Source organism: Myodes glareolus, chromosome 14 (assembly GCF_982192425.1).
Source record: "Myodes glareolus chromosome 14, mMyoGla1.1, whole genome shotgun sequence".
NCBI lineage: Eukaryota > Metazoa > Chordata > Mammalia > Rodentia > Cricetidae > Myodes > Myodes glareolus.
In genome coordinates, this window is record NC_142039.1 from 14,921,640 (window position 1) to 15,376,523 (window position 454,884).

At 42.9% G+C, this 454,884-nt stretch overlaps 9 protein-coding genes and 1 long non-coding RNA gene across 25 annotated transcripts; 5 read left to right on the top strand and 5 right to left on the bottom strand.

Annotated features, from left to right (window-relative positions):
• The first annotated feature begins 916 nt into the window (after positions 1-916).
• Positions 917-115,069, top strand: Fam171a1 (family with sequence similarity 171 member A1). 6 transcript variants are annotated; one of them, XM_048460923.3, is made up of 8 exons: positions 917-1,035; positions 69,263-69,490; positions 77,215-77,307; positions 87,361-87,519; positions 92,899-93,075; positions 108,485-108,601; positions 111,502-111,616; positions 112,820-115,069. In XM_048460923.3, the coding sequence occupies exons 3-8, from the start codon at positions 77,265-77,267 to the stop codon at positions 114,507-114,509; spliced, it is 2,301 nt and encodes a 766-aa protein (XP_048316880.3). In that variant the 5' UTR covers positions 917-1,035; positions 69,263-69,490; positions 77,215-77,264; the 3' UTR covers positions 114,510-115,069. The 6 variants fall into 6 exon arrangements, with proteins under 6 accessions (XP_048316880.3, XP_087752486.1, XP_085555191.2 ...); XM_085699065.2 differs by lacking the exon at positions 917-1,035 and adding an exon at positions 5,039-5,257; XM_048460922.3 differs by lacking the exon at positions 917-1,035 and adding an exon at positions 7,939-8,094.
• A 48,017-nt stretch (positions 115,070-163,086) lies between these two features.
• On the top strand, positions 163,087-211,521 carry Nmt2 (N-myristoyltransferase 2). Of its 3 annotated transcripts, XM_085699067.2 has the most exons (14): positions 163,087-163,244; positions 185,814-185,949; positions 186,373-186,415; positions 187,901-187,950; positions 190,506-190,650; positions 195,299-195,417; positions 195,523-195,614; positions 195,720-195,836; positions 197,461-197,631; positions 198,700-198,808; positions 204,931-205,101; positions 207,521-207,688; positions 207,979-208,116; positions 208,647-211,521. In XM_085699067.2, the coding sequence occupies exons 1-14, from the start codon at positions 163,135-163,137 to the stop codon at positions 208,665-208,667; spliced, it is 1,590 nt and encodes a 529-aa protein (XP_085555193.1). In that variant the 5' UTR covers positions 163,087-163,134; the 3' UTR covers positions 208,668-211,521. The 3 variants fall into 3 exon arrangements, with proteins under 3 accessions (XP_085555193.1, XP_085555194.1, XP_085555195.1); XM_085699069.2 differs by lacking the exon at positions 187,901-187,950 and having other exon boundaries at positions 163,088-163,244; XM_085699068.2 differs by lacking the exons at positions 186,373-186,415; positions 187,901-187,950.
• A 114-nt stretch (positions 211,522-211,635) lies between these two features.
• Positions 211,636-215,406, bottom strand: Rpp38 (ribonuclease P/MRP subunit p38). Its single transcript, XM_048461218.3, has 2 exons — positions 215,274-215,406; positions 211,636-212,565 (listed from the first exon to the last, which is right to left on the bottom strand). Exon 2 carries the CDS (start codon positions 212,553-212,555, stop codon positions 211,713-211,715), a length of 843 nt encoding a protein of 280 aa, XP_048317175.2. The 5' UTR covers positions 212,556-212,565; positions 215,274-215,406; the 3' UTR covers positions 211,636-211,712.
• Positions 215,407-215,437: 31 nt separating this feature from the next.
• Positions 215,438-300,613, top strand: LOC125417664 (uncharacterized). Of its 2 annotated transcripts, XR_015734812.1 has the most exons (8): positions 215,438-215,608; positions 229,137-229,185; positions 231,874-231,953; positions 258,286-258,394; positions 279,177-281,113; positions 281,227-281,320; positions 289,809-289,902; positions 293,202-300,613. It is a non-coding gene; the product is annotated as an uncharacterized LOC125417664 (long non-coding RNA). The 2 variants fall into 2 exon arrangements; XR_015734813.1 differs by lacking the exon at positions 281,227-281,320 and having other exon boundaries at positions 279,177-279,297.
• Positions 300,614-301,997: 1,384 nt separating this feature from the next.
• Meig1 (meiosis/spermiogenesis associated 1) lies at positions 301,998-317,989 on the bottom strand. 2 transcript variants are annotated; one of them, XM_048461247.2, is made up of 3 exons: positions 317,856-317,989; positions 304,489-304,655; positions 301,998-302,219 (listed from the first exon to the last, which is right to left on the bottom strand). In XM_048461247.2, the coding sequence occupies exons 2-3, from the start codon at positions 304,624-304,626 to the stop codon at positions 302,091-302,093; spliced, it is 267 nt and encodes an 88-aa protein (XP_048317204.1). In that variant the 5' UTR covers positions 304,627-304,655; positions 317,856-317,989; the 3' UTR covers positions 301,998-302,090. The 2 variants fall into 2 exon arrangements, with proteins under 2 accessions (XP_048317204.1, XP_048317205.1); XM_048461248.2 differs by lacking the exon at positions 317,856-317,989 and adding an exon at positions 317,729-317,851.
• A 76-nt stretch (positions 317,990-318,065) lies between these two features.
• Dclre1c (DNA cross-link repair 1C) lies at positions 318,066-352,408 on the top strand. 5 transcript variants are annotated; one of them, XM_087896362.1, is made up of 15 exons: positions 321,559-321,745; positions 323,071-323,122; positions 326,245-326,329; positions 329,319-329,378; positions 331,569-331,624; positions 332,153-332,254; positions 332,714-332,786; positions 333,132-333,272; positions 336,111-336,212; positions 339,312-339,448; positions 339,950-340,004; positions 342,744-342,832; positions 346,095-346,189; positions 348,007-348,873; positions 352,386-352,408. In XM_087896362.1, exons 1-15 carry the CDS (start codon positions 321,637-321,639, stop codon positions 352,406-352,408), a joined length of 2,046 nt encoding a protein of 681 aa, XP_087752488.1. In that variant the 5' UTR covers positions 321,559-321,636. The 5 variants fall into 5 exon arrangements, with proteins under 5 accessions (XP_048317197.3, XP_087752488.1, XP_048317194.3 ...); XM_048461240.3 differs by lacking the exons at positions 321,559-321,745; positions 352,386-352,408 and adding an exon at positions 318,066-318,280 and having other exon boundaries at positions 348,007-350,244; XM_048461237.3 differs by lacking the exon at positions 352,386-352,408 and having other exon boundaries at positions 321,560-321,745; positions 348,007-350,244.
• Positions 352,406-374,107, bottom strand: Suv39h2 (SUV39H2 histone lysine methyltransferase). Of its 3 annotated transcripts, XM_085699075.2 has the most exons (6): positions 373,742-374,107; positions 371,688-371,833; positions 359,423-360,094; positions 357,308-357,454; positions 354,813-354,942; positions 352,406-353,597 (listed from the first exon to the last, which is right to left on the bottom strand). In XM_085699075.2, the coding sequence occupies exons 1-6, from the start codon at positions 373,992-373,994 to the stop codon at positions 353,491-353,493; spliced, it is 1,455 nt and encodes a 484-aa protein (XP_085555201.1). In that variant the 5' UTR covers positions 373,995-374,107; the 3' UTR covers positions 352,406-353,490. The 3 variants fall into 3 exon arrangements, with proteins under 3 accessions (XP_085555201.1, XP_048317200.1, XP_085555198.2); XM_048461243.3 differs by lacking the exon at positions 352,406-353,597 and having other exon boundaries at positions 354,516-354,990; positions 373,964-374,107; XM_085699072.2 differs by lacking the exon at positions 352,406-353,597 and having other exon boundaries at positions 354,516-354,990; positions 373,742-373,949.
• A 7,790-nt stretch (positions 374,108-381,897) lies between these two features.
• On the bottom strand, positions 381,898-405,810 carry Hspa14 (heat shock protein family A (Hsp70) member 14). The gene is made up of 14 exons (XM_087896363.1): positions 405,637-405,810; positions 404,157-404,237; positions 403,993-404,075; positions 396,129-396,177; positions 395,881-395,986; positions 394,677-394,767; positions 392,848-392,952; positions 391,976-392,137; positions 391,282-391,437; positions 389,113-389,215; positions 386,205-386,417; positions 384,029-384,202; positions 382,700-382,770; positions 381,898-382,073 (listed from the first exon to the last, which is right to left on the bottom strand). Exons 1-14 carry the CDS (start codon positions 405,691-405,693, stop codon positions 381,995-381,997), a joined length of 1,530 nt encoding a protein of 509 aa, XP_087752489.1. The 5' UTR covers positions 405,694-405,810; the 3' UTR covers positions 381,898-381,994.
• On the bottom strand, positions 397,716-402,116 carry Msantd7 (Myb/SANT DNA binding domain containing 7). The gene is made up of 2 exons (XM_085699076.2): positions 401,389-402,116; positions 397,716-400,875 (listed from the first exon to the last, which is right to left on the bottom strand). The coding sequence occupies exons 1-2, from the start codon at positions 401,948-401,950 to the stop codon at positions 400,352-400,354; spliced, it is 1,086 nt and encodes a 361-aa protein (XP_085555202.1). The 5' UTR covers positions 401,951-402,116; the 3' UTR covers positions 397,716-400,351.
• Positions 405,811-406,045: 235 nt separating the features above from the next.
• Positions 406,046-418,938, top strand: Cdnf (cerebral dopamine neurotrophic factor). Its single transcript, XM_048460989.3, has 4 exons — positions 406,046-406,241; positions 412,756-412,883; positions 415,476-415,617; positions 417,311-418,938. Exons 1-4 carry the CDS (start codon positions 406,127-406,129, stop codon positions 417,487-417,489), a joined length of 564 nt encoding a protein of 187 aa, XP_048316946.2. The 5' UTR covers positions 406,046-406,126; the 3' UTR covers positions 417,490-418,938.
• Positions 418,939-454,884: the final 35,946 nt, after the last annotated feature.

Sequence of the window (454,884 nt, forward strand, 5' to 3'; positions counted from 1 at the left end):
GGGAAGCTGCATGAAGGAAAGAAAGTTGTAGCTTGCTTGTCTAAGAAAGAAACACTCTGTAGGAAAAGTACAGGCTTTATGTACATATCTGAGCCCCACATAAGAGACCAAAATTAGTGTTCACCTAAATACAGAGGTCCCCCAACAGTGATCCCCTTACTTCTCATTTATTTAATCATTTGAGATAGGTTCTCATGCAGCCCAGACTGATCTCATATTCACCATGTAGCCAAGAATGATCTTGAATTCTTGATCCTCCAGACTGTCCCTCCCAAATACAGGGAGAAGAGGATACACCACCACATCCAGTGTTAGGCAATGATGGGGGATGAAACCCAGGCCTTTCTGCATGTTAGACAAACAATCTACCAACTGAACTACATCCATAGTCTTCTCCATTCTTTTTCCCCCTAATAGTTAGCGAATGAGTTAAGACTAAAATGCTAACCCCTTACAATTGGGTGCATGTAATTTAAACTGTAATAAAAGTACCAGCCCACAGTACCCCTCCATGCCACACTTCCTGACCTGCACAATACTCATAATAATTTAGCTATTGGCCAGCAGCTTCTGGTTCAGGGGTGGGGGGTCTGGGGCAGGGACTAGGAGAGGAAATGGGGAGGCATAATGGCTCTCAGAGTGGACTCAGACAATTAAAATCCCACCACAGGGGCGCCAACCCCAGGAAAGAGCTCGGTAAAACAAATAATCTTGTGCTAAGAAACCTTGACGCACAGTTCTAAAGTCAAGGTCTCCGGAAAATTCGGACAGGAAAAAGGTCTGCATGTAGCTTGCTTTCTTTTGGCACAAGCCTCAAAAACTGAAATAAAATACTGCACACTCAAGCGACTTCAAGTAAGTGCAGTCATAAGTCATTTCTGCTCAAACAATGAGCAATTTTAATAAGAGCAACAGGAAAAGTTCTAGAAGGAAAGAACACTCCCGACTTTCATTGTTCTGCTGACACGCCCTCTTAAGTACTTTTCTCCGTTCAGTTGCCGAGTGGGTGTCTGATGATCAGAACATGAGAAAAAGGTAAAACCAACTTCTTTTTATTCCAGTAAAGGATAAGTGTGATTATTTCATTCTTACATAAGGCTGGGTGCATGACTCGCAAATGTGTTCACTTGTGCAATGGCGCAGAATTTGTGTTTTTTTAGCCTCCCACCCAAGAACCTGGAAGATAGCCATGAGATGAGAGAACGCTTCTCTGGGCTGGCTTTCTTCTTGGCTTTGGGGACCGGCTGGCAGTGCTCAGTCTGCAATTCATTTAACCTCTTTCTGTGTCGCAGGAGCATTTGTAAAATAGGATGGGGTGGTGGTCCCCAAACTTCTTTTCTATGATTAGAAACTTTGTAAACCTCGATGTGGTTATGAAAGTACATAGACTTTAAAGGCCAGATTCTCCATGAGAGGGTCATTACACACAGTAACAGTAACACTACTGAAAACAACTAATGTCTGTACTTAGGACTGTAGTCTTTACTAAGATTCCTTGTTCCTTTAAATGTTCTAGCACTATACAGCAGCACACACACACCAGTGGCCTGAGCAAACAATAAGACTTAGAAAAATGATGTCGAACAGATGTGTTTATTCTTGGAAACATTATTTGAAATCATGATAAAGTCCTAAGCTATTACCAAAGGTCCTGTATGCTCCTTCCACAGTTTCCCAAACCGTAGCATCAGCAGTGCACCCTCAAAGCCCAGAAGTGGACACCAGCATCACACTGGGGACTAGTTTCAGATCGCACTGTGCCTGAGTTGTTAAAACATCTGCACACTGCTGGTGGTGATGAGCCATTTGCTTTCAGTTTGTTCTTGGAGGTGACATGCTATAGGCAGTTTGAACTTGCAATCAACAGACCTGTATTATATTTGTGGTAAATTATATAATAGCAATAAATCTTGTGTTCTCGTTTATAAAATAGAAACAATGTCAACGAGAGAAGTCATTATGAGTCTAGTGAGTGGCATATGCTGAGAACTCCCTGGACTGGGGTGTTGGCTTTGACAGTCGGGAAAGGGCTTGCCTTGTAAGCACAAGGGCCAGAACTCAGAACTGTGTGGTAGCACACACTGAGGGGGTCAGACCAGGGACCTCTGAGGCTTGCTGACCAGTCAGCTTACCCAAGTGTGTAATTTCCAGGAAAAAGTGAGTAGACCCTGTCTCCAAAAAACCTGAAGACTAAAGATGATGTGTTCATGTACCCATCACACATGTTTGCATGTACTCATAAAAACATCCTAAATTTGTAATTAATCAGGTGGTGTGTGTATGTGTGTGTGCGCGCGTGTGTGTGTGCAAGGGCAAGGTTGCCACGGTACATGTGGCAGTCAGAGGACAGTCTTAGGTGTGGTCTCTAGCCTTCCACCTTGCATGGTCTCTTGGTTTTTCTTACTCTGTACACTAGGCTAGCTAGCTCATGAGCTTCTGGAAGCCCTTCTGTCTCTCCTTCCCATCTTATCTTAGGAACTCTGGGAGTGTTGCTGAGTTCAGCTTTGAATGAGTTCTGGAGATTTAGACTCAGGTCCTCACATTCACATGACGAGCAGTTACCCATTGAGCCACCTCTTCAGCTCTCTAAGCACGTTCTAATGGATGAGTTTCGACTCTGGGGAGGTTTCATTTGAATTGCTCCTGTTAGCAGTAGCCACCCCCACCCCAGCCATCTAGTCACTCTGAACTCTGTGTCCCTGTGGGCTGTCTCCCAGGTAGGAGTTGAGGGCTCAGCATGCTTTCCACTTCCTTCTCCTCGCTAGGAGTTGGACTTGGAATACAGTAAGGTGGCTGTAATGCTAGGGTGAAAAGGAGATAGTGGGGCTGTCCCTAACAGCTGGGGTTCTTTCTGTCCTCCTGATTATCCTGTTACCTGAACAGGTATACAGTTTATACATACTGTAGCTTGGACCATGAAGGCGACTGTCAAACCCATATGGGCACAGCCATCTCCTAGGTTTTTATTGTGTATCACAAGAACTGGCTTATGAAAAGTCAACCGGGCAAGCACCATCCTCCATCGTCTCTCTGGTGCATTAAGTGCCTGCCATTACTGAATAAAACTTCAGCAATGAGCCTCCTTTGGGCCTCTTGTTCTGGAAGCAGTTCTCAGCACACGGGCGACTCTGGAGTAGATTTCCTCAGAGCTGAGGTCCCCAGCAAGGAGACTGTGGGAGTCACTGCAGTGCTGGCTGGGGATGCATTAGAGGGAATGGGTGGGCATGAGGGCTTTATGGGGGGGCACACAGGCAAGACTATGTAGATAGAAAGGGAAGTTATGCTAACAAGGGTGGTGTTCTTTGATGCAGGGCAGTCTGGAGATTCGTGCAAATTTGAGCTCTGACTGTGGAACAGAACTGATTTTATTAGACTGTTCTGCTGCTGCTTTGTTTGTTTTTGGTCTTTTTTTTCTTTTCTTTTTCTTTTTCTTTTTTTTTTTTTTTTTTTTTTTTTTTTGGCTGCTGTGATAAAATGCCACAACAAAAGCTACTTAGGTGAGAAAGGTTTATTATAACCCACAGTTCCAGCAGGGATGCCACGGTGGCAGAAGCTTGAAGGAGTTCATCATATCACATCCATAATCAGGAACAGAGAAGAATAGACACACATTAGTGCTCAGTTCGTTTTCTCTGCTCTTAAACACTTCGGAATTCTCGTGCCTAGGGAATGGTGCCATTCACAGTGGGCAGATCTTCTTACCTCAATTAACACGGTCAAGATTGTCTCCCATAGCCATGCTCATAGGCCAACCCAACTAGACTAACAACACACACACACATACACACTCCGCCTTCCTTCCTAGACAATTCTAGATTGTTAATTGGCTATGGCTATAGTCATCACAGCCACTGTAGTGCTGTGTGCACAGGTTCCTTAGCCTTCTTTAGTTTCTATTTTCTCATTTGTAAATAGAATGATCTCTGTCTTTGCTTTTCAGAGACAAGGTCTCACTGTGTAACTCGGCCTAACATTGAATGTGAGAGCCTCCTGCCTCAGGTTCCTGATTGCTGGGATCACAAGCACAGGATACCACACCAAATCAATTGTGGAGTGTGACAAAGATTCTCTGATTAGGTCTTTGATCGCCTGGGATCACCTGTTCCCTTTTTGTAAAATTTAAGTTTAGTAAACTTCTTCTATCATGAATATGCCATCACCCCAGATATCTGGGCATGCTTCACAGACCCACAAGCGAGGTCTGCCCTCACTGACCTGCCTTCAATAAGAGTCCTCCTGGGTGATGTTAGCTAGATCCCTATCCCTAAATCTACACACACACACACACACACACACACACAGAGAGAGAGAGAGAGAGAGAGAGAGAGAGAGAGAGAGAGAGAGAGAGAGAGCGCTAGCTCCTTGGTTATAAACAATTGTTTGTCTGCGCTGAGTTCCAAGTTCAGCAGACTACTACAAAATCCCATTGTAACAGTCCCCCTTGAGATGCTCCTGAATATTCTTCCCCATTGTGTTTTAACACGCCATTGATTTTTTTTTTCTTTCTCTAATAAAACAAAGGTGAGGAGGGGGAGAAATCACCCAGGCCTCTATCAGGAAAACGTACTTATCCTTCCCTCCTAAAGTTACACAAACAGGACTGAACCTGTGGCGTTGGGCCTTCTGCAGTCGGGTTTAGATATTAATTTTATTGCCCTACCTGTAAGACTGGCTGTCAAATCTACCTTGGGGGAAGTCAGAATAGTGACTCGGACAGCTGCAGGATGGAAGGTCACACCCACGTCTCCAATGCTTCCCTTGTACCCGCAGGTAATCGAGCAATGACGTCAAAGACCTCGGGCCTGCGGGAACCGCCGCAGGGAATGGGAGCCCCGGGGCGCGCAGCAAGGGGGTCAGAGGACGCGGGGGGACTCCCGCAGCGCGGTGGCCGCCAGGTGGCACCACGGGCCCGGGGCCCAGACGCTCCCGCGGGCGCGGGGCGGGGCAGGAAGGGGTTAAGACTCCGGCAGAGCGGCCGCGGCGGTCGGGGGAAGCCCGGCGCGGGGCGCGGAGGAGGGAGCGGCCGGCTGCGGGGCCCCGGCCAATCGGGCGGCTGGCCGGGCGCGCGGAGCCACAGCGCCATGGAGGGAGGCGCGGCGCCCGGCCGCCCGTGACCGAGAGTGGCGAGCCCAAGCGGCCCGCGGCGCCCGCGGCGCGGAGATGAGCAGGTCCGCCGCGCTGCTGCTTTGCCTGCTCGGCTGCCACGTTTGGAAGGCGGTCACCAAGACGCTACGGGAACCCGGCGCGGGAGCCCAAGGTCGGTGGGCGGCGGCGGCGGGGCCGGGGGCCGCTTTTGTGTCGCGCCCGGGCCTGGCGCGGCAGCGGTGGCGGCTGGACCCGGGCCGCATTGTGGCGGAGGCCCAGCAGCTCGACCTGCACCGCGGTCCTGCAGCCCCCCCACGTCGCGATACCCGGGGGGCGGCGCCGCCTCGGGAACACGCTGGGCCCGCGGCGCAGATGCTCCCTGGGGATCTGGGTGGCACCAGCTGCTCTGGCTGCCGCTTAGGTGGCAGTCGCTGGTGACTCTTCTGCTTACAGCTGAGGTTCTTTCCTTTATGCATGACTCGGACACGCGGCTCCATAGCCCCTGCCGCGGGAGAGGGCGACGTGGGGCTGGCTGTCTCCCTCTGCTTCCCTCTCTGGGGTCCCCGGAGCTCTAGTCCTGGAGTCCCAGCATGAAGGCTACTCCCGGCCCTTTTGTTGTAGCAAGGAGGGGTTGGCCGCCGCCCCGGGGTGCCCCCTGAGCCCTGGCGACCCGAGGTCTGCTGCGGCAGTTTAGGAAAGTTTCGGGGTCTTCTCCCCCCCACCCCTTATCCTACGTGGTTTCCAGACCTTTAGGGATTTGTTAGGCAGCCACAGGAATCATCGTGAGAAGAGAAGAGAACTGGAACTGGGAAGCCCTAATCACTTAAAACCATTTCCATGTCTGTCTGTCGCCAGCTCCTGCCTTTTGTCTAATCTTTGGCCTCTTGCATATTTGCTTTCCAGCCGCACAAGTAACGTGGTCGCCACCAAGAATGGCCACACGTTGAAAAAATAAAATCAGAATTTATGTGAGGACAATCCTGGAGCTTCCTTGACATGATTTTGTGGGGACAAAGTCTAGGGTTTCTCTGTTGCTGGCCTTTTTCTGAAGAGCAACTAAGGCCAGCAGATGAGCATCTGTGAACCTATCCAGGGCACCTCTTGCCGGGGGTTAATTTGGTTAGGGAGGGGCCTTCGTTGTGCTTCTGTGAGCTCCAGCAGGCACTCAGACCCTTGCCAAGATTCCTGATTCATGGCAGAAAGGTGTGTGCCCTGCTAACTTAGCCCTACAAGCTGAATGAAGGAGCGCTCATCCCGGTATCCTGTTACCGGTTCTGACCATTCTTCCACCCTTTGGAACTTGGGACCGGGGACACCCTGACTTCCACAGGATATCTTGCTGGTTTCTGTTGACAATCTGAGTTTGGTTAACGATGCTGAGGGTTTTCCTATGCAGTGCTTGCTGAATCGTTGGCTGGCATCTTTTAAATGCATTGCTGCACCACAGTTGACAGTAAGATATGACCGTTAGGAATTGGGTGTGTGAATTTAGTATGTATATTCTGGAAGGAAGGCATTGACAAGGTACCAAAAGACCCATAAGTCTCTGTCGGAGGGGGTATTACGACATTAGGTCATCAGCACTGAATGATAGCCTCTCTCATTTATACCCCACTGCTTTTTGAATCAGCTGTTTTAATGAATGATACTTGTGCCTCAATGAGGTCATTATTTTCTGAGGGCAGGTTGGTTGTGTGTGTGTGTGTGTGTGTGTGTGTGTAGTTGAAATAGTAATACATGGAAATAATGAATTCATACATTTATAAAATAGGAAAAGGCATGGCTTCAATTGAAAAAAATCATGGAGGGGATAAAAACCCTATTGGTTTCAGGTCTAAGCCTCTGTTTTTATTAAGGTCTTACTGCTAAACCTCTGGAAATGGACTTTTCTGTGAAGCGAGAGAGAAATGACCAGCCCGTGAGACTATTTATCCTTGTCTAGGTATATCCCAGGGTTTCAGCGGAACGTGGATACTGTTCCCTTTGGATTTCCTTCTTATTTGCTGTTTCCGGTAAGGGTGGCGTTTTCAGGTGTCAGTCTCAGCACCTGTATCAGAAGTCTCTGTCGCACCACCTGACACCTGGATTTTGAGCTAGTGGGTCTTTAAGGAAGTGGGCGATTTCTCTTGTCATTTGAAGGTAACTTTAACTCGCCGGGTTCGTCAAAGCTTCTTGCTGTCTGTCTTTCTCCAAACATAGTCGGTTTCTGTTTGCTCTCTCTCCTAGATCTGTATACAAGCAAGACGAGCGCTAGCTCTGATTTCACTGTGCATATGGAAGCCAGTTGCGCGTTTGTTTGGCACAAATTTGTTAGTCAGTGCTGGATGGGGAAGAAGTTGAAGATACTGAAGTATATAATACCACGATGTAGCCTGAGGCCCTTTTATCTGCGTGTATTTTAGGGAGTTTGTATACTTCCTCTAAAGGCCAATTTTTGAAGAGCTTTGCTTTCTTTACAGAAATGAGCTTGAACAGACATTGTATAGAAACAGGGCTTGGCGATTACCTAAGGAAAACTACTGAAACCTCGAACACACAGAAGCCGTCCACGCTAGGATTACAGCTAGTTCCCAGGACTCGACGGTTCCTCCCTTAGTAAGGGAAGCTTTGTCGTGATATCCGGGGAAACGATCATCTACAACATTTCCTGCTATTTCTTTGCTCTAGAAATAGTCATGATAAGATTTAAGGGTTGGCTTCCCTCGCTGTAGCTGCTTTGAGTCTGCAGAGTGACTTACGGAATGCCACAGTTAGTGGCCACGTGACTGGCTGTGACTCTAAACTCTCTGGAGTATGACTGGCTGTTTTTAGATGTTTCCTCTGCATTGTTCCGCAGTAGATAGGATCATTTTGTGGGAACTTTGCAGGAGGCATTATTTAAAAGAGTTGATCAACCGCTCTGTGTCTCGTCCAAAACCACATCTTCTCCAAAGATGAGCCATGCAGAGGTACTCTACGGGATGCCATTGTGAAGCCGGACACATGTGCCGGAAGAAGACTCAGCATTAGGTGAGGGACTTGGTGTTTAGGCTCTTGTCATTTCACCTTTATTTTGTTATTATCTGACAGAAAGGTATTTTGTAGCGATATATTAACTTTTTCTTCATCTTGGAAAATCTACCATATGCTGGAACATTTGAGAACATGCTTAGCTCCTTCTCTTTCCAAGAGGCCTATTTTTTACTGAACTTGAACTTCAGTTCAGAATAGCATGTTCAGATGAGAGACAGGGAAGCAATGGATGAATGGGAGTGGGGGTGGCTATCAGGAAGAGCAGCCAACATGCTACACTCCTTCCTTTCCTTAACCTAAGACTGCAGTTCTAAACGCAACTCATCCGGGAACAGAACGCGGTTGGACTTACCCAGCCCACTGGGTTTTAAAAGGAGGATACATTTTTTCCACCTCACGCTTCTACACCTTAAAGTCTAGTTGGAAAACAAATGAGCTAGACGATATCACTGCTGTCCTTTTGATGTACTTGGCCACGCATCTGTGAAGTAAGGCGAACTACTCACGGGACAGAAAGGCTGGCTCCTGACAGTCGGCCATGCCCACTTCGAGGTATGTCAGGCTGCCCACAGTGCGCAATGGAAGCTGTAGTAAGGACAACACAAGCACACAACACCTCACTCCATGCTTCAGGAATGTGGAGATGGGAGGAAGAAGGCCTCTTGGGCAGCAGATATTTGAGCCGCCAAAACATAGATTAGGCGGCACTGGTGCTGTAGTGATTTCCAGTCTCGGTTTGAGGCCACAGATAACGCCTCTGGAGGCAGTTAGCTGAAGCTCTCTTATGTTGGGTAATCTACTTGGGAGGGTAAGATTGTCACGTGCATGTCTAATATAGTCATCAAATATTTTAAAACCCTTGATTTTTCATAAAATGTAAAAAGACAACCTCCCGTGTGAAAACTACAAGATGGTCTAGAATTGTGGCAAGTCGCAGCTAGAATAGGAAAGAAGGCCTGGGGGACAGATGCTTGGCAAGTGAGTTTGTTAAAGCCAGTGTCCCTGTATGGCCTGTCTGTCCTGCGTTCAGCTCTCCCCCGCCACCCCCCCCCCAGGAAAGGAGTCTGAGTTGAAGGAGGAAGGACACACCTATTTTAAAATCAAATGAGTACCCTCATTTGCTTAGACTTCTTTTCTTGAGCTTAGGATTTGAATAGGAAAAAAAAAATACTGAATTTGTGATGGGAAAACGATTTTTTAAATGTCACCCTGGAAGGGCTGAACGAAAGACACTGGACACTAGTTAAAGCTGTGCTGTGTCCCTCCGGTGACTCACATCAGTAAGGCTTCAGATTTCAAGACCAGTCTCAGTGGATAAAGGTTCAGCTGTGTGGAGTAGGGCTGATCCCTGGTCGTTCCTTTGCACCAGTATATTGTCCTGATAAAGAGGCCGACAAGCGGTATTTCCTAATGGAAATTTATCTCACAGAAGAAATTAAACCTTGTGAACATTATGTCTGGATATTTTCTTAGTAGTGACATTTGCTATTTTGCTAATTATTTATTGACCATTATTATCATTTTACAAGTAATTTAGTTGAGGACTTTGTTGGGTCATTGATTATACTTTCTTATTAATGAAGTTTTAGAAAGTGTACTTATAAAATTTAGATCCAGAGCAGGCCTCCCAGGGCTTGTGCGATTAGATTGGATGCACAGGCTGGTCTGTGATCTGAGCTCTCCTGCCTTTATTACTTACTCTTGCTACCTCTGCAGTCCCTTTTCCACCAAAAAAAATAAATAAATAAAACTCGTGCCTGAATGTATAGTATATATATATGTATGTGTTTGTGTGTGCGCACACACATGTGCACATGTGTGGAGGTCAGAGGCCAGCATCAGGAGTCTTCTTCAATGGCTTGCCACCTTATTTTTTGAGGCGGGGTCTCTTCCTGAACCTGGAATTCACTGTTTCGCCTAGACTGACTGGCCAGCAAGCCCCCAGAATCTGCCTGTCTCTACCCCTCCAGTTCTGGAGTTGCCAAAACATGCTACCGCGTCTCACTTTTTACATAGCTGCTGGGGATCCAGACATCAGGTCCACATGCTTGTATGACAGGCACATTACCTCCTTAGCCACCTTCTCAGCTCTGTCATGACGTACCTGTAGAACCCAGAGATAAGGGTGTGGATGCCGGGTGGCGCGTCTATGGTATAGGCTGGATCTTGCCTGCGTCAGGGAACAGAGGCTGTCTATCCTGAGACTATTTCAAAGAAGGAGAAAACGGCCGTATTAGTTAATACTGTGCCACTATGACTAAAATACCTGTCGGAATCAAGCAAAGAGAGGTTTATGTTGGCTCATGTTTTCTGAGAGGCTGAAATCATTATGATGGGGTGGGGAGAGTAGGGCCACTCAGTCTGCAGCGGTGGGTGGGAGCGTGACGTGTTTTTCACGCCACGGTAGGCCAGAAAGAGCAGTAGTTAGACAGCAAGCAAGGGCTGGCCTGTCACCTTCAAAGACCCCTTGTGACCTGCTTCTGCCAGACAGGCCCCACCTCCCAAGGACTCCACAGCCTGTCATCAACATGACCAACTAAGAAAGAAGCATTCAAAGCACAAGCCAGAGGGGTCATTTTAGGTGCAAACCCTGACTGCTGAGCACATGTGTTTCCCCCCCCCCTTCTCAGGAAGTGTTTGGGGGCAGGGGGCTTTAGAATTCGGCATAGAAACACACAAGGAAAACATAAGGTGGCTTATGTCATACCGAAAACTGTGTGTAGAAGTGGTACATTTAAAACTGATTTCTTTCTTTCTTTTTTGAATTTTTAATTTTTGACCTGAGCGCTTAGAGTGAGGCTTTAGAAATTAGCTGTGATTTAGTAAATTCTCGCAGTTGTAAATATTTATGGTATTTCCATCACACTTAGTATTTTACCAGTGTATTAGAAACAGGAACCCTCATAGGAAAAAGTAGCAGTGATAGGCTAGCATGGTTAGGTGCTTGCTACCATGCGGCACAATCTCATGGGTTATCGTGTGAGGCCCCAAGGATTCACCGATCTCCACCTCCCCAGGTCTGGGGTTACATGTGGCAACTGGTACACCCAGGCTTTTTATATGGGTTCTGGGGATTTGAACTCAGGGCATCATGTTATATAGAAAGACCTTTGCAAACCAAGCCATCTCCCGAGCCCCTCCATGTATCATTTTCCTTAATTAAGAATGTATACCATTCTCATTTTATAGAAAAAGAATGTGGGGCAGAGGCAGCAAACCACTTTCCCCAAATCACACAGAGATTCATAGTATCCACTGGGTCACAGGAGGCTGCCCCTCCTTTACCCTCAGACTGTGTTCCTGTATGACTGGTGGGGAGGAACAGATTTAATTTTATACAGTTTCGGTCATCATACTTTGCCAGTGTGAATAAGAGGTTCTTAATGGTAGAGATAGTTTTTATGAAGACAGACAAGTATGGTCTGTGTGGCCCCTCTTTGACCTATGGAAAGTGACCTTCAACAGACATTGGCTGAGTAGCTCCTAAGAGCTAAGCTTGGATCCAGATGTGAAGAGATAAGAAAGTCATATAAATAGTTCCCAGGGGCCCTTGAGGGAGGTCTGTAGAGCAGGGTGTGATTGTGGGTTGGGAGAATCTTCTGGCTTGGTTTCAAAGCCCCATTAGCGTTTCACAAACAGTTTTCATAACAAGAGAAATGTGTTTGACCCCAACTGTTGTGGGGTGGGGTCAGGAAGTGTGTGGGCCCCTCTGAAGTGTTCAGGTGAATCCTTAAAGCTGAAGGAGATGCCTTTCTCTCCTCAGAGTGAGGAGAAACGAACCACTGCAATTAGCTTTTGGATATACTTACGAAAGCGTAACCATTTTCTTTCTAAAACAAACGTTCTACTTCCCTTTTGTTTGTACGATGACCCCAAAATTAATTCTTACAGAAATGGTGGTTCTATGTAAGCAAAAAATTGTTTTCTAACCTGCTTCATGGAAAGAATGTTATACTGAGTACTTAAACACCCTAGATTCTACCGTCGACACCTTACCGAGTTTGCTTTATTTGCCTGTGATCGACATACTGTTCTCTCCATCCATTGATCTTGATTTTTTAAAAATGCGTGAACATGTCTTTGGTGTCATTCGTCTTCTTTTCCCAAGTACTTCAACATGTATATTTTTAGCACTGAGTATTTATTTATTTATTTTTCTCATAGGCAAATTTAAATATGAGGAAATATATGATTTGCTTAACATTTGCAAACACCTGTGCACCTCAAGCCCCTCCCAAGGTATAAAATATTATTATCATTCCAGGAGGTCCCTCATTCTTTGTCCCAGCAAGTCCCTGTCTCTGACACTCGAGAGCATCCTTGGTTCTGGTCCTTTTCCTACCATAGATTATTTTGCTGTTTTCCTAGAACTTTAAGTAACCGAGACTAGATAGACCATATTCTGACATCTGCAATTCATCAGAACAATTTCTGAGGTCTACCATGTATCGCAATACAGTCATTTCTTTCTTTATTGCCAGTTTTCCATTCTATAGCTATTGTAGATTTCTCATCCCTTCTTCTACTGATGGGTACTTGTCCTGACTAATTTTGTGCCAACTTGACACAAGCTAGAGTTATCTGAAGGGACCTGAGATCCGGCCGTAAGGCATTTTCTTAATTAGTGACTGATAGAGGAGGTTCCAGCCCATGGTGGGTGGTGCTATCTCTGAGTTGGTGGCCCTGGGTTCTATAAGAAAACAGACTGAGCTAGCCAAGAGGAGGAAGCAAGCCAGTAAGCAGCGTCCCTCCATGGTCTTTGCATCAGCTTCTGCCCCCAGGGTCCTGCCCTGTTCCAGTTCCTGGCCTGACTTCCTTCAGTAGTGAGCTGCAGTGTGTAATCTGAATAAACCCTTTCCTCCCCAACTTGCTTTCAGCCACAGTGTTTCCCTGCAGCAACAGAACCCTGACTAAGGCAGTGCTCGTCATTTCTAGTTTTGTCTCTAAATGTGGTTTGGACGAACATTTTACAAAATTCTTTTGTGTGCACGGTTTTCATTTCCCTTGAGACTATACTTAGAAGTCACTGGGAGGATGGCTCAGTTAAGAAAGTACTTGCCAAGGACCTGAGTTTGGTCCCCAGACCCAACATAAAAATATATGTAATTATAATTCCAGAGCAGGGGAAGTGGAGACCGGATGCTCTCCAGGGCTTGCTGGCCAGCCAGCCTAGACCAGCTGATGAACTCTAGCCCAGTGAGAGACTCTTCCTCAAGGAAAGTGGACGATGTTCCTGAGGATGACACCCAACGTTTCCCCCTCACCTTCATACACAAGCACATACATGCATGCACATGCACACCTACACACACTTTCACATTCACATACATATACATAATTGCACATATGCACACACAAACTTGTGCAAGAATGTTTTTAAAAGAGGATTGCTTGTTTAGGCAAATGTTTATTTTCATAAGGAAAATTCTAGAGCTTTTTTAAAAATTGATTTTTATCTTTATAGTCTCTTTTGTAAAATGTACAAATTGTTCTCTTGTTCTCTCCATACTTGCTATTGTTCATCTTTTTTTTAATTTTAGTTTTTTGCGGACATGTATCTTACATATATTTGATGAAATATATGTAGTGTATATATTTTACTTCCCAGATATAAATTGCTTGAGTTTTTGATGTGCTGAAGCATTTTTAGAAACCAAAATTCAAATGGGTAATTTACATTTATAAATAAATTTATATTTATTTTCAGTGACATGGAATGTAAATGTTTTTTCTTTGATGTTTAATTACTTCTATGATGCTATCAAATTATCTAGGTAACTTTCTTGTCTGGTCATGTAGAATCACTTCATCACAAACTTGTCAGGTAAGCTGTTGTGTGGGTGTAGGTGTACAAGAGCCTGTGTACACACGCACGTGTGCGTTCACCTGTGTGTGACCTCATCTAGGATGGAGAGGCAGTGCGACAGGGGCAGTTTGTGGCTGTCTCAGTGCTGTTTTCTTTCTTAAAAGACGCATGCTACCTAGGAGTGCCAGTTGCCACACTCAAAAAGAATCAAGATCTCTTCATGCCTAAGCAGTTTCTAGAAATTATTTGGGGTCTTCATGAACCCTTCTGGGTCATCAGTGTAATGAGTCAGTTCTTTAAAACATTCTGGTAGCTCTGAAAAGTTAAGATAATAGAGTTTTTAAGTGTATCCAGAACAGAAGGCAGAAGATTTGGCCCAGTCTTGAGGGACCAGGAGATGGTGTGTTCTGCAGCTATCCCCAAAGACTGGGTGCGTACTTTAGAATGGCGGCAGAGTGTGACTGTTTCCTTGTCTGTTGGTATGTTCCTGTATGATACCAGTGGCAACTCCTGAGCAAAGCTGAAGGGACCAGAGCAAGCCTGACATCCTGCATAGCGCCCCCCGGAGGGAGGTAGAGAAGTGATGTGCTGGAGGAGATCTTACTCAGCTCATGCATAGGCTAGGGTTTCTTTGGACCTCTCCTTGAGACTTGTAGCCACAATGCTGCCCGGCGCATTGCCTCAAAAACTTGAATGTATAGCCCTGATGCCACTTGGGAAGGCGGAGGGCTACCCCAGCACAGTGTGATATGGATGGGTTACTGCAGTGGCTTTATGCTCACGCGTTCACCATCCTGACAGGTGAACCCCCTCAGAACCACCAGTCACCTGCCCAGTGTGCACTCACCTCACTGTCGCTGTCCTAGGGGCTTTTACAAAGACAGTGCCCAGAGCTGATCGCATTAATTCGGAGTCACCATGGATATACTTGGCCTTTCTGCTGAGCACACCCAGCCGGGTGGGAAGAGCTATTGCAGTCTGCCATATTTGGATTAAGGAAGAAGTGGGTGCTGGAATCAGTGTCTTCTCTCTGCAGCTCTTCTTTCTAATTTCTTGGAGTCTTTCCTAACTGTTCTGCTTGTGAGCTTCCTACTTTTAGCTGTTTAGGAGAAAACAGCCCTGCACACAGAGTTCTATATATTGTCTTTCCAGTGGGGGCTATTTCTCAATGCCCTTTTGTCTGGCTTCTTTGGACTTTGCATAGACAGGTAGGATCAGTGGCATCAATAGTCCTCTGTTGCTTGTTGTTAAGACAGTATTTATAAAATAGAGGTGTTTCTTTTCTCAAGCATAGCCTCGGTGCTCATGAGGCAGGCTCTTCGGCTCCTTTCTCCCTGTGCAGTCCTACACACATCTGGGGTTTCAAGTGACAAGAAGTCCTGTCTTGGAGTTGCTAATCAATCTGACATCATTATACATGCACTTGATTCAAACCCATTCTCCCCAACACTGTCCTTTTGCCCACCCCCAGCTAGTTCCCTTCCACTACCTAAATAGTTTCCCTTACACTTCATTTTGTTGCCCTCTCTTTTCCCCTTGCTTAAGATCTCTTCCTCACTCTCTTGATCACTTTCTAGTTTCATGACACACACACACACACACACACACACACACACACGTATACATATATGTATACTTGTACCTTTAAACCTAGGTCCTTATTATGAAAGAACTCATGCAGCATGTCTTTCTTAGTCTGCATGTTTCTCTTAACACCGTGATTTTCATTTTTACGCAGGTGTCCTGATTTTACTTTTCTTTATGGCAGACTAAAATGCTGTTATGTCTATGTGCCACACTTGCGTTATCGCTCACCCGTGGATGGAGATCTAGGCTGGTTCCGCTTCCTTGATATTGTGCTGCAATGAACACTGCGCAAGGATCCCTGTGGTATGCAGTCCTTTGTGTGGATAGCCAAGAGGGGTATAGCTGGGCCATATGGAGATCTATTTTTAGTTTTCTGGGAAGCCTGCATGTGATTTTCATAGTGGCTGCACAAGTTCACATTCAAACCAGAAGTTTATATGGTTCCCGTTTCCCCATGTTCTCGCCGCATTTATTTTGTTTGTTCTCTTGACGATGACCATTCTGAATGGGGTGAAATGGAGTCTCAGAACAACATCAGTTCACGTTCTCCAACAACTAAGGACGGTGCACACTTTATGGCCGTTTTCCCCTTCGGGAACCTGTCTGTTCATTTCATCAGCTCATTTATTGATCAGATAATTTGCTCTCTGATGTTTAATCTTTGTGCTTTTTTATATATCCTAGATAGTAATTCCCTGTCTGATCTGTAGACAGAGTTATTTTTGTTTGTTTATTTTTGTTTTTTTCCCATTCTGTATGGTATTTCTTCACATTGGCGATCGTTTTCTTTGCTGTGTGGAAGCGTCTTAAATTCCATGCAGTCACCTTTGCCTGTTCTTAGGATTATCCCTGTGCAGGTAGAGCCTTCTTGAGGAACTCCTTGCCCGTGCCATACCTTTAAAGTGTTTTCCTTGTGTTGCCCTCCAGCAATTCCAACGTTTCAGGTCTTGCTAATACTAAGACCGTTTATCCATATTTAATTACTTTTTGTCCAGGGTAAGCTGTGTGGATCTGTAATAGCTTCATTACTTTATGTGTGGAAATTAGTCTTATCAGAACCATTTGTTAAAGAGGGTACTTTTCTCCATTATATGTTTTTGACATCTTTGTCAAAAGTTACTTGTCCAGGTGTGTTTCTGGATCCTCTGTTCCAGCCCATTGATCTACATGCCTACTTTTGTACGTGCTGTTTTGTTACCATGACTCTGTAATATAATCTGGGATCAGATGATGCCATACATTATCCTTTCTGCTTAGGGTCTTTTGTGATTATATGAATTATGGGATTTTTTTTACCCTGTTTCTGTGAAGAATGCCATTGGAGTTCTGAAATAGCTTACATTAGATATGTAAATCAGTTTTGGTAATACAGTCATTTCCCAATTCTGCCGATCCATAAACAGGATTTATAGGTACTTTTCGGCTATTATAAATGGGATTTTCTTTTCTATCTATTTTCTTGGTATATTCATTATTGGGATATAGAAAATGATACTGATTCTTCTCAATTTTGTAGCATATTACTTTGCTGAAAGTATTTATCAATTCTGAGAGCTTTCTGATAGAGTCATTGGAGTCTTAAGCATTGGATCATGTTTCCCCAGATAGGATAATTTTACTTTTCTTGTCTATATTTTTCTTCCTTGTCTTCTTGTCCTGAGACCTTGATATTGGATAAGAGTGAACAGAATAAATGCATTTGTCTCATTTCAGGTTTTAGAGAAACTATGTATACTCAGTATTTCTATATTTAGGTTTACTAAAGATTCATCATATATATAGCCTTTATTATATTTAGATATATACCTTCTATGTCCAGTGTCTTCAGGACTTTTATAATGAAGGGATGTTGAACTTCAACAAAGTCCTTTTCTGGAAAGACTCTTGCGATTTCTGTCATTAAATTGATGTGTGGTATTATTTATTGATTTGTGTGTGTGCTCAACTAACTTTGTGTCTCTGGTTTGGAAACAACTTGGTCACGATGTGTGGACTTGTTTTTGTGTCTGTGTTTCCCAGGGAAACAGGTCTGTAGTCTTCGGTGTTGTGTTGCTGCCTGGTTTTAGTTTCAGACTTCACGCAGAGGAGTGAGTAGTGTTCTCTCCCTTTCCATTTTATGATCTGTTTAAAGAGTACAGGTGTGAACACCCGTTTTAAAGTTTGTAAGAATTGGGTGGTGAATCTGTCCAGGGCTCTTTTTTTTTTTCTTCTTCTTCTTCTTCTTTTTTCTTTGTTGAAAGACTTCATAGTAAAGCTGAAAATCTCATTGATTGTAATGGTGAGTTGAATTCACTCATGCCCTCTTGATTCACCTTTGATGAGTAATCTATGTCTAGGAATTTGCCTGTTTCTCTTTTATTTTTTAATATGTTTGGAATATAACTTTCCCAAGTTTTCCCCAGTGATTGAATTTCAGTGGAATCTGTGTAACCCCCTCCCCAGCTTTCATCTCTATTGGTGTAGCAGCCGGGAGAAGAGACAGGTTTCGCTGTGTGGTTTATGGTAAGTGGGATCACACATCCAGAGTATTTGGACATTGCGAATTAGTCTTGAAGGATTGAACACAAGAGGATACTAAGTTAGTGGGCAGGAAAGGTGGGGTGAACTGGGAAAGAGTAAATTCTTCAGTGTGTTTGTGTTTGTGTAGTTTCTGTTGATTTTCAGTTTGATTGCACTATGGTCTGGTAAGTACAAGGAATTGTTTTGGTTCTTTTGTATCTGGTCAGACTTGATTAAGTCTGTTTTAAGGAATGTCCCATGGGCTCCTGAGAAGACTTTCTGTTCTGTTTGATAGATTATTTTATATGTAATTGCTAAGCCCATTTGATCAGTGGTATAATTTAACTCTGAAGTTTCTGTAAATCCCGGTCTCTGGCCTCCGTCTTTGGAGGCCCCTCCCCTGTGCCCGCCAAACATTGGCCCCTCCCCCGAGGAGGTCAGGACCACTCCCCCCAGACTATTTAAACTGCTCCCGGGGAAAGTCCCTTCCCGGTCTTCCCTCTTTCCCACCCCCTAGTGGTTGCGTTGGCGGCTTCCCTGTTGCCCTTGGGGCCACCCAAGAGCGCAGGAGTCCTATTAAACCTGGTTATCTTTTAATTTGGTTTCTTTTGATTTGGCTTAATTGGGATTTTTGCGTCAGCAGAGAGCTCGTGTTAGAAAATAATTCCTACAGTTTCTTTGTTAATTTTTAGTTTTGCTGACCTCTCTGGAGGTGAGAGCAGGGAATGGAAATCACCCACGGTCATTGTGTCAGAACTGTCTGACCTTTGATGTCCGTGAGTGTTTATTGGATAAAATTCAGAACCCCAACATTTGGTGCATAGTTATTAAGCCCTCTTAATGGATTTCTCCATTTATTGCTATGTAGTTAATTTCTTTATCTCTTCAGACTGATTTTGGTCTTCAGTATACTTTATCAGACATAAGAATCAGAGCCCCAGCTTGTTTCCAGCTTCCATTCCCTTGATAGATGTCTTCCATCCTTTGACTGTCGGTCTGTCAGTCAGCAGCCATCTTTATCTTGGAGACAGTAGACATTTGGATCTAGTTTTTTAATCCAGTCTTCAAGTCTGCATCTTTTTGTTGGTGAGTTGAGGCCATTTACATTTAAGTTTACTATTGAGAGCTGCTTGTGGTTTCCTCTAATTTTCCTGGCTGTTTTCTCATTGTTTGGAGCGCTTGTCCTGCACTCCGGTAGCTGACACTGTCTCCCCACACTGTGTGGAGTATTCCTGTAAGATCCTCGCCAGTGCTGCTCTGGTGTTCATGAATCACATCGATTTGTGATATCTTGAAATGCCTTTATTTTCCTGTCAGTTTCATTGCATTTGTGTCTGTGTATATCTGTGTGTGTGTACATCCACATGCATTCACACACATACACATGCGTGTGCACACACACAAATGCATGGACACAAAGAAAGCAAAGCTTTTGGATGCGGCTTGTGCTTCCCCGCCCCGCTGAGGAGCTGCAGGTGTCATTGTCCTCCCGTTCTCCACTCCTCTCTTCACCTTGTCACTTCCTCGGTAGAGTCCAGAGCTCCTCCTCTCGTTATCTCATTGGAAGAGGTTTTTTTGTTGTTGTTGTTGTTATTATTGTCTGTTTTGCTTTATTTGTTTGTTTCTTATTCTGACTCTCTCTTGGAGTCACCCAAAGTCAGCTGCTATCCTGCCCTCTATGTAGAAGTCTGGGTTGTTCTTGTCTGATACGGAGGAAATCTGTCATTATTTCCACTTAGATAAGCAAAGCAACATTAGAAAAAAATGTTAATCTGTTATTCTAAATATTATAATATGAGATGACAGCGCTGGCTCTTTCCGGATGGCTTGAAAGAAGTTACTTGTGCTTATTGTCACATGGTTTTCTAAGCATCCCCGTTGAGTCAGAGGTTGGAGGGGAAGGGTTTGGATGCCGCCTTTGAACGGGATTTTCCGCTTTTTGCCCTGCTGGTTCAGCTCCGAGCTTGGTTCCCTCCCATCTGCTCTCCGTGTTTTTTGCATATGTGATAAGGCATATGGTTGAGGGATGGAAAAGTCAACGCATGCAACTGGTGAGGGTGGAGGACACTGTGTGTACAGTCTGGCCGAGTTAGCAGCCCATCTGGCCGAGCACAGAGAGCCCTTTTAGCGAGCAGCTTCCCTCCTGGGCCCGCGTGGGGAGCCCCTCAGTCCACATTTTGTCCAGAGGGTCCAGTGTGGCAACATCAAAATGAAGGCTCTCTTCTCTAAATGGTTCAGCACAAAGTGCAGGCCCTGGTGTGATTTTACAGACACCTTTGTTTTCTTTTGCTGTAGACTTGAAGAATGTTAATGACCTGAAAGAGAGAGTGAGCTTCTTGCTCATCTATCTCTTGACGAAGCAAACTAGTCTAGATCCTTTACCTCCTCCCCACCAGTGTCTCACTGGACTGCCAGATTGACCTTGAACTCCTGACCTTCCTGCGTTAGGCTTCCTGGTGCTAGGGTTCCAAGTGTCACCATGCCCAGCTTCTGGGGGGCTTTTAATGTACACTTGTATCTTCTGTGGGATTGACTTTGGAGCCTGGAACTTGGGCTTTTCGTTGGACTGAAAATTAATGAAAGACTCTTACTGTACGCTTTCCCCGTGACTGAAGGTTTTCTTCACCATCTGGACTCTTGTTTGCCTTTTTAAATTAAAAAATAAAACCACTGCCTATGCTGTTAACAGTGCTAACAGATTAGTGGATGAGAAGTAGATGGTGCATTAACTATTAAAGGTAAGCAGTCTCCATCGCTACCTCCTGTGTGCTAAGTAAACAGGAGAGGGCTTGCTGGGGTTTTGAAGCAGGGGTTTAATTCATGTGCATACGTTAGAAAAAAAAACATTCTAGAGTGGGACTTCTCCCTAGCAGATTTCATTTCTAAGCTCAAACTCCTTCAAGTCCACAAGAGAAGGGGTTAGCAGGACTCTTTGAGTCAGGCACATCTAACTTTATTCTGCTCATTTCCTTGTGGCTTGTGAGCCTTGTTTATTTGTCTGACACAAAGATATATCAACGTACTTTATGTACTTTGGCCAACAAAATCTCTGTATCAATATTATAAGTGTGCATGGGCCTTGATAGACCTCCACATCATAATCTGTTCTGCGCCTCGCCATCCTACAGCAATCTGAAAGATGTCAGTCCTTTTCCTAATGAGAAAAGCGTGACTTGAGGTCTTGGGGTACACTGGGTGGAGGTGACAGTTCTTCATGTGTCGTTCTTGTCCTGTCTCCCACATGCTGTCTTCACGGCTTAAGCACCCGCCTTCTACATGGGCGACCGTTCTGAGCCCCGTGGTTCCTCGGCAGCACTCCCTGCTGCTTCTCAGTGCAGCTCAAAGGTTCATGGAAGTGTGAGCAGGCACTTGGCATATCCCAGCTCTGGGGACGTCGAAAATTAACACCTAGTCCCTGCTTTCTAGGAACTGAAGCTCTCTTGGGGGAAGCAAAAATAAAAATAATAAAGAATCCAGTGGGATAAAAGCCCTGTTGGTAAGAGCATGCCATACAGAGTGAGTGGGGAATGGCAAGGATGGCTGGGGTGGGGGGAGAGCATAAGACAGGATGGAACACAGTGAGTGGGGAATGGAGGGGGTGGGGAAGGGACAGCATAAGACAGTAGCTCCAGCAGGGTTCACATTAGTCATGTAGGGGAGAGAGACACCCTTTCCATGGGCCATAGTATTATTTGTTTGAAGTGTATTTGGATGGAGCATGAAGGTTTTGACATCCTGACATCTTCCACTGCCAAGATGTCTACATTATTACATTTTAAAGTATTACAGAAATAATAGTACCTGGGGGGGGGGTCTGAAAAGTAGCTCAATGGATAAGTGCTTGCAGCAGAAGTGTGAAGATCTGTATTTAGTTTCCCAGAACCTGCCTGAAAAGCCTGATGCTGCAGTGCACACATCTGTAATCCCAAGCCTCCTGTGGTGAGTAAGGAAGCCTGAGCAGAAGCTCTCCAATCAGCTAGTCTGGGTACACAGCAGCGAACATCCGTAGAGCTGGTATCAAGCAAGGTGACAGGCAAGGACTGCCACTCAGCTTTGTCCTCTGCCCTCCACAGGCACACTGGTGTGCGCATAGTGAGACTCACGCAGAAGCATACACATATGAGAGGGAGAGAGAATACTTTGTTTTCATTCTCTTTTTCTGCAAAGTAGCCAACCGTTAAGGTTCCTAGTCAACTCAGTGGGTAGTGCGTGGCAGTCTGAGCCCGTGACCTCGTTGCCCTGCCTGCTTGGCCTTCCTCTTTCAAGTCACTATAAATCTTCTTTGTCTATTTGTGCTTGTTGGTTGATTAATCTTCAACCAGATATTCTAACATCAAAGCGTCCTGCTCTTGCACTTCCCTCAGTCCTGGCCTCTACTAGTGACGCGCCATTTACTCAGAATGTAATTAGTTGTTGTCCCAGTGACTGGCAACTGATCTCTTTCTTTCCTCATTCTTGTTCTTGGCTGTTCAGTTGAGTTCCCTGGGAGGTGTCCACATCACAGCTAACAGAAGGGCACAGAAAGTTCAGCCCCTTTCAAGCAAACTCAAGGGGACCCTGGAAACCATAAAACGGTTGAGTGAAGCTGCGGAGGCCCAGTTTATATAAGGGTTATCAACTATGCAATGTTTGCCTTCTTAAGTCTTCAGATATTTATGATAAAGAAGCTGGTATTTAGTGTCTTGGTGGTGAAGGAGGGATTTGGCTCCAGGGGAAGGGCTCCTTTGGGGTCTTTGTGGATCCTTCCCAGGAGGGAACAGCTCAGTGTAGGGCATGGCCTCTTGGTAGTCAGGAGTGAACTGGTCTCCCTTTCATTCTCTTGGCTTGGAGGAGTTGAGTGGGAAGCAGAGCACTGCAGGGAGAGCCTGTGCCTAAGTGCTGGTCATTATTCTTGCTTTTACTATGATTCATGGAGCCCTGTTTGACAGGCACTGTAAAGTGACACATGATTGCCACCTTCTAAGTTTACATTTAGTGCACGAAGGCATCTATTCGGTTAGCAGGATTGCCATTTCAGATGGTAAATACGTGCTTAGATCTGTTGTAAAACACCTGTCTACAGGTGTGTGGCTGTGCGAGCAGCCCAAGTACATTCCATTTTCTTGATAATGCTCTGAGTGACTTGATGGCATGTGGTGGAAAACCAGGTTTGCTAAAAAGTCAGTTAGCTATGATCATCAGAAAGGAAAAATAGAATGCGGACCAGCTAATGTTAACCTGAAAGCTATGCCCCCTCTTCCTGTACTGCTGTGTGAAGAGAGGGGACAGAACTCCGACTGGCAGCATGCAGCAAAGGCAGAGAGATCCCTGGAGCCCTCTGTCCAACCAGCCTAGCTGAAAGCTGAACATCAGGTTCATTGAGAGACCCCGTCTCGAAAGAGTGAGGGGGAGAGTGACTGAGGAAGATGCTCTGTACCAGTCTCTGGTCTGTCCTACTCTCTGACTTCCTCATACACACGTGCATATGTGTACTTATGTATCCATCCAGTGCACTCACCTAAACTCACATATCTAACCAATGCACCCCCTAAACATACATACCTATCCAATGCACCCACCTAAACTCACATATTTAACCAGTGCACCCCCTAAACATACATACCTATTCGATGCACCACCCTAAACTCACATATCTAACCAGTGCAGCCCCTAAACACATACCTATCCAATGCACCCCCTAAACACACATACCTATTCGATGCACCCACCTAAACTCACATACCTAACCAGTGCACCTCCCCTAAACACATACCTATCCAATGCACCCCCTAAACACACATACCTATTCGATGCACCCACCTAAACTCACATACCTAACCAGTGCACCTCCCCTAAACACACATACCTATCCAATGCACCACCTAAACACACATACCTATCCAATGCACCCACCTAAACACACATATCTATTCAATGCACCCACCTAAATACACATACTTATCCAGGACACCCACATATACACATGCACACACACAAACATGTTTACATACATACACTACACACACTCCAACAAAATTTTTGAATAAAATAAAAATTAAGGTTTTTGAGTTAGGCATGATGGTCCAGGCTCTTAACATAGCTGACACAAGAGAGAAAGAACAGTTAGAAGCCAGACTGGGCTATACAAAATCTTGTCTCAAAAAACTAAAATGAATTAATAATGCTGATGGATAAAAAAAAGGAAAACAGCATTATATTTAAAATATAACAGAAGTTATAAACCCACTTAATGTATTAAGAGTAGTGCAGGGTAACTTCTGTCCCCCCCTTCCTTGTCCCTCGTATTGCCTTAGACTGGAGGGTAACTATACAAAAATCTGGGCTTGCTCTTCGGGCTGCCAGTGTCACGTGCACTTCACGTGCATGTCGGTCACCTGCAGATCTTATGAATGAGTCCGTGGGTCTTGTGGGGTCCTTGAGAGAATGAAAGTCTTAATAAATTGCCACTGACCCCTGGGGCTGTCTGCTTTGCACACGAGATCCCAATGTGTAGCAGCAGACGGGGCAGGTCTGAGACACAGTCAGTGGAGTCGGGCTCTCCTCGCGTCCACTGTGATGCTGCCCCTGTACCTGGCAACAGGCGAACAAGCCACTCCTGCTGTCCCTTTTCACCCTCGGACACTGCTCTTCACCTCATTCAAACCTAGCTTCAAGCCTGGTGTGGGAGCTGGTGCTTTAAAGGGACCAAGGTCCACAAGAGCCTTGGAAAGACCCTGCGTATTTTTCCCCTTGGTAAGTATTCACTTGCTGACTTACTTCCTATTATAAAAATATTTACTATATGCATGATTAAAACACTCCATGACCCTTAGTGAGACAAGTTGCGCACTTTGCTTCGTCTTTAATCTGATTTTATGGACCGCCTTTTAGGCTTTTAAAATGGGTCATGACTCTCTTCAGCTGTAAAGCTTGCATGTTTCTGATTCATTTGCAGTAGCGTGCTTCTAGTTTGGTGCAAATGGCACCTTGGAAAAGTCATTTAGTGCGTGCTGGGGAGGGGGACATGAAGAAATCATGATTCACTCCAAGATGAAGGCCTTGAGATATAGATATATCTATAGCTTACTTTATTTTAGTTTTATTTACTTTTTTATCTGAATGCTTTGCCTGCACGTATGCATATATGTGCAGCAATGCATGCATGCATGCCTGGTGGCCTCAGAGGTCATAAGAGGAGTCAGATCACCTGGAAGTGGAGATATGGATGGTTTGAACCACCAGGTGCGTTCTGGGAACTGAACCTGGCTCCTGTACAAGAGCGACAGGAGCTCTCAACTACTGAGTCATCTCTCCAGCCCTGAGAGAGTCTGTTTGCTGTTGTTTGATTGGGTTTTTTTAATGCTAAAAGTTATTTATTTTATGGGAATGAGTGTTTTGCTCACATGTATGTTTGTATCATGTGTATCCTGGAACTTTAGTGAAGGACAGTTTTGAATAGACATGTGCGCGCTGGGACTTGAACCTGGGTCCTTCTCAAGAACACATGCTCTTAACCACCAAGCCATCTCTCCACCCCTACTTTTTTTTTTTTTAAATATAGAAGGGCTAGATCTCGGAGTGGCCAGCTTTCCCTGGCTGCATGCTGCCTCTTTGTCCCTGTGTACTAAGCAGTTCAGGCACTGCCTCCCAGTGACCTTTGAATAACTTATGTCTCTGGGGATTCTTGGCTACCCTCGCAGCCTCTACTGTGAACTTTAGAAGAGCCTTGAAAACAATAATCTCAATGAATCTTATTTTCCTCTTTGAGAGGCTTTTGTTTCAGTGTGTGTTTCTAAGTGAATTAAGTGCATTTGGGTTCCCTCGTCCTTACTGCATGAACCACCTACCTCCACACCCTCTGTGGGAAAATGACTCCCAGTACCCCATCCAGGGCTGCAGACGCGGCTGGGCCATGTCAGATCCCTGCTCCAGGGGCACCGGAAGTTGCAAAGGCACCCGGAGTGGTCACTCCTAGTGTCGGCCTTTCTTCTGTTCATCTGTAGTGCTGTCTACCTCTCTGCCTGCGGCCTCATCTCTTGAGGGCTCTCCTGCCCCAAGAACATGGATGGATAGCACTCAACTTCCCAATTCCTTTCATCCTGTTACCAGGACAACTGCTGTCTACTCTCTATCTCTCCTATGGCTCAGCCCACGTATATGTCTTATTTCTGTGTTACGTGCCCTCTGTCCCAGCCACACACCCCCTTTTTGCCTACTCCAGAGTTCTTGGTCTGCTGTCCCCTTCCGGAATTCTAACCTGGCATTCCTCCACTTGCCAGGGCTCCATCTTTTCCTTAGTCTCATTTGGGTCCTTTCTTTCCTCAGTTCGCCCTTTAGAGGAAAAATAGGCCAGACATCCATCTCTGCCTCTCAAATCATCTTTTCCCTACTTGGTCTTCACTTATGGACCATATATATCTGTCTGTACCTGGTCCCGACCTTGCTACTGGGCACCTGCCTGGGCTGCTGTCTTTCATACATGTGTGACTCAAGCACACTGGCCAAAGTTACACTGCTCTTCCCCCCTCCTCAGTGTGATGTGGCTTCACTGGACCATTTTTCATTCTCCTTACAGCATCAAGAGTTGTCCTCTTGGGAAGCCATCTATGGTTCTCCTGCCCCCAGTACTGTGTGCTCCCTGCTGTCCATCAAATGACGTGCTGAACACTCAGTGTTCTGGGCGCTGAGGGTCACAGGACTCCCCCCACCACAGCACTGTGGTTGTTTGTCCATCCATGCTATGCATCTGTCCCTCCCCAGGCCACAGCCACCCCTGACTTGTCTAGTTCTTCTTAGTGTTTGCCTAGAGCAGATCTAGATTCGTACCAGTTTCCTGCCCTGCCCTCCTGCCCCTTTTCTGTGTCTTTTCATCACCTCTCCCAGGAGCCAAAGAGAAGGAAAGAGGAAAGAGAAGTTCATAATTGCAGGATTAGACTGATCAGATTTCATCTCCATCCATTCTGTCTTCTGCATGGGGTTTGTTTAAGCATTTGGTGTGGTGCAAGGTGGGGGTGAATGCCTCCTTTGTGTGCTAGATGTGCTCAGCTGTGGCCAACAACAGAAGCTTCCTTTCTGCTGTGTCCTTTGTTCGGGGCTTCAGCACCTCCTCCTTTGAAAAGTCCCTGTGAGAGGGGAGGACTCTGGTCACAGAGGGCCCCTGCCTAGGAATATGAAAGCATTTTATTAGGCAACAGACTCAGGATCTGCAAATATTTTTATCTTGTAATAGTGTAATATTGAATATTGTCATTCCTTTGTCCTCAAACAAAAAAAAGTAACCAAATCTCCTAAAATCCAATGCCTCAAAGCAAGACAATTGGTGGTGGTGGGGTGACCGTCAATTGCTTTGCCAAATAAACTACAGAGCACATAGTTCAGTTTGCATTTCAGAGAAGCAGTGAATAAAACGTTTGTACCTAGGTACCTAGGGCCTTGCACATGCCAAATATCCTCTCTGTCAATGACCTACATCTTAGCCCGAACAGGTTTTTTTTAGTCTAAATATGTCTTAAATACTTCGCAAGTATTTAAATTACTTGTCTAAAATTCCATGCAAGTGGAGAGCCCAACGTCTCATGCCCTGACTTTTGTCACCACTTCCTACTGGCAGAAGCCAGTTGCTAGAGTTGACAAGTCTTAGTCCTCAATTTGCCGTCATGGTCGCGTTTCAGAGGGACAGCGCAGTATGTGACATGACGTGCTCTTTGTCAGTGTTAATTCTCAGCCATGCGTCTGGTAAGCTGCTTGGCCCTGGCTGAGAGGGCCCTGGAAGAAGGCTCCCTCGTTCATTGTGTGGCTTACCTACTACAGAAATGGGGGTTTTCTGGTGTGTAAATGTATGCGGCTTCGTCCAGCGGGAATTCACCGAGCACCCACGTGTTAGAGTGAAGGAAATGGCGGCAGCCATGAAGACAATCACTGGGGAAGGAAACCTTCCCAGCCACACACAGGTGGGAGTGAACTTGATAGTAACCTGGGAAACATCCCAAAGCAACTGCTCAGGTCCTCCTGAGTCACCCAGTTCTGAGGGTGGGCAGGTCGTCTCGGCTGCCCAGGCTCAGCTGTCCAGTCAGTGTACTATCCAGATGTCAGCGTGTTGTTTCCTGGTCCAGAGTGTCCCAGTTGGGGCAGAGCCATGTGCAGGTGAGAAGGGAAGGAGCCAGGAAGGTCTCTGCTGCCTCTCCTCTGAAAGCAATATCTCTCCAGAAGTTCCTTGTGAACTCAGGACGCACCCCTTCCTCCCCTGGGTGAGGTGGGCCTTGAGACTGCATTCACCCAACTGACACCTGGACAGAACTAGGGCGCTTTTTTAAAATTATTTTTTATGTATTTATGTATTTATTTATTTTTAAAGAACTCTCCTTTCTCATTTTACATACCAATCCCAGTTCCCACTCCCTCCCCTGCTCCCATTCCCTCCACTTCTGCCCCCATTTCCCTTCCACTCCTCAGAGAGGGTGAGGCTTCCCATGGGGAGTCAACAAACATTGCTCTGAGGAAGGACCAAGGCCCTCCCCACTATATGTGAGCTGAGCAAGGTGTCCATCCACAGAAAGAGTTCATGAGCAACAGAAGCAGGGACATGCAGACCTCGATTGGCCTGAACAAATATACTCCACCAATGCCAAGGCTCGCATACTTTATTTTGGTACACAGTTTTAAAAATCACTTTTAAATGTTTCTCTTTTTAATTATGTGTATGAGCATATGTCTGTGTATGGGTACGTGTGCCCCGTGAGTGCAGGTGCCGTGGAGGCCAGAGATCATAGATCTCCTGGAGCTGGATGGTTGTGAGCCAGCCACAGGAATGTGAAAACTGACCTCTAGCTCTGTTCTGCGTGGCCCTGGAGCCGTCGTTTAGTCCACCCCGCCATGTCCCCTTCCTGTCTCTATCCACTGTGTGAAGTCCATTCAGCCCCAGGATACGACCCTTTGGCTGAAGAACCTGATTCACACCTGCAATACCAGCTCTTGAAAAGCTGAGGCAGGAGGAGTGCCACAAGTTTGAGGCTAGCCTGTGCAACAATATGAAACTCTGTCTCCAAACGAGATTCCTGCTCAAGGAATCTATAACTACTTAAAAATGCATTTTATCATTATATGTGTGCCTATTTCTATACCAAGGATGTAAATGTCAGTACCCATATGCCACAGTTGTGCGTGTGAAGGCCAGAGGGCACCTGTGAGCATGTTCTTTCCTTCCACCATGAGTGTGAGGCCTGGAATTCAGGTCATCGGGCTTGCCTGGCAAATGCTTTTACCCACTGAACTGTCTTGCTGGCCCAAGGAACTATCTTATCAACATTGTTTCCAGGTTACCCCACAGTTAGGTTATTGAGTACATAGATAGTGTGGTTGATAATAGAAAATGTAAACCCTGTGAGGAAATACGTTGACTGGGAACATACTGACACTTTTGGATTTCATTGACATGTTAACTAACACCATACCTGCATAAAGTTTAAGGCGCCTGGAGAACTTGAACAGTGTGATCTTGATTTGAAGCATGCCTGAACTGACACTCCCGTGTGCTGTGCCCCCATGGCTTGGAGAACATGTCCGGATTTCAGAACTATTAGCAGTGGAATAGAAAAATCCCACCTTAATGTCAGTCCTGGCGACACCAGTTTTTGCTGCTGCCCCCCCCCCAAAAATGTTTCTTTTCTCTTTTGTGCTCTTGCAAATCCCACAGCCTCCCTGAGCTGGCAGCCATGGACATGTGAACGCTAGTATTCCTTCTCTTGTATGTAGGGTACAAATAGATATTGCTGATAAAACTGCTGTTTGCTTTAAAAGAAAACAAACAAAAAAGCAGGTCTCTGTTAGTCACCCTTTCAACAGAAAACACATATACAAAATGCCCAGGCACCCTAGGAGTGTTGGGTACCACCTGGATGGTGGCCTTGGTTACGGACAGGCGTCATAGGTTTCCCTGTGGCTCCCTTCTGTGTTTTAGGTACTGGTCCTCTGAAGGGCACACTTTTCATTGTTGTCATCATTCCTTTCTCCCCCAGACTACAGTATTGATTTAAATTTTTTTTAGACGGTTATGTATTTACTTTATGTTTGTGTTTGTTTTGTGTGCACACACGTTGGGGAGGTAGAAGCATATGTGCCACAGCGGATGTGAAGAGGACAGAGGACACCCTGTAGGACCCCACACTCACCATGTGGACCCCACTGATGATACAGGTCGGTAGGCTTGGCAGCAAACTCCCGTACTTGCTTAGCCATCTCTCAGAGCCATCTCACTGGCCCCAGACTACAATATTGTTGACCAGAGTATAAATCAGATTTCACAGCTGTCAGTCATGAGGACCTTTGTTGTAACCTGCGGTGTTGAGTTACTGATTGTTGATTTGAATTTAAGGGCAATTGCAGAGATCAATGGGTTTCTTTCCCATCACCAGTCATGGTAAATAATGAAAGCTTAACCAAGTCAGAAATTCAAGTCTTAATAAAAGATAAATAAAAACAACCTCAACCTTCATTATCAATCTTAAGACCCTGTTCCTTTCAGAATACACACACACACACACACACACACACACACACACACACACACACACACACGTGTGTGTATTCTTAATGCACTGATAAGAACAGAACCCAGGGCATCGTGCCTGCTAGGCAAGGTCTCTACCCAAGTTTCCCCCTTCTGGCCTCCACTTCACTTTTAATCCACATTAGAGGAGGTGGCGTATCTGTATCCACACACTTGTTCTGTTTGCATGGAAACAAAGATAAAGTTCATCTGTAAGCAGAGATAAAGCACAGTGAAACTACAGTTTGCTTTTGTTGACAGGTTAATCTCTCACACAAAGAATGTGTTCTGGAGTCTAGCACAAAACTTTAAAAGGCTGAAACCCCTCGTCAGCATCAGACTACAGAACAAACAACTTTGGCGTTTTAGTTTGCACCTCTGGGTGTTATTGCACAAAAGAGAACATCTCTTGTAAAGTGTTTAATTGCTATTTAAATTTTAATAATATCGTCGGCCTACATGTTGTTTTCCTTCTATTTAAAAAACTGGTGAGGGGATTGGAGAGCTGGCTCAGAGCGCTTGCTGCTCCGTCATGAAGCCTGGGGTTCAGATCTAGTACCCACATCAGCTGTTCACAGCCTTCTGGAACCCCAGATCCAGAGGATTCAAGCAGCCTTCTCTGTCATATGCACAAGCATGCACAACACACACGCGTGCACGCACACACACCACACACACACACACACACACACACACTTACACACACACACATGAAAGTAAAATATTTTTTAAAAAGTTAATCTTGTTGAGGGAGTCTGTGAGGCTGTTTCCATGGGAGTGTCATCCCTGATGCGCTAGATGAGACTTCTCAATGGTACAGTTGTTGGGGTCACTCTTGCTGTTCTAGGGTACCCCTCAGGAAGGAAGGAAGTAAGCCTGATAAACTCACTACAGTAAACTAAGTTAGCAAAAAAGTTCTTTATGAGTATGGTAACATTTTTTTTTTAGTGGAAAACTTTTTTTTTTCACAAACATACAAGATTAATTTTAAAAGTGGAGTTTTTAGGACAATTATGTTATTATTAGGCTAACTTCACACTTGCTTCCTAAATGACAAACGAGAACAGTATTGAAGTAAGATAACATCTTTAAGCACACATATTGATTCCTCCACAGTGTAGGAGGCTAGACCCTATTTTTACACTTCTCCTGAGTCAGGTTTATGAAGAACTCCTGCTGCAGCCTGGAAGATATTTTGGGAAGGTGTCTTCCTGAGCAGCAGGGTTCTGAACTCACGTGACCTGGTAGGCATAACATGTATTCAGCCGTTTCCTGAAATATGCAGAACTGCTTGATTGACTAGGGGTAGAACATGGCAGTAAAGCGTGTGCTTAGTGTGGGTGAACTTCGGGTTCAATGCCTGGCATCCTGTCCCCAAACACACACAGTCCCTCACCACAACAAGAGCAAAAAGAATCCAGGAAGCAAAATCAAACACTGTCCTGTTAGCAAACCAAGTCTAATAGGTGTTTGGGACCCCAATGCAATCATGAGTTATTTCTCAGGGTGAACTTTGAAGCACAAAACTGCATCCTGGGTCGACACAGCTCAGCTTCCATGGACAGTTAGCCAGAAGTAGAAATACAGAAGCCAACACAGGGCTGGCCCATTTCGGGGCTTTCCCAGAACTTGATGGAATAGGTCTTTGTTTTTGTTCTGGCAGGTGTTGCAGCCTGTAGACTTAGTGTGTTTGCTGTGTTCCAAGGTACTTCCATCATGGCACCAGTCCTGGTAAGGCCTGGGGCCTGTTACAGGAGCAAGAACCTACCTGTTGAAACAATTAATTAAAAAATAAGAAGAGAATGAGGAGGTGGCTCAAAGTCAGGAACACCTGCTGTGCAACCTTAAAGACCTCAAATCCTCAGCACTCACCTAAGAAGTCAGACAGCTGTGTGTGCCTCTACCCCAGCTTTAGGTACAGGGGTGAAGGGAACAGGAGGACACCCACATAAGAAGCCAGACATAGATGTGTGTGTGCCTATAACCCCAGCACTAGGTGTAGGGGATGAAGCGAACAGCAGGATCACTGGGGCTTAGGGACCTGACCACATCCTAACTCAAGTTTCAGTGAAAGACCCTGTGTCCAGGGAATGAGAGTAGAAGGTGATCGAGTAGGACTGTGGCATTGTGGTCTCTGTGTGCTCACCCATGTGTACCCCACACAGAGAGGAAGAGAGAGTGGGAGCACTGTTGTGGGAACTGGGGGTATGGAAGAAACAGCTGTGAACCTGAGGTTGGAGCTGTGGGCTCTGGGGTTCCACAAATCACCTTGTGCTAGAGGCTGACATTAAGAAAATGCCTCTGTTTGCCCCAGGCCTATGTGTACACCCTTTTCAGTAATCCCAACAGCCATCAGTGTCCTGTGCCTACAGTATGAGGAACACCATCTTCAAGGTCAGATAGTTTTGATTTTGTTTGGCTTTAAATATTTCTCCAGAGTTCTGTAAATGATCTGTGGTTGGGTTACTCTGGTTAGCTATTCCTGTAGATTATAAACAAGAGTGGGGTTAATAATGTAAGCGGTTAACCACCAAGTGAGAAGTAGGAAAATCCAACCCATCGTCACAGAGTCGTGTTTAAAAGTCCAGGGCTTGAATTTTCCTCTTTTCTTCCTAAAAGGGAGAGTAGAGGCAGTAGAAAATCCTTGTAGTTAAACTACCCACAAGGGATATGTACAGAGAAACCATAGGTTTGCCAAAGTCATGCTAACATAGCTGTGACATGTGGGTGAGCTCATTTGTATGGATTGGGGACAGTCTGGGAAGTCAAGGACTGTAGGTCTTGGTGGAGAAACTCCCTGGAGAAGGGTTTTGGATAGACAGGAAGCAGAATTCCAAGCCTGCCCTCGTGAAGGCTGTTCCTGAAACTTTGAGATTCAGGGGAACACCCTAAAAAGCAAGGATCAGTGACCATGATGAGCAAGAAGCTCTATGAGGACTCAAGGGGAGGGGATGCTGCTTTTTTTTCCCCCTCCTTTATTTTGAGACAAGATCTTTCTTTTATGTAGTCGAGGCTGGCATAGAATTCACTGTATCCCCCAGTTTGGCATTGACCTTACAACCCTCCTGCTGAGAAGGTGGAGGTCCTCTGAGTGCTGGGATTACAGCCCTGTGCCACCATGCCAGCTAGCTAAGGAGAATTTTAAAAAGCATGACCAGCCCCAGGCCCAGAGCCTAGGAACCCAGGCAGAAAGATATTATTACACAGGCAGCACTAAGTGACCAGCTTTCTCCTAGGAAAGAGAATAGCCGTAGGAACCACCAAGAGGGGATGTGCAGGGTGACCTGTGCACTCACCTTGTGGGGTGGCTGTGACGGTAACATCAAAGGGTTGGCAATGTTCGGCAGGTGTGTTCCCAGGTGAGTCTCCTATCGCCGTATCATTGGATCATCTCTTAGATTCTGTTCCCTTTTGTTACCGTAACTATTGCAGGACTGAAAATGACTCCCGACTCTCCCCTTCTGAGCTTGTACATACTGAAACATTTTGCTCCCAATCTTCCCATTCCTTAACTCAGTTTTGGGGAAGATCAGAAGAAAACCTAGAATCAGGGGCTACAGAGATGGATGACTCAGTGCTTGCCACACAAGCATCAGGACCTGACTTCAGATCCCCGGCATCATGTAAAAGAAAGCAGGCCTGGCCACATGTGCCTCTAACTCCATCCCCAGGAGGATACAGCAGATGGTCGAGACAGGAACTTGATGGCTGGGGTGGCCAGTCAGTCTACTTGCCACACTGCAGGTCAGTTGGTATTCAGCCAGGCCTGTTCTAGGCACTCGCCCGCAGAGGCTTCAGCCGTGAGTAGGAGTCACCAGGTGACGGCAGGATAGAGGTTCACTGGACTTGAGTTAGAACACCAGGGTTTTCCAAGTTTTGGCTTCTCAACTTTTGACTTGTGGACATGACCCAATATCTGTAGACCCTAATATCATAGTTTGAATATGAATGCCTCCCTCCAGCTCATGTGTTTAAAAACTTAGTCCACAGGTGGTGAAGGTGGTTGTGCAATGTTTGGGACAAGGGGTCTAGCGGTAGGAAGTGGGTTGCTGGGGATGAGCTTTGGAGAGAATATCTCCCTCTGGTCCCAGCTCAATCTTTCTTTTTTTTACCTTTGTTTTTTTTTTAATTATTGATTTTATTGAGCTCTACGTTTTTCTCTGTTCCTCTCCTTTCCTCTCCCCTCCACTCCCCTCCCCTCAACCCTATACCATAGTCCCCACGCTCCCAATTTACTCTGGAGATCTTGTCTTTTTCTACTTTCCACGTAGATTAGATCCTTGTATGTCTCTCTTAGGGTCCTCATTGTTGTCTGGGTTCTCTGGGATTATGAATTGTAGGTTGGTTTTCTTTGCTTTATGTCTAAAAGCCATTTATGAGTGAGTACATGTGATAATTGTCTTTCTGGATCTGGGTTACCTCACTCAAAATGATGTTTTCTAGCTCCATTCATTTGCCTGCAAATTTCAAAATATCATTATTTTTTTCTGCTGTGTAGTACTCCATTGTGTATATGTACCACATTTTCCTTATCCACTCTTCGGTCAAGGGGCATTTAGGTTGTTTCCAGGTTCTGGCTATGACAAATAATGCTGCTGTGAACATAGTTGAACACATGTCCTTGTGGTATGATTGAGCATCCTTTGGGTATATACCCAAAAGTAGTATTGCTGGGTCTTGAGGAAGGTTATTTCCTAATTTTCTGAGAAATTGCCATACTGATATTCAAAGGTGCTGTACCAGCTTTCATTCTCACCAGCAATGCAGGAGTGTTCCCTTCACCCCACATCCTCTCCAGCATAAGTTGTCATCTGTGTTTTTGATCTTGGCTATTCTTACAGGTGTAAGATGCAATCTCAGAGTTGTTTTGATTTGCATTTCTCTGATGTCTAAGGATGCTGAGCATTTCCATAACTGTCTTTCAGACATTTTAGATTCTTTCTGCTTTTTGCTCCACCAACTTGTGACAAACTGCACTCCACGATCTTGCCACTACCAGCAGAGCCATCCCAGCTGCCAACCTTCCCTACCTTGATGGATGGATACTCTTGAAAGTCATAAACCAAAATAAGCTTTATTTTTACTGTTCCTGTAAGATGTTTTGTTACATCTGCAAGTCTCTGTTTAGGGTTTCTAGCTGTGATAAACACCATGACCAAAAAGTGACTTGAAGAAGAAGAGGTTTAGTTCAGCTCAAAGTTTATAGTCCATTATGAAAGGAAGTCAGGGCAGGAGCGTGGAGACAAGAACCAAAGCACAGGACGCAGAGGAACGCTGCCTACGGGCTTGCTCCCTGTCTTAGTCAGGGTTTCTATTGCTATAAAGAAATACCATGATAAAGGAAAGCATTTAATTGGAGCTTGCTTACAGTTCAGAGGTTTAGTCCATTATTGTCATGGTGGGAAGCATGGTAGCGTGCAGGCAGACATGGAGAAGGAACTGAGAGTTCTACCTCTGGTTAGGCAGGCAGCAGGAAGTAACACTGGGCCTGGCTTAAGCTTTTGAAACCTCTTAGCCCCTTGTGACACACTTCCTTCAACAAGACCATGTCTCAAATAATGCCACTCCCTAGGAATCTATGGAGGTCGTTTCCATTCAAACCACCACATTCCCTATCGCTTGCTCAACATGCTTTCCTTATACATACCTGGACCACCTGCCCAGGGATGGTACCACCCACGGTAAGCTGTGCTCTCCCACATCAGTCACTAATCAAGAAAATCCCCCAAAAGTTTGCCTATAGGTCAATTTTATGGAGGCATTTACTCAACTGTGGTTCTCTCTTCTCAGATTACTCTAGCTTGAGTCACGTTGTCAAAAAGATAAATAAATAAAACAAGCCAGGTGGTGGTGGCACACACCTTTAATCTCAGCACTCGGGTGGTAGAGGCAGGTGAATCTCTGTGAGCTCGAGGCCAGCCTGGTCTACAAGAGCTAGTTCTAGGATAGGCACAAAAGCTACACAGAAAAAAACCTGTCTCAAAAAAACCAATAAATAAACAAACAAATAGATAGATAGGTAAAACAATATAGTTAGTAAAAAAAGTAACTAAGACACCCCACTTTCTTGTTTTACAGTTATTTTGTGATGTGTCCCACTCTGCAGGGATATTGTTTAGTTCCTGTGAAGTCATGTATGTGGAAACATACTGCAGGGGCTTCAGGCATGAACAAATGCTTTTCAAGCAATAGCAGAGTGGGGCCGTGAGAGATAGTATGTGACATTTATATCTATGATATGACAATAAGTTGAGAAACTGTTGGCTATTTATAGTGATCTTGTTTAATTCTTAGGGGATCTTCCTAACAGTGGCCTGTCTCTGGGACTCAAGCACCTGCCAGTTCTCTCCCTTTGACTATCATGGAGAAGGTTTTTTGCTTTTTCTCCTTTACTTCCATTTGCAAATGCATGGCTCGCTACCCCCAAAAGCCATGGTGTAGACAAAAGGGATAAAAAGAAAAACATTTGAAAAGATGGGGTTTTGCCAGTATAGTAAGATGATCCTATCTAAAATAGACCCAAGCTTCTCATCCCATCAACTATTCTGGGGGAAAATGTTTAGCAAGCAAATTCAGTTCATAGAAAATGATGTTTTGGCCTATTGCAGTGCTATCCAAAGCAGTATGCAAATGTTTATCCTAAATGTATCCTACAACAGGATTTTAAAAATATTTTAAATGCATTTAATCTTGCACAATTTCGTGTGTATGTGTGTGTGTATGAGAGAGAGAGAGAGAGAAAGAGAGAGAGAGACTTTGATCACGTTTCCCCTCATTCTCTCAGCCCCTTCCTTCTTCCTCTTTCATGTCTTTGTATGGCGCTGTATTTAATTAGGGCTCCTGCATGAGCATGGGGGTAATTGAGCAAGGATGACTTACCGGGGCTACCGCACTGAGGATTATGACTCCCCAGCTCCTCCAGCAACCATTAACTGCCCAGAGCTCCCCAGGGAGGCTTGAGTCTTTATGAGCCCCTCCCCCAGTCCATGATGAAAAGCTACATCAGTTTTTCAAAGTTAATAAGAAATTTAACTAAAAACTCGCTTAAATAATAAAGGTAGTGTTTGTTGGTTTATGAGACTAAAAAGTCGATTAAGTTAATAAGAAGCTTGACTGAAAACTAGCTTAAATAATAAACATGGTCTTGGTTTGAGTTGTCTTCAAGTGAAGCTTGGCAGTGTCAGCATGGGCTGGGCTTTCCTTCTGTGTCTTCTTTGCTCCCAGGTGGCATTCTGTCTGTTCTAAAATGGTTCCCCTGTGGTCTTAACATGTCTTCAGTAGGTCGTTGGGCCACATGAACCTTTGTTCCGGCATCCTCTGGAAAGATTGCTTGCTCCATTTATCCTCAAGGCCGTTGACTGGTTCATTATTCTTATTAGGTGTCACCTCTGGAGCCAAGTAGAACCCTAAATGGAAGCTGGGGGCAGTCATTACTGAAGCGCTCCCTGCTGTCCCTAGCTGTCCACTATTATGACTGACTGGTCAGGATACGCTATTCCGATTTCATTCAAGTTAGCACACCCATTTTAAATTTGTAAATGAGTATCTATTAAAAGGGTGTCAGTCTTGCCCCACCCATCATTGTGGCTCTTGGCCTTTTATTTTTTCTTGTACCCTCCACTGTAGAGTGGCTTCCTCCCACCTGTGCCACTGCTGGAATGCTGATGCCTTGGTGGCCGTGGCTCACAGTGGGAGCTTGGCCATTGCCTCTTGTTTGGAGCACAGTGAGCCAGAGGATCTTGATGTAACTCACACTCTTTACAGGGTGTTTTGAATGTTTCCTGGGCTGCCGTAGCTGCTGAAGGAGCCCAATGATGGACATGTGGTTGCTGATCCCAGCCCTGATAGTGAGAGATGGGAATGAAGGCTGGCCAAGTCTCCTGGTACCCTGGGGATACCTGTTTCTGCCAGACATTAAAATTGGAAATGAAGATGTTTGCCAAAGCCCGAGAGTATTGCCAGCCAGCTTGCCAAACGCCTGGAGCTGGATGAGGAGTAGATAAAAGTAGGTGAGGACGTCAAGGAGGCCAGGCGAAAGAAGAGAGCGTCCGCCTAGCGAGAGCAGCTAGACGCCTACACGCGTGCGCTTTGGAGAACCTGCACTTAGGGTAATTCTGTCTCAGGAGGCGGGACAGTTACCTAGACATCTGAGTTATGATGCCTCGGTATTAAACGCCAAGGCACCTGCCTACTCTTGTTTACTATTGCTCGGTTCCCGAGAAAACCCAAGGCTCTACCTTCTATCTATCCACCCTCCCATCCATTGACTTTTGAGGTGGGGTCATGCTATGTATGTAGTCAAGACTGCCTGGAACTGTGTGTTACACACTTCATACTCGTGATGCTCCTGCCTCAGCCTCCTGAGTGCTGGGATTACAGACAATCACCCCCTACATCTGGCTCTTGAGATTTGTTATTAAGAATTTTTTTCATAAAGGTTGCCGACATACCTGGTGGGTCTAAACAGGAAGTGTGCAGTTGTGTCTGTCTGAGCTGTTGGGAGTTAGTTCCCTTGCTAAGAGAAAGTGCACAACAAGGTTAGAATTGTAGGGTATGCCACCGCCTGACTTTTTATGTAGGTGCTGGGGATCCAAGCTCAGGTTCTTACACTTGCCTAGCATTTGACCGACTGAGCCCCAGCCCTGAACTATATTTTTTAATCAGTATTTCAGGGGAGCAAAAGGTCACTGATCACTGATACTCAGTTGTTAACACATTTTAGTGGTGGAAGTACACGGTGTGCCTTTGTCCCCAGGAGGCAGCCACTTGAAACTTGTTTTTTTTTTTTTTTTAAGTTTTATTTATTTATTTATTTATTTTGTTTACAGTGTTCTGTCTGCATGTATGCCTGCAGACCAGAAGAGGGCACCAGATCTCATTACAGATGGTTGTGAGCCACCATGTGGCTGCTGGGAATTGAACTCAGGACCTCTGGAAGAACAATCAGTGCTCTTAACCTCTGAGCCATCTCTCCAGCCCCTGAAACTTGTTTTTAATACCTACTGATCCTGCTTCAACAGACTAACTATGGGTAAAAGGAAAGGGGGGGCGATGGAGGAGGCGGGGGGAGTAGAAGTCTGACCTCAGGTGACATTTGCAAGTTATTAATAGAACAAAAAAAAAAAACCCAGAAGAATCTAAATTTTCTCAGCAGATAAACTAGAGGGTAATTAGCTGCAGTGGAAAATGATTCTTTCACTGAACAGTTCGTCATCGATTTCCTAATCCTCTGCATCCTCAGGGTGTTTACAGTGAGGCCTGGCACAGATATGTCTCATCTGTGTTAGGCTAAAGTCAGAAATGGAACTTAAGAGCCGGATTCCAGATTGATCATTGAGTGATCCACACAATGAGTGTGGGAGCTGAGCATAGCAGCGCATACCTGTAATCCCAGAGCTCAGGAGACAGAGTTAGAAGGATCGCGAGTTCAAAGACAGCCAGGAACACAGAGAGTTGAAAACCAACCTGTGTTATACAACAAGACCCTGATTCTAATTTAAGAAAAAAAAAAGGAAAAGGAAGAAGAAAATGAAAAAGAAAAGAGATGGTAGTGTGGAGAGATGTCTCCACAAATAAAACAGCGTAGCCTGTTCAGACCCTAGAGCCCTCGTAACACCAGGTGTAGTTGTACTACGCATCTGTAATCCAGCCCAGCTATGGAGAAATGGGGGGGCAGAGACAGGAGACTCCCCAGAAGTCACAGGCCAGCTAGCCTGCCATACACAGCTATGATACTGTCTCAAAGCAGGTCAGAAATAAAGACTGACAACAGGGTTGTCTTCTGACCCCACCCACGCACGTCATGGCATGGCATGCTGCTCTCTCTCTCTCTCTCTCTCTCTCTCTCACACACACACACACACACACACACACGTACTAAATAATAAATAGGAAATGAAGATGAAGAGAGACTAGTGGGACCCTCAAAGCAACTTCTCTTTCCTGTATGGACATCTTTGTCCATGTCAGGGCAAAGTAGCATTCAACATTGTCCCACCGTTCACTTCCTGGCCTGACTGGACATCGAACCCAGGCGTTGTCATGGGTGAAGACGAGCTTGCCACCTGGAGACTAAACAAAGAAATGGGTTATGCACTCCAGGATTTATCCAGTATCAGAGCTGAATTCTGCTGCATGCCGCGGCCCCGGCCCCAGAACAGGTTCTGTGAGGTTTTGAGTTCCTGTAGTGTGAAACACCCTGACCTAGGCTAATCAGGCGTAGGTTTACAGTGCTGTGGTTCACAGAACGGCCTGGAAAGGAGGCAGGTCTTGTAGGGTCCTGACATTGGGACCCACGGACAGAAAGGGAAGGCTGGGAGAGAAGAGCCGAGGTCCAGGCAGAGTCACAAGGCGGTTTTCAAGGAGGCAGCAAGATGAAGGTAGTGGGAGCTGATTATTCAGAGCGTGGGGGTGGGGGTGCCAAGCTGACAGGAGGAGGGTGTGCAGCCAAAGCAAGCATTCCATCCCATTCCAGCCCAGTGCCTTTGGCTTCTAAGTCTCATAAACAAATACCACTTTTATTGTATAAACCAGTTTTGAGTTGAGCTTCTTATTAACTCAAAAAGGCCCATTGTAAGATGTATTTAAGATAAGCCCTTTCCGCATTCACAGGACGGCACTCAGACCCATTCGGCAGCATTGTGTATGAGCTGAATTTGCTTGCTAAACACTTTCCCCCAGAACGGACAGTGGAAGTCCTGGCTCTATTAGAGATGGGATCATTTTAAAATCATGATCCTTTAATAAAGTTCTCTTTTTCACCCTTTTGCCTACACTATGGCTTTGGGGAGGAGCCGTGCAATAAACAAACAGGAAAAGAGGTGAAAAGTCAGGAAATCTTCTCCATGATAGTCAAGGAGAAAGAGCTGACAGATGTTCAGATTAGAGAAATTAGTATGAGTGTCTTTAGTTCTTGTTAATCCCAATCATGTCATCTAGATAATAAAATAAGAGCAGTTACCTGTGGGGAAACTTGAAGACAGAAATTCTGGCTATACATGTGTGTGTGTGGACACACACACACACACACACACACACACACACACATATATATTAGAAGTCATTGATGCTTTACTTAGTAAAGCAGATGATCTTCTTGGCTAACTGCATGGCTGCTTCAGGTGTGATCAGCATTCCCAGCTTGCTAGATTCACCAGTAACTACGTGGGCCTGGGGTGGGTGCCCATGACAACAGGTACATAGTGAGAAAGAACTCTCCCAACAAACACACCCAGTCCGCAAGCCACACTGCCCTTGGAGTTGAAGCCCTTGTGTGGAGAATCAGTTTTGTTTGTAAACTACTGTCGCCAGTTGAACTTGTTGGTAATTATATGTTTTAATTAAACATTTCATAAATCCAGCAAGTGCAACAAGCAGACTAAACTTCATGAGGAATAAATCAGAGTTTTGAAAAGACTCAATAAAAGTCAGGTCCAGTTTGTGTATCCCATTCCACAGTAAGATTGGAAGGAGGGTAGTCACTGTGTGCGTGTGTGGTCTTTGTGTCTGTATGTCCATGTCTGTGTGTACAGGTGCATGGACATGTAGAGGCCAGAGGACAGCCTGAAGTGTCATTCCTCAGGTACGTTTCTTTTTGTTTTTTGGGACAGAATCTTGAACTGGGTCGGCTGACCATCAAGCTCAGGACTCTGCCTATCCCTATGTCCTCAGCGTTGGAATTAAAAGCACATGCCACCACACCCAGAACTTCCATATGGATGCTGGGAACCAAATTCAACTCCTCGTGCTTGTTTGGCAAACTGTTTACTAACAGACATCTCCCAAGCCCTCATGTTGTTTCAGCTAGTTTGTTTATTCCTGTTATTTGCCATGCGAAGCCCCTCTAGCTTCTCTCGAGTCTTGTCAGTTAGATTGCTTCTTCCCATTTTGTTCCAAGTCTGCAGATGTGAGATATATGTGTTGGATGCGGAATTGTTAACAGATGTTTTTACTCAATTGTGACTCCCGTCGTGGTAGCAAGGATTTAATGGGCTGGCTTGGTGGGTTCTTTCTGTTCTTGTTTTCAGTGGATTCTTATCTCTTCCCCCTTACCCTCCCGTCTAAGCCTTTTTAATAATTACTGTGGTTAAATGAATTTTATAGAATCTATAGGAAACCTCTTGACACGCCTTAGGTGGATGTGTGTGATGTGAGGAAAGCCACCACTGAAAGCAAGCTGGGTAGACATGACATCCCTAAGGGTAGGAGAGTGGAATTGATGCTCTCAGAAATGTTCTAATGTTTGTTAAAGATGATCGGCCCCCAGAAGAATATGATTAAAGAACAGTTAGGTCTCAGGTGGGCAGGAGTCAGGAAGATGCCTTGATGTTCTACCCCCTACTGTTCACAGTCAAATGTGCTGCTTGTTCATCTCCATCCCTTATTTGGAGTGAAGTTATAACTTGCATTTGTCTGGCAGTTATTCATTGGGCTTGTTGTGAATTTCGGGAAGTACAACAACAACAAAACTACATGATCTCACTCTTCAGAAACTGGCCAGCTGCCGTCCTTCCCATTTCTGATGCTCCATTTTGAAGTGGCCTGTGTCCTATGTGGACTTTTTCAATGATGTATTCTTAGTAGCACCAAAAAGGGAAGGTTTTCCTAGGAGAAAATGGCTCTTTTAAACTGGACTCTCTCTCTCTCTCTCTCTCTCTCTCTCTCTCTCTCTCTCTCTCTGTGTGTGTGTGTGTGTGTGTGTGTGTGTGTGAGTAATTGATGAAAGTAGATAACGTGAATAACATTGGAATCCTAACATAATGATCTTTTCTCCCACTTAATATAAGTATAATCATAACATGGAGATCAACAGACACCAAGGCTCCTCTGCAAAACTCTTCTGAATGTGAACATTACACACACACACACACACGCTGGGTTATTTCAGCCTGACACCATTCAAATGCTTTTGAATTCTGTAATCAACTGTCCTTTTTCTGATTCAGTCTGACATGGCATACACGTATTTCCATATTATGAACTGCTTTCTTGAATGGGTCTGTTTCCCAAGGCAGCAAACATTCTGGTCATCTGATCATACTATTGTGGTCTTAGAAGGCATATAATTTTCACTTGCAAATGGAGACTTTGATATTTTGTTTTATCCCCCAGTCTCTGGCCGCTGACTGATAAAGTTAAGTCTATCCTGGGGCTCAGACAGAAGACAGACACTGACGTGAATTTACCACTCTGAGAGGTCATATAGTAGCCATCTTCCTTGTTGTGTGCAGCCATTTTTCATGCTTGCTATTTGAAACTCTCAAATGATTTGGAAAAGAGTGATCAATAAAGCCAGCTGGGGGGTCGATATGTTTGAATGAGTGTAATATGCAGGTAACTTGGCCATAACCAGCCATAACTCTACCTAAATCCAGCTAGTTTGAGTTAAGCTATTTCCTTTAACCCCACAGGCTATTAAATCTAACATGGATGGAGTGCGGTGGAAATGAATTAAAATAAAACCATCTTTTAAAATGTGTTTAAGATAAATACGACTGGTTTGAATGTTGGAGAGCATTCTGGAAAAGAAAACCTGGTAGTGAACCAAATGGAAGTCCCTTGGCGGCCGACTCTGCCTCCAGCTGTATGCAGTTATTGAACAGCTGTCAAAGAAAGCAAAGCATTATTTGTGCATTAGAACAGTTTCGGAAAGCTGTTTTTAACCCCCGGTGGTGTTTTTCTGCAGCCTTCTAATCTCTGCGAAGGTTTTAAAAGCTGTAATGGCCCATGCCTCTATCTGTACCACAGAGCACAACATGACACAGTTAGTCTCATGTGCAAGGAATTATAACCATTAGAATTTTATTTCCTGCAGAATTTTGCACTGTGTCACATAATTACATATAGCTCTTTTGGCCCAAAGTCAGCAACAGTATCTACTATTTGTTTCTCACCTACATGACAAATGTGTAAGACAGGAAACCGTGCTGTATGCAGCTCATGCATAACGAAGGGGCTGGAAAGAACTCCAGGGTGAATTCCTGTCCTGTGCATTTCCTATTAGAGATGGGCTAGACCAAGGCAGTTTTATGAAATACTTCCAGTGTGGCATTTCATTTTGGCTTGTTACACAACTTGTTTGCATGGATCCCGGGGATAAACCCCAAGTCATTACGTTTGCAAGGCAATCAGTTTACCAGCTGAACTGCCTTCCCAAGCCTGAGCTACCTCATTTCCTTTTGAAAGTCTTTTACATTGTTTTTGTAGAATTTTGAATGGATGGCTCTTTTGCCTGCATGTATATTCATGTACCATGTGTGTGCATTGCCTACCATTGCCAGAAGAGGGCATTAAATCCCCTGGGACTAGAGTTATAGATGATTGTGCACTACTACATGGGTTCTGGGAATCGAATCCAGGTCCTCTGGAAAGCAGCAAGTATTCTTGACTACGGAACCATGTCTCTAGCCCCCACACCGAAAACTTTAAATAGGTGTTTAAAAACTTGAGATATTTCAGAGAACAGATATTATCTTGATTAACTTTCCCAAGTAACAAACTTGAACATAAAGAAAATTCTTTTACATGGGAACCTTCTTGACTCAGACACAAGACAGTCAAATATAAAGTCAAGGTGTGTCTCTGCCCGTGAGTGCCAAGGTCAACGAGAAGATCTGCTCTTGTCACAGCGCCATTAATGCTCAAATATTCTATCTCGTCCTGATTCTACTAGACTCCTTCCTGGTTCCCGTGGTACATTTCACTCTTATCTCCATACAGCCTTGGTTTAACTGTTTAGAAAAGCTAGAAGAATATTATTCATTATTGTATGGTTAATTGTTATTGGTTATGTATGGTTAATTGTTAATGGTTATTGTATGGTTAATAATGGCTGATCTCACTTTTATATTTTGCATTGCAGATAAGTATTATTTACCCATTGTTCTCAATTCTTCTGTAATCAAAAGGAATACTGATAGAGAAGTATTTCATCAAAGAAAAATGACTTGTGCATGTTCTCTTTTTCCTGACATTCTTCTACGAAGGAATTGTTTGTGGACTGTAGCCTTGCCTCCCTTGCCAGGGCCTCCCAGCATACACATGCCTTTCTGTGCACTCCTGACTTGTCTGGCTTCCTCGCAAGCTTTCTTCTTCGTCAGCGGGCAAAGGCCTGTGCTTCTCCCCATGCAACTGTCATCACCTCGTAATTTCACTCCGGTGCCCTCCACATCTGTCTGGACAGGTTACTAGACAGAGCATCTACCGGGCAAGAGCAGCTACCAGCTCAAATGACAACAGGATGTTCAGTCCCTCTGTCACTCTGCCCCCTTCAGGGCCCTGGATGGGCAGGCCTGTGCATAGAATAAATTCTTAAATCTTTTGTCAAAGAATGTTTGCATTTCTGTATTTGATAGTAGGCTTTACTCAGTTGCCCTCCCGAAGGCTTATTCTAATTTGTATTCCCACCAAGTATGATAGTCAAGTTGACATTTTGCCACAGTTACGTCAACATAGTGTATCTTCAAGAGGTTGATCTTTTGATCAGTCAAGTGAAAACTTACATCTCATGGAGAGCTTCCTACACTAGGAACAACTTTCTTCGTGTTTCTGCCTAGCTCTTCTTTCTCATGGAAGTTGGGGAAAAAAAGTGACCGCGCCAGCATCTAGAAAGCTAGTGCTAACGGGAGCCAGCATCTAGAAGGCTAGTGCTAACGGGAGCCAGGTGTTGTGCAGCTGCCCTCATAACAGTCAGACTAGAAGAAGCCTTGAGGGATGACATTCAGTGGTAGCCTTAAGATCTAAACGGAGGATATAGTCTTTCATTAGTCCAAGAACCACCTAGGGGTATGACATCATATCCACAAGTTAGGTTGCTCTCTCTCTCTCTCTCTCTCTCTCTGTGTGTGTGTGTGTGTGTGTGTACATGTAGCAGGAGTGGGGAGCTGGAGGCTAGAGGAGGACATCAACCATCTTTCTCAGTCTTCTTCTCCTAATTTTTTGAGACCAGGTCTGTCTCTGAACATGGAGCTCACTGATTTGACTAGACAGGTTGGACAGCAAGTTTCAGAGACCTACTTTTCTCTGGCGCCTTCCTTCCCCTGGTGCTAGGCTATAGGTAAGCTGGTTTTATCCTGGGTGCTAAGAGTCCAAAGCAGTTCCTCATACCTGCACAGCAAGTAGCCCGAGCTGGTTTTCACCCTACTAGGTTGTCTTTAGCATGAAACTAAATGATAAGAAATATTTGGTTGCTAACGTCAAGCTAAAGTGCACCGTGGCGCTGTGGCACTACTTGCCTATAATCGCTCCCAGCTCTGGGGTAGCAAAGACATAAATCATCACAAATTTGAGGCCAGTCTGGGCTACATAGCATATTCTAGGCTAACTACATAGCAAGGCCCTGTCTCAAAAACAGAAAACAAACACACAGAAGAAATATGCCTGTAACGTAACCTTCCTGTCATGTAAAGAATTGCAAAAAGCTACAAACACAAAAATGAACCCTGGGTTCAAGACAAATGCTGCCCTGTTCCATATGGGAGCCACTGACTGAGTGGGCATGGAAATTAAAAGTGAAATAAGTTAAAATTAAATAAACAGTTGAGTTCCTTGGCCACACAGGGTTCATATCCAGCACTCATCTGCCACACCTGGACACCACAGAAAGAACATTTTATGTATATATTATAGTCTACCAAATTCAATTAGTGCTGCATGTGTGCCTGTCGGTGTAGGGCCATCCACTGGAACAAAGACAACCCACCAGAGGTCACATTACTGAAGAAAACTGGCCCTCCCTCTCCCATTAACCATCAGCGGCCAAAAGCTCTTTGGCTAGAGGTGAGGCCTCTTGTATGGGCAAATGCAGCTGTTCTGAGCTCGCGAACACGCTGGCCCTGCCGTAACTAGAAGACCCTGCTTCATAGGAGCTGTCCCCATCTCTTGCTGTTAGTTTTTCCATACCTTCTTTTATAGGGTTCTCTGAGCCTTGCATGGAAGGCATGATATAGATGTGCTTGCTCTCTAGGGATGAGTATCCTGGCATTTTTTCCCTGTACTTTGGCCAGTTGTGAATCTGTGTTAACCACCAAGGATACTCCTATCACTGCTCGAAGTTTAGTTAGTTGGCTAACTAAATGAACTCTAAAGCATTCTGAGTTTCTGTTCCTTCTTCTTTATCTGGTAGTATCAGGATTAATGGTAATGACAATGTCATACATGCAGACCTGCGTGGTTTTTGTTTGTTTGTTTATAACATTGCCTGTGAACTCCTATTTGAAATCGGATCCCAGCCACATGATGATGGAGTGCCCCATTGCAAAGCACATGGCCAAACTCATGGCGGGTCACTCCTGCACAGCATCAGGCGTGAGCAGTGAAAAATGGCTTCTCAGGGTATGTTCACAGGAAATGTCTACCAGGATATGGAGAAGGCATCAGAAAACATGGCAGGGAGTGGGGTTAGATCCCACTGCTCATGCTGATCTGTGGCCAGGACTCGTGCAGAAGCTGTTGCCTGTACAGAGCATGGACGCTGATGAAGTTCTGTTTGTCTGGAAAACCAGTCCCTCGTGTTAAGGCTTGCAGAAGCTTACTTCAGTCTGATCACATCTGCAAATTATGATGGGGTCCAAAGCAGTTTCTTTTCTAACCAATGGTATTCACAGCATACAGAGGGGAATCCCACATCATAGAGGCATTTAGGTTACCAGCACTGGGATTCTCCCTCCAAAGGTGATCAGGGGGTCTCCAAGCCCCTTCCTCAAGCTATTGGCTCCTAGGACAGCAAGAGGGAGTAAAAGGGGAGAGGGGGTTCTTTCTGACAACTGGCATGGAAGAAACACTCCTGCTGTCTTGGGTGGGAAGGCTAAGCGGGTACTCAGGGAGGAGGCAATGGCTCATTTCAAGCATTGATGGACTCTGGGATTCCTGGACCTGGTTTCTGGACCTGCCCTCTGTTCCCAGCATGCGGGGAGATGCCATGCTCAGGCCAGGATGAAAATCAGGTGTCAGCTTGGAAATTAAGAAGATCTGGCTCAAAGTAAAAACCAAAAAAGTACGAAACTCAGTCTGTGTAGTTTACATTCTGATACCAATCATCATCATCACCCAGTGTATAGAGAGGCACTTCTCTGAGCCGTAATCTGAGTAGCATAAGCCCAAGGTGTAGCAGGACAAGCCCCCAAAGAGGTAGTGCCCTATGTTGTGTCCTTTTCTCCCCCATAGAGCAAGTTCCACGTTTGCTTAGCTTCAGTTTTATCTTTTGTTAACCACTGGTTTTAATTGGGGTTGCTCATTTGAGCACAGGTAGAAGTTACGAGCCAGAGCAGGCAACCTCACACGCACTACACGCCCGAAGAACATGATTCCCCCTTCCTCAGAAACTACTGAGGGACAAATTTCAATTTCATCTTAAAGGAAAACTCTTAAATTTATCTTAAAGAAAGGGCACAAAGGCTAGATAGATAGATAGATAGATAGATAGATAGATAGATAGATAGATAGATAGATAGATAGATAGATCATACATACATACATACATGCATAGAGATCGATAGATGATAGATCATAGATAAAAGACAGATGATAGATGATAAATGAAAGATAGATACATACATACATGCAGATAGATAGATGACAGAGAGAGAGAGAGAGAGAGAGAGAGAGAGAGAGAGAGATATTCTGGAAATAAACCCCACATAGCAGCATACTTAGGAATTTAGAAACAAGGTGGCAGTGCAGGTTGGAATATGGTGCTGTGCATATTTCTGTCTCGTGTGTGGGTACCTGTGCACATGTGGAGGGTACCTGTGCACATGTGGAGGGTACCTGTGCACATGTGGAGGGTACCTGTGCACATGTGGAGGGTACCTGTGCACATGTGGAGGGTACCTGTGCACATGTGGAGGCCAGAAGATAATGTCTGATGTCTTTCTCAGGCAGTATCTTCTTTATTTTTTGAGACAGGGTTTCTTATTGACCTGGAACTCACTGATTCTTGGCCATCCTCCTGTTTCCACCTCACCTCTGCTAGGATTGATTATAGGTGTGTGCCACCTTGCCTGGTTTCGTTGTGCAGGTGTGAGAAGTAACTCAGGTTTTCGTGTTTGTGCAGCAAGTAACTAAGCCAATCCTAAGCACTATTTTCCTTAGGCTGAGCTTTTGCAGAATTCCATCTGCTACACAGGCAGAGGAAACATCCCATGGATAGGCTAGGGCAGAGGAGAGCTGAGTGTGTAAGTTTCCTTTCTTCCCTGAGCACTAGGTGCCCGCTAGGGAAGGACATCATGGCACCTCACTCTTTGGAGTTCTGAGAGCTGGCACCTGTCCTCCAGTCCCCTGCAGTTAGTGTAGGGCAGATTACTGTAATGCAGCGGGGAAGGAAGGAATTAGCACCTAGATTGAGTTGAAGCTAAACTAAGAGGCAGCATAGAAATGGGCCTGAGCCCTCTGTGCTGTTTAATGACAGGGCAGAAATCCATTTATTAACGGAGGAAACAAAAGCTTTCCATAGAGCAGGCAGAGCTGGCTTTCATGCAGGCTGGAATCTTTCGAGGCTATTTCCTACTTTTCCAGCAAGAGAACTAGAAATTATTAAAAGGGAATATGAGCTTAATATTTCCTCCCATCTTCTCCCTCCACTCCAATTCATTGAAATAGTAAATGCAAATGGAAAATTTGCAGCGATGGGTTGGGAATATACTTCTGCTGGCAGAAAAGCATTGAATGTTTTCCATCTTGAGAAGCCTGCTCAGTCTCTCCGAACAGAAATGCTTAGACTCTGAGTATTGAGCCAGTAGCCAGGATTTTAAAAGGAAGGCAGAAACTACATGTATTGTTTGAGGGGCCAGAGAGCAGCCTCTGTGCAGACCTTTCTGGCTGCAAGTATTAAAAGCACAGTACAGATTCACCTTGGAACCCTTCGGTGCCCTCTGCCCTGCTGATCTAGGCTCTGCCCTTCCCCAGTACCTGTACTACCTTCTGGGGACAGGGAGTGACGGGGTTAAGAGAAACCTCTGAAACTTACACCCCATGGATAGTTATACAAGAAAGACTGTTTTGAATGCCTACCAGCTGGGAAGTTTTGGGTGCAGGAACAAGCCAGGATGAGGAGAAACCTGGCTTGCTTCCACTTCTCAGCAGAGCTAGCTCAGGCTAGGCCACTCACAGTGTCCTCACTCACCAGTGAAGACTCACAGTGCATCCCAAGATAAAGCCGGTTTGCTGCTCAACCTGGCCATTCTTAAACATTCTCAGCCTATAAACCAAGAACATGGCTTGGTCTGCCTGTATCGTGAGGTTACTGTGATGAGCAAATATGAGAACCTGTGCGCTTGCTGTTGGAAAATGTAATATCCGAGGCTGGTGATCTCTTGCTGTAGTTTTAATCAATTTTCTTTTCCATCTTACCCACCAAATGCCTTTTTCAGCAAAAGCTTCATCTCAGTCCACCCCACCCCCATGTAGGCATCTCAGCAGAAACTGGAATCTGGCCATTCTTGTACATATTTGGTCTTTCAAAGCTGGAGAGCAGCTTTAACTATTGGCATCATTGGATTGGCTAGCTAAGCCCAGCTCTGTTTTACTGTCAGGCTGGTCTAGATTTGTGATGCACAGAGCTATCTATATTAAAGATTATGGTCTAAAAATAAAGTTATCTTTTGTGTTCTTTTTCCTTCATCGGACATTCACCTAAGTAAAAATTATCTTTTTATGTGTATGGGTGTTTTCACCTGCATTTATGTCTGTGTACCATGTGTGTGCACTGCCTAACAAGACCAGAAGAGGGCATATGATGCCCTAGAATGGGTATGCAGATAGTTGTGAACCACCATGTGATGCTAGGAATTGAATATGGGTCTTGGGAAGAGCAGGTAGTGCTTGTAGCCTCTGAGCCATCTCTCCAGCCTCTGGTAGAAATAATCTAATGGTCACTGGAGTTCCTTCATCCAGCTATTTACAGATCTTCCCTGTTTTTTTGCTGAATATTTGTTCCCACATGCAGAACATAAGGCATAAAGCAGGCCTATAAAAGTTAGATGTCAGCAGGTTCCCTGCCGCCACATTGTCACTTTCCTTTGGATTAGCATACCATTGAGTATCGTTTTAAACTTGGAGAAACCAAACGGTGCAAATGGCTCAGAGATTAAGTACCTAGCACACAAATGTGAGCCCTGGAATTCAGAGCCCCAGAACTCACATGAAATGTGAAGTACCAGGTGGGCATGGCAGCCCCACTCCACCTCAGAAGGCAGACTTGGGGCGTCCATAGAACAAGTTGGCTAGCAAAACGAACCATATCTGCAAGGTGTGGATTTGCTCAAGAGACCCTGCATCAGTGAATAGGGAGGGAGGTAATCAAGCATGGTTCTTGACATCAACCTAAGGCCCCATGCACTTGTTCACACACAGACCCAAACACACATACCCACATACATGCAAAACATGTGTACACACAATGCATACCACAACTCTGGAAAAAAGAAAAACTGGTGAAATCTTAGTCAAGAGAATAACAACTATGGTTTGCTGGAGGTGTCTTTTAAATCATCAGCTGTGAGCCAATGTTCATCTTATGCATTATTTATTTCATCTTTGTATATTACAAAGTAAGATAAACTTGGTTTCTGCTTGATTCTGGTTTGTATTTTACTCAGGTTTAAGTTGTGTAAAGCTGTTAATTTTTTGCTCACTGAAAAAATAAGAAATGTGCAATACACAGAAAACTGAATACTGATTAATATTCAAATTATAAAACAAAACCAGGTTTCCACAAAGGAATAGCTGTTCACGTAACAGTTGTATTTATTTTTATTTAACATTGAAAAACTAGCAGTTATTTATTGAAATGCTGATTAAAATATACTGTCCAGATAACATGTCTGAGCTGCTCAGTGCCTTTAAACACGTTCTGCTTTTCAAAACTAAATGTGAGCAGATGTGTGTTTATTTACAAAGCTTCTTCTGGAGAACTTCTCCCACTCACATTTATTAATTTTCATAATGAGGTGGTGGCATTTCTTTCTGGCATTCTAGTGTGAGTGCATCCTTAGTGAGCCTACATAGCACATGAGACCGGAAGTAAATGTAATATATTCCATGTGGGTTTTGTGTGTGACTGTCACATACGAAGATTAAGAAAAGATTAATGCATGGATAAGAACCGTGTTAGAATGACAGACATGTGAAATATTTGGTAATTATTAAAAGCCAGCCCAGGGAAGTGACTCAGGAGGTAAGGACCTGCTGGCCTAAATTTGATCCCCAGAACCTGTATGGCAGAAGGAGAGAACCCCCAGACCTTCTGAGGTCAGCCTCCAGAACCCACATGAAAAGCCAGAGGTGTTGGCACCTGACTGTAACCCCAGCTCTCCTACCCTGAGACCTGGAGAGGGGCGGGATCGACAGACTTGACCACCTTCCCTGGAGGATGAGGTGGAGTGGCAGAAGTAACAGGAGACCCAGAAGCAGCGTAGAGGTGAGAACTGGCTCCTGAAAGGGTGGGTGTGCTCAGACTTCCCCACTGGTGCCCATACTCTTGACACACACAGAGTAAGTTAATGTTTAAAAAGAGTGAAAACCTCATGTCCCACATTGTCTGAACTACTGAATAAGTACTACTCATTTGTTTGTTGGTTGCATGGAAAGGATACATGATCGTATTGGAAGAGAATCATATCTTTGTGGTGGTAAATACACTCTTCCTTGGGTTTCTTCCATAGTAAGATGAGATCTTCACTATTTAACCCTGTGTATGACCCATTAGCTTAATTTGTTAGGAGCCTGTATTTATTACACCAAGGTCTTGGGTCCATACGCATATGGCCATGTGTGTGACATCCAACAGCATCGTGCAAGCAAGTGGAGAGAGGTTGACTGGGTGCTGGTTCACAATTTCCTGGAAAAAAAAAATAAGTCTAAGTATCTGCTCTCTTGGGGGTAGACGGGCGGCATCACCCTTGCACTCTGAGATAGCACAGGGAAGGAAGAGATGAGGTCACCCGCTGGAGAACATTTTGACAGTATGCTGGATAAGTTAATTTCTACACCCACAAGATGTAACCACCCAGAGCCCTGGGGAGAGGCTCAAGGCTTAGCTCAGTTACTGTGTGTTCTTGAAAGGGCTTGTGGTATGAGACGAAGCCTGGCTCTCTGAAGCTTGATCTGGCTGGGGTATTAGCCGTGATGGATGTGCACTGGATTTGGCTCCTGTGGGAAGGGAGGATATGACCTAATGGAGCAGAAGAGAGAAATCCAGAAGTAACTGCCAGTTCTCTGGGTGCAGGTTGTCATGTTTTAGATTGGGTTTTAAATGCAGGTCCTTATGCATGTGAGGCTGAATATAGTTCTACCTAGTCCCCGCTTTTAATTGTTCATATGATGAGTGATATAATGTATGGATGTGTGTGTGCGGGCATATGTGCTTGTGCCAAGCATGTCTACACAGGTCAGAGCACACCCTCAGTTATTTGTTCCCATCTTCTACCTTGTGTGAGGCAGGATCTCTTGGTTGTTGGCTGCATATGCCAGGCCCATTGGCCTGAGAGGGTCTGGGGTGCTCCTGTCTCCAGCTCCTCCTAGCAGTGCTGGATTACAGATTGTGCTGCTGCACCCACCTTTTAAGTGAGCTTTGGGGATTTGAACTCACATCCTCATACTTGTGTGACAAGTACTTTGCCCACTGAACCCAAGTTCTTTAAGATGAGCTTTCCTGTGCTTTTATCATTTATACTTTCTGCGTCCTCCTTGAGAGTCTTCACCCTGAGTCTGATACTCTGGTCAGTCAACCTGAAAGGAACATCTGGTTCCCAAGAAAGCAAAGGAAATTATGCTAAGTTGGCTTGTATCGATGACAGGACAAATTTAACGTTTTTCCACTGTATAATTCTAAAATTTTAAAAGTGACTTTTTCAAGAAAGAACCAAAAATATTCTTCCCATCCTAGTCTGGGTGAAACATCTGCACTGAGGTCAGTAACTTGAGCAGGAGGAGTTGGTGGGAGCTCTTGCATAGTATGCGTAAGTCCCTGGATTTAATTCCCAACATCCAACAAACAAACAAATAAAATCGAGATCTTAAAATCTTCTCAATCAAGTTCTTTTATGTACTTCCAAACTAGGAGCCATTCTTAGCAAGGGATGTCCAGTCAAATTATACACTGAAACCATCCCTGATCTATAGTTGCCATCTGTATGTGAATTTTCTCAGTTTGTGATATTCCTTTGCAAGTTTGTATCCATGCTATCAGGCCTGCCCTGGCGATAATTGGAGAGCATTTCCCCCATTCCCTTGCTCTGACCTCTTTTGTGTTGAGAAGCGGGAGGAAAATCAAGTTACTCTTCTTTCCGTTCCCACATCGTACACATGCAGGAGTCAGTATGGCAGCTAGTCACCTACACTCTGGAACTGGGCAACATTTCTCTCATGATCCGTTGGTCCACAGCTGCCTGCTGTTGGTGTCTGTCTTGTCTAGTGCTGTAAGACAAACCAATTTCCTTCCCGGCTTAAAATCTTCTATGATGCTCTGTCTGTCAAGTCTTTCTTTGGTTGGCCTGGTCTACTACGTTGTTGTACACATGTCCATAGTTTGAAGGTGACTTGGAAATGGGTTCATCACATCTGAGGCTGACCCCAGTCTGTGTGTCCCTCACGAGAGATGTTCTCCTTTAGGGGCTTAAGCATTTTCTATGATCTAAAATGTATTCATTCTAGAAGATTCGTCCTCATAGCAAGTGTAAACATAACTAGCTCTCTACCAAAACTCTGCTCACAACACATCCTCACCCAGGAAAAGCTTTGAATTATCCATTTTGAAATGCAGGTTTATTATTATTCAAGTAGGAAGAAGCTGGGTGATTGAGAGGCAGTTGTCACTGAATGCCCAGCTACAGCCCCCAAGAGAAAAGGGCATGCTGAACCCCAAAGGAAGCAGCAGCAGCAAGGTGCAGTCTGTGAACAGGAAGTGGGAAAAATACAGGAAGAGCTGTCAGTATGTGAGTGTGTGTGTGAGTGTGTGTGTGTGTTTGTGTGAAGTGTGAATGTGTAGTGAGTGTGTGTGGGGATGAATGTATGTGAACTATGTGTGCATGAAGTGTGTGAGCATGTGAGAGTGTGTGAAGTGCATGTGTATGAAGTGTGTGTTTCGTGTGTGTGTGTGTGTGTGTGTGTGTGTGTGTGAAAGGGGGTAAGGATCAGCCAAGTCAACCATTTAGGATTGGTTAGTTTGAATATGTTTTCAGTTCTAGAGTTTAGAAGCTGTCTTCATCTGTCTGGTTTCTGGCCCTGGCCTAAGGGCAAAGTCCTAGTGGCCTGGAATGCAGAAGCATTACAGGAGGTGATTAGGAGAGTGGGCTCTGGATTGGCCAGTTGCTTATAAAAGTGATGCGCAAGTAATTTATTATCTCTAGAAATTAGCTGTTCTGGAGAACTGTGGTCCCCTCTTGGGTCAGCTAAGCTCCAAGATCAAAAAGGCAGAATACAAAGTCACATCCATGAACCTACTTATCTTTGTGGTATCAGGTCAATTACGAGCTGTTTGTGCAAACTTGACTGAGAATTTCAAGTTCCTCGCCTGGAGAACAGGTTAAAGACGGTAGCACATTGAGAGCCCCATTTCCTCCCTGCGAAGATAAAACCTGGACACTTCACACCACTTCCTCACAGTCCCACGTTCCAGTGGGATGGTGCGCTGTCTACCCTAGAAACAGGCCCTAAGCCCGGACACTGGATGGCTGTCTCACTGTGGCTCCTGCTCAGGGGGTCTGCTTAGCAGCCAGCTCCTAAAACTTCGCTTTAATCTCTTTCACATGTGGACTTCTCTGCCTGCCTCCATGTTCCTAACGCTTTTGGCTAATGGCCTCTCTCAGGGACATAATCATTGGCCCTGAAGCTTTTCTAACTTCGGAGTTCCTGGTCAGAGCCAAGCAACTTAAGTGTCTAATTCATGTCTGTGATGGGCAACATTTAATAATGCCTTTGTAGAGAAGAACTAAAAACAGGACCATTTCCAAGTCTAACGCAAGTTATGGCAATCGCCTCTTGGAAAAAGAACTGGTCAGTGGGATGGCAGGGAAAGGATATGTGGGGCTCTCATTGTTCAGGGTCTAAGAAATGCTTTATTGACATTGCTGCCAGGACATGAGCAATAAAGGTTACAAGGCGAAAGGTTAATCCACTTGGCACCAATCTATAAATTTGAACTGTGTGGAAAATATTATGCATTAGTGCTTACTATAGGAAAAATAAGCAGAAACAGTACTTTGCTGTTTGTAATAGATTTCCCCCCATAGATGAAACAGGATATTTCAGTTGAGTTGTGAAAAGGTTTAAGTTTCTCAGAAAGCTGTATGTTGGATTTCATAAATATTGGTATTAATCGGACCACTGTGAGGCTTTGTAACTTGTAGGCGTGAGCAGTTTACAGTGCTTCCCCATTTTAAGAGTTGGTTTAAACAGATGCAAAAAGCAAGAAGACTATTTGACTAAACAAAAGAACATATTTTTGAATGCTAAATGAATAGCAAGCTACTTAGCATATCATTTGAATTCTGCTCTTCAATGACCTAAATGTGGCCTCTAGGAACTAAAAGGTTCTGTGCTTTAAAAATGAAATACTCACCAAGGTTTAAAGGGGACAAGCCTCTGACTCTATTACTTCCTGATGTCCTGTGGGAAAGGCTGGACCTCTGTGGAACATTCTAGAACAACATGTTAAACTAGTGAAACAGAACTGGCTGGTGGGAGGGCACGCGTGTGGCTTGAGTAGTAGGAGTGATTACAGAACAAGCTTGGCCGTTACCTACGAGGACGAAGACTATGACAACCCATCCAACTGCATCCAACTCGGAGCCTTCTCTGCCGTGCTTTCCTCTGACTCTCATGCCCCTTCTCAGCCCTCAGCCTCTTTCCTGACTCGCTTCATAATTGATGGGATGCTTTGTGTGTCTGTGCAACTGTCAAGGACTGTCTAGAGCCCAAGAGTCTAGCCTTCCTGGAAGCTAATACTAAGCACGGTTCTGTAGATGCTGTCAAAGAGTTGACAGTCCATTTATTGATTGTGGTGGGAACAGTAGCCCCAATCTTAGCATCCTTCCACCAGTTCCCCGAGCCCTGCTTTCCACAGTAGCCCAGTGAAGCCAAGGTGATTCCTGTGCACAAGGTGATTTTTAGGACAGTGGGCAGTAAGCATACCTGCCTTTTGCGGTAGCGGGAGACACTAATTCTGTCTTGCCTTGTTATTCACTGGACAAACACCCTTAAAATACAGCCTCTGACCCAACTTTATTACTCAGTGGTAAAGTACTTGCCTAGTGTATTAAAGGCCTTGGGTTCACCCCCAAGCCAGGCAAAAACTGGAAGTAAAAGATAGCTCAGCCCAGAGGGCTTTCAGTGCCTTTCTTGTGAGCTATGCAGAAATGAAAGAGACACATGGGATTGTCACTGTTGTGTATGAGAGAGAAATACAAATTCTATGTACTCAGAAAGGTACAGGCAACACCTCAATTGAACAGGTCTGGAAATCTCTTACAATATTTCTGAGGGCCCTTTTAGGAGTCAAATACTGGTAGAGATCAGCTCATTACGAAGCCATCTAGTGGCGGTTAAGCCTTCGCCATGGTTCTCACTCCATGAGAAGTTACCTTGCACTGGTTCCTCGTGGGAGCTGGGAAACTATGGACAGAGATTCTGCCTATTTCTTATGCAGGAGAAAATCCTACATTGAAATATTACATCATAAGTGGCAGAGCTGACACTAAATATAGGTTGGCAGAGTCCAAACCTCTGTACCCTAAGAAACATACACTTTCTTCTCCTTCAGTTTTTGGTTAAGAAGCTGATGGTGGACGTGGTAATAGTGTGGTAGTGCTGGTGGTGCTGGCGCTGGTGCTGATGCTGGAGCTGGTGGGTAATGATAATGCGGAGGGTGGGGATGGTGGTGGGACCCAGTGGTAAGAGTGATGGTGACAGTGTTCATGGTGGTGTAGATGATGGTGACAGTGTTCATGGTGGTGTAGATGACGGTGATAGTGGTTATGGTAAGAGTGATGGTGACAGTGTTCATGGTGGTGTAGATGACGGTGATAGTGGTTGTGGTAAGAGTGATGGTGACAGTGTTCACGTGGTGTAGATGACGGTGATAGTGGTTGTGGTAAGACTGATGGTTTTTAGATAGTGTTTCACCAGGTGAAATTAGCTTCGGAATGCTAGCCATGGAGGCAAGATCAGGAATTTCCTACTCACAGAACTGATGCATATGCTGGTACCTATCTATCCTCCAGCAGATCCTATAATCTCTTCGAGGCAGTGGGCGCTCCTATTTTATGAGCCAAGAATGGTGGGCTGCAGAGGCTGTCAACTTGGCAAGGCTGTTTAAGTTAGGAGCTAGACTCTGTTCCCATCCTGTTTGCCACAAAATGGATGCTCTCACCAAATGTGTTCCTCAATAGACCCCAAAGTGCCCTGAAATATTCCAGCTCCATCTGAAACATGCTTTCATGATGAAACCGCTCACTGTAGCTTGTTAAATCGCTTCATTTCTTTGAAAGATAAGCGCATATGTGTAACTTAATCACCACATTGATTAAACTTGAGTTTTTGCAGAAGCCTTTATCTGGCTTTCATAGTATTTCAAGAGCTGGGGAGTCTTACACACTTGAGCCATTCACAGCCTTCCAGCAGCCTCTTCAACTAGCCCTTTCTTCCCCCCCCCCCTTTTTTTTAATTCTTAAAGTAATTAATGAGTCCATTTTTTGCAGTTGCCTCCCACTTAGCACTTTCTAAGCAATCTCTTCCCACGGGGAGATATGACTTGCTAAAATCACCATTATCTTTCTCTTCAAATCTCAAGGCTTTGTTCAGAATACATGCTTTGCAGTTTTGCTCTTTCTGTGTCTTAGACTGCCCTCCCCAAAGAAAACGATACAGGTGGATCTGGAAATGTACATGCAGATTTTTCCCCTACCCAGGTTGCCTTGGTAACCCTTGCACGAGCATCTCCCAACAGATGTCTGAAGCTTGGCTAAGGTGTGCACACCACTGCTCATTAACCTAGCCATTCCCAGGATCTTCCAGATCTGCATGGAAAGCGTCTGTACCTTCACGAACATTTTAAAACATCAGTGGAACAGGAGTGTGTTAAAGCGGTTTGTCGTTGCTGTTTCCTTCTAAGCACTCGTGGGTGCTCTGGTTACCGCCATGTTGTGTCATTATCCTTCTCTCGTTCAGTCATATGGAGCACCATGTGAAGCTCAGTGAACACATCTCCTATGTTTGCGTTGCTATGTAATTACCACCGTACATCTTACCACATCTGTCAAGAATGAGGATATTGGTTGGCCTATGGATATTCATCAGCCTTTATGGACAAGTTCCGTGAAGCTGGGACCATGGCTTTATTTTTTCTTCAACCATATTTACCATTCTTTTTTATATTCATTAGCTGTTTCAGTTCTTCTTTGCAAAAGCCACATTATCTCTTTATTTCTTCAAAAAGTTTGTGGAGTAATTCTGTTTTCGCATAGTGCTTTAAAGCTGAGCTTCGGTGGTTCCTGATAACATATGTGGAGGGCTGGGTCATGGCGGTTCAGTTTACTGTCTGATGCAGAACTGACGAGGTTCCTTGTTAAGGTGAGATCATAGGAACATTATATCTTTCATTGTTCCCCTGAGCATGTGGTTATCTGCATAAATTATCCAAGTCCAGCAGGAGTTTTGAAATAGCCCTGAGATATTTAGCTCAGTAACCCCTTGGTTAGCTGAAAGGATTCAGCTGCTCTGACTTTGTTCTGGTGGCAGAGGGCTCGTGTTGAAGCAGCCCCAACAGTGTTCATTTTCCATCATGTACCACAGCGGAGTGTGGACGGCTGCTGCTTACCTTAGCATCGACTGGACAGGCTTTGTAGATCCCTAACTAGAAATTACAGGAGGTCGTTGGTATTTTCTCTTTCTATGAGAGTGTGTTTAAAATGAAAGGCTTGCTGACACTTGAAGACTAGAAAGTCCTGTGCATAGGTGTATATGCGTGCATGTGTATGCATTGTGTGATTTCTTTAATTGATATATTTTTATGAATGTTTGGTATTCCGCGTTTCAGCATTCTGACAAGTGGGTTAGAAATCGCTGTTCATGGGACGATCATGAGTTTGTGCCTCGTACATCTTATAGACGTGTGGGAGAAGAGGTAGGGGAATTCATTGATTGGTTTCCCTGAGATCTCCTGGCCCAGCCAGAAGCGTATGCACGGGAGGCAGGCATAGGGAGGAGATAGGGAGGTTGAGGTTAGAAAGAGCATCGTGTGCAGAGCCCGTCAAGACTGTGATGGGAATAAAATGCTGTAAGCATGCGCCAGCAGCACTCGCTGCCTGCCTGCGTAGACCGCTTCCTTTCCCAAGCTGATGCTGTTGTGTCTACCACATCACTATCTCTTTCTGTGCTACAGCGTGTGAGTCTGATGCCTGTGGTGGTAGACCGTCAAAAGGCACAGAATGACGTTCTGAGTTCCCAAGGGCTGTTGTCACAAACTTATCTCCTCCGTGCTTTTCAGGAGAGTAGACAGGAAGTCAGATACTTGTATAGAGATTGCAGTCCCCTGGTGAGCACTGAGGAAGGCTTTTAAAAATAAACCTAGCAGAGGTAAGAAGTCTCTCTCAGACCGTATGACCTCAGATCAGCAGAGAGGTTGGGGAAGGCTCTTTGTACCATCAACTGCAAAAGGCGTCTATGTGAAGAACGGCCAGAGAGGGCTAGTCGGGGAGCCGGGGGCTCCAGGGCCTCACACTAAAGTGTGCCTACATTGTCCATTCTCTTTGGGAGGCCAGTACAGAGGTCTGACCTCTGTATCTCCTCGAGTTAAGTATTCTTTTTAGAATCAAACAACCACAGGGATTGCCAAGTGCTTTAGTAAGGCTGGGAAAGGAAGCCAAGAACATACAAGTTATAGCAGATGTTTATTGGGCTATATTATATGTGAATATATTGGTTCAGTTTCTATATGGCACTAATGAGACAGAGAACTGCTATTTATCCCAAGCTTGTCTTGACCTTACAGTGTTATTGTTAGAGGTGTGCACCACCACACCTGATTGATAATCTATTTTGTAGTATATTATGAAGTGTATAATGCATAGGTCTCTATAAGTATATCTGTAATTTTTAGTGGATTTCATTCTCTAAGATTTGAAAATTTTAATCAGTTTAAAAAACAAAAATAAATAATACATGTACACCATATGAAAATGGATCAAATAAATTATGGGAATATGCTTGACAAAGTACATCCTAATTTTATCAGATCATTAAGTCAAGTAAGTCTTTCGTGTTTGTAAAAGAAATAAGGTAACAGAAAGCTGCCCTGTGCTTGGCAGGCAACCTCAGTCTGCTTCTGCTTGCTGTCTAACAGTACAGAGATTCAGATTGCACACTGCTCTGGTGAGACTCGAGTACCAGGAGCGCACATACCGTAGGTAAAATAAGAGCGAAGGTCTGTAACATTTTAAAAATAAAATCTCATTTTGGAAAACGTTTAAGCGGTCAAGTGATCTTTTACTGTTTTAGTTAAGAGATGTGAAGCCCACTGTGAGTCTCTAGACTGGGGTTAAAATATAGCTAAATATGGCGGATGCTAAGTGACTTCAGCTGCCCTGCCTACCCCGGGGCCGTTCCCGGAGCTCCAGGCAATATGACATCAGAGTCTAGGCTGGATCCGCAGGGTGGATGTGGCTTTCTTTTCTCCAGGCTCTTAGGGTCAAGCCAGAGAAATGTCAGGTTCCCTGAGAGGATGGACACCTATGGAAATTCTTCTCAAAAATATTCAAAGAAAGGAAAAATTAACCCCCCACAAAAAAAGAACGCCAATTCAAAGAAATAGAAAGGGGAGACAAAGGAAGGGCTGGTAGCGGCACAGAAATTACCACCACCGAACCACCAGGTCTGCAAACTTCGCTTTCCCTTCCTTTCACAGATCCAGAGTGTTAGACGAGATGCTGAGAACGGAGAAGTGTGGGCTGTTCAAACAGCAAGTGAACATGTTCTCCTAGCTTTGCTCCCAGTGAAACCCTCAAGTGTTCTGGAAGGTTCCACACTAGTGAGTGGTTTTAAGGGAGGTGTTTAATTTGATGTTTGGATGACATAATGTAAAACAAATGTCATTTGCATACAAGTAGACTGTGTGTTATGTGAAGATGAAGGGCGTTGGGTGGAAACACTCATGTTTTCTGCCCTTCTGTGCCCTCTCACGGTTTTGTCAAATCCCAACTGGGGAGCCTCGTGTCTGCGTGGGGATTATATGCCATAATACATAATTCCCCTTGTCTGTGCAATTATGTCTGCTTTTAACTTACTGCTTAGAGCTGCCCCTCCCAAGCCACCAATTTGAAGCAGCCTGGTTGCACTTAGTTCAAAATTTGTGGCAGTTAGAAAGGAAATGTCTAAAAGATAATGCTGGACCTTTAAAAGATAATGTTTAGTTTTCTGCCCACAAAGCAGATGTTCTCTGTATTGCTTAAAATGGACTAGTCAGTGCCCACAGAGCCCAACTGTTCATGTTTGCCAAGAGCAGAGGCTCTCTGAATCATGGTAGAGGAAGACTTCCTCAACATCTGTTGTCTTCTCCACCCTGACTCTGCCCCTGGCTGATCTAAATCTGAGGCTGAGATAGAGGCAATGGCTAAATTCCTGTCAAGGAATAATTCACTGTATGAGTGTGTATGGCAAGAAGAGGCCTGAGCAGCCACAGCATGGACCCCCAGCCTGGGCAGACAGAGCTCATAGAGTACTGAAAAGAAAGGGAAAAGGGAGCCAGGAGATGGGGTTGAGAGAGATACTCTTTAGCACTGTCCAGTGGGTCATCCCAGGGTGGCCCAGCACCCAGGAGAGAAACCAGCACTACCCACCCCTAGCAGGTACCATGAAAAGAGACATTCATAAAGCTTTTGTGGGGGTCACAAGACTTCCAAGAAGGCAGGACCAAAGCCAGAGCAGTATCCAACTATATATCAGGACTCTTCCTTCAGGGTCCCCAAACTACACAACCCCTGTAGGCCTTCGCTCAGGGGAAGTGCCTGCATCTGTCCTCCAGATCAAGTGTAGAATGTCACGCTCGCAGAGCCAGCTCTGCCTTCCAGTCACCAGAGGACCTGGGAAGGTATAAATGTGCACCCCCCCCCCCCGCCATCCACTTCTCCCACCCTTCCACTCTCAGCCTTGCTTGTTTCTCCCAGAAAGCTTTTCTCTCCTCACTGGAGACATAATCCATAGCCAGCGCAGTGTAATGAATCACAGAAAGCCACATCCGTCCGTCATCCATCCATCCATCCATCCATCCATCCATCCCAACAGAGGTTCTCACCTACCACTCCCAACTCAATGCTGTTGTGACTTTCTGGGATCCTTTGGCAGTGCTTTTCCACTCACGATCTTGGTAGATGCTTTTTTGCTCTTTTTTTACACTGTGAACCCAATATGATCGCCTTTAGTCCCTCAAATGTGAGTAGGTCTCCCTTCCACTTCAAAACAACGACAGCCCCTTTAAAACCAGGTGCTTTATGTTCTAACTTCTTTTTGGAAAATATTTTACGACTATTAGTGTCAGCTACGCATTGCATAGCTGCTCTATACATATTTCCTGATTAATTCGGTTTCATTCATTATCTGAACAAACTGGTGCCTTTCAGATGAATTGAAATGGTATTTATTTTAAGAATGGGTGAATAAGAAACAAAGGAAACAAAACAGAAGTACTTTGTGTTCCTATAAAACTTTATTTATAAGCACGGAAATTTAAATTTTAGATCATTTTCACTTACACAAAGTACTATTCTTTTTCTTTTTCTTCAGACATGTAAATGTAAAAGTTACTCAGGAGACAGAGGCAGGTGAATCTCTTTGACCTCGAGGCCTGGCCTACAGAATGACTTCCAGGCCAACCAGCGCTGCACAGTGAGAATATGTCTCAAAAACGGGGGAAGTACCTAAAATTACCTTTAAATTGGCTCAATTAATAAAAGTGCTTGCTGCCAAGACTGACAAACTAAGTTCAATCCCCAGAAGGAGAGAACAGATTCCTGAAAGTTTGTCCTCTGACTTCCACACTTGTGCAATAGTGTGTATACACACACACAGAGAGAGAGACACACACACATAGACACACACACAAATAAATGTGGTTTTTTAAGGTTATCCTGAGCATATAACCCATTCATAAACAACAGGCTGGGGATGTGAATCAATGTGCAAAGTATTTGTCATTCAAGTGTGAGGACCTGAGTTCAACTCCCCAGAATCCATGTAAACCCAGGCTCCACAGTATGAGTTTGTTATCTTAGTGCTCCCAAGGCAATAGAGGAGACAGAGACAGGAAAATTGACAGGATCTCACAGCCTTCTATCCTGGGCATATGCGGCAGTGGACAAAACAAGTCTCAGTCAAACCAAGCAGAAGGCAAGAAATGACAGCCGAGGTATATACACTGAGGTGTATACACTGTGACACACACGTGCACGCACATGCGTATATGCACATCATACACAGACAGAAACACACAAGAAAAAACAGGCAGTATTGTGGACCATTTATGGACCCCTGATACAAGTGTTGGAGTCATTGGAGTATTCTGTGTCTACTTTGGTTCTACATAGCTCCTAACTTCACTAGGACATCAGGGCTCGGGGCTGAAGAGTGGCCGTTTTGTTAACAGGCTGTGCCTCGCTCTGCGTGATGGATGGTGAGGGCTTGAAACAGGACAGTGGGGACAAGGGTGCTCAAGGGGGCACTCTGGGAGATGTGTGTTTTGGAACCAACCTCAGCAGAACCTAGCGATAGACACGCACAGTAAGGTAAACAGAACGGTGTCTGGATTTCAAGTTAGAAATCAGGCATCCCAGCTTAGAAGCCTTCTCAGGCTCTCACTGAACAGCAAAGAAATAGGATACAGCTCCTTAAAAGTAATTGTATTTTCATCTATGTATTTTTCATTCTTATTTAACAGCTTAATACATAATAAACTGTACTGTGATGGTGTCCACCCCCACTACCTCTGCTCCCTTGCTCCTGCTGACTCCTCCCCAGTAATCCTCCTCCCATTCTGATGCCTTGTGTCTGCTTGCTTTATTTCATGTGCTGGGAGCCACAGCTGCCTGCAACGCCTGCAACTCCTGCAACATCTGGCAGAGTCATGTCCTAGCCAGAAGACAGTGTTTCATAATGCCCCTCATCCAGGCCCATTATAGGGTCTTCCTCTCAGACTCAGGGGGAGTCATGGGGGTGATAGAGCCTCACAGGAGGTTCCACTTCTGGTTGTCATTAGCGGGAGTACTTTTGCTGACTGGATGGTCTCATGCAGGGTGTTACTCTATGAAAACTGCAGCCCCGCTAACTTGTAGGGTGTGGTACATGCTAGGCCTGGAGTGCACAAGAAGAAAGAGAACACTCCCAAAACGTGACACTTCAGTGGCCTGTAATTACCCTCTCATACCCCCATCCTGTCACACTAAAAGTCAGCGCTAAGTGATCCCTTCCAAAACACACCACAGAACACAAACAACAACACTATTAGAAGTCACTGACGTCGTAGGAACGAAGGGTCTGACGGGAGTGAAAGCCCTCTTTCCCTGTTTACTCATCAGACAGCACAGAGAGCGTGGAAGCTGATGATCTCAATTGTTAGTAAATGTTACATTACCATAAAATTACATAAATCATCAAGTGGCAAAGTCCTTCTCACATGCCTACTTCTAGAGGGTTTTTGCAGCGTGAATATTACTGAAAACTCAGCTGATTCATGTTATAATTTATCATATTACTTGGGGGGCAAGGTAGACCAACTTAAGTAACAAACTATATGTATTCTATAGGTGTGCTAAACACCCTGCAGTAAGATAAGATTGGAGAATTGACTAAGTGTGTATTGCATATCATATCCCTAAATTTCACACCCTCGTTATTATTATTGTTGTTGTTACATTTTTTTATTTGAAATGGGGTGTGCATGCTCTAGCATGCACGTAGAAGTTAGAGGAAAACCACCAAGAGTTAGTTCTTGGGGCTGAAGAGATTCAGAAATTAAAAGCACTGGCTGCTCTTCCACAGGGCCCAGGACACCCATACATATAAAATAAAAATAAAGGTTAATTTAAAAAAAAAAAGTTAGTTCTCTTCTTCTGCCATGGGTCTTGGAGATCAAACTCAGACCAGTCTTGGCAGCTAGCCTCAGAGCCTTCTATCAGCTGAGTGTTAGCTTTTTCCTTCTAGGGCATGAAGCATCCCATTTCAATTTCTGTAACTTTTTTTCTTTCGGAAAGATTTTAAGGAATTACTTGGTATGCTTTGTTAGTAAATCTGAACTCTTTGAGGCCTGGGAGTAGTGCTAGGGATCAAGCCCAAGGTGTTTGTGCATGCTGGGCAAGCCTTCAACCACGTACCCCAAGCTTTAGATTTGTAATTATTTAGCTGGGTTCTATGATCATCTACCCAAGAAATCTGTTAAATTAGTACATGTGGGAAGTAAGCAAGAAGATGAATGATTAGTTGAAATGTACGACTTTGAAAAGGTTGTATCAGTTTCATAAAACAAATAGTTTAATTACCTATGTGGTTTTGTGCAGAAGTGATATCTTTTCAATATTTTTGTTATTGGATACTAGTGATTGAATCCAAGACCTAGTAAATATGAACTATGCATTCAACCCCTAAGCTGCTCCCCAACCCCAAATCTTCAGGTACAAAATATTAACATTCTCAAAGGGATGTCCCACCCCTGCCTTTGAAACCTTTGTGCCTCCACCTCTGCTCTCTGAGCTCACTGCATCCCAAAGATGAAGTGCATACATGAACAGTGATTGCGGAATGGATGAGCAGTAGCTATTCTTGGCCTTCTTCTTCTCTGCAGCCTTGTGTTCTGCTGCTTGCACCTATAGGTTATCTGTGCGTCCCTGGCTTCCCTAGCTACAGAAGGGGAAGGCGAGACCTGAAGAGCAAAATTACTTGCCCTGTGCCACATAGTTCCTCATGGAGCTGAGATTCGATCCCCAGTGCTAACTGCAGTAGCCCACCACAGCGTATCCACCACTAACCAGTACCTGTGGGCTCAGCCTGATTCTGCATCTTCATCCTCCCCCTCAGGTTCCTCCATATCCTGACAGTCACTGGTGGGCAACAATCCACAGAGCCTTGCTCCACATGTTCTGTGTCTGTGAGACTCTCTGGTCACATGTATTTTTTTGCTAGTCCCTACCTCACTCTACATTTCAAGTTACCATAAGACTTTCAGATTGAAGGCAGCTTAACACACACATCAAACAGTGTGGGGGTGTGCCCAGAAGGACTTATGTCCACTTCTTTCCTGAGCCAAGAGGCTTCACAGGGGTAGTGGTCTCTTCTGACTTGGCCTTTGTCTGGTCCTGAAATTGATGCCCACCGTGAGCCTGGAGCCTGACCCATCACCATCTCCTCTCTGGGCTGCTACAGAGTGCCTGAGCCCGATGTTGATCTGCAGATTACGTCACGCTCAGCCCATTCTCCACTGAGATCTAGAGGTCTCTATAACTAACTTCAATTTCCGCGCACTGCCTAAGACCTCTGTGACCTCCCATGGCCCTAATGAAGCTCCCAGAGTAACCTGTGCCCTGCTTAGCCAGCATCCCTGGATTTCTCACACCCTTTACGTCTTGCAGAACCCACTGCGGTTTCTCCTGGAAGCGTGTGCTTGTCTTGTTTCTGAGCCTTCGCTGGCTCTTCACAGCCATAGTGTTTGCTCTGTACTCCTGTGTCTTCTTCACCGCCCACAGTGTGACAGCTCCAGCCCTAGGGGCAGAGGCAAAGCTCAGTAAATATCTCTTGCCTGAGTAAAGGGAAATCATACATTCTGTTTTAAGTTTTCCAGTTTTGACCCATGTGCTTTCATCCTTTATAGTATTACTGAGTAGATTTCATCCCTCCTTGTGTATGTGTATTCTTGGTCTCTTTATTCTTCCATCCTGTGGGTCTTCCCTTTTGAAAAAGTGTGTGTATGTGTGTGTGTGTGTGTCTGTCTGTCTGTCTGTGTCTATGTGTGTGTGTCTCTCTCTGTCTATCTATCTATCTATCTATCTCGGAGGGGGGCGACCTACTGGTAGAAATCTGGTGTCTTCCTCCATCATTGTCCACCTTCTCTTTGGAGAGAGCAGCTCACTAAGCCTAGAGTTCACCGATGTGGTGGCCTGGCTGGCCAGCAAGCCTAGGAATCCTCCTGCCTCCACCTTCATACAACTGATATTTCAAGCATGCATTGCTGTGCCTGGATTTTTATGCCCAGGCTAGGGATCCAAATTCAAGTCATCATGTTCACACACCGAGCCCTTCACCTGGACATTTCTGACTGCTGTTCAGTCTTGTCTTTGTGATGACCAAACCGTAATCCCAGAATTCTGTTGCTTGTGGTCACCTTCGCTGAGACTTTTGCTGAGCCTGCCTACAAGTCTCCCAGCGCACCATGAGTCTTCCAGCCCACTGTTGTCCTTCTGTGCAGCCTGAGTTCAATAGGAGCTAGTGTCCAACAGTGCAGGAAGGATGAACAAATATCTTATGTTTCCTAGTGTGATAAAGGGTCGGACTTGCTTGTCAAGCAGCATGTGGGAGCATGCTTCTAAAAAAAATAGGATATTTATAAGGAAAAAGTAGTTTTTTTATTTTAGAGTTAAAAAATAAAGTTTTGTTTAAGTTTTAATAATTAAGAAGAAAATGATCCTGGTCAGAATTATTTATAAAAGAATGAAACCCTAGATGTTCTTAGCATACCCTCCCTTGACCTCCTGCCAGGGTTAATGTGCTTTTTCTGTTTCCAGAAGTGACCTTGAAGGTGCATATTAGTGATGCCAGTACCCACCAGCCCATCGCAGATGCACTCATTGAGATCTTCGCCAGCCAGGTTTCTGTCGCCTCTGGCACATCTGGGGCAGATGGGGTTGCTTTCATCAAGTTCCAATACAAGCTGGGTAATCAGTTGATTGTCACCGCCACGAAACACGCCTATGTGCCAAACTCTGCCCCGTGGAAGCCCATCCGATTACCGGGTAAGTTGTTCATCCTTCTCTAAGGCAGACCTCCAGAGTGATCAATGAAGAAGTCAGACATGGGGGCACACTGTGGTAGGAGTCAGGCAGGGAAATCTGTATGCCAACTCCTTGAGTCACCCATTCGGGTGCCATTCATTATGTGGCGGAATGGCGGGGTGGGGTGAGTATGTGAAGCTGTCTGGGGCTCAGTTGTCTGCCCATTTCCCCAGTGCTCAGCCTCATGCCTGTTTGATAAGCAGTCGTGTGAGCTCTGTTCTCTCGTGGGTGGCATCCCCTCTGCTTCACAGACATCATAAACAGTCCTGAGCTCGCTCATCAGAGGGTGAAGGACAGTGGGCTCCATACATGCACCACTAGCCTTTCTCATTGCTGCAACAAAATCCCTGGCCAGGGCAACTGAAGGAAGGAAGCGTTTTAACATACGGTTTGAAGGAAAGTACATCAAGAGCAGGAGGCAGCTGGTCACATCGCATCCAGAGTCCGGAAGCAAGGAGTGAAGTGCTTGTGCTCAGTGAGCTTTCTGTGTTATGTGCTACCCAAGACCCCAGCCCTTAGAATGTCCCTGTGTATATTCAGGGTGGGTCTTCTCACTTCAGTTAACCTAATCTACATAACCCCTCCCAGGCAGTCCAGACTGTCCAATCTCTTTGGCCATTCTTAGATTCTGTCAAGTTGACAATCAATAATGTCATCACAGGCATCAGAGAATGCAAAGCCCTTTTCACCGGGTTCCATCTAAAGGAAATGTTTGATCTCCCCCTTGTATCATTGGAAGTATTTGGGAGGGGGGGGTTGTGCAAACAGTGTCTACCTACATCAGAAAAGCAGCTCTTCAAGGTAGGGTCTGTGTATATTATTTGCCAAAGTTACAGTCTATAAAGGCTTCAATCTCAGAACTGGCAAACACCGAGTCTCTATTACAAGGGAAAGAGAAAAGGCTAGCTTCCCAGGGTGCTCTAGCCACCACATTTTTATCACCTGCTCAGTATATACCTCTATTTTATGTGTGTTTCTTTAAATACGCTGCTGAATAAATGTAGTTGACCTGGTAACATTGTGCTCAAGCCCATAGCACCATAACCTACATCTGAACAGTGTTTATCTCTCCCCCGTTTTCTCCGTAAGACTCATTATCCTTCTCATATTCAGGACCCTCAGCCTTGTGCATGGGGACCACGTAAAATAGTGAAATTACCAACAGAAAGCACAAAGTGTGAAAAGGTTGGCACAAGTAGGTAAAGAAAAGGCTTTTCCCAAGGGAGAACACTGAAACAAGGAGGTAGGGTGCTACCCGGTGTGGCCTCTGCTGGGGATGAGCACCATGTGACTCTGTCTGTGGACACTGTGCACACAGACACATACACACAGGGACTGTTGTCTGGGGGATAAAGGGGCGTTTTAGCAAGCATGTCTATTTGTAAATATGGGACCTGTGAATGGTGAGAATCTAATGGCTTTCATTTAGACATTATTAAAATGATTTGAAGAAAGGAAATTGTTTCCATAATATCCATTTTCTTGAATGAGTCCGATATGGGAACAATACCGTTTAATTGAAAGAGTTTTAGATACAGCATAAAAACTTTCCACTAGTTGGCCCTGCCCTCACGGGCCCAGCAGAGCTTTCAGAGCCTGTGCTGCTAGCTTCTAAAATGAAATTAACTGAATCATTTCAAAAGGCCTTCCCTTTTGCTATTTGGTGATCTTTTCATTATAATAAAGGCAACTCCTAGCTATCACCTAAAAGAAGTGTGGCCAGACTGTAGCCTGGCCTCGATGAAACGCAGAGTAAACTGTTGTTTTAGTGTGGGTTTTTAGAACTCGAGTCTAACACTTCTGGTATTTCAAACAATTGAACAAAAAGGGCAGAAGAGCAGGGAGCTCAGAAATAGAATAAAAATTTGAAACTGAGATTCTTTCTGTTCTACATGTGCAGTGGTTTTGTTTATATGAGTGTTCTTATAGGAGCTTGGGATGGATTTCTTTTCTCTTTCTTAGCAATAACTCCTAAAAGAAGTGTTAGGTTTCCTCGTTCGTGGAAGGGTATATAGATTAGAGCTAAGGGACTCAGCAAACAGGACAAACAGGAATACACCAATTTGTCCATTTCCTGCATCGTAGTTCTTCCCGCTGCTCTGGCAAAGAAGGCAGTGTTCCAGGACAACTGCCCTGGTCTCTGACCTGGCTAATTAGATTTGTCAAAGAACACCCACCAAATTGCAAGTACCATGTCTGTAAATGCACGTGTCCACTGTGATTACCCACACAAGACAGCCTTCCCGCCATGGCTAGAGAGACGCTCTGAGACCCTGAAGAGCTCTTAATAGTTAATCATTGCTGGAGAAGAGTGTCATTTTCTACAGTGACGTAGCCATTGATAAGCTGAGCATGCTTCTCTAAGTAACCCCCAACCCTTGTTTTTGTAGGCAACCCTGATTAGACTCAGGAGCTCATACAGCATAACAGATGGAGCGAAGGAAGGAGAGGAACTGGGTGGGAAGAGGAAAGTGGTCAGCAGCAGTGGGTTTTGAAAGGGCGGTGGGGCCTGAAAAGGACCAAAATGCATTCTATGCATGTGTGAAATTATCAAAGAATTCTTAAAATTCAATGCAGGTGCCCAATTACATTATACTCTGCCTGAAATCCTTCAGTGGCCTCCAGGAATTCTAAACGGCACACAGAGCCTCCTCCCTTAGTGACCTCCCCCTTTTTGTATCTCATGAGTTGGCCAGTCTGGGTACCCTGGAGGAGTCTGGCCCCGGCCGATGCTACTGTCCTCTCCGCTCTCTGCACGCTTCTGGACGCTCCTTTTTACCACACTCTTGGACAAAGCTTGTGTTCTATCTTGAAAATCCCAGGTGAGCTAATTTTATTCTAGGAAGTCTCCCTGCTCCCTAAAACAGAGCTGAGATATTCCTATCTCTCTACTTACCAATTTAAAAAAAAAAAAAAGGCACTGGCCAGTTTATAACTCAGTCAGTGACAGAGTATTTGCCTAGCTTGTGAGAGATCCTGGGTTCCATCCTCAGCACTTGTGGCAGAGGACTGAATTCCTTCTTCATGTCAAGAGCCTTCAGTCAACACCCTCTCCAGAGTGAGTAAAAATACCGTGTACTGGGAACTCTGGGCCTCTCTGCCACCTCTCATCCCTCTACAGATTTGGGCCCATAGCCCAGTGCCGCTGCTCCCTGAAGCCCCTGCTGCACATAACTGACCCATTATAATACACCACTTGTTTCCCTCTGAAAAGTAAAATTTGAGAAGCAGTTCATCCCGGCGGTTTCCCTGGTGATGGAAAGTTCCATGTGAAACAAGTCTTCTAAGCACATTGTCCCAGTCCCCTAGTGTCTTAGTCACTGTTGTACTGCTGTGAAGAGATACAATGGCCAAGGCAACTCTTATAAAAGAAAACATTTAATTGGGGTTTGCTTACAGTTTCAGAGGTTTAATCCATTATCATTGTGGTGGGGAGTATGGTGGCAGGCAGGCAAGTGCTGGAGCCGTAGCTAATAGTGCTGTGTCTTGATCCACAGGTAGAGAGAGACACTGGGCCTGGTGTGGGCTTTGGAAATCTCAGAGCCCCACACTCAGTGACGCACCTCCAACAAGGCCATTCCTCCTAATTCTATCACAGAGTTTTACTCTCTGGTGACTAAGCACTCAAATATATGAGCCTACGGGGGCATCTTATTCAAACTTCCACACCTAGTTCTTGATAAAGGTGACAGGTGGTCTCAGTGCTCACACCAGGCAGCGCAGAGGTGCTGGGGGCTATTCAGGGTGCTCCCGGCTCTGGCAAACTCTGAGAGAGACATGTGTGGAGGAGGCAGCTGGGTGCAACCTGACTTGTAAGTGAGCTGCTTCGATGGGTTCCACTCTCCACAGAAGTCCTGTCCTTTCTTCCTAGCCACCAGGGGCCTACCCTGTGCTCTCTGGTAGAGAGGGGGTTCAGGTAATGGTTAAGATAACCTGCGAAGCGTCCATAGAAGTGTCCATAAAGGATTTACACAAGTTAGAGACTTGAGCCCTCTAGTCTTTGCTCATTTATGGCCCCACAAAGGGTCAGGAAGGAAATAAGAGCTCCTAGCACCCTCTGCTGTTTCTGTTTCTTCTTTTGTTCTGATCTTTACTCTCCAACTTTGTCTGAACTCTTCTCCCAACTTTGATGTCCCAATAATTGTGATTTCCTTTTTATTTTGTTTGGGCTTGGTTTTGTTTTGCAATGCTGAGCATGGAACCCAGGGTTTCAAGAATGCTAGGGAAGCATTCTATCACTGAGCTACAGCCAAGTCCTTTTGCTATTTTTTTTTTCTGAGCCTTACTGAATTATACAATTTGGCCTTGAATTCACTGTGTCATCTAGGTAGACCCTGAATTTTCAATCCTCTTGCCTCAACCTCCCAAGTAGCAGGTAAATTTCAGCTACCCATAAAACACACCATTGTCGAGACTCTGGAAATGGTCCAGCCAGGAAAGTGCTCGCTGTGCAGGCAGGAAGACCTGACTTTCTATCCCCAGCACCCAAGTGAAACACAAGGTATACACAGTGTTGTACACTGTAGTCCTAATGCTGGGGAAGCAGAGGCAGGAGAATCTCTGAGCATGTTGTCCCGCTTGTCTTGACCAATCAGTGAGCTCCAAGTTCAGTGAGAGACTATGTCACAAATAGTAAGGTAGGAAGCAATAAAGGAAGACACTGATATTGGCCTCTGACCTCCCTGTGCATATAAACACATATGCACCATGATGTATACACATATTCACATGTACACTACACACCAAAAAGCACCATTTAAATGCACGCTTTAGAATGCCTGGCTGGCTTAGTTCGTAGAGCATGAAACTCTAAAAATGTATACTTGATAGCTTTCTGCAGCTATCATGTCCGCATTATCTATTTCCAGCACATTCCATCACCCTCTATTAACTGTATCCATTAGCTCTGACTTCCTATTTCCCATCCATTCCAGCTCCTAGCAACTTCTAAATTGCCTTCTGTCTCTGGATTTGCCTGTTCTAAAGATTGTATATAAATAGAATCAGACAGTATGTGGCTTTTTTATGCCTGCCATCCTCTCGGCATGTTTTCAAGGCTGTGATAATTAATTTTATTGTCAGCTTGGTCGGATTAGAGTTGCCTAGCAAAAGAGCCTCTGGCTATGCCTGTGATATATTCTAGATTAAATGAGTTGGGAAGAGCTACCCCACCTGTGGATGGAACCTTTCAGTGGGCTTGGGTCCTGGACTAAATTAAAAGGAGAAAACACCTGAGCAGGAACACTCGTGGCTCCGTGCTCCTGGACTGTGTGGCCTGCTCTCAAGCTCCCACTACCATAGCCTCCCTGCCTTCATGGACTGTACCCTCCAACTGTGAACCCAAATAAACGCTTCCTTCCTTAAGCTGCTTTGGTCCAGTATTGTCACTCATCAAGGCAAACAACTAACACACAGGCCATCCTTCTTGTGGCACGCCAGTACTCCACGTCTTTCTATTAATGAGCAATATTCATTCGTATGTACATGCCAAGCTTTATCTGTTTCTCAGTCAACAGATGTTGATTTGGGTTCATTCCACTTTTGCTGTTATGGACAATGGCTGTATGAACATACATACACAGTTTTTGCACAAACATGCCTCAGTGCTTTTGAGTTTGCCCCTAGCAGGGAAAATGCGTGGTCATTTTGTGTTGAATATCTGAGGAACTGAAGTGCGTTCTTATATTTGCCATGGCACTTGCCACCTTCTGCTAGTCCTCTGGCTGTTTCCTACGGGCCGTGGTCCCCTTACAATGAGTGATGTGAAGGCACAGCCCACAGCCCACATTTATGTGTTCTGTTCATGATATAGTCTTGGAACAGAGCCACAGCTACATGCTGAGGAGAGGGGAGGGCAGATGCACACTAGCAACTTGGGGTGGGGGTAAATGCTTGTGGAAAGCCAGAACTACCAAATCATTAGGATCTTTAACACTTGGTCTTTCTAAGTTTTGGTATTTTCATAGAAAGTTGAGTTACTTCCTGGAATCATAGTGAAGACCCATAATTCCAGTGTGTTTGCTTCCCTGGAATTCCAAGTCAATCTCAGTTACATAGTGAAATGATGCCTCAAATATACATACATACATACATACTTACATACATACATACTTACATACATACTTACATACATACATACTTACATACATACTTACATACTTACATACATACATACTTACATACTTACATACATACATACATACTTACTTACATACATACTTACATACATACTTACATACATACATACTTACATGGGGAGAAAGCCCAGTCAGTAAAGAGCTTGCTGTGACAATAGTTGCTCACTAAGTTACCCAGGTTGATAACTCACTTTGTTCCCTCGCCATATCCATATAAAAATCTGAGATCTCAGCCCCCACCTCTCAGCTGGGGGATCTATAAACCTGTTTCCTTCCCTGAAGAGCAGGCACTTGAATAATACCTACTTCTTAGAGGTTTTTTTATGCATAGCTAAGGTATCCAAATCAGTAAACATAGAGCTACATCTGACCTGTCAGTAAGAGCCTGAAAATGTTAGTTTACAGTGGAATTACTTGCAGGGTTTTTTCCCCTCAAGTTCAAATTTCATGTGACAAAATGCCTGGAAAAAGGAGGTTTCTCGTGCCTCTAGTTTAATAAGAAACACAGACTGTCAGGAAGAGAGGCATAGCAGCAATAGCGTGTGAGGACCAACCACATTGTGTTCACGGTCAGAAAATACAAGACAAACCGGAAATGCTCAAGGCCTGTTCCCAGTCACACACTTCCTGTATCAAGGCTCTACCTCCTAAATGCTCCACAACCTTTCAAAACAGTGCCACCAGCCGGGGACAGTGTTCAAGCTCATTTCACAACCAGATCACAGCACACATCTGCCCTGAAACATGTAGACCTTGTGAATCAAAGTTAAAAGTCCAAATATTAGTATAATTTGTGTCGTGTTATTACTTCCAAGTTGGGGGGAACAGTCTGGAGATACTGCATATGTGATCCCAAGTACATATTTTATAGTATTTCTAATGCTAATACCTAACATTACATATGTATGTATGTATGTATGTATACCCATATATTCTAGGCATAATAACTTTTAATATACTCCAGTGTCAAGAGGCCTTACTTCACTAAGATATCTTACAAAGAAAATGAGAAGATAATTCAGTCATACTAATAAGGCCTGAATTTTTTCCCTGGCACTCATGTAAAAAAAATAAAAATAAAAAATAAAAACCCAGGAATGGTGGTGCACAGTTGTAATCCCTGCATTGAGAACGTCATGACAGGCAGATCCCCAATGCTTGCAAGTCAGCCAGTCTATTCTCATCAGGTCCCAGGGAGAGATCCTGTCCCAAAAAACAAGGTGGACAGCCCTGAGGAACGAACGATGCTGAAAGCTGACCTCTGACCTCTACACATTCGTTCACACATTTGTACATGCCCCCCAGACACACACACACACACACGCGCACATCTCACAATTTTTTGTTCTAGTTGACCATGGCAAGACAGTAGTTATTACAAACCGATTACAAGACTGGCATTTTGAAGGTGTTTCACTCATCTTTTAGAAAAATCAATGTTGCTGATTGATTTGAAATAAGAAAGTAGGAAGGCTGAAGAGTACCCAGAAAGTCAGAGTGAGCCTTTGCACTGAACTGAGCTCCCTTATGCCCATTTTGTTCTTGCAGTGTTTTCCTCTCTGAGCCTTGGCCTGCTTCCCGAGCGCTCTGCCACTCTGATGGTCTATGAAGATGTTGTCCAAATAGTATCAGGATTCCAAGGTACGTTTCATATTTAAAAAAAAAAACAATACTAACACTTGGGCCAAACACTAACATTTAATCGTCTTATTGGATGGTGGCAACAGTAAATTTATCCATAGCTCAGATGCAGTGTTTCTTGTCCCCCATGAGGAGTCTGCATTTCAAGCATATTATAAGTTGGCTATAAAATTACTTCTTCCAGAGCAATCCTTCAAGTTTATGTGGGAAAAGAAAGGGGCCTCCCTGCTCTGTTCCCCATCATCTCTCTATCCTAAGATTGCTCATCTTATTTGGGTCACTGTCCCCGTCTATGTGGCCTAGACAGTCACTCACAAAGGTAGTAAGTGTGTGGCTATGGGTTTTTCTTGCTTGCCTCCTATTTTTCTGTGTGTTTCGTGTGTGTGAACCCTCACCCGAACCTGAACCTACTTGGCTCTTAAGTTATGATAAAACTGAAGGTTCCAGGCACTTACCCTCTGCTCGTCAGTAACGGGATTCAAATTGCGAATAAACCTCACACAAAATATCTCTCTGTGCTGAGTTCATTTTATCCCACCACAGGCTAGAGAATCGTTTATTTCCTGGCGCTGCTGAGTGTTTTTATATAAGATTTGTTTGCTGAGGTGCTTACATTTGGGCTTCATTATCCTAGGGTTCAGTGTTGCAGGTTCATATTAAAAAAATGTGTGTGCTGGAAATATGGCTCAGCTGTTAAGGGTAGTACGGTGAACCAGCATGCAGTTCCCAGCATCCACAGCAGGCAGCTCACAACTGCCCGTAACTGTGGTTCCACGAGATCCAAGCCCACCCTCTTCTGGCCTCGTGGGCACCAACACACACAGGAGTACACACCCACACAGACACATAAAGAAAAGATTTTATTAATTATTTGTTTATTTAAAATGTATTACAACTGAACATATGTAGACCTTTATTGCCATTATTCCCTCACAGAACTGTTTACATTCTTCTTCCAATGTGCTGAGTATGATTTAAAGGCTATGTAGCATTTATCTCTGAACTATGCGAAAAGCGCTGTGCCTTTTTTTTTTTTTTTGAGAGACTAGGGCTCCTCAGAACTTTTGGTATCCCAAGAGGTGTCCTGCATATATGCAGAGACCAGTGCCCGTCATTCTCTATCACACAGATCTATGTAGCATTAGAAATGAAGTATGTTCATTTATTCCTTCATTAGCAGGAAGATGCAGGGAGATACAGAGAGTTTCATCTACAGCTACTGACGAATTTGAAAAGGAAAGGAAGTGTCTGACAGCGTCTATGACTTAGGCTTGGGAGAGATAACAGGAACAGAGGTGCAGATTTTGGTGTCAGTTAGCAGTAAAGTCTTGTTTGCTTTTCTTTATACACAAAGGAGGAAAGGTGTAGTTTGGCTCACAGTTTAAGAGGACACAGTCCATGATGTCTCCATGATGGTAGAGAAGATGTGGCAGCTGAAGCTGGTGTCTCTGCTTATTACACCTTGGCAGACTAGTAATCAGAGCACTTAGACCTGAAGAGCAGACTGGGTTTAACTCTAAAGTCCCAACCCAGGGACCCACTTCCTGCAGGTAGACCCTACCTCATAAAGGGTCCCCAATCCCTCAAAAAAGTGCCACAAGCTATGGACCACTGTGTGTGCAACATTTAGCAGCAATATGTACATTTCCTCATCAACTAAGCTATTGTATCATCATCTTAGTTTCCTCAAATCCAGGCCCTGTGCCTGCTTCTTGACCGGTACCCAATGAGCCATTGAATAATCAGTAAACAGAAATGAATCCATCTGTTCTTTGTTCTTCCTTTGTAGACAGGTTCCCATGATTGGTTTCTTTTCTTTGTTCAAGTGAATTAGGGCTGGGGATACAGTTAAAATACAGATACACACACACACACACACACACACAGAGAGAGAGAGAGAGAGAGAGAGAGAGAGAGAGAGAGAGAGAAGGGAGAACTGAAATACATTCAGTTAGCTTTGTTATAATTAATCGATCCGTATATGTGCACCCCTGGATCCTACAGCCATTCAGAAGACATCGCAGAGCAATTTCTCCCTTTCTGTAGCCTCACGCCCATACCGGCTTCCTGACATTACAGATATTTAGTTAATTTGAAAACTTATCCTACTTCATGAGCTTGAAAGGTTTAATTATACTATTTCTTATCTGAATGCAGTAGAGAGGGGAGTGATAACAATACATCATTTCATTTGATCCCAAGATTCCTTCCTGACTGGAAGGAAAGCTGTATGTAGTTGAATAAATGGGAATCTTTGCCATCATCTGCAAAATCAGTTCCATTCTGCAAAATCAGTATGATAGCGAATTTATGAATGATACATAGAGGTTTTTAGCCTCTGACTGGTCACTTTTTCAATGGTTCTAAATTCTTGCCTGCTCAGAGACATACAGCGCTATAAGCTGGATGCTTACAAGCATAGTGCTCAGATGGTATGGCACTCCAGTCTGTCCTGGAAAGGTTCCCCAAGCCTGACGGTAGTTCACTTAGGAAATGCCACACCACCAATTGTGGACAAGGTCACATGATGCTGCAATGTGTTAGGTGGCATTAAAGGAAAAGCTCAGCAAGAATGAAGGCCACTAGGAGAGATGGATACCAGGGGCAAAGGGGGAAAGAGGCCATTGTTCCTGACATGTGCATGAAACTTAAGTTGAAGTTTTAACATAATTACACCCAAATAAAACACATTAATGAGAACTTTTCTATAAAAATAAAACAAATATTATCCATGTGTCTTCTCTGTAGATAAACTAGAAGGCAGTTATGCAAATTCTAACCCTAAACACCGATAAAGTAATTATCATCGGAGTAGGCAGAGTGATGAGCGTGCCTGCAAACCATACGCTACACAGTAAATACATGCTTCTAATAAGGGTGTCATGAGCAGTCAGTGGCCCTTGTATTTTAAAAGTGAGGCAAGTGATCATGCTGAGTGTTACTGTGACTCTGTGAAGAAGCCTTATGATGGTGAGAGAATAGGGGGGCACTGAGTGACGGGGCACTGAGTGATAGGGGGCACTGAGTGACTGGGGGAGAACTGAGTGACTGGGGAACTGAGTGACTGGGGAACTGAGTGACGGGGGGAACTGAGTGGCCAACTAGGGGGATTTCCCTGAGAACAGGCTGTGGCTGAAAATGTGTTACTTGTAAAACCCTGGCAGATTTCTTCCAGACTTGTCATCGAGATTGATAAACAGATGACAAGAGAAAACATCGTGATTGTTTTCTTAGAGAGTTCTGTGTACATCGCTGAAGAACCAGTTAGTTGAAATCTCCTGGAGGGTTAGCTCAGAGGGTAAAGCCCTTGCCACACACACCTGATGGCTTGAATTGGGACCTCCAGAGCTCATGTAAGAGACAGGCACAGTAACACGTGCGGCTGCAGTCCCAGCACTCCTGCTGGGGATGAGGGAGGTGGGCTGCAGGCTCTCTGAAGCTTGTAGGGTAGGCAGCCTTCATTGGTAGCAGGAAATGACAAGATCCTGTCTCAAATAAACAAGGTTGAAGGTGAAAGCTTAACACCCAGGGTTGTCCTTTGAACTTCTCCACATACACACACTGACACCCGTGAAATCCCCTCACCTCCACATGCACACACAGACACCCATGTAATCCGCTGACCTCCACATGCACACACTGACACCCGTGTAATCCCGACCTCTACGTGCGCACACAGACACCCATGTGATCCCCTGACCTCCACATGCGCACACAGACACCCATGTGATCCCCTGACCTCCACATGCGCACACAGACACCCATGTGATCCCCTGACCTCCACATGCACACACAGACACCCATGTAATCCCCTGACCTCCACATGCACACACAGACACCCATGTAATCCCCTGACCTCCACATGCACACACTGACACCTATGTAATCCCCTGACCTCTACATGCACACACTGACACCCATGTAATCCCCTGACCTCCACATGCATACACAGACACCCAGAGTTATCCCCTGACCTCTACATGCACACACTGACACCCATGTGATCCCCTGACCTCCACAAACACAGTGTGGCATGTGTATGCCTATGATCACATTCACAAACACATAGTTTTTAAAGCTACTAGGAAATGATGGAGACAAGACTGGAGACCTAGCCTGCCATTCCCACGATCCCCTGGACAGCCCCTTTATTTTCCCCAGGTGTTCTGTGGAACATAAAGCCCCTCCTACCCCACATACACACTTCTTTTAGCAATCTCCTCATTTCTTGTTTCAGAGGGAAAGAAAATAAATGTCTCAGGGAATGACATCTTCAATTTTCTTCTTGTTCCTTCTCCTATGTGTGATGATAGCACCCCTTATCCCTGCTTCTCTGTCCTTCCATGAGTGCCTTCCCATCCCCAGTGAGTCCTGCTGCCCCTTCTGCAACCTTCCTCCATTTATGTGCGGAATCCTCCGTCAGCGTTCCCTTCAGCCTTTCTTGCCTCTCACTGTTACTCAAGGTATTGGCCTTCAAAAAGAAACCCTCTTCATACCTCCTTTTCCTTCAATTTGTTCCCTTTCCTTCCCAACTTTTGGGAAAGTCACCCCTCGCCGCACACATGCGGTTAAGCTCCTCCAACCTTGGCCTCACACTGTTCTCCGGACCGCTCTTGTTCTGTTCCAGAGCTGGGGTCCTCAGATCCGCTCCTGGCCAATCACTGTCCTGCCTGACTCCTCCCAGGCTTCCAGACACCACCTGTTTCTTCGTTGTCCCTTGTTTCTCAAGCAGCTTCCATCTCTGCCTGCCTCTGTGTTCATTTCTTCTCGGCTTCTGTCATGCAGTCTTACTTCCCCGCCTACTTCCTCTTCCAAAAGTGGCTTCCGACTCCAGTTGTGGCTGTCGTCCTCGTAGTCCCCCACCTCTGGGTTGACCCCTGATGTCACTGCCTTGATTTGTGTTTCCCCCTTGGACTTTTTATCAGCAGGCCCATCCTGAAACTCTTGCTGTCCCTGGACATTCTTCATGGTTTTGAGCTGAAGGCACCGTGTCCTTCACAAGTCTCCTCTGTCCCCAAGAAGAGCCTGTGCTTGTCTCACACACGCTTCCTCAACCTTCCCATGTGTGATATCTTGTGTGTCTGCGTTTTCCTGTCTGGCGGCTCACACACGCCTCCTCAACCTTCCCATGTGTGATATCTTGTGTGTCTGCGTTTTCCTGTCTGGCGGCTCACACATGCCTCCTCAACCTTCCCATGTGTGATATCTTGTGTGTCTGCGTTTTCCTGTCTGTCACCTGGTCTCATCTGCCCCTTCACAGCCGCCCTCCAGACAAGGACCACCTAGGAAACTTCCTTTCTGGACAGCCAGCCACTCGTTATTAAAGTTGATCTTGTTACTTCTGTCATCTCCCTCTTATTCTGTGATGTATGACATTATGATAATCAAGCCATCTCACTCTCTGCCTCCTTTACTCTTGAGTTCCAGGAATATAAGGGTTTTGTGCTTTTCTTGTTTATATATCCTGCATCTATTATATATAAGACTCTTCATATGAGTTGCCTAAGTTATGAAGATTCATAGAATATAGAGTAAGAGGTTCTCCACTGTGGTAATTTCACATAGTGAAAGTGTCTGGGGCCTTTAGAATTGTCTCATCTTGGGGACTGCAACTGGCATCTGATGGGTAGAAATCAGGGATGCCATTCAGTATGTTAATATACACAGGACAACTACCAACAGAGAATTTCTGGACCCTAGGTGTTAATGGTCCTAATCTAGTTTCAATTAAGTCATAGCATTGTTGAAACATAGTGAGTTGCTTGGTGTGGCTCACCACATTCGGTTCCATAGGTATTACTGAGTAGCAAATAAACACTGAGTGCTCTTTTTCTCATCATGTCTCTGAAGAAGTACAAACATTCATATAAATGAAACTCAGGACTGTAAGAGAAATACAAACAGACCATAGAGCTTGAGATGGGGTGGAGAGCGGTTATGCAAAAGAAGTGAACTTTGAGATGCATTTGAATGATACATAAAGTATGGAAACAGAGTCAAGAGGGAGTTCCGGGCGTGGGACAAGTATGACCGCATGCATAGAAACAGTCAGCCCCACAGTCCTGTTTAGCCAGATGATGGAGGCGGGTTGGTCATAAATAGAGCATCTATTTTGAGATAGACATTGTGATAGGAAGGAATGCTGAACATAAGTTTTCTACATTTTCCAAGCACACTGACGTTAGCCAAGTTACTTAACCTCTTTAATTTCTTCACCCCAAAGAGCACGGTGGAATTCCTTCTTCTCAACCCCATTGTTTACAAGTTCTAAAGATTGAATTGTGCCTCTCCGTTGTAGGAGAAGATGCAGTAGTTTGAGTTTTATCTTGATCTACTTATTTTTAATGTTTATTCATCATACATTTGCTAAGTGGTGAAGACTGATGTCTTCTGAGCAGGAAAAGCACACAGTCAGAATGGCATCTCTGAACAGTCAAGGTGTCCATAGGTGTAATGGAAAAGGAGGTTAAGACTGAAACAGGGGGCTAGTTGGGAGACCTCTGAGGCAAAAGGTAGTGCATAGGTCTCATGGTGTGGAGGAAGAAGGGAGATGGGAGGAACTGTTAACAAAGGAAGAGTAGCCAGTCTTGGCACTCGGGTGATTGTGTAGGTGTGAGGAAGGGAAAGTGATGTCGACTTGGATCAAAACTGGATGTTGGAGAGAACATAGGTTCATTAAATGAGAGACAGTAGATGCTGGTCCTGGAAAGCCAGATAGGAGTCTGGGTAGAACTGTCCAGAAGACAGAGGGAAATGCAAGTGAGGAGCTTAGACAGATCCCAGGACTGGAGAGGACTGCGCTGTAAAGGGGAGCCACTAAGAAGAGCTGATGGATAGCAGCCCTCCACGAGCTGCTTCATCTCGAGCCACAGGGAGGAAGAAAGGATTGACATGAGAACTTGCAAATGAGGATTTGCAGAGTCTGGAGAGAATCAGAGGTCAAGTATGAATGCCAAGGAAGAGGGGACTGTGGGGGAGGCTGATGAACACTGTGGCCCATTGTGAAGAGGTCAGGACATGCAGGCTGAGAAGCAATCATGGGGTTTGCAGATTATACAGTGGTCCTTGCCGTGTTGTGTTGTGGGTGAAAGCCATGTCACTGAAGGCAGAATGGAAGAAGACAGGCATTCATATATGGGGAGAACACAGTGAAAGTCATGTTTGATTGTGACTTTCTTTTAGAGATAGGGCAGACACGAGCATGTTTATTGCTGAAGGAGGAATCACCAATGGACAAAGAGATTGTTGGGAAGGCAGGAACAGTTTGTAAAGGTTCACCATGGCATAAACAAGAAACCTGAATTTAGGATAGGGGTTGGGTTTGACCTTGGATGAAAAGAAGAGAGGAGGAAAAAAATAGATTTAGAAGTTTGGGGAAAAGAAGAGTAGGTGATTTGCTCTTTTTGTTAAGTCGGGATATGAGCATTTGAAAAAGAGGATGGGCCTTAAGTCTGAGGAGAAGAGAAGAAGTTCCAAACAGCTGCTGCTGAATTTAGAGGCAACCAGTGACGGCAGGCGGGCTTTCCCACTCCCTTCTTCTTCCCAAACAATCACATGAAGATTTAGCAACTCTAAAGAAAGGCAGGCTAAAGAACACAGCATCTTTGCCCAGCCCCACACATGCCCACTTGGACCTTGTTTACACTGTGGCCTGGTACAGCCTATATATACCCTGAGATTCCTCAGATGCCTTCTGGCCTTTTCGCCGATCGTAGGTTTTGCCTAGACTTGTCCGTAGTCCTCTGCCTGCACTTGAGAGTGTGTGGGTCCTTCAGCGGATGACATCTATGTCTCGCCAGTCACAGCAGGTGTCATTTCATCTGGACCTGCCACTTCCTGCCCTGCCATAATCCTATGTGTGCCTACCTTCCAGCGAGCACAGATGGCCCTGGTTGTCTGGTGACATCCCAGGGTCTCCGGTACAAAGAGAGGAAATGGTGAGAGGTGACATGAAGAGGTGCGGCAGAGGGAGCGAGGCAGAGAGAATCTCCCTCCGAGTGCATGCGGCACACAGGCGCCTCTCGGGGATGGAAAGGGATGGGAGGCACCAAATCCCCTGAGCTTTGGTTTGTGGTTCTGTGTCCTATGGCAGTTCCCTAAGCCCTTGTTGGATTCTGTCCTGAGTCCAGTGTGAACCTCCACCTGCCTTTTAGCAGCATCCCTCTTCCTGTCTGAGTAATTTTTCATTCCTCACTGCCAGAGGAGCCCGCACATAAATCTCATCAAAGTTATGCAGGGCCCCGGACGGAGACATAAACCCAGCCCTGTCCTCGGATACCTGACCTGGATTCCACCTTCTCCCTTTGTTCTCGTAAAGTCCAGCTCCCTCTTGACCCTTTCTTGTTTAGATACGCCTTACTTTCTTTCAGACTAGCTGGGTTCTTTGCCCTTCCTGATTGTGACACCTAGGTGCGCACCCGGTGACACACCTAGCTGAACAACATCAGCAGCCACATCGGCCATTATTGGAGAAAATAATCCTGTGTATGTAGTCGAGATGAGGAGATGAAAAGGGAGATGTTGACTTTTCACCTCGGAGAGCTCGACGGAAGTGGAGAACAAAAGAGGCAGGCAGCCCATACAGCCAAGTGGGTAAAGAGGTGAGGGCAGACAGCTCCCAAGGGGCCCATAGCGCCTGTAGGCCCCCTGAGGGATTTGGATTCAGTGTAGACCAAGGAGGCAGCAGGGTTTAGAAGACTGAACTAAGAGATGATGGTGTAAGGTAATCCCTGGAGGCTGGCACTCTGTTTTACAAATGAAGACAGGGCATGGGTAGCCTGGCATTTGCCTGACAGATTTGTGTGAGAGGTGACCAAAGAGAGGGAGCAGTGGCTTTGGACCTGGCTCCCTTGGCTTTGGGGCTGAACCTGTGTTTTCCTGACCTTTGAGCAGGTAGAAGAAGCATGTAATGTTCTACCACCTTAGCCATACACAGACAAGTGTAGCCCGGAGAGCCTGCCCCACATAGTGGCTGTCAGCCTTACTGTACGAAGACCATCTTAGTTTTATCAATTCTCTGAGCTCTGAAACTTCCCTATCACAGAACATTTCTAGGAAAGTTACCGCACTTCCCATCCTAGAAGTTCAAAGGGAACCCAGGAATGACTTTGCAGACTTCGTTTCTGGGTGAGGTCAGTATTCTAGGACCTCTGTGCATTGTGAGGAGGGATGGAAGGAGCCGGAACTGAGCATAGCAGAATGAAGTCACTCAAGCTGGGTATATGTAATTTTAATTTTAAGGACATCTTTGCCAAGTTTGTACAAAATTACTTCTCCTTCATGTCTGGTAACCGTCACTACAATATTAGGCAAAAACTGAGATCCTAATGGCGTCTGGAAAGAGGTAAGCCGTAAGTGACACCACAAGGTTGGGTCAGTCCGGTGGCCACACAAAGGGATGGAGTTGGGGGAGGGAGTACCACTTTGCATCTTTGCCAAATCTGAAACATCATCTGTATCCAGAAGGAAACACTCCAGAGCCCATGTCACCCGGCAGCTTCCTCAGGAAGAAAGCAGTTCATCTTGGGCGGTGGGGGCTCTTGTTTTCGTTTCTTTCCAGGACTGCACATTGCAACCCCTTGTTGCTTCAGTTTGGTCAGTGGCATTAAATCAGTTTTTTTTTTTCAGGAAGTTAGAGGAAGGTTTTATAGCTGTATCAAAGCCTATCTCTTGCATTGCTTGTGCAAAGAGATTAATTGCCATTTCCCTGCGTCTTTTACTGAGACTCTCCCAAAATGTTACCCTATCCATAGCCAAATACTGCGCAGTGGAAAAGACTGGTGCAAATAGAACTTGGGAAAAGCTTTTTGTTCAAAACCTAAATAACATCCTGTGTCAAAACAAATGTGACAATGGGCTATTATTTCTCGCCCCATAATAGCATGTTGTCACATCCCTGTGTCCTGGATGAATGAGGGATGGATGGCACGCCATGTGGGAAGGAGCAGGGGCGGGGGAGGAATGTTGGAGCCCTGGAGAAGCCTTTCATGGCTTGCCATTTTCTGAAACAGAACCGGCTCTTTGGGGAGGTAACTCAGAGGTTGATCCCTACAGGTGCCCGGCCACAGCCTCGCGTTCATTTCCAGAGAAGGGCCTTGAGGTTGCCCGAGAACACCAGCTACAGTGACCTCACCGCCTTCCTCACCGCCGCCAGCTCCCCGTCCGAGGTAGACAGCTTTCCTTATTTGCGAGGACTGGATGGAAATGGAACAGGTAATTGGAGTCTCCTCTCTTTCGGGGTGGACCTTATTATTTCTCTGTGAGTTTTTGGATATGGCGAGAGGTGCTCACCTTAAATGGAGAGGGAGCAGGGCCTTGATTGCAGGTTCTGAATTGGTATTGTTCCTTTTACCAGCTTAAGGAGGTATTCAGTCTGCACCACCATTGTTGGCTTCTTCATTGAGCCCTTCAGCAGTTGCCAAGAACCTGAAACACTTTCTCTGGGCTTTCTTGTGTTGGACTTAATATTTCAGCTCAATAGAAATTGTAATTTTTTTTAAGCCCAAGATCAGAAACAAAGGATTTCTGCCCCTCTGATCTCTGCCTAGTCCACTTACCTCCTGAATGTTGGTGCCACAATGTCTCATTCAGTTGTGCAGCAAGAGACTCTCAGCCCCACCCTCTCGTTCGCCATGTGCTCAGCGGGGGGGGGGGGGGAAGGGTTGGTTCTAGTGACATCTAGAGATGAGCGAGTGACATTCCATGCTCCACTATAGACGGGTCACTGAGGTGTGAACGTTGTCTGCTGTCTCTGGCTGTGGCCTTCAGCTGTCACCCACGTCTTCCTCTCCGCTTCTGGATACTCACCCTCCTTTCCTTTCAGAGGGGATTTGGGAAAGTCCCCAATGGAGGCTTTGCCTAGTGAAACATGATTAATAAAAGCTCAGAGACTGAAATTGGGGTTCCGCCTGAAGATTTGAAAAGCAAAGCAGCCAACCACTGGCTCTTACCTCAACCCCAGTCCAAAATGGCGATCCTGTCTCCAGGAATGTCAGAATAAGACTGTCTGAGAGCTGTCTCCTCCCATTTTATAATCCTCTCTAGGTCTGGGGTTAAAGGCGTGCACCACTGGGATTAAAGTCATGCATTGCCTGGTTTCTATGGCAACTAGTGTGGCTACTGGGATTAAAGATGTGTGTTTCCACTGCCTGGTCTGTAAAGCTGACCAGTGGGGCTGTATTACTCTCAGATCTTCAGACAAGCTTTGTTTATTAAAATACATTTGAAATGCCACTACACCATAGACTGCCAGAGAGAGAAGCCAGGCTTTGAAGTTGACTTAGAATCTTCTTGCTGATCACTAAGTCATCTCTGTCACCATCACTTCTCTAACAAGACCCAGGACTTAGAAGATCAGAGAAACCAAAAGTCACCAGCCAGAAGAAAAGTGATAATTCCTTATCAGAGAAGGACCAAAGCTGCACCTTTCTCCTCTTGGGTGACAGCATGGTCCTCAGACCTCCAGCTACTGCAGGAGAGATTCCAGGTCTTGGAATTCTGAATCAATCTCTCTCTCTCTCTCTCTCTCTCTCTCTCTCTCTCTCTCTCTCTCTCTCTCTCTTTCTTCTGTTCCTCTTTATCACCCTTTATGTTTTAGACATGGCATGAAATTTAAAAGCAGACATTAGTGTTGTAGACTGCTAGGTATATTGCAGTTCCCAGGGATTCTTTGATTAAAACTCAATTTTCCAAGATTTTGCATGAACTGGTGATTCTGAAAAGACTTGTAAACCTTAAACATCTCAATCATTCCTATAGCTTGTGAGTAAATTCCTAGTTGGAGGAAAGGTACATGGTGACGAATTGCTTTTCCTCCAGCTGTGGTTCCTGTTTTGAGAAATGTTTCTTCCTTTAGTTACTGAGGACTGACCACATAATTAGAATGCCAGTCATTTGCCATCAAATAGATGTGTAGTGATCATCTATAGTAAACTTTTTGGGGGGAAACGTATCGATTCCGGATCCTGGAGACTTCTAGCCTGAGGTCCTCATAGGCTGCACTGAGGAAAGGTAGCATAGTCAAACACTGCGAAGAGGAACAGCCTCATCCGGGGCTCCTTCACGCTCTGTGTCCCTCCCCCAGTACTGCTAGAATAAACCATGAAACGAGAAGCCCAGCCAATGAAGAAAACAAAAGCACAGGACTATTGGTTTTTTTTTTTTTAGAAGCATGTTTTATTGTAAAAATCAGTCTATTTCAGAGGGAAGGAAAAGGTCGGAAGGTGACATTAAACTGCTTTTCCAGTGACATAATAGATCAGTTGCCTGAGAGAGGATCAAAGTTTTTTCTGAGAGCCGCTAGGAAAGGGAGCCAAGCCATGGTGTATCCATAGTTATCCTGGGAGACACAGGAGCTGGGGCTCCGTGGAGCAGGGCAACTGGAATACAGTGGGTTGCTGTGGGCTTGGGGTTAGTTTGTGGTCAGGCTCTCCCTTGGCCCTGTAGTCACTTTCCTTCTACACAGGCCAAAGGCACTCCGCCTTCTAGAATCACACTCTTCTCCTAGCCCCTAAGAAAGAACAAAACTCTATACCATTCCCGTGGGTCTCAGTGAAATAGCCTCCACCAACACCAGGGAGACCCAGAGGGCAAAATGGATAAGGTGAAGCATTTTTGCTGACCCAGAAAAGTTGGTGCAAGATGACCTCATCTTTTATCCAAAATGCCTGAAGGCTAAAGTGTTTTGAATTTAGGATCCGTTTTGGATATTTTTTAATATTTGCAAAGACTTCACCAGAGACATTGTAGCACCTAGCTTTTGAATTTCAGAAAACTTCAGACTTCAGCCTGGTACTAAAACATAAGGACAAAGAGAATCTTAAGGGCTGGTTAAAACCCGTCTTGTTATGAGCAACCAATTGATCAGAAGGCTAAAGGGACACCATCTAGTTAGTGGTCCTTGCCCTCCCTCGCCTGGGTGGCCTGACATCTGTCTTTACCTGGACATAGAGGGCCAGGTAACATCTAGGTAGAGCAGGAAGGAAAGTCTCATTACAGACAGAACTCAGTTCCTTGTGTGCGACTGGAATCTCATAGGAAGATGTGGAAGAGAAATCATTTAGGCTTCTAAGTCTGAGTCACTCGAGAATAAAGAAGTGGGAGGGTAGAGGGAGAGACACGGGGGTGGAGTAAAGTCGGAATGGCATTTCATTGAGCACAGAGAGAGGACAGAGCCTCCAGAAAGCAGAGGTGAAACCTACATCTCTTCCTCCCTTTCTTTATCCCTTTGTTCCTTTCTTCATTCCTCCCTCCTCTCTGCCTCTCTTCCTTCCTCATCTCTGCCTCCCTTCCTCCTCTCTGCCTCCTTCCCTGTCTTCCTTCCTCCTCTCTGCCTCCTTCCCTCTCTGCCTCCCTCCTTCTCTCCTTCCCTTTTTCCCTTTCTCTCTCTCCTCCTTTCTTCCATTCTTCTCTCCTCTATCCTCTTTCTTCCTTTTTTCTTTTCCTTTCTTCAGGGTCCCACTGTGTAACCCAGGCTGGCTCAGCCTACCAGGTGTGAGTGCCAGGTACCAAGTACAGGTGCAGCGCCATGCCCGCCTCAGCTGGCGCTCTCTAATGGTAGTGGGTAAGCATGGGAAGCTAGAACATAGTATTTTTGGTTCATCTGCTCGTTTCTGCAGTGTTTACTTTTGTATGCATGCAGCTGAGAATATTTATGTCCACACACTCAAGAGGGCTTTTCACCTATCCTCCATCCTTAGTTGTGAAGATCAGAGAAACAGCCCTCAGGGGAGTGGAGTAGGTGACAGGGGCAGCTGGCTCCAGAAACCCATCTCCCTAGATCAGGGAGATGCAGATAAAGAGAAAAGGGGATGTAAAGATGCTGAGGAAGAAGAATGGAGGTGACCTTTCTAGAACTTTCTACCTACCTGTTTGCAAGCAGGTTCTGCTGCATGGGGCTTAGCAAAGTAAGACACTCTTCCTCATTGGAAACCTTGTGTCTGCAGCGTATACAGCATCCTGTGAGTCACTTAACGTCTCTGGGTTTAAGTAATACCTCGTTGAAAGGGTCTGATGGCTGAGAGCAGTACAGGGTAGGCCTGGCTTTGCACTCCTGTCACCTTTAAACTGTGGGTCTGTGTATGTCTCCGTCCACGGTGCATTTTCGAGAGAAGCATGGTAAATTCTGATCTTCGATTTTCTTATCCCAAAATGAAATGGTTTCTTAACTAAAATATTCCTGACCTCAGCTCAGTGGTTCCAACCTGAGTATTTTGAGAAAATCTTTTTAGCAGGCCTTCCTTTGTTATCGTGGAGAAACAGACATGGGTGTTTAGTGGGTATTGTTGTTTACAGATTACTCCATAGAGGACTTAGCCATTACATCATTGTTGAAACTGTAAAGTCCACTACATTTGGTCTGACTGTTTACTCTTAGTCCAAACTGGAGACTGACAGGCGCTCAGATAGGTAGGTTAGTATATAGGAAGTATACATGTGTATATACTTTACATAAACATAATCTGTCCTTCTACTTAATAGTAAGGCATAGTATAAATAGAAATAGCAGTAGTAAATAAATTATAAATAGTATTGTATTACATGAGATCCTGTATTATAAGATGCCTTAACATTTTTAATCACTAAGAAATCCATTCTATTAAGGCAAAGTTGTAAAATTATGACAGAATGTATTTTGCGTGATATTGTATTTCACTAAAGAAAAATCTGAAATGGATTGCATAAGTGTATAAATATCACTCTGATTCTCTTGTCTATAGACAGTCATTAAAGCACTGGCTTGGATAAAGGGTCTCTGATGGAGAACAACTGGAATATCAAATTCTTTATAAACAGGCCAAAATAACAATGGCAACTAAAACAACACATACACATTTCATGTCTAAGCTTCAGTCCTGTACTTCTGGTAGAAGTAGTTAATATTTTGAACCAATCCTTGACAAAATTTTTTGTTTAAAGCATGGTCTCCAAAATAATGTGTTTTTAAGGTGCTGACTTGTTGTTGATGTGTGTATTATATATTCTATAGATGTATGTCTTGTGATATGCACAGAGCTTATTTTGTGAGCCTTTTTTCTGTAGCTTCCCCCAAACTCTTTATCTTGTATTAGAGAAAAGTTTTTTTCCACCATGGCCATACTCTCGACCCCTGAGAGGATGAAGCATTGGTGATTGAGTTGCAGGCCACAGGGCAAGACCCTGCCTTTAAAAAAGGAAGGAAGGAAGGAAGGAAGGAAGGAAGGAAGGAAGGAAGGAAGGAAGGAAGGAAGGAAGGAAGGAAGGAAGGAGAGAGGAGGAAAAAAGAAAAGGAAGGGGGGAGGAAGAGAAGAGGAAGAAAGAAAAGGAAGGCAAAAGAGAGTGGGCATGAAGGCACAGTTTGTTACACCTGGCTGACCTGCACTGGGACTTCAGCTCTGCAGCTAACTAGTGTATGCCCTCCAGGAAGCTACTGCCACATCCCAACCTGTTTCTTTGTAAAATGTGGGTTTGAACTGCCTCTTGAGATTGTGGGTGTGAGGGTTACTGAAGCCCACAGAGCCCCTGACCAGTAGGTGATAGCGACTGTTTTTCCCCAGAGGGTTTCTGAAGCCCCAAGTCCTCCGAGCCAGTGATGGACATACTTCTTCCTTGCAGGAAACGGCACGCGGTATGACTTGACCCCCGTCACAGCCGTCAGTGTGCACTTGCTCAGCAGCAATGGAACACCGGTCCTGGTGGATGGCCCCATCTATGTCACTGTGCCCTTGGCCACGCAGAGCAGTCTGAGGCACAATGCTTACGTCGCAGCATGGCGGTTTGACCAGAAGCTGGGTAAGCTGGAGTCCCCTGAGCGTGCCCTCTGGAGTCGATATTTTTCTTGTCTGTTTTTTTTTTTGTTGTGGTTGTTTTGGTTTTGGCTTTGGCTTTTGGTTTGTTTTGCCTTGGTTTTGATTTTAATTTAAAGGGGGATCTTTAAAGCCAAGAGAGCTAAAATTGGCATTCCTAACCTTCATCGTTTCAGTTTCTCTGAAGGTTCTATGATCTCTCTTGGCTGTGTGCTCTTTTGTTTACCTCCTGAATTGCCAACAATGTTTGAAACAAGGAATAGTCCTCATGGTCCTACAGCCTAGAGAAAGATGCTAATCTAATTTTAATTCTCTTAGTCATTTGTCTGTACACATATGTGTGTGTTGTCAGTTGCTGCTTAAGAAGTTACCCTAAAATTTAGCAGCTTGAGATAAGAATGAGCGTCTCGCGTCTCACAGTTCCTGAAGTGGAGGAACCCAAACACTGATGACCGTGGCTCAGGCTCGGGACCCCAGCAAAGCTACAGTGGGACCAGCAACCAGAGCTCTGCTCAGCTTAGCAAGGTTCTACCGGGCCTGTCAATCATGCTCATGATTCGGCCATAGTCACAGCCTGACTGTAGTCCCTGCTGGTAGGTGGCCAAGATTTCCGCTCTTTGCAATGTGGTCCTCTACTTAAGGCTGCTTCCAGCATGGCAGCGGGCAGCTTGCTTTCCTCTGAGCCAGTGATGTAAGAGAAAGTGAGAGTTTCTCAGGTACTTCAACTAGAAGCTCTCCAGCCTTGGCAGGCCAGCTAGGCAGGCTAGCGGAAATGGTGTCAGGATCGTTCTGTCTCCAGCTTTTGCTGTCGTTACAGCAGGGTGATGTCTTGCCACAGCAGCATGGTTCTGCAGGCTCAGTGGCATTGGTGTGATGCAGTTTTCCCCTCTGACTATAAATACGTGACTCAGTTCACCAGTCCTTTACCGTTTGGGAGAATATGGACTAAGGCCATAGTAAATACCTTTGTAGCTAAATGTTTGAGTGTTCGTGCCCAGCCTGGATAACGTTTTAGTGTACTGTGAAAGTCAATTTTATAACCAGCTCTTAACTATCAACAGAACATTGTTAAACCATGCATGAAGATTAGTGAAAGTTTTTGTTGGTTTGGTTTGTCTTGATTTGGTTTGGTTTGGGGGGTTGGTTTTGTTTGTTTGTTTGTTTGTTTTTGAGACATGGATTCTTTGTGTAGCCCTGGCTGTCCTGGAACTCACTCTGTAGACCAAGCTGGCCTCGAACTCACATAGATCTACCTGTCCCTGCCTCCCAAGTGCTGGGATTAAAGGCGTGTACCACCACTGCCTAGCTAATGAGAATTTTTATATCAAATCATATTTTTAAATACTTAACTCCTTGAATCAGTCAAAACATAATTTTAGCAATTACACTTGAGAATAAATAGCTTTGGGACTTTCATGGAGTTTTTGATTTGTAACTTCTCAAATAATTAATGGACACCATAGTAACTTTTAAAGGTTGCTTCAGTTTGAATTAAACTGTGTTAAAGTTGACACTGCTAGTTGTATCATCACACTATATTAATGCATACTGCATTTCTTAGTTGGGGTTTCTATTGCTGTGATAAAACGCCATTACAAAAACAACTTGGGCAGGGAAGTGTTATTTCCTTATATATATTTCTTATAGGTGTGGCCTATCAAATGGCTTTCTTGCCAGATATACTAGTCCATGCTGAAATTCCAGCATAGGAGGAAAAAATAAAAAAGCTCCTGTGAGTTTGAGACCAGCCTGAGCTACACAACAAGATCTTGTCTCAAAACAGCGGAAGAAAAGAGCTGCGTTTTTCAGACTCACCTTCTTGTCCTTCCTGGGTCTCCTGTGGCTGGGCTGGGAAACCATTTTGTCAACTCCTTGAGTCATCTGGCTGCCTCCTCTTTTCCCCTCCTTCCACTGGGCCTGCTGTAGTGTGGCTTAGGTTGCCTTCTCAGTCAAAGACTGAACTTGTACGTGGTGCTTCTCAGAGCTTGGGCCATGGCATGGCACGCAGGTCTCTTTGGAGCCAGGCCCTGTTTCTCCCTCCTTCCCAGTCACTGTCCAGACGTACTGACACTTCCCCAGACTTACTGATCCCCCTCAGGCCTTGTCACTTCACTAGCAGACCCATCAGAACTGTTCTGGTTCGTATCTCAAATGTTTTCCCCCTGTCTTCTGCTAAAAGCTTAATTCTCAGTGGATGGTGTTATTGGAGGGGGCTCACACCCTTAGGAGATAGGGCCTAGGGGGAGGAAGTAAATCACTGGGGCATGACCTTGAAGAACTCTGGCTTCTTCTAATCCCTGGTTCCCAGACACCATGAGGTAAGCAGCTTTGCTCTGCGGTAATTCATTCACCCCAAACCCTAGGAGCAATAGAGCCAACTGACCATGAGCTAAAACTTGATGAATTGTGAACCAAAATACGTCTTTTCCCTTTTCAGTTGTTTTTCTAAGACGCTTTGTCACAATTTTGTAAAGCTCACTGAAATCCCTTTCCCGGTCTGCTAGATATCACTGCCCCTTCTGTACGTTTGCCTCCGTGGTACTAGCGAATGTGCTCCTGCTTAGCCATTGCCTGGTCCTGCAGTGTCCTGTCTACTTTTGTGTGGTTAGGAACAGTTCCTGGTTAAAGCCCTCATTGATCAGATAAGGGTGTTTGCAGCATTTTAAAAAGTGAGGGTAGGGATGAAGAGGTAGCTCCTCTGCAGAGTTGAGCTTTCAGCACCCAATAAGGCCGGTCAACCATCTGGACCTAAAGCTCCAGAGGACCCAGGGATCCAGCATCCTCTTCTGCCCTTCACGGGCACTTCACACATATACACAGTTAAAAGTAAAAATGAATTCTTTTGTTAAAGTCAGAAGAATTTAAAATATAACATTTGGAAACAAGATGACAGAGATATGTGTGTGTGTGTGTGTGTGTGTGTGTGTGTGAGAGAGAGAGAGAGAGAGAGAGAGAGAGAGAGAGAGAGAAAGAGAGAGAGATATCGGTTAGGAGAATGGTTGCAAAGGAGAAGACTGACATTGGGTTTCACCCTACCCCCACCAAAATCCCAAAATCCTGATGCTTATGTCCTTACTATTCTTATGTCCCTCCTTCCTGCCTCCTTATTTATCAGATGAATGTATCTGAATGTGGGTGAATAGAGCTGGGATATTAAAACCTATGTTCCCAATGTGATGAAGCTTTCTGCAGAATTCATTGCATGTCACATGTGCCATGACAATGAATATATTAAAGAAGCATGCTCACCCTCATTAGTGTACTCTGCATATAGTTAACAATAAAACTTTATTTTAATAATTTTATGTCATGAGCTATAAAATGCCTTCCCCAAATATTCCATGTCCTGACTCTGGAGCCCTATGAATATCATATTATGTGATAAAAAGGTGATAGAGATGTGATCTAGAATCTTTAGGTGGAGAGGTGAGCCTATCCAGATGGACCCTTTGTCATCGACAGAGGCCTTGGATAAGAGGGAGACAGAGTTAGAGGAGTTTATGGGGAGACCAGCGAGCAGGAGAAGGAATAATATGCTTAAAAAGTGAGGAAGGTGTTGTAATCCAAGGAGTACAGGTGCACACTGGATGCTAAAAAAGACCAGACCAGGAAGCTTTCCTTCCAGCTTACCCTGCACACCTTGGTTTCAGCCCAGAGGAGCTGCTTTTGGTTTCTGACCTTCAAAGATGAGAGATTTAATCTGGAGAATATTAAACTGTTTATTTTTGTGAGAAACTTGTTACAGCAGCCACAGAAAATGCATACAATATAGAAATCAGTAAAAAACCAAGGCACGTTGTGGTAAAGTCTCTGAAACCTGAGGTAATCCTCATGATGTTAATCCTTTTTACACTGGGCCTCTTCACTGTGTGCTCGATCTGTTTCCATTAAAAAACCTTTAAAATTAGCATCTACCACAGAAGACCTGACAGCCAAACTCCTCTTAATTACAGACTGACTGACTGCCTGTACACAGAGCAAAGCCAACATCTGTAACATCACTCAAAAATGATAAAATTAATTAAAATGTGTTTTCAGAAAACTTTAAAATTGGACAGACAACTCAAAGAAACCATATGTTTTTCAACTTCCTCAATTCGACCAAAGCCTACATATTTCATAAGCTGTTTTGCTCTTGTATTTAATCATTAATATTATTTTCTTATTAAAATGTTTCAGTTAAATATAAAGTCCAGAACATGCCTCAACAGTGCAATGAGAAGAAAATGCAGCAGACTAATTCAAGCCCATCCCATAATTTACTATTATTTGTGGCTATAATGATCATTTGAAATCATTTAATTCTTTAAATTATTTACTTTTGAGGTAAATCAAAATAATTACCAATTCAAATTGTTAAATACACAAAAAAAGCAAGTTGTGAATCCATTAAGAAGTATTCACTTGAACCAGGATCCCTTGGCTAGAGCATAGAAGCTAAGCATGATTTTTATATTTTTAAAAGATTGAAGAAAGAATCAGAAAGTGGAGGAGAAGAGGAGAAAGGGAAGATGAGACCAATGAGCACAAAGTTCCCTCACGTACACTAAGAAAGTTCAGAAGTAAACTCTACAGAAATGTCAATACGGTGAACAATGCTGTGTTCTTCAATTTTGTTGAGAGTCCATGTTGCATTGTCATCAAGAAAATGGTATCTGTGAGGTAATGGCATATCGTTTATTTTGATACAGACATCAAACATTAAGTCATGCACCTTAAGTATATACAGCTTTTTATCTGTCAGTTATACTCAATTAAAATGGAGACAAGTAAACATCAAAGAAAGATCTTAGAACACATGAAAATCACATAAAATGCATACACATACACACACAACCCCTAAATAAAGTTTTATTGGAATAAGGCCATGTCCATTTGTTGGTGAGTTGTCTGTGTTTTCATTCTGTGACACCCAGCGAATATTGTCACTGCAACACCAGCTCATGTCCCCACCATCCAAAAGCTTTCTTATCCAAGTCTTTTCCTGAACTCTCTTGTGACTCCTGCTCTAACCTCCTTAGCTGAGGAAACTCTCTGAATTTACTACTACAATGCAGGAGTGGTTTCTTTCTGCAGAAGGTAATTGGGGTGCTGGCTCAGCTGCCACCTTCTTGTTTGCTGTCACCTAAGCAGACTCCAGCATGTCCAGGAGTGACAGCTGGCATTCAGCATGGCAGGCATTCACTGTGGGGTGGGACTCCCAGGGCTTTCACCGCTCTCTCAGTGTGGCTTCTGTGTGAAAGATAAAGGCACACTTTTAATGCTGATCTAGTGAATTTATGTTTAACTCTGACGCAGACCTTGTCTTGAATGGATAACTGCACAGTACTCTTAGGAGAGACGTAGAGAAGTTCTCTTGATCACACCATTAGAGGGGGTCAATATTTAATGGGGCCATTTAGTCATAGTTGCCTTTTAAAAGATTTTTTAAAATTTATTATGTTTAAATGATGGGGTGCAAGTATGATGGTGGGGGTGCCTGTGGAGACGAGAAGACAGCATCTGTCCCCTACCCATGTGTGTGTGAGGAACCAAATGTGGGTCCTCTGGAAAGGCAGCCAGTGCTCTTAACCACTAAGCCATCTCTCCAACACTCCCAGTTGCCTTTTCTTTAATGGTCACAGCTGTCTTTACTCTTTTTTTTTCTGCTTTTGGAGCAAGCAAAGAAATCCCCAGTATAAAGATCAGCATCTTTACATTTCAACCTCTGTCCATCAGACCTAATAGATTAACACTTTATCAGGACACATGAATTGGTTCTTATTGACCATGTTACATCACCACATATACTCTCAAAGAAGTTGTTTGAAGAAGCACAACATGCATGTTCTACATTGAAACATGTACACATACACTCTCTGTGTGTTGTGTTGGAATGCTACTTGCAACATACATGTTCTACATTGGGACATTTGCATGTAGACTCTCGTGAGTTGCCTTGGAGTGCCACTAGCAAAGGAGACTCTCCACTTGGTAGATGTTTGTCTTATCTGTTGAGGAATTAGCAGGATTCTCTAACTTCAGATCGTCTCATCAGGCTGTGTCCTATGGCCCACAGAGGTGGTAACTGGTTCGTAAAGCGAGCAGTGTCCACACTTTGTAGCTATGTGCAGGAGCCAGTTTGGCCTTTGATGTAAGCAGTTTTCCTTCCCACCCTTGGGGAAGAAAGTTGGCCATGGCAAATGTGTGTTAGCTGGGGCTTTCTGGACAGTGAGGGCCAATTGAGTCCACTCCCTTTTATGGACATTTATTCTTTCCTTAGTGTATAACTAGGGCAGCAGATGGCTTTCTAGAGTATGGGCTTGTTTGATTTGTTGCCCTAGGGAATGGTCATGTATGAATAAACAAACCAGGTCAGTGGTTTGAATTGAAAGTGACTGATACGGAGTAATCAAAACATCAATAATGTTTTCGATTTGGGATTTGGATTTCTGCTGTTCAAGGGTCACTTCATTTATTTGAACCCTCTCACTCTGGGGAGATGACAGAAAGAAAAGCATGCGCTGAGAGTGAAGCTATGCTGTAGAATCCAGTTTTAACTGCCTTCCCAAACACAGCAGGCAGGGTATGTGTGGGTTGCTATAGAGATGGTGGCTACTGAACTGGCCTCTCATCACATATGGCGCATCCATAGCAGGTACTTAGGAATACTGCCATAATTGGCCTGTGGAGTAGGTCTGCCTCCTTTGGGACCTGGCTGCTGCTGATATATGCTGGGGGCTCGCAGTCTTTTAGGTAAGTCCTGGCCAGCTTGCCCCCTGGAGGTGAAGTTTATTTAAAATGCAAATCCATTTCATTTATTTGTCAATGTAGGTCCATTGATGTAGCAAGAAGATTGTAGGGGTGTTGTTCGGAGGATCAGGTGTAGGAGGATCAGAATGAGGGTAGAGGGGAATAAGAAATGTCTGCACCATTTTCTCAAATTTGATGCGAATCTAAAACTATTCTTTAAAAAATGAAGTCACGATCATTTTATATTCCTCTCTGACCTCAAGTTTGATCAAAGGGTTATCTAGGTCACCGAGAACAAGTTAGAGACTGCCAAGGACTTGCTTAAATGAATTTTCAAGTCTGACCCAGAATTCTGACATGGAGAAATAGACACAGATATTTAAAGTCATGTAAATATTAAACCATATATCTAGATGGAGGATCTCAGTGTGTTGTGGTTTGACTGACTTATAGTGATACACTGTGCTATAAATGTTAGAAATGGAGATGTCTACTTTTCTAACAGTTTAAATACATATTTTTATGTGGTATTAATTTTACAACTCTATACTACCTTTTTTTCGTCGAAGAACAGATGTGACAATTAAGGGCACAAAGGAAGGGGTTGGCTTACCTAAGAGTTCTGTCAGTATATCCCTAAGAAAGACAAATAGACTGTTTCTTGGGGAACACTACAGTGGAGGAACAAAGAGACATCCTCATTGTGTAGCAAGGGTGACCTTGAACTTGTGACCTTGCCTCTGCCTCTAAGAGCACCTGATTTTTGGAGTGCTGGGGAACTCAGTATAGGGACTTGTGCATGCTAGAGAAAGGCCTCTATTTTCCCAAATGAAAATCAGCCTGAGAGGGAACTAGGTTTTGATGAGATTTATAGTTGGGAAGTGGATAATTTGTCTGCAAAGAGAGCTGGTAGAGCTGGCGTGGCATCGGGGTTAAGGCTGAGAGCCCAGTAAAACCCTTGTCTTGACAAAGATCCTGGGGCAGGGCATAGACAATCTGTTTTGCTTTTAGAGACTAAGATGGGGCGGGGGGTTCATTACTATAGATCTGTGAGCATCCCATTGCAAAGTTCTGCCCCTAAGGATGAGAGTTGGAGTTAGTAATACTTGTGTTGTCCTGTGGAGTGATCTAAGAAGACAGACAATTGTTTTGCAGCGTTGCCTAGGAACTGAAAAACAGCCTCATAATTGTCATGCATTGCTAAGCACTGTTAAGGCTTTTGTGTTGGTGGCCTCCTTGGAAAGATGATTTTCAGAAAATTAGTTCTTGGGTAGCTGTGGTTTGGGACATTTTTGTTTGAAAACTCTATTCTTAGGGTGTTGGTTTTCTTAAAGTATCACTTTGCGTAGAACTAGAATTTACCATGCTTAGATTAACCAAAACCATTTTGGGCAATCCTGACAAATGAGTATTGCCTGCTTTTGTGGTTTGAGAGTTTACAAATCAGTCCTTCTCAGAGGATTCCTGTATTCTTTGACAGTTAACCATTAGCTACCACTGATGGAGCTGGTGGGGGATGTGTGGCAACTGCATATCCTTCAACTGGCTTTTCCACTGCCAGAAAGCGTCTAGGCCTTTCGGAGTCTGCTTTTTGACCTGGGTTTTCAGCAGAAATTTGATGTTTGTTCTACAAGCCTAAGTGAAAAATAACTAGGACATTAAAATGCCCTAAGTTATTCTAGAATTGTTGTTGTTACTTGAAAGAGTCTCATGTATCCCAGACTGGCCTCAAGCTTGCTTTGTAGCTGAAGATGGCCTTGAACTTCTGATTGTGCGGCCTCCACCTCCTGAGTGCTGGGATTTCAGGTGTACAGTACCACATCCAGTTTATGCTGAGGATTGAACCAGGGTTTTATGAATGCGAAGCAAGCAAGCACTCTACCAACTAAGCTACACACCCAGCTGATCAGATCTTTGTGTGTGTGTGTGTGTGTGTGTGTGTGTGTGTGTGTGTGTGTACATAGATATACTTTTTGGGAGGGGTTGAGACAGGGTTTCTCTGTAGCTTTGAAGTCTGTCCTGGAACTCACTCTGTAGACCAGGCCGGCCTTGAACTCAAAGAGATCCACCTGTCTCTGCCTCCCTAGTGCTGGGATTAAATGCATGCACCACCACTGCATGGTTCAAACCCCCCAAGTTTTTTTTATTTTTAAAAAGTATTTTTAGCATACATTTACGCCCACTTCCTTTCACTTGAGAGAGGAATTACAAAGTGAAGGTCTCTTTGGTGGGTTTATACAGGTCATCTACAGTCTAGCATACAGAGAAAACAGGAAGCCACAGACCAGCAATCACAACAAATTGAACTTGAACATCCTCTCCTCGTGGTATATGAGCTAGAACCAGTTACTTAGCCTTAGTGGGCCTCTGATTTCACATCTACAAAGGAGTACAGTAACCAGAGTCCCTATGTCATAGAAATGTGATTAGAGATAAGCTACAGCAGCATAACCTAGGGAAATCCTTCCTGGCTGCCCTTCTCCCTCCTCCTCTCTCCTCCTCCCCCTCATCTTCATCTTCTCCACCATCTTTTCTTCCTCTTCTCCCTCCTCTCCCTCGTTTTCCCTTTTCCTCTTTTTCCTCCCTTTCTCTTTCTCTTCTCCCTTCTTTCCCCTTCCTCCTTTTCTCTCTCCTTGGCCTCCTTCTTTTTCCGTCCTCTCTCTCCTCTTCCTCTCTCACACCTTCACCTAAGCACCCTCATTGTCCTTATTATTACCATTAGTCCATATACAGGTCGCTAATTTTTGGCACAGTATGTGAGAAAGAGGGGCAGTCCCTGGACCCTGTGATTGTGTTAGTGCTGCACTCCAGTCAGGACGAGTCTCTGGGACACTCCAACCACCTAACCCCATGTCAGCGCCCATGTTCTACTGGTGTTCCATATGCACTGTTGAAGTTGAACCTCCAAACAACTCCTGAGTTCAGAATAGATGGTCCCTCATGCAGGACGTGTCTAATACGTGGAAAGACTCCCTGTCTCTGCTCCTTCCAGTCAGTTGAGCACCACCAGCTTCATGGCAACCTGTGCCACCATCTTCTCTTCACAGGAATCATAAAGAACCTACCAGTCCGCCATGAATGGGTGACTGTGGTTCTTTCAGCCTCTCTTGGGGCACCCCCTCTAAAATCGTCTGTGTGTGCACATTCATAGGCACACAAGCACACAGAACAAGCTCAGCACATTCAGAGTGTGTCACATTGGAAGTTCTGGCAGAAGTACCCCTGCTAGCGCCGCCATATACCACACAAATATGCTCATCCACAACAGCCCACACATTTCAGAAATGCAATATGAAGTTGGCCACAGTTGAAGGGGGGAAAAAAAGAAAGTCCAACAATAAAAAAAAATTGGGCCCAAAGTTTAATGTAGTCACTTCACAGGGTATATCCATTAATAAGACAAATATTTCTATAAGCCAGTATCTTTCATTGTTTTCAGACTAAACCTGAGGTGGGGATCCCATCTTTGCTACCAGACAACAGCTGGAACCTAGCCCAGGGAGTGCCTAGGGCACACAGTGTCCAGGCCTGGGTGTGGAGAAGAGGGGGTGCAGATTACAAATCCTCCTTTCCTGAGATACGGCTCTCTGTGCATGGGAGAGCCCTCCGCTGAGCAGTTCCCTGGGGGCACAGAGCGAAAACCGCTTGCGCTCCTGCTTTGTTCAGCCCGTCTGACACTGGGAATCTCTATCTGTTGTCTTTTATCCTCTGCCAATATTTAAAAGGCAAACACAGACTTGCCTTGGACTTCTAAGCTTGGATCTCCTTTTTTACAAATTGAACAAGTACCAGGGAGATGGCTCAGTGGGGAATGGCACTTGCCACCAACTTGCCAGCTGGAGTTTAATCCCCAGGCCACATGGTGAAAGGAAAGAACTGAATCTAGCAAGTCGTCCTGTGACCGCCATAGAGTGCCATGGTGTTCGTGCACATGCAAAATTCAAGTCCAAGTAGAGAGATGGCTCAGAAGCTAAGAGCACTTGCTGCTCTTCCGGATGACCTGAGTTTGTCTCCTAGTACCAGCTCAATTGACTCACAGGCACTGTGAATCCATGTCCAGGAAATAGGACTCCTTCTGGTCTCCATGGATCCCCTCGCATGCCTTTTATACACTCACACAGACGCATACATATACATGTACATAAAAATAAATTTTTTCAGTAAATAATTGTGATGAAAATTTAATTGAACAATTCATTTGTCTAGCTTTTCAACCCTTTTTATGTGGGTGTTTGGCCTACAAGTATGTCTGTCCACCACAGCACCCATGGAGGCCAAAAGAAGGTGTCAGATACCCTGTGACTGGAGTTACAGATGGCAGTGAGCCACCATGTGGGTGCTTGGGATCAAACCTGGGTCCTCTGGGAAAGCAGCCAGTGCTCTTACCCTCTCTCCGGCCCACAGCATGCAGTTACTGGACATCATCTTCATGCCGGCCCTCTCTCTCAGCTGCAGGCTCGGGAATAAAGCAGTGAAGCAAACTGACTCAGGAAATGTTCCTCTGGCAAGGATTTGTTCTTAAATGAGGCAGTAGAGCCTTGTGCTTGAATGAAGTCAGGACCACAAGACAGTTCAACAGTGTTGTCAGAGGAGTGGAGAAGCTGGTCAGAGCCTGTGGTAAGGATACGTGATATCCTAAAGACACCTACAAGCCTTCTCTGGAATGTTATATGGGCAGAACAGGCTGGGATGCAATGGTGCGCCCCAGGGTCTTGATTTTGAACCAGTTTAGCCTGACACACAGCAGCCGTGTGGCTGAGTAGGCTAGGGGAAGATAGAAAGAAAGACCATTAGAAGTGGGCCCAGAGAGGCCAGGCAGTGTTGTTGTACACTGGGGGCTGCTCTGTGGTTGGATCCCAAAAGTGAGAATCTTCATCTGGACAGCCCTTTCACAGAGACAGTGTTCAGCAGCACCCAGAGCCATCCTGAAGGTAGCCTTGCCAAGTGACAGCTGGATCTTTCTTTCATTCATAAAGTAGGAAAACCTGGCACCTGCTTTGTGCCGTCTGCACAGGACTGGTGTCCACATGCGCACACATGGAAGCACCATTTCGAGCACTTGCTCACAGCAGCCAGCTACCTCAGAACATCACTCAACACAGGACCCTTCGACGAGCTTCGTCTGCTCTGCCATCGGTTTCACCTGTAAAGAATCCAAGTCTTGTTCCCCACCTTAGGCACAATAATCTTCTGTGCACCAGTGTACAAGTGGGAAACCCTCCTCCTGCTGCTGCCCCGGTGGGAAATCCTCACCATCCTACCACAGCAGCAGGGTCTCAGCAATGAAAAGCATATGTTTCCAGCACACAGTTCATTAATCCTTGTGTTTCCTATAGCCTTCCCTCACACAAAAAACCAAAAACTTGGAAAATGCTCTTGCTAGTAACAGGACGATCCAATCCCACAACAGTGTCACACTTCTGTCACTGTCTGTGTGTGCACTTGATAGAAAGCATGCCCAATTTAATGACTCTTCCCGGGCTGGCTGTGTTCCCTGCCACTTCAGTCACACTCCCGCCAAGATAGCTTTCCTGTCGACCACACCCAGCCTTCCTCAGAAGGAGACTGATGCTATTTTTTGGATTGTGTCTCTAGGTTCCACTCAGTGTGAAGTTCCTACTTTGTAGATATTTGAAGGCACATAGCAGAAGACAGAAGATAGAAAATACATAGGTCCACATTCTCAGAGCTTGTAATCTATTGGAGATCAGACTTAAAATAGCATGTTTACAATATGTGCCTCGGGAAAATTATGATATAGTAAAAGCTTTTCCTAGGAATGAAGAGATATAGAATATGCAGATGTGTGAGTTCTCCCCAAACTCAGATTTGCATCTTTTAGAATAGAGGAAAACTCTATGTGGTTAGAACTACAGTAGCAGTCAGTCATGAGGACTAGCTAGGCAAGGACTAAGCAGAAGGCATGGGACCATAATTGGCCTATGTTTACAGGTTCCCATAGCTTCCCATTGTTAATGGTATTTATTTCAAGGTCTATGCAGGCAAATGCAAAGTTTCTTCCCAGTCTTGGCCCATCTGCCACCTCCTGTTCATCTTGAACCTGTCTGTCCAGCACTTGGTCCGCTGTTTCATGCTTCTGCATGCTGTTCCTCTCGTGGGCGTCGTCTTCTCTCTCCTGGCTCCCTCCTCGTATGTTATCCTTACTGAGAAGCCCGACTCCAGGTGACACTGTTCTCTTGACGTTCTTCCAAAGTACATGTTATATCTTTAGCAGATGGCCTTTCTGTATGCCACTGGCAGCAGCACTGTCACCGTCAGGCTGAATCTTCCAAGCTGGAGCAGGGACCAGTGAGCCGGGAAGAGTAGGTATGGGTGTGGGGTATTAATAATGCCTCCATCCACTTGGCTTGCCTCAAGTATAACTCGGAGGGATTCTTCAAGTCCGTTTCAGTTGGTTTTCTTGTATTGTGAAAGGCAACTCATGCAGAATTGGTGGTTTGTTTATGAATGAACAGGCATTAGGACGCAGCTTCCAGCTCTTGCCTGCTGGATCTTTTAGTCCCCACCCCATTTGAACAGCAGTGACTCAGACATCTAATCTGGGGAAAGTGCAAACCAAAGAATACATGGCTGCATCCTGGCTCCTCCAGAGACGCTGCCTGCTGTGCTGGTGGGGAAGCACTTGCGTGGGAGTGGGCAAGGCGTGTGAGTCATGGCAGAAGAGGATGAGGGGTGATGGAAGCAGCTGAAAATGTTCATTCTCTTCTTCTGGGGAAACTTGCTTGCCTAGCAGAAGTGAATATAGACACTTGACTATATTCAGTGTCTTCTGTTTTCTATTTCCCTAGAAGCCATGCAGGACTACTGGTTCTCTCTGAGCTAACTGATCTCTGAGCTGACCTGACAGGAAATGAATCTATACTGAGTATCTATGGTCCCATACTAGTTTTAGAAACATATTAGCTTATATTGTGCTCCAACTTGAACCAAAATCACCTCCAGCCATGATTTATCCTGTTGCATTTGAAAGTCGCGAATACAGAACTCTTCCTATGCCTGGCTTGCCCTGCCTGCCTGCCTTGTGTTGCTGCTGTGCGGAAGAGCAGGGGTATGAGGTGGGAAGCATCACCAGGCACCTTTCCACCCACTCCATTTGAGTGTTGCCATAGCAACTAATAGTGCCTAGAAACAGCCCAAGTGTTGCTTTGTTTTGTTTTGTTTCTTCCTAAAGGAAACTCTACTTTTGCCTTCATAATATGTGAACCTGGAATTTGAGGGCAAAGGGTGAAATATTTGGCACACTTGATTCAATGAGACCTATAGTACTCTGGAATCAAACGTGTGGTGGTTTCAGGTGGTCCGTGATTGTAGGAGTGGGGAGGGCTCAGAAGGATCCCTGTGTGTACAGCCCATGGCACCATGTTGGTTCAGGAGAGGTGTGCGTAAGCCCTGGAAGGACTGAGCTGGCTGCTGCCTTACTCTTACCTTCTGCCTACAGTGGCCATCAAAGGCCTCAGTCTAAGGTTCCTGCGGCTGGTGAGCACTTTTGCCGTTTGGGCTCGGAAAGAGCCCAGAGGCCTAGACCCAGTTCATCCCTATCAGTGAGCCTTGGCCTGCAAACTTTAGGGAGGAGCAATGTCCTCATTCTCTAGGAAGGTCTATGGGAATGTTGCAGGATACAGCAGAAGAAACAGCCCCAGCCTTGGAGTCAGCCAGACCCAGATCCCTTCGGGCTATGCTCCTAGCACCCAGGCCTTGTGAAATTCACCGGTCCTCAATCTCCCCATCTCCATAAAATGAAATGAAATCATATGGTATGGAGTTTTTGTGAGAATTACAGACAATGAATGGAACCTATATACTGAGGAAGCTAGTACATAGCTGATTTTCCTTTTTAAAGTTGTTGCCTGCACCAGACTTAGTCACTCAGAGTATGCAAAGATGGCATTGATGAATCGATGTTTTTAAATTTAGGGCTGGGGTTGTGATTCAGTGGTAGAGTAATTACCTAGCATCCCTGGCACTCCCAACATAGATAAGAGAGTAAATAAATCTTTTCTAAATAATTGAAACATAGCTTTAACTGGAAAAAAGAACTGTGTTTATTTGCTTGAACGTAAATACAATAACAGCTCTGGGTGCACCTTTCCCCACCTCTGCCAGCCCCACAGCACACTGTGTCATTGCTCTGTGATATTTCTGAGCTGCAGTGGCTTCTGCCCAGATTTTCTGTGTTTGGAAAGAGTGAGGGTTGATATAGTGGCTGAAACTCATTTAGTTGATAAGACAAAGAAAACAAAATTGTTCACCTTTCTCTGAAGGAGAGTTGCAAAGACTTTTTACAGAGACTTGTGTACGATCTTCAGATGACAATGTGACTATCTAGGCCAGTGGTCCTCAACCTTCCTAATGCTGTGGCCCTTTTATACAGTTCCTCATGTTGTGGTGACCCCCCAACCATAAAGTTATTTTGTTCCTACTTCATAACTATAATTTTTCAACTGTTATGAATCGTACTGTCAATATCTGATATGCAGGATAACTGACATGTAACTCCTGTGGGCATCATAGGTTTGAGGGCCACTGTTCTTGGCTATCCAGCGAGTTGTTAATGTGGCATTTCAAATGACTTTTATAAACATTTATGCCCGCAGTAGGAGTTTCCCAAGTGCCCTGCTGAATTTCTTTTTTGAATCCCACAGGAACGTGGCTAAAGAGTGGTCTCGGCCTTGTGCACCAGGAAGGCAGCCAGCTTACGTGGACATACATTGCTCCCCAGTTGGGGTACTGGGTGGCAGCCATGTCTCCTCCTATCCCAGGTAACACAGAGTCAACAGTGGCAGTGATCAGTGGGTTTCTTTGGGGGTCTAGGATCAGTATTCATTTAAAAATAACTTCAACGGGCAGTTCATGTCATATTTTAAAACATCAAATGACAGAGAAAGACTGTGGGGTGGGAGTTGTGGCTGGAAATTTCCCATGGAGGTCAGGCACAATGCGTGGAAATGGTCCTACCTCCAGTCCTGCTTGGCTCGGCCAGCTGCCATAGGGGATTCTTAAATGAAAATGCACAGGGTGTGACCTCCTCCTAATGCCTGAAACAGCTGGAGCCTGGTGCGTGTGGAAGCTTGAGGGCCAAGCACTCAGCAAGAAGCCGCTCGTGGGGACTTCTTGAGGCAAATGCTTGGGTTAACATTTCTGAGCACCTTAAATACAAGCCATCTGCCCAGTGTTCAAAAGAATAATCTCCTCAGGATATGTAGATTGATTCCTATTTAGGACATGGCATATACATGTGTGTATGTATATGTATACATATATGTATATATACTAGCATAACCCCAGTGGTCTTTCAGAATAATGTGCTTCTCATAAGAGTTCTTTCTAGGGATAGCCCCCATAGCTGCCTTTGAAAGTCATGCCACTCGGATTGAAACTCCATTCTCCTCAGCAATGTTTATGCTCAGAGTACACCTTGGTTCTTGTTTTGTGTTGTTTCTAACACACGTTAAAACACATGCAGTTCTAGACGGGATCGAGGCAGGTTAAAGACAAGCTGTGATTAAACGGTGCCTCCTACAAAATCACCTTCAATGCATTCCTAAATGAAAACTCAAAACATGTTAGCAATGGAAATAATATTGAACCAAGTAAATAAGAGTGTAGAGGCAGGTGTTGGAAAACCTTTCACACAGACACCACGTTCCCATCTGAGAAAATATACACTCCTGAGGGCTTTCCTCAGAGGTAACTGTTCTCACAGCATAGCCAGCAGGAGCCTGGCACGGAAACACCCTGTTTCCCTAATGTGAAGACTCAAAAAGTAAACTAAGGAAAAGAAATGCATTGGGTACCAGTGTAACAGCCACAAAGTCCAGGTATTAAAGTGAACCTTTTTTTAAAAGATAGATTTCGAGCAACCGTGGCTGTCAATTTTCCCACCATGCAGCAGATTAATATTAATATATGTTATTATAAAGAGGAAAGCAAGGGCTGCTCAACACAAATCTCCAGGCGTTTCCATGCAGTGAAAGCAGCAGCTCGGAGCTGTGAAAAGCACCCCCACCCCAGCCTCTGGTGTGAGCATGGGGATGCACACGTGGGTAACCTCACCGCCATCACTTTTATTAAAATACATCGCAGTGATGCTGTGCCTTCCTGAGCCCCAAATCAAGAAAACAACAACTAGGGTTTCCTTCTTTAATTCTCTGCTTAAACAGGAACTGAAGTCTAGCTGTGAGTTTTATGAAGATTTCTTTTGGCAAAGGTTAAAATAATTACATTCTGAGTGCTTAACAAATCAAAGTTTAGTTCCTTGAGAATGGTTTTATATGCCCAAAGTCGCCCCCCACCACGCACACCCTTCTCTTCTCTTTTTTTCTATATGAAGGATCAAATCCGATGTCTTTGAATATTGCCTTTGTATTAAAATGCCCAGTGAACAGTCAAGGTAGTGTGGCATCATTACGGCCACTTTCCCACCCCACTAGGTGTGTCATATTTGAGAGAGGATTTCATTCTCTTCTGGACTCAGGAAATATCACTAATTCCAAAACCTGGTTAACTTCCTGGGATTCATTTGTCTCCTGGAAGGTTTGAGCGAGGAGTTCCGACATAAGCCCCTGTCATTCATGCACAAGGAGGGCAGAGGCTGAAGAAGGGCTGAAAGTTCAAGGCCAGCCAGGCCAGCCAGGGCTTGTAGTGAAACCCTGGGAAAGGAAAGAGAGGGAAAATGGGAGGAAATGAGAATTTGTCTCTTTAAAAATATTTCTGAAAAATCTGTCCATTGAATGTCAAAAATAAATTTTTAATAAAGCAAATGGGTGCTTATTTATAAGTAATGTGAAGCCACTACATCCCTTCTGTGCACTGCAGAACACAGGACAAGAATAAGTGCCTAGTATTGTCATTCAGAGGTTTTGTTACCAGTCCATTGTGACTTAACATATAAGCCAGCTTTGTATTACTTATCTTAACGTTATGAGACAGACTTAGAACACCCTTGAACATGAAGAACATAACCTACATATGCCCCTTGGGGTTCTTTACAATGTAAATTAAAATTTGTTTGTTTTTGTATGTCTCTTGGAATCTTATCTTTAAGTGCTAGAGAGGACTATGGGCATAAAAGCTTAGCCTTGTTAAAATAAATAAACAAACAAACAAACAAAAAAGATGATGTGGATGACTGTTTTAAATAGGAAAGCATCTTGACTTTTTAATGTCACTGTAAATTTATATTATATATTTAAAGTGATTCATTCAGGCAAAGAGTGTTCTGTATGGTAATAATTACCCAGGAAAAGTGAGAATGAAATCATTGCTATTTTTTCCTACCTTGTAAAATCCTCAGATACTTGGTTCATCTCTTAAATGAGAATCTACTCCATGGTTTATCCTATATTCATTTTCCTTTATTAAAACATCATGCATTTAGAATGCTGAGCATGCTGCTGAGAGAGGCTCGCTTCTCCACTAAGTGGGAAATAAGAGCATTTCATCCTTGAGCATCAGGGGCTGCGGGCCACTGGCGTGCTGATGGTCATCATGGACAGGAGGGATGGTGCCTCAAGTGCGTAGTCCAAGGGGTGCCTCTGCCTGGTCCCTGCTCTGACCCTCAGGCAGGAGGCGTTAAAAAAAAGTCATTATATTCTCAACTTATCCCTATTCTTATTTGAAGGAATTCAAAGTTCTAAATTGAGATTTTCTGACCTTCTAGGTCCCGTTGTGACACAAGACATTACAACGTATCACACGGTGTTTCTTTTGGCCATTTTAGGAGGAATGGCCTTCATTCTTTTGGTTTTGCTGTGTCTCCTTTTATATTATTGCAGGTAAAGTGTTACCATTTTGGCAATATATTTGTTTAATGCAGAATTTCTTGTGCAGTTGGTATTTGGAAATCTTTCCTTTTCTTCTTCTTCCTCCTCCTCTTTCCTCTTCTTCTCCTTCCACCCCCAAACTATGCTAGGTTTTCTCAGGAAAGATCACCCAGAACTCAAACATGTAATCTAAGTTGCAAAGAGCCCACAGGTTATGTAATACTAACATTTAGGGTATGTGTAGACGATGCTAAGAGAGTTATAAGAACTTAGGGGTTGGGAGATGCTCGGTGAGCGAGGCTCTTTCTGTGCAAGCATGGGGGCCTGAGTTCAGATCCTAGCACCCACGTAAAAAGATGAGGGTAGCCACACCCTCACCAGTCTGTATTCCTAGTGCCATAGGGGAGTAAGACAGGAAGGTTTGCAGGCTGTCAGCCTCACTCTGGATTCTTTGAGAGACCCTAGAATAAGGTGGACAATGACAGAGAACACTCAACATCCTTCTCCATCCTACACATATGCAACACACACACTCACACACAAACAAAATGTTTAACAAGGGCTTGGGAAATAGCTCAGTCAGTAAAATATTTGCTGTACAAGTAGGAGAACATAAATTGGAGTTTCAGAAGTCACATACAAAAGCCAGGTGTGGTGGCCCGTGACATAAGCCCAGCACTGGGGAGACAGAAACAGTGTCACTGAGGTTCACTGACTAACCAAACAAGCCTACTTGATGAGATCCAGGTTAAATGAGAGAGCCTGTCTGAAATAATAAGGTAGATAGTGCTTGAGGAACAATACTCAAAGTTGATCTCTGGCCTCTGGACACACACATACACACACACACACACACACACACACACACACACACACACAACCCGACACAAACACACACCAAAAAAGAAAAAAGCTTGGCAGCTGTTACACGATTCATTCATAATAGTCCTCAACACTCACTAAGAGTTGAAACTCTCAAGATCAAAGCACAATTCTTCTTATTTTGATGCCTCTCTCTGTTACCCTAGAGAGAATGTGCAGTGCTGACTCCTAGGTGCTCCCCAGTGAATAGATAACTTGTGGGTGTGGACTGAGGGGGCTTCGGGTGCTTAGAAATAGTTGCTCTTCCTTGTGGAGATCGGCTTGGGGTCTTCCCTGAGACTTGGCCATCATGAGTCTCTCATTTTTGCCCTTGTGCTGCCTGTTTGGTTGTAGGAGGAAGTGCTTGAAACCCCGTCAGCACCACAGAAAACTGCAGCTTCCCCCCGCTCTGGAGAGCTCCAAGAGGGACCAGTCCACATCCATGTCTCACATCAACTTGCTCTTCTCTCACCGAGCATCAGACTATCCTGGGCCTCTCTCCGTCTCCAGCCATAGCCGCCCAGAGGCCCCAGGGACAAAGGAACTGATGGGCGGGGTGCACTTAGAAATGATGTCCCCCAATGGCGAGGGGGACCTGCACACGCCCATGCTGAAGCTCTCCTATAGCACCTCACAGGAATTCAGCTCCCGGGAGGAGCTTCTGTCCCACAAAGAAGAGGATAAAAGCCAAGCATCCTTTGATAATCTGACACCGAGTGGGACGCTTGGGAAAGACTACCATAAATCGGTGGAGATTTTTCCCTTAAAGGCAAGAAAATCTATGGAACGAGAAGGCTACGAGCCCCCTGGCAATGATGACTACAGGGGTAGTTATAATGCTATGCTTTCCCAGCCTTTATTTGAAAAGCAAGATCAAGAAGGCCTGATGTCGGCAGGAAGCAAACTCACCATTCAGGAACACATGTATCCCGCACCTTCATCCCCTGAAAAAGAGCAACTGCTAGACCGCAGACCTACTGAATGTATGATGTCTCGATCTGTCGATCACCTGGAGAGACCTACTTCTTTCCCGAGGCCGGGCCAGTTGATCTGCTGTAGTTCCGTGGACCAAGTAAATGACAGCGTTTACAGGAAAGTGTTGCCTGCCTTGGTCATCCCAGCTCACTATATGAAACTTCCAGGGGACCATTCCTATGTGAGCCAGCCTCTGGTGGTCCCCACTGACCAGCAGCTGGAAATAGGAAGGCTGCAGGCTGAGCTGTCCAACCCCCATGCAGGGATCTTCCCACACCCCTCCTCTCAGATGCAGGGCCAACCCTTGTCCTCCCAGGCCATCTCTCAGCAGCACCTACAGGATGCTGGTACACGGGAATGGGGCTCTCAGAACGCATCAATGTCAGAGTCTCTGTCCATCCCAGCATCTCTGAATGATGCAGCTTTGGCTCAAATGAACAGTGAGGTACAGCTCCTGACTGAAAAGGCGCTGATGGAACTCGGAGGTGGGAAGCCACTTCCACACCCACGGGCATGGTTTGTCTCTCTAGATGGACGGTCCAATGCCCATGTTAGACATTCGTACATTGATCTCCAAAGAGCTGGAAGGAATGGAAGTAATGATGCCAGTTTGGACTCTGGCGTGGATATGAATGAACCAAAATCTGCCCGGAAGGGAAGAGGAGAGCCTTTGTCTCTCCAGCAGAGCCACCCACCTGTACAGGAGCACCAGCAGAAAGAACCCAGAGCGCATGACAGTACTGCCTACACGCAGCTCGTGTATCTGGACGACATGGACCAGAGCAGCAGTGAGTGTGGGACCACAGTCTGCACCCCTGAGGACACTGCTCTGCGATGTTTGTTGGAAGGGTCAGGCCGGAGGAGTGGGGGACAGCTGCCCAGCCTGCAGGAGGAGACGACCAAACGAACTTCCGACGTTCCTCTGGAGTCGTTAGCCAGTCCCAACCAGAGAAGATCCGCCAATGACGAAGATGAAGATGATGACGATGACGATGACCAAGGAGAAGATAAGAAAAGCCCCTGGCAAAAACGAGAGGAGAGACCCCTGATGGCGTTTAACATCAAATGAGCCATCAACGAGTCCCTAAATGTGGAATATAAAATTGCCAAATATCCGTTCTTATGGAAGTGCATACCTGTGTGTGGAGAAGCTGAGGAATGAAAACCATGGAAGTAGATGCACTGGCATGACTGTGCCGGTGGCAGAAAGAAATTAAGGTTATGACTCAGAATAAAGGATGACTGGCATGTTGCCCCTCCAGGGAGGTGGCTGGGAAACCGTATGTCATTCCATGGACCTGACTTGTCCTGGTAAGGATGCTGACAAACCACATGTGGTATTGCTGTGCTCCAAGGATCACCTCAGTTCGCCCTCCGATTCTGGAAACAGAGAAAACTCTTTTTGCATTCTGTGACCCCTCCATTCTACCACGATAATGCCACTGTGAAGCTCTTCCTGGGAAGCGGGGTGGTTTCCCGAGGTCGGCATTATCGCTAAGGAAAGCTATGCATTGCTGCTCCCTTGTCGTTCCTTTGCTTACTCTTCGCTTTGTTTAGGCTTCTCTCTCTCATTTCGTGGGGGGAGGGGTGTTTTTTTTCCTTTAAAATACAATTCAATTCCGTTGTAAAGCTTTCATTTCCTTGTTTTGCTGTGTTCTGCTTCTCTGTGGTTGATTTCCAGTGTCTCTCTTCAGGAACTCCTGGTGTCGTCCCTTACCATCTACGCCTTTTAATGAAATCGTACTGAAACTTTTATCAGCTAAGAGTCCTTCAATTCCGGTTCCATTAACTCCAAGTGCCTTTTTTACAGTGACAACAGACAGTCCCTCAGTTTTATGTTTTTTCTTAACCCTTCTAATTGAACTGCCTGGGTTTTATATAAGGTTACTAATGATACCCTTGTTCTTTGAACTGCATGCTGCCAAGTGCCATTCGTGCCCAGCATCGTCATTCAACACAGTATACTCTCCAGTTATCACGTGTGATGTGGGTTCTGCTTAGCTAGGGTAGACTAGAGGACGCTGTAGAGACGCCCTTTCCGAGTCCATCCCGTTGGCCGCTAGCCACCATTTTAGTTCCACTGGCTGTTTGTATATAGGGTTATGTGTTAACGCTGGAATCCTGTGTGCCCATCTTGCTCACCAAAGATGAGAGTATGGGCTGAGCAAGGGGACTGAATGTGACTATTCAAGAACACTCTTATGTACTATCCAGAAGTGCCAGAATGACTCTGTGCGTTCTCCTTCAAGAGCTGCTTGGTTGTCCCAAAATGAAAATTCAAAATAAACTTGGAAGACAGAAAAAAAAAAAAAAAACTGTGTTCATTCTGATTCATTCTGAGCCATTGTCTGTTGGGCAATTATCAATAGCATTTTGCTATTTATTCCTTGAAAGACTTCAGTTTGGGGCGGGGGGGAGTTGAGTACATAAACACCGAGGAATTAGTGCTAGGGTTTTTTTTAAAAGCCACCTTTGTCACTCACGAACACACAATAACATCCCAGTAATGTTTCAGTTAATGAGCAAGATCTGCATTCTGTGAGGAACCCCTTTTTTTATGTTGAAGATTTGTCTTGCAACAGTTTCAGGAAGGTTTTGTTAAAATAGCCAAAAGATATCCCAGATATATGATGCTGTTCATCAAAGTTATTAACAGAGGGCTGAGGATGTAGCTTAGTTGGTAATGTGCTGGCCTGGCCCATGTGAAGTCCTAGGTTCCATACCAGTACCATGTAAAATGAAGGACAGGGATAGTGCACCCCCCCCCAATACCAACACACTGTATGAGAGAGGTGCAGGCAGCCACTCAGGGTCATTCAAATACACAAGAAGTTCAAGGCCAGCCCTATCTCAAAGAAAGTTATTAGTGGATCTGATGTCAGAACGTGAGAAAATTTGGTAGAAATTAAAGCAGCTGTGTTTGCTGTGAACAGCTTTCATACCAAATCTTCATTTGTAAACTCCACCTCAGTATAAAGCTAGTGGCACTAAGTTTTATTGTCTGAATTCTCAGGTGAAGTTTTTCTTTAACATTTTACTTTAAAAGGAGGAAGTAGTTGAGACGGGTCCTGACAGTTGCCCAGCTGAATGAAGAAGAGACAGTCGCTGCAACCAGTGAGGTGAGGCAGGTGGGGCTCCTGTAGTAAACACAGTCACCCACAGGTGGCGACTTTCTTAAGACCCCCTAGAAGGAGAACCCAAAGCCAGACCTAAGCCACTGGAGTGGGAAGGAGAAGGCTGGGAGGTCCCCCTGCTGCCGCTGGCTCCCAGCCCTTTGCAGCTCTGCCTGTGCTTGCTGCCAGTGAAATTACACACTTGTGTGTGTTTCCAGAAGAGCTTTGCTTAACATGTAACCTCTGGAAAGCATGTAACGTACGAACTGTTATGTTCCAGTTCTGTGGAAAGCATGTAACGTACGAACTGTTCACTCTGGTATGGAGAGCCAACAGCCCATCTGGGGCAGTGAGGGCTGCTCTCGAGTCCTCCTTTGGTGACACACGTCTCAGTGAGTTGAGATTCAATGGCGGCAAGTAATGAGCGGCTAGCAGTTGTCACAGCTCACCTGGGCTTGCCAAAGGGAAATTGCTTCTGCCAAAGTGACCTTCATTTCCTATCAGAGTTGTCCACAGTGGGGTCCAGACGTCATTGTATTTTTATCTCAGAATGCCAGCACTGATGGCCACTGGAATCCTCTACACAGAGCACTGTGACTGTGGTCTTTAAACAGTTCATTTCTTTTCCCCCTGGCCTGGGGAAGGCCACGACTGTAGAATATGTCACAATACCTCACATCAATTTCCAGACAACCAAAGCCAGCAAAGGCACCTTGCTTATGCCACCTAGTGGTCAGTTCTCATCTCTCTGGAAAGGAGTAAGGCCAACCCAGACATTTGGTTCTTGGGGTGGGTTGTGGGAAGGTGGGAAACAATTCTAGTTCTGTCTTCCAGGTAAGGAGGGAAATGGGAGAAGACTGAGGTGGTCCATGATGTTCCTTCCTGGAAACAAAAGTACTCGAGACAATAATGAGGTTGCTTTGAAATTTTGGGGACAGTTTTATATTATTCCTCTTTGTTTACACCTAACTAACTAACAAGTATTTCTTTTGGTGGCAAAAGAAATAAAAGTCACTCGGCTGAGAGCAGTTGTATTGCTTATACAGACATCTCTCTAGGAAGGAACTGAGGTTACAGATGTTCTTAATAATAAAGTACAGAATACTCTATTGTCAATTCTTTGACAATTGAGTCTGCCCTTAGCCAACCCATGTCATTGACATGGACAATCTGGCATGAACATTGTTATATTCTTGAATTAATGATTAAGATGAAATTGAAGGCCAGTACCTCTCTTAATCGCAGTCATGGAGTGATATCTTTGCTGAGCCGATTTTAGAATCTGGATGAAAATGCCCTGACTCTTCAGTGCTCTTCACCTCATAATGAACCCCGACATTACACCACTGTGATACTACTCTGAAAGAAAATCAGCATGTTCTTCTTTGCTCTCCTTAACAAACAGATTAAGCCTCTTTTGGTACTCTGTCTGTTCCTGTGGTTGGTATGAAACTCCCACTGTGGCCGATTTCAGGCAACCAGTGTGATACCTCAGCACCCACAAGTTTGGACTAGATGCTTGCTGTCTCAGTTACCCCATTTGCCCACCAAACACACAGTGGAGCATAGGTAATAGCAAAATAGCTAATCCACATTGTTCAGGGTTCAAATATTTGCAAATATGCATCCTCTCCAAAAATGTTTCTGCAAACCCCAAGAAAAGTCAATGCAGTTTCAAATTTTTTTATTGCATTTATTTATTTATTGGGTGGGGTGTGTTCACCACAGTATGCCTGTGAAGATGAAAGGACAACTTACAGGGGTCAGTATATTGTTTCCTTCTACCATGTGGGTGCCAGGAATTAAACTCAGGTGGGCAGGCTTAGTGGTAGGCACCTTTACCCATGAGTCACCTGGCCAGCCCTCGCTGCATTTTTCCATTATCTTTTGAGACGGGTCTCCCTGTCGCCTCAGCCTTGCCTGGAGTTTGCACTCCTCCTGCTCCATCCTCTGAAGTACTGCATTAACAGACAACTGTGACCAAAACCAGCTTCACTGTCTAGTGCAGGTCTTTCAGAGGCATGCAGAGAGCATAGCATTCTGAGTAGTGAAGGCACGTGTTTCCAACGGAGTAAGAAGTCAGTGCCCTGCCTTCTGGCATTAGCTCTCACCCTCTGAAGAGGTGTCCTTTCACATGCCGTGGCCACTGCCACGTTTCCTGTCTCTATCTGTGACATCAGCTTTGCTGCCACAAATAGCATCCAAGCATAATGCCGAAGTCCTGCATTGTGTTCTTAAGCATGAGAAGACTCTGATGCGTTTTGCAGAAGAGAGTGTTTGCTCAGGTCTGAGTTCCACTGATGACATAGTTAACGAGTCAGTGCTGGGATGTAGCTCAGTTGATTGTTCTTGACTAACATACAATGGGGCCCTAGACTCAATTTCCACCACAGAATAAGCAGGGTGTGGTGATGCACAAAGTTAATCCTAGCAATCGGGAGGCAGAGGCGAGAGAAACAGAAGTTCAAGGTCATCTTCTGCTCCAAGTAAATTTTAGCGGGGCCTACATGGGAGCTTGTCGAGAGACAGACAGACAGAGAGGGAGAGGGAGGGAGAGAGAGTGGACAATAAATAGGTTGTCCTTAAACAGAAACTCAGAAAATAAGGTTGTGCGATTGATCCACTAACAGACTGGTAGCCAGAGGCTTGCGGGGACCTGTCTCTTACTCCTGCAGGAGCATTGGTTTACACTACTTCATGTTAGTAGAGCGTCACAGACTATAACTTCTGCAGACAGTAAGAATCAATTGGGAGTGATGAGTTTTAAATTTGAAAATGTTTATTTTAATATGATTGAACTGTAGATTTGCAACATCCACTTACATTAACGGTGCCTGAAAGCTGACCTGCAAGTCTGTGAACTTTTAAGGGTCTCGTAACTCACTGCTGGGAACAGAAAGCAATAAATTAACCCAAGTCTCCCTGTCCCCATACTTGGCCTCTTGCTTTTTGACTTGTTTTTTAAATTTTTACTTGTTTACTTAATTTGTATGTGTACATATAACATGTGCTTATGCAGATGCGTGGAGGTCAAAGGAAATTTTCAGGAGTCAGTTTTTACCTGTGACGTTGTTAGAATAGGATCTGTCTTGTTCCAAGCCAGCTGGCCTGCAAGCTTCAGGGAAGTTTTCCCATCTCTATCCCCCACCTCCCACTGCAGGAGCCCTGGAATTGCAGATGTAGGCTACTGTATCCAGTAGATACAGCATGCACGTGGTACACTTACACACTGCAGGTAACACACACATAAAATAAGAAAAGTAAAATGTTCAGGGTAAAATATACCAAGAGTTGTCTTCTGGTCTCCACAGATGTACACACCTGCGTACATACATATACACACATGAACATGTACAAACACATATAACTACACACAAAAAAATAAAGCCAAGAAATCAATGTTTGTACAATAATGTGAACTCTACTACAAACTATTCCACTTGACCACGTCTTTCCCACTAATATCCAAAAGGTACATATTTTGGTTATACTTGTCTACATTTACCATTCTTTTAAAAATTAAAAGAATAAATAGAAGGAAAAATTCAGTTACCAAAAGCTACCGAGCGGAGATGATCACTGCTGGTGTTTTGGGGTTTTCCTTGAAGTGCTCTGCCTACATAAATGCATTTTCTTAGTGCTTTTCCTTTAGTGACCAGAAGATGACCTTACGTCAGTGAAGTGCTTGCTGTGCAGTCTTGTTTGATCTGAGTTTCAGCCTCAAAACCTAGGTGACAAGCTGGGTGTGCTAGCATGCACTGCAAGCCTACTTCTGGTGAGGCAGAGGCAGGCAGATTCCTGAGTTTTGTTGGGCAGTCATCCTAGCCTATTTAACAAGCTCCAGGATACGAGAACTTCCCTTTCAAAATCAAGGGAAACAGTGCCTGGGAACGACACCCAGGTGACCTCTGATCTCCACGGGCACAGGCACGCACACCTGCACATACCCCTGAGCCCACACGAACACTGGCACACACAAACACGCACAATTGTTTTATTCCAGCCTTTTGAAGTTTCCATCATAAACCTTTAAAATGGGAAAATGTAAGTGAAATCAACTCGTCAGGACTTAGCAGTAACTCGGGGTTCAAAGAGAGCAGTGGGCGCTGCAGAATAACTGGAGTCCTCTCTTGATGCCCTTGGTGCTCCTGCAGGATGTGGGAAGATACCATGTCCCTTGAGTGACAGAGACCCATTCAGTAAAAATTAGCACAAATAAATGCAGAAATCCTTGAGGCAAAGCACTCAAGGAAATGAGCCCCAGCCTACGGGATGGTGCCACCCATATTCAAGAGGGGGCTTACTCCCTACTAGTAAGGATTTGTCCTCTCTGGATACACCTTAGTGGCACAGCCATACTTTATGAGAATGGCAGAAGTCATAAAGCCAGCACAGCTGTTTGACAAAGCTGAGCCACATGATGGCCACCATGCCACCTTTGGGTTTCATCTCCACCTGTTGCATACTTGAAAGACTTTTAATATTTGTACAATTTGGGAAAATTGGATTGATGGAAAATTTCTTATGAATCATTTATGCCGTCCCCCAGGAATGCTATGTCCAAGCTTCCCCAAGACAGTTCTGAATATTCTAGTCCCCCTGCTTTAGGGAGATATCCTTATCTGCTTGAAGGTCTGCCTTAGACCTTGGAGGTTGTGACACACATAAAGAAGCCAGAGGTCTCTTTATGAAGCTGTGAGACATGTTTGAAACCTCTGTCCCTGTACTTACCAAGGAACAAGATAACCAAAGCAAAGTAAACGGAAAAAGATCAATAAGATGCAGTGGGCTGGAGGAGTTGGCCACCATTCAAAATGCAAGCCTCTTACCGCTATACACCCAGGCAATTGTGTGGCCTATACAGCAACAAAGTTAGACTAGCTGAAGTTATGTCTGTCTTACACAGAGACTTATTCTGATGGGCAAAGAACGATATAGAAAGATGATAAAATTATTCTATAAGGATATAAAATATTAACATTGTATTATGCCAGAGTTTTACTAAAAACTGCAGAAGCTTGGGCCTGCGGATATTTTGGGGTCACTCTGACCATTAAGAGTTAATAACACACTGTTTGGGGACATGGCAGCGTGCCCGGGATGGCTTGAAGATTGTTTTGGTCACATGTCCTTGTAGTCAGAGAAGCAGCCAGCCTGAGAACAACCTGTCATATGCCCCTAGACTCTTAAGTTGGGTTATGGGGTTAATGAGTAAAGGTGATAACTGTGTTTATCAGTAATGTCAAACAAGAGGAAAAATGATTGGAAATGATAACTCTGCCATAGTTTATTAATGATGACTAAAAACTGAGCAAGAGGAAATCATGTCCAAAAACAAAAATGATGTGATCTATGTTTTGGTACAACATGAATGTATCCCTGCTTACTAAATTCTGTATAAATAAAGAAGCACTCTGGCTGCCAGTCAGTCAGGCTGCAAGATTCTCCCGACCATCATGGCCTGGCTCCCTCCCTCCCTCGCCAGCTCCTTACGTCCTCTGCTGGGACCTATCCACCGTTAGTTCCGGGCACCTCAGCGTGCTTTTCATCCTCTAGGCACCTCTTAGTTCAATCAACCACCACACAAAGAAAGCAAGTAAGTGATGTTAAAGACCAGAATCCACCATTTCTCAAATCTCTCTCTCCCTCCCTTCCTCCTTCTTCTTCTCTCTCTCTCTCTCTCTCTCTCTCTCTCTCTCTCTCTCTCTCTCTCTCTCGTGTGTGTGGTGTGTACATACATGTTAGTGTGGATATGTGCAGATGTACCCGCACAGGCATATGGAAACAAAAGAGGCCAATGCTAGCTGCCTTCTTTGATCTCTTTCTGTCATTGTTTTATTTTATTTTAATTTTATTGAGACAGTGTCTCTCACTGAACAAGAAGCTCATGGATTCAGCTAGACTGGCTGACCAATGACCTCCAGGATCGTATCTGCTGGTCTCTGTCTCCAAGCACTGGGTTACAGGCATTCCCTACTACATACAACGTTTTATGTGTGCTAAGAACCCCAACTCAGATCCTCTTATTGATGAGATAGGCCCTTTATCGACTGAGCCATAACTCCAGGCCCATGTTTTTGGGGATTTTTATAATAAGCTTTGATACCATGGAAAACTGTTGGGCCAGGCATGTAGGTTGTTATGGTCCATGGAATGGGAGAAGGTAGCAGGTGATAAGGATGGTGTGCGAAGTCCTTCTGTATATGTGTTGCTTTTATTGGTTAATGAACAAAGAATCTATCTTGGGTCTGGCAGGGCAGAATAGAGGTAGGCAGGGGGTGTGGGCTAAATTGAATGCTAGGAGAAAAAGGTGGAGTCAGAGAGAAGCCATGAAGCCACCGCCGGAGACAGGCCAGCTGGAACCTTGCTGGTAGGCCATGACCCTCGTGGTAAAATATAAACTAATAGAAATGGGTTAATCCAAAGATATAAGAGCTAGCTAGCAATATGCTTAAGTGATTGGCCAAGCAGTGATTTAATTAATATAGTTTCTGAGTGGTTATTTCGAGTCTGGGCAGCTGGGAACAAACAAGAGGCCTCCTACAACGAGAGGAGACAGTCAATTTCAAACAGATGGCAAAATATCCAGTTGAATCTTCGGTGAGAAAACTCCTTGAAACTATTTTTAAAGCTGTGAATATAGACACACACCAAAATACCTAGCCAAATGGCTTCTGTCCTTCACAGCGATTATGACTTATTGAATGTTGGTATCCTGGTCCCTGCAACATGACTGGCCATTCTTGTAAAACCATTTGCACATGCCCAAGATAAACAGGTATTGAAGAGCCTATCATTTCGGAACATGGAAGGTCCATGATGATCTCATGTGGGAGGAACGAAAAGGTGAAGAGAGGGCAGTGAGTGAATGTATGAGCACTGGGCCCATTTGCTGTCACCTGGCCCAGTGTGCCGCCATCTCTGCAGGCTACCTGCCCATTGTTTGCTCTTTCATATGCTCGGCCAAACACAGTAGATAGCCAGTAACTAATCTCAAGTATTATAAGCCATGATGACCCGTCAATGTCTAGGAAGGTAGGAAGGACACTGGGCTTGGCGTCATGTTCCAGAGAATCTGGGTGCTGTCCCTCCTCAGCTGATAAGACTGATGATGACAAACATCTATTTATCAAAAAGCAGCAGGAAATATTTGGTCAGACCACTAGTGAGTTGGATTCAGTTACAACAGTGTGCATTAAGATCCCTTGTAAACTATAAACTAACACATAAGTGTTGGGTGGGATTCCTCTTATCCTGTGTCCTGTAGTCTCATCCTCCCAATGCTTCATGTTCTTGTACAAGAAAATGTTATCTAAAGGAACAATAGCATTTCTTCCTCGTCTTGCAGCTTTCTACATGCTTCAGTTGTGGGAGCAGTAGTTTGTCAGCTATTTGAGGTTAAGCAAGGGGGTCAATGAAGATGCTGCCTCCTTCGATGCCTGAGAGGCAAAGCATGTGCCCCCTACACCCATAGGGATTCATGACAAGACTCCCAACAACTGGGCTGGAGAGATGGCTCAGAGGTTAAGAGCATTGCCTGCTCTTCCAAAGGTCCTGAGTTCAATTCCCAGCAACCACATGATGGCTCACAACTATCTGTAATGAGGTCTGGTGCCCTCTTCTGGCCTGCAGGCATACACACAGACTGAATATTGTATACATAATAAATAAATTAAAAAAAAAAGACTCCCAACAACTGACTGAAAACACAGATAGTCCTGAAAAATCTATATATGAAATGTTTTCTTCCATATGGGGCATGCATATGATAAAGCTTGATTTATGAATTATACACAGCAGGAGATTGATAGCAATCACTAACAATGAAAAATAAAATTTAAGCCTATTCTAAACTATGTGCATTAAATATGAAAAAGACAGTTTTTAAATTAATAATAATAGGTGGGCAACATAAGAAATTTGGATATGGTGGATAACAGAATGATTCATATCCTGAACAGGAAGGAGGGTGGGGGCATAAAATGTCATTGCACAGCTCCATGAAAGTTACAACCTAAAGCTTTCTAGACACTTCTGCAATTTATCAATATATTCTGACAGTGGTTAAACATAGGATTACTGAAACCACAGAATGCAAATGATCAGAAAGAGGAAGTCTACTGTAAACACTTACATAAAGATTTACAAGGGCTCAGAAGAGGCAAAACTCTCAGTAAGACAGCTCGCAGCTCTTGGAGAGGACAGAAGTTCCATTCCCAGCACCCATGTTGGGCCACTCACAACCAATTGTAAATCGAGCTTTGGGGGATCCAACACCCTCTCTGGTCTCCAAGGAAGTTATGCACATATGTGCACACACATCTATAGGCATACACGCACACACATAAATCAAAATAAAATAAATCTTTAAAAAATAAAGACTTACAATTTGCTAACTTTCCTGTGGTTGCAAGTGACAGGACTTCACTGTTAAGGGCATTTGGGAGGCAGGTGACACAAGACTGGATGAAGGGTGCCCACACTGCCTGGTTAAATATATCTATGAGGGTGTGTTATGGCATAATCTTTTTGTACACTGCGAAGATGTGTCTTTGCCAAGGTGCCTTCTGGTTGGTTTAATAGAAGGCCAAATGGTCAATACTAGGCAGGTAGAGGTTATGCAGGACTTGTAGACAAAAAGAGAACACAGGGAAGAAGGGGGTTGGGGTCACCATCCAGACACAAAGGAAGCAGGAGGTGACTATGCCATATTGAAAAAAGGTACTACCATGTGGTAGAGCATAGATAAGATGGGCTAGTTCAAGATGTAAAAGATATTTAGCAACAAGCCTAAGTTGTCAGGTGAGCATTTATAATTAATAATAAGCCTATGTGTCAATTACTGAGGAGTTGGGAGTCCCGACAGAAAACCCCACCTATGAGGGTGTTTCAGGGTGAGGCCAGCAGGGCTAAGGAGAAGATAAACCTCTCCCCATTGTGGTGGGCATCATCCAATCCACCAAGGGCCTGAACAGGACAAAAGACAGAGGAAAGAGGAATGGCCAGCTCCTCTGTTCTGTCGCACTATTTGGGTAGAGTAATTTCCTCTCATCTTGTCCCACCATTGGATGGAGACTTATCATCCATTTTCTTGATGGTCAGGCTTCAAGCTGAAACCAAGTTATACTAACAGGTATAACTAGGTTTCCAGACTGTAAGTATCAGAAAAACAAAACCCGTATGTAAATATGGCTTATATAATACATAATATGCAATTATGTATAACATATATCCTATTGGTCCCATTTCTATAGAGAAGCCTTAGTTACAATGAAGAAATAAAAGAGAGCCAGCCTCAAAAGACAAAGTGCAACAAGATTTTATATTACAAGTGCTTTCAAGCCCATCAGCTTGCTTGGACTCTCACAGTGGTCCTGTTTATGACTCAGGCAGGTGATGGTCTCCACTTTGGCATCTGAACACATTGACATGCCATTTGTTACCCAAACAGTACAATATCCTAGCACCCGAAATGAGACCCAGATGCTCTACCCACAGGTACTCTCTCCAACCCATTCAGTTGTGTCCCAGAGATTAACTCCAGGGATGAGGACAGCGGATAACGCTACTTCCTAAAAGCAGGGCTCTGTGAGGGTCCAAGCAAAGTAATGTGTATGAGAGGACCTTGTGTATTATATCATCCATGTGTACATATGCTATCTCTCTGTGTGTATCTGTGCCTCTGTCTCTGCCTCTGTCTCCCTTTCATGTGCATGTTCTGTGTGTATACTGTTCCTCAGAATTCTAACATTTTGATTCATAATATAACATATTATGAATTCATTCCAGAAGTATGGAATTAGTTTGCCAGTGTCCTAAGTGATACTGAGAGCCTCGACTTGGTATCTACTCCCCACAACGATACATTCTAAAGCCCTATGGCATCAGCCCTTCTAAAAGCCAAAGACAGAGAAAGTAAGCTACAGTAAGATCAGATGTCTAGTCGTGGAAATTTGCATGCCGCATAAGCAGTAGACAACCACAGAGAATGGTGCTGTCAGTCACGATACAGTGACTGGGAGAAGCCCATTGCCTCAACAGGCACCAGCAATTGGCTACACGTTTTCCCTCCAAGAGGCCAAAGTGACAGAAATTCAGATACAAGGCCTTTCTTGAGGAGAAATTTACCTTTTTTTCTTTTTAATGAAGAGAGAAAGAAAGCTGGAAACGGGGGAGCAACATGCAGATGTGGTTCTGGGTTAGAGAGCACTGTGAGTCTGGTCTGGGGCTTTCATTTGGCTGGTCTGTTATGCTTGGTTTGGGGTTTCTTTTCATCGCTAGGAAGCAAACTCATGGTCTTGTGCATACTAGATAAACACTCTACGGCAATGCTGCATCTTCATCTCAGAGAGCAGCTAGTTCCTATGCATAATTATTGTAATTATTTCATGGAGAAACAAGTAATCCAAGGATATCATAATGAGTTGCTACAAGATGCTGCCATATGAGCATCAGGCTTCATGTAGAACAAACCTAAACTATGGTTACAGTCTAGTGTGTCCCTTGAAGTAATACAACACGGTGCTGCTGTGGGAGGTGGTTAATGCTTGCTCTCTTTAGTCTCAAAGACTTGTGCTATTAAGTCAAATCCAAGAGGCATTGAGTTGGCCCTTGATCTCGAGTGTTTTAGAAGAACCAGACTGAGCCCAGAGAAACATGAATATGACCTGAAACACTGGTAGGAGACTGTTTGAAGGGCCATATCCCCAGTGTGGGCCATGGGCTCCAGATCTACTCACTGTTGCTTTAAAGCTAACTTTTCTATTGGGTTTGCAGAATTCATTCTGGATCTGCAGAAAGTCTTCTGATTGGAAAATTAGTAAATGGTCAGAAACTTCCAGAAACATTTGTTGGCCTAGTCATTCAAATTTTTAGCACACGGAAGGGGAAAATCTAAGAGCTGAGACCACTTCTTTCATTCACTTTGAACCCTAAGAGTTGCCTAGCAGAGAGTACTCAAGGATAAATACATACATGAAAAGGGAAGCGGGCACACAGGTAAAGACAGTGCACTCAAGAGCTCAGTGGAAACGCTAGCTGATGGCTGGGGCTGGGATACAATTGGTAGATTGCTTGTCTGGCAGGCAGAGGGGCCTGGATTTGAAGAAAACTAACTTTATTTGGTGAACAGATGGTTCAGTGTGTAAGAGAATTTGCTGCAGAACCGTAAGGACCTTGGGTCAAATGCTCAGCACCTATGTTAAAAACTAGATGTGGCCTCAAACACTTTATCCATGGTCCTGGAAAAAATAGGGCAGAACAAATTGCTAGTGTTTGCTGGTGGCCAGACTGGCTCCAGGTTCATAAGAGGCTTTGTCTTAACAGAATACAGCAAAGAGTGACAGAGCAGGTCACCCGTCCTCTTCCAGTCTCTGGACTCGTGTGCAGGCATGCATACTTACTCATATTAATATGCATGAACACATACATAAAACACACAAACACACAACAGCTTAATTGGCTGCAGCCTAACAACCAGTCTCTTGGCTTTAAATAACTTAATTAGTGATTTATAAACTATTTTACATGTTTGGCTGTATTGGAACCTCCATCAGCTGAAGCTGTCATTAGACTTCCTTGCTGGATTTTTTTGAGGGCTGCCAGCCCCCACATAATAATAACACAGAGACTTATTATTAATTAGGAAAGTTTGGCCTTTAGCTTAGACTTGTTCTCAACTAGCTTCTGTAACGTAAATCAACCCATTTCTATGAATCTGCATTCTGCCACATGGCTTTCTACCTCATCTCCAGTCTGTATGTCCGATTCCCACTCTGTTTTGCTGGCGTCTCTCATGCACCTCCATTCATCCCCCTGAGTTCCTCTCTCTGCCTGGAAGTCCTGCCTAACCTCTCCTGCCTTGCTATTGGTCACACAGCATTTTATTAAACCAATCAGGTGCCCTAGGCAGGTGAGGCAAAGCACAGGCATGTCTTCACTCCGTGGAAAGAAGGATCTTGCAGCAGTAGCTTTAGTCATTGTGATTAAACTCCACTGCTGTAGTGTCCTGAGCACGACTTTTCACGTTGCCCTCCTCATCACAGACCTCAACACCTGATGGCTTGCTCTCTCCAGCTCAGCTCTAGAAATAAACCAGTTGGTGAAAGTGAGGCAACTTTGGGCATTTCATTTTCCAAAACATGGTAGAACATAGGCCTGTGGAGACACTCCTTCTTATGCTTCCCAAGATAAATAACCTGCAGCGCTTACTCCTCAGACAGTTGGGCTAGACTCCTGCAGGGTAGGTGAAATTCTCACAGTAAGACCTCTATAATTCCAGCTGCCCGGTTACTGCCTCTATCACCCACTGTGACAAAGCAACAGACTTTTATCGTGCTGCCTTTTACGAGTTCTCCAATCGATAAACGAAGCTAAGAACTGCCTTCAGTTACCTAAGTTACCGTATTTCTACATGACAGATACAGAGAAAGTACATATAAAAGCTAAATTTTGAGAATGTTAATCATAGCCTTTCTCTAACTCACCCGGAAATACTTCTTAGCCCTCAGTATTAAGAACGGAATGGAAACAAAGATTTCCATCAAAGCTGAGGTACAGAAATTGTCTGAAAACATGTTTAAAAGTTTTTGTGTAAGCCAGGCACAGTGGTGCACACCTTTAATCCCAGCCCTTGGGAGGTAGAGGCAGGAGAATCTCTGGGAGTTCCAGGCCAGCCTGGTCTACAAAGTGAGTTCCAAGACAGCCAGAATTACTAAGTGAGACCCTGTCTCAAAATAAATAAATAAATAAATAAATAAATAAATAAATAAATAAAAAATACACACACATATACAGGAGGCCATGAGATTTGACTGGATTGGCCTGGACATACACATTGGTCCCAACTGACCAAACTGAGCGAATTCAATCACAGCTACTGAAAGTGGCTGGTGGAATCAATGCCTTGTGGCCAAGTATACAAGCTATAACAGAAAGACCAAGGCCCCAGCAGATTCATAGCCCTAGCACAATCCATGAGCACCACCCCGGCTCTGAGTCCAGAGCCAGTGAAAGAAACACACTCTGGATTTGGAACCTGAGCCAGCGAAAGAAACACTTTATTCCTGAACCCAGAGCCAGAGGAAATAAACAAAAACTCTGATGATGTGGGAGAATTGTCTGTATTCTGTCAATCATATTTTAATAAAACGCTGATTGGCAAGGCACGCAGTATAGGCGGGAAAACCAGACAGGAAGTAGAGGTGATGCAATGAGAACAGGAGAATTCTGGGAAGCAGGGAGGTTCCTCTGCCATTCCCGCCCAGATCACCGAAGAAGCAACATGTAACTTGCCCAGCTAAAAAAGGTACCAAGCCATATGGCTACCGTAGATAATAATAATGGGTTAATATAAGTTACAAGAGTTAACAAGATACCTGAGCTAATGGGCCAATCAGTTTATAATCTTATGGAGTCCTGTGTGTGATTTTCCTTGGGGTATGCTTGCTGTGGAGTACCAGGTGGGACAGAAACCCCAACAAGCTAGCTCATCATGTTACATATGGCGCCCACGTGGATAACTGAATCCACAGAAAGCTTGAGAAAGCTTGGGAAAGAATAGAGTAAAGCATGTTTTGTTGGTAGCAGCAATTTCTCAGGTCTGCTCTGCTGGCTAGAGGCAAGCAAGCACTCTCATCTAAGGGAGGCGTCCTGACTCAGCTTCAGCTGCAAAGCTTTGCAGCTCATTAACAGGTCCTGCCACGAAACACTTGAATGGTGTTGATGAAAAGCTGAACGCATGCTTTTCAGGTTTTCAGCCATAGTAGGAAAAAAGCTGTGCCGCTTTAAAATGCCGGCTTTCTGGGCTGTCCTGCCAGGGCAAACTGGCTCTTTCAGGCAGGCAGTCTGACTGAGTGTGGTCTGTGAGCAGAATGCTGCAGCTTGCTGGCAAGGACCTTGAAACGCCATAGAGTTGTGGGAGTGAACACAGCTCTGGCTGGTACCTCTGCCATGAGTCTGGAAAGCTAAGGAATGAGCTGGATCTAGCTGTCAAAGCCACGGCTTTCCATATTGCTTTGTAAATTAAAGGCTCATGTGGTCAGAAAAAGAGAGATATACAGTAAAGAGATTCAAAGATGAAGAAAACCTCTAAATGGTTTACAGTGTGTTAAAAATATATGCAGGCTAAAAGGTAAAAGAAAGAAAGGGAGATATAGGGTGTGGTGGTACACACCTTTAATCCCAATGCCTGGGAGGCAGAGGCATATTGGCCTCTGTGACTTCAAGGGACAGAGGTAGAGATTGACCTCTGTGACTTCAAGGTGTGGTAGCACAGGCCTTTAATCCCAATGCCTGGGAGACAGAGACAGACAGATCTCTGTGAGTTCAAGGTGTGGTAGCACACACCTTTGAGCCCAGCACTGGGGAGGCAGAGACAGAGGAATCTCTGTGAGTTCAAGGACAGCCTGGTCTACAGAGTTATTCCAGGACAAAGATATACAGAGAACCTGTTTCAAAAAGTAAAAATAAAAGAAATAGAGGTTGAAATAAAGCCGCATAAAGATGGAAAATACACATAGAATCTTGATACTGTATGCTATTATGCTCTCTTTGAATTGTTTGAATGCTGAGGAAGGAGCAACAGCTGCTAAAAGATATTTGTTTATAAATGTTGCTGAACTAATCCAAGATAGATATGTTGAAAATACCTTGACTTCTGAATTTGGATCTAAGGATATGATACTTTGGAAAGGAGGTTCTTCTTTTGTTTTCACAGAGGATGAGACCCTGTGGATTGCTTCTATCCCAATATGGTATGATAGACCATGTCCTCCTGAAAGGTTGCTGTGAACACCCTCAAAAAATTTCTTCACTCAACTGCCGACTGAGATGAACCTGGCAGACAGGTTATACCATGAAAGGCCTGATTAACTGCTCCCCTATACAGCAGGAAGAAGTTTGGAGAGAAATAACTATGTCCATATTCCCAAATATTGCTTATAAATGTTCTTTTCCATTTAAAGGGGGATATGATATAGAAATGAATAATTTGCATTAGTATGGATTTTAAGGTCAACTTTGTTATATGTGTATATATTTCTGATTTTGATTGTGTAGTTCATTCAAAAATACAATGTATAATTAAATATATAGGTTGTTAATGGATAATCATCGATAATAGTCAAGCTTGTAGTAATGTTAGCCTGATTTTCTAGAAGTGCATAGATATATTTCAGATAGACATTCATATCTTTCAAAGACTACAGAACATGGCATTTAATGTTTTAATAACTTAGGACAATGAGACACGTCTGCTCCTGGCAGTACCAATCTACTTCAAGAGGAAGATGGGCATCAAAGAGGCTCCTTATGGAGTTGGTTAGCCATTTGGGCAAGAAACTGCTCTTGCCTGGACTGTTGTATAAACTGGACACAGAGAACCCACAGAGAGAGGACTGCTGAACTTGCCTAAAGGTGAGATGATCTTTCAGGGTTCTTGATTCATGAAAGAGTCTGCGAGACATTCTGCAGGACACAGCAGATAGTGACTGAATTGCCTTTGAAATTTCCTGCTTCATGGAAATGTCTCTGGATACTATGGGCCTGAAGGCCGAAGATGGATGCCCCAACAGTACATAGGAACTTTGGGTGACTGTCCAGGCAGCAAAATGTCTCTGTCATTTCTAGAGTTTTGGAAGTTGCTTACTTCTTGTTTACTTAGGTAATATTATATCCTTCTGGAGTCTTTGATGGAGTTGAAGAATGGTTAGTTATAGTTATAGTTTTCCATTATTATGATAAAGATATAGTTATAAATATTGTGACTGTAATTCTTGCTTGATAACTGTTTTGTTATATGTAATTTTACTATGTTAAAATGAAAGCCTTTCTTTTTTGTTTAAACAGAAAAAGGGGAAATGATGGAGGAGGGTTATCTGTCTATTGTGTTATTTTCATTGGTTAATAAAGAGACTGCCTTGGCCCTTTGATAGGACAGAAAATTAGGTAGGCGGAGTAAACAGAACAGAATGCTGGGAAGAGGGCAGTGAGGTAGATGCCATGGAGGCAGCCACCAGGTCAGACATGCTGAATCTTTTCTGGTAAGCCACCACCTCATGGTGCTACACAGATTATCAGAAATGGGTTAATCAAGATGTGAGAGTTAGTCAGTAACTAACTCTCTAGAGATAATGGGCCAGGCAGTGTTTTAAATGAATACAATTTGTGTGTCGTTATTTCTGGGGCTAAGCTAGCTGGGTGGGATGAAAAGCAGGCCTGCCTGCAGCTCCATACTACACTCTGATTCTGAAACTAGACCCAAAAGTACATACTTTGCCCCTAGAATTAGAGCCTGTTAAAGAAATTTGCCCTGGTCCTAAAACTGGAGCCTAAAAGTCAAATAGGACCAGAGAAAGAAACAGTTTGGCCCTAAATCAGAGCAGACTCTGCCCCTGATACAAAACCAACCAATCCCTGAGCAGGAAAAACCAACCAATCCCTGAATTACCTGTAGTCTAGAGGCATGACCTTTCTAAACCTCAGCCCAAAGGGGACAGCCAATCACAAGCCTGTAGGCTTGGAATTCCCCTCACCCTGGGGGGCATCCAATCATAAGCCTATAGGCTTGCAATTCCCCAAGCCTGCTCTTCTATAAAAATCCCTCCCCATACTACTGGGGGTCTCTTCTGCTCTGTTTCTGTTGCTGCCACTGCGCTTTCAAGGGACAAAGGGACCTAGTTAACTCAAAATACTTACTGCTTTTGCATCAAATTCGGTCTCACGGTGGTAATTCGGGGATCCTAAATTTGGGCATAACAATAGCAACTGAGCAGTTAGGCTCTAACCACCTGATTGACTGACTAGGTTGTAGCCAATACAGTTGTTTTCTCTACCCCACATCCCGCCCCTTCTGTATCACAGGATCATGATGCTTGGCATTTTTAGAACCTGCTCTGACGCTGAGAGCTGCTTTATTCAACTCTTGCTGATGAAGAAAACTCTTTCTTGTGTTTTGCTCCAATAAATCCTATTAGATTGGATTGATCTAAAGAACTTTCATCAAATAGAAAATGAGCTTTTAAATTAATTTATTCATCATTTAAAAGTTTATTTTTAAAGCCCTTCTTTTTCTTAACAACCTCTTTGAAAATTTTTTATATACCTTTCAGGGACATCTATACAGTTACTTAGCGACCAGTCCATCTGCGACTGACATTTTGATTGGTTTATTCTCCACAAATAATATGAGCCCACAAAACAGAATAAAAACATATAACCAACTTACCTGGCTTAGGAGTCTGGGAATGTCAACCACAGCTCCTCATTATAGGTGACTATCTCCTCTGCTGAGACCTGGCCCCATATGGTCTAAGGAAAATCTAAGACTAAATAGATGAGGGCCGTGGTGGCATTTAGTGACTGGAGGATCAGCTGCTCCCAATGAGCCTTGGATCTCATTCATGTGATCAAGTCAGAGATTCTTCTAAGAAAAGTAGGGAGGAGGCAATGGGAACCAAAGGCAGGGGGAGGCAGCCCGCCCATACTCCTGGTTGGGACAGGGGGAGGCAGCCCGCCCATACTCCTGGTTAGAACTCTGGAGGAAATGCGCAAGTCACAGTGTTCAGCTATTTCTTACGCCTGCAGCTCTAACTAAAAGTTGTAGAGTTGAACCAACTCTACAGAACATCTTGAGTTTTCCATCTGAATGTTAATTATCTTAATTGAATTAATTTTACATAAAACTTATCCTTGGGGACATTAACTGTGTGATCACAGCATCTACTTTGTGCGTCGGAATCTCTCCGTTTATAGGAAAAGAATAGTAATATTACTTTCTTTTTGTTGTCTCACTGAGAAAACCTTTGGTAAAAAAAACCAAAAATGTTATCTCAATACTTCTCCTCACACCTCTGTCCTCTGAGACCTCCTGACCTGCCTGGGGAATTCAGGATTCCAGAAATTTCTAGTGTATGAAGTCACCACATCCTGTGAAATTACTCACAAATACCATTACTCTCTTATCTGCTTCCTTTAACACAATCACACAGATGGTTTCAAGACGGACAGAATCTAATCATCAAGCATTTGTTATTATTCATACTCTTAGCATGGTGATAACAGGGTGGTGATTCCATCGTGGACCCAAGTATTCAAAGTCACAATACGAAGTTTTTAAGTTGCCTAAAGTTGTATGAACAGAACATTCTGTCAGTAAAATTCCCTGTTCCCATTCCCTTGGTTCTGGGTGTGGAGCTCCACACAGGCTTGGAACCAGCTTGACCTTTTGCCTTTCCGGGAGTGTTGAAACTATCTCACAAGTCAGGCTGCCGAAACACAAAGCAGGCTAACTCCGTCCCACACAAAGCGGGTTTATCAGCCTTGTTTCTGCTAATGGGGTTACAATCTCACTGAGGCAAGTGAGGCTCAAAATGGAGGGCAGAGCTTTCCTGAGGAGTCCAGTGTGGATGACTGATCGGTGTGTGCAAATAGCAGCTGAGCAGGCCCTAGGGCCTCGCCTTTAATCTGGTCCCAGCGCTCAGGATGCAGAGGCAGGCAGATCTTTGTAAATTTGAGGCCGGCCTTGTTTACAGAGTGAGTTCCAGGGCAGTCCGAGGAACCCTGTCTTGATAAAAACAAAAAACAAACAAACCAAAAAAAAAAAAAAAAAAGGCAACTGCAGCTTCCTCCTTCAGGATGCTTCCAGCCGCAGACTAGGTGCCTGCAGAGACCTCCTGCAGAGGTTAACTAACCTTGCCTTGTGCTGTAATCTAATAAAGACACGGAGATTTCAGGTTGCTGGGTAGTAGGTGCTCTCCACAGGACCGCAGCTTTCCTCTACACGCGTCTGTGTGTCTGTCTTGTCTTCACTCCCTCGCTGCCCATTGTCAGGGTTCCAGGACCTAAGTCTTAAAACTGCCCGAGAAATTCCAGGTGAGACATAATGCAAGTACCTTTGAGACCGATCCTGAGGTGAGAGAAAGCAATGAGGAGACGCACTTCAAAGTGGGACATCGCTACCGCCATGGGGAAGAGCCCACATTGCAGCAGCGGTAGTGATGAGAGAGATCGAGTGCAGATTTAACTACAAGCTGAGCTCTCTGTCTGTCTCTCCCTCCCTCCCTCCCTCCCTCCCTCCCTTTCTCTTTCATGTCTCATGTCTTAGATTGGTGTGTGAGTTTTTCATCCTTCCTCTACCTGTGTTCGTATTAGAGGTGTACACCCCCACACCTGGTTTATGAGGTGCCAGCATTCACACCGAGGAAACACTTCCAACTGCTCTACATCCCCAGACCCAGCTATCTTAGTTGGGGTTTCTACTGCTGTGACCAAACACCTTGACCAAGAGCAAGTAGGGGAGGAAAGGGTTAATTTGACTTCCACTTCCATATCAGTGTTCACAACTGGAGGAAGTCGGGACAGGAACTCAAACAGGGCAGGGTCCTGAAGGCAGGAGCTGGTGCGGAGACCATGGAGGGGTGTTGCTTATTGGCTTGCTTCCACATCGCTGGCTCATATTCTTTTAGAGAGCTCAGGACCAGCAGTCCAGGGATGGCACCAACCACCATGGGCTGGGCCTCCTTCACTGGTCACTAATTAAGAAAATATCTTACCTCTGGATCTCATGGAGACATTTTCTCAACTGAGTCTCCTTCCTCTCTGATGACGCTAGTTTTTGTCAGGCTGACACACAAATCCAGCCAATACACCAGCTTTCCTTCTCTCCTTTTTTTTTTTTTTTTTCATTTGTGATTGACAGGCTCAGGCCCCCACAGATTCAGAGAGTCTGTAGCTCTAGCATTAACCTCCAAGCAGCCTGGCTCAGAGCCAGGGAAAGAAACACACCCTAAAAATGGAACCAGAGCCACGGGAAGAGATACTTTGTCCCTGAACCTAGAGCCAGAGAAAAGTCCCCAGACCCTGAAACCGGGACCAAAAGAACACACTAAGCCCCTAGATTCAGAGCGTGCCAAAGATATTTGCTCTGGGCCAAAAATTAAACTCAAAAAGGTAAACAGAACCAAAGAAAGAAACACAGTTTGGCCCCAGAATCAGAGCTATTGCGACCCTGACACAAAACCAACCAATCCCTGAGCAGGGAAAACGGACCAATCCCTGAGTCCCTAGAGGCTTGACATTCCCCTCAGGCAGTTACCAACAGTTGGGAATTCCCCTCCGGCCTGGAAATCTGATGACATCATAGGGGGCGTCCAATCACAAGACTGGAAGTCTGAAATTCCTCAGTTGAAGGCAGCCAATCACAAGCCTAGAGTTCCCCAATCCTCTTTCCCTACATAAACTCGCCTCTTTTCACCACTGAGGGTCTCTCCTGGACTGTCGCGCTCTCTCTCTCTCTCTCTCTCTCTCTCTCTCTCTCTCTCTCTCTCTCTCTCTCTCTCTCTCTCTCTCTCTCTCTCTCTCTCTCTCTCTCTCTCTGTCACACACACACACACACACACACACAGTAAGCAGTAAAGTCCACATTACAGGCACTAGGGTGCTCTCTGGTTCTGGTCGTAAACTGAGTGAAAATGCAGTTTGGTGTATTAGAGGAGAATTGATTTTAAATGTCTGCTTTTAAATCAAAGCTGATTTAACGTGATGCTGGACCTCTCCTGTTCATCCGTCTTTTACTTGGATCTAGTTCTGGGAAATATACCATTCTCTATGACTCATCCTCTGGATTCCTAATCCACTTTATTTTGTTTTATTTTTTTTCTCCACTTGACCCAGATCCTAATGTGTCCACAGTTATCAGTGGGGAAATGAAAGCACTAAAGGCAGAGCTGTCTTAGGAGCAGGTCTAAGCTGGCTTGTTTCCTTTTACCCCTCATTTGTAATATCTAAGGGAAGGCAGACAGTTTCCCTTGATGTTTATGCCTCCCATAATTCCGCTCTTTCATTCCTAGAGCAATCAATTTTAAAATTATTCTGAAGTGCACCCGAGTTCCCTGAGGAGGGAAGTTGAGAAAGCTAGCTTTCTTCTGATCTCATTTATCTAGTACATTTTTGTTTGTTTGTTTTGAGTGGTGTGTGTGTGTGTGTGTGTGTGTGTGCGCGCGCGCGCTTCTCATACATGCATGCATATGAAAGTCAGCAGGCAACTTGTGGGAGTTTCTCTTCTTCCACCTTTGGGGCCGCATCAAACAGGCTATAAGACTTGGTGGGAAATGCCCCACCCACCAGGCCATCTTGCTGGCTCTACAGTGCATTTTCAGTTTTATGTTATCTATTGTGTATTATGGGTCACGGGGCGGGGGTACTTGCAGAGCACACTGGGGTCAGTTCTCTCCTGCCACCCCTGGGTGGGTTTTGAGCATAGAATTATGTCACTAGGCTCACTGTGCAGGTGCTTTACAAACCACTAAAGAATCTTTCCCAGCTTATTTGTTTGTTCAGAGACCGTTTGTCTTTGCATAGTACAGGCTGGCCTTGAACTGTTGTTGCTTGCTTTTTTCACTCTTTTTCTCTTTTGGGGGCCTGCCATCCAGCTCCCAAATAAACACAGAGACTTATTATTGCTTATAAATTACAAATGCCCAGCCTTAGCTTGGCTTGTTTCCTGCCAATTTTCTTAAATTATCTTTTGTCTCTGGGCTTTTATCTTTCTCTTTTCGTATACCTTTCTTTACTTCTTTCTCTACATCTGGCTGTGTAGCTGGGTAGCTGGGTAGCTGCCCCTGGAGTCCTCCTCTCCTCCTTGTCTTGCTTCTTCTTTTACCTTCTTTTTCTCCCTCTATTTATTCTCTTTGCCTGCCAGCCCCGCCTATCCTTTCTCTGCCCAGCTATCAGCCATTTGTCTCATTATTAGGCAGGGAAAGTAACACAGCTTCACAGAGCTAAACAAAACAACATAAAAGAATGCAACACATCTTTGCATCATTAAAACAAATGTTCCACAGCATAAACAAATGTAGCACACCTTAAAATAATATTCTACAAAACTGAACTTTCAGTTTTTCTGTCTTTCCCCCAACTGCTGCCAGTCTTCATTGTTTCATTTGCTCAGAATCATGTGCAATTAATGTCTCAAAAATATTTTTGTTGTGAACTGGAGAGATGGCTCAGTGGTTAAGAGCATTGCCTGCTCTTCCAAAGGTCCTGAGTTCAATTCCCGGCAACCACATGGTGGCTCACAACCATCTGAAATGAGGTTTGGTGACCTCTTCTGGCCTGCAGACAGACCATTGTATACATAATAAATAAATATAAAAAAATGTTTAAGTAACACTTGAAAACCATTTTTCCTAGGCAGTGACAACATGGTCTTGTTTTTAGGTTCAATCAAGGTTTTTTTGTTGTCGTTGTTGTTGTTTTGTTTAGAGAGAGAGAGAGAGAGAGAGAGCCCACAGAGCACAAGTGTGGAACAGAGGGTGGATAATGACAGCCAAGCTCCTAAAGTAGTGGGAGTGTAGACTTGACATCTGGAGGGAGAAAAGAGATGAAGGGGTTGGGCCTGCTCCCCATCTTCCAGAACAGCAGCAGCATTGCCACCTCAGTTCTCAATGGAAGAGTTAAGCAAAGCGAGTTCTCAGAAACAGTCATTTAATGGACTCCAAAAGTGAACCTCAGTAAACGCTCTCAGAGGTAAACATGATCACTGTGAGGCAGCACACACCTGCAGTTAAATTATTCTGTAGGCAGAGATAGCAGAATCATGAGGTTGTGACAAACCAAACTATGTGGTTGCTACATAGTAAAACCATATTTCAAGCACACACACACATACAACTTTTTTAAATGTTAAATTATTTTTAATAGCTGTAATCCAGAACTGAAGGAAAGTATTCTGAAAGAGTCTCTGCTTCTAGAACATTGGTTATCAACCTGTGGGTCGTGACCCCTTTGTGGATCAAACAACAAAGCCTTTCCCACGGGTCACCTAAGACCATCATCATATCAGATTTTTATATCACAGTTCACAGCAGCAGCAAAATTACTGCTGTGAATAGCAATGAAAATGATTTTTTGGTTGGGGTTTACCACGACACAAGGAACTGTATTAAGGGGTCGCGGCATTAGGAAGATTGAGAACCACTCTTTTAGACGTAGGTAGGTCTAATGCTTTGATACTATCACAGAACACAGTTGAAAGCCCCTACAAGGTCGCCTGGGCCAGTCTCATTTCCAGACATAAGGAAAGGCTAGAAGGGCGTTGGGTTCACTGTCTATGTACGGGTGACCTATATCTGCTGATGGAGCGCTGCCTACCCCAAGTGGAATCTTTTCAAAATGGATCTTCTACCCTAAAAAGAATTATTTTGGGACCTTCAAAGATAATGCCTCAGAAGCATGATATCCCTGGTGTTTTTTTTTTCCTCCTCTGTGTTTTTCGCCCTACATATGGAATCTCTGGCATCGCCTATCCAAAGCACTCAACACTGAAGCTATTTGGGAGAATCCATGGCTGAAAAATATCCATGCATAAATTATCCATTGCTATTTTTAATTTGAGTTTGCATTAACTATTCCCTGTTTGCCTCTCCAATAAAGAAGGTGGGTAAATTTTGCTAAGCAATACTCTTCTGTTAAGTAAGGGTTAATTGATGTGTCTTTCTCTTTCCAGTTTTTCTAATGAGTCCCCTTATTCATATCCAGATCTTTGAAGGCTGAAACGGGAGAGGATAAATCATCTAATAATAGCGTGTACTGCTTTAATGCTTTCAATATCGTTTGCTGTTTCCCTGTCACTTTTTTGGTACAACTCTGTCCTGAGCACTATGTCACAGGAACACAAGTTGAATAAGGCAGGTTCTGTCCTCACAGCTCCCACCACTGGCAACCCCAGATACAAGAGTAATGAGTAGTTCTCGGTCCTGCCTGTGATGGTCTTCCCTTTTTAGAAGCTTGAAAGATGGACCAGTTTACCTGGATCCGGGATCTTTTCATGTGGAATATTGCCATGGCCATGTTGTTCCTCAGGGCTCAGTTAGAACACTTGAAACATCTGGTTAGTCTATGACAGCATGTCCCTGAGGGTCCCAGCTACTTGGTAAGTAAGCCAAGGCAGAAGGAACAATTACACCTAAGAGTTTGGAGCCAGCCTGGGCTCCAGAGCTCACAGAGGCTGTTGTGAGACTTGAATCTCTCTTCTCTAGTCATCAACAGAGGGCAGGACAGGATGAGGAAGTGCCGAGGTGCCTGTGGGCCAGAGCCCAGCGTTTTACAAAAGCAGAAGCTGTTTTTTACTCTGCTCACCTGTAATACTTGGACCTGCCTGGCAAGACCTTCTTTAATAGTGGAGAAAAATGTATAGCTCAATAAAACAACAACAACAACAACAACAACAAAAGAATCTTCCACGTTTGCATGAATGTCAGGTATAGATTATACTGGTCAACAAAGATCTATAAAGAAAAGCATTAAGGTCTAATATTAACAAAGATCATAGTTCTATGTGAAGTTAATAGGACGAGACAGGGTGAGCCTTTCTAATTCTTGGAAGAATCGTTGATGTTACATGTGTGTCATATGAGCAGCAAGTACCAGCCTGGAAGAAGTCTCTATGAGGACCTTTGCTTTGACTTGGCAAATAAATCCTGCCAGAGAACTATTTATGGTCCCTAGGCCCATTAGAGATCCATATTCCATGCCCCTCTCTTTAGTTCTCCAAATTACAAAATCTCTAGTTGTACATGATAACCATGCAAACAAAGCAAAACATTGGAGCTGGAGAGATGTTAAGAGCACTGACTCTTTTTATTCCCTTATTTTATTTTTTTTATTAAAAATTTCTGCTCCCTCCCACTCCTCCCACTCCCCCTCACCCTTCCTCTCCAATCCTAATAGAAGGTAGGGTGCCCTGCCCTTTGGGAAGTCCAAGGCCCTCCCCCCTCCATCCAGGTCTAGGAAGGTGTGCATCCAAATAGAATAGGATCCCAAAAAGCCAGTACATGCAGTAGAATAAAAACCCAGTGTCATTATCATTGGCTTCTCAGTGTGCCCTCATTGTCAGCCACATTCAGAGAGTCTGGTTTGATCACATGCTTGTTCAGTTCCAGTCCAGCTGGCCTTGGTGAGCTCCCATTAAATCAGTCACACTGTCTCAGTGAGTGAACACACCCCTCGCAGTCCCGAGTTCCTTGCTCATGTTCTCCCTCCTTCTGCTCTTCATCTGGGCCTTGGGAGCTCAGTCCAGTGCTCCAGTGTGGGTCTCTGTCTCTATCTCCATCCATCGCCAGATGAAGGTTCTATGGTGATATGCAAGACATTCATCAGTGTGGCTATGGGAGAAGGCCAGTTCAAGCACCCTCTCCTCTACTGCCCAAGGACCTAGCTAGGGAAATCCCCTTGGACACCTGGGAGCCCCTCTAGAGCCAGGTCTCTTGCTAACTCTAAAATGGCTCCCTTAGTTAAGATATCTTCTTCCCTGCTCCCATATCCACCCTTCCTCCATCCCAACCATCCCATTTCGCCAAGCTCTCCCCAATCCTCCCCTTCTCCCTTCTCTCTCCCCATCTCCCCTTCCCCCCAGCCACCCACCCCTGTGCTCCCAACTTTTGCCCGGTGATCTTGTCTACTTCCAATATCTAGGAGGATAAATGTATGTTTTCCTTTGGGTTCACCTTCTTATTTAGCTTCTCTAGGGTCACGAATTATAGGAAGAGCACTGACTTTTACAAAGGACCTGGGTTCAGTCCTCAGCATCCACCTCCTTCCTGTAACTCCAGTTCTGGAAGGGGGGGGAGGTCTGATGCCATCTTTAATCTCCTTGGGCTTCTGTACACACAGTGCACGTATATACACCCGACACTTACACATATATATAAAAATAAATCTTTAAAAACAAAGCAACCATATAGCAATAGGGAGTTATAAGATCCTTGAAATGAGCATAATACTAAGCATTGAGAGACATGGACCCAGAGTATTAATTATTTTCACACACCAATGACCAAAATAACAGAGTGAACAGTTTGAAAGAGGAAAAGATTTATTTTGGTCAGGATTTCAGAAGGCTCAGTCCACAGTCACTTGGTTTCATCACTTAGGCAGAACATCATGGTCATGGAAAATGCGGCAGAGGACAGATCGCTTCATGGTACCTAGGAGAGAGAAGGCAGGTCTGGGAGAGTAGGCCTGCAAGAGAACGCCCTCAGTGACTCCCTCCCTCCATATAGTCTTCACCTCTGAAAGTTTCTAGAACCTTGCAAAATAGTGCCACCCTCTGGAAACCAAGCATTTTAAACATGTGGATCTTGTGGGGGAACGTTTTGTAATTAAGCATATTATCAGGTTGTAGGCCACTGCACCGAGACAGAGGGCAAAGTCAGGTAGGAATGACTCTCCCAGGAAAATGGGAAAGCTTCTGTTGGAAGAAGAACTCAGGAAGAGGCTGTGTGGGGGAATCCTAAGCACAACCCCTTCAAGTGAGAAGAATGATAACAGAATTCCCCAGGGCCGTTGCGACACTGAGTTCCTGTCCTGGGAGTACAGATAACTATGTTAAAGTTCCAGACTTCCAAGAAGTGTCCAAGCTGTCTGGGCCTCCCAGTGGAGAGAGGCAGGCAACTCCCAAGGCCTGCCTTCAGGGCAGAGAGGAACAGGTCAGGCTTGTTTCTGCTTACTGTGCTCAGGAGTAGAGACCGATCCTGAGAGCACTATGCAGCATTTTGCAAAGCTGAGCAAAAACTGAAGTCTTGACTGACTTAGGAGGTAGAGATGCTTCACTGTCTCTAAGGAACTCCACAGGTAGAAAGTCAGGATGCCATGAGCAGAAAGAAGTAGGCGCTAGCTCAAACTTTTCCCTTCCTTGTATAAACTTACCGCCTGGAGCAGCACACACAGGCAGGGTCATTGCTCAAGACCCTTCACACAAACGTGGAAACAGAAATATGATGTGATAGTCACTTTTCAGGTGCTGTGACCAACCAAATACCTGACGGCAAACAACTTTAGGGAAGAGACATTCATTTAGGTTCATAGCATGGAAGGCACGGCAGAGAACAACACCCTCTATGGTGACAGAAGCTTGCAGAACAGCTTGCTCATGTCTCAGAAGATCCAAAGCAGAGGGGTCAGGCTGAACCAGAGTTTCAGCTAGAGCCCATAAGCACCAACTCTACAGTCCTGTGTTTACTGGGTAGTCCGAGTGTCCAAAATGTTTCACAATCTCCCCCAAAATGTGCCACCAGCTGGGGACCAACTGTTCAAATACACGAGCCTGTGGGGGACATTTCACACTCAGGCCACAACAGATGGTGTTCACAGGCTGATGTCACTGGTATCACGAGCAATAGAGCTCTGCTGTCTCATTTACATTTTTCTGTCCAGGCCTCTACTGATGGTGTCAAGCTCTTTGAGTACCCCTCTACACACTCACTGTCAACCGTGTACACCCTTTGGCCAAAGACAGTCATTGTGGGGTGACTAACTACCGAGGACAAGAGACTCTGAGACTAATTATATCTACTTGGCTAATGCTCAATTGTCAGCCATACAGAGCACCAAGGATACACATCCTCAGCCAAAACCCAATTACGTTTCTCAGCCCTGGTCAAGGCAGAGAATCCAGAACAGCAAAAGGGAAAAATCTAGGCTAGAAAACAGGAGGAAAGAATCAGTATCAAGTTCTCAAGTGTAAGGATGAAAGCCAGATGCAAGCTGCCAGGAAGGAATAACCTAAGAAGCCAGCGTTCAGAGCCAGGAGTCAAATGACCCCAACTTTACAATCCAGATCCAAGTCATCAAATCATGGGCTTGGTCTGGTTGAGAGATATTAATTCTTGGGTGGGATGCAAGATGCTCAGACTGGAAGATCTGCAAGTAGAATGTAAGAGCCAAGATTTGTTAACCCTCAGCTGTTCAGTTTCCTATCCAAAAGCTTGAGGCTAGCTCACCAAAAGTTTGGGAAGAAACTAGAAATTCAATTTTCACTAAAGCCAAACTTGTTCTCTCACCTCCATCAAGCTGAAGCAGCAGAAGGACTTATAAGCACCAAATTCCATCTCCTGATAGCATCAACGACTCTAGACCACACAGAGGGCCTGGTGGGTTCTGGACCACACAGAGGACCTTGTAGGCCGAGCAAAAGCAGAATCTCCACCGCAGTCAACTTGGCCTTCATCTCATCGTGCCTTTTCTCTCCAGGAAGGCATGGTTTCTGGAAAGCCTCTAAGAAGCAAAATCGCTCCTGTCATCATGTCTTCTCATGTTTCCCAGAGGGAGAGAAAGGAAGGAGGATGAGACTTGAAGGAAAGGAGACCAGCAAGGACTATGTGGACACCTGTATTCACATTGCATGCATGCATGTGGTACATACTGGTGTACATGGAGATGAGCAAAAGCAAAACCGAGCTTGTGTGGCATAATGGGAACGTGGAACACTCAGCCCCAGACTGACTTAAGTTTAATCTAGGAACTGGAGAGGGTGGCTCAGCAGTTGGGAGTATATACTATTCTTGCTGTGTGCCCAAGTTCAGTTCCCAGCACCCACATCAAGCGGCTCAAAATAGCCTTTAACTCCAGCTTCAGGAGATCCTATGCTCTCTTCTGGACTACGTGGACACCTGTATTCACATTTGCATGCATGCATGTGCACACGCATATCCATGTGTACACATACAATAAATTAACTAACTAATGAATTAATTAATCTTTAAGTCTAAACCTAATGGTAGTTGGTTATATAAGACTCAGTTCTTACTTCCTGTTGTGTGACTCTTCCTGGGTGACATGAACAAAAGTCTGCACCCCAGATAAAGCACCAGCAATAAACCAAAGAAACAATTCCACCCAAGTCAAGTCTATCTCAGAGCTTTGGGAATTACTTACAGGAGCATGGGTGGTTCGAAGAAATCTGCAACACTGAAAAACTCGCTCCAACAAGGGTGAAGATTCATGATGTCTGCATCCTTGGAGGTCCTTGTCTAACGTGCAGATAGCTTCAGGAAGGAGTCTCCATTTCGCCACCAATTATCTACTGCTTCTGTAACTTCCTGAAGTGGCCATGAAAGTCATCACTTTCTGAATTTCCTGAGTCTTGTAAGTTTCATGATATTCTTCAGTCTTCTAAGTTTTACTGACTTCCTGAGTCTTATGAGGTCCTCTTTTCTCTCCAGGAGTTTCAGAATGTCCCAACTCAGAGAAAAAACTATACAAGACAGTCCGAATAGCTGTTTCCCATGAATCAAATATGCCCTCACAAAGTTGGGATGGTGATCTATATTGAATTCTTTTTAAAAAAGAATAAATGGACAGGTGGTAGTGGTCCCCACCTTTAATCCCATACTTGGAAGCAGAGGCAGGCTGATCTCTGCGGGTTCAAGGCCAGCCTGGTTCCAGGACAGAGAGAGTTCCAGGACTTCCAGGGTTACACAAAGAAACCCTGTCTCTAAAATGAGGAAAGAATAAATGAACATATGCATCAGTCAATCAACTAAGTATGGAGTTGTGTAATCTCATCAAAAGGGAAAATCTTAAGGTAAAAATAAGAGCTGCTCCTTCTATGATTAAGAGAGTCACAAATGTGGCTAGAGAGACAGATCAATATTTAAAAGCACTGGCTGCTCTTCAAGAGGACCTGGGTTCAAGTCTCAACACCGACATGGTAGCTTATAACCATCTGCAACTCTTGTTCTAAGGGATCTGATACAGTCTTCTGACCTCTGCAGGCACTGCATGCATGTATGTATAGACATACAAGCAGCAAATACACACATGCATAAGATAAAAATAAGCAAATTTTAAAAATTCATATTCATAGACACATACACATATGAGAAAAAGATGACCCCCTAGTAAAATGGAAAAAAATCTCAACCAAGAAAAAGGCAAGGGCCAGATAATTTTAGCACAGAATTCTACTAGACTTCCCATGCCAACACTCCTCAATTTAATACACAAAACAGAAACAGAAGGAACATTGACCAATTCGTTTTATGAGGTCACAGTTACCTACTACCCAAACCAAATCAAGATCCAACAAAGAGAATTATAGACCCATCTCCCTTATGAATATAAATCCAAAAATACTCAATAAAACACTTTCAAACTGTGACCTTCATGCTCCCAATTTACTCAGGAGAGCTTGATTGGGGGTCACAAGAGAGAGTAGAATGGGGGGGGGTAAGGAGGGGAGTCCTCTATATGCATGACAATCAGACTGAGAAAGAAAGCTGGGAAATAACACCTTTCACAATAGCTTCAGATATTCTAAAATATCTTGGACTAACTAACCAGGCAAGTGAAAGACTTGTAAGATTAAAAAAAAAAAAAACAACTTAAAGTCTTTGAGGAAAGAACTTGAAGAAGATATCAGAAGATGGAAAGATATTCCATGCTCATGGTTCAATAGGATTACCACAGTAAAAATGACCATACTACCAAAAGCAATCTACAGATTCAATGCAATAACTACCAAAATTCCAACACAAATTTTCACAGATCTTGAAAGGATGACTTTTAGCTTCATATAGAAGCACACACACACACACACACACACACACACACAAAACTGAGTAAGTGAAACAACTCTGAACGATAACAGAACTGTTGGAGGTATCACTATTCCTAATTTCAAGTTGCACTACAACGCTGTAATACTAAAAGCAGCATGACATTGGCATAAAAATAGAAAAGTTGACCAGTGGAATGGAATTGTGACCTAGACATAAATCCACACGCCTATGGCCACCTGGGTTTTGATAAACAAGCCCGAAATATGCACTGGAAAAAAGAAAATATCTTTGACAAATGGTGTTGGTCAAACTGCATGCCTTTGTGTAAAAGAATGCAAATAGATCCATATCTATCACCCTGCACAAAACTCAACTCCAAATGGATCAAAGACTTCAACATAAAACCAGATACATTAAACCTGACAGAAGAAAAGTGGGGAATAGCCTTGAACTTGTTGGCACAAGAGAAGACTTCCTGTTAGTACAGGCACAAAGATCAAAAATTAATAAATAGAACTTCATGAAACTGAAAAGTTTCTATAAAGTAAAGGACACTTTAAGTCTTTTGGACAAAGTGGCAGCCTTGACAGTGGAAAAAGATTTTTATCAACTCCATATCCAATAGAGGACTAATATCCAAAATATGTAAAGAACTTAAGAAACTAGGCTTAAAAAAGCAAATAAGTAATTTAAAATATGGGGTACAGATCTAAACCGAGAAATCTCGGTAGAGAAAATCAAATGACTGAGAAACAAACACTTAAAGAAATGTTCAACATCCTTAGCCATCATGGAAATGTAAATCAAAACTACTATGAGATATTACTGTGCTGGCTAGTCTTATGTCAACTTGACATACAAACTAAAGCTATCTGAAAGGAGGGACCCTCAATTGAGAAAATGCCTTCTTAAGATCTGACTGTAAGGCATTTTCTTAACTAGTGATTTATGTGGACAGTCCAACCTATGGTGAGTGATTCCATCAATGGGCTGGTGGTCCTGTGTTCTGTAAGAAATCAGACTAAGCAAGTCAGGGGATGCAAACCTGTAGCAGCATCCCTCCATGGCCTCTGCATCAGCTCCTGCCTCTGGGTCCCTGCCCTGTCTGAGTTCCTGCCCTGGCTTCCTTGAACAGTGCTGTGGAAGTGTAAGCCAAATAAACCCTTTCCTCTCCTACTTGCTTTTTGATGACAGTGTTCATCCCAGCAATAGAAACCCCAACTAAGACAGATACCACATTACACCTGTCAGAATATCGAAGGTCAATAATACAGCTCATGCTGGAGAGGGTGTGTAATAAGGCGAATACTCCTTCATTGCTGTTGGAAGTGAAACTTGTACAGTCACTATGGAAACCAGTGTGGTAGTTCCTCAGAAAGACGGAAACCAATCTACCTCAAGATCCAGCTATACCACTCTTGAGCATATACCCAAAAGACACTGCATCACAAGAACGTTTGCTCAACCGTGTTCATTGCTGCTCTATTCATAGTAGCCAGGAGTTGGAAATGACCTAAATGTTCCTCGACAGAAATATGTGTAAAGAAAATGCACTACGTTTGCACAATGGAGTATTACTCAGCTGTTAAAAATGGCATCATGAACTTTGCAGGCAAATGGATGAAACTAGAAAAAACTTTTCCTGGGTGAGGCAACCCAGACCCAGAAAGATAAGTATGGTATATGTTTACTTATATGTAAATATTAGCCATTAAGTAAATGATAACCAAGCTACAATCTGTAGACCCATAGAGGTTAGGTATAGAGAAAGGAGCGAGGCGGGAATGCATGAATCTTCCTGGAAGGGGGAAATAGAATAGATTTTATGGGTAGACTGGGGGTAGAGAGGACAGGGGTGAAAGGATCAGGTGAGGAAGGGGAGGGGAAATGGGGTTGAAGGAGGGAATGCAGGGAGAGACAGCTAGACTTGGGGAGCATTTGGAGGTGGACATGGAAAACTAGTGCAGTAGAAACGTCCTGAAATCTATAAAGTCAATCCTAATGGATTCTCCAAAAAATTGAGGAGACAGTCACAACTGACCATCTCTTGCTACCAAACTAATCTTCTAGTACAGAGACTGGGTTACATCCAATTGTGCTGTTAGCCAAAGGGGTCCCATAGAAATCCCCAAACAACCCAGGCTGTTGTCAAGACTGTAGGTTGCTCTCCACAAAATGACAACAAGGCCTCATTGTTGAAGACAACACCCACACTACTCATTGAACATGGAGAGGTAGAGCTGGTGCCTGCATAGAACCTTCACCCCTATGTGTCTTTGGTATGGGAAGATACTCTGCAGGCGACCAAAAGAGAAACATATACACAAATCCATCCAAAAATATTTTTTATCTACAACACTGTCCTAACTACAAGATATACTAAGGCAATGGTGGCATAAAGCTTCTGGGAGTAACCAAGCTTAAGTCTGATTTGACTGAAGGTTCACTGTATAAGATATCCTATTCCACACGAAACTGCTTGGGTGACCAAGAACCATAGACTAGATAGCCCAGAGTCCTAGGGTAAAATACTACTGGCCGTAAAAGGAAAAAAAATAGTGATAAGATGACTCCTAATGATATTCTGTTCAACCATCATCAGAGAAGCTTCCTCCTGCAGCAGATGGAAACAAATACAGAGACCCACAGCCCGATATTACGCAGAAAGAGAGAGAAATCTTGGAACATAGAGCTCTAAATGGGATGTTTCCATCAAATCCCTCCCCTCAGAAGCTCAGGAACCCTGAGGAAGAGGTGACAGAAAGTGTATGAGCCAGAGGGGATGGAGGACACCAGGAGAACAAGGCCTTCCAGATCAACCGAGCCATGCTCATATGAGCACACAAAGATTCCAACCTCAAGCACAGGGCCTGCGCAGGTCTGCACAAGTCCTCTGCATATACAGTATGGCTTTTAGTTTAGAGTTTTTAATAGACTCCAGAGTGTGTGAGCAAGTGCGTCTCTGAGTCTTGTTGGGCTCTTTTCCTTCAATTGGCTTGCCTTGACCAACTTCAATATGACGGGTTTAGTTTTATCTTACTATATTTTATTTTGTCATTTTGCTGTTATCTCCTAGAAGCCTGTTCTTTTCTAATGAGATACAGTGGATCCGGGAGGGAGGGGATGTGGAGAGGAACTGGGAGGAGTAGAGGGAGGGAAAATTGTAATCAGGGTATATTGTATGAGAAAAGAATCTATTTTTGATGAAGGGGTGGAGAATGGCTTTCTCCAGTGTCTGTACTGCAATTTCTATTAAAATTCTAAATGTCTCATCAATAATTTTCAAACACCACTACTTCTATGACGGGCAAATCCCAAAGGGGTGTTGGATTGCTGAATGTGATGGCGTGTGGCAGATAGTGAGGGATGGGAGGGTAATGGCCTTTAATGTTTGAATTCCTTGATATTTAGAGAGCGCTACATTCTATCACATTATCTGAATATTTTCCTAAGAGTGAGTCTAATTTTTCAATAATTTTCCTAAGGAGTTGCATGGGATGGAACAGGGAGACCTTTCTGTTATTCTTCCTTCCTTCCTTCCTTCCTTCCTTCCTTCCTTTCTTTTTTGGCTTTCATTAAAGAAATATTACATTCTTAGAATTTTGGCTAAATACATATATAAAAATTTTGGAGACCTGTTTGATTTCTAAAAGATACTTGATTTTTACAAACAATAAATAATTATAGGAGAATTAAGTACAAATTGAAACATAAGCCATAACTGTAGGTGCTTTGTAATCTAATACAACGGATGAAAAAGAAACATTTAGCTGTACAAACAATTCACTTAAAACGCCGTTCTGAATATTGAATGCAATCCTACCTTCCTGCCCAATTGCACCCATAATCTATGGAGCTAAAAACATTTCCTAAATTGTTGGCCATTGTCAAAGCCTTAAAACTTTCTCTAAAGAAGAGAATTATGTTCTTCCTCCCTTACCTCTTTCTTTCTTTCCCCTCTCAATAGATTAAGCTTTGTTTTAAAATTAAGGTCTTCATATGTACCCAAGGAAGTAACTCATCTTCCTGTCTCAGCCCCACAAAGGGCTGGGCCTGCAAGTGTGTGACACCATGTCCAGATTTTCCCTTCTGTCTCAAATGGGTGATTAGAGGGTCAGCACTTCTGCTCCAATTGGAAAGGTTACTCTCTGTATCATCCTCTAGTTAAGGCTTTCCAGAGTTCCCGAGAAATTCATCTTGTTGATGGTGGCCTCACCCAATAATTCTTTTATTCCCATTCAACGTCTCCAGCTTTGGACCTGCGGTCTCCTCATCACACCCTTAACACTGAGGTGAACTCTGCCTTCCTGACACAATCAGGAATCACTGGAGAAGAGAATTTCAGTGAGGGCAGTGTAGAGAGAGCCTGTTTCGAACAGATAGGCAAATAAAAAACATAATGATGATGAAACAGGCGTGGATAGAATGTGACCCTGCGATCAGGAAAGTGTATCGGGTTTCGCCAATGACAATGAACCTATTTTTATCTTAGGTAAGGGATGCGATTTCTCCTAGTTTCAGTTATCACCTATTATGAGAAATGTTAATGACTATGTGAGCTATATAAAAAAGAAGCCATAGAAATAAAACAAAACGAGCAAAAGTACTTTGAAGAAAAAAAGGGCTGTAGTAATATATAGTCATGATAGAGTAACATCATAATTACGTGTAATTCAATTACCAAGTAATCATTATATAGATATAATTTATTCACTGCATCACATATTGCATTAATGTTATTAATTGCAATATGTTATTATGATACAATAATTACAAATAGAATAGAATGTAAAACTTTTATTAGAAGAGTTCTGCTTAACAACATTGAAAGAAACGTTTTCCAGGGGTACTAGAAAAGACTGGACAGACAGAAGGCAGGAAGGCTTTAGGAATACAGAGGCACGGTTTTGAATCTTGATTCACACTCATGAGTGAGTGTGGCTAATTTATTTTAGCTTTCAAATCAAAGTTTATTCCGTTTTTACTGAAATAGATTCTTTCTCATACAGTTTCCCCTGTCTTTAATCCTCCCAGGTCCTCTCCCACCTCTCCTCCTCTCAGATGTACTCCCTTTCTGTCTCTCATCAGAAAAGAACAGGCTTCTAAGAGAGAACAACGAAACATAACAAAATGAAATAGAATAAGATAAAACAAAACCCATCATATCGAAGTTACACAAGGCAAACCAACAGAAGGGAAAGAGCCCAACAAGAATCAGAGATGCGCTCATTCACACACGCAGGAGTCCCTGAACTAACACTAAAACACACTAACCTGAAAGCCACAGTGTATATGCAGAGGACCCGGGGCAGACCTGTGCAGGCCTGAGTTTGCTGCTTCCGTGAGTACATACGAGCCTTGTTCAGTTGGTTTGGAGGACCTTGTTTTCTTGATGTCTCCCAGCCCCTCTGACTCTTAAAATCTTTTCAAAGCCTCTTCCTCAGGGTTCCCTGAGCATTGAGGGGAGGGATTTGAAGGAGATAATCCATTTAGAGCTCTATGTTCCATCCTTGCTCGCTCTCTCTCTCTTTCTCCCCCCTCCCCCGTGTATGTGTGCGTATGTCCATGTGTGTGCGTGTGCATGTGGTTTCTGCAATTGTTCCCATCTGCTTCAGGAGGAAGCTTCTCTGATGATGGCTGAATAAGGCACTGATCTATGAGTATAGCAGAATATCATAAGGAGTCATTATATCACTCCTTTTTTTTCTTTTTTTTTTTTTTGGTTTTTTGAGACAAGGTTTTGTTGTAGCTTTGGAGCCTGTCCTGGAACTAGCTCTTGTAGACCAGACTGGTCTCGAACTCACAGAGATCCTCCTGCCTCTGCTTCCCGAGTGCTGGGATTAAAGGTGTGAGCCACTACTGCCCGGCTCATTACTTTTTTTTTTAAAAAAAAAAAAAAAGATGAGTAGTATTTGTTTTACCCTAGGTCTCTGGGCTATCTAGTCTATGATTCTTAGTCACCTAGGCAGTGTCATGTATGAGGTCCATCTTGAAGACTGGGCCTTCAATCAAATTAGACATTGGTTGGTTATTCCCACAAGCTTTGTGCCACCATTGCCCTAGGATAGTTTGCATTCAGGACAGCACTGTAAATCAAAAGTTTTGTGGCAGGGTTTGATATATATATTTCTCCTTCGGTAGCCTGCAGAGTACCTTCCCATATCAAAGACACTAGAACATAGGCATGAAAGTTCTATGTCCAGCTCAACCAGCTCAGCCATTCCATGTTCAATGAGTTATGCTGGTATTGTCTTCAAAACTGGGGCCTTGCTATCATTTTGTGGAGAGCAACCTATAGTCTTGACAACAGTCTGAGTTGTTTGGGGATTTTCATGGGACCCCTGTCAACCAACAACTCAACTGAATGTAACCCAATCCCAGTGCTGGAAGTTTCACATGGCAACAAAAGATGGCCATTTATGACTCTGTCTCCCCCACTATTTGGAGACTCATTAGGACTGGCTTTATATATTTTAAGAAGTTTCTACTGCACTGTTTCCATACCCCTCAAATTGCCCTCAATTCTCTCTCTCCCTGCATCCTCCACTTCCTGATGCCCCAGTTCCAGTGCTGCCTGCCCTCAGTTCACCTGGAACATCTATTGTATTTCCTCCTCTCAGGGAATCTATGCGTCTACCCCACCAGTCCCTTCCTCCATATCTAACCTTTCTGTGTCTACAGATTGTAGCTTTGTTATTGTTGTTGTTTAATGTTGGCATGTTCCCTGGCAGGCTCTCAGAGCAGCTGCTAGTCTGACAAGGACAGCCCGGAGAGCAGGCGGATGGGTGCGGCGGACGGCAGAGTAAATAGACATAAGGCTATACATAAAGCTAAACATTTATTACTTAAAGAAGAGGCAGAGAGACAGAGAGACAGAGATAGAGAGACATAGAGACATAAAAACATAGAGACAGAGAAGAAACGTGTGCACACGTTGAGAGACGGGGATAGAAGAGGTTAACATGGCGACCAGGAGGTTAGAAGTGGCTAGGAGTGGGCGTGGCTTGCCCTTAAAGGGACCAGAGCAGAAGAATAACAGTTATCATTTACTTAACAGCTAATATCCACATAGAAGTGAATACATACCATATTTATATTTCTGGGTTTGAGTTACCTCACTCAGGATGATTTTTTTCTAGTTCCATTCATTTGCCTGTAAATGTCATGATGTCATCATTTTAACAGATGAGTAATACTCCATTGTGTAGATGTACCACATTTTCTTTATCCATTCTTCAGTTGTGGGAAATCTAGGTTGTTTTCAATTTCTGGCTATTGTGAATAGAGCATCAAAGAGCAAGAGTCTCTTTAGTAAGATGAAGCATTCTTTGGGTATGTACTCACAAGCGCTATAACTGTATCTTGAGGTAGATTGATTCCCATCTTTCTGAGGAATTGTCCCGCTGATTTCCATTGGGACTGTACAAGATTGCACTGGACTGTGGGTAAATTCTTTTAACATCTCTTACTCTCCATTTTCTGATTGGAAAATTGTACAGGCAAAGTAAATGCAAAACCTATTTTCCAACATGTTTAGAGGAAGTATAAGTCTCAGTCTGGGGCCTTGGGCCCCCACCCCCATCCCTGAGCCCTCCAAACCTTGATCCCTCCCTCAAGGAGAGGCAAGAGAGCCCGCCAAAACCTTGATCACTTCCCAGTCTATTTAAACTGCTCCCCCTCCCCGGAAAGTCCCAGTGTGGTTTCCCCCCACCCATGGTTGCATCCTTGGTTTCCGTGTTCCCCTCGGGGCTACCCGAGAGCGCAGGAATCCCATTAAAACCTGGATATTCTTTAATTTGGCTTATTGTAATTTGGCTTGATTGGGATTTTTGTGTTGGCAGTGAGTTTGTATTAGGAAACTTCCTAACAGGAAGTTCTAGAGTTCTGTTAAACAAGACTACACTTATAGTTAATGATACTTCATTGGGCATTTTAAGATTGATTATGTGGGAAAATCTTACATTGTGTTCTTGTCACAATTAAAATTTCAAGTAATAATACATACAAAATAGATGTAGGAATCACTAAGGACTTTAAGAGTAAGTAGTAGTTAGATACTGCTAAATTTTGGTTTCATGGGCTGAGGATGCAGCTGAATTGATGGACTGTTTGCCTAACACAAAGTCCTGCATTAAATAGTCCAGCAAGGCCTAAAACCTGCTATGGTGGGTGAGGACTCAAAAGTTCAAGGTCATCCATGGCTACAAGCAAACTGCAAGGCCAGTCTGGGAGATGTGAGATCCTGTCTCAGGAACAAAACAACCAGAGAGAAAGGGTTTTGTTTTGTTTCTTTTCGGTTTACTTATCTTTCAATAGACAGTAAGGTCGAGATTAGCAAACAGCTTCGGCTGCCAGGATTCTGTTATAAACTGTCACACCGGGAGCTGGTGCTTGTTGCAGGCTCTGCAGGTGGCTGTCCTGATTGCAGATGGAAGACCCTTCTTGAGCACAGTCTACCTTCTCACTACAGTTTAGGTGTGAAGTTTGGCCTGAATCCAAGTTGGAGAGCTTCTTCTAGCATGCCTTCTGGAAGCTGGACACTGTAAACTCTGGTTTGGGAGTCGGCACCACTGAGCATGAAACCGTAGTCGTTTAAAGGACGTTATTTACCGCTTTGGGAGGTCAGGATTTGATTAGCTGTCTTTCATGTTTGTAGAAGAGCTTTGAGAGAGAAATAAGCTGCATCGCACAGTAAGCCTCGCTAGACCCACCCATTCCATCCTGCAAGAAACATTTTGGCTCTATTTGCTTTGTCACATAACCACCCACCGCCCCCTCATCTATCCACGCTCAGTAGATGCTAAAGCACCGCAGAGGCAATGAGTTGCTAAACGGTGGCAATCTGGGTCTCATCGGGTGGAAGCCTTGATTTGTAGCAAAGGCTGATTTCTGTCCTGTAGCTTGTCAACATCACCGAGCTCACAGTTGAGACGAGACTGGTATATCTGAACTCTGTAGAAGTCAGTGTGGTACCGCACCATAAAATGTGTGCTCGTTTTTATTTTATGGATTTTTCTCTTTTTTCCTTCTTTCTTTCTTCCTTTCTTCCTTCCTTCCTTCCTTCATTCCTTCCTTCCTTTCTTTCTTTTCTTTTCTTTTCTTTTCTTTTTTTTTTGAGGAGGGGAGGAGGCAGAGCCTAGCGCTATGTATACTAGAAAAGTGTTCAGCAGCTGAGAGGTACCCTAGCTCTCTTTGCCACTCTTAGCTTACAGACATCAGTGTCTCAAATGAAGACAGCTGAGTGTCGTCCATGCCTCCTCCCTCCTTCATAGTATCTTTACCTTTGAGACAATCTTCCAGGGACAGCCAAAAGTCCTAATCATTCAGAGTAACTCAAGTGGGTACCATATTCGGTCTCCTTCCCTGGGAATAACAAATCCATCCCATCATTTGCTTCAGCGCTAAAAAGACGGCACCATGACACACCAACTGAAGGTCTATCATGAAGAAGCCCCTTTGCCTCTATGGCATCTTAGACAAACTTCTTCCTTCCACTCTTCCCATCTCTGGCTTTTGGAGGACTAGACATGAGAACCAGGTGCTTACGTGTAATTCCTGGAAGAAGTCTCCACTTATGAATCAACTGCATCTCTCTTTCCTATCACTGTTCCTTGAGCTCACAGTTTCCATAGTCTGTTGGGTTTACAAACCAGGAGAAATGAGGCAAAAGGTAGAGTCACCTATTTGGCAGCTTTCTAGCACTTCTAGAAAGAACTGTAACAATGCCACATGCTTCCTAGATGTCATCTGTGTTTATGTTGAAATATGAGCTTTGGAAGCAGAACCCCCAGGGAAGTGCTGGCAGACCACGCCTGTGTTTCTAGAGATCAGAAAGCAGCATGGTTTAAAAGCGCCCTTGTTTACAGAAGGAAGGAGCCTCCCAGCTCCAAAATAAAAATAGTCGTCCTTCTCCATGGCATCATCTGTGTCTTCTAGAATTTTCAGTGAGGTTATACTTTGAAGGCCAGATAGATGTACCAGCACTGGGGTTTTATAGTATAGCTAATCTGTATTACCTACTGTGCCTCTAACAATAATATACACAGAATAGTCAGTAATGTGAAGTAAAAAGCAGAATCTGAATTGCCATAAAAATGCATTTCAAATGTACAGTTTCTTCATTTTCCCTTCCTTCCTTTTTATCTTTTTCTTTTTTTGGACAGGTTCTTCTATGGCTGGCCTGGAACTAGTAATCCTTTTTTTTTTCTCAAAGTTTATTAAAATACAAAAGTCTCCATTTCCGCCCCTCCTTCCAACCCCCTCCCACTTCCCTCACTCCCTCCCCTCCTCCCTCTCCATCCCCAAGAGCAGTCAGGGTCTCACGCCCTGTGGGTATTCAAGCTCCTCCCCCCTCCCTGGAACTAGTAATCTTGCCTCAGTTTCTCTAGAATTGGAATTACAGATATGTTCTCCAAGGCTCAGGGCAAACACGTAATTTGCAGAAGTGCAAGAGTGGTGTGGAATTACTTTTCAAAAGAGATGGAGAAGGCAAACACAAGTCCAGAGATCCGTTGTCAGGGATGTCACCGTCAACTCTTGGTTGGAATAAGTTTTTGAGGCATACTCTGGGGCACAGCGATAAGAAATGCGTCACTGAAAAAAGATTTCCTCTTGGTCTCTGCTTTACTTTAGGATGGCAGGTACTGCTGTGTGATCAGAGACTTGGAAATTCGGAGTCTTAACACCACGCCTGCCTACTTATTCCCCACAAGTCTGTGGGGATGAGGCATAGTGTTGACTTCTGTGGGTCTCCTGCACATACCTGTGGCCAGCTAGTGGACTAATCAGGGACTGGAGACCAGATGTGGTTAAACCAAGCTTTTGCTCTCAGTAGGGAAGTACTCGAAGAGACAGAGGAGAACCATATAAGGCCTCAGGCACCCCATCTCTTAATCCCCTTACAACTTTTATATTCATTTCTCTCAACTGACTTCTGGACCATTTCCTCACATTCTAGGCTTAGTTCCTTAAACAAATCTCCCTTCAGGTGTTTTGATATTTCCTATCTTCTGGAGAAACAAATCAGTTTGGTAAACAAACATACACATTCTAGATTTCTAAAAACTAGAATCTCTAAATTTCTAGTTTTTATCAGGTATCTCCTTTGGAGTCTTATTGCCATATCTCTTGATTGATTCTCTATAGTCCTAGACGCCCCAGACCACTTCCTGCTCACATTATAGTGCCAGAGAAAAAAGAGAAAACTCTCAAATGTATTTTTGAGGTCCAGCACTATGTAGCTTTACAACTAATATGTACTATTCTCCCACAGATAAGATTCATTTGTATACTTTTTCTGATTGTAATTAAAGCCATTTGTGAGGTGAGTTTTATTTACTCTTTGCTCTTTTGGGGCCCACCACCCAGCTCCCAAATAAATACACAGAGATTTATTCATACTTATCAATGTCTGGTCTTAGCTTGGCTTATTTATAGCCAGTTTTTCTTAAATTATCCTGTCTACCTTTTGCCTCTGGGCTTTTTTTTATCTTCTCTATTTCTGTGTATCTTTTCTTTCCTCCTTATTTCATATCTGGTTGTGTGGCTGGGTGGTACTCGGACCCCCTCTCCTTTTTTCCTCCTTCTCTCTCCTCTCTCCTATTTATTAGTCTCTCTGCCTGCCAGCCCCACATATCTCTCTCTCCTGCCTCGCTATTGCCATTCAGCTCTTTATTAAACCAATCAGGTATTTTAGACAGGCCGAAGTAACACAGCTTTACAGATATTCAGTTAAACAAATGCAACATAAAATAATACGACACACCTCTGCATCATTAAACAGATATTCCACAGCATAAAAAAGTAACACATCTTTAACTAATATCCCACAACACATTTGTACATTTCTTGTTGAATGTTCTCCTGTAGATAGCTAATTACCATGTCTATGCATTATATGCAGTCGATGTGGCGTCAAAAACTTGAATATTGGCGGGGGGGGGATACCCTAGTCAGTAAAATGCTGCCCTTCCAGATATGAGGACCTGAGTATGATCCTCCAAAGCTACACAAAAAAATGTTAGGAATGGTAACACGTTCTTGCAATCCCAAGATTGCACGTTCTCTGCTAGAGAAGCAGAGACCAGAGGATCCCTGGGGGCTCACTGGCCCCCTAACCTTGCATACATGGCTGAATTCCAAGTCTGTGAGAGACCCTTGATGAGACCGTAGATGGCATTTGAGGAATGAGTGTCAAGGTTGTCCTCTGGCCTCCAAATACCCAGGCACACCTGTATGTGCATCTGCACACACGAACACGGACACAGACACATAACCTTTATAATTGTTTTGGCTTTAAAACGTACATTATGTAAGTGTTGTGTCCCTGGTTACACTGAGTTGTATCACCCACAGCCACTAGGATTGCTGCTGCTGGAGAACAGAGGAGAAAGAAGTGGGCCAGGGGAGGGACAGCAAACATGGAGAAGATAGAGAAAAAACCCTTTTGTACTCCTGCTAGGAACGTACATGGAGCAGCTGCTATAGACGCCAATGACCGTTCCTCACAAACTTCAATACTGTACGATTCCGCAACGTTACTTCTGCTCGTACTATCCGGCAGAACTGAAAGCAAGGTCTGGCTTTTACAGTATCTAAAGCATGGGAGAAACCCAATCATCCAATGGATGAACTCCTAAAACATGCACACAACAGAATGCAATGCAGCTTTCACATGGAAAAGGAAACACAACACATGCTTTAACATACAAGATGTTGAGGCCTCTGTATTGTGTGAAATAAGTCAGTCTAAAAAAAGTGAAGCGCTTATATGGCTTTTCTATAGTAAAATTTCAAATTTATGTAAACAGAAAGTAGAACAGCAGTTCCCACAGAAGATGGAAACAGGGAGCTGCTTAATGATACAGAGGTGCAGTTCAGCAGGAGGAGAAATGTTCTAGACTTCAGAAGCATGCTGTGAAACCAAACTACATACTTTAAAAATGGCTGACAGGAACTTTTATGTTGTGTATTTTATGAGGAAAACAAGCGAACAAGACCATCTACACAATCGTGGTCTCCTAATAGAAGACGAGCCAAGCGGGAGGCGAAAGTCCCAAGGGTCACTTTTAACACACTGGCAAGCACTCTGCAGAAGTGTTTTCCCCTCAACTAAACCTTGGATTTCATCTCCCAGAAACTGCCACTTGGCTCTGACTCCCCAGACTCCCGGATGAAGCCACAGAGGAGTAAAGCCCCTTTGAGACACTGTTTCTGGACAATAGAATTTAGGGCTCCTCCAGGGCTGTCCTGAAACTTTTTATCTCCTGTAAAAGATTAATATTCTGCCAAGAAACGTTTGACTCATATAAGGCTTCAATCTAGCACTGTGCAAGTGTCTGGCACAGCTCCTTCCCATGCTGCAGAACAGCCGCTCCCTGCTTGCCATTATTTCCTGATGTTCACTGGGTTCTGATGCCCTCCTCTCCAGGATTGCTTCCTCAGTCTTTTCCTCCCTTAGACAATGTTTCTTGACAGTTGAAATAAAAGTGTGCTGCATTTCCTGTGCCTTGGAGTTTGAGAACTGCTTGAGAGAACCTGTTGTAGGCATGGATCTGAGTTCAGACAACACCTGACTCTTGTGTCCCAGGATAAAGGACTACACATGGTTAGACACAGAGAAAGTTGATTAAGGAAAGGCACTTCCAAGAATACAGCGGGCAAGAGGGCCAAAGGAAAAGCCCTACAAAGCTCGAGGCCACAAGTCATGTGACCCTTCGCAGGACCCTTACAGAGCACCAATCTCGTACATATTTGAATACAACGTGCTTTTCTTTCTTTTTTTAATTTAAAATTTTGCTTTTCATTTTACATGCCAGGCCCAGTTACCCCTCCCTCTTCTTCTCCCGCCCCCTCCCCATCTCCCTCATCCCACACCCTCCATCCATTCCTCAGATGGGGTAAGAACTCCCTTGGGGGAGTCAACAAAAAAATGGCATACCGAGTTGAGGCAGGATCAAGCCCTCGCACCATCAAGGCTGAGCAAGGTATCCCATCATAGGGAATGGGCCCCCAAAAGTCAGTTCATGCACCCAGGAAAAGTCCTGGTCCCACTGCCAGTCCTGCCCCAACAGATCAACAGATCACATAACTGACACCCACATTCAGAGGGCCTAGTTTGATCCTATGCAAGTTTCATAGCTGCCAGTCCAGAGTCAGTGAGCTCCCACTAACTCAGGTCAGCTGTCTTTGTGGTTTTCAAAAACATAATGTGCTTTTCTGTCCCATGCTCTGTGAGCCAAGGGGAAGAAAGGCTCCCAGGCTGTCTCTGCCTACTGGTTTTCTTTACATGATAATCCTGATGTTGACTCCCAGTCTATTCTCCTGCCACAAACCCCTGGGACAGGTTAAAACGGCTGCTCTCATAAGATACCTCCTGGTTAGGTCTCTGTTGCCAGGTTAGTTATTCAGCTGCTTATGTTCATAGAGATGAGGGGCAGGAACTGCACTCATCTGTGTCTGCCTTTACCCTAAAGTCGGAATCTTCTGGCCTCACTGACCATCTCAGAAATGGTTGCAATTGTTAAGGGCAAAATTGCATTTTCTCCATGTTTGGGTCCCATTTATACTTTTTCCAAGAACGTCAAACAAATTTTGGACTTTGAAGTTGCTCTGCATTTTTTGTCTCTTGGGCATTCTAGCTCATAGCATTTTAACCATAATTCTCGTGTGTGTGTGTGTGTGTGTGTGTGTGTGAGACAGAGAGAGAGAGAGAGAGACAGAGACAGAGAGAGACAGAGAGAGAGAGATGGGGGCTGGTTCCACTCATTGCTTGCAAGGATTTTTCCCTCTTCATAGAGTTTTGGTAACTTTCTCAGCAATTGCCAGGGTAAGACTGCCTCACAGATTTCCAGTAGTCTGGCAGGATCTTTTAATTCTTCCTATCTCTGGAGAGCAAAGGGTTGCTGTGGGAAACATTTGCCAGAGGTGACTTTCACCTGCACATCTTATCTGGTACACAAGGGAGAGTCTCCTTCCTCTATCCCCAGTCCTTTATTATTTTCCTGAGACAAGTCTCTTGTAGCCCAAGATGTCCTTGAACTGTGTAAGTTGTGGACACCGGTCCCAAGAACTCCTAATCCTTTTACCAGGTTTGGGCCACCACGCTTGGCTTTCTTCCTCGCCGGTTTCCAGATAAGAGGAGGATTTCAACAACAACCAGACCCGTTTTCTTGGAGGTCTAGGTCATGACCTTCATGTAGAAGGCAGGACGACCGGCCTGAAACTACCCAATCCCCAGATTTGGAAGTCAAAATGTTCTGTTCTCAGCGGAACCCATCTAGATCAAATAACAGCTGTGGTAATTTTCTGTTGAGGGCTGAGGTAGCTTGCAACAGGGAGGTGGGGAGGTTGGAGCACTCTGACTTTGTCTTGATAAGCATTAGATATGGAAATATCGAATGGAAAATTTTCAAGTACGTGTGGGAGAGAAGGCAGGGAAAGCGTCAGGAAATCGCAGGCCTGAGTGAAAAAAATCCCGGCAGCTGAGGAACACGTGGACGTAGAGGACCGCGTAACCAGTCCTCGCTAACGCTGACGCCCAGGACAGAAATCCAGCACCCTGTGACCTAGACATCCTAGGTCCAGCCAGGCGCGAAACTACAAACGCAGCCCGGGGCAGGCCACGCCCCACCCCCTGCGGCCTCGGGCTTGGCTCGCCAGTCGTGCCCCGCCCCCATGCTCACACCTCAGGGCTCCAGACCCGAGAGGAAGGGCGGGCCCGGCCGAGCCCTCCCGACGGCCGAGGTGGGCGGGGCCGCGCAGGCTGAATGGGCCCGAGCCGGCCAGCGGGGTGGGCGGGGCAGTGTCGGCCAAATTGGGCCGAAGCGGGCTGGCGGGATGGGCGGGGCCTCGCCGGCTGAGGCGGAAGCGGGAACGCGAGACCCACGGCATCTCACCCGCTGAAACAGGCGGAAGTGGGCAGGCGAACTGGGCGGGGCCATGGCTGCCGAGGTGGGCGGGAGCGGACAGGAGAGGCGGGCGAGCCCCTGAAGGGGAACTCGACACGTGGGCGGGGCCCACGCCGACTGAGGCGGGCGGGACGGGGGAGACGGGCGGGAGCCGCAAGCGAGCGGGCGGGGCCGGGCCGGCCGCGGTGGGCGGGGCCGGCGGGGTGGGCGGGGCCGCGGGCTCCAGACTCGGGAGCCCGAGGGTGGGCGGCACTAGAGGGAGACGCGGCCGCGCCCGCCCTGTCGCGCCTCTCTTGCCGCTCGGAGCGCCGCCTCCCCAGCCGCTCGGAGCCGCCGCGATGGCGGAGGACAGCGAGTCTGCGGCCAGCCAGCAGAGCCTCGAGCTGGACGACCAGGACACGTGCGGAATAGACGGAGACAATGAGGAGGAGACGGAACACGCCAAAGGGTAGGAGGGGGCGCGCGGGCGCGACGGGCGGCAGGGCGGGGACCGCGCGCACCTCGGCTCCGGCGCCGGCTCGCCCGGTGGGGGGGTATGGGAGCCCCTCGCCCGGAGGCTGCGGTCGCTGCGTCCCGAGACCATTGTGAGGTGCCGGGCTCCCCGCTCTTGGGGAGCGCGCGGGGTGGGCGAGGCCCGAGGTGGGCGGGGAGACTGCGACTCGGGGCCCGGGGACCCGCGTCTCCGCTGTCACCTGCCGCGCGCCCCCGCCGTCCGGCCTCACCCAGCCGCGGCGAGCGGCTCCGGGTGGGAGCTCACCAGGGGCGCCAGGCCCTTCCTTCCCTTTGTGGCGGCGGCGTCTTGGGCCGCAGCGGCGAGCGGGATGCAAGAAGTGCCGCTGCTTGCGCCTCGGCATCCTTCTAGTACTTTCTCGCCATCCCCCCCCCCCCTCCAGCCGCCGCTCAGCCTCTGTAGAGACGAAACCCGCAAGGCCAGGCGTGCGGAGTGGGAGAGGGATGCGTCCTTGGCGCTCTCCGGGCTGCGCAAAGTTCTGCCTCCTAGGCCCTGCGAAGGGCGCCTGGGGGCGGGGGGGGGGGGGGGGATCCAGGTCCCGGCCGCGACGCCCGAGGACATTCAGCTTTGCGGCCTTTGAGCGAGTCCGTAGAGCTTTCTAGAGCCGAGCGGACGGGCGGACTGAGTTCCCGCGGCCCCGACCTTATGCTGACTGCAGACCTGGCGACTGACCCCCCCAAAGCCAAATGTACCAAGTTCTTTTAACACTTGACCGCTTTCTCAATCTGTACCTGCCCTCTTTTCTCCCCTGCAGACCTGATTCGTTCCTCTCTTGGAGAAAAGACTGCTTCTGGTTAAGGCTGGTATTGAAGTTCTGGTTTAGAGGGGGGGATTGGGGGATCATTATAAATAAAAACCCCCCGTGGCCTTTTGTAGGTACTATTTGCCTCAGCCTTTTACCCTGTTGGATTCAAACTATGCGCTGGCACAGAGCCGCTACTGCTGCCCCTTAGAAGTGAGGTCCTGCAAACCGTGGTGACTGTGTAGAAGTGGGTCAACCCAAAAACACGCTAGGGGAGCCTGAGTCACAGATGGCTTATTTATTCAGTTCATAGAGAATCTTCAAGTATTTGTATTTTATTCAACGTTTACTTTAAGCTATATTTAAGAAAGGCGGCTTTATTGATCTTGAATATGATATAAAATATTACATGACAAATGAAGAAAAAGAAAAGCTGACTATCTGTATCTCCCTTTGGCAAGTTGCTTTTTAATTTTTTCAGTGAACAGTTTAGTGGCAGCTGCAAGTACTGAATGTTGTCATTCAAGTCTAGATTTTTTTAAGCTAGAAGAGGAAATTCTACAGAAATCTGAGCTTTAGTTCTGTTTTTGAGTAATAGAAATTTGTCTGTGATAGCCAAATATGAATGTATTTTTGAAACACCAGCTCTCTTGCCAGAAATGGGTCCAGATGAACGCTGATAGATACCTCAAATAACTTCAGCATCTGTCTTATCTTTCTGGGGAGACCCTGGACCTGTCTTCCAGTTTCTTCTTGTTCTGTGTCTGCTTAATATTTCTAGGTTGGGGTTTTAATTAAAACTTCCTTGATATCCCTTGATATCCCGACTACACAGTCGAGGATACCCTTGATACAAAGAATTACTAGTGTGGAAATGGGACTATCTGATAACTTGCTCTATAGGCTGTTGAAGTTCCCAGAAGAGCATCCAAAGGTATTTTGAGGCCCTCTTCAGCACATTAATTATATGCTACTATGTTTAATCAAAATTAAGAGCTGCCCGGTGGATTGGATTTTTTAACCAGGAATAGGCAATGTGATAACAGCTTGTAGTTGGAAAAGATTAATGTAATAGATTTATTGTTATCTGTTAAAATGTAGAGAGATAGTAAAACTCAAGTTGTCGCTCTTCTCAGTGAAATGCCTTTTTTATTTTTATATTGCAATTTAAATAGTACAATTTAAGGAAGTCATCTTGTTTTATTTGGCTCACGAATTGATAGTGCTCTGTAGAAACCCAGATTTTCTTTAAGTAGCTCAGGTTTGTCAGTGTTAAAATATGGGAAACTTTTCCTTCCCCATTTAGTCTTTTCATTCTCCACTAGTCTAAGTGAACAACAAATAATGAGCCTTTGGAGAATGAGTAGATAATGCTTTACCTCTAATAGACAGAGTATTGCTTCTGAGCCAGTAGACAGTGGTCAGTACATAGAGAAGTAATTTGTTCAATAGCTCCCCCGTGGCCTGAAAGGATTAATATGCACCCAGCATTCAGTAAAATGTATTTACAAACCGTTTTAGCTTACCTTGTTGAAACTATAGGTTCAAATAAAGGAAAACTACCCAGTAAGATATTACTATGCTTTTGGTTTTGTAGAACTTTCTTTATTGACTTTTTATTTCACTTTATGAGTAATATTGAAAGCCCATAAACAAAATGTGAAGTTTTATGTTTAAAACAATGGCTTAAGTACAAAATACTTGAAGGTCACCATTTTCATATTTTATTTTTTTGGAAAATGTACTCTTTAACTGTTTGGTCCACAAAGATGGTAACAGCATATCACTCTAAAAAGTATATCTATTCTCAGAATATTGCCGAAGGGAGAGATTGCCACTTTTAACTAGTGAGGCGATAGCTCAAATAATGTAGTTTTATTATTTTCGAATAATATGTAGAAAATTAGAAGTAGGGTAATTGAGATCCGTTTTAGTAACTTGCTTTACCACAGGATTTAAAATTGGGATATAATAAATAGGTATCAGTAAAGAGCTTGAGGAATCTTGAAAATTTCCAGGCAAATTAAAAGTCCAGGTGACTGAAGATTTCCTGAGAAGCAGTGGCAGGAAAGAGGTTATCTGCAACATTATTAGGAACTTGCCAACTCAGGTGTGAGACTACAGAGGTAATCCAAGATCCTTCATGCTGAATATTCCTCTCATTCTTTGTTCTGCCTTCTCAGTTTCTGAAGGGACTTGGTAAAACTGTTGAAATTGGGCACAATGTTAAGTCCACTAAAGCTTATGATCTGCTTGCTCCACTGAGATGTGTTTCTCCAGTTGTAAACTACATCCTAGAGGGTTCCTTAAGCTTTACCCTACACTGAGTACTGTGCTAGTTAGATTTTTTACTCACTGTGATAAATACCTGAGAGAAACAGTTTAAGATTGAAAGATTGATTTTGATTCAGAATTTCAGGGCTTTCTGTCCATGGCCAGTTGTTCAGTGTTTTAGGACAGAAGCCCAGGATAGAATGATTTGAAGGAGTAAAGTTGCTCACCCGTGACTATCAGGAATGGGGGTGGCAGGTGTAAAGATGTACCTCCCTGGTAGAGCAAATGCATTTTGCACTGGGTTTGATACCTGATACCACAAAAAGTTTTAGCCAAGTATGGTGGCACATGTCTGCAATCTGGTGCTGTGGGACAAAAATGGTCTTCTATTAATAAAATGCTAATTGACCAATAGCCAGGCAGGAAGTACAGGAGGGGCGATGAGAATAGAAGAATTTTGGGAAGAGGAAAAACTCAATCTGCAGTTGTCATCCAGTTGCAGAGGAAGCAAGATGAGAATGCCTCGCTGATAAAAGGTACCAATCCACATGGCTAACACAGACAAGAATTATGGGTTAATGTAGGATGTAAAAGCTAATAAGAAGCCTGAGCTACTAGGCCAACCAGTTTATGATTAATTAATGTAGACCTCTGTGTGTTTCTTTGGGACTGAATGGCTGCGGGACAGAAACCTCAATCAACAAGCCTGGCCTAAGGACGCTGAGGAGAACCTTGAGTTTGACACTAGCCTGGATTTCATAGCCAGACATTGAAACAAACAACATATCATTTTATGTTGATTTAGGGTTCTTTGCTATTGCCAGGAGTGGCATAGCTGATTCATAAAGTAGTTCTGTTACAATTTTATTAGTATTATTTAGGAACCTGATTTCCATACAGGTTAGGCTGATTAACATTTCTATCAGCAACATATAGGAACTGCTTTTCCACAACCATCCTGATTACCATTTGTTGGTGTTTGCTTTCTTAAATGATAACCTCTTAGACTGTGGGTGAGATGAAATTGCAATGTTTTAATTTTTAATTCTAATGGAAGAATGCTGTTTGGTTTATTTTTCTTTTTTTTTGGATTTGTTGACAATTTGTGTTTCATCCTTTCACACCTGCCTGTTCATTCCCTTAGCCCATTTACTAAGTGGATTGTTTGATTTCTTGGTTTGGTGGCCTTTTGAGTTCTTTGTGGAGTCTCGATACTTCTGTCAGATACATAGCAGCAAAGATTTTCTCCCACTGTAAGCATCTCTTCACTTGTATAGAAGCCTTATAATTTCATCAGTCCCGTTTGCCAGCTCCTGCTGAGCTGCTTCAGAAAGTCCCTGCCTTTGCCAGTATCTTTAAGTACTTTCCTTACCTTGCCCTCTAACAATTTCAAAGTTTCAATCTTACATTAAGATATTCTATTTTTTTTTTTCTTTTTTGGGAGGGGTACAAAGTAAGGGGTATGGATCTAGTATTATTCTTTTATGTATGTATATATAGTTTTGCCAGTACCATTTATTGAAAAGGCAGGCTTTTCTTCAAAGTAGAGTTTTAGCATATTTGTTTTAAAAAAAATCAGGTGACTGTCATTGTGGGTTTTATTCTGTATTCTCTATTCCACTGATCTACAAGGGTTATTTTGTGCCTGTATTATGCATGGCCTTTTTGTTATGGCCTGTAGTGTATCTTGCAGTGAAGTACTACCAGTATTTTTTTTTCTCAGTCTTTGGTTATTCGGTGTCTTTTGTGCTTGCAAATGAATTTTTGGATTTTTGTTGTTGTGTCTGTGAAAAATGTTGGAACTTTGACATTAATTGCATTCAATCTGTAGATAGCTTTTGGTAAAACATTAAAAATTCTTTTCTTAGAAAAATAAAAATCCGAGCCGGGCAGTGGTGGTGCATGCCTTTAATCCCAGCACTCGGGAGGCAGAGGCAGGCAGATTGCTGTGAGTTCGAGGCCAGCCTGTTCTACAAGAACTAGTTCCAGGATAGGCTCCAAAGCTACAGAGCAACCTTGTCTTGAAAAACAAAAAAATAAAAGAGATAAAGAAAAAGAGAAGACTAGTATGTCCTGAAGATCAAATCTTTTGTTGTTTGTTTTGTTTTTGAGACAGGGTCTCAGTGTTTTTCAGGCCAGTCTAGCCTGGAATTTACTGTGTAGTCTGGACCAAACCCCCTTCCCTCAGCCTTCCTTGTGCTAGGATTACAGGTATGAACTGTCATATACCTTGGAATTAAGAAACAAAAACAATAAACCTTTCTTGTACCACCCTCAATGGGAGGAGGGAGTTGAAGATAAAAGTGTACTGGCTATTGTTGAAACTGGCTATGACCACTTCCCTTAGTCAACTGCATGGAATCAGTGAGAAAATGCAGAAACATAATTGTAGCTCTAAATTCTCATCATGGGAAATTTAAGGGGTTATTCAAAGCTGCTCTTTCTGAAATGTGATCTGCTATCAAATGTATAAATGGTAAGATAAACAGCCCCAGTCCAAGGGATCTCCTCCATCAAGAAATACTGAAAACAGTGATCAGATATCAACTAAGACTTGCGTCTTAGAGGATGATGTCACCTTTGGCCCAGAGCAGACTTTCCCTAGAACCTGGCTGAAATACAGAGTTTCTAAGGACAGGATACTTAATTTGCCATCTTTGTTAATCACTATCAATGTATAGCACTTTAACAGTGTAAAGCTGTTCAAGTTAAAAAAAACAATTGGTTTGTCATCATTCCATTTGAATGATTATATGAGTTACTGGTTATATGGGTAAAACTTGCAGATTAAAATATAAAAGTAAAGTATACAGAGAGCAAGATTCCTTGGTTATCCTATTTCTTTGTACCCCAGTTTAATTGGTAGTGTATTGATTCACATTTTAGTATTTGCCCAGTCAGCGTAAATAAGATCATGCTTTTTGGGATTCATTCGCAGCCTTGTTTTTCTACCATGATTGTTTGCTAGCATGTTTTGAGACAGTAGAGATGCCCAGTGCGTAGTCATTATTCATATGGAGCTGTTGAACACTTGAATATGGCTAGAGTGCCTGAGGAACAAACATTTCAATTCATTTAAATTAACTTACCAAAAAAAGCCTTCCACAGATGGTGACTGTCATATTATACAACTCAAATAATATGTACCTTTGAGTTTCCTGTTTTTAAATACTTAAACATTTATTTCCGTCTTTAGCAGAATACAACATTTTCATTTTTCTTCCTTCTAGGAATTCGTTAAATTTTTAACAAGCATGTTTTAACCATATTTCTTTATCAATGTCACATTTTTAACCACTACCAGCTAGGCACAGTGACATGTCCCTGCAGTCTCAGCATTTGGGAGTTAGAGGCAGAAGGATCAGGAATTAAAGGTCATTTGCACCACAGTAAATTGGAGGTCAGGCTGAGCGCCATGAAACTTTATCTTAGAAAAACAAAATCAAAATTATAACCACTGTCTAAAACATTAAAACATACCATTTTACGTTTGTTTTTTGTTGTTGTTGATTTTTTGCTTTGGTTTTTCGATACAGGGTTTTACCATAGCTTTGTAACCCAGGGTGGCCTTGAACTCAGTGACCCACCTGCCTCTGCCTCTCAAGTGTTGGGATTAAAGGTGTGCACCACCACCACTTTTACCACTCAGTTTTATTTTTGGTGTTTCTTTTCTTCTTAAATTTTTTATTTTATAATTTACCCTGTTCAGTTTGCTCCTTTTCATCATAAATCTTCATTAGAGTTACCACTAATAACCACACAACAGAATCTATACCAGACTGTTTTGAAATTTCCTCTGCCAACTGAATTAATCCAGAACTCATAACTCTAGCCTCAGGCAGACTTTTTCAGACAAGGGCAGAAGCAACCACTTATGTCACCAAAATATCGTAAGACCGATTTCTAGGCAACTTAAACTTCATTTCGTCTGAAACTTCTTGAACTTCCTCCCCCTCCGCTCCATCTTCCACCCCTTTTCCATGTTCAAATCATTCCTAGCACCTCTGTCTTCCATGCTCACCAGAGTCCAAATTCCTCCAAACAAAAGCATGGTCAGGTCTTTCAAAGCAATACCTTAGTCCTTAATACCAACTTCCGTCTTGGGGTTTTTATTGCTGTGAAGAGACACCATGACCATGTTTTTCTTATAAAGGAAAATATTTAATTGGGGCTGGCTTACAGTTTTAAGGTTCAGTCCACTATCATCATGGTGAGACATTGTGGCATATGTAGTTGGTAGAGCATGAGACTCTTAATCTTAGGGTCCTGGGGTCGTGCCCCACGTTGAACACCAATTTGTAGTAGGAGGCCACTTGTTCATTCCCAGCTGCCCAGACCACGAAATAATCACTCAGAAACTATATTATTTGCAATACTGTTTGGCCAATAGCTTAAGCATGTTTCTAGCTAACTCTTATATCCTAAATTAACCCATCTCCATTAATCTGTATATGACCATGTGGCTGTGGCTTACCAGGTAAATTTCCGTCCCCGGCGTCTGTCTCTGGTGGGGCTACATGGCTTCTTTTTGACTCTGTCTACTCTCTATATAGCTCTTTCAGCCTGGCTTTACTCTGTTAAGCCATTTGCCAAAAGCAACTTCTTTAATAACCAATGGCAATAAATCATATTCATAGCATACATCACCTCCCACATCAGACATACAGGCAGACATGCTGCTGGAGAGGTGGTTGAGAGTTCTACGTCTTGCAAGCAACTGGAAATGGAGTCTCACTAGGAGTAGCTTGAGCAAAGGAGACCTCAAAGCCCACCCCCAAAGTGACACACTTCTTCCAACAAGGTAACATCTACTCTAACAAAGCAATTCTTCCTAATGATGACACTCCTTTTGGGGGCTGTTTTTCTTAAAAAATACCATACACTATAACCAGGGAGTTTGAATATTCTTATTCTTTCTATATCACCATTCTTTTGTTTTTAAAGCAAGATAAAATGGCATATACTATAGTTACTAGATGATAATTTCTTGGGTACTTAAATTTCCATGGTTCTCAAGTCTGTCCAGACTGCCGCCATCTTTCCTTTTAATGGTATCCTAATGTTTTTAGTTCCTGATAAGCATTTATCTCTATGTGAAACAGTTCTCTTGATTTTTCCCATAATGACTCCCTAATATGGGCTATTGTGCACATCATTTATTGAAGGTGTTATGCATAATGGCATGGAGGACTATAGTATATGAAAGAAAACAGCTCCCAAATTTATTGTCAGACATTATTGCTCAACAAAAGAAATTTGTCTGTTTCTGTGACTCTCTGTAAGCCCTCATTGCTGCTACTCCTTCATGTCCTCTCCTTTGGAGAATGAGCACCTATGTTTTTCTACTTCTCCAGATTCAAAGTCATTGGAAATTTGTGCTGTTTCATGAATCTTTCCATGGTCATGCTAACCTCAGATGATGGTCAGGGCCCTGGAGCCCTTACTGGATGTGGCCTTTCTGTGCTGTCTATCCTCCATTCTCTCCCATGCTGTTATCTCCCTGTTGTCTACTCAGGTAGGCCCTTGTTTTACTGCCAAGGTAGCCATAGTTCCTAAAGATTAGTTACTTGAGCAGGGTCACATAGCTGGTAAGTGTCTTAACCTTATATAAACTGAAGTAAAAGACTATTTTTAAACATAAAATATGTGACCTAAAAATCAGGCGAGTCTTTATTAGAATTGAGAATTCAAGGTCTGTTTATCTCTGTGCCTTTCTCCTTCTCTACCTTCTCAGTTAAGTCCTCACTGTCCGAAAGGTGTTTCTTAACTCAAATTTCTCTAGAAAATGCCTCACTGGTTCTTGGGCAACAGGCAAATTATTTAGGCTCGATCAGTCAGCTGTAGTGGAGATAAGAAGAGGGGATTGTTGTGTGGCATAGGATGGCTATTCAGAAGCACCTTAGGTGAGATTTGTGCTTATTATGGTTGGAATCATGAACAAACCAAAGGATCAGGTGTTAAAGGATTGGTGACACCCTTGAGCAGTTGTAGAAACTTTTAAGAAGCAGGCCTTAGGCCATTAGGCAGTGCTCATAAAGGGGTTCAGGGAACCAGGCTCCCATCCTCACTTCCTTTTGCTCCTTGGCTTGTGATTAAAGCAGTCTTGCACATGTATGTGCTATGATGCTTTGTCTTGCCACAGGTTCAAAGCAACTGGCCTTCTTGGTCATGGGTTGAACTTCTGATAACATGATCCAGAATAATCCTTTCCTTTTTAACAGTTAATTTTCTCAGGTTTTGTTTGTTATAGTGATGAAAAAAATTACACATATAGTCAAAAGTAGTTTTTAGAGAGGATATGAGAAGACAGACCAGTTTGCGTCTTCTAAATCAGTCTATGGAATCCTAAATCTCTATTGCCACTGTGATAGTAGAGAGGGCCTTTGGAAACTTATTAAATAAACAGTTAAGTTGTGTATGTGATGGAGGAGAGGGCCCCGTGTGTTATAGCCCGTGTGGAGGTCAGTGAACATCCACACCTTTATGTGGATACTGCAGGCTTCATTGGGAAGCACAATTACCCACAAACCTATCTCCATAGCCTTCCACAGTGTCTGAAATCTCACTGTAGCCGAGGCTATCACCTAGCCAGGCAACAACAGCTTGGAGGTTGAGTTCCTGCTGTAGACTGTGGGTCACGCTAGGGGAACAGGGTGAAGAAATTAATGCTAGAATTGCACAGGAAAACCACTGACAAAAGCAAATCCACACTACTTTTCCAAGAACCTGAACTGCAAGTAACACTCATTTCTGAATTTGGTGCCAGTGACATAACTTACATAAAATGTCCCTGATTCAGGATGAGTACATATTATTAGCCAGGATCTTTTGTTTGAATCTTAACTGACTTGCCCCACTGAGTTTCAGTTCTTTTTCATCACCAGGGCAATGGAATATAGTTATCTTTATTGTTTTTCTAAGCTGAATGAGACCTTGGATTCTCTGCCTTCTAGTAAAGGGATTTGTTGTCCTAATGAGGGCACAAGAACATGTGAATACTGAAGATGTATAATAACCTGATCAAAAACATAGATTCATAAAAAGGTATTCAAAGATCATGAAGGGATCATAAAGAAGATCCAAAAGTCATCAAATGTTTTAAGAGATGGGCAGTTGAAATGCAAAAATAAGGAGCAATACATAGTATAGCAATGGATTTTGAGTGTAGACTGGCTAGATTTAAGTCCTGGCTTTGTCATTAATAAACGTGTTATTTTCACTGAGTTACCTAATGACCCCATATTTGTTTCCTTTTCCATCAAGTGGAAATAATGTGTTCTTACTATGACAGTTTACACGATCAGATCTAAGGCACTTTGTACAGTATCTGCTATGTGTTATGTTCTGTAAATTGTTATTCTGTGACAGTGACAGGCGGTTGTTGTTAGCAGTTGGTGGTGGTAATTATAATGGCAGTAAAATTGATGGTGGTAGTGATAGTGCAGAGATTGATATGGGGGTTGTAGTGCTGGTGATTATAATAATGATGCTGATGATGTTGGTGATGATGGTAATATGCTGTGATGATAATAAGGTTGGTGGTGATAAGAGTTTTGGTTGTGGTAAAGATGTGTGATATTGGTAATAGTGATGGTTATTATATTTTATCATCTTTAAAGTTGATGGTAGTGGTGATGGAATGATAATGATGGTTATGGCAAAGATGGTATGTGATATTGGTGATAACAGTGTTGATGGTGGCAATGGTGACAATGACTTTTCTTGTCAGTGGTTACACCAGCTTATGTTTACCAGAGGTATGTGAGGGTTGTCTTTTCTCACATATGTTATTGAACTTAAAAATATTTGCCAGATCAGTGTACAAAGTAGAACACATGTTTTCAAGAGTATTGGCTGCCAGGGCTTTTTCTTTGGTGATGTGCTTATTCATATTCTCAGTCCGTGATTCTGTCAAGACTTTTTGTCTTTTTCTTAATGATTTTTAAAATTGATTTCTCATTCATACTGAAAATACTCACCGAGGATCTTTTGTATTCCAGATACTATATGAGGTGCTCAAAATAAATGCAAAACTCTGTGTTTACAGGTCTTGTGTCTTGTTGGAGGGAGACAGTACAGTTTGAGCCAGCATTGTGTTACATGAATAAAATAAAAGCAGGACCATCAACATAGCTAACTAGATGCTGAATGACTTCTGTCCTGCTACTAAGTTAAATTCTTTTTAACTCACTTGATTCTTAGGATTTTCCCAATACCAATTATTGAAAATGTCATCCTTGCCGGGTAGTGGTGGTGCATGCCTTTAATCCCAGCACTCGAGAGGCAGAGGCAGGTGGATCTCTGTGAGTTGGAGGCCAGCCTGGTTTACAATAGCTAGTTCCAGGACAGCTAGGATTGTTAACACAGAAGAACTCTGTCTCAAAAAAGCAAAAAGAAAAGAAAATGTCATTCTTTTGCAAATGTGTAAACTGAAACACAGGGAAGTTAAATAAATACACTCAATACAGTTGTGAGGTTAGGATTAGAACTCAGTCAGTGGTCATAACTGACTGTGAGGGGCTGGGAACTTGCTGTGGGCTCAGAGAAATGGCGGTGTGGGAGCATGTGTGGGCATTCTCTAGAACACACTGAAATATTTCTGAAGCTCTAGTCCATTGGCTCTTCTAGTAAGTCCTGCCTATAGTCGTCATTTACAATTTCTCAGAGTAGCAAGTTTAGTATTTATTTGACCTTTCCATGTTAGAGATGGAGTGAGCTGGTTCCAGTGGCAAGTTTGATCAAGGCCCAGAATCCCATCCCCACCTCACATTTCCAGCTCAAGTAGCAACGTTCAGAATTTATGTGGATCTTTCATGAGTAATCTTAGGGAAGAGGGACATGTAGCTCTTCTTAGAGTTGGAGAGATTTTTATGAAGAGGCAACATCATTTCCACAGTTGCGTTTCTGGACTTGGTGATCTACCTCAAACAGAAGTCTGAATCAGACTTCACTGAATTTCCGTGTGAAACCTTTTTCTAACAGGGTTTCTTTCCTCTTTTACAGTCCCAGTGCCTGCTCAGCATTTTGCCTACCCAGGCTTGTGACATCTCTGTCATATGTGTTCTTTCAGAGCCTGTGGCCTTCTGAAGCAAGCAAATTCCAATTAAGCAGCTCTTACGGTTCTGGTTCTGTTTAGGTCTCCCTGATCCTGCTACCCTAGGCATAGTAGTTCACTAGTTAATATTTTTAAAAGGTTTCATTGAAATAAAATTTACATACCATGCAATTTTCCCATTGAAAGCTTACAATTTAGTGGTTTTTATAACATCTACAGAGTTGTACAACCATAACCACAGTCCATTTTAGAAATGATTTTTTTTATTTTGTTGTATTTTATTATGTATACAACATTCTGCTTCCATGTATGCCCGCACAGCAGAAGAGGGCACTAGATCTCATTATAGATGGTTGTGAGCCACCATGTGGTTGCTGGGAATTAAACTCAGGACCTCTGGAAGAGCAGTCAGTGCTCTTAACCATTGAGCCATCTCCCCAGCCCTAGAAATGATTTTTATCATCCTAGAATGAAACCCATATCCCTAAGCAATCCATTGTAATCAGATTTTTCTTTGGGCCGCCAGCTCACAGATAATGACACAGAGACTTATTGTTAATTATAAACACTTGACCTTAGCTTAGACTTGTCCCACCAGCTCTTATAATTTACATTAACCTATTTATTTTAATCTTGATTCTGTCACATAGCCCCTTACCCCATTTCTTCATACTGCCCGTGCTGTTTTCTCCACGGCTGGCAACTCTTACCTTCTTCCCAGAGTTCTCACTCCACCTGGAAGTCCGCCCTATACGTCTGCTTAGCTGTTGGCCATTCTGCTTTTTATTAAACTGCTCACAGCAATACATTTTCATACAGTGTACAAATAACCCACAACAGTCCATCCCCTAGGCTCTCTACTAGTCATTTTCTACTTGCAACAAAAGCAATTCAAGACAGCTTTTCTTTGTAAAGTTTATGGTGAGGAAGGAAAGGCAACAGGAGCAGTTACAGAGTGCCCACATTGCATCCACAGTCAGGAGGACATCATTGCATGCTGGGGCTCAGTTTGTTTCTCCTCCTTATGCTCTTTAGGACCCCAGTCCGTGAAGAAGAGTCACCCACTTTTGGTGTGGGCCTTTTCACCTCCTTTAGCCTAATTTATTTAATCCTTCACAAAAAGCTCAGAGGCATCTCTTTGGTGATTCTAGACCATGTGAAGTTGACAATATTAACCATCCTACCCTCCTGCTCTGCTCCTGACAACCACAAATCTATCCTGTGTTTCTTTGTTCTGCCTGTTCGGACATTTTATATAATAGACCCATTTAATATGTGAGCTTTACAACACTGACTTCTTATACTGAATTATTCCTTGTTATGTGTATAAGTGCTGCATTTTAAAGTTTTTGAATAGTAATCTACTATATGGATATGCGTCACTTTCCTTATCTGTTCATCAGTTGATAGGTTTTCATTGAGGTATGAATGTTCACATACAAATTTTTGTATAGATATATTTTATGTTTGTTTGCTTAGAAACCTGAGAGTATAATTGCTGGATTACATTAGGATTATTGTTGAGAGTTTTGAGGAGGGGCTGGAGAGCTGACTCTGTATTTAACAATGCCTGCTGCTGAGCAGGCACATAAGAATCCAAGTGTACCTTGCATACAGCTTTAACCACAACTCCCATGAAGGAAGAAACAGGAGGATTTGGGGCTTTACTGGCTTCTAGCCTAGAGTAGGAAATGTGTACTCCAGGTACAGGGAGAGATTCTGGCCTGAGAGGAATGTTCAGAGAGTGATAGAGACGGATATCTGACACCTTCTGGCCTCTTGAGTGTTTAGAAAAGAGCACACAGTCACAAATACATGCGTGCACAATCACAGATAAATAAATCAGTTCTGAGGAACTCAGAAATTCCAAAATAGGTTATTGTTTTGAATTCTCTACAGTTCAGCTTATCTTTTTCTTCATATTATCTTCAGTATTTCTACTACTACTATTACTATTTTTATTATTAATGGTGTGTATGTCTATGACTGCTTGTCTGTAGGTGCCCATCGAGGCCGGAAGAAGGTGTCAGAATTCCTGGAATTGGCTTTATAGAAGGTTGTGAGTGCTGGGACCCAAACCTGGATTTTTTTGCAAGAAGTGTAATGAGCTGCTCTTCAGCCACTACTTATTGTCACTGCCAGTAGTCTTATTTTGAGGAGTAGGCTGGCCCCAGACACATGATTTCTTTTAGCCTTGCTGTCTTGGATGTTGGCATTGCAGATATGTCACACCATTTTGATCCCTTCCCTGTTTTTTATTGTTGTCTTAGTAATATGAGGATATACCTCTGTCAGCTCTTACTCCCTACCCTAGTTTCCTTAAGGCTGTTGAGAAATGGAAAGTAGCTTGACCTCATTTAAGGATTGGGAAGTTTGGAATATGTATACAAAATTCGAAGAAGAGATAAAGCATTTGGTGCCAGTTTTTGATGATCAGATGAGCAAGGGAAGGGGGAATTTATAAACAAGGCCTAGTAAAAAGTTGATTATATTTTCTTCATTATACCAAAATTAAAAAGTACCAGTTTAAGTGGGCGTGGTAGCACACACTTTAAATCTCAGCCTTCGGGGTGAATCTGATCGAGTCAGATGTGTCTTTGTAAGTTTGAGGCCATTCTGGTCTACATTGTGAGTTCTAGGTCAGCCAGAACTGTACAGTAGAGACCTTGTCTCTAAAGAAGAAGAAAAAGAAGAATTCGTTCAGCAAAGAATTTAGGGAAGACGTTTGAGTGAGTAGTATTAATTAACTCTGAGTTTAATTAATACAAAGTTTCATCACATAACAGTTCTAGTTTATATTATAGGTGATATAAACTTATTTAAGGATTTTTGATGATATAATCTGGTATTTTTGCTTTTGATGTCTCTGTATTCTCTCCAATATCTTAAATATATATTTGCATGAAAGCGACACATGACAAATCTGTGTACACTGAAGATGATTTTGTAAAGTTTCAAGCATGCACACCAGTCATGGATACTAATTCCCTATCCTCCTGTAAGAAAGTGCTTTAGAAATCTGGGCTATTTAGACTCCTAGTGGTTTCTAGAAAAGGGTTCTGGCAGAGAGAATGCTGCCTGTCTTAAGAAGCAAGGGTATTTCTTCAGGGACTTCAGCTTCCCTATGAATACAATACAGTGCTGAATACTAAGTAAAAAATTAGGAAATGTTTGACATTAGGTTCAGTAATCTTTACAAGAAAGGTAGTTCAAATTGTTGCTTTTCAGAGGGGTTTTACTCTCTGGCAATACATGACTGGAGCTACCTGAGAGCCAAACATTATACACCAATCACTCATTCCGAAGGTATTTGTTATTAACATCTTCTATCAGGAGGCGTTAGGAACTCTTGGGGTGCCAGTATGAACTGATTTCTTTTTATCCCATGCACATACACATGCATCTGCATGTGACTCCCACGTCAACACAGTACTGTCACCACTTCATAAGGTGCTAACTTAAAGACATCTAGGAGGAAAACCTAAAGTATCCTTGTTCCAAGTCAGAATATCCCATGTAACATGAGGGGGGGGCGGCTTGTTTGTGTTTTTTTTTTTTTGTCCTGTCCAGTTTTCCCAGCTGTTTAGTCCCAGAGAAAAATCACACAGGGATCTCTGTAAGTTATTAAGCTGATTGGCCCATTAGGTCAGGCTTTTTACTGGCTAACTCTTACATCTTGATTAACCCATTTTTTTTGATCTATGTTAGCCATGTGGCTTATTAGTACCTTTTTTAGTGGGGCAGCTCACATCCTGCTGCTTTGGTGATTTGGGCAGGTGTAGGAGGAATCAACTTTCTCCTCCCCAGAATTTTCCTGCTCTCCTTGTATCATTTTTACTTTTTGTCTGTTTTTTTCGCCTACACCTCCTGCCTGGCCAATCAGCATTTATTTAAAACATGATTGACAGAATACAGACAATTCTCCCACACCAGAGGAGAGCCATGGCCTCCGACTCTTTTCAGCATTTAAACAATTTAAACAATTTAAAGAGAGCATAATAGCAAACAGTATTAAGATTCTCTGTATATTTTCCATCTTTATGCAGCTTTATTTTAACCTCTATTTCTTTTATTTTTACCTTTACCTTTTGGCTCTTTGAGACAGGTTCTCTGCATATCTTTGTCCTGGAACTCCCTCTGTAGACCAGGCTATCCTTGAACTCCCAGAGATCCGCCTGTCTCTGCCTCCCCAGGGCTGGTATTTCAGTGGCTATTGGCTGAAGGAGCAGAAGGTACTCCCGCAGCATCCCAAACTAGGCTTATCTACAGTATGTTTCTAGCTCCAGTACCTGGCTCTGATAACTTGTTTCAGCCCAGTTGCCAGTCAACTATTTATGGGCCCCCTTAGTCACCAGATAATTTTAAATATAAATATAGTGATCGTAAGTTTGATTCTACCGATGAAAATGAACTGCTCATTTTGGGGTGGGAATGCATTACTATTTTTAGGCCATTAGGGTACCACTTGACAAGATCTTAATAGATCCTCAGCAGTAAATACTGCTTTCTATTTTAGGGTTAGGAACAGGGAAACATGAATCTACAGCTGCATATGTTTTTGTATGTTGGACTTAGGAAGGAATGAATTATCCATGTTAAATGTAATGTTTATTACTTTAACACATGAATAACTGATCAAAGAAGGAATCCTGTATCATGATGGGCATAAAGATTATAGTGTGCTGGAGTATGAAATAGTAATGGACAACCTCACAGTCGTTGCTTAAGTCAGTGAAGGTGTATTTCTGTCTTACTGCACAAGTCAGAGCTCTTCAGCTTCTGATTCACCCAGAGACCTTGGCTCCAGGACACAAGACTGCTTCTCATGGAAGTTCTCAGAACAGCCAAAAGAGAGTGTATGGCTCTGTTTGTTTATAAGGCACAAGCTGAAAAACCAGCCTGGGATACATATTAAATTTGAGGATCTGCCCAGCCTAAATACTTAGAATCCTGTCTTTAAAACAAAAGGGAAGGAAAGAAAAAGAAGTAGGAAAATAGAGTACATTTCTAGTGTGCCTGAAGGCTCTGACCTAATGATTAAACCTTTGGTTCCTAAAATGGAGAGCTACTGAAAGGTAGGGGTTGGGACTTGGTTGGAAGACGTTGGTCATGTGGACTGGGGGTATTCTTGTGAATAATATCTTACCCTTGCCCCTTCCCATATTCTCCTTTCTATGTGTGCTGGTGGCCCATTGTAGTCTGAAGACACTTCAATCACTATGGTTTCCTGCCCACATGCATGGTTGCCAATTAGCCATAAATTGAACCTTCTAAAACCCTGAGTCTAAACAAATCTTTATTCTCTTAGGTCGTTGTCAGATGTTTTCATTACAGCACCACAAAAGTAAATTCTACAAAGTCACAGTTGGAGTCTGACTTTGGGCCCTGTGAACTGGGTCTATGTGGTTCACTTACATGGCTAGTAACTATGCTGGACCTGAGCCAGGAGCTCAGTTTCCAAATCAACCAGAGAGTCAACATGGGCCTCATCATCATGGCAGATTCTTAAGGGAGCCAAGCTTATTGAGAGTGTTATAAGAGAAGAAGGGATGCATGGCCTTTTGTGACCTGAAAGTCACATAGTTCCTCTTCCTCTGTGGTCAGAGCAAGTCAAAGGTCATTTAGACCCAAAGGAAGAGAGAATGAGCTCCAACTCTCCATGAAAGATGTCAAAAAAAAAAAAAGTGTGGACTTGCTTTAAATCTGCTCACAGCTGCAACAGCATCTAGGGATGCTACAAGCCACAAATACAGTAATTGCTTAGTCATCTTTTCACAAGCAGCTTATCAGAGCTAGGTGGTAAAGGTTAAACTATAATTCAAGGAAATTTTGGCATTATTGCTTTGTGAATAAAGAAGTGGATTTTTTTTCGTTTTTTTTTTTTTTGTTTTGCTGTAGATTTTTGCTGTAGCTAATTCCCTTTCTGTTACATATTTGGGAATTAATTCCCACAGTTCAGAATTGTTTCCTGTGTTTTGGGGGCTTTCTAATCACATTTCCCTACTTCGTGTGAATACAGTTTCCCTCTGTCAAGCCTTCGTTCCTCTCTCCTAGGTATTGCAGAGATCTGCCTTCCTGCAATTATCTTTATCAGCAGTCATTTGTTCAGTGTTTAGGGTTCAGGCAAGAGCATTCCATTTAAGATATTCACAGATATCCAAGGATACAGAATTACTGGTTGCCCAAGCTGCTGCTCTGGTTTTACCTCATTAAAAAATTCTTAATTCCTTACACTCACCTTCACCTTACCTCAGTTTACTGATGATTTTTGTTCAGGAAGTTTACTGCTTGTGTTTTAAGGACAGCAGAAGAGCTCTAGAACCACAGACCCACTACATCCACAATCAGAACAGCTTATAACAGCATACCCTGTTAGTATGATAGTTTAGAGGCCTGGATCTCCTCTGTTTCTACTGCCTAGAGCAATAAGCATAAACTCTAGACTTCAGCACATAGAAACTGCACCATCTGGTGAATGTGCTAATCAGATCAGGAGCCATTAGCTTCCCCTGACTGTTTACATAGGTTGCCTGGTTACCCACTATCCTCTACACATGCTGGGAGAAAAGAAGCGGTAGTGGGCTAATTTAAAATACAATCTCTGCCCTATTCATAATTTTACTGAAAATAAACTTTTAACTCTTTCTAACCACCTAAAAATGTAGCATAGCCTACTAACCTTCCCTCTAGAATTCCCTGATGACTTAATTTCTTAACATTTTTCATTAAGGAGTTTACTGAACTTGCACTAGCCACTCCCACCTTTGACTGACAGCTGTAGCGCTCTCTCTCTCTCTCTCTCTCTCTCTCTCTCTCTCTCTCTTTCTCTGTGTGTGAGTGTGTGTGCGCGCACACACACACACTTGATCACATGTGTGCGTGTTTGTGTGTGTGAGAACTCTGATGTGATTTTTATGCATAAGAATTCCAGCCCCAGAAACTGCTAGCGCTGGGGACTTGCTGGTTATAAGGGTATATATGACTGGGAACATTTGTACAAGGATGATGGGGAATAGAGACTAATAAGGAGAAGAAGAAGAAAGAGACATGGATAGGAAAATGTTGTGAGTAGATTCCTTAACTCTCAGATTTCAAGCCCCCTTAGGCTTATTGTGGTGTCTTTTAAAAAAAAAAAGATTTACTTATATGCTGTGTTTTATCTGCATGTCTGCCGTCAGATCTCTTTACAGGTGGTTGTTAGCCACCTTGTGGTTGCTGGGAATTGAACTCAGGTCCTTTGAAAGAGCAACTGTGCTCTTAACCACTGAGCCATCTCTCCAGCCCTATGGTGTTGTCTTTAATTGAACCCTGAGAGGGATCCCTAGAAGCTGAGCTTTTAGGGTTACTGTTGTAGGGACATATGGGCCTCATTGTGGAGTTGTGGAAGGTGTGAATGAGTGTCAGTGAATAGAGGTGTCAGATTCTTTGTCCATTACTACTATCTTTAGATACTACAGTTTAGTTCCTGGACTAACATGTTCTACATGAGGGCCTCTTGTATTTATAACTTTTCCCCCTTGGCAACAGTAGGTTTTAAACCCATGGCTATGTGCATGTTAGACAGGTGCTATACATTGAAACATATAGCCTACCCATTGTGTAATTTTTTTTATCTTTTGAGGTGGCCTGTTACTGACTTGCCTGTGTTGGCATTGAATATTGTAGCTCAGGCAGGTCTCAAACTTGCCATCTTCTTGCTTCAGCTCCCTATGTAGATGAAATTATATCCCTGTCTCTATAATGTATTTTTGGAATGTTGAAGACAAAGTATTTCAGGCGTGTACATTTGGGCCCAAATGGGTTAGAAAGCTAATACCTGAAAGGCCATAGAAAAGACAGGAGAAAACATAGAAGAATATTTGTGTCATTTTGGAACATGGAAGACAATGTGTAAGCAAAATTTAAAAGCAAACCACAAAGGGAAAAAAAAGCATTTATACTTTAGATTACATAATACTTTCAAAAAAGATACCATAAAGTATTAAACAGTTACACTGAGTAAAGTATTTATGATCAAAACAGCTAGCAGAAGCCAGAGGATAACAGTCTGGGGTTTTGTGAGGCTTAAATGAGATTAAGTGCAGCTGGAGAGATGGCTCAGTGTATATAGTACTTGTGAGAATCCCCCAAAACCTACATAAAAATCAGGCAGGCATGGTCACCAGCTGTAATCCCAGCACTTGGGAGGCAAACTGGGGAAATCCCCTAAGTAAGTGGGCTACCAAGACTGTCTAAAATGTGTGAACTCTTGGTTCAATGAGAGACCGTACCTCACTTAGCAAAGAGGAAAGCAATCAGGGAAGATATCCAATGTCAGCTTTGGGTTGACACATGTGCACATATTTGTGCATGTATGTATACTATACACATATACATTAGAAAAAATGAGAATGTGTATTCTGAGTACTAAATAAATAGGTATGGATGCTTTCATAAAGGAAACCTGTACATTATTTTTAGGAGTGGCTGATAGAAAGGAGGCATAAAGAACCAATTCTTGAAATGACATAAATAATCAATGGGAAAATGTTTAGCCCAAGTCTTGAATAAATGATTAAATAAATGAAGTATGTGGTAAATTTCTCCCAACTCCGTGTATAAGACTATTTCAGATGAGAAAACATGATACAAGTACAGTACTACTGAAGGGGGAAGACAATGATACCTTCTTATTTCCTGCTGATGCAAATGGAAATCAGTGTATCAGTGTAGTACTTAGGGGAGAGTCTTATTACTTACCAACACTCAAAGCATGGTCTTTGAACTAGCGTTTCTATCTGTGGACAATTCAACCCAAAAGTAGGAAGATAGATGTGCTGAAACACTTCTGCACCAACAGCCTTTTTTGTGCAGGAATGCTTCAGCTGGCCAGTCTCCATGCAGCTCCTGAGCAGATGTAGCTTAGTGTAGACTCCCAGGAAACACTATGAGGAAAAGAAGAGACTAGAGTAGGTTTCAAAATTTTATGTTTCTGATTCTGTTTTTGTTAGAAAATGATAGGAAAATGAAAATATGATTAAAGAAGACACATTTGTAAGCAAATATACTGGAAAACTACTGTCTTTGAGAGACAGTATCATAAGACTTCGAGTATACATTAATGACTTTGAATCTTGGAGGATGACTGTAATATATTCTAATTAGGTAGAAATCAGGAAAGAAAATAACCAGGGACAAATTGATTTACAACAGTGGAGCAAAACCAGTTGATTGCATTACTTTCCCCACATAGGCAAAAATGTAATGATAATCTCTGATGTTAAATTTTAATGTACCTTCTATGAAATTCGTGGTAGAGTTAGATAGTAAGTGAAAATTTTTAATCTTGTGTCTTTTTTATTCTTTTTCATTTTCAGAATACAGCAATGGGTAGGGTTCCAAACAAAAATATCTTATTCAATAATATTTTTGATACTTGGGAGCTCTTTTGAAAATATATTTCGTTTTTATTTGGTGGTGGTGGTGGCGGCGGCAGTGTGTGTGTGTGTGTGTGTGTGTGTGTGTGTGTGTGTGTGCGCGCGCATGCGTGCACATGATATAGTGTGCCTGTGGAGGTCAGGACAACTGGAGGAAAGGAAATCAGTTTTCTTTTCACCCTGTGAGTCCCAGGGATTGAACTCAGGTTGTCAGGCTTAGTAGCAGGTGTCTTTACCTACTAAGTCATTTCACTGACACAAACTTCAAAGATTTTATTGATCAACATAAAATTTTTAATCAAAAGAAACTTTCTCATGTGGAAGACAGTTTCTGTTGCTTTAAGGTAAGTAGTTTGATGTACTAGGGATATAGCTCAGTAGTAGAGTGCTTATCTAGTATGTTCAAAGCCAAATAAATATGAAAAGGGATGAATAGTGTCACCCCAAAGAGGTATCTATAATATTTTTATACATGTAGGTCTTTTTCTAGGATTTATTTTTAATGCCTATGAGTGTTTTGTAAGTTCGTGCACCATATGCATATCTGGTGACCTTACTGGCCTAAAGAGGACATTGGATTATCTGGAATTGAGTTACAGGCTGTTGTGAGTACAATGTGGTGCTTGGAACCAAACCCAGTTTCTCTGCAAGAGCAGCCAGTGCTCTTAACCTCTGAGCCATCACTAACCCTAGATGTATGTCTTAAGGGCTAAGTAAAAAGTAGGTTAGTTAGAGTTGGAGTGATTGTGAATGTTCTTTAATTTCAGTTATAAATGTGGTTTGTATCTACAGTTTTTATGTTTAAGAAGCATCTGAACACCAGCTATGTGACAGAGCGAGAACCAGTGTTTGCTCATGGACATTTCAACCTGACACTCTTATATCCCACACATCCTAACATAGTTGTCCTTCACTGTGAAGATCACATAGATTTTTCTAAGTAATGACTTTTATGAACTCAGTTTTATATAATGATTTTTTTCCTTTGCTTTGTTTTACTTTCCTTGCATTTCCTACAGAAGCCCTGGAGGGGATTTGGGAGCAAAAAAGAAAAAGAAGAAACAGAAGAGAAAAAAGGAGAAGCCGAATTCTGGGGGTACCAAGTCCGACTCTGCATCTGACTCCCAGGAGATTAAAATTCAGCAATCTTCAAAAGTGAGAGCCTGTTTTCTTGCCACAGCTGTTGTTTCCCAATACAGAAGAAATGGGTTTGGGTGCCCTTTGGGCTAGATGTGTAGCTAGTGATTCATTTGGCTGTGTGTTGAATGGCAGTAGTAACTGGAGGGTATTTATAGCCTCCCTGAAGCTCATAGTGGTACCTGCATAACCAAGAGGTACACACTGGGCTTCTCTGTATGTGTGCAGATGTCTCATCTCTTCTCTGTGGAGTAGTATGTAAATCATAGTCATAGAAGAATGTCTCTCTGGGAACCTGGTAGTTTTTTGGTTTTTTGTTTTGTTTTGTTTTGTTTTCTTGTTTTGTTTTGTTTTGAAGTTACACTTAATCTGTGATTACTTTTAGTTCAGAAGATATTCACATTTTAATTTTTCTGGGTGTCTGTCTAATTACCTGCATAGCACAACGCCATCTGGCAGCAGATTTCAGCGGGAGCAGCCATGGGTAAGTCTTCTGTTGACTTTGAATCAGCCTGGTCTGCAGTGGCCATCCCTCATGCCATTGCTAAGGGTGGGAAAGACTTCCTCATGTTCTCCTTTAGGACACCCCTATTTTAGACCAAATTCGCTCATCTGGGTCCCATGTAGGCAGATAGCCTGCTGAAGAGCTAATTGTGCTGTACGATGCAGTTGGCAATTACCCCTGTTTGTGGAGATCCCTACTTCCGGTCACACAGGAGAACACAGTCCTGGTGGTGTAGGAAACCAGAGCCAAAGGAACTGAATAGAAAATAACAACAAATATGACAAATGGTTGTAGCTTCAAGTCACTCTTTCTGGGCAAGTAGCACCAAGACCTGGCACATGGCCTTGACTCCATTCCTCACAGTGTACTGCTTGTCTTTGAATCTGTTTTCTTATCCTGGAAAGCCCATTTCCCTCAGTCTGTAGAGCTGTCATGAAGTTAAGGTGACATCTTTTTTAGTGAAGGTTGCTTTGCTTTATAAAGTACAGTGCACATGGCAAACAGCACCTGTAAATTTTGTGAATATCAGTTTTTATATGAAGTTTATATTATATCACATAAATCAGTCTTTGGATATTTTTGTTGTTGCTGCCTGCTTTATATGAAAGAACTAGGAGTCTCTACAAAGGGCAATGACTTGCCCCAGGTTTGCCCTGAGTGACTCTGAGGGAAAGAACAAAGTTGAATCTTTTGTCCTAGCTTTTCTCTTGACCTCAGGTGATCAGTGTTCCACTGGACAGAACTTCCACCATCAGCTTGCAAATATTTTCCCATTTCTTGGTGTTGCTTCAGCAGATAAACGCATCACTTACCTGCAGTTGTGGGCAGCTCTTTGCTTCTACCACACCATTGGCTTTACCCTCAGGGATTCTAAGCATTCACTCTGGGTACTGATAAGAAACTGCAGCCAACTGAGTGGGAGGAACTACTGCTAATATATATATGGTAGAGAGTTTGTTTTTTAAACATTAGGAGCTAATGTTTAATGAAACTTTTAATGTGGGATTTTGTTTATTATATTCTTAAAAGCTGAGGTTTCTTCCACCCCCACTCCTGTAAATTTATAGCAGGTATAGATAATGCCATACTATGACAGTAGACTATATTTAGAGAATTATCTGGTTTACACTTACGATTAAAATTAAAATACTTGTCTGAATTCTTAACAGATTTCTATTTGTGGTGCTGGGGATTGAACCCAGGGCCTTGTGCATGCCAGGCAGGCACTTTACTGCCTGAGCCACAACCCCAACCCTTTTTTACAGACATTCTAGTGGCAGAAGACTTGGACAGATTTCTCCTAAGGTATTCAATTTGGAAAATAATGGGCAAAGAATGTAGCTGATATTTAGTATTCTGTAGGAATCAGATATGGAAAGAAGTATGAATTTCTGCCTCTTAGGTAAGAACATAATAGTGGGCAGTTAATTGGGGGCTAATGCACATTCTCGCCTTTCTCCCCAGGTGGTGATACTATGGAAGGTGAATGGATAGATTTAAGAATGTATCATAAGGTGAGCGTGGTGGCGCCCGCCTGTAATCCCAGCACCCAGGAGGCCTAGGCAGGAGGATTGTGAGTTTCAGGCCAGCCTGGGCTACATAGGGAGACCTTGTTTCAAAAAAGAAGAAAAGATTAATCCTAAAGCTGAGGGTGTGGCCCAGTGGTCGAGCATTTGCCAAACATAATGTGCAAGGTTTTTGCATTTAATCCCCAGCATCTCAAATAATCACAGTCTTTAAAAAAAAAAATTCACTGTGAATTTCCTTACTTTGACATAAGTTTGAAAATTGTATATTTATTTGCACCAATTTTAGAAAGCACTTAAATAGTGAACATTGGGAGAAAATGTGTCACAAATGGCCATTATTTGTAGCGCAAGTCAGCCTGGTGACACTGCGTAGATAGCACATATAAATACTCTAGGGACTCCTGGAGCTGGACCATCGTCGGCTCCTTCAGAACCAAGGTGGCTTCATGATTACCTCAAAATCATTTCCTTTCGCTGTGTCTTGGAAGATTTAACCCAGCTATCAGAAAAGGAAATTTACTATAACAAACTCAGTACAGGCTCTGTTGACAGTTATATTTTTTTAAGCCTAGATTCTACTTTGCATTTTCAAGTCAAGTTAAATGTATCTTCAAGCATTAGTTGAACTGTGTTGTAAGCTCGGTTCCTGTTGTAGGCCTTTAGTAGCTTATGTTGGAAATTCAAGTGGTTATTTTCTTATCTTAGAAATCAATTACTTAAAGTGTTAGAAAATAAAACAGACCAAAGGTTGTTGTTTTTTTAATGCAAAAAATGTTTGAATTAAAACTAAGCACTTCATGTGAAGTTATGTATATGAAATCAGCAGGCCAAAAGAACAACTGGAATTAAAACAACTTACAAAACACACTGTTTTGTTGTTAAAAGAGAATTACATTTGAGTATTTACGCTAAGAAAAATTGACAACATGGCTGAAAAAAAATGCAGGGCCATATGTTGTGAATCATGCCTGTAACAGTTTCTATTTGAGAGGTTGATGTGGGAAGATCTCAAATTCAAGGTCAGCATGGCCAACTTAGTAAAACCCTATCTCTAATTTATTAAAAAGTTGAGATAGATAGTGGTAGAGCCTTTTTTTGTCTAACATGTATGTGGCTCTGGGTTCAATTCTTAGTACCACTTCCAAAAGGGAGAGATGGGAGGAAGAAGAGAGAGAAAAGGAATGCAATGATTAGAACGGGAAAGTATTCTCTATAATTTGTATGTGTTGTTAAGGTATGGCCCTATCTTTAAAACAGCTTCTTGACTCAGTGGCCATAGAGCTGTGCTCATGGGAGCTGAGTGGAGGCAATAAGCTGTTGGCCTGCTCCAGTTAGACTTCATAGCTTTATCTACTAGGTAATTTCAATGTCAGGAACCTAAAGAAACCCAGTAAATAAGGCAGGCACAGGACAACCTGTTTTGTACTTCAATTAGAGAAGCTTTTCAAGTTAACAAGGGTTTGTTCAGAGCACAGATTTCAGACTCAAAATTGAGCAGAAGTCCAAAGTTGTTGGAGGGTCCATTGTCCCTGTGCTTCATGTTCAGTGTACTGATTCACAGCAAAATCTAATGGCTCTGAAAAGTCTTCCAACCATTTCTAAATCACAGTGGAAAGTATTATTTGAGTGATATCAGAATCCTTAAATTCAGTTGTTTTACACATTGGGGAGAAAAAGCCACTGATTTTTATATCCAATCTCAGGTCCTGTTTCTCATTTTGAATGTAATCTCAGTTTCTGTGTATTATTTTTATGTTTGAAGAATTAAATAGATGGGAATCTGCAAGAGAAAACCTGGAATGTGGGCTTTGGGAAAGGAATTTTGGAATTAAAATACTGCCCACTTTGTAGATAAGAATATGTTTTACTTAAAAATGAGGCTAGTTTTCCACACTTCTGTTGAGTGAATAAACAGTGGTTGCAGAGAAGCTTTTTTTCTGCCTTCTGTCTCAGGGCTCCTCTAGTGTGAGAAAGGCTGGGTGTGGTCCAGGAGAGAGTAGTAGCAGGGTTAGTGGTTTCTTCTTAACCATTTCCTTCCCAGCATAGCCCTAAGGTTCTCTTTCTTTTTTTCCCTCTTTCCCTTCTAATCATCTCTTGTCTGTCTAGTTTCTATTCTAGAAGTTGTTTCCTCTGCCCCTCCATTGCTGCCGCAGAGCATTAACGCTAACAGCACAACCGAGGCTCCTGGCTGCCTGGCTGCTGTGTGACAGTAATGCATGCCTGCATGTCACTTTTTGCCTTCTTTTCCCAAAGGAACAGTGGGACCGGCACAGATGGGCGGGAATCTGAAGCAAAGGGTGCTTCTGTGTACTTAGCATTCCCAAACCACCAGAGTCCCCAATGAAACTCCATCACAGTGGTCATCTGCAACAGTGCAGGTGTTTCATCTCGGTATATTCACAGAGAGCCTTCAGCAGGCTTCCAGGAGGTGGGACAGTGTTTAGGAGTTGCAGCCTCTGAGGCCAATACACACAGTTGCCCTGTATTCCAAAGTGGTGGCAGCTTCCTCATATCATGTGTCTGTGTCTCTACTCTCCTAGAATCCCACCATCCCTATTCAGAAGCTACAGGACATCCAGAGAGCAATGGAGCTGCTGTCTGCATGCCAAGGCCCAGCCAGGAACATTGATGAGGCCACAAAGCGCAGATACCAGTTCTGGGACACACAGCCAGTACCCAAATTGAGTAAGCTCATATGCGTGTTTCCACAATCCAGCGTGAAGAGACCTGGATGTAGTCTTGTGTCATACACTCAAAATTAACACAAAAGATAGTATCTATCTTCTTGAAGTATATACTGGTAGGGACATTTGTTTTCAATAACACTGATTGTAGCCTAATTGCTGTTTCTGTTACGTTATCCAACTTTCCCATATTTGAAATATGTATATATTATAATTTTCTATTAGACTTTCCTATATGTATGTTTACAATAAATATATAACACACTTTATACTAAAAATATACTGTATATAATATATAACTATATGCTACATTCTATAATATAACTAATATATAGTTTATATAACATATAACTTATAGTGTATAGAAAGAGAGTTTGTTTTTTTTCTCTTCATTCCTGTTCTTTGCTTCTGATCTTCATGAAGTTGTTTTATCCTAGGTATTATTGTATTTTGAAGATTTAAAAAAAAATTTTATTGGATGCATATGACTGTTTTGCTTGCATACATACATGTGAGCCATTTGTATGCTTGGTGTCCATGGAAGCCAGAAGAAGGCAATGGATCCCCTGAAAGTATAGTTAAAGATAGTTAGTTGTGAAGTATTGTGTGGGTGCTGAGAGCCACAGCTGAGAGCCTCTGCAAGAGCAGCAAATGCTCTGAACCTCTGAGCCATCACTCTAGCAACCCCCTCTGTCTCCCACCACTTTGTTTTTCCGCATTTCTTATACCTCAGGTATTCTAAAGGACTCAGATTTAAAAAAACAAACTTCTCTATAATATCTCACTAAATGGATAATTGTGTGATGCTGAACATGTAGAATAGGGGGAACGCGAGTCAAATAATCCCAAACTAACTCCAAATAGAGTATTCTAAGGTTTTTCTTTATGAAAGGGAAAGCTCACAGAACAGGAACGGGGGTCCAAAATCAAGGTATGGAGCACAGGAAGCTAGGGGTGAGTGGGTGGGATTGTGACCTTTTGGTACCTCAAAGCCATGCTTCAACCTGGTCCAGGCTCTCAAAGGCCATTGGCTAAAGGAGGTTCCCCATCACCCCTTTTGTCTAAATAAGAGTTTCAAACCCAATACAAAATTGTGTACAATAAGAACAGATATCAAGTATAAAAATTAGAATTATAACCAGCATAAACAATATTAAGCAAGGAAAGTATGCTAAATGTTTTAATAATCATTCTATCCTAAGGAGTCTAAATCTTGTATTAGAAATGGCTTGGCTAAATCATAAGAGGAAATTAACTATGACTATCTAATCTTTAACCCCATCAAAGGGAGAAGGGAAATAATATTACTTGAGTAGGCAGGAAGTGCAGTCAGACAGCTTCCAAAATGTACAGTAGGTGACAGAGACAACTGGCTACCTGAACAGTTGCCCAAAGTCTTATTTGCAGTGTTGGAGCAACCAATGTTGGCTAAGACCCAGAGTAATTGACAGACCATTTTTAGAGGCAGGAAATATTTTTTAAAACTGTCTTACCCTATCTTGGCAAGATTTGACAGTGTTTTTACCCTGTTTGTCTAGTCCAGACAATGTGTATTTTGTCAGTGGTAGAGGCATGGGCAGTCCCTTACTCAAAGGCCAGTTTTGCAAAGAAGAAAACAAGCTCCACGTGGAGTGTCTTCAGTGCTCAATATTTTCTTGGGCATAGGTTGGTGCTGCCAGGAGCAATTGTGTCTCACTTCAACAGAACCCTAAATTATTTAAATGCCATAGTCTACAGTTATTTAAGTAGTTGAAAATCAATGTGGAATACAATCTCCATGTATCTAAAGAACCTGATTAGTCTAACTATATATGGATCACTATAGACCTATACTGCTTAATACCTATATAGCTTAAATACTAAGACTTCTATGAATATTAAACAATCTTTAAACCACTGTGCAACAAATGAGGACAATGACTTCAAAATGTAAACAATGTACAAGTATCTTCATCAGAGGTAGAAATGTATAGTGCAATATGATAAATATATCCTAAAATGTATCAATACACAAAATCTCTTAGAGAGGTAGAAACATACACGCATACAATCGGACAAAATAACTTTGCATAGGTGTACAAATATTGTAAATAGAAGTAGGAGCATATTCAATATAACAAATATAATTTGAACTTGTATCAATATGTAAGAATCTATACCAATGTAAATTGTCCATAAATAGTAGCTCAGAAGTATGCATGCTATTACTCACTATTATTGTTATTGTAAGCTCACACTGATCAACCTAGTATCCCATTCAGTTTTCCCTTTTTTTCTCTCCCATTTTGCAAAGGTGAGATTATTAATAATATAAAAGCAATCAAATTACATGACAGCATAAATGTCCTACTTTGACTTCGAATTGTGCCTACTTACATATTGATTATTTAGGTTCCAGTCAGCATATAAAGGGTCACTTGCCACCTAAAACTCTAAGCATCCCAGTTATATACAGATAATTCATTTTGATGTTATAACTCAAGGAGTAATGTTTTCCTGAGCATTGGAAGTATCAGTCATATGTTTTTCCCATCCTTTTCCACACATATCCACCCCAAAAGGACAGCATCTAAGTAGTAAGAAAGGAATAAGAGTGAAAGTTGGGAGTATGCCTCAGTGCTAGAACACTTAAATAGGATTTGTGAGGCCCTGGACTCATCTCTTGCACTGGGAAGGATGGGGTGGGTCTACTTTTTTTCTTTCAGCTTCTAGAAATGTGTCTCGTAATGGAGGAATATTCTTTAGAATAAATTTGTAAAGTCTTTAATGGCACCTAATTAAATAAGTATTAGTTGAAGGATCTAGATTTATTGATTGTGGTAAATGTGGTTCACTAAGCTGCTTTATGCCCTCCAGAGAAGACACCTAATCTCAGGGCTCCTTTTGGGAAGAATTATCTGGGACTCATCCTCCTTCCTCTCCCTGCCCCCAGCCCTTGTTTTAAATTTTTACAGGGTTCTCAGAATGCTAGAGCTCCTAGTATACTTCAGTTCAGTCAGAGACTATGTCTGCTGAGGGAGTCATGTTGGTACAGAAAAGGAGCCCTAACATAGAAACTGCCTCTCTAGTTCTGTCTGGGGTGTGACACAGTCCAGGCTAAACCCACCCAGCTGTTCCAAGGTGCCTGCATGGCTCATCTTGTAAGCGTTATACAGGCTTCATGGGGATACTATATGGGAGTGACCAGGAATTGAGCCACATGGGTTCCCAGAGAAAGTCTGAGGAGCTGGTGCAAGTGGGATTCTATAACTAGATGTACTGGATCCATACTCCGCAGATAGTAAGTAATTGCCAGGGTCACAGGTCAAGAAATGGTCGTGGAAAATGGGGCAGAGGTAGAAAGGAGTTGTATAAGGTGATCAAGCAGAACAGAGAGCTTCTATAGCTTTCATAGGAAACAAACTTTAGTTGTTGAAAGATACTGTGAGAAAATGACTTGTGAACTGAGAAATTCCCAGGGACCAACATCTTAATGAGCAGAAGACAAGGCCTCAGCAAAAAGGAATGCCCTGAACTAAGACAAACTCTTAAGGGAACAAGGACTATGGAGGTATGCGGAGATGCCAGGCAGGCTAGAGCCACAGAGAAGTGTCTACATTTTGTTCCAAATTATACATTTAATTCAGAGAAATAATTGGAAAAGAGAAGTTAAGAACTGCGCTGATATGATCCAGTTTGTAGAGTGCTTGCCTACTACAAACAAAGCCTTGGGTTTTATTCTCAGCACCATATCAACCACATGTGGTTACATGCCTGTAATCCTAGCATTCAGGAAATAGACAGTAATGGTAGTGTGGTAGTCTAATTGATATTGGCCCCCATAATCTCATAAGGAGTGGCATTATTAGGAAGTGTGGAGTCTTACTGGAGTAGGTGTGGTCTTGTTGAAGGAAGTATGTCACTGTGAAGGTAGGCTATGAAGTCTCATGTGATTAAGGTACTGCCCAGAGTCTCAGACCACATCCTGTTGCCTATAAGATGTAGGAATCTCAGCTACTTCTCCAGCACCATGTTTACCTGTGTGCCACCATGTTCCACCATGATGATAATGGACTGAACCTCTGAACTGTAAACAAGCCTCCCCAATTAAATGTTTCCTTTGTAAAAGTTGATGTTGTCATGGTGTTTCTTCACAGCAGTAGAAACCCTAACTAAGACAGGTAGGGAGAAGTAATCAGTTTAGAAATTTGTGTTAGGTTTTGCTTCTAGAAGGCCTCCATACCCTCAATTTGTGGATGTAAAATAAAAAAGAGAGTCCATTTCTAAAGCTGTAGTATCAAGTTTGTATCGCTTATGGTTGTGGTTGTAGTGTAGTGCATCCTAGGGCTGAGGCTGAGAAATCATTTTATAATGTCACTATGTGACATTCAGTTTCTCTTTTGCTTTAACTGGTGAAATAACAGTCCAAAGGAATTAACAATTAATAGTGTGTTATTTATACATACAATTATTAATAATATTAATACTGTTGTTATAAAATAAAGCATGCACTAATATAGCTGCTCTTACTATTAACTATTGTTATTTGGATTATTTTGAGCTCAGATGTCCAAAATCTGCAAGTGTCCTTTAACTTCTGTTGCTATTTGTGGGATTGTCAGACTATTATGTAATATGATATCCTTTCTTTTTCCTTTGTTTTTTTCCAGATGAAGTCATAACATCTCATGGTGCAATTGAACCAGACAAGGACAATATCCGCCAGGAACCGTATTCTTTGCCACAGGGTTTTATGTGGGACACTTTAGATTTGAGTAATGCTGAAGTGGTAAGACTTTAATTCAATACATACATTCACTATCATTGTTCTAAGGTACATTTACAAACATGGTGCTCTGAGCACCTTAGACAGTACACTTGTTTTGTCTTTTAGCTGAAGGAGTTGTACACTTTGCTGAACGAGAATTACGTGGAAGACGATGACAATATGTTTCGCTTCGACTATTCGCCTGAGTTTCTCTTGTGGTATGCCTGGCTGGTCATGGGCCATTGATTGATTGTTGACTCAGGAGGTTTTGTTTTGTTCCTTTGTTCTTGGATTCTGACTGGTGTTTCTTTTCAATACCTCAGGGCTCTGCGTCCCCCAGGCTGGCTTCTGCAATGGCACTGTGGGGTCCGAGTGTCTTCAAATAAAAAGCTAGTAGGTTTCATAAGTGCCATCCCAGCAAACATCCGAATTTATGACAGGTACGTGTTAAAGCTTGTGCATATGTGTGTGTGTGCCCTCCAAATTGTAATTGAGGCAGGCTTTTTAAAAATTACACAGTACAGAACCAGGGTGATGGAGCTCCGTAAAAAGCGCTTACTATGCAAGCATGAGGACCTGAACTTGAATCTCATCCCCATCATCCATATTAAAAGCCAACTGCTATGATACATGCCTGTAATCCTGGAATTAGGGTAGCAGAGACGGGGATGGAGGGTGCCAAGAGCTTCTTGATTGGTCAAGTTATTTGAATCTCTGAGCTCCAGGAATAGTGCCAGTCCTGCCTCAAAAATAAATAAATAAAATTGTGGAGTGCCATTGAGAAAGACAGTAGATGTTTACCTTTAGTGTTGCCGGCTTGTGCCGTGTGGTAAAATTCTGAATCAAAAAACCAAAGGATAAGAAATGTAGCTCAATTGTAGAGTGTCTGCCTGGCATGTGTGTGGCTTTGGGTCTCTGGTGCCAAAATAAGATGTCAGTGATTACTAAACTTGGCTGTTGATAGCAAGATTGCTTGGGAGAGCTGTTTAGGAGCTCTTTGTACACTGATACTGTAAACTTAGAGTCTAATAGTTAGATTTATTTAGGTTTTTCTTTTTTAGTTAAAGAAAAACTTGGACAAGAGGTGAGAGAACAGTGCTGTCTTTCTATCCCTCCATCTGTCTGACTATACTTCACTCCACTTTCCCATTGATCCTCTCTCCTTCCCTATTTTTATTTTACTCTCTCTGCCTCTCAATCTCATACAGGCACACAGCTGTACTTATGTATATATTATGTTCATAGAATAAACAAAGCCATCAACAGGTATTTCAGAAAAAATTAGCACTTTTAAAGGAGATTATAAACTCTGTCCAAAGGATAAGTGTATTACATATTTGCTCTGGATTGCCAGCCCTAAGTCAGATATGCAGATATGAAAATCAGAGGTCCAATAGCTAATATGTTTACTATAGTGAGCTGCCTAGCTGAACTGATAAAAGCATGTGCTCTCAAGAACACTTAAAATGTACACATACCTCAAGTCAGAACTGAGCTTTGAAGCTCTGGGAGGATTATGGTAGCTTGGAATAGTGTCAGCTCTGGTCTGATCAAGGCCCTTCTCCAGGGATCTTGGGGAATCTATCATGTTTGAACAATACCTTGCCATTTCTACATTAGGGTATCCGGGAGTGGGTGGGATATTATTTAGTTGGTTTTGTTGTTGTTGTTGTTGTTGTTGTTGTTATTGCTATTGCTGTGAAGGGGTTTTTATTTTTGATGTTTGTTTGCCATAATTATATATGTTGCAGGGAAAAAAACATAATAGGAACACTTCTTGAGACCTATTTGATCTAACATCTAAAATTATAAAAATAGACCAAAGTTTTACATTTTAATTGAGAGCAATTAGAATTTGATTGATCATTGTAATCTAGATCTCCCTGACCTAGGGTTGACCATTTTGACAGTGGGTATAGAAAATGGTATCTGGTCTGATTTTGTGAAATGCCTGCACAGTGCAGTATTTTTCAGGATGCTTTTCATGGTCTTTTTCTTTGGAACTTTATAAAAATGTTGCCCTGCTTTTTAAAGTGTGCTCTAATTGTCCCATCTGTTTGTCAGCGTGAAGAGGATGGTAGAGATCAACTTTCTCTGTGTCCATAAGAAGCTGAGATCCAAACGGGTAGCTCCAGTGTTGATTCGAGAGATAACTAGAAGAGTGAACCTAGAAGGGATCTTCCAGGCTGTTTATACTGCCGGAGTGGTTCTTCCTAAACCTGTTGCCACATGCAGGTAATAGCACTGCACAAACATCAGAAGTTTCCCTTTTGCCAGATGGGATGGGTCGTAACTATGTTCTCCTCTGATTTAATCCACAGGGATTGGGCTTGCTGGGGATAGTAGTTTGTTGGTAGCTGAGGTGGAGACAAAGCTAGAGCCATTGAGTCCAGTATTCAGTATATCTTGTAGCCCTTTCGGTTATTAAATGGAAAATTTACCCACTAATGATGCTGGATTCATGTTTCCATGTCTGCTCCGTCTGATGTCTGTGCATGGGGAAACCTGTGGTGTTGCAGTCTAGAAATGCCCATCCAGTGTCAACACTGTTTCCTTTCAGCATCTAAACTCAGCTTTCTGCTGCTTCACAGCACTGCTGAATGTGACGTGTTGTCAGTCAGAAGTCTGAGACTTCTTGTTGGCTAATCAGGCTCGCAGAGATTACTCCAGAGGGAGTGCAATCAGACTGTTACTGGTCTAACCTGCTTTTAAGACATCAAAAAATAATTTTACTCCACAAATTCTCTTGACTTAAGTAGGATGAAACTTGAAATGAATATAGTACAAAACTATAAAATCACTATAGCTTACTAAATTATTATATTAGTAAATAAGCAGAAAAATTGGCATCATAGGTATATTTGAGTACAAATAATGTATTATATACCAAAACTGAAATTGTAGGATTTATTTCCTCAGAATTAGTTTTCTTTGATGGTATTTACTAATAGGTATGGTTTATTTTGCAGAAATATTTTCGTGATCTTAAACTTCTTGTTTGGTTTGCCTCACATAAAATCATGAGGCTCCTTAAAATTTACATACGTCTTTTATTAAATAAAATACAAATACAAAAAGTGAAATATTCTTATTTAGGGGACAAGATGAAAGACCACAAACTCCAAAGGAACATAACTAGCAGCAAGTCAATTTTTATGCCTCGGGTTTTGCTTTTCTTTATATCTTCAAACAAATTAATGCATAGAAAATGGCCAGCGCCATCAGTGTACCTGGTACAACGTAAGTGTTAAATAGATATTTCTAGAAAAGCTAAAACAGAGTAAAACCTCCATTGTCTTCTAGGTATTGGCACCGATCCCTAAACCCCAGGAAACTGGTAGAAGTGAAATTTTCTCACTTGAGTAGAAATATGACCTTACAGAGAACGATGAAGCTTTACCGACTTCCGGATGTAAGTAAGAGGCACGTGCAACTTTCTAAGTTTGTAACCATTGAAGGTTTTGACATCAGACTGAAGCTGTGCTTATAGCTGGGAAAGGAGAATGCCATAATTTTGGAGCGTTGCCACTCAATGAGGGAGAAAAGTCTAAGCCGCCCTGACTTTTTTTTTTTCAATTGTTAATGTTTTTGTTTGATTGATTGTTTTTGAGACAGGGTTTCTCTGTGTAATCCTGACTGTCCTAAAGAACTAGGTCTGTAGAGCAGGCTGACCTCAAACTCAGAAATTCCCTGCCTGTGCCCCCTGAGGACTGTGTTTAAAGGAGTGCACCATCATGTTCCACTTTGTTCCATGGAACTCAGAATCCAAGCTTAAAGAAAAGATTTGGGAGGTGAAAATCATGTTTTCATTTATCTATTTTTTTCTGTACTGATTTTTTTTTTAAAAAAAAAACTTTTTAGAGAGTCTTGCTGTATAGCTCAAAGTGGCTTTGAAGTGACTGTATAGCCTAGACTGTCCTCAAAAATCTTAAAATCTACCTGCTTTAGTGTCTGGGGTAACAGGCATAGGCACCAGTCCTGGATCTACTTTGTTTTGTTTTGTTTGGTGTATGTAGTGCGGAACATGCTCATAACGTCTGTGGGTGCCCATGGAGTAAATATTCATATGAAGTCAGGGATTGATATCAATGTCTTTCTCTACCATCCCATTTTATTTATTGAGGTAGGGTCTCTCACTGAACCCACATTTGGTTAGACTATCTAACAAGCTTACCCTAGGGGTTCCCTATCTCTGCTTTCTGAAAGCTAAGATTACAAGTGGGCCACCAGACCCATATGGGTACTGGGGATCCAAACTTCAGTTCTCAAGTTTAGCAAGCACTTTATCCATTGAGCTGCCCTCCCTTTCCTTCATCTTTTTAAACTACTAGAGTCATGATATGAAAAATTGTTGTAGCATAAAAAATTTAAATATAGTTGAGTGATATATTATGTATCTTTTGCTGATTGTCACAAACCAAGCAGCTTCAAACAGTTGGTTGGTTTGCTTTTCAGAGACAGGGTTTCTCTGTGTAATAGTCCTGGCTGTCCTGGAACTCACACTGCAGACTATTAACCTCAACACAACTCAACAGAGATTTGCCTATCTCTGACTCCTGAGATTAAAGGTGTGAGCCACCACTGCCCTGCTCTCTCTCTCTCTCTTTTTTTAAGCAGTTATGTTCAAACCAGTCATTGTGACACATTCCTATAATCCTAGCACTTAGAAGACTGAGGCAGGAAAATAAAGAGTTGAAGTCCAGCCTGGGTTGCATAAAAATACTGTGTTTTGGGATTGGAGAGATGGCTCAGCAGTTAAGAGCACTGGCCTCCACGTGGTAGCTCATGGCCATCTGTAACTTCTGGTCTCTAGGTGCCATATACACATAGTACACAAATATGCATGCTGGCAAAATATCCATACACATAAATAATTAATGTAAAAAATACATGTCCTATCTAAACAAAAGCATCTTGCACATTTGTTTTCATATGTGTTCTAAAGAGCAAGCCACCACTTAACTGAATCTTCTGCTTCTGGCTATCTGGGTGTCGGTCAGTCAGGACCAAAGTTGTATACACATTGACTGGGGAAAGAGCCACTTTTCGGCTCATAGGAATGTTAAAAGACTGATTTACCTTCTGGTTGGTGGGCTCAGAGCCGTTTCTGCTTGCCAGCTGCCACAGGCTGTTCTCAGTTCCTTGTCACAGGGTCTTCTCCACAGAACAACCCATATCCTGGCAACTTACTTATCTCAAAGCCAGTAAGAGCTGTTTATAGAAGGGGGGTTGTGTCAATTAGATGAAAAACAAAATCATTTCCCATGGAGAAGAGGGAAGGGAGCAGAGAAAAATGTATAGTGCAATAAAAACAATTTTTAAAACATTCCAAAGAAAGAAAGAATAGAGACCTCCAGTCACTACTGTTGATTGCTTAGCAGCAAATCACAGGTCCCTCTGTGTTCAGTAGGAACAGTTCACACCAGGCATGATCTCTAAAAGGTGGACTGTCCAAACACTCTCAGCTACAGATAAGATCTCTGATGTGCTATTTTGTCATGTGATTTGAAATTAAGACTGCATCCATGCCTAATTTTTCACCAGGAAGGAATGCTGCTCCACATTAATCTCCCAGGACTCTGTATTAGGCACAAAGCAGTCTAGTGTATATGTAAGGAAAAGACTCACATGGATGTTACCTAAAATGGAACAAAGGAAAAGCAGTTGTATTACCTACCTATCCCAAGTTTATTTTGGCTAGTAAAAATATAAAACTAACTTGGCCTGTATATTTCTTGCATAAAAATTAATCTCACAGACAACAAAGTTTGGTAAATTGGTGGTGAATCACAAACAAGCTTTTGTTCTCAAAGCAGACTTCGGCATGGTTCCAACAGTTGGCAGTGTTCCTCTGTAGCAGCCATGTCCTCAGAGTGGTGACTTTTTTGCCGAGTAAGCTTAGGTTTATAATATGCTTTTACATACATTAATCAATTTATTCTCACACCTTTAGAAGTTAGTACTTCTTATTTCTATCATATACATGAAAAATTGAGGTTTAGGAAGGTTGATATTTAGCTCAGATCATAAAACCCAAAACAGTAAGACTTGTGATGTCCCGTCCTAGGCTTCAAAGGTTTCCGTTAGACCCCTTTCCTTATGCTGCTTGCTCTCACACACCCCTGTAGGAGTACCATGACCCAGGCCTGCAAGGTGTCCTACTGTGTCGTTGATGATCAGAAAAGAGCATTTATCAAGGTCCAGGCAGATCTCGTTAACATGTTCTAAGTCTAAGCATCTTTCTTCTATTTCAGTTATAGGAAAGAGGAATGAAGAGTAGTTTAGTTTCATTCTGTTGCTGATTTAAAAAAAAAAAAAACCCCCAAAAAAAAAACCCAAAAAAAAACCACAAAACTGACCAGAAACAGCTTTGGAAGGAAAGGGCTTCCAGGTCACAGCCCAGCATTGCGGAAAGTCAAAGCAGGAACTTGAAGCAGGAATGTTGAAGCAAGACTCACAGGGATGCTGTTTACTGGCTCACTCTGTGCCTCATGCTCAGTTAACTTTCTTATACACACCAGGCCCACCTCCCCAGGGATGGTGCTGCCTACAGTTGGCCGGTCCTCAATCAATCAGAATAATCCCTCAGAGTTATAGGTACAAGCCAACAGGATCTGGGCAATTCCTTGGTGTTCCTTCTTCCCAGGTAACTCTGGGTTGTGTCAAGTTGACTGTATAGACCGATTAGCGTAGTAGTTGGTAGATAAAGAGGGAAGAGAGAGCAAAAGGAATAAAAGTACAGTTAATAGAAAATTGAAAGATGCCAGCAGCAATCATCCTGGTGCCTCTTGATTAAAGATAGACGATGCAGCTGCTAACAGTCAAGCCACTTGTACCGCTCAGTATAAGGGAGCCTTCTGGAATATACACGATGGTTGTTTCATTTTTATCATTACCATTTTTCTTACAGTTCTTGCTTTTGTGTCTTAGGCATAGACTTCTGAACCTAGGTGCTAACGTTTATCAGGCCAGCATTGTACTAGAGAATGAACATTTATAATCTCATGCACTTGCCTGCGCAGTCACAGGATGGTGGGCTATTATCCCTATCATAGAAGTTGACATGGAAAACCAAGATTGGCATGTGCAGTCTGCTTTGTAAGAACAGAGCTGGCCTGGCACTCATTGTGGCTAGCATTCCCCAAAGGCTAGGCTTACCTAAGAAATATATCTTCTTGTGTCTCCCTGCTGTTCAGTGTGCTTGTTTATTTGAAGTTCAGGATTAAGATGGAGGGAGGGGGCTTAAAAATAAAGGAATTTGAAGTAGATTAAAAAGCAGGATTAATCAACCAGCATAACTATGCTTTGTGCTGTTAAAAAGTGTACACTTGCTAGGGTGCATTAAAGCATATGGTGTTTTCTATGTTTAATAGCACTAGATGATCTTAGTACTTAGAAACTCCCTTTGTCATATAAGTAACCATAACCATTACTGCTAACTATGCTCCAAATCAGCTCATACCATGTTGTTTGACAGGTAACACTTTTGTTTTTCAGTGGAGCTCTGAGTTTTTCTTATACAATTGTACATACAAGCTTCAGATTATGTGGAGTTGAAAAAAATAATCGATTCTAGTTGAGGCTGAGAAAGTACCTAATTCAGACACAGAATTTGCTTAGGAAATGTAACTTGCTCCTATTAACCAGGAAAGTTTCTTGCTTTATATTGAACCCCCAGAAAACTTGACTGCTTTATCAGTTATACAAAAGCATTCTATTTTTACCTAAGTTTGGGTCTTCCCAGTTTTTCTTGAAGACAGGCATAATTGTCTCATCTATGAAGCATCCTAGCTGAAAATAATATTGTCTTCTTTTGTGCCACTTGTATGTGCTGTTCAGGCCTTCTATACTGAGCTACATAACTCGGCCCAAGAGAGTAGTTTTTAGGTGACTTTGGCATATAGAACATTTTAGACGCTTTTGGTCTTTAACTAGCATTCAGAAATACATATTTATTTTACTTAATTCCAGGTGGGACTGGACATTTTGCAGTACTAGGATTTAATCCATGGTTTTGTGCACGCTAGGCAAGCACTTTACTGGGACTAGATGTTTCTAATCTTTCAAAAGCCACAAAAAGATTAATAAAAGTGTGAGCTGCTTGTTCAGTGTTAGGGATTTAGTTCTCCAACTTTAGATAATTAAATGGTATTTTAGTTGAGATTCTATGTGTTTGTAGACTACATACTCCATCCTTGAGCAGCTTGTTGTAAATGCTCAACCCTTGGGCCTGGAAGTGTAAAGCATCCATTGCTAGCTCCCTGTCTTCCCCTACACTAACCAGTAATCAATCAACACTCTTGGTCATAGAGCCTTGGAAACATCTCTAACCCTCAGTAGTAGTTGATTATAGCTGCCACCAAGATAATAGGGGCCTTCAGAAACCATAATGTTCTAATTCTACGAGTTTTATTGTTTTGGGTTTTTTTAAAATTTACCTATTTAGTTGTGTGTATGTGTGTGCATTCGCATGCATGGTGCATGTGTAGAGGTCAAAGAATAGCTTTATAGCATTGATTACAGATGCACACCACCATATCTGGCCTTTATAAAAAATGTGACTTCCGGGATCAAATCCAGGTTGTTAGATTTGTATGGCAAGTACTTTTACTTGCCTAGTCTTCTCCCAGGCTCTAGGGATTTTTAGTTTAGAAATATTCACAAGTAATTGAGAGCAAAAAAGTATATTAGCAATATGTGTGCCACTTCTTAAAATTATCCAATATTTCTTCAAGTGGAAAAAGCATAAAATTTGATTCATATCTGTTAAATTCTTGTTATAACAGCTTGTAATGTTCCATTTAGTTTGTTTGGATACGAAGATAGGACACAAGCTGGACAGTGGTGGCACATGCGTTTAGTCCCGGCACCTGGGAGGCAGGCAGATCTCAGTAAGTTCAAGACTAGCCTAGTCTACAAAGCAAGTTCCAGAACAGCCAGGGATACATAGAAAGACCCTGTCTTGAAAAATCAAAATAACAACAGCAAGAAGAATACAGGACACACATTGCTTATCGACTATATCTTAGTTGAGAGTGCAGACTGTCATACGTTTGCCAGGTACACTGGTGGAGTTCAGAGGACAGCTTGCAAGAGTTGCTTCTCTCCTTCCACCATGTGGGTCCTGGGGTTGAATTTACATGCTCAGGGTTGGCAGTGGGCTTCTTTATCCCTCTGAACCATCTCACTGGCCCTCATTATCTTTCTTTTTATCCAGGCTCAATAAGTTGCCCAGACTAGCTTTGAACTCACTGTATATTCCAGTCAGGCCTTGACCTTGCAATTAATTCCCATGCCTCATCCTCTCAAGTAGCTGGGATTATATAGGCCCAGCCATTAGACCCAGCTTTGGGTTTTAATGGATTCATGGTATACTGCAGGTTCTGATTCACTAAAGCAGGTCTGGAACCAAGAGTTTTCAGTTCTGAAAAGTTCCCATAGGTACTGCAGGCTTGTGGGCCACACTGAGCATGAAGTAATTTTATTTTACTCTTCATTGCACTTCTGACTTTGCTTTATTTTCCTTTTAACAAGGTTACAAAGACTTCAGGTTTGAGACCAATGGAACCAAAAGATATCAAAGCAGTCCGAGAACTGATCAACAGCTACTTGAAGCAGTTTCATCTAGCTCCTGTGATGGATGAAGAGGAAGTGGCCCACTGGTTCCTCCCCAGGGAACACATCATTGACACCTTTGTGGTGGAGGTAAAGATGAGCTGATAAAATAGTCCTAAGAACAGGTTAAAGCTTCTTTGAAGAGGATTGCAGCGTGCCCATGTCCATCCTCCATCCATGACTTACTGCCTTTGCTAGCCCTACCACAATTGCTTCTAGTCCGGGATTTGAGCATTTTCACTAGTTACTAAAGGGAAATTAGGGTGCTTTTGTTTGCTGTGCATTTGCTCTTCTCATTTTGAAAAGCTAGTAATTACTTGTGCCTCACCCTAGATAGCTATGTTCCAGAATTTAATATTTATTTGGAGTTGTGTATAGCTGGCTGGATCTGAACTGCCATTAGTCGAAACAGATTCAGCCTCTTAACTCTTGTTCAAGGGAGGGAAGTAAAAGGAGCTGTCTGAATACTCTGACCCCGTTGCCTTAGTGGGACTTAACACCTTTTTTTCAACCTTGATTACAAAGCTTGGAATTGGTTGTTCAGATGGTGTCTCGCTTGGAAGCTCGGTGGATTGAAATGGAGTTGCACTGAGAAATTGGAATTTTTTGGCAACCAATTTGAAGACAGTGGAGAAGGCCAATAGAAGTGATTTTAGGGATTTGTTTACATCACTTGTAAACAGAACTGTTATTTAGCACTGTCAAGCCTTGTCAGAACTTATGATCACAGGTCCAGTTAGGGCAGTCTTGGAGAGACTGGCCCATGGTGAGGATGATCCACAAGACATTTATAAAGAACAAATAAGCAGACAGTTTCAAAATGTGTATTTCTAAAAACTCTTTGTACACAAATCTTTTTATACTTGTATGTCTCTGGAGCCTCATAAACTGTCCAGTCTCAGGACTTAATCGCTAAAGAATTACTCAGAACCCAAAAGAGTTTCTGCTGTGGATTAGGTCAGCAGTTATTTATCATACTCAGTAATGTAACAATAGTAAATCCATTGCATGTTACCTAAAGAACATCCATATATGAAAACTAATTTTTCTCAAACCACAAAGATTAGTGAAAGAACAGTTTTATGTTTTTAAGAGTGTGTGCCCCTTCCTTGGTTTTGCTTTCAATTCATTGTGACATACTACTACCTTGATTGAATTACATGAAGAAGATATCTCCCAAGAAATAATGAAGATTTGAAAATAGTGGGTAATTTAACCCTTCATATAATTGCTGGTTTTTTCCCTTGTGAGATGGGGTCTTAGTATGTCACCAACTAAGGCCCACTGTGTAATTCAGGCTGACTTTAGATTCTTTTTATCTCATGAGTGTGGGTGTTTTGCCTATATGCTTGTCTGTGCACTACATTATGTCTGTGTCTTTGGAAACCAGAAGAGATCACCTGGAACTGGAGTTCCAGAAGGTTGTGAGCTTCCATGTGGGTGCTGGAAAGAGAACCTGGGCCTCTGGTAGAGCAACCAGTGCTCCTAGGCACTGAGCCATCTCTCCAGCCTCTGGCTTTAGATTGCTGATCCTCCTGCCTGAGTGTCCTGATTTCTGTCTGGGATTACTAATGTACAGTACCACACACAACTCTTTTAAGATAATTATGAATACTGTGATCTGAAATTTTCAGTGATCTTGCTATTCTCTTGATCCAGAACTCATTGGTCTGTTGTCCCCATCTTTGTCCTCTTCCTTTCTCTATGTGCCCCTTCTCCCCAGCAGTTTTTATACACACCAAGCAGATTCTCTACCACTAACTTATGTCTGGTTCTTCAAATGAATCTTAGTTAATATACAAGTTTGCAACATCATGCATTGGCCACTTGGAAAATGTAGATTTACTGAGTTACATAGATCTTTCAAATACTGACATTTCATTCAATAGTATTTAAAATTACATTCATGGGTAAGACCTTTGTCATCAGAAAGATTATAAGGTACCATATGGTAGAGATTATGATGTTTTTTTATCCTTCTTTAAAACTTTAGCTTAGACCCTGAAATCTCAAATGTTATTAACAAATCTTATTTACTTCTAAGAAAAGGTGCTAGATACCAAGGCTGAGTGGCCATGTGCTTTGAAATGGTGTTCTCTTCACCACTGGGTGGCTAACTTGGCATACAGCTCTGTTTCCTCCTGGCAGCAGACTATATATACTCCAGTGTGAGTGAGGAAGGCAGCTTCTGGTCCTCAGCTTAGAGGCTGCAAATCTACTTCTGTGACTGTCCTTGTCAGTGTGAGCATTGACTCATCAGTCAGCCTGAAGTAACTTTCCATTAGAACCTGCTTTGGAAGAGTTTGAATATCTCCCACTAACACTTTGACTAAATTGCAGTCCACTTATTGGTCTTTACTTAGTATAAAAGGACTGGGTTATAGAGAAGAAAATCTTAGTTGTTGCTCATTTAGACAGAAAGTTGGGTGTAAGTCATAGGTCAGCATCAGTTAGCTGAATGCTTGTTCAAGGAAGCACTCACTTGCTGTTGCTTACCTCTGTCCTTCAGAGCCCGAGTGGGAAGCTGACTGATTTCCTGAGCTTTTACACGCTCCCCTCCACGGTTATGCACCATCCCGCTCACAAGAGCCTCAAGGCTGCCTATTCCTTCTACAACATTCACACAGAGACACCCCTGCTGGACCTCATGAATGATGCGCTCATTATAGCCAAGCTGGTGAGTGTTGTTGCTTTTTGTACTACAGGGTTCTCTTTCAGCAAGTCAACTTAACAGAAAGGTGCTCTGCAAGAGCAATGTGGACCATGAAGCCACCTGTCTGGACCCCTTCCCCAATTGTCTTTATAATACAATCTTCTAAGATGGTTCTTAGTCTTTAGCTTTATACTGTAGATACTTAGCCTTATACGTGCATATTTAAGTTATTGTAGAGGAAATGATGTTATACAGGAGTATATACACAAAGAATACATTAAGCCCTTGGTATTTAAAACTTTTTATATTGGCAGAAAGGATTTGATGTATTCAATGCACTAGATTTGATGGAAAATAAAACCTTCTTGGAAAAACTCAAGTTTGGTATAGGAGATGGCAACTTACAGTATTATTTGTACAACTGGAGGTGTCCAGGGACAGACTCGGAAAAGGTGAGTAAGCTTGTTTTGACAGTTCCATACCAGCTTCCTTCAGGATAAAGGGGCTTTAACTATTTCTGGGGTGTGTGTGTATATGTGTGTGTGTGTGTGTGTGTGTGTGAGAGAGAGAGAGAGAGAGAGAGAGAGAGAGAGAGAGAGAGAGAGAGATTGATTGATTGATTGATTGTAATTAGAATCAGTTAACTCAGTCCCCTACTACTATAGGAGGAAGGGGACTTTGTATGTTTTCTGTTGTTAGAGGTGTTTTTTTTCTGTGTATATGTATATATAATATGTATGTACATATGTGCTACAGCATATATGGAGGTCAGAGGACAGCTATGAGGAGTCAGTCAGTACTAGCCTTCTACCAGGGCTCCAAGGACTGAACTAAGGTCATCAGGCTTGTGTGGCAAGTGCCTTTACCTTCATAGCCAGCATCACAGCCCAAGGGAACTTTTAAAAACACAGATATAGTGTGCTCTATTATAACTCAATTTCCTCTTCCATTTGATCTTATGCCATTTTTTTCCTTTCTTTAGGTTGGACTTGTTCTACAATAGGTGGATATGAGTTCTAGAAGACTGACATTCTCATTTGTTAATACTCGATTTAGTGAATCCTGGAACTGCCATTCCAAAGAAGAATAAAAGCACAAGTTGAGTGAAATTGAAGTAGTTGCTAACAATCAGAACAGATGGCCAATAGTACACGTATCTAGTTAGGATGTTGAGAGCCAATCTCTGCTGTTGACTGATGTGTGGGAGGGATGAAGGTGTCCACAGAGTTCTCATGGTAAAGAGAGGATGTTGTTCTTCCACTCTAGAAGTGGGATTGTTTCTCTGTGAACCAAACAGAAGTGGTGGCATCATGTTAAGAAAACCTTTGCTGTTAGGAGAGTCACTGCTGCTTTTCTGTTTATTAAGTGGTGATATACTTGTATAACAGAACAAGGATCCATATGTGTATCACCTTACATAATGCTACTGGGAATGTTTATAGAATTGACATGTGGTAGATAATTACGTATGGAGCAATATGAAAACGTACCAGTGACTTAGCACATTTATTATTCCATAAGAAGCATAGTAGCCAAATCAGCAAACATACAGGTCTGTCCCATAAGCATAGTAGCCAAATCAGTAAATATGCAGGTCTGTCCTTTGCTCTTCAGCAGGTCAGTGGATTGTTTCAAAAGCAAAATTTGGGGCATATGTTCAGCATGCTCACTAAAGAGTACACACCTGACTGACCAGACCTTGAGACTGCTTGCAATCTCATTACTCAGCAGTGTCAAGGATGTGTGAGGGAAAGGAAGTAAAAGCTCTAAGGTCAGATTAAATGCCCAGGAGTGTAGTAGTGCTGTCAGCACACAGATGGTCTGAATGTTTTTATTATGCAAAATTGCACATGTTCCTTTATGCTGACTTTAATTTATCATGAAAATTGTCATGCAAATGGAAAATGTCTTACTTGTAAATACGTATTCATAATTTTGTTACTGATGTTGTTTTTACCTAGAATTTGAAAAACAGAAGTTTCACAGTGTACATATGTGTGTATATGCTGCCACTAATCCAAGGGAAAGTAAAATACTAAATAAGGCCATTGTATAGACTGGCCTTTGAGTCAGACGCAAAGTAGATACTTCTTCCTGCCTTTACTACAGTGCCTCCGCCCCAGTCCAGAACACTACTTCAGACAACATGGCATTTCCTTCCCTACTAGAAAGGACTCACCAGATGTTACTTTTAGGTCGAGTCTTACCTGTTGGCTGTTCTATACAACTAGCAAGTTGAGAATGGTCATTATTATTATTATTATTTTTAATGATTAGGGGAAATGGCCAAAAAAAATTGACATTTTGTAGCATGCAAATCTTAGGAAATTCAAGTTTTATCAGAATACAGCCACATCTTTATTTATGACCTACCTATGGCTGCCTCATGCTACGAAGGGAAATTAAGTAGTTGTGATAGACTGGATTGTATTGCCTGCAAAGTTAAAATAATTGCTGTCTGGCCTCTTAGCATATTTATGGACTGAGGTCCTAAGAAGTAGGCCACGAATTGTGCCATACCTGATAGCACCACTAGAGGGAGCACCTGGGCCTCACAAGTGGTGCAGAAGTGGGACCAGTATTGTCCCTAAAGACACATGGCAGATTTCTTATTTCATATGGTCCATGCCCAACTGTCACATTTTTAACAGAACATCTCAGAAAATAAAACTACCTATTCATTGGAATACTGTTTAGAAAGACAGTATTAGGTAAGCGAGTTTAGTGAATCTGGATTTACAGCTCTTTGGAAATTGTTTCATTCTTTTTTTTCTTTTTTTCTTTTGGTCTTAAACAAATTGAGTTTTCAGGTAGAAATGCCAGTCAGGATTTTTTTCATGGGCTTATTTACCTCATGAGGACCCTTTTAAACCATCCCTTTAGAGGTTTACTGCACATTGCAGTTGTTAAAAAAAAAACTCATCGCTTTAAATACACTATTAACATTGGCCTATTCATAATTTAAGCACATGATCGGTATTTTTCAAATCAGTAACCAGTGCAATTGCTTGGATATAAAATAGCTGTTAAAACCAGATACAAATGCAAAGTCTCCAGAGTTGTTTTTAAGTTACACTGCCCTGTCTCTGTATCCAAAATGTATTATAAGGTTTCTTTCCTTCAAAAAATGGAAATTTGTCACATAGAACAAAGGTGGCACAGCCCATGAGTTCAACCAGAACTTGAGGTAAAAGTTTTTAATATCCCATTTACTTCCTCCTAGAATGATTTTCAAGACACATAGTCAGTTCCTATTCAAAGCACTGACAGCTTCGTTTCCTAGCCGGAAGACCCATTGACTCTCTCCTCTTGCCACATTTCACTTAAGTTACTATTGTAGTTAATTTTTGTTGTTAGTTTTGCTTTTTTTTTGTTTTGGTGCTGGGGATCAAGCCAGGGATTATGTGTGCTAAGTACATGTTCTACCACAGAGCTATACCCCCAATGTATTTTGATAGATGTTAAGTATTGCAAAGAAATTAATGATATGCAGGGAGGGAATTCTTATTGAAATAACCTTATCAGGCTTTTTCCCCTGTATCAATCAAGCCTTTCTCCAAGCTTGTGTCAATGCTTACCTACAAAGAAAGCCAAATTACCACAAAGTAAAAATGGTATGCCGCTTTTGAAGACAGTGTACTGCTTAGCATTTAGTGTCTCCCTTACAACTGAGCACCTTCTCAGTTGTTTCCCCCACCTTATTAGACCATGTCTGTGGCCCATTTTCCAAGTTTGGTAGAAAAATGTTAAGTGCTGTAGGAAACTGATGTTCTTGCAAGCAAGCATTGTACCAGCCTTTAAAGCAGTGAATTTATACACGCATGGACATTAGTCTCAATAAACTTTGGTTTTGTTAATCATCGTTTTTGAGTGTTTTCTGTACTTCATGGTTTTGTTTCAGTGTACTTGTTCCACCCAGGTAGAAAGACTTGCCATATCTGAAAAAAAAACTCCATGCAGGATCCTAAGAGTATATGTAAACATACTTGACTTTATTTGTTATAAACCTTAGACCATATCTTTTCATGAAATGATAAGTTCATACAAACTACTTTGAAATGGGTTTTTTACTTTTGGATGGTTTCCTTATCTTATTAGGGTTGGGAATGAGTTTCTTTATTTTAAGGGGTTGTAGTATTGTAGCTGAAGCCTGCCCACCTTCAGCACTCTTTCTCTTACTAAGTTTTGTAAGGTCATCAAATGAAGTGTCCAAAATCTCTTTGTCCTGGCTTTCCAATAATTCAATCTCTAAATTGTCTCTAGGATCTTGGGTTCTGTCTTGAAGCCATGGCACATGTAAGCTGGGCACCCTGGGAATGATGGCTCTTACTTCCTCAGCAAAGTCCATGGTGTTCTTTCTGAAGCCCAAGGCTAGCACACATTTTAAGCCAATGACAGGAGCAATTCTCTCGCTGAGCTGAGGAACCTGACAAGCAGGAACAGTTCTGCTTATACTCAGCTGAATCATGTGTGAGGTGATGATGGCAGGCTTGACTGACTTGCACACTAGAACCAGAAGCAGTTCATTCCTCTCCAGAGCTCTGGTGACTTCATTAACACCAATGACCAGCTGTTTTCTGACGTGAGCTGGCGTCCACCCTGACACCTGTAGATTCCCATCGTGCTCCTTCTTCAAATCCTTACTAATCTCAACATCTGGGGGACATCTTTGCTTTTGTACAAAAGGTGTTTTCTTCCTTTTCTTATCTTCAATTTTCTGAAATCCAATTGATTTAAACTTGTCTTCGAGGGTCTGTAATATAAAGTGTATGTCCTCTCTCTCCAAGGTGCTCCAGGAAATGACATACGGGTTGTTCAATGATGTCTTTACAACCAGAGGTCTAGTCTTCCGAATAGATCCCCTCTTTGGAGCTTGAGGGGCTGCGGCCATCTTGAAAACCCTTCAGAAAGAAGCAAGATGATGAGATTCTCATGTTAGCAAGGCATGTTCTGAGAGTATTTTGGTTATATTCTCAAGTCTCGTTTTTTTTTTTTTTTACTCCAGATTGATATACTGTAATAGCAAGTCTAATTATACAGGCCGCCCAACGAGGTAACCAGAAACATAACTTCTATGGTGGCGACTTCCACTCTTAAATAATTAATAACAATAGGTTTGTGGATCACATCATAGAGCACAAGTGGGGGTCAGCAGCTCTCTCCTACCATGTAAGTCACAGGTAGAACTCTGGTCACAGGCCTTTATTCTCTAAATCATCTCAAGGGCCCCTCATTTATTCATTTATCAGCACAAATTCACCAAGCTTCTCCATTGGGCAGATGGTGTTATAGGCACAGCTGCTGGTGGGCAACAAGACCCTGTGTCTGCCCACACAGAGCTTATACTCTATAGTTTCTGAAAGTAATAACCTATTTCCATGGCTAAAACTTCTCTTCTATACTTCGTTAAGTCTCCTTTCTCCCATGATCCCCCAGCTTCCTTCCTAAAACACTCAGGATATACTGTCACATTTTTTCCTTTACATGATCACACAACTACTGCTTTGGTAGGCAATTTCATGAAAATTTTTTTAAAAAATGTGATGAAATAAAGATAATCCATTAGGGAGAAATAAAGGGCTAGGCTCCTTCCGAAAACATTAAAAAGCCATTGGCCTATTCATGATCTAGAGACTATATAGTATTAACTTTACAGAGTTAGTTAGGATGTTTTCAATCGCTCTCTAGTTAAGCATTCCTTCATTTAGTTTCCCTTTCCCAAAGGCAACTGAGTACTTCCTCCTCAGTTTTCTCATTCCTGAAGTTCATCTGAGAGCTGTAAAGACCCAGTAAGCAAGTCCCCTCTGATTAAGGGTCTTCTAATTCAGGGCACTTTACCCAACCCAATTCCCTAACACACCTGTAGGGTTCCCCAGTGTGTGGGTGGGTTAGGAAGCAGACTCACAGTCCAAACTGAGAATTAGTTTTTCTGAAGGCTTCTTTTTATCATGGCTCCATCTCAGAAATAACGGGTAGCTTTTAAGAACATATGGATGGCTTATTCTCATCCTAGAGCTAGTGGGCTGTGGGAGTGCTGGGGAGCCATGGGGGCTGGTAAGAAGATACCCAGGTGAATCGGGTTGCCTTTCCAAACCACAGCCCTAAGAAACGGTGTTGCAGACTCCCCATCCTGATTCTTCTAGTCACCTTCATTCCAATGAGACCTGCAGCCTTGGTCCCGTCAGTGCTGCCCACTGGTATTAATACTTTCTTCCCCACAGTGCACTGCACTCTCCCAGGCAATTCCTTATTAGCTCTGTGCACCCCACATTAAAGAACAAAAAGTCATCCAAATCTAGTGAGGTGACCGCTGGAACCTGGCAAGATAAGGGCCCCACTACAGTTTTTTGTTTTGTTTTGTTTTGTTTTTGTTATTGTTTTTTCGAGACAGGGTTTTTCTGTAGCTTTGGAGCCTGTCCTGGAACTAGCTCTTGTAGACCTTGAACTCACAAAGATCTGCCTGCCTCTGCCTCCTTCGTGCTGGGATTAAAGGGATTAAAGGCGTGTGCCACCACCGCCCGGTTCCCCACTACAGTTTTTACCAAACTGCAAATCAGTTACTGTATCTGACTAAACCATCCATCAGTGTACAAGGGACACTCACACTTAGATGCGCTGCAACCAAGGGACAGCAAGATTGGGATCACTTTTCTGATACACAGAACCTGAAAGGGGAGCTTTAAAAAGCTATGTCTGCATAAGGTGACTGCCATGCAATATAAATTTTTAAAATGCTGATTAATAAGAACGGAGCTTCACAGAAAAACAGGGTGGACTTGCAAGTGCCTTGTCATCTATGTCTGCAAGCTGCTACTGCCTATAGGATCAACTGCAAACTCAAGGGTTTCCTTTTTACCCTCCCATTTCTCATAAGCTTTTCTCCTTTCATGCACACAGACTCGGCCTATTTAATGAAGCTTCTGGTTTCTCATGTCTGTATTCGCGTACAGCCTGCCTAGGATACTACTCATACCACCACATCGTTTCTTCTTCAAATTCTTAAGGATTACCTTTGATGCCCGAAGCCTTTAGGCTTTAAGCAAAACAAAAGCCTCTGCGGGTAATAAGACGGCTGGCTCACTTTAAAACCAGACTAGTGAGAAGGCAGGAGAGGCCTTTTCCTTAGGGTCAGGAAAAGGCTTTCTGGAGGAAGGGAATGCTATCTAAGAACTGCTTCCAAACGAAGTAGGAAGTGGGCAGCGGTGAATCCCAGAAGAGTATTAAAACAAGTTTAGTGTCGCTGGGACAGAGGTGCCGGACTTGGAGTTACCGATAAAGACAAGATGGTGGGCTCTACAGTCTTGCAGTGTTTAGCGCGATTAGAAAGGCGTCACAGAAAGACGCTGACTTTGGGAAGGGACCCTGGAAAGGCTGTCAGCAGCACAGAAGCTCCAGTCGTCTCTGGAGACTCAGGGATACCCACGTTACATCACACGAAGAAACGCCCCCTCCGGGGTGGACCGTGAGATCGGTTGGAAAGGGACGCAGGGAGACCTGGAGCTGGGTGGCCGCAGAAGCGGGCGCAGCCCCTTTCCCACCCGCCCCCGCCCCGCCCCGCAGTGACCAGGGTGCCCACGGGCTGGGACTCGGACCACGGCCGCGTGCCCACCTTTGCAGAAGCTCCCTGCGGAGACCACGTGACAGATGGATTCCTTGCTGCGACTCCGCGGTCACTGAGGACTCTAGTGCCAGCTCCACGTGCGCCTGCGCTGCGCCTGCGCCGAAAGCTACCCCTGACTGTCTGCGCTCGGCATGACGTCACACCCAGTAAGGGACTTAAACTGCAGCTGGCGACCGGTCGCTCCGGGGTGGGGGTGGGAGGAATCCCTAAGCGCGGAACAAAGCTCTGGAGCAGCACTGCGCAGGCTTTTGATCTGTCTCGCGAGAGTCTGTGGTTGCTGTAGTAACCAGCCGCTCTCGCTCCGGACTGTTTGTTTAAAGATGGTGAGCCAACCAGTTCTTGGATTCTGTCTTTCTGTTTTAACACAGTTGCTTTAGCCTTGGAATTCTGGCCCGGTATCCTTTTTCGTTCTAGGATCACAAAGCTCCAGCCCTTTTAGCCGTCCATTCTCTGCACATGTCCCCGCGCCACGAAAATTAAATAAACAGGGTTTGTAGGGTAGGGTTAAATGTAATTACGATTTATGTCATCTTGATAGTCCAGCATGTCTCTTTAAAATCATAGTATCCTAACCCTGGTCCTCAAAGATCCATTCCCATCTAATAAGACATAGTCCATTCATTACAAACTTTCTAGGAGTGAAATCGCTGGCTTAGGCACTAACTCAGTATTAGCACATAAGGAAATAAAAACTTTTTAAAGAGTAAATGGACCACCTTGTATCCCCAAAGGCAGCATTTGAGGTGGACATCTGTTACATATGCCACGTGTTTCGCCTCAGAGCTATGGCTTATATGTGATCCCCTTTGTACAACTAAACCTTCAACTCATGTGGCCAGAAATAAGTTGAAAACAATATGTTTAAACACTCATCAAATAGTTGGTAGTTTGTTAGACTCTTGAATTCACTTACATCTCCTAAGTGAGTTCTTTTACTATTTCAGAATGCATCTACAAAACACACCCACATGCTAACAGACACTGCTTTTTGACACTGCACTGAATGTCCTACTACTGGCAGGCATCCTGGTGGACCGGAAGTGGTGTGCCATGATTGTGATTCATTTCCATATTGACTAATGATGCTGATCATTTTTTCCTGTACTTATTGCCCAACTCTACATTTTCTTGAAGAAATCTCTATCAAAATCCTTCATTCAATTTTAATTGCACCATTTATATTTATTGTACTATGTCTTGTTTGAACTTTCATAGTGAGTAAATGTGCAACTTTCTTCATGTTTGTTGAATTACTCTTAATATAACTTAGATGATTTCTTCTCATTTACCCTCCTCATTCCTCTATTTCAAACTGACTGTTAAAATATTGTATCTCTTCTGGGTTCATCTTATATGCTTCTCAAGTTTATATTCTGCTTCAGTTTGCTTCTCCTTCTCTTTTGTGCCACACACGATTGGTTTTGACCCATAATTCATCTTTTAGCATTGTTATTATGTTACTCAACCATATGACTGTTTTCAAAGATTTAGCATATATTTCTCTTATTGGAATGCCTCATGATCTCTTATATATATCACTCAATACTTCTTTCATAAGACCACTTTTTCCTCTTCATTTCCCATCCAAGCAATATCCTGAGTACCCTCTGTATGTCTGTGTGAGGAAAGGGGGAAAAATAAGCAATGAATTAAAATTCTTCCTGAATGGCATACTCTCCCAGAGGACCTGCACACAAACAAGTTAGAATATATTAAGTCCCAAGAAATGCTAGAGAGAGAGACACAAAAGAAGACTCTGATGAAACACTGACCTTTTGGATGTTGGACGTTTTTAGTCACTTAAGTTAGTACATTACATAACGTTTTGTTATTAGTTACAAGGATTAGGTCTGACACAGAAGAGGACAAAGAACGGGCAATTAAAGAGGGCTAAAGACAGCCCAGGATAAATAGTAGTTAGGCCCTGGACACAATCGTAGTTGTAATCATACACAGCATGAACTACGAAGTGGGTTGGCTAATCTCAGGAGGGGGTCTCTGTACTGGAGCCGTCTCGGGTCAGCATAGTCCTGGCGGAAAGCCACAGCCAGTACTTTCTGCACACGCTGAGTCTGCTGCAGATCACCCACTTGTCAATATCTGTCCTCCAGCCAGTGGAAGGCGGTGACATTCCCGTGAGTAAGACGGGTGCCAGTGTCAACTGTGCACATTCACGCAGGACTTCAGCTTCACATTATTCAGCTGTGGGTCTCTGTATTTGTTCTCATTGGCTAATGATGGCTGAGGAAGGCTTTGTTCTACGTACGAGTATAGCAGAATGTCACTGGGAAACATTTTATTGCTATGCTCCTTTTGCAGAACCAGTATTTGGTTTCCCCTAGGTCCCTGGCTTATCTAGACTCAGGTTCTTGGCCACCTAAGCCGTGGCGGGTATGGGTTACATCCAGTAATCCAGTTAATCCAGTCGGGTATTGGGTAGTGTAGTTACTCCCACAAGCTTTGTGTCACAGGTGAGCCAGTGTACCTTGACAATAGCCTAGTTTCTTCAGGAGTTCCCATGAGGCCACTTTGACCAACACTTCAACTAGATGTCACCCATTCCCAGTACTGGAAGCTTCATTAGTGACTACTTGATCATGTGGATGGTCTTTTTGATGTTTCATGTATTTGGTTTTTGAAAGTATTTTATTGAGAAACTTTGAATCTATTTTCATTAGGGAAATTGGTCTGTAATTCTTTTTCTTTGTTGAGTCTTTATGTGGTTTGGGATCAGGGTAACTGTGATTTATAAAATGAACCAGTGTTCCTTATGTTTCTATTTTGTGGAATAATTTGAGTACTGGCATTAATTCTTCTCTGAAGGTATGGTAGAATTCTGCACCAAACCATGTAAAACCATCTGACCCTGTGGATTTTCACTTGGGAAACTTTTAATGACTGCTTCTATTTCACTAGGGTTTATATGTTCATTTAACTTGTTTAACTGATCTTGATTTAACTTTGATAGGTGGTATATATCAAGGAAATAATCCAGTTCTCTTAGCTTTTGCACCTTGACAGAGTATAGGTTTTTAAAGTATGTCCTTATGATTCTGTGTATTTCCTCAAATCCTGGAAATTCATCCTCCATATCTATAGGCTTGTATTGCTGTCCCAGAACCATCAGCTGAACTGTAGAGATTCCTTCCTTTATAAATCTTACGAGAGTGTTAATGATGCAAAGTCCATAAGTCAAGGCCAACAGTAAGAGGACCCAGGGCCCACGCAGAGCCCAAAGGAGTGTAGTTAACCAGGGGGACCAATTGAATAGGATTTATACCATATTTTATATGCTTCTTTCCTAGTTTCCCAGTTTTATTTAATTAGGTTTTTGGAGGCTTTTATGGCACCTGAGTGGTTAGCATAAAAACAGCATTGTCCTCCCAGAGCCAGATATAGACCCTCCCATTGAAGGAACAGTAAGTCTAAGCCCCTCCTATTCTAGGGGACCACCCCAGCTAAAGAAGAGAGTGATTCCTCCAGATGGGTGATGGAATTTCTAGGGTGGCTCTGTCTGCATCTATGGCTGTGCTCGGAATCTTATAATTCCGATCTTGGAGGATGAGAGCCGAGGTTCCAGTGCCTAGGAGAATGGCTATTAGGACAGCTATGAAAACCTCACATTTGGCCTATCCCGCTGGTTCTAACTGATGGAGAATCTCTTCCTCAGGGAAACAAGCTATTTTTGTGACCAGCTGCACCAAGACTCAGAAACCCGGAATATCAGTTAAAACTTGGGCATGTATGCAGGGAGTTAGCTAAACCTGTGATACAGGCCCACCAAGTATCATCCGGCAGAATTAAATATCCTGTCCCCAGTGGGCTGAATTTCTTTGCAGAATCAACATAGTCAGGTAGGGTTCGGCCCATGCACAGTCTGTTTCCTGTTACCGATTGTACTGTTAGTCTCCCTCTGCCTGAGCACACTCTGTGTGTCGGGGGAGCTGGTATAACTTCCCTGTGTTGCAATCTCTTCATAATGGTGTGGTCTTGTGTCTAGAGAGAGCGAATGAGCCCCGACGAGTCTTGGCTTTGAGGCATTCAGAACCAGATAGGTAGCTCTTAGTAGATTAAAGAGGCCTGGATTAGAGGGTTGATTTGTGGGAGTAGAATCAGTTGTCAGAGACAAGGTCTTAGTTTTAAAGGCTTAGATTTCTTAGGCTTTGCTCTTTTTGACATTTGGGTGTTCATTACCTTATTGGGACCCAAAGGCTTTTGTGCTGTAGGGGCTGAACATCTAACCAGAAATGAACAATGTTCCTAGGTCTTCCCCTATTGAACCCCCACCTGGTCATACAACCTTAAACCCAGGTTTTTCCTGAAGCCAACTGAACATTTTTCTACCAGCACCAGTGAATTGAATTAATATTTGGTTACATGTCCCTGCTCCAGCAAACTTAATTCAACCAAGCACCCAAACATCTTGGTTGGTCTACCTACTTTCCCTTGACAAGGTCTCCATCCTTTGGGGCCTTCCACCAGATATGACCCGTGGATACACAGCTCCATGAACACAGAAATAGTCACCGACTCCCCCATAGGCCTCCACCTGTCCCTTATGTCTGTTATACCCAGGACAAGCATTAAAATGGGTGACTTCATGTAATGTAGCATCACACACCTCAGCCCAACCATAAAGCATCCCCAAGTCAAAGTATAGATCAGGGAACCAGGTCCCTACCGGGACTGCATGGGAAGTCCAGCTCAGGATCCTGCCTGTGCCAGCACTGATGATTTCCTAGGTGAGAATAAAGGGTAGGTGGGGGTTGTGGTCCCCTAGGGTGACCAGACTGGAAAGCCCCTGCAGGCACATGCTAAGGAAGCATAGGGACAAGCCTGTCACTTAGCTGGATTGGTGAGTTTCTGAATTCTCAATTTTAAGGGATCTAATGGAGATGCAGTGGCTCTCCAAAGTCCAGGGTCGACTTCCTCTAGAGTGTAGCCCTCAGGATCAGCGTGTGGGTCTACAGGCTTCACGTAGGGATGGTGATTCCAAGTAGGTACCTCGTCTACTTTGACAGCTGTGAGCATTGTCAGGATGACAGTGTAAAGTCCCTTCCAGCCACCCGAGTTCTCTTTTCTGTGTCTCTTGATGATCGCCAGGTCTCCTGGCCAGAACCTGTGGGGCACAGGAGGCAGTGCCTTCTTATAGACTGCACACAGCTAAGGCCAGAGTTGTTCCTGCACCCGAGACAGAACTTTAAGGGAGGAGAGAAATCTTTGGTCCTCAAATTCAGCCAGCAATTCTGCCCTAAGATTAGGCAGAATGGGTGGCTGGTGGCCTGACATACATGGTCACCAGTGTGGTCCGGTCTAGAATCTAAGGAAAATCGCAAACCTGGTAGGGAGCAGAGGGGAAGAGAGACACCTAGTCACTGCCAGACCCTAGGGGTAATCTGGTTAAGTTCTCCTTTGTGGCCGGGTTCATCCTTTCTGCCTCGCCTGAACCTTGGAAACAATAAGCACAATGAAGTTTCCAGTTGTTCCCGATAGCCTTAATTAGTTTTTGTGTTCCATGAGAGATGAATGCATGTTCATTATCTGAGCCCAAGAGCACAGGGAGGTCATACCTCGGGATGATTTCTTGTAGCAGTATCTTGACCACCATGGCAGGCTTCTCGTGCTTAGTTGGGAAAACCACAGTTCATCATGAAAAGGTATCTATAAAAACTAACAATGATTTATAGCCATACAGGCCTGGCTTGATCTCTCTGAAGTCAGCTTCCCAGTTAGCTCTAAGCCAAGCTCCTCTCTCCTGGTGTCCCGTTCTCGTGACTTCACTTTTTGTATTAACGAGACGGCATGCGGGACATCCACCTACAGCTTCTGCTATTTTGGCCTTAAGGTCAAAGACCTTAAAATGTGCTCTTCTCAAAAGGACCTGGTGTTTTTCTTTCTCCCAAGTGAGTACTCCGGTGGATTTGTCAGACTGGTTGAGTGGCAAAGTCTGATGGGAGGATGATCCATTCATCGGGGGCCTGGACCTTTCTTTTTCCTTGTGTTTGTGTTCGAGTGGATTCCCTGGAGCCTGTTGTGATCCAGCTGCCCTCACTCCCCCTGACTGGCAGGGGAACTTCCTTGTGGTCTGTAATTGACAAGGATGTTTGTGTTCTTTTTGGCCGGTGGGTCTCCACAGAAGGAGTAGAGGTATAAAATGTTGCTAGGCAAAAAAAAAAAAAAAAAAAAAAAAAAAAAAAGGTTGCTGTTCTTCCCCCTGAAAAGAAGCCTCCGTGTCTCAATTCAGGCACCCCCCCCACCCCCACCCCCACCCCACCCCACCCCACCCCCCCACCCCCCCACCCCCCGCCAGTCTTTGCTATCCAGGCCGCACTGGCTGCAGCAGAGCCCTTGATCAGTGTAAGCTGGAAATTCTGGCAGCGTGGGTGTCCCCATCTTTGGTGTGATCAACAGGATGGCTGCTCTCTGGAGGGCAGCCTGCTTTGCTGCCATGTCTGCCTGACTGTTTTCCCCCTTGAGACTGGGTCCTCTCCTTTCTGGTGCCTGGGGCAGTGTATGACAGCTGTCTCTTGGGGTAGCCATATTGCCTGTAAGAGGTATAAAATCTCCTGTTTGTTCTTAAGTCTTTCCTTCTGCATTCACCATTCCCCTCTCCCTGTAGATGGCGCTATGGACATAGATCATGTCAAATGCATATCAGCTGTCAGTATAGGTATTAAATCTTTTCCCCTTTTCCACTGCAGTGCCTTCCTTAGAGCTATCAGCTCGGCCCTCTGGGCTGATGTCCATATGACTTCTTCAGTTGTAACTGCTGCCCCTGCACATCTGATACCATTTTTGATGAAGCTATTGCCAACTGTTGTATCATGGTACCTTAGTCCTTGAGGACTGGTCTGATCCATGGAGATGGCTCAGGATGTCCAGGCCAATCCAGGTCCGAGTCTGGGAGAAGGGCAGGGTTCAAGGCTCTGCTGTGGATGTATTGCATCCTGGGTGGGTTTAAGAGCAAAGCCAGATAGTGAGTCAGTGGAGCATTAGTAAGTTATCTATTAGGAGGATGTTTGTTTAAGGACCCCCTCAACAGCATGGGGGTGGTCACGTTAAGAGTTTGCCCCAAAGTTAGTTTGTCTGAGTCTTTAACTAGTAAAGCTGATGCTGCAATTATGCAGAGGCAAGGAGGCCAACCAGTAGCCACTGGATCCAGCCTTTTGGACAAGGAGGCAACTGGTCTTTTCCGTGGACCCAGGGTTTGCATCAGGACCACTTTGGCCTCTCCCTTCTTCTCATCCACATCAGGTGGAAGGTTTTGTTCTTTTATGATGAATATGATGATGGGAAGTCCTGGGCGGCTCACGGAGTCCGGCAAGGATGGACGTGAGTCCCTGCAGTGCCATGCAGCCGGGGGAGTCAGGCGGGCGGTTACGGCAGATAAAAGGCTCACAAGACATAGTAAATAAACATAAGGGTAAACATTTATTACTTAAAAAGAAATAAAAAAACAGAGAGACAGAGATAGACAAGTCTCCCAACGTTCTAAGCAGCCCTTCAGTGGCAAAATTCTAAGTCAGCCGCTATCAGGAGGCCAGGCACATACTGTCATAAGCTGATATTGGGTTGGGCTTGTCTGTATTCACTCTAGTCCTCATGGAGGACTCATCAAAGATGGTAGGAAACTTCTTGAACCCTTGGGGTAGTCGTGTCCAGGTCAGCTGTCCATTGAATCTGTCCTCTGGATCCATCCACTCGAAAGCAAACATAGGCTGACTGGCTGGAGCCAGTGGCAGGCTAAAGAAGGCATCCTTAAGGTCCAACACAGTGTAGATGACCCGTTCTGGAGGCAAGACACTTAGAAAAGTATAGGGGTTGGGAAGTGTTGGATGAATGTCCTCAACCCTTCTACACCTCCTGGAGGTCCTGCACTGGTCTATAGTCATTGGAATTGGGATTTTCGACCAGTAACAAGGGCGTATTCCAGGTCCCAGGTCTCTGAGGCACTTAATATGGGGAGTGATCCCCTGTGGGCCTCTCTGGGCACTGGATGCTGTTTGATGTGCACTGGCATTACACCAGCCTTCAGCTGGATCAGTAGCAGGTGTTGTGCTGCCATCCCAGGTCCCCCAGCTTCTGCCCATGCTTGGGGAATTTTTGGAAGCCAATTTTGAAGCAGGTTTCTACTGTCTCTTTGATTTGAGGGGCCCACAAAAAATTTGTATTAATCCACTAGTGACCTGGTGAGCATGTGTATTGACTCTCCCTTTTGATCAATCACTGATATTCCAGTCTGGTCAAAATGGATGTGGGCCCTCATTTTAGTTAGTAAGTCTCTTCCCAACAGTGGGTATGGGCACTCAGGGATGACTAAAAACGTGGGGCACTCGGCCCTGTCCTGTGTCCACTGATCTTCCAGTAGTCCACGGGTGCTGGTTCATCCCTTTGGCCCCTTGCAACCAGGACTGTGTTGGTGATATTTTGCTAGGGGTTGTTTTCGAATGGAGTGTTGTGCTCCTGTATCCCCCAGAAAATCTATGGGTTTACCCTCCACCTTTAGGGTTACCCCCAGTTCAGGAAGGGGCTCTCAGCGCCTTCAATCACTTATTTCTTCCAGTTCCACGACCTTCACTCTTTAGCCCTGTAATTCAGGGCATTTATTCTTTCAGTGACCCAACTTCCTACAGCAGGCACATTGGTCTTTCTGCAGACTAGGCCTATTGCACAACCCCTCCTTTAGGCCTTTCCCTTCATGGGTGACTCTCCAAAGGTCAATGCCTGTCTTCTAATCTCTGGGCTGCTTGAGGCAGCTAGAAGGACTTCGTGTGCCCCTATGTCTGTCTTTTTAAAACTCTTGTGAGCCCCTTTGTCTGCCTTCCTTCCAGGGTTTCCCTATTATGAAATACATTCTCAGCAATCGCAATGCATCCAGCCAAGCTCTTACCTTCAAAACCTTTTGTTCTCTGCAATTTATGGCAGATATCTGGTGCTGACTGGTTGACAAAGGCCAGGCTGACTGCAGACCGATTCTCAGGTGCTTCGGATACGAGGGTTTATAGATCTTATAAGCTTCTATCAGCCTCTCTAGGAATGTTCCTGCTGTTTCTTCAGGCCCGTTGGAGTATCTGACTGACTTTGTACAAATTTGTGGGCCAATTCGAGGCAGCCTAGAGACCCCCTGTTAGAGTCTGGCGGTAGACTTTTGGCCTCTCCCTACCTTCCTCTGTGTTGAATTCCAATTGTGTTGTGTCACAGGGAAACCAATATTTATGAGGTCTGCACTGGTGGTAGGTCTTCCATCTGGGCCTGGAACCAGTTTCTGAACCCTCTGTTATAGTCTGGTCCCTCTCCTCAGTAGTGAACAGGACTTGGAGCCTCTGGGAACAGTCATCCCATGCTGTCTGAGTGAAAGGGACCGAATCCAACAACAGGTCAGTAAGCCTGCAGGCTTTTCAGAAAGCTTAGGATTTTAACATTTCCAATTATGAAGGCCGCTAGTGGCAAAGGGCCAATGGACTAGGTGCTGCCTGCCCTCAGCATCAGGTGGGCACACAGCAGACAATGAAAGGGCCATGGAGTCAGTCCCAGCTGGTGGGTCCTACCTTTGAGAATGTGCATGTGTAAGAGAAGGCTCCTCCATCCCCCCAAGCTTCCAATTTTTCCCATCCCAGCATGCCTGGAGGTAAGGTGGTTGGACTGAAAGGAACTCTCCAAGTTGCCCGGAGAAGGAAGGCAGGGTACAGGGATGCTGTAGACAGTGGTCTGTTATCCTCCTTTAGTTTTTCCTTTTTGTTCTTCAGTCACAGCCATGAATGCCCCTAAGCGGGGGGAGAAAGGGTTTTAGCTGTGCGGGGGTTTTCTAGAAGGTACTGCCAGGTGGTGACTTAGGGGACCTGTCAGGATGCCCCTGTGACCCATGTTCTTGGCTCAGTAGGCAGTATAGAGGTCAAAGATTCCCTCTTCTGGCCTTCCTACCTTCATTCCTACAAAAGACAGAGAGTTTTCCCTTTTTGGACCACGACTCCCTAGTCTTCAGATGCCTGTAGCCAGATTCTGCCTGTAACCACCTCTAAGTATGGTGGTCTCTGAGCCTCTGCCTTCTCTTCACGAAATACATTCAAGATGAATAGAGAGTTGTATGAAATTGAGCAGAGGTGTGTGGGCTTAGTAAATAGTATTACTCCCTCTATGGGTTCTGAGAAGGGTCAACCAACAGGAAGTGGTCCTCCACCATACAACAGGCCTGAGCTCCTGGGACTATAGTGCAGGAGGGAACGTAGGAACCTTCAAGTTCAGTCATAGTTCAGAGCAAAGTCATGACTGGCAGAGTAGGAACAAAGTGACTGATGGAAGACATCTAACTAGTTGGAGATGGACAAGCAGAGCCCTGGCTGAAAAAGAAAGCTGTCATAGGAGTCTGTGTTTCACATCATTTGTCCAGTCTCTCTGTGCATTCTGGGGTACCACAGCAGTGCATTCAAACAACCACAAGATGAAGATATTCAGAAACAAGGCCAGAGAGATGACTCAGTCAATAAAGTGTTTGCTGTGTAAGAATGAAGACCTGAGTTTGGATCCCTGGTGATCCATGAAAGCCAGTCATAACAGCGCATGACTCTAATCTCCTTGCTACTGAGGGCAAAGATAAGACGATATGAGGGATTTATTGGCCAGCCAGTCTAGCACAATAGGTGATCTCTGGGTTCAATAAGAGACATTGCCTCAAAAAGCAATCGGAGAGCAACCGAGGAGGCCAGCATCGCCTCTGCAAGAACTGTACCTACACGTGAACACATGTACATGCATACACCACACACATGAATGCACATACACACAGAAACTATAAAAAAATAATCAGGAAAAAAGCTGTTCCTGTTTTCACTGCGTGGAAATGTTTTCCCAATGTTATGCAATGGAATGGGACAGCTGTCCACACAATGTGAACACGGCCTTAGGAGTTGAAATGATCTAGAGTGGGTTTAAGACTTATGTGAGATGTAGGTGGAAGACTCTGTCCATCATCCAACTCCCAAATAACCACATGGAGACTTCTTATTAGTTATAAAAGCTTGGATGATTGCTTAGGCTTGTTACTAACTGCCGCAATTTCAATTACCCCACTTTTATCAATTTACAAGTGGCCACATGACTCATGATATTTCCCTGTCCTCTTCCATGTCTTGTTCCATCTCCACCTGACTGGTGACTCTGTCCTTCTTTTTCCAAAGTTCTGGCTGCCTGGCTCTCCTGCATATACCTACTCCAGCCTAACAATTGGCCATTTAGCTCTTTATTAAATCAAGGAGAGTAGCACATCTTCGCAGTATACCAAAAGATTATCATAAAACAGGGGAAAAAAACCTATAGGTTACTGTGAACACTCCACCATTTTCTTCAAGGGACTTGAGCATCTACGGAAATGAGTTACATTGTATGCAGACCCAAATCTAAGCATTGTGAAGTAAAGCCCTTTTACAGAATGGCAGAGGATTTATACATAACCTATGCACTTGAGAACTATACTTCAAACCACTCCAGATTGCTTGTAAGACAAAGTAAGTGCAGTGTGCATAGTTGGTAGACTGTATTATTTAGGGGTTATTTATAGGAAAAGAAAATTTTACATATTCAATACAGATGCAAACTGTTTTACTAATATTTTTGTTCTGAGGTTGATTGAATTCACAGATGTGGAACTACAGGATTCTAGGACAGACTGTGCATTAATATATATATATATATATATTATATGTATATCTACATATATGAATACCACATTGTGTTTATCTCTCTATATATTCTGTTGGTTGTTTGCTATGAATATTTCCAGGTAATGAAAGATCTAATGTAGTTTTCTTTTTTTAGCATTCCCCTCCCCCGGCCCCCCTTTCACTCCTTTTCATCTCCTATTGTGCTTGTCTAGAGTAGACACTGAAAATATCTGACTAAAGCCTCCCTTAGGCTGCCAAAGCCCAGGGCGCTCTGGATCCACCAGGGATGAGTTGTGGTGAGTACATTGGTGTACTCTTTGGCAGGGTCCTGGACTGGGAAGGAGGTCCCAGGACAGGGAGCAATAAAGCTTGCTAGTGCCAGCTCCAAGGTTCTGGCTTCAAACCTTCCTTTAAATCACTGCACATCCAACAGAGAGCCGGGTGGGTTTTCTTTTTCACTTTTGTACAACAAAGTTGGAGAACTGTGAAATGATATTCTTTAACCTCTAAGAAGCAGCCAGCAGCAGGCAGTAGGAACCTACATCAGCTGTTATTACTAGAGAGTCTCAGGATGAATGGGGGCCAGAGCCTGGGAGCATTTAAAGCACCTCAGAGGATAAGCCCAGAATTGTCAGACTCCCTCCTGGTGACACAACAGGATCCCCAGCAGGGATGGCTCATGGCTTGCCTTCTGTGACTTTGTTTGTGTCTTTCAAGATGAAGAAGCATTAACACTTGAGCAAACCTCCGCACCACTGATGAGACAAAAGGAGTCCAAAATAAGCTGAGGATTTCAGCTCCCTTCCTCCTCCACAACAGCAGCCCCTGTTCAGTGTCAGGCCTGGCAAACACTGGTGCAGTTCTCTTGAACTCAATGAGTGTCCCCAGGGGGACTCTTTGGAGCTGACCTGCTTATGTGCTTTCCTGCCCTTGGTGTTCTCAGGAGAGTCAGGTGACTTCTCATGGCCTGCATTCCCTGGAGTGTGCACCTAGGGACTCTGCCAGGGGTTTCCTAAGTCAGCCTATTTCTAATCACCTTTCAGGCATTGCTTTCTCTTGCCACTGATGGGGCTTAGGATTAGTTAAAAAGAAATGAACCTGCTGGGTAGTGGTGGTGCATGCCTTTAATCTCAGCACTTGGGAGGCAGAGGCACATAGATCTCTGTGAGTTTGAGGTCAGCCTGGTCTACAGAGTGAGTTCCAGGATACCCAGGGCTACACACAGAAACCCTGTACAAAATAATAATAATAATAATAATAATAACAAAACAACAGCAAAAACCAAACAAGGAAAAAACTAACCTGCCTGGAAAAACACAGTACAGGCAGTCAGGCACACCCAAAAAAGAGGACAAATAAGAGCGAATGAAGCTGCCATATTGCTTGCTCAGTCAGCAGAGACAAGAAGGTTCAAAGAGGAGAAGACAGGCCTGAGCAAGAGACAGTCTACTGAGCTGAAGTCCTCACCCCACCTCCAGTCCTCACCCGGTGAAGTGCGCACATGTTCTAACACTTTCCAGATGGAGTCTAGACTGAGCTGTGGTGAACTGGAGTTTATATGTTTGGTATGTGCATGAGTGTGTGTGTAAGAGCACTCACCCTGGTGGGGCGTGTGGTGGCCACAGACTGACCTCAGAACATCTTCCTTGATTGCTTCCCACCATATGCTATGCCACAGTCTCTCACTGAGCCTGGAGCTTGCCAGTTTGTCTAGACTGGCTCAGCTCCCAGAATCTGCCAGACTCTGCCCTTCAGCACTGGGGTTAGGGACCCCTGATCCACCACATCTAGGTTTCTCCGTGGTTGCTAGTGATGTAAACCCAGGCATTCATGCTTCTTCAACAAACACTGTACTCAGTGAGCCATCTCCACGGTCCCTAAGTATATTTCTATCCTGAAATGCTGGTCAATCTCTGTGTTTGGAAACCCAGGCTCTCACAGTGACTTGTTCTTAATGCCACAGTTAGTGGGTTGTAAGTAATTACCACTTTCTTTATTCCAAGCATTCAGTTGTGGGAGAAGGATAGTCTCTAAAGCATCAGGCTTACAGAAGGAAATGAAGGAAACAGAAAATCAGGAGCCTCAGATCTTCTCAAGTGTCTCCTCCAGAATCAAGGGTGGGCTTCTGTAAGATCATTTGGGGTCCACAGGCATAGGGTTGTGTTTGGTAACTTCATATTTTCCTTTGCTACAGTTGTTAAACCTGGATTTCCTAAGAGCAAGCTTGAACAACAACATCAAAGGTTAGTGTCTTAATATGTTCCATTTGTTCTTGGAATTAAATGAGGATTTAAATCCTGGAACAGAATTTATATTGAAGTACAGGTTTTCTCAATCTAAGCCATTGTTAAGGTGATGGGAATTCTAAGCCTTCTGGCTCCATCTCTGTGTCTGGGCTCTGCCTCCGCTGACTTGTATGTCACGTGCATCCTTGATGTGGAAGAAAGGCTATAGAAGAAGGGAAAGAAGAAACTCTAGTGTGTCCTAACCCACACACATTCTCCTCACTCTCTCTCCCAGCAGAGACTTCACACACTCTGGTCTGCACATTCTGACATCTTTTCAGAGCATGCCTGCTCAGATCCGTGAGTGCGTTCCTTATGTCTCTTACAGAAACATTACTGCTCCATGACGTAGCTTTAAAGTTGTATTTCTTTACTCAGAACTATTTGACTAGGACTGTGAGAATGCCCAAAAGGCACAAATATCAGATTCAGGAAAGACAGACCTGAATCATGGTTTACACAGATATTTGTAAGAATCTAGCTCTGGCAGGTGGAAGGGTGGAGGAGAAAATTGGGCATTCCAGACAGGAAGTGACATGTGTACAGACCTGTCAAGTGGGTAAGATGAGGCAAAAAACAAAAACCAAAACCATGGCTTCCTTCCTAAGGTTCTGAATGTCTTAGAGAAATTCTAGTGTCTTTATGGCAGATAAACCAAAGTCACCTGAGGAGATCATTTACGAAATGCTCAGGTTTAGTAAGAAGGTTAATGTTCCCTGCACTGGAGGTGTGTGTGTGTGTGAATGTGTGTGTGTCTGTGTGTGTGCACGTGCTCATGCAAGCAAAAGTTAGAGAGAGCAGAGACAGACTGTCAGGTGAATGTGGCCACTCATTTATCTGACAAGGTTTTCTGAGAACCTTCTACGTGCCAGGCTCTGTCTTAGGCCCTGAGAACTCAGCAGTGAAGAAAGGAGTGTGGCTGCTGCCTTATGGAGCTCACACTTTGGGAACAGGGGATGAGCAGTAGAGGACATGTGGTCTCAGCCTGCACCACCATCCACCACCAACTGCTGAGCTTCCTAAGACCTGACCCTTGGAGGAGGCCGCTTGGCTGTTTGATCATCCCGGCCACCCAGAACCAAATAACCACACAGAAACTATATTAATTACATCACTACTTGGCCCATTAGCCCTAACTTCTTACTGGTTAACTCCTACATCTCAATTTAACCCATTTCTATTAATCTGTATAACACCATGAGGTCATAGCCTACCAGCAAAGTTTCAGCATGTCTGTCTCTGGCAGCAGATCCATGGCATCCCCTGACTCTGCCCTTCTTTCTTCCAGCATTTAGTCCAGTCCTCCCATCCTATCTAAGTTCGGCCCTATCAAGAGGACAAAGCAGTTTTCTTTATTCCTTAATGGCAGTCACAGAGGGGACTCCTACGTCAGAGCCTCCTGTGGATTTGCTTGAACTGACTCATGGTGGCTTCTGTAAAAAAACAAAAACGTAAAAAACCCTGTTCCTTCTACATTGTATCATCTAGTAGACACTTCAAAGGTTAAAATATATGTTCACTGGTGTTTATTCTTCCTGCAAGGCAATTGATTTTAGGTTGACACTTTTGTTCAAGTTCCTTTCCAATGTAAACAGGTGTACCCCGCAGTCCTTGTCTGTTGAAGGGCCTCTGAATAACAGAAGGGTAAAATCCTGGAATGTTTGGCTAACTTGACACTGTGGGATCAGGAAGTCTGTCTGGAGAGCAGCAGGTCACTGTGATCCTGGCAGGAGGTGTCACTGGTCACACCCACGTTTTGTGTCAGTCCCTCAAGACAGGAAAAGGATGATCAGCCTAAGGCTATTAAATTCTAACTTGTTTGACCTGCGCCTTTATCCAGGTTTTGGCTGATAACATTTGTCACAAATGTATGTTTGTGGCCACCACAGAAAGTCATCTGTAACCCGATTTACTATGTAACCTGTAGCTTAATACTACAGGATAATCTTGTAGGCATTGAATCAACCAATCACAGCAATGATGCTTCAGTCAATGACAGGCTACCAAAGAATCACATGATGGGACCAGCTGCCTATAGCCAATTAGGCTAGCTGTTCTGAACTGTTTGCTGCTCTTTGGCAGTTTAACTGCCCAGTCTGTGGTGCTGCTGGATGGAGAAGAGGTCTGCCCTTGTTAATCTAACTGCTGTCAGGTGTCCTGTAAGGATCCACACCCAGACATTAACAGACAACCTGTCTTTGTCCTCCATGACGTTTGCTAGAAATTCAATGGTGCTGGTGCTGCTGAGTCTTGAATGAGAAGCTGAGTTGCCCAGCAGTATAGAAGTCACAGTATCTGGGGCCTCTGACCTCCCCAGAGCTCAGTGTTACATTGTTAACTGTAGCCCATTCTGAGAGCCTTGCAGCATCTGGCATTGGGAGGAGATGGTGACAGCAGATTTCAAAGCATGGGAGGGGTGGAGGAGGCTGAGGGGACCAGAAAGGGGAGGAGGTTCCTAGGGGAGTGCAGACAGGGAGAGCTGAAGGGTCTTGGAATTCTGGGTCTACACCACAGCTGTGGGCTCCCAGGAAGGTGAAGGCCTCCACATGGCGGGTTAAATAGACACCACATCCAGGTTTCTGACTCACCTGCCCCATACCCACTAAGGGTTGAATTTCACTGTCCCTGTCACCTGCTCTGTTCCAGACACTTGTTCTCACTTGGTAGGAATATAGAAGAGGTTGATGTCCATGGTCCTGTGCATACATTGTCAGCTTTCCAGTCAGGTGAGTTCACAACTATCAACTCTTTGTGTTTCTTTCAGTGCCATCTTTAATCTTTTACCTTATTGAGTGCTTAATTATAAATTAGGGTTTGTTTGGCATGGCTTTGCCTAACTGCAATTAGTTTAAGCAAGTGTTCTGAACACAAGCTTGTCAGGGCTGAACTGTGATGCTTGATAGGTCTGTTCATTCCATATCAAAATCACGTTATTTATACCCGGATGGGGTTTTGGCCTGTGACCGGGTCTTGAGTTGAGGAGCATCTGTGTATAGTTTCAAGGTTTCAAAGAAACAATGTGAGGAAGGAGGACTTTAGAGCCAGGGCTTCTCTCCTTCCCTACCTTCCCCTCCTCCTCTAATCATACACATCTCAAAGGAGTCTTCTCAGTGGGTCTCCTAGTTCAATAACACCTTTCCCCACACTGTTGTTGACAGTCTGGCTACCTAAAACTTACCTTCATATCTTAATTTGAAAAACTGTCTGGTGTCTGATCCCATCAATTACCTGAGAAGTATAGATCTTACCTCAGTAAGCAGGAAGTGCAGAGCAAGAGATTTCTCATACTAAGAGAAATGATAGAAACAGCTGGCTGCCTGGACAGTCACCCAAGTTTCCTTATAGTGTTGGGGTATCCATCTTTGGCCTACAGGACTAGAATATTGGACAGATTTATTTTCTGAAGCAGGAAGTTTTGAAGGAGTGTCCGACCCTGTCTTTCAAAGGCTGGCAGTCACTCTTTGTGTATCCTGCTTGTCCAGGTCAGACAGCATACAGTCAGCAGTCAAGGCAATGACAGTTTCTTGCACAAATGGCTTGCTTTTTTCACGAAGGAAGCAAACTTCATATGGAGTTTCTTCAATACACATTATTTCTTTTTTTTTTTTTGAAGCAGATTGATGCTGCCAGGAGTAGAAGTGTCTTATATCAAGAAAAGCCTATATTATTAAAACATTTTAAATGCCAATTTCTATAGGTCTTTGAAGTGTTTGAATGTCATTTATATGAATTTGAAAACATAACTAACCTATGAGTTTGATAGTTATGGGTGACTATTAATCTGTATTTATTATCTTAAATAGCTTTCAAGGACTAAAACTTCACATTGCATAATTAAGCGAGCTGGATAGGTAACACTGTAATCAAACATAGCAACATATGTACCGTGTAAGATAAATAAATTTATATTTGTCTCAACACAAAAAATATCTTACACAAGAGTTAAACATATATACAATAAAACAAAAATAACCTTATATTTGTATCAATATAAAATGTCATAAAACAAGAGTAGCAATTTATATAGCATAGCAAAAATAACCTTAAATTTGTATCACATTAAAAATAGGAGAGACTATTACAATGGAGGAATTTGGATCTCTGTATGATAATATGCTGGACAGTTTGAAACTGGAATGATTAAATGAGAAGATAGCTATTTTAGATGGGATTTATGTAATGTCAGTTGTAAACATCTGCTTTAGTAATTTAGACATCACTAAAAATATTGGTTAATCTGAGAGCTAAGAAGTTTTAGAAAGACTTAATAAAACAGGTCACAGAGATAGTCATATCCAGACTAGGAATTTAAGGGAGAAACAAGTGCAGTATTGCATTATAAGAAAAGAGAGGAAGAGCATAAGGTTTTCAAACAACCAACTTTAATTTTTCCAGTCATCTTGCAGGAACAATTGCCAAATGATAATTTCCCCAAGGCTATGCAAGAGTTAAATGGACTCTTGTGAAAATGTTAGATTTAAGGAGCTTCAAGGAAGCTATAGTCTTACATAGCATGCATTCACCTTTTGTGAAACAGGTGTTAAACTCATGGTCAGTTTGTAATAGAATTCTCCCTAAAGACAGTGTAGACTTGATTAAAGCTTTTTTTTAGGGCCTGGTCTACAAGTTCAGTGAAGTACCTGATTCTGAGAAGAGGTTTCGACCATTGAACAACAAAATAGGGTTAGAGGTACGGAAATCTGCCAAGATCAACTTCTTAGGGAGCTCATGACGATGCACAATGGCATTCTCTATGTGATGACCACACACACCCTGCATTTATGCCATGCAGCAGCTTTGAATGCTTGGGACAGAAGTGGAGAAATAGGGAAGAATATCGAGACATCTACTAAAATCACACAGGGCCAAAGGAAGCCTTCACAGATTTCTTCCAAAGGCTGACTTCGTCAGTAAATAGAATAATACAAAATTGAGAAGCTATCCAAATAATAATTGAATATATGGCTTCTGACAATGCTAATTCTCAATTACAATGATAATTAGGCCCTTTTTATTTTTTTATTTTATTTTTTAAAATGAAAAACTTAAAACTTTTTCCATTTTGCTTACCAACCCCAGTTTCCAATTCCTTCACTCCTCCCATTCCCTCCATCTTTCTCCCATGGCATACCCCTCCCCACCCGTCTCCTCCTCAAAGAGGGTAAGGTACATTGCTTTGGGGTGAATCCAAGGCCCTCCCCACTATATCCACACTGAGAAAGGTATTCATCCAAAGAAAATGGGTTTGCAAAAAGCCAGTACATGCAGTAGGGATAAATCCTGGCGCCACTGCCAGTGGCCCTGCAGTCTGCCCCAGCCATCCAACGGTCAACCACTTTCAGAGGGTCTAGCTTGGTTCTGCTGGTTCCGTCCCTGTCCAACTGGAGTTGATGAGCTCCCATCAGCTCAGATAAACTGTTTCAGTGTGTGTCCCCAAAATGGTCTTGACCTCTTTGCTCACATTCTCATTCCCCTTACTCTTCAATTGGGCTTTGGGAGCTCAGCCCAGTGTTTGCTGCGGGTCTCTGCCTCTGTTTCATTCCGGTGCTAGATGAAGGTTCTATGGTGACATTTGAGATATTCATCAATCTGAATACAGGGGAAGGCCAGTTTGGCCATCCTCTCCTCTTTTGCCTAGGGCCTTAGCTATGGTCATCCTTGTGAATTCCTGGGAAATTAGCATCAGGTTTCTTGCTAGACCCCACAGTGCTCCCTCAATTAAAACATCTCTTTCCATGCTCTCATCTCAACTCTCCCATTCCCTAAAGTTCTCCTCCCAACTCCCCTTCCACCCTCCCTTCATCCCCCACCCCCATGCTCCCAATTTTTCATAATCACCACCCCTGCTCCAGGGACACAGTGAGTCTATGTCACCATTAGGCAATTTATAGCACACTGCTCACAGACCCAGTTTAAGTTTAAGACCTCCAGGAAGAGCCAGAGTTTCATGCACCTAGCAAATATCAGGAAGCCAACTCCTAACGAAGCTGGTCAGCTTTTGCTGCTAAGGCTGAGTCAGGAAGCCTTCTCTTAAAGAAGACGTGCATCTCCTTGTTGCCAGGAAACAGAGCCTACCTGAGAAAATGCTGCTGCCAATGGCTGCCCTTAACTCTGCTCTTTCGTTTCTTAACTCTGTTCTTTTGTGTCTCAGATTCCTTCCCAAGCTCTCTCAGGTTTCATGTGGATGTAGTTGGCCCATGTTTGCACCATTATGTAACTGGAGACTGATAGTTCATTTCCCGGCCCCCAGATCTGATATAATCACAAAGAAACTATGAATCATTTCAACACTGTTTGGTCAATGGCTCAAACTTATTTCTAGTTATCTCTTATTTCTTATTCATTTCTATTCATCTATAAATTACAACAATGCTATGGCTGACTCAGTAAAATTCTGGGCATCTGTCTGTTTCAGCAGTTACGTGGTGTCTCCTTGACTCAGCCTACTCTCTCTGTATTCTGGTTTCCCAGCTGGCTTTACTCTGCTAAGCCATTGGCCAAAACAGTTTCTTTATTAACCAGCGGTAATGAAACATAGTCAGAGCATGCAGAGGGGCTTCCCAGAGCAGTGGTTGTCGGTGAACATCTACTGACATTTGTGTGGATGTGTGGGTGGGTCTGTGAAAATGTCCAGGACTGTAGAATGTTAGGGGGGATTATCATGAGGGACTTGACAGATGTGCATGAATGCTTTGTTGGGGAAGTGTGTAAAAGGCCTGGGTAGACTTCTGGAAAGGGTTTTTGGAGTCTCTATTTGTGGATTTCTGCCAAGGACTCCAGCAACTTCTTTCTGAGGGGATCTGTGTGGAAGTCTCTATGGAGAGGCTTCAGGATCTGGTGTCTTTGTTCATAAAGTTCACTAGTGTTAGTGTCTGAAATTCTGGGATCTTTCTCAGTGGGAATCTGTATCAGCTGCTCTGGAGAGAACTCTTCAGAGGTCGATCAGAGAGAATATTGTAGAGGTTTCTGTGAGGTTCTCCAGGCCCAGAGCACATCCACTATAGTTAACAGGGCTGACGGTGGCCGCCCCATTCCTGCTGCTGCCTGCTCGGCTGGCACCACTACCTCTAGCACTTGTAACCTGAGGACTCCTGGGACCCAATCCCAAGACTTTGCAGGACCCAGATGCACCTCCTGGGGTGCCCAGGGGACAGAGAACTGCCAGTCTCCTGGTTCTGACTTTTCGTACTACTGGAGAGGTTGCTATCATTGATATGGAGCTGGCTCAGGAGAGGCCTGTGTTTCCCATGTCCACTAATTAGCAGTTGAGTATCACATGTAGAGTCTTGGGTCATGTGCTAGAACAGGCCCCATGTCCATGTCCTCTCCCTTGGTGGGACCTTCTGGAACCTAGTTTTCTGCCAGGGAATAAGTGACAGTGTTGGAGCTCTTCACTGGCCGCCGTCTGTGGGGAACAGTGCAGGCCTCCCTGGGAACTGGCTGCTCTTGTGTGCAGTTACCTCCACGTGTGTCCTAAGAGAACAGAGCCTGGGCAAGGCAACCTGGAAAGTAGCTGAGTGATGCCCAGGAAGGGACCCACTTTGGCCGGTCCAGAGAGCCAAGGAGCCCGGCATTTTAGACAAGTCCCTTCTGCTGTGTGAACCAGCACTATGAGGGGGCCTGTTCTGCGGGGCTTCTGAAAAGGCCAGGGCTGGGGTCCTAGAATGACTTGCTCTGTGAGCACAATGCATCCCTCAACCCTCGCCAGTGTCCTCCTTCCCTTCAGAGTAATGCTGGCACAACGTGTGCGTGCAAAACCACCAGGCTGTAGGGACATCCAGAATTCCTAACTTCTGGCCTTTCTGCCTGCCTTGGCTCTAACCTTTGTATTTCTACCTTCCCCTTATGCTCCTCGTACCCACAGTCAGATGGGTACTGTATATACAATGTACCAGAAGAAATCACAAATGACCAGGGGTCTCTGCAACTGCCACGGCATGAAAAGTTGTCAGTGCCATGCTGGCCACCATTCTGAGACTGAAGGCAGACATAGGACAGGGTGACTCTACTTTGTATCCAGGCCAAGCTGGAAGAGCCTGAACAGCTCAGCTGGTTGCCCTTCTCCAATTAGTTGAGTAGGGAGTACCTAGAGTCCCTAGGTCCTTTATTCTTTGACGTGATATCCAGAGGTCATGATTCTCTTGCTGTGAACTCAAGGATGCCACACTACTGTCGTGATGACTGTGCCTACTTTGTGACTTGGGTAGACACTGGGATGGCTCTCTGGTGTCTCTGTACACAGCTACACAAAGATCAGGTTAGAGCAAATCAGGAGAAAGAAAAGGTTGGAATGATGTTTAGACTGGCATCTTACGTGGTTGACTTAGCATTCTCTCCAGTCCTAGAAATTTCTTGTTTGTTTTGGTCCTGTAGGGTTGACTTAGCCCAAACACTGCCCCCCCCCCCGAAAAAATTCTAAGGACTTTTGTTTCCTTCGTTACAGTGTAATTGGCACTAACTTCAGTGACGGAACTAGGAGATGGTGAGACCTCAAACGCCACTATCACCTCTTTGTCGAGCCATATCCTCTCCGGAAACAGTACTCCAAGGTGGACCAGATGCAGACCTTTCCCTGTGGCCTAGCACTGCAGACAGAACCTCAAGATAAAGCATGCACAGAGGAAGTAATGCCTAAAGGTTTCCCTGCTTTCAGATGGGGAAGCATTTGCTTTTCCAGATAATACCCTTCTGCAGAGGCTGTACCTAAGACAATGGACAGGGATGCTTGGGACACATGGTGCCTGTACTCTGTGCTGATTATCGTTGGCTCAGGACACAGGATCTGCACATTGGATGACCATAGGGCATCCATTTGTCTGTCACAGGTTGACCGTGTACCTTAGGATTGGAGTGGTGAACACAGCTAGTATTTGTTTTGTGTTTCTTGCTGCCGTGGGAATCCTATGGTGGCAGACATGCCAACTTGCTGGATCTTGGGCTGGTTCATTGTATAGTGGTTTCTTTACAGGAGCACATCTATGGTTAATCCCCAATTTCTCTCCTGGAGTCTATCCCACAGAGCCCATGGGGTCCTGTTCTTAGCAACCTGTTGGCTCAGTAAGAGTCTGCTCAGGACTGACCCTTGGTTTTGTGTCTTGAATGATAACCCCTTGAGCTTTTGTGTGGAGTTCTCTTGCACTTTAAAGTTGGGGGTTAAAGTTAAAATGAACATCTCTTCATTCTGTGCCCAACGTTCTTTTGATAGTCAGGTGATCTCTCAGTTTGTCCAGTACTTGTCCCTGTACTTCAGCCTGGGACTTCCAGGACCCTCTATTTTACTGTTTGGATTAAGCACACGGTTATGCCATGCTTCCTGGGGTTTTGTAATCTTGGGGACATTTCCTTCTCTAGACAGGAAAGGATTCTTGTCCTGGAAGCCTACTTGGTTGTCACAGGCACGGACTGAGAGGCTCTGGAGGTGAGGATATCTGCCGCAGGCAGAACCTCGGGGCAGAGTCTTGAGAGGACTTTCCAGTGGCACAGTTCTCCAGAACAACGCCAGCGGCTGAGCAGTGAGATGTCTGTGCTCAGGCCTGAGTCTTCTGAATCCTGGGAAAAAGTTTCCAGCAATCCATTGTTTGAGACTTACCCTCATCTCTGCAGATTCCATGGGGAGTGCTCACTCACAGGACTCTTCCTCTTCTGTGCCCTCCAGCTCCCTGCTGTCCCTGCCGCTTGATGCCTGGGATGTCACACTGATCTCCTGAACTGACACTTCTCGGTTCATTTCTCCTAGAACCACATCCTCACTCTTCTGTGACTCAGACACAGCTCGACTAGGCTATATTTGGCTCTGGATTGTCTGTCCAAAATACAAGAACCATATTACTCTGCCAGGTTCTGCCCATGATGCTCTGTTAGGTGGACACAAAAGTCACACTGTACTCATGGTTAGTTCTGTTTCGTTACCTTACATTAGGAAAAGCATTTGTCTTGGACAATACACAGGTGTGCCTGAGGCACGTGGTGCCAGTACCCTATGCTGAGAGTGACTGTCTAGGGACACAGTTTCTCTGCACATAGATTGGCCATAGCACATCCATTTGTCTGGGAAAGGTTGACTGCAACCTTAGGATTGGGCTGGGAACAACTGCTAGTGTTTGTTTGTTTTATGTTTTTCTCTGTCAACAGAGGTCAGGAGTCATGTCCGTCAGTGCCCTGTGGGGGGTGAATATTCTGCTCACACTGATACTTGTGTTTGTGTCGTGGCTGATAAACCATTGACTTTCTGCAGAGAGTTCTCCTGCACCAATTTTTGGGGTCAATATGACAGTCAAAAGCCTTTTATCCTTTCCCCAAAATTCTTTTCATCATTTGTCTTGTAGGCTTCTACAGGCCTCATCTCTATAAGTTGTATGTCCTGTCTGTGACTTTTAAATTCAGTTTAGTCATTATTTGAACGAAACATACGGCTCTGCTATGCATTTTGGTTATTGGAAATGTTAGGGACATTCCCTTCTCTTGATAGGAAGTGAGAGCTATCCTGGAAGGATGACTAGATTGTAGTGGGCACAGTCTTGAGGCTGGACTGGGAAGTCCTGACAGCCAGGATATCTGCAGCAGGCAGAACCTCGGGGACACAGTGTTGGAGAATATTTGTCCCACAGTCCTACGGGACACCAGCAGTGGCCGAGCAGTCTGAGGTGGCTCAGACTCCGGTCTTCTGTATCCTGAGAAATAGTTCACGAAGGGGATGGACTTTCACTGGTCTCCAGCAATTCTTTATTGATGTCAGAGTCAGTTAGCCATCTCCCCTTCCAAGGGGAGTGCCCACTCTCAGGACTCTTCCTTCTTTGCCTATTCCAGCACCCTGGTGTGCCTGCTACTTGGTGATTGGGATGCCACACTGATCTTCCAAACTGACACCTTCGGTACATTTCTCTCAAATCACACCACTTGTATCCACCACACCCTCACTCTCCTGTGACTCAGAGCCCTTCTTGACTAGGCCTGAATTTGGATCTGGATTGTCTGTCCAAGATCCAAGAACCATATCCCTGTGCCAGGCTCTGCCCATGAGGCTCTGTTGGTTGGACACCAAAGTCATACTGTCCTCCTGGACAGTTGTGGGAGTCTCAAGGACCCAGAGTTGTCACTGTGTGGAGCCTCTCTCAGGAACTGTAGCGGAGGGCAGAAGGACAGTTCCATGTGGACAGAGATTCCACAGTGGGAGTTCTTTTTGTCACGTTCTCTGCTGGGCCTTTCTGGAAAGGTTTTCCTGGGATTGGACATTTGGAGAATCTTTAGAGTCCTAGAAGGGCAAAGAGGCCCTGCAGGACCGTGGAAATGGCAAAGCCTTGTTCAGGTTGAAAGCAAGTATGGTGTGAGGCCTCTGAGGGGAAGGCTCCTTCTGTGGTACTCCAGGCATCTTGTAAGAAGTGTTTCCCACAACTTCTGAGTGCTGGCATCTAGGAAAAAAGGCCCATTAGAAGTTTTCTTGCAGCTTGTTGAGTGATTCAGAGAAGGTTGTCTCTTTTTCTTATTACTCTTGAGTTTTCCAGGGATGAGAACGCATGTCCTGTTGACTGAGCTTTCTGTCTATTATTGTTTTGGTGGTTAGTACCATTTCTGTCATTCCTACCTAGAAGAAAGAGACACCCAAGATACTGTTCTATTTTTTTACTTGTTGTTTTATTATTAAGAGTTTGTACCTGCTGGCAAGTCCTTGAGCAGCCAGTTCATTCAGTAGGAACAAGAAATGAAGTAAAAATGCCTGCAGCAGCACAACTGGCGTCATTCTAGAGTCCAGGAAGTCTGAAGGCAGTTCCTGGGCTCCCCCTCTGACCTGGCTGCACATTTGTGCTTGGCTTTCATGACCCAACCTGAGAGTGGGTGGAGACAGCTGTCAGAGCACTGGGAGGATCCAACTGTGGCTGACCGTCTCAAGTCAGCTGGTGTAGTCAGAAAAGGTAAAATAAAAAATATGCAGTAAAATAGGTCGATAAAAGAATCCTCTAAATAGATTCCGGTGTGCTTTACAATGTGCATAGACTCTAGAAAGAATGAAATGGGCAATGGCGGTCATAGAAAGAAATACATAAATTAAAAATAATAAAGTCTTTTTTAAGAGCTTAAAAATAAGCAGCCACGTGAAGATGGGAAACGCACATGGAGTCTGGTTTTTGTATTGTATTTTGTTGAGTTTGAATTTTTTTTTTGATTGCTGAAAAGCAAAGGTCAGCTGCTAAGAGATCTGGAATAAAAAGAGGGATTGTGGAAATAAACCAGTCTAGATATTTTAAGAATGTCTAACTTAAAAAAAATAAAAATAAATGTATTTGTTGAATGGAAATCACAAATGCATTGGAGAAGAGACTTTTCTCCTTTTTCCACAGGAAACAAGAGGCTATGGGTTTCTTCCAGGTTGATTTGGATCTAGTTTGATCAGGGAAGGCCTCCTGAAACTTGACAGGTAATACCTATCAACAAATGTTATAACTTAGGGCTTGGTCACCATCTCAAACTTTCTCTCTGGGACCCTAAAAATACTTTGTCCACATTCAGCAGGAAGTAGTCTAGAGAACACAACGTCCACATTCCCACAAGGAAAGGGGATGTGGGTGGTCTTTGGTTATCTTTTGGGTCATGAATGTTTGTTATTGGTCTGTTTATATAGGAATATACAATAAAAAGACAACTATTATTCTCAGAAATTTTGTATTAGCATGTACTTTGGTATATGGGTACATATCCAAAGTCAATTTTGTTACACTGTATATATGTTTTTACTCTTGTTGAAAGGAATTTCATGTTGATACAAATTTAAGGTACTTTGTGTTGCAACACACTGTGTGTATGTTTCTATTCTTGATTAAAGGATTTTTGTATGTTGATAAGATTTTAAGTTTATTGTTGTTACAACATATTGTATATATGTTCTTCCTTGAGGTACTATACCTATGCAGTTCATTTTAAAAATGTAAGGTAAAATACCCGTTTTTTAAAAGTATTATTATGAAGTATTTAGGACAATCAAGAAACACAGGTCAGTAGTTAATCATCTATAATATTCAAATTTATAGATATGCTAGGTGTGTTTTTCATGTCGTATGAGATGTATTTTAAATAGATAGATGGTCTTTGAGCCATTCAAAGACCTACAGAATATGGCATTTTAAATGTTTTGTCAATTTAGGGTTGTTTGTGATAATGAGATACATTTGCTCCTGGCAGCACTAATTTACTTCAGAGATTATGGGCATTGAAGAATCTCCTAATGGAGTTTGCTGTCATTGTAATGAGATTAGCCAGTTGGACAAGAAGATATTCTGGCTTGGACTTCTTGAACGTATATTGCATATACTGGGCATGCAGGACCCACAGGAAAGGGATTAGTGAACTTTACCAGATTGAAAAAGGCGGGATAGTCCTTCAGGGTTCCTGCTTCACAGAAGAAACTGTCAGACATTCTGCAGGACACAGAAGAAAGTGACTGACAACAGCCAATATAGAGGATACAGTCATTTAAATATCTGGTTAATTTAAAAGTCTTTTGGATGGGATGGGCTTGTAGGCTGTTGATGGATACCCCAACATTGGAAATTTGAGTGACTGTCCAGGCAGTCAGATGTCTCTGTCTATTCTAGAGATTTTGGAAGTCATTTGCAATGCACATTTTGTTTTTTTATCTGGGGTCTTTGATGAATTTGAAGACCAGATATAGTTACAGTTCTGTTTTAGTTATGATAGAAAGTGAATTAGGTGTAAAACTGTAGATTCAATAAGATAAAATAGGTAATGGGGCATTTTATTTTAATGTGCCAGACACAAATCAATGAGAATCCATTCCATTGTGAATGTAATATTTACTTGATAATTATTCATATTGTATACAGTCTTACTATATTAAAGTTAAAACTTTTCAATTTTATTTAGAGAAAGAGGAAATGTTGGGGAATATTAGTTTCAGGTGTTACTTTTGTTTATGCTGCAGTGGTTTACCTCTGGGAAGCTGTGTTAATGTGCCTGTCTATAATACCTGATGGTCTTCATAAAGAGATGAACGGCCTATAGCACAGCATGAGCCAGGATAGGTGGGGCTAGCAGGCAGGGAGTATAAATAGAAGGAGAAATCTGGGAGGAGAGAGAACAAGGTGCAGGAGAACAAGGAGAAGAAGACACCAGGGTCCAGTCATCCAGCTACACATAAGCCATGAAGACAGAAGCAAAGATAGGTATACAGAAATAGAGACAGATAAAAGCCAAGAGGCAAAAGGTAGTCAGGTTAATTTAAGAAAAGCTGGCAAGAAACAAGCCAAGCCTTCACATATGTTTATTTGGGAGCTGGGTGGTGGGTCCTCTGAAAGAAATAGCAAAAACACCACATAACAGTTTCCAGCACATGGTCTGTAAGAGAATTGCAGACATGTTAGTGGAGGGAGGATTATCAAGGTTATCATGAAAGCAAAGCAGGTATCCCTAATCCTAGATGAATCTGGAACCTTCTCTGCCCTCCCTAGTCAGGGAGAGAAAAAGGGAGGAGAATGAATAAACTTGGAGAAAGAAGAAAGGATCCCCAAAAGGCTATGTGATAATTTAGATTTAGATGATTTAACCTTCCAGGTGACCATCTGGGTGGATGTCAACTCCAGTTTCCTCTCCTGCATCCAATTTAGTCCTCTGTGGTTGGTGGGATTCACAAGGCAAGGAACCTATGATGATAGAGTCCCTTGGTGTGTTCCTGCACGGATCTTCCCCAAGTACCTGACGTGGGATTCCATTCTGTATGCTGTGAATAAGTTTCATTACCATTGGATAGTAAAGAAGGTTTGTTGGCCTACGGCAGGGAAGAATACGACTACGAAGGAAAACTAAACTGAATGCAGGAAGAAAGAAGGCAGTTCTAGACAAATACCACATAGCTCCAAAGGAGGAGGATGTCAGAATCTTACTTGTAAGCCACAGCCTCGTGGTCATACACAAATTAAAAGAAATGGGTTAATTTAAGATGTAAGTGCTAGCTAGGAATACGACTGAGCCTTTGGTCAAACAGTGTTGTAATTAATATAGTTTTGTGTAATCATTCAGGTCTGGTGTAAAAAGGAGGGGTGGGCTGCATTCCCGCTGGGATCCTGGCTAGCTTACCCCCGAAATAATTACATGGAAACTGTATTCATTTAATCACTGCCTGGCCCATTGCCTCCAGCCCCTTATTGGCTAACTCTCACATCTTGACTCAACCCATTTCTAATAATCTGTGTAGCACCACGAGGTCGTGGCTTATTGGGAAAGATTTAGCATGTCTAACCTGGCAGCTTCATGGTGGGCGGCTCTCTGACTCTCCCTGACTCTGCTTCTTTCTCCCAGCATTCTGTTCTGTCTACACCACCCACCTATGTTCTGACCTATCAGGCCAAACAGTTTCTTTATTAATTAACCAATAAAAACAACACATAGAAAGAAGACCCACCTACATCATTTCCCCTTTTTCTGTTGAAACAAAAAGAAAGGCTTTAACTTTAACATAGTAAAATTATATATAATAAAACAGGTATCAAGCAAGAATTATAGTTACAATATTTATATCTATTTTATCTTTTGTCATAACTAAGGAAAACTGTAACTATAATTAACCATTCTTCAACTCCATCAAAGACTCCAGAAGGATATAATATTACCTAAGCAAACAAGAAATAAGCAACTTCCAAACTCTAGAAATGACAGAGACATCTTGCTGCCTGGACAGTCACCCGAAGTTTTTTTGTACTGTTGGGGCATCCATCTTTGGCCTACAGACCCATAGTATCCAGCAGACATTTCCATGAAGCAGGAAATTTCAAAGATAGTTCAGCCACTTTCTTTTGTGTCCTGCAGAATGTCTCGCAGACTCTTTCATGAATCAGGAACCCCAAAGGATCTTCTCACCTTTAGGCAAGTTCATCAATTCTCTCTCTGTGGGTTCTTTGTGTCCAATTTATGCATCATTTCAGGCAAGAGCAGTTTCTTGCCCAAATGGCTATCAAACTCCATAAGGAGCCTCTTCAATGCCCATCTTCCTCTTGAAGTAGCTGGTGCTGCCAGGAGCAGACGTGTCTCATTGTCATGAAAAGCCCTAAGTTATTAAAACATTTAAAATGCCATATTCTGTAGTCTTTGAAAGATATGAAGAATGCCTATCTAACTGAAATATATCTCTACATATCTAGAAAATCTAACTAACATGACTACAAGCTTGACTATTATCGATGATTATCCATTTACAGCCTATACTTCCTAATTATACATTACATTTTTAAATGAACTACACAATCACAATACCTTCATCAAGAGCAGAAATAAATACATATACATATAACAAAATGACCTTAAAATCCACACCAATGCAAATTATTCATATCTATATCATATCTTCCTTTAAATGTAAAAGAACATTTATAAACCATATTTGGGAATATGGACGTAGTTATTTCTCTCCATACTTCTTCCTGCTGTATATGGGTGCTGTTAATCAGGGTCTCATCCTCTGTGAAAACAAAAGAAGGATCTCTTTTCCAAAGTATCATATCCTTAGATCCAAATTCTGAAGTCATAATACTTTTATAATAATATACATGGTGGTTTAGCCTAGCAGCCCATACAATGAAATGTCTCTCTGTACTTAGCTCCTTCACAGTCAAAAATTTTAAAGAAATCACAATATACAGAATCCAGGCTCTCTGTGAATTTTCCACTTTTATGTGGCTTATTTTTCTTCATTTCTTTTAATCTAGAACTATCTGTACTCAGTCTCTTTAAAGACTTTACCCTTTTTATTTTTAAGGCATTAACTTTATTCTCTATATTCCTTTTCTTCTCTCTCCCAAGCCTAGGGACACTCATCCAACAGTGTGACCCATTTAGAGGTCTTTTATGTCTGAATATGTCCTATTGGGAATCTATATTTTTTTACTATCCAGGAACATTTTTGTTTTGCATTTTAAATCACTAAGCACTTAATAATCTAAGATGTGACATTCCTAGGTCAAAAACAGGTACTTCGGGCACGCCCTGCCCAGTCCAACATGGCGGAGCCACTTGTCACTCTGAATCAGTAGTGCCTCTGAGCTGCAGAGCTGCAGGCTGTTCTGGATGTTGGCTCCACCTCTCTCCAATTTCAAAATGGTGAAGGTACCATTCCTGTTAGCTCTGGGGCTGCCATACTCAGCAGTTTTAACTTTGAAACAGAGCGTGTAGAACAAAACTCTTTTCATCCAAGTTACAGGCAAATCTGACACTCAGAGCACTGCACGGACTGGAAACATCTCTGTGTCTGGCGGGCAGAAATCCGTCAGGCTTTCCTGCCTCCCTAAGCCTGATTCAGCTGTCTGCCCAGATGCAGGCGGGAAGCGCTGAGCCATTGGCATTGTCTGAGAGTACTTTCTTCCTGATCCAGAGTGGGCACACAAACATCTGGGCCCAGAAATGCTCCATAGCCAGAGTTTGCATCAGCTGCACAGCCCAGGAAGTCGCGTTTTAAAATGGCGCGGCTTTTTTTCTGCTGCTGTTGCTGAAACAGGAAATCTCTCTATGGCACATCCTAGCAAACAGCAAAAAACTGTGTTAAACTCTCTTTTCCTTTGTTTAAGTCCTCTCAGGTTTTTAAGTGGAATTAGTGACCATGTTGGGTGCCACTCTGTAAAAGGAGCTGCAGGCTGTGTTCCCGCCTGGATCCCAGCTAGCTCCCCTCCCTCCCCCCCCCCCCAATAATTACACGAAAACTGTATTCATTTAAATACTGCCTGGCCCAGTCAGGGAGACCAGGAAATGAAAGCACAGTCTCCGTTTAGATAATTTGCCTTCAATGTGACAAGCTAGCCATTTGGTCTGGCTGCTTGGCAGTATGCTGTAAAAACGGAACATGCAGAATTCACAGACAAATGACTACTGAGCTTGCTGAAAGAACGTGGGAGAGTCATTCAGGGTTCCTGTTCCACCAAAGAAAATGCGAGACATTTGGCAGGACATAGAAGAAAGTGACTGACAAACTGCCAATGTAGGCAGAACAGATCTTCAAATGTCCTGCTTCCTTGAATAGACTGTCAGATATTATGGGCCTATAGGCTGTGTACAGATGCCCCAACATTACAAAAGAACTTTGGATGATTGTCCAGGTAGTGAGATGCTTCTGTCATTTCAAGAACTTTGGAAGTTGCTCACAATTCACTTTCTATTTAAAGTGAAAAGGTTAGTATACAAAAAGAAAAACTCAGTCACAGTTTTAAAGTGTTAATAAACTCAATTACAAGAAATATGCAAGGTGTTACTGGAGACACTGATTCCTTTGCAGCTGCTAACACATTTTACAAAAGATGGAGTTTGCATTGGTCAGCTTACCAACATAGAAATGCAATACCCGGATCAATTAATTTATAAAAAGAATATATTTATTTCATTTCACAGTTTGGACGTGGACATTTCAGCCCCTGATTAAATTATCTTATTGCTTTCTTCCTCTGACAATTGAGACGATGGTAGAAAGAGCTCAGAGGCGAGCAAACTGCTCACCTCATAAACCAGAAAGGAAAAGAAGAGAGAGAAGAACCAAGAGGCTGCAATACCCAGAGAGGGAGGATGTACTGGGTCATCTAAGGGCCTCCAATGACACTTAATATACTCAGGTCCTTAGTATCTCTCAAAGGTGCCTACTTGTGTACCAAGTCCTCATCACGTGGACCTCTGGTTGAAACATATCCAAACCACAGACAGGTCTTAGCATTCTAAAAGCATTTCATCCTTGAAAGTATCCCTGCAGCATTCTGTCCTAGGATGCATATGTTACTGTATCCTTCACTCTTTCATTGTGAGTCTATTTGTAGCATCTAATTTTGCATTGAGTCCTTAATGTGCTGTTCTCCATGTGTTCATAGTTTAATTTTCTACTCCTTTCCCCCTTATTATGTTAGCTGACCTTCATGTATTGATGGATGGGAACCACTATCCACACAAAATTCACGGTAATTACTGCTCTGAGTGTTAATCAGTATTTATTCTCATTTTATTAGTAATGATGTTATACTGGGATACAGAAATGTGTGAATTGATAACAGGGCTCCAAAAAAGCCTTTGAAACAGTTGCCATAAATCCAAGTAAATACAGCTAGCTTCTTTTAAAAATTCCTTGCTAAAATAAACAAATAAAAGTTGCTAAGGCAGTTTTTCAGTTACAATGACAGAGCATGAAGAATAAAGAAATGTGGTATTCTGTCTACAATTTGTGGGTGAAGATCATTCTAAGAGCCCCAAATGCATTTTTATTTTGTGTGCTTTGCTTCAAAAGAATGTCTCAGAGCCCTGACTTAGAATAGCTATGGTTCTTTTTCTTTTCCTTGGAGATGCTAGATAAATGCTTTCAGCAGACAGAAGTAGTTTTTCCAATGACCTCAGACCATATTCTGATAAATAGGTTACCAAGAAGTGTTGAAGGGATGCACAGGGCCCCTTGTTCTATCACGTCTGCCCCACGTGCTTACACCCGAAATAACATAGAAACTGTATTCATCTAAACACTGCCTAGCCCATTAGTTCTAGCCTCTTATTGGCTAACTCTCACAAGTTGATTCAACCCATTTCTAGTAATCATGAGGTCGTGGTTTACTGGGAAAGATTCAGCATGTCTGACCTGGCAGCTCCATGACAGCTCTCTCTGCCCTTCTTCCCAGCATTCAGTTCTGTCTACTCCACCTGAGTGCTGCCTTATCAAAAGGCCAAAGCCGTTTCTTTTTTTCCTTTTCTTTTTTTTATTGCTATATAAGTAATACCATTCAAAATTTCGACTTCCTCCCTGTTGGCTGCACTTTTCTGTGAATTCCCACACCTCGGAGCAGGCGTGCGCTTTCCCAAACCGAGTCGACGAGAATGGATTAATATCCTAAGGGTTGAAACACATAGACACAAGGAGACCTGCTCATTCACCAAAGAGTAAATGGCAACTTTATTAAACTCAAGTTGGGTATATATGCTAGTGGGCAAGGGGGCAAAAGGGCAAAGCCCCCTCCCATCAGAAGCAGTGGAAGAGGATGACAGGTGCCTGGCACCCAAGGCCAGAAGCAGCTGCAGGAGGCAAGCGTGGCAGGCATATAGGGCCCACGGCTGGAACCTTGTTTCCAGGTGGAATTACCATAACAAAAGAGGGCCAAGTTCTTTCTAAGCTAAACCCTCAGGCCGGTGCAAGTGCAGAAAAGCCAGGGAGCCAGAGGTCAAATGGCCCTGCAAATCGCCATGAACAAAAAGGGGGAAAGACCTATGTACCTACACCTCCCCCCTCCAATTTCCCTCCCACTCCCCCCTCCCTCCCCCTCCCTTTCCTGTCCTAAGAGAAGTCAGGGTACCCTGCCCTGTGGGAAGTCCAAGGCCCTCCCCCCTCCACCCAGGTCTAGGAAGGTGAGCATCCAAACAGACTAGGATCCCCAAAAGCCAGTACATGCAGTAAGATCAAATCTCAGTGCCATTATCATTGGCTTCTCAGTCCGCCCTCATTGTCAGCCACATTAAGAGAGTCCAGTTTGATCACATGCTCATTCAGTCCCAGTCCAGCTGGCCTTGGTGAGCTCCCCATTAGATCAGGCACACTGTCTCAGTGGGTGGACCAATCTCTTGCGGTCCTGACTTCCTTGCTCATCTTTTTCTCCTTCTGGTCTTCATCTGGACTTTGGGAGCTCAGTACAGTGCTCCAGTGTGGGTCTCTATCTCTATCTCCATCCATCGCCAGATGAAGGTTCTATGGTGATATTCAAGATATTCATCACTGTGGCTATGGGACAGGGCCAGTTCAGGCACCCTCTCCTCTATTGCCCAAGGACCTAGCTGGGGACATCCCCTTGGACACCTGGGAACTCCTCTAGAGCCAAGTCTCTTGCTAACCCTAAAATGGCTCCCTTAATTAAGATATCTTCTTCCCTGCTCCCATATTCACCCTACCTCCATCTCAACCATCACACCTCCCAAGTTCTCCCCAATCCTCCCCTTTTCCCTTCTATCTCCCCTTCTGCCCTTCCTTCCACCACACCCCCACTTCCACGCTCCCAACTTTTGCCTGGTGATCTTGTCTGCTTCCAATTTCCATTAGGAAAAATATATGTTTTTCTTTGGGTTCACCTTATTATTTAGCTTCTCTAGGATTGTGAACTATAGGCTCAATGTCCTTTGTTTATGACTAGATTCCACTAATGAGTGAGTACATATCATATCCATCATTTTGGGTCTGTGCTATCTCACTCAGTATAGTGTTTTCTATTTCCATCCATTTGCATGCAAAATTCAAGATGTCATTGTTTTTTACCACTGAGTAGAACTCTAATGTGTATCTGTGCCACACTTTGTTTATCCATTCTTCCATTGAGGGGCACTGAGGTTGTTTCCAGGTTCTGGCTATTACAAATAGTGCTGCTATGAACATAGTTGAACAAATGCTTTTGTAGTATGATTGGGCATCTCTTAGGTATATTCCCAAGAGTGGAATTGCTGGGTCCTGAGGTAAGTTGACTCCCAGTTTCCCAAGAAACCACCACACTGATTTCCAAAGTGGTTGCACAAGTTTGCATTCCCATCAGCAATGGATGAGTTTTCCCCACACTCCACTTCCTCTCCAGCATAGGTTATCATTGGTCTTTTTGATTTTAGCCATTCTGACTGGTATAAGATGGTATCTCAAAGTTTTTTTTTTTTATTTTCATTTCCCTGGTGGCTAAGGAGGTTGAACATGACCTTAAGTATCTTTTGGCCATTTGAACTTCTTCTGTTGAGAATTCTCTGTTCAGTTCAGTACCCCATTTTTAATTGGGTTATTCAGAATTTTAATGTCTACTTTCTTGAGTTCTTTATCTATTTTGGAGGTCAGGCCTTTGTCTGATGCAGAGTTGGTGAAAATCATCTCCCATTCAGTAGGTTACCTTTTTGTCTTAATGACAGTGTCCTTTGCTTTTCAGAAGCTTCTCAGTTTCAGGAGGTCCTATTTATTCATTGTTGCTCTTATTGTCTGTGTTACTGGGCTTCTATGTAGGAAGTCGTCTCCTGTGTTCATGTGTTGCAGACTACTTCCCACTTTCTCTTCTATCAGGTTCAGTGTGGTCAGATGTATATTGAGGTCTTTAAACCATTTGGACTTGAGTTTTGGGCATGTTGATAGATATGGATCTCTTTTCATTCTTCTACAGGTTGACACCTAGTTATGCCAGCACCATTTGTTAAAGATGCTTTCTTTCTTCCATTGTATAATTTTAGCTCCGTTGTCGAAAATCAGATGTTCGTAGTTTTGTCGATTAATATCCGGGTCTTCCATTTGATTCCATTGTTCAACATCTCGGTTTTTATGCCATCACTGTAGCTCTGTAATAGAGTTTGAAGTCAGGGATGGTCATGCCTCTGGAAGTACTTTTATTATATAGGATTGTTTTGGCTATCCTGGGTTTTTTGTTTTTCCATATACAATTGATTATTATTCTCTCAAGGTCTGTGAAGTATTTTGTTGGGATTTTGATGGGGATTGCATTGATTTTATAGATTGCCTTTGGTAGATTGCCATTTTTACTATGTTGATCTTACCAATCCAAGAGCATGGCAGTTCCTTCCATTTTCTGGTATCCTCTTTAATTTCTTTCTTCAAAGACTTAAAGTTCTTGTTAAATAGATCTTTTCTTCCTTGGCAAGATACTTTATGCTATTTGTGGCTATCATGAAAGGTGTTGTTTCTTTGATTACTCTCTCTGCTCCTTTATTCTTTGTATATGAGGGCTACCGATATTTTGAGTTTATCTTGAGTCCTGCCACATTACTGAAGGTGTTTATCAGCTGTAGGAGTTCTTTGGTAGAGTTTTTGGGGTTGCTTATGGACACTATCATATCATCTGCAAGTAATGAAAGTTTGACTTCTTCCTTTCCAATTCAACTCCCCTTGTTCTCCTTATGTTGTCTTATTGCTATTACTAAAATTTCAAGTGTTATATTGAAGAGTTATGAAGAGAGTGGACAGCCTTGTCTTGTTCCTGATTTTAGTGGAATGGCTTTAAGTTTCTCTCCATTTAATTTGATATTGACTGTCGGCTTGCCGTATATTGCTTTTATTATATTTAGGTATGAACCTTGTATCCCTAATCTCTCCAAGACCTTTATCAGAAAGAGGTGTTGAATTTTGTCAAATGCTTTTTCAGCATCTACTGAAATGTTCATATGGTTTTTTCTTTCAGTTTATTTATATGATGGATTACATTGATAGATTTTCCTGTGTTGAACCAGCCCTGCATCTCTGGGGTGAAGCCTACTAGATCATAATGCATAATTTTTTGATGTGTTCTTGGATTCGGTTTGCCAGTATTTTATTGAGAATTTTTATGTTGATGTTCATGAATGAGTTTGGTCGTAATTCTCTTTCTTGGTTGAGTCTTTATGTGGTTTTGGTATCAGGGTAACTGTAGCTTCATAAAAAGAGTTTGACAATGACTCTTCTGTTTCTATTTTGTGAAACACATTAAGGAGTATAGGTATTAGCTCTTCTTGAATGTTCTGGTAGAATTCTGCATGAAAACCATCTGATCCTGGGCTTTTTTGGTTGGGAGGTTTTTGATGACAGCTTCGATTTCCTTGTGACTTCTAGGTCTATTTAAATTGTTGACCTGGTCTTGATTTAATTTTGGTATATGGTACCTATCTAAAAAATGTCCATTTCTTTTACATTTTCCAATTTTGTGGCATACAGGCATTTGTAATAAGATCTAATGATTCTCTGAATTTCCTCAGTGTCTGTGTTTATGCCCCCCTCTTCATTTCTGATCTTGTTAATTTGTGTGTTCTCTCTCTGCCAGTTGATTAGTTTCGGTAGGGGTTTGTCAATCTTGATTTTTCTCAAAGAACCAGCTCTTTGTTTCATTGATTCTTTGAATTGCTTTCTGTGTTTCTATTTTGTTGATTTCTGCCCTCAGTTTGATTATTTCCAGTCTTCTACTCCTTCTGGGTGAGTATGCTTCTTTTTTTTTCTAGAGCTTTCAGGTGTGCTGTTAAGTCACTAATATGAGCTTGCTCCATTTTCTTTATGTGGGCACTTAGTGCTATGAACTTTCCTCTTAGCACTGCTTTCATAGTGTCCCATAGGTTTGGGTATGTTGTGTCTTTATTTTCATTGATTTCAAGGAAGACTTTAATTTCTTTATTTATTCCTTGACCCAGAGGTGGTTCAGTAGTTGACTCTGAAGTTTCCATGAGTTTGTAGGCTTTCTGGGGATAGAAATATTGTTGAATTCTAACTTTATTCCATGGTGATCCGATAGTACACAGGTGGTTACTACAATTTTTTTGTATCTGTGGATGTTTGCTTTGTTGCCAATTATGTGATCAATTTTCGAGAAGGTTCCGTGAGATGCTGAGAAGAAGGTATATTCTTTCCTGTTTGGGTGGAATGTTCTATAGATGTCTGTTGAGTCCTTTTGGTTCATTACATCTGTTAGTTCTCTTAATACTCTGTTAAGTTTCTCTCTGGTTGACCCGTCCATTGGTGACAGAGGAGTGTTGAAATCTTCTACTATTAGAGTGTGGGGTTTGATGTGTGCTTTGAGTTCTAGTAATATTTCTTTTACATATGTGGGTGCTTTTATATTAGAGGCATAGATATTCAGGATTGAGACTTCATCCTGATGAATTGTTCCTGTTAAGAGTATAAAGTGTCCTTCTCCATCTCTTCTGTTTGATTTTAGTTTGAAGTCAATTTTGTTAGATATTAGTATAGCTACACCCGCTTGTTTCTTAGGTCCATTTGATTGGAAAACCTTTTCCCAACCCTTAATTCTGAGGTAGTGTCTGTCTTTGAGGTTGAGGTGTGTTTCTTGTAAACAGCAGAATGTTGGATCCTGTTTTCGTATCCATTCTTTTAACCTGTGCCTTTTTATAGTTAAATTGTGTTCATTGATATTAAGTGGTACTAATGACCAGTGGTTGTTAACTCCTGATATTATTTTTTTTTGTTGGTAGTGTTTATGTGTTTTCCTTCTTTGAGTTGTGCTGGTGGAGGGTTGTCAGATGTCTGTGTTATTATGGGTGTTGTTGGCTTCCTTGTGTTGTGGTTTTCCTTCTAGTACTGTAAGCCTGGGTTTGTGGCTACGTATTGTTTAAATCTGTTTTTGTCCTGGAATATCTTGTTTTCTCCATCAATGGTGAATGCAAGCTTTGAGGGGTATAATAGTCTGGGTTTGCATCCATGGTCTCTCAGTGTCTGCAGCACATCTATTCAAGACCTTCTGGCTTTCATAATTTAGATTGAGAGGTCAGGTGTAATTCTGATAGGTTTACCTTTACATGTTACTTGACCTTTTTCCTTTGCAGCTCTTAATATTCTTTCTTTATTCTGTATGTTTTGTGTTTTGATTATTATATGGTGAGAGGATGTTCTTTTTTGAGCCAGTCTATTTGGTGTTCTGTATGCTTCTTGTACCATCATAGGAACATCCTTCTTTTGGTTGGTAAAGTTTTCTTCTATAATTTTGTGGAATATATTTTTTAGGCCTTTGAGCTGTAATTCTTCTCTATCTCTGCCCCTATTATTTTTAGGTTTGATCTTTTTGTGGTGTCCCAGATTTCCTGGATGTTTTGTGTTAAGAATTTGTTGGATTTGCTGTTTTCTTTAATCAATGAGTTTATTTCCTCTATAGCATCTTCAGCGTCTGAGATTCTTTCTTCTATCTCTTTTATTCTGTTGGTTATACTTGTCTCTGTAGTTCCTGTTCATTTACCCAGATTTTCCATATCCAGCCATCCCTCGGTTTGTGTTTTCTTCATTACCTCCATTTCAGTTTTTAAGTCTTGAACTGTTTCCATGACCTGTTTGAATGCTTTCTCTTGGTTTTCCTGGGTATCTTTGATTTATTCATTTCTTCTAACTTTTTGTTTGTCTTTTTATCCATTTCTTTAAAGCATTTTTTTCACATCCTGTTTAGGGGCCTCTATTATTTTCATAATGTTACATTTAAAGTCAATTTCTTCTACTTCTTCTTCTGGAATTGGGTGTTCAAGTGTTCTTGCTGCGTGTTCACTGGATTCTGGTGTTGTTATGTTGCTTTTCAGGTTGTTGGAGGAATATTTGCATTGGCACCTGCCCATCTCTTCCTTCAAATGAAGCCAGGAGAGTCTTGGCATCTTGGTCCATTTTTTTTGCTGTGACTAACTGTGCACTTGGGGAATTTTCTTGGATGTCCTCTCTTAGTACCTCTCGGCAGTGGCGCTGGCTGTGCTTGTGGACCTAAGGACCCTGCAGATGGAAAGGAATGCCCTCTGGATGGATCTCCTCAGTGCAGGACAAGGAACTCTTCCTGGGCCAAGGACTTCGCAGACAATAGAGCAGGCTTGGAAGAGGCAGGGTCATGTGGAACAAAGAAGCCCCTGCAGCAGGAGCTGGAGGGGCCCTGTACTCTGTTCCCAGACTGTCCGGCCAGGCAGGCACACACCTACCCATCCGGATGGATCTCCTCAGACCTCGCAGACAAATGGGTGGACTTGCGGGTGGGTGCAGGGTCATGAGGAACGAAGAAGCCCCTGCAGCAGGAGCTGGAGGGGCCCTGTACTTTGTTCCCAGACTGTCCAGCAGGGCAGGCACACACCTACCCCTCCGAATGGATCTCCTCAGTGGAGGAGCAGAAACTCTTCCTGGGTCAAGGACCTCACAGACAAAAGGGCAGGCCAAGGCAGTTTCTTTATTCAACCAATGAAAGCAACACATAGATGGAAGAACCTCCTACACCATATAAAGAATTCTGTATTCTGTCAATTATGTTTCAAACAAACACTGTTTGGCCAGTAGCCAGGTGGGACAACCAGACAGGAAGTAGAGGTGGGGAAATGAGAATAGGAGTATTCTGGGAAGAAAGAAGCTGTCTCCCCTGTCTATGCAGACCACCAAAGAAGCAGGATGCAACCCCTCCACCCAAAATGATACTGAGCCTTGTGGCTAACATAGATAAGAATAATGGGTTACTATATGTTATAAGAGCTAATATGAAGCCTGAGCTAATGGACCAATCAGTTAATAATCTTACGGAGAACTCTGTGTGATTTTCTTTGTGATTGCCAGATGTGGGAAATGGGCAGGACAGAAACCTGAACAAGCCCAGCCCTCTTGTTACAAAGAATGTTATACTTATATCCAGGTACAGGCCTTCAAGTCATGTATGTGACCAACAATCGCTCCTGAAAATCAATAAAAGCAGTAGTTGTGACAATGGTGATGGGGCTGTAGGATAACAACATGGTTGCTTGCCTTGGAGTACTGAGCTGTTAGATGTGAAAATTGCCTTCCAAATGAACTGTTTGATTAGTTAGTCTGTTTATCCCCCGGTAGCAACAAAGATGCTAAGGTTTCAATAAGATGCTTCATTGCTCATGTCCAAACCCTCTGTGCTAAAGAAAATCCACGTGATGCTTTATTTTTTTGAGAATGAAGCAGCCTCTAGTTTTCAAATATTGGGCTAAGAAATGAAACTGGGAGGGATTTTGAGTTTGGTCTTAGATACCAACCGCTGTGAAGACTTTACTGAGGCTTTTAACCACGTTGCATATTGGTCTTGTTATACATGTGATACACATGACATTGCTGAACAGTTCCTGAGGGTGTGCAATTAGCTGACATTATGAAATGACTTAAAGACAGGTGCCATGTGAGAGCTGAGTGTTTAATGTAAATCAACAGGGAGCTGATGGGCCCCGCATCTGAGTGCAATGCATGAGACACACAAATATCTGAAAGAGATAACAGTGACACTTGGAATATAAAAATAAAAGTTCTAAACTCTGGCAACTAATCCAGAGCTCTCAGGGCATCCAGGTAACCAATTACATAACTTTTTCCTTCGACACACACTGTAACAAGCCAGAAATTTTGTTTTGATCCTTCTTTTCGGTAGTTTGGACCCAACCACAGAAGGAAGAGTAAAAATTATCCAATTATCCATCATAAGCACCATGCACCATAACAACCCTTCAAAGCAAATATTCAAGAGAAATTGAAGGAGGACTGGGAAACATAGCCGAGAGATAGACTAGGCATGCCCAATATAAAAGGAGAGCAATGGCTTCTTATTTTCTTCTTAAAGAATTACTTAATTTATTTTCCGTGAATGAGTTTCGGTTGCATGAATGTAAATGTGCTGAATACATATACTCACAGAGGACAAAAAGATGCCAGATGTCCTGAACATGGACTGATGGTTATGATCCCTACCATGTGGATGCTGGGGACAGACCCTGGATCTGTGAGAGGGTAGCAAGTGCTCTTAACGCTGACCCATCCCTGTAGGTATCACCCCACCCCCATTTTTGAGACAAGATTTTCCTGTGCAGCCCTAGCTTTCATGGAACTCATTCTGTAGAGCAGACTGGCCTCAAACTCAGAGAACCACTTTCCTCTGCCTCTCAAGTGCTCGATTTAAAAGTGTGTACCATTGGAACCCTAGCTAATTGTCTTAAGTTTATCTCTGTGTACGTGTGGTATACATGTGTGTATGATGGTTAGAGTGTGAATGTGGGCACAAACCTGCCATGGTACACATGTGGAGGTCAGAGGAGATCCAGTTCCAGTTGCCACCCTTCATTTTGAAGCAGGGTCCCTTGCTCATTTCTGTTTATTCTGTGCTAGCTAACCAGTGAGATCATAGGCCTTTCCTCTGCCTGTATCCTATTTGACCTTTGGAGCCATGGCATCATAGGTGAGTGCAGCTGTATGTAGCTTTATTTGGATGTTCTGGGGTTGAACACAGACACTTAGGACTGTATAGTAAATGTTGTGTGTGTATTGCAGACCTGAAAGCTCGGGAAGCTGTTTTTAGTCATTAACATATACTACATGTTGGATATGAAGTGTTTCTGAAAAGGTCTTTATTGAAAGCTTGGTTCTGAGCGGGTGGATCTGATCACAGAGAGGGGATTGAATGGTGACAGATCACGAGACTGATCCACTAATGGTGTCATAAGTTAGGGACATTATTGAAAGCTGAGAGAAAACTCCTGAGGTGCCAATGTCTTTTATACTTAAGTCTTAGGTCACCAGCAATGTCAAAGTTAGATTGTTTGGTGACCTTCTTCAATGTTTCCATTTTTCTCTGTTTCCAGGAAGCTTTGAATTAAACAGTGCTGGTCCATGATGTGCAACACTGCATATCCTCTACTGCAGGCCTAAAACTATGGGGCCAGGGAACCATGGACTACAATCCCAGCAACTGTGAGTCATGAAACTCTTCCTGTATGAAGGCTTATTTGTCTTAGCTATGCGTCATGAATTTCTAACATGATACATTAACAACTGCAACACACTGAGTCTGTGTTGGCTGAGGAAGGACATTATACGTATAGTTCCCAGACCCTTGAGGTAATAACTTCTTGTTGCGTTGTCTCTGACAGAAGAAGGAAAGAAGTGGAACAACCCATAGGTCAGTGTTATCCTCAGAGAAGCACCATTTGCACAGCTCATTTATTAGGACAGTTAGCAGTTAACTTGTTTGATCTAAGAGTCCCTTCCTGTCTTCTTCCTCATTTGTGATTTAAAAATGATCAGGATCATTACAAAATATAATTCTGCATAGACTGCTTGACAAAACATGTGGGAAGCACTATTTTATTTTCAGTACCATCAAAATATGGTTAGAATCTGAGTCCACATTTGAGAACTTTTGTTACAGTGGTCAGATGCTCAAAAGAAATCCCACACTAGCTCAAATTTGAGAACTAGTCATTTATTAAGGGGTAAACTCACAAATCCGAATACTCCGCTTAACTGGTAGAATAATGTGATCCAAAGGAGCAGCTGGCAGAAGAAGAGCAGGGGGAGGAGAACAAAGGGACTGACACCTGACTTGGCTACCACGGAAATAGTATAGAAGGCCACGCCCAGTGGGCGGGTAATTACAAGTTGTACTACTTCCTACAGCAACCTTTCCTATGGGGCTGCATGAGGTCCTGTTGATAAGCCCCTGCGATCTCAGCAGGTGACTGTGTATGACTGTGTGCCAGGCCTTCCCATGAAAACACTGTGAAATGTACAGATGTTCTGTGTGGAACCCCAAGGGACGATGTGAGGTCTCTGGAAGTCTGCATCACCTCCATGTGTCACGAGAGGTCTCTGGGTATGGAGAAAGTCTGTATGATTGTCCTTCTGAAGGTGCTGTGTGAAGGTCTGGAAGGCAGAGGGGTGTCACTGTGAGGGAGTGCTGTGTGCCACCCTGAAGCCACCAAGTGACATCTCTACTTAGGTCTCTGGAGAGTTTCTGAGGTCTCCCTTACTGTCTCTATCAAAAGTATCTTTGAAAACTCTGTGTGGACTCTGAAGTTTGTTCTTTTTTGCATGTTATAAGATGTACCAATCATCAGAAGTCTCTTTGGCGGTCATTGTCATGGCTTCATTATTGATTTTTGTGGGGGTATTTCTGTGAAATTAAAAAACTCTGTGGTGACATCTCTCTGTGTGGGTCTTAGTAGAGGTCTGCCTTGGGTTTCTGTGTGCATGTCTGTGGAGGGCTGAGAGGGTTTCTGCTGAAGTGTGCTGGAGCAGACCCCATGTCCATGCCCTTGATGACACCTTCTAGAAGCACATTTTCTACCAGGGAATAAGTGACGCTGCTGGAGCTGTTTCCTGTTGCCTTCTGTGAGGAACAGTGCAGGCCACCCTGGGAATAGGCTGCTCTTGTATGCAGTTGCATGCAGTTATGCCCATGTGTTTCCTAAGATACAGAGACTGGGGCAAAGAAAAATGGAAAGGTAGCTGAGCAATGCTCAGAAAGGGACCCTTTTTTGCTGGTGTAGCGCCGCATTTTAGACAAGTCCCTTCTGCTGTGTGAACCAGCACTATGAGATGGCCTGTTCTGCTGGTCTCATGGGAAGGCAAGGGCTGGAGGCCTAGAAGGCCTTGCTGTGTGAGCAGAGTATCCTCTCAACCATTTCCAGGTCCTCTCTTTTCCCTTGAGAGTAATGCTAGCACAACGTGCATGTGAAGGCCACCAGGCTGTGTGGGACATTCAGAATTCCTAACTTCTGGCCTTTCCGCCAGCTCATCTCTAGATCTCAGAAGGGAAGAACATGCAGATTGCTGGATGTGCTGTTGGGAAGCTACCCTCTATTTGCAAAAAGTCAAGGGCTTATCAGCCAGGACACAAAGCTGAGAGTCGGTCCTGAGCAGCTTATTCATGGCCCCGACAAGTGGCTGAAAGAAAGGGCCTCATGACCTCTGTTGGATTCATTCCAGAGGAGAAACTGGGGTTCCACCATAGGTGTGAAAGCAAACTTACACAAAGAAACACCCAAAGCTCCATCCAGCAAGTCGGCATGTGTACCACCACAGGATTACTAGGGTACAATCTAAGAAGAATCACGGAAACACTGTGTTAGCCAAGCCAACCCTATGGTACACAGCCAACTTTCCACAGACAACTGGGTGCCCCATGATCATCCTATGTGCAGAGAACCTGTGTTCTGAGCTGTCCTGTATCATCACACGGTACAGGCACCATGTATCACAGAGATCCCTATGCACTCTCCAGGGCACTGCCTCTGCAGAAATGTACTATCTGGAAAAGCAAGCACTTTACCCAATTTAAATTAAATAAACACAACTATCCAGGAGAACAATATGACTTTTGAGTCCACCCCATAGAGCCTCGTGGGTGGAGCCTAACACAGTGATACGGTTCTGGAATCTTGAACAGGCAACCCGGAGGAATTCAGGCCCAGAAAATAATGTCTATGAGTCACAGGAATGAGGGTTTTTTTTTAAAAAAAAAAAATGTGCAAAGGGAGATCAGTATGGAATTCAACCTGCCAAGTAGCAGGGACAGCAGGGAGCTGGAACAGGCAGAGAAGAAAGAGTCCTGTGGGTGGGCATTCCCCATGGAAGCTCTGGAGACGGGTAACTCTCAAATCAATGAATCGCCAGAGAAAAGAAACGTCTATCCAGTTCTATAATTATTTCCCAGGATTCAGAAGACTCAGGCCTGAGCTCCTCTCACTGCTCAGCCGCTGACATTGTCCTCAGGACTGTGCCAATGGAAAGTCCCTTCAAGATAAAGGGCTCCTCCAGTCCATGGTAAAAAGACTGGGCTGAGGTTAGGTGTGTGGCTCTGACCCCCATGTCAACAGTCTGTACTGGAGGGGCAGGAGATTCACATGCATGAAAATTTTAGGGCATCCTCACATTACATGGCCACCTGCCTTGACTCTAAATTGTGTATTTTCTACCTCCTCCTTTGGATTGTCATGCCCATGGTCAAATGAGCACTGTATATACAGTGGATCAAAAGGTATGGCAAATGACCAGGGGTCTCTGCCTGGCCACCATTCTGGCATTGTAGGCAGAGATAGGACAGGGTGACACTGCTTTGTCATCCAGGCTGAGCTGGCAGGGACTGGAGAACTCAGTTGGTTGCCAGTCTCCAATGAGTTGAGTAGGTGGTCTCTAAAGTCCCTGGGTACTTTGTGCCATGGCAGGATACTCAGATGTGACTATTCTCCTGCTTTGAACTCACGGATAACACACGACTGTTCTGATGACTCTGCCTACTTGGGTGAACACCGGGCTGGCGCTCTGGTGCCGCTGTACACCGCTACACAAAGGTCAGGTTAGAGCAAATCAGGAGAAAATCATGGTGACAAAAGAAGCCTTTTATTCTGTCCCAACTTCTTTTCATGGTTATTTGACTTGGAGACTTCTACAGGCCACGTCCCTATAAGCTGTATGTCCTACCTGTGACTTCTACATTCAGTTTTTTCATTATTTGGACCAATGATATGGCTATGCCATGCTTCCTGGGGTTTTGATATCTAGGGGACTTTGCCTTTTCTTGACAGAAAGGGATGCCTGTCCTGGCAGGGTGACTAGGTTGGAGCAGGCACAGTCTTAAAGCCGGACTGAGACCCATAGAAGCCAGGATATCTGCAGCCAGCATAACAACAGGACCCACTCCTGAAAGAACTTTCCCTAATTGGAACTGAGTGGTGCTGAAGTTTTAGGAGAGAGGATGGATCACGGGCCTGGGTTTGGATTCCAGCCACTGCTGGTGATCTGAACCAGAACTGATTCTGAGTCAATTGTTTGGATTTGACAATTGATGAATCAAGGAATTCTTAGAAAGAGCTGCGGAGCTATGATAGTCTACACTTGGTTAGGGGTGTCATAGATCGTCTGTTGAATTAGATGGAGAGGTGATCTAGTGGGGACCCTGCCATGTGGACAGTAACCACAGGGGACTCATTGTGGAGAAAGAGAGGCCCCAGAATAACAGGCTCGATTTCTGCTGTAAATTGTCTGGTAAAACCTTCTGGTAAAAGAACTTCCAAGAACTTGAAAACTGCTCTCATTTGCAGTTTCTGCTCCAAACGGAGCGTGAGGTGGTGCTGGCCTGCTTCCGGCTCCACTGCTGTAGGATACGGTCCATACAGCTAAAGGCACAGTCAGACCTTTCTTTTTATTTCTAATTCCAAACTTTAAGTCGAACCCTATTCCTAACCTGAACTTCCAGCATCTCCTGGATATCAGGGTTGATAAGAGGGTTCCCCAGCCTCCATCTGCCTGAATGTGGGGTTTGTCCATAGCGAGGCCTCTTGGAAGCTGACAGAAAGATCCTCTTGCTAGGACTCACCATGTGAGGAGTTGGGGTGGCACCAGGTTTTGGCAGCTACCTGGTACCTGGAAATTTTGCCTGAGGTAGGCCTCCTTGTGTGATCTAGGCCTGGAGGGATTGAGGTGGGCCTCCTTGAGTGGTTAAGACCTGGGGTGGTTGAGGAAGGCCTCCTTGAGTGGTCAAGGCCTGGGTTGGTCTGGATGGGAGCTGACCCTTAGAGTAGGGTCTTACGTGGTTCATTTATCATGCTCCCCAGTACTAAGGACTTCTTGTGTCTTGCAGGGCTGATTTTGAGTCCTCTGCTACACGCACACACACACACACACACACACACACACACACACAAATCCTCAAACCTTTTCTTTCCCTAATTACAGTATAATTGACTCTAACTACAGTGATGGAACTTGGAGACGGTTCTGTTCCCCCTTTGTGGAGCCATATCCTCTCCTGAAACAGTCCGCTAAGGTGGACCAGATGCAGACATTTCTTTGTGGCCTAGCAAGCAGATACAACCTCAAGATAAAACATACCCAGAGGAAATAATGTCTAAGATTTTAATTTGGGGAAAGGCTTCTTTATAGATCATACTTTAATGCAATGTCCATGTCTTGGACAGTAAACTGGTGTCCCTGGGACATGTGCAACATGGGCTCTTTGCTGATGAGAGCTGGCTCGGAAGATAGGGTCTCTGGATACCCGGGCCTGCTTGATGCCATTGGGCATGCCTTCGTCAGGAGAAGGTTGACTCTGAATCTTGAGGTTTGCATAGCAAACTGTGCTAATGTTTTTTTGGTTTCCTTGGCTATGGGTCATTGATGGTACACCTTGCATTTTTCCTTCAAGCTGTCTGTCACTTTATATTTTGGGTTTAAAAACGGTATTAAAAATCTCTTCATTCTGTCTCCAAAATTTTTATTATTTTATGTGTGGGCTTGGTCAGGCTTTGTCTCTTTAAGTTGTATGTCCTGTCTGGAAGGACTTCTGAATTTATCTTTTTTGGATATTTGTGACAAAGTTATGGCTATGATGTGGTTCCTGTAATTTGTAATTCCTGAGGGCATTCCTGTCTCTTTGTACGAAAGGGGACCTGTAATCGAAGGGAGACTTTGTCACAGCGGGCTCAGTCTTGTGGCTGCACCTGCAGGTTCTGGAAGCCAGGATCTCTGCAGCAATCACAACCTCAGGGTCCCAGTCTTGGCATAACTCGCCTGTAGCACAATCCTTCAGGACAACACCAGCAGCTGAGCAGTGAGGTGTATTCAGGCCTGAGTCGTCTGCATCCTAGGGAAAGGTTTTAGATAGATTTCTACTTGCCCTCAGAAATTGATTGATTTGAAAATCAGCCATCTTCGCAGCTTCCATGGGGAGTGTCCTCTCACGAGATTCTTCCTCCTCTGTCTCCTCCAGCTTCCTGGTACCCCTGCTCCTTGACAACTGAGAAACCCCAGTGAGCTCCTGAACTGAGACCTCGTTGTCATTATGGCTTAAAGTCCCCTCCTCACTCTCCTGGAATCGGCCTGGATTGGGCTCTGGGTATTCTGCCCAAGTTCTAACAAGTGTATCCTTATGCCAGACTCTGCCCACGAGACTCTCTGGGGTAGAAACCGAAGTGACATTGTAGCCCGGGACAGTTTTAGGGGCCTCAGGGGGCACAGAGTTGTAACTAGGTGGAGCCTCTCTAAGGGGTGCTGGCTGGAGGGCAGGACAGTTCTGTGTGGACTGACATTCCACAGAGGAAGCTTTAGTCATCACGTCTCTTTCTTGCTGGATGGGTTCTCCCAGGTCACTGGCCTGTTGGATCATAGAGTCTTCTGTAGAGTCTCAGGACAGAGAGTCATTGGAGGACTGTGGAAAGGGTGAAGTTGTATCCTTCTTGATGTTTAAAATATGTATGATCTTGAGGCCTCTTAGGAGCAGGCTCCATCTGTGCCTCACCAGGTGTCTTGGATTATGTGCTTCTAGTATCTTCTGAGTGCCTGGATCTAGGAAGGAATGCCCATTAGTAGAGTTCTTGTTCACTAACTTTAACTAATCATTGAAGGATGGTTTGTCCAAACCTTCCAGATTACGCTTGGTGATTTCATGCGGGACCCACGCATGGTCTACACAGAAGTCATAGCAGACTCTCCCGGGCACCTCACTGTCACTGGTCTGCTTCCACTTACTATTTGCCTCGTTTCTCAGGGCGCTTCCTAGCTCTTTCTTTCCTGATTCCACTGGGAAAACACTTTGCACGTCACTTGTTGGGTGTCTGATGTGGCACGTTTCCCCCTCTGTCTCAGACAAGGCCTTGAGAACTCTGCCCAGGGAACCCTCTGGGGGCAGATCTTTTTCCAGAGCTCTTCCCAGGAGATTTGGAAATCCTTGTGTGGGGTCCGCAATGGTTGTAACATCTCTGGACCCTTTGATGAGACACTGTGTGAACACTCTCTGTTTTCATTTTCCTTTGCTGAGGGACATAGAGTCCTGTGATTAACTTCTGCCTGACCCAGGTCCAGAGATAGCTGGACTTTTGGGGGTTATTGACCTTGGTGTTGTGTGAGTCTCTTTTTGAAATCTTCTTCCATCTGTTCCCGTAGCTCGGGGATATTGTAATCCCCAAGGAGATGGACAGCAGGCCCTGTCCCTGCGAGTCCCAACTGTTGGAAGTCTGTTGATTTAATGCTTCCCGTTATTTTTAACCATGATTGACAAATCGCTCCTACTTTCTCTGTGTTTCTTCACAAGGTGGCCCTCTAGGTGTCGAACACTAGGTGAGACAATAAATTGGGCTCTTGAAGTTCTAGGACAGGTAGCCCCATCTTTCCTAATTGGAGCTGAATTGTACAACAGCTTTGAGAGAAAGGATGGGTCATGGGCCTTGGCTTGGATTCTAGTCTCTGATGGTGTTCAGGACCAGGCAAAGTTTGGAGTCAAAGGATCACATTTGACCAAGTGATGAAACGTGGGGTTTGGAGAACAGAGCTGTGGATGGCCTTAATGTGTAATTGGCTGTAAGTAGAGAGTCCATTAAACAAGATGGAGGGGGATCTAGTGGGGACACTGTCATGATGACAGGAGCCACTAGGGACTCACTGTGGAGCCAGGGGAGACCCCAGTAAAGCTCCTTTAAATTGTTAGCTAAGACCTTCTGGTGACAACTGCTCTGATTTAATGTCTTTGTTCCAGAAGGGGCGTGAGGTGATGTTGGCCTTCTTGCTGCTGCAGGAATGCGGCATACTGCCTGTACAGCCAGAGGAAAGATCTGATCTTCCTTTTCCTTTTTCCTTGCAAAGTTTTAGTTGGACTCTTTTGCTGATTTGAACTTCCTGCATCTCCTGTATAACAGGGCTGATGACAGAGGGCTCCCCAGCCTCTATCTGACTGTCTGTGGGGCCTGTCCAGAACGAGGCCTTGTGGATGGTAAGAGAAAGATCCTCTTGCAAGGACTCGTCAGGTGAGGAGGTAGAGCTACACAGGGTTCTGGAAGCTACCTGGTACCTGATAGGGCTTGAGAAAGGCCTACTTGCGTGTTCAGTGCCTGGGTTGGTTGAGGTAAGCCTCCTGAAGGGAACAAGACATGAAATGGTTGAGGTAGACCTGCTGAAGGGATCAAGACCTGCAATGGTTGAGGTAGGCCTGCTTAAATGGTTAAGGCCTGGGGTGGTTGAGGTAGGCCTGCTTAAATGGTCAAGATCTAGGCTGTTTCAAGTAGACCTGCTAGAGTATTTAAGGCCTGGGGTGGTCGAGGTAGGCCTCCAGGAGAGGTTAATGCCTGGGGTGGTTGGCATGGGAGAAAGCAAAACTGGCAGAGTTTGTGAGCTCTGTGAGGTCCCCAGTATTTTCGAATTAAACTCACGAACTGCCATGTTGGGATGTGGCAAGGATGGAGGACAAGCCACAGGATTCTGAGGATGAGATGGGTAGGAAGGTGCCTGTTGGGCTGGTGAATGGTGTCTTCCAGTTGTCAAGGTCTCTGGTGGCCAAGAAACACTCTCAGATAACTGTGACTCAATCGGTGAGGAAGTCAGCAGGACAGGAGGCAAGGGTTTAGAATCTTTGAGCAACAGGTGTTTGTTGCTAGGAGCAGAGGAAGTCTCTAGGGATGAATGGGTTTCCACAGACTCCCCTGTGGTCTTCCTATGTGGCAGGTGGGCTTTGGCATCATCTCGTTTGAATGCTTCACCTGAGGCATCTTGTCCTAAATGTTCGCAAATGTTGCCAAGCCTCTCCTGTATGCTGCAAGAGGCAGGAGATATGATTGCAGCCAGGAGCTCATGGGGTCAGGAGGTGGAGCAAGATGAATAGGGAGGGACCCTCGCAGCCCATCACAACCACCGTTCCACTCTCTGCTCTTTACGAGACCTTGTTATCTTAACCTCCAGGGCTGTATTCATATCCCACCATCCAGGGAGCCCTTATTCCCAGGATAACCTTATGCCCTGGTCACGGGTGATCACATAGCAGGCAATAGGAGTGAGTCAGAGAGAACTGGGGATGGCTCACCTGTGCAGAAGTGAACCCAGTACCTTGTCCTCCTTAGGTTTCTTCCTGCTGACTCTGTAAGCTGGAAATGGAGACTGGGTTATTGGTGGCTATAGGAAGGACTGGGTATCTTACCAGAGACTGGATGAACTGTCCTTCCATAGAAATCTACAGTTAAACAGGAGCTCTGATATCCATGAGCAAGGCCATGTGCCCAAACACATGGAGAGTAAGACACATGGGCAGGACAATGACCTGCATAGGCGTCATTATCTCCCTGTGGAAGGGAAGGAAGGACCAGGGCTCTGAGAGAAGAAATTGTCTCAGAGAAGAGGCAAGCTACCAATTTACCTCCAAATCCAGGCAGCATGACCCCACTTCCCTCCCATGGCCCCACCTCCTCCCACACCATCCCTCCCCAGGCAGTACCCAGTCCTGGCGGTACAGAGCTTCATTCTGAGCACAGGACTGGGAAATGGCTTCAATTCTGGGTTCCTTTCCTGGAGCTGCCTCCTTGAGGGTCCTGCAACTCATTAGTGTTATAGTGGGACTGGGGACTGAAGTCACCTCGCCAGGGGAAGGAAGTAGCCTACCTTTCACAGTCCTGGTTTTCTTCCTAACCTTTCTGTGCTCCCACCTCACCATGAGAGAGAGAGAGAGAGAGAGAGAGAGAGAGAGAGAGAGAGAGCAGCTGCGGTTCCATTCACATATCGATAATGTGGGCAAATATGTGTTCTTTTTCTCTTGGAAAACTCAAATGGGGACCATCTCTGTAAGAGCCACATGGATGTCAGTGTTGTTTTGCTCAGGGACCAGAGGCTCAGCTCTGAAGTACCAGCAGTCGCTTCCTGATGTTCTGGGGGTCATTGCCCCCTTCATATCATCTCGGTCAACCCTATAAGCATGTATGTTAAGGGGTCATGGAAACCATTGCTCAGAACATTTCCTTTCTCAGAGGTCCCTAACCAACCCAGGAACACCACTCCTGACCACCAAGGCACAGGGCTTCTCCCAGGTATGGATGGTTTGAGAGCAGACATTTTGGAGCCCACTCTTCCTCTCCCCTACCTACCAGGTCTCAAGAGGAAGGGGTCCTGGTCCAGGCTGAGATCCCCTGTCAGCACCTCCATATTTGATTTAGAAAGTGTTGCCTGGAGAGAGGAAACTATTCTTCCTTGGTTTGGGCCTAAGGCAAACTTACCTTTAGGGGTTTGGTGTTTCTGCAGGTGGAGGTGAGGGTGAGTCAAGGGGGAGGAGGGGTAATAATAGGCGGAAGAGCCCCAGCCCACACACGAAGGCAAAGATCATGTCCATTGCCCAGGTGGTGGAGCTGGGGGTCAGCCACGAAGGATCAATGCTTTCCAGAAGAGAGAGAAAATTCTCCATCTGAATCGCACTGTTGCTCTCAGGCAACTGAACTCTGAGAGTTCTCTCTGGGAGTTGTCAGCTGGGTCAGGTCCACATCACAGAGCTCCTGTCTCCCTGTCACAAAGGGCTCTTGAGTGTGGGGGAGGGGCACTAGGAAGAGCTGTCCAAACAACCACTCCCTGTCCTCCAGGCTTCACATGGGCTCCATCCTCCACAGCCTTTTGTGTCTGTTTCTAATTCCATCTGCACACTCCATCAGAAATAGAGTCTTATCCATTTTCTCTTCCTCTCCTATGCCCAGACAGAGGCTTGTCCACATTCTCTGTGCTTTGGAGACCACCATGCCACCTCCAGTGACATGCCTCCTTCAAAAGGTCCCGCCTCCTAATCCCTTCCAAAAGTTCTACCAACTGGAGACCAAGCACTCAAATCTATGAGCCTATGTGGGTTTATTCCACCCCCACAGTCCATTCTCTGGGTCTCAAAAGGCTTGTAGAGATATCATAAAGCAAAGTCACTTAAAGTTCAGAAATCCCCATAGTCTTTCACAGTCTCAACACTACTTCAAAGTCCAAAGACTCTTCTGAGACTCAAGTCAATCTCTAACTGTAACCCAATATACAAATAAAACTCACATTGCCCATTTCAACATACAATGTCACAGAAAACATAGTTCCATTCCTAAAGGAGAAAAGAGGGTGTTGTGTGGAAAGGCTGGACCAAAGCAAGACCAAAACCCAGCAGGGCAAACTCCAGACTCTGCGTCTCCATGTCTGGTATCAAAGGGCTCTTCAACTTCTCTTCCTCTCAGTTGACTGCAGCACACTTCCTTCTCTTGGGCTGCGTCCACTCCTGTTAGCAGCTTTCCTTGGCAGGAATCCACGGCTCTGGCATCTCCACCATCCTTGGGTCTCCAAGGACTCTAGGCTTTACCTCTATAGCTTCACGTATTGTCCTCTCTAGGCCTCCGTGCAGGGACAGCCCTGACTTATGCCTGGTCTCAGCAGCTTTCCTGAAGCACAGAGGATGATCCCACAGCCCCTTACTCCTGTTTCTTTCGTGACTCTATCACCAGAACCACATGACCAAAGTAGCCAAGCTTTGCCGCCTGCTTAGCATGAAACCTGGAATCTGGACCCTTCTTGAATTGTATTGGCATAAGCTTTGATTTGTTGTTGCTCTTTAGGGCCAAGTCATTCCAGAAGGCATTTTCTTCTCACAAATTGCAGGATTAGCTGGCTGGGGTCTTGCCCTGTGGGGACCCCTCCCTTTACTTCCTTCTTTATCTCCTCAGCACCAAGCAAGGCTCCAACACTGCATTTCTTGTGCTCTTTGTCTCTCTAACTGTGCATTTGTATTTCCTTTTGTCCTGCTGTGTCCATTGTAGATGTGCATAGCAATGATTGATCTTTAAAAACCACACAACAGAGACAAGAATAAACTGTTTTGAAATCTCTGCCTTGGATGCCTTGGCACAGAATACCTGTTCCTAAATATAACACCAGTAGCACAGACACTGAGAGCAATAATTAGTAAATGGGACCTCCTGAAGTTGAGAAGCATCTGTAAGGCAAAGGGCAAGGTCAATAAGACAAAATGGAAGCCTAGAGAATGGGCAAAGGTCTTCACCAACCGCACACCTGATAGAAGGTTGATCTCCAAAAGATAGATCAAGAAACTAGACATCGATATACCAAATAATCCAATTAAAAGTGGAGTACACATCTAAATAGAGTATTCTCTGCTACATCCACGGCTGTCACGCCAGTGTAGCAGAAATGCTGACTGGACGGACTGTTGCCGTAGGATTGGGGCTCGTGCTTCACGGAGTTATGTCTCTGGCTGTCCCTTGGCAATCAGTTGTGGTCATAATGCCACCTGAGTCGCCATTTGCACTGACTCGGCCTTGCTGCCCTTGGCGCCAATATGTCTGTCTTTTCCTTATCTTTCTGTTCTATGTGATTCTTGCATTTTGCCAACAAATCAGACTATTCCAGAAAGTTGCTGATACAAACAAGACTGCTGAGGACATTTTGAGCTCTGCCCCACCATTCATTAAAGCCTTTAAAGCAGTAGCCAGTTCTGGAAATTGGGGGTCACCGTTAGGATAATTCCTTGATGATGTAGAGCAAAAGGAGTTGCTCTTATCAGAAGAAACCTTAGAAGCCTTCTGCAGAAAAACAATTGCAGCAGTCCCCACTAGGCACCTGCCTGGGGAGATACGTGCAGTTGCAAACAGGGGGCCTATGAAGCCTTTCTTATGGCCAGAAAAAACCTAGGCTGATAACAACATCTGAGCCTGAGAGTCAGGTAGGGAGGAGAGTTGAGATTAATGGTGTAAGATGAGTTTCAGAGAACTTTGAGATCATGAAATTTCCTAGCAAAAAGTTTTCCTAGGAAGATAGTGGCCTTTCCCTCTCCCACCCAAGATATTCTGAGCACAAGGTCACCTAGCCCAGCCAGCCACCTGGTACAGACTGAAAAAAGTCCTTGTACCCAAGTCACAGCATGGAGCAAAAGTCATTATACCCAAGTCAAAGCATTTTCAAAGATTCTCTTTGTAAACTGTTTTATACTGTTCTTTTTTTTTATGATCTGATGATGTATGCCTTTGCCAAGTTTTTTGATTGTAAAAGAATATAAATTTTACGCTGAAAAAAGTAAAGTTGCAGCAGCATATTCAACCACATTGAATGTGTCTGTCTGTCATTTCCTCGCCGATTCCTGAATTCTTCTGAGCCTTCATCCTGTATTCCCTCGGTCTGAGTGCCTCCACGAGAGGCGGTCCGTGGCAATTCTCAACAGAAAAATCTCAAATGATAAGAAGACATTCAAGGAATTTTTCAAATTCCTTAGGCATCAGGGAAGTGCAAATGGAAATGACAATAGACACCATTATACACCTGTCACAATGACTAAGACCAAAACCACTGGTCACAGCTTATGTTGGAGAGCTCATGTGCAGTAAGGGGAGCACTCCTCCACTGCACGCCAGAGTTCAAACTTGTACAGCCCCTCTGGAAGTCAGTATGGCATTTAATCAGGACACTGGGAATTAACCAGCCTCAAGACCCAGCAGAAGACAGCTTCTTTCTTAGGGTGAAGAAGAAATGAGCAGCTTTGTTAATCTAAGACTCTGCTCTGCACCCTAAGAATTTATTTCAGGAATGTCATGTCAAAAGCAGAATGGAGCAAGGTGGGAGGAGCAACTCACTAAGACAGTTTACAGGACCTCACCCAGGGCAAACCACTGCTGCTACAGTCCTACCTTGTCCTCTCCGTAGAGATTTGAAAATCCCTCTGTGGGGATCCACAGAGCCCTGTGCTCATGTGTAGTCACGGTATCCGGTGTGCAACCCACATGGAGGAAAGAACACTGAGAATTTAGCTTACACAGTGCAGATTTTATGGTTTCTGTACACCAAAGCCTCATGTTCATTGTTCAGCAGACCACGGAGTACGTGCCAGCCGTCAGCGCCAATCAGCTCTGAAAGTGGCAAACTACATACCAACTCCATACCCCTGCCCTGCTCTGACTCCTGCCACTCAATCTAGCTTGTACTGTCTTGATGAAAAGGTCAAACTTCTTTTGTATTTAGTGGCATTTTCTATTCATTGTTCTGTGTACTACCAACTTTACACAAGATTGGCAGTTAGCAATACAACACAGTTGTTCCAAATAGGAACCTTCCAAATCTGTCAGTCTTGCTGTATGGCCTGATTCTTGTTTCTGGTTAGGTTGTCCTTTGCCCAAACTAGCGACATTCCTGGTCACCCAGAGAAGGTCACAGTCGCCCTCTCTGGCCTAGTTATTTATTTTTCCCTTGCAGATCAGGAAACCTGTGGAACTGGGAGCATGCACATTCCTGCTCAGCCCATCACTAAGACTCAGGACTCACTCAGCCCACTCCTCACTTAGACTCTCTATTCAGGAATGGCCCCAGCCGGCTTGGCCCACAGAATCTCTGCACTGGCTCGGTGACATCTTGTTCAATGTGAGTCCCCTGACTTCCTCCATCCCACCTAGTCATTTAAGTGTTAAAGTTAAGTGTTCCCTCAAAATTCATGACCACGCAGAATTCAGATGTGACCCACCCTGATAAGCGTCTTTGTGGGAACTTAAACTAGCAAGCAATCCAGAGAAAAGAGAAACATCACCTACTCTGTGTATAGAGGGAGTATTTTTTCACTCAGAAAGAGAAATTACTTCTACACGAGGCTCAGAAAATGAAGAGTAAAAAGGAAAGGAAATAGAACAGAGAGAAGGAAAGAAATGTTTCAATTTATATCACATAAAAACATTTACCAGTGTGAAACATTGGAGACTATAATAGTTTTTTCTTTTTACATACGTTAACAAATAAAAATTTGTAACCAGTTCCTATAAATGATGGCAGATATTTATAGTAATTAACCCCAGTTTTTCTGTTTAGTGTTTGAAATCCTATTGGGGTACAACTGCCCCTACAACTGTGCTACATTGTAACAACAAGGCTGCATAGCCCAGCCACCCAGCCACACAGCACACTGCCCCACAGCCCTCAGCTTGGGGTCAAGGCTGACTCCTTTTCATGAAATGTTTAAGAAAGCGAGGAAAATATACCCCTATGTCATGGCCCTATAGCTAAAATCCTGGAAGTGATCACAATATCAATGTCAAAGAAGTCATGATTTGAGTCTGTCCCATATATCAGTGTCAGTCTAAGTCAGGACAAAAGCACAACACACAATACACAGACGTACAGGACAATGAACAGGAAGGACAATGGCGCCAAACCAAACCAAAGACACAGCTTCAAGCTGTTTAGCAGGTGTGACCCGCCCCTCAATCGAAGAGAGACTGCTCTCTACACAGAACTGACATCGCTACCTGTGTGTCTTACCACAGAACCGAGAGACTGCTATCCACGTGTCTCACCTGTCACCAGACTGAAGCACCCTCTGCAGAAAGGCCCTGGGGACCTCTCCTCCAGGAGCCCCACCTGTGATCTTTTCGCGGGTCCGCATTTTACTTTTTATCTTTACCATTAAGAGAAGTACCTAATGGCACCCGGGATGTTACAGGGCCCTGCTTGACCCACATGTGGTGTGGATTACATCGTTCACGTATGACTCCGTTAAGCCTTTGCGCGCATGCGAGAACCCTGTCATCTGCATAAGACGTAGCCATGTCCAGCCCCTGTGCACATGCACTTGGCAGCTTTTAAAAGCTGGATGTGTCATCTTCCTCTCTCTCTGTCTCTCTGTCTGTCTCTGTCTCTCTCTGTTTCTGTCTCTTTCTCTCTGCACACTAACTTCCCCAGGCCTGTACATGCCACCTCTAATTAACTCCTAACAGGATTGTTGCCTGTTCCGTGTTTCCTTCTCACTTGCGCCAGGTAATATCAAATATCACCACCGAAAAATAGTCGACAAGGAGTAAAAAAGAAAATTCACACGAATGGAAAGGTAGCAAATATTTTCTAAAATACATTTAACACAAAACCTAGTTGGAAATCACTAACAACCTCCCCTCCTCTGGCAATTTCATCACTGGTTGTATTGACCTATGTTCAAACTCGGTTGCTCTATATACGGGGTTTCTTTTCTTCTGTCCCCATCTCCACAAATCTGTTTTAATCGGTCAGAAACAACTTCTTCTCCTGAACTGGACTCCTTATTCCATTTCTTTGTAAGCATAGCAAATGCGGTGCAAAGCTTCATCCTGAGACCTTGCAGTCTCCAGATGATGGTGAATTTGCATCTGGGGAGATCTGTCCCACTAAACGGGCTGCAGGCTTTGCTGAAAATAAATAGCGGCGGAGATGAGTGCAGCTCGAGCTTAGAATTAATGTTCTTGCTTTCTTAAGAGGAGGTTCACCAGCCCTGGTCCCTTTTCAATCCTGATGAGTCTTAGTCCTGGCTCTTGAGAGGTCCCAGTCATTGCCACTCACCACGCAGATTTCTAGAAACACAGAGGAAGGATCAAGGACTTCCAGGTGAGTTCCAAAGACTGGGGAGACCTCTCTTGGCTTCCTGAAAACAACCTCTTAAGGAAAAAGGGGGAAAAAAATTGAAGTGTGAGCCAGGAGCAGAGAGATAGTAATCTAGTAACCCTTTCCAAGGAGAGTCAGCCCAGGCCCCTCCTCTGAGAGACTGGGCGGGCACAGCCCATCGTCCGGCTCCGCCCTCCAGCCCCTGTGACCAATTAGAGTCTCCCATGCCGAGCACACAACCTATAGGAGAGGCCGGAGAAGGAGGAGCCTTCTCTTTAAGAAAGCGGCCAAATCCTGAGGTCTGGGACTCAGCTGGAGAGCCTACTTTACCTCATCACTATGCCCCTGCAGGTAAGCCAGATCTGAGAAGGCATTGCAGGAGCAATGCTCCGTGAAGGAGAGCTCTGATGGGGCGAAAGGTGGCATGGCAGCTCTGGGCAGGGCGGGGGCAAGTGGAGCTCTCAGAAGAGCCCAGTTGTGAATCTGCAGTCAGTCCCCACACCTGCCTAAGTGTCTTGTTATTTCAGTGTAGACTTCACTGCGCCATCTGTTGACAAGGACCCAGGTTCCCATAGCAACCCCTCTGGGCTCCAGGGATGGTTTAAATTACTCAGACGTGAAAAATTGACAAGCTTCCCTCCTCCATTTCTCTCTGAACAACTCAGGGAAGCAGGTGACATCCACAAAGGTCTCAAGTCCCCTTGCTCTTGGGACCTCCAGGGGTTCTCATAGGCAAGTGTTTTGTTGACTAGCATGGGTAGTTCCTCTATGAAGTAGAACCTACCGTCTTATTGATAGAAGTGGAGAGAATAAATATTAATAAATTAAAAACCAGATGAGCCTTCCCCTAGTAGCCACATGGTAGGTTCGTTTCTTACGTCTTTTTTCCATTTGTGTCTGATTATATGTGAATGTATGTGAGCATTATACATTCGTAATTTGCTTCTCATGTAGCAGTTATATTAGGAACACTTCCTCACTAAATCACCTTCTAAGACGCACATTGTTAATGCTTAACATATTCTGTCATGAGAATAGCAAACTTCTTTAGATATTTTTCAGGCAAGATCATATCACGGCTGAATGACACACCCCAGAGAAATTAAAGTTTGCATCTCCCTCTCAGACTGTGACATGTTAATATCTCTCTCTCTCTCTCTCTCTCTCTCTCTCTCTGTCTGTCTCTCTCTCTCTCTGTGTGCGTGTGTGTGTATGTGTTCCTCAGTATTTTCTTATCTCAGAATAGAGGACAGAAGCCAGGAGCCTTCTGGCAATCTTGGTTATGTGAGTTCAACCCTTGGAACCCTGTAGTTGACAGAGAAATGTAGTGAGGAGCTGAGGGCAGGCCTGCTTTTCATCCTGCCCGGCTCCCGCAAGGCTAGCTTAGCCCCGGAAATAACAACACACAAATTGTATTCATTTAAACACTGCCTGGCCCATTATCTCAAGAGAGTTAGTTACTGACTAACTCTCACATCTTGATTAACCCATTTCTAATAATCTGTGTACCACCATGAGGTGGTGGCTTACCGGGAAAGATTCAGCATGTCTGACCTGGTGGCTGGCTCTATGCCATCTGCTTCATTGCCCTCTTCCCAGCATTCTGTTTTGTTTACTCCGCCTACCTAATTTTCTGTCCTATCAAAGAGCCAAGGCAGTCTCTTTATTAATCAATGAAAATAACACATAGACAGAAGGCCCACCTATATCAGAGAAGTGACTGTTGTAATTGTTCCCTGAGCTGCACCATGCCATGGGACCTGTGCATCTGCACTCACACAACAGCAAACATAGAATAAATAAAAGTAGAGGAGAGAACTGGTTGGATGAGCCACATAGGCAGCATTTAAAGCAGCAGTAGGTATGTATCTCTTTTTGTTATTGTTTTGTTTTGTTCGAGACCATCCTGGCTGTCCTGAAACTTTCTAAATAAGATACCTTACCCTGCTGTGGGTGGTGGTGGCATGCGCCTTTAATCCCAGCACTTGGGAGGCAGGGGCAGGTGGATGTCAGTGAGTTCAAGGCCATTCTGGTCTACAAATCGAGTTCCAAGATAGCCAGGAGTGTTACACAGTAACCTGTCTCCAAAACCAAAAATAAAAAAGAAGGAAAAAAAAGATTTTATTTGAAAACACATGCTTACTTGATATCAGCATCAGTATGATCAAAGAGTGCTTGAATTATAGTCACTGCAATTGTTTATACTTGAATAAAGTATTACAGATGAAATTTTGTTAAAACATATACTTATTATTTCAGTTTGAAATCCTTGCTAATGTAATAATATATCAAAAATACAATGCATTCTGGGGGAGAGGGGTTGTCCAAGCCAGGTGTAGCAGTACACACCTCTAATCCCAGCACTCAGGACTTGGAGAAAGAAAGATCGGGAATCAACGTCCATCCTTCGCTGCTCAGCAGATTTAAAGCTACACTGTACTAATGAGGTCCTGTCTCAGAATAAAACACACACCAAACAAGAAGTAGTTTGAGCAGAAAAGAAAGATGAAGGCAGGTGGGAAGTCCATTTAAGAAATAAAGGGGATTAGGCTTGTGTTGCTCAGTTGGCAGAGCCCTTAGTGTGCAGGCGGTCCCTGGAGTCCCTGGCCACCTCTAGAAAAAGTGAGGTACGGGGATCTTTTAAGCCTGGATGTTCTGGGATAGCCTGGGCTACATAGTTAACCTTAACACACACACACACACTCACAGGTCTATACTGTTAGTTCACTGGCACACTGAGAGAATGGGAGGTAAGGACTTGTTACAAAGATTATACCCAGGAACACCTGGCAGGTACTAAAGATGTGGTATTTTTATAACTTGTACTGGGTCTGAAATTATTTCAAAAATCAAAATTTAAAATTGTAATAAAAGTGAAGAATATATTGAAAAGCCAACAGCCAGTAGCTGGTTAGCATATACAAACCTCCTCTGTCTTCAAAATGGAAATGGAAGAAGACAGACATTATGTCCCTCCTGGGTGCTGTTAGTGGCTCACTAGTGAAAGGGACAGTCAGGGTGCATTCACTATTGTTCTGGAAGTAAAAACACAGATGGAATTTCTAATTCAGTTATAATCTCCCAATTTTATATGTAAATTGTAATATTGGATTTTTGTTTATTTTATTTTATTTAGCTCAGGCTAGCCTCAACCTTTGGCTGATCCCACTGCCTCAGCTTCTCTGCTGCTAGGATTCCAGGTGTTGCTTCCACACGTGGCGGGACAGTCACCTTACTTAGACACGTTTCCTTGCTAGGCAGTGGCGCTAAGGAGTGGACTGGGTGCTGTGTCTTTTCTGGGTGGGAGATGCAGCTCAGTGGTAAGGAGCTTGCCCGAGGCCCTAGGTTTGATTCCTACACAGCACAAAAAGTTGTGGGACAGGAGGGGACGGCTGATGTTTACACTCAGTAGACACATACACACAACACACACACACACACACACACACACACACACATACACACACACACTTGTGTGACTCAAATAACTGAGGGATTTATCTTCCTAATGCAGTCCTTCATCAAGGAAGGCTTGCTCAAAGGGATTTACCAGGCTGATATATGAGCTGACTGTTCTGTTCAATCTCTACAGAAAGTGAAGGAAGGAAACTGTGAGCACCTTCAGAGGCTGTCTTCAGAGGGATGAGCTTTGAATGGAAGGATCCAGAGGCCCCAGGTCATTCTTTGAGATGGTTTCTGTGCCCATTATGGGTATCATCCCAGCCACAGGAAGGGTGGTAACAATGGCCTTGGAGCACACTCGTGAACAGGACGGGGCATTGTTCGCAAGTGAGAGGAAGAACACAAGGATACACATCAATAAGGATGCAGGACACCCATTTAGCCAAAACAAAGACGCCTGCCACAAGGAGCCCAGTTCCCAGGGCACAGAAACATAGGGACACTGGCATTCCTTTTGCTAGAATGCTTTGGAATTCACTGTGAACAGATAAGCATAAAGATGTGTCAACTGTGATAATATTCTCATCCACCCTCCAGGGATCTTATAACGCTCTGTGGTCAGGTTCTTGACATCAATCAGCAGACGGGGTGAATAGCTGTGCCTGCCCTTTATTGTGGTTGTACAGGGAACAAGCTGATGTGATTGATCCCATCCTTTATGCTCGACACTGGTGACGTCTGTCTGGATGGCCAGGACCGCCTATGCCAGCTCTTGTCTTCACACTGGACACCTGCGCACCCTTACCCAAAAGTCATTGCAAGCACCGGCCTCTGAGGCAGGCTCCTCCGGATGTGTTTCCCTGTAGCTATCATCTGGCTCTGTGGTCACACCAATGGCTGCTAACCAACTTTTTTCTTTGTAAAGTGAAATTTCTTCAGCATTTGTTATAGAGGGAAGGAGGAGAGAAGAGGGGAGGAGTGGGAAAGATTGCAAAAGAAATTATTCCTCGGGATAAGACACATATGCCACTCAACCCAGAGTAAGCTAAACAACTTTACTGGAAGACAGTTGACATGAGACTTACAATAAAAAAAATTAGATTTTATGTGTATGTCTTGCTTGCAGGTGTGTATACACACCACATATGCACCTTTTGTGTGTTCATGTTGTCTTTTGTCTTAGGCAAATTTTGACCAGGCCACACAAGATGTGAGGAAGCTGAAAAGCAGACCGAAAGATGAAGAACTCAAAGAAATCTACGGGCTCTACAAACAGTCCATCATCGGAGACATCAACATGGGTGGTACCTGATGCTTGTTTTAGACAAATAGATGTACTTGTTCACAGTGTTTGTAGAAGTGCACAGTGAAAAGTAACATTGCAACTCTCTCCTCTTGGCAGCATGTCCAGTAATGTTAGATATGAAGGGCAAGGCCAACTGGGAAGCGTGGAGCCTCCAGAAAGATTTTTAATTCTTAAATAGGTTAACACAAACCTTCTTAATCTCCGTCCACACGAGTCAGTAAGATAACGTGTTTGTATCTCTCTCGGGTGGTCGAAGGAAGATGCAATGAGGGCCTATATTTCTAAAGCAAGAGAGCTGATCGAGAAATACGGAATTTAGAACTTGACAGGGGAGACAGATCTCCTTTGAATGCCTTCATAATAGCAACGTGGTGTATAGGGGGAAATGCATTGACAACTGTATAAATCATATGTATTTTCCTATTAGCATGGATTCTAATATTCTAATATTTTGGAATATGTCAATATAATTACCTAATTTTGCTTGCTTGTGCAAGGTCACTTTAAAAAGTCATTTTGTAGTCTATGTATAAGCGTTAATATGTTTCCTTTTTGCATATGTCTGTGTATGAGTGTTCATATGTGTGTGTTACACATTATGTATGCACACATGTGGAGGCCAGAGAATAACCTTGGCTGTTTTTTCTAAGATATGGTATTTGCTTCCTGTGAGGCAGGGTCTCTCCTTGCTTGGAGCTCAACAAGTATGCTAGACTGACTGCCCCAGAGATCTCTTCCCCCTGCATCCCCAGGACTGGGATTACAATGTGCTCCATCATGCTTGGCAATCTGGGGCTTGAACTCGGGTCCTCGGGTTTACAGGCAAGCACTTTACTGACTGAACCATCAAGGCTCAGTGTTTGTTTTCTTGACTTAATCTGTTCTTATACGATGAGTTAGTGCTACTGGGCAAAAAGAAAAGTTTGTTCAGAATGAGTGGCAGCCAGACCACTGTGAATGCTTCAGGAAGCGGAGCCAGGAGGGTCATGGGTTTAAGGACAGCCTAGACTACACGAGACCCTGTCCCAAAACAGGAAAGCCTAAGACTGAAGGAAATTGTGAGTAGGTTGGAGAAACAGAACGGTTCAGTTCCTTTGCTGCACCATGTACTGCGGACTCCCATGAATGTGGGCACTCTGGAGTGACAAGTGGAATTGCATCCAGGCCACTTCCTGGCTTCCTATATGATATGGAGAAATTAACTAACCAGGCTGTGGTTTGGCTGCCCATGGAAGGGCTCTGAGTGCCAGCCAATCACTGCCAGGGCAGTGTGTTGTAAGCACCCCGAGGTCTTCCTTTCATGATGGGCAGTAATTGTTTAGTAATATATTTTGATTTTAAAAAAGGCAAGTGCTCTTTCTTATGCAGTAGGGCTAATGTATATTTCTATAGATTCTATAGATTAGATTACACTTTGAGTCACAGTGTGGTGATGGAGAAATGATCATTTCCCTCTGTCAATCACTCTTGCCCCTAGAATAGTGCAAGAGACTTCAGGTGTAACCCCACCTGAAGACACTTTGTTGATAAAACTTTATATAAAAGTCACTCAAATTAGATTCTAATAAAAATGTAAAGGACACTAGCAGAAGTTTTCTTCCTCTAACAATATTTTTATTTATCCTTTGAAATTTTCCTAAATGCATACATGTGTTTTGATCATATCCACCCCTCTCTTGCCTTTCCAACTCGCCCCTGACGGATGTCCTCCAATGTGTGCCCCTCCCAATTCTATGCCGCCCTTCTCATCTTTTTAAACAGCGCACTGAGTCCAGTTTGTGCTGCCTGCTGTGTCAGGAGGGTGCACATGGAGCGTGAGTAACCGACTAGTGGCCACATCCCCCAAAGAAAAGCAGCCCCTTCCTGCTGCAGCCCTCAGCTACAGTAGCTCCTCGCCTCCCTGACACTTAGCCTTTTTCCCAGATAGAGAGATGCTCCATGAAGAAATCCATCAATATGCATCTTTCCAGTGTCTGGAAACTAAAGCGCTGCATCTCCAGGAGCTAGAGGCACAGCCTGTGGTGGGTTTCCATGTTTGAAGGCCCCTCTAAGAGCAAGCGAGTAACGACACTTCCAAACACTTGGTTCTATAGTTCTTGATGAAGTTCTCATTCTCAGGTTCCAACAGATAAAAGTGGTCACCTGGCAGCATGTGGCTGTCAACCTTCCCGCTGGTTATGTCTTCCCAACCTAAGAAATACACAGCGTTTTATGTAGTAACAGAGGGCATCAGCCAAGGACAGCAAACCTACTTCTGGTACTAATTCACTAACAGCTGACAGTGATAGAGTTACATCCAGGGTCTCAGGTTCTGTTTATCCCGTGTTTTTAATCCCTTTAAGACCTACCAGTATTCAGTCATGTGAGCCATAACTTAAATTTTACAGGAGACCAACATCTCTTTCTTTACACACAGGAAAACTTGGGCTGATTTTCTGTCCGTTTCAGTGACTGTTAGCTGACATATACCAAGAACCCTCCAACATATCTTTCAAGAAAATACCCCGAATTATAAAAGCAATTTCACCTTTTATGTCCTTGACCATATCTTCAGATCCGAAAAAGCATGTTATGTCCTGAGAAAGAAGAGCCTCCGAGGGCGTGTCAAAGCTGTCAATGTGAAAAGGCTATTCATAATTTCATCTTTAACATCCCAGTCTGCTCCTCCTCCTGACCTCACTGAAATGAAACAGGGTACACAGCCTTGCTTCTTCCCCTTCTTCCGCTGGTCCCAACAGGAAGACATTCACAGGGACTGCCTCTCTCCATTAGAACAGACATGAGGTTCATGTGGAAGGAGACAGAGCAGGGAGGGGTCACAGGCTTTGATATCTCCCAGATGAAAGTGGGCTAAAGGCCTGTACCTCAGTGATGGAGATGGGAGAGGCCGAGATATGCCTGTAGGATATATTTTTAGAAGCTGAGAGCTAAGAAGTGGGGATGGCAGTGCAGATTTGGAAACAGGAAAGAAGGAAGGGAGATGAGAGAAGATTCAAGAGCAGGTTGGGAAGTGCCTTTGGAGTCTGGAGGAAGCTAACTGGTGAGGAGCCAGCCCAGTTAGTCCCTGAGGAAGAGTGTGATGTTGAGGGCACTTCTCACGTTGAGTGGGTCATCCCTAGGTGACTTTATGTTTGTGCTACTGAGGCTCTTGGAGTGAAAAAATTCAATGGGTGTCATGCTTGTTGTAAATTTCTTTAAAAGTGACTCTTTTGGGGCTGTGGAGATGGCTCCACAGTTTCTGCTCTTGCAGAGGACCCAGGGTTTGGTTCCTAGTGCCCACAGGATAGCTGGAAACTTGTCTATGACTTCACTTTCAGGGAACCAATGCCCTCTTCTGGTTTCCTCAGCACTACATGTATATGACACATACGTACATGCAGGCAAAACACTCATACACATAAAATAAATCTTTAAAGTGATTTTGGGTAAGAAATGGGCTAAACCTAGCATGATTTCATTTAATCATTACAACCCCATAAAGTGTTGCTAACATTTCACTGCATAGAAGAAACTCAAACTCATAAATACATATGCTCAAAATCTCACAGCTGCTAAAAATAAAACTTTTACAGAAAGTTCTGATCTTAAAGAAAGGGCTCTGAGGAAGACATGTTTGTCCACTGAGTACATTTTCATTATGATGGCAAGTTTTTTCATGTATCGTTCCATTAAATTTACATGATGATATAAATTGTTTCTCAATTAAAAATTATTTGTGCCTGGGCATATAATACATGGACCTAATCCCAGCAGTCAGGCTGCTGAGGCAGGAGGATAGCAAGTTCAAGACCCATCTGGCCTACAGAGCAAATTCATGGCTAGCCTGGGCAACACAGTGGGATCATATATCAGAAACCCAGGAGCTGGAGCAGAGCTTACTTAGGAGAATGCTTGCTTAGGCTGCACAAGGCTGCGGGCTGTGCACCTCCCACACCACCCAGAACTCTTAAGCTGACCTGTGTGACTGTCCCAGTGTGCTGTGTTGGTTACCATGAAGACTATAGTGATGAAGGGACGCTATCCACCATCTCACACACTTGGCCTTGTAAACAGGTTGGGGGATTTAATGGGGTTAGGGAAATTAAGCTGCTGCAGGAACGATACTGATTGGTCCTTTTGAAACTGGCAGTCCCTGCAGGCATGTTGTGATTGGCAAGCAGTGTGTGTCATTAGTTACCATGCTGTGATCAGCTGACGGGGCTTGCTTGCGCTTGTGCTCTTGCCCTGCCTCAGGGAATTATAGAGTTCCATACCTAGATGGGAAGTTTTTGCAAACTTAGGACTTCTGGGATAGGGAGAGTCAGTTTCTTCAAGGAGGTGGCTCCTGTTAGGGCGCCAGTGCTCCCGCTGATGGCCCCACAGCTGTGAACAGAAGGGCAACAGTGATGGGACTTAGAGGTTATGAAGTTGAGAGGAGGACCTAGGAGGAGCAGAGAGGGAAAGAGGGTGGTGAGATGATCAGAATGTGTTGTGCCTGAGCGGGAAATTATCAGAGGATGAATTTTAGAAGTCCTTCACCGTGGGAGGACAGCCCCCCCAACCCCCACCATGAGTGGCGCATGTTTCCTGCTGACTTCTCTTCTAACCAGGGGTAAACACAGAACAATTTCTCTGACACTTTCCAGCAGCAGTTGTGCCTGCTTTCCTCTCAAAGCAAGGAACACTGGGTGGTAATTTCAAGGCAATCTGTGAGTTCTGGATAGGAATTCAGGTTTCGTATGTGAGTCTTGCAGGTCAGACTCTGACTCTGTGTGACACCATGAGTGAGAAGAGCGGAGATCACAAATGTACACTAAAGACAGAAAAATTACAAGATTACCGGAAATCCCAATAGACGTTATGGACAGCTGAAACGTGCAGGAAAACAGAGAACCACATTGATGGGAAATAAGCATAGCCAAGTCTGTCAGGACAGGATTCTGATTCCTGATTCATGGGAGGCTGAGGAAGAAAAATGAGTTTGAGGACAGCCTGAGCAACGGGGGAGCTTCAGCTCAGTGGTAGAGCTATTGGCTTGCATGTGTGAGGGCCTACATTCAATCTACAGCATTGAAAACATACACACACACACACACACACACACACACACACACACACACTAACACAGCCCCAGCTGTGACTCCCTAGTTTGAGGAGGTAGAGAGATAGAAGCCCCATCCAGAAGTGGTTTGTCCACTCCTGGGTAACACTGGGCACTGAGTTCTGAAAGACCTGGCTATTTAGTAAGAAGGTCCCCAAAATAAAACAAGATATTCCATGACAAAATCAGATTTAACCAATACCTAGCCACAAACCCAGCCTTACGCAAAGTACTAGAAGGAAAACTCCAACCCAAGGAAGTTGGCTACATCCACAAAAACACAGACAATTGATGATCTCATAGCAGCAAATCCCAAAGAAGGGAAAAACACACAAATTAGCATCACTAGCAATGAAAATTAAATTAACAGGAGATAGCAATCACTGGTCATTAATATCCCTTAATATAAATGGATTCAACTCACCTATAAAAAGATGCTAACAGATTGGATATGAAAACAGAATCTATCCTTCTGCTGCACACAAGAAACACACCTCAACCTCAAAGACAGACTTCACCTCAGAGTAAAGGGTTGGAAAAAATTTCCAATCAAATGGACCTAAGAAACAAGCTGGTGTAGCTATCCTAATATCTAACAAAATAGGCTTCAAACTAAAATAAATCAAAAGAGACAAAGAAGGATATTTCATATTAGTCACAGGAAAAATCCATCAAGAAGAATATGTTCTCAATACTGAACATCTGTGCCCCAAACACAAAGATACCCTCATATGTAAAAGAAACACTTCTATAGTTTAAATCATACATTAAATCCCTCACACTAGTAGTGGGAGACTTCAACACTCCACTCTCACCACTTTTCCAGTGGTCAGTTAGACAAAAAATGAACAGAGAAATAAGGGAACTAACAGATGTTATAACACAAATGGATTAACAGACATCTGTAGATTATTCCATCCAAATATAAAAGAATATACCTTCTCAGCACCTCACAGAACCTTCTCAAAAATTGACCACATACTCGGTAACAAAGCAAACCTCAACAAATAGAAAAATTTGGAATAACTCCGTCTATCTTATCAGATCACCATGACTTAGCACTAAAATTCAACAGCAATACTAATTCCAGAAAGCCCACAAATACATGGAAATTAAGCAATGCTCACCTGAGTCATCAATGGGTCAAGGAAGAAATAAAGGGAGAAATTAAAGACTTTCTAAAATTCAATGAAATGACCACACAACATACCCAAATTTGTGGGACACAATGAAGGCAGTGTTAAGAGGAAAGTTCATCACACTGAATGCCTACATAAGTGGAAAGTTCATCGCACTGAATGCCTACATAAAGAAGCTGGAAAAATCCCACACTAGTGAATTAACAGAACATTTGAAAAATTTAGAACAAAAAGAAGTAAACTCACCTAAGAGAGCTAGACGGCAAGAATAATCAAATTGAGAGCTGAAATCAACAAAATAGAAACAAAAAAATACAAAAAAATCAATGAGACAAAGAGTTAATTCTCCAAGAAAAATCAACAAAATAGACAAAACTTTATCCAAACTAGCCAAAAGGCAGAGAGAGAATATCCAAATTAACAAAATCAGAAATGAAAAGGGGGACATAACAACAGACATGGAGGAAATACAGAGAATCGCCAGATCATATTTCTAAAACTTCTACTCAACAAAATTGAAAAACTTAAAGAAAATGGACAACTTTCTGGATAAATATCACTCACCAAAATTAAATCAAGACCAGATAAGGATATTAAACAGATCTATAACTGCTGAAGAAATAGAAACAGTCATCAAAAGTCTCCCAACCAAAAAAAGCCCAGGACCAGATGGTTTCAGCTCAGAATTCTATAAGATTTTCAAAGAAGAACTAATACCAATACTCCTCAAATTGTTCCACACAATGGAAACAGAAGGAACATTGCCAAACTCTTTTTATGAGGCTACAATTACCCTGATACCCAAACAACATAAAGACATTACTAAGAAAGAGAATTACAAACCAATCTCACTCATGTACATTGATGCAAAAATACTAAATAAAATACTGGCAAATCGAATCCAAGAACACGTCAGAACCATCATCGACCATGGTCAAGTTGGCTTCATTCCAGAGATTCAGGGATGGTTCAACATACAAAAATCTGTCAATGTAATCCACCATATAAACAAACTGAAATATAAAATCCACATGATCATGTCAGTAGATGCTGGAAAAACTTTCGATGAAATACAACATCCCTTCATGATAAAGGTCTTGGAAAGAGCACGGAAACAAGGAACACCTAAACATAATAAAGGCAACATACAGCAAGCCAATGGCCAACATCAAACTAAATGGAGAGAAACCCACAGCAATTTCACTGAAATTAGGAACAAGACAAGGTTATCCACTTTCTCCATATCTATTAAATATAGTTCTTGAGGTCCTAGCTAGAGCAATAAGACAACAAAAGAAGATCAAGGGGATCCAAATCAGAAAAGAAGGCAAACTCTCACTATTTGGTGATGATATGATACTTTACATAAGCAACCCCCAAAATTCTACCAAACAACTTTTACAACTCATAAACACTTTCAGTAATGTAGCAGGATATAAGATTAACTAAAAATAATCACTAGCTCTCCTTTACACAGATGATAAATGGGCTGAGAAAGAAATCAGAGAAACATCACCCTTCACAAATAACCACAAATAGCATAAAATATCTTGGAGTAACTTTAACCAAACAAGTGGAAGACCTGAATGACAAGAACTTTAAATCTTTGAAAAAATAAACTGAAGAAGATACCAGAAAGTGGAAAGATCTACCATGATCTTGGGTAGGTGGAATTAACATAGTAAAAATGGCAATCTTACCAAAAACATTCTACAGATTCAATGCCACGCCCATCAAAATCCCAGCAAAATTCTTCACAGACCTCAAAAGAATGGTACTCAACTTTATATGGAAAAGCAAAACACTCAGGATAGCCAAAACAATCTTGTACAATAAAGGAACTTCTGGAGGCATCACAATCCCTGACTTCAAATTCTACTACAAAACCACAGTACTGAAAAACAGTCTGGTATTGGCATGAAACCAGACAGAAGGACCAATGGAACCAAATGGAAGACACGAATATTAAGTCACACACTTTTGAACACCTGAATTTTGACAAAGAAGTAAAAAATATCAAATGGAAAAAAGAAAGCATATTTAACAAATGTTTCTGGCATAACTTGATATCAACATGTAGGAGAATGAAAATAGACCTATATCTACCACCATGCACAAAACTCAAGTCCAAATGGATCAAAGACCTCAACATAAGCCAGCCACACTGAACCCCATAGAAGAGAAAGTGGGGAGTACACTTGAACGCATTGGCACAGGAGACCACTTTTTAAAATTTAACCCCAGCAGCACAGACACTGAGAGAAACAATTAATAAATGGGATCTCCTGAAACTGAAAAGTTTCTGTAAAGCAAAGGACACAGTCAACAAGACAAAACGACAGCCTACAGAATGGGGAAAGATCCTCACCAACTCCACATCAGACAGTGGGCTGATCTCCAAAATATACAAAGAACTCAAGAAATTGGTCATCAAAAAAACAAATAATCCAATTAAAAAAAATGGAGTACAGACCTAAAAAGAGAACTCTCAACAGAGGAATCTAAAATGGCTGAAAGACACTTAAGGAAATGCTCAACATCCTTAGTCATCAGAGAAATGCAAATCAAAACAACTCTGAGATTCCATCTTATACCTGTAAGAATGGCCATGATCAAAAACATTGATGATAACTTATGCTGGAGAGGTTGTAGGGTAAATGGAACACTCTTCCATTGCATATGGAGGTGCAAGCTGGTACAGCCCTTTGGAAATCAGTTTACTGATTTCTCAGAAAATTAGAAAACGACCTTCCTCAAGACCCAGAAATACCACTTTTGGGTATATATCCAAAGGAGGTTCAGCCATGCCACAAGGACATATGCTCAACTATGTTCATAGCAGCATTGTTTGTCATAACCAGAACCTGGAAACAATCTAAATGCCCCTTGACTGAAGAATGGACAAGGAAAATGTGGTGCATTTACACAATGGAGTACTACACAGCAGAAAAAACAATAACATCTTGAAATTTGCAGGCCAATAGATGGAGCTAGAAAACACCATTTTTAGTGATGTAACCCAGACCCAGAAAGACAATTATCATATGTGCTCACTCATAAATGGTTTTTAGACATAAAGCAAAGAAAATCAGCCTACAAAGCGCAATCCCAGAGAACCTATACAACAAAGAGGACCCTAAGAGAGACATTCATAGATCTAATCTACATGGGAAGTAGAAAAAGACAAGATCTCCTGAGTAAATTGGGATCATGGGGACCTTGGGAGAGGGTTGAACGGGAGGGAAGAGGCAGGGAGGGGAGCAGAGAAAATTGTAGAGCTCAATAAAAATCAATAAAAAAAAAGTTGAGATTTTCAAGATCTCACATCAACATTTAAAGGAGACAACTATGAAGACACAGGCTTTTGACAACTGTTTTAATAAGGAAACAGATGAATAAAGTATATTCAACAGTATAAATAAACAGATAAATAAATAAAATAATAAAACAAAACAGGTATCAAGCAAAGAAGAAGAAGGAGGAGGAAGGAAAAGGAGGAGGAGGAGGAGGTCCCCAAAGAGAGTCACCAGAGCTGTCTCTCTGGCAGACGCACAAAGCACTATACAGAAATACATAAAACATAAAAAACAAGGCAATATTAATGTAAGGGAATAGATTGAACAGTGAGATTCCAGAGGCATCGTGATTAACATATGAAAGAAACTGATGGCAGAGAAAGATGGTCCTAATTAAACACCCAAACCCCCCACCACATCACTGCCGTTGCTGCCACCTCCATCCCCACTCCAACTGCCACCTCTTCCACCACCACCACCACCTCCTTCACACCACCTCCTCTTTCTCCTCTTCCACCACCACCACCACCACCTCCTTCACACCACCTCTTCCTCCTCCTCTTCCACCAACACCACCACCTCCTCTTTCTCCTCCTCCACCACCTGTTAGGAATATTTCCTATCGCAAGCTTCCTGCCGACGACGATTCCCAATCAAGCCAAATCAAAACAAGCCGAATTAAGAAATATCCAGGTTTAATAGGAGTTCTACGCTGAGATAGATGCGAGGGGCTGGGGCCTACACTCCCAACTTGAGACCACCATCTCCTCCTCCACCAACAACACTACCTCCACCACCGCAACATGTAATAAAATAGAACATGTGCAAAAAAGTTCACATATTTAAATGACCCACAAAACAGTTTCAGAGCCCCAGACTCATTTTTTTGGAAGCCTTGACCTGTCTCCAATTCTGGCCCATTCTGAAGCTCAGGCATCCTTTCCTTAGTAAACTGTCTCCTTCCCTGTTACTAACCATATGTCTCTGTTCATAGTTCTATTCCAGGACATAAGACTCTTGCAATCACTGCAGGTGCCTTCCAAACTCGGATCCATGCCTATAGCGGTTGCCAAGATGCCAGCCATGTGGTAAGACTTCCATCTGTAATCTCTTAAGAACAAGTTGCAGGAGAGTAGGAAATGCTTTCAAACTTCTCCATCTTCCTTAAGAAAGGCACCCGTATCACCAGCCAATCCATTTCTCCTTTTCCTTCTCCACCTCCTTTCATTTTCTCCCAGGGCTGTTGTAAATGGTGAATGAGCTCCCACGAAGGTGTCCTAATCGGCTTTCATTCTTGAGTCATTTGATAGTACATTCTACTGAAGAACTGCCCAGATCAGATTAGTCTGCATGTGTGTCTACATGCACACACATGTGGGGAGGGGGGTAGTTGATTATTAGTTGATACAGGAAAACCCATCTCACTGTGATTGGTACCCTTCCCTGAGGCAAGTGGTCTTGTATATAATATCTAGTATGTATGTCCTAAAGAAAACCAGAGAGTGAGCCAGCAAGCATCGCTACTCAGGTTCTTGCATGACTACTTGCTCTTTCTTTGATGATGGTCTGTGACCTGAAAATCGAAGCCAGATAAACCCTCCCCGCACCACTTACGTTGTTTTGCTAGGGCATTTTATCTCAGCAACAGAAATCTAAGCATAGCAGGAAGCCAGATGTTAGCCTTTGGGCCCCAGACCCAAGCTGTGCCTTCCTCTCCCTGTTACCTCCTCAGCTAAGGGTGCCCTATAGCAATAGATACTTTCCCCTGCCTTGCTGGGCTCAGGGCTGGCCTTGTGCTGGGGCAAAGAAGCCTGGGCTCCAGCAGCTGGAACATCTGCATTGAGCAGCTAAACTCACACGATCCTCAGCTGCTGGGCAAGATGTATGCATCCTGCTGAGAACTTTTCTCTGCTAGTCTGAGTCAATGAGAGAATACGGAGGTAGCATGGAGTTCCGCAGAGTAGGAAAGGATACTTCATCTGACTATCTGCTATACCTCTGAGGAAAACAGGATCTGGGAGGAAGCTAAAAGAGGTGTAAATTATTTCATCAAAACCCTAATGATCCTCTGCCTAGTGCATGGGTATTCCCAGAGCAGTAACCCACCGGTTGGGATCAGAGCAATTCACAGAGGGCCCATCTGCACAGGACGATGGTAGAAAATACCACTGCAGGAATGAAAAATTGCATTAGGAAACCTGAACGAGGAAAGAAGAAATCCTTTCCTAATTATCAATAAGGTAATGGAGCCTGAACTCCCTTTTAACTCTAGCCTGTAAAATGGTGCCATCCATCTAAATAATCCCCACAGGCATGCCTAGAGGATAACCTAATCTAAATAATCCCCACAAGCATGCCTAGAGGGTAACCTAATCTAAATAACTCCCACAGGCATGCCTAGAGGATAACCTAATCTAAATAATCCCCACAGGCATGCCTAGAGGATAACCTAATCTAAATAATCCCTCACTGGCATCCTAGAGGGTAACCTAATCTAAATAATCCCCACAAGCATGCCTAGAGGGTAACCTAATCTAAATAATCCCCACAAGCATGCCTAGAGGGTAACCTAATCTAAATAATCCCCACTGTAACATGGGCGCCATATGTAGTGTGAGGGCTGGCTTGTTGGGGTTTCTGTCCTGCCCGGTACCCCACAACCGGCAAGTCCCAAAGAAAATAACACAGAGTCTACATTAGGTTATAAACTGATTGGCCCATTAGGTCAGGCTACTTATTAGCTCTTATAACTTATGTTACCCATTATTCTTATCTACGTTAGCCATACAGCTCAGTACCTTTCTCAGCTGGGCAGATCACACGTTGCTTCTCTGTGGTCTGGGCAGAAATGGCAGAGGGAGCTTCCTGCTTTCCAGAATATTCCTGTTCTCATCGCCCCGCCTCTACTTTCTGTCTGGTTGACCCACCTATACTTCCTGCCTGGCCAATCAGCGTTTTATTAAAATACATGATTGACAGAATGCAGATAATTCTCCCACACCACCCACAGGCATGCCTAGAGGGTAACCTAATCTAAATAATCCCCACAGGCATGCCTAAAGAGTAACCTAATCTTGATAACCCCTCACTGGCATCCTAGAGGGTAACCTAATCTAGATAACCCCTCACTGGCATCCTAGAGGGTAACCTAATCTAGATAACCCCTCACTGGCATCCTAGAGGGTAACCTAATCTAGATAACCCCTCACTGGCATCCTAGAGGGTAACCTAATCTAGATAATCCCCAATAGGCATGACCCAAAGCTTGTTTCCTAGGTGATTCTAGGATTCTGTGAAATTGGCAATGAATGTTAAGCATTATAATGAGAATAAGTTATCACAATAAAAGTAGCATCCATTAAAAAAGAGAGGCTAGCTGGGTGGTGGTGACCCACGCCTTTAATCCCAGCACTTGGGAGGCAGAGGCAGGTGGATCTCTGTGAGTTTGAGACCAGCCTGGTCTACAGAGAGAGTGAATTCCAGGACAACCAAGGCTGCATAGAGAAACCCAGTATCAAAAAACCAATGAGAGAGAGAGAGAGAGAGAGAGAGAGAGAAGAGACTAAATCATCAAGAATGACCTGATGTTTCCTTACCATCCCAACCCTGTTACATCCCAATCATTTCAGTAGTCAAGCCAAGCAGACAGGTATGTAACACAATTAACTGGATTTCTTCACCCCAGACTAAGTATAATGAATCCTGTTAATAAGGGTTTCTTGTTAGTGTTAGACCTGAAAGATATGCTTTGCTCCTTTATACCCTCCTCTTGGTACTTGCTTGCTTTTGAATGGGAGGACCCAACTGCTAGAGTTAGTCAATAATATACTTGACCAGTCCTCCCTCAAGGGCCCAGGGGATGTGCCCCACCCTTTTACTTGAGCATTAGAAAAAGATTTTAGAAACTTGTTTTCCCACAAGGAATCATTCTATGGTGATGATCCATTAGTATATATTCCTACTACAGAAATCTCAGACCAGAATACCATCAAAACCTTAAACTTTCTGGCCTCCTGAGGCCACCAGATTTCTCCCTGAAAAGGACCAAATAACTTGAAAGGAAATATAGTATTTAGGATTGGTCTTGATTCCTGAGTCATAGTAACTACCCTCATCTTGAGTCAGGGACATAAATCAATTAATTCTACCAAGAACAAAAAGACAACTTCAGACCTTTCCAGGGATGGCCAAGTTTTGTTGATTTTGTATTTCTAACTTTGGATTATAGGGAAAACCTTTCTATGAGGCTATCAAGGGCACAGATTCTGAGACTCTCAACTAGAATGCTCAATTGAAAACATCTTTTAATCAAATAAAGTAGTCTTTAACTGAAGGACCAGCATTGGGCATGTCCAATACTAAAAGTTCTATTTTTTATTTGTGACAGGAAAGCAAGTTCCAAAATGGTTGACTTGGTGTTCAAGTTGCTCTGTTTCTTAGAGGAACTGAACCTTGTAGCATGAGTGTGGCCTTCCTGTCCAAGAGCTGTAGCCATCGGTGCACTGCAAGCTGAAGAAGCTTCTACACTGTCTGTGGGTTGGGTCAGTCACCAGAACCTTAGGCCTCACCAGACAAAGCTGTACTAGAATTGAGGGAGCACCTGTGATTGACCATAAGTATGCTAACCAAATATGAAGCAATCCTCCCAGACAACCAGAGGTGACTATTAAAGCCTGAGGAATGCTAATGTCTGCCCCCTTGTTTCCCATGGTAACTTCTTCCAATTTGGAATATTTGTGTGGTGAGATCATTTCTCCCATAGGTTTCACCTAAGTAACCAGACCCTGCATAACACAGAGACACTGTTTGCTGGTGGAAGTGGTCCTGTTCTAAGTGGAGCGTATGAAGCTCTCCCAGAAGAGAGAGGTCAGCCAAAAGGAGAAATTGAGAGCTGGGTGTTGTTGTTGTACGCCTTTAATCCCAGCACTTAGGAAGCAGAAGCAAGCAGATCTCTGCTGAGTTCAAGGTCTGCTTGGTCTATAAAGCTAGTGCCAGGACAACCAGGGCTGTTACACAATGAAACCCTGTCTCAACAAAACAAAACAAAACAAAAAAAGTAATTGAAACTAATTGAAACCTCCCTACTACCTCTTTCCGTCTCCATCTAAAAGACTGACTTTGCATAATCCTGATAAGATTCTTTTGAGGGAAGGAAAATTATTTACACTACATTGGCTCAAAATGTGCATTCACCAGCAGGAAAAATGGGTAAAGGTGCCATGAAGCCTGTTGACCTGAGTTCAATTCCTAGAACCCAGGCAATGGAAAGAGGCCACTGACTCTTGCAAGTTATCCTCTGACCACTATGGCACATGTGCAGACACACACACATGCAAATTAATATTTTTGTCAAGAATGGCCGTGATGCTATCTGGAAGAATCAAGAATTGTTAATGGTCAGCAATTCACCCATAAGACATAAACAAGATATTGTAAGTATATGGACAGCATCCAAATCCCCAATTAAGTGATAATCATCTACTTCAAGGGCCATCAGAAGGATATGCCTGATGGTGCCCAAGAAAATAGACCGGCAAACAGTGAAACAGAAAAAAAGGCAGTCTTAGCTGGGCTAAGCACTTGGGAACAGGAAGGCTAACAGATCTGTGAATTCAAGGTCAACCTAGTCTACATAGAGAGTTCTAGGACAGCCAGAACTACATAGTGAGACCCTGCCTCAAAAAATAAAATGAAGTCTTCCAAGTCCTTTGACTGTTTACTCCTGGAGAAGGAATGGGCTCAAGATCAAGGGGACATCCAACCAAAGTGCTCATTAGTCTTTGTTGATAATAAAGTACTGTTACCCCTGTAGGGTAGAATGGCCAGCCAAACAAACACACCCTGACCTAGAACTAGAGCCATCCAAACAAACACACCCCACCCCTAAAACCAGAGCCAAAGAAATATACATTGACCTGAAACCAGAGCCAGGGAAAGAAATGCACCATGGTCCTGAAACTAGAGGCAAAAAGTTAAAAAAGGGCCAGTGAAAGAAACACACTTTGGTCCTGAAACCAGAACCAAAGAAACATACTCTGCCCTTGACCAATGAGCACAAAACCAACCAGTCCCTGAGCAGGAAAACCAACCAACTCCTGAGCATGAAATCCAGACAATTTCTGAGCTTGTCCAAGCTCAGGGATTGAAATCTGACCTGAAAATCTCCCTGGAAAAACTCTGCCCCTAAGAAGCCCTATATAAGCCCTGTGCCTGTTCAGTTGGCAGCTGCCCTTTTCTACCCTGGCAGAGGCAGCCATTCTCCTGGATTCCTCCTTCCCAATAAATCTCTTGAATGAATTTTGGGTGGAGATCTTCTTTTGCCAGAACAGAGCAGAGAAGCAACAGACATCTCTGCTGGGAAACATTGTTAGCAGAGTGGAGGAGAGCTGAGCTGTAAAGGCTCTCTAAGAGAGGAGCAGGCTTGCCACATCCTGCCGGGAGCTCACCCCCCACAGAAGCACTGTAGGTATAGTCTGACTTCCCAACAGGACACTTTTCCCTTCACAGCTGTAGATACAGTCTGGCATGCAGCAGTCGTATATAGAGCTGTAGGTATCCAGGACACCATCCCTTCACCGCCGGAGGTATGGCCCAACTTCCAACAGTCGGGATACCTTTCCCTCCAGAGCTGTAACACATGCGATCCCAAGTCCTACAATGGAAAATAATTAAGGAACACAAGACTCATTTCACGTGGGAAAAGACATCACTCTAAGTGTTATCTCAACTGTTCTTCCAACAAGATTGACTGGCACGGTGAAAAATGTATGTCAGGGTCAAGCCTGTATACCCTGCTTACAGAACAGCTCCGGTCACCCTACTCCTCCACCAAGCCTTGAGCCAGATCAGGGGAAATGCACCTTGCCGCATGAGGATTGGCAGGTAGACTTTACTCATATGCCCTCTTGTGCCAGCTTCAAGTTGGTGTTGGTAGACGCCGGGACTGGCTGGATCCAGGCTGAGAAGGTGACTACAGTGGCAAGGGCTACCCTAAAAGGAATTATACCAGGGTCTGACCTCACCCACTCGTCCCAGGGAGACAGTGGATCGTCATTTACTTCACAGGGAACTCAGTCTATATCTAGAGCTCTGGGAAGAAATACTATCTGCACTCTGCTCAGAGAGCACTGTCTTCAGGCAAAACTGAAATGACTAACCAAACCATTAAATAGGTTCTAGGGAAGCTTTGCCAGGAATTCTCTGAGGATTACCTATCACCCTCATGAGAGTTAAAACAGCTCCAGTGTCTAATGCTGGGATCAGACCGTAGAGTTACTGTAAAGCAGGCCCTTTGTCATCTGACCAGGTAGAGAACAGACCTAAGACAAACCCAACAAGCCCTATACAAAAATGGAAACAAGGTTATACTCAAACCAAACGGTGGAACCTGAAAGACTGTGAACCCTGGAGACTGGGTTCCTCCTTAAAACCTAGAAAGATGGACCCGCAGAATAGTTGGGTCCTCAATTGAATGGACCTTTCCAAGTGGTCCTAAGTGCCCTCCATAGTTAGCAAACTGCTGGCAATTGACAGCTGTGTTCCAACCCCTCCAGAGTAGTCCTAAAGGATACCCTGCCCCTGAAGACCCAGAAGAGAACAGCTACACCTGTGCACTCCTGAAAGCTCTTGAACTTCCCTTGACAAAACAATGTAACCTCCTGACTGCTGGCTGGGGCTGTTCTGAAACCTGTCCTGCTCTGGCTCTTCATGTTTCTCTCTCCTGGAACCAGAGTCCTGCACTTAACCACGGAGAGTCATGTGCTCACGGAAGAATGGAACCTTTTCTCCTTCTCAAAGCAAAACATCACCCCTGATGATGTTTCTCCTGCTTTTGCCGTCTTCTTTGCTCTTTTGAGGAATAAGCATCTGCTGGCTCCCATCTTAAACAGGGTGTTGACCTGTTTAAATCCTACCAAATCCTCTAATTGTTGACTTTTTCTTAAGTTGCATCAACTTCACAAGGGATAACCACCCTTGAGAGTCTTCCAATGTTGTATGGGAAATTGTCCACACTACAACCCCGTATGGAGGTCTTAAACAGACCCTATATAGACCCTATATAAGGAGAACCTTATGAATGTGGTGAGAGTGGTCCCAGATGGAAGGATTCAACTGGAAGGCTGCTCCCTTAGGACACATCTTCAAGTCAGAAGGCTACATGAACTTACTTTTTAAAAAAAGTTTCCTAATTTGAATGGAACTGGCTCATTTGTAGATACTTGAAAAAGTTTCCCTGCCCAGTTCCAGTGTGCAATTTATATGAGAATGAGAATGACCTGACTCTCTCAAAGGCTGGATACAGCAAATGCATCCATGGATATACACTGCCCAGATGAGTACCTTGGTTCAATAAAGTATCTTTGACAATGATGGGTGGAAAACTGTAATACTTTTGGGTCCCATTACATATGAGGCAGAAGATGGGGTGGTTTTCTCCATGAACTGCCAGACTGTACACATCAGTGAAGGGAGGGGAGCCCCTGATCCTCAAGGAAACACTGTACATTGATGGGTAGGTAAAGGGAAACCCCTTGCAGTGGAGTGCATTAATCTACCTTCCAAAGACAGGGAATGTCTGCAATGATAAAAGCTAAGGTTCCAGCAGTCAGTGGGCCAAATTCCAATCAATACGGATCTTAATAACAAGGGCAGAAAATCCTAATTCAATGCATTGACAGTGGGTCATTTCCAAGAGTCCTACACTGTAGCTTCCTCAGTGGCAGACTCAAAGATGGGTGGGGCAGGATTTGTGGAAACACTTGGTGTTCTACGGCTTACCAATCCTTAGTCACCTAAATGCGACAAAGTTGATCAAGTTGCCAAGATCAAATGGTTTGAAGAATTCTACCTGAAGATGTAGCCTCCTAGCTGCAAAGCTGAATTTAACACAGAAGCTAGAGAACCACGTGGGCTGGCGCTCTGCATCAGGGGTTCACGTCAGTGTGATAGCCATCACGTGCTCTTGCCAGCAATGTGTGCTCAGGAGTACTCAAAGTGCCATTGGGAGAGGGAATCCACCCTTTTGGAGATGGCAGAGAGACCACGCCAATCCTGTACCAAGCTCAGGGAAAGATGCTTTGGCAGATTCTGACATGACACTGCCACCAGACGTCAAATGTTTGTCATGATTTTCCCAGTAAAGAGCCACCTAGAAGATGACAAAACCAGAACTTACCAGGTTGAACTTGAGGTATAAACCCCCTCAGATAGGAGAAAGTGACCAAAGTACCTACTTCACAAGACATGAAGGATAACAGTGAGCTAATAAATGACTGAGACAAACTTCAGATCTTCTACCTGCAGGACTCACCCAGGGGAGAATTAATGCAGGCTTTACAGACCCACTCCTACTCTATGTAAGGTGGACTATGACTTGGGAAGTCTCCATAGAAACGCTTCAAAAAGACAAGCTAGTGGCAATGCCACCGTCAGCCACCTACAGTTCCCTGCTCTAAAACTACGAATTAAAAAGGACAGACCCCTCGAGCCAAAGCAGAGACATGACAGCAATTCATCGTGTATGGATACAGCCAATAGAACAGTAGACACAGGATGCCTGATGCGGCCCTGGGAAGCCTGAATGAGCCCTGGATAGTTCACACTATCAACTCCGCAAGGGGAAGACCAGGTGAGACATTTACATTTAACTGTCCTCTACCATGTTGTGAACATGGTCTAGCAAGATTTAGGCATTTGGGAGGGAATTATTCCTAAAGAGACATACATAATAATACGACAGTGACACCTTCCTATGGTATCCTTTCCCTTTCCGTCCCCTAATAAATTTAACCGTGCTTTTCTTGTGTGATGAATGATATAGCTGCTGTAGCAACCAGATATAGTGCCTGGTGCTTTTTCTCAGGGACAAATGGAAGATTCAGAGTAAGGTAAGAACAGAAGGCACAGGAAAGGCCTCAGCCTTTGAAGGGGAACACGGGAAACATGTCAGGGTTTGAAGTCACAGGGGCCTTGTCCTACGAAGTCAGAGACTGGAATGGTAGATGCTAGAGTGGGAAGCTCATTCCCAGCCACTTCTTTTCTTTGAAGCTGGTGAAACACAGGAGGATATGATGACCTCTGACGGACAAGCAGAGAAGACCCATTTGAGACTAGTCAAATGACTCTGGGCACTAGCACTCAACCCTCCGTTCTGCTAATGCACGTCCTTGTCCATCCAGCATCCACAGCCAAGCACTAAGTAAATTGCCCAAACCCCGTAGAGACTCCCTAGCTCTTTCTTTGGTGTCTTTCTGAAGCCTTTGAATATTTAAATGATAGAAAGCCAGGCAGATATCAGACAATTAGAAGTAACAGGAGATGGCACAGGCATAGATTCTGTGATCTGGATGCAAGTTGAGCAGGAGAACTTCGAGTCACCTGATTGAACTTATTCTCCTGACTCGGCTCTTTTCCAGTGACAAAGGAGCCTATTGATTCCCAGCACTTTCTGGGAGAGGCACCGATGTATTGTGACATACTTCAAGGAGCGGGTGGAAGCCTCAGACAAGCACTTTTGTTGAGAGCTCTTAAGGACACTAGGTCACAATGAAGTTGTGGTCCCTTTTGCCATGGAGCTGGTACTTCAACCAAGCTGAATGGGATAGTCATAATGTCAGCAACGGAACTGTGTAGCAAGAAGCAAAAAGCGCCCACTGGCAGAGCAAGCAGTGGAATCACTATTAGATCCATCATGCGAGAAACAAAAGCAAAACTTTCCTTGAATTGACTATCAGTATGGTTTAAAAAAAAAACCAGCAGGCCAGAAAGATAGGGAGAGAGGAGAGAGGGAAAGTGGGACTAAATGGATTTAAGTGAGGCTTCTAGAAGCTGATTGGTAAACAGAGAGAGGAGATGGCTATCCTTGTTAAAGGCTGCCTGAGTGATTCTAATGTCAGATCGGAAGTTGAATCAATGCACTGATGCGTGGTAATCTGTATGATTTACTTTTCCATTGTTGTGGTAAAATATCATAACCAAGAGGAACTTACAGAAGAGTCTATTATGGCTTTTGGTTCAAGGAGGAAGGAAGTGGTTCATAATGATGGGGAAGGCATGCCAGCAAGAGACCACAGCAGGAAACTAGGATATCGCATCTTCAAAAACAAACACAAAGCAGAGAAAAAGCAAAGTGGAAATGGGCCAAGGCTACAAGATCTCAACGCCTGTCTTGGTGCTGTAGTATCTCCAGCTTCCCTGACTAATGGCTTTCTAGTCTCCCCAAACAGGACTCCAGCAGTGGACCAAGTATGCAAATACCTGGGCCCACAGGGCATAATTCCCACTCATCATATGGTCCACATAGTTAAATCTCGTGATAACTGGGTAAGAGAAGTTTTATCATTCCCACTGATGGGTAAGATGTGGGGTGAGAAAGCCAGCAAACCATTGTCACATCCCCTGGCATCGCTAGATGCACAATATGGCTTGAATGTGAAACATCCCTCACAGATCCATATGCAAGGGGTTTGGTTGTCTGTTGGACTTCCAGGAAGTAACCAGATCCTACAGGCTCTGTCCTAATCAATGAATTAATCCCATGATGGATTTGTAATATGGGATTATGGGGAGATGACTAAAAAGTGGGGGGGGGGGGATGAGACTTGTTGGAGGAAGTCTGCCCTTGGGGGAGCTACCTTGTCCTTGGCTCCTCTCTGTATTCTGGCTGTCATGAGGTGAGCTGTGTGGTTCCAACATGCAATTCCCATCATGACGTTCATACCCAGAAGCAATGAAGCCATTTAACATCAAACCAAAATCTTGGAAAATATGAGCCGGAAAAATAAATAAATAAATAAATAAATAAATCTTCCTCCTTCTGGATTACAGGCGTGATGTGTAATTTCTCAGGGTCACTGTGACAAAGTACCATAAAACAAGCAGCTTGAACAACAGGAAACAGTGTCTTCTTGGCTCTGAAGACAAATTTTCCAAAGTCAAGGTGCCTGTCCAGCCAAGCTCACTCTGAATGCTTTAAGCAGTAATTTCTGCTTCCTCCTTGTCACTTCTGGTTGCTGGCAATGTGTGATGTAACGTCACCCAAAATTGACTTCCTCACTCCAATTTGGATCTCCATGATTTTTGAATCTTCAGATCTTAAAGATACCATTCACAAGATTGGGACCCACGAATATGACCATGTTTTAATTTGACTTCTCCTCTAAAGATCTTACTCCAATTCCCATCACACTCAAAGGTACTTGCAGGGTAGGGTTTAGATGTGTTTGGAGAAAGGACATAATTCAACTCAAAACAGTTAACAGCAAGGTGTCCGTTGGGTGCTGTCAACACAAATTTCAAGGCCCAATTGCTTTCTGAGAGCCCATGGCTTAGAAATGGTGATTATCTCAGCACTGGTGGGAAGTGTTAAAGGAGGAGGGTGGTCATGAGTTCAAAGACAGCTTGGATAGACAGCAAGACCATGTTTCACAGTTAACTAGCTAACTAAATAAGCCAGGACTGGGAATGTAGCTTACTAGCATAATGACTAGATGGTCTTTGTGAGGTTTTGTGTTTTATCCCAGCACTGGTAGATAAATCATTAAGAGTTCATTAAAAAATATAAATATTTGTGTTTACACAGTAGTGTAATCTATTTTACTCTCTCTGGCTCTTTTGTTTCCATTCTTTTTCTTCTCCCTCCTTTCCTCCCTCCTTCCCTCCCTCCCTTCCTCTATCCCTCCCTCCCTCCCTCCCTCCCTCTGCATGTGTGTGTGTGTTCTTGCTCTTCTTGTGGTGCTGGACTAACCCTACATACAGTCACATGCACGTTAGATACATTTCTACATTTGCACATTTCTACATTTGTGGAGGGCTCCTCCAGGGTAGGTATCATACTTTGTATTTCCAGTATGTCCTGAAAGAGGAAAAGAACCAAGAGGAAAAAAACAAAACCCTCAGGCCAGAAAATACGAGTGCTATTGTAGGCAGAGAAAGGCTAGGAGCGAGCTCTGAGTGAAGTATTGATCTGCTGTAAGGAAATACATAGTCTAACCCTTGGAGGGGCTTCCAAAGGGTTGAATTCCCAAGGAAGCCACTAAAGTGCTCAGAAGGAGGAAGAGGGGCAGGGCCCAAGTCTAAGACTCTGTGCAGCTGCAGAACAGTTCAGAACCGGCAAGGATGACTGGTCTGGCCAGTACCAGGTTCCGTGGTGTTTACGTTGTAAGACACTGAATTAAAGACAGCATTTTGAATTGTTTTGTAAAATGACATTTACATGATGGAAAGAGTTAACAATGAATTCTTAAAATAAGATTGCCAAGCCAAAGGAATGAGAAGGTCAGTAGGCGTACACTTTCACTTTATGGACTTCCTTGTCCTCGCACTCCCTCTGCTTGTCGTAGTAGTAGAAAGTATTGTCCCTCCGCTGAAGCTTCTTCACGTAGCCCGTCTCTGGCCAACGGTCCACCTGCATGGGAAGGGCGGGAAGGGCAAGGACAAGAATGTGGTCATGCCGGTTTTATTTCATATCGTATTTTACCATCAAACAACTTGCATCGAAAATTAACGTCTGGCGGTTGGGGAGATGGCTCAGAGGTTAAGAGCACTGGCTGCTCTTCCAGAGATCCTGAGTTCAATTCCCAGCAGCCACATGGTGGCTCACAATCACCCCTGAGATCTGTGTGCCGTGCAGGCATACAGGCAGGCAGAACATTGGATACATAAGATACCCTGCACATCATATATTTGTATTAAAATTCATACATAACAGTAGCAAAATTACAGTTATGAAATAGCAATGAAGTACTTTATGGTTGGGGTCACCACAACATGAGGAACTGTATTAAATGTCACAGAATTAGAAAGGTTGAGAACCTCTGGACTAAAGGAAGGCAGTAGTCTTGAAGAAGTACCTGTGCACTTCTACCCAAGCTTCAAGTTCATGATCAAGTCCAATTTTTAATAGAACTTGAACCCATGAGCCCTCAGCTATCCTTTCTTCTCCCCACTAGTCCTTGTTCTGTCTCACTCTGATTTGTTTATCATTTGCCTTGATCTGATTTGTATGCTTTCTTCTTTCTCTCCAACTTCAATATTATGTTTTCTTGATCAGGTTAATAAATGGTGGCTTTGCTGTTAGTTTCAGACAATGTTTCATATAATTTTCTGTCTGTGCTGTGTAGTCCAAGGATGACCTTGAACTTCTGATCTTTTCCATCCACCTGAGGATTACAGGCGTGTAATTACAACCGTGCTCGGTTTAAGTGGTGTTAGAAATGGAGCCCAGAGTGGCTTCATGCATGCAAGGCAAGCACTCTACTAACAAAGCCACATGTCCAGCCACTGTGTGTGTGTGTGTGTGTGTGTGTGTGTGTGTGTGTGTGCTTGAACGCATGCATATGTGTTCTAGGAACTTGTTAAGTCTCAGGTAATAACTTTTCTTTGGTCCATAACTCATCACAGTGCATTCTGGGACCCAATGTGTTCTTTTTATTGATAAAAATGTTCCTTCTGAATTTTGTGAGATATACTTTATCATTATCAAAAGTTCAAGTTTTGGAAAATCAAACCCTTTTCTTTAAGATGGCCGATATGGACAGCCCTTCCCTTTCCCAGCCCTCCTATAAATCACAGCCTGCAACTGTTTGGGGAACCGTGTCTATTATTTTCTGGTAAATTTGCCCGCTTTTCCTTTCCAATTCTTTCACCTGCTTTTTTTTGAGACATACTCTCCCGATGTAGCCCAGGCTTAAGAGCCTGAGTCTTCTGAGAGCTGGGATCTCAGGCATGTGTCACAATGCACGGACTTTGTGTCTTCTCTCGCCTGCTTTAATTATGTGACAGTAGGAACTGACCCGGAACTGACCCCGCTCACCTGGCCAGCGTGGCAGGTCCACCTGCATTTGCTTTGGGGGAAACAGCTGTTTCTAGCGCTTAAGTCAGAGCTGCCACCAGCAGGGAAAGGGGCTGTTCCCGAGACCCCAGGACAGATTCTTATCCCTTCACCAGATTCCAAAGACACCCTTGTTAGTGTGTAGACACCTACTGGCTCTTCAGAGAACTCAAGGTCACTTTGTAAGCATCATCTATAAGAATTGCAGGAGGGAAAACTCCCTGGTCAGGTAAATGGTTAAACTGGGAGGCACCCAGTGGTGTGAGTTATCTAGCTTGCTATCCATTAATATTAAATTAGTTGTTAATTGTAGAGTGTAGCTACGCTGGATGTGATGTTTGCTCCTGTAATCCCAGAGCCTGGAAAGATTGATGCTTAGCCTAGGAGGACTGATGCTTATCTGAGGCAGTGAATTCAAGATCAGCCTGGTTTGACCATTGAGATCTTATCTCGAGAAACAAAAACAATAACAGAAAAAAAAAAACCAAGAAAAGAAGAAGCCAGCATATACAATCCCTTTCTAATTTACTGTCAAAATAAGCAGAGGGGAAATAATGTTTTACCACAGCTGAATATACGATAATAGAGTTACCAGAGTAAGGAAAAGGACCGTTTGAAGACTCGTGTATAAGAGAGCACAGTAGTCCAGAAAGTGAATGTGCCCAGCCAAAGGACCACACTGGCCCCCAACTTGTAGACCACTTCAGGGGCTTTCATCTCCCTGTCTTGAGATGGGAGTTTCAGAGAATTCCCTTCAGTAGTGTTTTGTTGCCCTGTTATTAAGATACAGTTCGCCCTCTGTGAAGCTGGTTTTTTAGCAAGCTTGAAGAGCAATAAATTTTACCATGGCAACTTGCTTCACTTGTCTGTATTCAATCTCATCCCGATATCCTGCTTGTTGAAATCTGTACAGGTTTTCTATTTCTTCTGACCATTTCTTGGCGCGACTTATTGATTTCGGTTTCACGTCAGAACTCGCCATGGCTCCGGAGGCTTTCCTAGCAATTATTTCTGAAAGAGGTTAGAACAATTTAATAGGTAACATGCTGGTTACAATTTTCAAAACCTTTAGAATGAACGACAACAACTGAAGAAAAACCTTGCTGAAGAGAACCTTGCTGGGCAGTGGTGGAGCACGCCTTTAATCCCAGCACTTGGGAGGCAGAGGCAGGTGGATCTCTGTGAGTTCAACCAGCCTGGTCTAAAAGAGCTAGTTCCAGGATAGGCACCAAAGCTATAGAGAAACCCTGTCTCAAAAAATCAAATAAAATGAAACAAAATAAAAAAACTTTAGTAAAATTTCACACTTTAATATTAATTTCCAAGACTGTTATTTTTGGGGAAACAAAACAATGCACCCAAAATATTCTTAAGCCCTGGAAGACATGCAGAGAATAGCTAATTTCTTTTTTAAAAAAATATTTTTATGGTTTATTTAACTTTATCTTATGTGCTTTGGTGTGAAGGTGTCAGATCCCCTGCAACTGGATCTTCAGACAGTTGTGAGCTGCCATGTGGGTGCTGGGAATTGAACCCAGGTCCTCTGGAAGAGCAGTCAGTGCTCTTAACCACTGAGCCATCTCTCCAGCACAGGAATAGCTAATTTCATCATCAAAATTGCATTTGAGAGCTGGAGAGATGGCTCAGAGGTTAAGAGCACTGGCTGCTCTTCCAGAGGTCCTGAGTTCAATTCCCAGCAACCATATGGTGGCTCACAACCATCTGTAATGAGATCTAGCGCCCTCTTCTGGTGTGCAGGCATATATGCAGGCAGAATGTTGTATACATAATAAATAAATAAATAAATAAATAAATCTTTAAAAAAATTGCATTTGAAATTATTAAGTAATGTTCCAAAATAGCCATTCTTGGTTTCTGGACACTAGATAGTGTACATTTACAAAAACACACTGTCATTTGTATCTGCTCAATATATTGTCAAAATATTCCACCACTATTCCATTGATTTATATTCTCACTCTCTTCCTCTCCTTCTCCCTCTTTTAAAAAAGGAACATCATGACAATTGTTCTTAGCAAGGCATGGTGATGGACCTGGGAGGCCAAGGCAGGAGGACCTGGGGTGAGGCCATCTGCGCTGCTTACAAATCACAAAGGAAGAAGCACTCTGCTTTCTCTCCCCTTCCTGTTCCCAAGATGCACCTTCCATTTAACTTCTGAAGACATCATAATCTGTCTTCTTGAGTCACAGTGTCACACCGCCCTCTGGTAGACTGGCGTGGGAGGAGAACTGGACCAATTCCAGGGTAGTTATTGTTGTGTTAGAGCACTGATTTCAAACCGCATGGGGGTTACTACTGGTCATTCAGCTATCCAAGCTTAGTTCATATTAACTGTCTACATACCAAACTTCTATTGCTGAGTTTTTCCCCGGCTACTGGGACTGAACTCAGGACCTTATGAGTGCTAGGCAAGCATTCTTCCATTGAGCTACACAGGCCCAACACCATAGTCAGTTTTTCAAAGGCATTGTCTTGTATTTGTTTTTCTCAAATACTTACTTTGTTACAAAAGATTATTTAACTGACACAAAGTACCCAAAATATTCACCATGATTCCTTGAATCCATTCTATTAAAAATTTTTATTTCGTCTAAAATTCATTGACATACTTCATAAAGAAAATCCTTAAGGGAATATATGTATTTTCGATTGCTGCAACACATTCTCATTAGGTTATTTTTTTAAAAGTCAAGAAACACATTAAAGTACAATGATAGGAAAGGCAAAATTATCCTCATATCAATTAGAAATATCCCTCCTTGCCACTGGGTGAACATCATCCCAAACATAGGATGAATCAAGAGCATGACTCACAGCAAATGCCTTTACAAATGGATCCATTTAGCTTATACAGAGGGAAAAGTAGGAAAAGGGAAAAACAGACTTGTTGAATTTCCTTGACTATTTCCTCAGTGTGGAGAATGCAGCCTTCAAGTCTCTTCTCACAGTTAGTAAAAGGGAGGCTAGCAGGAGACTGAGGCCTTGGTTTAGCTTCCGGTTTGAGTACTAATGGGCTGGCCTGGGAAAGACGAGGAGCCTGCCTACGCTCCTCCTGCATCCTCTAGATTTTTTTGCCCCATTACTTACATTATCACATTCTAAATAGAAGGCTGTTCACATTCTCTTTGGAAATCACAGTCCCACCTTTGTTCGGTTTAGCGTCAGAGTTAAATTAATGTAAATGAAATCACTGGACTAGTATAGCTCTAATTCTGACGAAAATGGTAACCATACAGCAGATAAAGAACCAGGACTGCTCTGTGCATTTTTTCCAGTGTGTGAACTGACATGCACATTGGTTAGACTAGGGAAAATCAGGCCTCTGTTAGAGTGTGCGTTTTTAACAATTTTTGCCTCAGTTATTTTAGATTTAGGTTCATGCTGCATCTTACTGAATTCATTGTTAGGTATTGTGAGAGTCTTGGTAAAATGGGGAAAACCTGGCAAAACAAAAAGTTTCTTATTTTATAATTCCATTCATTTCACTGGGAAGTTCACTACATCCCCAGCGATGACTAACAAGTGAGTTGAAAATAAGTAGTAGAGCTTGGTAGTGCGCTTATAGAGGGGAGATGAAATCTCACACACACACGCACACACACACACACGAAAATATGATTTGAAGATCAAGAGAGGGGAAAATGTGAACTCATTTATTAAAGATACATTCAAGCCAGGGGTAGTGGTGCGCATGTTTAATCCATGCAGAGACAATTGAGTTTCTGTGAGTTTGAGACCGGTTGCTTGTTCCAGGACAGTCAAAGCTACACAGTGAGACTGTCTCAAACAACAAACAAACAAAATAAACCCACTCGAGTGGCTAGAGAGATTGTGCAGTGGCTACAACTTCGTATTGTCTTTGCACAGGATGAAGTTTAATCTCAGCACCAATTCAAGCACTCACAACCATCAGAACCTCCAACCCCTAGGAGACTGACTCATCAGCACCATCTACTGGCCTCCTTGGGCACTGCACCTATGTGTACAGGGCTTCTTAAGCCTTGTGAATGCACGTCATAAAAATAATTCAAAAATAAAAAAAAAACTTTTAAAATATTCAAAATTAGTCATATTTCCTACGAAGTTAATGGTTGAATCACTTTACTGTGTCTATAGACAGCGCTTGTTTTCTTAGGGCAGTGGTTTGGGGTTAGTTTTGTTTCCCCATCGTTTTCACTCTAGGCTTAGCTGTTCGACAATAGAATGCTTTGATTTGCTTGTATCATTCAAAAATATTTGCCTTAAGCAAGAATCATACACTTTGTTAACTCCCCATGGGGAAGCCTTACCCTTTCTGAGGAGTGGATGGGGGTGGACAGGAGGAGGGAGGGAGTGGGAACAGGGAAAGCTATGTAAAATAAGAAAAGATTGTATTAAAAAAATCTTAATTAAAAGCAATAACTTTGAAGATAAAAAGATATTTTCCTGAGTGTCACGTCTTTTGTCACTTTCAGCATAAGCAACACACATGAAACTGCTGCGGGCTGCGGAGGGGGGAATGGGTGCCGCACCCACGCAAAGCTTCGGGAAGGGAAGTTTTTCTCAGCAAAATGCCCACTTTAAAGACATTATCAGACATCTGGAAATGTAACGCCAATTTCATCATAAAAAGACCATTTTGTGTCTAGTTCAGGAAAAAGCACACAGAAAGTGAGTCTCGTGAAGTTCTGTGAAGCACTCTGTGCTTGGCCGCACAGGCAGACCACCTGCCCCAAGCTGAGTGACTGCAGGAGTTGCAGGTCAAACACCATCGTCAGGAACTTCCTGGGTGCTGAACAGCCATTTGCTTTCAGCCTCTGGCTCTGAGCTAACGTGTTTATAACTGTGAGGAAAAACAAATTTGTTACTTAGCAGACCACTAGGTAAGAATTTTATAAGAACAAAAATCGACAGAAGCTATTCCTTTGCTCTGTTCTAACCTGCCTCTCTTATGACCTTACCAATACAATTGACAAATGCATTTTTTTTTTTTGCCTGTCTTTTGCTCTACGGCAACAAACTTTACTCTCTTCCATGGTGGAAGACAGCAAGCAGAGTAACCTGAATCCATTTCTCATGCCATGGCCATGCCCACATTTACCTAGAGTTAACTATCGCTTACTATTTTTGGAATAGGAGTTACATTTTGAAGAGATAAACTAAAATTCACAAAGAACCTGACATTCCTTGCTTTAATACTTCAGTGACTCTGGGAAAATACAATTCCATTGCTACTTGTGATAGTGACACTCAGGACTTGAAAATGCAGTGCTTTACTTTGGTGACTGGGGCAGGGGGGCTAATAAAAATACATTTGCCTTACTGAACATCAAGTGTGTCAGACACTATGACCTGACATATCTAGGTGGGAAAGAAGCCAAACAGGAGTGGAAAGGAGAGGAGAGGTTTTCTAACACTTCAGTCATGACTAAAGGAAAATCAGAAAAGCTGGTGGACATTAAACTGAGAGAAACAAGAAACCAAAGTGCCCAGAAAACAAACAAAAACAAAAACAGCAAGACAAACAAAAAAATCCACTGTGGAAAAACCCACATCTGATTGAGCTTGATTTAAAAAAAAAAAAAAGAAAGAAAAAAGAGGAGAGAGACAGAAAGAGAGAAATGTGACATTTTTGTTTTGTTTTGTTTTTATTAAACTATATATTTTTCTCCACTCCCCTCCCTTCCTCTTCTATCCTCTCCCACGGTCCCCATGCTCCCAATTTACTCAGGAGATCTTGTGTTTTTCTACTTCCCATGTAGATTAGATCCATGTACGCCTCTCTTAGGGTCCTCATCGTTGTCTAGGTTCTCTGGGATTGTGAATTGTAGGTTGGTTTGTCTTTGCTTTATGTCTAAAAGTCACTAATGAGTAAGTACATATTATATTTGTTTTTCTGAGTCTGGGTTACCTCACTCAATACGATGTTTTCTAGATCCATCCATTTGCCCACAAATTTCAAGATGTTTTATTTTTTTCTGGGGTCTCCATTGTGTAAATGTACCACATGTTCCTTATTCATTCTTTAGTTGAAGGGCATTTAGATTGTTTCTAGGTTCTGGCTACGACAAACAATGCTCCTATGAACATAGTTGAGCACATGTCCTTATGGCATGGTTGAGCATCCTATGGGTATATACTCAAAAGTGGTATTGCTGGGTCTTGAGGTAGTTTGTTTCCTAATTGTGTGAAATCACCATACTGATGTCTAAAGTGGCTGTACCAGCTTGCACTCTCATGAGCAATGAAGGAGTGTTCCCTTTAGCCCACAACCTCTCCAGCATTAGTTGTCATCAGTGTTTTTTATCATGGCCTTTCTTACAGTTGTAAGATGGAATCTCAAGGTTCATTTGATTGGCATTTCTCTGAAGCCTAAAGATGAGCATTTCCTTAAATGTCTTTCAGTTATTTTAGATTCCTCTGTTAAAGTTCTCTGTTTAGGTCTGTAACCCATTTTTTTAATCGAATTTTGTGTTCCTTTGACGACCAATTTCTTGAGTTCTTTGTATATTTTGGAGACCACCCTCTGTCTGATGTGGGGTTAGTGAAGATCTTTTCCCATTCTGTAGGCTGCCGTTTTGTCTTGTTGACCATGTCCTTTGCTTTACAGAAGCTTTTCAGTTTCAGGAGGTCCCGTTTATTGTTTCTCTCAGTGTCTGTGCTGCTGGGGTTATTTAGGAAGTGGTATTCTGTGCCAACATGTTCAAGTGTACTTTCCACTTTCTCTTCTGAGGTCCAGTGTGATTGGTTTTATGTTGAGGTCTTTGATCCCTTTGAACTTGAGTTTTGTGCATGATGATAGATCTATTTTCATTCTCCTCCATGTGGATATCCAGTTTTGCCAGCACCATTTGTTGAATATGCTTATTTTTCATTTGATATTTTTTGCACCTTTGTCAAAAATCAGGTTTTTGTAGGTGTGTGGATTGATATCCGGGTCTTCGATTCGGTTTCATTGGTCCTCCTGTCTGGTTTTTTTTGTTGTTGTTGTTTGTTTTTTTTAAACAGTTTATTTATTATGTATACAATATTCTGTGTGTATGCCTGCAGGCCAGACCTCATTACAGATGGTTGTGAGCCACCATGTGGTTGCCGGGAATTGAACTCAGGACCTTTGGAAGAGCAGGCAATGCTCTTAACCACTGAGCCATCTTTCCAGCCCCCCACCTGTCTGTTTTTAATGCCAATACCAAGCTGTTTTCAGTACTGTAGTTCTGTAGTAGAGTTAGGAGTCAAGGATTGTGATGCCTCCAGAAGTTCCTTTATTGTACAAAATTGTTTGGGCTATCCTTGATTTTTCGTTTTTTCATATGAAATTGAGTATCATTCTTTCGAGAACTGTGAAGAATTTTGCTGGGATTTTGATGGGCATTACGTTGAATCTGTAGATTGCTTTTGGTAAGATTGTCATTTTTACTATGCTAATTTTACCTACCCAAGATATTTCTATTTTCTTGTGCCTTCTTCTTCTTTCTTCAAAGATTTAAAGTTCTTGTCATTTAGGTCTTCCACTTGTTTGGTTAGAGTTACTCCAGGATATTTTATGTTACGTGTGGTTATGGTGAAGGGTGATGTTTATCTGATTCTTTCTCATCTGTGTAGAGGGCTACTGATTTTTTTTAGTTAATCTTGAATATTGCTACATTACTGAAAGTGTTTATGAGTTGTAGAAGTTCCTTGGTAGAATTTTTGGGGTTGCTTATGTAAACTCTCATATCATCAGCAAATAGAGTTTTACTTCTTCTTTTCTTATTTGTATCCCCTTAATCTCCTTTTGTTGTCTCATTGTTCTAGCTAGGACCTCAAGAACTATATTGAATAGATATGGAGAGAGTAGATAACCTTGTCTTGTTCTGGATTTCAGTGGAATCGCTGGGAGTTTCTCTCCATTTAGTTTTATGTTGGCTGTCGACTTGCTGTGTATTGCCTTTATTATGTTTAGGTATGTTCCTTTTATCCCTGACTTCTCCAAGACCTTTATCATGAAGGGATGCTGTGTTTTGTCAAAGGCTTTTTCAGCATCCAGTGAGATGATCATGTGGGGTTTTTTTCACTTTGTTTATATGGTGGATTACATTTCCAGATTTTTGTATGTTGAACCATCCCTGCATCTCTGGGATGAAGTCAACTTGATCATGGTGGATGATTTTTCTGATGTGTTCCTGGACTTGGTTTGCCAATATTTTAATGAGTAATTTTGCATCAATACACATGAGTGAGATTGGTCTAGTAATTCTCTTTCTTAGTAATGTCTTTGTGTGGTTTGGGTATCAGGGTAACTGTAGCTTCATAAAAAGTTTGGCAGTGTTCCTTCTGTTTCTATTGTGTAGAACATTTGAAGAGTATGGTATTCTTTTAAAATCTTGTAACACTGAAACTATCTGACTCTGGACTTTTTTTCAGTTGGGAGACTTTAGTGACTGTTTCTATTTCTTTAGCAGTTATAGGTCTATTTAATTTGCTTATCTGGTCTTGATTTAATTTTGGTAAGTGGTATTTATCCAGAAAATTGTCCATTTCCTTTTTAAGTTTTCCAGTTTGTGGAGTACAGGTTTTTGAAAAATGACCTGATAATTCTCTAGATTTCCTCCAACTCAGCTGTTATGTTCCCCTTTCACTTCCAATTTTGTTAATTTGGATATTTTCTCTGCCTTTTGGTTAGCTTGTATAAAGGTTTGTCTGTTTTGTTGATTTTTCTCAAAGAAGCAACTCTTTTTCTCATTGATTCTTTGTATTGTTTTCTTTGTTTCTTTTTTGTTGATTTCAGCTCTCAGTTTGATTATTTCCTGCCATCTAGTCCTCCTGGGTGAGTTTGCTTCTTTTTGTTTTAGAGTTTTCAGTTGTTCTGTTAACTCACTAATGTGGGATTTTTCCAACTTCTTTATGTGCTATGAACTTTCCTCTTAACACTATTTTCATTGTGTCCCATAAATTTGGATATGTTGTATGGTCATTTTCATTGAATTTTAGGAAGTTTTTCATCTCATTCTTTCTTTCTTGACCCATTGATAATTCAGGTGAGCATTGTTTACTTTCTATGTGTTTGTGGGCTTTCTGGAATTAGTGTTGCTGCTGCATTATAATTTTAAGCCATGATGGTCTGATAAGATACATGGGGTTGTTCCAATTTTTTTGTATCCGTTGAGGTTTGCTTTGTTACCTAGTATGTGGTCAATTTTTGAGAAGGTTCCATGAGGTGCTGAGAAGAAGGTATATTCTTTCATGTTTGGATGGAATATTCTATAGATGTCTGGTAAGTCCATTTGAGTCATAACATCTGTTAGTTCCCTTATTTCTCTATTAAGTTCCTGTCTGGAAGACCTGTCCATTAGTGAGAGTGGGGTGTTGTAGTCTCCCACTATTAGTGTGTGAGGTCTAATGTGTGATTTAAGCTTCAGCAGTGTTTCTTTTACATATGAGGGTGCCTTTGTATTGGGGGCATAGATGTTCAGTATTTAGAGTTCCTCTTGATGTGTTTTTCCTGTGATTAATATAAACTATCCTTCTTTGTTTCTTTTGATTGATTTTAGTTTGAAGCCTATTGTGTTAGATATTAGGATAGCTACTCCAGCTTGTTTCTTAGGTCCATTTGATTAGAAAATTTTTTCCAACTCTTTACTCTGAGGTAATGTCTGTCTTTGAGGTTGAGGTGTGTTTCTTGTGTGCAGCAGCAGGATGGATTCTGTTTTCGTACCAAATTTATTAGCCTGTGTCTTTTTGTAGGTGAGTTGAGTCCACTTATATTAAGGGATGTTAATTATCAGTGAGTGCCAGTTCCCATTGTTTTAGTTTTCATTGTTGGTGATGTTATTGTGTGTGTTTTTCCCATTTGGGGAATTTGCTGCTGTGAGATCATCTATTGTCTGTGTTTCTGTGGATGTAGCCAACTTCCTTGGGTTGGAGTTTTCCTTCTAGCACTTTGTGTAGGGCTGGGTTTTGTTAAATCTGGTTCTGTCATGAAATATCTTGTTTTGTCTGTCTATGGTGATTGAAAGTTTTGCTGAGCCTAGTAGTCTGGCCTGGCATCCTTGGTCTGTTAATGTCTGCATAACACTTGATCAGGATCTTCTGGCTTTCACTGTTTCCATTGAGAAGTCAGGTATAATTCTGATAGGTCTGCATTTATATGTTACTTGGTCTTTATACTTTGCAGCTCTTAATATTCTTTCTTTATTCTGTATATTTAGTGTGTTGATTATTATATGGCAAGGGGAGGTGTTCTTTTTTTTTTTTGATCCAGTCTACTCTACTTGGTGTTCTGTAATCTTCTTGTATCTTCATATGCATATTTCTTTAGGTTGGGAAAGTTTTCTTCTATGATTTTGTTAAATATATATTTCTGTGCTTTTGAGCTGGAATTCTCCTTTTTCTGTCTCTTATTATTCTTAAGCTTGATCTTTTCATGGTGTTTCATATTTCCTGGATATTTTGTGTTAAACTTTCATTAGATTTAATGTTTTCTTTGACCAATGAGTCTATTTCCTCTATTTTACCTTCAGTGCTTGAGATTCTCTCTTCTATCTCTTGTATTCTGCTGTTCATGCTTGCATTTGTGGTTCCTTATCGTTTTCTCATGATTTCTGTTTCTATAATTCTTTCCTTTTGTTTTCTTTATTGTCTCTATTTCAGTTTTCTTGTCTTAAATAATTTCTTTCATCTGTTTCATTGCTTTTTCTTGGTTTTCTTCAAGTGCCAGTGTATCCAAGTCTCAGATGGTTGCTCCTTATGGTGCTTCAGGGTCACAGTTCTAGTCACGTCAGAGATCACTCAGTGTTCCCAGAGGTCACTCAGTGCTCCCCAGGGGTAGCTCTGCAATCCTGGGGGTCATTCTGGCCTGCTCCCATGGAGGTTGCTTGCTTGAGGCTGTTTCTGCTGAGGTCGCTGGCTCAAGCCTGCTCTGGCTGAGGTCGCTGGCTCAGGCCTATTCCCACAGAGATCCCTGGCTCAGGCCTGTTCCCACAGATGTCCCTGGCTCAGGCCTGTTCTCACAGATGTCCCTGGCTCCGGCCTGCTCCCTTTCACCTGCTCCTGTCGAGATGTGACCTTGTACTCATGGAGTATTCAATTCATCCAGTGAGGAGCCTTACCTTTCAGTTTAGTAATAGGGACAGTAGATACAATGGATTTGATTTTCTGCACTTTTTCTCAACTTCTAAAGAAAGTTCCACACCTCTTCTTAGGAAATGCTGTGGTGTTTCTCTTTGTCGATCAAAATTAGTCAATTCAGCATTTCTGTCCAGTCAGGAACTTGTCGCAAGGGTTCATGATAAGGCTTGAACTGAAGGCCTTTACTTCTGCTTCTAGAAGACCAGGAGGGATGGGAGGGCCCCGACTGAACTTGTAAACCAAGCCATACAGATCAATGAATCAGAAGGTAGAAGAAACTATGGAAGCCAAGTGTTCCTTGGTTGGTTATGAATTTTACCTGAAGGATATATAACTCGATTCAGAAGCAGCTTATTTGGCAAAGGAGCAAACATAGATGGAACTGCAGTTCAGCATACAGGAAACTTCTTACCCAGGAACTGAGCCAAAACCAAGCATCCGTGAAACATTAAAACTACAGAAACTGGTGGAGGAATTACTGACCAGACGTAGCAAGGACAGAAGTGCATCTTGTTGAAGTTCAAATGATAAAACGCATCACACCCATTCCAGATAAAATCTGAGAAAGATACCAGGCTGCAGCCCTGGAGGGTTAGGGACGTGAGTAAGATGGTCATGGGATAGTCTGTGTCCTTACTATGGTCCACAGAGCAAGGTCTCCATTGGGTAATCTGGGAAAGAAAAGTGTTCAGCATGACCGGTATGCATCCCACCACACTTCAAGAAGAGGGTTTGGAGTCTCCATGACCGGTATGCATCCCACCACGCTTCAAGAAGAGGGTTTGGAGTCTCCATCAAGGCATTTTTTAAGCAGGTCTTGGTTTTGTTTTTTTGTTTGTTTGTTTGAGGAAGTTCAGTGGAATCTTCTGGAGGTCCTTCAAAATATTTCATTGGCAAGTCGCGAACAGATGAGTAAGAAAGTTCCAGCTGACGGGCCTGTGCAGATGACCTCAGAGTACTGTAGTCTGTGACGCCAGCTCCTGCTAAAGCCATACATAGTAGTATGAAGGGAGCCAACTTGCAAAGAGCTCACCTGGGAACAACCAGGGAACCACGAGCAAATCCACATGCGGCACTGTTGCTGGAACTTCTCTTGGGTAAAGATGCTCATCACTACTTTTGGATTGACTGGTGCAGGGGAACTCAAGCTTATAGTCTAGCCAGGTGCATAAAAACAGAGAGAATGAGAAAGCAGTACCTACAGGGAAGTGTGAGCAATTTACTGAGGGTATTATTATTATGTTAGAGATGTCATTTGTAAAATTCCAGGCAAGAGGTTTGTGTATAAATTTGTTTGTAACCAGAAGACACTTATTTTATGTTTGACACAGGGTCTCATATTGTCCAAGGTGGGCTGGAACTCCTGAGGATGATCCTGAACTTCTGATCCTCTTGGCTTCATATCCCAAGAGATGGGATTTCAGGCATTTGTATCACACCTACTTTTATGGAATGCTGTTATGAATGAGTGCTAATAAGTTGGGGACACTACTTAGCTGTCTTCTCCCCTGATTAATGGTGATGTTCAGGCCTGATGTTTCTCTAAAAATAGCTATTCTCCCAAATATTTTTGGTGAAGCATGTTGGGTTTTTTTTATTCATTTTATGCTACTGCCTTTCATAAAGAATGGGTGAATCTTTGAAATAGCACAAAGTCATTTTAAAATTCATAACTGCAAAGCAAGACTAACAATGTCATCAGATGTAAAGGATATACATATATCAATGCTTCAATATTTAACTTGTTGCCAAGAAAAAAAATCCTCAATCATTTGTGAAAGGGATACTTTTTTTGTTAATTTTTACTCTGTAAAGACACTACCACAATAACAACTATATACATATTTCTTTCTGTTTTTGTAAGGCTGTGTAAAAGCAGTCATTTTCTTGTTTTGCTCACATAAGAATACCTACGCATAGCATTTTAAAATAGTGAATGAAACAAATATTATATAATACACACTTATAATATATATGTGTATCACTACAAACAGGAAGTGGCAATGCTTGAGTGTCTACATTTTAGAAACTGAATTTCATTAAGCACTATTAAGGGCTATGTGTGTACTGGAGGGAAAAAAATGCCACCAAACTCAAGTCCCTGAGAAATTAAGGTTCTAATGTAAAAGCAGACACCTGTGATGTAGCCAGTCACCGCAAGTTCTACAACAGGAAACCCACAACTTAAATGAGACGGTTTGTTATGCATACCTCTTATGACCTATTTAGTTTCTTCCTCTCCTTAACCCTAAAGCTTATGTCACAAACCTGGGTCCCAGGACCTTTGTCCTTATCGCTCTTGGTCGTGTGCCACCTTAATTACATCTTTCTCTACTTTTCACGTTGAGCGTCTCTTTGATGGGTGTTTTAGGGATCGATGGTGAGTCCTGCCTGCTGTCGCTGAAGCTATTGTCCCTTACCGCTAATAACACGACAACATGACAACATGCCTAATCTAACGACCCCAACTCTCCTCACTTTAATTCATTATCTGTGCTCCAAGCAGGTGGCAGAATATAACTGAGGATCCCTTTAAACTATATGGAAACCTTGGCCAAGATAATGAACGCGACTGTTAATCTGAACCCAGTTCTCACACTGTGTACGAAACAGAACACCATTTTCTGAACCCAGTTAAAGTGCCGCCCCGCATCCCATGCACTCTCCAAAGGTCGTTCCACAGCCCAGGTGTGCAAATTAGCGATTGTAGAGCATAAAGCCACCCTTAAGAGAGCTCCCACTGCTAGCGTTCTGTCTGCCAGAAACCACTTTCTTTTTGCCGTAAATCACGATTTCTGTGAGGTATAATTTGCCCAGAAGAAACTGGACTAGAGACAGTCCTCTGAACCAAGGCATTAAATGGAAGAGCATTACAGGAGCTGCCTTGGGAAGCAGAAGCGTGTAGCTGGGGAGCCTATCCGAAGAGGTAGGAAGGGCCAAATAAAGACCCGCCCTAAAAGACAGAAAACCCAGGTACCAGGGTTGCCGGGCGGAAGGGGCGGGGCTTGCGCTCCCGGGGCAGGACGGAGCCAGGGGCCCGGCGGTCAGGGCCCGGGTCCTCGCTGCCCATCCGCTCAGACCCGGCTCCCGCTATCCGCGGTTACCCTGGTTCAGCCGGCCTCGCTGGAGGGTGCTGCGGTGCTCGCGTTCTCTACTCGGGGTCTGTAAGCTGAGTCAGCCAGAGGCCAACTGTTGCGGCCGCTGCCGCCGGCCCGTCTCCTAGCAACGCAGTGACGCCACTCCGCCCGCTCACGTAGGCCACGCCCAGCTCCTTCAGGCCCCGCCCCTTGCTCTTGGTCTTTGCTCTTGGTCTTTGCTCTTTAAGGGCTAGACTGACCAAGGAGATCTGTGTTCTGTACCGTGGAATGCACCAGCTGGGAACTGTTCACTGCTGCGATGAGACGTTATATGAAAGCCTTTGAGAGAGTAGAGATCGCAGAGGTTCTGGATCCTGATAAAAGATGACTGTCAGTGTGTATGGATTCAAGTAATCCATCCGGCATGGTGTCTGGTAATGACTAAATGAAAGGTAACTAACATCTATAGCTTTGTTTTCCCAACAGCATCTTCACTAACAGTTAATATATCACCTATTTCGGTGAAAAGTGAATCCAGATCGGTATTTTTGAGTGGCGAGCCATGATGATTTGCTAATAAACAGAGGATGAAAGGGAAAAGGACGATGAGTGAGGGCCAGTTCACTGAAAATTCCCAGAACCAATAGTTAACAATGTAAGAATTTTGTGAGCCAGGTAAACAAGCCTTGGTTTTTTTTTATAGGTAAAATTCTGCAAAATTCTTTTTAAAGTCACTAAATACTAAAAATAAAAAGGATCTGTTTATAACTCCCAGATTAATTTCCTTAGCCAAGATATATCTCTGAATTTTATATTTATCTATACAATTTGTGCTCCACATCCAAAGCCAACCTCTTCCCCCAAACAAAGGAAATTCTGCTGTTTCCATGTCTTCCACTTTGAATAGCTGTTGCCCAAAGCTCTCTGTTTCTCTTAGTCCACCCATCAGTGAGACCTGTTGGCTTTGAGAGCTCCCATGTAAGTCCAAAAAGCTATATCTTTGCAGTTTCTCTTGTGATTACAGGAATTCCCAACATCTCTCCCCACCTCCACTCAACACGATAGTCAGCACAGCCCACTTAAAACCTAAGTCAGATTATGTCAGTCTTGGGCTTGACTTGGGACCCTGCAATAGCTTTCTATTTTATTCTCAGTAAAAACAAAACAAAACAACAAGAAACCTCTCAAAGATTTTTATAAGGCCAATAAAGACTTAGGAATTTGCATGCTGCCCATGCAAATTTGCTGTCTTCCTCTGTAGTCCTGGATCACTTTTCTCCAGCCACAGCTGGCCTAATTGCAGTTTCCTGAAGTCTCTGTTCTAGAGTTTGTTACCATTTGGAGACAGGGTCTCACTGTGTAGTTCTGACTGACCTGGATCTTGCTATGGAGACCAGGCTAGCTCCAAATACACAAAGATCTGCCTGCCTCTGCCTCCAGGATCAAAGTACCCAACAGTCTCAATTTTAAACATAAAATACACACACTCTGCATTACACATGCTATCATGCCACACAACACCATACCAAAGAATTGCTTTCAAATAGATCTACTTATGATTTATTATAAGCAGATGTTGGATTTGCTTGCCTGTGTTATATGTGTTCAGTGTTGTGTAAAAACTTGTAAAAGGAAAGAGTCTTGAGTGGGAAAGTTAAGTTGTAAGAATCTAAGTGTACATGTTGCTTACATTGATAACTTACATTGATAACTTGATTCTCACTATTATTTCCTACTGTATACATTATAAAGAGGAAAAAGGTGAGCAAATAAATAAGAATAAGAACCTTATTTTCCCTTGCCTCTTGAGGAGTTTCAACTTAGGAACAATTCTATAGATAGCCAGACTCAATGCAGAATTTATTGTTCTGTATAGGCAACCCAGCCACATCAACAGTCCCCATTATTCTAAGACAGACCATCTTATACAAAACCAAGGCTTAGTCAGTTCTGCTGTGGTAAAATGTGTACTTTAGTGACTATGTCTAGACCACTTCTCTCCACTGCCTGCCTTCCCTCTTACCACATTCCTCTTTATGAAAATCTGGATGGGAACAGAACTGTTATGGCTGCAAGAGCAAGCAAATGTTATCTGATCGTGGCATTCTGGCCCGTCTCCTCATAACTTATTCCTGGCATTATTCTGGAATCACTTCTGTCTCTGGGGAAATACTGTTTGCTGTATTCTTCACTTCCGTGGGTTTTCGAGTGTGCTGGACTCTTGAAGGCGTATCTTAGTCAGCTGTAACCGCTGGGGACCCACAGCTCTCATCTCACAGGGAAGAAGAGATCATTTATTTGGATTTCTTTTAAGTGACCATGGGCCAGGAACACAGACTTAGATCACCCTAAATTCCATTTTCCAATGTGGAAACAGCTTCATGAAGTATTATAGAACAAAGAAAGTCATAAATCAAGGCATGTTTAAAATGCATTTCAGGGTCGAGTGGTAGTGGTGCATACCTTTGATCCCAGCACTTGGGAGGCATAGGCAGGCATAGGCAAGCAGATCTCTGTGAGTTCAAGGAAAGCCTGATCCACAGAGTGAGTTCCAGGACAGCCAGGACTGTTTCACAGAAAAACCCTGTCTCTTAAAACAAAACAACATTTTGTTGTTAAAACAAAAAATTTCTGGACACATCAGAGAGGCAGATACAGAGACGGTGGGGAAGCTTTTGTATAGGCCCAAGGTGCTGTCTGACAACATTCTTAGCTTTTGGGTGGAAACTAGTGGTCTGCTAGATTCCAAAAGGTTCTCATCTGTTAGTTACAAGAGGTTAATTCCAACACAGAGGTGGACAAGGAATGGCCATTTCCAAGGGTTAGAAGTAGCCCCAGATATGGTAATTAGCTCCCTGCCCTTTTGGGAATTTTCCTTCCCACTTCCGTAAGGCAGGATTTGGAGGTTCCAGCTGTTTGTGATCATCAGCATCTAAGGAGAACTTGCTAGGAAGGAGACAATAAAGACTACTGACAAAGTCTTTGGTGGATCTTATTAGTGTTACTATGAACTTTCCCAAACTTTCTCCCATCCTCCTCTCCCTCCGTTTCTTTATATACATCCTTCTGGCTTCCTAAAAATACAGCTCCAGTGATTACTGGAGGCTAGCAGATCACCAAGATCTTTACTTTTATTTTTTTCTTTTCCTCTAAGAATCTATGTCTGAATTATAGCCTTCGAGACATAGTTAGCTAATGCACAAACGTGAACAAGTACCAACAGACTCTATTAACAAAGAGTCAGAGGTCGTTTTCTCATCCAGTCCTCGTGGTGATCCTGTAAAATACAAGCTGGGAGAAGAGGAAAAAAAGAAAAAGAACTCAATCTTCTGTTGACAAGAGGAAATGAAAGGCAGTGTGATTAGGAAAAGGGAAGCTCCCTGGCCACTATTTCCAGCTGTGTTTTGCTTCCTGCATCGATTACTCCACAGATGCGGGCAGCTCTGCACCAGTGCACCAAGCACTTTTGGTTTCCGTTGTTGCTTTCTGGCAGGAACGCGATTCTCCGTGACCAGCTGTGAGATAGAGGCACGCTCTGTGAGCCTTGCATTTCCTCTTGGTGCTTGTTCACATTTGTACACAAGCTAGCGCATAGCTGTTGCATCTATTTAAACCGAGAGTCCTGGGACTCGGGGACAGGACTGGATGTTTTTGGCTCTGCCCCCTACCACTAGGCTCCTTTGATTGGACGTGGCTGGGCTCGACCGGCCTATGGGAGGCGGTGCACAGGTTCCGGAAGTGGCGGCACCCAGGGTCAGTGTGCACCTCGGCTTCCGCGGCAGGTTTAGGGGCTAGCCTTCCTGACGCTATGAGCTCCTTCCAGGGACAGATGGCGGAATATCCAACCATCTCTATTGACCGCTTTGACAGGGAGAACCTGAAAGCCCGCGCCTACTTCCTTTCGCACTGTCACAAGGGTGAGTGAACCCCTCTCGCCACCTACTGCTAGGGCACTAGGGCTGGAGAATGGACGAAGGGTCGAGACCAGGTGAAGGAGAGAGCAGGCCTCAGACCCAGCGAGGCACTGGAAAGCACCGCTGGTCCCAGTCGGCTCTTAACTTCGCCTTGGCTTTATTGAGTCGCCACCTACTGCTAGGGCACTAGGGCTGGAGATGGGACGAAGGGTCGGGACCTGGTGAAGGAGACCGCGGACCCAGCGAGACACTGGAAAGCACCCTTGGTCTCAGTCGGCTCTTAATCTCGCCTTGGCTTTATTGAGTTCTGACCGTCTCTGTAACCCCAGCTCCGGTTGCAATCTGACCCTGGACCCTGTGGTAAGGCTGAGCTGTTAGAAGTGCTGGTTGCTGTCCTAACAGAGAGCATCGGTTTGGTTTAGTTAGCTCTTGCCCACACCTCCCTAGTTCTCGTTTGTCATGCATAAAGAAAATATGTTTCAAAACTTCTCCTACACCCCGAGATATTAGGCAAGAGCCTGAGATCTGTCTCTGTCTGTCTGTCTGCCTGTCTGTCTGTCTCTGTCTGTCTGTCTGTCTGTCTGTCTCTCTCTCTCTCTCTTACACACACACACACACAATGTCACACACACACACTAATCTCTCTCTCTGCGTCTCTCTCTCTCTCTCTCTCTCTCTCTCTCTCTCTCTCTGACACACACACACAAAACCAATCATTAACTTGGCCAGGTGGCCTCTTTTTGGGGGGGGGGTTCTTTCTTGCTTTTTTCTTTTTTCTTTTTCTTCTTTCTTCTTTCTTTCTTTTTTTTTTCTTTTTTGAGACAGGGTTTCTCCATGTAGCTTTGGATTCTGTCCTGGAACTCACTCTGCTCACTCTGTAGACCAGGCTGTCCTCAAACTCACAGATATCCTCCTACCTCTACCTCCTGAGTGCTGGGATTAAAGGGTGTGCCACCACCTCCTGGCTCGTTTTTTCTTCTTATATCACTTTTTTAGGTTATCTGGCAGAATTCTCGTATCCTTGGTGTCGTCAAATCAGTTCACATAGGTGCTGCTCCTAGCACTTGCCTGCCTTGGTCTCCTCAGCCATGTGGGGCTTGTTTTCATCCACTCAGGTTGGACAACTTTTAGTGTTTCCTGCCCTGTACTCCGAAACATTCTTCATCTACAGAAGGACCAAAGACCTGTGGGATCAATTTGCTCATAACAGTGAGCCTTATGTAATGTCTCTCAATAGGAAGCTCACAAAGACAGCCCAGCTGTCATGGGCCGAAGAATCCTCTTTTTAAAAAGTGAAACAAAACGTGTTTATGATTCTTTTCCTGTAGATCACATGAAAGGACTGAGGGCTCCTTCCATGAAAAGAAGACTGGAATGCAGGTAATTGATTTTTGCTACTTATTTGCATAGGAGTAGACATCTTAACTAAGAGATAGCACCTAGACAGAAGAGTACTTCTGCCGTAAGGGGAAGCCTGATAGGCCTGTATAAACACCATCTAGCTGATAAGAGATGAACACTACCAATATCCCAGGAACCCTGTATAATCACTGCTACGCTTCTCCCAGAACTAATTCCTATTTTGACCTTTTGTCATGATGGCCTAACTTTGGTTATTCTTGAATTTTATATAACTAGAAGACTTGACAGGGTGGTGTAACCCCAACACTGAGGAAACAAGAGGGTTGTGAGTTCAAGGCCAGCCTAGGTTACTTAGTAAGAACTTGTCAAAAACAAACAAACAAAAAGTAAATAGGATCATATACTGGATAGATTAAGAAATCTTCTTAAACACTTTTCAAAACTTTATTATTTTTGTTTCATGTAAATGCTTGTTTTTGCCTGCGTATATAGTATATTTGCATACCACATATTGCAGTGCCCACAGAAGCCAGAAGGTGCCAGGGTAACAGACATTTGTAGTGGCTATGTGAGTGCTAGGAATTGAACCTGGGTCTTCTGGAAGAGCGGCTGTCCCAACTGCTGAGCCAACTCTCCAGCTCCAACTTTGTCTTAACATTGTATTTGTGTGGCCCATCTGTGTTGCTGGCTGCAGCAATGGCTCATTCGCTTTCATTTTTGTAAGGGGGTGTGTTTGTGTGTATGAATGGCTGTTCGAGAATCCTAGACTGACAAGATGCCCTGGCTGCTGTGAAGGGCCAGGCATGGTGGAGACTGAGAATGCAGTAGTCCATGGGGAGCTGTTATCCTCATTAGACCCTCTTGATAACCTTTAAAGAGGTACTATTGTTGTTCCTAATTTACAGATGGGGAAACTAAGATAAGAAGCCAAACAGGTTAAGTGAAGTCCAGTGAGGACCAGGTTTTTATCCAGGTCTGCCTGATGTCAGAGCCTGTGTATCAGCTGTCTGTGGCCATGTAGCATTACCTTGTAACTGAGTGTTTTAAGGTAACACCAGTCTCTCGGTTTCTCTGCATCAGGAACTGTGAGTGTACAGTGGGGGTTGCTCATTTCTGCCTGCCTGGCATCAGGTGGGACTGAAATCTGAAGACTTGGGAGGAAGCATAGAACAGCAACAAAGCTTAGAATAGCTGCCTTTCTGAGCTTGTCTGTCTCTGAGAGGCTTCTTTAACCTGAGATAGCTAGTTTTGTGGGTAGAGAATCCAGGGTTGAAAAGTGAACATCCTGGGAGAGAGATGGTGAGTAGGCTTTTAGTCCAGGCACTCGGGAGGCAGAGGCACAGACAAATCTTTGTGAGTGTGAGGCCAGTCTGTTAGCCAGGATGACACAGTGAGACCCGGTCAAAATAAACAAAACAGAGCCCAAAGGGAGAGTCAGGAGGCAGACATATTGTCTGGAGAGCAAGCTTTAAAAGGTGTGGTGACACACCTCTGTGAGTCCAGCACTGGAGAGGCAGAGGCAGACAGATTCATGTGAGTTTGAGGGCAGCCTGGTCTACATAGTGAGTTTCAGGACAGCCAGTGCTGTTACACAGAGAAGTCCTATCTCAACGTAGATCTTGGTATTAAAACAAAATCTGCTTTAAGCAAAGTAGATCTTCCCCCTTTGAAGCTGTTTTTCTCAGATTCCTTGCCACACAGTGACAAGCTGACTAACGAAGTACCAGGACACCATCAGCTATTTCTGTCCTGTCAGTGAGCAGGAGGAGGGGACATGCAGGGTCCTCCCCTCCCTGAGAAGCCCATCGCTTCTCTTATGTTAAAACCATGTGCTGGTTTTTATATTTAAAACAAAAACAAAAAGAATCCTGCAATTACTTCCATCATATTTTGTAGTCAAGGCAGTTACAGAGATCTGCCCAGTTCAAAATGAGGGCTCATAAGCCCCTCCTGTTAGGGTGGAAAGGTGTGGGTGCGTTCGAAACACAGTCTCACTGTGTAGCCCTGGCTTATGTACATCAAAGAATGCAAACAGATGGAGTATACAGTGTGTGGAAATATAATTCAGCATGGAGTGTATTCCTAATCTCCAAGCTATATCATGAAATTTTAGAATTTAATAGAAATTAGTATCTGTTCACTAGAAATGTAAATACAAGACCAGGGGTGCTGCTCAGGGGTAGAGCGCTTGACCGGCCTACGCAAGGCTCTGGCTTTGCTCTTCAGCATACACAGAAAAGTAGATTTATATGAAGCAAAAAGCAGAATTCTCTGTTCCCGAACCCTCTTTCTGTTTTCTAGAAGTAACTTAACATTTGGTGGTGGTCCTTCCTGGTTGTACCTGACCACATACAAGCTTTATTTTTTTTTTCCTCTTTTCATGATGGGGGCTCATTTGCTAGGCAAGTGTTCTACTACTGTGCAACACTTTAAGCCCCCAGCACATGGTTTCAACAGAAGAAAAGCGATGGGCCTCTTAGGGAGGGGAGGACCCTGCATGGTGACAGGACTGAAATGGGTGATGCCGTACTGGTACTTTGTTAGCCAGCTTTTCACTGTGGCGAGGCACCTGAGGGAAGATCTCCTTTGCTTCCTGGTTTCCGTCTGTGATTGGCGGGCTCCTGGTTTCCGTCTGTGATTGGCTGGCTTCAGTGCTCTTAGGCTCCCAGGGAGGCAGAAACGTGGCAAAAGACATGGCAGATGAAAGCTGGTCCCTCCCGCAGCCATGAAGCAGAAAGCAAGAGACAGGGAGGACCAGGGATAAGGATGTGTCCCCAGGGACGTTCTTCCCCCCGTGAGCCCCACCTCCAGTAATGCTGTCATATCGGTTCATTACTCCATCACAGGGTTAATCTGTGCATTAGATCAGAGGTCTTCTGTGCCTCCAAAGCCCCGCCTCTTTCTGGACACTGTACTGAACACCAATCCTTAGCACGTGGTTTTAGAGGGGCTTTTATAGCCAAGTCATGGCAGCTACTGTCACATGTTGGGAGCCACTGTCACGCTTTCCACGTTAACTGATTGTGGTTTACTGGAGAAAGATCATAGCCGTGAAATGCATTGCTGACCCACCAATGTGATTTGTTGTGAATTCTGCTGAAACAGCTTTTCTTCCATTCTGTTTTGTTTTTTGCTTTCAGCTTGAAGGTTTTTCTGTACTGTTCTCCAGTTACCAAGGAACTGTTGTTAACCAGCCCGAAGTACAGATTCTGGGAAAAACGAATTGTAAGTCAATTGTAATTTTAAAATTGTAATTTTTGCATAGCACTACTTTGTTGTAGACATGGGGAGTATTTTTAGAGGCATCCTTTTGAAAAACTCTTTGGAATTATTTAAAACTCCTTTCTTCACACACTATAGATTCGCCATTAGCTAGAACAATGGTATTTGCTGTGTAATTCAGCAGTTTAGGAGTCAGTAACTGGTTGTTTCTTGTTCCGCAAGAATGTGCTTTAGGTCTTACACTTGACCTACATGACAAAAAAAGAATGAGATATAGAATGCATAATTTGAGGGGGGGGATCTTGCTATGTAACTTTGACTGGTCTAGAATTTTCTATATAGACCAAGCTGACCTCAAACTCAAAGATCCACCTGCGTCTGCCTCCTGAGTGCTGGGATTAAATGTATGTGCCACCATGCCTGACCCAAAATGGATAACTTTTATTCTGGAAAAATGAAATGGATCTCTCCTCCAGAAGGTAGTCGAAAGAAAATTGCTGCAGCACATAAATTGTAAACATGGCAGAAAAAGTCCTGTTGTTAACCTTATTATCTTAAGGAGGAACAGATTTCTCAGTGGAGGTGAAAAAAATAAGAAAGCTCAAAGAAAGGCCAATAGTAATCTAGGTCTAGATAAAGCAGAAGGATAGATTTTAGAAAGAAAAGAAAGGGAAGAAACAGCATAAACCAAACAGAAACCCAAAGTGCGAGGGTAGTGGTTTTCCATCATATGGAGTAGAACTGAAGGCCGAAGAAGCCAGCCAAACAAAATGCCAGAGACCCAAAAGATCCACAGAGGATCGTTCACTGTGATGAGAAGCTGCAGCTCAAGAGGACATGAACATATATGCTGTCAACAAAATGTCTCTAGCTCAAAGTGATGCCTGCTGGAATCTGTCATGTCTACATCCATCCAAGAAGGTGGTGACTGTAGAGCGTAGGGTTAGGGATTGCTGTGGAGGGCAGGCTTTAAGTAACTGTCAGAAGTCTGCACAAAGGGTAGTGTCTTGTTGTCTGACAGGTGACAGCTTTCAAGTCCCGGTTCCTCTGTCTTCTCTGCCCCACACCTGGCATGCCTCTGCCAAAAATGGCCAGATCAAAGCAAGCCCCAGCCAGCCTCTTTACCACAGCGGCCAGGTGCGCAGCTCAGAGGTGGTGCATGCCTAGTGTGTTTGGTCCCCAGTGCTACCAAAACAACAGAACATGAGACAAGAGCCTGTGAGGTGGCTCAGAGGGAAAGGACTTGCCAGCAAACCTAATGACCCAAGTGTGACCCCAGGACCTCTATGGCAGAAGGAGAGAACGGATTCCAAGTGAGCTTCTGACCTCTGCGTCTATGCTCACTTCCTCTCCACTCCACAATAATCAACTAAATGTGAACAGTTTTTTTAAAAAAAAGGAAACAAGACAAGAACAACTTTGTACAGACTGAGCCTCCAACAGTCTGTGATAATAAGGAATCCAATGATTCGCAAAGAATGGGATGATGAATAGTTAAGGGGATGGAATTCTGATAACTCGGTTTGATCATGACACATACAAACCAGATTATTGTTCTGTACCCAATAAGTATGTGCGGACATTATGTTTCAATAAAAACAGCTGCCAACATCTGCTGCCTCTAAAGCCACATCAGCCCCTTTCACCCTGCTTGGGTGCTGCACCCAGAAGATCCAGTGCTAGGAGTAGCCTTTGGTCATGCGTGTCTATCCCCCTGCAAGCTGAAGGACGCCAGTGTCCTCTGCAGATCAGTCACGGCAGCTGGACTGCTCTCCCTTTTGCGTCTAGGACCAGGCCTGTACCGCTGCAGTTAGTCTGTCTGAGGCTGTCAAGAAGTGGGGAAGAGATGACATAAGCTGTAATTCACAAAGGCATCTAGAGTCCAGGAGGCAGCCCGGCCATGTCAGCATCTCCTTCCGGCCTCGTGCTGATCACCTGCTTTGGTACTGTGTGAATTACGGTCACATTGACCCTTGACTCAGGGAAGTATATAATCCTGTGAGCCCAGCGCTGGGGCATTGGAGATAGGAGGATCGCCGCTGCTCACTGGCCAACTGCAGGTTTAGTGAGAGACCCTGTCTCGAAGAAGGACAAGGTCATGGAGGAAGACACCTGACGTCAGCCTCTGCTTCCATACGCACATGCATGTTCACAGGAACATATATGCACCAGTGAGGTGTCACTGTTCTGGTGACCAGGGATGATCAAAGGAAGAGGGTCACTCCAGGATGTAATGGGGCCCTGAGGCGGCAGGGAGGCTCAGCCTCGATGAACTGAACCTCAAACAGCCACGGAGAAGCATATTTCTATCACACCCCTGCAGCTGTATAGTCCTTATCATGTGCATAGTAATACAACACGTTTAGGGTTTGTCAGGACCGTCTTGTGACCAAAGTCCTGCAGGGGCTGTAGAGCTCCCTCAGAAACACCATGTCTCAGAAAACCGTCACTGACTGAATACAAAGGACAACCTCAGGGCTCAGGGTCACCTATAAGCAATCCCAAGGCTGGTGTTCATGCCAGATACAATGGCTGTACGGGTTTGTCCACTACAGGGAAATCTATCTAGAGCTGTAGCAGCTCAGTGGTGGAGTGCTTAATGCGCCCCCATGCATGCCCACCACATACATGCACATGCAGATAGGAAAAGCGAAGAAATGAAAGTTCTCCAAAATCTCTTCAAAACAGTCTCCAGCCCAGTAGTTTCATGATGCAGCATGAGCTGATGCTTTTCATCTGTAAATGGGATATTTTAACATTTGTTCCTGGTTACTGTGGGGATGGGGAGGGGTGTACTGAGTATATGTGCTCTGTGTGTATGTGTGTGTGCTGAGCCTGGAGCCTAAGGCCTGTACATGCTAAGCAAGTGCTATAACACTGAGCTATTAAAGGTATTTTTGTTTTGTTATGCCATTTTCTTAAACTACTGATTTTACTGAAATCACAAATGGTTACGTGGAATCTATAATATCCTCACTTAATCTCTTTTCAGATAGCAATTGAAATTGAAACTCCTACCCAGATAGCTTTAGTTGACGAGGCATCAGGTGAGGTAACTATGCATATTTTGTATTTTTTCTTTGTGCTAAAATGATTGTTTAACTTTCTCTTTAATTTAGAATGCTCATTTATTCATAAACAATAATTTATGAATGAAGTAAATTTTTAGAAAAACAACCACAACATTCGTGAGTGTTTTGATACCGATTTGCTGGGGTTCTCTCCCCATGGCCTGGGGTTCTCTAACTGCAGATTGTGGTTCTCTCCCCATGGCCTGGGTTTTCTCACTATGGGCTGGGGTTCTCTTCCCATGACATGGGGTTCTCTCGCTGTGGGCTGTGGTTCTCTGACTGAAGATTGGGTTTCTCTCACTGTGGGGTGGGCTCTCTCACAATGGCCTGGTACTCTCTCTTTGTGGATTCTTAGCTATTATTTCTCACACAGGAAGAAGTAAAAGTTCCCCCTTAAGGGCACTAATCTGTTCTCTGGGGGGGTTAACTTCAAGAACTAACCACCTGTCAAAAGTTTCTTAGTTAAATTCCCAGGGGTCACTGTTTGAACCCCCAGCTGCAGGGAATGGAGACATTCAGTCATAAACTGTTAGAATTATTTCAAACATTAGAAGGACTAAACATGGTGTATTTATTTTTTCCCTCTCTCTCTCTTTTTTTTTCCATGTTTATGACAAGAATGTTATTTGTTAATAGTATACAATGTTATCATATTTATTGTTTCTTATATCTGGGATATAAAATAATGGTTTGTTAATATTTTTTGAAGCAAACTCAAGTACAATGGCTATCTTCTTTTTTAATAATTTTTTAATTACAAACAAAGTCTCTGCCCAAGTTATAAAATTTACTTTTCAGCCTTAAATTTACAGCTAGTATTTTATGGATGAATTGTTTAATAGTAAATAAGACTGTAGGCCTTCAAACAAAGCAAAACCCAGTTTAAATGACACCAAGGGCTAAGGGTGTTTTCCTGTTTTCTGGCAGTCAAGTTAGCATTTGCTCTGTAGTCTGTTATAACATCACCATATGTGGCTCCGCAGTGTGGAACTCAGAAGGTGACCAGAAGAGAGGTGACCATTTAGATGCTAGAAGATAAGGTGTATTTTTCATCAATTTCATCCTGGTAGAGCCAGGTTTTGGTGCCATGGGAGACTAAAAGGGAGAGACAAGGAGGGAAGGAGAGCAAGCCTGAATTTTTGCAAGTGTGACCTGGGAGGGATGCCATCATTGGCCTTGTCACCTGCAGATGCTTCCTCCAAGCCCAGCACTGAGCACCAAGGCAGGCTCTGGTTGGGGTCTTGCTGGGCCGCTTGTCTGTGCTGTGCCACTTAGGTGCCTTGTCCTGTGACCTGGCTTTTGTGCAGTGTGTCCCCAGCCCCAACCTGGAGACCCCCGTTGAAAGGGGCCTGCAGGATGAGGAATTATTACTGAGCGGTGACCCATTGCACACAGAGCTCTGCCCTCCCCTCTTGAGAGCTGGAGAGTCAGTGGTGCCCAGCAGGCTCTGTCTTAAAGGGACAAAGCCACGTACAGTGTGATGAGCTGGGACTGGGCTGCACCCACTCCTTTTTCCTTTTAATAATAGCATTAGTGCAGTATTCATCAACACACATTCACCCCCTTGAAGACCTGGTGGCTCTACTGTATTCACAGAACTATCCGTACACCGCCAGAGTCAACTTTAGAATATTTTCACCACTCAGAAACCCTGTGCCCGTTTCGGCCACTCCCATCCCTTCCTGTCACAGCTCCTGGTGGCTGTTGTTCTCCTTTCTATCTTTTTGGACTTGCCTATCTGTGGAGTTATTATACATCCATCATGGGACTTCTTTCTCTGAGCATTTTTCAATAGGCATCCCTGTATGTGGATGGCATGCATATATAGAATCTTATCTTTATGGCCAAATAGTATCCCATGGTGTGGGCAAACCTCATGCTATTTATCCATTCATCCGTTGCTAGGCATTTTGAAGTGTTTCTACTTTGGGGCTGGTGTGAGTGATTATGCAATGAATGTTCATGCACAGATTTTTTTCTTATGACCGTTCTCTTGAGTGTGTACCTAGAAAAGGAACCGAGTCTTGTCATAGCTCTGTTAGGGAGTGGACAAGTCCACTTATTCCACAGTTTGAAGAGTGAGAGACTGAAAGAGGCGACGCTATGAATCAGGCAGCGCCTCATGATGACTGTTGTACTATTGTTTTCTTTTCTTTTCTTTTCTTTTTTAGAAGGAAGAGGTTGTTGTGACTCTCTTACCAGCTGGTCACTGCCCCGGATCAGTTATGTAAGGGGCCCCTCTGTTCCCATTTCTTCTTATATAAGTATGTATTATGTTTGTAGAGATAACTTTTTAGCATCTACAGGGTAGTATTGTACAGAGATAGATCTCCTTTTTCTGGCAGTGTCTTTAATCTTTTCTTCAAAATTGAGCTTGGGAAACCGAGATGAAGACCCCATGAAATGTGGCTTTCTTAGTGTACATGCCTTAAATTGGGATTTCCTCTGTGTCCTTGCGCTGTCTAATCACAGGCATTTCTCTCTCTCTGGAATACTTGAGTGTATATTAGGAAGTGCTAGAATATTCCAGGCCTTGCCTAGTACAGATTCAGTAATGCTCACATCCTGTTTGATTGTATCTTATCATATTTGTTTTTGCTCTTTGTGGGGAAAGGTGGTAGTCACCTGGATTTAGCACTGCCAAAATTCTAACCCTACCTTGTAAGGGATTTGTTTGGCAGGAAGCCTTTGCTGCAATTTTAGCTTTCTTAGGACTTTGTGGTTTGGAAGTTACTGAGATACATTTATTTTTCAGGTTTTTATTTCAGGGCAGTAATGGAACTGTCTTATACACAGGAGACTTCAGACTGGCAAAAGGAGAAGCTTCCAGAATGGAGCTTCTGCACTCTGGGGGCAGGTAAAGGACCTTCTGTAATTCTTGGCTGTGAAGGTTGAATAAATGTGTGTGTGTTGGGGGGGGGGGGTCAGAGGATAATTTGTGGGAGTCGGTCCCGTTTCACCACATGGGCCTGAGGATGGAACTCAGGCTGTCAGGCTTGGTGATCGGTGTCTTTACCCACTGAGTCGTTTTTCTGCTCCAAAAATCTGAACTAGCTCTTGTAGACCAGACTAACCTTGAATTCACAGAGACCCGCCTGCCTCTGCCTCCAGAGTGCTAGGATCACAAGTATGTGCCAACACCAACTGGCTCATAAATATGTATTTTATTGGATGAATATCGTTCTAGTGAAATTGATGGACAATAGATTTGGAAGCGGAGTAGAACACACTTGAAAATAACTCAGGTTCTGCATCATTTTATAAACAATTATGTCCCATGAAATAGCTAACAGTATTTTTTTCTTCTTCTTCTCAGAGTAAAAGACATCCAAAGTGTATATTTAGACACCACATTCTGTGACCCAAGGTTTTATCAAATTCCAAGTCGTGTATGTTTGCCTGGGGTGATGGGGCTGCTTGGGGTGACGGGGCTGCCTGGGGTGACGAGGTGCCTGGGGTGATGAGGCGCCTGGGGTGATGAGGCGCCTGGGGTGTCTGGGCTGCCTGGGGTGACGGGGCTGCTTGGGGTGTCGGGGCTGCCTGGGGTGATGGGGCTGCCTGGGGTGACGGGGCGCCTGGGGTGACGGGGCTGCCTGTCTGGTTGGAATGGCCGGTGTAGGCTGGTACAGCAATTATCCCTTTTGGGAAGCGATTAGCTCTGAATGTTGAAGAGGAGAAAGGTTAGTGAGTTCCTTCAAAGTATCAGGGTTTTTTTTTTTTTTTTGGCCATCTAGGAGGAGTGCTTGAGGGGAATTTTGGAGCTGGTTCGGAGCTGGATCACTAGGAGTCCACACCACGCTGTGTGGCTGAACTGTAAAGCAGCTTACGGCTATGAGTATTTGTTCACCAACCTGAGTGAGGAGCTGGGAGTCCAGGTACCGCTCCCTTTTCCTAGCCCCCCTTCCTTGCCCCTCCCTATTCTCTTCCCCTGCATTTCCTTCCCCTACTCCTTTCCCTCCTCCTCCCCAAATAACTGAAGAAGGGGTGTGGGGGTGGGAGGGCTGGGCCTCTCAGAAGTCACCTCATCTTTATAGGTAGATATTCTCGCAGAAGTGCAGTCATAGCTCAAAAAGATGCCCCAGAGACAAAGTATTTTTTCCCAAAGTGTGGGTTATAAAATAAATATAGCAATTGTGACCACTATCAAAAGTAAATTTGAACCCAGTGATATCCAGTAATATCTGGCTATATTGCTTGCAGTTTGGGTATTGACAGTGAACATTTACTTAACTGGTTGGAAACACACATATACACATGAATATGGATTTCTCCTTGATTGTGTGCTGATCAGGTTGCTATGGAAACCATATTTCCTGCTTTGACTCATGGCCAACAACACATGAAGAACATTGACCTGGAGCTAGTCAGTGGGGGAGTTTCCACTTGTCCATTTTCGACCACTGTTTCCCAGGTGTTTGATGCTGGCCGCTCAGACCCAGGGCAGAAGAGCCTGGGTGTGTGTGGTGGCTGTTGAGCATGCGCCTCCTCCTCCAGGGCACTGAAAAGTATCTGGAACTTTTGTGCCTGAGCGAAGATGGATTTTCAATAATCACTGAACAAAATGAAACATTGGGACCAGGTGGACATTTGTAGTTGTGGGCTATTAAATGTAGATCTACCCAATGACAATTCTGTGCCCAGGCCCTAACAGTGACCCACAGTGTACTTTAGCACTGTTAAAGTGATCTAGCTTTGCTGGGGATGTGACTCCGTGGCAGAGCTCTCACCTGGCATGCACAAGGCCCTGGGTTCTATCCCCAGCACTGGGGTTGGGGGGAATCTAGTTTTTCTGTTTGAAATTATGAAATTCTAACCTTCACTCTCTGTAAATGCCTGTCCCTCCTTTCCTGTTCCCAGGTCTATTTCTGGAAGTCCTTCTAGCCAAATATTTTGATGTAAAGACATTAATTATCCATTTTGAGAAAGATTTGGTTTTATCTGGGGTCACTTTGCCTATGTGTTTGATATTAAAATGGACTTTTAAATTAAAATCACAGTAGTGATAATATTCATGTGCATAGCACACACACTCATTTGCATTACCTGGCTTTTAATTTCTTCATACACTGTCTCTCTGACATGTGGTGGTGGCAGTTATTTGGGGTGTAACTTCAGGGGTATATGAAGAGTGGAAGCCACAGCTTTGAACCCTAGATGGAGAAGTGGGGAGCAGGGAGGCTTCAGGAAGAGCCTTTTGATGGTGGCCCCAGAGTTTCCTTACATCCCTTTGGCAGAGATGGGGATAATTCTAGATCAGGAGTTTACAAAGAAAAAGTGGTGAGGTTTCCAGCCTCAGGGACCATCTGCGGCTGCCTTCCCAGTCACCGCTGTCTTCTACAGTTCCCTTTAGCCCTCCCCATCCTCCTTAGAGAGCTGGGAACGGCATGTTCACTCTTTCCTTTCTTCCTTATTTTCTTTTATCTTTTCTGGGAGAAAGGTGTGCATTGCCCAGGTCTGTCTGAAACTCACTCTGAAGCCAGACTGACTTCAAACTCATGATCCTCCTGCCTCAGTCTTCAGAGTGCTGCGATAATAGAAGCATCACCGTACCTGACTTCTGCTTTCTCTGTGTCTGTGTCTGTGCAGTGCATGGGTCTATACAAGCACCTCTGCATTTGAGTGCAAGTGTTAAAGGCCAAAAGATTCTTTGTTTAAAGACCTGAACTCAGCAGGTGGGCTGGCTAGCAGGTGTGCCCCAGGGACCCTCCTGTCCCACCTCCCACGTGGGGTCACAAGCTCAGGCCACAGCCAGACTTTTGCATGGTTCTGGGGATCAAACTTAGTTCCTTATGCCTGCAAAGCAATGTTTCCTGACTGCTCCCTCTCCCCAGTCTCTTATCTTTTCTTCTGGGGGTCATAAGTAAATCAGCTCTAAGTCGAACAGGCCTCTCGGGTAAGCAGTTGTGCCTAAGTTCTTTCTGCACCCTGCCTTAGCAGCAGCCAGCACAGTAACTGGACATTATTTCTGTGTTTGTTAGTCTCACACCAACATGAGAGTGTCACAATTTTAATTTTGTTTCATGATCCTAATATCGGCTTAAGCACTAATATCATCTGCTTTGAAAGACCCAGAAGACAAGCTTGGAGTAAAACTGACATAATTAGTTTTAACACTTTAAACTGTTCATAGCCTTAAATTTCTCCAGGTCAGCCACATTTGAGTATTTGTTTTTCTGGATCTTTCTCTCCTCTTTGCTGTGTGAACTTCTATGTGGCAGGACAATCTGGGTCCTACTTTTTTTTTTTTAATAACACCAGCTGTCCTGTGTGGCATGTAGTATGCCATTAGAATGGTAACATGCATGCCACAGAGGACATGTTATAGTTGCTTCTCTCCCTCCTTTAAGTGTTCTGGAGATTTGATTCAGGTCCACAGCTTCTTCAGCACACACTTGTACCTACTGAGCCATCTCACCAGCCCAGTAGGAGCTTCTTTTGTCTTTGTCGGCTTTGGCCTCTGCTGTAGTGCTAGAGTTTAGAATTGTTTGACATCCAGGGGTTGCGTAATCAATATGAACCAAATGATTCTTGAAGGACAGTATTAATACATCAGCTGCCATCTGTGGGATGGGTCCTTTGCCTCGTGACACCATAGCCCAGAACGAGACCGCAAGAGAGAAGACTCATCCACTAACTGGACAGTGTCTCCTGGAATGTGTGTCTTCTTAGGACTGCATTTCAAACGATGTGCTTCTATCTGCTCTTATACACAGGTTCATGCGGACAAGATGGATATGTTTAGAAACATGCCTGATATCCTCCACCATCTTACCACGGACCGAAACACCCAAATCCATGCCTGCCGCCACCCAAAGGTACTGAGAAACATCTGTCCTGTTCTTTGTGGGACCTGAGAGATTAAGATCAAGAAGGCAGCTCAGTTCCCTTTTGGAACTCTTCATGATCCTAAGCTGTTAGCTGGAGGTCGTGAAGTTATACATACCTATGTTCCATGAACACGTACCTCATAATGAGGAACACACACAGATTCTTAAATTTGTTACAGAAAATAGCTTCTTCTATATGAAGATGGGAGTTTATTTGTAATGAAGTTATTAATCTGTGCTAGTTGTAATTTAAGCAAATATTAATTCTTTGAAAAATGTATGCAATCCATTTTGGTCATATTTGTCCCCTCTACTCTTCCCAGATCCACCCACTCTCCCTGTTCATCCACCTGCTTGTGCCCTGTTATTTTTGTCAGTTTTAATAACCCATAGAGTTCAGTTTGTGCTACCCATATTTTCCTGGCCATCCACTAGATACAACTGACCTGCCAGAAGCCACACCCTTAAAGAAAACTGACTCCCCGTCTTCCAGAAGGCATCAGCTGTCCATAGCTCCTCAGGAGTAGGGTCTGATGCCGACTGGGTTCATGTGTGCAGCGGTTCTGTCCTGGCTAGAAGACAGCTTGGCTCCTGTCCCCAGAACCTCTGGCTCTTACTGTCTTTCTGTGCCCACTTCCACGATGGCCCCTGAGCTTCAGGGGCGGTGATGTGTTAGAGACGTCTTGTGGCTGGACACCACCCACGCACTTACTCCCTACATTTCGGCCAGCTGTGAGTTTTTGTGTCTGCCACCGTCCACTGCACAAAGAAACTTCTCTGATGAGGTCTGGGAGCTGTACTGGTCTGTGGATAGAGAGATACTTAAATGGGGCCAGGGTGATACTATGTCGAGCCTATAATTTAAGTAAACATGTTCACAGTGTATTGCTACTTGTTTCTGAGACTTAAATCAGGTGTATGCTTGAAAACTATAATTTTCAGGCTGGAGAGTTGGCTCAGAGGTTAAGAGCTCTGACTGTTCTTCCAGAGGCTCTGAGTTCAAGTCCCAGCAACCACATGATGGCTCACAGCCATCTGTAATGAGATCTGGCGCCCTCTTCTGGCCTGCAGGGACACGTGCAAATAGAATGCTGAATACATAATTAAATAAATCTTTAAAAAAAAACTATAATTTTCTTCTCCTCACTTAAATATCTAGGTATAACCTCCTTCCAACTCTGAAGGCGATACCATAGTGGTGTAAGCCCAAGGAAGCACCTCAGGTGTCTTTGCTGCTCACTGTCAATTTTTCTTTGTAATTCTACTATGAACCCTTGAGTTACCAGTGCCAGGCTTCCATTTTGAGTTTGCCTTTGACATTTGTTTTCCTTTGATAATACATGTTTTTCCCTACACTTTCCTATATCTACAAAATATATTTTTTAAAAAAAAATAAATCTTTATTTATCTATTTATTATATACATAGTGGTCTGTCTGCATGTATGCTTGGATGCCAGAAGAGGGCACCTGATCTCATTATAGATGGTCGTGAGCCACCATGTGGTTGCTGGGAATTGAACTCAGGACTACTGGAAGAAAAGCCAGTGCTCTTAACCTCAGAGCCATCTCTCCAACCCTATATAATATATTTTTAATTACATTTGCTCTTCCTATTCTCTGTTCCTCTCCTCCCCCTGATTTCCATTCTCTCTCTCTCTCTCTCTCTGGCTTTTTGAGACAGGGTTTCTCTGTGTAACAGCCCTAGCTGTCCTGGAACTAACTCTTATAGATCAGGCTGATCTTGAACTCAGAGAGATCCATCTGCTTCTGCCTCCGAGTGCTGGGATTAAAGGAAGCACCACCACTGCCTGGCTCCAGCTACTGTCTTTGACATTTAATTAAGACAACTGAGCCAGGTGGTGGTGGCACATGCCTTTAATCTCAGCACTCGGGAGGCAGAGGCAGGCAGATCTCTATGAGTTTGAGGCCAGACTGGTTTACAGAGTGAGTTCCAGTACTGACTCCATAGCTACTGAGAAACTCTGTCTTAAAAAAAAAAGACCAAGAAAAAAAAAAAAGAAAGAAAAGACAATTGAATTAGTTACTGTCAAATACAATTATGTGCCTGGTCACAATTTTCCCCTAAAATTTGAGCTGTCTGAGCACAGAACCCTCAGCAACATGCATGTATATGTAGAACACTGTTGCAGAACATAGTAGCATTGCTCCATGTGCCCAAACTCTTAAGAACAATGCATGAAGACGCATTTTCTCATCAACAACAGGTAATGTTCTAATAGAAGCCTTTGCAAGAGAACTGCACATTAACTCCGTGCCTAAGAGCTCTTACTGCTCTTTCAGAGGACCTGAGTCTGGTTCCCAGCTCACAACTGCCTGTAATTCCAACTCCAGGGATCTAATGCCCTCTTTTGGCTTCCTTCGGCATCCCCCCCACATATATGTATACACATGCGCACACATACATACAGACAAATAAAAAGAATTTTTTTCAGTAAGAGAGCTGCATGTTAGAAACTATTCCTGGCGATAGGTAGCTACACAGTCTAACTCACAACTATAACTGGCGATAGGTAGGCTACGTACTCTAACTCTCGTCATTTATTTAATCATATACAGCTACCCACCCAGTAGACTCTTGGATGGCTAAAAGAATGTAGATCATAAACTGGGAGGTCTCACGTTGTGCACTGATTCGGGCTGTTGTAGCATGGACTAGGCTCAAACTTTCCATCTTCCTCTTGTTTCCCAAGTCATCATATGCCACCTTCTCAGCCCAAAGAGTATCTTGCTTTTTATTTTCCTGAGAGTCTTCACTGTAGGTAGGGCTAGGCCGCTGGAGTGTAGGCCGGGCTCAAACTCATGCTCTTCCAGCCCTGTGGCCCCTCACTCAGCCAGGGAGTTCTCTCGATACAAACCTACTTTCCAGCATTATTAGAGCACCCAGGCCAGGTGTCTGGAGAAGATTTCTCAGTTTGGAATAACCTGCTTCCTTCCTTGCATCTTCAGTTTTTTCATATCCAAAAACTCACCTGCAATTGCTTTTGAATACCAGTCTACAATAGCTTTGTTGAAAATATGTAGCTGGAATTTAAAACAAAAGTGTTTTTGTTTTGTTTTGTTTTCAGGCAGAAGAGTATTTTCAATGGAATAAATTACCCTGTGGGATTACTTCCAAAAACAAAACTGTGCTCCATACAATTAGCATCAAACCATCCACCATGTGGTTCGGAGAGAGAACCAGAAAAACCAATGTGATAGTGAGGTAAGGGACACATGGCCTGGTCTTCAGAAACCCAGAGGGGAAGTGTTGTGTTTAATGTAGTTTAAACTCAGATCAACATGAGCCCAGGGAGAGGATGTTACAATTGTAGGAACTATGTTTTTCATTTAAACATTATTTAAAACGAAGGGATGTTTCTTTCAAACTATGGCAGTACATTTGCTGATACATCCAGGGACTTCCTCTGTGAGAGACAAGATGGCTGAACTCTGAAGGCAACTGAGTGCTGTGTATCACAGACTGGTATTGGAAAGAATAGAAGCACCAGTATAGGAGAGGCACCTCCACAATGGCCCCAGCACCTCCTAGATTTGGGCTATTTAGAATGTCTACAGAAAGTTTCCGTGTCTAAAGAAGTTGTCTCCTGTCCCAAGAAGTAGTTTCTCACATTCACGTGGCTTCACACCCAAACAGCCTAAGTGGAGTTGAACCCTATAGCACCACTTAGTTTTGCTAAGTGTCCTTTTGTGTTCTGCTCCCCAGGACAGGAGAGAGCTCATACAGAGCATGCTTTTCTTTTCACTCCTCCTACAGTGAGGTAAGAGGATCCATCAGCTCCTACTGCTAACTGCAGCCTTTGGGGTTGGTCACCACGGGGCGGGGTACATGTCTGTGGGGTGTACATATATGTGCGTATGTGGGGGGAGGGGTGAGTGTGGATGTGTGTATGGGTGGAGGCCAGAAGACAGCTTCAGGTGTCGTCCTCAGGAAGGCCATCATACTCTTCCGCACCAGGGTCTCTCTTGGCATGGAGTTCAGCAATTAGGCTGGGCTGGCTGGTTGTTGGCAGGGATCCTCCTGTGCTTTCCTGGCACTGGGATTACCAGTGTGCGCCACTATACCCAGCACTGTTACATGGTTCTGAGCTTCAAACTCAGATCCTCATACATGCAAGGTGGGCACTTTAGGGGCAAGTAATGGTTTTGTGTGCATGCCTCCCTAAAGGTATAAAAAAGTTGTTTGTGCAAAGTGCCTAAAGAATAGGTGTTCTTTAGGTTAGAGTAGCCATTTTCATAGTTACTGGAAATCCCTGAGGCTCTGTGTCCTCATTTGGTCCTTTGAGTTAGAGTTAGATGCTTGTTGCTTTGTGCCCTGGTCATCGGTTTTGGAAAGAGGGGATCCAAGTCTTTGTATCGTCATTACCAACTCTGTCCTGCATAACGGCAGTGGATGTTTCACCGGGTACAGGTACTGCCCAGTGGGCGCTGGAGCCAGCATTTTACAGGTGTTATCTTCTTTATATGGTAGATGAAGAATCTGAGCCTTAGACTTACTGAGATCACAGCTCACCAATATCTAATAAGTGAGGTTTGCCTGGTAGAACTCTTAAGGGGAATAGTGACAGAATTCTTCTGTTTTGTATTCTGAAGATGGCAAAAAAAAAAAAATCAACATACTTGTGAATGTTTTAAACTATAATTGTTTAGAATTGGTATGAAAGGACTTTGTATGTGCAGTCTTTTGAGTCATACACATACAAAGGGCCTGGAATACTTCCTCCCAGCTGTATGTCTCAGTCAGAGTACACGCAGCCTGCACTGGCTAGCAGCTTTGCTCAGGAAGCCTTCTGCTTCAGTCTTGTGTGCGCTCCCTGTCCACATCCACCTGTGTGAACAGCTTTCAGACACCTTAACATCCAGAGTTTCAGACTTTATGGTAAGGTATAACTGGAGGTTTCTTGTCCCACCTGGTCCCGCAGCCACTTTTACAATAATCACTCAGAGACTTAATATTAGTTACATACTGCTTGGCTTGTTAGCTCAGGCTTATTATTAATTAGCTCTTAAAACTTAAAATAACCCATTTCTATTAGTTTACATTTTACCACAAAGCTTGTGGCTTGTCATCTCACAGCTTGCTTACCTGTAGCTGCTGGCATCTCCCAGACGTTGCCTTCTTCCCCCCCCCCTATCTCTGCTTGGATTTCCCGCTTAGCTCTATTCTGCCCTGCCATAGACCAAAGCAGCTTCTTTATTAACCAATGGTAATAAAACATCTTCACAACATACAGAGGAGTATTCCACATCAGTAAGGGGTCCTTTCTCTGGCACTAGAGAAATGTGCATAGAGGCAGGTTGTCCTAAGTTGGCTGCTAGGAGAGACCTGCAGGCCTTGGGCCACCAGAGATCACTACTGGACCCAATCTTACTCTGGACTCCTTAAGTGCTCTTGCATTCAGGCTTGACTGCATTGCTTACCAGTAACTGCAAACTAAGATGTAATGGGCAGAAGAGTTTGGTGTCTTCCCAAGGTGGTAACTACTGCATGGTATTTGATTCCATAAGAATAGGCATTAGAGCAAATCAAGTAATCTCCAAGACGCAGTTGTCCTGGTAATGACTATTTATACATGGAAAAAGGTACAGTTACAAGACCTTCTTTTCTTGTATCTATTATGGTCAATATTCAGCTGTATTCTAACTCACATGGAAGAGGGTTTGCCAAATGTGTAGACAACTGGCCTTGATTCCATTAATTAGGAACTCAAGCTCTTTCTGTGGAGCAGAAACCTGAACAAAGTTCAAATGTGTAAGTCCCCAGATCCCACGTAGCAAAGCACAGGGAGCGTTTAGGGGAATGAGGCCAAGGCATTGCCAGTGTGATTGTCCCTCAGAGGTCCCCACATGCAGCCAGCACTGAAGCAGGGTCACAAGGAAGCTCTGCTGCCCTTTCTTATACCTCTCTTTTCTGACACCCTCAGTTTTCTTTTTTAATTAATATTTTAGTTAGCATACAAAATAATGAATTTTATCATAACATTATCATACAAATATATCTTCATACTTTGTTCATTTTTGCCCACCATTACCCTCCCTGTCCCTCCTCTCCCTCCTCACTGGTCTCCTTCCTCTCCTGAAACAGTACCCCATCTGTTTCCATTATGTATTGTTAGACCTAATTCCCACAGATGAGAGAAAACAGACTAGACTATCTCTTTCTCTCCTGATAGTCCCCGCCCCACAGTTACTCTCCCACTTTCCTGTCATGGATCTGTCCATGTACCATGTATGTGTGTATCTACATGATACAAAATGTGCTATTTGCCTGAGTTGGCTTATTTTGCCTAACACAATGATCTCTAGTTTTTATCCATTTTCCTACAAATGACATAGTTTGTTCCTTATGGCTGGACAAAACTCCATTGTGTCTGTATGTCCCCTCTTCATTTATTCCCGTGGAGAGGCCTCTCAACTGGTTCTGTATACTAGGAACTGGGAATAGACTGGCACCTCAATTTCCCATCAGAGATAGCTGATTCATTTTATATTCCTTCTAGATTAAAGATTTTTTGAGCTACATCTGTCCAGTGAATGCATATCCAAATGTCATTCCAGTAGGCCTCACCGTGGATAAGGTCATGGACGTGTGAGTAGTTTCTGTTTGTGGGACTTGTGTGCTATTGGTGGCTCTGGCTGGGAGGCATGGGAGTGCTGGGCTTGAGACTGATGAGGACGTAGAGCACTGAGCTGTTTCGAGAGACAGGTGGGAAACAGGCTCCAGACTATGGAGAGGTACAGATGGTGAGCCACCCCAGCCCAGGGTTTTTAAAGGAACAGGTACCTGGCAGGAGGGGAATATAAACTGAGGTGGAGGTCTTTGAAGTGTAGGGATTGAAGTGTCTAGGAGCGTGATATGCTAATAGACACCATAGGTCTATGTTAATGGAAGAGCCAGCCAGTCCCTTGTGCCAGAGATAAGGACAAAGCTTCCTTTTAGCAGGTACAAGCTACTTTCTCAAGTCTCCCCCACCCACAGAGGATGCTGGTTTTTGTCCAAATGCCAGATTTTGGGAAAAGAGATTTCTTGGGACCAGACAGGTGGGAGGCTGTCAAGGACAAAAATCACCAGGGAAGCATGAGGAATAAGAGCTAGGCTGAGGCCAGAACTCAGTCGTGCAAATGAGAAAGATACATGTTCTAACGGCGGGAAGAGGGGAAGTGGAAGTTACTAGTGGCCAATTTTGTTTATGATCACAAGTTATATGCTTTATTAGAAGCCGACATGTACTTAAACATTTTCATTTGTATTAATTTTCCTACTGTAACATCTTCACTCCAGAGCAATGATTCTTTGATTATTTAATTTCATTTTACATTCCATCCACAGTTCTCCCCCTCCACCCCTCCTCCCATGGGAAGTCAACAAAAAGTCTGGCACATTAAGTTGGGGCATCCCACCATAGGGAATGGGCTCTAATAGGCTAACTCATACACCAGGGATAGATCCTGGTCCTACTGCCAGGTGCCCTACAGATTGTCCAAGCTTCACCACTGTCTTTCACATATGGAGGGCCTAGTTCAGTCCCATGGAGGCTCCACAGCTGTTGGCCTAGAGTTCCTGAATTTCCACAAACTTGGTTCAGCTGCCTCTGTAGATGTTTCCATCATGATCTTGACCTCCCTCTCTCATATATTCTCTTCCTTCTCCTCAATTGGATTCCTGGTGCTTGGTTGTGGAGCTCTGCATCTGATTCCATCAGTTGCTGGATGAAGACTCTATGATGACAGTTGGGGTATTTACCAATCTGATTACAGGGGAGGCCAGTTTGGGCTCCCTCTCCACTGTTGCCAGGAATCTTAGCTGTAGTCATCCTTGTGGATTCTTGGGAAATTCTCTAGCACCAGTTTCTCTCTAACCCCATAGTGGTTCCCTCTACCAGGATCTTTCACTGCTCTCCCACTCCATCCCTACCCACTTTGACCATCATTCCTTCATGTTCTCATCTCCCATCCCCTCCCCTTTACCGTCCCTCCGTGCCTCCAGTTTACCCAGGAGATCTCATCTAATTCCCCTTCCCTGGGCGATCCATGCATCCCTCTTAGGGTCTTCCTTGTTACCTAGCTTCTGTGGAGTTGTGGATTATAGTCTGGTTTTCCTTTGCTTTACATACAATATCTACTTATGAGTGGCCAATTCTCTTTTTATTGTTTTTATTAAGCTATACATTTTTCTTCACTCTCTTCTCTTCCTCCCCTCTCTCCCTCTATGCTCTCTAAGTGGCCAATTCTTTTTGTTTGTTTGTTTTTTTAAAGATTTATTTTTATTACATATACAATATTCTGTCTGCAGGTATCCCTGTGGGCCAGAAGAGGGCACCAGATCTCATTACAGATGGTTATGAGCCACCATGTGGTTGCTGGGAATTGAACTCAGGACCTCTGGAAGAGCAGCCAGTGCTCTTAACCTCTGAGCCATCTTGCCAGCCCCCTAAGTGGCCAATTCTTAAGATGTGAACTGGTAAGCTAGATGACTCAGTGGTTAAGAGCTCTCCAGAGGACCTGAGTGTGGTTCCCAGCACCCACATCCAAAGGTGCACAACTAACTCTAATTCCAGAAGACCCAATGCCCTTTCTGGCCTCCATGGAACATATCCACCTCAAACGTGATGGACACATGAATACAGAAATAAAAACAAAATCTTTTTAAAGTGACCTAGTGCAGGGACTAGATTATCTTGGTAATAAGGTTATTTGTGCCAGCTCACACCATTTTTAGTAGACTCGTGAGTTAGAAGCCAGAAAGCATGATAGTGTGATGAAAGCAACATGCTGGCTAGCAAGGCAAGAGTTAAGAATTTAATCCTGATCGCTGAGATTTAAGATTGTTTTGTAGATTTAAATGGGAATATACTTAGAATCATTTGTAGTGCTTGTTATCCTATCTTGTGCTTCTAGCTTGCATTTTTTTTAATATTTATTTATTTATTATGTATACAATATTCTGTCTGTGTGTGTCTGCAGGCCAGAAGAGGGCACCAGACCTCATTACAGATGGTTGTGAGCCACCAAGTGGTTGCCAGGAATTGAACTCAGGACCTTTGGAAGAGCAGGCAATGCTCTTAACCACTGAGTCATCTCTCCAGCCCCCCTAGCTTGCATTTCTATTGGGCAATCTGTTGTAGGTAGGTGGGTGGAGAGTGACCTTCACTTGGTAAAAGTTACCCAAAGAGAATGCATGAAGTAGCTATAGAGAGAGGCAGTAACAGCAGATTCTGGAGTTGCCACGTGGGACTGAGCCAGGGAATATCACAGACATGAGAACATAGATGACAAATAGAAGTCGCTGTAGTCAGGTTGGGAGCTTCATGGCTGCCACCATCTGTGGTGTTGGCTCTGATCCTCAAGGCTTCTAGCAAGCTGGCAGAAGAAAAGTAGGTAGTGTAGCCCTCAGTGAGGGTGGACCCCCTGCAGATCTTATTTCTGTGTCCTGGCTTTCAGCCTGTGGCTCTGGAATCAGATCAACTTTGTGGGATCCTTGCAAGGGTAAGTAAATGCCATTAAACAGAGAAGAAGCATCTCTCCTAAGCTCTCTGGATGCTAAGTGTCAATGGGTGACTTAATCCTGTCTTGGGATAGAGCTCTTTCCTGCACTTTAAGAGCAAATATTCAAGTTTGGCTTTAATCTGCTAAGACGGTTCCCTCTGTACATGATTGGTATCTACTAACGTTGTCTGTAAGTGCTTCCATTGGCCATTTTATTAAGTTGTAGGATCTTTATTAAACATTGCCTTTATCTCCCACAAATGTTGACATGATCACCCTATGGCTTTGTTCTAATCTCTATAAGTGATGTTTATGCTTCAGCAACTTTCCCAAAAAGAAAAGTCAAATATTCTGATTTATGTCAGTTTAAAGCCTCTGTGCCGATCTTCCCGAAGTACCGAACCAAAGTACAAACCACTTGGAAAACTGAAGAGAACCAGAATAATCTATGTAGACTCAGGTAAGAATGGTTCTGGTCTTCCCAAAATGCACCCTGTGACAGGAGGACTGTGTTGTCACCCTAGCATTTTTGCTAGGATGCTGAAGAGACTTAGCTTCCTTTGGTTCTGATCAGACCGAGCAGGTGTTACACAGTTCTTCTCCATCCATTCTACCTGCTTATGCTGCTATTTCGTTTTGTAATTAAGAATGTAGGTAAGTTCTAACTAGAAATGAGAACTTCAGATTCTGAGCAAAGCCTTGTTGGCTTATAGCAGCCACACTTGGTGGTTACGACTTCAGATTGCCACCCTTTGGTAGAGTGCCAGAAGTGAGTTCTCAGAAGGATGCTGTGTATTGAACACTTCTGTAGGGCAAGTCTTCATCTACACGCTACAGCTAGACATGTAAATAAACTTCCAAGTGATGTCAGTTTGACTTTGCCAAAGAGAACACTGGAATTTGACAATTTAGAAAATCCCCCAAAGTCTAGCACGAAGTGATAGGGCTAGGATTTGAACTCGGGTCTGTTTTCCATTTTAGCTTCTATGTCTACTCATTTAGAATCTAATTTTAAATTACTTTTGAGATTTTGTTTATGTATATATGAGTTTTGCTCCCAGGTGTGTCTGTGCACATGTGTAGCTGGTGCCCTCCAAAGTCAGAAGGCATTGGCCTTGGAACTAAAGGATGATGTATTTTATAAGCAATATGCATATTTTAGTCCATGCATGTCATTGGTTTTATTGAGTGGGCTTTAAAATATGATTATCACTTTCCCTCCTTTTCCTTTCTTTTCCTTCCTCCAGCCCTTTCCACATTCCTCTTCAAGTTGATAACCTTTTATTATTATTCATACACACATGTATATATGTATATGCACAAACAGGGAAATACAATGTGCTAGTTTTTGTTGTTTGTATATATGGTATCAGGGCTGATAACACTATATTGGATGACTCATAAGGGGGCTCATCCCTGGAGAAACTAATTCTCCTCTTAGCAGTCAGTCGCCTGTAGTTACTTTGTCTAGGGGTGTAACCCGGAAAATCTCACCCTTCCACATTAATGTGTCAATTGATATTGTCATTATTCGACTTTCAAAGGAGACTTTTTGGTATTTTGACTCATTTCCAGTCTGTCGCCTCTTCCACAATATTCCCTCAGCCATAGATGCGGGAGCTATGATGTAGATTATCTGTTGGAGATGTGATCTTCATGATCCGTTGATCTCTGCATTGCGTCCTGCTGTGGTTTTCTGTGATGGCCTCCATTTGCTGTAAAGAGAGGCTTATCTGCTCAGGGGTGGGAGCTACATTTATCAGGAAAGGTGGCTCACAGACAAAGACAGCTCAAGGGCAGAAGGCACAGAATTGATTTTTGGGCTTATAGATCATTTTCTGTAAGTTTGCTGACCAGCCCTTTGTAACCCTTAGTTCTTAAAATGTTCCATGGATTGTCCACACAGGAGTATTAAATCAGCATCCACGTTAGTTAGCTCACAACTGCCTCTAACTCCAGCTTCAGGGATCTAACACTGCTGACGTTCTCAGGCATGTCATTCATGGGCACATACGCATAAACAGATACACATACATATAACTGAAAACAAAATCCTTTAAGAAAAAAAGGTCACCCTGTGAGTCAAGTGGTCCCTCAAGTGTGAGAAATACTGATCTATATTCTCAACAGATGGCAGCCTTTTATTATCTCTTTGTAGATTGGCACCTATGTTTTTACCATTCCAAGATTTGAAACAGGTAAATGGTACAGCTCCAACTCTCACTGAAGTGAAGTCTCATTTCCGTGTTCCCTACATGCCTGTTTTGTTTGTTTCAGAGGAGGAAGATGATCTCTTTGATGACCCTCTACCAGTACCATTAAGGCACAAAGTTCCGTACCAGCTAACTCTTCATCCTGAGGTATTTTCAATGAAGGCATTGCCACAAGACCAGCCTGAACTGAGACAAAGTCCTGGGTGCTACAAAGCAGATATTATGCAGAAGGTTTCTCTGGCCAACTTTATAGACTGTGAAGAATCTAACAGTGACACTGAAGAAGAGTTAGAAACCCCACCTTCACTGCAGGGAGGTCTGGGTCCTGTGATAGTTCCCCAGCAAAATGCTGATGCAGACACACCACAGTGGGAAGTGTTCTTCAAAAGAAAAGATGATGTCACAGATGAATGTTTGGAAAATTTACCTTCCTCTATAGAGACGGGGGAATCTCAGTCACCAAGGCTTCTCACTGACTCTGATGGAGAATCCACTCACATCTCTTCCCAGAATTCATCTCAGTCAACACACATAACAGATCAAGGAAGTCAAGGCTGGGACAGCCAGGGTGATACTGTTTTGTTATCTTCCCAAGAGAGAAGTGCTGGGGATAGCACATCTTTGAACAGAGATGCCTACACACCAAAAAGCAGAGAGAATATCTCCGCCTCTCAAATGGAACAGAATGCACATGGTCCACAGGATTCTTACTGTGATTCGAAAAGCAGAGATGAAGAAGTAAATGGAGGTCCTCACATTGGAGAACCAGATACTGTGAGTGGCAAGAAATCCCCACCTGAGGAGAAAACATTACTAACCAGCACACATGCGGATTCACAGAGCTCCTCCGATTTTGAAATCCCCTCAACTCCAGAGGCTGAGCTTCCTAAACCAGAGCATTTACGGTATTTATATGGAAAACTGGCAACAGGTGAGAGTATAGTTGTTGAAAAAAGAAAATGCTCACTCTTAGATATTTAAGAATTAAAACTCTAATTCTAGCAAGGATGTCCAATCTTTTGATGCTGCAACACAATGTCATACACAAATTTCTGGGCAACACTCATAGCTGTGGATGTATATAGCCTGCAGGTTAGATACACCTGTTAGCGCAACCACTAAAAAAACCTAAACAAAGTGATACCTTGGTATAATAATGGATCAAAATGGAATACTAAAGTATGCTCAAATGACAGGGTTAAAACCAGTGTTGCGTGAGATTGTAGAACTAAATCTAAACACACTAATCCTCATAATAATAAATGCAAATGATGTAAAGAGATTCATAAAAAACACAAACTCAGGGAAAAACATAAGTCAACTATGCTGTTTACAGAAAGTGCAATCGAAGTGATGTAAAGTTAAAAGTAAAAGGACAATATAAAATATAAGAATGTTCAAAAAAGCCAGAGAGACTATAGTAAGAGCAGATACTATCCTAGACAAAATGTCTAACTCACCAAGACAATGGAATGGTAGAGCTCTTGCCTAGCATGTATGAAGTCCTAGGTTCAATCACCAGTACTGCTCTCCAGAAAAGACCAGATAATACAGAAATACAAATATTTTAACATGCTTCTCTTAGAGGAAATGGTATATATACAAAAAAACAGTATACAAAATACAAAAACTGACCACCACCAGATAACTAGATCTCATAAACTTTTACTTCACAGCAGAATACATCTCTTCAAGTATATGCAGACCATTCCACCAAGATACACTGACAAGCAGTCTAGAAGAAAAGGCGGCCCTATTAAAGTAAACTGATAGCATGGAGGAAGAACAAGACCAAAAAACTATTATATCATATAATGGCCTGGGGGCAGGGCTGGAGAGATGCTCAGGAAAACACTTGCTATTTTGTAGAGGATCCAGGTTTGATTTCCAACACCTACATGGTGGCTCAAAATTGTCTGTAACTCTATTCTGGAGGATCCAGGCACACCTGTGGTGTATGTACATATGTGTGTACATACAGGCAGGCAAAAACACGCATAAAATAAAAATCTTACAAATCACCAGTGGGCTAGGCAAGGCTGTGTTCTAACTGTTCTGGAGGCTGAGACAGGAGTGACTTAAGTTGGAGGTCAAGCCTGGGCAACTTAGCAAGAATTGTTTTAGTAAATACAAAGGTCACCAATACAATGATACAACTGAAACTACAACAATTACAATGTAAAGGAAAATACTTAGAATGGCTAACATATATATGCTCTGTGAATTGTGAAATTGCCTTAAAGTACAATGCTTTTGTATTGATGTATATGAATTTAATAAATCTTTATAAACATCTTCATAAGCACTTTACTATGCTGACATTTTACAAGTCAAGGAAAAAGATATATATAGACACACCACGTAAAGTGTAAATGGAGTCTCATAGTGTGCACATTAAACTGAATGTCACAGATCATCACTGTGCTACCTGACAATCAGATCAGGAATGACTATACCCAACCTAGCGGGTATATGACTTAGAACATATGTATATATTACTCTATGCATTTGAATATATTCACTAATACCCAAAACTTTATTTTTGTTTTGTTTTTTAACTGAGCCATAATCTCAGCCCAAGATTTGGGCTGATCCAAAGTAAGCATTCAAAACATGCCCACAAACATTGTTCTGAATGTATCTCTAATATTTTATAACTGTAATGTATATGTTTTAGGTCTTAAGTCTGGTACAAACACTGGCTGAAGGAATTAGATAGCTAAGATCAGTCTACATGATCAGTTTTTACAGCTTATGTTTTGAATACAGAATAATAGGAAACATTTATATATGGCGTTTATTCTGTGATAAAACCACTTTATAAAGCTTTAATCTGTGAAGCCACACTTTGAGGTAGACATGAGCCTAAGGCACACAGATTATTTCACAAAGCTAGTAAGCAGCAAAGCCAGGACTCAAACACTAGCCACGGCGGCTTCCAGTGCCCATGCTCTTGAGCACTGTATGATGCTATATGATGGAACCCATTACAAACAGCATCAAAACAGAATTGTAGTGATGACTTCATTTTTCAAAGGTTATGTATTATCAAAGGTTAAAGAGTTTTAAAATGCTAAGATGCATCAAAAAATCTAGTGGCTAGCCACATTGACTTTAGCGAAGAGTCAAATATGCAAAATACATGATCATAGTTAGCTTCAGCTGTCAACTTGAGAAACCTGGGGTCACCTAGGAAGAGGGAACCTCAATTAAGGAACTGTGTTCATCAAATTGGCCTGTGACATGTGAAGGATTTTCTTAACGGCTAACTGTGGGCAGTCCCATCCCTAGGCTGATGTGCCTGGGCTGTGTAAGAAAGCTAGCTGAGTATGAGTCTGGGAGAAGCCAGTGAGCAGAGTTCAGTCTCTGCTCCTGCTTAAGTTCCTGTCAGGACTATTTCCAAGTTCCTGCTGCTGAAGCCACTATACACTCAGGACATATGATTTGAAGGAACCAAGCTGGAGCTGAACTGATGACCTTTATCACAGCCACAAAGTGTGTCTACATACATACATCTATTTTTAGATAAATAGCTATCACAAGGTGAAGGTATAAAAAGATTACAGCAGGAAGACAGTGGAGGAATAGTGGGGGCAAGAAGGTAATGGAACAGTGAATAGAAGCACAGTACATTACATGTGTGGAACTTAGAATTAAACTTATGTGTACTTGTTTTGTCTTTTTTTTAAAGGTAAAAATCTTAAACTAGGCATGGTGGCACATGCCTGTAATCTCAGCACTAGGAGGTAGAGGAAGGCAATAATCTCCAGCTACACAGAAAATTCAGGGCTAGCCTGAGCCACACAATACACTACCTCAAGACCTACCCCCAACCCACAAAATCAGGACCCATTAAATTTCTATTAGTAAGGACAAAACAAAGCCACATATTTATTAAACATAATCTTTTCCCCTTTGTCCTCTCTTTTCTTTTAACCTGAATGTAAATAAGACCAAATATCTAGGCAATCAAAACACTGATTTTTTTTTTTTAATCTGATCTTTAAACCTGAGAATACTTCAAAGTGAGTTTGGCCATCGGGGAGAAGAAAACCACACCTAGAATGCTTTTAAGATTCTCAAAGAAAAACAAAAGAATGCAATTTAAAATATATATATTCTTGACACATTCTGAAAATTCTGGGTAGCAAACATAGAATGAGATCTCAAATATGCAAACAGTGTGTCCTATGTATTGTGAACAAGTAGCCTTGTGAAGGTAATATTCTGAATAACATTGTAGCTTCTCCCCAAACAGGTTAAGAGAAGATAAAGGAAGTGCTGAATTCCTGGATTCAGTTCATTTTACTTGAGCTTATTATAGCCTATTAAAGCCTGGAGCAGTGAGCTTAGGTAAATCTTAATCAGGACACTGAAAGGATTATTTGCTGCCATTTCTTTCTTTCTTTCTTTTTTGGTCTTCACACTGGACACCATGATTAGAACTCCCAGATCCAGAAAGATGAAAGTAAGTTTTTTCTTTATTGTGTTTTATACATGGGAAAATCCCATCTAATCCCCACAGGTTAATAAAAGTTCAATAAGACATAACTTTGGCCAAATTTAGTTTTATCCATTTAAAAATTCTTGTATAAAACAATATCTGTTCAAATATAAGTTACTTTTCAAGGACATACAGAAAATGCAAAAATAATTAAATTTAGTGGAAACGAAATGTTAAAACTGCCTGGCAGTAACAGTAATGTGATGTGAATTACACTGCCATTAGGGACAAGTGCTCTCCGAGGCTGTTGCTCTTCTATTTAGATGAGAGCTACTCAGTGTGACCTCGGTTCACCTCAGTGTGACTGTGGCTCACTTTGTACTCATTTACCCTGCCTGGCACTCCCAACGGGTCCTCTTAGCCACACTGTTATGTCCTTGCAAAGAAGCATAATGGCCAGCCACTATGGACTTCTAGAGAAGGTGATTAGAGATTTTTCTTCAACAGGATTAAAAATCTAAGAATTTCAGGTTCAGACATAGTCTTTGTAATGTTCTCTATTGCTTCAGAATGAGATCAAGCTAAAAGAATATCTTTCACATTTCTTTTTATACTTGAAATACATCATTAAGATGTCAATGTTTTAATGTAAAAGTAGAAAATACAGTAAAAAAAATTCAGTGTTGCTTACTTGTCTCAAATACAAGATCAGTGGATATTAAAATCAGGAACAATATAGTAAAAAAGTAAAATCTGTACATTTGCCTAAACTGAATTATCTATTTGAGTCATGATAAAAGGTATGATATCAACAGCCATTGCCTCATTGCTTTTCAGTCACTAAAGGGGATACACGCCTATTAAGTAGTACACAGTGATTTGCAAATAGTTCACTTTCCATATTTAGTATGTAACCACCAAATATATTGTTTATGTGGTTGGCCACTGCAGTCCTCTTCAAAAGCAAGAGTAATGTACTTTGCAAATATCTTGAGACACAAGTTGTACATTAACATACATATAATCTTGATAATAGAAATAATAAAAAAATACTTTTTTAGTTCTTAGAACAAAACACAATCATGTGCTCCATTTCCTGAAGTTTCAGTTGAGGTAACCTCTGCAAGTCTCAGCCCCACATTTACATTCAGTTCTGACCCTTTTTTTGGTAGGGCTGTGGTCCATAGAATCTGAAGACAATTCTCCAGAACCTGAAAATACAGAGAGGGAAACATATTTTAGAACAGGGGCTTGAAAATGACTCAGCAGGTAGAGTAGTCCATGCTCTTCTAGAGGACCAGAGTTTAGTTCCTGGTACCCATGTCAGGCAGCTTACTTCTGCCTAAAACTCCAGCTCCAGGGGATCCCATGCTCCCTTCTGGGTACTCATATTCACATGAACACACACACAAATCTTTATTTTAAAAAAACATATTTTAATCCCAGCACTCAGAAGGCAGAGGCAGGTGGATCTGAGTTTGAGGCCAGCCTGGTCTACACAGTGAGTTCCAAACTAGCCAGGGCTATATAGTGAGACCCAGTCTCAACCATAAAAGGTACTTTAGAATAGACTTCAATTTTCTGTTTTGTTTGGTTTTGGTTTTTTGAGACAGGGTTTCTTTGTATAACCCTGGCTTTCCTGAAGCTAGCAATGGTGATTATTTTCTCAAGGCACTAGTTAACTTTCAAGGAAATAGCTTTGTACTTCTGTGAAATCCTGAGACAATTTGTTCTGAGTTGTTTTGAAACAATGGGATAGGTTAATGTGAATTATCTGCCATGATGACATTTACTGAGAAAGTTCAATGTAAAAGGTAAAAGATTTATACAATCTGAAGAGAAACCAGAGTGTAAGAGAAAGTCCAATGTACAATTTTTCTTTTTATACACCATGAAAAGCACAGGCAGTGAGGCCAAGTAGGAACAGCATGTAAAGCACATTGTTCATAGAAAATATTCATAATCACAATATAGGCAATATAATTAAATACTTTAAAAAGCTATATTCAAGAAGGAAGTAATTCATATGTAATTGAAATCATACTTTCAATCTTGTTAATATTTATCTATTAGTAAAAATTCAAAACCTTTTTATTTTTACTAATACTATTGAGAAAAGGTGTTGTAAATCAGCTTCCAAAATGGAAGTCCTAAGAAAAATCAGTCTGCAGTGACTTAAAAGACAGACCGAGTGCTAGCTTTAGTTGTCAGATGGGCTTTGGACCTTAAGATGACAGACACACCAATTACTTTCATTTTTAAAGATTTTTAAATTAGTATAGAGTAATGTGTTCCATCTTCTCCACATATATTTATCTAGTGTGTCCCTCCCCCTGCCTGATTTCTTTTACCTTCAATGTTAGTTTGGCTTGCCTTCATTGTCATACTGAAACCAAGACCAATGAAATTATTCTTGAAAACCATACCTTTCATTTGATAATCAAAAGTCAGCTCCTCTCCAGCTTTTATGGTTCTTGTGGAAAACAGTGCTATCCTGGGAAGCCGAGTATCAAGGTTATCGATGAAGACACTGAACACCTGAAGATTCGGGTCACACTGAAGAGAAGAAAAGCTGCTGAAGTGAGACTGGCACGAGGTGCCCGTCTGCGCTCCACAGCACAGGGTAGGTTAGCCTCCCACAAAAGTTCTGCCAACCAAGCTGCTTCCGATGGCATGCACATTCAAATACACTTTTCACATATAGAAGTTCTCAATCATAGAAAAAGATAAATCAAGTATCCAATGTCAATTTGTCTTAGCTTTTTTTTTTCTGGAGAATTTTAATCCATTTATAACATGAACATTTTACTTGTAACTATTTCAATAATATGTGTGTATAGATACTTTAAATAACTATTTTAAAATAAAATCAGCACCATGAAACTCAAATTTTATATTACATAGTTTCATTGCTTAAACTTTTGTTTGGACTTGTTCAGTATTTCGGGAACACTAAACTAGAGAATATGCAAGAAGAAAGATCTAGGGAGTCTTTAAATTGGTGTTTAATCGTCCCCAAGTAGGAAGTATATGTTGGTAGTAGAGCTGGCCTTCTGTACTCATAGGTTCCACATCTGTACTCAACCAACTGCAAAGTCAACTAACTATAGATTATAAAAGAATAATCATACCATAGTCTTGTATATATACAGGCTGAGTGATCTTGTCCTCAGTCTGTGAATACAACTATTTACATTTTAATAGTCATTAGAAGTAATCTACAGATGATTTAATGTATAAAAGAGGATTATGAGTTATTACATATGTCTCAAATTTAACATGAGGAACTAATAAGGATTTTGGCACCTTCAGGGGGGGTCTCATGACTAATTCCCTAAGATACTGAGGATGGCTAAATCTCAAATTTGTCATTAAGAAGAAATTATTTTAAACAAACATTTAAACAAATCAGGCAACCAAAAAGGAAGTCTAGACAGTCTCTTACATGTCACTGAGATTCACATACAATTCTTGGTAAGCAATCCACCAGACATTTTAACTTGGCTATATGTCATACTATCTAAGATATACTTCCTTTATTATCTGCCACGTATATATAAAATGGCAAAAGTACTAACCTCACTGGGCTTATTGTCTGGTACTTAGAAGGTGCCCCAAAATTATTATTGTCCTTAGTTTTGGAAACAAGTTTTATAAAGTAGAAGATTCTGGAATTGTGGTTCTAGGGGTCTGGCCAGATGGCTCAGCAATTAAGAGCACTCACTTGTTGCTCTTGCAGAGGACCTGAGTTCAGTTTTGAGCACCCCCATTAGGCTTACAAACACCTGTAACTCCAGCTCCAGGGGGTCTGATGCCTGCCCCTCTGACCTCCATAGGCACCTGTGCACATATACACACACATACACAAATAAAATCTTAAAAAGAAAAGACTGCAGATCTAACTTTTTAAAACATGAACTAAAAATTAAAGAATACTAATTTATAATTTAGGGAAATAATCCTAAATGCTTTGCTGCAGTGTTAACACACTGACGTTCAAAACAAAACAAACAATCCTGTTACCTTAAACTGTATAGTAGTCCTTCCTTATCCTCAGAAGACTGAAACTGGTGTTAGTACCAAACCCTATATTGTAGGATTTTGTCCTATACATATATACTTATAACTTTCAGACACAGTAAGAAATTAACAAATAACAAAAACGAAACAATTTTAAGTTATATGAGTGTTGTGTCTATGAAAATATCTTATTGTACTTTAGCCTTGTGGCTTAAAGGAAACACTTGGGCAAATCCAAATTGCTAGCATTACTAATCTTGTGCTTCTGGGCAATTCCTGAGTAAAATAAGGTCACCTGAACACAAATAATACTATAATGGTTGGCCTGGTAACCCAGAAAGGTACTAAGTGACTGGGAGGTAGCATATACAGTGTATACACACTGAACAAAGGGATGGGTCAAGTCTCCAGCAGAAGACTTCACCTACTTATCAGAATAGCAAACAACTTAAAACTAAGAATGGATTATTTCTAGAATTCCCACTGGGTATTTCTGGACTACAGTTAACTAGGAAACTGAAAATATGGAGAATAAAATGTGGCTAAGGTAAAGGGTTACTGCACATTGTACAATTTAGTAGTATTAACTTCTGTTAAGATAACTTTGTTGAGTCTTCAAAACTTTTGCTTAACTCCCTTGGTTATTAATTGCCCTCTTCTGCTATGAAATTATCTATCTATCCTATAAAGTTATTGGAAAGTTTAAATGAAGTGAGATATAAAGACTAGTAGAACACAGTAATTGGTAAACACCTCAATATATATGTTATATTATAGCAATAATGTCCTGACTTAACAGAAGCCCTTATATTAAAATACTATGAATGGCTATATAAAAATGATTATCTTACAGTTAATCATTACAGCACTAAATTGAACTATTTGTCTTACTGCTCCTTACACTATGATTCACAAAATGGGACACATTTCCGTATCGTGTTGCATCCACTGTGAATTCATCAGATTCATAGTCCAGATCAAAAAGATAGGTCATTCCTTGGTTGTCATATAACTGTCCACGCTTCTCAGCTTCTTCACTTGTGATCACCTAAGATGGGGAGAAACAACAATAGAACTGTAGTTTTATGTTTTTCTTTTTGTGACAGGCTCTCTCAAACTTCTGAACGCCAAAGATCTTTCTACCTCAGTTTCATGCATAGCTAAGACTACAGGTGACACAGTACTCTGCAAAACCACAGAATATTATATAGCTACTGTGGAGCCAAAGAAGCATTATTAAGCTATTAACATTGATACAAATATTTAAAGAGAAATTCAAGTGTCATCAAAACAAACATTCATATGAACTAAAAGCTAGATAGAAAAAAACAGTATAGAAATGAGGGAAAGTGATGGTATAAAGGACTACTGAAAATGAAATCTGAGATAAGCTGAGATATGGTTCTGTACTACCTGCATTATAATCTGGCTGTGCAAGGAGCTGCCCACCTATGCTCGACAGGACAGAGGAACAAGGTTACCCGCACAAGAGTATGCACTCTCAAAAGGCTCTATAGTGTGGCTCTCAACCTTCCTGGTGCTACGACCCTTTAATACAGTTCCTCATGCTGTGGTCACCCCAACCATAAAATTACTTTCATTGCTATTTCATAACTGTAATTTGTTACAGCTTGGAACTATAATGTAAATATCTGCTTTGAGATCCCCAAAGTGTTGGACCCACAGGTTGAGAACCAGTGTCCTATGAGGACTAACAAATGGAAACTGGTTATACAACAGGCTTTATGTAATATATGCAATGAGCCATTTGAAAAGCTTTGTTTTTCAGAACAGAAGCTTCAACTCAAAATCATGGCCTAGGGCTAGGGATGTAATTCAGCTTCAAGCATCAGGCACTGGCTAGGTTCCAATCATCCCTGTTACCATGGAATCTGTTACAGCTTGGTCAGTGTTCAACTGAAGACACCAACACTAGCCAAAGTGATATATATTCTTAGCTAAAATTCTCTGTGCCTGCTTCTTCATTTGTAATAGTGGAGATAAGTCCTCTTTCATAAACTTGAAGATTAGGGGCTAATATACTAAGGGGCTTAGCTGTGGCCCATGATGAGTACTATTTTAATACTTGTGCATACGATAGTTATCAAAGGAAATATGCTAGTATTTGGTAATTAGAAAATGGTCTGTAGTTCAGGGTAGTATTATTATTTATTATTGTAATAAATGCTTTTTTTTAAAGTTTTTTGAGACAGGGTTTCTCTGTAGCTTCGAGCCTATTCTGGAACTAGCTCTTGTAGATCAGGCTGGCCTCGAACTCACAGAAATCCACCTGTCTCTACCTCCCAAGTGCTGGGATTAAAGGCATGCACTACCACCACCCAGTAATAAATGCTTTTATACATATTTGACAATACTAAAAGTATTTTATGCTCAGTAATGTTCTTCACACTGATACAAAACAGAAAAGAAATTTAACCATATTGGACCAAATAATGAAATAAATGTAACTTCAAAGTTTCAATGTCAGCATTTATGTAGGTAGGCCTGACTTTCTTCTTAAGATTTCTGTGTAAATACAGTTAAGTTTAAAAAATATGGGCACCAGGTGGTGGTGGTGCACATCTTTAATCCCAGCACTCTGCACTCTGGAGGCAGAGGCAGGCGGATCTCTGAGTTCAAGGCAGCCTGGTCTACAGAGCGAGTTCTAGACAGTCAGGGCTACACAGAGAAACCCTGTCTTGAAAAACTAAATATTTATATATATATATATATATATATATATATATATATATATATATATTTAAATTAAAAAATATGCTTCAGTCAGTGGTTATGAATGAATGCTAGCTATTAACTTATTTTATTATCTATTTGCTCATATAAAAAGTTTTACATTTTTAACTATACCAGTGAACCTTTCTCCTAAACCTGAAAATGAATTTCTACATATCCGCAAATGATAATATCAAAACGTATCACGTATTTACATTAATAAGGTAGAAAGGTAACTTTTTGAAAGTATAAAGCTCATATTCATAGGAGAAATTTAATGTACCTCTCCAACATATTCCATGACAAAACTCATTCTTTTAATCTTCACAAGGGTTTTTACACCCCAGCCACAACCATTGCTAGTTCTAAAGATGCACAGTGAATACTGTGTGCCTTTTTGTACAATCCTATTGAGACAGTCAGGTCCACATTGACACCTTGAGTTACATTCATAGATGGGAGTGCCAGGTTTGATTTTAATTTGTTGGTTCTTATTATAAGCCAAAACAACTCCGGCCTCAATAGGACAACACTTTCCATTGGAGCAGTCTGTACATGAACATCCGAAGGTAGCTTCATTGTTTATGGTGATTCCTGGAGCTGGCCTGTATTCGTTAATGTAGTAAAAGTCTTTGGGTGGGCCCTCCAAGTCAACAGTATTTTCAACAAATATCATCCCTTTGTGGTTCTTTCTTCTGTTGAGGTAATCTTGCCATCTCTGCAGAGCTATTCTTTGCTTGGCTTTCTCTACAATGTACTTAGCAACCGCAGGTGGCAAGGATCTCCTGCTGTTTTTTGGAGTGATTGCCTTCCCTTTCTTTACCCGAGATAAGAAACTATTCTTGTCACTGGAGAACTGCTGCAGCAGTTGTGGACACCTGAGGTTGCTCAAGGGCTCCCAAGTATTTGTAGACTCTGGCCATCCTTTCCATTTAACAAGGTAATATTCTACATCCTTAAAATAGAAAAGAAAATACAATTTAGATTATGGCAGTCTCTACAGTGGCATTTCTCTTAATAATTCAAAATACATGAAGAGCCAAGTGTAAGTCAGATAAACTGAACTTTTGTATGCTATCTGAAACACACTATTTAATGAGACATAACATCTGACAAAGGACCCAAGCATCCTATCTAGAGAAAGATAGAGGCACTGAAACCTATGACTTTTACTAAATAGTATTAGGTCAAACAAAAAATTATTTACCTTGATCATGGAAACAGGCGGTCCCAAAGCAAACATTAGGCTAGTGGCTCATATGGCCAGCATAGTTCCATGTATTCTCTAAGAGCTATAATAATGTTCACTGGACATGTGAGAATTTATATCCTCAATGTCATGGCCACACATCCCTTAGATGTTCTAAAGATACGCTGGATAAAATAGTCACTGTTAGCCACATGTAGCTACTGAGAACCTGAAATGTGGCTATACTCAAATGATGTACTTTGTGCATAAATACTGCAATGAGTTTCAAGAATGGGAGGTGCAAAATATCTTTACCTTTAAAAATGCCTGTAATGTTGAAATATTTTACAGATATTGAATTAAATATATTATTGAAACCAATTACTACTTTGTATGTGATTACCAAGAAATTAAAGTAACACTGCAGTTCACATCATTGTTTCTACCAGATATTAACTTTTAATAAATGCTGACCTATCTAGCTTAAGTAGCAGGAATGAAGGACAGCAAAGATCCACTTCTTATCACCTAGAATGTTATTGGCCATCGTGGTTTCTGAAGTCTCTTTTACACACAGTGACTGTTTCTTTCCTTAAGGTCAGCTGACACTGCTAAGGGCTTAATTTAAAGGCAGTTCATGTACAATAGTAGTAAATTCTGAAGTGATGTCTTTCAGTAATTTCTTCATCTTAGAACAGCTAACACATATCCATGGACCCTAAGGTAAAGTAAGCTCAGAAATGCTCCTAAAATATCAAAGTGGGTGGGATGCTGGAGAGAGTGGAGGTGGCTCACTAGTTAAGAGCACTGGCTCTTCTTCCAGAGGACCTGGGTTCAATTTTCAGCACCCACATGGTAATTCACAATTGCCTATAACTCCAGTTCCAAGGGATCTGACATCCTCACACAGACATAGATATAGGCAAAACACCAATACACATAAAATTAAAAAATAAATAACTATGGTGATTAAACATTTGTTATTTTTAACTTTTCTACATGACATCTGATATGGGATTTCTCTCTGTATGCTGTGAATATGTTTTATTATACTACTTAATAAAGAAGCTGCTTTGGCCAATGGCAGGGCAGAATATGGCCAGATGGGAAATCAGAACAGAGATACAGAGAGTAGGCGGAGTCAAGGAGATGCCATGTAGCTGCAAAAGGAGGACACTGAAACCTTATGATAAACCACAGCCTAATGGTGATACACAGATTAATATAAGTGGGTTAATTCAAGATATAAGAGCTAGGTAGGAATACTCCTAAGATGCTGGGCAAGCAGGGTTGTAGTAAATATAGTTTATGTATGATTATTCAGGTCTGGGCAGTCAGGAAACAAAGGTAGTCTTCATTTTGAAAATGGCGCCCAATGTGGGACCTGAATTGTAGTTGTATCAAAGAGTTCCACAATAGCCTGGAATGGAGTATAACAAAGCTTTATTTGGGGATAAACTAACAATAAGAGTAGCAATCCATAGTCCTCTGTGTGTTCTGGGAACTGGAACTGAATACAGCAGGAAAAGGGCCCACATACACCATGCCCTAAGTGGGCCAGTATCTTAAATGCTATTGATTGAAGGAGTTTCCACAACAGGACATCTATTTGTGTATATGTATATATTTGTATAGGTACACATACATATACTATAATACATGTGTGCAGAATAATAACAACATGCAAGAGTAGGTTCTCTACTTCCACCAGGTGGGTCCCAAGGATTAAATTCAGGTTGCCCAGCTCGATGGCAAGTGCATTTACGCACTAAGCCATCTTGCTGTCCAGTGTTTTCTTAATTTGTGGATATTTAAAAAAAACACTTATTTATTGAAATAAATTTGCCTATGAAAATTTCAGTAACTTTTATTATTAAGTAGGAATGGATATAATAGTTGTTTTACTACCTACTAATTATCCCCCTGCCCAAAACACACACAGTACTAGAGCTCAAACTCTGGACTGACACATGCCAGACAAGCATTACACTGAGTTATAACCCATCCCTACAGCCCAAATGACTCAGGGTCTTTGGTATATTGCTAAAGTACAAATTCAGTTCAAGAACAGCTGCACTCCCATAGTGAGCTTGTTTTATCCTCAGTATCAGTACCTTAATTTTTTTATGTCCTATTCATCTACCATAATTCATATGAATTAAAAGAACTGTTTCATTTTGAAAACTGTCCAAAATATGTTTGGGCCTTTTCTATTAAAATGTACTTAATTATGATCTGACGATATATAGTACACAAACTATATGATCATAATACATGTATGCATGTATGTATGTATGTTATGTATGTATGTATGGTCATTACAGAAAGGAGAAATAGAAAGCCTGGATATACACCAAAGTGTATCTAATTGGGCCTAAGGCCTAAAGATTTTTTCCTTCAGTCAAGTAATGATAATTTAGTACTGTTGATACCAGATCTACCTACACAAAACTAGTTATGAGATCCAACTAGCATTGTCTGAACCCATCTATTCCCTATAACTCTTAAGTTTTGACTTTTGATACCAGAAGAAAGCAACACACACTTTTACTGCAGAAAATAATAAAAGGCAAGTGCTGGCTCTAGGCTGCATGATTAAATTACCACTCAAATGAAAAGAAACATCATTGAAGTTCATTTCCCAAATAACTGTAATTGTTAATCTTGGATAAGTCACTTGTATTTAAAATAACTGAGGTTTTTATATACATATATCAACCATAGTGGTAACTAATCAATTCCTGTACAGGAAATATACTTTAAAAGCAAGATTGTTTTTGACAACACAGTATGAAAATATTAATATTTTATTTCTTGTTTGTAGTCTTTTATATGCATATTTCATTTTTAAAATCTAAAAAAGACTTCAATTTTTGAAAAATAAGATTACTTTATAAAAACCACTGACTTATAAGGCAAATTTAATTAATTCAATAACCTATAATTCAAAATTAAAGCCAAAAACCTTTTTGGCTTTTAGCATACCATGGATGTGTATGTGAAATAAACAAACAAACAAATAAAAAGGCAATATGTGAAATAAATATCAATGGAAGTCAATTCAATTTTAAATGCCAAAATAACATAACCAATACTATTAACACAGAAAGATGGTAATCAGTAGGGGTCAGACAGTTAGAAAAGAGAAAAAAGAAAGCAGAAAAAACTACTATCAAAGGGTGACTTTTGTGTGTATGTATGGAACACAGTAGGCAAGATGAAAGCAAATGTTGTGGTTTGTAATAAAGCAAAAAAAAAACAAACAACAAACAAACAAAAAACAAACCCAGTCCCAAGATGGATCTGTTCAGTTTGCAGTTGAGAATGCTGAAGGGAGATGAAAACAACAGTGCTAATGCCAATAAGTAACTGTGGGCAACCCTAAACACCTGGCTGAACTTTATTTACTGTTGGCCACTCCAGTACTTCTTACAATTCTTAGAAGCCATGGTCTGTGTGAAACTTAAGTGCATATGCATTTAACTCCACTTTACAACCTAACTACCAAGCCAGCTGAGTCTTCTGTTCTCAGCTAATCTGACCTCTTTTATATAGCAGTAGTCACAACCTTACACTCCTTAAGGCTCAAGGCATGACTTTCTCTATATCTTTTCTATTTTCTTTATTGGCATGGCTTCTTGGCCCCTTTTTATATTAAATGGGTGTTTATCCTTTTGAGAATCTGAGAAAAGCTATCAATCTATATGTCATATAGGCAACTTTTCGGGTCACTGGAATTTGAGCTCTAAAGCTCTCTTTGAGCTTGATCTCCAGGACTCACATGGTACAAGGACAGAACCAACTCAAAGTTATTCTCTGACAACTACATACATGCCAGGGTACATTCCCCACTCAGAGCATGCAAAATAAATACATGTAAAAAACAACAAATAATACAACCTTCTTGAGATTGGTTTCTGATAGCCCTCACTGTAACATCCCACTATAATCCCATTCATTCACTACTCTCTAACCACACTGAACTCACCTGAAAGCCAGTTTTCTGCTGCTTGCTCACGAAGTTCTCCATGATTAGAATGCTATACGACAGTTGCCTATAGAATGATTTTAATCTCATGTGTAGAGAAACCTTTTCACTTAAAAGAAAATGAGCATGTGTGTAAGCCTATGTTCATGTATATGTACCATGTGTGTAGAGTGCCCTTAGAGGCCAGAAGAAGGCAGCAGATCCCTGAAACTGGTAATACAGTTCTGAGTCATCATTGGGTGCAGCAAACCCAATCCACATGCACTGCGAGAGCAGCTGGTGCTCTAAAGCACTGAGCCATCTCTCCAAACCCCCATTCATCTTTTTTTTTAAAGATTTATTTATTATATACACATTATTCAGCATCCACGTATGCCTGCAGGCCAGAAAAGGGCACCAGATCTCATTACAGATGGTTGTGAGCCAACATGTGGTTGCTGGGAATTGAACTCAGGACCTCTGGAAGAGCAGCCAGTGCTCTTAACCTCTGAGCCATCTCTCCAGCCCCCCATTCATCTTTTAAAATAGCTCAAAGAACAACTCTTTTGTGACATTTTTCCTGCCTCTCTTGTTCAAGAACTGAGCACTGTCAACTTGCCTATGCTTCCATTTCTAAGTTAAACTATGAGCAATTCATGAGAAGGGATGGAAATTTTTTTCATAGCCTCAAAACATGCACAATACTATCAAAATTTGAATATTTCTGTATGTGTAACAAAAATGATTTCTAGAATTAATGCAATATAAAAACAAAAACAATATATGAACTTTGAAAAAAATGAGAACCAGTCATGGTTTCTCAATGGTTTTTTGTTTTGTTCATTTATTTAGTTTTTTGTTTGCTTTTTTGTTTTGTTTTGTTTTTGAGACAGAGTTTCTCTGTGTAACAGGCCCTGTTCTGGAACTAGCTCTTGTACACCAGGCTGACCTTGAATTCACAGAGATCTAACTGCCTCTGCCTCCCAAGTGCTGAGATTAAAGGCATGCTCCACCACCACCCAGCATGTTTATCAATTTTAACTGACTATAGCTAACACATGATAATGAATATCTAAGCTTTTAAGTATACATGAAAATATAGGAAAATATATTTTCTTTCTTTCTTTCTTCCTTTCTTTCCTTTTGGCTTTCGAGACAGGATTTCTCTTTGTAGCCTTAGTTCTGTAGAATAGGCTGACTTCGAACTCATAGAGATCTACCTGCCTCTGCCTCTGCCTCTGCCTCCGAAGTGCTGGGATTAAAGGTATGTGCCGAGCAGAAAAACATTTTCTACATTTCTATTCCTTATTTCTGTCATTTTTTGTGATAACCATCATAGTCCATATCATACCACAACACCAGTGTTATTATATAAATAGTTGAGAACCAGCATTATCAACAGAAGGTCTATAGAACAGTTTCATGTCAGTAGCTAACAGAAAAAGAATTCTGGTGCTGGCTCAGCAGTTAACAGCATTGGCTGCTCATCTAGAGTACTCAGGTTCAGTTCCCAGAACCCACATAGCATCTCACAACTGTCTATAACTCCAACTTCAGGGGATACAACATCCTCTTCTGACCTCTGCAGGCACTGCGCACACACGGCACACTTACATACATGTGGGCAAAACACAACATAAATCAGATGATAGATGGATTGATGGATTGATGGATGGATGGATGGATGGTTGGTTGGTTGGAATGAATCTGACACCTGGGTTATAGATCCTAAACTTAAAAAATTCTATGCAACCATAGGAAAGTCCTTTCTGAAAGCTCTACTTTTATAGTCCTTAAAATTTGGGTTATATGGTTGGAGAGTTGGCTCAGTGGTTAAGAGCACTTATTGCTATTGCAAAGGACCTGGATTCAATTCCCAGCACCCATATATGATGGCTCACCACTTCCTTGGGCACCAGGCACATGTGTGGTACATATATATATATATATATATATATATATATATATATATATATATATGCAGGCAGAATACTCAAATACACAAAATAATAATAAAATGAGGTTTCTGGGCAGTGCTGGTGCATGCCTTTAATTTCAGCACTCAGGAGGCAGAGATCTCTTTGAGTTCAAGGCAAGCCTGGTACAAAGTGAGTTCCAGGACGGCCAGCTATTACAGAGAAACCCTGTCTTGGGGGGAAAAACAGTAGTTGCAATTTAATGATTTCTGCTGTTCTAATTTCTAAAAAATTACTTCAGATGTGCTGTCTTTCATAAATATTAATCTACTGTTAGATATAGACTATTCTGTTTGAGCCAGGTAGTAAATACACTAGTACTTCTAGATATTCAGAGATACTTATATACCTTAAGAAATTTTCCAAGGGACAAAGCCTATCATTGTGAGTGGGGCTACTGTTTGTCCTTGAAAAGTATGTTAAGCACCCAGAGTATTATTCTCAATTATTCTGTATGAAGGAGCAATATGGCAGGCAATAAATAACACTGCTGCAGAAAAATGATACAGCACTTGAAATAAACCCACTACAATCTACATTGAGTTCATCTATACCATTGAGTGACATCAGATGGCATTTTCCCATTTCTCAAGCTGGTTACTTCATATTGCTCTAGGTTCAAGGTCTTCTATTCCACTAATTTCTTCATTTTTTTGTAACATATGGCCCTCGTTCCTAACTGCCAGTATCCTACAGATAAACTGTAGTCAATGTAGCTATAATAGAAGAGATGTACTTTATCAATTATTCTTTAATGTCCAACTCTTTGGTTTCTGCCTCACTACTAGTTCTAAGTAACATTTAAACACCTCCCATTTTTCAAAAGCAACATAAAACCAAGCTTCTTGGACATATGTTTGCATAGCTAAGGAATCTCTGAGGTCATAGAGTATATTTTAGCATATAGCTCTTTAGAACATTAAAAAAGTTTTAAAGCATACAACTATGACTCAATTTTTAACACAACTTTAAAACTATAAACGCCATTATACCATTTTTTCTATCCAAGAGTAGGATGCTTTGAGAGTTCATACTACTTGACTCTGTTTTTATACCTCCTACTTATTCTTCACATTGTTCTTTTGGCTCTTCTGTTCATGACAATATAGAAACCACTTGCAGGGCATGAATAGCCCTTTGACTGCTAACTTCAGTATATTCTTCACAGATTTCTCTTTCATCAACTGCTCAGTGCTCTCTTACTATCTCTTCTTTCAGCTCCCATTAGTTACACCTCCAGATTCCTGTTATCTTTCTTGCAGTTAATGGCACAAACCTTACTCCACAGGATTCTTCATCCAGTCCTCCTGCTCTTTTTCATCTGTTTTGCTTTAACTGCTCTACCCATTGAAGACTTGACAGTATAGTAATGTTCTCATCATGCCATTTCTGTACTTTAAAAGACTCCATGGTTCTGGGCTTCCCTCAAGAAGAAGCCTAAAGTCCTTTTGCCTGTAAAGAGTTGCACTCCTTCTAGCTCATCTTAACTATGCCAATGTTCTATCCATATTTTCTATTCCTTGAAGGAGTTGGGCTGTCTTCTGTATCAGGATCCCACCCCCTTATCTTTTCATTTCAAAACATGTTTTCCATAGATAACTGCCCAGTCTCTGCACAACAGGTCCTTCTATTATGCCAACACTTAACTTCACTGTAATTAAGTACTTTGTACAGGAACTTAGTACGCGGCTCTGAGTACAGTCATCTCACTAATTATTATGAGTTAGCATATTCCCAATAAAAAATGCTAAAGAAGGTTACCTAGAGAGCAGCTTCTAAGTGAGAAGAGGACCAAGAAGTAATCTACATTAGAGGAAAAAGATGAGAAGCAAAGAGAGTGTGAAGAGCATTGAAAAATAGATTGGGGGGTTGGTGACAAGATTAACAATGAGGAGTTACAGAGATGGCTCATATCAAGAGCACTTGCTGCTCTTGCAGAGAATCTGGGTTCAGTTCCCAGAACCCAGATCAAGTGGTTCACAACTACATGTAACTCCACTTCCAAGGGATCTGGCATCCTCTGCCTCCCATAGGCACCTACCTGCATGATCATGCACATACATACACTTGGGCACATGTACATAGCATAAAAATAAATAGCCCTAACCGTAAAATGCCATTGAATTGTTAAATGTCAACATCTATTGTAAAAAAAAGTCAGTATTAATCCATTTAATATTAATTATGCACTATAATTAATTGTTGGTGGTGTTGTCGCTACCCTTATTTCATAAAGAAACTGGAGGACAGAGATGCTAAGTTGCTAAAGATTACACCTAGGCAGTCTTCCATAGACAAGAGAGTCTCAAAGAAGAAAACCAACCACAGTAAATGTAACAAACTAGTCCAGAAAACTTTAAGGTCTTAAAACTTGACAATAGGTGGTGATAGGGACACACAAATTGGAATAAAATGGGCTAAAAAGTTAAAAGAAAATTAACAAGATAAAATAAATATAAATTATATATCTGACAAGGGATTTGTATGTATAATATATAACTAAGTAACTTAATAGAATACAACTTTAAAAACTGAGCAAGGGATGGGAGACCTGCAGAGATGGCTCAGTAGGTAACAGCACCTGGTATGCAAAGTATAAGGACTTGAGTTCAAATCCCCAGTACGTGTCTTCCCCCCAAAACAAAACCTGGACATTGCTGCATGGACCTGCAATTCTAGTGTTGGAAGTACAGAGAGGCAGATTCTGGGAGTTCAGTGACCACTCAGCTTAGCCCAAATGAAATGTATCTGGCTCAATGAGAGATTCTGTCTTAAAAGAATAAGGAAGGCTAAGATGGACAGACTTTTTCTGGCTTCCACATGTGCCCACAGAAGCATTCACATACATGTGCAGGCACTACACACCCATGCACACGCGCACACACACACACACACACACACACACACACACACACAAATAAGTAAGTAAATAAATACAGTATTTTTAGAATAAGCAAAGGATCTGAATAATTAGGTCACTACAACAGATACAAATGTCCAGTAAGAGCATGATAAAAACATGTTGGACATCACTAATCTCTAGAGAAATATAAATATAACCCAAAATGAGATGCATTTCTCACAAGCATAGCTACATAGAAACTAAAACTCTTATACTCGAATGATATGTAATTAAAATGGTGCTGAGTTCTGGAAAAGCTTGGCAGTTCCCAAAAGAGTTAAACAAGAATATTTCATGACCTAGCAATTCCACTGCAAGAGAAAAGAAAACAATGCCCATACAAAAACTAGCATATGAGCATCCATAACAGTATTAATTATAATAGCCCCCAGACGGAAACAACTGGGATGAGATGGATCACAGTGTAAGAGCACTTGCTCCATAAGGATGAGGTCATGAGTTCAAGTCCTAGCAATCATAAAACATCAGCAGAAACCACATGCACCTGTAATCCCAGTGCTACTGGGGTCAGAAATAGGCTCATCACTGAGGCTTGCTGCCTACCAGCATAGCCCAAAGTTTAGCTAGCAACCCAGTCTCAAAGCAATCTGGCAGTGACAGAGCAGGACATCTGAGGTCCTTCTCTGGTGCACAGATCTTGAGGAGGGAGGAAGAAGAAGGGGCACACAACTCAACAGAAGTAGAAAATAGTTGGCAGTTGCTTAGGGCTGGTAGTTGAAATTTAGACAGTAAAATAAAAATAAAAATAAAAAAATTTAGAGCAATGAAAAAGGTTCTAAAACTGACTCTGAGAATATACTAAGATTTGAACTGAACACTTTAAGCAAATTTTATCACAATAAAAGTTTTTTTAATGAAATAGGAAAGAATATACAAGAAAATACCTGTGTGAGTAGAGAGGGGAGGCCAAAGGTTAGAGAAGATGTGAATAATACTGAAACAAATGAGTGAAAAGAAGAGTTTAATATTTAAAAGACACAAAGCTGGAAAATGTATTTTATTCAGCACTAAAGAGGCCAGAGCATGATGGCTGTGAGTTCAAGGCCAGCCTGGGACTAAATAGAAAACCCATCTAAATTAATTAAAAAGAAACCGCAAGTTCAAGTAAAGTCCTGGGGGAGTCACCAGGAAAACACGGTGACACCTTTGAAAGACTAAAGATAGAGATAACTCATGGTGAACAAAGACTGAATGCTAAAGGCTTAAATTCATAGAGGCAGAAGGCGAGGACTCTTCAGTTGAATAGGAGAAAACAAGAGCAGAGGAAAAGGTCCAAAACATACTAAATATTGGGAAAACCGCTGATACAAGAAAACAAAAAGAAACAGGTAAAAATCTTGTCAAGTAGAACTAAACAATGAGCAGAGAAAAGTTGGGTTTGTTTGGTATTTCTTTCCAGGGTGGGGGGATTGCTGGAGCTTTATGAATGCCAGGCACATGCTCTGCACTGGGCTTTAGTTTCCTTTAACAGCCTTTTCAGGAATGGACTGGAAGGAGTCGAAGTTGCACAGGATGGGCCTGAACTTGCTGTGAGGCTTCCTAGTAGCTGGGATTACAGGTCTGTGCCACCAGGCACGGCTTAAACGTATGTTCTAATGGAGCTACTGCATATGATCAGGTGATATCTCAGCCTGGCTGATCAGGCTAGGGCTTCTAAACCATGGCACATGGTTAGGGCTTTCAGGGGTCAGGTGCTGGTAGAGATGGAAGCTTGACTAAGATCTCCACATGGGGAAGGCAACTGATACCACAGGAAGACAGGCATTCAAAGGAAGAAATGGACTTACTGAGGGGCTCAGCAGAGATGGAAAAATCACATTAAATAGATTCTTGATTGTGTATCTGCAAGAACTGAGATTAATGGCCAGTAGAAAGCTACAAGCAAATGAATTACCAAAAATATAACAGGGTTTGGATCAAAGAGCTTCTTAGAATAACACATTTTAAGATGAATAAAGGGAAGCACAAAGCAATTATATTAGCTGCCGAAGTTGAAGATATGAAATAAAGACTTGAAATGATCATGAAAGCCAGCCCATTTTATCACACCGTAACTTGTAACACAGAGCTTGACAGGATGGCAGAAAATATAAATGGTGATGCTTCTGGAGGACATTCAGTAAATCTACAGCTGGCTTGAAACCTCAGGTTCCTTCCAGGTGATTGTGGGAAATACGATCCAGGAACAGCATGAATTATAGGAAAAGTCCATCTGACATAAAACATTTGCTCTGGTAATCCATAAGGAGATAATCAAGAGTTGGATGTAAAATGATATAAATACCCTAAATATTCTAATGTAAGAGCACTTATACTTCAAAATCCCTTCAGAGTTACTTGACAAAAATTGATGACAATGCACAAAAATCTATGACTTACAACCTTAAACAGTAAGAAGAGCTTTGCTTATTTTTCAGGCTATTTTTATGTTAGAGAAACATGAAATAGTGCAGTATGAACAGGTCTCTGTCAAGGGGCTAGATATTGCCTTACCTTTACTACCTTGTAGTCACACAAGTACTCCACCTCATAATTGTTTAGATTCCTTTTGGTGATTCCAATCGATTTACATGTGAGCTTTTCTTTTCTACAAAATTCCTGAAGAGTATCAAGTGAAACTAGGCAAGGCACACACCAGGCTACAATAAGAAAATAGAATTCTTTACTAATAAAATAGCTACTAGGAGGAAACAAAAACGTCAAAACCTCTCAACTGACAACTTAATAGTCTAGAAACGCACACAAGAAGCCAATTATGTATATTAAGAAAAAGCTACATGATAAGGAGCTGTTCTGGTGAACTGGACTTCTATCCTACTGCTTTACTGACAATGGCTAATTCTTGCCTGACCACTTGAAATATTTCATGTCTAAGCTTTCTTAGGATTACATATAAAGGCAAAAGTAAAAAGCAGTAATTTTTTTACTGTTCTATTATATTCTACACAGAATGTAATTGTTCTCTTAATAATAAACAGCCCTTTATGACATATTGTTAGAAACATATCTAATATATATTCTAAAACAATTACAATTTAAAAGTAACCTTTTCTTCTTTCAATCTCTTTTAATAGCACAGTAAGCTTTAAAATCTGAAATATAGTTCTGCAATTAAATCCATACCCTACCTTTTCCATTTTGGAATACTGCAAGAGGAATCTGAGCTTCATTTATTTTGCCCATGGTAAAATGAACCATCAACAACGCATAAACTAGAAAAATATACTTGATAAGGAGAGCACCGTAAGTAAGCTTTGTAATGCTCATTTCCTGCACTGTTTTCAAGTCAGCATACAAAACAGAATACTCAGTGTAAATAATCCATAAACAAGACTTAAAAGCCAGACATACTAACAATAACTTTACAGAGGCCAGCATGATCTGGGCTCCATCCCGAAATTAACGTTAGCAAGGGCCCATTACTCTTTCTGGGTACAGAGCCATTAAAAGTGGTGAAAACAGAGGTGACCAAACAAAATGTATCATTAAGGCATCAATCAAGCCGTCCTCAGTTCTGTACTAGGGTGAAGGTCAAGGAAGGGAGAACACAGCTGCTCCAACTTCCCCACATCCCTTACTCATCTTACCCACATAAGAACTTCATTGCAAAAAAACTATTAAGCATCATTTCCCGGCTCCAGTCACTGCAAAAGACTATTTCTGGCACAAGCAAAAGGCAAAGTCTTTTCCCCAAATTTGCAAGAATACATGATTGCTTAGGTGTGGTGGTTTGGGGGTAAGACAGCTATTTAAAAAAAAAAGTCTTATAAGTCGCTTCCATCTAAAAATCCTAAGGGTGTGTTGTGTAAGGCTAATCTCCTTATGCTAATCATCTGCAAAGGAGCATCCTCTTGGTTATGCACCCAAGGTGTTTGTTGTTTTAAAATTTTTATCCCTAGCTGAGAATCCAAAAAACATAACCCTATAATGAATGGAAGGTGGTTTTGAATACGAAAACGTCTTAACGAAGACAAGGCACCTCTCAACAGAAATGCTACATTTTGAGCATTTCGGAGTTTGTTTGTTTGTTTTGTTTTTTAATCTGCAAACATTTGGTTTACAATATTCCACAGCCTATAACGATGGAAGAAACAAAGTTTCATTGTCTGGATTATTTTATAACATCCCGCTTGTAAAATCCTTCCACCACCCCACCCCCGCCACGCTTCAAGGAAGTAGAGTTGCGGGGATAATAAAGTGTCACCAACTGAGTGAGGCGGAGGAAAGAAAGCTGGAGAACCACCTTTTCATTCCAGGCTGCTTTACAAACCCAGGACTTTCAAAGGGCGCGCGACTCGGGCGCACGCACGCGCACTGTGTGTCCCCGGCTTCAGCATCCACATAAATAACCCGCAAGTTCCAGCCGGGCCCCCCCAAAGTTTCCAGGAGCTCAGGGCTGTGTCTGCACACACCCACTTTCTCACGGAGACACTTCACCGCGATGCCAGGCCGGCCGGCCCGGACGCGGGCACAGCATCTCAGCCCCGCTCCCACCGCTCGGAGGTGGCGGCAACCGCCGCGGCAGCGCGCGTCCTTTTCCTGCTCACCCTTGAAAGAGGCGGCGCGTGCACACACGCCACCCAGGACCCGGGCCCGCGGGACTCGGACCCACGCTCGCACGGAGCCGCCGCGTCCCGGGTCCGTAGCCGGCCGCGAGGGTACCGCGCTCGGGGTGTCCGCGCGGCGGCGTCCCGCCCACATCGCCGTCCGGCTGGGCTTGGGCCTCGGGAGCGGACCTGGTGGCCGGTGACACTGCGCTCCAGCCTCACCTCTCGGGACCTCGTCTCCGGCCGCCGCCATCTTGCAGAGCTTTCATTCAAACTGGCGCGGTCAGCCTGAGGAGCTCAGCTGGCCGGACGCCCCGCCCCAGCCCGCGAGGGACTCCGGAGCTGGGAGGCTAGAAGAAGCGAAGCGTCCTGACGTCACTGGAGGCCGACCCCAGTCGTCGGAGCCACTGCGCCTGCGCGGCCCGTAGGGGGCGGGGTCTGTTGGCGGGAGCTAGATGGGACCCCGCCCCTCGCTGGTTCCATACCTGCTTTGGTGCCAAAGGGTGCTGGCCAGGGTACCCTCCCTGTTAGGTGCTTGAGTCTCTTCACGGAGGCATGGCATGCGGTTTATAAAATGCAAAATGTGCTGTGTGGCTTAGTGTGCACAGATAGCTTCTTTCCTACCCCTGTTCCTCAGCACTTGAACCCAAGCAAGCCCTAACTATTATTTCTTTCACTCCGTGATCTCAAAATTGAATGCACGTGCGTTCGCTCGGAGAGACGTGGTCTGTTTGAATCACTCAAAGAGATTCTGGTGAGTTGATGTGGCCGTGTAGCAAGCAATTAAACTCAAAGGCAGGGTCTGACAATTGTCAAACTCCAGCCAACGCTGCCAACAGCCCATCTTAGTGAAAGCAAACTTACAAGGTACACCTAAAACAAGGACTTTTATTTTACATTCTTGCCCGCCTTAAACTGGGTTCAGTTTTTAGCCTTGTACACTCAGGGAGAGTTGGGTGACTGTCATTTTCACATCACTGTAAATCTGGAAGCTTGTAAAGAGAGCCGTTAAACCCAAAAGTCTGTCTGTAATTCCATTAGCAAGTCACGTCAGTGCTAATAGCAGACGCACACTGTCTGTCTCCTCTCCGTTTCCATCGCCGTGGCCTTTCTCCACATCTTCATTTCTCAGCCAAAGAAGCCTAACTGCCTTGACCTCTTCTATTGCTCCGCTTCCAGCCACTTCCCATGGAGCTAAAGTGAAATATGCCTTAAATACTTCCTCATGCAGCACACCTTCCCGTGCCTGAGACCTCCTGAAAAGTCTGTTTTCCTCACTTACTTTGGACCATTCTCCCCTTTACCCACTATGTTCTATGACTTTTCAAGTTTTCATGTACATAGTCAACTACGATACATATACAATTCGAATACAATAGACATACAATTCAAATGTCATAAGCATGTTCAAAAATATTTTCATATGTATCTCCCATGTGCCTTCATATGTATCTCCTATGTGTCAAGCATCTGCTAGACAAGAAAGGAAAACAACGTCTGTCCTTTGGAGCCTTTTTCCTGGTGGGAAGAATAAACAAAAAACAGGCAACTCTACTGTTGTTTGGGGGACAGAGTCTCCCATAGCTGAGACTGGGCTCAAACTTGCTTTGTAGGCGAGAATCACCTTGACTTCCTGATCCTCCTGCTTCCTCCTTAGTGTGCTGGGACCACAGATGTGAGCCAACACTCACTGCTCTAATAAACCCTCTAACCTGCTCTAATAGGTTACTTTCGAGTTTAAAGGCCCTACTCTACCCCCTTGCATTTGGCTATCTTCTTATTAGTTAGGTTTGGACGCAAATGATACTTCTTCAGAGAGGTTTCTTAGGCACTCTGTCTCTATCTTTTCTTTAAAAGCACTTATTAAAATTTGTGTCTGTAGAATTTAAAGAATAGTTTTAGTCTTGCTAAGTTTCAATGGAAATTTAGTAAAAGAGGCTGAGGGCAGGATGATAGCTGGGTAGAATAGTGCTTGTCTGTTATATCCAAGGCTCTGGGTTTGATCACAGCACTGAGATTGCTGTTTGCTGTTTCTTGAGACAGGGTTCCTGGCTGTCCTGAAACAGCCTGTAGACCAGGCTGTCCTTGAATCCACAGAGATCTTCCTTCTGAGTGCTGGGATTAAAGGCATACGCCACCACCACCACCTGGCCTGAGATAAAAAACTTTATATAAATTACTAGTTTATAAATGAAGTGTTTCTTTTGTTTATCTATCAGGAATCCCATCAATTTCAAGGCATAGAATAGATCTAGAGTAGACCCAGCCATTTCAACATTAATCAGTGTCTGTTTTCTATTCGAGAACGTCAACTCTCAGAGTGTGGAAGAGTGGACCTCAGACCCTTCAGGAAACTCAGGAGCACAAGACTGCAGTCTTCAACTATGTAACAAGGTTGTATCCTGGTGATATGGTAACCAGCTCTGCAAGTGTTCTGTGATGCTTACACAGCAGCCAGCCACAAAATACAGTTCTCAGACATGTCTGTCTCACAAAATGGCACTAAGCATTATCACGAAGATACCAAGGACTTGTCATTTGCCTTCTTTGTTTTTTTTCTCATTGGTGTACTGGAGTTTCCCAGAATTCATAGAACTTATATCATATACTGACAGAGGAAAGCATATATCAAAATATAGCTGTCTCCTGGTTAAGCCAGATGTTAAGAGACTTGAAAAATATACAATACCACACTTACTAAAAGCTAAAGCTTTTGTTTCAAAAGTTATTTTTCATAAATTGTTATTCCCATGAATAACATGTTCAGTTACTTTTTACATTTTAAAATTACTTTAAAAAATCTATTGAGTAACTTGAAACAAATCTTTCTCAACTGTATACATAGTTATATATATTATAAACAAAACCCGTTTGGGTTATCAACTTTATGTACATTTTTCTGAGGGACAGGATCTCACTATGTTTCCCAGGCCGTCTCCAAACTCCTAGGTCCAAGTGATCCTCTTCCCTCATTTTCTTAAATACCTGGGACTCCAGGAGAATGCCGTACTGCTTGGTGACAAGAATTTTTAAGTGGTGAAAGGGTCCTGAGATTAAACTGAAGGTCTTCATAAAAACTGACTAGGGCCAGCTTTGGAAGAAGAAAATCAAAAGTTTTCTTTGAGGTGGAAGGATATGACCCTTCTTGGTTTTTCAGATCCGTCTCTGAAAACACATTCACCAGGGAACTGTGGAGTTTATCTTTTCCCACTTGAATGTTTTCTGAGAAGTGGTGTCTGTACCTTAGCAATTTTTGGCCAAATCAGCTTCTTTGCTAACCAATGGTAATAAAATGTATTCACAGCATACAGAGGGGCATCCCACATCAGACTTCCTTTGATGATGAACAGTGCTGTGGAAGTGAAGCCAAGTAAACCCTTTCCTCCCAAGCTCTTTGGTCATGGTGTTTGGTCACAGCAGTAGAAACCCTGACTAAGGCGGGATAAGTGTTACCATGGTTACTCTCTTACATTTTAGATAACCTGACATTTTTTCAAATGACCTGTTTTGTGAGCATACTTTCTTTCTAACACTTAGAAATTTTCACATACCAAATCTATCAAAATGTAATGAAATGTGGATTGAATGTTTGGAGAACCTCATCTCTTAAGTCATATGCTGAAATCCCACTTCCCAATATATGGACTTAGGAGGTAGAGCCTTTTGGCAGTCAGCACCCCTATAAAAAGGACTCTTGATTATAATACCAGGATTTGTATTTCTCCTATTTCTGTATTTGGTTATATTCTTTAGACAGTGTTATATGCACTGGCAAAATTATAATTTGACAGGCTAGAGACATGGCTTTAGCAAGTAAAGTACTTGCTATGCATTTATGAGGATCTGAAATCAGATCTTCAGCCCAACTTTTTAAAAAAAGAGTCAAGTTTGGTGGCTCATACTTGTGTGGTGGATTGAGTAAGAATGGCCCCTATAGGCCCAAATATTTGCATGCTTAGTCATCCAGGAGTAGTGATATTATTTAAAAGGATTAGAAGGATTAAGAGGTGTGGTTTTGTTCGAGAAAGTTTCACTAGGGGGTGGGTTTTAAGGTTCAAAAACATCTCTCTCTCTCTCTCTCTCTCTCTTTCTGCCTATGGATCAGGATATAGAACTCTCAGCTATTTCTCCAGCACCATGTTTGCCTGCAAAGCTACCATGATCCCCTCAACAATGATAATGGACTAACTTCTGAAATAGTAAGCAAGCTCCCAATTAAATACTTCCTTTTATAAGAGTTGCCTTAGTTATGGTGTCTCTTCACATCAATAGAATAGTGTCTAAGACACACCCATAATCTCAGCACTGAGAGTCAGTAACGGGAGGATCCTGGGAGCTCACTGGCCAGCCAGTCTAGTCTAGTGAGCTCCAGATTCATTAAGAGGCTTCACTTCAAAAAACAGCATAAAGAGCAATGCAGGAAGATACCCAGTGTCAACTCAGCCTCTGGTGTCTCACAGAGGGGGTGCACATTCACACAAATCAAATTATAGTTTGACTTAAAAATAAATAAATATGGAAGAAAGGAAATTTCAAATAAGTCCTCATACTTTATTCTAGAAATAATAATTGACTTCAAGCATTTAGAGCCTTTTATTGTTTTTATTAATATTTTATATGTGGGTGTGGATGTGCCATGCTGCAGAGTCAAAAGAAAACCTGAAAGATTTGGTTCTTTCCTTCCACCATGGGTTCCAAGGATCTAAATCAGATGGTCAAGCTTGGCAGCAATCACTATTCCTCACTAAGCCTTCTCATAGGCCTCCAAACTTATTATGCAGAGTGTCAGGCAGTAAATATTCTTACTTTGTGGGTCTCACACCCTGTTACATAGACACAGACGATACATGACTATGCCTAGGTTCTAATAAGCTTTACCTATCAAAGCAGGTGTAGGATAGATCTGACCTACAGGCTCAAGTTTATCAGCCTCTAATTTATTTTAAAACACTAAAAGCAATAAACATAAAATCCTAAATCATTTCCAAACCACAAATGAAATATTTTATATTAGTAATTGAACCAATTCAGCTGCTATTTCCCTAGTCCTGAGATCAGATGTCATATATACATACAAATACACACACACACACACACACACACACACACACACACACACACACATAGCATGTAACTTTACACAAGAAACAGCAAAGTACTGAAGAATGTATGTTTGAAGCTGTTTCCTTACTTAAAGATATACTTTCTATTCAGTTTATCACTAATTTGATAGAAAATTATCATGAAAACATTTACCTTTGCCTCCTGAGTGTTTAGTGTGCCATCTCCACAGCAAACATTTTTAATAATAAACCACATCCATAGAGTTTGAATAAGTTGTAGACAATATAGCTTAGAAAATTACCATGGAGTTTTGGTGTTTGTTAGCCCCGTTTGAAACAGGGCTTCTCTTTATGTTGTCCAGGCAAGTCTCTGACTCATGGACTAATTTAATCCTGCCCATTTAGCATCCCAACAGCTACAGCTACAGATGTGTGCTTGTGTCCTATGGGAAAGGTTGGGAACCAAGGAGACAAATCAATGTAAACTCTTCTTTGGGGGTGGGGGAACTCTAGATATACTACCTACTGCCTTTTCTTTTTTTTCTCTGTTTGGTCTCACCATGAGCCCAGAATCAACATGTAAGTAATTCCTCCTGTTGGCTCGGAAACATTTTGGTTGTAACAATGTGTAGCCAATACAGGACCTTGTGGTGTGTCCTTAGAGGGCATATCTTACTCTGGTCCCCTGCAGTATTCACTTTTTCTGCCTGCCGTGATGTGAGCTGCCCTTTAGGGTTCCCAACCATGATGAACTGAAATCTAAAGTCGTGGGCTAAATAGATCCCCCCTCATTATTCATTTATTTATTGGTTGTTTACAAGACAGGGTTCCTTTGTGTAGCTGCTCTGGCTGTCCTGGAACTCCAGCCTCCCTCACCTTAAGGTGTTACATTAAGTATTCTGTTACACCAATAAGAAAGCTAGCAAAATTGGTACTAAGGTCACTGCTCTATCTTTGCCTAATGATGTTACCGGAAGCCTTTGGAACTGGTGTATAGAAGGAATTTGAAACACCAGAAATGCAGGCTAGATTAACCCTAGAATGCTGCAAACAGTTAAATGGGCAATTCCTATGGGCATTTGGATGATCAGAACAGATTTGAATGTGGACGGTAAAGTCAGGCTCGGAAGATTGCAAACAGTAGTGAAACTTGTTGAGAAGTGGGTAGACTCCACCTTCTGACACATGTCTACGTTCTTACCCACGCCCTAAGATTTTGTATGAGACTGAATTAAAAAGTAATTTGCTAATATGGTAGAACAAAATTAATGTAATCAAGTATTCTGTGGTATAATTAGGTCTCATCACTTTTAGTTAGATTTATAGCAAGAATGGGAAGCAAAGTACAGAGTAAAAATGCTTGGAAATAAGGTTTTGATTAAAACAGGAGTTGCATCAAAGAAAGTGGATGTTTAAAAGATTAGATTATTAGAAAGAAACCAAGTACTTTGTATCGGTAGGAAAATGACTCGAGGCCATCTCAGGAACCATTGAGACCCCATTTATTGCAGTCTCATGGGTAAAAGTGTATAACCCTAAAGCCATCTCTGAGACACTGCTCACAGAGGGCTTCCTACTAAGCTGTTTGCCCACAATTTATTTCACTATTCTCAGCAAGTCAGGCACTCAGTGGGCAAGGAGTTCAAGATAGGGGAAGGTACTACTTGAGCTGGTTGCAGTTCTTGGGGTCATCCATGTGAAAGTGGTTTTGTAGGTATGCAGGGTCCAGAAGTCACAGAGGCCTCAGTTTAGACTTCAGAGGAAGGGCTGAGATGCCAGGCAATGTGTGGCAACACAGAGAGGAAATGCATGAAATTGAAGATAAAGTCACAGAATGGAGACCTCAAGATGCTGGAGATGATAGGTGTGTAGAACATCTGCCAAGGAAAGCTGCAGGCAGTGGGCAGAGCCAAATCCAGAGATGTAGGTTGCAGCCGACAAGGCCATAGACAGGACCCAGTCTGTTGGAACTTGCAATATGACAGTGTCCTTGATGCCAGACATGGAGCTACAAGATTTAGTATTTGCCTTAGGTTTTTTGCTTTGGTCTGAATCCATGCTTTTCTTTGGGGATGAAAATATTTATTCAGTACCATCATATGCTAGGATTATGTAGCTTGCTTTTCAAACGTTGGAAGGGCTAACAGCTAAGAGTTTGTCTTGAGTATATAGTTTTTTTGTCTGTTTTTTTGAGGCAGGGTTTCCTCTGTGCAATAGTTCTGGCTATGCTGGAACTTGCTTTGTAGACCAGACTGGCCTTAAACTCACTGAGATCCGTCTGCCTCTGCCTCCCAAGTGCTAGGATCAAAGGCATGCACCACCATTACCTGGTTGAGCATCAGAAAATTTTAATTTAGACTTTTGAAGAATATTAAGCAATGGGGACTTTTGGAGACGGACTCAATACATTTTTCATTGTGTGATAGAATAAACCTTTGAGGTCGGGGTAGAATGTTACAGATTAAATATGAAATATTCCTATTAGGAATTAGGTATTAGGAGTTAGGTGCTGGGTGGGAAGGGACTGGATTTTGGCGATTCTGTTCTACTCAGTGGATTGAATTCATGATTTGATGGCACCATGGAGAACTAACTGGGTGGAAAGTAAGGGGGAGTGAGGCACAGGTGAAGGAAGCATCTTGGGAGTTTCTTGCTCTGGTTTCTCCCTATACTCCTTTGTCTGCTTCTAGTCTACTATGATGTGTGCTGCAGTGCCACGCCCTCCCCATCATAATGGATGGAAATCTCTGAAAACATGAACAAGATAAACCTTTTCCCCTTGTAAGCTTTTATCTTGAGTATTCTGTCACAATAATAAGGAAGCTAATACACTATATTCTGCAACTGTTCTCAATTATTATGAAAGGCATTTAAATGCTTGCTCTTAGCAAGAAATCAACAGAAGTCTTTTAAAATTAGAACATTTAATACTTCTAAAATTTCCAGTAAATTTTCTTTCAGTCTTAACAAATTACATCTTAAACATCTTAAATAACAAGTCCCTATTTTCCATTAATAATGGCCAATCTTATATAAAAAAGACTCCAATACTTACTAATGAATTGTATTTTAATAGAAACATAGCTTATACTATTCATTGAAAAAGCATTTTATTATAAACATCACTTATACACAAAACCAAAAATGTTGATACAATAGTTCTAAAAAAATCTTGGTTTATCTAAAACAGTTACGATGCGACCTCAACAGTGATGGCTTCACATTTTCCAGTCTCCTGGTCTGTGCATGTCACCTGTAAAGATCCATCCCTAAAGAAACAAAAGATTACATTCCATAAGCTCAATTTATACAAACACAAAGTCACTGAGAAGACTGAAATTTTCAAAAGAAGTTTATTAAGGTAAAGATTAAACACAGTTTGGTATCTTTAAATTCACCATGTGTTATTTCTTGAAGGCTCTTAGATTTCCTGCTTTATCTCTGAGACCAGCTATATACTCTGGAAATCCAAGATAATAAAAGCTTAAAACTTTATACTAGCTCAAGACAGATCATGGCAAGGTCATCCCAGTGAGTTCAATATCCTTTCTAAGTATGATTTACAGATTATATTGCTCCTAAAGTCAAATGGGAAAGATTTACTTGAAATAAACAGTGGTAAGATGACCTGTAAAGAAAAGGCAACAGCTGAATTTAATTAGTAAATTTCCTAGACTAGCTTTTCCATAGCAATAAGGGTCCACAGAAGACCCACAACACTAGTTGGTGTACATGTCTTTCTAAAATAAAAGCTCTCACAGTGGAAATGTCATTCACAGGGAAATTGCTGCAGCGTTTTAACAAATGGTTTGCCTACCATGGTTAAGTTAGTCAAACTTTAATGCAACCAAGTTTCAGAAAGTCTTCATAATATTGTAAGGATTTAATTATGTACCTTTTCATAGTAAGAACAGCTAATATATCACGTAATCCGTTTTCTTTTTTATCTAAATCCTGAAGCACAACCTGTTTGTGCGAAAACAAACAAAAAACAAAGACGATTTAGTACTTTTACTGCAAAGGATCAAAATTTAGTTTTTAATAATAACAACCCTTTTAAAACAGGGCAGTTTTCAGTTATCCCACCATTTAAAGAGCATTCAGAGATTAGGGCATTAAGCCTTGTTAAGTACAGATATATCTTTCAGAGGGAGGAGATATAAGACAATTAATGTATTTGTCCCTCTTTTACGTCATATCCCATTAACATGACTGCGGCTAAGAAGCCCTGTCCTCAAAAACAAAGAGCATTGGGGGTGGGGAGAAATTAAGCCACAATCAACAGTAACATCGATTATGCTCCAAATACTTTCTGTGTGTACTTGGAATGCTACCCATTTAAAAGAAATACACAGAATTTTGGGGTTATATTTGTCAGAAGAGGTGTTATGAAGTCTATAAAATTTTAGTTTCTGAAAGACTGGTATTCCAAAAAAGCAAACTAGGAGTTTGGCATCGCCTTCCCATACGTTGCCAAGATCAAGTTGAATAACCTCTCAGGTAAGTCACCATCCAGGACTCATCGGAAAAGGAGGCGAGAACAGAGGGAAGCAGAAACATCCTCTTCCCAACTCAGTGCCACACAACTCCTGCAATTTTCTTTTATTAAAAAAATCATTTTTTTTAAAAGATTTTATTTATTATGTATACAACATTCTGCCTTCACATATGCCTGCACACCAGAAGAGGGCGCCAGATCTCACTACAGATGGTTGTGAGCCACCATGTGGTTGCTGGGAATTGAACTCAGATCCTCTGGAAGAACAGTCAGTGCTCTTAACCTCTGAGCCATATCTCCAGCCCTAAAAAAATCATTTTATCTTATTTATTTTGCAAGTGCATGTGCGTACTTGAGACTTGATATGAGCGTGGAGATCAGAGGATTACCCGAGTCAGGGGGTTCTGTCTATTTGAACATCACCTCACACAGCACCTGGCATTTACCAAACAGAAAGTCTGGTCTTCTCTTTCCAGTTATGTAATTACTAAGCCTGACCAAGAGCACAGAGAAGTGGCATAATCAGAAAATGATTTCATTCTTATTTTTTTAACACTTTCAAATGAAAGATCAATTATTTCTTTTCATTTTAAAAAAATGAGTAAGAAGAATATTAGCAGACTACGTACACTTTGCATTAATGGAAATATCACTGAACTGACTTTAAAAGGAAAAGCTAAACATCTGCCTGTGACAAAGTTAGAGTGTCCAATTTTGTGTATTTACCTGTGCAAACTTGGTCTCCTCTTTAGCAGAGTTCATCCCCTCAGACTCATAGAGTTCAAGGCAAACGGAAGATATACTGCCAGGGGCTTGTAGGGTGTGCTGTCTTCGGGCTGGCAGAGGAGTCCCGGATGGAAACAGTACCATGAATCTGTTGGCACCGGATTCATCAACCTCCTAGGAAGCAGGAAAGCAAGGTGAACACTCCAATTTTTATCTTTACAATGGAAAATAGCCCATTATTCCTGCTGTAAAGAAAATATATAGTCCTTGCTGACAATCTGGAAAGTAGACAGAAAACACAGGTACAAGACCCAATTCCACCTCCCTTTGTTTAATTACATATGGACACATAGCTCTCTCTACATATGCTAGAAGCTGGTCTTTAAAAACTGCACTTTACTTACTACAGGGCTTATTACATATTACAATGAAATGTAATAAAATAAAAACTTAGGGCAATCAATCTGTAGTAACTTTATGGAGACGAGTAGAAAACTAAGCACACCTTAACTAAGATAGCCTTGGCTGAACGCTCTATCATAGAGAGTCACCCTCTAGTTACCTTAACTAAGATAGCCTTGGCTGAACGCTCTATCATAGAGAGTCACCCTCTAGTTACCTTAACTAAGATAGCCTTGGCTGAACGCTCTATCATAGAGAGTCACCCTCTAGTTACCTTAACTAAGATAGCCTTGGCTGAACGCTCTATCATAGAGAGTCACCCTCTAGTTACCTTAACTAAGATAGCCTTGGCTGAACGCTCTATCATAGAGAGTCACCCTCTAGTTACTTTAACTAAGATAGCCTTGGCTGAACGCTCTATCATAGAGAGTCACCCTCTAGTTACCTTAACTAAGATAGCCTTGGCTGAACGCTCTATCATAGAGAGTCACCCTCTAGTTACCTTAACTAAGATAGCCTTGGCTGAACGCTCTATCATAGAGAGTCACCCTCTAGTTACCTTAACTAAGATAGCCTTGGCTGAACGCTCTATCATAGAGAGTCACCCTCTAGTTACCTTAACTAAGATAGCCTTGGCTGAACGCTCTATCATAGAGAGTCACCCTCTAGTTACCTTAACTAAGATAGCCTTGGCTGAACGCTCTATCATAGAGAGTCACCCTCTAGTTACCTTAACTAAGATAGCCTTGGCTGAACGCTCTATCATAAGAGAGTCACCCTCTAGTTACCTTAACTAAGATAGCCTTGGCTGAACGCTCTATCATAGAGAGTCACCCTCTAGTTACCTTAACTAAGATAGCCTTGGCTGAACGCTCTATCATAAGAGAGTCACCCTCTAGTTACCTTAACTAAGATAGCCTTGGCTGAACGCTCTATCATAGAGAGTCACCCTCTAGTTACCTTAACTAAGATAGCCTTGGCTGAACGCTCTATCATAGAGAGTCACCCTCTAGTTACCTTAACTAAGATAGCCTTGGCTGAACGCTCTATCATAGAGAGTCACCCTCTAGTTACCTTAACTAAGATAGCCTTGGCTGAACACTCTATCATAAGAGAGTCACCCTCTAGTTACCTTAACTAAAATATCCTTGGCTGAACACTCTATCATAAGAGAGTCACCCTCTAGTTACCTTAACTAAGATAGCCTTGGCTGAACGCTCTATCATAAGAGAGTCACCCTCTAGTTACCTTAACTAAGATAGCCTTGGCTGAACACTCTATCATAAGAGAGTCACCCTCTAGTTACCTTAACTAAGATAGCCTTGGCTGAACACTCTATCATAAGAGAGTCACCCTCTAGTTACCTTAACTAAAATATCCTTGGCTGAACACTCTATCATAAGAGAGTCACCCTCTAGTTACCTTAACTAAGATAGCCTTGGCTGAACGCTCTATCATAAGAGAGTCACCCTCTAGTTACCTTAACTAAAATATCCTTGGCTGAACACTCTATCATAAGAGAGTCATCCTCTAGTTAGTTACCTTAACTAAGATAGCCTTGGCTGAACACTCTATCATAAGAGAGTCACCCTCTAGTTACCTTAACTAAGATAGCCTTGGCTGAACACTCTATCATAAGAGAGTCATCCTCTAGTTACCTTAACTAAGATAGCCTTGGCTGAACGTTCTATCATAAGAGAGTCACCCTCTAGTTACCTTAACTAAAATATCCTTGGCTGAACACTCTATCATAAGAGAGTCACCCTCTAGTTACCTTAACTAAAATATCCTTGGCTGAACACTCTATCATGACAGAGTCATCCACCGAAGTGCTCTCTTTCCCAACAAGAATCCCAGCTTCTATAGCTGCACCAATAGGGATGACCTCATCTGGAGGGATGGCGTTGAGAAGCTCCACAGCTGGGAAGAGATCTTTAATCAGCTGCTGCAGTCTTGGAATTCTTGAAGACCCACCACACAGCACAACCTAAAACATGAAGAATACGATGAGCCACCTGTTACACGAGACCGTGTTTGACATATTATGTTACCTAACACACAAATGTACTTAACATATCCTTTCCTCTCAACTAATTTAAATTCAGAATCACAGTATATAAAATATGAACAGAAATATACTGAGCTTATGGTTAATATGAAGTCAACTAAACAGAAAGCAATTAACATTCTGTACTATTCCAATACTTTATAAGAAATGTTTATGTAAAGGTATATATTGCTAATCTCTCCATAAGAGAACTTTATTACATATATTTTTCCCCTACCATGAAAAAATAGCAAGGGCCTTTGGAAAAAAGATTTTATATTTGTACAAAACTGTATTTTAAGCACTCAGTATGCTATCTGACTAAATCTCATCTCTGGAGAGCTTAATATAAAACTACTTTGTAAATTCCTCAGGAGTCTCCTTGATTCATCCAATCAGCATCTGAGACGCGCTGGTCATGTAGAATGCTGACTAAACACACAGTTGGGGAAAGTTACTCATCCACAGCTTTTTATTTAATAATCTTTTGGGGGTGGGGTGGGGTGTTCAAAACAAGGTTTCTCTGTGTAACACTCCTGGCTGTCCTGGGACCTGCTCTGTAGACCAGGCTGGCCTCGAACTCAAGAGATCACCTGTCTCTGCCTCCCAGGTACTGGGATTAAAGGTGTGAGCTACGATTGCCTGGCTATTTAATAATCTTTTAATGGATGCTCTTGAACATGTGGTGTGAGACAAGAGGTGCCAGGCTAATCTTCAGGTGAGTGTAAAGAAATACCAGGTTTTTAAAAAGTAGATTTACTTTTAAGAAGGATATACTTTCCTAAAGTTTTATGATCCTCATAAATACCCACAGAACAAAAATGTAGGATGTCTTTTAAAAATTTTCAGATTCAACAAAAAACTGTATTAGTAAACTGTAAATTAGCACAATCCTCCTCCTCCCAAAAAAACCTGCAAAATTTTGGCTTTTTCATTTTAGATGAAAAGTACATGTGTTACATTAACATGACAGCAGAGAGTAGGTTTGAGACTAAGCAAAAGGACCAAATCTGAGAACTAATACTTCTTCTGCCAACTTAAATTTGAATAGAAAATAGCTTTCATTTATACTGTAATTTGTAATACACCTGTACAATAACACAGTTGTCTCTTTTAGGGGATGAGGGGAAGGCTGGACTTGGGTGGGGACAGCTAGGGAGTAGAGATGGTTTCACATAGCCCAGGCCCACTCTGAGCTCTCTATGCACTCAAGGATGACCTTGAACTCTTAATTCTCCTGCTTCCACCCCCCCAAGCACTGGAATTAGTTTGCACTACCTTACACATGGTGCTAATTTTCTGTTCCTACTACTAGTTTTCGTTGTTTTGTAAAATACCTGAAAATGTAGCTAGTGCCTATCTGTTAGTGCTTCTGTGGATTAAATGTTTAAATGCCTAAAAGCCCAACCGCCCATTCTCTTTCCCTGTGAGAGAACTGGCCACTGTACTGTCAGGCTTGTCTAGGAGCCTGACAGAGCAGTCATACCATATCTAAACAGAAGCATTAGAGGGAGCAGATGTTCTCAGAATTCCTCCTAATTTACACTCCATGGAGTGGGAACTGTACATGGCTACTCCTTTAACCCTCGCCCTGTGTGAAGCCAGGGCAACAGCCACAAAAGCAGAGCTCCAGCCGCTGTCTGCTACTTACATGCAACCTGGGCAAGACACAGACGTCTGCTCTAGAGAAGCACTGAGTGGAGCAGGGCAGCAGACAAAAGAGGGGGCTTTCAGTTATTAAAAGCTTGTATACCCAAAGCAAGAGTCTAAGGCTGAAGACTATTTTATCTCAGGTCAAGCAATTCAGAGTTGAACTGTAGTGGGAATTAAATGACAGAGCCCCACGACAAACGCAGAAGGGAACTGACACTGATTACGAACAGCATGCTTCGGACCGCTCCCCAGGACCCTTAGAATTAGCTGTACTACTTCCACTGCGAACACTGCCACTCTCTCTCCCTGTCTGTAAGGTGCAGGAAACGACACTGCAATTGCGCAGCTCTTTCCACTGAACTTAAACAGCACTCCACAGGGAAGCCATAAACTCCGGACACTAAGGAAACTTCCTCAGGTCAGAAGGATCCAGACCCACAAGGCCCACCCCTAGGTGACAGGGCAACAGCTGCTGGGCACAGCAGGCAGTGGGTGGGGCTGCCTGCAAGGAGAGGGCGCTTTAGGGAGGCAGAGCTGTCATCCATGCTGGTGGGGGCTTTCCCATGATGCAGCTGTCCAGGAGCTGCTCATGTTCTGCGAGCATTCGTTCCATTCGGGAACGATACTGGGTTAAATCTTGCTTCTACTCCAACCAACCCCAAGATCTTCAGGAAATCACTTCATTTCCGGACTTGAGTGTCTCAACAAAGCGGGGCAGATGACAGTGCCTGCTGCACAGGACACAACACTTCAATATCTGTCTGTCTCGCGTATAGATAAACATATATTGACATACATTGGAAGGGTATTCTTCTTCTTCTTTTTTTTTTTTTGGTGAGGAAACAGAATATAGACATACTTATGTGAGTTTACCAGATCATAATTAACAAAGGTTCTGTAACAAATCTTTCTACACCATTATTCCCTATGTTTTAAATCTGAAATTGCCCCTAAAACAGATTAGGAAAGGAAAGAGCATTACCTTGTTAATATCATCTGCTGTGAATCCACTCTGACGTAGGAGTTCTCGGACAGCTTCTATACATTTGTTGAAAAGTGGAGAACAAAGAAGCTCAAACCTTGCTCTGCGTGCACAGATGTGAACATGGGAACAGAGAGAGGACAGAGCAAAGGCTCAGTATAGTGTGACTTCTCAGCAGGGAACACCAATTTCCTAAGAACAGGTTTGCAGATTACTAAGTGTGTGTGTGTGTGTGTGTGTGTGTGTGTGTGTGTGTGTCAAAGGGAGAGCTGTCTTGCTCATGGCTGACTCATAAGCGTTCAAGAAAAAAAATAGCTAAGAAGATGCACAAATACACGGTATGCAACAATAAATCTGCCGACTCCAATAGAACCTCCATTTGGACCATTTTGCTATGTTTCCTATGTTCAAGCTTTAACAATTATTCCTAATTACTTCCCTTTACATCCTGAGATCACAGTATATGAATATCCAGTCTGTACTAAGAAAGCTGTACACTGATGTAATACCAAGACAGACTCCCTCAATGAAAGCTATACTACCCCATTTCATATTGTTTTTTTAAGTTATCACATTTTATTAATGAATAACAACAAGAACTCAGAAATCTAAAATAAATGCATGGCAAGTTCTACAAGCTGCCCAGAGTGGTGGCTCACTTCTTTGATTCCCATGTATTAATTTCTTTTAGATGTATTTATTTGCATGCGTGTGCACGGTGCACATGTAAACTGGAGGATAACTCAGAGAGTTGATTCTCTTTTTCCACCATGTGGATTCCAGGGATCAAACTCAGGTCATCAAGCACCTTTATCTGCTGAACCATCTTGCTGACCCACATTCAATTTCTCAAATGCAGGTAATTTTAAATGTTCTTACCTATAAAAAACTAAATATTCTTTATGGTTGAAATCTTTGAGATAAATCCTTAATGAAAACCAACAACTTTCATTTCCTTTTTACACAGATATGAATAAGCAAGCAAACACTGAGTATCTGAGCGAACGGCCTACGGCGTTCTGCAGATAGAAACCATGTGAAGCTTCTCCACCTCTCAAGAGACTTCAGTGCACTTGAACACATTTTCTGTCCTTTGGGCTGCGCTAAAGAGCAAGCCATTAACCACAAAGGCTCCCAAACCAGTGTTTTTAATGTTTCCCTCTGTCCAACATGACTTTAATTTAAACATCAAGGGTAGGATTTTCAGAAAAGTCAACAGAAGGGAAGGGCCTCAATTATGAGATGGAGAAGTTGCCCAAAACCAATCAAGAGAATCCTAAAAACACAACTTGGGAAGCTGGGTAATTCTAATTGTACTTCAAAGTAGTCTGTTGTCAGATTGCTGAGCAACTGCGACAGGCTAACTAGAGTTATCTCTAGTAAGGGTGCAATTGAGAGGCAGGGCAGCATCCATTCACCTGGGTGAAGATGCAATCACTTGTCAGCAATGTCTTGGATCATATAAAAGACACGCTATATTAAAAGCTATATTATGCACATTAAATCTTGTTTATGAAATATCATAGAGGTGATTAAAGTATCAAATCTTGGTTAGAGATGTGACTCAGTTGACAGAGGGCTTGCTTAGTTAGTATGTATGAAGTCCAGGGCTCTACTACTGCACAAACTGGTATTGTAGTGCATGTCTGCAGTCCCAGGACTGGGGAAGTAGATGCAGGAGGACCAAGAGATCTATCTAGGTCATCCTAAGGTACTGTGGTTGAGGCTAGCCTGGGCTATCTAAGACCCTGTCTCAAAATACCAAGGGTTGGGGAGACGGCTTGTTGAGTAAGAGCACTTACTCTACAAGGGTAAAGGCCTAGGTTCGAATCCCTAGCACCCATGTAACAAACTGGACATGGCGACATGTGCCTGTAACCCCAGCATCAGGGAAAGTGAGGGGGTATCGTGGATAACTTTCTCAAGAGCTCACTGGCCAGCTAGCCTAGCCAAAACAGCAAGCACAAGACCAATGTCAATCTTCAATAAAGAGCAATAATTACAGAGCAAGAACTTTGGAATCCAGCTGTCACACCTATTTAGAGTGATAAAAATAAGCCCCAAATTTATCTCTACAGATAATCAAAGAAAGAAAAGCTGCACATTGGAAAATTATATGCACAACATGCTCCCAGAATGTCTGAACTTTCTTTTGGGTATCAGTTTTACCTGGACACGTTGCAATCAAAATCCTGACCTTCATACAATGAATCTACGAAACAATTGGCACTTCCCAAGGTTGACAAAGAATGTTTGGCCACTTCAGCACTGTTGATCAATTTCATCATGGCTCGGGCATTTCCTCTCACGTCATGTTTGAACAACCTAAAAATGTAACATTGGAAGTTTAAAGGTCCTGGGCCATTTATAATTTAATGCCACTAAAATCTAAATACCATTACAGCAATAATGAATTAATCAAATACTAGTAATGTGGTTTCTAATGCTTCTAAACTTTTCTAAGCATATTATCTGGGTCCTTCATTTCAAGAATAACCAATTTTTATATTATTTTGAATGGCTGTATTAAGTAACCATCAGAGTCTATGGCAGGTACAACAATCATACTAGAGACTACGTGCCTTGCCTTTAAATCAGCACATAATCACTATGTATGGTGTGAGCTAGCTGGGACACTGACAGCTCAAGATGCTGGGACTGAAGAGATGGCTCAGCCAGTAATAGTGTATTATACCTGAGTTCAGATTCTCTACAAGAGGCTGAGTCACCTCTCTAGCCACATAAATAAATCTTAAAAAAAAAAAGTAAAAAAAAATAAAAGAAAAGAGAAAGAAAAGTTTAAATTGGGGAAAACCAAACCAAACCCCTGAAGAGAAGCCTCAATCAGGAACTGGGTACTCACCTCTGAAACTCTGAAGCCAGATACTGCGCCAAGGTTTCTGTGAAATGCGCACCCCCTACATTATCATTGCTGTTCGTTGAAAGAACGCGATACATCCCACTGTTAACTTCCATGACACTGAGGGATAAGGATGTTCCTCCAAGCTTAAATACCAGAACATGGCTTCAAGGAAAGGAGAAAAAGAAGGGTGACACATCCAAGACTCAAACATTTCAAAGCCAGACTGCACCTCTAAACCTGACAGCAGCTGTCTCTAGCCAGTGCTGAAGTCAGCCTTGAACACATTCTTGTGAAACCAAATCAATGCCCCTTTCCGTCAGCCACGCTGAAGAAACCCTTTTTATGAGGGACTAGACTTCCAAACACTAATTTATGAATCTGAATAGAATCAAGTACAGAAATCCTGTTAATTTTACACAAGTTACCACAACACAGCTTATGGATCTAAAGCACAAGGACACTAGAAGCCAACTCCCTATTTCTGGCATAACAGAATTCATAATTTGTAACACTTTTATATTAACCTAGCTTATCTCAAAATAATTTCCTAATCATTTATACATATTAGTTTCTCTGACCATGAAAAATTTGGACAGGGTCAAACAATTTGGAAAAGTCAACACTGTCTAAAAACTAGAAGTGCGGTAAGATCGACAGCACCCAAGTGTCAGCTGGAAACTGGATCAGTCCGTAATTACCCAATTTCTACAACAAAATGAGGGTCCCAGGAGGACTCTTCCCTGTATCTCCTTCTCAGCTGCTCAGGACTAGTGAGATGAGAGTTTCACGTGCCTTTCCTATGCCAAGGTCGGCACCACGCTGATGGGCATCACTGCTGTAATCGCATTGAAAACTACAGATGTGGTGTTTACCTCTTCCCAGTGGGGCAGTCTTGTCCAATCCCATAAGCAAGAAGAGCTGCAGATGGCTCATGTATTAGTCGCAACACATTAAATCCAGCGGCTCCAGCTGCTTCTCTGTAAACAATTTCCTCTCAATGAATCTCAGATCACAACACACTCAGTCCTATACTTGTAGGGTGCTCTGCTGAAAGGTCCGTGCACTAGCAAACGACACTCAGAGAGTACAAGAAATAGAACATGTGGAAAGGAAATGACTGGAATTCACTGTTTAAAAATATACTGTTCAGAGCCTGTTTTCTTGACAAAATAGTTTGTGTTTACATTGAATAAGAAAAAATAAACTGTCAGGGCTAGGGGTTGGCTCAGTTGGTAAGCAGGTCTGCTACACAGGCATGAGGGTCTGGGCTTGAATCCCCAGCACCCACATAAAACACAAGTGTGGTGGTGTGTAACTGTAACCACAGTGCCGGGGCAGGGTGTGTGCAGGTGTGTGTGTGTGTGCGCGCGCGCACGGCAGGGGACAGGACAGGATCAAGGAGCTTGATAACCAGGCTGCCCAGGCATATGGTTGAGTGCCAGGTTCAATGAGAGACCCTGTCTCAAGGAACAGGGTGGAAAGTGACTGAAGACACCCGATGGGGACCTCTGGCCTCCAAAGGTACCAGCAAACACACATGCACACTACACACACGTGGATACACACAAAAAGGAAAGAAATGGGAAAGATAGCTCTCAAATAAATACATCTACGTTTAAAAAAAAAAGTTGTTCACTTCTTTTGGGGGAGTCTTTGGGCTCTGAAAGCCTAGAATGGGTACCTTGCCTCCATATAGTTCAGAATATTCCCCTTTGAAGCAACAACCACAGTCATAATTAGAGTTAATTCTGAGGTCAGAGCCACAGCTCACTCGTCTCTATGTACTCTACTGGAATCTACTGTATCTTAGGAGGTAAAAGAAATCATTAATTTTTGACTGAATGAAGAAAGCAAATAAATCCCCATGATTGCAAATTTTAGGAAGTGATAAAAATGTCTAAAACATTGTGGAATTCCCCAATTTCTTCACTCTGGACCCACAATTAATTCTCAGCTTGCTACAACACAGGTAAGGGGACTCACACTCAGGACACCTGTGAGGGTCAAACCTAACTTTAGCTGTTAAGATGTTGTTTAGATGTTAAGAACTCAGATAAACAATAATTAACTGGTTTGTTTGAAAAGTCAGCATCCCCACCTAAAAGGAAGCACCTCCTCATCTCCAGAAAGGACTCTGGCTCTCCATTAACATACACTGTGGTGTCCATTAGCATATCAAGGTCTATGCTAGCTTCTCAACTCCTCCAGCCCGCCCTCAACAAGTACCTGTCACGCACTCCAAAGTCCTGGATCCCAGTTTACACATTCCCCTCCTCCCAGGGACCCAGTTCCATTAAAGCCCTGGAACTTCCCCCCACCCCTTCATCACAATCCCAGTCTCCCTGAGACAGCATGGCGGTTTGGAATAAACATATCTCTTTTACCCTATTTTGGTTTCTTTACTGTGCTTCATTTTATTCAATAATAGCCCATGTTTTGTTGTTTTTTTTTTACAGCATTCTTATGTATTTCCCACATAAGCTTCAATTTATGAAATAGGCAAAGTGCAGTTCCCAATAAAACAGCTAAGAGGGCACACAACATTTAATACTAAATTCTCTTGGTGCTTCATAAAAAGAAGTATTAATGACATTACCATGAAATACAAATGCCACTGTACTACCTAAGCTAACTTCACACTTCATTACTGAGTACAACTTGTATTTCTTCTAACTAACCAAGTTAAGACAGTTACACTTACCCCAGAGCAGATTTTTGCTTTTCTCCAAAATCAAATGGGACGGTAATAACTACATCATTTGCATCTGAGCCCAAGACAGAATGTGCTGTTTCTGTACATTTCCAAGGAGACACAAATACATTATGATGAGACATGTCAGGTCTCTGTAGTTTCCTAACTGAAGCCAAAGATCTTCTCACTAAACAAAACTCCCAATTTGCCCACCCTGTCCACCCCCTCCTATGGCTCTTACGTCATGAGTGCTTCTTGTGGTTTTCATGATGGCGTGTGGACACAGAACCAGGTACTTTCCAAAGAGCCTGGCTCTTCAGTCTTGGACTAAAGTCTAAATTAGATTGGGTCCAGGGAACCAGTTCCAAAGACATTAATGTGAAGATTAATGTCCTTGAGCTCAGGACATTAAAAGATTGCCTTGTCTCTCACAAGATTTTTTGTTTGTTTTTCGAGACAGGGTTTCTCTGTGTAGTCCTGGCTGTCCTGGAACTCTGTAGACCAGGCTGCCCTCAAACTCAGAGGCACTTGTCTCTGCCTCCTGAGTGCTGGGATGAAAGGTGATTTTGGAAAGTTTGGAGTTCAGAATTTTGGATTAGGGATTCTTAACTGGCAGATTCTAGGTAGATATCCCCAAATTTGACAATCTCTAAAATTTTAAATACTTCTGGTCCCAAGCATTTCAGATATGAGCTACTCAATCTGTCCTTACAGGGAAGGTTAAGGTTAGAGCCAACTGGTAGCCAAACAAAATCTAGTTTAGATCTAACTGCTAATTTGTGGACTCACTCACTGTTTGTCCCTTCAAATCTTTTTGTTTGCTTGTGTGTGTGATAGCATGCACGCATGCATGTGCATGTTAAGGTGTCTTTAACTTGCCAAGAACTCTTCAAGTAGATCAGGATGGCCAGCCAGCAAGCCCCAGGCGCACTTCGGTCTCCAGCTTCTCACACTGCAAACCACCGTCCCAACTCTTTTACAGTTAACAGTTAGGGGCTGCAGAGGTGGCTCAGTGGTTAAGAACCTGTATTGTTCTCGCAGAGATCCTAAGTTCAATTCCCAGCACCCACATCAAGCAGCTTACAAGTGCTTCTAATTCCAGCTCCAGAGGAAACCTCTACCCTCATGCACATATACACTTGTATGTGTAAATAAATACCATATATATTTACACTCACACACATATACACACATGAAGTTGTAAATGCAGTACCTTTCATTTTACTGAATATCAGTCTGGCAACATCTTCCGGATTAATAAACTTTGTTTCCTCCCCAGTATCTATTTCATATCGCAATTTCCCATTTTTTTCAGTGACCTAAAAATAAATTACAATTATGCCAAATGTAAAATAATTTAACTAAGAACTTTAAATGAATTTCAGTTTAACACTGTATGTCATGAACTTTGGCAATTAATTACTTTGAGCAAAGAGGAGAGAGTAAAAGAACCATACTCACTGAACATTTACTTTCCGAGATGTATTTCTGAGCTTGTGGATCGGCAGGGCTGTTCATAAAGAGATACAGAGATACCTTAGCATTAAAAAATTAATATTGTAGATACATAAGGCTTAAAGAAGTCTGTACTCTTCACACCACTGAATAGATACAAAAATATATCAACAATTAAACTGATCAATAATAAGAGAGGCTTGAATTTAATGGAGGATTTTACAATGGCTATAACTGCTGTTCTTTGCCTTTGAAAATAACTATTGTTCTGACCTTGCCACACATTTTAATGAATTGATCAAGGATCTTAACACCAAACCAGAGATACAAAGGACGTAAGACTGTAAACCCAGGGTAAAGACTTCACCCCACATTTTTTGCTGGGTTTCTATACATGAAAATTAACACCAAAATCCAAAATTTTGAGCAAAAGTATGGATGTTGCATATGGAACGTTGTACCAAGAGACATTATGCTAACACCCATATAAAATACCAAATTACCTGCATCTATGAAGAGTAAAAATGGGCACGTCGCTAAGACACTAATGACCGCAGCTGACACTATTCCACTCGTAACACCAAGTGGAGCAGGCCAGGTGCGCGTTATTTTAGAGACATGCTCAGAGAGGGGTGGCGACTTACAGGACAGGGCCAGGACTTGACCCCAGCTACACTCAGCAGTCTTCCCTCACATTGTTAAGTGAGCACTCTGTGAATTCTGTTTATCAAAGACAGGAAAGAACTCTGCTCCTTCACTTAGTTTCATGTAGAAATTGAGACAAACTAGTCTGCCCCTTCCTAGCAGTCTCCAAAGAGCCGTGGCCATTCTCTACACAAAGTATTCAGAGCTCACTAGGAGCTGGAAATTAGTAGTGGCAGACGGTGGTCCAGGGCCACGTGAGAACCGTATTCTTCGCCATATGAGGGGACAGAAGGGTATACAATGGCTAAACTGGTCTAGCCTAGAATCACAAGCAAGTTCACTTTCCCTTTCTCTGATCACCTAAAAATTGAGAATTAGTAGAGGCCAGATGTAAGATTGCCCCATGTGTCACAGCTATATTAAATAGTGATATAACTGGCCAGTAACCAGATCTACAGTGTAGAATTTAGGTTTCTCTCTCTCTCTCTCTCTTTTCCTTTTTCTCCCCCCCCTCCTTTTTTTTTAAAGAAACTGCCTGGCCCTTCTATTTTTCTGAACCATGTGACCCCCATTCCAGATATTTTAAGGGAAGTAGAAGAGAACAACAAAGTTTCCCCAGAGTGGGATTTTGTACCAGTGTTATAAATTCTGCATAATTCTCACATATTCAGAACAGAATTCAAACTGGCCAGGAACATCTACTATATGGAGTTTAAGTTATTAACCAATAGCACAGGATCATTTTCAAGTGAGGGTGTTTATGGAATTGATAGAACTCCTAGAAATTTATTTTCTGACTGTCATGCAGAGAGGGTCTGAGACAGGGTGCAATGTCGCAAGGGGGCAATACACACATAGATGACACTGGAGACTCACGGTAGACAGAGAAAGCAGGATGGAGGTGACAAAGGACCAGAAGTCATCAGAAAGCAGTGGACAGACCCACAGTTCCACACAAGTCAAAACTTTATTTGTCCACACCAGGATTAAGGTATGTAACAGAAAAACAGGCGGTGGGCGGCTGGCATAGAGGGCACCTTATTCACACTGCGGATTCAGGAGGTTGGTCCTAACATGGCACCACAGCTTCTCACCAGCAACGCCATGACCACTTTCTCAAGTCTCTCTGACAGTTATCAGGGCCCTGGGGTTTGAAAACACCAGCACTCAAGTGCGATGGCCTCCTTTGCACTCCACCACACTCCACGCCCACACAGACAGTCCACCTGTGTGCTGGGTCCTCACAACACCCCTGTGAGGTAGGCAGGACAGACGATTGCTAGTTCCCACGTGAGATGAAGACCCTGAGTTACAGAACGGTGAGAGGCCTGTTGGAGGAGGTAATGGGAAGGCGGAGGTCAGGCCTTCCTTGCACATGGTCTCTACTACCACACCGTCTTTAGTATTTTGCAAGTTTTCTTGTTAACTCCTCAGGACCTAGTATTTTATTCCCTTATTTTGGTTACTCTGCCCATTAGGGTTTTCAAAATACCTCAAATTTAACTCCACCCTGTTCCTTAGCATTTCTCTCGTATGAAATAGATGCCCATCTACATACTGTCACCATTAGATCTCTATGGCACAGGTCTAAGTCTCCTCCAAGTGCTTCTCTGTCTCCACCCCCCAGAGCACTTATCAGTATTAGCTCTACTTGGTTACAACAGATATGCATTTTTCCACGTCATGGCCTAAAACATGAAACAACATACACTTATACATCCACTTCAATGAAAGAAAGATATCTATCTACGGATGTTCAGTATGATGCTCAGAAACCTCACCAGCATATCAATAAGCATCAATACTATCGAAGTGTCCTTAAATACAACTGTAAGCAGTATTTCAAACATACATTAATAGCTGCTGACTGAAAATATTATAAAGAGCTCACCTCCACTTTTACCATTCTAGAACTGAAAGGTACTATAAAAATTATCTAGTAGAAATTCCTCAACCTAGAGATTAAAAAAAAAATGGTGGCACAACTTGGGTAAGTGCTTCAGCCAATGAAAACAATTGTGACAGGCCTGGAGTCCGGGAGTCCTAGCCAGACCCCAGTGCGTTCCACACACACTGCTCCTGTGAGTTCTAGGCAGACCCCAGTGTATTGCACACACACACACACACACACACCGCTCATGAGTTCCAGGCAGACCCCAGTGCGTTACACACACACACTGCTCATGTAGCCTCCTCTTCCAGCAGTGCGCTCTTACACCTGTTCATGGCTCCAGGGATCCCACCACTGTTTTGTCCTTTTCTTTACTGATTTACGTGTCCAGCCTTCCTATAAGCACCTGACTGCAATGCACCCCACTCACCCCCCAAAAAAACTCTTAAAACATTTTGTCCCAAGCTTCCTAATTGCAGGAGGGCTTTTAAACCCCTAAGAGTCTTACCTGTGTTTTCTACAGCACTACAAGACCTACTAAGAACCAGTTCAGTGACAGCCAATAGCACTGCAGTGTAGTGTATCACCACTATCTCCCCACAGGGACGTGTGTCTGAGTGAGGGCTTGAGCTTAGAGAGCTGTCTCTGGGACCGGCCTCTCTCACCTCCCAGTGTTCTCAAAACTAAAGGGCAAACAGAGCTGCTCTCTGACATTAGTCCTATCATCTGCTTACATCACTTAGGGAAAAAAAGTTAGCCTGGATCTATACTTGCCCTCAATAACATGTTAGGGCCCAACCAAACATCAGCTAACAGAAACAAATGCAATGGGCCACTAGCAGATTGGAAATGGATATAATCCAGGCTGTTTCCATGTTCAAATGGCAACCACAATGTAAACATACAATGTATGCATCTAAATGGGCTCAAATAATACGAAAGGCAAAGAACTTACTTACACTCTCTCCCTTATAAAACAGTCACTGTTTTACCCTCTCAAAGTCTACCAACACTAACCGCTCACCTCCACAGTGCTCAGTATCAGGTCCTCACCTCTACAGAGACCAGAAACGAGAGAAATGACAGCGGGGAAGCTGGTCTGAGAGAAGTGCTAGCACGTGGGTATGTCAGAGACACAGCAGTGAAGATGTAAGCGACAAAGACACAAATACAGTTGTGCCCAGACTGGTGACCACAGAGAGGGTTAAGAACTTACGATCTCATCTAAGAGGCAAACAAATTAAACTGATAAAAATTCAAGCAATGAGGTCGCGGGACACCACTACATCTCTGTATGTTGTAAACAACAGGGCTTACCCCTGCTTCGCCTCAGTCAAGGGCAAGTGCATTCGTAACTGACATGTGTATACTGCTTTGAAACCCTTTCACATCTATAAGTCTCTCGGTCCTCACAACAACCCTGTGAGGTAGGCAGGGCAGGAACGACTGACCCCCTCAACAGACGAGGAGACTGCTGGCAAGGTAAAGATTGCCTCACAGGGTGAGCATCCAGGACAAGCTAGCTATTGATGTGTCCCTTCCGGTTTTTACTAGGCCGCGCTTCCATTCCTTAAAGGCCTTTCCATCAGGGAGACTCTCAGGAAAAGACACAGAAAAGGAGCCAGGGTTCTGGAAGGTAGCTGAGAGAAATGGAGTTGTACCCGTCTGGGAAAGACATCCATTCGACCAGTTCCTAGCTTTCGGTATTTGAAATCAATCTCTGAAGCAACTTCTCAAGCCCTAGCTGGAAAGCACCAGTTGCTTCTTCCACGGCCGTCGCCAAGCGTCTGATGGCGATGACGGCGTCCCTGCGCAGCTCATTAGCGGTGTCTTGCTGGGCACTGGCCTCCTCGCCAATAGCGATCAGCCTGTCCAGCTTCTCTTCCTCTCTCTTGGAGAGTTCTCGTGCCAGCCTCCTGTTTTCTGCCAACTCAGCTGCAATGGTCCTGGCCACTGAGCGCCTTCTTCGCCTCACCCACCGAGGAGGGGGTTCACCGGTCAGAGGTCTGTCCCCACTAGAGATAAAAGCAACTCTGGAAGAGGCGCCTGGAGGCTGTGGTGTGGAGGCTGCCCCAACAGGGTTTCGGCTGGTGCTGGTACAGGGACTGGATTCCCTCGACACACCCAGTCTGGTCATGAGGCTGCTCTGACAGGGAGCAACTGCACCTCTGAAAAGGTGGTGGGAGCTGCTGTAGCTGGGGGTCCCTTGAGAGTACCCTGAAAAACAAAGCCACAGTGTTGCAAAGAGAACATTCCTGCTAAGGGAATGCTTGCAGCCAGCAACAGAGTTGTGACAGTTACAAAAGTAGGGTAGTTCTTGGGAAGACCTCTTTCCAGGAGGGAATAAAAGGAAATGATTCTGTAATAAAACTGGCCCCGTAAGTTTCCCAAGACCCTTTCCACGTGGCTATGCAACCCATTCTTTCCCCTATGTATTCCTAAGTACCCATCACAAATCATGCCCAAAGCTGGACATAACATTCAGTGTTGGAGCACTTGCCAGGCATGCACAAATCATGACGAAACTAGCATGCTTTGAAAGAGCATGTCTTCGTGTGAGAAGAGTTTGACTATATATGTAAGTTCATAGTTAAAAACTGGGAGTACTTGAAAAAGGGGGTCCAATGAGACAGAAATCAAGAGAAGCTCAAGACGGTGCTACCCAAATATTTAACACTACTTGGGACCAAGTGACTCTGAGCCCCAGTCCCATTCATGCTTGGGAGTTACCTGCACCCAAGGAGTCATCCCAGGAGTCCTCAAGGTCACTGGCTCCTGGTATCTGGTCACGGATTCTCAGCTGACAATCCTCATCTGGTTCCTTAACTGTTTGCAAAATGTGCTGAGGACCAGCTGCCTGTGTCCTTTCCGCTTTCCGCAAGCTGGCTCCCTCTTCCCCTGCAGTGACGGAGGCCACTAAATCCTGATCACAGTGCTTGGCCCAAGAAGCAGCCTCTATTAAGTTGTCTGGGTCCGTCACTATCTGATTTCGAAGAAGCTGGTCCAACGTGTCATAAAATGGGCAGTGCGGTGGGTCCCCCACACTTGTGGCATGGGCTACATAGGCCTTTAAATATAATGCCTTCAGAACTTTAAACTTGGAGCGGCACTGGCGTTCGGTGCGGCGGAAGCCTTCCTGCTGCATCCGCTTAGACACGGCCTGATAGACATCTGCATTATGATGCATAGTCTGGAGGCGCTGGATGTACTCTGCCTCGCCTAGTATGGAGAGAAGAGTTCGTGTCTCCTGTCTGGACCAACGGATGCCCGCACTGCTACTGGTGGTGGCCATAGTGGACTGGGAAGGAAGGCTACCGAAGCAAGCTCCTGGGCAGCAGGGTACAATTTTGAAGGCGTGGGGAAGTTCTGTGTGCTCTCAGCATTTTTCCAGGAGCCAGCCGGTTCTTTCCTCTCAGGGCTAATTGCTGAGAAGTCAGGTCTGAGGACCACACTTCTGGCTGGAAAGCCACAGGGGAATGAGAGTTACAGGGAAGGTGTAAGGATCATTCTGGCAGCAAGCTAAGTAGTGCTTCCTGTGTGTAGGTCAGAGCCACGGCCAAGACTCTGGGAGTTCATCTACTCACAGGAAGTACCCGACCATGGGCTTAATGGCTTGGGAACAAAATGACTGGCTCTTCTACAAAGGGCTAAATGCACCCAAGGCTGAGACCTGATATAACCACGCTTTATAATGATCATGGTCTTGTTAAGTGGCTAGGCCAAGGAGAAAAATAACCTGAGCACGAAACAGTACTAGCAGGGCTGTGGTCTAGTGGTATGTCTGAATGGTACTCGACATTGCTTTATCTACTGCAGTGTGTCTGTGTGTTACCCATCTGACGCTCTCCGGCATTCTTGCTAAGTGGATTTAGCTTTCAAGGCCAGACAAGCGAGCCTGAGCTGTTCTGCTAATACAAAGTACAAAATGTGATAAATGACAGTCATGGCAGCATCAAGGAAACAAGTCAAAACATCACCGGCTTCCAGGGGATAGATCTGGAAACGTTCTCTGTCTTGACTGGATCAACATTAGTGTCCTGGTGATACTCAACTATATAATCTTGCTGGACGGTGCCACTGGGGGAACGGGTAAAACTAATAATATACTGGTTGCTTTTATTTTCTTTTGCGTGAAACTAGGATTATCTCCAAAGGGCAAGGGTTACTAAAAAAATTGCTAGCTCCTCAATGACGCTGGCTCCAAGATCTATCACAACTCCCCATTTATAATTAAAAAAACATTTGATACCAACTTATTTTTAATATGCTTAGCAATACATTTTAATAACACTACGAAAGCTAAAGGCTATGGGCGCATACTCATCACACAGACACACACACATACACCACACACCAATCTGAATTTGTTCCTAAATGTTGTGATATCAAGTTCAGTGTACTAAACAGGCAAGAGCTAGTAAAATAAGCATGCTCTGTAAATGAAGTATTACATTTAACTAACAATTTCTAAGTTTTAGAATCATCACAAGGAAACATCTAATCTTTACATTCTCATGAAATGAAGCAGACCAGGGTGGAGCTGGACTACAATGAGTCCTGAACTGCAAAACTAATTTCCTAATCCACCTCTTTAATCTGGAAAAGTCACAAATTCCAAGTGCCTTGACTTCCTCATCTGTAAACAGCAAAGGGCAGTACCTATCCGACCAATTTTTATGGGGATGTTGAGAGGATTCAATAGAATCATAGATGTGAAAGCACTTAAAATACCACCAAGTACTACCACACCAGAGAAAACGACAAGGCCCTAGTTATTATGATAATCTATAATTTGAGGAGACAGAAGTCTGGGGGAAGCGAGCTTCTACAATCTTCTAATTAAAGTCACAACAGATGATTGACCTGCTTCTTAAGACATTAATTAAGCTGTTTCTCCAATGATTACATTTGTGAGTCAATTGGAAAAGCAGTTCCCAGAAAGAGTCAGACGGGCCCCCTAGGAGGAAAATCAATACCAGCTACATAAATTATGACCAATTTTAAGAGATTTCGCAAAACTCAATCACCATGAAGAGAAATCTTCACATTCCCACATAATTATTCAAGTTCACTCAGTTAAAAAAAAATATAAAAACGCAAACTGCCCAAAGTACCGCCTGTGACTGAGACAAATGGCCAAGAGTAAAAGAACACTGCATTCATTAATACCATCAGACCTGTCAACAAGAACCGAATTGCTGAACAAACGCACTGGGTACTCCCCAAAATGACTATCATCAAATAAACTGCAGTATCTCTAGGTTTGCCTTTTGCCTAGAACCTACAAGCATATGTTTTCGGTTAGCACATCTTAAAAAGGACTTTACATCATACCTTCTGCCAAGGAGCTGCTTCACTTTCACTACTGTGCTCGAGATATTTCTTACTCTACTTTGTTTTGCTGCCAGACCAACAACCTGAAAGAGAGCAGCACATTAACGACAATGCATGCGAGCCGTCATTATTTTCAAGTACAAAGACGGGGGTAAGAGAGCGACCTGTTCATTCTCCGAGTAGGCAACAATGGCTGGCGTGACTCTATCCCCTGCATCGTTCGCAACCACATCGGCCCGGCCATCCTAAAAAGACACATACAAGGGTTACTTCTTTCGCACTGAACTACACAAGCTCACTGAACATACCTGCAGGGCGTAGAATTTTAGAAGAGCCTTTAGTCAGTGATGGCCATTCAGGTCTTGAAGTAACCGTTTGTAAATAATCAGTGATTGTTACCTGAGATTCATGTGGTTGCTCTTCCTTTGGGATTTCAGAGCCTTTGCACGACACCAAGTCACAAGTCACAGACCTTCCTGGCAAACCAGGAACTCTGGCAATGGCTGAGAATTGCTCAGGTTCCTCAGACAACTCCGAGATCAGTAAGAGGTTCTGGCATTTGGAAATTGACTTGCTAAAAGGCCTTTTGTGTAACAATCAAAAAAGCTACTCTGCAAGGCTACTCTGGGGTTCAGTCCTCAGAGACTGGTCCAGCCTGCTGCTGGCAAAGCCTTATGACATCCTGCAGTGTCTCTTCTGTACCACCCTGCTTTACTTCGGCATTTATATGCCAATGTGATTTTGCCATCTATTTGCAAAGAAAAATTGGTTTATCAATCTTTTTAACTGCCACTATTAGTTTCAAAGCTTATACTCCATGCATCACCCCCCCTCCCGTTAGTTCTGCACAGTAAACTGAATCAAACATTCTATACACAATAACTTGATACATATGACTCTCCCACAAGTACACCTTTCCTTCCTACTTTCCTACAAATGCAGCAGCTAATCCTTTGGGACTTTCCTCATAAATCACATAACGCTTAAACCCCAAGTGGGTAAATTCCTTGTCATTGTTCCTTCTGCCTCGATATTCAGGAGAAAAATGTCATAGCTCCTTGTCAAGTTCTCAGTTCCAGAATCACCAAGTGTGTACAGCAGTGTCAATTCTTAAACGGCTACTCCTCTCCAGGCTGCAGTTCCACAGCGCTTCTGGCTGTCCAGAAATCCCAAAGACCTCCCCACTCCGGGAATCCCGAGCCCGTGATGCCACCGTGACCGGGGTCAGTTGTCACTAAGATATCTCTGGCATCCAGGGGATTCTGACATTCAGGTTTGTTCTAGGTATCTTTACAAGAGGATTCCTGGACGCATCCTGGGACCCTGACGTCTTCTGAACCCTCTGGTCATCATATGGCCACGGCCTCCTAAGTGAACCCTGCAGGTTTGAGGTCCCGGAGACTCCTCTGGTTATCCCAAGGCCTTCTTGTTCCTGGAAAGCCTCAAGGGAGACAGCAGCCCCGACGTCCCAGGAGGGAATCCCGAAGTGCCCGGTATCCCTTCAGCATCCACCCTCCACGCAGCGGGCTTGGCTGTGGAGGACGAGCGGAGAACCCGCAACATCGCCACTCGCTCGTAAGTAAGGTTCCCGGGTCGGGAACAGGGTAACCATCACGAACCCCAGAGCCAGCCTCCCAATCTCACCTTGTAGACAGCCACACAGGCCGATGTGCAGCCCAAATGCACGCCGATCGCCGCCATGAGGCGGCGGAGACCACAGCAGCTCAACGAAGGACCCTTCCTTCAGCAAGCACCGCTAGTCTCCTCGGAGCAAACCCATCAGCCACTGCGGAGACTTCACGTTCCCGCCCGCCTACTGCGTCCGGCCTGCTGCGCCGGCCTCCCGAGCCGCAGCCAATCAGCATAAGGAACCCGCCTTCCTTCACAGCAGTTAGCCAATAATTTTAGCGCATCGCTCCGCGCTCCCTTGGAGCCCTCCGTGTATGCCGTAATGCGCACGCGCAATCCGTAAAGGACCGGAAGAGGCTCATTAGCTTCTTCGCCCGAGCCCGGTTCACGAGAGCCAATGGGAACTCTTGGCGTAATTGCGTCACTTGTTTCCTCCCTTCTCCTAGCTTCCTGAGGTTGCACCAGTAGTGCGGAGGCACAGGCAGAGTCCGGTCCTAGGTTAAAAATGTGGTGCACCAGCCCGGCTACCCTAGTGACCTTTTGCGCCGGGGTTTGGATCTCGAACCTGATGCTGGCGCAGGGCCTGGAGGCCGGTGTGCGGCCGGGGCCTGATTGTGAAGGTGAGCGGTGTGTGACCTGCTTGCATGGCGGCGACACCACGCTCAGCCCAGCAGCCTCTTCCAGACCAGGCTGTAAATAATATCTCACCCGAGAAATGCGGCTCAGTCAATAATTTACCTCCCCACCCCCACCTTTCGCAGCCTGAGCAAAAGCTTGACTCGGTGACCCTTGGGAACAACGTGCTGCTTTTGCTGTCATTAAGTTAGCGCGGGAAAAGGAGTGATTTAGGATTCCTATTGGATTTTGTGCAAGTGATCTTGCTGCTAACTCAATTCTGTTGCTCCTAACTAGGGAGACTTGTCTCTCTGCGCGTAAGACATGTTTTGAGGTCCAAACTAATTTGTCCCTTTCAGAAGGAAAATAAAACATGACAATATTGCTAGGGTTGTTGAAATCAAAGACAAAGTTAACGCTGGTGAGAACTTTCTAGACGGAAGTTGCTTTACAAAAGAGCACAATGATTCCTTGAGAAGAGAAAGATAAAATAGACAACCTTTTTCTTCTATGGACTTGGTGATCACAACACCTTTATCTATTCCACCAACCCCCTGACTTTGAGGGTGTTGTAATGCTTAGGTTTAACAAAAACAGAATCCTTTTTAAAGAACTGTTAACAATAGCCAAGATGAAAGTTTTGATAGTCCCTTCCTTTGGGGCCACATTCTTCTTTTATTAAAATAATTCAAATGTGTATCTTCTGATCCTGAGAGTGGATGCACTAAAGAGGAAATGTAAACTTATAAGCTTCATACTGAAGGAGTGGTTGTTTGTCCAGTCTTACTATAAATACTCTTAGATGAAGTTCAGTTTTCTATCAGCATGTCAACACAATTGGCTGACTTGTTCTATATTGCTTTTTTTTCTTCTTTCTGTCAAACAATTGCTTGTTTGTCAACTCTACCTTCCACTGGGTTCTCTGCTTTTCTACAGACTTCCACTGTTTTCCTTTTTTAAAATATATTTTTATTGATATTTATTGAGCTCTACATTTTTCTCTGCTCCCCTCCCTGGCCTCTCCCCTCCTCCCTTTAGCCCTCCCCCAAGGTCCCCATGCTCCCAGTTTATTCAGATCTTGTCTTTTTCTACTTTCAACTTCCCATGTAGATTAGATCTATGTAAGTCTCTCTTAGTGCCTGCATTGTTGTCTAAGTTCTCTGGGATTGTGATTTGTAGGCTGGCTTTCTTTGCTTTATGTTTAAAAATCACCTATGAGTGAATACATGTGATGTCTTTCTGTGTCTGGGTTACCTCACTCAAAGTAATGTTTTCTAGCTCCAATCATTTTCCTGCAAAATTCAATCTATCTACTGCTTCAGAGGTCCCAGGCTCGGGTGTGCCTGAACCCACAGAGGACCTGCTTACTTCCTCAGAGGCCCCAGGGGGTTCCAGGTACTGCCTATTCCCTTTGATGTCCCAGGTCAATGCCCTAACCCACAGAAGACCTGGCTCAGGCCTACTCTCTCTGAGGTCCCAGATTCGCACCTGGCCCCACCAAGATCTCTGGTTCCTGCCTATTCCCTCAGAGGACCCAGATTCACTCATGCCCAGGCTGACAGAGGTCCTGGCTCAGGCCTAGTTCCTGGGTGGTCCTAGACTCTCACCCAGACCCACCGGGCTGTTGGCTTAGGTCTACTCTCTTGAAGATCCTGGATTCACCTTGGAGAACCTCAGCAGTCTCTGGCTCTGGCTCACTCACTCAGCAGTTACTCCCCTGTACCTGTTCTGGTGGAAATCGTTGACTCTGGGTCTGGTCGCTGGCTCAATCCTGATCCTTCAGTTTCCCGGGATTGGGTTTGCTCCTGGCTTCTGCTCCCAGTGGAGCTTGTTTCCCCAGGTCCTCCCTGTCCTAGGTAGCTTGTTCATTTCCACTCCTGTGGAATTTGTTCCCACTGTTTTTCTTTCTACTGTCCTGGTGTCCTTCCCTGCACTTTGCCCCATCTCTAATCCCCTAGGAGGGTTATCACATTGCTCCTTAGTTTAAAAAAGTCTTTCAGTGGTTTCCCAGTTTCCTCCTGCTTTCTTTTCCCACATAACTAGTATGTTTCTCAGAGGATTCAAAAATTTCATCCTCTGCCATGCAACTGTGTACTTTTTCTAGGTGTCTCTAGATGGTGCCTCTCACCCCATGGTTTTCAGGATTCATTATGCCACACAATAGTCAGATTATTAAATAAAAGGATATAAATGTGCGGTGGCAAAATTCCATGCATGTTTTGGTGAGCCCAACGTTGTCTGTCTTTCCCTCATTGGATAAGTGATGCTGGTCAGAATGACAGCTGAGGCTGAGAAATCCTATGAGGATAGGCTGGGGTGAAGATAGAAGACTTTGCAAGACTGGATCTCTCTTGTAGGAAGACCAGATGAGAAGTTGCTTAGAGACTTTGATGAATTCCTGCTCACTGACAGCAAGATCACGGCAACAGCTGTCCTCTTCTTTGCAGACGTAACGTGCTTGATAATTAAGTTGATATGTCAGGGGACATTTTTCACTGTGTCAGTGGCTCATAACGTTGTTAATCATTTAGATGTGTTTTTATCATTTGCCTCTAGGGAGACCGCTGGTCCTTTCTCTTGCTCTGCCTTCCTGGATGTTCCAAAGAGTGCTTTGCTGTCTTAGACTCTGTCTTATATTCTCGACTTCAGAATGTTGGTGTTTCGTGAAGATGATCCCCAGACCTATACTTTCTCCATCCCCCTTCTCCCTGTGGTCTCATCTTCTGAATATTGCCTGAATACCTTGGATTACACTTTTATGTACCATCCTAGGTCATATCCCAGTTCCCAGATTTATAGTGATGTTCTGCACTTCAACATTTTAGCCAGCAATGGGCCATGTATGCTAAAATGGTTCTACGAAATTATGAAAATTTTCTAGCACTCAATGATGTTGAATCACCTGTTTTTAGTCATTTCTTTGTGCTGATTCTGGGCTTAGGCTAATGCATGTTTTTGTTTCTTAGTTTTTATTAGAAAAGTTTAAAAAGTAAGAAATAAATTAAGAACTCAAAGAATATAGATTTAAAGAATGAAGATATAGTGCAATGCTTGTATTTTAAGCTAAGTGTTGTGACAAAACAGTCAAATAGTTTTTTTTTAATTAAAGAATTTATATGGTGGAAAACATAGTAAGCTTGGGTTCATCTATCATGAAAGAAAGAAAACTAATTTTTTTCCAAAAATTTCATGTAGCCTAGGTGTTCAGTGATTGTCGTGTCTACCTCAGTGTGAACTAATACTCTTGACCTTCATAGTGAGTCTCCCCTTTCTGGCTCCCCCACAGTTTCTAGCTCTACAGGTTCCATTCGTGGTAAGAGTCACATGCAGTCAGACCATTCTATTTTAAAGCTCTCTTTTCTGAAGATTTATTTTTCTTTATGTGTCTCTGATGTATATGATGCATGTGTGCATAAACTGCCAGAGGCCAGAAGAGGGAGTGTGATCTCCTGAAACTAGAGTTTCAGGCTGATGTGAGCCACCTGATGTGGGTGCTGGGCATGAACTTGGGTCCTCTGGAGGAGCAGCAAGTATCCTCTTAACCACTGAGCCGTTGTTCCAGCTCTGATTATTATTATTTTATTTTCACTGTACCTTTCTTATGTCTATGTACCTGACATTGAGTGAAACTTGCTTACAGTATGTAGCATGTTCTACATACAGAATTGATCCCCTTGTGGCTGCCGGCTGTATATGGTCCAGGATAGCTATGAATATAGTTCAACATAAAATCACAACATTGTAAGATTTTGTGTATGTATGCTTTTTTTTCCTCGTAACTCAACTGCATGGTTCTTAAGCATAAACTCTGTAGATGACAATGTAGTGTTGTAATGCTAAAAGACTGGCTATACCTGCCAATCATGTAGCCTGGGAACAATGTACACTGTGACCTAGATGTGTAGCAGTCTATAGCATCTAAGTTTCTGTAAGAACTCTCTTTGATGTTCCCACAATAAAGTCACCTAGTCACACATCTCCATCGTTAAGAGATTCATGACTGTACCAAGAGACTTCCCTGCTGTTTCTACTTGAATTATGCATTAGTCAGAATTCTTCAGAGCAACAGAACCAATACAAAATGTGTGTCTGCATGTATGTATGTGTGTGTTCGAGTAAGTCTTTAATTGTAATTTAATTTACAATGAAGTTACATACCCATCATATATTGAACATATAAGCCAAGCTGCATTCAATACACCTAATCTGCCAAGCATCGCAGTTTTGCAGTATGGTACACTGTAGAAAGAGGCGTTTAGCCTTATGATTGTGAAGTCGACTGGGTGCTGTGAGTGACTTCCCAATCACATTCTCAATCAGGATGGGGAAGGAAGGTATCATAGGTCATGGCCAGTTGAGATCAGAGACAAAAGTAATCTATTTGAAATGATTTCAGGTTTGATTATTTTACTAAATGGATTTTTATGTTTAAAGAGGTAAAAGGACTAATAATATAAGTATAGAACAGGAAGCTTTTGGAAAAGAGCCAATTAAATTTCTGAAAATAAAATTGATGAGACCAATGATCAGCAGATTAGATACAGTGAGAAAAAGAAATAGTGTATCATAAGATCTAAGAGATGGACTGTAGATATTGCTCAGTTGGTAGAGCGCTTGCTTAGCATGCATGAAACTCTGGGTTTGACCCTCAGGATGGCATAATATGATAGTGCTCACCAATAATTCTAGCTCCTGGGGCATGGAGCAAGAGGATCAAAAGTTCAGTGAAATAGGGAGTTTGAGGCCAACCTGGGATACATGAGACATTAGCAGTAGGGGGAAAAAGCTGGCCAAGAATGTATCATAGAGCCATGAAAGGAGAAGATGGGAAAGAGATAGTAGAGATAAAGAAAACTCCTACAAACAGTCATTGGATTTTCAGAAGATCAGCAGAGAGGACATAGGCATTAGTGACATCACTCCTTGCTGTGACAAAAGTCCTGAAAAAAGCAATGCAAAGAAGAAAAGATTTCTTTTTCCTCCCGCAGTCGGGGAAAGCATGGGCCAGGGGCCACTGAGGATCAAGTATCCTCTCTACCACTTGACCAGCAAGTTAGGTGATGATTTTTTTGCTCAGTCTCTCTACCTGTAAAGAGGGTAGTGGAGTATCTATGCCATAGCTTTGTTGTGAAACTTGAATGACTTAAAATACTTGCAATGCTTGTGTCAGAGCCAGCAGCTGCCAGCCCTGACAAACGTTTACATGGTGATTCTTCACGGCTGCGCCTATTCTGAGTCCCATCTCTCACAACTCAAGACAATTGGCACTGAATAAGGTTCTTAGAGTTAGGATTCAACCACTGTAGTGATATTTCAGTTGTATTTAAATAAATAAAGCTTGACTGAAGATCAGAGAGTGAAACAGCCACACTGGTCAGTCATACAGACCAGGCAGTGGTGGTATACACCTTTAACCCCAGTAGTCACACTAGTTAGCCATAGAAGCTATGTGGTTGTGGTGCATGCCTTTAATCCCAGCACTAGAGAGGAATATAATATACGAGGAGACAGATCTCAGGCTCAGTCTCTCATTTTGAGATACCTGGAGGCAGGATCACCATTTCAGTATGAGACAGAGGTAAAAGCCAGTGGCTGGCTGCTTTGCTTTTTGGATCTTCAAGTTGAACTCCAATATCTGTCTCTGAATTTTTTGTTTTGTTTTGTTTTTGGTTTTTTGAGACAGGGTTTCTCTGTAACTTTGGAGTTTGTCCTGTAATTATCTCTTATAGACCAGGCTGGCTTGGAACTCACAGAGATCCACCTGTCTCTGCCTCCTGAGGGCTAGGATTAAAGGCATGTGCCACCACCGTCCAGCTTGTCGGGGTTTTTATAATTCATGCTGCTGAAAATATGGTTTTTAAACAACAGTTTAGGATTGCACCAATCCCAGATTCATGGTGGTGGAACATAAATACGCGTGCATGCTAAGGAACTTCATTTGAGGTATTATAGTTATTCGGATTTTTCTCTATGCCTGAAGCAAAGTTATCCCCAAGACCACGTCCTATACAAAAGTTATCTCATCTTTTAGTGTCTTATCTATCTCATCTTTTAATATTTATACAAAGGTTTTCATTTTCGGTAACTTGGTTTCAAAGACTGATGAGTGGATTCTGTCTACTGCATTCATGGCTTTAGTAACAGACCCCCAAATAATGTTTAGGGTTTGAATCCATGGTCATACTACACTGAACCATACCTGTATATTTTACAGTTCATCTTATTGTATGCTTTTTAGTGTTTGCCTAAATGTGTGCATTTGTACCAGATGTGTGCCTGGCGTCCATGGAGGCCAAAAGAGGGCATCAGATCCTTAGAACTGAGGTTACACATGGTTTTACTGTAGGTTCCAGGTCCTGAACCTGGGTCCTCTGTAAGAGCCGCAAGCACTCTGAATTACTCAATCACCTCTCCAGTCCTGAATCATAACTATATTTTTCTCACTTGGTGTGTGGGTCACAGTCATAGATGTGGTAGAGGTAGAATTGTGTAACAGACCTAAGTCTCTCTTCCTTCTAGTATGTAAAGAATTCTTAAGCCGATTCTACAACTCCTTGCTAACCAGAGGAATAGACTTTGCTGTGGACACCATAGAGAAAGAGTTGATCCGCTTTTGCTTGGATGCCAAAGGAAAAGAAAACCGCCTGGTATGGTAAATTTCACTTTTCTGGTGTGCTTCAAAGACAAACAAACAAATAAGTAAATAAATAAAAGCCAAACTACCAATAAGTTCCTCTCCCACTCGGAGTTGGTGTCCTCCTACTTCAGTGCCTGCTTCAAGCATACCCATTGTAGACGGCAAGCAGAAAACAAGCTTCTGGGAAACATGGTCCTGTGTGTTAGGTCTCAAGCCCTGGGACAAACGGCTGAGGTTCCTGCTCAACAAATCAAAGTGGACCTGGCCATCAGGTATTCCCAGCAACCCTCAGTCCCTACCCATTACAGGGTCCTCCTGGCTGGCATAACCACCCCCTAGTCTAAACTTTCCCAGCCCAGGGGCTGGGCTGTTCTTCCCCCAGAGGCTCTTCCCTATGTACTCCTGCCATTTCGCTTACCCGTTCTCTTTGGGGTCTCCTCGCTGTTCTCTCTTTCTCTCCCCTCTCTCTTGCCCTCCCCCACTCCTCACACGGCTCAGGGTCATGTCCACTCTGAGCTCTCCCAGATGTCTCTGTCTCTACTATGCTCTCTCTTTTACCCACAGTAAACCTTCTCCTCCTCCACCACACCTGGGAACGGTCATGTCCTTTGCTTTTTATCTCTTTTCTTTCGCATTCACTATGGATTCTTGTTGAGAGCAATCCAGTTTTCCTTTCTAGCTCAATCACAGGCAAGCAATTTTATATTTCCTTAAACCAAATTGTTAAATAGTTTCTGATGAGAATTTACTATTATAAGGCTTTTGCATTTGTTACTGAGACACATAGTCAAACCCATAAATCATCTCAGTATTATTCACATGTAATGATTGAGGCTTCTATATTTTCTTTTTTAGATTGTGTTTCCTGAATTTAATGTATGACTTGTTTCAGTATTTCTATAAAAATAAAGACAATTTTAGATCAAATCGGTTTTTTTTTCCCATCTTGGTATTGAACCTATAACCTTGTTCATGCTAAGCATATGTTTTACCACTGAGCTATACCTCAGGTACCAGACCAGTTCTTTTTTGCCTAAAGTAGCCATGTTAATGTGGACCACTGACTGACACATTGCCAAACTCTTGTTATTTATTTATGCTACCGGCCTTTACAAATGTATAAACACAAGTAAAGATTTTTTTATTTTTAATTATGCATATGTGTGTGCCGGGCGGTGGTGGCGCACGCCTTTAATCCCAGCACTCGGGAGGCAGAGGCAGGCGAATCCCTGTGAGTTCGAGGCCAGCCTGGTCTACAAGAGCTAGTTCCAGGACAGGCACCAAAAACTACAGAGAAACCCTGTCTCGAAAAACCAAAAAAAAAAAAAAATTATGCATATGTGTGTGATTCTGTGTAGGGGTTTGTGCACGTGTGAATGCAGGTGCCTGCAGAGGCCAAAAGAGGGTGCAGGATCCCCTTCAGCCAAAGATACAGGATATTGTGAGCTGCCAGATGTGGGTAGATGTTGGGAGCCCAACTCAGGTCTTTTGGAAGAGCAGTATGAACTCTTAAATATTGAGCCATGCCTCCAGTCTTACATACATACATACATACATACATACATACACACATACATACATATGCCTGTTTTTTGAGACAGGGTTCCTCTATATAGCACTGGCTGTCCTGGAATTTGCTTTGTAGACCAGGTTGGCCTCGAGCTCAGAGATTCACCTGCCTCTGCCTTTGCCTCCTGCATGCACGGGTTAAAGGTGTGCACCACCACTGCCTGCATTTATAGTCTTCTATGTAAAACTTTAAGTCAGGTAACTGGAAAGGCAGTGTGATGAAAGTTAAAGACAAGGTGATGATGCGACAGCTAAAATTCTGGACGGCCTAATTCTGTCTTTTCTACTTTTGGGCTGGGCGATCTTCGCTGTCGTGGCTACAATATGGGGATAATAATAGCACTCACTTCTCAGGATCACTGTGGGAAGTAAATAAGTTAATCCCTTTGAAGGGGTGAGAACAGCACCTGGCAGAGCAAACCCCAGTCTCTCACCATCACGGAAATTATCGGGTGCATCTAATTAGCCTGATGACAAGGCTGGAGTCACTGTCTTTGGGTGCCTCAGTTAGCCAGGGTTAAAATTTAATAGCTGGACTATGAAAACAAGGCTAACCCCTCATTCTCTCCCACCCCCTTTTCTTCTTTTCTTTCTTTTTTTTATTTTTTATTTTTTATTTTGCTGTTGTTGTTTTTTGAGACAGAGTAACAACCCTAGCTGTTCTGGAACTCACTTTGTAGACCAGGCTGGCCTCGAACTCACAGAGATCTCTGCCTGCCTCAGCCTCCTGAGTGCTGAAATAAAAGGTGTGCGCCACCACCGCCCCGCCTTGTTCTTCCTTCTTTATACTGCTTTCCTTGCTTTTATTCATTGATGGGAACACTAAGTCTTTCAAGTCACATTTCATTTATTTATTTTATATGCATGTGTGTGGCATGCAAACAGAGGTCAGAGGATAACTTGAAGGGGGCAGTTCTCTCTTTCTACCACGAGGGTTTCAGGGATCAAACTAAGGTTGTCAGCCTTGGCGGCAGGCACCTTTACCGTCCCCATCTTCTCATCAGCCCTGGATGGCCTCTCATTCTCTTCTCAGTGCTATTATCTGGGAGCCACCAAAGACGCAGCCACCAAGATCCTTGGTGAAGTCACACGTCCCATGAGTGTGCATGTGCCCGTAGGGAAGATCTGTGAGAGGCTGAAGAAGATGGACAGCCAGATTTGTGAGCTGAAGTACGGTATGAGAGACACGACTGTTTTTCCCAATACATTCCGTGTGTGTCAAGCTTTGAAACACTGGGCCATGGTATCTCAAAGCCAGCGTTAGAGGGAAGGGATTCTCCACTCACGGACAGGCTGATGAGCTGGTGAATGGTGTTTTTGTGTCAGCTGAGCTCCTATTAAAAAAGGGAAATAAATGAACTAATAATAATCTTACAGCGAATATTGGATACTAAAGGATAATCGGCATTGAGCTGGAACTGCCAGCCCAAAGTTCAAATTCCTAGTTTACTAAGGTGATGTCAGTCATGTGTGTATGGAAAATTTCTGAAAATGAAAAGAGGAGCCATGCACGGTGGACCAAGAAGACTTGAGCCATCTGTTCAGTGGCGGTAGGGCCTTGAAGTTGCAATGGGACGACATTTTCATCCTAGGCGTGTTCGTCCTTCCGTCAGCTTTCACTTTTAGGAACTGGGCTACTTCCATCAAATCAGGTTTTGTGTGATGACATAGCTCACCAGTGGCGCCTAAAATACACAGCCTGGAAAGGAATGTGCTGTCCTATTTAAAACTCTATCCTTGGCCTTATAAATTTCACATGGTTAAATCTATTCTTATACTGAAGGATTGTATCTGGGCCAGCCTGTTGCATAGAGGGAGTCCGGGTGATTAAAGCTTTAAAATTTTTCCCTCAGCTATCCTTAACACCTGAAATCCCACTGAGAGATACTCTTTCTTTTTGCATAAGCTGTTGTTTTCTGTCTCACACACACACACACACACACGCGCGCGCACACACACACACACTATATTACTGTAAGTGACCTAAGTAATTAGCATCCAGAGTGAATCATTTAGTCTCATTTCCCACCACAGCTATGAAAGGTACACATGTCCCATAGCTATACAGCAAACATGAAACAGGTTTAAGGTTGAAATAGGCCCTGACTTCCAGGACATGTATTATGGGTAAGCATCCCTTCTAATTGACTTTAAAGGAGTAGGGTAGAGGCAGGAAGCCCTGAGTCCATACAAAACATGTGCACGGAAGGGACAACCTCAGGAGTTCAAGTTCTTGATATAAAATGGCATAGCATTTGCACAGAATTCTGCCACGTCATACAATGCAAATGTTATGTAAATAGTTTTCCTTTACATATTTTGTGTGTCTGTGTATGTTTGGAATCCTGTGCATTCTATCTATAGATAGATAGATAGATAGACAGATAGATAGATAGATAGATAGATAGAAATGCATGTGTGACATAACATACATGTGAAAGTCAATCTGTGAAGGACCAATCTGTGGAGTCAGTTTCCTCCTTCCACTGTGTGGATCCCTGGGGATTGAACTTAGGTCTTTGGGCTTAATAACAAGTGCCTTCACCCACTAAGCTATCTTGCCAGCCAGCAAACAGTTGTTATACTGTAATGTTTAGGGGATTATGATGAGAAAAATCTCTGTATATGCTCAACATAGATTCAGTATTTCTCTTCCTGAATATCACTGGTCTATGATTGGGAGTAGTCAAGGATGTGGAACCCAAGAGAGTTGACTGGTGATTTGCATGTTCATTGGGTCTATCTTGATTCCCACAGAAAGGGGAATTGTCTCCTACTGAAGGAGAATGAAGTCAGCACCAAATCCCTTCTAAGAGTTTCATGAGATTTTTGTTTGTTGTTCAATTGTGCGTCCTTTCTTACATCTAGAGAAGAAATTGGACTTGGCATCGGTGGACCTATGGAAGATGAGAGTTGCAGAACTGAAGCAGATCCTGTACAGCTGGGGGGAGGAGTGCAAGGCCTGCGCAGAAAAAAATGACTACGTGAACCTCATCAAAGAGCTGGCTCCCAAATATGTAGAGCCACACCCCCAAACAGAGCTCTGACCTCAGCTATCAGTGTACATGGACAGTAGTTAGAGTTAGTGTAAGACATGGATGTTTTGGTTAAGCTAACCAGGGACCACCCTGGTGACTGCCAGTCTTGCTGTTGTACTGCTTGGGCTTATGATTAACCTGTGCTTCCTGCTGGCCACCCACATTTGCAGAGTACGGAGACCTCCGAGTGCATTTCTCAGCCTCCTTTGGAAGGTGCAGTGGCTCTCTTTGCATCACTGTGACAATAATGCCTGTCAGGAAGGAGTAAAGGGAAGGGAAGATTTACCTTGGCTCATGGTTTCAGTCCATCATGTCAGAGTAGCTAATGGAGGGGCAGCTCAGAGCATAGGGACAAGAACTCATCAGAGACTGTTGTCGTTGTGGTGGACTGAGAAGCGGAAAGTGATGTTCAAATAATGATAAGGCTGTAATCTTCCAAGGTCTAGCCCTACTGATCTACTTCTGCCAGCTAGACTTCACCTCACAGCACCCCCCATCACTGGGGGACACACATTAAAAATGAACTGATGGGGTACTGTACTGGCTGGTTTTGTGTGTCAACTTGACACAGGCTGGAGTCATCTGAGAGGAAGGAGCCTCAGTTGAAGAAACGCCTCCATGAGGTGTAAGGCATTTTCTCAATTAGTGATCATTGGGGAGCGGCCCATCCCTGGGCAGGTGGTTCTGCTTTCTATAAGAAAGCAGGCTGAGCAAGCCAGTAAGCAGCACCCCCTATGGCCTCTGTATCAGCTCCCGACTCCAGGATCCTGCCGTTTGAGTCTATGTTCAGGCTAATTATAACCACCCTTGAATTGCCAAGGGTTCAAGACTCAAGAAAGAGTCTTCTTTCATTGTCACATATCAGACAGAACTAGAGCTCACTCAGCACACGCAGGCAGCAGAGATGCCTATGGTTTCTAGTGCTATTCTGTCAGCTTCAAGCAGCAAACAAGAATTTCAGCTCCGTTTTCCAGCCATAGAAGAATAAGAACCCCATGGTAGAAGTGGTTGCCTTTCTGTCATAGGTCAGGGTGTGGATACCCAAGAAAGCATCCCCTTGAAACTTTCTGGGGTGATGGGAATGTTCCTTATCAGGGTGAGTGATAAGAGAGATGATACAGAAGTATAATTAAGATGTGGGTGTTTTATTGTACATCAATTCTATCTAATAAACAGTTGCAAAAGTTATTTAAGAATTACTCAACTTAATTGATTAAAAGCAACTATTCATTTAAATAACCAAATGAAGTTACTGGCAATCTGTTTGTAGAGCAGAGAACTCACTCAGACAAATAAATATACATTGACAGAATAATGTCCACTTTTAAGTGATGCAAATGAATGCATTTTCAGCTGAGCAATGGAGTGTGAGTGAATGTGTTAGAGAATTATTGGCTTCCAAGGAGATATGCAGATTGCATAACTGGAAAAGGAGAATAAAAATTTTATTGTAATGAATGGCCCAAGGTGGTTCTTGTTTCTGGAGTTTAGCAGTTTTTTCACCATATGAGAATAACCTCCTTCATTTTGAATTGTATTTAAGAAATACCAAAGTTGAACTGGAGAAGTGGTCCAGGGGTTAAGAGCATTAGCTGCTCTCCCAGATAACCCAGGTTCATTTCCCAGAACCCACAAGACAGCTCACAATCCTCTGTGACACCAGTTCCAGAGGCTCCAATACCTCTGACATCCACAGGCACCAGGAACACAAGTAGCAAAATGCATATACACATAAAATAGAAACAAAAATACAAAAATTAAATATATCCATATATTAGTCAGTGTTCTATTGCTGTGAAGAGACACCATGACCACAGAAACTCTTATTTAAAAAAAAGGAGTTTAATTGGGGGCTTACCTAACACTTTCAGAGGTTTAGTTCATTATCATCATGGTGGGGAGCACGCAGACATGTAGACGTGCTGGAGAAGTAGCTGAGAATTCTACATCCAGATCTACAGTCAGAGGAAGATGAGACTCTGGACCTGGCATGGGATTTTGAAACCTCAAAATCTACCCCAGTGACATACTTCCTCCAAGAGTCCACACCTCCTAATCCTTCTCAAATAGTGCTACTCCCTGGTGACTAAACAGTCAAATGTGTGAGCCTGGGGGCGGGGGCATCCTTATCCAACCCACTGCAGTCAGTTTCTATTTTGCACCCGAACTTGTGAAACTTGTCATTTGGAAATGACCTTAGCTATCTGATTTCAAAATTAGGTCTTATTTGTGTGTCATTTTTTTTCTTTTTTAGGAATCTAGGTAATAGGAACACTATTTAGTAAGTCATTCAAATCACTGACATTGTATTCTTTTTTCCAGTGCTGGCCATAGTCTGTTTTTACTGGAATGCTTCTCAGACTTCTGAAGCTGCTCCTACAGAGCAGTAGGGTGTTGAGGACCAGCCTCGACAAAAATACTTCTTAACAGGGTAGGGGCATGGAAATTGAAGAAATATAAGTAAAGAATATGAAGACTCATAAAAAACATAATAAGACATAGAAAACATAGAAAGTATTGGGAGAGCATTCCAGTGACTGAAATCCTTTATTTTTCCACAACTTTAAACCCAATGTAAAGGGGAGTGGGTAACAAAAGACTTTATTAACAGGATACACAGGATAACTCACACAGTCAATGGCTTTATCACGCTGACACATCAAATCATTAGCATCCTGTTGTCTAGGTAGCAAAGATGCTATTGATCAAGTATCCCGAAGACTGCCCCTCCCCAGGTGACCTCATAGTTACAAAAGAAAAAGCAGAAGTACATTTGCATATCCTGACCACCAGTCAGGATGGCTTGGACTTACTAAAATGAGCTCTCTTAATTTCAAAAGAACCAAGCAATCACCTCCTGAGTTGGACAGGCAAATGGACTTGCCAATCTCCAAACTCTCTGACAGTCAGACAAGGTAGAAATGGGCCTGCATTTTTTGTTTTCCGGCCTCCACAGTAGGGAAGCTTACTAAACTGCATATTTATATTCCTTGAGGCTGGGGCAGGGCCTCAGAATCTACGTGTGTGTGTGTGTGTGTGTGTGTGTGTGTGTGTGTGTGTGTGTTGCAGATGTACACATGCATGCCAGTGCTCATGCATGCAGCGGCTGGAGGAGGATGTCACATGCCCTGCTGTCACTCTCAACCTTACCCCATGGAGGCAGAATCTCTCACTGAACTTCAAACTCCTACTTTATAGCTAGGCTGGCTGGGCAGCAAGCCCTGGGGTGTGCTTGCCTTTACTTTCCCGTGCAGGAACTGTAGGCATGCTAACCATACTTGGCTGTTGTGTGAGTCCTGGAGATTTGAACTCAGGCCCTTAAGACCTTCACGGACTGAGCTATCCACTAATCCCCAATCAGTTAGGTTTCAACTAGAATTTAAATATAACAGTGCCATTAGACATGAAGAAAGTTTATTCTTTTGTGTAAAAGAAGTCCAGTAGAAGGAAATTCCAAGTAAATTTGGTGGCCACAATGATCCCAGAGAGACAGTTCAAAACTTTTTGCATCATATCCCAGTGATGGGTTCATTGCTAACCCTGGGTCTAAGTTGGTGGCCAGACTTCCTAGCTCCAGAAAGTAAGGACCTGCCTCTAACCTGAGCCCAGCCCACCTCCCATCCATGTACTGCTTCTGCACCATTGACCAGAACTGAATCGAGCCACTCAGCTGCGAAGGGGCTGGGGCAGTAATATCTTTTTGGTCGGATCCTGGCTATCCAAATCAAATCAGAGTTTTACTATGAAAGGGAGAAATAACTTGTGAGCACAAACCGCCTCTGAAGAGCAGTATAAATCTTTCCTGTCGCGCCTCTCAGGCGGTCGCTCCTGGTTATTTACGCTAGATAACCCTTCTCCTGGCTTTTTGAAACATTCATACATGTAAGGAGTGGAGTTCATATCTCCAGAACTGAGACCTGAAATGTGGGGTGTGAGTGTGGGCCCTCCTGTACGTCCATCCTTAGAAGCAGATACAGGGATCTCCAGAGCAAACTGGGCAGCCAGACTAGACTCTACCTCAATTCATAAGGCAGAAGAAAGATGAAGATGACTCTTGATGTCAACCTGGACCTCCACATGCATGATCACATACATGTACATGTGCACACACGTGTGCACACTACACAAATATGAAATTGGAAACAAATAAACATAGTAGTTGGCAATGGCAGACCATTAATTGTTAGTTAAGGTATCTACTTAAGGTATATGCTCTAAATGTGGATTTTTAAAAATCATCTGCTGGAGATAATTTAATAATCCCCAAGGCCAGGCTGCACCCTAGAGAAGTGCCTTTCAGTCTTTGGATGAAGAGAGAAAGGATTTATTTTTAAAAGATTTATTTATTTATTATGAGTGTATACAGTGTTCTGCCTGCATGTGCCCTTGCAGGCCAGAAGATGGCAGCAGATCTCATTACAGGTGATTGTGAGCCACCACGCCGTTGCTGGGAATTGAACTCAGGGCCCCAGGAAGAGCAGTCAGTGCTCGCAAGGGCTGAGCCATTTCTCCAGCCCCAAGAGAAAGAATCTTAAGTGTCAAGACTTGGTAAAGCCTCCCAGATGCTTCCAATGTGAAGCTAAGCTTGGGAAATTGTTGCCCTAGGTGCTCTGCCTAGAACTGTGGCAGCTGCTTCCTAGGGAGGAGGAGACCTGGTGTGTGAAACTCACGTGGGTGGCTTGGCTCTCCCAATGTTGATGGTTGACCTTGAAGGCTGACAAACACGGGATACTGTGTGGTGTGTGTTCTGTGGGCAGACACCCACTCATTCAGATGCTTGGCTTAGTTGTCCACACTGAGTGCATCGGTTTCCCGTCTCATAGCTGTGACAAGATACCTGGCAAAAAGCAATGTATGGGAAGATTTGTTTGGGCTGCAGTTTAAGGGTGTGGTCCAGCATGATGGGGGAGACATGGCAGAAGGAATGTGAGGTGACTGGTCACCTTGCATCTGCTGTCTGGAAGCAGAGAGAGATGGAAGCTGATGCTCAGATCACCTGCCCCTCTTCCATCTGAGACTCCAGCCCGCAGGAAGGTTCTACTCAATTCAAGGTGGGTCTTCTCTGTTCGGTAAGCCTCTCTGGAAACTCCCTCATAGACACACCCAGAGGTTAAGGTGACAATGAAAGATTAACAATTGCTCTGGATAACAGATTAACCCCCACTGAGACCCAAGATGCAACAGCTCATATAGACTACACACAGTCCCACAGTACGCTACCAAAATCTCTGCAGAAATATGTTCTAGGAACTCAAAAAAAATTTTTTTTAAGTTTAGAAAGGATATGTTTCTCATAAGAGTTGATAATATTTTCCCATTTCTAGAGATGGAACTCAGAGGCTAGGTAAGCACTGTAACCCTGGCACATATACTAATATTGATGATTTCCCCACTCTTAGGAGCTTGAAGCAGCACCATCTTTAAATCTCGGTCAGGTGGTGACACTAGAAGAATTCGGATCATCTCAGCATCACATGAGAACCTCATGATTATCAGAACTTTTTGAAACAGGGGACTTAAAGAAAAAGATCATAGGTGACAGTAATTTATCTGGCCTGTGTGGGTCTCAATCATTAAGTATCATAACGGTCGCTCTTCTCTCAAACCACCACTTCCCATTTCCCAAAGGCTTCTAGAAGTTGAAAAGCACTTGGGATCACAGACAATCAGGGATCAGGGCAGCTGGCCTGCTCTTTTGGCTACTGATTTTCATGGCACTCTGAGAAGTTTAAGCATCAGAGGGCTGTAGAGGAATCACACTTCACGGGGTCACTTTCCCTCCCTCAACGTCTCTATCAGCTATGGGATGCATGCGTGAGTGCGTGACTGCGTGTGTGTGTGTATGTGTGTGTGTGTGTGGCTCATGAGAGCCAAAAAGCACGAGGGAGCCACTGCTCCCCCTCCTCGCAGCCCCCACCCTTGTTACAAGCAGGTGTCCCTGGTTCAGCAGATATTCTTTCAGGCGGCGCTGTGCGCAACCAGCTGCAGGAGATGCTGTTCACTGGGCTCCTGCTCTTTTTCCTTTTGAATTTTTAAAAGCCCATTTTGGAAAGAACAGATCAAATGTTGGCTTCTTAGTCATGCGGCAGCTGTAAATACATCGCAAAGGATCGCGGGCTGTGCAATTTCTACTAGGGAAGAAGCTTTCCCCCCTGTTGGATATGATCTCAGAATTGTGTGTACATCTGGGGAACTCAAGTGTTCCCTCACTTCTTAAACTCTTCCCCTGATAGTTAAATTTTTTATTTACACCTATTCAGTCTAGTGTGTTTGTGTGTGTATGTGTACGTATATGTATGACGTATGTGCATGTGTGTGTTTGGATGTGTGATCTCAGGTGTCCTGCTCTAACACTCTGAGAAGGGCCTCTTACTGAACCTGGAGCTTGGCTGGCCGCCAGCAAGCCCAAGGCACCCTCCAGTTTCCTCTTCCACAGTGCTGCAGTTACAGACACACACAGTCATGTTTGGCTTTTATGTGGTTGATCAGGATCTGAATTCAGGTCCTCATGCTTACTCAGCAAAGTCTCTTACCCAGGGAGCCATCTCCCCAGCCTGGAGCCATCTTCCTAGCCCTAGAGCCAACTCCTCAGCCTGGAGCCAACTCCCCAGCCCTGAAACCATCTCCCCAACCATGAAAGCCATCTCCTTAGCCTGGAGCCATCTCCCCAGCCTGGAGCCCTCTCCCCAGTCCTGGAGTCATCTCCCCAACCATGGAAATCATTGCCGCAACCCTTCCAGTCTTCTTTGATCTTGAGTTAATAGGAGGTTCTTTGCTTCTTTCAGAAAGAAATCCAGGGTTTTCTCCTTCATAGGTTATATCTGCCTCCCCAGAAAGTTGACCTTGTGCAGGAAGCACTCCCTGCCTAGCTCAGACTCAGACAGTTGGTTTTCTGATTGTTTCGTGATCCCTAGTCTTTTCATTCTGTGGGGAAACCTTACAATGATCACAGCCTTCTGAATATACAAAGATGTAAATGAAAACAAGAAAGGTGAATTAAAATTTAAATTCTAGATTTACCTATGTTTGGTTGTACCAGCTGAAGAGAAAAGTTCACCAACTTTTCTGGTCCTTGGTGTTGCATCTTAAGAATACATCTAGTAATTATGTATAATATGGGGTTATTATGAAGATTAAATGAAAAATCTATGCAAAATACAAAAGTGAGTACATAGCATCAAGCAGCAATCTCAGTAGACACCATCTGATATCTTCTCTCCCTCCCACCTTTCTCCCTTCTTTTCTTCCTTGTGGTTTTACTATGCAGTTCAGGCTGGGCTCTGACTCCTGACCCTCCCATCCCAGCCTCCCAGATGCTGAGATTACAAGTGTGCACCACCATACCTGAGTTTGCAAGTACTTTTTTAAAGACTATTTTACTTATCCTTAGAGGATTCTATTGGGAAGCATGGTGAGTACTGGCCCATTTATTTTATAGATGAGGAAGATGGGCAGAGAGACATTCAGAGATTTGCCAGCAGATGTCCAACAATGAATTCAGTTCAGCTGATGTCTGTACTGAAACTAATCTTTAGACTGAGAAAGGTTGATAGTTTGATGGCTTTGAAATTAACTTTTAAAAGTGATCCTTGAGAAGCAAGTATGCTCATAGCTCATGTCTTTGGATTTTTAATCATACTGCAATAGTCAAATAGTCAAATAAGTATGACCTAATGAGGCTGAAATTCAAAAAATTTGTTCTGGATGGCAGCTATGAACTGTGATGGAATTTCTCTTTCTCTTTTTGAAGGGGTGACTCAATGTTTCTGGAACATTCTTTAGTTTTACTCGACGCAGTTCTGTGATACTATTGCATCAGGTTAACTGCAAGATAATTTAGGTCAACTGTTGGCTCAACAACAGTTGAGATGATAGTAATATGAATTTATGGACCTCTTTATTGCAGACACACAGACCAGTTCTCTGGCAACACCTGAGAAATGGGCTCATTGGCACACGTCTCCTTTAACACTCTGGGGAGCGAGGGGTAATTTCAAATTTTACTATGACTATCATGTATGGCTTAAGTGGAACCAGGGCTGTGACTGTGACATTTATGAAGGTCTACAAATGATCTTGACTCTTTGATGATGGCGTCACCTTCTTGGAAATGGAATGTACGGGAATGACCCTAGGGCACCTCTTCATGTAGAAGACTCATAAAAACACACACGCTTATTTTCTGTTTGCATCTGTAAATTGTACCTTGTATTTCTGGTGATTCTCAGATGAGGTCAGTTTTGCAAAAGAGGCGACCAGGCTTTCTTTGGGTGCTTGCTTCCACATTGCTGTGGTTCAGGTCTATTTGGGCTGTGAGCAGGGTGATAGAGCCCCTTCCAACACTGTCTTAGTCCCTCTTTGTTTGAAATGTTTAGATTCTTCGATGAATGACCTCTGCAGTCCCAGAAGAATTGGTAAATAATGTGGAACATTGCTATTCCCAATAAGTCAACCATGCTGTATTGCATACTTAAATATCCTGTCCTGTGGAGATGCCAAAGGACAACTGATCTTTAGCAACAAACACAGCAATCTTGTTTTTCCAGATTCTAGTTTTGCTGATTATGAATATGGTTGAATAATTTTTCACATGTTTGCCTTCTGTAAAAGATTCACAGACTGACCCAGGTTTATAAAGTGGCATAGGTGCCAATGCCTGTTTTAAACAAAAGCTTCCCAGTCTTAGTAAGAGTCTTGACAAGGCTGGAGAGACAGCTAAGCAGTTAAGAACACATACTGATAGCTCTTATGTGCACCCAAAGTCAGTTTCCCTTAGCAACACCAGGCATCTCTCAAAACTCTAGAATTGCAGCTCCAGGGGGTCCTGTGCCTCTGGACTACACAGGCACTTTTGAACTTGCATGCAAATATCCACTCAACCCCTTAATTCAAAAGCAAAAGCAGTACTTTTAAAAAGTAGAATCTTGAACTTGAGTAAATTTCTAGGGAAAAGGGGGTGAAATTTGAAACACATGGAAACTGCAAATTTCGGGGAGTAGGGAGAGGATGCATGGGGACTATGGGCTCTCCTGAAGGTCTTTACAATCTAGTTCATTGGCACAGGCTTCCTTTGGGTTTCTCATTACTTTTGAATACATCAGTAATTCATATGAAGAACTTTCCTTCTCTGACATGTGGTAGTTTCCATCCTGATTTTGAGTCCATCTTTATAATATAGCAGCACAAATTGTAAAAGATAACAAGTGCTCTAGAGAGTATTGGATAGCAGGGAGGGGCATGAGGACCTGAGTTTGGGTCCCTAACGTTCATGTCAGAGCCAGGCACAGGGGCACATAGTAACTTCAACTCTGGGGATCCGGTGGAATTGGGAAGTAGAGACTGGAGGATTCCTGGGGTTCATTGCTCAGTCAAATTGATGATCTTCAGATTTACACACACACACACACACACACACACACACACACACACACACACACACAGAGAGAGAGAGAGAGAGAGAGAGACAGAGACAGAGACAGAGACAGAGAGACAGAGAGAGAGACTGAGAGAGAGACAGAGAGAGAATCTCAAGAATAAGGTAGAGGATGACCGAAGAAGATACCAAACACTAGTCCCTGTCCTACACACACACACACACACACACACACACACACGAACATTTACACACAAATTGCACGCACACACATACACACACACACACACACACACAAAGAATATTAAATAGTAACTTAAGTACCTTCTTATATGGAATTGGTTTAAGCATGATAGAATGTCCGTTGATGACAATTCTATACAGCAATTAAAATGATGTACATTTATCTATACCATTGTGGAAAAAGATCTTTATAATATATTTATAATTAAAAAAGAAAGCCACATTGACTGAGTGTGGTGGTAAATGTCTTAAACCCCACCAGGCTGAGTAGAACCAGGAAAAAGGTGCATAACTCTGTGAGTCTGAGGACAGCCTGGTTTATACAGTGAGTTCCATGCCAGCCAGGGCTACATCATGAGATTCATCTTTAAAACAAAATGAACAAAAACCAAAACAAACAAAGAGAAAAGCCAGAAAGAAAAGAAAAAGTAAGGTACACAGAAAAGTTTGGTTAAGTTTTTATTTTTATTTAAGTTTTTTTTTTTTTTGTGTATCTGTGTGTGTCTGTGTATGTATGTCATGAACATGCAGGTGCCCATAGAGGCCAGAAGAGGGTGTTGGAAACCCTGGGCTTGGAGTTATCAGTGTTTGTGAGGCATCTAACATGGGTGATGGGAACCAAACTTGGGTTCCCGGCAAGAGCAGCAGTGCTTTTAACCACTCAGTGGTCCCTCCAGCCTCATATCCATTTTTGTTTTTAAAGGAAAGCAGCAAAGTACTTGTATTTCTATATAATCTTAGAAAAGTGTCTCAAGAATGCTCTTTTTGGGGCTGGAGGGATGGCTCGGTGGTTAAGAGCATTGACTGCTCTTGCCAGGTGACAGTGGTGCATGCTTTTAATCCCAGGACTGGAGGGGGTCAGAGTTTGAAGCCAGCCTGGTCTGCAAGAGCTAGTTCCAGAGCAGGATCCAAAGCTATATAGAGAAACCCTGCCTTGTAACCCCCTACCCCCACAAAAAGAGCATTGGCTACCCTGGGTTCAGTTCTCAGTACCCACATGAAGGCTCACTACTGTCTTTAATTCCAGCCATAGGTAATCAGACACCCTTCTGGCTTCTGTGGACTCTGCAGAATGAAAAGAAATGCCAGATGGTGGTACACGCCTTTAATCCCAGCACTTGGGAGGCAGAGACAGGTGGATCTCTGTGAGTTCAAGGACCGCTTGGTCTATAAAGAGAGTTCCAGGACAGCCAGAGTTGATACACAAAGAAACCCTGTCTCAAAAAATAAAAAAAAAATGTTTTCTGTTTGTTGTTTTTCATAATATACATTATTTACTTTGCTAGAATTTAGTGTTGCTTTTAATATATTCTGAATATTTTAACACTTGCAATTTCATGATTAGTACACAGAAATCTTGTATACCTTTCCCAAATTTACCGGTTGTTGACAATTCAGCATATATCTTTTGGTTCTTTCTCTACCTTTACATTTTTTCCCTAACCGCTTGAGAGGCTGCTAAAGGCACAATGCTTTATTTTCTTTAAGTAAGGAAACATCCTTCACAGCTATTGGATAGTCATAAAATCAGGACATTAACACTGATATCAAACTACCTTCTTAGCCACATGTCTCCACTCAGATTTTCTCATGATCTCAATAATGATGCTATAGTCTGAATCCCCAGATGGTTCTCATGTCAAGAGATTGGGCCTGATGGTGGTGCTATTTGGAAGTGGTGAAACCTTTACAGAGAGGGACTTAGTGGGGAGCCCTTGGGTCATTAAGGGTGTGTCCCTGAGGGGGATTCTGGGATTGTAGACAACCCACACACTTCCTGGCTGTGAGGGGAGCAGTTTGCTTCATTGTGTCATTCCCCTACTCCAACACACTCCATTGTCATCCTTTATCCTAAAGGATCCAACCCAACTGATGCGAAAATCAAAGCTCCCAGACTAGACCGTAGACCAAAATAAAACTTTGCTCTGTGTAAGTTAATTATTTCAGCAGTCTTGTTATAGGAGTGAAAAGCTGACTAATAGCATTGATTTTCATAGCATCAGGGTCCAATTTAGGACCACACACTGCACTTCGTTAGAAAATCTCTTTAGTCATGTTTGATTTGGAACAGGAATTTAGTCTTTGTTGTCTTTCATGTTTTTGGTGTTCTTGAAGTTCAGGCTAGTTAGCTGGAAGAATATGCCTCAATTCGAGGTTGTCTGATGTTTTGTCATGAGTTCATGTGTGTTCCATGTATGTTAAAGGATGGTGTGTTCGTCTCAGTGCATAGTATCAAAGGCACATGATGTTGATTTAACCCATTTCTGGTCATATAAACTTTTCTCATGTGGTTAAAATGGTGGCTGTCCAGTTTCTCCATACAGAAGCTTATTAAGTACTCTGTGACAGCATTTTAATAAGCATTTAATAAGCACTGATAAATGTTGATAACTGCCCACTAGGATGTTATTAGTGTTTCGTGGGAAGAGTGGGAGGAAGTATAGACATCTATTGTATCAGTGAACCATCACCCGTTCATTTTGCATTTGCTTAAGCCAATTATTAATATTGTTGGTGAATAATTATACAATGCAACCCATTCCTTCTAAAATTATCACTGAGCAGGCTACTCTAAGGTGTAGTTTTTATTTATTTAAGCCTGTGTTGACTGATGGGTTCTTATTTTGTTGAATGGACTATATCTGTTTTGAACACTATTTCCTTTACTTCTGAAACTGGCTCAGATTTGGCCAGCAAAAGCCCCTTGAAGGACCCCATCAGAAAAAGAAACCAGGAAAAAGTGCTAGCTTCCTGTTACCAGAAATTCTAGACTTACCTGTTACGTTTCCTGCCTTGGCCTCTAGAATCAGTTGTTTCTCCACAAAGTTACAGTATTTTTTTTTTTAGAGAGAGAGAGTTTCATGTAGCCCAGGCTGACCTCAAATTTACTACATAGCCAAGACTAGTCTTGAACTCTTTGATTCTCCAGCCTTTATCTTTCAAATGCTGGGATCACAGAAATATGCCATTGTGTCTGACTTTAGGTGGTTCTGGAGGTTGAACTCAGGACTCCTTGTATGACAGGCAACTGAGCTACGTCTTCAGGTATGTTTAGTAATTTTTTGTTGAAAATCATATTGAGAAACTGAGATTTAGAGATTAACAGTGCTGTGTTTAGGGTGTCATCGATCCCAGCACTTCTCAGGAGATAGTGCATCTCCTGATAGATGATATATCTACATATGCAGGCATACTTCACCAGTTCCTGTATCCAAATCGTTTGATATCACTGCACCCTGGCTAATGCCCGTAATTGTGTAAATGCTTAGAGACCATTGTGCTTTTCTTCACCAGCAGAGAAAGCTGGTCCCCATTGTCAGTGTTTTTGATTAACTTTTTTTTCACACAGTCAGTCTTAAATTCATTGCACCTCCTTCTCAATGCCAGTGTCTCTAACACACATTAGCCAGTGTAGACCATGTACAAAGAGACTCCGCCCAGTTCTGTGGGCGCTGAGCTGAGAGCTCCACCTCCAGACCATCTCCAGTGAATCCAGACTGTTTAGACGAGGTGGCTTTTAGTCGTGGCTAAGTGTGAGGATTCTACAATCACAAGGTCTGGTTAATCTAACAGCCCGGTCACTTACTGGCTGTGTAGTCTTAAGCAAATCATTTAATGTCTTTCAGTATCTAATTTTTTTCTGTTCCAAGCACAGATTATCTGCCACGTTTTCCTGATTTGAGTATGGCTCTTGGTCTCAGAAGGAAAGATTCTGCCTTCTCCAGTCAAATAGCCATTGATTGAATCCTGAGTGGGGGCTGAGAGAACTTCAGGGCAGACGTCTCCTCCAAGTTGGAGAGAAACACCCAGCAGGAGAATAGAACCCACCAGAGCCATGTGAATCTGGGGTCCCTCTCTCTGTACTTTCAACCTGATGGTCACATGGGCCTGCCCATTGCAGAGAACCAGAGTGAGGACCAGATGAGCTAATATTCCCCAGTGCGCGGAGCAGGAACTAATTTAATGAGCATCTTCCACTCTGTCTTCACACGCCTCTTCAAAAGCAGCTCTTATTCACTGAAGAAAGTGCTGAAACCCAGTTAAGCCAAACTAACACCCATTACTGGCAGCCCCATTAGGCGAGAAACACTGCGGTTTACATTTTGAAACAGCTCTTTCCAGACCGATCTCTGCACATCAAGCATAAACATTATGTGATGGAGGTTTCCACTCCTTCCTCTCCCTTCTCTGTGAAGAGAGTCAGATTCCCTGTGGGGCGTCTTCCCAGCCTCTCCCGGGCCTTTGTCTGGCTGGCCTCACTACTGCAATAGCCCCTGAAAGCATCTGGGGACAGCAGAGCTTGTGTGGGCACTCTGGGGTGGCTTCCTCTGTCTGTGGCACCTTCTTCCCCTGGGACCTGTCATCTAGGTGGAGAAAGCCAGGGAGCTTGGCTTCCTCAGTGAGGTTTCCTGAGGAAGTTGGCTGGAATCCAGATCCCAGAGGAAATGGTAGCGCAAGCTTTTTCTGTTCAAGGGCGTCATTCACTGACGTTTCTTAGTCAAACATGGCTCTTAAATAAACTGAGAGAGTGTGTGTACATGTTCATGCATCTCTCTGTCTCTGTTTCTCTCTCTCTCTCTCTCTCTCTCTCTCTCTCTCTCTCTCTCTCTCTGTGTGTGTGTGTGTGTGTGTGTGTGTGCACGCATTCTAGGCAGGAGACCACTGCACTAGGAGCTGTAGACATACCAATTCATGGACCTCCCAAGTCTCCTGATTTTCCTTCATTTCCCTTGACACTGGACCATGGGTCAGTTGGTAATTAGTGAGTAGAATACATAAAGTAGCTGCCTTGTCTCAAAAAGTTTAATTCACCAAGATACAAGACTCTAATCACCCCCAACTCTTGGGAAACATCTTAGAAAAAGGGACAGAGAGGAAACAGGGACTGGAGTGAGTCAGGGTGTGGTGTGGATTGCCAACATCCAGGACCAAGAGGCCACTACGTGCTTCAATAAGGTGTCTAGTATAAACACAGCCCTTGGCACTGTCCTGGGACTGTGTTGTTGTGGCTCAGTGGAGACAAGCTCAGTTTAGTGCCTGGATGGCAGCAGGACAAGAGGAGTATACAGGGGAGATGGCGGAAGTGACCCAGGAAACAACACCAAGCATTACCTCAGCAGCTTTGTGGAGCATGTTGACCTCATCAGTTAGCATTTGGAGATGGATAACGAGTATTTTAATAACCCACCAACCAACCCATCCATTCCAGGTCCTTACATCCATTCTCGCAACTGTTAGCAATATTAAAGTCAACGCAACCCCCTCCCCAGGCTTTGGCCTTGTACTCTCTTACCAAATTATTGTAGAATCTACCTTTGCTCTACACTTTGCTGACGTCCAAGCAGCTGACGTTGACTGGAGGAAAGCTCACAACCATGAGAACTGTGCCACACTACCCTGTGTCTGGCAAGTCGGGGAGCCTTCAGTGAATCTGGTAGCCCTTCTGTGTTTTCTGAGTAAATTAGCTCTTCTCTACTCAGAGAAAACCATACCTCATCTTCTGTTCTTTCTTCAATAGCTTCTAATAAGTCCTCCTCATTGATGGGGGCTAGCTGATAACCTTGACTCCAATTTAAAAAGAAAAAAAATGGAAGTCATCACAAGAAGACACCCTTGACTCCCCACTGCTAAACCTGCCAATGTTGGACAAGTATGCGCTCTTTCCTTCCTAGTACAAAAGCTGATCAGGCTGTGATCATTGCTTTTCATTTTCTCTAAAACCGTCTCAATTCCTCCCTGACCTGCAACATGGGTTTCCTTCATTCTTTTAAATTCTTATAAACATTTGAATATACTGTATTTCTCCTTACCATATATATAAGTTGGCAAACTTCAGATCGATTCCCACTTGTTTGACAATTCTTACTTGACACAGAGAGAAAGAGACAGACAGACAGACACACACATACAAATAGAGATCTCTGTCGCTGTTCTTAGCTCAATTATTGAAGGTGATAAGAATGTGGTTTTAGTGAAACTGATTGGTTGCAATGTCTTCCAAGGGGTATTGGGAATTCCCCAAAGTCTTCACAGAGAGGAAGCTCATAGGATCACTAAGAATTGTCCCTTCTAAGTCAGCCTTCACTGATCTGGCACAGAGATGGTGACTGTTGGTCACTCTGAATCATTTGCTAAACAACTGATAATTGATATATACATTGACATTCCACAATTTATACCACTCCCATGCACCAACAACTGAGGAATGTGATCAAAATGAAATCATTTCATTAAGTGTTAATAAAAGATTATAACTCTCTGACCCCAGAAAAGCTTTTAGACTTGTCTGATAGTAGATACGGATGTAGATTTTTGCTTTCCTTCTGAAGAAATAGAAGCCAAGAGAGCAACATGGTTTGCTCAAGGACATTTTGCCCTTTGGTGAGAGAACTGTCACTAGAACACAAGACCTCTGACTTTGCTTCCACTGCATGTTTGAGCACATTGCCATAGCGCCAAACACAAGAAGCAGCGCCCGTGTGCATATCCAGCCAGCAGATGGCGATCTGCCGAGCAGTCTGTCTGCACGCCTCGTTTCTTACTCTAAGTAGCAGGTGAAGTCTCCAGTTGCGTTGGCTGTTTTTACAAGTAGTCTCATTTACTTGTAGAGGGTAGGTCGAGCTGATGTAATAAAGAAATATTTTAATATTTACATTTTATTATTTACTGTGAATAAACATAAAAAATGTTCTAGCTTAGTTGTGGAAAAATTTTTTGCTTAGTTTTTTTCCCCCTAGTGTCACAGCTGGGAACTAACCCAAAGACTTCGTGCATTCTGGACAAGCACTCTATCACTGAGCCACATGCCAAGGTGTCATTGCTGAATACTTTTAATACCTCACCAGCCAGTGTCTTGTATAAGTGAGTGAAATGCATAAAGTCTCACTTGCTCTTAGAAGCAAAGGATTCTGTAAGGGTCACGTCAATACCCGTCCTCTCTGTACATGTGGCACATGCAAAAACCAAACCTGAGAGATGATGTGGTTTCAAATTCTTAAAATTGCGTAGTTTTAAAATGCTACTGTCTAAAGTGAAGTATAATGACCATCAGAACTATTATTAGTTTCATTTGTTCATTTTTTTCTATGTGACAGAAATGAAAATTTGTCATTGTTGCCATAATTCCAATAGTCATATCTGCTGTTTGCCCCTCTGGAGCAGTTCTCTGTGCATCTCAGGAAGCTGGCCTTTGTGGGCTGGACCTACTGGATGCCCTCTGTCTGGTTTCTGCTTGACTTGAGCAGTGAGGGGCAGCAGCACATCAATCAGCACCCTATCAGTCAGCAACCTGCTCCCAGAGTTCTAGAGTCCTCTGTCTGTCTGTCTGTCTGTCTGTCTCCCTCTCAGCCTCCGCCCTTCCTTCTCTCTATGTGTACTTGTGTATGTGTGCACAGGTGTGTGTCATGACATATACCTGGAAGTCAGAAGACCACTTAGTGTCAACTTCACCTTGTTTGAGACAGGGTATCTTCTTTGCTTCTGGCACACCAGGGTAGGTAGCTTCTGGGATGTCTGTCTACCTCTCATCTTGCCATAGGAGTTTTAGACTTACAGATGCACAGCCCTGCATGTAGACTTTCCTGGGTTCTGGAGGTCTAAGCTCAGGTCTTCACACTGGTGCAACCAAGGCTTTACAGACTGAGCCATCTCCCTCACCCTGAGTTCCAGCTTTGTTTGCTTGGGTTCAAGTTGCCTTCCCAGCACTCTTTCCGACCCATGGCTAGGAAGACTTTGCCTACTGGTTTTGGTTCCCTTATTTTGTCTATATTTCTGTAGATAGTCCTTCATTGTGCTTTCTTTACTTTAAATTATATACATGCATATGTGTTTGTATATGGGTATGTGTGTGTGTGTATGTGTGTGTGTGTGTACATGTGTGTGTGTACGTACAGGCGCACGCACAGGTCAGGAGTGCATATTAGTTCCCTGAAGTTGAATTTAGAACCTAGCATGAGATGTGGGTGTGGGGATCCAAGTGCAGTTTGAATGCAAAAGCAATAATACTCTTAACCACCAAGTTATCTCTCTAGTCCTATTATGTTATCTTTAATACAAACTTGTAGTGTATCATCTATTGCCTGATGCCAAAATACATAGCTTTGGAAAATATCAGTGCTATAGTGGAAGATCTGTCCCTCAGGAGAATTAAAACCCATTATTTTGAAGCAATTCTTGTTGACAGAAGTTTCTGTCCTACCTGGTCCTGCAGCCATTCAACCCCAAAGAAACACACAGAGGGCTACACTAATTATAAACTGGTTGATCTATTATCTCAGGGCTTCTTATAAATCTTATAACTTGTATTAGACCATAATTCTTGTCTATGTTTGCTGTGGGACAATGGTCTGTATCCTGTCAATTATATTTTAAATAAACGCTGATTGACCAGTAGCCAGGCAGGAAGTATGGGTGGGACAACCAGGAAGGAAGTAGAGGTGGGGCGATGAGAATAGTAGAATTCTGGGAAGAGGAAAGCTTATTCAGCAGTTGTGACCCCACCACAGCAGAAGCAAGATGTGACTGCCTCGCTGAATAAGTACCGAGCCACGTGGCTAACACAGATAAGAATAATGGGTTAATATAAGTTGTAAGAGTTAATCAGAAGCCTGAGATACTGTGTCAATCAGTTTACAATTAATGTAGACCTCTGTGTGATTTCTTTGGGACTCAATGCCTGTGGGACCCGGGCAGGATAGAAAACCTCAGACAACATATGTTAGCCTTGTGGCTTGGTACCTTTTATCAACGAGTTATTCTCATCTTCCTTCCTCTGTGTCTGGCTGACAATTACAGACTGAATCTTTCTTCTTCCCAGAATTCTCCTGTTCTCAATGCCCCACCTCTACTTTCTGTCTGGTTGTCCCACCTATACTTCCTGTCTGGCTACTGGCCAATCAGCATTTTATTAAAATAATACAAGTGACAGGAAAAAAGGCCAGTGTCACACAGCAAATTCTCAGATCACATGAGCATCTATTACTGATAATTTTCATATAAACCTCAATTTTTCCATAAAGAATATTTGTTTCTCTCCCCCGTGTATCTATTTACATTATATGTATGGTCTATTACTATTGTCTGGATGGCAATTCAATTTTGTTCGTACCATTATTATTCTATTTTCTTATTTTTTTCTGGAATGGCCACAGTAGCCCTTTCACACTGGCTCTTAGTCACGACTCCCGTGTTCACACTCTCCTGTGTTTCTTCATTTTCTGTCATTCTAAAATCATTCTAAGTTCACCTTGAAACTTTTTTTGTCCTGAAGAAATTGCTTTCATGCTATTGGAGGAAAGGATTTAGAAGCCATGATATGAAAGCTACATGTGCTCATTGTTGCCAGATGTTACTGCTTCTAGGTTCTCACCTAGGTTCTCCGTGGTGCAATTAAGAAGTACATGAATGGGGCTGGAGAGATGGCTCAGTGGTTAAGAGTACTGGCTGTTCTTCCAGAGCCAGATTCAATTCCCAGCACCCACAAGGCAGCTCACAAGTGTCTGTAATCCAGCGCAAAGTGATTTGACATTTTCATACAGACATAAGAATAGGCAAAACACCAATGCACACAAAGTAAAAATAAATAAATCATTTTTATAGATATATGGACATATGCATACATCCATATTCATATATACATATGTTTATGTGTATCTATGAAGGCGTAAGTCACAGACAATCCCACACCAGTTTGGAATTATGATTAATAGAATGGTTATTTATTCAAAGGGGAAAAAACTTACAGATTACCGTCCCAGACAACAGCCCCTCCGCGCGAACAGGAAAGGAGTCCAGGGGCCGGAAACGGAGCCGGAAGACAAAGACAGACTGGAGGACAGCCGCTGCTTTTTTTAAAGGGAGAGAGACCACGCCCCAATGGGCTGGTAACTCAGCGGCGATTGGCTGAAGGAGCTGAAGGAACTCCCACAGCATCTCCCCCTTTTGTTTAAGTAAGAGAGTTCTAAGCTTACTGCGCAATTATATACAATAAGTACAAACCTACGAAATTATATACAATAAATACAAATATCCTATTCTAACTAGCTTAAGTCTTGTATAACAAATAACTTGGCCAAGTCATGAAAGGAAAGTAACTACATTTATATAATCTTCAATCCCATCGAAGATCTGAGAAGGGAAATAATGTTATCTGAGTAATTAGGAAGTGCAATCAAACAACTTCCAGAACATGTAACAAATCGCAGAGACAACTGGCTACCTGGACAAACACCCAAAGTCACATTTGCAGCGTTGAAGCAACCAACTTTGGCTAAGGCCTGATGTAACTGACATACCATTTTCAAAGGCAAGAAACTTCAAAACTATCTTACCCTGTCTTGGCAGGATATGACAGTCTTGTTTTATCCATTTACGGATATTCTGTAACTCTGTCAGTAGTTGAGGTATGAGTATTTCTTTACCCAAAGGCCAGTTCTGCCAAGAAGAAAGGCTCCAGGTGGAGTGTCTTTGGTGCTCAACATTCTCTCGGGCATAGATCAGTGTTGCCAGGAGTGATTGTGTCTCCCTACCATAGAACTCTGAATTAGATTAAAGGCCATTTTCTACAGCTCTTTGAAGAGGTTGAAGATTATCTATCTATACTGAATATAATCTCTATATATCTAAAGAACCTGATTAGTCTAATTATAAATGACAAACTTAGATGACTGTTGATCTATATAATTCTCAATATCTATCTAACTTAAAGACTGAGATAATAAACAACTGTGAAATAAATGAGGACAATGTGACCTCCAAATATAAACAATGTGCAAGTATACATTGCAATATGGTAAATATATATATATCAATACATAAACAATATATAAGTATCTTAATCAGAGGTAGACGTGTACAATGCAATATGGTAAATATACATATATCAATACAATATATATACAAATACATAAAAATGTTTTAAACAGAGGTAGAAGCATGAAGCATGCCTGCATAAAATAGTCAACATAATTTAACTTTGTATCAATATATAAGAATCAATACCAATATGTTTGTCTAAAAGCAATAACTCACAAGTACAAATCTATTTATCCCATAATCCAATTATCCCTCTTTTTTTTTTAAGATTCCTGTGCTTATAAAATTCCTCCCCCAACCCTCAACCGTATACTAATTATAACCAACCCCTAAATGATGTCCCTAAACCCAAGGACAAACTTTATTGGGAGAGGGGACGTCGTTCTCTAGAATTACTTCCAGCTGTCATGGGGGCGACGTTCTTTCTGGGGGATCCTGTGAAAGTAAAATGATGGTTAAATTTCAAGATCAATGTCTTTTAAAATTGCAAATAGTCTCTGAGTATTTTGTGGAGGTCTGGCCAGAATGTTGTACAAGATGTGCACCATTTCAGCACGTTGGAACCGTCTTGTGCAGCTGGTACCCAAAACAGGTCTTGTAGTAGTGCTATCAGTATCATGACGTCATATCAACCAGGTGGAGTTGTTGTTATGGGGCCCCATCTTCTTCCTGGAAACTTCAAATGTCACTGTAGGAAAAACTCATTGTTCATTGTGGAAAACTTAAACATTAATTATATAGACATATACATGAATACCTATATTCAATGAGAGACATGATAGATATATTTAATGAAGGTATGATAGATATGAAGAAAAGTAAAGATGTTTTCTAAACTCATATTTCTTTCTGTCCCATATCATGGCTCTTGACATGAGACAGAAACTCCAGAAACTCTGGGTTTTTCTTTAAACAACAGGCTTGGAATTAGAGAGGGACTGAGCCAGAGTCCAACTCTAAAACCAGCTCTATAAATTTAGAAATATGATTTAGTATATGGTACTTACAGAACCTATTCAGTTTTCTTGATAGTCCCTATTGGGCCGTTATTTTCCATCTGTCAGTATTCAAATATCCAGGGTCCCTTGAACTTTTCAAAGATCAGTGTTTTCCTGTGGAGACAAGAACAGAACCCTGCCCCCATTCTATATGCTTTTCTTACCACCTGTATGGTTATCATCATTGTAGATGCTGTCATTTCTCCTTTCCAAGAGGTTTCTCCTCTTCAGATCGAACCTTTATTAATTTTGATGGTATCCACAATTTTTCTTCTCCTGTGGAAACAAGAGCAAAACCCCTTCCCCAACGTAGCACATCTCCTGGCTTCCATTGAGAGGTCAGCACGTCTTTGAAATAAACAGGTTGGTTTAGTTCAGAAGTTTTTTCCATTATCCAATGCCTCTCTGCTGCTGTTGTTCCTTTCTCATTAGCATTAAGAAAATTCAAGGTTAATAAAGCATTATGCAATCTATTTCTGGGGGTATCTTTCGTCCCTTTCTGTTTGTTTAGCATATCCTTTATAGTACGATTTGATCTTTCTATAACTGCCTGACCTGTAGGATTATTTGGTATACCTGTAACGTGTTTTATATTATAATAAGCAAAGAAGCGTTTCATTTTCTTAGATACATATGCTGGACCATTGTCTGTCTTTATTTGTGCAGGTATACCCATGATGGCCATAACTTCCAATAAATGTGTGATTACCGAATCAGCCTTTTCTGAGCTCAGGGCAGTTGCCCATTGAAAACCTGAATACGTGTCTATGGTGTGGTGTACATATTTTAATTTACCAAATTCCATAAAGTGGAACACATCCATCTGCCAGATTTCATTCCTTTGAGTACCCTTTGGGTTACTCCCTGCAGGCAACGGTGTTTGATTATAGAAAGAACAAGTAGGACATCTCTTTATAATGTCCTTAGCTTGTTGCCATGTAATGGAAAACTCTTTCTTTAAGCCTTTACTATTGACATGATGTTTTTTATGAAATTCTGAGGCCTGCAGAACGCTTCCAATCAATAATTGGTCAATTTCAGCGTTACCTTGTGCTAGAGGCCCAGGCAGACCGGTATGGGACCGGATGTGTGTTATGTACATTGGACAAAGCCTATTCCTAATTATGTCCTGTACCTCGATAAACAATGAAGTCAACTCTGTGTCATCTGGTATGAATTCAGCAGTTTCAATATGCAAGATAACTCTTTCTGCATATTGTGAATCTGTAACAATATTAAGAGGTTCTTTAAAATCCCTTAGCACCATAAGAATGGCATATAATTCTGCCTTCTGGACAGAATTATAAGGGCTTTGTTCCACCTTACTCAATTCTTCCGATTTATAACCTGCTTTCCCTGATTTATTTCCATCGGTATAAAATGTCCGAGCTCCAGTTATTGGAGCATCACGTACAATTCTAGGAAGAATCCAAGAAGTTCTCTTTATGAGGTTAAGTCTATCACTTTTGGGATAGTTGCTGCTAATTTCTCCCAAAAAATTAGCACAAGCTCTTTGCCATGGTTCATTATCTTCCCATAACTTTCTTATTTCCTCAGTAGTAAAAGGCACTATAATTTCTGCTGGGTCTATACCTGCTAGTTGACGAAGTCTCAGTTTACCTTTTATAATTAATTCTGAAACCTTTTCTACATAAGTTTTTAATTTTTTACTTGGTTTATGAGGTATAAATATCCACTCTAAAATAATATCTTCCCTCTGCATTAAAATCCCTGTAGGAGAAATTCTGGAAGGCAGTATGACTAGGATGGAACTAAGATTCGGGTTGACCCTATCCACATGTACCTCCTGTAATTTTTCCTCAATCATTGTCAGTTCCTTTTCTGCTTCAACTGTCAATTTTCTGGGACTATTCAAATCCTTATCACCATCTAAGGTTTTGTTTATATGAACTATTAGATCAGGTGTTATCCCAACAGCTGGTCGTAGACTGGAAATATCTCCTAACAATCTTTGGAAGTCATTAAGAGTCCGTAACCGGTCTCTCCTAATTTGTGCCTTTTGTGTTCGAATTTTCTCTAACCCTGTTCTGTAGCCTAGGTAATTAATAGAATCTCCTCTTTGAATCTTTTCAGGGGCAATTTGTAATCCCCACCTAGGCAAGACTTTCTTTACTTCTTCAAACATACTTTCCAAAATATCTTTATTTGAATCAGATAATAAAATGTCATTCATGTAATGATAAATTATGGACTTGGGAAATTGCTTACGAATTATTTCCAGTGGCTTATTAACAAAATATTGACACAATGTGGGACTATTGAGCATCCCTTGTGGGAGGACAGTCCATTGATATCTCCTAGTAGGCTGAGAATTATTATAAGTAGGCACTGTGAAGGCAAATTTTTCTCTATCCACTTTTTGCAAAGGTATGGTGAAAAAACAATCTTTCAAATCAATAACTATAAGAGGCCATCCTCTTGGTAATAGAGAAGGCAAAGGAATTCCAGATTGTAGCGGACCCATAGGCTGAATTACCTTGTTGACAGCTCTTAGATCTGTCACCATTCTCCATTTACCAGATTTCTTTTTTACAACAAACACAGGAGAATTCCAAGGGCTGGTTGATTCTTCAATATGGTTAGCATCTAGTTGCTCTTGTACCAGCTGTTCCAAAGCCTGTAACTTATCTTCAGCTAGAGGCCACTGCTTGATCCATATTGGCTTCTCAGTTAGCCATTTTAAAGGTAGGGCTGTTGGTACCTCTAAAGGTTTGCTATTGGCTGTGTGTTCTTGTACAGCCTGAATGGCTGGTGACCTTTTTCCATAATACCTCATTATATCCTTCCCAGAATTGTGAGTTCCTGGAACTACAGGAATGTTAATCTGGGTATTCCATTGCTGTAGCAGGTCACGGCCCCATAAATTTATTGCAATATTTGCTATATATGGCCTTAATCTTCCTATTTGCCCTTCAGGCCCTATGCATTCCACCCATCTTGTGCTTTGTTTTACACGAGATAGGGTTCCAATTCCCAGGAACTGAACATCTACCTCATGAAGAGGCCAATTCGGATGCCAGGATTCTGGAGTAATTATACTTACATCCGCACCTGTGTCTAATAAGCCTTCAATAAAAATGCCATTTATACAGACTCTTAGCTTTGGTCTTTGATCGTTAATATACGTTTGCCAAAATATACGTTTACTCTGTCCTCCTGAATTTTTTGACTCATTCTCCACATGTAATTCATCATTTAGACCAGTATTACTTTTTATGGCAGACATTGGAGTTTTTAATTTTCTTGGTGAGACACATTTTCGACTGTAACTGGGAATGACTGGGCCACTTTTGGCTTGGGGGCCTGCGAGAGGCCCCTCAAGGAGTTTCCCGATGGTATCGGGTTGCCTTGTCTGTCTGTTGTTGACCTGCATTCGTTGGACCAATGTCGGCCTTTACCGCATCTCCTGCATATACCTGAAGGCTGAGATCTCCTACTTTTGTCATTCCCAGAAGAGATATTATTCCTAGGATTTCTTTGCCTGCAATCCCTTTTCAGATGTCCTAATTTACCACAATTAAAACACCTGGTAGTTTGATGTCTCCTCATAGCTTTGGAAATCGCTTCTCCTACCCAGGATTCATCATTATAGCTAAACATCTCAACATTCATTGTATGCTGTATCCATTCTTCCATTGGTGCTGATCTAGATCTTAAAGGCCCAATTATCTTTTTACATTCAGTATTTGCATTTTCAAAAGCTAGAGATTCAAGAAGTATTCGTCTAGCTTCTGGGTCTGTTACCCCTATGTCCAGAGCCTTAATTAATCTTTGCACAAAGTCAGTAAAGGGTTCTCTCTGTCCCTGCCTAACCCTGGTATATGATTCGACCTTTTTGCTGGATCTTGTATTCTATTCAAAGCATTCAAGGCTGCTTTGTGACATAAGGACAGCACTTCTTCATCATAAAGAGCTTGGACCTGTGGATCAGCATATGCTCCTACACCAAGAATTTGATCTTGGGAAACCTCCACACCTTTTGCTCTTCCTTGCTGTTCCATATGTTTGGATTCTTCTCTGAAATAAATTCCAAACATCAAGGAAGGCCCATCATCTAAAACTGCAGACACTAGCTGAGAGAAATCATGGGGGGTAGCTCTGACATTAGAAGCCCAAGTCCTTATCATTTCCTTAACAAATGCAGAGTGCAAGCCAAAGTTAACGACAGCTTGCTTAATTTCTTTTAAATCATTCATTGCTATTGGTGTCCATCTAGCTTCTTTAACTCCCTTTGAGCCTTTGGAAGTTAACCCTTTGTCAGAATAAATTACAGGGTATGTTGTTAGGACCCTGGGTAAGCCAGTTCTAACAGCTGGTGGTGGCATTGTATCCTGTCCTTGTGCCTTCTTACTCTGTTCACCAGCTCCAATAGTTTCTTCAATCATTTCTAATCTTTTTTATCATTGTATCCCTTAAATCCTGAATCTCCTGACCTACCCGTGTTTCTAGAAATTTCACTAAGGTATCAGTTTTTTGGTTCCCATTCTGGAGGTTCATTCTATCTGTTACCTTATCAAAACTTTGTGGTAACGTCTGAACGTCAAATTCAACAGCCTGTACCCTTTCAGGTAACTTCCTAGTACCCTTGGACATGGAGTCAATTTTGTCTATCATAGTATCCACTTGTTCAGATAACCCCTGATTTTCAATAATTTTAATCCTTTCAACTAGTTGTTCAATATTAGTCCGTAAAAATCGTATCTTTCTTAATGATAAAATATTGAAAAGAAAACTGAAACCTAGTAACAAGTAAATTAATATATTCCCATAGTCATATAAACCTTGCATGACATAATCCATTGTATTAATAAAGAAAACAGTAAAATTGGCGTTGGAAACAAAAACTGCCATATTACCTCTTGTCTAGTTGGCGGCGCTGTTGCCAAGTTGCGACTAGAACCACTGCAAAGGTGACTTAAACAGGTCCTGTTTCAGTGTCTGCCTTAGTATTTGTTAAAAACTAGGAAATATAAGTTGCTCAAGAAAGAAAGTTTAATTAAATCAATTCCATACACGGAAACCAGAAACCCAGAATCCAGGGGTAGAAAAGAGCAACCCGGAAGCCGCGTATGCCTCCACGTGACCGAGTCGTTCTGATTCACGCCACCAAAGCACCGCACTTACAAGGGAAATTTAAAAACAACTCAGAAAAGAGCAAACCAGGCTTGCAGAGATTGTCCCGAGCCTGTGGAGCTTGGGAGGCGTGGGGTTTAATTGAACTGTTGGCTCCACATACAGGGCACAGGCTGCAGCTGAGGGAGGTCTCGTGACTAGCCGAGCTGGTAGCAAGCAGTTGAGTGGGGGGGAAGGGGAGGTTCTACAACCAAACGTGGGGCGCCAGATGAAGGCGTAAGTCACAGACAATCCCACACCAGTTTGGAATTATTATTAATAGAATGGTTATTTATTCAAAGGGGAAAAAACTTACAGATTACCGTCCCAGACAACAGCCCCTCCGCGCGAACAGGAAAGGAGTCCAGGGGCCGGAAACGGAGCCGGAAGACAAAGACAGACTGGAGGACAGCCGCTGCTTTTTTTAAAGGGAGAGAGACCACGCCCCAATGGGCTGGTAACTCAGCGGCGATTGGCTGAAGGAGCTGAAGGAACTCCCACAGCATATCTATATACACATAAATTAAATATATGTGTGCTTATGCATATTTGAAAGTATCCAAAGACATCAAACTTTTGGAAACAATGTTAATATCCATTAAAATATTAAAGGTAAAAGTATCAAGTAACAAATAAGATTGTTATATACAGATAAATGGAGCAAATGAAGAAAGAAAATATAATCAAGAGCAAAATGCGCCAACAATGTACACTCCAAGTATACAAAGAGAGTATAAGTAGATAAGTATATGTCAAAAGTATAATTGGAGGGCTAAATATGATTATTTTAGCAATAGATACACAGATTATAAGTGAACAAAAGTATAGACCAGAATTGTGCAGTTAGGAAACTCAAGCTTTTACATGCTACAGTAATTTTTTTCTTCTTCCTACAACAACTTGCTACAAATCTGGTGACTGAAATCAATATAGCTTTATTTTATCACAGTTCAAAGGAATTTTATGAAAGTATAACCAGGCATTAAGAAAATGGTTTATTTTTAAAAATTTTATGAGGGTTTTTCTACTTGGGTATATATTAACCATGTCCATGCCTGATGTCTCTCCAGAGGCCAGGAGAGGATTGGATCCCTTGGAGCTGGAGTAAGCTGCCATGTGGATGCTGCGTACTGAGCCCAAGTTCTCTACATGAGTAACAAATTCCTTAACTGCTGAGTCATCTTCCCAGCCCCTGTAGCCAAGGTCTTGATTTTGACTTTCTTCCTTTTGGGAGCTTGAGGGGAGGATTGTCTTCTTCACCTGCAAGAGGTTGTGAATCTCCCCAGCTTGCTGCAGTCCTGCTCAACCTTCCTATTGCCAGCAACTTTCCTGTGCTTGCTTTTTCTTGCTTGTCCCCCCTCCCCCCGAGAAGGATGCTGATGGTTTTCTCTAGGATGACCCCCTCCCCTTTAAGAGTCTTGATAATGTCTTGGTGTGGGAGAATTGTCTGTATTTTGTCAATCATGTTTTAAATAAAACGCTGATTGGCCAGGCAGGAGGTGTAGGTGGGAAAACCAGACAGGAAGTGGAAATGGTGCAAGGAGAGCAGGAGAATTCTGGGGAGGAGGAAGTTGATTCCTTCCACTCCTGCCCAGATCACAGAAACAGCAGGATGTGATCGGCCCCACTGAAAAAGGTACAGAGCCATATGGCTAAAATAGATCAGAATAAGGGGTTAAGATAAGTCATAAGAACTAATAAGTAGCCTGACCTAATGGGCTAATCAGCTTTATAATTTATAGAGATCTCTGTGTAGTTGATTTTCTCTGGGGCTTGCCGGTTGTGGGGTACTGGGCAGGGACAGAAAAAAAACAAGCAAGTGGGCCGGCCCATGTTACAATGTCTATTAGAGCTTTTGTCGTATATAAAGCATTCATAGATTACAGTATTAGAGCAAGGACATCTTTGGGGAGGATCATTGAAGCTATGAGGTACTTATTTGTTTGATTGTTTGTTTGTTTATTTGGTTTTTCAAGGCAGGGTTTCTTTATGTAACAGTTCTGTCTGACCTGGCCTTGAACTCACAGAGATCTGCCTGTCTCTGTCTCCCGAGCCCTGGGATTAAAGGCACGTGCAACCACCACCTGGTGAGATACTAATTTTAATTTCATTAACAATACACACTTTTCTCAAATACACAAAACATATACAAATACAAAACGCAAACTAGGCTAGATGAGAAACATCAACAGATTCCAATTCTGATTTAGTCATTGTGAAAAATGGTTGTAAATTAGTAAGAAAAGAATATATAAAGTAAGTAAACCTCCCATATTAGGTGCGTGTCTCATAATGGTGGCAACATACCTAACAAAAGAAATTTAAAGAACAAAGGACTTATTGTTTTGGCTTACAGTTCCTGTCTACCGTGTCAGGGAAGGGATGGTGGCTAATCACACTGAATCCACTCACAGTGATGACTATAGGAGCTAACTTTCCCTTTATAATTCATGTCAAGACCCCGGATGATCCCATGGAATGTTGTTCCCACAGTTAAGGTGGGCATTTCCACCTCAAGTAACCAAATCCAGAAACTCTCTACTAGCACATCTGTAGGTTATTCTAAATCCAAATCCCATCAAGTTGACAATCAAGATTAACCATTATGACTCCAACCCTTGTCAGCCTGGCACTCAAATATATCATTTGTGTGTGTGTGTGTGTGTGTGTGTGTGTGTGTGTGTATTCATTCTGGAACTCACTTTGTAGATTAGGCTGGCTTCAAACTCACAGAGCTTCACCTGCCTCTGCCTCCTGAGTGTTAGGATTAAAGGCATGTGTCACCACTGTCCATCAGTTTTTTTTTTGGGGGGGGTGCCATACCCTTACACCTCTTGCCCCATAGGTTCATGGGCATCTTATAATGCAGAATGCATTAATCTATTTTCAAAAATCCTCAAATTGTAAATCTTTTATCTCAAAGAAACAAAAATCAGACTCAACTAACTAAAGAAAAAAGTGATAAAAAGATGAATACAATCGTAAGTGAGTGATTTGACTAGAGTAATAAACTGGAAAAAAGATGGATAAAACCAAGAGCAAGCAGCATGAGGGACAAGGGAGAGCTTTGGGTTTGACTGAGAGAGCCTGCCTCAGTGAAGAAAGTAGAGAAATTAAGGAGGATATGGAACACTGCATGTATGCTGTGGACAAATGCATGCTCACTGCCACCCCACATATGTACCCACATGTATACAAACATGCACATACATATGCACTAAATATAGATGTGAAACTAGAAAAAAAAGATGAAAATAAACAACATACAGAACTATGGTGATAATGGGTTGTGATCCTGAGGTCAGGCGAGGCTGGATGCTTGTTAATGGTGTGAGCTAGTGGCTTGTTCCTCAGGATGGCAATGATAGAGTCTCCATGGTGAGCTGATGACATTTTAAAGTTATTTCTAACAGTACAATCTGGAAATATGATTTTCTGGCTTTGTTAGAGACTTTAAGAGCTATGAACATCTTTTTATTTTAAGTCAGGTTTATGAAAGTAGAACTTATATACATAAAACACAACATACATTTATTTAAATAAATGTATTTCTATGAGTTTTTGCAAATGAATATATAGCATTTGTATCAGTCCTAAAATTTCCTTGTGCCTTTCTGTAAACTTCTTGAGTCTTCTACATCCCTTCCTCAGTTCTGGACAACAATAAATAATTTGGTTTTTAAGGACCCAGGACTAAAAGTTTTACAATTTTTAGCAAACTCACCCCAGTCCATTTTATTTTCTTGGGTGCACAGGCAGGCATTTCCTCAGCCTCCTCTGGAGTGGTTGTGGGGTATGTGCGTTTACATCCTACACAATCCAGAGTGGAAGTGGTGTAAGGAACATATAAGCTTAGTCCTTGATGAATTCTAGGTGACCCTCCAGCCCTGTCTTCTACTTTGGGCACCATGTTAGGCATGTGTGGGACAGCACTTATAAAACATGAAGAAAACCAGCATCATTGCACCCTTCCTTGGAACAGATGCATTTGAAACAATCACAGTGATCTGAGGCATAAAAAACAAGCAAGCGAGAGAGAGAGAGAGAGAGAGAGAGAGAATGTGTTTTTGTGTGTGCGTTTGCATGTCTACATGTGTCTGGGCACATTTAGCTGTGTTTGTGCATGTAGAGGAGGCCAGAGGCCAACTCTAAATATCTTCCTTTATCTTATTTTTTAGGATAGGGGCTCTCATTGAACCTGGAGCTTAATGTTATGTCTAGATTGACTGATTATTAAGTTCCCTAGGATTTGCCTGTGTCCATTCAATCAGTGTTGAGGCGACAGCATTACATTCTGATTTTATGAGGTGCTTGGGGATTCGAACTCAGGTCCTCATGCCTATACATCAAGCACTTTATGAACAGTCTCTGAGCCATCTCTCCAGCCCCAATAAACCTTTTTGAGTTAAGCTGTTGAACTGTATCGCTCTCTCTCTCTCTCTCTCTCTCTCTCTCTCTCTCTGTGTGTGTGTGTGTGAGAGAGAGAGAGAGAGAGAGAGACAGAGAGACAGAGACAGAGACAGATCCAGAGACAGATCCAGAGAGACAGAGGAGAGACAGAGACAAAGACAGAGACAGAGATTTCAATATAGACACTTGGGGGTATACAAACACTCTGACTATTGCAGGGGCTAACTGCTCCTTTAGCAAAATTTCGAACAATTCTCCACTTTCCTGACCTTTAGATTCCTTGGCGACTTTGATTTTTAAGCCTTCTGAAGGGCTTTGGGAGGGGTCTTTGGGATCCAAGACAGGGCAGGCCTCTCATCTTGTTTTTGTTTTGATTTTGTTTTGTTTGTTTTCTATCTGCAGTGAAGTATAAGTATCAACCAGCTAAATCAGCTTCCTTTTAGGTTGGTTGTCTTTTCTCCTAATCTTCTTTTTCCTTAAGGAGTTAACTGTTGTAAAATATTCTGTAATTTTGGTGAAAGTCTTCGTTGTCAGCTACTCTATTCATTTAGAACGAGTTCAGTTTGTGGTTCCTGATCATTTACCCATATCTTCTGTTTTCAGAATTCCCTTGGTTGGTGTTTTAACTTGTACAGCTGCTTTGGAAATCAGTATGTGATTTCTCAGAAAATTAGAAACAATCTACCTCAAGACCCAGAAATACCACTTTTAAGTATATACCCAAAAGACACTCAGTCATACCACTACCACAAGGACATGTTCATAGCAGCATTATTCATAAGCAAAAACCTGGAACCAACCTAAATGCCCCTCAACCCAAGAAGAAAGAAAGAAAATGTGATACATTTACACAATGGAATAATACTCAGCAGTAAAAAATAATGACATTTTGAAATTTGCAGGCAAATGGATGGACCTAGAAAAAAAGCATATTGAGTGAGGTAACCCAGACCCAGAAAGTCAAATGTAACATGTATTCACTCATAAGTGGTTTTTAGACATAAAGCAAAGAAAAATCAGCCTACAATTCACAAACCCAGAGAACCTAGGCAACAATGAGGACCCTAAGAGAGACATACATGCATCTACATAGGAAGGGGAAAAAGGACAAGATCTCCTGAGTAATTGGGAGCGTGAGGGTCACGGGAGAGGGTTGACAAGAGGAAGGGAGGGGAGTAGAGAAAAATGTATAGCTCAATAAAAATAAGAAAAGAACTTGTTCCAGGAAAATTACATTCTATTTTTCTTTGAAAATTGTTTTTTAAATTATTTAACAATGACAAACCATAAGTAATGCTTTATTATAATTGCTTTTAAGAATTAATATACTCTTGAGGGCTTTTCATGTGGGTTAAACTTGACTAAGACTTCTCCATTCAATTATCAGCACCCACCCAGCTTGTTCTAGTGTGACTGGCATACCTGCCCACGGGAGGGTGAAGACTATAGTCACTTGGAGATCCTAAATAAAGGAAGATGTAAGTGTGGGTCAAACCATTACCCCGCTGCAGCTATAGGGAAATATTCAAGACCTGTGTCTCAGGGCAGTACCTTTGGAATCTGAAACAATCAGAGCAAAATTTCATCCCATAGATAGCTGGATGCTATCAACAGCCAACCCAGCGAGAAGAGATGGCTCAGCTCCCATCCCAAGGATAGAACTTGACCTTCCTTTGTTAACTGACTGGCACTGCCAGGACTTCCATGATGTTCTTGTGACTATCTCAGGAGACTGACAACACCCTTGAACAGTGGACTGTGGACCATGAAGCATGGTGAAGGTATCTGGAGAGGGGATCTCAGAATCCACCAAAGGCCGAAGATTTATTAAAGGAAGTTAATTAGGAACATCAAACAGGAAAGGTCTAGATTTTCCTGGCCAACCCTATTTATTAGCTTTGAGTAGGAAGTTGAAAAATTGTTTTTATTCCCACCCCCAGGGGGAAGATGACATTGTGATCATCTGGGATTTTTATATGAGAAACAGAAAGGTAAATAGGATTGCATGGCCTGTGTTTGTGTGTATATGTGTGTACATATGTTTGTGTTAAGGCCAGAGATGAATGCTGACTTCTTACTCAATTTCTCTATATCTTATTTTTTTGAGACAGAGTATCTCACTGCTTGGAGCTTGTTCACTAACTGGACTGGATGTCCAGTAAGCCCCAGGGAACCTTCTGGCTCTGCCTGCCTGTGCTGTGGGATTATAGGGTATTCCACTGGGTCGGCTTTTTTACATGGGTCCTGGGAATCCAAACTCAAATCCTTATATTTGCAAGGCAAACACTTTACGGATTAAGCCATCTCCTAGCCCTGGGGAAGAGAATTTTAGCAGGTAAAGGCAGGGCTGTTTTATTTGAGAAAAAAAAATTGTGAGCTCCTTAAATCCAAATTTAAAACAAATTAAAATGTTCTCCAATCTCCTCACAAATGTTTGAGACATTATTGTGAAATCATTTTTAATAAAAAGTATAATCCTACTTTTAATTCACTTTGATTTATAAACATATACAAGAAAAAGGGAGGAGATATAAAAACCAAATAGTGACGAAACTTTACTTAACAACTATGTTTGTGATTTTGATTCTTGAGTTCCCTGTTCCTTGAGGCCATCCTCCTGTCCCAGGTGATCTTACTTCCATATTTAGAAGGAAATGGCCTTTCCTGCCACTCTCAGTGGCCTATGTTGGGCTCCAAAATACAATTGTGCATGTTGTCCTATGGGACAAGGTCTAAGACCTATGGCGAAGAGGAGTCCTCCTTATGGCAGAGGCCATCCCAGCATTCATCACCCTGGAGCAGGAAATAACAAGAAATGGGAAAGAGGGAGAGTTAAGAGTCTTGTCTCTGGGCTCTCCATGACTGGGAGTCCAAACCGGCCTGAGAAGGCAGATGGTCAGTTCTTCTTGTGGATGGCACAGGAAGTAGGCAGGGAAGAGGAGGAAGTATCATTCCCCTTTCTAGTCAATGATGTCTGCTCAAACATCATAGATAAATTCACCATCAGCTGAAGTGTATTTGGGCGGGGCTCATGAAGTATAGGGTAGTGCAGCTGAAGGCCGTTTCGGCAAGACATTGATTAGCAGGGTACCCAAGGAGAGAGTGGGGCTAGGTGTGCCGGATGTGAAGTCAGACAGCTTTCACTTCCGGGATTCACGGGGTTTCCGTGCAGCGCCACTGGCTGAGGCATTGTGGGAGCCTGCTTGTCTTATCGTGGATTCTCAGTAAGTTGTTCGCAGGAATGAGTCGAATGTTAAGTGCTTCAATTCTTAGTGCTCTATGGAAGATGATTAATTTTAAGACATTCTGATGATGGCGTGGAGTGACGTCCCTCATCTTAGGTTGCTATGGCCAACCCTAGTAAGTGTCTTAGTGGGCTTGGGTTGATTAGGACTCTTAATAGGACGTCTCAAAAACCTCTCCTCAAAGCTCATGGAGAAGTAAAGGAAAAGGGCTTGCTTTCCTGGGAAATAGGGAAGGGCAACGGTGGATGAGGTTGCAGGTAATGCTTGATCTGGAAGTGTCAGGGCCCTTCTCTTTATAGCTCTTAAGTTCTGCTCTGTGTTAGCTCAGCTGGGTGAGCTCTCCCCTCGAGGAGGCAAGATGCTAGCAGCTATTCCACCTTTTTAAGATTTAAATCTCAGATTTTAAATGTACTGGTTTAAGACCAGTAAAATCCAGTTTGGGAATTCATTACAACTGGAAGTGTATGTTGTCTTTAGGTAGACAAATGTAGGCAATTTTTGACTTTCATACCAGAACTTCAGTTAATCTTTTCTTAGCCCTGCTCCTGAGTTCTGCTACGTAGGTACAAGAGCACCCAAGGGGTCCTGAAAGACTTTTTTCATTCATTAATAATGTTACATATGGTTTTGTTTTGTGGGAAGTGTTGAGTTTTCTGGTATATTAATGATCATCTTCTCATGCTTTTTAGTGTTGCACATTTAAGCCTGTGAGAGACTTCTGTTACTGTTGTTGTATTGATTTCTTGCAAAGTCTGTGTATACACAATTAGTGTACTACATTATACTTGAAATTTCTCAGCCTTCTTTTTGGTGACTGTGTAATATTTTTTTGTACAGATGTCTTCTTATATATTATCTTCTGCAGATTAACTTTGGATTCTATGATTTTTAAACTCAGTGTTAGCAGCGCTTCCCTTTGCACACAGGTATCTGTGAAGTAAAGTCTTAGAGTTAAGTTGAAGAGTGTCAGAAAGTTCCCCTTTGATGTGTGTGTGTGTGTGTGTGTGTGTGTGTGTGTGTTTGTGTAGGTCGCATTACACACTGGTTAGGAGTGTGAACTCTGGAAATAGGCTCCCTGGGCTAAGGATTTGGCTTTCTTCTTTATCGGTTTAGTGGTCTTGGACAAGTTACTTAAATTTCTGTGTCTTGTTTTGCTAATGGATAAGATGGGAATAATATCATCTTTCTGCTAGGGTTGTAAGGATTAAATGAACTAATCTGCTGAGATTCCTCAATACCCATTATCTGTTCTAGTTCAGACTCGGCAGCTACCCTAGTGAAATGTTCATATGTGGCATGGGCCAAGAACTGGGATGCTGGTTTATTTGGATACGCTCCTGATTGGACACTCAGCATTCTGGAGGTGGCAGCAGGATGATCAGGAGTTTGATGCCAGACTGATATACCTGAAAGACCCCTTCCCAAAATGAAAGAGAGAAAATAGCATTGTTAGCCCCAACTCTGCTACTTTAGACAATGTTTCTGCTTGTACCTGAATGAGCAGATGAATAAAGCTACATTTAAGAACTGCCTCTCATTTCTTCCTGCTGTTTCCAAGCACCCAGAAAGCCTTGTTAATAAGCACCATAGCCACCCTTACCTGTAAGTACTTTTGAAGAAAGCATGGAGTGATCGTGCCCAAACCTACTGTAACAGAGAGGTGGGCAAGAGATGAAACAGTTTCTATGCCCCAGAAATGAGGGGGCCTGCTGAGAGCATGGACTTCCAGCTCCCTCCTGGGAGGAAGGGTTAGACTGTGTACTTCTATTTTAAAAGGAGAATGACCTTTTGACCCTGGGAAGTCTGGTACAGGACTTGTCCTGTGATGACCTTTAACCAAGTGGTTTCTTTCCATGTTCCATTTCAATTTTTTTTGGGGGGATCTTTTCAAGATGGGGGTTCTCTGTGTAGTCCTGTAAACCAGGCTGTCCTTGAACTCAGAAGTCTACCTGCCTCTGCCTCCTGAGTACTGGGATTAAAGGTGTGCACCACCACTGTATTCAAACTTTTGTTAGACACTGAAATAAAGTCTGTATTTGATGCTGTGTCTAGTAGGTACTCTGAACTTTCATCCTGACCTTCCTGGTGGCATGATTTTCTTTCAGTCAGTTGAAACTTCAAAGACCCAGCTTCTGAGTCTGTAAATTGGGCATTGTTATTATTATTAATGTAATGACTTCCTGTCTCAGATGAGGAATATAACTGGACATTTAAAAAAAAGAGCAAATAAATAAATTAGCATAGGTAATATGTCCTGAAACCTTGTTCTGGAAATCACTCTTCATGCCAAAATCACTACAATATTACATTTCTAGAACATTCCTAGCAGGTGCTCAGCAAGGGGAAAATACTGGTTTTTGAATTGTCTTACAATGTGGTTAGAATTTACTATTATTATCATTTACTTATTTTTGAGATAGGCTCTCATTATGTATCCCTAGTTGGCCTAAGACTTGCTGTATAGTGCAGTTTGACCTTGAACTTGGGGTGGTCCTCCTTCCTTTATCTGCTGGGGCTAGCGGTATGTGCCACCACACTCAGCTCCACTAACATTTAATGGTTTGGAAAGTGGAAGGCTCTCTATGAACTGAAATTTATTTATTTTTTTAAATCAGGCAGCATATATACCCAATTGACCATCACTCCAAACATGCACAACGCCTTCAGCAGTGTAGCATACTGCATAATTCTAATTGTTAGCTGGTTCTTTTTTATATTGTTTAAAAAAATAACCAGGAACCAGATGCTCAGAAAACATATTAATGAGCACTTATAGTTACCAGGCCCAGCATGGACTCTGAAGCCAGGACATTGTTATCAGGGGAAGATTCAGGAAAGATCCAGAAAAGTCTTCATGACATTAGGTACAAACATGGATCTCTCTGGATGAACGATCCAGTGTACCTTCTATTTTAATAATGAAGCAGGTGCCAGGGTTGTGGCCTCTCACGGGGGTCTTCATTTGCCATAGATAACTGGGTGGTTTCTGTTTTGTTTGGGTGAATAAATATTTGAAGGGAGAAACTGTAGAAGGTTTTGCGGTATTATGATGTTATTGATACATGGCTGACACTGTTATGGTGGATGCTAACAGGCTACATTATCTTTATGCCTCCAGGGTAACCCGAAGCAGCTGCCTATTGCCTTGGCACTACCTTACCCTGGAGCGTCTGCCCTGCCGGGGACTGTA

Coding starts and splice junctions, on each gene's coding strand:
- Suv39h2 (XM_085699075.2), bottom strand. CDS start 373,994: ATGGCGGCGGCCGGAGACGAGGTCCCGAGAGGTGAGGCTGGAGCGCAG. Junction 357,455..359,422: donor TCATGGAATATGTTGGAGAG/GTACATTAAATT, acceptor TCCCCATCTTAG/GTGATCACAAGTGAAGAAGC. Junction 353,598..354,812: donor TTTTGATTATCAAATGAAAG/GTATGGTTTTCA, acceptor CTGTATTTTCAG/GTTCTGGAGAATTGTCTTCA.
- Cdnf (XM_048460989.3), top strand. CDS start 406,127: ATGTGGTGCACCAGCCCGGCTACCCTAGTGACCTTTTGCGCCGGGGTT. Junction 412,884..415,475: donor AAGGAAAAGAAAACCGCCTG/GTATGGTAAATT, acceptor TTCTCTTCTCAG/TGCTATTATCTGGGAGCCAC. Junction 415,618..417,310: donor GATTTGTGAGCTGAAGTACG/GTATGAGAGACA, acceptor TCTTACATCTAG/AGAAGAAATTGGACTTGGCA.
- Rpp38 (XM_048461218.3), bottom strand. CDS start 212,555: ATGGCCGCAGCCCCTCAAGCTCCAAAGAGGGGATCTATTCGGAAGACT.
- Nmt2 (XM_085699067.2), top strand. CDS start 163,135: ATGGCGGAGGACAGCGAGTCTGCGGCCAGCCAGCAGAGCCTCGAGCTG. Junction 190,651..195,298: donor ACAGCCAGTACCCAAATTGA/GTAAGCTCATAT, acceptor GTTTTTTTCCAG/ATGAAGTCATAACATCTCAT. Junction 195,837..197,460: donor AACATCCGAATTTATGACAG/GTACGTGTTAAA, acceptor TCTGTTTGTCAG/CGTGAAGAGGATGGTAGAGA.
- Hspa14 (XM_087896363.1), bottom strand. CDS start 405,693: ATGGCGGCGATCGGCGTGCATTTGGGCTGCACATCGGCCTGTGTGGCT. Junction 404,076..404,156: donor CCTACTCGGAGAATGAACAG/GTCGCTCTCTTA, acceptor GCTCTCTTTCAG/GTTGTTGGTCTGGCAGCAAA. Junction 391,438..391,975: donor CTGGCTTCAGAGTTTCAGAG/GTGAGTACCCAG, acceptor TTACATTTTTAG/GTTGTTCAAACATGACGTGA.
- Meig1 (XM_048461247.2), bottom strand. CDS start 304,626: ATGGCGAGTTCTGACGTGAAACCGAAATCAATAAGTCGCGCCAAGAAA. Junction 302,220..304,488: donor AAGTGAAGCAAGTTGCCATG/GTAAAATTTATT, acceptor CTTCCCATGCAG/GTGGACCGTTGGCCAGAGAC.
- Dclre1c (XM_048461237.3), top strand. CDS start 321,637: ATGAGCTCCTTCCAGGGACAGATGGCGGAATATCCAACCATCTCTATT. Junction 331,625..332,152: donor CACTGCCCCGGATCAGTTAT/GTAAGGGGCCCC, acceptor TTTATTTTTCAG/GTTTTTATTTCAGGGCAGTA. Junction 342,833..346,094: donor GTGGATAAGGTCATGGACGT/GTGAGTAGTTTC, acceptor GATTTATGTCAG/TTTAAAGCCTCTGTGCCGAT.
- Fam171a1 (XM_085699065.2), top strand. CDS start 5,161: ATGAGCAGGTCCGCCGCGCTGCTGCTTTGCCTGCTCGGCTGCCACGTT. Junction 5,258..69,262: donor ACCCGGCGCGGGAGCCCAAG/GTCGGTGGGCGG, acceptor TTCTGTTTCCAG/AAGTGACCTTGAAGGTGCAT. Junction 93,076..108,484: donor GCGGTTTGACCAGAAGCTGG/GTAAGCTGGAGT, acceptor TGAATCCCACAG/GAACGTGGCTAAAGAGTGGT.
- Msantd7 (XM_085699076.2), bottom strand. CDS start 401,950: ATGGCCACCACCAGTAGCAGTGCGGGCATCCGTTGGTCCAGACAGGAG. Junction 400,876..401,388: donor GGATGACTCCTTGGGTGCAG/GTAACTCCCAAG, acceptor TTTGTTTTTCAG/GGTACTCTCAAGGGACCCCC.